This window comes from Blennius ocellaris (assembly GCF_963422515.1).
Source record: "Blennius ocellaris genome assembly, chromosome: 2".
NCBI classification, from domain to species: Eukaryota; Metazoa; Chordata; class Actinopteri; order Blenniiformes; family Blenniidae; genus Blennius; species Blennius ocellaris.
Genome location: NC_137651.1, coordinates 14,673,337 through 15,250,052, shown reverse-complemented (window position 1 = coordinate 15,250,052; position 576,716 = coordinate 14,673,337). Strand labels below are relative to the sequence as shown.

Sequence of the window (576,716 nt, the reverse complement as noted above, 5' to 3'; positions counted from 1 at the left end):
GAATGAAAAAGGCCTTTCCCATCATCAACCCATAAAAAGCTACATTCCCTGATGGGTCCTGTGGAACTGTGCAGAGCAACTAAAAGGCATGGTGACCAACATTTTCAACTTGTCTCTGAGACAGGCCCATGTACCTACCTGAGAGCTTCAAAAGTCAAACCAAAGCCTCTGTATCCAAAAAGTCTGATCGACCCTGAAAGTTTAATGTCAGTGTTGATTGTACAAGAGATTCTACCTCATGATCCTACACTTTCTTCATATTTCAAAGTTGCACACTTATCTTAAATAAAATTTGTTTGATTGTTGGCACCTAAATCAAACTAAAAAGCATGTGAGCGAAAATTACTGACTTAACTTTGTTTCCAGCAACTGTTTTTTTTTCATGTGTTGACATGACAAAAGACTATCTGAGTTCACTTAAAATAAAACTATATACTGTATATACATAATTTATAATATACTGTATGTATGTGCTGAACTAACATTACTCATTGTAGCCAAGAAAGTCTGCATCCCCCCACAGGAACTAAACCAACTTAATGATTTCTTCATCTATTTTTCAGATGAAGGAAAACTTCTGTTTTAATGAGGGGAGAAAATGCTTCACATTTATCAAGGACAAGGTTGCATTATCAGACCATCTGCTCAGCATCTTGTGCACGTGACATCACTACTTGCATCCGTTTTTGTTGGTGAGCATTTGCATCCGTACCCAAGGTGGTATTTGATCTTTGTAGATCTTGGACTCTATAAGTAGAAGGTCAATGACCATAGCCAAGTGGACCATGGATGTGCAATCATAACATAAGGGAAAAAAATGGGCCACTGAGTACCAACTTGACAAATTGGGTGCAAATTAAACCCTCTGAAATTACTCAAACATGCTGATGACAAATGTGGTGAGAGTCCATCAAGACAATTTCACATCTCCTCGATGTTAACATTGAGGACTAGCAAGTGCACGCAGACATATATGGAGAGCTCGTGTGTGTGTGTGTGTGTGTGTGTGTGTGTGTGTGTGTGTGTGTGTGTGTGTGTGTGTGTGTGTGTGTGTGTGTGTGTGTGTGTGTGTGTGTGTGTGTGTGTGTGTAGGGAGTATTAGGAGGGCTGTGGTGACGAAGTAGAGTAGGCTCACACCTCGTCATTTCTCTCTACCTGGTATAAATCATCCTCACCCAATTATGAAAAGTCCATAGCCTAGATTACGTGGTTTTACCATGAGGCAGGGAAAAAGATCATTCTTTCAGACGTCTCCTGTGGTGAATAAGAGTGAGATTTCATTTGAGCTTCAACGGGGCATGTCCTTTTAATTAATGGGCTCGATCGGCTGAGTTGAGGATGGTGCTGCTATTTAAAATGCTAAATGGTTTTTCGGATTTTCTCTTCCGTGTGCAAGTGAGACACACACACACACACACACACACACACACACACACACACACACACACACACACACACACACACACACACACACACACACACACACACACACACACACACACATTATGGCTCTCAGTGATGTCAGGCTCACTCTTGGTGGCATCTGTGATTAATTTAGCTGGTGCTGAGAGCAGGGCTTGGTGGAGTATTAAGCATATGTGTGTTGTGTTGGGAAGAGGTTCACAGCAGCAGCGGGTTGATCGATTGATATCTCACGTCGTCTGCAATATAGTAGTGATTTCTTTTTATTATTTATGTAGGAAATCCAGAGCCTTATCATTGTAATATTTTTCTGTGATTAGGGTCCAAAAAAACATAACAATTATGAACAGGCACATCTGTGTGGCATTTTATAAACTAGCAAGACATGCAACAGGTGAGCAAAGTTTGAATTTTACTAAACATAAAAGGCCATGTGGTATTTTTTCATAAATCTACCTCATATTTGAATATTTTGTTTCTCCATCAATAGTGAATTGTTGTCACAATTCGTTCAAACACACAATGAAAACATGAAAAATATAATGAAAAACACTTATGTTCTTCAATATTCATTTTGAATTCCTCAATGTTTTGAGATTTCAGCCTGTTTTTACTCTGTTTCACGTACATCACTGTATTGTGTGCCTGACTCTGAGGACTTCCAAACTGCAGACAAAGCAGTCATTTAGCGCCTGTGGAAAAGACACATGGATGGAGAACTGGCTGCTGCTGCTCTGCTAAATGTGCTACCCACATTGCAACATGACACCCAAAAACCTTGGAGACTCTCAGCAGAGTTTTTTTTTTCCTTTTTCTGAAATTGTGACAAAAGACTTTCTGTGTAATTTAGTACCTCCAGTTTCATCAACAGAGGTTTTCCACCCTGCTGGCTGCGCAAGTTGTGGATGGAACATACACCACTCTGTTAAAGTCTACACTGTTTGGATTAAGTTTAAAAATAAAAAAAAATCATGATCATATCAGTGTCAAAGACTGTTACGGATTATTGGAACTGAATTGTCAAGATAACTGTCAGTGGGTGGCATATATCAGTCAGCATGTGAACATTTTGTTCTTAAAGTTGATAGTTGAAAATGTATCATTCATATACTGTATACATATAGTCGTGTGGTGATTTTGACTCCCAGTGAGATAATCATTGGTTTGAATCCATTTCGTTTTGTTTGGGTGGAGTTTGCATGTTCTGTTTGTGCATGCATGCAGTCCTAAAACCTACGTTTGAGGGCATCGTGTGAACAGCATGTAACACAGTGTGAATATATGGTTGTCTGTCTCTGTGTTTGCCCTGTGGAGGAGGTCAGAGGACCTGTCTGGTCGGCTGAGATCGGCTGCCTCCTGAGACTGGAGGTAGATAAACAGATCAATAATTAAAGTAAATATAATAGTTGTTTTTAGATTTTTCCTTTTTGAGGTAAGTTAAATGTTGTGGAATAAACTGCAAAAACGTCCTTGGGTTAAAACTCAATTCCAAAGCATTTCCATAAGTGCTCTTTAAAGGGTTAAAATTCGGATGGTAATTGAAGAATTCAAATAAGAGTGATATAGTTCCTCATTGCATGCTGTTTTAAATGTTCAGAAATGACCAAAGTCAATTTTAAAGAAGTAACTCTCGATTATTGTAAATTTGAGTAAATTAAACCACAAACAGAACTGATTCTGTAAGACATGACAGGACAAAACATCCTGAGTAGCCCTGCACTCTCCTGGGGTCCCAGACCAGGTCCCCTTAAACAGAGAGGAGAGGGCTGTTGTAGAATTTTTTTCCACACGCGATTTCTCCCTGGTCAGATGACAGCAGTCACGTGACTTTGATCATTGCTTCTATTGGTCATTGTGCCATGAATCCGGTCAGGAGCAGTCGTGGATCGCTGCAAACACACGGGATCAATACCCTTCAGCCTGGGACCACCTCAGACAAGTCCTGAAATAATAAAAATATTTTGACATGGCAAATCTTATCCACTATCATTGCAAACAGAGCGGATCGGGACAGATTTCTTGTCCGAGGCAAAATATCTGTCCCAAAACACTTTTGTAGATTACCTAACGTGTTTAACACCAGTAATTTTGAATTATTTTAGGTTTTTGATTGATCTCATTAAAGCCTCAACATTCAATATGTTGTTTACATTCAGGAACAGGAATAAAGTGTCAACAGGTTGCCGTTGACCTTGAACAACACTTGATGCTATCAGAGTCTAACACATCTACATTGTGCTTTTCTCAGCTGAGTCTCACTGAAGGACTTCCTAAGGAGTGATTTTTGAACCAGATTTGAACATAAAGACGAGAGGTATCTTGGCCACACTGCAGATAGTTTAGCCTCACTAGCCCCTGATAACCTCCTCACCCCTCCTCCCTTCCCCCCGTCTCTCTCTCTCTCTCTTTCTCTTTGTTTTTCCAGCATGCACCGTCACCCACTCACCCATTCCCGCCACCTTCCCCCCATATCCCACTGGTCCCTAGGGCTACCATTTGTGAATTCATCTCTGCCCTCACAGCCCCGCTCAGCTGTCACATCGCATCTCGCACACACAGACAGTCAACGATAACAGTGTTAGAGCTTTTCATATTCCATACACTCAGTTTCCACCTCCGACTGTACCGACATGCAACGTTACCCAGAGTCCTTCTCCATCACAAAGTGGAAGTGCAAACTCCACAGGAGCTGTTGTTGGGTGGCAATGATTCAGTATTTACCTGCATTGGTTCTCTTTTGGTAATCCTTTGAATTACCTTTTTTTTTTTATCCTCGTGGTTCTGAGGAATGATGGCCTTAAAGTTATATTAACATCCCAAGCTACTTTTCAATAAGACTACAAGCAATGCTGCTCCCTCAAATAAATAATTTCAAGGGATATTGAATGAATCATCTTAAAATATCAAATCGGGGAGGTTTCATTCAAACTAAAGACCATAAAACATGACCACAGTGTAAGAAAAATATATTGTTAAATGTGCACACACAAACATCTCAAGGCGAGAATTGCAGTTTTACAAAACGTGTGAAAATATTATGATTGTTTTATGGTGGCTGATGCTCTCCTTTATGTGGATTTTAGAGAACAAAATGACTGATTTACAAGTTATTACTACCGGCATGGCCAATGGTCATCATTCTAAGGGTGCAATGTGTATTTGTATTTAGATTAGAGGTTTGCTGAATATTTCAAGACAGTAAAAAAAAAAAAAAATCATACAGGAAGTTCAGTGAAAGAAAACATCCACCTTTTTAAAGATTTATATACAGCTGTAAAAAATAAAAAGAAGAGTCTTGAGTCAACTCCCACACCCCATCTCCTTGCTCAAACCAAAACAAAGATGGCAGCCATAAATAATAACTATGTATTCAGCTACCACCTTTGTTCACGTTAAAGGATAAAAACAGCTTACAACTTCGACCCACTTTCAGGTGCGATGACTTCCCACTGAATGCCCAATGAGCTGCAGAAAACTGGAGGAACACATGCTGACGGGGGCTCATCACCACCCAGCTGAGAGAATCGGGCCCCACACTGGGCTCATCATTAGCACACACTGTTGATATTTTGCATTACCTTGCTGATTGCGCCATTCTGGCTAAGAGTGGTCAGCAGTATCTGTCCATTGAAAACTTTCATCTCATTTTTTAACAGTAATATCATGGAAAATAGGTATAGAATGTGCACAGAAACATTTCCCCTTCTATATACCCATCGGCTGGTCATTCATTAAACTATTATATTTTGTGTGTGTTGGAAAATATTCTATTTGACTCTCTCAGGTTCAATCTGTACCCTGTTTCACATGAATGAATAGGGAAAGTATTATTATTATTATATTTTTCTTGATTTGTGTCCCAGCTTGTCACTAAAAGTTGATGGGTTCCAGAGCCAGACCAGAAGAGCATCACTGGTCTAAACACAGACCTTAACCCTAACTTTAATCCACGTCTTATCTTAGCTATAAAAGGGGCATTGGTTCATGTAAAACCCATCTGAGGATGACCATCATGTGTACTTTGCTCTCAGTTTCAAGAGAGAATTACAGGACTCCGCACACACGCACGTGCGCAACAATATATAAGCAAGAAAACTTCAAAAACATCTAATGATGAACCTTGGGGATCTGAGCTTTAATGGAGGCAGAATTAGAGCAGAATGAGTTTAGCCGGGGGAAAGAGAACGTTTTTTGTTGTTGTTGTTGTTGTTGTTGTTGAAAGCTGGTCAGAGGCGTTGTAGAGAGTGCAGTGTAGGGACAGCAGGCCTGGTGGGATCCTCTAAAGCGGAAGGAGAGAGATAGTGATAGTTTGGCAGAAAACAGACTGAAAGAAAGAGGAAGTTCAAGCATAATGAAAATATAAACCAACCAAGGCCAGAGACAAAAAAAAATGTATTGGAAAAAATATGGTAGCCCCTGGGTCATTAAAGTTGCACACCTCTTATCTAAGCTACTGTAACTGAAGAATACATGTTTAACTCGATAAAGCTATTTTTTTGGATAAACCAACATTCATAGGCCTCGCAGTGATGATTTTTCTGTCCAAACCACTCAATCAAAATGAATGATGACAAGCCAGCTGCAGACAGGAGCCTTCCCTGCAACGTTTGTCAACTCAATAGTTGAAACCGAGCTGTCAAGTTTCTAAACTTGATGTGCACACATGCACAAACTAGTGCAGAATTGTATAGTGTTATTCGCAACTGTAAAATTGTTAGGGCAGAGGCAATGGAAAGCTGTAAGTCAGTAGTCCAAATCAATGACAATTAGTATGATTAGTGTTGGGATTTATGGTTGGTAATTAGCATAAATAATTACTGTAAGTAATGGATTACTGAAAGTAATGGATTACTAAAAGTAATTTAGGAAAAATTGGAATTACTAATGAAGTAAACGGTTAGTTACTCATCAGCAACTCCTAGAGTAATTGAGTAATTACTCAAAAGTTAATAAATTATCAAAAATAATTTATTAATAAAAATTATTAATTTGCATAAATTGGTTATTTATCAAATAATAATTAAATCGGGGCACCACCAGCTAAGCTGGAAATAGCTAATACCAAATTTCAGTCTCGTTTGTCAAAAAGGGTTATTTAAATAAAGTTAATATTTCTGTGTAAATATAACAATATTAAATAACAGGGAAGGTGTGAGATTCGAGCACAGACTGTTACAAACCAGTGAATTGTCAACAATAAATACACAATGATAACCAAGAATCGATCAATTCAGTTAAAATGCGTTTATTAACAAAAAGTATTTATTCAAAAATAATTCATAAATCATTTATTAAAACAACACAATTAAGTAATAAACAATCAAACACGAAGATCTAATCTATTAAACAGCAAACACTATGTACAAAGAAAGAGGGTGTGTGTGTGTGTGTGTGTATGTGTGTGAGAGTGTGTATGAGTGAGTGTGTGGAAGCCTGAGTGGGGTGTAATGACCACGAACGTCCACCAGGTGGCGGCAGGCGTTGGAGGGTCAGTGTGTGTGGGTGTAATGACCTCGAACGGACACTAGATGGCGGCAGGCGTCTAGTTCGAGGCAGTAACCGGAACGACCACTAGGGGCGCGGCGGCGCACGGAGGGAGAATGCAATGACTCGACTTGTCCACCGAGTGGCGGTCTTTCAAGAGATTGCAATCACCAACGCGGCCACCAGAGGCGCTTAGTGCACTCTTTCTGGATAGCGTGACGTCACTGTGCTCGTGCACGGCTCGTGAGCCTGCTCGGAGCGCGCCTGGGGGCTCGTGGATGAGAAATCCCAGGGACAGTGAACTACACACGGTCACAGAAGCGGGTGCAGCAGCGCGCGGCTGCTTTTACGCGATCGTTTATGAGGAGGAGAGGAAAACTGAAAAGGAGGGAGGGAGAAGGGCAGTGGACAGAATATGTTCAGCTCTGCACACTGTCTCTGGACTGCACAGTCATCTAGAAATGGTCTGTGCAAGTTGAGGGAGAGAGCGAGAGAGAGAGAGAGAGCGGGTTACACAGTGCGGAGGTTCGCGTGGATGTAAATCCAACGCGCAGACACAGATTGGTTGGAAACACGGGATCGGCGTCCCTGACTTCAACACAATAATAAACACACAGCAATATTACAGTCACGTTATTCTCATTGCCTGCCCAGACTCTAAGCCTTACTCAGTTTGATGAGGGTGAACGTGCTGCCGGCGGCCGGGGAAAATCCGTTGATTTCCCGGCTGCGAGTTTGTTTTCTCTGGCGTCCCAGGTAAAACAAGCTAAAACTGGTCTGTGGACAAGGAAAAAGTCCACAGGATGATCAAGCGCTTCTTTTGAGGAGGGGGGAAGAAGAAGCGGCTTCAGGTCTGCATGCGGGAGGGCGGTGCGGTGGCAGCTGCACACTCGGACTCCGGTGAAGAAGAAAAAAAAGGAAAAAGGGAAAAGTAGAAGTAGTTCCACGGTGGTTGTCGGCTCGTCCGGCCGGGTGTGGAACTCCGGCCCGGTCAGCGGGCACACGTGGCACTTCGTCTCCGTGCGAAACGGATGCGTCCGTCTTTACGCAGGTTTCAACATTGGAGAGGCAGAAATCACCCCGGCGGGGGGTGTTTTATACCTCTTGTTGTGGTTTCGTGTTACCGGTCGGCTCTGGGTCATGTGGACCAATCCTGACGGAGGGCCCGCCCTGGACCTTCCAGCTGGTGAGGGAGCTCTCGGGCTCCCCCTGCCGTTGGCCTCTAGTATTGCACCTTGGAGGGGGGGTGATCCGGGATGAATGGCGAACTTTTCCCATTCTGACCATGTGATCTCTTTGTTCTCAAAACGTGGTCTCCCCTCCCCCTTCCATGAGGTTGAATGGCCCCCAACATTAGCATCCAGTCAGAATTGTTGGCTTTTCTATGTGAATGTACCTTGAAATGACTGTGTTGCATTTGGCACTATATAAATAAAGTTGAATTGAATTGATTTGATCAAATAACTTTTTTTTTTCTTTAATCAAGGTAGAGACTCTCATATGTAAAGATGTAAAGAGATTCAACCTGCTGGATAGATAGAATACACGAAGCAGGTTTAGGGCAACGTCCCTCTTACTTAAGTAGCAATTCGCCCCCTTCTCTCCAAAACATTTAAAGCCTATCGTTAAGTATGTACCTAAGGAGGTGAATCACCAATCCATCTTCTTTGTTGCTCCAGTTTAGGGTCATGGTTGGAGAGACCGGTGCTGGACCTGATCCCAGCTGACTGTGGACAAAGGCAGGGTCGATCCTGGACAGGTCACCACTGGACAAACACAGAGATTAGTAATCTCACACACTCACCAATTTATATTTCAAGCTGAAATAAACCTGCAGCCCATGATTTTTATAATGTGGGAGGACAGAAAGTTACCCTAAAGAAAACTTTTCAAAGTTTTAACAGAGATAATGCCAAAGACAGGACTCAAACAAGTTATGTTAAAGTGAGGTAACAGTGCTAACCTGTACACTGTTGGACAGCTCAATAACAAAACACTATTATAACCATGGCTTTGTCCCAACATTTTCTGCCATCACACACTTGCCTTGGATTGAGTTGTTGGTTCAAATCTCAGCAAGAGCATTCGGTGTGAAGTTTCCATGTTGTGGTTTTTCACCAGGTGTGTGTGAGAGTGTGTTGTTGTCTTTCTGCCCTGTGGCAGACTGGTGATGTGCCCAGACTGTCTTTGCCCACAGTCAGCCGAGAACTCGGTTTAAGTGCCTCACATCACTTAACAGAATAAATCAGAATGAAAAATGTTTGGATGGTAAAATATCACATATATCTTACTTTTAACATCATGTATAATAAAATATGGGTTTTGGCCATTTTAGGACTTAAAGGTATATTCCATTGAAGAAGGGCAACCTAACACCCTATGACTAAAACTCTGTTATCATAGAGGGGAAGGGAAATCACAGTTTTCACAAGAAAACGTTGTAAATGAACAAACATACAGAATTCAGTAAGTCATAGTATCTGTGCCACAGGCTTTATGACCTTAATATACTCTATGTCAACATAGAGTTGAATTTTCAAACGGAGACTTTCCATACTATTAATGACAACCAAATTTACATGACAACCAGAATAGCTTTTTTGACACAAGCCTGAAATACATTCCTCACATCCCAGCTAGAGCGTAATGGTTGAGACGAATGCCTTTTTTTTCCTTTTGTTTTAGAGATAAAGTCACGCAGAGCAATGTTTGAAAAGTTGTCATTGTGAATAACTGCCAGAATGTGGTGAACCACTGAACCATTGCCAGCATTGTGTCCTCTGGTGCTGATATTCATTTTTGCTGACAGTCCCTTCCCAAAAACCCCTTTATCACCTATTCTCTGGGACATATTTTCACATGTCAAAAGGAAGGTTCTCTCTCCCTAAGTCACAGGGATTCAACCTTCCAGAAGCAGATGCACAAGTTTTCAGATGTCACATGAGTGCGCTTTAGTCAGCTCCCTCATTCAGAGCGACGATAAGGAAATAAAGTTCAGCACAAGAGGAAGAGAGTAACAATACTGCAACGTCACTCGTCTTGAATGAGTGACTGACTCAACTTGTTATTGAACGGCGCGCAAAGCTGACAAATAAAAAAGGGGATGAAAACACAGTATGTCAGTTCTTCAATTTCACGCAAGGCTGCCTTGCATCATTGCAGTGTATCCCTGTAATAAAGAGCCTTTGCGTTCTGAATAGTGATTACTGCTCCTCCTTCAATCTGCCATGCAGCTGCTCATCAAATTCCTCCAAGGAGTCTTTACGCAGAGCAGTACTTCTCATCTGACCTGCATGCAGTTCAGTCATGTGAGGACACCTCGGTGTAAGTTGGCCTTTGCGATTCCTCAAAATTAATTCATGTAATGAGACATTTGTTAACTATTGCTTGCGGCTCACTAAAGACAAATTACGGAAAGAGCCACAAAAGCAGGTGTCTTTTTTTTCACCTTTGTTTTTGTGCTTTCCATATCGAGTGGGACACCTGTCACATGAACAGCCCTCTGGGGTACCGCGCCATGGGCAAAGGGGTAAAAAAAAGAGGATGAGAAACAAAGAGGTGAAAGACGAATTGGCACGACAAGGACACCTGTCAAACGAGCAAGCAGGTTGCCCAACATGGTTGTGCAACTGTGAATGTGATCGATATTGGGCTGACGCTGTACACAGAAAGACACACACACACTTTCACGCACGCAAGTGCACAAACACACTCCCGCATTCCCCGAGCCACAACCATCTCTACTCCCTGATTACCCTAACTCACTTATTTACGTGTCCACTTATGCCAGCAAGAAAAATGTCTTGCATCAGCATTGTGCCGCTGGGCTGTGTTTGCCATTAAGCTTTTGATTGCATTATGGGACATAAGCATGATTGATGCAAGCGGGAAAACCGGTGATGCTGCACAGAGAGGACAGTGCACCTCCACAGATAAATCAATCTATTTGCAGACTGATCATTTTGATTAGTGAAGAAATGACTTGCTCAAGAAGGATCTGCTGCTAATTGTCAAAAAGCAAGAGGAAAATCTGCACAACGCATCAATTTCAATTACTTTAAATAATTGATTTTTGTTCTAACTTTTGACGTAGCCAACAAAGACATGAATATGTATCACCTCTTTCTGAAGATGTATTCCTACTGTGATCTTTCACTTCAACTTGATTCATGTTTTATTAAGCTGTCTATTTTTCTTTTCCAGAAAACTGTACATTTTTGCAAGTTGGATTAATGAAAGATACAAAACACGACACTTAGATAAACATGGAGGCAAAACTAGTAAAACTTTCCGACAAAGGTTATTTGTATTTCAGGCATGCATTTGTTCTATCAGATTTACATTATTCCAATACACTAGATATGGTTTGCCCAAATATTATTAGCTATAACACATGCAAAAAGGCAATAAGAACAAAATCCATAAAAAAAAGGGCCAGATTATTTCTTACTGGGTATCTTTGCAGTGGCATGAAATTATGAAGATGGATTAAAAACTTATTTTACTTGTTTCTAGAGCTCTGAGTGGTCTTGCACCTTTCCTACTTTTTGAAACTGCCTGTTGAATATGAAAAGATCAATTAATCAATGCATGGATGGATGTAAAAGGAGTGTTGCGTTTTCTTATCTGATTGGAAGTTGATTGGAAGTTGCCTTGAAGTTATCAGTCACAACAACTGCTTCATTAGCCCCCCCCCCCCCCCCCCCCCCCAGTGCAGCTGAATAACTAGATCAACAAACTGATTTATGCGTAAACAGCAGGATTGTGTCACATTTACTGCGCATGACTATTAAAATGTTCGACATAATTCCAGTGAAGATAACACATATTATGTCAGGCTATATTGAAGGTTTTTTAAGATGAAATGAAAATGAATCTAATCAGAGCAGCAATGCTGGCTGGAAATCAAAGATGACAGTTTTCAGCTACAGATGATGCAAAGGAGCCCCAGGATAGCGTTGCACTATAAAAAAAAAAAAAAAAATCCATCTTCTGATGACCCCCCTCATAAAATCATTAATTCATAGCCTAATCAACTAAGTAAGAAGTAATTTACTATTGTGACATGGCATTTGCCCTTTATATTAGAACTAAATCCTGAGTCAGAGCGTTATTCTACGCTGTTCTTGCTTGAGCTTGTACCTTTGGGCAGGGTCTATCTACCATGACACATGATGTAGTTGTGGTGTTGTTTCCATCTAGCATCTGGGTAAACTTCCATATCAGTTTTCATTAAATCAGATTTATGCCTGATCCTGCTTTGCTCCTTCTTTTTCATGATAATTCTGTCACTTCCATTCATCATTGCCATTTAACCCTCAACAGAGCAGTAGCCCCCTTGTGTTGATCGTGGTTGTGTCCTTACAGCTTCAGCTCAACATTAGGCGCATTAGTCACTGGGTTTAGAGGGATTTGGTCACATCTGCAGTCATGTTCACAGTAGCATAGTCTATTTTGCTTCCCTGCCACACATTTCCCCCTTCTCTCCCTCTCTCAACTCCTTCCCCTCTCATTTTTTTCTCTCATCCTCCAGTTGGAGAGAAATGACAAGCCGATGTTTTAGAGGCAGCCAGATACGCTCTACTGGACAGACTTCTTTGTAATGAGTGACAACCGCGTGCTAGTCGGTCCCAGTAAATCAACACTGAAAACAGAGAGTTGATCCGTGGGCCTAATGGAAACCACTGGTCCTGTAAGTGCTCGTCTAATGGGCCAAACACACAAACATGCACACACAGAGAGGTAGAGAGAGGACACAATGAGTCAAAGGGAATAAAACCCAATGATATTGTGATATGTCCATTCTTGCATAACTGCTGTTGTAAAACTGTTACTGCTGGGCAACGTGTAACTCAGAAAAAACAGACGGACCTTCAGAGAAGCGGAACAAGACCAGGCCAAGTCTCAAGAGACATACTGTGCTCATTAATAATTCATGTTAAGACAATCAGAGACAGACAGTTTGTCAGTTATCTATTCCCCCTACCACCACCCAATGGTTTGAAAATACTATATATTGTTGTTGGTGGGGAGGGCAATAGCATGTTTTGTTTTTTTTCCACTAGCATTTCTGTGCAGCTTCTATTTGTACCTGATAGACCACATCACCAGACCAATCTTTAGTTCCCTTGAGCAGAGCTGTGGCAGACAAGTGTCATTAGTAACTGTCTGGACACCCTCCCCAAACAGCATCCAGTATGGGAAAAAAACTGCCCAATAAGGGGCCACACACCTATCATATTGTATTTCATGCAAGCCGATGACGGCTGGCACCTCTGTTGACAGGTGTAGACTCTGTGTCTCCAAAGCGCCAGTCCTGACAGGATCCCGAAGACCCTGGACATCTTGTCTCCCACAGCCGCTCAGTCACTCTCAGGGATTTTGTTGCTGCAGGAAAGACAGAAAGAGGTGGGAGTCCAGTGAAAGGATGGGCTGGTAAGGTAAGGGCTCTCGGGGCACACTTGGGACTGGCAAAATTAATAACAAGGAGCTTCAAGAGATGTAGTCAGTTGGAAAAATATCAGTCAGGAAGGTCACAATACTGAGTTGAATATACTCGTATACGCAGTGGTGTGCAGTGTAAAAAAGGATTTTTCTTTGTTTTTTTTTTATAATTAAAAAGTGATTCTCAAATCTGTGTCTGGAATCAAGTAGTGACTTTAGCAACTTTATCCAGAAGATGGCTGGTTCTATTTTGTGGAGCTCAAATCTCCTATGTCCTCTAAACTTGTTGATTATAGATCATTTCATTCAGCAGTTTGATAAATTATGATGTGTAATGGTGGCATTTCACAAGTTTATTGAACCAATGACCCGTGTTGTCATGTTCCCATTTTCCCAGGTGCTAAAAGGCAAGAGTACCACTTTGACTTAAATGCACAGTGGAAATGGGCAGTACAGCGGTTGGTTTGCGTTGCCTGGCTGGCTTTACCCTGAGCTAAATTGAGACTGTAGGGGGAAACCGCTAATCTTCTGATCTTCTGCTTATCCCCACTGATGCCTCTCTCCAAATGTAAAGGGGCAGGAATCCTATCAGAGAGAAGAATGGAGCATAACAGTGTGCGAACTGAGTGCCCGCCAGCCCAACATGAATGTCCACTCCAATTATGATGTTGGCTTGAACTTGCTGACTGAGAGTGTTGCCCAGCTTGGGCTTGGGCTTGTTGGGTGCCATGAGGTAACAACGCTCAATTACAGTTCTCATTGAAAATGAAGTGTTTGGATGTAAACACAGTTGCTTAATCGGGGGAGCAATATAGAAGCACAGGAACAAGTAAATAATCCATAATTAGGGGGGAAAATGATCATGCATCAGCATTTCCTAAAATATTAAAATAAATGGCTACATATTGATTTCCCTGTGCATAAATCTGAAAAGTCTATGTACCTGGCCAGGTAGCAAAAAGCATGTCTAGCTTCTCCGGGCACTTAGCCAGCATTTACATATATTTATGCTAGAGCTAGCTCACCCAACAGTTCCTGTGAAACTCTGCCAGTATCAGCAATCTTATTGGCTGCCTCACAACGTCCACTCTCACCTTAAGCCCCCTTAGCGAGCCACAAGTTGAATTATACATGATCAGTCTGCCTTTCGCACATACACAGCTATTCTGTTGTAAGAAAAACGTCTGGTATGAGGCTGACAATAACTTTATTTACTGAGTTTTCTCGTCAACCGTTTCTCGTTTTGCAGAAAGCCTGTGAGAAAGCCACGCATTATTAGAATTGGAATGTTGAAGTTAGAACATCTAAAAACGGTGGAGAACTTGACAGGAGTCAGAAGTGCCCTCCTCTGTTGTATATTTTACCCTTTTAATAGCTTGTGGCGCTGTAAGTGACCTTAACTCTACCTGGAGATATGTTTCAACTTCACTATCATACTAGGGGTTGTGTGTATTCAATCGAATACAAAATGGATTAAAGTGCAGAGCAACCTCGGGGTGAGATTATACCTGGAATGGCTTGACCTATTTTATTAAAAGGATCCAGTTTTTCACTCAGATTCAAGTTGGGGATTGCTCGGAGATGAGGGAGAACCTACTCAGATTCACTTCTGCAAACAGAACTTGATGCAGTAATAAGTATCAATGTATCAAATTAAAAATATCAATTCTGTTCTGTGATTTGATGCTTGATTAGCGAAATAATGTTTTATGTCAAAAGGTGTACTGTACTTAGTTGTCATGTGACTGTGTTATTTTGGGCCATTTATGCAATCCAGAGTATACAGAAGAACATTGTACAATCCAGTCTGACTTCATGATAAATGCACAGCAGGAGGTATAAGATAATGTTAATGGACTTTACAGAGGAATATAGATCAGTTTAGTGTGGAGGTTATGAAGAGGAACATAAATATGCATGCGATTACAGATTATGTAATGAAAATTTAATTAGGCTTCTGATGCCATTTAATGGTGTCCATCGGATAAAAATCAAGAAAGGGTGTTAATACTTTTGTTGCGTGATGCCAACCCCCAAGAAGATAATTTTCAGTCTGCAATGGAAATATGTAAATTGACACAGCATGATAATCTGAATTATTTTCATAACAATATTTGAATAAGCATTAAAGAAATATTAGCTACTTTCTTCTTCTTAGAGTTACTAAGGCTTACATTGTATACTATTAAATGTTTTATTCATATATTATATAATAAGGTTTGTATATTCACGATATGATATGATATGATATGATATGATATGATATGATATGATATGATATGATATGATATGATATGATATGATATGATATGATATGATATGATGTGATATGATATGCTTACTACTTCCTGTGTAATTATTTCATTCTATTTTACGACTACTGTATTTGTCGTGCGACTAAAAAAGTAAAGAAACTCTTGCAACTCGCTCACTGTGGACGGGCCATGCAGTACAACACGACACACAGTGAAATCTGAGCTCAATGTTTAGACCATGTCAAACCATCCCTCCAGTGTAAACACCAGATTTCCTGCCTGCAGGTCTGGACTCCCCAGTTTAGGTTCCTGTCACATCACCTGCCATGTAAACAGAGTACAGTGTCACCATTTGTGGAAAAAGACTTGCGAAAAGCACAGATCTCTATCTCGTTTTGTCATCCTCTTCCCCTGTATAACTTATGTGCGTTTGCATATGTATGGGGGAGAAAAATGGTTTGAGGAAAAGACTAAAACAGACATGGAGTCAAGCACTTTATTTGTCTTATTTGCAATAATTAAATGGACTATAACTTAAAGAAACAGTATCATGACAGTTTTCATGCCTACAGGGTCTCCTTGTTCTCTGTAAGTGCTTTCATTGCCACTGGGCCAACCAGCTCCTGCTGTTCTGCACAGGACATCGCCCATCATCAGCATGAGGAAGGCAGTGACCAAAATAAACAGCCATGCTTTTTTCTCTGCAGGGCCACCTCTCAGGATGCCTTACCAGCAGATGTCCAGGGATTGCCCCATGTTACTGGCTTTGGTTGTATTTGAAAGTTTGTTTTACTCAATGCAAAACGACTCTGCTGAAATGCTAAATGACAGCAAGTGAAGCCTCATAACCACTAAGTGTGTGCTATAATATGCCAATATTTTGAACAGAATAGCTCTATTTACTGCTCATAAGATGGTTCATATATATATTGATTCTGTTCGACATTGCGAAGGCTCTGTAGATTCATCCAAATCACCCACCCCCCCCCCATCTCCTATACCCATACCCAGTACCTCACCCATACCGTCCATGCCCCAGTCCAGTTTTGATCTGATGATCTCTGACTGGTATATCCATGAATTCATGCTGTCTAGCTTCATCAGAGCAGGTTGTTTGCTTCATCAGAGCAGGTTGTTTTTCCAGGCTTCACCTGTTCATTTTGGAGAGTCCGTGTCCTCTCTACAATCATTCCTTTCTTGGCAGACAGGAGGAGAACCTGACGTTTCTGTCAGCTCCAAACCCTTTCAGCCATTCAACTCTGTCTTCTCTCTTCAAGAACACCTTGCAAACCTCATGAAGGAGTTTTATTTTTTTTCCCACCCTTCCTGAACTTCATAAACTGTTTCACAGACACTCAAACATTCACATCAAGCACCAACTTTCAGACCACAGTCAAATTCACCTGAGTGCACATTTCTACAAGCCCATGTTTGATGTGAACACTAATTGAAGCTCCTGACCTGCATCTGCATTTCCCCTGTACTGCACTGCTGCAACAGTATTGACTGATTAGATAACGGAAAGAATAAGCAGGTGTGCCTGGTGTTCCTAATAAAGTGCATGGTAAGCATAGTAGCTGTTTTTTAGTTTGTTTTGTTTTTGTGCAGGTCATGGTGTCTTCAATTATTCATGTAGGAGAATTGCATTGTGTGTTGCCTCTGCTGCTGCTTCTCCTGCTCTGTCTGTCTTAAAAGCCCTTCTGCCTGTCAGTTATCCTATTCCCACAATGATTCCTTGCCATCTGGCTTTCTGATGTATCGATATAGACACGCATTAAGCCTTTAAGAGAAAATTTAGTTAACCCCTTCTCACAGGAGAACCCATTTCCATCAACTTTCCTCTGCAAACTACCTATGCTCCTGGCTGCCTACACATCTATTAACCTTTTGTTTCACTCAATTTAATTTGCATATGATTCTTCCGTGTCGACAAACTGAAGAGATAAATTGTCCATTAGAGTTGTCTATCGATGGAGATGTAGCAGTTTGAATTGAGGCTTTAAGATTGCACAAGTACATGCGATAATAAATGCTGCACACATACGTATTCTCTCTCTCAGCCTCGCATAATCACTCATACTCGGAGGACTGCTGCTTCAGTAGAAAGAAAGAGGCAAGCTGGTCAGCAGAGAGGTGACAGCATCCAAGCCAAGGTGACCTTAAATCTATCAGCTGCTTGTAAGTGTGCACATGGCTGGGAAATACATTGGGCTCCAGGGACTCCAGCATTCCCAGTAAATGTGGTTTCATCCTGGTATGAAGGCATGTAAGCCCATTGCAGCACCCAACTGCATGAAACCGTGTGTGTAGAGATTAGTATGGTAAGGCAAACTGCAGTTACAATATGTTATACATATGACCATCTATCATTTCCCATTGAAGAAATGCTACTGACACCAATTCAAAAATGATATGGGAGTGGACATCTTTATTTAGAATCAAACATTTGTGTTAATAAATTGAAGTATACATAGGACAACTTCAATGTTTGAAAAACTAAACTTGTTCACAATCCTTCAGAGAGGTTGTTGAGTAAACTGATGCAATCATCATGACAATGGAAAATTCAAACTGCAACAACGGCCGGCCCATCCTGTTAAATTCAATTCAATTTATATAGCATCGTGAGAGAAGGCACTTCCAGTAGATAGAAACCAGCAAGTAATCATGCAGTGAGGGTAAAGTAGAAACTTCCAGCAGAACCAGTCTCAAAGGTGACAGTCGCCTGCTTTAACCACTTAGGTTAGAATGAGGAAGATAGAAAACGATAGGAAATAGAAGAACAAGCAACAAAGGAAAAGTCTGATGCACTCACAACTTCCAAGTTGCAATGTGCCTTTACTACTTGGTTTTATAGATTAAACTAATGGGTATTGTGTGCTGGTGAGTAAATTAGTAATTGGGGGCTATTTTAATTCTTTCGTTTCTTTTATCACACAACCAAGGTGGCCGGCGGGTGCACCCCTTCCTCCAATGGAGAGCAACATGGAGAGACACCTAGCATCATGTTTACTGTTGCCATGATGACTATATATCATGTGACAACAGCAGATGTTGCGATGTGCACAGACGTGACATCACACCCGGGTTGCAATATCAGAAATTTTGAGTAAAATACACAAGTTGCTTATTCTGTGCGAATGCACTGCAAGAAACAAAGACGTGGGAAGGTGCTTCACAAATTACCATTGGACCCGAGGCAATATTAATCCTGTGTGACTAGGGCATAAGTCATATATATAGTAAAACAACATATGAAATGTATACTGTACCTTGTCAAACGTCTAGATACCAGTACAAGTGTCCTGGGAAGCACTACCCATTGAGTAAACAAAATTCATTGAGCTTCATCTTTGAGTAGCACACCCTCACCTCTCATGGATGTTGAATTTTACACTTTCTGTTCTCAAGTAATGTCGTGATACCCCGCTGAAGTAAATCTAATACAAACAACAGGGCTAGCAAGGTATGTAAAAAGAAATCTGACATCTTTTTTGAACAGAACCAAAATGAATTTGCCCAAATCATGTGCCTCAATCTTTCTAATTGAATGCTTGAACTAAAAGTATTCAACTGTTAATGTGAATGCATACTTTCCCACCGAAGCTCCTCTTGGTGCACTCATCCTTTTCTTACCTTTCTTAGATGTGATTAAACTGCTCACCCTCTGGGACCGTAAGACAAGCCTTTTCCCACTGATATGCAGCTAATTGAGACGGCCATGTTGTACTTTAAAGGTCACAGGGTCCTCCCCCCCTCCCACTTGCTACAACAGTGCAGCCACAGCTACCAAGAATCATTCTTCAGGTATCAGTATTACTGTGTTGACAAAGGGATGAGAATACTTTCAATGAACCATAACACCTCTGGGCCAGTTTCACTGACTTTGTCGTCCTTGGGATGTTGTTCAGGGAGGACTTCTATAAATGGTGGCACTTTTTCTTTGTCCGTACTTTCTTTTTTTCTCCACACTCTTTGAGGCCAGTCCCGCTCTCTTTTCCTCTCACTCACTTCTACCCCCCACTGGTATGAGTGCTGGCTCTTTCCTTCAGTTGCTTTGAGCAAACTAATTACAATAACTACACCTGCGGGAACCATTTTTTGGTTTGACACATTGGGTAATAGAGAGCAGCGATTAACTGCTGTGATTCATCGTTCACTTCACTGCAGTCATGTGACAATATGTGATGCTTGCTTCCCCTGCCAGTAGATGGATATTGAATCACAGGGAATTTCGTTTATTCTATAAGGTTGCTTTTTTAATTAATAATAATAAAAAAAAAATTTAAAAAACTACTACACCATAACTAATTAAAACAGAGTATCATTTCTCATTCAATCCTCCATCATAGTCAGACAGGCAATATATGAGGCTCAAATGTTATATAACGTTTGTCCCTAATGACATTGGCCACTAGGCACACTAATGTGTTCAGTAATTGTATGCACTAAGTAAACAATACTCCAGCTGAGAAATTAGCCAGAGGAGTGCATGAACAAAATGTGTCCCCGAGCTTGTTAGCCCACCTCCCATGATCACCAACTAATTACAATAAAGTTTGACTTCTCAATAAACTGGTCACAGCTTTTTCTGGGAAACTCAAGAACCATAAGTCCTTGTGAGTGATACCTGCCAGCAGAAAAGAGCCTCTCACTTTATTTCCATTCTAGTAGATTGTTCAGGGCAATAAGCTCCCTTTGCTCGTCCTTTAAAATCAAGGGGGTAAAAAGAAAAATCAATTCCGCTTTATTGTGGTTCTGCATTCACACATTGGTTGGCGAGTGTCTTGTCGGAGGCGAACATCACTGGGGATAGCTGAAGGAAATCGATAAATAGCGAAGAATGACGCCAGTAACAATGTCACTAAATCTTAAAAATATATTTTTATTGCAATCACTTGTTGAAAATATGCCCTTTTGGTTTATTGATTCTTAAGGATAAAGTATGCATCTTTACATGTCAACTGCAGCTTTAGAAGAAAAATAAAAATGTTGATCCACAAAAACAAGGCACTCGAAGCACTGTTATCCTTCTTCATGTTTCATTTTACTGCTCCAGTAATAGCAGGGGGATTTGATTTGGCTGCCCTGTAGTCGCTCAGAGGTCCCATTATATCTACCATGCCAGAAGTGGAAAAACCTTTTCATATGAGGTGCAGAGAAAGGTTCCCTCTGTAGAAAATGGGGGTGATGAAGGTAAATGACCTCCTGAGTGAAGAAAGATAAGATGTGGAGAACTAAGGAGGTATGGTCTTATAGTTTAGCACACTTGACCTCATGGCCCTTTAAGATCTAGGTACCAAAGCTTATTATCAACTCTTTCGGGATCTAACCAGCCATGAAGACGGGCTCATGCAGTTCTGAGCACAAGTGTATAGAAACTAAACTGTATTCATCTGTTTTTGCTTTTTAACTGTATATACAAAACGTAAATAATAAAGGAGATGGAGAAAACATGTTGCTGCTGGTTCAGCATGGGAATTAATTAGTGATGCTGTCACTCCATGACTGACATGTATCCAGAAACGTCAATACAGTAAAACATTATCTACTACACCAAAAAAACCAAAACAAATTAAATGGCACCATACACCTTTCACCTGTTGTACTACTAAAAACACATCCAGTGCTTCTTATTCAAGTTCATTGATGAATAATTATGTTAAAATAACTTTTTGGGGTTAATTGTCAAATCCCTCCAACCCCCACATAATTGCAGTTAATTGTGTGGGAAGTCATTTTCTACACCTGGATATTTGGATACTGTTAATTCATGATGTAACAAAAACAAATTAACTCTAAACTGATTCAAGGCAGTTTTCGGGCATGCATGGCAGTGTCAGCCAGCTGGCTTAATTTTGCTTATATTTTTTTGGCGAGATGTTATAACGGCATGTGAAGCTGACCATCTGGCAATAGAAAACAGACACAAGGTAAGGCAATAGCAATTTAGTCACAATTTACAATGAAATCATTAAATTAGTCATGTATTTTGGGGAATAAAATGTTAACTTCAAAACTTTCCCAAAAAAAGGTCTCTGAGCTTTTGTCAAAATAATGAGTAGCAATGCAACAGGAGCTGAGGCATCTGCCTAAAAGACAGATTCATTTTACCTAATTTTTTTTCCTCTTTAATAAAGGGAAATGGTGGGGTCAGCGTAAGTTTTGGTCATTGGATTTACAGTTAAGAAAAGGATTTTATAAAACAAAAAATTCTATCTCTTTCCCACAGCACCGGCTCATACACACTCTTATTTTGAAAAATCATAATTTCTAGTCACATAGTATGAAGAAAGGAGCATTTTATTGTTTGTGTTCTCTGATGATTTTTTTGTTTTTGCTTTGAGAAACAGAAATTGAAAATCAACCGGTTTTCAAAGTTCTGTTTGACCATTCTCGACCCTGATAAAGAAAAATGCATTGAATTTAAATTTTCATTTTGAATTTTAAAAATGAACAACCAGCATTATGCCATAACGAAGCTATATAAATCATCTATGTTAAGGATGTTGTAATGATTTTAAGCATTTATTTTCCATTAAACAGTCTTGTATTTAAAGCAAGCACAGCAGGACTTTCAGTCAATATTTGTGAGCCGGCACCAGTGGTGTGATTTTAAACTCACCTAGCTTTGGGCAGCTACCCACTTTTTACCTAAAAGACTTGAATTCTGCAGTGCCTATGGGCATGAACTGCCCTGTTTAAAATCTCCACCTGGCCAGTCCCATCTGTGTTGAAACAAGGATTTGCTCTCTGCTGCCTCGCAGATATGCTTGTCCAGTGATCAAGGTGAGCAACCACCCGCACGTACAAGTAGCTTCTCCTGAATGAGGCAAATATTATGGACATCAGAAAAATGGAAACAATTGAAAATAACCTTGTGAAACTACCTTTACTTCATATGTTAATGCTTGGAATGATCAGTATGGAAAGTAAAGCAAACTTTTCCTGTGTCTGTCAGTAACACTCGAAAATCTAAACACCATATTAAACAAAACACACTCAACAACCTCAACGATTTGTACAGGAGGAAAATCTCAGGTTACCATCAGGTCGGTGGTTCAGTTTACCATCGTGGAGCTCCACCTGCCTTTGTTCTGTTCGATAATTGTACATGCAGCACATATGATAGTGTTTGTATTGTACAAATGCCGTTAACAAATTGTCCCTCAGGAATAATAAAATTTACCTTGACCTTTACCTTGAACTTTTTGAAATGTTTTCCTTAACAGTGCATATAATGAATACAATTATTTCCTATTGTATTCTTCCCGGATAAGATGTCACGAGGACATTGTGTGAGGGATTACTAATCCGTTCTGGGGATGCACTGAAAAGACAAAGTGCTATTGGGCTTTTTTTTCTCTAATGTCAGCAATGTGCCAGCATAAGGACGGTTCATCAAATATTCTTCCTGAAGTCATAGTTCCATTGACTAAGCATTATGACCTTTGTTTTTTTTATTTACATTTTTTTATTAATTTGACTGACTAATTCCACCACGCTACTGTATTGTTCAGCATTTCTTGAATTCAGTAGACACAACTGAAAGACAACAAGGATGTCCACAACGAAACCACTCATCTATTATTCAGCTCATCGATAGATTATGAGGAACATTTCAAATTGATCCAGCACCAGCGTTATCTTTTTTTTTTTAGTTTCAGTCTTAGCTCCCATTTAACAATCTGTGCTGTTCCATCGAACAGTAAGATCAAGTCAAACTTGTCATTTTTACGCATGTTCGATGGTGATAAGTGGGAAAGGCTTTTGAATATAAATTGAAGAGGCAGTCCATGCATCAATGCCATTTTCTAATTAGCTAATGTGCTACGGGATCAGCATACCCAAGAACGGGATGTATTTATGTCCATGCGAAATACTTTGTGAATTCCGAGCAGAAGTATCCCTGTTTGCTCTCCATTCAGTGTGGAGAGATCTCTGTGTCTTTGTAGTCAGTTCTATTCCACTCAGCACACTCTGAGCTGTAATTGTGCCTGTTAGACAGAGGAAGTCTTAAGAAGTTCAACAAAGTTGCTGTCATGGTGTAAAAATGAGTGACTCGTTTACAGTACATGTGCTGTGGATTAAACACGAGAGTGAAACATGGCCCGCAGAGTTTTAACTAGCAGCAACCGTCTCACGTATCTCATGGACTACTTTCCACGAGAGCTAACAAAGACTGTCCCTGAGGGAGACTGACTTGAAAAGTGGTATCCTAGATTTTCATATTCTTCTGAAGTATTGGTTTGATGCAAGAATAAGTGACAGTAGCCAAGGTGGCCCAAATCCTCTCTGGATCAAAGACGTTGACTTTTTCACACTTGGTTCAGAAATATCAGTAAATTAAACTTTAAGTCTCATGTTTTCCAGATTATGAGGAGTTTAAAAAAAATACATACAGTATATAAGATACATTTGTTTTTCATGCTCAGGCGTAACCGCCCCGTCGATCAGCCAGGAGGTGCTGTTCTGAAAATATATGTGGAATTGTTCCTCTGGCTCTGGCTGTCTCACTTTCGGTCCAAGATAAGACTTCTTTGTTCTTTTTCTTTATAGTAGAAGCAGTTGTCTTTGCTTTTCAGAAGTCTCTCACAAGTTTTTTCAATCCTCTGAATTTTGTCTGCAGCTCTGTTTGTACTTCCTGCTGTATATATATATATATACAGCAGGAAGTTAAAAAAAATATATTCCCTTTTTAGTTTAAATACTGCTGTGCTTGCACTTGTCACTTAAACATGAAAGCAATGGAGGGTTTTTCTGTGGTCCTGGAGCAGCATTCTCTTATCAGTGGTCTAAAAAGTAAGTACAGGTATATTTTCATGTTTTGAGTCACTTGTGTTGTATAACCAAAAGAAAATGTTTTCTAAAGGTGACTTGTAGTTCAGAAAATATGGTAATATTGATTTATAATGTCTGGTAAGTATGAATTGGAAAGATAAGATAAGATAAGATAAGATAAGATAAGTGAGATAGGAATTCAGTTCTAAGTGTCATAATGGAGCAAGTCTTTCTTTTCTCAGCGTGTTACTTGTTCAGGTGTATCCTATCTGTATAAATAGATACCAGTATGTCAGTATTAGAGATATTAATTAAAGAATGATCTGCTGGAATAGCTTTGCTAACATGTTTGTTTATTTGACTTTGCCATGGAGTAATTAAATTGAGCTTATAGCCCATATGATATCATTGGAGTAGGACCTGTTTGTTGAGGAAGTTTCCAAACAAAGAATCAGTAAATGGATTACAATTTCAAAGAAAAATGCAATATGAGAGATGATCTGTTAAAAAGTCATAGTTTGAGGTATAGTGCATCTGGAAAGTATTCACAGCACTTCACATTTTTTAATTTTTTTTAATGTTACTGCTTTATTTTTTCCCCCCTCACAATTCTACACACAATGCCCCATAACGACAATGTGAAACCTTTTTTTGTTTGCAAAAAATACATAAATAAATCTATGGAACTTATAGATGCATTGCAATAGAGATAAATATCTCAGGAGTCCACAAGCAAAAGTCATGGGAAGCCAGCTGAGGAAATGCCTCTTGCCTTAATAACAGCATCATCTCTGCAACAACTTTTCAAACACATTAAAAACAGAAGCAATCGTGAAGAGCGCAGATAGGTTAGTTAGTAAGATACAGCACATTACATTGTAATACTGTCATTTTAGAATGCGCTACAGCAGTGCTTTTCAACCACTGTGCCGCGGCACACTGGTGTTCCGCGAGATATAGTCAGGTGTGCCGTGGGAAATTATCCAATTTCACATTTTTTTCTAAAAAATATTTGCTCTCACAGCCGCTGTCAGCTGTGAGAGCAGTGTGTGCAGAGCAATCATGTATAAATACTCTTCGCCAATAGATGGCAGCACAGAACTTTGCCATTGAAATCGAAACTTAACAGACGTCAGTCTGGTTAATCACCACCACCTGCGGCTGCTCCCATCTTGTATCAAAGTACTGTGTCAGTGACAGTGATGGAGAAGTTTTTGAAAAGGGAGGATTCGAACTCCGAACTAGACATGTTCGTGTTTGTCTGTCTTCTATTCCTGCCAGGATATCAGCTCTGTGTTCATCCAAACAGGCCCAGGTTTCACACTGAGTGAGTAAAAATAAAAAAAAGAAATTGGGAAACCTTTATTAGATCTGGCCCCATTGATAAAGATCAACCAGATTTTGATTTAAAATCCTCTCATTTGTATGAGAACAGTTAATCTGTTCATTGCCTATGTGTCGCAACCACCATTATTAATGATAATAATAGCAATAATAAAATAGGACATTCAACCACCCAACTCAACGATTACCTTCAGCAAAGTTGTTCAACTTATAAGAGCAGCGTATGTGGTTCTCTGCTGCACCACTCTTGTATTACATTATTTAATAGTCGAGTGACATTGTATACATTCAGATGGCCAGGTTTCCCTGTGACTCTTCAAATTGGGAGTCAGTTTGTCAGGACGTGAACTTTTAAGCCCTGTGGAGGACCAGACTGGAGCCTCATGGCAGCTCCGCAAAAGGGAGCTTTATTTTTAGCACTCGGAACAACAGGAAGAAGAAAAGGAGGCCAATTCTACCTGGCAAGATATGTAGCAATGATGACACCAGCTCAGTGGAGTGTAAACTGAACACAGAGCGGTGGGTACAATTTGATAGGTTGAACGCTGTTGGGGGAGAGAGACAAGGTGAAAAGTGGGGTGAAGAGAGACAAAAAAAAAAAGACAGTGAAACAGGGACAGAAATCCTTTGTTATTGGTCTCAGGTCAAACATTTCCTGTGATGACCGGCCACTGGATTTACTCATAGGATTCAGAGAATCATTCAGCAGAAAGAGAGAGAAAAATAAGTTTTTAGTAAGTGCAGTTATGCATGGAGAATCTCCGCACTGACTTGAAGCCAAAGTCACATTTCAGTGAAATCATAGGCATTTTGGAAAATATGAAACATAACTCTTTCAGTAAACATTTGGTATTCATAACACAATATTTAAAACAAGATTTAGTATCAGAGCTGATGTGGACACATTACAAGTTTCCTATCATGCTTGAATTCTTGCTTTTGAAAGCACATAAATTCTTACAGAGGAAAATGGCACCTGATGAAGACCGTCTCAGGATTTTTAACATAGCAACAATGAATAATTTAAGCACTAATATGTCAAAGCGGCATGCAGACACGGAGGAGGAAATTCCTCATGAAAGCTGTCAAAATCCCCGGAATCTACTTTTTACTGTCCCTTCCTCTCAAGGTGCAGGTTTTGGCTTTGACAGTGCCTTCACCCTGCTCTTCGACCGCGGTGCTTCCAGTGGCTGTTCCATCATGCAGGATGTGGCGCCTTGGATGCTCTCGCAGCCAGTGCATGTCTAATGAATGTTCAAATGCATGCTTCACCTGACTAAACAGCTTGTGTCTTGATGTATTTTAATCACTGATGGATCCTGAAATAAACTTAAGGTCTCCTCTTGCACTGACATCAGTACTGTGTTTGTCTGTCAATTAATTGTATATTAAGTATTATTCATGCACTCCTCACTGTTTTACACTGACTGTAATATCTAAACATCGACAATGTCGTTTTCAATTCCCTGACTACACATTCAGTGAGTGAGTGAGGTCAGACAAACATTCTCCAATAATAATAAAAGCTTATATCCACATTGAGAGCAGACTATTTAAGTACTTTGAAATTAAAAGATTGTCCAAATTTGAACATAATTTTTAAGACCTTGTGATTGTACAAACAAAATTGTGTTGGTGCTCCTTGTTGACAGTTGCTTACTGTAACCTTAAACTAAACTAACTAACTAGTCACATTTTATTAATCCCCTTGGGCAAATTCATTTTCCCGCATTTACCAATCACGTTAGGGCGCTCCGGAAAGCTGAAGGGTCTTAATCAGGGAGCTACAATGGTGACATGTAGCCCTGGTTCTTGTCTGCCCAAACAAAGGCAGATAAGAAACAAATCAATTCAAAATCTAAATAGTAAAATTTTTTTATTTTTCTTCACAATATAATAGTAATTTATTTACCTTTGACCTCCCGTTCACATAAAAACATTCAAACAGACTGTGCTGACAGCTCCTGGGATCAGCACGTGACCTGTTTACAGAAATCTCTTTCTTGGCTCCCGATATGATTGGTGGTACTGCACATTGGAGATACTGCTCATCTCAGTCGCTGCTGCTTTTCAGCGATTCGTTCAGGTACCAGAATCCAGTGAATTCATCGCTTGTCTTGTGACAGGCTGCAGATACTGTGCCCGTTGGGTTTGGCGAGGCAGGTTTTTGTAGTGTGGCTTTGTTGTGAGTTTTGTTGTTGCAAGCATTGGTGTATTAGCGTGTGAAAATACCCAAACTGCCAGTCACGATGCCAACAAACTACTGCATGCAAAATATAGCGTTTACTCACAGGAAACTGTTTAGATGGCTTTTTATTTGTCATCTGAGATATTGTGACACTGCTTTTAACACAGGGAATGAATTTGATTTGTGATTTGAGTTGTTTGAGGTTTGTCAGCGTGAGAATGGCATGAAAAAAATTCAGCTTGACATTTAGAAACTCACCAATGAGTCATTTAAAACACGCACACACTATACGTGCTCTAAATTCAAAATGATCACAGGACTTGGGCATCATCTGAGTGTACATTTCAGCTCGTTGCTCTGCCTCTGCACCACCTGTATGCTGCACAAACACTGCCAGACCTACCTCAACCCACAAGCTCCTAAGAAGTCTTGCCAACACTTTAAATGCAAATAACACATGGGGCCAAACTATACAGCAGCCGATTTAGGAGGCCTTTTGTAAATAGAGATTAGGGAATAATTTAATGGCAAATCCAATCTGGAAGTCACAGAGGTGGCATGCATGTGTGTTAACTTGACTTCCAAGGCATTGCTGCAGGGAAAGGCCTGTTCTCCTCTTCTTTTCATTACAGAGGCCAGATTGGGAAATGGATCAGACTCTGCATTCATTAGTACGCACACAGTGGTCTGATTACTGCACATAGACTTCCAATGCCTCACCTGTCAGGATTTTCTCACGGGGGAAATTAATGTTCCTCCTTATAAACACCTTTGAATTTAAAGTGTCCCTGAAATAATTCTATTAAAATACACCAGTATTTAGCATTATTTTCCCCCTTTCGAATGATATATGACACACCAATGACAATCACACCACTATCTTGCTCTTGAGCGCCGAACGTCTAAATATGCCTTTAAATCTCCCGCCCTGTGAATCTGACCTAGTTTTCCCAACTTGCCGTAGTTTTGCGCTGTGACGTATGAGGGGTTATTTACTTCCGCCCACAACAGCTGATCGTAGCGTCTTGTTTACATGTGCTCTGCATTATCGCGTTATTTAGCAGTTTTTTAGAGCCATGCCTAAGCGTTGTGTTGCGGCTGGGTGTTCCCAAATGCCCAGTCCGTCTGTAAGTGTCCATAAATTCCCAAAAGATCAAACTTTGAGGAGATTATGGACAAAACAAGTGCAGCGCACTCGCTCCAACTGGACACCAACAGAGGCCTCCTATCTCTGCAGTCAACATTTCACAGATGACTGTTACGAAACAGCACCCGCAATCCGAGAGTCACTTGGTTTTGCTGTGAAGAGGAAACGTATCCTGAAACCTGGTTCTGTCCCCACCATTTTTAAACGGCTTTTTAACGGATTTTTAAACCCAACCTTCAGTAAGTCTTTTTAAAACCTGCTAAAACTTAAGACAAATAGACCAATAAACTTTGCAAAACACCCACTTTGACACAAGGGTAAATACCCGGTCACACACAATATGTGCACACGGGTAAATACCCGGTCACGCACAATATGTGCACACGGGTAAATACCCGGTCACGCACAATATGTGCACACGGGTAAATACCCGGTCACGCACAATATGTGCACACGGGTAAATACCCGGTCACGCACAATATGTGCACACGGGTAAATACCCGGTCACACACAATATGTACTCACGGCTCAAACATGTATGGTTGAACGCCTTGATTTTCTTCTAATTCTTCCTCCGATGATTCCTCTCCTTCATCTTCGTCCAAAACCAACGATACGTCACTTAAATCTTCGCTAACATCGCTCCTAGGTGCTTCTGTATCGCCAAACCCCTCCATTCTTCAATCAGCTGATGTTGTTTTGGCTGGGACATATAACCCCTCGTACGTCATATCCGGTCTAGCTCAGGCGGCTCACATTTATGGCCCGCAAATATACCGTCGTCTGCTGCATCATGTAAAGTCAATTAAAAGGGTCGGAATTCGGACTTTTATCTGGGAATGTTATATACCTTTCGAAAGCATATTTATTCTTCTTTCTAAAGATGAAATCTGAAAAACATTTCAGGGACACTTTAAGCTTTCTCCAAGTATGACAACCATTAACAGCTAAATAGAATTCAGGTGCAATTAAAACAAATGGTGGGCAGGTTATCGGTGGGTGCTCAGAGCTATTGTTTCCACTGTTGTGTCTGAAATATATATAGAAAAGAAAATGCTGGACTGGGTTCAGGCTCTAATTAAGAAGAAAATGTTCCCAGTAACTAAATATGTCACTATGTCATGGAAACAGCTTGTTGGCAAAACCTGAAGGGAGGAAAAGTTAAGCTCAAGAGCCAACAAAGTGGCCTCTATATGTTTTATACGTGATTGTAAAAGTCTTTCAAGCACACGTTTCAGCCGTCTCAATTACAATGGAAAATTATCTTTGATGGTAGTTTATTAGAATTTTTCTTTGAAAATTTCTCATCTCTTGCAAGGATCTCTTCAATACGAGGCCTTTAACACAGAACCAAATGAGTTAATTAACAAACCACTGATGATTTCCATATCTCCTCTACTAGCGTATTTTTCTTGTATCAGCCAATGAAGTCGGCAACATGTGAGAGTGTGACTGAAAGGCAAATGAGATTTGAAGTCTGATTCCCATGTTCCACTGTTGGTTTCTGGTCTTCTGGGGAGTTATTTTTGTGGCAAATTTGGGTCACGACTCACAAGGTGTTATTTTTAAACACCAGCCCCTTTAGCCAGTGTCTGAGCCACAATAAATTCAACAGAGCCTGATTTGCATTTTTAAAAGGACAGCTTGGAGAACGGAGGCAGTTTGTCTGCCTTATTCCTGTTGTTCGCCTTTGCTCCCTTCCTCAGATGCCAGTTATTTCAAGAACATTGACGAGTTGTCTGGCTTGGGTGAGATTCATTGTGATATGGAATAAGACAGAGCTTGAAGACGCTTGACACTGTAACTCTCAGCATATTGAAGCAAAAGCGGCTGACTGGGATGCTTGCTTAGCAGTGTGCGTCACACGGATAGGCTTTAATTAGTTTCTAGGATCTGTCTTACAATCCTCAGTTTCTATATTTGGACTTACTTCTTATATTTGTTCCGGAGTTTAACTTCGCCATTAGTGTTTGGCTCTGGTGACTGACCACATTTTGGCATGGGGGGTAAATTACTTCAAGGCCGCAGTGGGCGTGGGTGCCATTGATGGCTTTTCCACTTGACCCCTTTTCCATTACAGAATTTGACAGTGCTCGTATTTAATATTCTGCTACTATTCTGGGCCTTTCAAAAATCCAATTAGGCTCCTGAATTTAGTGGATTATGACACGACCATTAGGGATTTAGGAAGCCTGTGTTCATGCTTTGTGGTGGAATTATCACAGCTATTTCAGGGCAAAAAACATCCTAATTGCTCATTTTGCATGTGAAAACTTAGAGATATATATTATCAGTTTGTCTCAGCTTTGATAACTGATCAGGCAAATGGTTTTTCAACTTTTACAATGATGAATCAGCGATTGGAAACGCCTCAGTTTGCGATGAGAGCTCTTGGGGTTATGGATGAACTCAAAGTAAAAAAACTAACAAGCAAAAATAACAACTATAAGGTAATATTCTTAATAAAGAACTAGTACAAGTAGGAAAAACAGGAAAAAGTCAAAATGGGAACAAAGTACCAAAACAACCCAAGGATTAAAAAGAAAAAAGCAATAGAGTAACAGATTGGATGGCAAACAGGTTCAATGGAAGGAAACCAGATTAACTGATAAAGATACTCACTTGAGGTTGGTAGAAATTATGCTTTTTAACTAGTCACACACACAAACACATTAATCATGGCAATATATTTTGCCATGTCTTTAAAAAAAAAAAAAAGTGCCGTTACAGTGAAAACAGTTCAAATATGTGTCTGTGCGGAGTGGAGTTTGTATGTTCTGCATGTGTGGGAGTTTTCTACACGTAGTCTGGTTTCCTTCAACAGTCTCATTAATTATTCTCTAATTATTGCTTTCAGGTCTGTGTGAGTATATGGTTGTCTGCCTCTGTGTTTAACCTGTGATGGTCTAGAGACCGGTTCAGGGTGGAGATTGGATCCAGTGCTCCATGACCCTAAAATGGATAAAGCGGTAAAAAAGGACAGATGTCATGCTGCACTGCACATTGTGACTGCTACTGTGTTGTATGGCTACTTTCAACCAATAGTAATGCAGCAGAAAATGACACAATGATCAATGTGGCACATAAACTTCAAAACACCCTTCTCCCATACCGCTTTATCTGGTTCAGGGTCACAGGGTGCTGGAGCCAATCATAGATAGTATCGTTGGAAGCAGATTCCCAGTTCATCACAGGACAAGCACACAGACACACATTCACTTGTCAAAGCAAGAACATGCAAATTCCAGACAGAAAGGCCCACAAAGCAGCAACATTGCTATACCACTATACCACATGCTGCCTTTAAGTAAAATAAGAGTTTGCAAATTCACATGTTGGTGATAGAGTGAATTACTTTAAAATTCTCATATCTGCACCTGTTTTTTCTCTATACGACTGACATGAATGGCTTTGCTCTTGGTGAGCTTTATTTATTTATCTTCTGACAGCACAAGTGGTGTATGTACATGATTTACAGCAACATTGTTATTTATGCATGTTTACGTGCACCATAGTGGTTGAAACCTCAGATTCAGTGAAGCGTGATATTATACATTTGCACACTGTGAGATACTAGTTAAACAGACATTTTGTGGCCACATTAGAATCAATGTTGCTCAGAACAAGAGGCGCCAACAGGTCAACCTCCTGGGGATCACAAATCACACAACAAAGTTCTGCACCGTTTAAAGCTCAAGTTCATTCAAAAACATGCCGAAAAGAAACAATAGGAACCTGAAATTTTCATTCATCTATAAACCTACATATCAAAAGTTGGGTTGTGGTAAATTTGGGCCAGTTTATCAAAGGATTCATGAAGACACACATTATGAAGTATACTTAATCATGCAGTTTGATTTGCGGCAGCTCGTGGCAATACACACATAAATGTCATTCTGCTCCGTAAATGTACCATCTTGCCTCAAGGAAATGCCTCCAGATATTTTCATTGAGGCACTGGTGGGCTGAAGTGTGACCCATATGTTGTTTGTAACAGCGCCTCTTCCACACTCTGCATCCAATTTGCACCTTTGGATGTTTTATTTTCAAACAATATTGCTTTTATGTTGCCAAAGCAAATGGCAAATTAGGCATTGCATTGTAGAAGACGCGCTGTGTTTGTTTTCCATTGCAGTCTGAATTTCATCTGCTGTAGTTGAATGATGCCCCTCTTCAAGTGGCGGAGGAGCCCGAGCGCCTCCATATTTTATGTGCGCAGGAGGTTTCATTGCTTTATTTTTCTGCCACATTTTGAGTAATTTATTTGCTGAATCACACAAAAGCCACTCTCAGTTCAACGAGCATCCCTCAGGTTTTGGCCAGGGGGGAAAAAAAGAAAAAAGAACGCTCCTTCAAGCACAACTCTCTTGTCCATGTACTGTTCTGATATTTTCCGTGGTTTTGCGGCACGCCAGGGGAAAACACACATTGTGTATTCACCAATCACAAACAGTAAGTGACAGAAAATATTCCGCCACAGTGGCCAAATATGCAAAATCTCTGGGACTGAGACTTAGCCTACACAGAGTGATCTGCAAGTAAATTGGTTCTAGCTTGCATGGGCTTATCAAAAGCAAGCCATGTATTTAATGAATTTAAATGACCTTTTTAGTGTTACACTATTGTGGGGGGAAGCATCAGTCTTCAAGTGAACTATTCCCTCACGGCCTTGTCTATTTGACCATGTCATTGCTGCTGTAGTATTGCCTTTGAAAGAATGTAATTACAACCATTGTGTCGGATGTTCACACAGTTAAATGACCTAAGAGTGTGATGCTTACCTTCTAATGGCTGCTATGAAGCACGCTCACCAGCCTTGATATTCAATAATGCTCAAGGTGAATTTTCAGTGTCCCTGTGTTTTATGGCATGTCTGAAAATTACACTTGTTTGCTGTGGACAAGCGAGCCATCTATCACAGTGCCATCTTTGCCTTCTGATTCCTCTCCTGGTACTATATTTCTGTCTGTTTGAGCTCATTAAACAAGGCTAAGGGACTGGATGAAGTGAGCAGTATGTCCCGAGGAGGAAGCTTGTCTTCCAAAAGCATTACCGTAACCCAGCGCATCTATCCTCCGGGTTTGCTGGTCCGCCTCTCCCCACTCTGTTTGCAGTGGCCCTGAGCTATGTGTGAGTATTTGCTATTATTAGGACGAGAACTGCTGCAAGGTATAGAAAATGTCAGGGAGGGCAACTATTTATAACAGCCAGTGCTTGGCCTTGATCTCTCTTTTCGCTCGCACTTCTTGTGTTTTTTTCTTTATTCTTTATCTATTTCATCTGAGCATGCTTGGCGCTCTCTTGCACCCCTATGATTTGCACCATGTGTTGGCCGGGCATCAGTGCATCGCCCCTTCTTTCAACTCAGTGCTCAATCCACTTCAGTACCACCAAGCTGAAAAATTGTAAGGTGCCATGCTCCTTTTCTTTTTTTCCCTCCCTCATGACAACAGATTAAGGATAGAGGAAGCTGGGTACCACACAGAAAGAAATACAGCAGCAAGACGGTACAGTGAGGATATCATATGTTCCTGGAGGAGCTATTTTTAGAAAACTTATCTCACGTCTCCTGATTTGACTCAGCCAGCAGTAAATTAATAAACTGCATAGCCGGGTGCTTAAAAGGTTTCTTGCTGGAGTTCTGTAAAAAAAAAAAAAAAAGAAAGAAAGAAAAAGAGAGAGAAAAGAAAAAAGAATCAATTCATACAGTCAGTAATACACACGAGTCCTCGGTGACATTGCAGTGCTAATGCAGGGAGGAGAACTCCTCCTCTTCCTCTGTGCAAGCACCACAAGCTGAGAGCAGCAGCAGACATTCTCTCTCTCTCTCTCTCTCTCTCTCTCTCTCTCTCTCTCTCTCTCTCTCTCTCTCTCTCTCTCTCTCTCTCCAAACATTTGTCTTCTTACTTCTGTTTAACTATCATTCCTTCTTTTTCCTAGAACTATAAAACTCTCCCTTCTCAAAAGCCCCCCCCTACCCCTAACTATACTGTTCAATCCTGCCAAAAGACATGAAACAGAGTCGATGTAGGGACAGAAAAAAAATTTAAAGAATTAAAAATGATCTCCTTTGTTTCTTGTTTCAGCTGCTTGCCTCAGCACGGTGTTATCAACCACTTTAAATATCATCAGAGGAGATAATCTCTTGATTGCCTTGATCATATTGTTTCTAGGGCACTTTTGAACAGAGACAAAGACATGAGAGTGATATGACTCTCTGATTGTATCAGCCTCTAAAAATATCCATTATACGAGCCGTCACTTTAGAGCAAGAGAGGAGCGTCGTAACCATTCATCTGTGGATAAAAAAAACATAATTCAACTGTTGTGCATCCAGAGAGCTATTTCTGGTGCTGAATGTGACAGGTGTAATTACAGCAGCCATATGGTGTTTTCTTATCTGTGTTTTGATGCCATTGCAGAGGTCATTCCACCAGCATATTCAGTACCGGAGTTAAAAGTGTTGTCAAGGCTACGGCATGCAGAATGTGAGCCCACAGCACAACAAATATTTTTCTCCTTCAGCCTTTAAATCCGGGATCACAATCAGGCAACACTCATGCCCCACTGTATTATTATATCAGTTTGTCTCATTATGAACCTTAAACAAGCTCAAAAGCAGCTGTAAAAGTTTAGTAGCATCCAGATAAAAGTAGATAGAGTAAATATCACAGCCTGTTGTGGTTATAGATTGAAGGCTTGTACAGTTGAGTTCACCTATCAGGAAATCAGTGATTGTCCTTACCGACTGAGGCAGAGCAGAGGACAGGAGAGTGAAGGTTATGAAAGACTGTAGATGGAAAATGTGAGGGGAAGTGACAGACCGAGAAAACAGAGAGGCAGCACAGCTGGCATCGACCCAACAAATTCATTTTGTGGGGCCACAAATCAGTCAGTGTGATGTGAGTCAGAATCCTGAACCAGTGTTAGCAATGAAACGGCGGCTCGTGCTCGCAGTGCTGGAGCACGATCAAAGTGGATTGTAGCCCGAGTGAACACCCCCACTGAAACGGGCCTGGAAAGCAGTTTGCTTTTAATTTACTTAAGTTCCTTGTTTTAGAAGCATTAAATGCAGACCTGTTATCCACCCACAGTGCAGCAGCTGACCCTGTGTGGGATAGACCAGTTCACGCGCATAAATGGCAACTATCCCCACAGGGCATGTCGTGGACAAATAATACCTAGTTGAACCTTATCTTGGGAGTTTATATCAGTCAAACGGACTTTTACGCTTTTATAAATCAATATTAGCATTAAACTGGACACCTTGTCCAAATGATTTGTGAATATTATGCTCCCCACTCCCAAGGTAATGCTGGGTGAAAATACCAGTATGTTTCATTTGTACCTCAGTGTGTTCTTATTGGAAATACCTCTGGCATGGATTTTTATTCTTCCACGTTCAGCAGCCATGATGCTCAGTGCAGTAATGAGCAAGGTGATATTTAGTGGGTGGCCCTCCCGACTAAAGCAAAGTGACAGCTGCATGCTAGGTTGTAATTTGTTTCTTATAAAACCCCAGTTTGGTGTCCAAGCTCATTACATGTGAGAATGTGTCACAAGCTGTTTTTCACTGGTAAATAAACAGCAGTCTCAAGCAAAGACGACTTCAAAGCTCAAGAAGTGAGGCAAGAGATCATCGTCGGATCTCATCTAGACTGGAATGTGAGTACCGGTAACTTGATTTTATTTCTATGCATCTCATTCAAGACAAAAGCTTTTTTCAGTCGCTGCATTGACGCAATTTAAATCCCTGCTCCACCAGACCAGTCCACAGGAGCTTGAGCTATTTGAAAGTCAACAACTTGTAAGGTGCTTCTTTCATTAGATGTATGATCTAAAACTCAGTGAGTAAACAAAACCAAAAACTAAACTGTAACTGTTCACATCATTCACTGAGTGACTGTGGCTGGGTTTTTCTTCTTCTTTTTTTTTTTTTTTTTTGTATTTACTCTGCAAATCATATACCACTTATACACTCATATGTCACACTCTTAACCATTAATGAAAGTCTAAATAAGGCTATTGAAATGTGTTTATCATGAAAACCAGTTAGTTGTTTTTTGTTGTATTTTATTTTTAGTACTGATTTTGCAAACCCAAGTAAGATTAATATTGCTAAGGTTGGATGCTTTGAGTCACTGGTCAAACTGTAGCCATAATTAATCTGAGTGAAGTTATCCATTGATCTTCTATACCGCTTTATCCTGTGCAGGGTTTCGTGGGCTGCTTGTAGGTTGCTGGTGCTCCCAGCAAACTATGAGCAGGATACACCTTGAACAAGTCACCAGTCCATCACAGGACAAACACAGAGAAAGAACAACACACGTTTACAGTCACACCGAGGGGCAATTTAAGGTCACCAATTAACCTCACATGTATGTTTTTACTCTCTTAACTTAGTAGAGTTGTAATATTTGTCATCAAGCCATAAAGCATTCATAAACGCAAAAACTCTTTTCAATAAAAAAAAAAAAAAAATCAAACAAGCATTTGGTTTGGGAGAATTTAAGCTCAGAAATTCCTCATACCAGCTCTATTGTTCCATTTGGTATTTGTGTTTATCCGCTTTTAACATCATGTTTTCTAAACTGTATCTAATGGTCTTCCCTGAACAGCTTTGAAAAACTCATCTGGAATAATGCATCCACCTGAAACCCAAGAAGTCTGCACTAAGCATATTTATTACCATCTGCATTTGAATTAATGGAAAAGGCACACTGTCAGACTATTTTTGTAGCGAGAGGTTGAAGCAATCTCTTTCTGGAGTTAGCTGTGAGGCATCCCAGAGGGCCCTCGGACTCGAAGCTGCATTTGATTATGTTTCTTCTGTCCATGTCTCTGAAGCGTTTGCATCAACTCAGGCGTGATAGTTCCCACAGTACGTGCCACTTTACCTGATTCAAACATGATTGACATACGAGCCTGCTTGAGGCTCAATTATCATATTCATTGCCTGAGTTATTGGAAAACACACACTTGTGCTGCTGAACTTTACACCTCGTATGCACGCCGGCCTTCCCAGGAGGTAAGTGGTTACTCTTGCCTATTTTCTCCAGCTAATGTTAGTCGTACATGGGACTGCTCTCATCATGACTTGTCCTATCCACGCGTTGACAGAATGTGCATGTGGGGAACTTCCATCAGGACCAATTAGGAAAACCATGAATAAACTTGTCGGCAAGGCAAAGGGTACAGAATCAAGATGGATGCCCAACTTGCTCCTCCAAGGACTATAATTGAAGCTTTTAGATTTCACTCAAGGTGTCGGCCTGGTTTTAAGCAACTGCTGGAAGTAACAACTGTGGTTTCATCAGCGGTTAGGTATTATCTATCTCCCTATTCCTCCTTTTATCTCAACATTTACTTCTCTCCATCTCTGAATGTATCGCCTTCATCTATCTCCTTATCTATATCTCAATATCTGAGTGTATCTTCTCTTGATCAATCTATACCTATCGCTATGTTTTTCTGTAGACTATTTCTTTTCCTACATATAGCTCTACATGTATCCACCTTTGTAACTCAAGCTATCTTTATTGAGCTCTACTTCTAAGTCTATCTGTAGTACTTCTATCTTGACCCACCTCTATCAGTCTATATCTATGTCTTTCTATGTATCCTAAATGTCTGTCTATGGTTCTATATACCTCTAACAATATATTTCTTTATCTATTTCAATTACAACAATATACCTCAAACTTTATCCAGCTCTACAACCATGTCTTTCTACTGCATCTCTATCTGTATCTTTTGCTCTTCATCTCCATCTACCTCTTTCTCCATCTCTCATTTTATCTCTGTGTCAATCCAGTGTCACAGCATTCTATCTATCTATCTATCTATCTATCTATCTATCTATCTATCTATCTATCTATCTATCTATCTATCTATCTATCTATCTATCTATCTATCTATCTATCTATCTATCTATCTATCTATCTATCTATCTATCTATCTATCTATCACTAATTTTAAGGGCATCATGAGAAGAAGGATCAGCCTTTCTTTTTCTCTGTAGTGGTGATAGCTAAAAGTCAGGAAATTGGACAGAACTGAACGCAAGCTGAGACAGCTAAATAATGGACGGATCAATTGATTGATTAATGTGTAAATTCTAACCTGCAGATGGCCCTCGACCCTCAACCCCACGTCCTATGATTAGCAGCTTCATACTTTGAATGTCAAGTGAGCAGTACCACACTCATATTTACATCAGTCAATGCAAGTATCGCTGGCATGTGCTGAACTTTTCATTTCTTATATTTCTTTTTTGGGAGTGCTTGTCAAAAGAAATGATCTTGCTTCACTGGTCACTGCATCAGTCACGCCTCAGCCCATACTTGCTCTGGAAAATTGCCTGGGCTTCAGAATTGTCCTCGGCTTGGGGCACAGAATAGTCTGTGACCAATACCTTTTTTTCCACTTTAAGAAAATGATTTGTGCTTTTCCCCCACAACAATACTGGGGTTATTCCTGCAGCCCCCAAAGCACCAAAACATAATCTTACATTATTCTTTAGATCTTGTTCAAGAAAAGTAAAATCACCCAGCTGGTGGCATCCTTCAGCTGTGTTGTGTGTTCCTATTTTATTTATTTATTTATATTACAAATATGAAATGAAAGCACAAAATCAGGACTATGTATTATACAATGTAACATAAAAGCCTAGGTGCGACAATAGCTCACCAATTAGCCACCAAATAGCAACTGCAAAAAAATTAATTAGAAAAAGGAATTTTAAAATTAGATACAAGAAAATGGCCCCATAAATTCACATGTATATTTAATTAATGTAAAAATTGAAAATCAAGTTTTTGTCAGATATGTTCTAAACTTGCGAGTCATGTTTGGGCCATTAGAGGCCTGTTTTGTCATTTGGATTGTGTCTAATGTTTATGATTAAAACTTATAAATTAAAAATGTTAATTTGGAGAAATATAAAAGTGGATCTCAACATTTACAGTATTTGTCACAAAAATACCTGAGCCATTACTGCCATGTATCTTTTGCCCATGAGAACCAGTCAAACATACTGATATATACATTTTTGTATTGATCCATTCATGTAGATTAGATACTGGCTCATTCAGTTCATGGTCTGGAGGACTGGAGTTGATCACAGCTTTTGATGGGTGAAGGCAGGGTACATGCCAGTCCACCACAGGGAGAGACAGACAGTCACACATATTCACAATTATATTTAAAGGCAATTTAGAGTCACCAATTAACCTCAAACATGTATGTTCTTTGTGTGTATCTGGAAAATGCCCACACACCAGAAAAACATGCAAACTCAACAGAGAAATGCCCCCAACTGGCCTCAAACTGGGGATGTACATGATGTGAGGCAAGGGAAGTAACATCTACACCAGCTAATGTATTGAAATAGTGAAAACAGTTGATTAAACAGTGACATGATTAATTATATGAGTTGTGTGTGAATGGGTGACTAATGTGTAGGTGCTATATTTACTATATTGTCATAGCCACCAGCCACCAGCTCACCCTCTCTCCAATGATATCTCAGATGATGTTGTTTGTATGTTGTGTTTTTATTTCTTTTCTTTTTCTTTTTATATTCTTATGTCAATAGCTCAAATGAGAAACTGACTGCAATGTACAGGTGTGATGTCGGTTACACCAGGTGGATGTTTGTTTGCAGGGCCTGTCACTCCTACTTAGGACCTGCAACGCACCTCTGTCTCATTGCCTTCGTAAACTGTGTTGTTCTTTTTATTTGTAAAGCATTGGTGGGTTGCCGATTTTGTGTTTTCCATTTTCTCTTGAGGTTTGGTAAAGTTAAGAGTTGTATTCAATAGATTGGGAGAGTATTTATGTTCCTAGATTTAGGTTATGGCCTCCATTCACTGCGAAATTCCCTGTTAAAGACACATACAGATCTTTTGATATCCAAACTCTCCTAAAATTTGGCACATATAAAAACAAGAATGTATGCGATACTTCATATGCATCTGTAAAAAAAAAAGAAGAAAAACGGATCTATTAACAGGGTGGACTGATAGCTGAGTCTGACAGATGTGGAGAATAACACAGAATATTCAATGTGTGTTCAAACTATTGCAGTGAATTTATGGTTACGGTAATGCATCATATAAGATGTGATTTGCTACATCTGAAAACGTATGTGTTGTTTGTCATTGCATGTGTTAACACATTTGCAAAGGAGTTGCTAAGCTGCCTGGTATTCAGTAGATATGATGCTGTTATTGTGGAGAGAAGCATTTCCTCAGCTACACAAAAAACCCTTTTCCGAATCCTTGTGTTTACACGTGATGCTGCTCATGATATTATTGTTGATGGATCACCCACAAAACACATGCAAAGTGAATGCATAATATATTTGTTTGAACATGCAATTTAACATGCTTCACGCAACACCATAGTAAATCAGACCCTTCATGGCTCTCAGCCAAATTAAGTCCCTTTGATAATTGAGAACCTTTGGCATAAATAATTTGTTCAAAGATCCCATATCAATTGTGACCTTGCAGGTTTTGTGAGCAACAAAAACACAGGGGGATGAAGAAATGTCTTTCTGTCACTGAACAGACAAACGGAGCAGATTTGTTGGAAAGGCCTTGACATCACAGGCTTCACCTTTCATCACAAACAGAAGTGTTGCTTTGCCGGAATGCCCTTCCCCAAATTGGGGAAAAAGGTACAGTGTTTTTGTGCTTCGGTTTCAATCAAAGAAATTCGAAAATGCTTGCGGGTTTACTCAAAAAGGAGCTTATCAAACAATTGGTCATTTCCTGAAGTGATGAATGGAGGCATGTTGAAGATGGATGATCCCAACTACACGCCCCCCCTGACATACAGTATGATGCAAAGCGTCTGTTGATTTACACTGACTCTTCACTACCATATGACTGCCATCACTCACGCCCCAATGACCAAGGGCAGAGACCACTCCATCAGCAAGAGGGCAGCAGTTTGGAACTGAGCAAGACCAGGAAGAGCCACAGGAACTTCGGAATCAGGTCATTCAAACAAACGGCACTTCACCTTCTCCCCTCCCGACTTGGCTTAATCCTCAATCAGCCTAAGTTTGTTTAGTTGCTAAATGAAGATGGCCCTGTGAGTTCTCTGCCCAGCATCAATAAACCTGCAAAGGCGAGGTAATCAATGACAAAGAAGGGATTCAATTTACGAGTAAATCTGAGGGTAATCAGCTAATTTGCTCGGTTGAATGTGGCATTGAGCAGGCTCTCAGGAAAGTCTGAGGAATTAGCATGAACCCTGTTTTCTCATTTTATATTTATCACTTAATGTTAAATTATGTTCAACATCATTATTTCAGTTTCATGCTCATGATTTACAAGGGTTCTATTTCTTCAGTCATTGTTGAGAGAAAACAACACAGAAGCTGGACAGGCTCCATTAGGAAGTATTTCCACTGATCTCCTGGAATCACCACAAAACCCACAGGATTAAATACAACTCAAATAATCTTCTTTTTTCCACCCAAAGAAGAGTCCCAGGTCTACATCGTTAAAGTGAAACCTATTTAAGGGCTAACTAGTTAAGTAGAATCTCTCATGTGATAACTTCTGACCATCCATTTCCTCTCACTATCTGAGACTAACTGTGGTTTCAAATAGTTTCACAGTTTTATTGACTTCATTCAAAGAGTGGCAGTTCACATTTGATTGAAGGTAGCATTGCTAACCTGGTGAACATTGTTAATGCAAAATTAATAAAATACCCAAAATACCATCTAAACTCAAAAGTCGTTGCGTCGTGTGTTCTCAAACACCTTGATGGTTGTAGTGAGTTTTGCCTTCAGGTTCAAAAAGCTCATGCCGCCTTGCTAATTAAATATTGAGTAATTTCCTGTTTTACGGGAGTTGTTTCTTAGGACGAACGGGGTATCAGCAGTTTCCTGTATTTGCTGGTGTGGAAAATGCCAGTGTTGAGGGAAGCAAATTCTAATTCAGCATGCAATGTTGTGGAAATTATATTCAGACATGATTGATCTGTTTATGCTGGACTGGAGTGAGCAACAATTTCCTATACCTCTCCCAAAGTGAGAGTCATGCGATTTGAAATAAACAACCATCAGTCTTATGTCACTCTTCCAAATGACACCATCATGTGTGTTTAGTTTCACCAGCCACTCGCGCTAGCTTTGGCTGATGAATTCATTCATCCGCTCATTCATTCAATCATTCCCATTCAGTTCATTCATTTACTTCTCCACAGCGGACAAACAGATGTGGGGGGGGGGGGGGGGTTGCTGAATTTTTTTGATGAAATTGTGTTGCCTGCCTCGCCTTTAATTAGAGCAGGATAACGTGTTTTTTAACTCCATCCTTCACTGCTTCGTGTTGCCTCTGAAAATCTCATAAATAAATTGAGGCAGAACTTCCACTTTTGAACTCAGTGGGATTTACAGTACAAGGAGACAAGTGATGCGCTCACAAGAATGTGGAGCAGGAAATGATTGCAAGTGGTCTGAAATCAAAATGAGCTGCTTCTCCTTCATCACGGATGTGTGTTAATGACAGATACAGAATTTGATGGATTTCATTTAGATATACTCATTTGAACGCTATGCAATCACGGGCATCGAATGCATAATAATATACAGTCGTGCAGTTGTGGGTCTCAGAGCCTAATTCATCCTTTAGATCAATACACTTCCTTCATAGTCATGTGACGTATTGGGCATACATTTGAGCTCGCGCAGTATTCTCAGTAAAGTTCAACATATCTCTGACTGCATGTCAGAGATATGCCAGATGTTTATAGACAAAACTATAACAATTGACAGAAGGTATATTTATTTTAATTGGCTTTCGAAGAAGCTGACAATGTGTTCCAGTGGCAAAGCTGCATGGTACAGGAGGGAAAGCGCTTTACTGACCCATAAACAAACATCCAATTTGGATCAATAAGCCGAGTGGCCAATGCTGCCTTGAGATGTTTGCCATAAATCTCAGAGGGCCGCCCTCTCTCTCATTAAATTATAAAGGATCTGTGAGCCGTGAAACACAAGCAGCAAAGCATCACATTGGTCGCTAAAAATAGGGAGCCCTAAACAAAAGACTTTTTTTCCCCCTCCTGCTCCATATTGTTACTCAAGAATCCTTTTAACTCCCCGCTTCTTTCATTCTCTGAAGTCAGCAGAGAAATGTGGCCAAAGCCTGACATCCCGGCGCACTGGTGTGTGTTTGCAGGGTGTCGTTTCTGCATCAACAAAACACTAACACGTCTCTGTGATGTCACGATGAGGGAGATACAGCTGTTCTGGTGGACGGGAACACTCACAGGGAAGCTCTCCATCTTTGCCAGGAGGTCCGAGGTGCATCGTGTTGCTCCGATTTAAATTGCAAATTCACTTAAAGTACATAAGTCAGAAGTGCTCCCAGCTAAAATGCAAGCCGTGTTGGGTCTGGAAGATTTTTAAAAAATCATGGACCTTGCACTTAAGGGGATTACATTTTCATGCGCTAAAAAGGAAAGGAGGCGGGAGAGTCTCGACGCATAATCATCATCACCACCACCTCAAGCAGGGCCATTCCTCACAACAGGCGATACTCATCCTAAAACAATTTCATATTTTCTGCTAATGTCTCATAATGAATTTCACAAGCGCTTGTATGTTTTGGGCGCAGTGAGACATGAGTGTGAGGAGATTGTTGCGCTCTTGGTGACGTGAAACTAATCAGGGAGAAAGAGCAGTTTCCACACTAGTGACTTTTCAAGGCCCTGTGGTATAAATATCAACCATCTGTGAGGCCATCTGCATTAGGGTGCTATATCATGCACCAAGGCCAAGCCACCAAACGCAGACAGGTTGCCTGTCATGGTACTATCTGCACCGCGTGCAGGACAAGCAGTCTGTCCTACAATCACTGCTATCAACAATGGATCTGCCCTTATACCTCAGGCAGTGCCGCTTATACTTAAGTGAGGTTGTTTTTTAAAGGAGGATCCATAATAAACTCAACATATTGTATAAAGCGTTTATACTTTGCAGACTTCCTTGGATCCACATATAATTTTTCTTCAGAAAAATCTTCCTTAGGGTGACAATTGAACATATATGTATGAAATGATAAAGTTCAGCAGTCCATCACAAGGTTCACATCTGATACAGATACAGCTTTGAGTCTTCTTTCCTTTGTTCTCGACTTCACTGCCTTGTAGCTCACTTCTGAGAATGCGGACTTCTGCAGATATGAGTTGCAATGGGACCGTGACCATTCATATTCCACGGAAAACACCAAAGAAGACACGAAATCCAAACAAATACAGAAGGATCCAGTGTTGCCATAAATGAAAATCAGCCACGCAAGACCAAAGACATCACCTAAACATGTCTTATCTGTCTCTCACATCCTCGGGAATTGTGTTATTTGTTGCTTCTTCCAAATCTTATTTGCCATTTTCTGTGTACATGTGTTTCTTCATGCCAACGTTGCAAAATAGAGGAGAAAAGAGTGTGTGTGCGCGTGTGTGTGTGTGTGTGTGTATGTGTGTGTGTGTGTATGTGTGTGTGTGTATGTGTGTGTGTGTGTGTGTGTGTGTGCGTGTGTGTGTGTGCATGCGTGTGTGCGTGTGTGCTCGTGCAAGACATTGTTTCATGCTATCTAGTTATTGGGACGGAAAGGAATGGAGGGAGGCTGGTGCTGAAGAGCAGACTTCTTGAGGGGGAAAGAGACCGAGAGAGAGCACAGGGGCCACAGGCGAGTGAAAATCCTTTTGTTATTTCTGCTCATTTTTAAGACGCAGAAAAGGCGGATTAATTTGTCTCAAGGTCTGAGAGCAGCCAACAGCAGACGCACTCCTCATTTTAATGTTTTTTGTTGTAGTTGTAGTTGTTTGTTTACTGAACTTAGTCCACTGCTGATCTTGTAAAACATCTTACCCAAAGCCAGTAAAGTGAATAATGTGGCCTGACAGTTTTGAAATGACCGTGAGAGTAATTATAAGACTGCGATGCTGTTCGACCAATGAATACAATAAAAAGGTAAGGAACTGAAAAAATGCCTCCTGGTTCAAAAGAGAAATTTCAAACCATCTTTGATCATAAGCGTGTATCGTCACAGCCTGCAAAATAATACCAAAAAACCCCACAATGTTTTTAATTAAAAACATACTGTTGTGTGTGTTTTTCTCAAATTCGAATTCTGTCAGATGAACAAACCAATTGTATCACTTTGATGAATTTCACATTCTAGCCATGGTAATATCGAAAAGCCATATGGTATAACAAAGATATGAATACCAGTTTTCTATTGATTCTGTTGAGGTTTAGCAAAAGAAGGTGCCAATCACGGCCCATTGACTATTATGACATTTTTAAAACTAGCTACATTGTGCAATGTGATCCTCTGGGTTTCAAAGTATTGATGATCTCTGAATGATCAGCAGCCTTTTATTATTTTTATCTTATTTTGTTGTTGCTGTATTTTTCCTTGAAGTAGCTGCTGTCATAGAAATGCTTTTGGGAATATAAATCATTGTTCAATTTTGAAGTTGAAGAAAACTTCACCGTGCTAAACAAGCATGCTTGAAATGTCTTTTTTTTTTTTTTTAATGGAAACCATACCAGAGTGGAAAACAACTTTATGATATTTAGACCATTTTCCACTAATGTATCACAATAAAGTCTTATAATGATGTGATCATTATTACTTTCATTACACATAAGAAAGAGGTGTGTGGGTTGCAAGATGAAGTATGTGGTCTCCCTCTTTCATTATGTTTTAATTATATGCTATCAAATTGCAGACCCCTATTTATCCATTTTGTTTAACAGTCATGTTCCCTGCTAGCATAGTGCATTATTTATGCTCAGAGGTGTAAGTAATAGATTACAAATACTCACAATACAGTAATGCAATAGCAGTTTTTTTCCACACATACTCATCTTTTAATTAGGAGAGCATTGTCTTCAAGCCTTTAATTTTACTCATAGTATAATCAAATATAAACCAGGGATGTCAATCTGAGCCCCATGGTCCAAGACTGGCCAACAAGAGCCTCCAATCCGGCTTATGAACCCACCAAACAAATCGCAAAAATTGCAAAGAAAGCATTGGGTTTTTAATACAGCTTTCTTAAGAGTAATGGATACAACACAACACAGAGGCCCAAGCTAAGTTGCAAAATGCAACAATGTGTTGGTTTTTTTGGTAGACATTTCACTGTGTCTTGTATCATTAAAATTGGCTTTATGTTGAGATTGCAGTGATTTTTGGTACTAAATAACAAAACATAGACTTTTCCAGAATGTATAGTAAGTGCCACAACAACGAACAATTTGACAGTGTAAATTTAAAGGTTGTATTACAAGTATTCATCAGTAGGGCCAACTAAAGATGATATCAGGCTGTCTGTGGCCCCTGAGCAAAAATGATCAACTTAAGTTTTAAAATCATCAGCTACCACAAAATCGACCAACAATACAACAACAGCTGATTCTGTATATAGTCACATTACAATGGCACAAGAGGAAGAAGAAAAGGATATTTTACATTTTACATTCACTGAGTGAACCTTGATTGTTAATCTAAAATCTCAAACAGCCAATAGCATCTTCAACACACTAAAGCATTCCAGCAATGTTGATGTTTCTTAATTATATATCCCTTATTTGTTCATTTTACCTTCAGAGCATCCATATCAACGTTTTTAATCTGCGTGCATCGTGCAAACCGTATAGCTCTTTACTGTGCGTTGCAGGATGCTCAGGCTGTGTAAGAGAACTTCAGACTCTAGAGGTCTCCATCCTTCAGCATCCCCTCTTCATCCACCTATGCGCCCTCCTCCTCCTCCTCCTCCTCCTCCTCCTCTTCCTCCTCCAACCCCTTCCTCCTCCTCCTCTCTGGTATTTTGTGCAGCGGAGGAGGAAAGGAGGAGAGACTGCTGAGGAGGAGACAGAGGGGATCCTGAGACAACACGTCCCACGCCAGAGCCAGACAGCCAGGGAACTTTGATTTGACGCCAAGTAGCCTGCGCTGACAATGACGGCGGAGAGAGACGGCCACGTTTCTTACGTTTCCTCTCCTGCTCGCGGTCCTTCGGAGGCTTAGACATGTCGGGCGTGAGCAACATATGATGTCCTTTTGACTCTCATGCTCAATGAAGATTTATTTGTTTCCGATCTGCCTCCTCGATCCGCTGATGGTGCCGCGTCGCTGTGCGTCCTGCGCTTAGGTCAGCCGAATGAATCCGAAGGCAGCGTGAGCGCATTGTTTCCAGCTCCGTTGCATATGGGATTTCCAGCCGTGATGTCTGCAATATTTCGCTCTTTGTTTCTGGGTAAGTCACTTTGCATTTCTTTAGAAGCCAGATATTTAATTTGAGAAGCACGGGAGCCCGTTCGCAGAGGATGAGGACACTGTGCTGGTTATTGTGTGGACAGCTCGCTTTAACGTCTCCCCCCCCCCCCCCCCCCCCCCCCATTGTTTTAAGACGTCCTTAACGACACATTCAGGCAGCCTGCACTCAAAATGATGTCAGACTATATTTGATTTTATTTTCCCCTCATTGCCAATTTATGAAGCGCGAGCATGATGGATTGACGTTTATACTCACATTAAAGAAGAATTGCACGGACCTGTACTGCTTGCCACACAGATTGTTTTATTTTGGAGGTCTCAAAAAAGGGCTAATTGAAGAAGATAAAAGTTCAGCTAGCCCCTCCCTTTAAAAAATGTGCTGTCGAAATGTATGGATCCTGCACACAGTTGTTCTTCAAAAGCAGGCCCACTGCAGGTGAACTGTCTTTCTTTCGGTGTTTCTTTAATTGTATGTTTTACCATTTGTGATAAAAGGAAAAATAATTGGAAATGCAAATCCAGAAACCACTGAAACTCCCACTGGTTGTGACATTTCCAATTTTTGCTATTTTTAGCCCACTTTTATCTGTCTGGATCAGCATTATGTGAGTTTTTGTTGGAAGGCATTGTGTTGGCAGGAATGAACCTTGAAAAGCTTAATTGAAAAGGTTTGCTCTGAATTATCATTAATCACAGATGTCCCATGAGCACAAATGAGAACATCTTTTGCCTAATTACTATTATGAGCAGTAATACTGCTCTTATTCGTATTTTTTTTTTCCAAGTTACAACAGGAATGTACTGAAGTGGGCCTGAAGCCGAGCTTTCAGCTCCAGAGCTAATTTGGGAATGTTTAATTCCACGGTGACTCCACTGACTGGAAGTTACCGTAGCACTGTGAGTAAAAAAGACTTCCAGTAACAAAAGGATTTATCCTTCCCACTGCTGTCTCTTCACCTGCAGTGAAATTAAGGGGTAACGTTGGACAAAAACTGTAGTTTGAAGTTTGCCGTGTCTTTTTTATTTATAAAGGATCTGGCAAGGAAAACATTTGGAATCCCCTGTATTGTAATGAGAGAGGCCGTATGAAGAAGAAAACACACAGAACCTGGCAGCTCCTGCACTCTGGTCTGTGTCCAGAAATCGTGCTCCAGTCTTTGTGATGCATGCTGTTCAATGGTGTTGCAGTCTGGAGTGAAATCAAAAAGAGCTCAGAATTCATTTTCAACTTTTTATTCCGTTAGCTTGGAAATACAAATGATGCTTGTTTGCAGACACAAGACCTGGCTCTAATGCATGCAAACACATTCCTAAATCAAGCTTATCTTTGGCTCCTGTTCTTCAGCTGTTTGATCCCTGTGTGAACGACTGTGCCCTTTGCCCATTGCATTCTGGGGAAAAGCAATTGTTGTCCTTTGTGGGTCTCAATAAGATAGAGAGATAGAAAAAAAATCAGCAGGATAGAGATGTCATGTGGGCCTGTATACATGCTGACCTGTCAAGGGTTTACATGGCCAGGCCACTGTGTCCACAGTATGCGCTCAGTGATAGCAGTCATTGATCCTCAGTTTATCTGAAGGAGCTGAGTCGGCAGTTTGCATTGCATACCTGCACATTTCTCAGTTTAGTTTATCATCTCTGCAATGATGGAGGAGGATGTAATTGAAGCACAACACATAGATCAGCCTCTTCATTACAAGTACGGTGTTGACAACCAGTTCTGAAAAAGCAAAATAATGAAAAAAGCAATCTTTTTTTTGAATAACCATACGCCTGCATCGAAAGTCTTAATTGACTCGTTGTTGCCATGGTGAGACATTTTCCCCTTTCCCTGTCTCGTTTTTTGGCAGGAAAATGGAACTATAAAACAATTAATGCAGCTGAAAATGATGTCTTTGGACTTCGTGTCCAATACAGTTGCAACCTGGGTCAGATGTCTCTCCTGCCAGAACAAAATATCTGCCAGTCAGCCAATAGACCCTTCTCCCTGCCTGACCAAGGAGATTCATGGAGCTTTCTTAGCTAGCTTTGCTCTGCTGGGCCAGACTGAAGGACACTTTTTCCCTCCCTAAATTTACAGCCAATTTAAGATCTGTGAGTTCAACTAAAAAGAAGAAGGGGCTGTTTTATTATAAAAGAATCAATAGCCATTATTAGAGGCTCGTTTTCCCTTTATTTGGCTTTACCCTCATAAGTCCACCGACGTCTTTAAATTAATATCTGTTTGAGATGTAATATCCACTGTTCACATTACAGATAAGTAGCACAATTAATTGCCACAGAGAATTACATCGCTCCCTTCGGTAACTCTGCCGATATAAAGTGGGAATCAGGAACAAGGTCAAATGAAGTAACTCGGTACCGGCAGGGTGCAGTTGCAGATTCAGCCAGGTAAAGGAGACCAGTGATTGATTGCCCGTCTGTCCCCGTGCCAGGATTAAATGATTCTGAATGAAGGAATTTGAAAACGACTGTCCAAGAAGTAATAACACACTGTAAGTCTCTTGACAGAACTGTAATTGGAAAGTATGAGCAGCTTTTATATGAGATCCACACATCCGCACCCTCACTCGGTGGTGTCTGGTGTTTGTTTGAGCATTAATCAAGAACAGAAGTACAATGCGAGTGATCATGGCTGCTGCACAGTGGCGCTCTGGCATAAGCGAGCACACAACTGTGTACATACATGTCTGCATGCATACATGTGTTTCACAGTGACAAGATGGTGATGCTTAAACATACTTGTTAGTGTTGGATGTAGATAAAGAGAGCAGTGGCTCCAAACGGAAATTCTGTCCCCATTCTATATTTAGCATGTCTGCCGGGGTAGGCAGAGGATCTCTGAAATGTGAAGATGACAGGAGCCTCCTGAGCCAGAGGTTATGAAGTGACATCTTGATGTGTTTGTGCCTGAATCACACTCCCACACACACCCAGCCAAAGACTTGTGACATTCCTACAAAGCCAGAGACATTTTGGTATTTGACATCTAGTTACCGTACATTAAGGCTCGGTTTTGATTTGACTCATATTATTCTCTTGTGCTATCGTTTGGCATTGCATATGTATTTTTCCAACTCAGAAAATATTTGTTTTTGGGGAGGATGTGAGAAATTTGGCATCTCCTCTGCATGTAACATGAACGCGCATGTTATTCAAGGCATTTGTCAGTTAGGTACGAGCCTTGCTCAGTGAGTTAACCCACAATTCATTCTGTAAAAGCTTTAACCTGTAAATTACTTTCACTCTGGCAGCCCCATTTAGCTCTATTAATTATGTTTATGTTATGAATACACAGGCGTATCAGAATGCCTAGCACGCTTCCACTCAACAAAGAGACGGAGCAAACATCACGATACACTGAAGTATCTAAGAATATAAACCCGGTGCTTATATTCTTCAAACTGGAGGATGTACAATACAGTTCAACTGCAGTGATTGCAGGACAAAATGACTTCCAGTAAATCATTCTTCATCGTTAAAGGACTTCCCCTCCACCTCCGGTGTCCGTTAGTCCACATGCAGAACAAAATGTAAACAGACTTCCACCGAGAAAAGGATTGTATTACTCGAAGCAAAAGTGGCCGATCTGAATGGCTCAGCAAGGGCAGAGACTTTCAGGAATACAAAACCTCTGCCATGGGTGACTGAAGAGGCCTGGAGATGAGTACAGAGGTACAGAGGTCCAGCCGTCCTCAAAACAATTGACCCATATCATTAACAAAGGATGATTTGCCTTCCAAGCAGTTTCCCCCTGATGTGTGCGGCCTTTGAATGACAGTGTGCATCTGTGAATAACAAGGTGTCCTTTTTTCTTTTTGTACCTGAGGGATTCTTCATGTTTCATTGATTGTGGTGCTTTTACCCGAAAAGTCTTTCCATTCTGTCGCAGCCAGCTGAATGCCAGGCTTTGAAAGAAAGTGTTTGTATGTGAAAGTGTACCTGCTTTGTACAGCAAGTGGTTTTATTCCTACAAGAGGAGGAGAGAGGCAGGTTATATTCTTGTTGCAGTGTAACAACATTAACAGAGTCTTAGCAGAATCTTTGGTTCTTCTTCCACACTGACTCATTTTTGTGAGACAGTTTCTTCATCCCTCTCCCGGTGTGATTCTACACCACCCATGATTTTTCAAGAGAGCTCCACGTTTATTCTGTATGGGCCTTTTGTCACTGGCATCTTGTAAAATACAAGACACACGCCTTAGACAGAGCTGGGTTTGTGTAGCGATTCTGACCTATAAACCCTCCCCCTTTCATCCTTTGCTGGGGAAATCACTGCCAGATTATTTTGGAACATATGAACAGGAACTGCCTATTTCACTTTACTGCTAATCTTTGACAGATGTTCTGGAGAGGCTGGCATTCACATTAACTGGAGCCACCTGCGCACTGTACACATGGCATACATTGCACCACTGTGCCATACAGAATATAAACAAACATTGGAAAACCGTGAGACTTTAAGCAGGTTAAACAGTTTATCGCACAGTCATAGTCAGGAAGGTAAAACTTTCTAACTTTATATGGAGCTGGGCCTGTAAAGGAAAATTGCTCAAATATGCTTACGTTAGACTTAAGTCCTGTAATAGGACATTTCTATAATTGGCCAAGTCTGTTGTTTCATGCATCATGCATGCATAATTGAATTCAGTCAATCCTTTGTGATAGCCATAATTTGAATGCAAATATTACAATAATAGTAAATTTTCCAGACATATGCAGCCCTACTTCCTGGACACACTGTATTATGTGTACGTTATAAATGTATGGTGTCACCTTGCAATAGTTTTCTATGGACAGTGTAAATGTTCAAACACAATTGTTCACATATTTTGGATCAATTAGATGCAGATCATTGAGGGTGCTTTGCAAGCAAGAAATTCCATATCATATCATATCTGAATCTTAGAGACCTCCATTTTTTTTATTGCTATATTTGAGTATTTCTTTCAATTTGCCATTATATTAGAACAAAGGGAATACATAATTGATCAACTATTACTTCCCTTATAAAGGTTTAATGACTTGCATTTTTTTAACCACAATTTGCAATTCTGCTACAACATTAAGTCAAAATAACTAAAGCACGTAGAAGCTCTCTGGTGGTGATATGTTGAAGCAGCTCCTAGCTCTGGGTTAGTGAGCAGGGAAAAGCTGTGGTCTTGGTGAAATTACTTTAAAAAGTCACCAGTGACTTAAAGTATGAGATACAACTTGCTGCTGCTTAGTTTCAACCAAAACCTCAGGATTTAACCCTTTAACCCTTGAGGGTCATGCGGTGAATAAATGTAGTTCCTTTTATCCCCAAAAGTTACTTTTGTGGTGTGCAAAGCAACTGATCATTACATACACAATATCTGTTAGACATTCTTGAAAAAGGTTGTAAAAGGACATTTCTATTCTGTCCATTGTTTGGACAAAACAGGCAGGAGAAGCTTTGACCTTGTGCTTTGGCAAAGAAAATGTGGATTGATTAAACTAAAACGTAATCAATAGATCTCTCAAGAAGGAAAATAATTAGTTGTGGTGGACCTTTTATATCCATTCTGATCATTTCACTTCACAGCAGGCTAATTCTGATGGAGTGTCTTATTAGAAGGCCACAAGACAGCGATGATAGTTGCACCAATCATCTTATCCTTCACCTCATCACTTGACCCCGTCGCCTCAAGATTTCTCACCAGCTGACTTCAGCAGATCCATTAATTCTATCATTAATATGAGGATTCTTTTTTTTTTTTTTTGCAAGAATTGCAAATCTGCATAGGAAATGCTTACTTTCGGCTTTCCCTCCCATTATTATGACTTGTATTGCAACCATCAAGTGTATACTCTCAATTATATCATAAACTGATGTGGTCTGTTCCGTCAGCCACTGCTTATATAATGTGTTTCCGTCATGTTACATTGCATGGAGTAAACAATGTAATTTGGAACCTCTGTGGTTCAAACAAGTCAGAAGATTTATCACATTAGGATCAGCTACATAGGCAGCCCTTTAAAATATTAGTGCGTTGAAATATTGACACTGACATGCTGTGTAGCCCTCTAGCTCTCTGCAATCTATTAAACAGAGGCCTTTTTCTCCAAACGGAGCATTCCTGCCATATTCACAGTAGTGAGCAACTATGAAACTCAATGAACCAAGTGTAATTACAGCTTTCTGTTTTCTTGGAAAATGTGCAGAGATTTGTCTGTTTGTGAACATAAATATTTTAATCAAGATCTGTGATTGTTCTTAACGGGGAAGCATGCAGATCAAAGCGCGAACAAAACTGAGATAAATGCTGATGCTGTAGTCGAGGTGGAGTAAGGAATTGTCTTCCATTGATTCACTTCACTGAGGATCTGCCTTGATATTCATTCTTTGCAGCTATTAACATTCTTCAAAATAGGATTCAGTCCATCTGTGAAGGGGCACTCTTCAGCTGGGATTGCAAAAGGTGATCAAAATTCATGCATCGAGCAAAAAGCACCATTTAAAATTATTTGTTTATCAGGGGTGGAGGGGGGGGGATCAAGATGTTATCATCACTGATCTCCCGGCCTAGTTGTGGTGCTTTCAAGTGCTTTCTGCCTTAGTGAAAACTGGCAGTGCGGAATAACTCTGGCATGCTTGTCTTCTCTAAGCAGAACATGCTTTTGATCTATGTTCTGTCTGTGAAACCGTGTATAGCCTCTTGTTTTCTGTGCGGCTGCGCCATCCAGCTGTGCAGAAAAATAAACAATTACAAAATAAGAACCATACCGCTGAAGTGTCCCCTATAAGCGTCATGGTAAAGAAGGAACAAAAGGAACTGTGGATCAAACATTTACAACCAATCAGCTTCCAAGTGACGTTCAGTGTTTTACAGTAGATGCTGGTCTTCATTACATTTACCGAACAAAGGCCTTGATAAGAAGTTGTTTTCATCGCTGTACAAATCTTTTGCCCTGCTCACTCATTTTTGTTTTGAGTGACAGTCTGTCAAAACCCCTGCAAACCATCTGCTAATAATTGATCACTTCTTACTTGTCGCTTAGCACTTTCAATGGTTGTTGGATGCACCTGTCAGGCCACAACCAGTGTAGTGCCTCATCTCACACTGCGATTATTGATTATCGTGTCCAGATCTCACCATGGACATCCACATGGCGTCACAGTGCTGAGATGAGATCCAGTGAAAGAATACGGTCACAGCCGGACTGCACCCGCAGGGGATCTTCTCCATTAATCTACATAAAACAAAGAATTTTTCATGCAGACAGAGAAACATTATCAAATACACATTTATTTATTCCTGTACTGCACCGGTGCACAAAACATTGACTTTTTCCCCTTCCCGTGTATATGGGATTCAGCTGAAATTCAATCCCGGGAATTGACTACATATGAATGAAAGCAACTTGCAGTGCACCAAACAATGGCAGCCAAGGAAAGGTTTTTTTTTTTCTTTCTTTCTTTTTTTTCCTTCCTCTGCCGTGTTTCCAATTGGAGACTGACTGAATGAACAGGAGGAAATGTTCCACGTCGCTCTATTTAGACGCCTGCTGTTCCTTTCAATTTGAAGCAGTCTATTAGCCCGGCAAGCAGGACACTCCATTAGGTGTTTTGAACCCGCACACTCCATTGTCTCACTCCATTTCCTCTTTTGCTTGCCAGTCTTCCCTAAAGCCTTAGTGGCTTTAATCAGTCGAGACCCTCCTGCCCTTCACACATTTATCTTCAGCTGAGTTTGGTCGACACAGAGCGGCCAGGAATGACCGAAAGATGGATGGTGTTTGGAAGAAAATGGGAATTCTGTGGCCATTGATTAGAAAGGTGGAAGACAAAGCGAGTTACCTGAGCAAGACCTGAACACCATCTGGAGGCATCCTTCCACTTTCAGTGCTTGAAAGTTGAAGTCAGGACTCAGAGCCACCTGTCCGGTTAGATCTGTGCTGAGTTTTATATGGGTCAGAATTGAAGAAAGTTGTCAACGCAGTAAGTTTGAAATGGGGTCTGAACATATTTATGGACTGTAACAAAACTTCAGAAGTAACCTTTAAAGCTCTTTGAGATTCGCAATTCTGCTGATTAATTCTATATAGGGCAAAAAATCCTTCGTCATCAGAACCTTACCATGTGTAATTGCCATTCAGTAGGAACTGTAAGATGCAATAAGTTAGGGCCAGTCTTGGGTTTCCCGTCCTGTTCCCTTGCAGTAAATGTTGTGTGATGGATGGTTTAATTATCCAGCCTTAATGCCTGTCGTTCTGTCTCTGATAGCACCATGAACACATGGTAAACTAAATATTGCTGATCAATTGCTCACGCGTCCACAAATTAAGCATACGGTGTCCCTGATTGCACTACAGAGCTGTCTTCAGTACTTCACATTAAAGAGGGTTTGCATCTTTGATCAGGCCAAAAGGTCAAGAAGTGTGTTTCCACAGGAGATAAAGTCGCTTATTCAGGAGCTCAGGCTGTGGTCAGAGTACAGGAATACTGTCAGTGCTGAAAATGCTTTTTCTCCTCTTCTCCTCCCACTTCTTTTCCTATTTCCCAGCAATTTAGCTCAGAACAGATGGCACCACCACCTTTTTTCCAACTCATTAGACTTGACTTGTTGATGAAATGAAGCCTTCATGCTATGCTGCCCATGCAGATGTGTACTGTACATTGTTTCATGTATCATCTGTCATATATGGCCCTGAGGTAAAGGGATTACAATCCCTGGTCTGATGTGTCTATGATAGAAACCCAGACACGGGATGTAAAATAAAATACTGATATCCGATTCCTCTAATTTACTTTTCAGATATTATAATATATACTTGCTATATTTCAACACAGATGTTGGGGCTTTAACCTTTTGAACATTCCGAATGCATTCTCTATACAAATAAATCAGATGTTATAACATTAGAGACTTATAACAACCTAGATAAATGGGACAATGACACATTTAGTTAAATTTTTATTAGTTTAATCCATGCAGACATAAAAAGCTTCAATGATGTCATAGACTTAACTAGATATAGCACAAAAGGAAAGGAGAATTTCCTCACAGAGGAAAGGCTTCTGTTAAATGTGATATCTCTGACAGGGAGAATTGGTAGTAACATGGCTGAAAATGAGTAAGATAACACTGACAATGGAGATGATTTGAAACAGCAATGCGTGTTCCTGGTCTGATTTAAGGAAATATTTGAAGTGTTTCGTTCAATGAACAAAACGCATTTTCAGAAATGATCTGAGGGCTGTTTTCTTGTCTGTACTGGATTTCTTCACACAAGTTACAACACCTCTGCCCTGCTCACTCATCCATCTTTAAGCTTCAGTTTTATGCAACACTTTTTTGAGGTACTATTTCTCTAAACTTCTGTTGACTGGAGTAGAAACTGATTTACTTCACCTTAGAGCAACATGATGTATATATAACATACACTGTACCCACAAATATGATGTAGTGCTGAATAAATGCTGGTGATTCATCTCAGTTAAATATTTCATTAATTCAAACTAATAATATCTGGCGTAAATGCATTTGAACTCAAAACAGCAGACAGCTCAGCTAATGTGTGAGTAACACTACCATAATACAACTAAGTATGCACATGGTTGAGAGTGGTTTAACTGAGTGAGACAAAAGTAGCAGCATAATTTGTTTTTCAATCTTACTTTCAGTCATTGGTAAAATCACGACTTTATTGTACTGGTAAGACAGTACTTGCTTTGTATATACAGGAAGGGAAGGCAGAATGTGATCGCGGTGGTTACTGCTGAACAAACACCTATTACGCCTCCAGGTTCTGTAGGCTAGTGTTTAGCGGTGCTCGTGTGACTGTGCATTTACTACAGAACTGGAGTGTAGCTCAGAAGCATTCAAACTATTGCCAACAAACTTCTACTCATAACTCGCAGATCATTCGACTGAGATGGCGTTGTGTTTCTGCTATTTGTTCAAGTCCACATCTACAATTGTTTCCCATACCCTTCTTTTAGGAATTGGACACAACTCATCATGCAGTCTGTCACACACAACTTGATAAGAGACAGGCTTAGGACTACTTTCAAGATGTCCATCATGGCTTGGCATCATTGTCCAAACTGTCACATTTTGAATACAATTGTCTTATTGTGGTTTTTGGATGAAGGTGGGGATGTTCCTCAGAGCACGAAAGGCACAGTATCAAAACAAAGATGTGTTATGTTTCCAATTTGACGTCTCTGAAAATTATTAACAGAGCTTTTTTTTTTTATAGACATTACATTTTCCCACAGCGGCAGACATAATTTTTATTTTGTGTGTCTTTCTTCAAGAGGGAAATCAAGAGTGTTAGCTTTTGGCTTGATTTGCTGTCTGGGATCCAAAGACGCTGTGGAGGAGGAAATAGCAGAGTTTGCAAATTCAAGCTCTTAAAATAATTAAAGTTGGCATGATGACTTTGCTTTCTCGATGGGTCCAAGCTTAAGGAAAAAAAAGACACCTTTGAGAGTTACCACACAGCAACAGCAAGTTGTCTTGTACTCTGGTATTGGGAATAATGAAGGGTAGAAAATGCAACACTGAGATAAGATGAAATCAAATGCATCATTGTGTCAGGGTGGAGTGAAATGATGCTTTGGGCCGCTGACCCATCATAGTAGAAAACAAACATTTTTTCCATTTAGGAGAGGGAGATGCTGTTTACTCTATTAACCTTTCCTCTCGGTTGCACTCTTGACATTGAACAATGTGGAAGAGGCCAACTCCTCGCTGGCCCTTTTGCTAATGAGGCAATTAAGTCTATCCTGCCTTGCTTGAGCAAGGGGCCGAGAGAGCAAGGCAAGTCATCTGCTGTCTCAGCAAACACCAAGCATCTTAGCTGTGCTGCAGTCAGAATACATAACAAGCTCTCCTTTGTTGTCGTCGCCTCCCAGTCGTTCTGGTCCTGTCGTGTCGGTGTGACCTGTAGCAACAGCTGGAGATCACAGCCAGCGTCGGGCCATGTTCATTCCAGTGCACAGAATCACAGCAAATGAAAGCAAAAGAAAAACACTCAAATAAAATTATGTTTATGCTCTGCTCTCAAGCTGTTGAGAAACCACAGTGAGCATGCAACTGTGTTGCACAGCCGCAGCTCTTTGTAATCTATTTCAGGATAACACAAACACATGTCGTTAAGGAATTGAGTAAAGGATTATTTCAGTGATTTCTCCCATACAAAGTCCATTAAAGAATTACTGCCTGTTATTGATTTGTAATGCTTTGTAATTGACAGAACACTATTTACTTGGTTCACCAAAAAGCAAAGGAACAATGATCTTGTATTCAGAGTCATATCTGCCTCAGTGCTTATATTTCCAGCCCAGTATGATACCTGTTTCATCTCTGAGCCCCTCTGTACCCTGTTGACTTGAGTATTAACCGTGTTTCTTTTATACTATGAGTTATTCATGCAGCTAAAAGAGCTCTTGCTGTTCGACAGACCGAACGCTGGTGTCAGGAGTGGTCCGCACTCTACCTGCAGGTTTACTGTGGAGTACAGAGGAGTGGAGATCGGATGCAGTGCTGATCCATGTCCCAAAAGACCTATTATAAGCAAAAAAGGCATCTTTTTGCTCTCTCTCTCTCTCTCTCTCTCTCTCTCTCCCTCTCTCTTTTTACTTCTGTCTCGATAACAAAAAGTCCAGTTCTTATGTTTGTTTGGCATAAAGAAATATTATCCAGCACTGAGAATGCATTCATGATTGAGAGCCTGTCAATGTAGGTACTCATGCTTGATTTTATCATCACTTTTCCTCTCTGGCACATTTGACGAATGGTGTGGAATTGTCTGAAGCGATTCCTGGACAACTTTGATAATCTGCATTTGTTTTGACTCTTCCTCTTGTTTCCTATTTTGACAGGTCTGACAGAAATTAGCATTTGTTTTCCCTCTTAGCCCAGTGACTGCTATGAGCAGCTGCTGTGTCGTACAAAAAGGACCAGCATTAGGGTCAAAGTTAATGTGTTTAAGGGATGCACAATTCTAACGAGCGATAACCACAGGCTTATGGCTGCTCAGAAGGGATTAGGGCACGTAGTTGTCTGTCTTAAAGCTCAGGCTTAACCATCATACTCGTTTTTTCCCCACTTTTTCTTCCATTGCTCCTCGCTGGTAATGAATCACCAATGTTTGCTGACACAAAGCATGAAAAAGAACATCTCACTCGGTGGGGAATAAAGATGGCTGCTCATTAGCTGCGGAAAGGTGTACCAAACCAGAAAGAGGAGATGTCTGGGCAGATTTGTTTGAAATCAATGCTTGTCTTCAGAAGCCTCTTCTACAGTATGTGGCTGCCATAACTTATCAGACAAGATTCAGAAGAACCTACAAAGGCAATCAAAAGTATGCTTAAGGCACACAGATATGTGCAGCTTGTGCGGTGTTGAAGAAGAACTGATGTGAGCATGATGGCTATTCTCAGGATCGTATTTCAGCCTCCTTGTGCAGGATTCTCTGTCTACTTTAACATATGTGCCTTTGCTGTGAGAGATCGATACGGTGTGATTATCCTGCCTTGCTGTGAGTCAAAGACAGCTCTGAAGTAGTCGGACCGCAGGACGGTGGAGTCGACGGTTTTCAGTTACAGGACACAGGACAAGATGCACAGTGGCAAGGGCGTCAGGGAAAGTGCAAAGTTAGCAATGGTCTGAAGAGGCAACTGACCACATGTGTTTGCTGCTGGCTAAAATTACTGACACTGGACTCGACAGGTTATGTGCCTTTTCCGCAAAATATTTGAAACGACACAGGAAGCACTATCTCCGCTGCACATGTGGCTCCCTTTTTCTGCTCTCTTACTTCACCCTTCTCGTCACATATCCTTGTTTTCATTATGGCTTTCTACTTATCCCATATTCAACTCACGCAAGGCAGCAGCGCAAGACAGTGGAAGACTGTTTCATGCTCTTGTATTTTGCATGTGAAGCATTCTGTTGAGAGTCAATACAGTCTGTTGCTACAAGATTGGGACAGATGATATGACTAACCTTTGGCTTTATGTGTATATCTCCGCTGTCGTTTATCTGAAGCTAACAAAACTCTTTTGGAGGTAGATTGAACTAGAGGCAGCTATTTCTGAAGTGATGTCAACAGTGTTGCCACTGAGAGGTAAATCAGGGGACCATATCGTGGACATACAAGTGGATGCAAGTTCATAGTTCATCCTCTGGCAAGTCAGGACTGTCGGGGGAATTATAATGGGATAGGATTTTTTTCTTTCTTTTTTTAATGGATTGTTAGTTATTGTATTGTAGCATTGTTGAGCTCTTCTTATAATCCATTTGGGGAACTACCCACTCTGCCATATCGTTCATTTTCTCCTTTCACTCCTTAACCAGATACATGTGGTGAGGCATTTTGATGCATGATTGTAAACATAGTCTGATTGCATTGGTGTGGCCCACTGAACAGGTTTATGAAAGGTTTAATTTCTTTACATATTGATTTCCGTTTAACGTCACCTGTAACTGAGCTCAAGTTATTTTTTATTTACCACATCTGTCATGTGTCGTGCTGAATTTCTCTGGCGAGCAAAGGAACAAACGCATTGTATTGTTTGAGGACTCTGTATTGTCACTGTTTGCCTCCATGGCACTTGAACACAGTAGAGGTATGAGTAATGTTTCACTAGACTGACCCACCTGGTCATTAATCCTAATATTTAGGCTGTATTCGCAATCTACTGGCAGCCGTATCTTGACTACAAGTAATCATAGCCGCACACCTCTGAACATTGGGCTGCAGGAAAAACACTACAAGCAGAAAAGCTGAGTCCATCAATCTAAGAGGTGAGACATTTTCTTTTCCTCACACTCCACATTGGTGAAAATTTACATTGGACCCTTCCCCACCCAGAGGGAATATGTTTATTAACCCTTTTTGTTTCTGTCCTGTCTCCTCCCAATGCACATTCTTTCTTATGAGACGAGGGGTCAGACCAGAGGGAGACTGTACAGCTCTCAGCTGCAGGGTCGTGATGGATGGCCTCTCAGCTATACGTGCTTTGCTCACCAGAGAGGCCAGCCATATTTTTCCTCTGCTTCTCGTGTAGACCTGCATCTGCATGAAGAGCATCAGGGATGCTTTCTTTCCGTAAGCTCAGCAGGGCTGAGAAGGAGTATTTGATTAGATGTAATGGAATTACAGTAATCTGATTCCAAAAGATCACATCTGTAATCTGTTGCAGTTACTGTAAATATGCAGCAATCAGATCACAGATGCTTCGGAGTTATTGTACTACTCTTGATGACGGTGGCATCTAAATTATGGAATTTCTTCATGCATTGTAGAGTTGAAAATGAGCCTTGTTTAACTAAACGCTTTGATGAGCGAGTGACATAAATTAACTATTCTTGCAGCTTTCGTGGGTACAATTTTCTGCAGGTAATCAGCACTTTAAGCAATTGCCTTTAAACATTATCCTCCAGCCACTTATAACAGGGGTTGCAGTGATTTGTGAGCTGGTTGGGGTGGTGGGATAAGTGGGGAGGGGTGGTGTGGATAGTGACGTGGAATATTAGTGAGAAGATGACCCTCTGGCCTTATTGGAGGCTGCCGCTCGGTCATAGAAGGAATAACTGCTGCAGGGCATGCTGCATGGCAGTTCACTGCTGCTTTTGGGTCAGAGATATGAGGGGAGAGAGAGAGAAGAGAGGGAGTGAGAGAATCCGTCATTGATCCGGTAGCATTAGCCTGGGATGCAGTCATAATGAAGCCAGTGCTGGTGTGTGCTGTAGGTGTGAGTGTGTCTATGTTTGTGTAACTGATAACGCCTGTAAATATCTGCATCTGGAGTGGTTTTATCCCTGTGATTAATTAGAACTCACGTGGACACAAATAAATCACTCAAAGCATGTGTTGTTGCATGTGCGTATCCCCAGATGGCCTCATGTGAGCATATTTGTAGTGGTTGTGTGTATTTTGTTTGTGCAGGTGTCTGTGTGAAAGCATGTGTGTGCATCCCCTGATGCTTCCATGTGAACATATTGCAGGGTATGCATTGTCATCATTAGAGTATCAACTATCTACGTGTTTTCCTGACTTTGGATTCTGTTTGTGTTTGTGTGTGTGTGTATACAAAGTGATGTAGCAAGAGAGCCTGCTTGGCGACTCATCCATCATTTTCCCTCCTGGCCCGCGGTGCCCTCAGAGGAGCGCTGCGCTGTCACGGTGACATTGGGCTCATTTTGGAATAGAAAAATGGTGCATCCGCCTCCAGCGGTACCGCTGCACGACCGCCACCCTCCCTCCAGCCAACCAGCCAGCTTAGATGGTGCAGTAACAATCCCTCTAACAGCCTCACACTCACTCCCTTGCTCGCCATTGAGTTTTCATGCTTTATCCACAGGGACAGATTACTAATCAGCCCAAGATGGTTCCACTGGAGTCTACTGAAGGACCCTCGTAGGGTTAGTGAACTTGCTCCAGGTAGGTTGAGATGTTCTGTGGTTTTCCCTCCCAGCTTCCCCACCACAGCTCCTGCTTCCACTCTCACCTCCAACTGGATAACCTTGAAAACAGGCTGGTGGAGGGTTAGCAAACAGCTCAAAGATATGGGGAAATATGAGACCACGTTTTGAGTCCCACATTCTCTCTCTTGAGTAATGTACAGGGTGAATCAGCAGGGGTGACTGCAGCATAGTGGTCAGATCAATCTGTTTGCGCACGCCTCTGAGGAGCGAACGCTGCCGCCACACTACCAATCCACAGCTGCCCTGACCATGAGCCCTCTCTTGATTGGTTTCCGCATGCAGGATGGAATGAGAACACATGCTGAACAAACTTTCCTTCACTGCTGAGAGCGATAGATGTCATGATCAAGGTGACACCACCAGGAGGTAGTGACTGCACAATCAAGCAAAGATGACGGAATAAATTGAAGGCAAAGAAAAGTGCGTGGCAGTTAATAGGAGAACTGAATGGTGGTAAGATTTCTGTATTTCGACAAATAAAAGTGTGCCTTGCTGCAGTACAGTCAAGCATGGCGAACGCAAGACACAGCTCTATCTCATAAAATAGTTGAAAAGGAGTCCAAGGATAGGCGATATTAAAATAACCTGTGAACACAAAGCGATGAAATTCACACTCATAGTTAAGTACATAAACTTAATGTTGACAGTGATACATAAATCCATGCAGATATGTCCTAACAACCACCATCCGTTATCTAACTTCGCTCATTGTAATGTCATTCCGCCAAACAGCACCTTGTTGGAGGAGGGGGATGTGAGAGCGATACAGAGAGATAAAAGTGACAAAGACCAGAAAGTGGACCAGAGGTGAATAATAATAAGAAAACAGGAGTGGACTTGTTTACATTCCTGCCATTCCTTGGTGTCCCGCATGCGTTCACCGTCGACGGACCTTATGATGTATCAGACCAAGAGACACATTGAAACTCACACGCGGCTTTTCCTCAATAAGCCTCCTTTCATAGATAACCCCTCTCCAGCTGACAATAGCAACAGAGGCATAAATCCTGATCCCCACAACAACAACAACAACAGCGGTGGACAGTCTAGTCCTTCACTGAAGTCACATCAGCACATTTCACTCCTCGCCGTCTAAGCCCCAAACCCGTGTTTTTTTTTATTTTATTTTAAAAAAGGATCAGTTTTTAGAACTGCTCGCATCCTGGTAGAACATGCTGGGGCAGCTGGGTGATTCATCACCCCTTCCTGTCAGTGGAGATCAATTGACATCCATCCTCTTCTATTGAAGATCTTGTTTCCTGCGTTTGCCTCGTGGCGTGCCTGGCGACTTTAAATTCCTGCCTGACCCAACCTTTCCCATAAGTCAAGCCAAAGGTCAAAGCCTGTTATTAATTTGCATGACCTTGTTGACTGTAATGTCCTATTGAGGCTCTCCGCAGTGTCATGCCTGTATTGTCTTTCATACCGGCCCAAGAATAACTTCCTTCCTGTGCAGGGATCAATGATATACCATAGTCTGTAAGAAATATTATGCCATTTCGCTCACAATAATGACAGGAATCCTGGACATTTTATGTTACCCAGCAAAAGATCAATGTCCTTAATGTAAATGTAAACCTTTTTCCAATGTCTGTGTGTAAACTTCCATACATTACAATTGAGGAGGTTACAGTAAAGTAAAAAATATCACTCAGTTTTTGTTTGAATATCACAGCTCAGCTTTGTGATGCGTTACTCCACGGTTTCTTATCACAGCCTCTCACCATGAAGGAATAGCACATTTCAATCATTCTGTCATGGGAGAACTATAATCTTTTTCTTCTGCATGGCATATGTCCTTCCACTTCTAACTAATCCTTATTATGCCTCAGAAGCGAAGGTCATTGTCAAAGCCGAGGGGTGATTAAGTTAATCCACTTGTTTTCTGAATCCGATTTACCTCATTTTCCAAACTAGGGAACAATGTTCCGGCACAAAGACATCAAGATGATAGTGTGGCACGCATTAAGGAGGAGGGCCCCTACACTGGAGAGGCTTCTATTATCTGTCTACATCATCTGCATCCCATTCTGCTTCCCGGTTCTATCAGAGGATTTGTAATGACTGCATTCAAAGCTATCGCTACCATGTGGAGCGCTGGAGTGAAAGTGAGAGGACAGGATGCAAGTTTCAAGAGCCACAATCGGTCTTATTTTTGGATCAATCCATGTCACTGCAGTATAAGCCACTACCCGAGCGAGGCACATTACCCCGGTGAGCAGGAGACCCGCGCTGCGGCCGGCGAACCACAGTGAGTTACGCAGTGCAGTGGCATACAGTTGACTTCATTAGCAGGTCCCTCCCTTCAAGGGGATAGGTTATTTACTACTGCACCGTGCAGCGACAGATGCTCCATGGATATTAGACTGTAGAGATTTGTGCAGGCGCAAAGAGGAGTGAGTGAGCGAGTGAGTGAGTGAGCGAATAAGCGAATGAGCGAGCGAGCGGGCGAGCGTGCGTGCGTGCGTGCGTCTGTGTCTCAGAGGAAAAGCTTTGTTTCCCTTATAGTCAGCAAATCTGGCTATAACAATAACACATCCTGAGCTAAGTATATTTAAATTCAAAGGATGCAAATAAAGTGATTATATTGCATCCTTGTGTTGGAGAACAAACTTGTGTGTGTGTGTGTGTGTGTGTGTGTGTGTGTGTGTGTGTGTGTGTGTGTGTGTGTGTGAGTGTGTGTGTGTGTGTGTGTGTGTGTGTGTGTGTGTGTGTGTGTGTGTGTGTGTGTGTGTGTGTGTGTGTGTGTGTGTGTGTGTGTGTGTGTGTGTGTGTGTGTGTGTGTGCCAATAATCAGAGCCAGTTGGCCCATCAAGCAACATAGGCAAACGCTAAGAGTGCGGCAGCCTCCAGGGGGCACCACAAAATGGAGCAACACCTTAAATGTAATTACATTCAAACTAAATATTACTATTAACTTTTCAAATAGAAAAGCTCACGTTGTTTCAAATGTAAAGCAATGCCCAATTAATATTATTACAAAAGACTGTGCCAAATAAGTCATTTTATATAGTTTTGGTATCTAGCTATTTCATAGTTTAGATATAGCTTATGAATAAACATTGTGCACAAACTGTGTTGTTATTTAAATTGTTCAATGTTGATTGTTGTATTTGTAGTTATTATTTTGTGGTATTTATATTGTATTTGAGTTTTTTTATTTGTAATTTTTCAAGCATGTAAATTTGGTGATATGGTATTTTAGGAATTAAATACAATGGTAAAAACAAATGCTATTCTATCTAGAATCTCTTACGTGGCACCAGATTGGGTAGGGCCAACTCTGCTTCTAAGCTCACATGCTACGTGATGTCATCAAGTCACATTCGTATCTCGTGCAAGTCGACAGTTATGAATTTTTGTTTATGGATTTATTAGTGTGCATGCTTTTCCGTACATTAGCATGTCCATTAGCTTGCCCTTGTCTGATTTGATCACTCTGTATTGCCTTATCATCTCTTGGCATGAGAGTGAGATTTTTCCAGGGGGGAAAATTGTGTTTTTAAATATGGTCATGTTATCACTCATTTAGACTGAATTTGGCACTTAGACATTTTGAAAGATCTTGTATTTTCTACATTTTCTTCAACAGTGCATACAGATCCATGAGTGGCATATTTGTAAAGATTGATAGTCACAAATCCATGTATCATTCTGCAGTGTGATATGAACTACAGCCAATTGTACTAGTCTCTGAGAAATTATAAATGCATAGGAGTTTCCAGAATATCTCAAAATATTGGCAAGGCTATGCAGTTTCATTGTTGGCATCGCAGGGCCTTGCAAACATGTTTCTCTAATTTTGAACAAGTTAAATAAATGTGGAAGGTTTTGTTTTTTGGGGAATATTTTTACAATTGTTGTGGATTGAGAGATCCACAACAATTGTAAAATTAAAATTTCTCATTTAGTCTATCCAAATTAGAAAATATAGGAAACTTGTCAGCCTGGTCTTCATCCAACAGGTTCAACATCATTGATGAGCTCCATTTTAATATATACAAAAAAATCCCGTTGTGCTGTCACAAGCACCAAATATATGCTGGCCGACATGTTTGTTACCTGGAGGCAAATTCTGACCTAATTCGTGTGTTTATGCAACATTTGTTCAATAAATGCGAAGTGTCACTTCAGTGGGACTGCAAGTGAAAGTTGCTGATCAACATTGTCGAGCTTTCAATAGTCATGAGGTACTGCAGCCCAGTGAGATTAGGAAGTTAGGGGAAAGGAACGTAGGTGTAGACATAGGCGCAAACAAAAGCGATCTTTAATAAAAATGAAAATCCAAATAGAATGGGTGAAAAAAAAGCCACGGTAAAAACTAATAAAACAAATCACCAAAGAACATCAATAAACATGGAGACACACAGACAAACGAACCACTGCAAGGACAAGCTTGTACACACCTGGAAGGAGCAAAGACACAGCGAACCCACTCAGGGGCGGAGCTAATCAACATGAGGGAGGAGCAAATGACCACACATACACAAAGGGTGGACAACGAGAGACAGGTGTGATGAACAGAAGAGCATGAAACGTGACATGAACTGGAAACATGTCAAAGGCTGGAAGTAAAAATAGCCTCAGGATTTCAGGATGGCACAACATGACATAATATGAACTGAAACGTAGGCTCCGTTTACACCTATCCAGAAAAGAAAAAAAAAACCTGTCACATTTCTCCATGTTTGTGCTGCGCATTTACACATAAACATAGCAACGACTCACCACAAACTGATTCCTGGTAACTCTGGCCACAGTGGAGATTTATATAACCCCCATGTCTACAGTTGCATCTAAAGGGGAGAAGGCGGAAATATCTGTTTTTGTAAAAACGTGCGTGTAAACTATAGAGGAAACCAAGAGGGAAAGCCATTGAAAAATAAATATTTAAAAAAATAGTTAGGCCTTAAGTCTAAATGCATCAAGAAACAGAAATGAAAATGACAAAAGAGTTACGAAATCATCTCCCAAAGTGTTGCATTATGCGATGCGAGAGTACAAGAAATCATTGTGCCATAATTGTATATCAGATGATTAACCCAAACAAACTGATTAGAAATCCATTCTTCTCCTGATACTGTATATTTTTGTTTCCTTACTTCACTCAAAACTATGTGAAACACACATTATTGATCCACAAACAAATGTTAGTCATATTTCAAATGATCCAGAATTCACTCGATTAGTTCGCATGTGAAACTACTATTTTAAATTGAATTTACACATTAAAAAAGGTCAAATGGGAACCGGATGTTTTTCTTTCTATGTGATTCATATGCAAAATAACAACCAATGCATGGGAGAGATTTAGCTGCTGGATTAGTAAAAATCCTGATCAGTGAAATTAATCAAAATAGGCATTTATGACGTGACTTTCGGTGTTGATATCCAACTTGAACTGCAGTGAGCAGACATAATTGTGTCGCTTGGATTTCTGTTGGGAGAGGCATGAGAGGCATGAAACACGCAAAGAATGAGGAGAGAGAGAGAGAGAGAGAGAGAGAGAGAGAGAGAGAGAGAGGATGAAAAGCAAAACGAAGAGAGAGACTTAATGTGGGGCAAACAAATAAACAGAGTGAGTTAAAAGGAAAAAAAAGAGGCACAAGAGGGAGAAAATGCAGATGTTTTGGGGTGTTTAACAGATCCTGTTGTGAAGTTCTCTACTCAGTCATAATAAACAGGCCTAATGCACAATTAAAAACACCTGGAGCCCCTCCATCACTTATTAAGTGAAGCTTACGATCTCTACTATCGTCGTGGTGCGCACATGCGCGTACGTGTGTGTGTGTGTTGCTTTCAGTCTATCACCCCCACAGCTTCCCAAATGAAGGTGTGATGCAGCCAGAACGGGATCTCTCCACAGCCAGAGCAAACACCATAACAAGCATTTCAAACACAGACCTTATTATTTTTTTGCGTGACGAGCGTGCTGCATTTTAAATCACACTGCTCTGATTCCCTTCAGAAGCGCCCACGTTTACTCCTTCTGAAATGATTTGAATCATAACATCCTTGTCCCTTTACATGAATGTCTCACTCTGAACAACTTCGGTTATGTAAGAGGGAAAAAAAAACACTTTCTTGCTCCGAGGTGAGGAAATGAACAAGTGACATATTTGCTTGAAGAGAATTCGAAACACATAAGGGTCACCTGGGAAGAGTTGTTTTTGTAGCTTCTGAGCCTTTAACTTGAGAAAAGTGTTATAACGCAGCACTGGCATAGAGTATGATTGGTGTGCACTGTCAATATTGATAGTCTCTTTCAAAACTGTAAAACAATAAAAAATTAATCTCATCTGTGAAGAAATGAAAGTTTCAATATTATGCCTGAGTTACTTTGTGGGCTCTGGCTTCCAGACTTTAATATACTGACTTTGGTAAAACAACGAAGCAGAAAGTAGATATTGTTTCTGTCCCCATTTATTTAAATGTGTGTCTTTTGGCTTTGGACCGTGAATATTATGCAGCAGGTTGCACAAAGTGTGTTTTTCTTGGGCCTTGCAGGGAAAGGTGGAAGCTTAGTGGGAAAGCTGCAAAAGCTTTTATCTTCTCTGATGTTCTCCAGCTCGTATCCAGGACCATGTTTTTGTTCTTCGCTGGACGGTCTCTGCTCGTTAATGTACTGTAGCTGGCCTCTGGAGGTACAGCATGTAGAAAACCCACAAAAATTCTCAAGTATTCCACTTTTCTTTGTAGCTCTTTTTTCTCCTGCTCTTTGCCACCCAGGGTTTTCTGTGTCTGCTTCATTTGGCAAAGAAAGCCTTTTAAACAAACCTTTTGAACTCGAGCTGACTTAGGTTCATTTAGACAAAAAGCAGAGGGAATAATCAATCCTGGGAGTCTCACCAATCTAAATATTTTAGCACCTCTGATGCCTGAAGAGGCCTGAGTGCCGGGCAGGAAAGAGGGAGCTTTCACCGAACAGTTTCTCAACAACAACAAAAAAAAAAAAATCCCAGCTCTGCATTCACCATGATTAAGACCTAAATGAATTATTAGAGAGCATTTCATTAGAGAAAAAGAAATGTGCTCGGGGAAGCTTATTCTCAGCGCCATTTTTGTGCTTTATTGTTTTCCGCGTGACTGTCTGTGATGATGAAGCAATGTTGGTAGTGGCCAGTGTGGGAGCTGATCCCTATCACTCCGGTTCTCATCGCTCTTTCCAGATGGAGCTCCTGGTGGCAATTTCCAAGCCACAGCACAGTGAAGTAGGAAACACAGCACACTAATGACAGAGGGCCTTAATGGTTTAAAACGTTAAACCTTGTCTCCCCACACATCCTTATGGGCTATTAGAGTTTATGTTAATTAGCTTGTTTAACAGCCCGGCTGACCTCTCTTGGTCTGTCTAGTATGTGCCTCTTTGTATCCTGCTCTCTCCAAATGATCACAGGTGCTTTCATCGGGGGCGACGAGGAGCTTGGCTTTCGAAAGTGCGCCATTAGCTGATACGTCAAATTTTTATCCATTTGCTGGGGTCATGGCATATTTTATTAACCCTTTCCCTTGAAAAGAAGTTAAAGTGCATCTGCCCAAGACCATGACTATTCAGCTAAATCATTGCCTACTTTGAGACTTTAGCTGGCCCAACAAATTATCTCTTTGCCTCACCCAGGGAACTAGAGAGCAATGATCCATTCCAGTAAGAGAGACACCTCCCCCATTACTCTCAAACTGAGCTTGGCACCCATCACCCTGCCGGCCTGGTCACAGATGGAGTGGACTGGAACCCGTATGCTTGGACAAAAAGATGTTTATGTGCTTTAATCGACCCGAAATGGATGAATCTGTTGAATTGGAGCGGCTGCACCTGGGTGCCGAGTACTCCAGACACCATTTACCAAAAAAAAAAAAAAGTCCGATTTACAACAGACATTGCATCACCAGCACGCCTTAGAAAATCAGCATGGCTTAGAAGCAGACAATAACAGCAAAGCTGAATAGTCAGACACGACCGATTATAAGATGATTTATTGAATGAAAAGCGGTTTTGATTCACAGTGAGCCATTGACGACTCGCCTCAGAGGGTAGCAGAGTGTGGTTTATGCTGTTCATTGCCTGTCTTTGAGGGAAATAAAGAGACAAAGACGCCTGTACTGCCGAAGCTTGCATCCTGTTATAGGGGCAACAACACTCCGAGCACTTTCTTTTTGTCTTCTTTCCTCTGTTTGATTAATCTCTCCTCCATGCCACAAATAATCAGTTTGCGAAATGCAATTTTTTTTTTTAAACATTTACAGCAGCTACAATCAAACAATTATGAAAGTAGTGTTGCTCGGAGATATGCTGCAGCACAGACACCCACACGAAGCCCTGGAGGTGCAGCACATTAAGCTTTGCATAATTGACACAGCTAGTTTCCATTTACTTCTCTGAAAGCTACCTATTTTGACATCTCATCACCACTTCATCTACATAGCTGCTAATTTGCTAATCACAATAAAGCTGCGAACAATCCGAGAGGAAATGAGAACCGCTTGATGATGGCAAGCTTAAATACTCTGGTATGCAATCAACATGTTCCTCTTTGTTACACCCCCCCCCCCCCCCCCCCCCCACCCCCCCCACCCCCCATTTTCCCCACATCATTGTGAATCTACTGAGTTATACTCGGATCAGTTGCACCTCTTTGCATCTTTTGTCTTCTATGGAGTTGGGGTATGTCACTCAGCTGGTATGTTCACATAGAGACCTGAGGAAAAAGTGAGGCCTCATGGATCAACTGAATTTTTTGGTTTCTCTGTCACTAATGGTCTGGGATGTATTGGACCGGTTGGGTGCCAGATGTTTGTGGGCACACAAAGAAATATGGCGCAGCTGGTCCGTGCAGCACACTGCAAAATGGGAAAAGGCTTGGCACGGGCAAAGCAGCCTCCTTCTTGGCACAGTATGTTTATCTGTAACCAAACCTTAGTCCCAGCCCACTTTCCTCCCATGCTTCATGATGAGTCTCAACCAAATATCTTCAAACATTCCCATGACCTCATTATACAACTATAAAAATTTCACTCTTTCCAATTCTTGCAACTTTCAGCTAAATTGACCTATTTCAGAGCATTTTCTTTTCTCTGAAAAAGGCAAGCAAGACATACTCTATTGTATGATGGACATCCATTGGAAGAGTTGCTCCACTATGATCACATTGCTTATTATTATTATTATTATTATTATTATTTACATTTGGACAGCATACTGGAATAGTACATTGCTGACAGTTTATAACGTTTAGAAAACTGAGATTGTCAGAAAAAATGAAACAAATTTCACATGAAAAACCTGAGTCAAATATTTAGCACTGGTAGATAAGAAGAATACATTTTTCGATGTACAGACGGACGACACCGTCAATAACCCTCGGCTTTAATATGTTCGTACTTGAGATTATTTGGAGATACTGTAGTTGCACACTATTGCCACACACTTCCACCGAGTGGTTCATGACGGTATATTTTTTTATATATAGTAAGTCGCTTATGAATTAAATTTACTTGACCAGCCAAACAACTTTTAAAAAATGGGACTTGTAGACCATATAAAATAAAAAGGTTATATCGCAAACAATCTTAAAAACATACACTGCTTATCCAGAACTGACTACTCTTGAAAATTGAAGATTAAAGCAGATAGTTTCATGAAAAAGAAGTCTTATAACAGGGGTTGTCTTCAAGTTAAGCGTGTAACTTTTGGCTTACATTGAAGTTTAAGCCATTTGCAAGTCGCTTTCTACACATTCTTTTTTCCATTTTATGTCATATCATGTCTTTGTGGTTATGTAGCCCTTTCCGGGTTTGAAGGTGCCCACAACCTTTTTTTCTGAATAACTTTTATGTCAGTGACATAAATGTTCCACCTCTCATTCTTACACAAGGTTTGCATACAATCATGATGGACCTTAAATAATAAATGTATTTGTTATTTGTCTGACTATTTCTACCTCATTAATCAACAGATTGTTAATATTTCATTGTCCACATGTATAATATCAATTAGTTTTGTACACAACTGTAGATCTTTTTTTATACATGTGTTTAACATGCACGCATTGAATTGAAAAACATTTAAATTCAGGGAGCGTGAAGAGGGAAGCTAATCAAGGCAATTAGCAGTCACTATCTTGACGGCAGCGCCACTTACTTCTTGTTTAATGGGCATCCGGTAAACTTTTGCAATCATCTGAGCTGAGTTTCCTCCATAATCCTAATTGTTTCTTCTGCCTTGGTGTGTAAAATCACCTGTATCGCAGGTAGTGTGAGCTATAACCAGTAGCAATTGTCCAGTAGTGGCGATCGATTAAAGCTCAGGCCTCTTCCTGCAAACATGTCTGGCCTGGAGGTAGTCTGTCTCCTTCGCCTGTGGTTATTCCACCCTGGGTTTATGGTGAAGCATCATGCTAACTTGTCACGTCACATCCTCGGGGTCAACCACAGGGCTTGATCACTGACCTTCCAGGTCTGGTCTTCCGTGCTCTGACCACTCCGTCGGCCCCCCCGCATTGATGAAGGATTGCCTCTTAGCGTCACAGGGAGCACCCATGCGTCCCTGAGGCTGATTAAAACACAGGTTGATGGGTGTTATTTACAGCGCAGCCACCTTTCTAGTGGGATTGTGTGTGCGCACGCACGTGTGTATTATGTTTACGTGTGCATGCGTCTCAAGGACTCTGGTCCCAGCAGGCTCCTGGCCCCATAACCTCCTCCCATCCCCCAGCGAGGAAATGGATTACGTGAGGGAATGAGAAAGGGTGGAGTGCAGTTGGCTGTCATTTCTTTCTGCTGGATGTGTCACCTCTTTAGCCTTGGTGAATAGCAAGTTGAAGGTTGAAGCCTGCTGACATACACTGAGACCATGATATGCCAGAATGTGCTGTGTTGGTGTGTGTCTGGGGCCTATTAGAGACCACTGTATGTTTTTGTATGTGCATGCCTGCGTGTGTGTGCGACGCAGCACCTTTGAAGACTTTGCAGCTGATGGCTTGTCACTGATAGTGGCCCCAACGTGAAACGAAGGTCACCGTACTCTCTGGGTTTCATCTGGCCCTCTCACAGGAGTACCGCTGTAGCTGTCAGCTAATGAGACAGTGGAAGGAAGAGAGGGAAACAGGAGAGATAAAAGAGAGAGTGAGATAGTGTGTTAATAAGAGAGCAGAGGAGGTGAAAAACAGGTAAAGGAGAGGAAAGAGAAAGATAATAACTGGAGACACAGAAATATGGAGTCAGTTGGTCAAAAGAAAATGTGTGGGACATTAGAGCGAGTGCAGAAGGGAGAAAAAACAAGAAAAGCTCCAGAACAGCAGAAAAGGAGTGTCAGAGTGAGTTGGGAGATGAGCTCATAGAAAAGCAACAGACTATAGGGACAGGGAGGGACAAAAGCAATGAAAACCTTTACTTCCATTTTCAAGGAAACTGTAAAATGGAGTTTCAGAAAACAGTATGGGAGTGGCCTACTGCAGTCTGCCACATACAGTACTCCACCCTCGCAACAACAAGCACCATGCCCTCACTCATTTACATGCTCTCTGTCCTCCTATCTCAAGCTCACTGTCTTGCTTCCTTTTTGACATCCTCCTCTCTTGGTTTCTTTTCCACCCTGTCATTCCTTTAGAGAACACTCCTCGACAGTGTCTTGAGGCCACCATACTCAAGAATGATGGATTGGGTCGGGGGGGCAGTGAAGTGAAGGGGGGGGGGGGGGTCGTGGTTCACTGCAGTGTAGCATGACTGATGGGAACATGCATTATTTTCCTGGCCGGCTCGGCCAGTGTGGGGCACGATGTAGCATAGCGGCGAGGCACGCTAAAAGGGCCTGCAGAAAAAAGAACGAGACTCTCTTTTACTGGTGTTTCCGTTTCTCTGAATTATGATTCTCGATGGCTATCAGCATGTTTTTGCTAACAGCAGCAACGGAGGAAGATATTGGCGGATGTTCAGGTTGAATTATGTTTGCTCTTGATGGCTTGCTAAGCAACTCCTGTTCTCCTCCGCAGACTTCAGAGCAGTTAACTTGTCCGTAAAAGGCTGTTTGGCTGAGACGTTGCCCACTGACTCACCAACACCGCCATGGGAAGTCATCCCACAACCACTTGCCTGACAGTCATATATCTTACATATGCATAACTTTGGCCAGCGTCTACCCAGGTTTCTGCCTATTTTGTTTTTCTTTCTCCAGGGTGAGCACATGAGGAGGAATCACTTGCAAAATAGACATAAACATCCACCCAGCTGTTCCTGCAGGGCTTTTGCATTTACATCATTGTGTTTTATGGTAAAATCAATATTCCGGACTGTGAATTTCCTGTGACTTAGTAAAAAGGGGGGGGGGAAAAACTCTGTAAATGTCGCTTCCATTACACTGCGCCTGTCATGCTGTGCATATGTACTGTGGCCTGGGCCATGCTCATTCATTTATAATAAGTCGGTTATGACTCCCCTGAGTCATTCTGGAGACTTGTGTCTTATTGTTCAGTCAACCAGAACCTCCTGTTGGAGCAGGAAGGCAGTGATGTGCCACCATACAGTGTTTGAAAGGCGAGCAGAAGTGCTGCTGTGATATTAGCATCCAGTGCATAAGTGGGATAAAAAAATAGAGTTCTATTTAGCACACAGCAGTTGGTTATAATTGTGAATGTTTCATTACAGAGCAGACAAGCATAAAAGACAAAATTCCAAATGAGTCTTTTTCCAATGGGGTTTTTTAACTGAACCCTATGACAAACCATCAGATTGCTGTCATGAAGCCTGACATTGAAGGCCTGTCAAATGGTGCATACTTGTAGCTCGGTGATGCCAAACTCAGGGCACCAGAAATCACACGGGAAATTTTATGGCTTTTCTAGTTCTGTGGTTGTTAAAGCTGAAGTTGAAAGCCTTAAATAAAACCAGAATACGTTTTAGTGATCTATGAATGATGTAAAGTGCATTTTCATTTCACCAAAACCCATACTACTTACTTACTATACATAAAACAATTTGACTCACTTTCCCACAAACTGACAAATTGATTTATAATTAAACGCTTTCAACTCTCCTTTAATGCAGAGAGTTGGAACACCATTGCTTTATGCAATTGATGTAATTCTGTTGTGAATTTATGATGAACGTTAGGAATAACAGAGATCACAACCACAGCTTCCAGAGCCAATGAGCAGTGTTTCTCTACAATCACTGCGATTATTGTCTTTCTGAATCTAAGTGAAGGGTCACCAATGAAAATCATGTTTTACAAATTATATCTGCTGTCTGAATATCACCAAACAACCAACAAAGTAATGTAAATAAGCAATCAGATGTAAATATAGATATAATTGATAAAATTTTGCAAATAGTAGAAGTATGGAATATCTATAATTAGACAATTTTCTTCAGATAAGCAATTTGAGAAAATGTCTTCTTCACCAGGGTATTTCAGCCAGCAAGTCAGAAAATACTGAGCCCACCTTTATTGCGCAGGTAAGCTAAATTATTAGAGCTTCTCGTCAAAATATGCTGTTGGTCTTCTGCATGCAACCAAAACAACTCACACCCACTGAGGCATAAAGTTCACAAGGCCTCTGAAGCCTTCAGTGTCTAGCCAATCCTTTAAGTGATGTGTTGGAGTTGTCAGAGATCCAAATGGCCTCAGAGTATTCCTAGAGCATAGTCTGTCACATCTGAGATAACTGCATGTAAATGTAATACTGCACAAGTCTCACGAGTTGAAAGATCTTCCCTGGCTGTTGCTTTGGCACTTTAGCTGAGCAGTTGGGACTTTGTGGGCCATGTGATTCATTTAATTACTTTAGGTGAAATTACACCAGTTAGTTGAAGCTGAGTCTGTGGTCCAAACACATCATTTTGGTCTGTTTTAGCCATTTTTATCAATCATTATTGAAGTCTAGTAATTTCTACTCCATGTGCTCAACTATAAATTCCCGGAAAGTCATGCAAGAAATAAAAGACATAAATGGACAAATTACATGAAGGAGCAGCAGCAAAACAGCTTGAGAAACAGCAGCACTGAACTACAACAAGTAATGTGCATAAAAAAACTGTTATTACAGTAATGTGTTCTCAACTCTGCTTAAAGCTGCATGCAAGACCTTGAAATGCGCTGTTCACAATATTAACACGTTCTCTGCAAGTAGTGAGTGATAAGGTTTTGTCTCATAATATGAAAAAACAACAACAACAAAAAAAGATTAGTAGATGTACCAGGCCAAGTGGTGTTTCCGTTGTTTAAACAGTTAACATCATATCGGCAGTAGTCTTAGTGGCAAAGCTCATGTACACTCTGTTAAATACTCAGTCCTCTGCAGGGCCCACATATTAAAAATGTCAGCAGTCCTGAACTAGCAGTATCAGCCTCAACCGCACTTGAACCCAGTACCTACAAAAAAAAAGTCAATGCTTCAGTTTTACAGTTCAACAGATTTATTACATCTGCATTGGCCTCTGCATTTGCCACCCAAGTCGCTGTGCAGGATGCAGGATTTCAGTGTCTGGTGAGCTGTTGAACATGCAGTGCTTTTGTTTCTTTGCTATAGCTTCACCTACCTTTCTAGGAGACTGATGCTTCAGCTGAAATGGCCATCTGATTCACTTTTTCCATGGACAAGAAGGTCGACTGACTAATCTCATCCATTCAATCTACCTTTTTCCTTCTGTTCTTCTTGCTTTGCTTCCAGTTCCAAAATAATTTTGTTTTTGCAAAATGTTATGACTCACCCTTTACTTCTTTACCAGCCAACAGCGGCGGATCAATTATGTATCGAAATGATTCATCGTTTCGGTTAAGATTGAGTCAGTACATTGCACTACTGCATTGTTTAAGTTCCGTTTATTCTCCCCTTTGTTTTCCTTCTTCTTTTTTTTCCGTGATGCCTCAAGTTTCACAACTATTGATTCATTATTCTGCAACTAGTGATCATCATGTATATTGTCTTTTTTTTTAATAATGCAAACATGACCCATGGCAGCAATCTGTGCAAGAAGAAACAAACAATAATATAAAGAGAATGTTGACTGAACAAAAGTGACCAACATCCAATACATTATATTACGTTGATGAGCTTAATACAGCATTGTTGCACCAATGTGTCTTGTGTCCAAATGTGTGAAGTGTATTGAGAGCTGCTGTGCATGAACTATGGTACTATTGGTGAGAGGGGCTTAACTCAAAACAAGGGGTTCAGAAGACAAACATCAGAAATGTGCAGAATGAGAGGAATTACAGTTAGTGTCATTAATACACTGGTACTTTCCATTATTGAGAGAGAAAATGTTCATTACCAAAACATGCAAGCAAGAATCACCAAGAGTAAGAGCTGCCTCGGCATCCATCCATGTTTACATCTACTTTCACATGCTCCATCCAGCTTCTGTACTGCTTTATCCAACATACTTCTATTGATTCCTGGGTGCACCATGGACAGATTGCCTGCCCATCACAGGTTAAACACAGCCTATGGACAGTAACAAGCACAGCTATGAGCAATTTAGAGCCGCCAGACTCCACAAAGAAATCCCCCTATGCCTGGTGTTGGACCAACTCCTATCAATTGTAATATTGTTTTATCTATTTCATATTCAGATTTTTTTGGAATAGACAGCATTTCTTTGTCAAGGAAAATAAGTTTCCTTGCTGTGCATATGATAGTTAACACTTTGTATTAAACTTCACCTTTTTCCTTTGGCAGTTTTTGGCATTTTGCTATAGCTTGAAAGGAATTTATTAAATCTATTATGTCTTTCAACTGTACATCCTTGTGTCATAACCAACATGTGTAAGATTTAGCTTTACTACACTGTATCATACAGTGTCTTGTTCAATTAGCTGCACATGCAAAACAATTGCCTATTTTTATGACAGTGAACAGTACTTTTCTGGACACGGATGACTTGAGATTTATAATGAAGACGGGGCTTAGTGCGAATTAAGTTGAGCTGTTGAGAACCTGACGGCACATACTATTTTACACACCGCGCTGGCAGTTCCACTACTTCACCTCAACTCGGATCTAGTAGGGGTATCTCAGGTGTTTATTTATTTATTGAGTGTGGGAACAAAGACCTTTTGTGTAGTATTCTGTCGCCAAATGACTCAAACCTAAACATTGAGAGAGCACACTTCATCCCGTCTGTCGGCTGCCGTGTGTTTCCTCTATTCCCTCATCTCTCCCAGCCTCCAAGTCTCAGCTCTTTTTCTGTCACATGTCGAGTCTCACTTGTGTCGTTGTAGCTCTCCTCCAGGATGTTCCCTTGCTGTTCTCCTCCATCCGAGTTGGTTTCAGTCTACTCTGCTTTTTTATCTGCATTTATCTGCATTTCTCCTCCATTTTTATCTCCTCTCCCACCTCCCTCCTCTTCTCCTGCTGTGAACTAGTTGGGCTGCAAAGAACACAGAGCCTGAGGACAGGATGTCAGGAAGTCAGCTCCCATGAAAGGCAATGGGTCGCCACCATGCCTGTATAAGGCCAGATGACTGCCCAGTGTGTGTGTGTGTGTGTGTCTGTTTGAGTAAATTTACTTACCGCTGTGTGGTCTTGTGCACCACACATGCACAGGTTTTTATTTTTTTAATTACATTTTTTTGTTTGACCATAGCATGAGTGGCTATGCATGTAGTCACTTGAAATATGTGACATTTGTGTGTGTGTGTGTGTGTGTGTGTGTGTGTGTGTGTGTGTGTGTGTGTGTGTGTGTGTGTGTGTGTGTGTGTGTGTGTGTGTGTGTGTGTGTGTGTGTGTGTGTGTGTGTGTGTGTGTGTGTGTGTGTGTGTGTGTGTGTGTGTGTGTCCAAAGCCCAGCAGCAGGCTGACATGTGCCGTGCAGCCACAGGGAGCGGAGGATTCTGCTCCCTCTCAGCTAAACCAAACAAAGCTCAGGCTGAGCCAGAATGAGGAATGTCTGCACTGTTGGTCATAGACGCAAAGGGTTGACAAGGATGAGTGTGTGTTTGTGTACACGAGACAGAAAGAGCTGAGAGAGAATGAGAGACACAAATGGGAGGACAAAAAAACGCGAACCAGGTTTCTGTGTGTGTGTGTGTGTGTGTGTGTCTGCAGGTCAGTTCGCTCACAGTGTACTGCGGTAACTTGCAGGAGCCTCTCGCTGTGTTGGTTATTCTTATCCCCAGACTTACCTGATTGCCTTGTATAGTCAAAGAGAGATGATGAATTGACCCTTGCTTGCACTGCAATCGCACACAGACAGAAGTAAAGCATAGTGGAACAGAAACTGCACTGCAGTCACGTTATTCCTCTGGTTCTTGTTTATCCATCTTTTTCACATATTTATCTGATTTTAAGTGCTTCCTCTGAAAGACTTGGACTGCTCTTTTAGTTTCCTGAGTTTTTCATTTTATTTTTTTTCCATTGCACAAACATTTGCATAACACATTTCCATTTGGCTCTTTTTTGAGATTCCTGTTGCATTTCAAAACGGCAACCACCAACATTTGAAATGCATTCTTCTGAGAGTGACCAGTGAAATGTAGACAAGGTTTGGAAACTTGACTGGCTGCCCAAGCCGGAGGGATCATCAGAGGCTTGTCAGTGACAAGACTATAGCATGTCATGTGTTTTTCACTCTAATTGGCACCATTAGGCTGGCTTCCATTGGAAAAACAATGTACGACTTTTGTTTGGAACTCAAACACACTAGATACAAATATTGAAGTACAAATATCTCTGTTAAAATTGGTATCTTGGTTGAAGAAGTCTGGCATTTTTCTACAAAACACTGCAGGAAAATCTATCTCATGCTCATGATGTGTGAAAATCCGAGGAACTTGTTTTGCTGTGAGGTGCCTGGAGCACCATTGTGGTCAAGGGGGTAAGGCACGTGGATCCAGTCATTAAACTCACAAACTTACACATTCGTGTCACTTTGGTCAAATGGGAGAAAAGAATTAACAAAGAACAGTCGGAGATCCTGAGCCATTATGTGATACTTGGCACTCAAGGTCTTATCAAATGATTCTGTAACGTATTGTCATGTTGTCACAAGTGTGTGTGTGTGTGTGTGTGTGTGTGTGTGTGTGTGTGTGTGTGTGTGTGTGTGTGTGTGTGTGTGTGTGTGTGTCTAAGAGAGAGACAGCTACAAAGAGTGTGTATCTGATTAGTCTCTATGTGCCTCAGGAACCCGTTGGCCACGGACTTTAGAGCAGCTGTGACTGGTTTGACCTCTAACCTCTGCATATTTTACTCCCGGGATAAATCCCAGCGTACTACATGCGCTTCCCCGGACTTGTTATTTATTTTCTTGACTGTATTATCACTGAAGACCATAATATACTGTATGATCTATGTCAGTCTTTATGTAGGTAGTTGTGTTCCGAGACCAGTGCTGTAACGCCTTTGTAAAGCTGTTATAAAACTTTGCAGTGCATCAGTGGCCCTGCAAAATGTTTTTAATGTGTAGTGGTAATAATGGAAAGTGGAAAAAAAAAAATCTAAAACATTATTTGGCACTGAAAACCAAACTTTTACCTCCTCTGCACTTTCTTTTATACTCCTCATATAGAACACTTGGCAGTAGGGAAACAATGCAGCAGAGGCACAGCCCATTTACAATGAGGATCAGCCCATTTGCAGTGGCACATGTTCAGACTCTTTAAATATTTGGAACAGCCTCTGCTGCGCTATACCAACGCTTGGTCCCAAAATGGGAATTAGTAAAAGCACAATGGAAACCATCGATACATTATGTCCAAGCACAGCTCTCAGACACACATAATTGTGCCATTTCACAAGCAGGCCAATTAAAAACCGGTGACATTCAGGTGTGGGACACAAAGTGACATTAAAGCTAATTCCTGCTAAAACCCAGTGACATTACAGCAGGAACAGTCCGACAACTGGAGCAGGCATTCAGTTTTCATCTTTAATCTGCAGTATTCTTCATTGAAGAATGGGAGGAGAGATTCACCAGTGGCAACTCTCTTTGAATGAGCAGCCTTTCAAATGTCATTAGGCTTTTTTCTCTGTGCTTTAGCAACTGAGATGGCCTATGTACAGTATACTGTAAAGGCGAGCTTTGGGGACTGAAGAGGAGGGACCGATCCTCCTCTTGCTGGCCGTGATCAGAATCTAAATTACTTTTATTACTAAGGACATTAACATGTTGGATGCATTTGTGAAACATGTGTTCAAGACATTATGTATGCAGAATACAGTAACATACCCTACACAGGGGTATGTTACTGGGAGATATGTATGTGTATGAGGAACGGGAATTGCATATTGTGCAATTAGTTATTCGTAGTGCATCTATTAAGCAAGTAGAAACCCCCCAAAACACCCTCACCCCCACCCATTTTCCTATTATAGTCTCACTCTCATGCTCATGCAGATGTTATTCCCACCCTCCTCCTGTGCATTAGTGAGCAAGGCTGCAAGAAAAGGACAGCTCAGAGAGAAAGGACATTGGGGCTTGAAGGTCGAACCATGGAATCAGCAGCACATTGCTTAGGGCAGCATTACTCTCTCACTCAAGTGTGTACATGTGTTTTTATGAACTGGCAGGTATGCACAGTCCAAGAGGCAGGTGTGTGTGTGTGTGTGTGCGCGTGTGTGTGTCTGTGTGTGCGTGTGTGAGTGTGTGTGTGTGTGTGCGCGTGCGTGTGCGTGTGCGTGTGTGTGCGTGTGTGTGTGTGTGTGTGTGTGTGGGTGTGCGTGTATGTGCGTGCGGGCGGGCGGGCGGGCGTACGTGCATATGCAACATTTGTGTATGCACAGTCTTAAATGTGTAATTTGGTATGCAGTCTCCGTCTGCAGTATATAGGAAGAGAATCGGACATGTGTGTTTGCTCCTAAAGACCTCGCCCCAGGCTACAACTCTTCTGCTCATTAAATCTTACAGGAGCAGTCTTCTTTTCCATCACTCGTGCACAGTGAGCCTTAATCAGTATACAGTGCAGCACCGTGCTTGCACCAAATGAACATCTGCATTAACAAATTCAGCAAATCTCACTCAAATGTGCTTATGTGCACATACCATATGCTGATTCAGTGGGCACAGTGCAGTTGCATGTGCACACAGGCATAGACACAGTCTAGTGGTAGTGACAGATCTCAGGTGGAACAAATTCCTCGGTCTCGTAGACTGACCTCCTCCTCTATCCCCCTATTAGCCTGGCCTCTCATGCAGAGCCACAAGTGTCACATCACATCATTGCGAGGCACTACTAATAGAAATATTAATATGGGAAAGATGAGAGAGAAAAGCTTTTTCACTCCCTCTATTTCTTTTTCCCCTCAGCAAACAGATTAGTGCCTAATCCGCCGGATAAGGGGAGATAAAATGTTCCTGATTGGCTACATTGGGATAAATAAACACATGTCTGCAGCAAATGGATGCACGTTGCAGAAGGCGATTTCTATCAAGTCATTTTGTCTCATGTTTAGTCCTAAAATTGTACTTACTTCTTGATAATTGAATTCGGAGCTGTTTTCTGGGGTTTCTTCGATGCATTCTAAGATTAAAACCATAATCAGAAAGATCCATCTTAAAGCTTGAAGAGAACTTGTTTCATCAAATGAATGTATTAGATTGGTGTGCAAATTAAATTTCTCCATTCTGTGTAACACTAAAATGCCAACTGGTGTCTGTCAGGAGCTTTAAGACAGTCTTACAAACCAGTCTTGTGCTTCTTTTCTTTATGATTTTCTTTTCCTCTTGGAGGCGGACATTATTTTGCCTCCACCAATTTGGACTTCACACACAATTTGCATGCGTTGCTTTATGATTGTTTGCCAGAAGGAGATGGATTCAGGTGTCTGTTACTCAAGGTCGTAATGTGTTGAACAAGGCTGTATTAATCGTTGTCACACATGTTCTTTTATCTCTTTTGAAAGAATTAGTAGTTAGAGATGAACCGTCCGAGTGTGAGGCACGTAGGAGTAAAGCTGAGATGTCTGAATGGTTTCATCTTGTGGACTCGGGGGAGAAGGTTGTCATCGTCCTGGCACTGGTCCAGCCATGCATGGCACAGGCATTATGTACTCTCCACTGAGCAAGCACCATGCAGGGGCAAAAAAGTGTGTGTTCACGGCAATAACAGTTTGTGTGCACAAATTCTTCATGCGTCTGATGTACAGCCAGGCTGAGAGATAAGGGAGAAGTAAGATAAATGGAAACAGGGGATGGGGCAGTGGAGTCAGTAGCAGTGGTAACCTCTCTCCCTTTAGGGTGCCCGGCTCCTCCTGTTCCCATGTGAGAGCAGATACACAGGGATGGTGAATGGGTTTAGGGATGCATCACAGGAGAGGGTGGGCTATGTGACCAGTGGCACATTTCCTCTTGAGCATGAAGTCCCATACAGTGGGACAGTGTGTCTCTTTTTTAACACTCTGCCTTAAACACCACCAGGCTCGCCGCTGGGACTTGCTCTTTTCGTTTTCATTTAATCGAACATGAAGTCTCTACACTAATCTTGAACATTGTCAAATGAGATTTGATGTCCACACCTGCTGCACATTGTCAAAATGTATCTCAGGTACATCCCGCTTTAACAATCGAACAGTTCCACTTCAAAAGATAAGTTTTAGTGTGTGCTTGAAGATTCGCTGAGGAGGATTTTGTGAACTTAACCATCCGGATTATTTTCGCCCGACACAAGTTTGTGGATGCAATCCTTTCAAACACAAACATCAGTGCCTTGGCAGAAATGGAAATGCTTATAAGTCTCCTGATGCAGACCAGACACATCGAACAGACCTTAAATTATGGCTCTGTATATCACACCTTCATATAATAATACAATTCCGAAAATTGTGTGTGAGAGAGACTAAAATACAAGGTGTTATGTATTCATTTATTGTTTTATTCATTTGGTCAGTTACCTTGTGGGTTAAATGGTTTACATTAATATTTTACAGTATGCATTATTATTTATATTTCCTAAGGCACACTTGTGATATGATCATTTGGGTTTTACAGTGCTATATTGTTGCATTGTGCTATTGGAACTATAAATCATAAAGTATTCACATTGTTCATAAAGTGGAGATAGCCAGCATTCTGCTGTAGAGACCTTCTGACACAGATTCACTGCAAGTGAAAATGTTTGTATGCTGGAGACTGCAACGTGTGGACCCAAAACAATAGATTTTGCAGACTAACACAGAAGTATGAGAAGGAAAAATACAAATACAGTCAGAGAGCATTGTGGAAGTATAGCTGAGCTCTACTTTTTCTATTAAATTGTTGTGTTGGTGAGAACGGAGGACAAAGTGTGGGATGAACAAATTACTTCCCTGAGTGAGGAGGAATAGTTTCAGCGGCACGCCACATAAAGCTTTTGCTGGTCAGAGGCTCGTTTTAACCTGTGTGTGGGATTCAAAATGCCAAAAAGCCAAACGTCTTCCATTACTCTCAAGTCAAAAGCTCCTTGCATCAGCACAACCTGCAAAGTGGCAGCAAAGTGAGGATCATAGCCCAAACTTTTACAAAAAAACTAAAATAAAACAGCACCAGGCTGGGCTGCTCCCACCCCTGTTATAGCTTGATGCCGACATGGTTTTCCTCCCGCACCTTGTTCTTTTTTTAATTAGGGAGGAAATACTGCCCGAGGGCTGATGCATAAGGGACAAAGCACTTAGCATGTCTGGCCCTAACTAAGATCCTACATTCAGGTTCCTAAAATAAATCCATTTATTGCTCCCTCCTGGGTATGCTTTCTCATGCCTAAAAGGAGCATGATGTTGATTATAGCTTTAGCTGCCACACTCTGTAGACTACCCAAGCTTAAGCTGCATGGCCAAATTTAAATGAAAGGACTGAGGGACATGCATTTGCATAATACACACGGAGGAAACAAGGCGGGGAGGTGCAAGGTAGAGCCTGAGATGAAGCAACTGCAAATTCCACCAAGCAAAAAAATAAATAAATAAATTGTATTCCCCACAAAATGTCCACCTCTGCATCCAAATTCTATCATCAGTTAAATTACCCACCTCAACTCAGTGACGTATCCTCAGATACACCTCATACACATTCATTCCTGATGTTTAATTCACTTGAAAGTTGAGCACAGGGCATGTTTTCCTCTCTCTCCGTTTCCTCTTTCCCCATCTCCCTGTGGCGATGTCACAGGGGATTAAGTCACAGAGGCCAAGGGACTTGTTTATGATTCATCTGGAGGGAGGCTGGAACCGGTAGTGGTGCCCACAGGGCCGGCAGCTCGCAGGCTATTTCCCTATCTCCCTCAATTCCCTGTATGTTGGAAGGACACCGAACACTGAAAGTGTCTAGTGAGCCTCTTAGAAGTGAGGCTGAAAGAGAATTCCTGCACATTTGGAATGCACGTGTCTGGATGACGTCAATCATGATGAGAATCCTTCGTCACGGTTTGCTGTGGTATTGTGGGGTAATCCCCAAGACATTTTTTTTTTCCTTACATTAGTAAGCCTCTGTGGTATTCAAGACACTATAAAATAAATATATTATGATATAAAAATCTTTTATCATTTTATTTTTGTGTTTTCCCACTTTCATTGTTCTGCATCTCAAGGTAACAATTTAGAATTCCATTTGTCTTTCACTAAATACAAACTATAGTTGTGTATTTAAAAAACAAGGATTAAGAACTGCAGACATTTGCGTTTAGTTTTTTAGCATTTTAAACATTTCAAAATTTTCAATTTCAAAATTACAGATACATTGCTTGGAGTTTTTTTTTTTTTTAGATTAATCCTTGGCTTGCTGAGAAAGGTGCGGTGTCACTTGCAGTGAGAAGCAGTGGGTAGGTCAGGCATATTTGCGTTGACAAAAGTGTGTTGAGTGTCACATTTGTCAGATCAAACTGCAAGAAAAAACTCTCTTTGGAAGCTCGACTGAGATGCACATAAAATGTAAAAGTTGGTCAAATACATACAACTCTGACTTTCTTTGAATTTCCTTTTGTTTCTTTGTTTGTTTGTTTGCTTGTTGACAGACAGATTTGAATAAAGGACAAGTCTTAACCATACCGATGGCTGCCATTTAAATCTCCTCCAATTCAGTATCAGCTAGTTGCATGCCAGTTTTTTAACAACCTGTTGGAGTTGATTAAGATTTCTAATAGCTGTGTGTGTGTCTTTCGCTGTGGTGTGGCTTGCTTTTATTAAGCCAACTCGCAGCAGGCAAACCACAACCGGCACTGAAGGTTAGTTTGAAGCACATGTTCGACCACAACACTTCTCGAGCTAAGTTTTTCTATTGTTCTGCTATTACCGGCCTCCTTTGTTGGTAATGAAAAGTGGTTTGTTGTTTGTGACAGACTACAGTCTGAAGGTGTTATTCAATGCATTGGTGTCAGGGGAACTAACATATATTACCACTGTTCAGTGGGACTTACTGTCTTCTTTTAATTGCTCTTTTAATTAACTTGCCAAGGCTTGATCTTGTCTGAGGATGCCCGAGCATGCCATTTAGCACAAGGTAATGAGATTAACCTCTCGTTGACCAAGCAAATGTAGATTAAACATTATGACCAAATGAAATGAGCTGGACTTTATTTACTCGTGTGTACGAGCAGGCGGCAGGCAGGCGAGCCACAGCTCTCTCAGCGGTAACATAGCTAAAATGTCAGGGGGATAGAGGGGAGTGTGTTTGGCATTGAGTCGTGAGTGTGGCCTGACCAGCTGCATGGGAAACAGAGAGAACGCAGGCCAGCGCTGGAAAAAAGTACGAAACTCTCTCCCTCTCTGCCCCGCCATCTCGGGAGGGCCCACTGCAGACGGTCGATGGAAACAGGCCACTAATCAGTCAGTCGCAGTCACACATGTGTTTCATCCCCCACACGAAAATAAACACACACACACACACACACACCTACTGTGTCCACAATCCCTCTTTGTCTTGCTCTCCCACCATTAACATACATGCAGAGAATAACATGACCCCCATGAGCATGAAGGCACACCCACGCCACATCCACACGATGAAAAAAACTATCTTTTTTCTCCCCAGCCTTCTCCAAACAAATTCTGTCCACACCTCATTATGAACACGGCTCAACACGAGGCTTCAGGGCATGTAGTACACATGCCAGGCCTTTAGGGGCGCTGTGACTCACCAAACACACCAAAAACGCAGAAGAAGACAGAGCACTTAGAAATTTAGAAGTAGATTCCTACTCATAAACCTGTATATAACTCTAGTACTATCTGTCTATACGTCAGTAACGTCTGCATGTCGTCAGTGATTGTTGTGGTTATTTGATGACACTGCGGACCATGGTGGGGAGAGAGGGGAGCGATTATGTCATCTTTTTTTCCACAGATGATCGTCTTTGCCACGTTTGCCGTCCACACCCCAAGGGGTTGAACGGCACGAGCCGGGGTTTTCGAATTTCCCCACTCTGCGTCCAGTGTTCAAAAAAACACCGCTTCATGTGGATGATAGGCCAAAAACAACATGTTTCGGTTAACCGGTTTCCTGGTGTGGACGGCCCCTCAGTGGCTGAGCAAACTCAACTGGAAACAGCATGAAGACACAACATGTGCCATGTTTTTCTGCTTTTTTTCTTCTTCTTCTTTTTTTTTATAACTTCTTTCCAAGTGATTTCTTGTCCAAAGATTGCAACATTGCTCAACACTGACTGTAATGTCAGTGGACAACAACATGATCATAGTGCCTCAGAGATCTTGAAAATGCTGTCACATCTTGTCAGTATTCAGGACTTATTGTTAACATGCATTGTTCCTCCAAGGATGTGCTTGTGCCAAATCATATTTTATAGCATCCACTTAGAGAATCACAGCACGTTAAAGGCTTCCTGGCACCAAAATGCTTCTTCTTATTGTGCAAATTTAAAGATGACATATTACCCGATTGTATGTTTTTTGAATCATATCAGCAAAATGCATTGCGTCCCTGTTTGTTTTCGTTTAAGTCACATCACAATAACGTCTGTATCATGCATATAGTCCTGGTTCCACAATTCTTGCAGTTTGTCCTCATTTCTTTTTGCACATGAGTTTAACACACGCCTATGACCTACTTTAAAGACCCTCAACCACGGAACCCTTCAATAAAACACACACACACACACACACACACACACACACACACACACACACACACACACACACACACACACACACACACACACACACACACACGCAATTCCTCAATATTTTATAGAAGAACCAAATTCAGTCAACTCTTCAAGTCTCTTATTTGTGAAAATTTAGAAGCTGGCTTTGCGCTCTGAAGAAAGCCTCTGCAGGGATAATTCGAGCCAATTTCAGAGACTTTAGTTGTGACCTTCGCCCCGTTTCCTCCGAGCTCGGGGTGTCACTACAAGCAAATGTCCTTCTCCAAGCCAGAATAAGCTGCCTTGGCCCAGCTAGTGCTGCACCTCGTTTTAATCAGGCTTTGGGGAGTGAAATATGGCCGTGGTGAGCAGGCTGTACCCAAGCTTCATTCATCTGGTTTCAATCTTCTCTCCGCCCTCGGATGTGGCCGCGTGGGCATTCCTTTTCTAGACATGGGGGGTGGGAAGAAGTGTTGCTGAGCAGCACAAAGGGCAGGCTTTTCTGGTTAGAGAAGTGTGCCTGCGTGTGTGTGTGTGTGCAGGCTTTTTGGTGACTATGAACAGCCTGCTGTGTCCTGAGAATTGAACAAAGTTTGAGTACTTCAAGGACTGTTGCTTTTGTGTAGTTATGTATGATTTTAACCAGAGTCTTACGTTGTGTCAGAGTCAATATAAACACATTTTGTTCAGTGAATATTTGCTGTATGTGTATGTAGAAATACTGAATATCAGATGCATATTTATTTGTCCGCCTGTTTGTGTGTGTGTGTGTGTGTGTGTGCGTGCGTGCGTCCGTGCGTGCGTGTGTGTGTTGCAGGTGAATAAGGTTAGTCTCTTGCATCAGTGGGTTTAGCTAATCATCAGGACAGATGGTTGGTTGGTCCATTAGCTCTCCTAAATGAGCCTAAGTGAGGCCTTTCCTGGAACCCTTGCATCCCCCGCTGACCTCCCTGGCCATCACACAGCCACCACTCTGGCCCTGTCAGCCATCTCACCAGTCAACACCTCTCAGCATACAGCTGCCAAAACAGACGTGGCATCTGCTCACCTCTGGGGAAATGGCAGCCATCGACGTGTCCTTCGCAGTCAAGGGCTAGGATGGATAGGTTACCTGATTGTCCTTTGCAGCATTAGCGGCTGCAACAATATCATCCTGTCGTTTGCATTGGAGGCGTCATTTACTTCATTTTCCATATAGCCTGTCTACTGAAATGAAGTGTCAGATGCATACCATAGGAGTGGCGACAGAACTAATAAGTCAGTGACGCAACGCACGTGCGCTGAGCGGATGGTAGAGCAAGTCAACGTCCCGTCTGTTTTCAATTAGCCGTTGAAATGTACAACATGGGAGCGGCTCTGCTCTACTCAGTTGCTATCCTCTTGTGGATCCAGCAGCGTACATTAGGGTTTTTACTGAGGAAAGGCTTCGGTATCGAACCCCAGATGAACTCAGACTTTAGACAGTGACAAATAATCTCAGCGATCTAAATAATAAAAAAATTTCCTACAAACATTTTTTTTCCCTTTGTGTGCACAGAGAAGAAGAATAAGGGAAGTTCTTGAATCCCCACACACCCCAGACTATGAACGCATAAAATGTGGAGCTTGCATGTCCACAGTGGAACTATCTTGCATTGTTTGTGATGCTAAACTTTAGCGCTGTTCCAAATATAGCACTCGCTCTGGGCTTGTTTTCTTCCTCTTCTCCTTGCTCGTCACGTGCCAGCAAACTTAACCATATAGCCCGCTGTGGTTTTTATTGTCTTCCCACAAGATGTTAAATGCGTCTTTCAAACACCGCTGGGGTATTGAGCTGCATTTAATAAAAGCCAGGGGTGTAGTACTTTATAGTGCACGAGGCAGATAGTACTTGAAGTTTTCATCGGTCTCACACTACTGTGAAGCATCCATCATCGAGGTGACCACGATGCATTCCACTTCCTGTGGCCATACACCTAGTCAGCTCTATTTTCAACCTAATGGACATAAAAAATTGCAGATTGCAGCAAAATGGACTTGGCAGCACAAAAGCTTATTAAGTATTGATCCACTGAGGTCAGTGCCCATGTCCAGCCACTCCAACAATGTGAGAGGAGTTCATTCACATGCTTGCCAGCCACAAATTGAGATTAGAGTACATAAATAACTGAGGAAATTGAAGAACATTTCTCGAACAGAGGACCATGCCCACAGTTACCTGATGTGCTCACAAAAGCTGTGTGAGGAAAGTGTTGTTCATATGTATGCTGAGGGCTGTTTGGTGTTTGTATCATAGCCCATCTGTCCAAACTCCAGCAGAGCTGAGTTGATATTATAGCATACCGAGGCTCAACAGGAAATGATTTAACTTGATCAGCAGCAGGCGAACCTGTCTTCTACAGTGGTTTAATGAATACAGCTCATCTTGTTTCTCACCGCACCATCTGTCAGGCATGCAGGGTCATAAAGAGTTTGAACTCAGCAAAAAACACAACCACTGATTTGTGTATGTTGTGCTGGTCATATTGATACTGGAAATCTTTGTGAATCCCCCCCTCAAGTATTCTCAGTCTCTTTTTAAATGCAATAGCAAGTGTGTCACTCGGATCACGAAGTTAGGCTTGGACTTGGTTCAGAGAAAAACTGGGAAATAATGAAATGTTCTGTGGAGGAATCGAGAGAAAGTTTTGTTTGTGAGGAGAAACCAAATCTGATTCCTGTCAAAGCAAATATAATTTCTCTAACTGGATTTGGAACTGTTTTCTTTTGATATCTCAAAGCGCTGACTTGCTGCTTTGAAACCAAGCAATTGTTTTTGCTCCCGTCTCAGACACAAGCCAGTGAAAATCAGTTTCAGCAAAAAGTCCTTGGTCGCTGAAAAAAAAAAGCTTCATTACAGAAAGACCTTTTTTTTTTCTTTTTTTTAAAACACATTTTAATACGTAAAAGGACTCTCTCTGTGCTCCATTAAAATGTGTTTCCTCAGTGGGGGACCTCAGGTTTATTCAAGGCTACGTGCATGTGCTGCAGGGAGGATGTGCCTTTTACTTCTCTGCACGTACTTGCACACAGCTTCAGTCACCTTGGTGATAAGTTTCTGTAAGACGTTTATTCCTTCTCTTCTTTGCGTGCTATAGTCTTGGATGTGGAGGCGCTGGTGCAGAACAAAATGAATATCAACACACGCCGGTTTGTTTAGTCTTTGCCAGATGTTGGGAGAATCCGTGACTGTGTGGAGGGGTCACTGTCTAAGGCCCATTTAACTGAATCGTGTTATCTGGTGCAAAACAGACCATTTGACATTTGGACCTTGTTCAGTCAGAACACATTAAAGGGAGCAAAAATATCTTGAATGTTTGGGTTTTTTTTAGCTGACTGCAACTCTTTTAGTGGTTTACCACCATGAAAACTTATGGTTATCGTTCTTTAGATCAGGTGTAAAGTCTGTAAGATGCAATGAAATAATGAAGATTTTAGGAGGGGACCAGTCTTTTTCTGATAATGATCTTTTTTTTAAGAAATTGTTCACATATTAAAACATTGTGCTCCATTTCTTTTGTTGTTGTTTTATAAATGTATTGCTTGTTTTCATTTTGTTTTCTGTTTGCTTCCTTAAAGTCACTTATGACATTTTACAAAATGCACCCTTTCTTCTCCAGCAAAATTAAAGAGAAAGTAGAAAATCTTTGAGGAAACCAAAGAGTGGGTGTGGTGTTGGGTTTTTTTTCCAAATGTGCCATATTTTGTACAACATTATCAGAAGATGTTATCGCAAATGAAAAGAAGTTACATCTGTAATACTTTTTATGTGTAAAGTCAAATCTTTTGAGCTGAATTTAATGTGCATGTGAAATTAAAACAGATAAAAAAAGATTTGTTTCACAACCACAGCAGGTAAGACAGTGGCTGGGTTATAGATACCTATATTCCACTCAGTTGAGCATGTCACTTTGATTATATTATCATTGTTAATAACCGTTAATAACACTTTAATTGTAATATTCCACCAGTATTTCATGCCCTGCTCATCCACTGTGAACACACAGAGTAGGTGTGTAGTGTTCTTGCAGAGCCTAACCCAAAAGCATTGAAAGCATGCGAGGTAGAATAAATGTTGCACCCGGGACTTCAAACTACAGACCAAAGTGTATCCCTGGTGGAGAATCTTGTGCTTTTTGAACAGTTTGAGGCTATATCTAAAAGATTTATGGAGCAGCCATAGCATCTCGGACAGCGACACCCATGAATGTGGGTGACGCCACCAGATGCAGCGCTGATAAGATGTGTATAGCACTGTAAGCAGGTTTTACTGACTCTTGGTCCCTTGGGGAATTGTGTAATTAGCCCCCCCATCTCCTCCCTACTTTCTTATTTTGCTGAGGGAAAATGCTGAATACTTCAGGGGAATTAGAAGTGCTTGTCGCAAAACTAATTTCGGATCTATTTTGAGGATTTGTCAGCGGGATGGCGTTGCTATCGCTCGAAATGACAGAGATGATAAGGCCATGAAACGGATGCTAATGAACGCAAAAAGAGTAGCACAAGGTGAGCGTTTACCAAAGGGCCTTACATTATTCAGACCTCAGTGGTATTTCATCTCCTTTTTTCTTTTCTCATTTGCCTCCCCCCTCCAGGTTCAAGGGATTATTGTTGGAATGATTCGATTCCCTGGGCTTTAAACCCACCATTGCGTCTCCAGTCAGCTTTCTTAGAGACCTCTCATCACAGATGGGAATGATCAGTATGACCCTGACTCTTTGAAGTTTTACCTCAAGCCTCAGCTGGATCATTGATCCAGAGGCTGTTATACTGCACAGTGCTACAAATAGTGGCAATATAAATTGAGGACACCCTGATACTTATGAGTACATTACCAAGCTTCTCGCTTCCTGTGATGATAAGCAGCACGACAACTCACAGATGTACATGCCAAAACTCGTGAAGTTAAAGCAGACGCACCATAAATAAAAGCTTCACATGCAGACATGCTGTAATAAAAACACTTGAGATCCAGGCTAATGGTAGGAACCAAATAACCCACACTGAAAATAGTATTTTCTTAGTTAAAGCACAACATCAAGCACTAATAAACAAAACAGGGAAACTCGTGAATTCAGTCACAGTAATTTCGTCAAGTGTGTGTACTTTTTGTCTGCTAGAGGAGCAAATCACATGATACAAGAAGTAAGATCGTTGCTCGACTATGACGTCCCAATTAAAGTAGATCATTTAGTCTCTTAAGTAGTTATCTGGCTTGCATGTGGTCCTCCTACATCTTCTGTAACCATTTGTTTCCCAGACAGATGGACTAAAAATAATGATGGATAACATCATCTGGTTCACGCATACAGTAATAACAATTTTCATTTTATGATCAAGATAAAAAGGCAGTACTTTTACTGAAGGGATTGTCTATCATAAATGCACCCTTGTTAACAAGTGCATGTGTTAACTATGACTATTATTTCTTTGAAATATAGAGTTATTTTGATCTTGGTGTTTTGTGAGAAATCCCCGAAATGTCTGGATGTACATGACCAGGGCTTAATCACTTCACAAAGCAAATCAATTGAGAGATTGAGAGAACAGTCAGATCAACTTAACATCTGATTTATATCAAACTCTGGTTGTGAAACAATGCTTTTCTGCTTGTCAACCTAATCAAATATGGCAAATAATAGTTAACTTTCCAATCACAGAAAGTCAGTGATTTTATATCTATTATCACTCGCAGAAGAAGTCTTCAGGTTTTAAACAACAGTGAAACAAAATAATACTTATTATTTAAGCAATGATCAACAAGAAAATAGTTATTTCAATAACCGCATGTTAGCTGTTGCTAATTAGCACTTAGATCTTATTTGTTTATTTTCCACATTTCCAATTAATGACTCTCTGTGTTTATAAACTGTTAGTGACAAAAGCTCCATGTCAGCGGAAGGTGGAAGTCGGTGGCTGAGTGTGAGGCAAAAAGGATTATGGGATTTCATCCCTTCAAAGAACCAGCCTCCAGTCAGGGGAAAAAACAACCCCTTTGATTTCCACAGGAGCAATATATTCATGACTTGGACCTTGAAACTACAAGGAGACTAGTGTAGTGTGCCATATGCAAAACATGTGTTTTAATGGGGCATGATAACTCGGTACATTTAAAGAGCCTTGGCCCTTAAGAAGCTGTAATTATAAAACGAGCTGTGACTGTGTGAATAAAGGACTCTTTCTCAGAGAGCATGGTGGTTGTTTACACAGGCGCTTCGTTTGCTCAAAAAAAGTTGAGGTACCCTTTTGTCTCATGAGACAATCTTCTGAAGTTCCTCAAAACACAGATATCAAGAGAAGAGGGCAAGAAATGACCTACCTGTCAATCTCTGTCACATTGGTGGTATCCATAGGGTATGTGTTCGGCCTTTGGAGAATCATGTGGATGGTAAAAGACACAACCTTTAAAAAAAAAAATGCTGACCTGTGAATTTTTTGCTGTTGTCTCATACCCTGTGCTCCTCTCAGCATGTCCCCAAGTCAGCTAAAAAACAGTTCTATGTCAGCAGTGGGAATAGATGGATTGTAGGGTGACCTGATAGCCAGGAGGTGAGATTGCAAATTACATGCAAAAGCTGTCAACAGTGAGCGCACAGTTCAATTCTCGACAGGCTTTTCAAAAGCAACATTGGGTTATTTATGCCATATGAAAGCTTGCCTGATAGAGACTTCGAACCCTACGTGCAATTTCGGCCAAAATTGTCTTCTCACTGCGGCTTTTCTCTGTACTTCTCTCCTTGGTAAACCTGTAATTGACAGAAGACAAACAGTTTTGGCACACACTGGCAGTGCTGGGAGATTAAAGTTACTTTTCCCTGCTGCAGTGAAGCTGTAAACGTCACTCAAATGTGACTGGAGTCTGCATGTCTCACACAGCTGTATTTTAAATCACATGTTTGTGTGCTGAGGCACAGTTTTACTGTCAGCAGGAGATACTCCCTCAACCCTGTCTCTTGTAGATAGGCAGCAGTGGATGTGCCTTTGTAACCGAGCATGTGTTGCCATAAAGCATACATCAAGCACACCAGCGCTCATGCATCTACATAAAAAGTAGTTGTGCGCGCATGTGTTCTATAGTGGAAAAGCAGCATGAATGCACACAGTGGGGAATTGTCAGAAGGAGTAATACAGGCGGTACCGCAGATGTTGTTTTTCTTTTTTTTGTGTGCATCTGCAAACCTGTGACTAAAGCCACTTCTGCAATGGTGTAATCTTCCCTCCACATCAGTGACTTACCATAGGAGCTCAAAATAAGGCACTGCGCCACTCCACCACTCCCCCTTAACCCATTTTTCTCTGTCCTTTCAGTCCATTTTTTTCCCCTTCTGATCTGCGGTGTTGGAGTACCAGAGGTCATAAGCTTTGGACATGGCAAAGGCCCCGGCTAGCCTGATGTGCTGACTGAGAGGATATGGGGCTTGACTTTGGGCAGCGCAAAAGATCCAGGCCTGTCTTGTTTGTCTGTCTGTCCGTCTCACTGGCTACACTATAATGAGATTGCAGGGCTCTGTAAGGCGGATTTACTGGAGCACAACTCCCCCTAGGGCCTTTTCATAGAAATTGGTTCCTCCATATTTCACCCGAGCCTCTCACTCACTCTCTCTCTCTCTCTCTCTCTTTGTCAAACGTGTCTATAGCACACTCTCTTACTAAACCTCTGCTGTTAGTACCCAGTTTCTTTAGTTAATTATGAAGTGTTTCTTTGCAGCCCCATCTGTATGTTGAAGTTTGAACAGACTCATGAAAGCATGAAATGGAGCTCAGAAAAAGAGACACAATAGAGGAAGAAGAGGGATGGAGGATCTGGCCTGGAAATTTGCACCAGATACTAAATCGCCAGTCCGCTTTACATTTATCTCTATTGCGATATGTTTCAGCTATTTATTTTTTTTATTATGGCCTCACCCATGTCATATTAAATCTTGTGAAGGCATGAGAATGCACAAATATCTCTGTGACAAAATAATGTTATCAAGGCAAAAGCTTATAAAGTCCACAGTGTTTGTTTTTAGGTCACCTTACAGCAAACTGAAAGACAAGGTCATGAGCCCACGCTAAACCCAAACAGAGCTCTCATGGTGTGTGTGCAAAGCTGCCACATTGATGAGTCCTGTTGTGTCTCCATAGCTGATGTTGACACAAATGATGGGGTCTTGTAGTCAAACCACCCCAGCTGTGCACACGGTGAATGAGGCCAATCCGAATGCAAGCTCAAACTCACATCAAGGCAAGCTTATTTTGGGAGCACCGTGTCATCCATTCCAGAGCACAAAAGCCCCTCTGCAAGACCATAAATAAGTAGGAACATGGTGAGCAGTGGCTGTATACCAACGAAAAAAGCTTGACTTGCCTGCCTAGACTTTCTGTTGAATACAACTTATATCTTATTTTTTCATGAAACCATATTGTGGGTTTTCTCTGTGAAATACATGGATTTTATGGCCTTACAAAGCTCCGGTGATTGGGGGGAAAAAGAAGCATATTTGTGTCATGAAAAATGCAGAGATGGGGAGGTGACCCGACTACTTCTCTGAAGGTGAACTTGAAGTTGACTATTGAAGCGTCTGATATTTTGTCTGGAAAAAGATTGCAGTTCTCAGGTCACCCTGGTGCTATCTATCTTTCACGTAAACTCTTCCATTCAGCAAGCCCACAGTTAAAGCAGTTAAAGATGAGGTGGGAGGTGAAAGAAGGAGCAGCCAGCTCTTATCAGGCCGACTACACAGCGCCGGGTTCAGCCCCGGGCTGCCGATGAGTGTAGTAGAAATGATTATAGAGGTTAGCCTGAAGAGTTGAGGGGAGACAATCCCCCCATCCCCATTCCCAATACTACCATCAAGCAGAACTAGCACCATCAGGGTTCAACCAGCTGTATGTGGTATTGAACTCATGGTCTGAGCCATATTGCGCTTGAAATTTCTTTACGCTGCAAAGCTCCCTCTTGTCTGACATCCACACTGATATCGGCAGGAAGCCGACAAGATAAATGACCCTGCAAATGCTGCATTAAAAAGTCATAAATGGGGATACCTTTAGGGTGCAGGAGCTCCAATGTGTGGAGGATTGGCCCTTATTTTTCTGCTGACTCGTGATTTGAACAGAGCAGGTGGGGCAACAGATCAGACACACCTCAGCAATTTGTCCTGCTAGTCTTGGGCTACCAACGGGAAACAGAACCACTCAGCCAAGAGCAAATTCCTCTCACTTGCACTCATTCAAAACTAGTGGATGCCAATTGGAAACTTTGTATTTGATTGACAGTGAGTGGCCCAAAGTCCAACTCATAAAATAGAGAGAGAGCTTAAACAAAAGTTGAAGAAGTGCTGAAATCCACTGGCTGATGTCATTTGTATGACTGAAGCTCCTTCGGGGAAAAGTGTTCTTTTTTTTGTCAGGCTGCTCTTCGCCTCTCCATCCAGCATCAGCACTGACTCATTGGTTTCACAGCACAGAGTTGACATTTTCATTGGACCAAAGATCACTTACGGGACAGGGTGTTGGCTCCTATGAGGGTGCACCAGTGAACAAGTGGACAGGCTCCCAGCGAGTGCTCATGCATTCACATGGCCTCCTGTGCAACATTTGACAGACAGTGATTACGTCGGTGGAACAAAAAGACCCTCTTACTGACGATATCACTGGGCTGAGTCAGTCCACCGCAGACATACCACCTGTCAATACGTATAGTTTTCCTCCAGACGTGTACCCCACACTATGGTGTTTATTTATCCTGCACAAACTGGGGGGCATATTGAGTTGCTGAGCACCTATTAAGTCGCGTGATAATGAAACGGAGCAACAATATTTGTACAGCCTGTACATTTCATTTCAAATGAGCATCTGCCAGGCTGGCTAACTTTTATTTTTGGCACTCAGGCTCCCCTGAAGGGATTGGCTCATGCAACAATTAAATTAAAAGCAGGTAGTTAGGTTAAATGTTGTAGAGCCAAAAATATAACTCAGCTTTGCTCAGTAGAGTCCCGCAGCATTGTACAGTCTCTCCACCCGGTGGAGGGAGGTAAATATCTCTCTGGTGCACCACTCCCTCGCCCCACACTCACACACCCACGGCGTTCATAGTTTCAGCTTTCAGCAAGCTCCTGTGACGCCTTTGGCTAATTCCACACAAACCCACCGGGCTGTCCAGCATCCTCCAATAAATTAGCCTTGCTGCTCCCCCCACTAAGACGCAGACCCTGACAGTCTGGCTCGTGCCCAAAGTCACTCACTTGTGCACACACTCATAATTATTGCTGCTTCTTACTGCAACCCAAGCTTCTAACTGACTACCTTGTGGGAATATTTAGCATGCACATTATTCTGTGTGCATATTCCTTTGTTATGTTATGGATGTTGCAAAATGTTGTGGTTTCATGTCGGAACTCTTTTTTTTTTTTTATCACGAAGAGGAACAAGAGAAAGAATATTTTTTTTACTTTTAGTCCCACAAGCTTTGACGGAAATGTTTGTGTCAGTACTGGAACTCCTCAAAACTGCTGAAGTGAATAACAGTAGATTTGCAAACGATCATCATAATGGTTTGACTTCCAATGCCAAACTTTATTCTCTGTAAACAGAATCCCCATTCTGTCTCTCTTCAGTAAGCTGCTGTGACATATCTCAGGATCTGTCAAATAGTGATTGGGATTCTGGGTCATATCATTCTGTGAGTCTTCCGTCTCAATTTCCTCCATCGCCACGGTTTTACTTCCTATCCGCAGCATCTGTCTCTTGTCTCAAGCTTGATTCGAGCTCGTCTAGCCGTGTGACATGTCTCTACCTCTCTGCTCACCGTTTCTTCTTTTTTTTCTTCTTCTTCTTCTCTCTCTTATAGTTCTGCTCAGCCTGCTGTCAGTCCGGGCGCAGACGGAGATGAAGAAGGTTGTTGGGGACAATGCCACCTTACCATGCCACCACCAGTTCCAGTCGTCTGGCTCTCTTGACATCGAGTGGCTACTGCACAAACCTAACTCCAAACAGAAAGTGGTGAGCTTGATACTGCTTTCTGGTTGTCTTCCCATACTACGCATCATCAACATACAGAATGAAAAGTTTCTTTCACTCTGACACCATCATAAGCTCAACAGCTCAACTTGTTTTTTCACTCATAGTGAAGCTGCTCCAGAATATCGATCTACTTAGCACATATCTTTTCCTCCTCTTCATTTGCTGCTGTTCCTCTTTTTTTGGTCAGTAAGACACAGTCAATTTTCATCTGTCCTTAGCTTTCCCTCCATTTCAGCTTCACTGATTGGTTTCCAACTGGCGTCATAATAGTTGCCCATTAACTCAATGGCCAAAAGTTACTGTGGCACTTCAAATTTTAGTGCCATCCACAAAGGAAATATCCAGCAGCAGAATGTTCCTAAGCTCATTTTATATTTGTAAATTTGGACCCTTTGCCTTGGTTTTTCAAAACACACACACACACACACACACACACACACACACACACACACACACACACACACACACAAAAAGTACATGAATACTGGAACTCCTGCAAATTGACATGAAAAACAAGCCTAATTATGTTTTTATAACTTATAAACTCTGGCGTCGCTGTTAGCTTGGTAGCATAAGTATTATGTGGCCTAGTAAACTACAATTGCTCATTCAAGTTAAGGATATCTAAAGTGATACCACAGTTACTCCCTTTAGAGCAACCTCAGCAGGGAGTCCAGTTTCTTTACTACCACAAAAAAAGTAATGAGACTCACACAGTGTCTACACAGGATGTTTTCAGGGAGCAGTATGTTAGCAGATGCAGTATTAAGCTTGAGATACTTCCGAGCCCAATACACAATAGAGACCTGAAAAACATCCATGTAAACTGGAGGATCAAGAGCTGAATTTTATGGGCATGCATGACGATACATGACCATACAGAGAAATATTTATCCTGCTCAGTATGTCAGTGTGACGTATTGAAAACTATTGCTCATTCACTGAATACCCAGCCTTGTCCCGCAGACTTCCTGAAGAGTTTTCAGATCAATAACTGTTTTATTGAAGCTTGTTGCTAATTTGGTTGGTTTTATTAAATTAAGTTCAAGACTTCATAAAATATGCACAAAAAGTAAGGACTTTGTATATCTTTGTTGGAACAATGCTTTTTGGAAAGCCTGATTTTTTCACTTTAAAATGGTGCAACATTTTGGAAAGCATTTGCGGGATGAGAAGCAGAAAGTATTTGGGTTGCAACCAAAACTATTTTGTGAAATTGTCACTGCAAAACAGCATATCTTTTTTGTTGCGAGCTTCTGTGGAACGTGTGCACCTAAGACAACTTCTCAATCAGCCCAATTCACTTTTTTCATTTATTTGGTTCAGTAAAATTGTTGTTTCCTAGTTGATGATTTGGGAAACATCTTTGGCTTTGTTAGCACACGTGAAATCAAGAGATAGCAGCTAATGTTAGCGTCACTCGTAATCACACCTTCCATAACTCTGTCCTCCAGTCTTTAAATGGCTTAACTCGGCTTTATGTCTCAGCTTTCAGTATTATTCCACTGATTTTTGAATCGCTGTCTTTCTCCAACAAGAATTGAGCATAGTATCTGATAGCGGACAGTGTATAAAGTCTCACCAGCGTTTTCTTTGTGAAGAGATTTCTGTTCTCTCTGGAAGCCGTTTGCCTGTGTGCCGCTGTGCCGGTTGGCAAAGGGAAGCGTAGCACTGTGAGAAAGGAAGGAATAGTCTCGTGTAGAGGGAGAAAAGAGGGGCTAGGAATGAAAGAATGGCGAAAACGAGTATCTTGTGCTTTGATGATTCAGAGAGGGGCTGCCACATTGCGATGAATATTTAACAGGAAGATAACATTGAAGGCACCATTAATTAAAATCAAACGTCTGAAAATTTGATTAGGAAAGAGACTGTGCCTGTAGCTGAATGAATAAATCATTCTTTTGTTCTGCTGGAAGGCCATGTTCAGAAGGAAAGAGCATCTCGTCAACATTTAGCCTCTGTTAGCAAATGTACAGGATACATGTGTTAAGGACACAGAGGGGCTTCAAACAGGTCACTTATAAAAAGATCTCATGTTTTTTTATAGTGTTGCTCTTTCAACCAGTTATGTTTATTAAAATAAAATCTTGCCATTGCGACAGCCACAAACCTGAAGCCCCCTCGAAGCTAAAATTACTAAACAGATTATCATCCTTTTCTTGAAAGATTACACCAGCAGTGGTGCCACATTATTCAGATCCCACCCTGGGCTTTATCAGAGCGTGACTGCAGCCATTCCAGCAGATCATTTTGACCACAAATGCCATGCACTGATCTGATAAATAATTCATAAATGGTCCAGTGAAATGACACTGCCCGTCCTCTGTATGTCTGCGATTGCCGTATTTACTTCATCAAACATAAAACTATATATATATGCAACTGTGAAAACAAGACCTTCGTGTCTTAAGTTATTGTATACAAAATAATGATGTAATCTGGTCACAGCAATACCTCAGCAATACCACACAGACAAACAATCACACATACACAGAGTCACACATACAATTTAGAGTAAAGTCAAATATATGTCTTTGAGCTGTCGGAGATCACATGATTATTCAGAGAAAAGATATAGAACATGCAAACTTGACACAGAAAGACTCCTGACAGGACTTAAGCACCTGAGCTAACCAGGATATACCATCCAGCCAGCATTTATAATCATTTGTTTTAATAAAATCTGCAATCTGATTTTGAAAAAAACCTGCATGAATTAAAAAAAACTAATAAGATTCCCATCAGTACACAGTGCACTCAGATTTCAGATTCTGTCTTGTTTATAGTTATTTGAAAATCCAGTGAAGGCAGACCTGCTAAATGTCTCCGTATAGTGTTTTCAATTTTCACTGAATAAACAAACCACCTCATTTAAATTGCAAAATATGTTAACAGCCTTTGGTCGTTTCGCTAAATTCTCTTTAAATTTCTCTCGCTTACTGACGCTTTGGCTATCTATCAGCCTCATAAGCACGTTCCCAGAATGCACTCAGACATAACCAGGAGCCTAAACACATACACATGTGGTGTTGTCTCCCCTCACATATCTCTGAGTAATAAATGTCCAGAGTTTGTGAAATCGGTGGATGCATGCCCACAGGCAGATGTTTTAAAATATGCCCTACTTTGTGTAGGTGCCAGAACCATGTCATGTTTAGCCTGTAGCCTTGGCCCAGCAATGTATGTCTGTTTGCATTCGTGATGCTTTACGGGTTTGCTTGGAAGGAGGGCTGTGTGTGGAGGTCCGGTTATATGTGTGCGTACGTGTAAATGGCCAGTCGTCACCTGTGATCACAGCAGGTGCCCCTGTTTCTTAGGCACTGATGCACTGTGGCACCAGCATTTAGCAGTCCCCATCTGCAGGCTCTCACTTGCCCTGAGTAATAGGCCACTGTGACAGCTGGGTTTGTTTTGTCTGTGTGTGTGTGTGTGTGTGTGTGTGTGTGTGTGTGTGTGTGCGTGCGTGCGTGCGTGCGTGCGTGCGTGCGTGCGTGCGTGCGTGCGTGCGTGCGTGCGTGCATGTGTTTGTGTTTGCAGAGAGAGAGATACAAACACAATACACAAATAAGCAAATAGAAACAGGCAGAGAGGAGAAAATGAGAGCTTTTCTTGTCCAGGTAAACCGATACCACATTCCAAATGAACTAATATTTCCTTTGAAGGCCCAGTCTTTGCAAACATCAATGAACACTTCCTAAAAAAAAGACAAATAAAACAAATATCAAGAACAGCAAACTGTGATTGGCACATAATTTTCTGTTGTAGTTCTGATGATGACTTGCTTTATTTGATCATTGTTTCATGGGCTACTTAATTAATAAATTTTTTAATAGTCAGATATGATCAACACAACAATAACAATACAGTATATGAGAAAAATCATTCATAAAGATACACACTATAAAATTATTAAATGCTGTATGAAATCCATCCATCCACATACATACATACATACATACATACATACATACATACATACATACATACATACATACATACATTGAAAGACACATACATATACAGACAGAAAAACATACAATACAAGCATGCACATACACATGTGCAGACTCACAATCATTTAGCCCTCGAAACCTTAGAAATAGAAGAAATAGGAGTTTCTTTATCTGTCACAGGTACACAGTGTGGGACAAAGGGAGATTTTTTTCTGTGCTTCTCACCCATTCAAAAGGAGCACTGGGCATCCATTGTGTGCATTCACGAGGCATTTTGGGTTCTGAAGGCCTTTCTTAAGGGTTCTTGATGGTTTTGAATATAGTGGGAACAAGTGGGCATTCATAAAATATCCGCTGGAGAAAATGTCATGTTCAGCGTGTGAATATGCTGACACATTCAAGTTAACTTTTTTTTGTCAAACATGCTATGTGATATAAGTTATCATCTATAACAAGTAAGATTGGGTCTCTACTGAATTGTATTTTTTTTTTATAGTCCTACTCTGACAAACAGAATACCGTGTGGGCTTTTCTCAACATGCCCTCCTCAATAACAAAATGTAAAAAATACTTTGCTGCTCTATGTTCACTCTTCAGGTGAAGTACTTTGTACTAATTACCCCATAATGTTGTATTTATCACGACAATACTACTCTTACTGTTTCTAGGGAGGCATTAGTTGTGTTGACTGTTATTTTGTTGGGGTTTTACTTTAATCTTTTTTCTCGGTTCCAAAATAAGTTTTTATTGACATAATTGTTGCTCATTTTGACAGCTCTGCTTGTGGATGGACTATACAGAGATAACAATGCGCAAAGATGATGAGCTAAATGAACTCTGGCAGGATACTGGCATTCTCGCAAATGCATTCATTTGTGTAATAATATTTCCCATGTGTTAATTAAAAGTGATTGCTAACAACGTTACCCATGTGTGCCGGTATTCTTGCTCGAGACTGTGCATCCACTCTGGGACCTTGTGGGTATGTCTTATCTAACCATTACAGTTATGTCATTTTAAATGTTAATGGCAGTCGCACAGACACATACATCAAGGGGATTACTGTTGTGATGTACTTGTTAAGTTAACAAAATGTGCTAACAAGTCATATGAAAGTAATACTTGACAGTTTGGATACATTTATCAGATGAATGACCACGGTATCTACTGTTAAAATATAGGTTTGCGGGTCCGAGACGAATTTGAAATGGCCCATGTAGAGCTATCATCATTTGAAAGGTTTGAGTAGTTTGATGATTAAACCCTCCACACAGTGGTATAGTGGTTAGCACTCATGTCACATCAGGAAATCCCCAGTTTGAGGCCTTTTTTTGCATGGCTTTTACACATTGTCCCCGTGACTACATGGACTTTCTTAAAGTACTGCTGTTTCCTCCTACTATACCAAAACATGCATTTGATTGTCAATGGTGACTCTAGGTTGTCCAACTTGTATGATAAACCTGATCTGTGATTGCTTTCTTTCCCTCATGTAGATTATCACCTTTTTCGGGGGCCAAGTGTACACCAATGAGGCGGCCGGAAGCGATGCCAGTCGTCTGTCCTTTGCAGGGGATTACCTGAGTGGAGACGCCTCCCTGCTGATCAGTGATCTGCTGCTGACCGACTCAGGGGAATACTCCTGTAAAGTCAAGACTGGGGGAAAGTACCACTGGGGCCAGGTCAAACTCATTGTGCTGGGTAAGCACACTCAGGGTCTAGACGCACACAGGTGCACCCATTATCAAGTTATACGAAACCCATTTGTACAGATAAAAAAAACACACACACACACACACACACACACAGTCCCTCTCACAGACACACGTAGACCTAATCACCAGATCATTAGCCGGGCACATTTCCTCCGTCATGCTTACTGGACCAATAATTCAATTTGATTCAGACAGTGTGATTTGATTGTACTTGTGCTGTTTGGGTTTCATTTGGATTGGTTACCTGATGAGGTGAGACCAGAAACATGAAACTGGTTTTGGAATAACGCAGCACTGATTTATCAGTTATGGACAAAGTTACAGGGACACACATCAAGTCAAATACATTTGATTATTTTCAGTCCCATGGGCGAGCAATGGGAAAACAGAAGACAGGCCCTTTTTTTTAATTTTTATTTGCTGTATTCTGGGTAATCAAATTGAGTAGTTAAGAATGATATTGAAAATGCCAGCTGCCATCAGGCTGACAGATAAGCTACTTAGAAATATTCCAGTCAGACTTTGATCTTGCAACTGCAGTAAATCCAGTTTTGGCCTGAACAAACACTTTGTACATTTTATTCCCATCCTGTTAATTTTCTTTTGTTTGGTTCCCGCCTCATTTCCCCAATATGGAGTTGGCTATAAATGGCTCAGTTTTACAACTAGCTTAGTGGTAATACACGTCTCTGCCCGCGTATCACAAATAGCTAAACAACTCTGAAGGACGGGCAGCAAAAGGAGAGCAGCTATCCCACAAAAGCCAGCTACAAAGTCCAGCGGGAGGAGCGAGAACATTCTCAATGTCAGAAAAGCAGGCGATTTATTAAAACATCATGGGAGATTAGTTCAACCCGCGGTTATTGGTTTTCTAATGGAACAGTCTGTTAATCCTCTCGCACTCACTCTACCCCTCTCTTCCATAAAGACATTTCACTGAGTTAGTGCCTCGATTTTTACAAATTGCCCTCAGCTTTGCGGTGACACTTTCGATTTTGAGAGAGACGAACATTTGCATTTTTTTCTCTCCCTCCCCACGCTAAGATAATAGCTTGGCAGCAGAGCTGGTAGCTGGCTTGGCATGAAACCCTGTGTGAGTGTATGTATTTATGTGTGTACGCGCCAAAGTTGATGTGTGCCTCCAGTGGGTGTGCACGTTCACACATGAGCTCGCTCGTTCATCTGCGCTGGCCTTGTTTGGGAAGTTTGAGTGATTTGCATGTGCATATTTCCCCGTGCATCTTAGGTGTATGCATATGAATGGATGCAGGTGTGTTTGTTGCTCTGCTGAGGTTTTTCCAACTGCTCCTGCTGCAGTTCAGTCTAACTGACCCTGACAGAGGCGAGAGATGCACAGCCGAGGCACCGGTGCTTACCGATCAGCCCCTCTCATTAAATTCCTTACCGAGTGTGTGAGCAGAATACATTGTGGGAAGAAGGCAAACAAAGGAGGAAATGCACATCTGGCTTTATGTTCTGCCCACTAACTCACTGCACCTTTCGAGTTGTTGGTTCTGCAACTTTGCTGATGAGCAGCAAATAAACAAATGCACATAAGTCAACATTGCTTGTGCGCCAGTGTGACAAAAATAAAAAATAGATGTTTAAATTTAGCTCACCACTGATCTAAAAATAAGTCACGTGGGAGGAAGGAAAGGAGTGTGCTATTTTCCTGCTTTGGTGGTGCAGCAGTGCCTTTCAGAGTGTTTCCAGATAAACCAGTTGTGGAGGCTCAGCAGGTTTCATCTACACATCTGCCTCCAGCTACAGGACCATGAGCCAAACCTTTGACCTGTGGAGTGCATATCACCATCAGCGTTCACACCCGTTTTTGGGTCATATTGATCCAATGGTGTTTTTTTTTTTTTTTTGTTCTCTTTTTGTGTCATCAGCTCCTGAGAAATAACTGAGATAGCAAACCTGAATATTTGTAGCATGGATCTGATACAAAGAAAAAAAAGAGCAAATAAAGTTTAGAATTTATATTCAGTGTTACACCTTCATGCAACTTAACAACCATTAGATGTTATTATTACTGTCTTCCCTTTCATATCCATTTGTTTTATGTAGTGTGTTTTACTGTGAGGTGATATACAAGAGTGCTGGACTGTTTCACTGGGCTCCACTTCTATTTAACCAGAAATTCCATCATAAACTACAACAAATAATCATGGACATTTACACAGTAATGTTCCCACCAGGCTGTTCATTGAAATGAATGAAGCATTGATTTTATGAAGAGTGGAGTGTTTTTTTGCACTTTAAACTTAGCTTCTGTCTAATAACTGTTAAAATGAGGAAATTATGCTCTATGCCCCATGATCCATAGAGAGTACAGTCTCATCTCTGCAGGTTTCTCTTTTATTGTAGCTGAAAGCAGCCACAACAAACACAAATTATTTGGTTGTTGTAGATACATATTGTTTTGTCTGCCATTAAACTCTAAATCATCAACATTTCTTGCAAAACTGATGTGGATTGTCATGCTCATGAGCAAGTTTTTCTATTAGTTGACTTTAACTGTTTCTGATCCATCTTGTGTTCCCACAGTCAAGCCCTCCAAACCGAGATGCTGGATGGACGGCGAACTCCTGAAGGGCAGCGATGTCAAGCTCAGCTGTAAATCCAGCGACGGCTCAGACCCCATTAGCTACAAGTGGGAGCGAGTGCTGGACAAAGGCAAGAGCCTGGGCAAGCTGCCAAACCTGGCACTGATAGGTAAGAAAAATAATTGGCACTGCACTGACATGCTGATTCACCATTCAAGGCCCTCTGCAGAGAAATGCTATGAAGATTCATTTTCCTATTAGTGTATTTTTTTTTTTTTATGGATTGTGTGTGAATTAGTCCATTGAAGCATTTTGCTGAGCACGCCGCCTTTCCTTCACCTCCTCCCTTCTCTAAATTTGTACATCTGCAAACACCTTAAATCTGCCAAATACAATGCTGCTACAGCCTCCTGCTGCTGACCCATGAGCTACATTGCAAGAGTAATTAATGGCTTCAATTTTTTTTTTCTCAAAGGCACAAGATAGTCTCAGTCAGTTTTTTCGAGCGATACTGTTTTCTTCTCTATTGTCTTCAGCTCTACTGTAACACCTCTCTTTCAAATTTGTGTAACGCTCAAGTGCCACATAATGAAAGTTCCTGTGCTTTTTGTAGAAATCAGCTGCAGCACAGCCTTGTGATTTCCTAACATATGTATCAAGGCTCATGCCAAGATCTAATGTCTTGGATATTGAAAAATAAGTCTGGCTCAAGTAAATAGTACCTACATGCATGGAATGTTTCTTGGATTGTGTGTGAAGTGGGAAGGAAAATCAAATGCAATACACAGAGCTGGATTGGCAGCTCCGACTATATTCCCTACCCAAAAAAAACATTGGCTCTGTCGTAGCCCTCAGGCACACTTCACTCAAATGTTGTGGATTTCAGTGTTCCTCTTGGATCATAACCAGAGATATCTGCCTGTAAATATATAAGAGATAGTTTATAACTGAAAAGCTAATGGTAGGGCAATTCGTCCTGGTGTGTATTCTCTCAACCAACAGAAACACCCTCAGGGTGCCAAACTCTCTGCCTCAGCTTTCCCTTCAGTCTTCAACTGGCATCCATGGTGGCACGTGTCCAAACGAAAACCCTCAAATTAATGGCATCCACCAAACACCTGTTTGGGCTAATTGGTTTTCATTGGACAATAATGCATGGCGTCAGCATCCATTATTTATGGGCCTGGTGAAAGGTAATATCACATGGTTGTCATTGGTTTGGATGACTAAATATCCTGTGGGGCTCCATTGCTGTCAGACACACTCCTGCTACTCCCTTCAAGTGCTCCTGAGTGTGAACGAGCCCCGCTCTAAGATAAACACCCCATCAATGTCCCTCTCTTGCCCTCTCCTTCTCCCTCACTTCTTCTGTCATAGTATATGTTTCAGTTATTTCTCATGTCCTGCAGATGTAATGGACTTTTAGGACTTGTCAGGATGCATAAGCAACATACCTTGAAGAGAAGCGACAGACTCAGAATCAGTCGTCAAAAGGTTACAGTTGACAAAGTACATAGTCATAAAATACAATGGCTTTATGCGTACAGTGTTGTCATGCACATATTCGCGTTTACTGGTGTGTTTTCGGTAAAACAACAAACAAACAATACACGCATACAGTTTAGATCAAGCCTCTTGTGCATTGTGTGTGTCTCATACATTTGACTAAGCTAATTTACTGAGATTCTTTCATGAAACATGAAAATGTGAAGAATACAAAAAAAAATTGCAAAAAGGCCCTGTGTGCATTTTGCAGGGGATTTTCTAAGAATTACACCACCAGAAGCCAGCAGGAGTATAGTACTTAGTGTCGACTTAAAATTGAGTACATTTTTGCTGTGCTTCAAAAAAAACATAAAAAGTAAAGTAATTCATGATTACAATGAAAAATTATTTCTGTTACTTTTGTTTTGTTTTTCTCTTGTATTACTTTTGTTATGATTTATATGTATGTATTTCTCTTCTCTCTCTTTGGTATTACTTCTGTCATGTTTAGTTTTTAATTTAAAAAAAAAAAAATTTACATCTTGTATTACTGGGGTCCTGGCTAACTTTAAAGGATAGGCAAAAATAAGCTTTGGCTTCTGCTTATACCCATTTCAGCTACCAAATAAAAGCTAAAAAATGTGTGTGTGTGTGTGTGTGTGTGTGTGTGTGTGTGTGTGTGTGTGTGTGTGTGTGTGTGTGTGTGTGTGTGTGTGTGTGTGTGTGTGTGTGTGTGTGTGTGTGTGTGTGTGCGTGTGCGTGCGCACATGATGCAAACATAGCTTATATACTCACTTGCTTTATGGGAAACAAGTAGGCAGGATAGTTTGTTTATCTTTCATAACAAGGCTCTCTCTTTTCCCTTTTGCAACCTTCAGATCTCAAGAACCCAGAGATTGTGACGCTGAGGAATTTCACGATGGACAGCACAGGTGTCTACAGGTGCACAGCGAGCAATGACGTGGGGGAGGAAAATTGCACCATCGAGGTCACGATGCGTGAGTTTTGGGGAGGCGAGGGCAAGTCAACCTCACAGCATTCACCTCACACCAAACTTGATTGATGGTTATTGTTTCAAACTGCAGCTGGAAACATTTATTCCCCTCTCCAGCTCTCTGTCCACCTTCCTTCACTCTCCTCATTCTCCCCCAGTGCTCCAGCCTCAGACTGCACTGAACCCAAACTGGTGGCTGCTGCTCTAGCAGTCATATTTCACTGTCACACTAACACATTTCCTGAGAGGCTCTCGACCATTAAGGTCATGTGTAAAGAAAGAGACACATGGAGCAGCTCAGCAGAAATGTTTTCTTGCATTGAATTTTGGTATTGTGGTAAAAAAAAAACTAAAAAGTAGGAATGTTTCTTATTTAAATGGGAATTCAATACAAGTATTGACAAATTCAAGAGCAAATATCATGAGATTTTCCATGACTCATTCTGTCTCCATTCTTCCACCTTTCTCTTTTCCAGATGTGAGAGAAGTAGGGATGGTAGCAGGAGCAGTGGTGGGAATATCCCTCGGTGTCATCATTGTCATATTGATCATCTGGCTTGTTTTCCGGAAGAAAGAGAAGAAGAAGTATGAAGAGGAGGAGACTCCAAATGAGATCAGGTTTATTCATTGGCTTCTATTCTACCATTCTCTTTTATTTTAAATGAAAAACATGTGGATGCCTGAAAGTGACAGTCAAGATTTTGCACAACTATCTCTGTTAATTTATCTCAGAGTTAGGAAAGCTGCAGTTTATATTTCAAGACGAACTAAAAACACTTGAAACCTAGTTGTGAGTACTTAGTGTCTAAACTTTGATTGCCGTGTTTCAAGTGCTGGTCATATATTACCCTGAACCTGGGTACTGTTGCAGAAGCCACCTGTCTATGTACGTTCAACCTCATGTTTTAGCCTGCTGTTAATTCTAGGTCATTAAAAGTTTTCTTTGATCACACTTGAAACTAGCAAAGGAAATAGTTATTGAGAACTTGAATAGAAAAATAACATATACGGCATGTACACAAAATAGTGTCCCTGCGTCGGTCACTGGAATCAGATCAAAACTCAGATCAGAGATTATGGAATATGATGCAAAAAAAAAATCTGTGATGGACGGATGAAACCTAGTGTGAATATTTATTATTGTATTGTTAATTGAAGTGCTTTTTTTTAACAGCTTAACTCAAAATGCTAGAAACATGGGTCAAATATTGAATCATACTCGTGAGTGAAACGGAACTGTGTCCAATTTATTTTCATCCATTCGTACTTTCTGTTCTCACATGGATTTCGCTTGATAGATTAATTTCAGTTTTGTGTTATTTGATTGACCACTCCCTACCCTCAGAGACTTTTACACAAACACACTACAAAAACAAGGTCAGTTGTTTTTGAAGGACCTCACATCTTGTAAAACGTTGACATATAGACTAAAGACCTGTTCGTCCACAAGCAGCCAAACACCATCGACACAAGACCTGAGGTGCTATAGACTCTCTATTCTCAAATTGTCTGATGCTGTTTATTAATTTTTAAAAATATTCACGTTCATTTGCTTTATCTTATTGCTCTTTACAGCAACAACTAATTTATTCAATTTCATTCCGTTTCAAAGCAAGTAAAAATGCTCACAGACACCACAATAGTCTTTTTATTACTGATGTGCTCTGAGTTCACCTGTGGCCATATTTACACAATGTGTCCCTAGAAATAAAAAGGGCTACAAGGTCAAGTGTACATCGATTATGTTTTGTGTTTTCACACTGTACTCACTATTTCAGTGTGTATGTGTGTGGTGGCGACAGAGCTGAGAAGTAGTTTTTATTCCTCACTGTAAAACTTTCACGCTTTGGACCCTGCAGACAGCTAATGACACCTGTAAAAATAACAGCTCTGTTTATGTTTTCAGTGGAGCAGGTGCATATTTCCTAGTGTAACAATGAATAATGCAATGTGACTGAGGGACGACTTAAAGTAAATAATGTAGATGCGATGAAGTCTTTTCAGTTTTCATGTGGCGTTGAGTCTCAGCCTTCCGACTAATGCACTCTAATCAGACCATGAGCTGGTGACACACAACTCTTGAGGACAGGTTCAGAGCCAACCACCGCTCTTTAAAACTTTTATTTTTTTCTTGCAAGAGCTATGCAATCATCTGTGGTGAGCCTGCAAACAAACCATGTAGCCAGAAGTGCACAAATGAGAGGTTTTCTATTTCTGATCCACTTTAATTCAAGCAGCAATCCAAGTCATGATAAGTCTCAATTTTGATGAATAATTCTGTACTCCTTTTAAGATACTTTTGCCATTATGGTTCATAGTCCTTTGCCCCCCCCTCTGGTATTATTATATCATAGTTGAAACAGGCAAGACATGGAAATACAAAGGAAAGCTTTTTTGTGTCCTTTTTTCAAGCGAAAACATATTTCTTCTTCCACAATTGTGTCTGGGGAGCAAGTGATTTCATCAGATTTTATTATTCCATGCAAATGTGTTTTCATAAAACTCAGGGGCTGGGAGGGTTTCTCATGAATTACATGAGTCCCCCCACGTAATACTTGTCCCATGTGTCTAAGATCCAAGAATAGTGTGAGGGCATGAGGCATACTGTTTAAGCAGTACATTGTGCCTTTGCGTGCGTGTGTGCGTGCTCCTTTCTATTTCTAGAGTAGCAGATAATGTAAAATAAATTGACTTTTGTCATCGTTGTTTGTTTGTGTGTTTCTTCCTGACTGCAGGGAGGATGCGGAGGCTCCAAAAGCAAAGCTGGTGAAGCCAAACTCCCTGTCGTCGTCCCGCTCTGGCAGCTCACGCTCTGGTGCCTCCTCCACCCAGTCCATGGTGCACAACAGCGCCCAGCGTGGTCACCGCCCCCGCCCGCCGGCTGTAGCAGCCCTCAAGGAGAATGGACAACCTCCAGGCTTCCCCCAATCCCCTCCAGCCTACACTACAGTGGTGCCTCCCAAAACCCCCGGGCTTCCTGTCACTCCCAAATTCAACCCCAGGAACATGTCTGGGCCCACACCCCCGACCCTCATGGTCCCCGCCCAGACCAAGGCCTTTCAGACTGTGTAGGACTGATAGCCACGCGCTTCCTGCAGCCATGATAACACTCACGTCCCTGCCCAACCCTCTTAGCCCACCTCCCTCCCCCAAAGACTAAGACTCTTCTATAAACAAAGAAATGCAACTAGTAAAAAGGATGTAATTAAAAGAATCAATATTATAATTCAAAAAGTACTTTTAATGAATGCATACTTAAAAAGGGAAAATAAGACATGCTTGCCCCCTACTGAATTACACGAAACAACAAAAAGAGAAGAATAAGCAGAGACCCAAGATGCAAAAATTGTTTTGTGTCTTGTGGCTAAAGGCAGAACTTATTTTCTGAGCTCTTCCTACTTCTTCCTTTGGAAGAAGCAGAGAAGCACCATGTGCAGTACAGTGGAATGAAGAAGCCCCGCCCGCTCCCCGTAGTAGAGCTTTTATTTATTTATCAAATCAAAGGATTGGCATGCAGTACAGTAAAGGAGTGAGTGAAGGAAAACAGTAAAGGCCAGAATGAATCTCCACTCTGACCCAGGCAAGTACCATTGGAGCCACACTGCTCTATCAAACCAGCAGGATGGAAAAGTAGGAGGAAGAAAATACGATATTATATGACAGCAATTGATGAGTAGTTTTTTTTCTTCTCTCATTTCTCTCCATCTTGGAGGACTGGGGCATGGGAGTGATTCTGGGATTTGTGTCTCTCTGCACCTCCGTCTCGCTGCTTCCAGCACCTGCTCTAAAACCACAACTCTCCTCCTCCTCCTCCCTTTCTCTCCTCCTGTGGGCCGGGCAGACTGTGTCCATCCATGTGGACAGACACAGCGTGCGGTGTGTGCATCATCTGCCTCAGTGCTCTCGGTCTTTCCTGCTCTCACAAGGAGCCCACAAGAAACTCTACGGCGGCCCTGAGACTGACTCAGCCGGCTCGCAAACAGCTCATCTGCTTCACCAATCAGCAGGGGACACTTCAGGTACACGGATGTAGCATTGACGGCCAAGTTAAATCAATGGAGCTGTTACCTTCCTCCGCATCCTGTCTCCATCTCTGGACGTCCTTTTCTGGTACTGAATATCCTCCCTGAATAATTAACTCGTATTTATTAGGCCTATAGTTATACATTAAATATAGGGGATAAGCATCTATTAGACCAGCTGGACTTGTATTTCTTTTGCTTCCATTGTACTGCATCTCCTCTTTCTGAACAGGTTGTAAAGGGTGACAGACAGCCATGTGTCCATTCATCCATTTTGAAGTGCCACCAATCCAAGGGATGGGTTATTATTATTATTGCTTTTTTTTTTTCTTTCTGTTTACCTTCTACATTTCTGAACTGAAACCAAAATCTGTCACCATGAATGTGTGATGTACAAAGATGGTGGATCCCATTACTTTCTGACTCCTCTAAGGCACTGAATCAATACTTAAGCTAAGGCACAAAGAATTGATGCTCAATTTTTACAACTACTGTATGTCTGAATGAGGGGAGTACGGAGCGTGATTCCAGAGAGTTCAGTTGTATCGGGTGAGTATGGCATCATCATCAATATTCTCCTTGGATCCACAACAATGGCGTGGCACTCGATTGTGGTCTCACTGCCTGGTTATTGGCCGAGCTGTGTCCCCCTTTTTGTTGTATCCTCAGACGGACCCAGTGCAGTTTGATTGAAAGTAGCTGAAAAAAAAGGGCAAGTCGCCTATCTAGTGTGCCTTTGCAATCCTTTCCCCCTTTGATGGTTTCTTTCTTTGTTCTTATCTTCAGCGCACCACTTGGTTAAGTCTCTGTTCACACCCAGCTTTGAGGGTCAATAGCAGCAAATACTGAGAGGCACAATTTCACAAACTTGCCCAAGTAATACAAGACGCAGACTCGTGAGCACCAAGCAGAGTGAATTATCGGTGGTGAGAAAGCAATCCCGTGCCACAGGACAATGTACTGTACATTCTGTATTCAGTCTTGTTTTATATTGTACATACAGATAGATATATGCACATGATGTCATTCAGTTTAATAAGAGAGGGCGTGAAGGGAGATTTCCTCCTTGCAAACATTCAGCTGAGAAGGCCTGTAAGTAAGTCAAACCATGTGTTTTTCACACACTCGCTGTGTTCCAAAGTGCATACTTGTATGTGAAGTCTGATGTTTCCAATGAGATTCATGTCCAATAACGAGCATGAATACTTTTTGGGGGAAGAAAGATAAAGAATATGATCATAAGAATTGGCCACATTTCCGTAAGACGTGTGGATTCTTTTGTCTGACTTTTCCCCAAGCACCACCATTCCTTCTCATGATTGAATTTTTAATCAGTGCCAAAGTGTCCAGAAAACTAAACGCTCAGCTCGTGCGCAACATATATAAGAATCTAATGCTGTTGTTTAATGACACACAATGTTGTTGAATGACACACAAGCTCACAATGAACATTGCTCCTCTCTGTGGACCAGTGAGCAGACTACAGTGTTATTTTACTTATTAATAGTTATTTTTGTGCACAAGTGAAATCTTTCAAACAAGATGAAGTCAATTAATAACAAATGCATTGCAAACCAGCATATGTCTAAAAAGCACATGGGGTTTGTTTTCAGACATAAAACTTCACACAGGACTTAAGTGTAAAGGAAATTTAGAGGGATAAAAGCCTTTTATATTCCACTAGAGACCGTAGTTCATATTTGACCAGGGAAGCTACTGTGCGTGTGTGAGTGTATGTGTGCGTGCCTGCGTGCATGCGTGTATGTGTGGGTGTGTGCATGTAAATTCAGTATAAGCCCTCGGGCCACACCCACACATTCTCATGTTAGCCACTCACTGAATGAGAAGGATCCAGTCAGGCAAAGTAACCTCTATCCAAATTGATATGACTGCAGACGGGCAGTGTTTATTGAGCTTTTACTGGCTTGTATGCCGATTGAACTTGGTTTCACAGGCACCAGTCATGTTTTTGCTTGTGGGGGTGGCGTCTTGAGACAAAGCGTGTCCATAATTCATATGTATCATCAGCTGTGGAGGCCACTTGTATGCTCCCTCCCTTCTCTTGCTGTCTGGTACCAGAGAATGCACTTGGCCCTGAGTGTACTGATGTCCTCTCAAGGAACACACACACACACACACACACACACACACACACACACACACACACACACACACACACACACGCACACAGATAAAATTTGTATATACATGTACATTAATGTGAACAAACCACTTCAGGGTGCTGGTTTGTGTTTCATGTACATTCCCAGTTGCATATGTCCTCATGAACACACACACACACACACACACACACACACACACACACTTTGCACAAGCAAAAGTCCAAACGGCATCCTTGTTATTTCTGATTTTTCAGAATTTGATGGATCGAATGTCTCGAGATATTATGACTGACTGATGGAACCAGGATACTAGATGCACCACAGAAGGGGACACTCCACACTGCATTACCCAAGACACACACGCGTGCACACACACACACAGATTTTCAAAACCAGTTACTGTAACAGCACTCCTGCATGCAGGCACACACACTCAGAAAAGACAGACACTGCTGTGCATCTCAACAACCTGGATAGCACATGCCTACAGACTTTTCCATGGGAATCTGGAGAGTAATACTGGGAATCAGGAGAGGTCTAACAAGATTGATACTGAGCCAGGGCTGTAGGCTCCTGCCATTGAAATTCCCACCACCACAGACGAAAGTAGCAGTGGAGGTGGGGGAAGGTATGCAAGTCTTCCAGCTGTTAAATTCCCCCAAGCTTTTTGATTTGCTTTCCTGCATCTGCAACTCTCAGGTGGCAGATTCCACAGTTTATGAGCCCTCGCGTTGCATCTCTCCTCTCAAGTGTGCAGCTTTGTGGCCCGTCAAACTTGTGCTCTTTCCAACAAATTAATTTTAAGGTGCTTTTGTCAGTTCAGTAGAGTGCGGGGGAAAGTCTTTGCACATCTCAGAGTGTCAGAAGCACATCTAATACCATCCTTTAAAACAGAGTCCATCAGCTCTATATATTGTCTTATTATCAACACTCAATGGTGCAGTAAAATCATTAATGGTTATCCTTCGTTCTACAATAGGAGTAGAAATCTCATGTAGCCGCAATGTTTTATGTTCTATTAAGCAGTTTTATTTCTGATTAAAGCTGTTGAGCAGGGCAAAGTGATGCTCAGACTTTATGGTTAGGCCTTCTATGTCCGTATAAGGGAATGTGATGTATTATTACTATTAAGAGCAAAGATGAATGGGGCAAAATTGGAGCTTGAGATGGAATCTTAGATAGAGGGAAGAAAGCAAAGGTCCCTGCATGTGATAGGAGATTGAGCAGATGAACGGGAATGCTTTGCTTTGATGTAACATAACTGTAATCGGCTGAAAATTAAAAAAAGAAAAAAAATGTAAAAACACCCAAAAAAATTCAAGAAAATTTAAAACTGTAAATATATCTACAGGAAAAAAAAAATTCTGAAGCTTTATTTTTTGCCATTTGATTTTGACGTTTTCATCTATGTACTTTGCACTTTTTTGTGTGCTATATTCATCACTGGCCTGTGTGGGATCTGTGTGGTTGGCTGTTTCTCTTGACTGCATTATTTGGATGTCAGGGGGAGACATGCTCAGCACGGCGTTACTAAAGGGAAATGTAAGACACTTTAGTTTTCTTTTCTCTCATCTGTTTTTCTGACGTAGCTTCTCTTTGGTTTTGTAAAACAGTATCAATTCTTTCTTTATTTTTGATTTGTTTGATGAAAACAATCCATGTAAATATCACAAGTAAAAAAATGTATATTTTTACGACCTCTGAGTTATTACTTTCATTTGCAAATAAAATATTCAATGACAACTTACTTCACGTCGTGTCATCTTAAATGAAAGGAGGCTGTCCTAGCATGTCAAGTGTGAATGCCGTTTCATGTTCCTCGCTCAGTAGGCTCCACTGTGCTGATCTTGAGTGATGAAGTCACTGCACGAATGCTAAAGATTAACATCTGTCTGTCACTCTTTTCTGTAAGATAATGTACATACGTATTGAACTAATCAGTTATTCTATGTGAGCTTCTTGGTTTTTAAAAGCTTCAAAGCGCATTGCATTTATGACCTACTTGTCAAAATAACTAGGAGAGGAAACACTAAGCCAACATCTTATTGGATCTTATTGGTGTATTAGTGACTGTTCGAAGTCCAACACATATGAAATAGATTTTATAACATACATTACTCCATCTATGTGTTCATATTTTTAAGCATTTCCTCAACATGGTATTGCACTGGCAAGAGAGCGAAGAAGCCCCCTCTGAATCTCCAACATTGATCTTCTAACTTCTTCTGGCTACTCCCAGGCCAACCTGGAGGCATCATCTCACCAGCGTGGCCTGGGACAGCCCTGGAGCTTTAGCCATGTTCACCATTCCCCGATACATCTGTAATAAGAAGCAACCTGATCAAATGTCTGATTGAACCCAACTGGCTTTTCGCAAGTGTTACGACCCGGCTCTCGGAGAAGGATGGACGTGCAGGAAGCAACAAGCACCGGGTGAGTTTGGGTGAAGTGAGGGTTTTATTAGTAGTTCTCAGGTTTACAATATTCAGACCCAAGACACAAAAACAATACAACCAAGGGGCAAACAGGTAATCCCCAAAACCAACTGTTCAATGATTGATTTAATATAACATAAAGGCAGCTTCTCCTCTTGAGGGTCTTTAACTATAGGTTTAGACAACACAAGTGGCAAAATTGGAACAAAGAAAACCACCTAATTAAGTCAAAACAAAACAGTTGGTACCTTCACCAAACTGCTGGTTGATCGGCCCTGTTGACTAAAATTAAATTAAGATACAAATATTCAGATATCGAAGTGGAGCCGAGTTCAAAAGATCACACACAAGTCCAAACACACACACCAAGGTTCTCTTGGCAGACTGAGCAGACACTTCCTGCACCTGCCTTCATGAGGAGTCTGCTGGAGCTGTTTAAATGGCCACAGCTGGTGGGCGGAGCTGAGCCAATCAGCAGTCATCCTCCAATCAAAGTGCTCCACATCAGGACCGGAGGAGGAGGAAGTCTTGTGAGGGTACCTCCTGTCAAACACGCACACTATACACACAGAGACGAAGACGAGGCCCATACAGCCTGTGGGCTGTAACACAAGTCACGTTGAGCTTCTCCAAAGTAGCCCGACCTGTCACTCCGTCTTGTCACCAATAGCGAAATCAAATACCGCGCGATGAAATCTCTTCTAGCCTGTTTGCGTTTGTGATTGTATTCAATCTGTCATTATTCAAAGTTCAGAGTTGGTGAAGAAAGGAATGCTGCACTGTTTGGATTTCTCCACAGATGATGCAATATTACCATGTTTCACCAGATTTTGCAATAGCATTCATTGTCATTGATAGTGCATTGATTGTCACACTGACTAACTTCAACAGCAACTGTTCAGTACAATCAGTTTGGTATTTTGAGCAGGTGTTACAGATCTGAAGGATTTTTGTATGCTTTGCAAAATGTGCAGCAGAGATCTGTGCTCCTTACTTTCTAACCTTGTCGCAATAATATTTTCAGTATCTGCACCTGGAGGACGACTTGTACTGCAATGAATTCGCTAAAGAATACTATGTTCTGTTCACTAATACACCTGATGCCCGGAACTAAAATTACATTTTCATTGCTCTTTATTCAATAGCAAACTTGGATATCATACTGCAGCACTGTTGTTGTAACTTGGCAAATCCTCCCCAGACCATCTCATTAGTGGAGAAAAAGACAGACAGCTCCTTTGTAGCTCTGTTTCCTTGAGAACTGTCCATCTCAGCCTCTCAATGTGATGCTCAAGCCCCTGTCAACAAGGTCAGAGCTATCTATTGACCTGTCATTCAACTTATTGAGTGACATTCACCCCTTTCCCTTTGAAGAGTTCTGTGTATGTAGGCAATCTATTGAACAGCAAAAATGAAGCATCTGTATCAACCCTGGTTAAATAGGCTGAGTGACATTATCTCTGTTTCAAGGATAGACACAAAAGCTCTGACATGACCTCCTCCTCAAAGTGGGAATAACACCCTCTGTAAAGACACATGGGCAAGCCATGGGGCATAATACAATTACCAGCGTGTTCTCTGACATTCTCTTTGTTGAGTTGGCTGAAGATTGCTTGCTAAATTTACATCTTTTCAAAACACAGCTTCCATAATAAGCAGGATCACATTTTCAAGGCCAGATCACATTTCTCCACCCCCTGTTCCATGCCTGTGCATCCATTGTTCCACATGATTAGCCATGTGTGATGACACTGTCATAAACCCATCTCTCTGGCATGCCCACCCACACACCACATACACTCTCACAGAAGCACACGAACAAGCACAAACACTCATCATTCACTTACCGATGTACGCATTTGTCATTTTGACGCTATTTGGTTAAACATTTGTCTGTCTGGAACATTGATCTCTTTTGGCAGACTTTAGAAAAGTTGCTCACCAATACATGTGCACCTCCATTATATTCAGTCAAGCAATGCAAGGTTCATCATGGGGGCACTTTAATGGAATGAAGGCAAGGAAGTCTTTACCCAAACTGATTTTAGATGCCAATCTGATGGATGGATGGATGGATGGATGGATGGATGGATGGATGGATGGATGGATGGATGGATGATGGAACAGTGGTTGAGCAAAGTAATTACAAAGCATGTTGTGTGAAAAATGTGAAGCAGCACCGGCACTCATGGCCTAATTAGCTTAAGCAGAAAAGTGACAAAATGTGTCGCCATACAGATAAGGAATCTTCTGGCTCTGAGAAGGCTGTGTAGCCTCATTATACCCAATTCATCATTCGCTCTTGCTCTCCCTCTATAATCTGCAAAGTAAATAATAGTAGATTGCCACACACAAAGCCTTCAGATTTAAGGCACTTACATAATTGCACCCCCTGGTGTTGATTTGTGATAGCTCTGTTGTTATCTGCAACGCTGATAGGGTCTTAATTAGTTGAGTGAACTCCTCAGTCACACATGGTTCGTCATCAGATCAGAAAAGTTAATCATAAATCTCATGTGAAAGCCATTTAAACCAAAACTGCACATTGGACAGCTGCTTGATTGTGATGGTATTGAGAACTACATCAGAGTTTTTTTTATTAATGACTGTGTAGGACTGGGTGTTTTCTTCCTCCTTGGTTCCTGACCTGAGCATGAACACACATACATATGTACATGTGAACACAAATAAACACACACATGCACACAATGCTAATGTAGCATTGTAAATAGCACAGCAATCTTTAATTTTTTGTGGTAATTATGTCCATCTGTCAAATGTGTCACAAAGAAAAGAGTCTCTCCAGGTCCAGGTGTTGCACGTGTGTTTGCTTAAAGCTCCCTCTGGTGGAACTAGATCTCTGTACCAAAAGCAACAAAAAGACATTCTGCTCCCTCATAATGAATGAGAGTATAGAGAAGTGCACTCTCGTGGACTGTTCTGATGTCCCTGAATGTGCAGTGTAGCACAGCATAATAATACTAATAATAAAAACAAAAGCAGCCGCGGTTTAACTGGCATCCAAGCATCATCACAGAATTTCCTTCTGTTTCACCGACATCCAATCATATCGTCAGCTCTGAAAACATAATTCACCGATGGCAATAAACGAGCTTCACAACAGTGCTTTGTGAGTCTTTGCACTCAAAATCTCTGGGTAATGAATAAAGCACTGTGCCCCACATATAAACTATATTTCACTCTCTGACGTCCACACTAATTATAGTACTGCCATGAATTTAGATAGAGAGGTTAATAGCGTGCTATTTTTGACATTCATTCCACTTTGAAGACTTGAGTTAGCTTTGCGTGTCGATGAACTCTGGAGAAATTATTCATTTGCTTGGATTAAATTGCACACTTACTACCTGATGCTGACAGCTCAACTATAATTAATGCACATAGGACATGTACAAAACCGAGAATAATGTGCCATTGTGAGTGTGACCCTTTTAATATGAAATACTTTTACTTTTTACTAACTTTAACAGTAGGTATCTCAAGTGTATAGAGCTTTTACAAAATATGTGCAGGTTATCATTGTTTCAACCAGAATAGTAATTAAAAAAAGTTATTAGTCCATCCAATTAAAATGTAAGTAATTAATGATACTGTGTCTTTTAATGGAAAAAAAAGCCAACACAATAACTACAGACTTCCTCAGATGAGATGGTAAATGGATTTCAATATTATAATGTTTTTTTCCACCACTTGTGCAGTCCCCAAAGCGCTTTACATTGTTAATCACTTTCACCCATTCACACACCAATCGAGGCGGCTGCCATGCAAAGCACTCAATCCATCCATTGGGGGCAATTTGGGGTTCAGTGTCTTGCTCAAGGACACTTTGGCATGTGGACAGATGGAGAGATCAAACCTGCAATCTTCTGACTGAGAGACGACCAGCTGCAGATTAAACAGCTACACCCAAATATGACTCTATGAGACTCCCTGTACAATGTTCCCCTGAAAGAATGCATGTATTAATCTGCATTAAAGGTATTCAAGCCTGGGTTACACCCCGGTGGGGAGCTGTTATGTCGAAAAATGAGTTTTAAGCTCTTGTTACTCATCTGTCTTATTAATCAAATTCAGTGATCAGCTTTTAGCTGACATCTAATTTAGCATATGGCAGTTTTTTCTTTTTTTTTTCAAAGATGCGTCGACATTATTAAATATTTCAGTTTGAAGCAACGACATATTCATGATCCAAAAAGAGGACCACATCTTTGTTTACAGCATGCAGCCCTGTAAAGACTAATTTTACACATTGATTTGTATTGACAGCTAAAAGTTATAAAGTGGTATTAGTGCCACATAGGTCAGTAGTTAACAGCCCGGGGTCACAGCCCCTCAGAGGATTATCAGACACACCTGCTTTGAGCTTGCCAGAATTATTGTTTGTCATGGTTATTCTATTGCACTCATCAAGAAGGTATCATAAAAATGACACATTTTCACCTATTTCTACTTAGTTTTGGTATTTTTACCAGTGAACATATTCGAGAAAGTATTATATTTTGTATCTCATTTGTTAATGAGCCAATGAAATCCACTACAAGAAATTTGTTGATACAATGGCGATGGAATCAAAATATTATCCTCATTTTCAGAAATGACCCATTTTGCTTCATTCGCTGAATTCGGATGAAGTAGGTTTGTTCTGTTTGATGTGTTCTTTGTTTGTTTGTTTGTTTTGTTTTGTTTAAGTGGTTAAAAACAAATCCCTAACTTTGGGTTTTGACTGTCAGATATATTAGATGACACAGAGGAGAAAGAACATTTCAGATTTACCTGATTATGCTACCTGAAAACAACAAAATCAGCAATGTGAACACACACACACACACACACACACACACACACACACACACACACACACACACACACACACACACACACACACCCACACACGCTCAGTGAAGACTGAAATGCTAATTTCTCCAATATTGCTGGAGACCAACACAGAATATCAAAAAGTGTTCTTGCTGAATCTGCAGTATAAAAACTGGCTAATTACTGATTAACACATTATACAGCTGGCGGTTTGCTCACCTTCCTTGCTCAGTCTTCATAGAAAATGTTTTATTTTAGCATGAGGTTTCAAAGCACAGCTTGATATAAACCTTTAACCCTAAAACGCTTGCATGGTGTGCCAGACATCACATGATACTCTTAACTTGCTGCTCAGAGAAGAAAACCTATTAACGCACCTGGGATGCTATTATTCATCAGTTGCAAGTGTTTCTTATGAAGGTACACTTATTGACAGTTCCATCTTCCACTTGTTTCATTCTATCATAGGTTTCCATCAAAAGAGGGAAAACATTCCTCCTGGGAAAAAGGGCATCACATTTTCTTTCCCATTTTTTCATTTTCACATTAGTTTTTGGGCCATACTTTCTATAGAAAGTTCTTAAAGCTGGTCATTGTTTCACACAAATTATGCCAATTTATCAAAATTATAACTTAATCAGCTATTATAAATGTATCAGCTTCCTGAGGTCAGAACAAGAAATCATGCAAATGAAACGTCAGATTTTTTTAAGACAACTTTCTGTATGTACAGTAACAATATAAGGAATACAAATTTAAAATATATTCATCTTAATTAAGAAAAATATTATCTATTTTCCCTTGATAAATTAAGAACAGCACCTGCTAATTATATCAAGTTTCTATCATTGGAGCATTTCTGTAATTATATTTTAATAGTGCATTCAATACAACACCGAAGAAGCCTGCATGCATGACAAAAATGAAATTTGTAAAGCTCTTAACTTGAGCCGATTGTAATTGTTTTGTCTTGCAAATAGAAATTGGGGGCTTGTGTGCACAAACCGTCCACTACTGCAAATCTTTTTTAGTGACATTTTTTTTCTCAGTTTGGAATCCCAAATCTGATTCAAACCATCTTCAACTAAAAACACCCTATAGACATGTTGTGCAGTTTATTTTAAAAAGAATCAACTATTATCTGCTTCCATTTGTAACAACAGTGTGAAATTAGGATTGTTCATGTCTTGTGCAGACTGATTATCTTGATGAAGTAATTTCATATCCACGAGCTGATAAGTTTGAGGAATTCAGTGTTTTATCTGAGGTTCAATAAAGTCTTATAAGTGGTATAAGACTTTGGTGTGAACCTGCAGATCTCCCTGCCTGTTGCTACGTCAACTGGCAGGGACAATCAGTGGAGCTTTGTCTAATATGAAAACTGGCTGCTGACTGCCAATGTGGTGTGGTGATTAGACTTTCAACTCTTCCTCTGTTGAACATTTATCAGCCTCTCCAATGTCACAAATCAATCCAGGGTGGAAGTGATGCACGCCAACTGTGTCAGAGCCAGATTACACAGCTCAGTGATGGCGTTGGAGCACTGAGGGCATCTGTCTAATGATGTGGCGTCTCAAGAGAGCTTCTGGTCGGAACAAAACTTTGTCCTGCACACTGACGAGATTAAATCAAAAGTGTGAAAAATGCTGAATCTGTTATGACGTTCCCTCAGTCGGGGCTGATATCCACGGGGGAACTTTCTATCCCGAGGAGCTGCTCCAATGCTATTCTTGTTGTGTTTTTTTTCCCCAACACAGGAACCATATTACTTTGGAAATAAATATGTTTTATTGTATGTGTCTATGTGGTTTACATTGACCATTGCTGTGAGCAAATGCCACATTTGTTTTTCTTAAAAAAGCTGGTGTTAATCATCTCCTATTATTCTGTCAACTTGGCAGCATTATGGTTTACTTACAGCTGTTAATCATAGACAAACATCCAAGTATTCAATAGTGCAATGAGGCTAAACTCCTACTTTAGAGAATATATGAGTGTTCCTCTCTTACCTGTGAAATTATGAGCTGAAGGACGCCTTGAGCTTCACTGCACACTCGTCACCTGTCAGCTGCCGGAGCTTGTCTCAGGAGGCTGTAATATGAGGTTTTATATAATTGTGGTGCCGGCCCCTGTGGCTATCTCTGTGGCGGTGCACTGCGATAAAAATGTCACTGCTGTCCAGACAGTTACAGCTGCACTGCCACAGCTTCTTGCTATGAGCAACTTATAAATCTGTGACATTTATCGCAGTGTGTCATATTCTGCATTGCCTATAAATAAGTTTGCCCATCATTGAATAAATATTGAGATTCACATATCAAATAATTATGGGACAGTTCAAGTTATGTAACTTTTTGTCTGAATGCATTGTCTTCTTTTCCCTTCATAAAACCCAGCAAGGCAGCATGGCTCTTCTTATTCAGACTGTACTGGGGTGAGAAAAGCAGCGTTTTAAACTGAAATAATAGAAACGCTAATAGATGCGTTAATAGGGAAAAGCAAACCTTTGTTGAATGATACCAGTAATATTTGTCTAATATCAAACATCTTCTCACCAATTTGCACTTATTTCCTGGCACACATTTTCATGCATATTTGGCTGACATTCTGTGTATAATTACCAAAGTATATTCATGCATGATTTACAATATTGTAATTCTTATATGAAATATGAACCAAGTCTTTGTAGCCTTCAAAGCAATCCAGACCTCGAGACATTGGCGGCATAACAGCTACACACATTTGGAAACATGAAATCCTGCTGAGGCATGTATAAGATTTAAGTCAGCTCATAGTCAGCTCTAATCCTTCCTATCAGTGCAAATAACATGCGTGATGTTTGTATGGGTGTATAGGCCACCCCATGAATGGAGAAACAACCCTATGCCGATGCTGGAGACGTTCCCCTCTGACAGCATGAAGGAGAGGTAAACCCTGGACACGTCGCCAGTCCTTCACAGCAACACACTCACACATTCACATTGGCAATCTAAAGTCATCAATTTAGTTCAAACTCAACTTCGACTTTCAATTTGTCACATCTTGGCTTTTATAGAGAGGATATGCTGTAATTGCTGAGACTAAATTCATGACAAGTCCTTCAGTGGTTATGATGTTTTGGTGGGTAGATGTGCTTGCAATTTGCCGAAGGTCACCACTGAGGGTCTCTGAGTAATAGCATTTGACCCCCATCAACTCTCTGGGAGCAACCCTGCACTGCTCTTACTATGTGTGGCTGGGGTAAACTATAGATCATTGTAAAGTCAGCTCACATGCAGCTCACTGGCTGTGGCTCTAAGGTGACGTGATGCGCAGTGGGCATCAGACGAAGCCACCGCAGCCCTATGTTGGAAGCTTGTCTTGGAAAAGTGGAACAGTCTGTGGTGAAACAATAACAAATGTGAATTTGCAGGAAATTGTGGAAAAAAAGATGTGCATGCGTGTTTGTGCACGTACAGGTATTTGCATACGGGTGATATGAGGACTGGGATGTTTTAAATATTGACTTGTGTCAGTTTGAGCTCGGTGTCTGATTTCAGTACTCTTTCTTCTTCTTCATGGCTGTCTACGTGGATGCCGGTGTGCGTGTGCATGTGTGTGTAAGAGCCTAATGAGGGCTCCGTCAGAGCTATGGCTGGTAAATGAGGCAGAGCCGAGCTTTGGTCAAGGTATTGATCTTTTCTTTTATCCCTGTGAAATCTTGTGCAGCGGCTCCCTCTGATGATCCTCAAATGCAGCTGAGATCAAAGCCCCAAAATAGTACACTTTAAATCTGGGTTTAATAAACCAGGCCTCCCAATCCCTGGGTATTTTTCCAAGCAAAACCATTAAGTGGGTGATTGTTGATAAAAGAGAGAAACTTATCATTTATCCTTTAAAACAGCTTGTTTTAAATTTAACGTGATTATTTTTTTCACTATTTGTAGAAATGTGTTTGTGAGACAAGTTATGTGTTATTTCTCTTACTGCTTCTTGTTTTCATGCTACAATGGCGTAGCATGAGGCTTCATATTGCGTTTTGAAATGCCCTGTGAGGCCTGATCAAAAGAAGCCATGCCAGAAGGTTGTTTTTGTTGTTTTTGTTTTCATATAATAATATCTGTTTATATTTCATTCATCTTCAACTGAATCACCTTCTCATTTGTTTGTAAGATGAGGTAATTGGTTGGATTATTTTATTTACCCGATATTTATTACCCGACATTTCAGTATTTGCAAAGTGAGTTGATTTTCCCAGTTTGGTCTCATACTCCATCTGGCTGGTCTGACTTCTGTATGACAAAAGAACATGATTATGCTGTTACACAGAGCTATCTGATTATGCAAATGGTAATAGGTTTAGGTGTTAATGAGTCTCTGCCCTTCGGTTGGCTGATAACAGACTATGAATTATTTTTGCAGAACCATTTGGCAAACAATATATGACAATCTAAATATGTTGGTTACAATCATGTAATTAACAAGCTCATTGCAGCTAAAGCTAGAAAAGTCAGACTACATTAGCCAAGTCTGTGTAGTAAACAGGTTTCAAAAGAGCACCATCATTCCCATATATGCAGAAGCAACATTTATCAACATTATTGAATGCATAAGCACCACTTCAACGGTGGTTTTAACCTAAACATGTGACTTTTTCATCTGCATATTTTTGTGAGACTGTCTTCCTGACCGCCTCTTGGTGTCAAATCAACACTCCATCAGGGAAATGGGACATTCCTAACCAGTATTATTCCCTAGTTTCATAAACATACTATTAGAATTATCAGCACATTTCTTGTACATGCTGAAATTGATAGATATGCAGGATATCTTCTAGTCTGTATAACTGTTCAGTTTAACAGAAACAAGGGTGAATATTTATTGTGCAGCTTGAAACACGGTGCTCAAAGTTCGCGGTGTTTCCATATTCAGACTATACTTGACTGTGGCTTGACAGTTCCCCACAAACAGCTTTTTACTGTAAATTCATAGCATTGAATAGAAACTTGCCTGTGGACCTTAGTGCTTATTGTAGAAGAAGCTCATTTCCATAAAAATAATATTTTCTCAGTTGGTCTGCCTAGTCCATAAATTATCAATTTCCCCTGCATTCAGCTGCAGCAGAAACAGGCCAAAAGGCTGCGGAGTCAGTTAAGCTTCTCTGCAAGGTAATTAGATTCAGATAATCCAAACAACACAAGCTATAATCCTGCTCAAATTGATCACATTCTGTTGGTGTTGAACTGGCAGACCTGTTCACAAACTGCAGCCGGAGAAATAATAAAACTGAGCTGTTTATTGGATCACCCAGATCAAGTTTGGCCATATGCATGTTATTGCCGATGCTCTCCATCCGTTCATACATCCATTCATCCATCTGTATGTCCAAACTGATTTGGCTGTAACAGAGAGACAGTCACAGACTTTCATTCACAACTACAGTCTTTTTACAATTGTGAATTAACCTCAAATGCTTGTTGACTTTGAGAAGAAACCAGCAAAAACCCATGAACACACCAGGAGAACATGCCTACAGGGCACATAATGATCCCCAAGCCCTGACTCAAAACTGGGGAATACAATTACTCTACTGCAAATGACTGCAAGTCTCCAACCCCTGAAAAATCCTATAAACAAGCTGGGGCAGCACTGCACCCACATGAGTGTGGGATATACTGCATCCACCAAAGGTGGGAAAAAAGTGTTATTTAGTTATCTACATGCAATTGAGAAAATGTGTATGTCATTTCTATATTTTGTAGCACAGTGATTGGTCAGATATTAAGAAAGCCAAAAACAATACAACATGTGGATTACAAATATTCCAATGAGAAAGCACCTCTGATTCGAAAGAAGTCAACCCACTGGCAAAATGATCACCTATTGTACTTTACTAGTATGCTGTTGTATAAATGCAAATGTAAAATAATTATGGAAAATGGTCTTGTACTGTTAGTTCATAAATTCATTTCCGGGTGTATTCCTGGATAGATGTATTGATTAAAAGCATAAAAAGCCTTCATGGAGTTTTCCATCATATAAAGCATCATATAATGTAATCCTTTGCATCCATTTTCATTCTCCTGCCTCCTGACACATGCAAGTGACATGGCTTAGTTCCTCCAAGGGCATCACCATGGAGCCGAGCTCACCCAAGGGCTCGAACTAATGAGACAATGCAGCAAAATTGATTTAGTCTCCACCTCCTTATCTCCATCATGTGCAGGCCAAAGATAAAGGTGGGTGAGTCTCCAGGGTCGTGGTTCAGTAAAGCCCTCCAAAGTCATTTCCTTTCCTCTGACTTATAGGAGTGAGAATCATTTAAAAAAAAAATAAAAAAATTGGTGATCAGCTCTAATTAGTGAACATATCGAGGAGAGGCAACACAGCAAGTAACACGAGAGTTATAAAGATGTGTTGTAAAGATAGAGCATGCATTTTTCTTTTTCTCGGGTACCTCACTTTATATGTGACTATAAAACAATTATTTATGAAGCATTTCAGTACGCAAAGATCCTTTGCCTTAAGAAACTGTGAACATATATTGTTATATATTATTTTCAGAGAGAGAGAGAAAGAGAGAGAGCGAGAGAGAGAGGGGGGGGGGGGGTTAGCTCTTCAATACATACATAGCCAATGGAACTAATTCCAAACTGAACTTGTGAATGAACAAAATGTACAACACGTTTTAATGAAGCAGTGAGCTGTAGCACACTGTCCACAGGGTGGCACAATAGCACTACTCTAAGTTGCAAAGTCGTCCTGAGGTTGCGGGTGATGGCAAGCAACCTTAAAAAGTTAAAAATCATGACGTGAATATATAAAGTTACTACTTTATCTTTTAAATGCTTTATAGGAGGGCAAGGTTTTGAAGTGTTGAAACAGAACAGTGGCCTTCTATGTGTGGATTAGAGCATAAAAGTATTAAGAATAAAACAAACAAAAAAACCTTGAAATGTTACAGTTTTTGTATGATAATAAAATAAATAAGGAAGTGTCACTAATATAAATATAACTTTGCTGTAGCTGTACATTATTCACTGGGGGAGCAGTCTGTAGGGAGACTGTTCCCTCGTGTCTTTGGCTTATTAATGGGATTTAAACACAACTTCAGCATATTTCCAGAAGCGACACATGGAGAGAACAGCACCGAATAACCTTCACGCTTAATGAGCTCACAGTTTCAGCTAAAGTATTCAACACCATCACTCTCAGGCCGTCTCAAGTCAAGTTCCTCCTCAGCCCTCTGATACCATCACACCAAAGAAGCATGTGAGCATATTAATGGATAGACACAGTTCGTCTCACAGCTGTGTGAGTCTTACACCACTACAGTACAACACAAAATATGACTGCCGTTGCCAGCAAATCATGTGGCCCAGAAAATATTTGCACAAACAGTGTTGACACGAGAGAAGAAAATACTGCTGGTCAGTGATGTATTGAATCAAGGTCAGCCCCTGTCACAGTTGTTCGTCTGTACGTGCTGACATATTAATTGTTTGATTTTAACTTCACGAGCCACCTCTACTGCACTAAACCAGGTTCACTCCCATTGTTTGCGCTATTTGTGGTCAGCTAATCTCTTCAACTGAGCTGTACATTAAAAGCACCAATAAGGGGTATTGATCATCTCATCTAGATATATTGTAGTTCTTATCCTATGCCCACATGCCTTCCCTTGACTTAGGATATTCATACTGCATTTGTGTTATGTACATTTACCACTGAAGCCACCTACAAATTTGACATATGATAATCAGTACATTAGTGGAGCGCACAATGCATCCCTCCCTCCCACTCAAACAGCATAGAGCATCAAGCTTGTGTACTTAAGCCTGGCAATGACTCCTTAGTAATCATACACCATTCATCTCAGGAGGAGCTGTCCTGTTCTGTTACTGGTTGTCACCAAATCACGTAACTCAGTGCAGCTCCACCACACAACTGCCTCATGAAGATCCATTCGATGCTTCATCCGAGTAGCGCAGTGTGCAGTAAAACCAATTTCTATTTTTTTATTTTCCCTTATTGACAAAGAGCAAAAGGGTGTCACTGTATAACAATGTGGTCCCAAGTCCCTTGGCTTTTATCTTCCTCCACGTTCTTCTGTAAATCTGCTTTTACCATGGCTTCCCTTTTTCATTTCTTTGGATTGAGTGGAGTTATGCTGAGTGCTCTCTGCAGCACTTGACAATTTAAATTATTGTGTGCTGAATAGAGAAGATTACAAATAAAGATAGGTCACTTGGCTCCAGATCTGTGAGGATTAATACTGGAAAGCTGATAATAGGCTGTTTGATAGCAATCAACAGTAAAAAAAAACTAAAATGTTCTTAAGATTCAGTCAAAGAAAATGTACTTGCAACACGTTTTATTTTGATCTGACAATGGTATATAGAAAAGGCTGCATAGGATATGTCTTCATGCAGAAGCAGTAGGACGTCATCCCACAGGACCCACGCACTCATCAGATGTCAGCAGGCTGCCTGCTATTGTCTCTCAAAGCTGATCATCAAGTGTGACTCAGAATAAAAATGAGCTGGTTTTTGATTTATACAACCGTGCTGATTGCTATTGCGTGACTTGTATTTATAATTAAAGCCTGAATAAGAATGAGTCGGACCTTTGCACCACAGAGCCATACAGGGCAAAGCAGAACTCCTCTGCAGTGTCTTTATGATCAGAAACCAATCTATAAAGGCATTTTTGCACATGGAGATCGTCAAGTACTTTGACTTAAACAAGACAATACATTAGTCATTGTCCAACAAGGTTAGTTCCATAATACTCCACCCTGTTTGTTCAGGTTTATTAAATACATTTTTGGAAACAAAGACAAAAAGGAGAACTAACTGGAGTCTCTGAAGAATGCTTTGCAGTATTTGATACATACATCAATAGCCAAACCATAAATATGTGACATCCGCTTGTTTTATTTCAGACATTAGATAAAAAATACAGCTAATATATCACAGTGTAAAGGCAGCAATGCCGGTGCATTGTGATCTCTCGTTGTTGTAGTAGTTTCACAAGAAAAAAAAATGAAAAAAACAAAACATGGATGCCATGTGATTGCTTCATCAAGTTCCATGTTTGGAAGAGGATGTGCTGCATGAAAGTCCACTGGAGTCCAGTGATGAACACCAGCTTACTACAGTAGGTGAGTTAAACCAAAAGAGGCATAGTGGTCAAACCATGATCATTCTCCACTAAGCATTATTGGGTGTGAAGCTGGCAACGGGAAATTTAATCAATACCAATGTTACAATTACTGAAGGTACAGATTGTTCATACTCGTAACTTTTGGTCCAAAGCCCACCTCCCACAAACAATCAGATCGCCAGTTACTCACAAACTCTGTCCTGAAGTGTTAAATTGTCTGGTGCAAATGTGACCTCAGTCATGAAGGGCACTATGTTACACAAATAATAAAATGAATTGCAAAATGCAATTACTGTTTTTAGCTCATGCATACAGCATGATTATGCAGTATGGACACAAAATCACAGTATTGATCAATCGTAGCCTGTGCTGTCTGGCTCACATTAAATTTTATGTTATGCAAATAGCTTAACTCATTTGCTTCAGCGAGAGGGAAGATTTTACTTACCTATGACTGATTGCTGTTGCTTTGGCTCATAAAAATCGAAAGCTTTCAACAGATATTAAGTGAAAATGTTGGTATTGAAATTATGTAATCAGCAGCTGTTGATCATCAGGTACTTTCACACGATGCCCGCATTTCATTTGAAAGAATATACCGCCTGTGTAACAGCCGTAGAGCTGCTGGTTTTGTGTTTTTTTTGTTGTTGTCATGAGTTCATTTATACATTTGGACTGAATTGTTCCTGAAGCCAAAACAATAACCAAACAAACCATATTACATTTATCAAAATATTTGAATAGGTCCTTCAGTATTTATGGCGTGTGCATCACAGACGATTTAAGTCTGAAATTTGTTGTCAAAGAGGGTGAGAAGAAGATCTAATATGTCTTGGGGGTTAGATAAATTGTGTTCTTTCAGAGCTGGTCTGAGGTCAGAGTGACATTTCCTTCATGGTCAGACTGGCATACTTGCAGACTTTTTTTTTTTTAAACAACGTTTTACTGTTTGGCCTTTCATCACAGGAAAAAATAAATAAATGTTTAATTTATCTTAAAAATAGCTTCTAATGGTTTTCATTTGAAAAAGTTATGTATTTCTGAGGAAACATTTGGAAAATGTCTTTTTTTTCCCCCCTTGTTCCAGATGTATTTTTGAGGCATTTCATTTCTTTGGACTCTGTGTTTTGTAGCCACAGGCAGCAGAAAGGGAACTTTATTGCATTTCTTAATATTTATATTCCAAGTGAATAAAACGCATTATAAATAATTCATCGGATATTTTCTCTTTCATAGCTAACCAACACTTACATTATTACTTGTTTGGTCCTTTTCTATGTGTAATGTGAATGCTTCACTTTCTGATGATGCAACATTACTGGAACCATTTTTATTTCTATCAGTCATTATGCCTCAGGCGTAAATGTGAAGCAGCATATAATTTACACCTTAATGATATAGTTCTAAAAATACAGATATATCATTATATCATCAAGTTTGCCTCATATAGTTCTGATTAGTATTTAACAAAAGTATACAATATAGTCTAACGCACAGGTCCACAGCCTTTCCAGAATGTGGTATTGAACAGGAGGCATTGTTCCCTGACCTTCTCTCTCATTAGCTGGGGGGGGGGGGAATGTCCATCCAGCTGTTGTTAATAATGTGAACGCACGTTTTAACACCCAAAATGAGAAAAGAACACCTGTTTTTCCCTTTCCATAGCAACTAGGTTATTAATGCAACTAAGTTATTAATGGTTGCCTTGGGACATTTTTACAGTATAATTGCTGTGCAACTGGCTTGGCTTTCCAGAGTCACCACAAGACCATCAACAAGTCACTTTCTTTGGTAATCCATCAATCAATCCTCAATATTATTCATCAGATGCTAATGTTGCGATTGTCATTTATCCAAATATGATGACAGACTCTGCATGAGACTTCCAGATATGTGGATGGTTTGTAAACTTTAACTTGGTATGTTTTTGGATCCCTTGGGGAAATGTAATTATTTCTCATCGGTTAAACTTAAGTGCACATGTTAGGAGCATTGGACTGAGGATGAGGGGTTCTGCTTGGGGATTCAAACCAGTGTACCTCCAAAATCAATCTTGCTTCATGAAACTCGAGACCACGACAGCCCAAGACAAAATCAGGGTGGAAGGCAAACACCTGGGTGTACAATCTGAAAAGTCTCTCCCATGTCAGATTTGATTCTCAGTGTTGCTTGTTAGTCACTGTAACGACTTTGTTCATTCCTACACTTGGACTTTGATAGAACAAATAATTTGTTTTTATCTTTTTTCCCCACAAAGTTCTTTCATGAGAAACACAATGGAGCAGCGGTTTGCACTATTGCCTCACATAAATGTCCCTCCAGGGTTTCTCTGTGAAGTTTACATGTTCTCCCTACGTGTGGGTGGGGTTTCACCCTCACTCTAAAAACATGCATCTCATCTGAATCGACTGTCAGTGTCCCTCTGTGTTTGCCATGTGATGAACTGATTAAGTCCAGGGTTTCAGAGACCTGCCAAATGAAAAATATTTATATTTTTAGATTTATTTACATTATTCATGTGAAGATCTTGCACTTGCGCATATGTGGGCATAATGTTGAGTTGTGTCTTTGTGTGATTGTTTCAGGTTATATTTAAAGTTTGAGGACTTAAATCTGTTTACCAAGTCACATTAAATGGATGTTATTATTCACAGGTACATAAAGCAAAGACCCCATAAGATTTCTGATTTACTTTTAAGGAGCAGAGATGTTTTACAAGATTAGCAAGAGGTGTGAAGGTCATAGGAGTCACAGACATGGTTAACTCTTTAGGAAATAATGTACATGCAAGTCTATGTGATAAAGTTGTATGGGGGTTGGCGGGGAGGGGTGAGGTGGCATTGCAGTGTGTTTCTTTGTAGATTACACATGCTCTTCAAAGAGGGAACATTGCCTATTACATCCACGAAGTCCAAGAGGCGGTGAAATATTAATATATTTTCTTATCCAACAGCATGACTGCCGCAATCCACCCTTTGGTGAGAAACAACATAATTACATGTGGTGAATGTATAAAATCGAAAAGATGATTAATTTCTGTCCAGAAATATTACTTTTTTTCTAATTCAATACGTAAACATCATAACTCAGTACATGAACACTTGAACATGAGCGACACTGAAATGTTGCTTTTGGGAAGACGATCAATTGAGCTGACATGTCTTTGCTCGGCATCTCCCATCATAATTGAATATCAAGACATCAAAAAAAAGTTACAAGACAGCAATTGAAAAAGAAATACACACACAGTCCAATGTGGGTGACTGTATTACTTAGAGGACAATAACTGTCATTATATTTGACGTTTCTCCGCCGAGCTCTAACAGATCAGGTCAGCTCTATTTATATCTCCCTCAGACAACTCAGTCCTTTTTTTCCCTCACGCTGCTTTCTCCCACAAAGCTTAGAGATTTGCAGCATGAGGGGAGGAAGAGGTGGAGATGGTGGCAGTGGTAGTGTGTGAAGGAGGAGGGGACAGTTTTAGGAGAAATTCTCACTGTCCCCTTTCTTCTGTTGTGTATTACGACTCAAGCCTCAAAATAGAACATCCCTCTCTTGAGAGAGCATCCGATCACGCTTACGGTGGCTTTATGGGCGGCACACACACATGCACATGCACAGACACACGCACACATTTTTTCATGTTGTCATGGGAAAAAGGGATTTGCAAGTAAAATTGTACTGTACAGGGACACATTCTGAGAGAATCACTTCTTTAATTATTGGGGGGGTTCCCATCACAGCAGAAGCAACACTGTCCACATTTCTCAAAACACGTGCTTGTGGTTGAATGTCTGTTCTCTGTTCGTTTTGTATACCAGTTTGTGGTATTTGTTTAATTACATGTGACAGTATGTTTGAAAACATGTGGATCGCACGCTTCAAACACAGACACACGTATCATTGCATAACAGCTGGAAGTAACTGGAGGAGTAAGCTGAGAAAACTGACAGGAGTTTTGTTGCGCTTGTGTCTTACTGTGCTAATATTTGTGCGTGTGTGCGTGTGTGTGTGTGTGTGTGTGTGTGTGTGTGTGTGTGTGTGTGTGTGTGTGTGCGTGCGTGCGTGCGTGCGTGCGTGCGTGTGTGTGTGTGTGTGTGTGAGACTGAACCACAGTGGATAAGAAAGCATGCCAGAGTGAGGGAGCGAACTGTACAAGTAGAGCAGGATCAGGAAGGGGAGAGAAAGAGAGCAGGGACGGAGGCAGAAGAAGCAGAGAGAGAGAGAGAGAGAGAGAGAGAGAGAGAGAGAGAGAGAGAGAGAGAGAGAGAGAGAGCAGAGGAGTAGAGAGGATTGTGTACTAGCAGGAGCAAGCCGCTATTCCCCATGAAAAGAGAGGTGCATTCTTCCATCTTCTCATGGGGGAATTTAAGCTGCTCCACACTGCCTTCGCTCTGACAGAGGAATCCCCGGCTCATGGAACGCCGCTCTCTCCTCTGCTTGAACACAGCACTTTGTTGTGAAGCGAGAGAGGCTCACAGGAAGGAGGCAGAGGGACATTTGCTCCCACTTCCTTTCGACCCAACCTGCTTGGCAGATGGCACTGGCAGAATGATCTTTGACTCCCACCCAGGAACCGGTCCTCGCTCCACTCACTGAGGTAACGTATGTCAGCCTCTCTCCACTGCTTCGAGCAAAACTAATGACAGCGAGAGTGAGGAGAGCTGCATGGTCATGTGAGCGTTCTGCTGCACTGTTTGCTTTGAATGTGCTTGGATGATTGGACCAGATGAACATGATGTGTCAATGTGCATGCAAGAGTGTTTGAAATGTTTAGCATGCAGGCAGTATGAGGGGGAACGAGGATAAAAGTAGGTGTAGCCTCATCACCACCACATCAGCCCCAAGGCAAGGGGAAGTTATTTACTATGGATTAGTTGTACTTGTCAGTGATGCTTTGGGCTTGATTTGCTTCTTGTGAAGGTAACCCGAGACCTACGATGACTCCAGTCATGTTGGAAGGGCAGCATTGTGACGCCAGCACTTTTTTTTCTCCTGAGTGTGCAACCACCTGGATTTTTGTTTTGGTTTTTTTAAACCAGCCACCTTTCATAGATGAAACTGGCGTTGCTGTTCCCCACGCTGCCACTGTCTGTAGCACACTAACAAATCATGGTGTCAGACAGCCAGAGAGCTGCAACAGAAGCAGGTGTTTCTGCTCGGGGTGTTATTTGGAAATGGAGAATTGCTGGTTTAGCATCTGTGTTGTGACGCAAGGAGAGTGCAGCTATAATTTTTGCTTGAAAACATTTGCACTTGCACCTGACTCTTGTCTTTAGAAACACTGATACAATTCTGCAACTTCAGTATTTGTGGAACTGAAATGATGGATCCAACAGGTGTGCACACTGTAGTAATATTAATAGTCATAGCAACCATGCAAGAATAAATCCACAGATTCTTTCAGCTAATAATTGTTCAAAGTGCTGAAAAAAGACCATCTGAGTGTGTATGTGTGAACTGAGGCATTTTAATGGTATTCACATTTCTACTATTTAATTGGAACTCTACATGGCTCAGGATTAACAACATACTGACTTACATGTTGGCCATTTGCCAGCCTTTTTTTATGAAGTCAATTCTCGCAACACAATGTGCTTGCTTCTCCCGTGCAGCAGACACTCTTGGGAACGTATTGTTTAATTTCCTTAGAAAAATAGATGACAGTCTCAGCAATATCAAATGAAAATCTGACATTTTTGAATGTAGGGAAGTTTGCACCAGACACAATGGAAAACAAAAAGCCAACTTGCGCTCTGTAATATTTCATTCATGTTCACTTACAGGTAACTGCTCTGACAACACCTCTCTCTGTCTCTGTTTCTCTTTCTCACACACACACACACGCACGCGCGCGCGCAAGTTCACGCTAGTCAGTGAACAATGACTTCCATCCCACATTTTGAAATTATCAGCTTCGGCTTTCAATGAACGCACATGCTCACTGCAATTATGATAAGTCAACACACATTCCCAAAATTAAATCGCTAAATTTAGTCTATAAAGTAGTTTGTCTGGAGTGACTGGGGGCTCCGAAGTAGCTAAAGGAGAAAAAGTAGCCAAGGTGAATCATGCTGGCTCGATGCCATGTGACAGCATAATACAACCCTGGGGTGAAATGAAATTTTTTTTTTTTTTTTTTTAAACCAGCATGAAATATTGGTGCTCTTGTTCACAACAGAGAAATCTTATGTAAAGTCCTGTAGTGATGTTCATAAACATTGACCAAGACATCTGTACAAATGCTTCTCATCTTCAAACCGTATGTGTCCACTGCCGTGCACCACAGAATATTTAGCGCCACCTGAGTCATACAGCATCGTTTGACTCCCAGCATGCAAGTGTGCTGGAAATACTATACTTTCAGCTAATTAAATATTTAGCAGACATGGCAACACAGATGTCGGACCCTATTCAATCACGTCAGCAAGAAGGCTGCCATAAAATAATGTAAGAGAAAACAACGAGTTTGTATTACAGTGAGGTTTTTTTTTTGTTCTTGTTTTTTTAAGGGAGTTTGTTCATTGAACATTTAGGTAATTACAAGTCTCATTTTATTCCTATATGATGATTTTTCTGTGTATAAATCCTAAAATGGACATGGATGGATGGATGGATGGATGGATGGATGGATTTCACACAGCATTTATTAATGTGCTGCATACATGAGGAATAATTGTCATGGTCATTATCATAAGTGGTTTCCCCGTCTTGCAAATAAAGCGCTCAGTTCAGTGTGAGGCATTCTGTCACTGTCAGTTTAAGGTGTTTATTTTTAGCCTTCATTGACCCCGGTTGGGATGAAGATTGATGTTGGATTCCCTCTCACTGTATTCCCAGGGTCACTCTGCTGCTCTCTAATGCCCAAGCTGAAACTCACACCATTAGCTATAGATTACAGACATGGTGGCTTCCTGTCTCCTAGGTGTGTGTCACAAGGACAGTGAATTGTCGTCACTGCTGCACGGTTCAATAAATTGATGAATGAAAAAAACCCACAAAAAAACCAACAATAAATTGATGAATCTGGGAGAATTTGGGCTTCAACTGAGTGGAAGACACAAACCCATGCAGTCACACTTCAGAGTTGACCTTTTGCTTTGGTTTTGTGTGTGTGTGTGTGTGTGTGTGTGTGTGGGGGGGGGGGGGTTCGGTTGGTGCACATCAAACAAAATAGAAACCTCCTGCACTCATTTGCAATAAAGAATAAACCTTTATTCCCACTTAAATTTGTAATGTCAACTGTTTAAAAGGACTAAAAACCACATTAAAATGTGTGATACCTAGCTCCCATAGACAAATGACTTATTTGAATCCAGCCCACATTGTTAAATGTCAAACCCAAAGGTTATGAAATGAGTAGTGTTTGTTCGATTTGCACATATTGTACTTTTTCTGTTCGGTGGTTTACGGCTGCAACAACGACTCGATAAAATCGATTAAATTATTAGCAATGACTTTCATTCGTTCGCTCTCTCGGTAACATCAAAGTTGCGGCGCAGCACTCGAGCTGACCGGTTAGCTGCCAGAGCACGCTCAGATGTGGGGAGATAAAACAAAACAACTAGTGCAAATCGGAGGACGTAAACAACAACAGAGGATGCATAGGGTCTGCCGCCCCGGCTGAGATCACTGTTGCATTGTCACATATCTGAGGAGCTCTAAACCCCGCCTACATTTTAAACTACTTTCTGCAGAGGAAACGCACCAGATTTGGTTCCGATTACGCTTTACCTATCTGCTCTATACCGCTCAAACCGCTGTTTGATCTTGCTAAAATGTAGACAATTTCATTTCAGACACTGTGACCACAGCAAAGAAAAACTTTGAAGTGTAAATTTAAAGGTTATTATAGCAATATTTTACCAGTCTGGTCTACTCAGGATAAAACTGGACTGTATGGTGTCCCTGAAGTAAATTAAATCTTATTTAATAATTATCTTGTATACGGCTTATATACAGGTGTATATATGTAGATATATTGTATACATCTTTGCATTAGTTCAGTTATGTGCTTTTAAATAATATATTTAACATATTTGATGTTTGGTTCGTTCAATATCAACTGGTCCTGCAATTTGAAATGTTTTGTTTTTTTAATCGATTATTGAAATAATCATTAGTTGCAGTCCTACCGTGGTTATACAGCAGTGAGGTCCAAATAAGAATATGTTTTTCTTGCTATTCTGTCTGACACAAGTTATTTGATCTGAAACCAAGGTTTTCTCGTTGCTAAATTACTGTAGCCTCTCCATCAGTTTCCCCCTCCTCATGTTGCTTTCTGCAGCTGCATATCATTATCTTGATACTACGTGCCATCTGGAAAACGACTCTTTTTTGTGTCCTTTCCTGTGTAAATGTTCGAAGGAAGTGCTTCTGTGGGGTGACTCTTTGAGGTTGCGTGCTATAGGTGCTTACTTACACAGGCCGTTTCCTTCACAACAAATACCATCCTGCAAAGTTAATAAAATCCAGCATGCAAGCAGTCTTTTGTTGAAACTGTATCCGTATGTAAGCCCCCTTCTTTATTAGCATTCCCTCACTAATCACCTGCTCACTCCCTAATAAAAGACCTTCAGACAGTTAGAGGTTTAGCATAGTTGGCATGTTTTTTGGTATTAACAGGTGTCATTTTAAGCCGGATTGACTTTAGTTATTGGAAGACGTGCTGAGTTTTATATGGTCTTCTATTTAATTAGCACCAGCTCTTTCCACACAATGGATAAATATCTTGTATTAATGTTGATTTATCACACATTTAACAAGGTTTGTTTCAGAGTTAGTCATGTCTGACTCTGAGTTTATTACATTTATGGTTTTTTTTTGCAATAACATGAAGATGATTATTAACTTCACTGATGCTTTGAGGCTGCAGTTTGGGTGAAGCAGCATGTGATGGCTGCTTGGATTTGTCACAGATACACTTGGCTCTGAGTAAAAGCCTACTACTGTGTTGACATTCCACGCAGCAAAGAAAGGCTCACAGTTGTCTTTATGCCCTGATTTTAAGCTTCCGATGCTTCCTTTTCTATCTCGATTTTGCAGCATGATATTTCCTCTCAGAAGATTGAATGAGCTGAGTGGAAAGCAGTCGCAGTCTTACTGTTTGAGCTCAGTGTGAGTGTAGATAGGAGGCTCCTTCCAAAGGGAAAATTACATCTCGCACTTTAGATCAGTTTTCTAAAAACGTCAAATTAGCTTTTTGATCATGCACTTGAAAACATTCATTAAAAAGAAATCTACTCTACTAGTTTTCTGTTTCAGTATTGCTCTCTATATTTTTTTCCCATTTGGATGTCAGCCTTCCAGACACTGTAGGACACATTAGTTTAGATTTGTGGATCTGTACTCAGTGTTTATCATCTCCTATTGCAGAAATTATCACATTGAAAGATTGTTTCGCTCACACAAGAAAACCATTTACTTTGCCTCAGGGAAATGTACACAGAGTGAGCAGGAAAAACTCCATTCCAAACCATCCCACAGTCCATAATAGTATTTTGTAAGACTTTTTTTCTCCTCTTTTTTTTATATTTTTATATTATTTGATTTTTTTTTTACACTTTTTTTCCCCTGTTAAACATGTTTCCACATACAAATGGTTAAGCATCCAGTGGAGACCCCCTCTCACGGCTTTAACTACACTGTGCCCCTATACAAGAGCTTTTAAACACTGAAGTTTTATTATAGGTGTGACTTGGATTCTGACAACAAATCAACCTTCATTTGACCGTCTACTTATCTCATGACCATTTCTTCTCTAATATGCCATCATCCCTGCAACTTCATCACAACTTGTTTGTGTGTAAGCACAGAATACATCTGTTTCAAATGTAGAGGAAATCCTCCTGTAACTTCTTAATTAATCATGCTATTATATTTGGAAATTCCCTTCCATTACATTATTGAAGAAAAAAAATGTGGTTAATGTTCATGAATTATCCTGCGTCTTCACATTATACTATGATGCATTATTTAGATATATTGTTAACTACCTGTCAAAAACAAGCCTTTGATTCTCCTTCTACTCCATCACATTTCTCCATTTCTCGTTGTCTGTAGTGCAGTAATATTTAAAACCCCGCAGTAAAATGTAGAATCAGAAACTCTAATGATGTGGGTTGCTGACATTAGCTGTGATGGGTGCTGGATGTATTGTCTTTAAGTTTTAGTTCTACAGTGAGAGACCTTGACAATGGCACTCTAAAACAAGCAGAGGAAGTTTGATGATGTTTACTGAAAATGTGAATTTCTTTGTTTGGACAGGTTCCAATTTTCAGCACACAGCATTTTTCTTATCTTTTTGCCTTACTCATTGTCAATGTGGGTAAACATTAGCCAAAATGTAGTTCTCCCTGTTACTAAAAAGTATGTGATTGGCAACAGTACCACACCATTTATCTCTTTCATGACATTGTTAAGACTTTAAATAATTTCATCCTGGAGAACCATTGTGTGAGGAGAACAATCAATTAGAATAACAGAATTTAAATCTTGTTAATTTTATTTATATAACATTGATAACAACTTAGTAACATCACGGCACCTTTGCAGGCAAAAATCCAAACTATTCTACATGAACAAGCTGTCAATGCTGTTTTATGAAGTTGTACATCAAAAAGATGGTGAAGTTAAGGAGGTGTCAAATTTACAGTTGAGATAAAGAGGCTACAGATTTCTTGCCACAAACTTAGGCTCTATAGATTGTGAATCCATAGTTTGTGATTTGTGTTTGGTGGACCCTGCATTGCTTGTTTTTACACTTGCTGTATAACAGAATTTTCAAAAAGAACATGATGATTGATAACCAACCTGGTTCAATTGCTGAAAAATGCACAACATAGACAGATATACAGACTTTTAAGCTTGTAACTTTCAAGTTAAGTAGGAAAAATATTATATTCTCCTGAGAGTTTGCTGTAAACAAACTTCAATCAAGGTTGAATTATCACGTGAAGTTTCAACAGTGGATATATTAACACATCTTTCACACTTTGACACATTTGGAAACTGCTGGTGTTTACAGATCCCAGGTTTGAGAGGCTGTAGAACAAATGTATTGTCACCTGTAAAAGGTGGAATAATGAGAAAAAAATTAGAATGAGATGCAAGACATGTCAGTCCAAATCAATTCCGAGGAGAAGGTGCGGCGGGCGCTCCTTAAACCAGTCCCTAGCAATCCTGGACTGGACTTTTCAATAGTTTTTCTTATACTGATATGAGAAGGTAATAAAGTAGCTGAAGCCGGTCGTATCTTGTTGCAAATCCTAGCTCACGTGGATAACAGCAGCCTCGAGGAATTAACAGGATGCAAAAATAGAGTATGGGATGTGATAGGCTCTGTGGCCCCGGTTGACAGTAAAAGTCACGATCCAGGTGAGAAAACACTTGCGTAGGATGTTTGAAAGCAGGAAACACAATTAAGCACACTGTGCTGTATGCGGCATGCAGACAAAGTCATATGGAAAGGGGAAGAGCATCTGTAGAAAGCTTGTGAGCTCACAAGTTACCTGGAAAGAAGTCAAGACCACAGCCTGCCCTCAGACACAGATAATCAGGGTCTGGCACAAGACTGTCACACCTGTTGCAAGTGCTACCAACACCACAGGCCAGAGAGCGGCCTTATAGCTGTGTGACATGATCAAGCTTTAGGTGCAGAGAAAACTTGTGTTTTTAAAGCTCCTATATTCAGATCTCATCTTCATCGGAAGAGGAGCAAAAGCGTTGTCCCATTTTTTCCCACACATTTTTCAAAAGTAGTGCTCTTGAGTGCTCTTATCTATCTATCTCCTCATGTTACACACATTAACATGTTCTGTTTATATGCTTTATTGTTTTATTCAGTCTGTAAAGAAAACATGTATCTCTATTCAACATCTTAACCAGATTACCCAGTTTTGTGTCAACGGACATACTCTGACGATCTGTCTGAGATTTGCAGTACATCTTCTATGTTTGAGGGGTTTGATAATGTTCAAACCTGCAATAGGTGAAAGCATTTTTTTTTTCTTATTTAAATACTCTGGATGTTTACTTGTGTGTATGTTTTGTACGTGTGTTTGCATATGCACTGATCCAGATGAAGATGAAGAAATGTAACACAAAAATGCATATTCTTTCTCCTGTATGTTCTATCAATCATTTGCCCAACACTGTGTTTTAAATTTTCTTTGACTGATTGGAAACAAGCTCGCTTTTAGATTGTGGGAGTGAATCGGAGAATTTCTGCTGTGAGGGGTTGCTGCTAAACGGTGCCTCATCATGCTACCCTGTTGTTGTGTGCAATTCCAGGAAACTTGAAAAACCTGCAGGCTCTTTCTTGACCCTTTTAGCTGTGTGCCATCGTGAAATGTAACAACAACACATTGTTTAACAACAACAAAATCAGTTTCATGCATATTTCAATTTATTTATTTATTTTTGGCTGATTAATATCTGTGGGGAAGCAAAGCGATTGGAACTCTCTCAGAGTTGTGACTGCACAACTGCTCAGGGTTAAATCAGTCAGAAATCATCATATATCTCTGGCCAAATGTAATGTGCATCACATTAATTCATGTTTTTTTTAATTATCACATTTCAAAATCATATCATGTTGAGCAAATGTCTAGAAATGCTGCACCTCTTCGCACAAAAAGCAGGTGGACCTGGTGTTTACTTAAAGGCTTTAAAGAACGCTTAATGTTGGAAAGACCACAAAAAAAGCAAACATAAAAGTCTCACAAGCATCATCCATGTTTATCACTGTTATACAACCAGCAATGTGTCTTCCCTGTAACATCAATTCAAAAGAAAAATATATTTCCTGTGTAACTATAAGTACTCGCTGTAGGTTATTTTCTTTTTACTTTGAATTCTCATGCCTTCCGGACAGACTGAGATATGTTCGTATGCACAACCATGTGAGATCAAAGTAAAACATTCGCTCCAGTTTTTCTTACTTATGTTTACGGGTGAATTAAGTTCATGCAGTGGGCTGTCACCGCAAATTCTAATTCAGAGTGAAGGCTCTTGTGTGGAAGCTATCAGATTAATTGAGTTGATAGATTTCCCAATTTCATTCTCACCAGGCAGACAGGAAAATAGTTTTAGGCCTTGATTCAGTGATAGTGACCCCTCAGCATTATATGTGACAGTGATCCTCTTTAAAAGCTTTTACTGCACTATGCATCCTGTTTGTCACTGTGGCTAAAACTGAGTCATTTAGTGCTTTTATTTTCTTTCAGCATGACAGGTTAGAATTATGACATGCACACTGAAAACGGAAAATGCATTTATTTTCTAGAGAGCAGAGCATCTTTTAATGCAATACAGTATTGAGAAGAATCTTTGAATGCTCTGCCATTGTGTCATATCGGCTGATAACCTTTGCACCATTCACCATCACAAAAGTGACTATTCTACACAGGCGGCAGCTTTGACTCTCAATGATGCTGCAAACAAACATATAACAGCAAGCCATTAAATGCTGTGAAGAAAGCACGTTGTGGAATGAAAACACATTTTTGTGAGGCCTTAAAACTTCAAAAGCCCATGAAGTGGATGCAACGTATCCTATTACCTCAACAGATTGTACACTAATTTTTTTTTTCTTGCAGAGTTATTATTCCCATTCAGCTGTTAAAACCTGCTCACATTTCAATGTACAACAAAGGTACAATATGTTGACCACACATTCAAGGTGGCAGAATTATTTGGAGTGACACCATGTTTAATGGAGTTGATCCTGAAAAGAGCTGAAAAATATCTCTGTTATGTCAATTAATTTATCATCAGGATGCTGCACCGACTCCAACTCCCACTCCATCTGTCAAGCTGTCAGCGATCGTCACAGTCAAATGACTTCTCTTTTTTTAATTTACCCACAAGCAGCAGTTCTCTTCACAAACATTATCTGGATGTTTGAGCTTATAGACTGAACAAAAAATATAAATGCAAAGCATTTTGATTTTATGACTATTTTAATGAACTGAACTCAAAGATCTGACTTTTTTTTTTGTACCTGTAAGGCATATGTTTTTCAAATATTGTCCAAAAATGTGTGATTTTCACATATTTCTAAATCTGTGTTAGTTAGCACTTCTCCTTAACTGAAATAGTCTGAAATGCTTCCTTGGATTGAGACGCCTGTTGTTTTAAATTAAAATGTGTTGTCACATTGAATCCAACAGTGGTAAATCCATGCAATTACATAATGGCAAATGACAAATATTTAGTTCTTACTATGTGTTATTTTGAAATAGTTTAGATGTTCTCAATGTGCCTGCGTAGGGTTTTACATTAGTTTCCTCCCTGGATGGATGGATGGATGGATGGATGGATGTGTATTTATGTGTAAATTACAGTTTGTGAATTGTACTTGAATATGAACAATATTTATAGTCATATAAGTGGATTTCCTTGGAACACATCATGTATTTAGTGAGGGTAGTTCACAGATTATTGAATTTTTCATCTTGGAATGTATAGGTTAGTGTTATTGATGGTTTATGTCAATTGACCATCGATGAGCTGCTGCAGCTGCTGAAGTCCTCAGAGAGGCTGAAGACATTCAGTATTTTCCTCCGCAGCAGCTGGAAAGGTGCCTGATTTCTCTGTGCTAATTACCTACTTGTACCATTTTCCAGATGGCCCATACCTGAAGGCGACTGCTTAATGAGATGTCAAAGCTTTTTCTTGAAACTGAAACATCAAATTAGGTGGCACAAGCCTGCGTATTTATAAAAGGCTGTTCTTGCATTTAGCATTTTCAAGTTTGTTTCCGAAAGTGTTTTAAATGTTTTCATTTGACCACCTGAAAGCATTTTCCTATTGTTGTGAAATCTGAAGGTTTTTATTTCCTTTGTATTCTAAATATCATTTTTGTGTGTAAACAGCTCAGTGATGTTCTTCTGACTGTCATTTGAAGCCCATGACCACGACTGGATTAACCCCCAGTTCTTGTAAACATGTAATTTGCCTGGAAAGTGTACATTAGACAATAAAGATTAAACAGTAAAGGTCAGTGGTTGAAAAGGAAGGTGATATAACACACATAAGATATGGTTACATAATTCCGGAAGAGGTGCTGCTGATGACGTCACAGGGTTTCGTGTCCTCTTTAGACATTCTGTTTGATAATATTCTTGCAACCTTATCAGCTGTTATGTCAATGTAGTATATATAATCATTACCATCTTATTTATCCATAGCTGCCGGCTGAAGGAACCTCTGTATCCTGTTTTGATATTATCCTATTGCTGCAACTTTTTCATCATCTGGATAGAATTGTCTTGTTATTAATCAAAAAGTTGTTGTCACGATTAAGGCACAAACGGAGTATCATCGAGCTCACCTAGATGTGAAGAAGTACAAGAATCTACACACCCTGGAAGACAAATAAAAACACAGATAGCTATGTTTAATAATTTGGGAAAAGAAGTACACCAAAACTGTGGCACCTGAGTTTCTTGTGAAATATGAAATGTCCTTGCCACCACCAATTCCGTCCTTTTTCTTACGACAATCAATCAAACTATTTCCTTGTTTGCGTAGAGTACGTATTCTGGAAGAGTTTCAGGGCAACAGAGGACGTACATTTTTCTTTCATGGTGCACTTTGAGAATAAAATTGAAGAACAATGTTGAGAATGAAGTTGACCTCTTGAGATTACAATAGCTACAACACAGTGTAGTTATCAGAATTAGGCTTTTGGAGAGACGGTGAAGCAAGCAGCTCTCTGTCGCCCTCCTCACTGACTATTTACAGAGGAGTATCAGGGACATAAGCGCCAATCCCGGGGGTGCTCCGGTGCTTGAGCACTTATTGAAAAGGCTGAGCACCCACTCGGGAGAGCCCATCAAAAAACTAAACCGCGTCTTTAAAATTAACTAATCATAATTGGATGATTCTTTTTGAAAGATCTGTTGCACTGGCTAAGAATCGAATCCCGGACTCCTGCTTGACAAGTGAAAATTCTTCCATTGGACCACGATGAATACAAAACACTATGTGACATGGATTTTTTTTTAAGATTGTGTGACCACATAGGCTATATTAGAAAAAAACAAACAAACAAGGAAATCATTTGTCAAATCTGATTTTCAGAATCAGTGAGTCACATCAGTGAGTCAGCCAGAATCATGTAATTGTTATATGATGGTGGACTATTTGTATTATTTGGACATCCGCAGCCAAAAATAGAAATCAGCGCCTAAAATTATGGATGGACCAGAGGAGACGATTCCACTTCATTCTTGACATTGTAATTTAACTTTATTCTCAATGTTGTAATTTAACTTTTTCCCAGCTTTATATTTGGACTTTATTCTTGACATTGTAATTTGACTTTTCTCTCAATGATGAAACTAACAACCATTATGGCATGAGTGACTTCTACCATTCTAATGTATCCACCATTGGTTTAAGAAATAGTATAGTCACTGGTTTTCTAGAGAGTTTGGTTCTGACAAATTAATCAAATTCAACTTTACTATGTGTTTCTGAAGCAAAAGACCCTTTTTTTTTACTTCCACGTTTGTTCCTTTGCATTGCAAGTGGTTGTATGATGCTTCACATTACCTTTAGCTAGTCATTAGTGGTGTTCAGACTACTATTTCAAAATAATCCAGTGAGAAATTCATCACATCGTTCTGTTAAAAATTGTAAAATGTGTTCAAGTTTTGATTCATTTCACATTTGACAAAACATTTGTTGTAAGTTTGATAAATGGCATATAAACATGATGATTTCAGTCTCAACGGTGGAAAACAGTATTTAATACACTTATAAACATGTCCCTTGATCGTTTCCATCCAGTATCTCAGTGAGTAAAAGCAGAGAGACGTCTAAAACATGCCAGGCAGTGGCCTCGACAGTGTACCAGTCAATTACTCCAAATAAATATTCAGTAGCTGCTTTGGAAAGTAAGTCTATGTTTAATTGCTTCACTAAGTGCGACTTGTCTTTATAATGTGCAGAGAGCTGGATTGCTGTGACGCTGCTGTGACTCATTAAATGAGTCTGACGCTTCACTCACTTATTAGGTTCAGCTGAGGTTACCCTACTGAGTCGAAGAGTGATGCTCTATTATCTGAATGTTTGCATCAACAAAACAGCTCAGATAAACTACAAAGATGCAGACTCACAGTACCATTGACGTAAACTTATGTTCATTTGTACAGTAGATACAAACTAATGTTATTGCTTCTTAGAGTCAGGCATCTTTCATCCTGCTGTCAGGAGAACTGAGTAAGTTCAGTCTTTTGTCTCATGACATGGTCGCAGTATGAGCTCATTTAAACTTTAAGAATGGATCTAGTAATTTCGTTTATGTAAGCAAATTCACCACATGAAATTAGAGTGGAAATATGTATTATTACTTCATCATACCAGGCAAAGTGAATCATATCTGATATATGAATTTTTGAGAACTTTTTTCTTCTTCCGAAAAACCTGATGTATGCAATTATTTTCCAGCATTGGTAATCCAACAAGGATGTCAAAAATATGTCCATTCTGTGACAAATCACAACACAAGTCACAACAGTTCAGTGTTTTCAGACACAATAGAGGTTGGGGACAAGTGAAATGTTCCTTAGGTTCTGTACTTTGATAAGTTAATTTCAGGAGATGCCGACTATGTATCATTGTTGAGCAGTGTGGGGAAGATGTATCATTGTTTTTTTGGGGGGTGGGGTGGGGGGGGGGGGGGGGGGGGGGGTTGTATGTCTGACAATGGGAGAGTTCCTTGCAGTTAGTGTCAAAGTCTAAGGTCCCTCATCATTCCAGGAAGGAAAAGCTCCAGAGGCTTATATATGAATTGTCAAAACATTCAGGTTCATTATCTGTGCTGATGTAGCACCCTTGAGCGCCATACTGTACACTCTGAGTCAGTCTCAAATCCCCATCAATTAAAGATCTCTCTCTCTCTAAGTCTGATAACAGAAATAGCCCTGGCTTTTGTCTGCCAGCTGACTTTAATTAGCTGGAAACTCTTTCGTCCCCCATTTTGAACTGCCAGGTTTCTGTTCAGTCGGTGCCCATGTTTTGATCCTTTTCAAATCTTAATAGTTTAGGTTAACAGATTCCTCAGTGTGAGCGTATTCAAATCTGAAGCTATTCATATTTCATTTACTCCTTAATTGGATCAGTAGCTCAATTACCCAGGTCATGGTCACAGATACGGTTAAGTTCTAACAACAAGCAGTATCTCCCCTTAACAATGTGCTTCTGAAAACTATGATTTGTTTTAGTGTTTTTGAAGGAAATGGAAATGGACACAGCAAAAGTGGCATATGTGAGCAAGAGATTTGTTGAGGATTGTGGATATAGCAGCTCAGACACTCTTTCTACTGCCAAACGTTAAAAAAAAAGCGAAAAACTTTTTTTGTCATTGAAAAGAGCCAGAGCCTCGTTGCCAAAAGCTTTTCTGAAGAGAATGAGGAGTTGAAAACCCCAGAAAGTCAATTATTCACCAATTGTCTGTGAGCTTTGTTCAACAATAGGCAGCCACTCTCTCTGAGTTTTTTCCCTCTGTTGCTGTCACCCATCACACACATACACCCAATACATACTGTATTGTATGGATTCAAGAGCTGTGAGTGCAAACAGCTTCTCTTATCGAGACCCGTCTTTGGTTGTGGTGATGTGTTGTCAACCTTCATGTGGGAATTTGACTCAGTGTTGAATCAACACACGGGCTTTGTCACTAAAGAGGGGGAAAAAAGGAACCTAAGCAGTGTAATTTAGTCTCTCAGCCAGAGAGTCACAGCTGTTTTTTTTTATAAGTGGCCATAACATCCAAATGTTCTTTCACCACAATGTTGAGGGTTTTATGATCTGCATTGTGCTGTGTTTGGAGAGAAAAGTATGGCAACAGACGACAAGATGTTTTCCAAGCAAGGAAACTCCACAAAACGATGTGATGAATGAGACCTTGCCCATGCTTTGTTTGGATGCTCAGATGAGTTTGTTTTGGGGCCTCATTAGTGAAGTAAGTGGTTTAGTACTTGATGAATGCATTAAAAGGACAAGTGCATGATTTTATTTTCAAGTCATAAAATCAACATATGTTGTATTTATAGTTTCTGCTGACTTTTCCCCATGCTTGTTCATTCTTTAAGTTTACTTTGTGATGGGGATATTCACAGACTTTATGTGGCATTAAATCTACCACATTGATGTCTACATTGCACATTCGTTCTGAGAAGCTGTGGTTAAAAGCATTAACCTCACAGCCTTGAATTCACACAGTTGCTGCTCATTAGTTAATGGCTGCAATGTCTTATTCGTTATAATTACTTTATGGAAAAGATTATTATACGTGTGTGTGTGGGTGCACGCGTGCCTGTGTGTAGCAAACTTCATTAAGTCTCTGCCAATATACCGTATATTTAGAGAAACAAAAATTGAAAAGACAGTGGCTGGTAATGATTCATTCCTTTAAGCTCTTTTGCAAACAAACCAGTAGGTTTGTCTACTGGTAGACAAACCTTAATAATCTCAAATGAAAGTGGATAATTTTAGCTGTGAGCAATTGTCAGTTTTCCTATTGTTGCCAGGGCAACCCAGCTATGAACATTTTCTGCACCCAGCGCCTGTTTTCTAGGCTTGTATTCTTTAACCACATCTTGTAAGACGTATGTAAACAAGTCATTTTATGAATGAGTGAGCTGGCAGGAGGAGCAGTACCATATAATAGCTTTTTTGTTTTAATTCTGGAGCAGATGAAAAGGAATGTGACGTTGGCGTTTACAGCCATTTTTGCATCTGCTACTTTTTGTGTCTCTCTCGTTCTCCCTCTTCCTCTTTTTCTTTTTCTTTTTCTTCCTCTATGCTTCTACAGTCTTAAATTCATTGTGCTGCACATTGTACTGCATGGCCATGTGCTGTAGGACTTTAATATCCATGTGCTGGTGATAGCACGGTTGTTCACCACATAGACTGTGCCCTGAAGGACCGAGCAGCTCCACACTGTTTCCTGTGATGGGCCAGTAATGGGGAACATTTGACAGCACGAAAACAACCTCAGAAATTAAGTTATGAACCTGAGGCCAGTTCCATGCTTCTTCTTCTTTTTTTTTTTACATAACTTCTGCAGCACTTCCGTGCTCTCCTGTACCTCCTCAGATGGAAGCATTGACCACAGGGTCACACAATTGATTCTAGAGTTAAAAAGGCAACCTTCATGCTTTTCTGAAGAACAGATTGTATATCAAAGCGTCGTGCGTCGTACCTGCATTCACACCCCCTGATATCATGCTGACCATGGTGAGCTCTATTTTTTTTTTAACAGGATACAAGATTGAGCGGATACCGTTAATGGAAAAAAATCTGATTCACTCGTTTAAAAAAAAAAAAAAAAAGGACAATTTTCCACCTAGCCAAATGGTGACTTATTACCTGACATGTTCCAACTGATCTTGTATGTGCTCAGTAGAACATGAATAGTGATTGTGGCACAATGCTCAGGTTTCAAGATACTTTGTGATCTCGCTGTCATCTGTCCTTGAATTCCCCTCCTCAATCATTCACTCATTTCCTGTAAAGTAGACACCTAGTACTTTTACTCTGTGGGGAGAGAGTAAGTCAAGATTTCTGCCACGAAATGTGTCTAACATTTTCAGTTCCATGCAGAATTCTTACTCACTCATGGTTCATTGTAAAAACCCGCCGTGGCTGGAGAACATGACGTGTGTGATTCATCCACGCAGACCTCAGGCAGTCACAGCTAATGGCATAAATAGATGTCATTTACTTTTTTTTTTTGTCCTTTTTTCATTCATATGCATAAGAAACACAGCAGCTGCTGCGCTCATGTGGGCTAAAGGCTAACCAAGGCTGGATTTTATGTGTTTATTTGTTGTGGAGTTGGCAGGAATGCAGCGTCTTTGAATGGAAGAGCAGTCACTTAGTGTGTGCCATGAATTACTCTCGGTGGCTGCACATTACAACAACAGCACCTACAGAGATTTCCCTTTCTTCCCGAGCGGTGACTCACTGTAGCAGCGTGCTTTCACTATGTAATTGGAGTCTTATCAAACAGAAGCTATTTTAGGCCCTATCTTTTAAAAAAGGGCATGTGTACCTCGCTATCGCATAGGCACCCACTTAGACTCTTGCACCCAAATAGCGAATATGGTGTAGCGCCTTTGGGTGAAGCAGGGCTTTCTTTTTTTAATGATTGCACTGTTTTTATGAAATTTACACAAGTTTTAACTTTGAGAACAGTGTCATGAGCCGGTTTCTAATTTCTTTATTCATTAAAAGCACAATAAACATATGTATGACTATCCAAATTATAGCTAGAGTTCATTTCTATCTTCACTCCCCTACCCCTTTACAGAGCAATCAGATAGATCAGCCATGGGGGTTCAGTTAATGATCATCACACAAGTTATGATCTCATAAATATAATCATAATAATTGTGCTAAACAATAACAGGGATGTTATTTGTGCAGGATTTATTGAAATTATGAACATGTATGGTATGGTACAAAATGTATGGTATTTCAGATTTTTTTAGGGGGGGGGGTGGGGGGGGCAAAAAATACTTCATGTAGTTGTCAAAAATCTTATTTAACCTTTGATTACCTAAATCCTAAAATATTGTTTTTTAAATAGCTGAATTGGTATATATACTTCTACTAACTTTAAATGTTTGCTCATTGCACAGATATATTTTGTATAATCTGCCTTTTGCCCATTGTCTCCATTCTCCTACAATCCAAAGTCCGATAAAGAGAGTATGAAGAATAGACAAAAATAGACTATGATGGTCTGGTTAAATATCACATTTCCTTTAAAAAAAAAATGTATATAAGTTTTTAAAATGCATAAAATCTTCGAAATCAGTACATAACCCAGTTTTCTATTAGCTAAAGATTAAATTGCTAATGAGCTTGAAGTCACACATGTGATTTACTCTGCTGTAAATGTCAAATTTATACCGTCTTAATCTCATTACCCTCAGGGGTCACAGCCAACTCTTGTAAAAGCCATCATGCGAGGATGGAAATCCATTACTGGTCTACGCTTCATGCTTGTCTGACTCCAAACACTGAGCGGAGTTAACTTCATCCAAGCATGTGTTGCATATGTCACATACGAAACAGCCCGTTTGTGAATGCTAATCATGGTTTTGCTCGAGTTCACCCCAGGCGAGCAGTTTGCTGCATCTGCGTGAAAATTACAAAGATTTATGGGGAACGAATTTGAGTCATAAATCAAAAAGAATGCAGTTGACCCCATTTTGGAGTCTGAACAAAAAGACAACGAAAGCAAGTGAATTAGAAGTTGTGTTTCGATGCTATACAAGTGGTATATTATCTCATAAAGCTATCATCATATTATTCTGCAAATGATATCACAGTAGTGGACATTTAAAACCACGTGTGACCTGGTAAGTGAAGTCTCATATAAGATCTTTTCTTTTTCATGTTGCTTCTTTTATCTAACAGTGAATGGTGCGGTTTGTAATGAGACAGTGACTGTCGATCTTTCTCTTCCTCATCTGTTGGACTGTGTTTCCTTTTTTTATTTATTTTTTCTTTGCCCGTCTTTCTCTCTGCTTCTGTCCAATCAATAGAGACATTGTTTAGGCACGCCATAGAATCCAAGGGGCAAGTTGTTACTGCCAGACAACAGTCTTTTTGCATGCCGCATGCACAAGGCCCCAGAAAAAGTCACACTCAGCCAGGAATGGAAACACACAAAGACACAAACACACACTGTTAAATCACACACTGGCAGACAGTCGGCCCACATTGTTTGTCTGTAACCTTTAATCCTTTGTTCCCAAAGAGGCGGAGAAGGTCAGACCTCGTGATCTGTGACAAAACGAGCCACTCCGGACTGTAATCTTCGCTGCTCGGTCTATCTTTGAGAAGCGGTCAGTCACTGATGAAGGTTGAATGATAGCAAAAGTTCAAATGAAACTGGGATTTACTCATTGCCAAGAAAATAGGATCTTGAGATCTCAATGATAACGGAGCATGAGCTGAACGAGTAAGAGTGGACTTGTTAATGCTGCTTCTATCACAGTAGCTCACAGCATGAAATGATGGTGAAAGCCAGTGCGGTCTATATCATTAGAAACACATTGATATCATGTGGAAATAGGATCAAGTGTGGGCCCTGCTGGTGTGGTTCCTCTGGTTCTTTCTGTGCAGGAAAATAATATGAGACACCCAAACATCTGTGAGTTCAGCTCCTGTTTAGTGTCTTTTCTGCTTAACTTGTAAACAGCAAACTTCTACAAACACTGGTTGCTTGGGGGGGGGGGTAGGCCCTTGATGTTTTGATTGTTACTGTAAACTTCATTAAAAAAACAAGTGCTGCATGTTGTTGGTTTTTTTTTTTTTTTTGTTTGGACAAGGAAATGAGCTCAGACTAAACGGCTGTTTAGTTTCACAGTGAGTCTGTTGTGATTTTGCAAAGCTAGCGTCGCCCCATTCACCCCGGAGTGTTGATTATATCAAACAATTAATAGAAAGAAGCTCAGCAGAGTTTGAATGTAAAAACTACTTTGCGTATGTCTGGATGTTGGGCCCTGGAAATGTTGTCATATCTAACAAGGGGTCTCTGTGCAAAATGTTTGTGAAGTACTGGCAGCCCTAGAGGCATACAGTACTTAGGTGGTGCTTTAGCGTGTGTGCATGTGCGTGTGTGTGAGCTCATCAAAGCATACAAGAAGTTCCAGGATTATTTGGTAATTGCACCAATATTTTGTATTGATATCTGCCACCTCAGTATAAACTGTCAGCACCAGATTTTCCAGTAGAGGAACTCGAAAGACTTTCAGTTTCCACTTTGTTGCACCTACAAGCATCAACTATTCATGATATTTTGTGGACTCTAACTTTGGAATTCTTTATTATGCTCAATACAGTGATGTTTATTGATGGGAAGGATTTCGTATAAGCCTCCTTAAGCTTCTTTCCTACGCATTCAGTAGGGAAGCACTTGCAAACCTTTGAAATGAGAAATAAATGGGTGCCATTTGTGGAAAAACGAAAATGTTCTACACCCTCTTAACATATATATATATATAGATTTATTTTTTTATTTTTTTTCCTTCCTCTAAGCTGTAGAAAGAACACAGTGTCCCAAAGCCATTCTGAGATTGCTTCTGAGCTTTTTGGAAGATAATGATTTTTTTTCCAACATTTGAATTGCACAAGAAAAGAATTCATATAATTGTCTGACATTTTTGACATCCAGGTGCATCAGTGTCAAGTGTCAGGAGTCGATGCTGGGAGTGGGACTGGGGGTTTAGGCCACTAAGAGGTTAAAAGAAGGAGGTCATTGCTGCGGTGTGGACAGACACTGATAGGTCACTGCTCGGTGGTCTGCTCTCCTCCGTGAAGCAGCGGCTCTCCGCCTCCGAGACTCTCGGATTTGTGTTTGAATCAGCGTCCGGACTGACCGGAGTCCAGCGGGTTTGTTTGGAGCCGCAGTCAGCCGGCATGGACGAGGAGCTGCGGGGACCTGAGGAGGAGAAGAAGAAGTTATCCGCCGCAGTCTGTGCGCAACTCCTCTAGTCGAGTGGCAACTTTCTGCAAGTTCTCCGAGGTAAAATCAGACACTTGATGAAACGTGTCAGGCTTGTACTTTTCCTCTTTCTCTGTGGGTTTTGTTTTTTTTTCTTAAAGATTACGAGTTGTGGAACGGTTCAGCGACATTGATTTACAATCGATATGTCCACTTTGGCAGAATGATTAAAGTGAGTAAACAGTGTAGCGATTTCCTCGCAGCAATAATCGTGGCTGTAATTTCCTGCAGCGCTTTGCGCTCCTAATACACTTGCTGTTGGTTCCTGAAGCCTCTGACACATGCGTGTGCGAGAGAGATGTTTTCATTAAGTGCTAAAATAAACACCTATCTCAGTGTTCAAACATTGCCAATTCGTTCGTGTTAGTTATTTTAGTACACCAGAATTTCCAACTCGAGGCGTCTGTTTGTGTTGTCGCCCAGCTCCTCCCACTCTTTAAATCCTTTTTACTATTCTCACAAACTCTTTTTTTTTTTTTTCTTTCCATCTGTTACACCAGGGATAGTAGGGCACCCTGGTCCCCGAGAGCCGTAGCCCAGCATGTTTTCGACGTTTCCCTGCTCAAACACACCTGAGTTATACTGTGATGACGCTCTGCAGAAAGCTCGATAACGAGCCACTAATTGCCGTCAGCTATGTTGATGTGGACACGTTGAAAACGTGCTCACGCAAACTGGTAAACATGCACTATAAACATATTTGACATGCCTGTGTTATTTGATGCATTGCTCCTATTAAGGATGAGCCTGAGACTTGCTTACATCCTAAAAAAAACAAAAAAAAACGTGCAGAGCCGCTTCATCTCTCAAATACAATTGTTATGACCCTGGCTCCAGCGTGGGAAAAGGGGACACATCAAAAAACATGAGTTGGTTTGACAAAGTTATGCATTCCCCCACTGCTAAACACATGACAAAAATTGCTGCAAAACTAACCGAAGCAACTTTAGTTACTATCACAAAGTTAAGCAGCTTTAAAAAAAAAACAAAAAAAACAAATTAATGCACTAATGGGGACCTCCAAAAGGCAGAGCTGAACATTACACTAAAACCAAAGAACTAAGAAAAAAAGGGCACCAACATATAATTGATCAACAAATAAATTGGGAGCAAACAAATCAAAATAAATCAGGATGGCATCACTAAGCTCCCTACATATTATTCAGTCGACTCCAAATATCAAATGCTTCGGCTACAAACACCTTTGGAACCACCAGTCTCTTTTCCTCTCCTTCCTCCCAGAGGAGTGTGGCTTCCAACGTTTTCAAAAAGACCTTCAATCAGTGTCTGATGCTGAGCAGCTGTCACACAGGTCCGTGGCTACACCCATTGCTGTCTGGTTCTCCTGGAAGGTTTCTTCTTCAGCCAATGAGGTTTGGGTTTGCCCATGGCAACCTGTCAAATGTTTAGCACAGCTGTCAACAGTTAAACACAAGAGAGGGAAGCCTCTGAAGGCATTAAAACAAATCAGAACATTATATACTGCTGTTTATCCATCATAAAGGAAAGACTACTTAACAAATCTCACGTGTGTTTATCTATATATATATATATGTATAATTTTAACTTTAACCCTGATAATATAAGATGTTTTCAAATCATTTAATTTTTTTTATTAATATTGTTTTGGTGGCTTTTTTTTCTACTGAGCACCTGATGATGTCCCCACCTCTCGTCCCCCCCAAAAAAACTAAGTCATGTAGATCATGCAGATTTACCTTTTATAGTATGAACGTCAAATATTCTATACTTGGTTCAAGAGTTCCGAATGCAACACTTAGACAAAGAACTGATTAGCTGATCTATATGCTCATCTGGACGATAAGTAATGCTGCTATAAAAGGTACCTTATTGCTAATACAGTGCCATTAACATTTATGCCATATAACATAATTATGGGTTTATGAAATTGTCAGGCTTTGCAAACATTAACACTTCAGTCTGTGTGGTTTCTGTTTGGGAACAGAGTTGCAGATTGCTAATTCCAGATTTTGTAAAAAAAAATAAAATAATAATAATAATAAATAAATATATATAATTTAGGTTGCAAACTAAGGGTGCCGCTTGTAGGTTCTTTTGCTATTGACGTACAGTTTGGCTCATTGGAGATCAAATGGGGTCTTAAACTGAAAAGAGTTTGCACTGAATGATAATGGAAAGTCTACACTCGTAGCTAACTTTATGTAGCCAGTTGTACAATGCAGATCTTTGTTCCATGTCTTCACCTTGAGACATGCAGCAGCTACTTGGCTGAACTCTCAGCGGTCATACAAGGATATACTGTAAAACACATAAAAAAGTCACTATCTGCACCTTGTTTATTGCCACCGGTTGCTGTCGTGAAGCTTAGTTTGTCACCGTAAAATGCATTTTCTGGGAGTTGTAAACCAAAAGGAGCTGGGTCAGCAAGCAATTAAAACAGATGCTTATCTTTTCAGTTCAGTTCATTTATTTCGTTGAGCCGTGGGGCTGAATTGCAGTGGTTTGCAGTGTCACCTCACACCATGAGGGTCCAGGTTCTACTCCTGACTGGGATCTTTGTGTGCGGAGTTTTCATGTTGTGTGTGCTGGATTCTTCTGGGTAATATGGAGTTTTTCCTTCAAGACAAAGACAGGTTTGTTGAGTTAATTGATAACTAAATTCAGCATAGTCAATTTAAAATTCACATTAAAAACTATTAAATTACATCTGGAACCCATTTGTAAGACTGTCTCAGAAAGATCCTCTTCTAATTTGAGCTGGCAGCGTGTTGCGGGCTATGGGAGCACACAAACCTCAATGTGGCTTCATCAGCGTTTCATGCTGTATTTTCTTGAGGTACGAATGCGTTCAAATCGTGTGCTGCAGAAATGGCACGTTACAACACTGATCAATGCTAAGACTGTAAAGATTTTGAAGTGGTGATTTAAACAGACACTCATCCCTGGCTGGTTGTTGTGTTACTGTGGCTGTCCAGCTGCTACCGTCTGCAGCTCAGCATGTACATGCAGTCTATCCCCATGTGTCGCAGCAGGACCGTGTTCAGCTCGGTCTGTTTGTATAAGTGTACATTTTTGCAGGTGCCTGTGATGTATTACAACTTAAAGTAATGTCTTGTGTGATCTTTTATACTATAAGAAATAGGCTTGGGCTATAATAATAGGATTGCCTCTACATCCAGCTCATAGCCCGAGGTTTTCTTTATCAAAGTTTAGCACAAACATGGGAAACATGTAAGAAAGAAAATATACTTAAATAAGTTCACAGCTATGGAAACAACACTGTTGAAGATGTGTTATGTGACAGCCAGTGAAGCTGTTTCTGACAAAGCAGCTAAAATGTCCCAGAGAAGTGTTCCCTCTCTCTTAGTTCATCTTTACACATCTAAGAAACAACCCGACTCTGAATGAGCCCACTTTGAATGCAACTCGTGTGTCTTGGTTTCCGACAGCCTGTCTTTTCCCAGCTGCTTGTGGTTGTCAGGCCTGGGAAAATGCCTCTTTACCCCACAGGAAACGACGGCTGGTGAAAAGACTGCGCAGTTGCATGCTATTGTATTTACTTCAGTAGTTTTTGTTGTGTCAGAGATGTTTTTTGGGTTGCTTTTTTTTTTTCTTGCATCCTGTTAAAAGCCTCAGATATTTGAAGTATGTCCAGTCTTGGGTGAGCAATATTAAATTGACTGGCACGTGTGATAATGGTTCTGCTTCGATAAGAGGAACTCATGTGCAAGAGACATGTTGAGCTGCTCCTTTCCTGCTTGGTTTAGGTGTCTGTGGTATGAATGATGGCAAAAGACTACAAACCGTCGTATTTCATTTTGAGATGTACTAATTGATTTATGACATGTATAATAAGGGGCATTTACTTACAACCAGTGCGGTTCAGGTGACTGAATAATTTAGTCAAGGGTATGAGAAGTTTTAGTTGTTCAAATCAGCTCTGAGTGAGGATCTAAAAAGTTTTCCTTGCTCAGAAGAACCAGGATGATTATGTCTACTGGAGCTCGGAACAGGACCACCACATGCTGATTTTTCATTTGAGATGTGTAACGCCCAGTTATGGCAAGGATGTTCTAAAAACAAGGACACAGTGACTTCACAGTACTACTATAAATATAGTGTACCAGAAATAAGGTGCGCACACCCTCAATTATTTATCCAATTATGATCACTTTTGCAGCATTTGATGGTGCAGGTTCAATCTCACCACAGGAACTCGTTACTCAGGTTTGCAACACCAAATATTCATTTGCTAAAGTCTCATAAGGGCTCTCAGTTACTGCTGCACAGCTGAAAAACTGATAGATCTTGTCATTGTGTTTAAGCACAAATGTCTGTGTGTGGCCTCTAAGTGCACAACCCAGACTTCCACTCAGCTCTTTCCACCTGTAATAAGACCGATGTTAATCAGATCGCTTCCTCTCATCATAGTTTAGTACATTATGTCCCAAACTGGAGTCACCTGATGAAATGACGTTCCGATGCTGATTTGACTATTATTTTCCATCAAGCATGTTGTGATGTCCATCTTCCTGCTCAGTTTGTTTTTCTTTATCTGTGGAGACCTCCTGTGGGGGTTGAACGTCCATGTACCAGTTTACTAATTAGTGAATCGCGTGTCCTATTTGGTGAGCTGATGTATGGGAAGTGTTTCAGTAAGCCTGGGAATCCAGCATGATTAGCCAGACAAACCAAATTTGAAATCATTTGGCTACTGCATGACCTACTTCTTTTTTCTCTATCGGATCTAATCAGAGATGAATTCCCTTTTTTTCCCACTTTTTGCATCACACCTTTGGCTTACAATCAACCAGGATGTAGTCTTTACTATACTCACACATACCATACTTCACAAAAGAGCCCTGCCTTGTTTCCATAGTGTAAGAAGGCTATTTTTGGAAAGCGGAGTGTCTAAATAAGAGATGAAAGCTTTGGTTTTGATCAGTACAGCAAGTCTCACCAGAGGAGGAGGAGGCAGCCCCTTTCATGATGAGAACTCAGGGACGTGGGATTGCTTGCCAGCTGTGATTAAGAAGGATGCACTTTGGGTAGCTGGATAATAAAGTTTGTATACACATCTCAGTGGAAAGCCTCAGTATTTGCTGCCTCTGGATTGTCTTCTAATGCTGCTTAGCATTGTTGCTGTGCGTAACCTTCATGACTGCACATAATCTTCCAACTGTATTTCTAATTACAATGAAGTCATTTTTATACAAGGGGACGGCCTCTTTTGACACTTTTGTCTGTTGAGAGACACTGAAGCAGACTCGGGCTCTGTTTTGAGTGAGAGTGGCCCGATGAATGCAGTCATTTCCAGTACAATGTGTCCCTTCTTCCATCCAGTGACTCACTGTGCTCTGCAGGGATACTAGTGAGATTTACCCCCGTAGATTAGCGCATGGAAGCAAAGAGATAGGTGAGTTATGTTGCCTCAGGTCTCATCGTGCCATAACAGTGGATCAAATATTAACAACCTCCAACTCGATCCAAACTTTAAAAAAAACATTGAATTTTCCACACAAGCAAGTATCGGCTCAAAAGTTTAAATGTAATTAGAGAATTCTTCTGAGTATCGACAAGAGATAACAAAGTTTTTGTCCCATTGTAAATACTTTGTTTCTTTCAATCTTCAGTTTTTTATGTTATTCTTTGAGGTATCATGAATCTGAAAGGTGGTACATAGTAATGGGATTTAGAATGTTTATGTACAATTTTAAGTAACTGAAAATGATGACATGTACAGCACAATTATTTAAAAAAAATAAGTGATATTGTGTGTTGTAAAAAATAGATTCACAATGACACATTTTCTATCTGGTGAGTATTTAATTCTTAACAAATGAAAGTTTCCGCATTGTAATGCTGATTACAGCAGCCTCTTCTTTGTCATGTTTTTCACACAGAAGCCCCATGTCAGAGAGATTTCCCAGTCTCCTCTGAAGTATATCTCTTTACCTTTTGTCAAGAATTAATTTGCCTAATCAGTCTCCCCCTTTTTTTTGTACTTGCATTTCCACGAGTGTTTCTTAATCACCATTAGCGTGCCTCTGTAATCTACCCACAGTCTTTGACTTTGTGCTGACAGGGACATGACTGCTAAGAATAGAGATTCGGGGAACAATAGAGCTGGACTTTGATGGTCCGTAATGACGCGTGGAAGGCAAGCTATCACATGCTTTTTCTGCGCTGCGCAGTCATGGTGGCGATTGAGGACTGTGATCTCCATCTCAGCTGTAACAGCAAAGCGGCTCTGCGGTAAGTCCGTCTGTTGACTCCACTAATGTACACATAGCAGAGTGCAAAAGCCTCTGAGACACAAGATGGCTAGACCATTAGGGTCCTTCCCGCTGTGCCTCTGGGTTTTAATATTGCAGTATACAGGTGTATCAACATGCTCTCCAGCTAGGGAGCAGTGTTTCACAGTGTTTCTCCTTCTATATAATTCTGGAGAGAAAAAAAAACTAAAAACATTTATCAGACTTGATGGAACATCATGTCAGCAAGGTCAAAGACTCTCATAGGTTATCGCAGGTTGATTGTGTCACGGTGTGACCCGAAACAACTAGAACGTGTGAAACTGTAACCAGAAACGCTGTTTGGCCATGATTAATGCATGATATTTCCCCACTTCCGCACTCAGCCTGCAGGTCAGGTGTGTGGTCAGGTGTGTCTGCATGACAAACAATATAGACTGACACCTTTCTTCTCTGACAGCACTTTTCACAGTTGCGTCTGAATTTCATAACTCATTTATTTGAGAGTTTTAAGATGAACATGAAACAGAAAACATGTTCGTGATTACATAGATTGTTGAAGCGCTGCTCTAAAGATAGCCCAACAAGGCATTTTCCTCCTCGGAAAAATTTTACGAGGGCTTTGTGTCGTCATAGTGGATCTCTATAAAATTCTGGTTTATTAGTATGATACATTTTTGCTTTATTCACTCATGAGAAAGAGTTACGGACAGATAACCCTAACCCTACTTAGTTTAATGCAAATGTTGCATTTAGAGTTTCGCTTGATATACGAGTAGTGCTCTGCTTCTGACACGTTTTTAAAAGATATTTATTTAATTTGATTTTGTCTTCGGTTATTCTAACTCATGATAACTCAACATGTGTACTAAACGGTACTCTGCTATGGTGTTTGTTATAAAGGAGAAGCTAGTAGCTATACCTGCTGCCATTTATTTTTTGTTCTTAAAATATTAAAATTACGATTTATGCTTGCAGTGTTATTTAACTCAACACAAGTCTGAAAATTTCCAAGGGTAGTAAATCAAATGAGCTATGACCACCATAAAGAAAGTACTGTTTATTTAACATATTTACAACATGATTGCTGAAAGGAGACAAACTTCTCATCTCATGTCATAAATGTATATAAGGAACAGATTTGCATGTCACAGTGTTTGGTCAGGTTTTAATGGTGCTTCAAAGTTGAGGTTAAAACATAATTTAACTTTTCCTTTGTGTTTTGTTTTTTTAATGTTTTACCAGTCAGTTGCTGTCTTAACTCTTTTTTTTTTTATCCATTAAAATGGGATTGTTTTGATTGAAAGGATATTTTAGCCTGGCTTCAGGATGAAATACGTGAATGAAGTATAATGATCACTATTTTTGCCATATACTAAAATATTCACTATACACCCACTGCAAGTTGCTTGTGTGTTTTTAATTAACATGCAGATGATGATTCACCCTTATGATGATAATTCACTTTATATTCACACTCACATGAGATTTTTTTCTAAAACCTGTGAGTGTGGCTGACTGGTTATTGAAATAATAGTTTGTGACTAAGAAAGGTGATGCCCGATGGTAGTTTTTTTTTTTAAACTTATAAATACTACTATAATTGATGCATTTGAAAAGCCTCTGGTTTTCTGTAAAAAAAAAACATGGCTCAGGAGCAACACCAGCCAGAATTTGCCGCAATGAAAGAAAATCCAATTAAGAAGCAATTTCCCATTTTGTCTAAATATGAATCAGCTCAAATGATGTTATAAGTTGTATTAAAATATAATTAATAATTAATGCAATTATCATGTAATATACATTTTTTTGATTTATTGACTTGACAATTACTTTTAGGTTTGGTCAACCATTTTTTCTTTCTTTTTATCTTCATCACCAAGTAAGTTTGCACATGAATTGAATTTGATTTGAAGTCACAGTGCATGTCTGTTAAGCAAACATGCATGTGGATATATTTGCTTAGATTCACATTGTGCATGCATAACCGAGTCTACATCTGTAAGCTTTCTTTTTCAGCATCCTCCAAATCTGAGTTTATTAGATTAAAGACATTTTATTAATACATCTGAAAAAGCCTTTCACAGTAGGGTAGATTTCATGATTAATTGATAATGCATGTGAACTCATTTAATAGTTTATTGATGTTATTGAAATGTATCAATTTCTAAAAATGTATAAGACGTATACTATGACTCTGGAATTTTGCTAGCATCAACACAGAACCATGAAACAATGAAATATGTTTTTTTTTTTTTTTTTTTTTACATAGAATGAATTTATATTTTACTGAATTGACACATTTAGATATTTAATTCCAATTTTTATTAATCAACCATGCATTTAATTAGTTAATTAATTGTGCGTTTATTTCATTTTGGAACATTTATTCCTCCATAACATAAAAGGAAACTGATTATTCAGATATATAAAGTGGTATTGTATTTGTATGGATAGAGAAACATAATGGGGTGTTTCGTTGCGCCACTGATTAAATCTAGAATTTTTTTAGAAATAGGTTTAATCACACTGACAAAATGCAGATTTTGACTGATCTTTTAGCATTATAACTCAGATACTTGTGAGTGTGTCTCTGCTGACGAGATTTAAAAGTAACTTATACTGTTTGAATCCACGGTTTTATCTAAAGACGTGCCGAAAGGAGGAAACGCCTTCTAACAAAAGCTCTTTGTATTTCTCATTTTGGGTAAAAATAGAGCTTCTCTGTAAAAAGTGCAAGATTAAAAAGAAAAAAAATTAAGTAACCACCTGAGGATGAACATCCCTGCAGTCGTGCTGCAAGGATGTTCATCCTCAGTTACATTTTGTCAGCGACAAAGGATCAGTGCTTTCTGTCGGTGCTTTCTTATCTCAGATCTCTCTTTACTGGGCGCAAACGGGCTGACGCGAGAACTTGGTGTTCTATTGAGGCATACATTTTCAGAAGTAGACATTATGCTTTGACATTATTATTTCAAACTCTTATTCACACTCTGTCAAAGGGATTTACCCGTTGTCCTGCAAATGCAGTTAGAACTATATACACAGTTCAGTTCTAACTATGGGTATGAGTATTTTAATCACATAAGCTTCTTGGCCAACTCTTCAAACCCTAAACAGAAGCACTGTTTTCGCCTTACAATATAGTCTGCAGTGTCGTGACTACCGTTGTCAAATCCCACTCCCACAGAGACTCTAAGAACGTCTTCATAATTAGGCCTTTTCCCCCTGAAGAAAAGGCTTTTCATGCTCTCACTTCCTCCTCACGATTCCACTGCATGGTTGGACTTTTTTTTTTTTTTTTTTTTTTTTTTTTACAGTAACAAGGCTGAGATTTACATTTGAGAGCTCATGCATGCAGAGTAAAAATTAATCACTCTCCACATTTAAGATCCCATTCCTGCTTCCACAAAAAACGGCGTTGTATCTTTATGGGATTTTGAACTGTCTCTCAATCAAACGATTGAGAGATCTTACAAAGTGTAGGTGTTAGCTTTAATTGTACCATTTTTTCCACTTTTCTTTTGTCATTTTAGGTATAATAATACTGGTGATATTAGGTTCAATAATATTTCCTGGCAGGCACACTCTCCACTCTTTTGGAACTGGATAGTCTTCCCATGAATTTCTATCACACCTTGTACATGCCCAGCTGAGAAAGCCATATGTGCATAACAAGTATTCCAGTATTAAACATGGTGTAAGCAAAGAGAAGAATGCACATGATTCCGTTTACTATCGACTTGGCGTCGTATGTATTTCGATCCAGTTTTGCACGAACCTTTACTGCGCTGACTGCATTTGTTTAATGTAGTTTGTTTTGTTTTTGTTTGCATAATTATAGTACACTTGGCTTCACATTGCAGCTTGTAAACTGACAGGTATGGTTTTGGGACCTGCGTTCACGGAAAAAAAAACAACAACAATTAAGAGGTGGTTATCAAACAGTCAGTGACAATATTGGATCTTGAAGTCAAACTTTGACATTGGTTATAGTGGGAAGTGTTTTGAAAGTGCCTTCTTTGTTGTTGTGTGCACTTGAGTGCCCTTTAATAGACGAGGCAGATGGCTGCCACTCAAATAACTGCTTTGTGAGACGTTTAACGTTATCTCTGATGTGTTTGTGGACATTGACTGAAGGGGTAAAGGTCCTTTATGCACTTAGCATCCTGTTAGAGAACCAAGGCATCAGGGCTAGATAGGCTGGTGCATGGTGGTGAATAGGCAGTTTATATCAGGGAGCCTGTTTGGTGTGATTGGTTATCTGTGTGTGTGTGCCTGCTTATTCTGTACAACCTTATTTGACTATCTGCCTGTGCGTTTTAAGTGTGGTTGCTGAGCTTGGTCATCATCAAGATCCTCTTCATCTCCATCATCCTCATCCTTGCCTTTACCTTGCAGCCCTATCACCTCCCTCTAACAGTTAGGCAGTGACGAAGACGAGGACATTCTTGGACCTCAGCCTACAGTGCAGGAGCAACCTGGACCTGCAGCGTCTTCCTCCGCCTGGAGCGCCCGCAAATGAGCACAAAGTGACAACAAACAGCCTTCCAGCCTTATACGCAACATCAGCATCAATATTCAAGGGCTGACAGCTGGTGCCTTCACTTTTAGCATTAGCAACAGCAGCTAAGGTAACAGCCTTGGCAGCTCGGGCGGCAGCACGGCCAATGTGTAAGCGACTGTGTGTGTGTAACTTGGCCTGCCGGTCTCCGGGGAGGACCAGCAAAGGAATTGTGTTACACTCACTGACAGGCCTTATACATGTTTCATCTGCGGCTCTCAGAACAGAAGCCCCCTTTGTTATCTAATCTAGCCCTCTTCTTCCCGGCCTGAGAGACTGAGTTTACTGCCACAAGACTGCTCTTCACAGTCTGTCAACCCGCCACTGAACTGATACATATCCACCAACAAGCCGTGGAGCAGCAGAAGGACTTGGTGAGGCCAAAGTTATCTACTATCAGGACTTCTCAGCCAGACTTATGATTCACTGGCTGGCATGTGGAAGGGGTCTTGAAATAAACAGGAAGACTTGTGACTGCAATGGGAAATACACCAAAGATTGCTGAGGATTTCAATTGTGCTCCATCTGTTCAGCACTGAAAGGTTTTTTTTTTTTTTTTTTTTTTTTTTTTTTGCAGTTAATAGCCCTTCACGCTGGAGGATTGCAAAGGCAGCATTTTTTGGCACATCTAATCTCAAAAAGGAAGCGTGTTGGAAGGTTGGATTTGCACTTTTTAGGGCTATTCTGTGTCTGAGTCATGAGCGACACTCTTAGACCCCCTTCGCTTCAGGTGAGTGTGCCTCAAGATGCTCCAATGTACTCGGATGGAGGATGTAACATAGTGTCGGACGGGTGCATACGATCCAGTTCCTCGACTCCGACTCTCCGCCGCAAGCGCTTCAAAATGCGTCGGATGAGGAACGTGCCCAGTGAGAGGGATGTCGAAGCAGGGCGCCTGGCAAACAATCATCTCACGGCCAGATCCCGCTCCAGCTCCAAGGAATACCTCCAGTTGCCTTCCATCGAGATCACGCCGTCCAGCGACGAAGACGCCGCTTCCTCCTGGTCGAGTTGCTCCACGCCCAGTGCGTCTCCCCGCCGCAAGCGCTTCCTGCTGAGGAAGTGGCTGAAGGTCAGAGAGAAGAAGGAGCAAGGTACTGAAAGCAGGTTGGTATAGGCTACTCACACTTTGCCCACTCCCGTCTTCTCCCAACATCTTCCTTACCTACTGTACTACCTGCTGCTGCAAAGCTCCTGCCACCGGCACTAATGTGGTTATTAATCACTAATTTGTAGAGTCAAGATGTTGGTTATAGTATTTCAAAGACTGGCCATTAATACTTCCAAGAGACAATAGTCTTTTAATACAAACGATTTTGTGTGTTTGAGTTGTTTGCTCGGCATTGTGCTCCTGTTTGCAATATAGACAAATGTGCCACTTTTGCGTATTGATTGTTGAGAGCTTGACTTTTGTTCACACGTGGATGAAGGATTGTGTGCTTAAAAAACACAATTGTAGATTAAAGTGCACATATTGTGATTGGTAAGTAGTGAAGTATAAATATGTCAGATGTAAATCCTTCAATTTAGTATCAGACTTTTTCTTCCATCATCATGTGACGTTGCACTGTTTGGATCGGTTTCAAACTAGTTTGGTGTTCATATTAAAAAACCATCTAAAGTCATGGGTTTGAAGAATCAAGCAATTAAATATTCCCTTCAAAATCTACCTTTTACCTTAATTTGTTTGGGCATATATTTTATAGTTTACTTTGCTGAAGAAGTCAGTCTGCATCTGAAAATGTGTTTGCTTTCATATCTGACTATAGCCCGGTTTCCACTGCGCAGAATGCGCCGGTACAGTTCGGGTTTTCTAGTGTCCCCACTGCAAAAGTTGTGGATGTTACCAAAAGAACTGTACCAAAGGGTTCAGATTTTTCGACACTCCTCCCCTTGGGGTACCCAGCACTATAGAACAGGTCACATGAGAAGCGAAACGCAGTGGTCTACTGATTGGTCAGTGGTTTATGGTGCTCTCGAGACGCCCGCGATATTAAAACATGTTGCATGTCCACCTTCCTTTTAACCGTACTCTCTGTGGTGGAAATGCGCAACAGATTTGGGTTCTGGATACACTTTGCCTTACCGTACTGTTTCATCCCGTTTGGCCGCAGCACATTCTGTGCATTGGAAATGAGGCTAATGTGTTCTTATTTCCATTCCTGTAGATGTGCTTTTGAATTTGTAGCAGAGATTCATTACAGACAACTGTTAGTTGAGGAATGCAATGGTGTTTGGCTCAATTTTCAGGCATTAGATTAATTTACTGAGATTCCTGAAAGTCGTTTGAAGATGATTAAAGAATTAAATCAAGTTTGTTCTTCCATGGATGATGAGGATATAACTGGCTTCTGAGATGATTAAGTAATGATGCAATATTACGTCATCAGTCAGTAAATGGAATTTGATTTAGTTTTTTTTTTAAAGTAGGCTTTAATTTTTTTTAAAGTATTTTGATAAATAGGAAGAAATAGTGAAAGATGCCACGAGCAAAGAGTCATCACGCTACTGAGAAAAAGATGTTCAACAAATGTTCGATTTCAAATCTTAAAACTTTTACCAGCAAACTCTTAAATTTTATGATATTATTCTGACGAGATTTTAAGATAAAATATGACATTCTGCATATATTCCAGCTACTGCAATGATTAGCATTGTCTGTCAAAGAAACTATGTCAGGGCCTTGCTGTGCAAAGTTTGCATGTTTTACCTGATCCGGTGTCAGTTGTTTACTTCAACTACCTGGGGGTGTAAATGTTTGTGTCAGGAGTGATAACCACACGTCCTCAACGTCGGTTGAGTCTTTGTCTCATAATGGGAGTGCAGTTATTATTGTGCATTTTATACCAATATATTTGGGCAAAAGCTTTTTGTTTCAGGTCTTTGTCTGCTCGAGGGCTGTGACCCACGTGTTTATCTCACTACAGAGAAACTTGATATTCTCTGCTATTTGGAAGATGTCTTTAAACAAATCAATATTGACTTCTACAGTCAGCCAAAGGTGCTATAAAATGTTGATTTATAAGCTACAAAAATATCATTGGTATTCCTTCTTTGTATGTCTGTTGTGTTTTCTGAGGATGGTGATCACTGTGAAGAGACAGAAGACAGGACCAGGGTTATCTTTTGCGTTATCATTGCAAGATTTTTTTTTTGTTCAAACTGAAGAAATATTGTCTCCCAAGGGACAGTGTAAAACCATGACCGCATCCCCAAGTGTGAAATGCTTTCATTATCGAGTGGAGCTATATCTCCCCCTCAAGGTGTAATGTGCAAGTATTCCTCAATGTAATGCTGCACTGTGGAGTTAAGAGGACGGCGCTCCTCCTCAGTCTCAGTCAGATCTTGGTGTTTTATCTTTATTTGATCAAAACAAGAAAGTTGTGAAGCTGTAAAGATTTAGTGTTCTGCTGTGCGCCATCCTTGCAGATAGATTGTCTGTTTATTCAGCAGTACTGCCTTGATGGATAGTAATTTCAGATGTGTTGGATATTTCTGACAAATCTTTTTCAGGGAGGTCGTTCTCCATAAAGGCCACAGGTTCTAGTTTCTCCTCATGTTTTCATTCATTTCACATAAACTCACCGTAGTTTGTTGTTGCAGTCAAACAGAGGGCAGATTATCATATGTGAGTGTTCACGTATTCTATCGGCATGCAAAAACAATCCACACATGATGCTGGAAATATATCGCAGCCTTTGTTGTCACTATGAGCAGCAGTATTACTGTCTGTGTAAAGTATGCATGCCTTTAATGATGCAAATGAATACAGGACACTTTGCAGAATGTGTATTTCAAGAGGTTTTTTTTATTATTTTTTTTTTTTATCTCTCTCCAGACGAAAAGTGTCTTGCATTCCACGGCTGAAGTTCAAATCTTGAACGAAAATGACAACAATTACTGATAGTGGCTCTGGAGAAGGAATTGTTTGTCTGTCACTCCAACAGTCCCGGATTCTGGTAGATACTGAAGTATGACAACAGCTGTAGGATGAATTGGCACAAAATATGACTGGAGTACTTATTGTTTTACGTGGTGCTATAAATTACTTAGTCACTGTCTTACAGTATCTCATTTATTTTTTATGTCTCTGTGATGTTTGTGAAATGTCTTCAAGGCTACAAGACTTGATAGAGTGCTCTAAACAAACACGTCAAGATGAAATGTACCGCTGAAGTCGTTCATTAACTACATCTAAACAAAATCATCTGGCATGCAACTATACTTGGCATTCAGTGCTATTGGTCCATTATGAGTGTGTTGTGAGCTTTTAGCTCAAACTCCAACCGTGGCCTTTTGATTGTGGGAACTAACACATGACTTTGTACACACATGTTCACTCGTTTGAGACATACAAAGCCGTCAGTGATTATATCGTGTATCTACAAATCTTTGGTGACCGTGGTAGAGCGGTTTGTGGGTTTTCTTCTAATCCAAGGCTCAGCAATTATGATTCCCCACCTCATCCTGTCCATGTGTAGATGCCAGTTGTCACCATTGGCATGCTGTGATTGATTGTGTGGGCAAACAGATGACTGTGACGGATCACGTAAAAGCTTGTTGATTGTTGTAAAGGGGTAAAATATGCTATGTTAGTAAAGTACTCTCACAGTTTACTTTGCTGTAGAGAAGCAGAAAAAAATTAAGCTAACCAGGTCTTGAGATAATAGTGATTAATTGTCTTTTTATTTTAAGGCCACAGTGTTTATCATTATATACCCCAGGTATATATGATGATTATCACTCGTTGTGTGTAAACATTGCTTCTAGATTTTCAGATATTATAAAGGAAATGAGTACAGCTTAAGTCTATCTTCTAGAGTTTGTGTAAATTTTGTACAAAGCTGCAACAAGTAGAATTGTTTATGAAAAAGCATTTTCAATTCAATGAGGAAAGGTAGTGTGATTATATTGGATATTAGTTTCCCTGTACCTAACAGCAAGGGTGGCAAAGATCCAGTCCATGTTCCACTTTCCAACTTAATGTCAAAAATATATATTTTTTCAGTTTCATTATTCCCACACTTAAGTTTTGTTTTGAAATTTAAATGATCAAAAATAAACCTATTAAAAGAGGTGGAGAAATAAATCGGCAAGAGTTGTTTGCATTTTTGTATATTGTACAATGTTTAAAAATGTTTTTTTTTGTTTTTTTTTAAATAAAGGTCACTCAGTCTTCAGTGTTACACCATTGTGTCTCCAGAGTTCCGACAGTGTAAAACTAAATTTAGATTGAGTTTCTGCTATTTGATATCCACTTTAAAGCCCCCGGACACTCAAAAATACCTTTTTCTGTTCCACCATTGAATTTTGAGCCTCACTGTGGAGAATGATGAATTACAGCGTATAAAACTAGAATTTCGAGAGAAAAAGTTTCTGAGGGTGACATAGAATTTTTAATATTTTAGATGTAGATGATGTTGTACAATGGAATAGAATTTTTGGCTGAAAAACCGCAGAAAAAAAAAAGTTTTTGTTTCAGACCTGGCAGGGGCACGATAAACTGAACAATTATCCACCAGGAGTGACATCCATGACTGAACTGCACTTTGATCGGCTGCTAAGGCAAAACAGCTTAATTTGTATTGCACCTTTCAGCAACAATGCAATTCATAGTGCTTTACTTTAGCTGCAAAGTTGGCAAGAGCAATGAGAACGGTGTATTCAAACAAGAATAGACGTCAAAATAAAACTAAAAAGTCAGTGCAATTAATGGTTGGATGGCTCGCAACCAATATATGATCTGAGATATTTGGGGCCTAAACCATTCACAGATTTGTTAACTGGTTATATTTTGAAATGTACTCTTTTTACAGGAAGCCATTGCAAAGACCTGGAAACTGGAATGACGAGGTCCAGTTCTTTAACAATTGTTCACTTTTTCAACAATTTTATCCAGGAATGGAAGCTTTGAAATGCATCTGTAACAATAGTGCACTTGTTAATTTATACTGTTCTTTTTGAGAAGCAATTTCATAACTGAAATGTTCATTGGGAAGAGTCCTGAAACAAGAGACTGGTTAACAATCTTTAGAAGCTCTGAAACAGTTTAGAAGAAACTGTTGAGAGGGGAGGAGGAACATTTTCGATGTTGTATTGTCTCCTTCAGGGACACCTGGTTTATGCTGGTTAGGTTTGGTAGGACACAAGGGCCAAACACATCCTGTTAATGATAAGGAGTGAGACCTGATGTTTTGAATTGTCTCTGCAAAATGTGAACACTTATTTATGAGAGCAAAGTCTCTCTATAAATTCCAAACGTAGGTCTGTTTTCCGTGCCCTGCACTCTGCCAGGGCATGCCTCCATAGAGATCACTTCAGCTGTTGCACTCTTGTTGATATTGTCTGTAACGTTTGAATTTAAGGCTCATTGACAGACGTCCTGTTGAGGGCAACTGGGAGGAAAATGCTTGAATCAATTGATGCCTGGTGTGTTTATATGCTCTGGAACCAGTTTGGAAAAGTTAGTTTCTAGTGAATAGACCTAAAGACAATTACACGGGGTTCTGTCGTTTGAACCAAGCTGCAATTGCTAAGTTAATATATAAACACAGCAGGTTTTATAGTACAACGGACATGTGGGGTGTCATGGACGGGTCTGGTGCTGTTTAGGTGGCATGGTTTTCTCTCTCTTTCAACCCTGTAAGTATTCCCAGCTTTCATCAAACATAACTGATAGTTTTTTTTTTCCAGATGAGTCCACTGCAATGGCAGTGCTTTGTTGTAGAATATGCTTTGGCTGCTTTAGGAAGGATTTGAAATGACTGTTGTTTATTTTTTATTTTTTCAAATCCCTATTTGGCTTTAATGGACATAAAATTTGACCCTCTGGTTGCTTTAAATACACCAAGACTTTTGTGATCAGAGATAAACTCATACGGATCTTTCTATGCGTTTCTCGTTCTCAATAGGAAGTATTTGAAACACTTTTTTTTTTTCCATGTGCCCAACCCAGCTTATTGCTGTTCTTTGTTCGATCTTCACGTTGCCACTTTGACTTAGTCTTGTAATTCATGTCTTGGCCTACTGTACGTTGGGTTTTGCATTCAATTTGTACAGTGCGGTTGATTAAAAAGGGTGTGCAGAAGGTTGTGGGCCTGAGCACAGTGCAAGCTGGTACACACAGTTCAGTTTCCCGTTTTGCTGATAAAAGCAGGGCTATTTTGAGGAAGTGGTGTAACACTTTTCATCCGACCTCACCGCTTCCACTTTATCCCAGTGGTTTAAATATTTCAGACACAGCCTCTCACAAAGTTACAAAAAGAGACAAAAAAAAGACCTGAACCGAAAGCAATTTCCTCTGGTCTAATAATTCTTTGAATGATATTCTGCAACATAATTATAGTGATCAGGGATTTTGATGTCAACTAGCTGTTGACTAAACCTTTTAATTGGCACTAAATGATGAAAAAAAAATCATGTGGTTGCATTAGGAGTCATTTAAATGCCTTTAATCATGATTGTATTTTAAATTAACTTTGCACTGGTCAGCACTCTTTGCATCTGTCGGGGTTTGCTGGAAGCACTTGTTAAGGAGTGAGAATCAAAAAAATGTAAAAGCCCCAAATCCCCCAAAAACTCAGAAATGCTGGAGCCACAAGACAAAACACAGAATGAACCGACCACCAGAGCACACAGGAGACACCCAATATATACTGCAGCCACCAGGTGAAGACAATCTATCACTCACAGATGAAACGCATGATGGCAGGAAATGGCAATCAGACACAAGGAGGGGAAGTCGAGATGTGTCAACAAGAGAATTGTAAAATAACACGGGAAACAAAATGTGCACCATGACAGTATTGTTGTATCCAGACTCGACATGTTTCATTCACTTCTTTTGAAGCTTAAGCTTCAAATACGTTACGTGGAAGCAGACCTTGCAATATCATACTCGTGGCGAGCCACCGCCACAAGCACCACCTTCATTTTCTAGATGACATTTTTGCCAAATTGTGCTCCTTTAGCGAAACATTTCATTGTTTCCCACAGTGACGGTCACGTCGGAAAAACACTAACAAGTTAATATTTCTGGTGCTCTTTATGAGGGGACGGATGTTTGACTGCAAAGTCGACTATTTGTGCACATCTTCAACAGCAATCTTTGTTAAGTTTTCATGTCCACGTGGTTTTAAGCACGTGTAAGTGATTCAACCTTTGTTTTAGTTCTTCAATGGGTTAAACAGAGGTGGTGGTATAGTGGTTAATATGCTCGCCTTACAGTGAGATTCACAATGACAAATGTGACACAAAGATCGAAACAAACAAAATATCAGTTTGTCCACTAAACTATGAGTTATATCCTAACATGTGTCTTTACATCAAGTGTCCAATGTGAAGTTTCCAGCCACACCTCTTGGAAGGCTAATCCAGATAAATTAGTCTCAACAAAAAAAGAAAAGAAAAATTATATTCAACATGGACAGACTATTTGCTCTTCTATTTAGTGGTAATAGCCTAGCGATGCATTTGATATGTGATGAGGAATTAGCAAACGTCAAGAAAGTGATATTGAAAGTGCTTAATGGCTACCACAGATAAATGTATCAATAAAATGTTTTTAAAGCACCATTCAAACTAGATTCTCGTCAATGGAATCCCATTATACAATGTTTGAAACAGATTATAAACAAAGAGTCAAGACAAGACAAAAAGAAATAGAATATAATTCAATAAAATATATTGTAATTCAAATAAAGTACTATGTGTTTCTGCAGTAAAATTTCCATGCTTTCTGGTTAATGCAATCATTTGAAACGGAGACAAAGGTAAAACACAGTGTAAAAACTGATGAGAGAAGGATATGCAGGTGTGTTCCACAAGTGAGGAGCAAAAGAACTAAAGACGGCTTCAGGTGATTGCCCGTTATCAAGGATAGATGTGACTAAATTGCAATGGTGCACTTTTAAAACATTTCAATGTCATTCAGATTTGGAGTTCACTTCATCACAGATAAGTAGTGAGGAGTCTGTGTTTCCCTCAAGGGTGTCAAGAAATACTTTGATTTGCTTTCGTTTGACATCTTTTGCTTGACATTCTTTTAATGTGCAAGCACTGAAAACATGATATTTTGTTGCCTTTCTTTTTTGTCGTGTTCAAAGTCCATATTGCATCAAATGTGCCTGAATAAACCAAATCATATTTCCCATCTGTAAGAACAGCTGGCAGACACACTGCCGCTGCAGCTCAGGAGGCATGTGTGAGGATAAAAGCGAGAAGTGCAAGAGAGTCATGACGATACAGAAATGATCATTTCGGGTGCGAAATCTGAAAGGTCCGGTGAGAAATGAAAGATTTAAGAAACATTTACATTCAAGAAATTTTGTTTGGAGGCAATGATGTGACCTACTTTGAATCGCCCAAATAAAAGCAGAAATATTGATCCTGAGTAGCTTTTTTTATTTTTGGGGGTGATTGGCTGATTTTATAGCTGTTGGATTGTCAAATGTGTGTGCGTTTGTCCCTTTTTTTCCCCAAGATGTCTTCCTCTTTCGATCTGTCAGGTCACCGTGTCTGATTGGTCATTCTGAGAAAATTCGAGGATTGTGATAATGACTAGAAAAAGGGCGACAAAGCTCCATTATTTGTAATTTTTCAAAAAAGTAAGGATGTCAGTCCTGTCAGCAGTGACAAGATAGGAGTAAATGTTTTTTTAAGACTGTAATGAAGCCTTTGATTACTATAATTTACTGAAAAGGGTGCTGCAAAGCTGTGGTTTAAAAAAGAAAAAAAGCAATTATTGCAGCTCATTGTGATAATCTCCTCCCTAAATGTGCTTTTTTTTTCATACTTCTCAGTGTAGCGTACAGCCTGACACAGACATCAGCAGCTCATTCTGAATGAGTCAGAGCATCTTAAAAATGACAAATGTGAATTAATGACTGGATTTCCCAACAGGATTCCAAGTGTCATAGTGTGGATAGTTACAGATAAACCTTAAAATTGGACGATCACTGTGGGGGAAGAGATACTTTCTAATGTATCAACGTTGCTGTGCATTTGTTTACACATCTGCAAACCTCTTGATTAACCTTTGTCTGTATCACATAGCCCCCTCTAGTGTTCTCTTTGATTATATGCACCCACACAGTGTTACCACATTCAAAGCAGGGAACACATCTTCTGCACGTTTTGCCGCTGCCAGTGCCTTTGTGCATATCTGTTTCACCTCTCACATGCGTGTTTGAAACACAATTTTATACAGTTCAAAGGAAGCCAATTAAATGATGAAATCTTTGTAGACTATAATGTGAATCTATTGTGGTTTTTGTTATTGTTGTTTCAGTGTTTTATCAAAGAGACAAATATTTTAATTACTTGCTGCATATATTTGGAAATGTCCATGTGCAAGATGATTTTCTTTTTAAGACAAAGCGACAACAAACTTGTGCTTACTTTCTCATCACCATCTTTGTTTATCAGGAGTGTGTTATACTTAATCTGTCCTCTCTTTCCGTGCAGCAGCCAGCAAAGTAGCCAGCAAAGCAGCCAGCAGAGCAGCCATGAAGACGACAACACTCGCTTCCTGACTCCGCTGATCCGAGAGGAGGGGTGAGAAAGCTGTGTGTGTCTGTGCCTGTGCATGTGCGTGCTACAAATGCTGACATTTTGAAATAGAATTTGATGAAAGAATAAAATGCACAGCAAATTCAGAGTCGAAGCTCAGTTTTGCTTGTTTTTTTTTATCACTTTTTCATTGTGTATCCCCGGTCAAACTTGGGCAGTTTCCTTAATGTGGTTGTCTTCTCCCATGTGCAGATTTGTCAAATGAGTATAAGAAAAATGTTTTTGTTGATATCTGCTGCATGTGTGTAGCTATCATGTGTATTCACCACTAGAGGGCAGTTTGTATGTATGTAGTTTTCATTCTGGTTTTCTGTGAAAATAGCCCATACTTTCACAGAAAAATTGATTCAGGCTTTCAGCCATAATTTAGTTTTGGGACACACAGTGGATAGTGGTTTGCACTTCCACCTTCCAAAGAAAAAATCTACCTGTTTGGATCCAGTTTTTTTGGCCTTTCTGCATGAAGTTGTCATATTTTCCCTGCGTGTGCATGTTTTTTTTTTTTTCTCCTCAGGCTCTACTGGTTTCCAAAAATCAGCATTTGTGGTTAATCTCTGATCCTAAAATTGCCCATCGGTGTGAATGTGTAACTGTTGGTCTGTGTGTTTGTCCTGTGATGGGCAGGTGACCTGTCCAGGGTGCACCATGGCTTTGCCCATCGTCAGCTGGAGTTTGCTCCAGAACCCAGCGAACCTAAATAAGGGACACAGGGATGAGAAAGCAAGGGATCGACAAAGTTTGCTTTCTCTGATCTTGTTTCTGACATTAATGAGGACTGCATATGGTCTTTGAGTGCCTATTTATACACAACCAGCTGTATAAACCTGTTTTGATTAGAATAACTTGTCCTTCTTCTCTGGCATCTTCCTATTCAGTTAGTGATCTAAACATGGCCATAGGCAACAGCCCCCTCACTCACTAGTGTCGGCATCACTCCAGATCTCGGCTTGATTGAAGACACAAGCAGCATCATTAGTTCTTTATCACCTCTGGGAGACGCCACAGTTGTCACAGTCCGAGACATTAAATCATTAACTGAACCTCGTGTGTGGATGTGCTCTTACAGGACTTTGCTCGCCTGGTGGCTGAGAAGGCAAATTGTTTATGCACAAGCAGACGAAACTCAAAGACCACTAACAAATTATCAGTCAGAAATGTAAAAGTACAAACATTTCAGATTGTAGAACTGTAGAGTTTCCATGTTGTCCTTTTTTTTTTTTTTTTTTACTGTTTCTGGTTTATGTTTAAACTTCTCTTGTAACAAATTATTCTGGAAATAATCTTAAAAGTTAAGAGTTTCCTCAGAACCTTGCTGCATGTTTAGTGGATACATCTCCCATTCGTGTTTTATCTAGGATTCTAGTTTATTAACATTGCTGAATCTCTTTTACTTGATTTTTTTTTATTATTTTTTTTATGTTTTTTCTTTGTTAAATGTCTGTACTGCCGGCAGGCCAGCTCAGTATTTTTTCATTCTCTTGCTGAAAATGAACAACACCAGTTCTGGATGGGAGCATTTGTTTCCCTTAAACATCAATGTAATGTTCTTTATTGATGCTGCTGCTCCTGATCTGTAAGCTACACACACCATGGCCACTGAAGCAACTCCATACTGGATGGTTGTTCTCTTCTTTGAATCTATAGGACATAACCTCCATTTTTCCCAAAATGATTTTGACATTTTGTTGCATGCATCTCAGCAGTTTTTATATTTAACCTCAGATTATTTCATATGCGCTGTTGTCCAGACAGCACTGTGCTCATGTGTAGCATCTTCTTTGCATAATACATCTTTAACTGTTTTTTTCAGTGTTAATGAACAGTGATTTCTGCAGGTTCACCTGAACCGTGCAATGTGGTGTAGAGTCATGCTTAACGTTGTTGACCTTTGGACAGACCTTTGGACAGTGAAATCCCTCTGTTACCAAAAACGTATTGAGAAACAAAATATCCTGAAATTCATAATGTGTGTATTTAGATGAATGTGTGTTGTTTTCATTTGTGAGAGACTCTACCTCTTTGAGATGCTTTTTTTATTGATACCTTTTAGAAAGTGTTGTGTAAAAACAATGACCAAACGTTAAAGATGCTTGACTTGAGGCTTTGTGGGTCGGGGGCCACACAGTGGCGTGGTGATTAGTGCTCTTGCCTCACGGCGAGAAGCTGCAGGTTCAAATGCTGGTTGGGTCTTTCTGCGTGGAGTTTGCATGTTGTCCGTGTGTGTCCGTGGGTTTCTTTTGTGTACTTATTTTTTCTACCCACAGTCTAAAAAATGCATGTGAGTATAATAATGACCCGAAATTGCCCCTCGGTGTGATTGTGAGTGTGTGTGGTTGTCTCGTTCTGTGTGTTTGCCCTGTGATCGACTAGTGACCTGTCCAGGGTACGTCTTGCCCTTGCCCATAGCAAGCTGGGATCGGTCCCACAGGATTAAGCCATGGATGAATACATATGATTATGTTATTGCAGTAAACAATGAAAGAAAAGGCGGAAGCTTTCTGTACATAACTGGCATTTTTGCACCTGAAAACATTACTAAAGGGAGAACAAACTCGTAATTCTGTCCATCCCTGGCTACACAGTGCAAACACTGCTGCTGATTTTAATCCACCACACAAGTTAGATTTATGTGAAATGTACAAGTGAAAGCTGGAAACGCAGCACAGAGAGTGTATAGGGACCCTCTTCGTCTAGCCTTTTAATAACCACCCACTTAGCTGTCTTTGCCTGTAGCTCTGTCTGCCAGAGCTGTACACCTCCACTCCGTATCCCACTCGCCTCTCCATGCTCCTCTCTCGAGCTCGCCGTCCTGCTCGCTCGTCTCACTCAGTCCGTCCACGTATTCGAATTAGGAGCAGTACCTGTCAAACCTATGGGATTTTTCGCTGCTTTTCTCTTTGCCGTGCTGGTGATAGCTAGAGAGGGGCGTCTGCAGCAGCTGCAGGGAGAGCAGCGTTCTGTAGCCAGCTCCAGAGGGCACGGAATGTCATGTCTCCTCTGCAGGTAAAAAAACCAAAAAAAAACCAAATAAAAATACAGCTGCATCTCTGCCTCGCAAGCTGCAGTGCTGCCTTTCCGAAACCCCTCTTGCGTTGCATATCTCCATGTCTGCCACTCTTGTTTTGCTCTCTCTCTTTTTCTTTCTCGCTCCCTCGCTGTCTCTCCCTTGCTCTCTCTCTCTTTGCATCTGTCTGTTTGCGTGCTGCAGTGTGGTCTGTGCAGCTGCATTTCATGCTGAGATGACAGCTAGAAATTTGGCATTCGCTCTGTTTGAATTTCTTTTTTTCCCCCTGTTTTTTCTGGAGAGAAACTGTTGATGAATTTGCTCATTTTGTGTCCGGTTTTTGTGTGTGTCTGTGTTTGTGCTTCTTGTGCAGCTGCCGAGTTCCTCTCCTCCGCTGTAACTGCAGATAGTCTTATGTAATATCACAATGTCACTTTGCTTAGTGAGAGTAAAATGACTCATCAGTTAATATGACGCAGTACTCTATTGTCAGCTGTGAATCAAAGTAGTACACCGTGAGATGTTCCGTTAGTGGTTCGATCCACACACTATTGTATCGTTACGTAACTGCTGTGAAATTGTAGTATTTCACATGTTATCTGGTGAAGGCATGTGACATTTCCCCCCGCCCCTTCCTTTCTAACAGGTGGCATTAGCAGCTGTCATCACATTTCTCCACACTGGAATTGTATGTGTAGTTGCAATATGAAAGCACATATTCTGTTATTGGAGAGTGTGAGAGCTGGAACAGTTATCCTGATGTAGTAAATTAGTTTTAATGTGATGGTGAAGTTAAAGATTTTACCAATTTACTAGCGATCGGTGCCAGAAATGATTTCTTCAGAGTTTTATCTTATCTTGATAAAGTCAATCTTTTAAAGTGGCTACACACTGTGCGGTTTTGGTCTTGACAGATCAAAGACGGGCAATTTCGGTAATACCTTTGATCGTGGGTTGTAATCCGTAGTCTTAGTTGATATAGAGCGAGTCGTCATGAACAGCTGTCGTCACTGTCGTGAGACCACAGACACCCCGAGATAATCTCTGACCCCCGTCTTGCTCCACCGAACAGCGCGTCTCACAACCAACAGTGATACGATGATAAAAGTGGCTTCAAGGCGACTCTGAAAAAATAAAATCCTGGACATTCTTAGTCTGTTTTCATACAGAATTGCTTCCAGATCAACAGCTCCAGTTTGAGTTTGCTTGGTCTACTTAGTTCCTGGATCCACTGCTGGTGTACCGAGATAACACTGTGATTTTTGCATATTGAAGTACGGCCGTAGCAGTTGCCACTTCTGATTTAGTGGAGGGCGACATCGTGCTGTCAAACCCACCGTGTCCCACTAAAGTGAGATAACTTACACTGTGCATTAGAAAAATATCATACGTCATGAAAACGGTTTTATTGTGCATTGAGGTCTTGCACTTTTTTATATGTGATGCAGGAAGTCATTTCAATGAGACATGCTATAGCTATGGCTATAAGTGTCAACAATCTTCTCTAATCCTGCGCAGTGGACTGAAACGGCTTCACCGAAGATCGCTTGTAAAATTAAAGATCAAAATGTTCTTCATAGCAGACGAAAAATATCTCCACAAATGTTTTCCATCCGTAAAGAACGACCACAGCATGTATATGTGGTGCTCATGTTAGACGAACAAAATGTATAATGGAGTATTTTTAAGTGATTGCCGGATGAATTATCAAAAATGTTATTGTGTTTTAAGAAATAATGAATTTATTCTTGGATGCAAAGCATACAAATTCCTCACAGGAGGGCTTCAAACTTGAGACGGTCATATCCAATGCGTCTATAAATTTATTTTAGTTTAAATGCAAAAACAATCAGATACATTTCATTGATGAATGTTTCTGTTTGAGCGGAAGCTGCTACTTAAATGTCATCACTTGGTCACATGATTAAAGTGTTTGGTGCTTTCATGAAGAAATGTTTTCGGTTTTGTGCCTTGTCCCTTTCTTCACTACTCTGTAGCGTTTTCAGGTGTGCAATCCGCCGCCTTATTGTGTTTCCTGCACATACGGTTCACCTGGTCTCGGTACTATACCAGCAGTGGACGCAGAAGCCCATGAGTCAATCCTCTCTCCTCTCCTCTGTGTAGGTCTGACAGTGCAGCGGACAAAATCAGGTAAACCTGCTTTCTTTTACCCATAGAAGTGTGGCTATGCATTGTCTGCGAGTGAGCTACAGTTCAGGGTGCAGTGGACCTGGCCACTGTCACCCCATTCACCCCGGCCCACCCACGCCCTGCATGTGACACAGATTCATAGCTCTGTCCTCAGACCAAGGTGTTTGAATGCGCTTTACATTTGGAGAGGCCCCGGCGCTGAATACAGTTGCAAGCCATGGAATGCCATTGTTTGCTTTTATTTGACAAACAACATCAGACACAAACAGGGCTTTGTGTGCTGGGCAGCACTGTGGGGAGGTGGGTTTTTTAGCCGGCCAGCCCCGTGGCAGGTCGGCACACAGTGGATGCACACTGTGGTCGCAGACACTTTAATCCTCATGGTGTCAAAGCTGTGCTGTCACTCTGCCGGTCTTCAGGCGAAAAGGTTCAAGGCATAAGCTGCAAAGGTGAGTGCGAGAAGCAATGATGTCGTGAATCTCTGAGCACTGCTTTACAAATGTTGGAAGAAAGATTTGTGTTTGTCGCTGGTCATCGGGTGCATGGATTTATTACTTAGTGGTAGTATATTCTATTCACAATATGGTTTCACTTCTTGCTGAATAATCTGCATTGTAATTGCAAAATGAAAGTGCTTCCCACTTTTTGTTTATTGCTTATTTTCACCTTTGCTTCTGTGGGTGACTGATCAAATGAATTAATGGAAAAAGTTATGAGTTTTGGGGAAATGACGTCAATCGCTTTCTTTTGAGAACAGAACCAAGAAAACTCTTTACTTTTCGATTTGTGTGACTGTGTGCTTGTGTGCAGCCTGCAGCGATGGCTCCACAGAAGTCCTGTTTGTTTGGCTCATTAAATAAGCTGGATGGACTCTGTTATTGTGATGCATCAGTATGTGTATATGTGTGAGCTTTGGTATGTGTGTGTCTGTCCAGTTGGGTTTGCTCTGAGTGCTCAGTCATGCGAGCTGAGCGACTCGCCAGCCAAGCAAGCTTTAACCCACTAGGAGTCTCTGCACTCGGCTTTTTAGCCACTGCTTGTTGTTTTTAAGGGGAATCGATGCAAATTAGATTTATTTAATTTTTTTATTCAGTTGTTTCAACTTCTTATTAGATGGCACTGCAGCAGAGTGACACAAGAGGATTTACATGATGCTTTAAAAAAAAAAAAAAAAAGGTGGTCCCACTGTATGTACAGACAGATGTGCATTTTTCAAACAGTTTGGAGCAAAACACAGAATAGATCATGTTCATAGATTTTTGATGATAGTTATGTTGTTGTATTTTAAATACTTAACAATCGGATGATAAATCTGATCAATCTGATAATACAATGTTGATAAGACATGAATGTAATCACCTCTATCTTTGATATGTTGCACATCCCTAAGGACCTGGATGATGTGTATTTAAAGTATTGTGTGTGTGTGTGTGTGTGTGTGTGTGTGTGTGTGTGTGTGTGTGTGTGTGTGTGTGTGTGTGTGTGTGTGTGTGTGTGTGTGTGTGTGTGTGTGTGTGTGTGTGTGTGTGTGTGTGTGTGTGTGTGTGCGTGCATACACACACATATATTTAGATTGCATCAAGTATCAGAAATCACTATAATTTCAACATTTGTAATAGTCGGTCATGAAGGACATACCCCTTTAAATCACAAGTGTACACTACTATACAGCGGTATTTATTGGGATCACACTCAATGACCTAATAAAATCTCAAGCTCATTCCACAAACGTATTGCATCACAAATACTGTAAGTCTCATCAAAACTTAACTACATTATATCCTTTAATGTAAGGCATGGACTCCACTAATGGAACAAAAAATATATTCATACATGCACACTCTAAAGCTAAAAAGCTTTTTTTTTTAAAAGAATGACTCAGCACTTTGTTCTACTTTTCAGGCCTGCGCTGTTTTTTCTTCTCCTAACATGTCTGCATGACCAACCATTCTCAGGTGCTTCATCTGAGTTCTGTACTTCACATAAATCTGGGAAATACAATGTTAATTGTAAACCTGCAATGCTGAGAGGAGATAAAATCTGTTTGGTGAGCTGATTGACTGAGTGATCAGTTACACTGTGCTTGAATTTTATTTTATTTTTTTATTTTATTTTATTTTTTTTTAATAAGAAACTTCCCCTTTCCAAATTATTTTGGACACATTTATTGTTTCTGAGCCATTAAAATTGTTTGTCATTTAAAAAAAATCCCAGTATGTCTTTATATATTGTATTCTTTTTCAAGTTTTTGTTTCTGTTATCCCACAGCAGCTATGTTCTAAGTAGTCTTGAGCTTCACAAACTGCACCGAATCAATATGTACTTGCAAGAGCAACTGTGAATAATGCATGCAAAAAGCTTTCTGCTTGGATAAAGTGTGCATGGTGCAAAGCCGAAGAGAAAATCTGCAGGTCGCATTTAAAAAAAACAAAAAAAATAATTTTGTTGTTTGAAATGGAGAGAAAAGTGCTGATTGACTATTGGTCTGAAAAACCAGAATATCTGTGGAAGTGAAAGCTGTGACCGTAACAGATCTCGTCTATATTCTGACCTGTTTAGTGTGTTTAGTGCTGAGAGTCTCCTGAATGGTCCTGCACTGTTCCCTTTTCCTCTGTTCTAACGTCCGCACTGATCCTCTGTCGTCTCAATTGCCGGATTATCGATCATTGCCGGTGGTTTGAGACATTTGGTTCCAGTGATGGAGGTCAGCATAATGTGATCTTCTGCTTTACTTCGTGCAGCAGTTTCAGAACAGCAAGGATCCGACATGTATGTAAGCGATACTCGGAAAAACAGTCAACTTCCCGATATTATCTGGCTCTGGATGACTTTCAAATGCAGGAAGGATACGTTGGTGAGAGTCGTGTGTAATTTACCTGAGCTTAAATGAGCTTGAACTTAAATTGCAATAATCATAGACATTCTTTATTTTTTAGTAATATCAGATGGCTGATAGGCTTTTTTAATGTATCCTGTAGCAAACCATGCCATAAATAGTATTATATCAGTTCATATACATAAATGGTGATGATGAGACGGTGTCATAGGCTTTTCCAGGGTCGTTACAACCTACACGATGAAAGCATGACACAGCTGTCACCTCCTCTTCATATTTATGCGTGTATTTGTATGCACACAGCGCTCTGTGTCAGTGATGTGGCTCTTGTAAAAAAGATGCTGTGATGCGGCGGCGGCTGAGGACTGCTAGTGCACGCCCGCAGCTTGGAGAGCAGACGAGGAGGAGGAGGAGGAGGAGGAGGAGGAGGAGGAGAGACGGAAGAAAGTGAAGGGAAGCAGTGCAGGGGAGGGAGGCTCATGAAGCAGGGAGTGGAGGAAAGGAGGTGAAGGACCACCCTTGTCGAGCATAGCCGTTCCCCGGGAGCCTACCGAAGGGACCTTCCCACACACACACCATGGCCAGCCAGCCAATCAGCACGCCCGCATCCTTGACCCATCCTCCCTCGTACAACTGCTCATCCGTGGCTCGGCAAGGCAGATGTGAGGTGATACGGTTGGAAGCGAGTCTGTGAATCACTTGGACAGGAAACGTAAAGTCGCTGTATCCATTATCGACGCGCGGAGGGAGAGGCACGGCGGTCTGACAGAGGCTGCAATTGTGGCAGAGAACGAGAGCGCCGATGTAGTTTCTGCCAGGCTGGCGACACCCAGTCAGTCCGCCTGGACATCCTGCAGCTCCTGAGCAGGAATTTTTGGCTTAACAAGTGTCGTGTGTATCGCCTCCAGTTTGCGACACATTATTGCCCCTCTGACTGATGCCGGATGTGCTCTGAGAAAGGAGGACGAGCGGAGACTCTGAGGCTCAGTGACGATGACAAAGCATGCCGGACAAGTGAGAATTTGACAGCGGAAACAACAGGACGGTGATTGAGGAGAGGGCCATGAGAGCCAGGAGAGAGGCCAGGATGGTGTCTGCCTGTTCACCATGCACAAACATAAGGTCAGGTTCTAATTTTGTCTTACTTGTCTTTAGTTGCAGGATATACCTGTTCTGGAAATGAAGCACATATTAGTTACTCTGCATTTGCTATTTAGTGCATGAAACATACAGAGTGTCAATAATGTCCATTTTTGATACAAAAATAAAATGTTTCATTGGAACAATAGTAAAATCATATTTTGTTTTTTGTTTTGTTTTTCCAGATAGAGTAGATACAGACAAGACCGGTTTCAGAATTGAAAATTAAATAACTTGGCATTTGAATATTGTCACTTATTGTAACAAACTGCTTATCGCAATATTACTGAATAATCAGTATCATGGAATCCAAAACTGGTCCTGTTCCTATTTGGTAATCACCCTGAAAGTATGCCCATAATGAAATGATAATATGGTGCTTTCATGGTTTGTATTGACCATGTTACATAATGGCCCATTGTTTCCTAATGTAACCTTTATTGTTTGACCTTTCCAAGAAAATATACATACAAAAATTGCATCTTCTCCCTCTCTGTCCTCATCAGTTTTTAAAATGTATTTTCTTTTTCTTTTTTTTTTTGGTTACATGACATGGTATCGTGCCTAAAGATTCAAATAAACCCTTTCTTTGTTTTCTGGGTAATATTTAGCGTTCCATGTTCCTGTAAGGGTGAGGCTCATATTAAAAATGACACTACAAGAAGTTTTTGTTAGCTTTTGTGTTCTTTACTACTCCATTTAATTGGGAAAATGTGTCAAAAGGAGTAATAGCTGCATTCATTTTCCATAACTTGATGAAGGCCCGGGTGGGGCAAAAATAAATCACAGCTTGCCAATACAATCCAACGCTCACGCTCACGCACATACACATTTGTGCAGAGGGGATTTTGTAGTTGGCCTCTAAATCTTTGCTGTGATCTCTGCTCCCAGGGTCCATTAAAGGCAATTTGCTAAGATTTACTGTGCCTGTTGACGGGGATACACGGCGGCCCTCAGCCTGCCCGAGGTTGCCACCATATAACTATCTCTAAGAACCTGAATGAATTCTAAATTCTAGTCATTGGAGATCAATAGAATTACTAGAAGCTCAAGCACACCCTGATTTATGAAACAATGAAATTTAGTTTGTTTGATTCCTATTCCAGTAAAGTCATTTCAGGCTCAAATGTGTCAGATTTGGACTGTCGACCAGCTGTGTTAAAGGACAACTTATTCACAGAGGATTGTGTGAGGTCGATTCCCAAAATATTGATCATCAGTGTCACAATCTACTGTGCACACATAAAAGTATGGCAAGAAGAGACCTGAGTATGTAGCACCTCCAATTACTTTCAATTCTGTAGAGCACCATCTCACTCAGTTACTAGCATCTCTGTGACAGGTTGGTTATGTGGGTTTTAGATGCTGTTTAAAAAAAAAAAAAAAAAAAAAAAACCTGTTCTGTAGCCAAAAGTCATTACAGCTTGAAAAAACAAAAAAAAAGGAGAAGCAGAAATCTTACTGTTCCTTTTGCTTATCCATGTGGCACCTCAGCATATGTTTCTTTATGAGCAAACTTAAGTTGTGGACTGTTTGGCTGAAATAAATTCTAAAGTATTTTACAAAAGCTTGGTTTAGGGACAAATATGAGGTATTTTTTGACTAATCTGAGGTAGTCCTTTATATTTTGAGCCAGCTGTTGATGCTGCACTCTCAAGGTGATTCATCAAGTCATCCTGTATAGAAACAGCCGATCTGTCTCTGGCATACCCACTCACTGCTTTTGTGACGGGTTTTGTTTTCATGCTGGGCGGGAGGATATATGCCATGCACATATGCCATTTGATAGTTGAAACAAAAGCTGAATGTAGGACTGTGTCTTCAGTGATCATTTTGTAGAGACGGGTCTGCTCACAGCTGGAGCTGACAGTGATGTCCATGTGTCATTTAATCCAAGTCCCCCTAATATAAGATCCTACCGGTGGGGTTCTGGCTGAATATGAGGTGTAAATTGCTTTCATTGAATTCATTTTACATCTCAAATTTATCCATCACGACACCATAGTACACATGGGCAAGTATTGGTAGGAGCAGGTGGATCAGTCGAGAAGCAGCAATCGTCTGCATCAAGATAGAAAATGTTTCCCCCTTCGGCCGTTCCCTATATACATACATACTGCACCGTCTGTGTTTGCATACTGCAGACCTGCTTACTCACCACAGGGCCTCTGGCGACTCACAGTGTAGATCACATATGTTCATCGGCTGATCAGTCTTGCTGATCATGCTAAATATGTATATCTTTATCCCAGCAATTAATTTTATCTTTGCAAACAAGCACCCCTACTGAGAGCTGGAGCGCCATCTGTTATTGCTAAAAGGAAAAGCACAGTTGTTGCTTAACTGTACAAGTCAAATTGTCACTTTTTTAATGATGATGTTTCCCTTTTGTTCTCCATTCATCAATTATTAATTAGATTTATAAGATAGACTCATTGGTCATGATCACATTTACATGAAATTGAGAAATTTAATATAAAACCAATCTTTCACACATGAAATTGAGTCTGGCATAATGTATAAATATAACGTTAAACCAATCTTGAGATGCAAAATACATTGAAAAGCATTGCACAAAATGACTTACAAGCAAACAACACACGTGAAATGCTGTAACTGTGTTTGTGTTGTGTTTGTTTCCTCACGTCCTTATAATCAGTTCGTCTTAAACTTTTACAAAAGTGCATCGATGCGTCTGTTGGCCGTTTCCCAGGTGCAAAATTAGGACCACCTCTTAGATATTATTGAAATGATCAGTAAAATCTGTAAACCAACTCCTTTTTACAGCTTTTCTTCACATATCAGGGCCAATGAAGGCCGTTGCTCTGTTCACATGCTAAACTTAAAGACTTCAATCAAATTCAGGCATATGTGCAAGTTTTCATTTATAGGTTCTTTCCTGGAAGGCCTGTTTTCAAGGTTGCATAAATCAGGTGTCGTAATCTGGAAACCCTCTTCTCAGAATTGCCTTCCTTCATCAGAGTCAAAATTGATTTCCCCTCAAATGGATACGAACGTGGCATAGATTATTCTCACTGAGGGCCTCCACTCCAGCCCGTTCCCTGGAAAGCTCACAAAACACAAAGGGTCAACGCCACAAATCTACTTGTGAATATTGAACAATTTTGACACACTGCATTTGTTTTGGGTCAGTTAAGCACTGGCCTACAGACGGATTAGCGAACTGACCTTCAGTCTCGGAAGGTTTTACCCAAGTCATTCAATTTGTCTCGATGGGACATTGTTAAACTTGATTACTTCACCGACGGACGTCAGTTCCATCAGAAGCTGAATGGAACTTCTCAATAGCTACCGGGAAGCCTGAGTTAAGGGTTAAAGGAGTGGGAAGTAATTGCTTTGACTGGAGAAGCAAATGTATTATCAGGTTCTATGGCAAAAGAAAAATGAATTGATTGAATAGACGGAGGAGTGGCTGAGGGCCTCCGATCACAGTGATTCATGGTACATGTGGGCGCTCTGCATAGAGCTGCTGGTGACTGTGTGGTGAGATGACTGCACTTTGTAAGCTAAGTACACAAAATTGCACGTATACATGAAATTTTCTGTGGATTGCGAGCTTCCAATATTTCTTATTTTCCTTTTAAGTTCCCTCGACCTGAGGACGAGCTGTAAATGTCAGCACACATTAGCAGTCATGCTACAGTCTTGTAATCCGAATCGTACTGAGAAGGCTGAATGTGTGCTTCTTGGGCTTGTTGAAAGCAATATGCGCTTTCTTACCAGGGAAAAGGTCACCTAAACTAATGCAGAATACACAAAAGGTTGCTTGCCTTTTTTTTTTTTTTCTGAAGATGATAATCGGTTTCTGTACTCTTCATTTATATTTTGTTTGCATTTTGGTCAGGAAACGTGCAGCACACATCAGGCAACACTGTCGTCTGGACAGTCCCCTCATGGGTAATCAAAAAAAAAAAAAAAAAGCCATTCTACCAAAACGTCTCATTTACTCTTCTCTACCTTCACCGATAGGCCAAGCAAAAGAAGTGGAAGAAACTGATATGGAAACCTCAAAGGTAGGATGTGACCCGACGAGCAAACGACACTCCACACAGCGATGATGTTCTGAGGCATGTGTTTTTTGCCACTGAAGAAAAGAGGAACAATAGGCTGCAGCACATTCTACCATCCCTCATCCTCTGCATACACTCACCTATGCAGCATATTGAATTAAGGGAGGTTCTTTGTCATCACAAATCCTGCAAGTGATCCATCACCTCTGATAATGCAATACCCGGTCCCACCAAGAGGGGGGGCTAATTCTGGTTTCTGACAATGTAAATGAATCCTTCAGAAAGCTACACTGAACTCCCTTCCACGTTTACTGGTCCTCAGATTTCATTGTGAGCAAGAATCCGGAACAGATCTGCTGCAGCATCATTCCCCGAAAGCCTGTCAGCACTGTCCTTTGCCAGAGCGCCTTTGTGACGCTGATTATTTTTGCTTCAGTATGTCTTAAGATAAGAGGTCAATGTAAAAAAAGACTGATTATATGATTTTGTTTAAATTGGCTATGGACTCTAATTTTCTAAGTGAACGAACTTTGCTGTTTTGTTTTGTTTTTCGAACTGGAATGAAAGGTGTCAGTTTGCCATAAATGATATAGAATCACGCTTTTGTAGCTTTTATTGGAAACCATCTTTCATCTTGTTAGCCCTTTATGGCACTGCAGTAAAATTACTATATCTTAATCTTCTTTGTGATACTTTTGGCAGTTACTTAAGGAAAACAGCTTTGATAAGTTTTATGCACAAACCTTTGCACAAATGTTTTTATGCTAATTGTACAACACATGTATATGATATCTTCTCGTCACAAGGGTCTGCAACCCTTGTGACGAGATGAGCCATTCCTGTCACTTTCGACCAAATCAAATTTAAGTAGCGCCGCAAAACCCATTTACATGGATCCGAAAACTTTGTTTTACATTGCGGAGTAAAAGGTAATAATAATGGGTCATGGTCAGCTGCTTTTTTTTTTTTTTGCGTACTCTCCTGTGTTGGAGTTCAAAACAAGAAGTTTGGGTGAAAACTCAAATTCAAACTGAAATTTTACTTATAGACCCCTTTTCATACAGTGCTGTAGCACATAGTGATTTACATGTTACTCAATAAAAGTAAAAACCTTTAAACTTTGCAATCAACTTACAGAATGTAAAGTGTTATGACATTGATTTATTTACAATTATGTTTTGTTTTTGCTTTCAGGCAGACATTAAATGGGGAGGAATTGTTAATCTGATTATGCCTCATATCGTAGACGCATTACGTTTATTATATTGGTGACTTTTGATGGCATTTGAGGGATAGAAACATCAACTCCACTGTTTAGAAGTTAAACATAAACACGCTTCAGTTGATATAAGTGTGTTAGACATTTATCTTGACAAAGTCTATTTATTAGATGATTTGATGGCCATTACAGAAGTGTGACTCAGAAATGCACATTAACATTTCTACCAAAGGGTGTAACTTTTGAATCACAACGTATGTTTCGTAATTTTACCTATATTCTGCCAGTTGGCAAAACATCTTTATTCACACACACTTATTTAGCAGTAGTTTAGAGGGTTTTAATCGGGGAGGAATGTTTTAACAAAGACAGATAAAATACCAGGAAGTGGTGAATTTTTGACTTTTTGGTTCTGTCTGAACCATCTGAGGAGTTACTGTAGATCATTTAGTTGTATTATATTACTTTCTTTGCAGTATTTCTGTCTCTCTAAATTTTGCATTGTAGTATAATGTTCAAGAAAGGTTTGTCGAATTTGTCCAGGTTGATGTAAATTCTGACTTTAGAGCTTTAACCACAGTGGAAACAGCATTGGCTCCACAGATTTTATCAGTTCAAAGTTGGGTTGTTTGAAAGTCGGTGGCCTTGCTGGGGCTTTATCACCAAGAGTGACATGGATTATTTGTGAAGCTTAAACTAGCTCAAGTGCTACTCCTGAAGGTCTTGTGGGTGATAATGGCATAGCAACCAGTCTTAAGCTAATGCAGAGGCACTGTGTGTGTGTGTGTGTGTGTGTGTGTGTGTGTGTGTGTGTGTGTGTGTGTGTGTGTGTGTGTGTGTGTGTGTGTGTGTGTGTGTGTGTGTGTGTGTGTGTGTGTGTGTGTGTGTGTGTGTGTGTGTGTGTGTGTGTGTGTGTGTGTGTGTTTTTGTTTGGTATGCCTCTGGTAAGGTTTTCCTGCAAGGGTTCAGTTAGTATCTATTCTGTCAGACCTGACTAATTGCATGTAAAAATAGCCTTTCTCAATAGCAGCCCAAATGAAACATGCACATTTCTTGCAGTGTCATTAATGCAGCTGTTGTGTTTCGTTTGCATCCCACCAGCTCAATGAAAGGCAAAACATAGGTTTAAATTTAGCCTCCGCCGAGCACACAGATGGGGGTCACTCCCTCACTTGCCGGAAGTGTGTCTGACTGTTACTGTGAGTAGCAGCTGAACAACCCCCTCAGCGACGGCACATTTTCACCATATTGGCATCCACATCACATTACCTCATGGTGAATCCGGTGGACCTTCAGGAGAATAGTGTGTTGGATTTGTGTTCACATGGAATTAGAAACATATTGAACATGTCAACAATAAAAGGTTATATTGGCAAAGTTTTCACATGGAAATCAAACTTTTCACCTCAGTGAACAATCGCTTGTACAATCGCTGTTTCCTGCATTTACCGTCCATTATAAAATGTCCTATTCCCAAAAATGTGCATTATTAAAATGCCTCCCCTTAGAGACGGATATTTCCAGAGCTTCAGCAGTGCGGTCTAACGGTAGCAGCTAAATTGTGTTGTATACCAGCCTGGGTGTGGGACGGATCCGGAGCCATCAGCAAAACCTCATCTCTCTGTGTCGTGACATAGTTTTTCTGAGCGGGGCAGCTGTGTACTGGAAGAGCTCAGGGTCATGGATGTGATGAGTCACGGATGTGCTGCATAATAGAAACCGCTCCAGTTTGTGGCTGCAGATACACAACAATGTATTGTGCTTTTTTTTTTTATTGTTGTTGTTATTGTTAATAGGCAACAGAGTTAGTCATATTTAATTTGTTTTTTTGTATAGACTTAGTGATTACCACTGATCAATCTGAAAATATCTCCTCCAGTCCTGTTCACACTCAGACAAATCACTTCAGAATTCATCACTAATTCAGTGTAACATTTCAGACCTCTCTCATCAGATGGGTCTTTAAATGTCAATGCAAATTTACCAACAGCCGACGAAAAGTTTCCTGCTAACTTAAAACACGCATGCGCCCACGCACGCACGCACGCTTCTGAACAATTAACCTTTTGTACAGCCGCAACAACCATTAACATGCTAATAAACAAAGAACTGTTGTGTTGTGGGACGCAACTTCACCAAATATTTATTGTCATGATTCTGTTGCACAAATTGATGACTTTGAATTTAATGACATATATTATATTATATATATTATATATTATATTATATTATAGTTATTTCTTTGAAAAGAAGTTGAATTGACTGGTGGTTCCAAACAAAAAAGTAACAAATATATTAGCCGTCTTCATAATGTGCACAGAGCGTATTTATGTGCACATATTACTGTTGTGTTCTTTCAATGACACATGAGCTGAGCTGTCAGCACTGTGTGGTCCAGTCTAATGACTGATTCACCCAGTCATTTCAGCTAAAAGTAAAGGGTATTTGGAGGAAAATGGGAATCAACTTGCATATATGCAGTTTTTCAATTGCAAAGATTTATGAACTGATGATAAATTAGCTTTGAAAACAAGTGAGATAAACAAACAACGAGCAGACTCTTGTAAAGAAGGCGTATATGTATTTGTTTTAAAGATAAATTATGACAAGTATGGAAGCCACCTGTTAACTTGGTTCAGGATTAATAAGATTGCTCGAGAACTTAAAAATGTTCATGCTAAAGCTTGATGAGTGGGACAGAAAGGCAATTTTTACGATGACATTCACAATACTGTTTTTAGTGTTTCCACTTATGAGTCATTTAGAGTTGAAAATTGTCCACATTGTCTTATTAACTCTGGACTAAGAAAATTAGAAACCATAGAAATAAACAGGATTTGTCGATGGAATAGATAAAACTAACTATTGTTAAGATCGATATCTGACATTCCAGTTTCAATAAACTATTATTGAATTGCGCATGACTAACAGTTCTGAAAAAAACTATTCTCAGCTTCTTAAAGTCCGTTGACTCATCACACTGAAAGTTTTCACAGATGCACTGTTTTGTATTTGTTATCTCGTTATGTGAGAGTGTGACAAATGATCATTTAAAGGGGTAATAGAGCAGTGCATTGTTTGCACTAAGCTGATTTCCTCAATATGATTCTGGTTTTATTACAGCATGCTTCACATGAGGCATATCTACAAAAAATATAAATGGTAAACAAGAGCTTTAAGCATTTATAAGGCATCAATTAAAAAAACAAACCACTGAATGTTATTTTGTTGTTTGAGGATATTTCAATATGTAAAACACCCCCATATCTGAATGAAACCTGGTACAATATGTTGAAAATCATTTATTGTGACTATTCCAGCTTAAAGGTTTCTAAATTAAATATATTTATCGTGATATAATGTAGTATTTCAAATTAAAATCAGCCTCTATATGACTTATTATATTATTAAACGTATGTATGTGAATGTGTTTTTAATAGTTTATTATTTATAGTAGGTAAAATGCATCACTTAAATGAACTGAAAAGTAAAGGTAAATATGCAGCTGTTCCGATATCGATGTTGAAAATCAATTGTTGATATTGGCAACAATTTAATCATGTACGTATGTGATTGTTGTCACTGTGTAATCATTATGTGAATAGCAAGAAATGCAGGAGTTGCCAAATACGGTTAACGTCCCTCAAAAGTCAAAGTTATTAGGTAGTACTGGATATTTACATCTCTTAATAATCTGTAACAGAAAATCACAGATTTATTTCTTACCTTACATAATTGTATATACATGATTATATAAGGTTTCATTGTGCATATTATATCCCAATATTTAGATATATTTATATTTACTACTTTATACTGAACTAATTCAATATTTGGAGCTTTATTATCAACTTCTCAACTGGCAACACATTACCAGGTTACCTTCTGTATTATATTAACCATTGTTCATCAGTCCTGCACCTACAATATGATTTACGTTAATAAGGATAATCCCAGACTCTTCTTTCACCACCTCTCCCTGGCCACCCTCCCCCTCTCCCCCTCTCTTTCCTTTGTTTAGTAATTATGGTGTGTGTGTGTGTGTGTGTGTGTGTGTGTGTGTGTGTGTGTGTGTGTGTGTGTGTGTGTGTGTGTGTGTGTGTGTGTGTGTGTGTGTGTGTGTGTGTGTGTGTGTGTGTGTGTGTGTGTGTGTGTGTGTGTCGGAGGATTGCTCAACAAGAAGCATGGCTCTATTTCCATCCTGCTTGCTGCAGCAGAAACAGGAAGTGGAATTTTTTTTTTCCCTTTTTTTTTTTAAATGAGCGCTTTAATGTCAGCACATGCCCTACTTTGTTCTTTTATTCATGGCACACGTGACTGGCCCACAGAGAGCCATCTGTATTTCACTTCATCACTTTTTGGGTCAGCCTAATATTGAATGTGATACCCATCCCTTGGCACTGCAGCTCGATGTTTTAATTTTTTTTTCCTTCGGGTGAACATATTTCACTCAGTCTCTCACTCTCGCCCTCCTTTTGCTTTTTTTCCCCTTGCTTTTGTCAATGTTGGCTGTCTGTGTAGTGTTGTTCCTGTCCTTTTGATGCCTGCTGTTCATGCGTTTTCTGCATCATTTTAATTTACTCGGGCCTCCTACTGTGTGAGCTGATGTCTGGCGTGTGCTGTTGTCCCGCGTTTGCATCTGTTTAGCCTGCTTTTTCCTTACTGTTCACGGCTTATCTGTTGCCTCTGTTAATTATCAATGTAAGTTTGTATCACTGCACCATCTGTCTCATATTCACACCTTCTTATCGTGCAGGAAACATATGTTATTGTAGTTCTAACCAAACTGTGCCTGTGCTGTCCGGCTAGTGGTTTAACAATGGAATTGATTTACCACATCTTTTCCATTACTCCATGACTTTTCTCCTTTGTATGAAATGAATATGGCCATTCTGACTTTTTAGTAGACTTTTTCTCACGTTTTTGGATTCAATTTATTAAAGTTGATTAAAAATTAGTTTTGCTTGGTTCTTATAGATATTATTAGCTTCCTGTAGATTGGGTATATAGGTCTGGGTTGCGAGGCTCATATATGACATGCTATATCTCTGCACACATTCTGACCTTGAACACTCAGATTATCTAACATGGTCAATTCATCAATAAGCAAATTGCCAGTCGGTCACATGCCCCCTCTCCCCAATTCAGATAGTAAAGATAAATCTATAGGGTTTTATCCACGTTGAGGGAAAACGGTATGCACATAAGCCGAATTGTGCCACAAAGAGAGAAACGCCCACCAGCCAGAATTCAAGAGACCTCACCATGCCGTCCAGTCCCACAAAGCATGTGTAGAAGGATTAATGCGGATTATCTGCCAATGCTATTCTTAGAGATAAATGAAAAATCTCTGGGCCAGATTAGGATTCAAGGAGTGCTATAAAAGAAGCAGAGGGCTCACGTGACCCATTATTTTGCTGACCTACCATTTATATCAGGGTGGAACTCACCTGATGAGCCAACTATTCCTTTCTTTATTTTTCTCAGAAGAACATTGTGGAGACTCCTTCAATATATATGATTCATTTAACACAGTATGGATTCATTAAATGTAGTAAATACTGTATATGTATTGAACTTTTATTGACACTTCAGTTTGCCTGACGCCAAGAGGAAACACCCTTTTTGTTCTCATTTTACCTGAGTTGCACTGACCAAGATTTGGCCAGCAGGTGGCCTCAGTGAGAGCAAACGGCTCACTTACGTGTTGACTCCTGTGGAGGAGCTGTCCATTCAGCACCACGCCTGTCAGCTGAGAGAAATGTCAAACTAACCAAACACTCCATCATGCATGTCAATATACAGGTTTAAAGCAGAATTGTCATGTTTTTTTTAGTCCATGCTTATTACCACATCATTTTTGGTTAAGTAACATAAAAAATGTATTATGTTAAATGGAATAAAGATCAGCAAAGTTATCACAATGAAATATGTTTCACTTTTCAGTTGTTTACTTATTGTGTAAACATTGCGCAAACCAGCTCCAGCAAACCAGGTTTAGTTTGTGTGTCTACTATGGACTTCAGGTACATTAAAGTGAGTATACTGTATATACTTTAAAATGTCTCTCTTTTTAATCACTGATGTTATTTGTTTAACATTTGACATTTTAAGGTACATTTATTTTCTACTCGATAGCTGACCTTCATAAAACTTTTTAAAACATGCTTTTTAAAGAAGTAAGTGAAGGATATAAGGTTGTCAAATCACCAATGTTTTAGTGAGCAGAAGTTAGTCTTTTTTTTATATAAGTAATGGCATGTTAATATTTTCATTCATTTTAACGAGAAATTGCATAACCATATGATTTGCAGCAGTCCAGTCTATTGTAAGACATAAACCTATTATATGTCACACTGTCCCCTCCTGCCTGCACAAATATATTTTTGATGTATTTTTGACAGAGAATAAATAGGCAAGCTTCTTGATACACCTATTTAATTATATAGAGGAAGCTCGGTCAAGGTGTTCTGGATCCTAACAGTCAAGGTGTCTGCAGTCCTCTTAATGATCCAAGGACTCATTACTGTGACCGGTGCTATAAATTGAAGGTGTACTCTGATCTGCACATGTGGTGGTTAATTTTTGTCTTGCAACGTTGTTTACAAGTCACTGCTCAGTGCTTGCCACATAGACTCTATACGACTTTCAGGCTACAGCACTCCCCACTTCATGCAGGAAGGAGACTATGACACCCCCACACCTCTGCCTCTTTACCTTTTCTCCCTGCACTTCTCTCTCAACATGGTCCCATCACATCTCTAGTAGCTTTTGAGGAGAGACCATGATGACGAACAACAGAGAGACCGTGTCCTCCTGTCTGCTCTCGCCTGCCCCTTGGTGTGGAGATGAAAGATCCGTTTGTTCCTTCGAGAGTTTTTCCATGATAAAAGCAATCACAGCATGGTCTGAGGTGCTTTTAAGTGTTAGCGGCTGCCAGATATTGATTGCCACTCACAGCCTGCTTTTGCAATTCTCCCGGATACACATGTTCAAATGTGCAGAACGAAAAGTACGCCCACTGAATCACTTGCTGGATGATAGGAAGACCTTCACCAAATATAAAAGATTTCGTGAGTTCAATACAGTTTTGACTGACTGGTTAATTTGTGCAGTGGCAGCATCCAGTTTGCCCTCAGTTTTGTTTACAGCGTTGTTCATGTGCATACATTTCAAGCCAGTTTCAGTTTTTGTATCTCTTTTCCATCTTTCAGTTTTAGCACTTGCAACTTCCTCACATGTGGGAATGCAGATAGATTAAATCATGGGTGTCGAACATGCAACCCATAGACCAAAACCGGCCTACAATCTGGCTTGCAGGATGACCTTACAAAGTGTAAAACTATCAAAGGAAACGTTTATTTATTTTGTCTTTCGACAGAAGTAAGGCTGTTCAATTGGTGGTCACACTGTGTAAGACTCCACAGGGCTAAACTAGTTCATTAGAGTGCTATCATCTCTGCCACACAATCTAACGGCATCATTTCCATCTGCTTATTGTTCTTAGACAATTACAGTAAAGTTTATTAAGATTGTTTTGATTTGGGTTATATCATGACTGTTCTTTTCTCATGTTGAGAATCATTTGTTTTGTTTTTTTATCTTTTAAACTAATATCATAATATATTCTGTCTTGTGAACAGCCACACCACAGTAATCCATCAAACCAACCAGTGAGTTCACCTCTCGTCATTAATGGCTCTTAATTAAAATTTTCATGAGCCACATCTTACCTTCAACGATCCTTGTGTTGAACAACACGGTCAATATCTGCCCCAAACTGCTGTTTCTGTAACAGCTCCAGTTCTCTCAGGAGATTTGATTACTCGCCTTTTCAGACTCTCCTATGCCGCGGGTCCTCCATCAAGTAGTCCGATTTGGTATAATTGAGAAAAATTGCAGTGGGAGAGGTGTTGCAGTTCCCTCTGGCATGCTTTGGACTGTGATCAGAAGTCACAGTGAAGTTGAAGCCTGTGTACACATCACCAAGGTGAGGTGATGAACTGTTGGCTTGTCCTGAACATTGCATCATGCCTGGTGTGTGTCACAGAGTCAAACCGTGCGTCCTCCCTGACCAACTTCATCTGCATTATTAGTCATGCACTCACACTGTCTTGGCCGCATAAGCATCTGAATGAAGCTCAGTGACTCAGCAGACTAAGCAGAGTAACAATAACAGCTTCATATCAAGCTTGAATATAAGGTATGCCTATTTGCTTTTTGCTAAACACAATTAGAACTAATATTTTTAAAGGAAATATGTGGATCGTGAGTAGGTGTGTCTAGATGTGTGTGTATTTGTCTCTTTGACATTCTTGAAAACCTTGTGTCCTTTCTACCACCAGTTCGCATGTGATTTCGGATATAAAAGTGTAGTTTAGGGTGTAAATTAAGGTCAGAGTTAGGTAATTGGTTGTAAGGGTTGAATTTAGGGCATCAAGTCATGATAAGGCCCCTAAAAGATAGTGCGTGCATGTGTCAATTCCGGTAAAGAGTTTTCTTACATTGGCATTAGTCACTCCTAAAGAGGTGTAATGTGCGTGCAGTGCTTTAAGAAGATTAAAGAAGAAGAATGCACTGCACCGGGCTTGTGGTCAAGTCAGCCATTGTATTTAAATGACTGCTCCTGTTAAAGTGAGGGATCGCTCGCTATCTGACCCTCATCACTTTTGAAGTAGTTGAGGGACGAGATCTCACAACTGTCTGAGCTTCTACTGAACAGTGAGGGTTTATAAGCATTGTTCAGATTTGTTTATGTAGTGGTTGATTCATGGCCATGTTTTTCTCATAAATTGCTTACACGTCTATTATCCAGTTAAGTTCAATATTTTTGGAAATAAATCAGCTGAAAAATATTTTCAATATTCTATCTAAATGTAAAAGAGGGTAATGGAATGGCGGTTTCTCACTGTAGGCGTTGTTGTCGCTGATTGATTTGTTGACGTTCTCAGCCTGAAGACATTTTTTGTGTCGCTTTTACGTCCCTTTTAAACAAAATGGGCTTTGAGTGTTGCGACTCAGCTGAACAGACTTAAATATATGTGACTTTGCCAGTGTTGATTGTCCAGTTTTGAACAGGTCATTTATCATTTAAACATTTTCAACTTGCAATAACTGTTATTAGAGCTTAATGCACATTGTTGAAACAGTGTTATTTTTACAAATGAGGACAACTTACAGAAGGCTCCATTTAAATTTAAAATCAGGTGGTTTCTGTTATAAAACAACCATTACCCGGCTAAGCCAGCTGAGTCACTGCAGAGTCTGTCTGATTCATCTCGTATGCAGGCCACATTCACAGCACATAGCTATAAACACGGGGAGTACCCCACTGCACTCAATGCATTAAGAGATTAACAGTGTTAGCTGCTGACACTGATCAAGGCTGGAGTCCAGTACAAGAGCAAAGAATTGCACTAGGTTCCCCTTCCCCGCTTAATACCCCTCTCACACATTGCATGGGGTGGAGGTGAGGGAAAGTGGGGGGGAAGGGGCGGGGGGGGGTCATTATACACAAGATGTTATGGCCAGAGGCTACTACTCTGCCCCATTCCTCCACGGCGGGCCGACCAGGCTTATCTTGGAGAGAAATGGAGAAAGAGAGCCATCTAGGGAAAAGGACAGAGAGAACAAGAGGTAGATAGAGAGGGAGGGGGGAGGGTAGAGATCCTGCGCCTGCTCACTGTGAGCACAGCAAGTGCAGCTTTCATCTGCAGCGGAGGCTGAAGCAGAGAGAGTTTGAGCGTGCAAACGGGAGCTTGGAGGGACAGCGAGCCGAGCCTGACAGAAAGGGGGACATAGTCAGGAGAGGAGCAGCAACTGGCTTTTTTGGCGTTCATTTTCTTCCGTTGTCCCACCCCCATCTGCTGCATGCTGCAGACTGCGCCGTGAAACGTTGCAGTGCGGGTCACCTCGTTCCCTTTTGGGAAAACGGAGAAACCCCAGGGAGGCGTGAATTTCTGGCACAAGTACTCAGCACTGCGGCACCTCGATCCAAGCGGAGGGATGTAAGCAGAAACAGCGGGGCAAAGCTGCAGATCATCACTACAGACTTTGGTCCCCCCCCCCCCCCCGGTCGTCCGTCGGTGTCTGCATCCACGCCTCCCTTCTTCCCTTCGTGCATCTCTGCTGCTCTGTGTATGGGAGGTGAGGCACTGGCAGGCTGTCAGTCAGCATGCGGCGGAGTGAACGGGCAGCCCAGTGCCCAAAACATGCTACGGATGTCAGACACTCCTCACTGTACTAATGAAAGGCTTCAAGCTTGCCTGGTAAGACAAAAACTGAGTAGAAACATGCTCTTTGAATTGCTTTTGTGATCTGTTGTAACTCAAAGCGTTGAGGCTGCCATGTATGCAAAGCACACTGCAGGCAGGAGCTGGATGTCTGGGAGCATTTTTTAGTATTCTTCTGTTGCTGTGGCTGGTGCTGACATCTGTCAACTTGAGATGACTTGCTTTCCTGGCAACACTGAATGAACTGTCATGTACGAGTTATGTGTCGACAGGACAATATGTCAGTCTGTCTCGCCTCACCTGTGCATTCCCCTTTAGTCCTGTAAATTGTTTAAAACACGGCACCAGCAGGCATTGTGGGCGAGACCCGGGCCTAATAGGCGGTGACCCAACGTGTTCATGCAGTGCAGCCAGACTGGGTTCGCGTGTTTTTTCCACTGCAACTGTGGCGACCCTGTTCTGCTCCCCTCTAGCTGGCTCGGTGTGAGCAGAGCAGCTGAGGAGAAGCACTCACGTGGCTGCCTGGAAAAGAGCAGGCACATGCTTCCTCTGTCTCTGCCCGGCTGTAACTCTCACCGTCTCTCCCGCTCCCCTCCTTCATCTCACATGGATGAGCACATCAGCAAAGCAGGTGGCTAACCTCTCGCTTTCTCGCTGTACTGTAGCCTGTTTTTGCCAGGCAGCGTGCTCCTCGTCCACTTTACCATCGACCATCTTCCCTCCTTTTTACCCTCTCCTCCCCCTAGTGTTTGTTTATGCTCCTCCTCCTCTTGCTTGATATTTTTAGAGACGAATTAGAGAGCACTGCAGGAAAAAAAAAAAATAGAGAGGAAGCAGTTTCAGCAACGTGCGTCCCGCTTCTTTCTCGTCTCACTTTCATGAGGACCTCTTCTTATCCCTATAGGACCTCTTCTTTTCCCTGATGTATCTGTGTCTCTTTTAATTATCTCTATATTTGTCTTCCTCATTTCCATCATTGTGTGGCCTTTTTTTTTTCCCCCTACATTATATGTGTCACTTAGTCCTCCAGTCATTCGTTCTGGAGGCTTCAACTAATCAAAGTGAGTGCATGCATTGTGTGTGTGTTGGCGCGCTAACAGGTCTTTTTATTATTCTATAGTGGAGAGACATAGTTAAACCTGAGTCTGTCTTCACTTAATCTGTTTGCTGCACCCGGACTGACAGGTTACTTCAGACTCAACAGCCATCTGTTAGCATCCCATAGTCCTAAACATGGGAGTGAACTGATAGGCTGGCTCGCGGTTATATAACCCAAACATATACATGTTAAAAAGCACAGAATGACACAGTTTCACGGCCTCTTTTGTCATGGATTTATATATAAGAATAATTTTAATCTGGGTTTCAGTCAATGAGAAAAGACAAAAGGCAATGATAATGATCAGTGAAATGGGTTTAGCATCACTTACTGTAATTAATTTATTTAATTCTCTGTTCTGTTAGGAACAACCTGCTACATAGGCAAAACCATGTAACTTCGAGGTCATTACCATCAGTCAATATCTCAATCACTGTATTTGCCATCTTGGGTGCTCTAAACCAGTAGTTGACACTGGATTTAGCAGCTTATTTGTCTTCTCTGGATATCTGAAACAACTGGTGATACACACTGCAGGCACGTCATTAAACTGACCTGTGGTTCTTCCCACTTTCCTCCAGGACATACATTAATTTTCTTCTGATGGATTACTGCTAAATTGACACTGCAAAATATTGTTGGCTGGATTAACAGCCAAATTGTATATCAGTCTTTAATCAAAAGTGAAAAATATTATCGATTCAGATGTTTCATGAAGAAGTTTTTACATCTCTATTCATCCTGTACAATTTCCAAATTATGATGATGTCATATTGTACTTAACATACTCAGATATTGTAAGAAAGGCAGACTCCAGTTCTGTGACAAGCTAAATCAAGTAATGAGATATGAGATTATATTTTTATAATTGTTGTGTCATTATGAGCTATAGTGATGTTGCTCAAGAAGTCATTTTAACTGTATACAGAGAAGAAATTGGTGATTGTGATCCAAATAAAAAAATTTAAGAAAGCCACAGTGTTGTCAGTCATAGTTATGATGTTGCTCTGTATGTTTATGCAGAGGTGTCCAAGTGTCAGAAAGTTTGAAGAATAACCATGCAGCCCCATTGTAGTTTTGTCACAGTATATGCTGTGGTTTAGAACCAGTGTGGTGGATTTTTTTTTTTTTTTTTTTTACAGCACTTGCCTGACAGAAGACAAGAAGAAGTGACGGGGGAAGGGGATCATGTCTGTGCACATGCTTGTGTGTGTGAGAGAGAAAGAGCAACAGGGAGATTGCTCAGGATTTGGCCAGTGTCCCAGCGTATGGATGTTTGCTCTTGGTATGACATTTGGTGTGACTTAAACACACACACACACACACACACACACACACACACACACCCACACACTCAGACACAGATGTGCACACACAGCCAACAGCAGCAGCTGGAGCAAAAGCAAGGCATTGACAGCAGGCTTGAGCTGGAGCTTACTCACCACACGTGGCACCATGGACATTCTGCTTAATGCTGCAGGACAGTCGGACTGCAAGTGTAAATTTGCGTACATAAACAGCTGCGTTTATTTTCACCCTTCTTTGTCTCGCCACTTTCTCCCGCTCCTTGATCCTTCACATTATGGCTAACGAGAGCAGGTGACTGCAGTGTTCAGTCTGCTTTATGTCACGGTCAGGGAAGCACAAAGGAAAGGGGCTGGAAGTCTTTCATCCATTCCTCATGCATAGACATGCACTGTGCATACGCAACACAGTCCTGCACAGAAACAAAAACATCAAAGACGTTTGGATACTTGCAGCACGCCGCTAAATTTGCATGGTCGCCTCTGATCCTCACATGCATACATGCAAACCGTACCTTCGGGCGTGTAATATCCACTGCTGAGGCGCTAATGCCTCTTAAGGCTATTTTAGGATGACTTGAAAATTGTAGCTCCCGGGCAACAGCAGCGAGGCAATTCATTTTAATAGATGCACGGTGCTCCGCAAGGAGAAGCCAAAGATCTCAACTTTACGTGCAGCGCTGGATGGGCAGCAGTAGTTCAAGCTGTAATGTTGGAATATCCTATCATGTGAAAATGAGATGTGATGATTTCAACGACATTATGAAAAGTCTGGTGTCAGACGTTGGCATGGAGGGGGGGGGAGAGCAAGAGAGAGGAAGGGAGGGCCGCTGCACCATCCATCAATAGGCCACAGTGGACTCAAAGTTCACAGCAGGAGCCCTGCAGTCGAGACGAACTGCAGAACTGCTTCAGCTTATTAATTCTTTCTCTCGCTCTCTCTCTCTTTCTCTCTCTCTCTCTCTCGCTCTCTCTCTCAGCCCCTTTCCCTTGTTTTATTATTGCTGCATCCTTCCCACAAGCCATTTGTCATCACTGATTATACTCTGTGCTCTTCCCCAGTACACTTCCTCTATAACCTGCTTTTTTCCCAGTATCTGTGATGCGAATAGATATTATTGACCACAGGCAAAATTACGTAAATAGCATTGATTTGCAAAAGCCGATGAGAAATAGAGAGTTGCTTGCATAATCGCTCCAACTGACAAAAACAAAATACGGACCCTCAAAATGAAAAATAGAAAGTTTGACTTGCATGCAAAATTTAAAAGTTATGATTTTTTTTTGTGAGAGATATGCACTTATTACTATTATTTTGGCAACAAATGAAACTGTGCCACCTTCCATGAAGTTGTACAGTCATTTCAGATGCATTTACTTGACATGGCTCATGTTCTGTTGCAGGAGGGAGTGCCTCTGCCTCGCTGGTTCATTAATGGACTGGATCCGCATTCAGGGACAGACAGTTGTATGTTCGATGAAAAAGACTTCACATTAGTGTTCTATTCACTTGTCGCTATCCCGTAGCCTGTCCAAACATTAGGTTCATTTTTCTATTAAGCTTTCGAGAATGCACAATCACGATGGGCTCGCCATTCTGCCACCCCCCCACCTTTTCTGCTCCGATCCCGGGCGCTACTGTATACAAGCTGAAGAGCGACTTGTTTACTAAGGCCTTATGTGACCAAAAAAACCCTTTTGTGCTCTGGAGGTTTTAAAGATACCAGTGAGAGCACATCTACACGAATAGATAGATTTGTTTTTCTTGCACTGGTAAAATTATTAAGGAAAAGAAAATCGACAAAAAAGACCAGAAAAACAAGTGCTGCAGTTATTTGCATTTGATAACTCTTTTTATGGAAGATAAATATTTTATGGATCCCAGATGGAAATTGATGTCGCACACAAGAATTCTCCCAAAAAAAGAACATGGAATAAATAGCATAGACGTTAAATATATCGATTTGACAGAATAAGTAATATTCAATATAATTACATACAGAGCTAAACAGTGGTAGAAGCACAGAAGGGTGAAATTAAGAGAAATACATTAAAAAGAAATATTTTACACACAGACACAAATATATTTTATTTATTTTGTTGGATTGAGTTTAATTTGAACACTCATGACTCGTTGATCATGCAGCGTTATCAGTGAAAAGTTTCTGTGTGTTATCTGGTAGTTGTTTGTTTCTAGCTTTGTGCATTAATTTAGCTTTTTCAAATTCTACCAGATCTGGGAGTTTTAGTAGGCCGGAATTCATAAATAAGGCATTAGTGTGCTCTAGGGAGCCTTTTAAACCAGTCTGATGGCGCTTTTCTGGAGTATGCACAACGGTTAGAGAGAGGATTTGTTAGTGTTGCCCCAAACTCCCACACAGTAATTGAAATATGGCTGTATTAGTGAACAATATAGAATATGTAGTGCATTGTTAATTCAGAAGTATTTTGCTTTGCTGAGGACTGAAATACTTTAGGATATTTTGGTTCAAATGTGTTTGATGTGAAATTTCAAGCAGATCATGTGTTCAATAATCAAATTTGTTTAACTCTCCCTACCTTTACACCCTCTATCATAACTTTTAAATCACCAGGTTTCAAGTACAAATAACATCAACTTTGTTTTGTCCGAATTTGATGATAGTGTATATTAAGTAAGCAGGTCTCCAAGTGCAAGTACTATTTACAGCCATTCTGCAATTACACATTGACCCAATAAAATATAATCCAAACCAAGGGCAGCCCACCAACTGTAGACACCCTAATCCATATTTATTTAATCCATCTTCTATTACTAATTTACCAAACTTAGGGTCTGATCCCAGCTGATGATGAGCGAAAGCAGGCTTCACCCTGGACAGGTCACCAGTCCATCACAGGACAAACACCGAGACAAATCACACACACTGACATTTACACCAGTGAACACGTTGTTTTTGGACTGTGGGTCAGGCCTGGATTACTCAGCACTGCAAACAAAGCTCCCTAAAGTTTCAACATGTATTGTTGCCGCATGGAGAGGCGAGAGGATCCTCTTTCACCCTCTTTTAAGCTTTGAATGCAGGTGAAGCTACAGATGGTCAATACTCGTCAGGTCGATGTAGCCTACAGTGAGATGGTCATGTCAGCTGAATTTGTGGGGACCGTCTAAACAACCCTGTTGTGTACAGTATGTATGTCAATGGGTGTTACTGTGAACCTCAAACTTACCTTAACTGTGAACAGGTGGTTGCTTCCAGTCTCACCATGTATTTCAATCATGCACCATTATGAAATCCAATAACAAAATGAAACTCGTACATTCCTTTCAATTCTACAGTTTGGAAAAAAAAACAAAACCTCATCACTCATGTCAAAAATGCCCATTTTCCTTCCCTCCACCACTCGGCCTCGCTCTCTCTCACTCAACCATGTTATCACCCTGCCTGCCTTCTTTCTATCCCTTGCAGATGGCAGTGGCTGTGACCAGTGCCACTAGGACAGTGTGTCCCACAGGGCCTTAATCCTTTTGCCAGTTTCCTGTCCCCTCCTGCCACCCCACCCCAACCCCCCTCTAACATCTCCACCAAGTCCTTAAATTACCTCACCAAGTTGTGCTTTTGAATTTAAATTACTGCGTTTAATCGAATGTGCTTTTAAAGCTGGTTCTTGTACTCAGAGGTATGGTACGTTGCACTCCCAGTAAGAACTGTCATATTCCTGCCCCTTGTTAATTTGCCATACAGTGAGGATAATTAAGCATGTTAATTAGACCTGGGCCTAAATGTCCCTGTTATGCTCATGGGGGGGAGATTTAAACTGCTGTAGGCATTGCATCAGACGGTACTCACTGTATCTTGTGTTGTGTTTTCATTCGTTTATTTTAGTGCGTTGGCACATGGACATTTGTGGAAAAAGCATTGATTGGCCTGGTATCTTGATCAAACTGTCTTCCTGCAGGGTGTTGAATGGAGACATCAGCCCTCCGGCCCACAGAGCGCTCCTGTCACTCTGAACATGTTGACCGCAAAGAGCACTTAAAGTCCAGGCTTTTGTTGATATCTAATCATGTGTGTTCGTGCTCTCTGCTGCAACATCACCCCATTCCAAACACACAAACACACCCTCAACCAGCTCCCTCCGTCTCCCTCCAGTTGGGAACGGTTCAAGTGGCGGTGCACATGAATGGCTTGACGGGCTGCCATGGTAACTGCACGGCCGGCACAGTTGGGCTGACAGACATTTCCGACCCAGCCAGGCGTCGCCACATTGGTGTTGCCATGACGACTCTGTAAACAGCACCCCTTCCTCTCCAAAAGATGTCGAAAAAAGTCTTTGGCATCTTTAACCTCAGCTGCTCAGGTCTCCTCCTGTCAATCATAAGTGGATCAGCAGTGATGTGCTGTTCGCCGCGTCCCGCGGCTTGTGAGGCTGCGGTCACTTTGACCATCTGCGTGTCCCCTGAGTGCAACAACAATGAGAACAGTGGTCCCCTAAGTAGGTCAGTTGTTGGTGTGAGGTTGGGCGGGCTTATCTGGGCACACAGTGGTCCAGCTCAGTGGACCAGCTCCCTTTGTTCCACAGCACGGCTCCGCTGAGCGCTCCCACACAGGCAGCCAGCACCGCCGCAGCCCCGGGGTCAAGACTTTCCAGCAGCATGGCCTGGACTTCGGTTTGGTGCTTTATAGAAACACCAAGGTTTTTTTTTATGAGTGTGCTCCTCACTATTGCTGAATAGCTGTAAATGGATTATCAAAGTTTACTTTTGCCGTGGTTGCCGTGATAGCGTTGTTAAGGATTAATAAGGTGCCACCTGAAACATGCTGTGGAAACAATTACTGTACACTTGGAATAATAATGTCAAGTGTAAATGGCTTAGGAGCAGCCTCAATCAGACAAGTAATGTGATTCCAAAACATAAACAATATATTTTTACGCAGACATGTAAAAATTAGAGGAAAAAAATTAGAGGAACAGAAAACGAAATAAAAAGATTATACATATATATATATATATATATATATATATATAATTTTTTTATTTATTTATTTATTTATTTTTTAAACAATGATCACAAAAAATATGTCCCAGAGTCCATGAGTTTAATGTCCTCAGGTCATTCCACAGCTGAGGGGCATTTTATTATAAAGGCAATTTGACTTTTCTTTACTTAAAAACAACCAAATGTTTGATTTTTAATAGTTACAGCCCGAGTTCTAGAAGTTTTTGTCCCAGTTTAACAAAAACTGGGAATATACACTGTATATTTTAATAACCTGCAGTGAGAGAATTTTAGTTTTGTATAACTCAGGTGTCAAGAAATAACTTTCCACATATTAAAATGGGTTCTTGTTATAGTGTAATGTATGACAGGACGTAACACATTGAAACTGTTGTGTGTGAAGGTTCAGTCAAAGTTCAGCTACATTTAGTAGTACAAATGGCAACTGTTGCAATCGTTTTGATTTTAAACAAATATGTGTAAAGCGTAATGACCAAAGCTGATGCTGATCCTGCAGTAAAATGTCATTTGATTGCTTGCGAGTTCAGATGTCACACAGCAATGGTGCACTAAGAGCAGTAATCTGTTGAGCCGTGTTTGACAATATAAAGCACATTTGCCCCAAGGGTGAATGAGAGCACAAAATATTCACGTCAATATTTGATTTTGTGATGGCGTATTCATTGTCGTCATGGGTTGGATCCCAGCACGATGCAGCAATTTTCCAATATGTGAACGGCCTTATGCACTATTTGAATGTATTTAGAGAGAGCCCCTTGTTTCGTGTCAGCCTTTTGTCGGATTGTGAACTGCAGGTTGATTTCTAGTCCTCAAAGTGGATTTGTGTGCTTTTTTTTTTCCCTCTCCAGAATAACACCAAATGTGTTCAGCACACAGTCTGAGCTTGCTTATTATGTGATTTCGAGGGAGCTTCGGATGTAAAGTGACCTGAATGCCGGTGATGTCAGCCCCTCCATTCATGAAACACATGAATAATTGAGGAAGCAGCAGGCTCAGTGCACCAGCACCAAGTAGAGGTGGAATGCAAAGTGAAAGCCATCTCTTTCCTCATTTGCTCGCTCGCTCTCTCTCTCTCGCTCTCTTTCTCTTTCTCTCTCTCTCTCTCTCTCTCTCTCTCTCTCTCTCTCTCTCTCTCGCTCTCTCTCTCTCTCTCTCTCTCTCTTTCTCTGTGCTCTCTCTGGGCTTGCACATTCTCCCTCAATCGCTTTGCATCTATTGTCAGTCTGCAGCCGTGAAATTCTGTGAACCGGGAGCAGAAATCGCGAGAGCAAAGCACTGCGTGGATACAAAGCAGCAAGCAGGCAGATGATCCAACGGCCAGGGCAGCGGAGGAAGAAAAGGAGGGAATGGAAGAGCGCAGGTTGCTGAGAGAGAAATGGAGCTTATCAGCCGCAATTAGACAAAAGAGAAGACAGTGAATGATAGATAGAGGGAGTGTATGAATATCCAGCTTCAGAGGTTTCTCTTCATCTTCTGGGAAAATACGTTTCTTTTATCCCCCTCTGCCACGTCCGTTTCCTCCTCCTTTTCCCTCTCATCATCCTGGCATGCTCCGGAACTCTTCCACCCTCCTCCCCTCCTTTCTCCCTCGTCCCTCGCTCTCCTCTCCTCCACCCCCCCTCTCCATCTATCCACCTCCTCTCCTTCCTCCTGTGCCTCATCCAAGGCTCCCGCTGCCTGAATGAAGCCATTTGAAAGGGGCTGAACGCTGCCGAGCGGCTCTCTCCATGGCTACGAGCAGGTTAGTGCCGGGAACAAGTGCCTGCTTACCTGCCTGCTTCCAGCCACAGCGAGCAGGGAGCCGACGTAATGACTAGTTTCCCTGCTTGGCAAGATCAACATGTACCTATTTAGGAAAGTCCGAGCAAGGGGGCACCTCAGACCACCAGTGCTTCTTCTTTGGCAGGTGGTGTTAAGGGCGATGTAAGCTGGTTATTAGGAGATCAGAGCTGGCCAGGGAAGATCAGTGGCCCTAAGCCTGCTAAAGAAAATCTCCCTGCCTGCTTCCATCTTCTCTCTCCGTCTCTCCCTCTCTGTTTATCTGCCCGGCTACCTTTCTTCTTTGACACCGAGAGAGAAAAGAAAAGTGTTGTGCGCAGTCCGTGGGATGATCCGCTGGGTGAACAGCTCATTACTGGGAGCTGTCTACGAGGACATGGTGGTGTTTGAGTGTGTGACGGTGGCCAACGAGGGCTGCCGCTGCCTGGAGGGCTGCTACGGCGAGGTGTTGAGAGACTGTGTCTTTCAGGAAGGGTATGGCGGACTCCTCCATGTGTGCGTATGTGTCTGTGCCTGTGTGCATGTGCAGGGAGTGTGGATGGGTGGGGTATGACGGGTTCAGTTATGCAAGCGGTTCAAGAGTCCATTTGGATGCGGAGCTTTTTTAATTGGGGCGATAATTTGCGGATCGCGTGTGTGATGTTGCTAATTTTATCTCCTTAATGAAATAGAGCGCGCGGAAAGGTATTTCTGCAGTGTGCGGGCGTACGTGTCCCCGTGTTTACATCTGCTTATGTGCACTGTGGGTGACGTCATGCCAGTGTGCATGCGCAGTGGCTTGTCGGTGAGCGCGGAGCTCCTCATGGCCTTTTCAAAGCAAGCGGGGCTGAAGGGCCACTGCCAGATGGGTATTTTCCAGGGTCAGCAAAACTGTGAAAACAAGTGAGGCCCTTGGAAAGGCCCGGAACTCTGTTCCATTGTGAAGCGAAACCTTTGGACAGCTTGAGCCAGTTGGATTTAGAGCTTTAGAGCTTATTTAAAGAAAAGACTGCAACAAAGTGGTGCAAACAGCAGGCTTGTTTCTCTTTCATTTTTCTCTGTCACTGTGTATGTAAGAACTTGACCTACTTTGAATGGCGCTGACTTGTTGGGATCCTCTGTGATGAGCACCTTGGAGTCAGTGCTCAGTCTGTGCCGGGGACTGTAATGCAGATGAGTTCAGTATTTGTGCCTCTGGGAGCTATCACCCGTGCACAGTATGCTAATGAACATGTGCCTGCGTTGTACAAAAAGTTTAGATATGGATGCTTCATTTATAAAGCCAAGGTGTGGGTTAACCTTCCTTAAACCCTCTTAATTTGTCACAAAATTATGTTTGGTGTCTTAACCGTGAGCCAAGAACAGCACACAAGTTTTATATGACCTGAGTGGGGTGGGTGGGTGAAGGGAGGGGGGCATGAGGGGCTTTATTATTTTTGAAATGTACCATTTCATTTACATTTGTTTTGAAAAATGTCAATAAAAAGAGTTGGAATAAGAACAGCACACAACATGCTACATTAGGTTTTTTCTTTTCCCTCAATCTCAATTTTGAAAGATCTTTTTCGAAGCCTATGCAACCACATGTTTACTGCTCCTCACTCAGCTCTCTAGTACACCCATCTATTTACTTCTAAGTATGTTTACAATTAACAAGTTAATAATTCTTGCCTCATGGCGTTGACATTTCAGCTCATCATGACTCGTGCAGATGGGTCATGAAGCATCGTCTGCCACACCGGCTCCCTGCTGTATTTCCCGCTCAGATGGCATCTCTTCAGAGCTGGTCAACTATATTTAGTCACACACATTGTTCACTGTTGCCATAGCGATATTCAGTCTGCACTTAGCTTTATTTGAGTTTTACAGTCATGTGGGTGGTGCTCCCTGGGATGTGACTTTTTAATTGTTGAATTGTTTGTCTGTTCCTCTCTCTCTGCACAGAGTTTGCCTCTGTAGATAAATAGAAGTGGTTTAATAAATGGAACTGAAATGTTCCTGTGCACTGTCTGAATGCTGTGCTTGGATTGAATACATTTATTTTCAGTTTTACTTGAACTTCCGTGCTGGTGACACAATTGGTCAAAGCTTAACCTCGTTTGTGTGTGTGTCTGTTTGAATCCCGACTGCAGCAAGATAAACATCTGGTCTTAAAACTTGTAAGGTCAATGGTGCACGTTGCAAGGACGAGCTGTGACAAGCCATGTGTCATTGAACAACCGAATTGACATTTCTAACTTAAATTCATCAACCAATAGAACATAAATTGCTGATAGATTTCTTTAAATCTTATATATTGTCACATATTTTCACAATGTTAGCAGTGTTAACTTATAATTTGATAAATGTCAGACACTCAGTTCCTAGGTCAGGGCTCCCTGCAGTCATCGCGGCATTACATCTGATGGTGAGGATGACCAAAAAAAAAAATCATATTTGTGTGGGGAAACTTTTTCTCATTCCCAACGATGCTGCCATTCTGGAATATGTGGAAAGAAGAATCGGCTAACTAAAAAAAAAAAAGTAGTGTTTGAAGTTAAAATCGCTGAAAACAATCAAAAATTGTCAGTTGCCAGTCTTTCATTTTCATAAACGTACAATAGACAGCAATTGTGGTATATATTGAAACTACAGTACATATAAGCGTTAATGGGCATTAGTTTTTTCCCAAAGCTTTTTGCTTTATGGGAGGAGAATGTGGAGTAGTGGGTTACACTCTGGCTTCAGAGACGGAACATCCCCAGTTCAGGTCCGACTTGAAATTGAGAACCTTTCTCTGTGGATTTTGCATGTTTTCTATGCATGTGTGGGTTATCTCACGGTTGTCCGGCTTCCTCCATCAGCCAAAAAAATCTGAATTTGAGGTGACGAATGTTATCAGCAAATGTGTCTCACAAATAGATGGGATCAGCTCCAGAGATCCATGACATTCATTCGGATAAACCAGTGTAGAAGATTGATGGTCGAAGGGCAAAAATGTCTGTTTTTGTCAACAAAGTTGGAGGCCTCTACAACAGAGTGCTTTTTTCCTTGTTATAATTTGTCACATTAGATATTTTTGTGTATGTAAACCACGAGCATTAAAATTAACAAAATTATTTCTGATATAATATCAGCCTACTTTAAGTTCGTAAAATGAATTGTGTGTTACTTTGGTCCACAAAGTGCTCATTGACTTTAGTCATCTGTCACCTGAGAGCTAAAACAACAATGAGTAGTAATGAGATAACTTGCATAATGCTGACCATGTCACAGGTCTGCAGTAACACAGGTTTTTGTGCTGATAGCATTGTTGCGCCACTGATGTCTGAACTCCCATGTTCATCATCCAGTGGATTTCCCGAGCACCGCTGTCCAGAGATAATGGTCTGACAGGTACTTTGGTTTTGTGTCTCCCGTGTTGTGTTTCATGAAGCGGTTACTAACAAAGCACTTGTGATGGATGCTTTTGTCTGCTCGTCTTCGGGCCAGCGTCAGCTGCATGTTCACTCGCTCCACACTGAACCACGCTGGTTCAGAGAGCAAACTGCGGAGTGTGAATGACTGATGGGGTTTAGTCATTCATATGCTGATGATGGAGCCGTGTCTTCATTGTTTACTGTAGTATGTCTGGAAAGGAGAGGCGATCGGTGCGTCTCTCTTCCACACAAAAAAAAAATACAACAAGTGTGGTTCTCACACAGCCTGTCATTTCCACAGTGAGAACAAGTACATCTCATGTCCTCTCTTTGTTAGTTCCTACCTATTGTTTATAATCATGTTCTCTAGCTTTATCAAAGCCTACATTCTTTGGGTACCTGTAGTTTTCAGCTTCTTTTGTGATAAAGTGACTTGTCAGACCTCAAATATTACATAATTATGTACAAATACATTTAACTATTTGAAAATTATTAATTTAACCTATGATGTCAATAGGTTAAGTGGAGTGCCCTTGTCCCAAGTGGAGGAGTTTAAGTATCTTGGGGTCTTGTTCACGAGTGGGGGAAAGATGGAGCGTGAGATCGACAGGCGGATCGGTGCAGCGTCTGCAGTTATGCGGACGTTGTATCGGTCCGTCGTGGTGAAGAAGGAGCTGAGCCAAAAAGCGAAGCTCTCGATTTACCGGTCGATCTTCGTTCCTTCCCTCACCTATGGTCATGAACTATGGGTCATGACCGAAAGAACGAGATCTCGGATACAAGCGGCTGAAATGAGCTTCCTCCGTAGGGTGGCTGGGCGTACCCTTAGAGATAGGGTGAGGAGCTCAGTCACCAGGGAGGAGCTCGGAGTAGAGCCGCTGCTCCTCCACATCGAGAGGAGCCAGCTGAGGTGGCTCGGGCATCTATTTCGGATGCCCCCCGGACGCCTCCCGAGGGAGGTGTTTCGGGCATGTCCCTCCGGTAGGAGGCCTCGGGGCAGACCCAGGACACGCTGGAGGGACTATGTCTCGCGGCTGGCCTGGGAACGCCTTGGGGTGCCACCGGAGGAGCTGGAGGAAGTGTCTGGGGCGAGGGAAGTCTGGGCAACTCTGCTCGGACTGCTGCCTCCGCGACCCGGCCCCGGATAAAGCGGTAGCCAATGGATGGATGGATGGATGGATGATGTCAATAGTATAAATGCATTTCCATCCCAGGTGTGGTTCAGGATATTTCAAGATATTCTAGGATTCCCATGAAACATACAACTTGGACAAATGAATTAATGCGTGGCTGGATAATATACCCCAAAGTTATGACAATAAACACATCACAATAGACTTCACTATGGGATGTTGTTTCCGCACAAGTTGAAAGGGACAGAATGAAAAACATTTAATATGAAAGAAAAGTGCAGTAAATCGCAAAGCATTCTCAAAATTTCCACAATTTGCGAGAAAACTTAATATTTCAAATTTGCTGTTTGACGACAGGGCAGAAGTCAAGAAACACAAAATTCAAGGGAAAATCATCCTTCTGAAATGCAGCCGGTGGGAACTGCAGTAATGCTCAATGGAAAAGAGTCAAAAAAGGAAAACACAGCCCAGTCACAGCTACTGTAAATTATGGACAAGAGCATCATTTTTTTTTAGAAGATCACCTCTGCAAGCACATCACCGCAAATCATATCATTATCACAACACTAATCAACATTATCTTGTTTTGCACATTCAGCTAAAGGAGTGAACGCCAAAAGTTTCTCCATCCGCAGAAAGCCTCTTTTATATACAGTTCTTTATGATACCTGAGCAATTCTCTACCGTTTCAAATAATCTGTTTAGTTGTGTGTGAGGTTCAGCTTGTAGCTTCTATTTACATGAACAGTAACTCACTCTGCTCCTTCAGCCTCTTACATGTCACATTCCCGAACAGCAACTGTTCACACTTGGTCTCTGATCTTGGTCAGAATTGTGCAAAAATTGATGCAGTCACAAAGTTTCCGTCAACAAAATCTCATCGTGCATTTTGTTGGATTTGAAAGCATGTTCACTACACTGTAACTCAAACTTGCTTTGCAACTAGGCGGGAGGAAACGCCTTTTACCCAGTGAGATTCAACAATACCTAGATCAAATAGGAATGATGTACAGACTCCACTCTGCATTAATCCCCTTTTGATTTAACAGAATGATTTTAAACAAAGGGATTCTTCATACATACAGTACTTCATCCATTACACCATACAAACACTCATTGTTTCAGACTGCAATGTATTTCTGACATGGTTACAGCACATGGTTTTAAAATTAGAAATCACCAATAGGATTGGTAAATGAATTGGAAAACAAACATTTATTTCTGATGAGCACTTTAGGAAATACTATGAAAAGGCTCTCTTTTTCTTTCTTCCAAATTGTTTCAAGCATAAATTAAGGAGTTCAGCATTTATTGCTGTCACTAATAACATCCCACATTATTCTCTGAGACAAGTCCATAACACACTATAAATTGTGTTCATATCAACATATCGCAAAAGACCGTTTGAACTGTGATGAATTATGTCTCGCTGCAGTATGCATTCATGTTCCTCAAATTCAGAATTATAGCAATGTGAGAAAAGTGCGACGAACGGCTGCTAAATGTTTTCAATATTTTCAATATCCAGATTGAAATTACCCCATTCTTCGTTATTTAGTTTATAATGTGGAGAGTCACAATGAGCTTCAGGTTGTGGTCACAAAACCACAACAGACACTAAATCACCCATGTTTATGACAAATTTAAATCACCTGTCTCTGGTCTGTAGAAAATATACAGGGATGCAGGGAAATCATACAAATGTATCTATAATGCACCGAGCTTAACAGCAGATTGTTGCTCTGATGACAATGTGAGACCTGTGTGCTTGATGAAGTCGTTCTTTTTTTCTTCTGCTCGGTGTGGAGCAGGAGCCCCTCCGGCTCCTTGTGGGTTTTCGTGTCTGCCAGCAGCGCTGAACACAATGGTTGTGCTCCGTTTGGCAGTTTGGCTGTTGTGTAACATCCGTGAACAGGTGGGCGTTGGGGCTTCCCGCACTGTTCACTTTTGGCAGCCATCCCTGAAATAACACTTACAAAGAGTTTAAAGTTAATGTAACATGTGTATGACACATGAATAAATCCATTGTGGAGGTTGGTTCAGATGTTCATAAACAAGACTGGGAGATGAGATAGCACAGGACCCATGATTGATTGTCACCCTCATTTCAGTGAAACACTGGCCTGGTTCTGTCACCTTGTGTATGTCCAGCCGGTCTTCTGCTTTAAACGAACTACGTTGTACACACAATATCTACTCACTATGCTTCCTACTGTAGCAGTGGCGTTAGACCTGGGAGGAAGTAGCAGTCTGTTATTCTCACATTGTACGTGTCTCTTGTCTGATTTGTGAGTGTGCAGGTGTTTACCCTAATGATTGACAAACCCCCCCCCCCACAGATATTGAGATGGGTGGTTTGAAGAGGACGATGTGTGCCTCAAACTTTGGATGTTAAACAATGGTTGGCTTGCAAAGAGAGACCCTCCTCATATTTAATCATGTCATCAAAGACCAGTCATCATTGCAGAGTACTTAACACCAGATCGCTTTGTAATCATGTAAATTGATGTCAGCAGTACCATAACATAACAGACGTGCATTTTTCATCCAGCTGCATTAAGCAGATGTGTTGGTTTTTTTCCCCCTGAATGTCCCCTTCTTTTTATAAAACCCACCAGCGATTGGTCCAGTCGACGGTGACAGTCAGCCGGGCACCGTCAATGCTTTCCGCTTCGATCCAGGCCTCCGAGCCGAATCGGACTCCTGAGTGTAACAGTAGATCAGTAATTCATGGCTACTAATGGCGTCCATCGGCTGACAGTGACGTAATGGCTTGCATAACGCCATGTCAAGTAACCCGGGCCTGGCAGGCGCGCTGCCACACAGATCACTTACAGAGCTTTTTGTTAGCTTCTGTCAGTGCGAGGAGAAGGCATCTTGCTGAGCCAACGCTGTGTGTACGTGTGTTAAGAAACAAGTGTGTAGTTCTGGATCACCTGGTCGGAATCTACTGCGCGATGGATGGACCAACATGGCAAGTTGACAAGCAGGAGTCAGCATGTTGCACGATTTAAGATCACGGAATAAAATGACAATTATTTAATTTTATTGGCAGATTGACGATTTCCTCTTGACATTATTTTCCGGGGTGGTTTCGGTCATTTTACCAGTTGTAAAAATGGCTTTAGATTCCCAGTGGGAAAGAAATTCAGTGCATGTCCCAAATGATCAGACAATAAGCTAAAAATACACACACAGCCACTTGCCTGCCACTTTTAAAGTGCCGCATTAGGGAGAAAATCCTCAGGTCTTGTGTGTGACAGCATTTGTTTTCCTCTCTGCTGCTGTTGTTGTTGTTGTTGTTGATGTCGAGTTCCCATATTAGCTTAGCTGTCATTAGCCAGTTTAACACATGGTGCTTGCATCCTGTTAAGCCTCAAGTGATGTAAGTCCAAGGAAAGAAACGTATCGTTTGCGTCGCGCTGCCGCCCACACACATCTATATTTTAATTGCATTGTGGGAATGAATGTGAATTGATTTTTCTCATCCTTTGTTCTTTCCCTGTTCTCTTCTTCAGCACTGCCAGTAACTCAAACAAGAGCACACCTGCCTGCTCACCAGTCCTGCGTAAACGCTCGCGCTCTCCCACACCACAGAGCCAGGAGGGTGAGAACATGGTGGAGAAGGGTTCGGACCACTCTTCTGACAAGTCCCCCTCCACACCCGAGCAGGTTGTCCAGAGAACCTACTCCCTGCAGTCGGCGCGAAGTGGGGGGAAGAACTCGAAGGTGAGTGACCAGCGAGCTGTTCAACGCAGATTTGAATCCAGTGCAAGTTCAGCCAAGTTGGAGTGCTGACTCTCTGCATTATGTGCTCAAAAAAAATAACTTGAGTTTTGCCACACATATGCAACAGGGAGCTTTTTGCTTTTGGTTTCCCAAATATATAGAATATTTATAAACACTTGAAATGCAACCAAAAACAACCAGCGAAGTGATTAAGACACCAAGTCAATGATCTGTGATTTTTTTTTTTTTTTTTGTGATGCAGTGATGAGTCTACTCACATTCGCTCCCTTATGACTCGGTGCCATTCTGTCCATTTGGCAATACCACTTTTCACCACGAGATGGTTTAGCGAGTCACTGGAGCTTCCAGTTTGTCCCCTGTGCAACAAGAGAGGAAGACACTTGAGATGGAACAATTAAATCAATAATGACTGAAGCACATCGTGATTGCTAACAGCTATTCACCAAAACTGTAAGAGACACTCAAGAGGTCGAACTGGACCGCAGTGACTCCTCATCATCACTAAGACTCAAAAGTGCCATTACTTACGTTTTACATGTTGTGATTTAAAGTGTAGGTTAGCAGAATTTGCCAGCAAAGATTCAGGTTATTAAATTCTACACATTCGTGTGATGTAAGAACGTCACATTGTTCTGGACATTACCAACAAATTACAGGTGTTTTTTTAATTATACATTTTAGTGGGGGAAGGTTTTCCAGTGCAACCACACTGCACAGCGTCTTCTGTGGTCTGAACGAACTGACCGGCTCCTCAGACCAAGCTCTTCATTAGCTGAGGGTACATACAGTCACTGCGTCAGAGAAGGCCCTGCTTTATTACTTTTCCTCTCTAGAGTGTAGTGACGTGTGTTATGATTGGTTATTGACTTGGTGTGTGACTAATGAGCTGTAACTATTGCTCCCCCTCCCCTCCCCCCCCCCCCCCCCCCCTCCTCCTTTCTGGAGAGAGCACACTCTCTTCTCCATGCTAGCTTTTTTTATTTTTACATATCATTTCCTCCACAGTCTCTGAACCCACATTTGTCGCACAGCCGATTGACGGAAACTACAGGTTTTGCATCAGAGAGTCGGATCTGACTGCTGTAATAAAGACTTGCATGTTAAACATGTTTACTCAAAGTGAATTCGACTTGATTTTACTTGAAATCAGAAAACTAAAAATTGAGGTAAGATGACAGTTTCCATCGATCACCTTTACTGGCTTTGTCCAACACATGATGAGAGAGGGCTGGGCCTGATGGAGCAAAGAAAGATGGACTGGACACGAGTCCAACACATACAACCACATGCACTCGCAACCACAAGCTGATTTGGGAGTTTAACAATGTCTATGGAAAGAGAACCGTCGAAATAATTTTTCATTTTGCACGTGGGACTCAGACTAAAGTATGTTTTCTGTACTTTTATGAAAGGTATGGACTGTTTAGTCTGTTTGTGGCTCATGTAATGCCTTATGTCGTTCAAGGGCAGGTGTAATTTTATTGAGATTTGTCAAACAAGTAAGTAGAGTGTGAGCTGCAGCCATGTTTCAAATCCCAGGTAAACAAAGTAAAAAAATAATAATAATAAAAAATTGCACATTCCAAACAAAGATAATGCACATGAATATCTCCTACCTGCGTGTATTATATAAGCCATGCCCATACATATGTAGAAAAGCATTTTAACACACATTTAAGAGGTGATTGAATGCGGAATTAGCTTTCAGAAGAAAAAACTCGGCCTGGAAATGAAGAGACACAAAAGTCCGGGCTTCATTATGTCTATATCAGTTGTTTTTAAGATGTAAGGTGAACCCATCCTGCAGGTGGTGCCAGAGAGCTTTTAGGGTGGCACAGCTGCTGGAATAATTTGAGTGTCAAGATGGCTTTTTGTAGCATAATTAAAAAAAAAAAACAACTCCATATACACTATGTGTGACAGAGCTGAATGAAATACATTAAACAAGTTTTTGTGCAAATCCCTAAGTGTAACAGTTAATAACTGTATGAAGACTTGTGAATCCTTTTCATTGTATAGAAATATGACAAAATCTTTGTTTCAGACACCTTTCTATTAAGCCTCCCATTTTCTTTGGCCTTCAGGGCGGCACACGCTGGTAGACGCCAGGTTACCTTGCAGGAGAAGCATTTAAAAACATCAGAGATACCACCACACCATCACCCCCTCGTTATTTACCTCCTCATTCTGTCCTCATCTGCCTCCTCTGTTTGAAACCACTTTGTTTTTTGTTTGTGGAATCCTTTTTTTGGTTTCTCCACACCACAGCGAGCACGCCTTCTCTCTTCTGCTGCTGCTGCTGTTGCTGCTGCCGCCGCCACTGCTACATGCCATATGATAAACGTGTTGCCATCTGATAATGACTGTTCAGCTCTTCTGTTTGTACTTTCAGCTGTTTCTTCCTTGCAGTTGATTTTGTTTGTTTGTTTCTTTTACCTTTTTTTTTTTGTCGATTTGTTTTTCTATCTGATTTTTTCTTTGTTCTTCTCCTGATTGCATGCTAGTCTCACAAGCGACTTTCCAAAGTAAGCATTACTATATATTTTTTTTCTGTTCCTCCCAATATTTCTGTGCCCACCTTTTTCCCCTCTGCAACAATCTCCTGTCTTGTGAGCCGCTCTGTGGAAATGTCCCAGCCCCATTTGGAATGCTTCGACCTGCCCACCCACCCACCGACACCCTCCCAACCCCTGTGCACACTCCAACCTTTGCAAGCCCCATCAGCACAAACAATTACAGCAGGCAGACATTTGTGACAACCAACCCCACTGACCTCCTTGTCCTCCCCCTTCTGCTGCCCTTAACCTCCCTTTACCCTTCTGGTGATATGAAGCCAAGTACTGTTTCTAATATTTGTGTTATTTCTTGGTTTGTATGCTGCGTTTTAAATGTCAAAACTTGACATGTGATTATTTTTCCATCTTTAAATATTGACAAAAGCGGGCTAAAAAAAAAAAAAACACCTGTGCACACATTTCTAATGAGATTTTGAAAAAGTTCCTAATTTTCTCTCCAAAAAAAAATGGAATAAATGCAAAATCCGTAAAACAAGTCAAAAAGCAAGCTATCATCTAAACTCTCTCCCCTGTCCTCCTCTTCCTGTGCCCTGCACATACCTCTCTAACATACTAACATATCTCCTGTGATACCTTTTGTGTGTTCGCCTTAAGACTTCAATCGCTCTGCAGTGACGCTATTAAAATCTCCCACTATCAGTTCCAGGACAAGATCTTTATATGAGCAGATTCTGTTCTCACGTGATGGATTTCCACCTCTTTTTCTCCAAATCCATCGCCCCGCCTCAGAGCAAACACACTGTAGGCTGGTGTCACGTTTTAGTGCATCGCCGCTCCCATCTCTTCATCCGTCTAAGTCGCTGCTTCTCATCCCACTTTCCTTGCACAGGCTGGGCATGTAGGATCAGTATATCTTTGTTCAAAGGCTCGTTCCTGCCAGACTTGAATAGGCAGAGGAAAAGAAAAAGAAAATGGAACAGACGGTGAAATACACAGTTGGAGGATAAAACCGAATCCCAACGGTGCTGTGCAATCCGCTTTTTTTTGCACATCCACATGCAGACACTAGTTGATTACATCACCGGCTCTTTCTGTGCCATCATCCCGGCTCCTACCCTCCAACGCAATAACCTCACATGAGAGTCTGTGGTCCCCAGTGGTCACATGACCCCCCCCCAGGCAGGGCGTGAGGTTATCCCGGCAACGTGAGCTCGATCGCCCCAACCCTAATGCGATCCAGATAAAAGAGCGGATTCTGCAGAATTGGTCACACCGCGCCGCTCTGCAATGACGGGGATGATAAAGACAGTGATGTGGGAATAATCAATCGAGCTTGTGTTGCACCAGTAAGACAGAGAGGTGAATTTATTCAGATTGTAACTTTTTCAAAGTCAACCCTTCAGGCAGTTTTTCTCTCCCCTTTTGGGGTCTCGACCTTCTGCTCTCTCTCTCTCTCTCTCTCTCTCTCGCTCTCTATTTTTTCTCCATTTCTTTCTATGTTCATGTTGCCCGCTGCTTTGGTTAACATTTTGTTTTCTCTTTTAATTTTCTTTCAGTATGACAGACTTAACCTGATTAAAGTAAGCATTTCTTCTTGTTTTCATTTGACCCATCGATAATCCCCGCTGGCCCTCATTAAATCCTCCCCAACCCTCCACACCCTCTATTAGCTGTTCCACGATACGAACCCCACTGACAGGGTCACTCCCTCTTGTCCTCTGCAGTGCTTCCCATTCCCAGAATCAGAGTTCCAAGGGCAATCATTTTCTCAATTCTCTCGTTTCAAATTTCATCAGATTTACAGGCCGTAATACTTTAGCTCTTTATTTTGGTGGGATATCATATATTCGCTTAGTGTGTATTTAAGGCCAGTTTTTCAACTTAAATCCCCGTGTTTGGGTCAATTTTGAGTAAAAATATAGCAGAAATTTTTATAAAATTGGGATATTATCTACATATGCATAAAATGTAAATCCCATTTTCAATGAGTTAAACAACATTTGTCTATATAACTCTTTACAACAAACCAAAGGTGACCTGATTCAATTTTTGTATCCATGAAAGGCACTTTATCAAATTTTGTAACAAAACTAGAAATTCATCAAATTTAGACATTAAAATCTAATTTTCAAGAATGTCCAAAGAAGTGCATAGGGAGTAAATTAAATGTCAATTTTCAAGGCTTTTTTTTTTTCATCTTATGATGGATAAACTTTAATTTTGTCATTTAGTATGTTGTAATATTCTTTAAATGGTTTCATTCTTCTATTTACATTTTCCGCATTTCCTTTTGGAATTAGACTTAAAAGAAACCGTAAAGCCTCAAATCACCATAACACTCTTAAAATGTGATTTTATGTGATTAGTCTTTGTCTCTCTCTCTCTCTCTCTCTCTCTCTCTCTCTCTCTCTCTCTCTCTCTCTCTGTCACAGTCTTTTAAACGCCCCATTTCTATACAGTAATCTGTCTCTGTGTGATCAACACGGTTGTACCTCTCGCGGCTCCACCAGCACACAGCCACACCAAGTCAAACACGACAGAGGCGCACGCATGCAGGCCCACTTTTTCCAGACACTGGCCTCAAAGTAATTCCTCTCTCGTGCCTCTGTCACCTTCAAATCAGATTAGCCCACATTAGTCCAGCTATCGTCACAACCAGGCCTCGGGCCTGTCACTGCAGAACGCTCACACCAAACACGGCACAGATCCAGCAAACCTTGTCAGGCACAGACAAAACTCAGCACAACCCCGGGAGGAGAAGGAAAACAAACCAACGCTGGGTTTTTAAAGGACGTATTTATAAAAAGCAGCTACTTGTTAGTCATATTTATCCTATAAGTTATCGTGCAAAAAAAAAAGATCTTGATAGTTAAATATTCATTGCTTTAATTTTTTAATTTTTTATTTTTTATTTTTTTGCTTTAATGTGAATATTGTACTTCTGTTATGCAATGCTTTTCTTTTTTTTTTTTTTTGCTCACTTTTTTTGCCCCTTTACACCATTTCTTGAAGTCCCTCTTCCTTGTTTCACCTTTTGAATGATCACCTGCATGTTTCTCTCTCTGGGTTTGCTCTTAGACTTCCGAGTGAAATCATGCAGCATGTGACTGGAAAATGTCATAGTTGGGATTATAATATTCCTCTGCTGCCCTCTGCTGTTATTACACCAAAATAGGACTGATTGGTTGCTGACAAAAATAAAAAAAATGCCCATTATAATAAATCTGAAATCAGATGGTGTTTGAAAACACTTTCTCTAGAAAAGTAATGCAAATATAGTGCATGCAAATCAAGCCCAGTAATATACATTTCACAGCATGATTAATGTGCTGAAGCAGTAGTCGGCACGTGTGGAGTGAATTTACTTTCAGTTCCCACGATATAGCACATTCTTTTGTTTTAAACAAGCCGTTTTTCAAAATTCATCATCCTGAAGAAAAAATCTGTATCATCAAGGTAAATGACGAAGTAAACTGAAAGACAATTTCGCTCTGTTTGAAGTAATAATCCTGTAGATTTCAATGTCAAACAAGTGTACGTTATAAATGTTGAACCCTAAATGAGGTAACATAGTGGGGGTGTGGGCTACAGCCCACTGTTAAAGGCCTTGAAGTCCAAAAACACAACTGAGACTTTTATGATTCTCACAGGTATGTTTTTGGACTCCATTTCCCATAAGTGTTCAAAATGTCTGCTTCACGCACACGAGAAATGAAAATTGAGCCCGTCACATCCCCTCTCTGCTCCAGCAACCCCGGCTGAGTGGCAGGAAATGCGTCACTAACTGTGCATGGCGTGTGAATTTCACAGGAATGCCGCTCACACCCAGATCATTCATTTCCAACCGTTGCACATGTGAAAGCTTCCATCACTGAGCTACCAATATGTGTTACCTCATTCAGTGTCCAACCGATCTTTAAATAAAGAGCTTTGAGATTGTGTCTCCGGTGTGGATGACTTCCTGTAAATTCTATCAGAGAAAACGGTGTGAAGCACAGTTGGATTTTCTCTCCTGTTGTAATTCATTATGAGAGGGATGATCGGAGTTCATCTGCTCAAAAGTTATTTACATCCTGTCTCCCCCTCTCCTTTTTCTCCACAGAAGAGCCAAAGCTGGTACAATGTAAGTCAACCTTACTTTAATTTACTTTGTGTTTGTGTGTGTGCGTGCGTGCGTGTATGTGTGATGAAAGGTCACTATCCTGCCCCCCCCACCCCCCTTTACTGGGTTACTAGTCCTGGTGGGATTATCATGAGCTTATGACGGCAACAGGTGGGCTTCTCTAATGCAAAGAAGTAGGAAAGTAGAAACACGATTCCAGAAGTGTGGTGCAGACGTCATAGGTTAATTTTATATGTTTTGTGATTGTGCATCTGTTTACATGTACAATATAAACACGGTGTGTTGCAGTTTTGCTGCATGCCACAAGGGGGTGCGCTCACACTACATTTAACATTGATGTGCTTTACTCAATCTTGGTCATTTTCAGCCACAATGACGTGTTGAATCACTCCACAGGTTGGAATGGAAGAGTTGGATTTGACGCCACTCTGTGTCAAATAGTTTTGCCAGACGTGTCTTTATTGGATTTTGTCCTATTTTATGTTGTTTTATTCCCTTTTTTTTTACTCCCTGTATGTACAATGTTCCCTTCTCTCCCCAGCATGAAAGACAACACATCCTGAGAGTAAGCATGACTTGTTAACTTGTGCAACCCTGGATCTCTCTCTCGCCCTCTATCTATCTCACTTTCTCTATATCTCTGTTTTGGAGTTTTTTCAGACTTGTGGGACTTTAATATCCCACTCATCTGTTTCATCCCATTATTTTCGCTCAGTGTTGTTACCACCTCAGAGCAAGGCCACACAAACGATATTTAAAGATAGCTCATGCATTATTGCTAAATCTAGACACTCTAAAAAAAAATCTTCTCTTGTGGTTTTGATGACTTTATCCTCTGATTACTGTTAAACAAGTAATATTTTTACCTTTGGGTTCAAACAGACCTCGGTCAAATAAAAAGTAGTCAAGGCCATCCATCTTTTCATGTAAAATACAACAAAAAAAAATTTTTTTTTATCATATCAAGTTTACTTTAGTGTTAACTTGGATATTTGGTGCCTCTGGTTAAGTCTTGACCTTGAGTGTTGGAGAGTCCAGGTTTGAATCCCAGTTGCAGGCATCCATCATGATTTTTTTTTTTTTTTTTTTTTAATTGGCAAATGAAAAATGTCATTTACATTGCAAGATGCAATGACTTGCTGTTGTGCCCCTTGTTAAAAGGGACAAGCTGAATAGATACGACTATATATTTTGTGGCTACCACTTGATGATGCAATTATAAGTGCATAAAATATGCAATTTCTATTTTTTAGTTGAAAGCTTTTACATTGATTGCTGTGAGTATGAAATGTTAAATATAAATGTCAATATAAAGTGAAATATGTATCTATTTATTAATGTATTAGTCCATACTGGTATTGCAAAAACCACAGTTTGAAAGCAGTGGCGGCTGGCCAATAGGGGGCGCCAGGGCGCCGTCCTCCCTGGGATCAAGAAGGATTTTTTTTTTTTTATAAAATATATTATATACTGTAATTCTGTAGAAGTATGTTAATGCCAACAAACTAACAATGGGTCCTGAGTTGTAGTCGCTTCATTGCCTATAGCTAGATAGCAATAGATAATCTTCAATAAAAGAGAGGATTTCTCTCTCTCTCTCTCTCACTCTCTCACTCTCACTCTCTGGTAGTCTGTGGGTACGTCCGAATTCTCCCTCCTCGCTCCTTATCTATCGACTTTTCCTAAACCCCGGAAGTGTTTTGTGTAGCGGCCACGTTAAGGACTGTCCGAATTCTCAATAAGCAAAGGAAAGGAGGCTCATTGCTACTTTATAGCTTCCTTTAGCATAGGAACCACTGATGCATCCATTACCATAGGAGGAGAGCTCATGCTGACCCACAATTCCTTGCGGTAACAACATTTTTTGCAATAATCTGCATTGAGCAACATTAAATCATCTAAAACCCAAATGCGCTTTTTGTAGTCCATTTTCAGAAACTTGTAGTTCTTTCCCCGACACGGTAGACATCACCAACTTGTGCTGCTGTCACATTATTATGATGTCACTAAGTGAAAGCGCGGTCCGACTGCCACACTAACATGATGCCTTTCACCAACTACTTTAGGAAGCCTTCGAATGCCTTTCTATAGCCCCGTGACGTCATAGATAAGGAGGCAGGAGGGACTTTTCGGACGTACCCACGGTGTGTGTGACCAGCCCCGAGGAGGCGGGGTTAAGTCACGGTCTCACCAATGACTGATTAATACCAGAGTGACTGATATAAAATTAAACCGATCAGCGTTATTTGATGTCTGAGACTTGGGGCGCCATTTAAATTGCCCCTGGCTCAGTGATTGGCTTAAAGTCAGTTCTAATTTGTTCTCGTTGTTTCTATGAGCTGTGGCAATGGAGATTATTAACTCTGTTGCATCTCTTCTAATTTACTAGTTTGAAAACAGAAATTTGGCTGAAAAGCTTTTGGCCAGGTTCAATGTTCTTCTTTATAGTTATCTTTAAATGCACACAAACATAAATGTGTTGAGAATTTTGCAATTGTGTCCAGGTTTGTTAATGTCTATAAATGTTTAGATATGCGCATATTAATTAAAGACTGAAAGTCTAAAAAAGGCACAGTTTATTTCGCAATTCTTTTTTTCAGGTTTCTTTCAATGCATTCTAAAATGCTTTGGAAGATGGATTGATCTCGTTGTTTGAAAATATAGCTGATATACCTTTTGTTTTTCCTAAAGTCAGACTATCATTTCAAGTAAACCAACCCCAAAACACATTCACTTTCTAAAAGGTACAAATGAAGCATCAGCATCTACTTGTATTTGTTTACAAGTATGATAATGAAAGAGTCATCTTAGTAAGTACTCTATATTCACTAGCTGTTTAAAAGAACTATGTTTCATCACTGAGGCTTCTCTGAAATCTAAAACAGACAAGGTTGCTGTAATGTGGTTTATAAACACACTTGTATTTAAATTAAGTTAAAATAGGCTGAAATCGAAAAATATTGAACCCCACCCAAGAAATTTACCACCAGCCGCCACTGTTTAAAAGTGTTTGTGTTATGTTCAGGAGAATGTTTAGTAAAAGAAAATATTTATGATGTCCCCAAATTTGATCAGAGGGCAACAGGAGAGATCATTAAACAATGGGATTGACGTTAAGATTGTTCTCCGTTTGTACTTAACAAGCCCCTATGATGAGGCAGAAGGCTATTTGCCATTCAGGAGTCTATTTCTGGCATGCAACAGGTGGTAACAAGCACCCCGAGTGTCTCACTGTACTAAACAAATCAACACACCCATCACAAAGGCCTTGGGACAGGGCTTGAGAATGGAGCATGGTGCTTTAGGTTGTGGCATGTTTGCCTCCTTCTCTGGACACCGATACCGTCTGGCTGTCACCACAGGAACGCAGAGGCCTCTATGCATGTTTTGAAGAAAAAAAATGGAGAACTGCTGTTGTGTTCGTAACAGGCTTGGACCAAAATGTCCAGACAGCTTCTTGAATATTTCTCACGCTTTAATTAAACCTCACTCGGTTCTTCTGGTCCAAGTTAACCTCAAGCTGACGCTGCTTTACTCCACTAATCATGGCTAACTAAGTAACTCTTATATTCGCACATGATGCACGGCTGGTTAACTTTCAGCAGGGTCATCTTTATGTTTTATACCCTTGATTCCAACAGTTGAGTTTTCTTCAATTTCAAAGCTGATGACAGGTTTATTTGTTCTCAACAACTCCAAGAAAAAAAAGAACTCCTCAAAAAATGTTCTATTTTCTCAAACATTTAGTACAACTTTTTGGCAAAGACCCACTCTGTGGTTCGATAATCCACTGAAAATGTTTTAATAAGTTACAGAGGGAGAAGAATGCTGCCGGTGTAGTGAACTCGTCATCGTCATTTACTTTGAATCACCATCCTGCTTCCTGAATTACTCATAGGGGCCACACACACACACACACACACACACACACACACACACACACACACACACACACACACACACACACACACACACACACACACACACACACACACACACACACACACACACACACACACACACACACACACACACACACACGCACACACACACACAAATTGTCCTGGCAATCAATAGTGAGTGCAGTAAATGCTTTTATTGTTATATTTCAACCATATTTACTTAATAACCCTAACTAAGTCATGAGGAACAAAGTCTTATTTACCTTGGCCACCAATCAAAAAGAGAGCAGGAAAGGGTTAAAAAAAATATTAATAGCACACCAAGAACAGATTTATATGCAAGAAGAATTCTAAAATAATACTTTCAAGTTTTTAAAGTGTGTCCACTACTACAGAAGTCGTTGGTTTTTACATTGACTGTCATAAACTGGGTGTTCAATTCAGAAAATTCTATATAAACTAAAACTCATTAATGGCTGAACATTCATACCACCCTGACATACTTCTCAGTAGTTTTCACATAATCTGTTTTAAAAGTTTATGTCTAATGAGACACAAACGCTTGTCAAAACTGACATTGCCGCTTTTATTTTTCTTGGATCTGTGTTTCAGGCAGTGTGAAGGAGAGTGGATATTTTAGGGTTTTTTTGTGGGTTTTTTTAAGATGTTCATCAGCTTAGTGCTTAATGGAGATATTGCCTATATTGCGCAATATGATCTGCTCATGAGCAGGTGAACAAATTATGACCAAGCTATCACATCGATATGACAAATATGGTATGAAATGTAATGTAAAGGATTAATTGTTTTTTTTTTCTTCTAATTTTGCCATTTACCATTTTACCAATTTAACCATTAAAAGCACGTATTTGATATTTTACTTCAAAATAAACTCAATAGTACAATAATTTGGAATCATTTTAATTGATACCTGATATAAATGTGCTCAAACTAATCCCACCTTAAATATCAGGACGGAGCTGTTGATGGCCAACGAGCCACCAGCGTCTCTTGGATGTCAAAAAAAGTTGTACAGATCATTGAAATGCATATGTCTTTATGAGAGTTGTGAGTCTGAAGGACATGTTTGCGATCTCAAAAGTCCTTTTCATTCATGTATTCACTTGTTTGTCACAGCACTGCTGCGTTAATCGCACCCACAGCCCCTTTACGCTCAGCAGCCAGAGCAACAACACCGACAATCTGTGTAGCTGCGGGTGACATTTCATTTGTCTGGGTACACACAGATAAGGCGTACAAGTTTCCCTCATCTCTCTGCGTAGTTTTTGCAAATCTCACTTCATTTAGCACCTAATGGAAAACATCTGCAATAAAACAAGACGGGCTTATTGTTAATATAGGATGAACACACAGTCTTTCAGTGTGCACTAAAACCACACCCAGGTTTGCGGTGCCAGTCTCCTCCATCCCCGGCTGTTTGTCCAGCGAGTTAATGGTTAACCAAATCAATACACACCGTGTATCTGCAGTCCCGCCTCATCCTGAGTGCCACTGTCACCTGAACTCTGGACGCTGCATCTCACACAATGGACTCTTTCTTTGCTTGATGAGTGGAAAGGTGGGGGGGGGGGGGGGGGGGGGGGGATTTAAGCAGCTCTCAGTATGTATGCAACAGTACATTTTCAGCAGTGAAATCCTTCGCCCTGAACTTTCATCTCCATGTGATGCCAAACGGAGGAGAAGCGCATCTTCAAAACTGCTACAGAGTTGTTTGACAAGAATCCAGCAACTGGAGATCATTTTTCTGTTTTTCCTGCCTCAGATTGTCTTCTCTGCATTTGTTCAGACGGAGAAATAGGAGGAGTGGTGGGACTCTTGGTGGGACTCTTGGGGGAATTTTGGCACACACATGTGGGCTTCACATTCACTTCATCCGGGAGACGTCGATGAATTCAAAACGTTGCAACTCTGGCGCTTCTGATTTTAAATTTTTTTCATTGCTGCCCAATCCCACCATCTTCCTTGACTTCTGAACTATTTTGAGTTGGAGGACGTGCAGACTTATTGTTTTTTTTAACCGGCTTCTAAAATAGGAGCCCTGACCTCTGCATCTTTTCTGCCTGCAGGGAGTAACAGAGGGTGATCAAGTATCAGGAGTGCATGAATGACCTCAATACCGAAGCGAGGAGAACCTCCGGCATACCTCCAAGTGCCTTCCAATCACGTGTTCAGCATTTTAATGGCTTCTTATGTCTGAGATAAACAAGAACTATTAGCAGGGACTTGGAGAAGAAATTGACAGTTGGGTGGTCGTACGGGGGGTTTCAGGCTGCAGCTTAGCTCTGGCTTGCGACCCTGTGTAGACCCTGTCAAGATTGATGGGGTTGTTTTGCAGACGGAGGTAACTGGAGGTTATGCTCACATCTGTTCTCTGTAACTCAATCACTTGGTCAGACCGCAAAACGGACTCCACACGTGCTCCAACCACATTATTTCTTCGGTCCACTTTTCTGTCTTCTCGGCGTCTTTCTTCCCAGTTGCACCTTTGTTGTGTATTAGTCCTCCTCCCATCAAAGTAAACTTTATCCATTCTTCGCTGGTCGTAAACAGAGTGATTACAAGGCACTCAGACCTGGACAGCACCAGACACACACACACACACACACACACACACACACACACACACACACACACACACACACACACACACACACACACTCTTACTCAGAGGAGTAAGCAGAGGGAGGGGAAGCTACTGGCATGATAATAAAGGACTTGTTGGCCGGGGTTACTAGAGGGCAACGACCATAACTCCTCTCCCTGTGTGTGTGAAAGGAAGCAAGAGAGAGCCAGAGAACGACAGAGCGAGACGGGGATCATGTGGCTGGAGTGCGTTGTGTCCACTGCTCAGCACTGACAGGGAGCAGCTCCCCAAAACAGGGGGCGGACACTGCAGCTGCCAAACCACTGGACTTCTCATTCGTCTTCTTGTATTTTTCAAAACCTCACCGTGACTGACAAGTCTTCTCCGAGCACCGGAGGAGCCCTGCGGGGACACGTTTCGGGAGAAATCTGCATTTATCCAAATCTGGCGTGGTGAACATGGAGCTGGATGAAGAGCATTGCTCGATGTCGGACTGGGAGGCCGTCCTGGAGCTGGATGAGGCGCTGGCAGGGTGGCTGCTGCAGGGTCCAGCAAGAGGGGAATGGGGTTGGGAGTGGGGCTGGGCTGCCTCGGATCTCCAGGACCCCGAGTGGGACAATGAGGAGATCCCTGCTGTAAGTTGACCAGCTTGCAAACCAGAATATTCAAGTGAAGAAAGTTAGAATTTAGACTTTTCTTGTTGTTTCTTTTTTTTTTTTTAGGAGTAACACAATCCGAGAGGGGCGTCATTGTAGTGAGATGTGTCTTTGCTGTTTGCTGCTGTGAGCATAGTTGTGTGGTAATTCCCCTCACTAGATCAACTGGTTTGTTTATGAGTCATCGCTATTTCAAATCCTCCGGAGTTTACGCAGGCCCCATGTTTGGACTCATTATCAGGTTACCATGTAAGTGATTTTCACCAGCTGAGGTGTGTGTTTGTTTTGTAGATGGGGAGAAAGGAAAAAAAAAAAAGCATCATGATGTGCAGTTGATTTCGGCAGATGCTTTGAGGCCAGTTGTTTTCTTCACCACATGTTTCCCCAAGGCGAACTGAGCGAAAGAGAGAAGGGAGAAGATGGTTATCTTCCTTAACAGCCCCTTGCTATTACATTACTTGAACAAGAAAAGCACATGTGGCTCTTACCACGATGCTCTTTTAGCCACCACTGCTGCTGATCGAAAGGAGTGTTTTTACATTATTCTTCATCTCTTTTAATTTTCACATGTACTACATTGGCAGCTATTGTTTCCTGGAGCTTTCCTGTTCAGGGAAAGCATCCGGCACAGACAGTGAGAGCCCTCACTCTGGTGTACATTTGGCGATTTCATACATCACAGACTCACTCCATAAATGATTTTGTCAGCTGAAGCCAAGAGAAAGTGGATGTGTGATCACATTAAATGGGACAAACTCGGTTTGACCCTGTTCATGGAACTGTTTTGTTTACACTTTCAGTGGTTTTCCTTCCCCCTCTCGCTTAACAATAGCCTCATTGTCAAATAGTGTAGCTCTCTAGTTCAAATCTGATTATGTTATTCATGATTTACATTGTAAATTCTTGTCATGGCAGCATGTGTATTGAATGATGTGCACCGTGCTGATTTTGTAAATGACTGCGCTTTAAATTACTCCCGAGTGTTGGCCTTACCCGCAGAATAAACTCAGGCTGCATACCTCTGCTTGCCATTCACTGTAGTCTCATTTCCAGTGCCTGTCAAAATCCCCCACAGAAGGAGAGTCAGAGTGCGATTGAAGCAATCGTGATCAAACCTGTGGGTGGTTTTCACATGGTTTTCTCACATGCTCATGGAAACAAATAACATCGAGCTGCGTGGCAGCACCAACACCGGTGAGAGTGTGAAGACGCGAGAGCGAGGAGTTTTGCGGGCGAACATTTTAAGTGTGTGTGTGTTTCTGCAGGTGCTGAGCCCGACATACAAGCAGCGCAATGAGGACTTTAGGAAACTCTTCAAGCAGCTCCCTGACACAGAGAGACTCATTGTGGGTGAGTGGATGCCACAGACACACAGTGGGGCCATGTGAGGACTGGCAGGGCGCAGGCGTTATAAGGAAACGATCAAAATGAGCACAGGAAAGAGGAAATGTGTGCTGGATATGCCCTCACATGAAGATTAGACATGTCTGTCTATGTAAATGTCACCGTGAAGTGCAATGGCTCAAAATCTATATGTCAAGAAGAAAAAACGTGTTTATTTTTCTGGGGAGTTGGGGGACTTTCGCTCACGGTCTTTCGGCTGCAGGATTCAATCCATGCACCTCTGCACACAAACTTGCTTCTCTAACCTGCAAGTCATTATACAACATATAATCACACATGTAGCAAGCAAATATACTCTTAAGTCTGCAGAGAAAAAAGACACAAGAGAAAATAGTCTCAAACAAGTAAAGTCCAATTAAGTTTTGTTCAAAGATTGCCAGTTGTTTGACATAATCATGTCAAGACACTATACATTCAAATAAAATGTAACGGGGAAAATTTCAACAAACATGGTCAAGCATTAGTGACAGTGGAAAAGGAAAATACATGCATAGTCACAAGCACGTCGTGATGTGAGCACGAGGGTTGGGCAGGCAGGACATTGCACAACAAGATCATCAATATTGACAACGAGGAAAGCTGAAGATTAACAAATGAGAGTGAGCTTTGCCCTTCATAACACCTGCAATCGCAGAGGCTTTTATTTTGACACAACTAACAGGAACACCATAGCAGGATGACATGACACACAAAACCTCTTCACTCCTGGTTGCCAACTTCCAAATATTAAACTACACTAAACTAGATCAACCAACTAACGACACGAACTGAGCTCAGGTGTTGGTCTCCCATCTTTTTAAAAGCTGCTTTTTTCCTCAAAAGAAAGTTGTGAAAATGCCTTTCTTGTCTCAAGCGCTCTCATCTTGCCTGATAACCCACCAAGTAGCTAGAGAGCGTAGCAGTGCTGTATTAACTCACGGATGCATTTTGAATGCAAGTATAGCATTTAGCATAGCACGGTTACGTCCAAAGGCGATCTGCCTTTTTACATGAATGATTTTCATATTGGTGAACTGCTCAAACTGACCGGCAAAGGCAGAGCAGCAGTGTGCCTTCAGGAGAGGGTGTGGGCTTCAGGAGGGGGTGTGGCCTTCTGTAAGACAGGCAGGAGTAAGTTACTTGTGCAGCTTCTCTGCTGTACCAGGAAATAGCGGTGTTGAGTCCTCTGGGCTATGAAAAGCACAAAATGCTGACACTTTCAAACCTACAGGTACTGTAAGCTACCAGAAATTGAAAAATAAATTATAATTGTATTATAATCAAAACAAATAATCAAAATGAATGTTTCATTAATTTCAATTCAGCCTTGGGTAGGCACTGACAACCCTGACCACACGTCACTGATTGTCACCCTTGTTGAGTATGTGTCTTATTCTAAGTGCAATCTTGTTGCGCTAGGTCACTAGGAGGGCATGAAACTGATCAAAGTTGAGAATGTGAGAAAACAGGGTTCACCCTGGAAATGTCCCCGTTCCATCACAGGGACATAAACAGGCACATACACACCTACAGTTAGTTTAGAGTCACTAATTAAAATAACTAGGGAAAACCTGTACAGCAGAGCAAGAACTCTCAAGCCAAGAATCAAACTGGGGATAGGATTACAATCACAACAACACATCATCAGAACGGTTGAACTGACCTGTCCCATGGTGGTCTCAACCAGGAGCAGTAAACATGCAGCTTGTGGAGCAACATGATTTTTCAACTTAACTGGAGTTGTGATGCAAAAATGGTTGTAGCTGAGACATTAGTGATATAGCAGTGACACCTAGCTACCTTTCTGATTTAAAAATAGCATTTGCATCAACGCCCTGCCATGAGTTTGTGCAAACTGGCTGCAGAAATCCTCTGTTAAAGGAGAACACTTTTAAATTTAGTTGCATTTTTTTGCACAGAAACTAAAAGAAAACATGTATACTTGCATGGGACAAATATTGTCAAATTGGGCTGTATGTAGCCCCTAAATTAATACATTTTGATGGGAAAATAAGAGAATCATACTTTAGGAGATTTTATTTTTGTGGTGATTGTGTGTAAGAACGTACAGTCTGATAAAAGGCTTTTGTATTCCTTTATGCCATCATAAGATAATCCAATTTTTCAATTGTTTTCCATGGTCTCCAGTAAATACCACCATTGTTTGAAATGGCTTCAGTAAAATAAAACTTTATGTGTGCCCCTGACATGTGGTATGGAATTCAGTTTTTGTTCTTGTATACTGTATATGATGGTTATTTTTCTGTTGTTTTATGCACCTGTTCTGTGCGCCAGACTACTCCTGTGCTCTTCAACGGGACATCCTCCTGCAGGGACGACTCTACCTCTCTGAGAACTGGATCTGTTTCTATAGCAACATCTTCCGCTGGGAAACACTGGTATGGCTGTTCACTCCCCAGTGGGCTTTTATTGACAGTATCAGGTCATGTGTGTGTGTGTGTGTGTGTGTGTGTGTGTGTGTGTGTGTGTGTGTGTGTGTGTGTGTGTGTGTGTGTGTGTGTGTGTGTGTGTGTGTGTGTGTGTGTGTGTGTGTGTGTGTGTGTGTGTGTGTGTGTGTGTGTGTGTGTGTGTGTGTGTGTGTGCGTGCGCGCGTGCGTGTCCATGTCTGTGTATAACGGTATGCATATTTGTCTGTGTGCGTTTTACATGTAGCTGACAGTGCGACTAAAGGACATCTGCTCAATGACGAAAGAGAAGACTGCGCGCCTCATTCCCAATGCCATCCAAGTCTGCACAGACAATGAGAAGGTGAGGCAAGCCAGCTTTATTATGGGATAGTACATTTCAACAAGGTAATTTAAAATACTTTGCATCAACAACAAAAAAACATTAAATAGTAAATAAATAAAAGGAAACACAATCCAACATAAAATATTAAAAGTCAGAAGTAATAGGTCTTCAGTAAAGAAATGTGGCTTTGGCGAAGGTATGCTCTCTACCGTTCAAGTTTTTCTAGTTTTAAAAACGATCTTTGGCGCCCCCTCAGTGGAGACTCACTACACACTTCCATCCCCAATTAGGTGGTTGGAAGCCAGTATATAATCTCAGATCGGCTTTACTATTACTTTATATTAGCATGTTAGCATGAGTGTAAAGAGTCACGAGAGGTGTGAAGCCTGCCTATTACAAGAGGCGAGTCATTTAATTTCTTCCCACCAAGAGGGGGCCATGTGCCTTTCACGAAGGAGTGTCTGGAGAATGGTTAGTGTGATCTTAACACTCTCCAATCACTGCCAATATAGTTCATCATTACTTAAAGTAATCGCAGACTGGAGGGCTTTTAACTATGGTCCAGAAGGGTTTTCGAACAGTAGCACAATGACACCATCCAACTCCCTTTCGATGAGTAATGCCAGGTTATGAAAAATGGATGTTTACTTATGTAGTGCGTTGTATTGCTTGAGCAGTTTCAAAACACTTTGCATGATCTTTTTGGTTATTGGGAACAAATTGGGGCTCATTGTTTGTTTACTACAAATGTTCAACATAAGATTAAATCAGGCGACAACGGCTCAAAAAATCTGTTATAAGATGCCTCCTCTCCTGACTGTAGCTTGTTTGTCATGCCCCTAGCTCTAATTTTCCCATTACCATACTTCAATTTGACTCTTTCAGTTTGATTATAAATCAGTGTATTTTGCCCCCATCATACCTGAGGTTGTCAGTTTTTTATGTATAATTAACTTCCTGCTGCACCTCCCAGAGGAGGCACGTCTCACACTTTAAAATCAGCTGCTCTATAAAAGTGTTACCAAGACTCTTCTATGTCGCAGTGTTTTCAATCCACTAATATAGGTTTACTTTTCACTCTCTGCAGCACTTTTTCACCTCATTCGGAGCCCGAGACAGGACCTACATGATGATGTTCAGACTGTGGCAGAATGCCCTCCTCGACAAGGTAAGCGCTTCTGATCTCGGAGTGGATCTTTTGCGAGATGTTCGTCTGAATTCATGACTTTAGTCACCTTATTTAGGGAGAAACTGTGCTGTGATGTCCTCTCAACTATCCTCATCTCTCCTTTGGATCGCGTCTCTTACAGCCCCTCTGCCCCAAAGAACTGTGGCACTTTGTTCACCAGTGCTATGGCAACGAGCTCGGCCTCACCAGTGACGACGAGGACTACGTTCCCCCCGATGACGACTTCAACACCATGGGGTGAGTCTGGTGATGCTGCAGCATCTGTTACTGGGGTGTCCTCTATAAACATTTTCAGTCAAATCCCTAATTAGCCAGACTAAGAATGATTGCTGGACCCACCGCGAGCTATAATAAGTTGCACTCACATGCCCAGTACATCTGAGTATACACACTCACTCCAGAGTCTCGCAGGTAATTTATTTGGTGCCACAATTACACACTTAACATCCTTCTCTCCTCAAATGAGCACTCAGCTGAATTGCACTACAGTTTGAAGAGGGTGAGTTCAGTTTAGGGGGTTAGATAATCTCCCTCTGAGCCATCTCTTCTTCCATTTAGAGCAAGTTCTCATCTTTAGAGGATTGTTGAAGTCAATCTAGGAACTAATGAGAATAAGAAGAGCGAGTAACAAAATAGTTGAGATAGTGTCGACAGAAGCAAACCGTTGTACAAAAATTAACAAAATGACTCAGACCAAGGCTCATAATAGTTGTAATCGAGTAATTTCACAGTGCTCATCATTAACCAACGAGTTACTTTCACTTTATAACTCGGCAGTCCCGATACGTACCACAGATTAGATTCCGCTCAAGTAGATAAAAGGTCTGCAAATTGTTTTCTGGAACCTTCAGATTCAGTGAGGAAATCCCAAATGAAGAGAACGAGATCAACAATGACAACTTGTCGAAGAGCAGCGCCGAGGCCAAGCCTGAGGGGAGCCCACCTCTGCTGCACAAGAAGCTTGTCCCAAACAGCGCCATCCCCGTCCCCGGCAACCACGAGCCTCCAATCACAGTGCGTCACGGCAACGCCTCCACTCAGCACACTGATTTGAGCGTAATCGTTCGACATGAAATAACCAGGCTCCACGTTTCCCCTCAGTTTGACCTCCCGGCTGACGAATACGCAGACTGCCTGCCAGACGGTGAGCTGCTGGCTGTACCTCTGGTGGTGGAGGAGAACGAGAACAGCGGGCCCAGCGGTCCCGTTCCCTCTCCCTCATTGGACTTCAACGACAACGAAGACATCCCCACTGAGCTGAGTGACTCCTCCGAGACACATGATGAGGGTGAGGGCACTGAACTTGAAGGAGTGAGAGATAAGATATTGCATCTTTCAACTTGCCGTCTTTTTCTGCTCCTTTGACATGTAGGTGAGGTACAAGCTTTCCACGAGGACCTGAATGGCCGGCAGTATATCAACGAGGTGTACAAGTTCGGTGTGGATAAGCTGTACGACATCCTCTTCACAGAGTCTCAGTTCATGAGTGACTTCATGGATCAGAGACGCTTCTCAGGTCAGTACGACTGATGCTTCTGTGGGGAATCCAGTCAACTCCAAGTGAATAGCTCCAAGAATCATTTCTATCATATTCATCCATCTCTTTCCTCAGATGTGGTTTATCATCCATGGAAGAAAGAGGAGGCGGGTAACCAGACGAGAGAGATCCTCTACACGATCTCTTTGTCCAACCCTCTGGCGCCCAAAACAGCCACAGTCACGGAGACACAGGTGACGTCCCCACATGTTGACGGAAAACGTTTCTTCATGCCTGTGCTTCGTAAAGTAGCATTCCCCTAATGCACGTGTTGGTATTTCTTGGTCTCCCAGACTCTGTACAAAGCCAGTCAAGAGAGTGAGTGTTACATTATCGACGCTGAGGTCATCACGCATGACGTGCCCTACCACGACTACTTCTACACGCTCAACCGCTACATGCTCACCAGGGTGGCCAAGAACAAGTGTCGGTTACGGTGAGCCGAACCTCCGAAACCTGACAGATGGTGTACTTTGTCCGGTTTTTATTCATTTAGCCATTTCTAATTGTACATAATTTGATCTGTTTATTGATTGTCCGTTTCAAGACATCACACATTGGCATTATGTTTGTTATCAGTCTGTGGAAAACATGCAAGCTGTGTGCAACAGAAAAACAGCCCAACTTTGACTCGAACGAGCAACCTTATTACAATTTTTCACATGAGTCATAACAAAACATGGGATCAGGATGTTTGAGGACTCCAGAAGACTATTTAAGGCTTCTGGTACTCGGAAAGCTTTGAAGCCTTCAACATTTTATCGATTTACTCAACATTTATCACTTTTTACTCCCATCAAAAAGACTAAAACAGTCGACTGTGATGGATCCAGAGTGTGCCCTGCGTTCACTCATTGTAGGCTGGGAGCAACTCTCGCCCCCTGCAACCATAAATGGAACAAAGCTGTACAGAAGCTGGATTAATGGATTGATTTCTGTCTGTCTGTCTGTCAGGGTATCAACAGAGCTGCGCTACAGGAAACAGCCGTGGGGGTTGGTGAAAGGCTTCATAGAGAAAAACTTCTGGAGCGGACTGGAGGAGAACTTTCGCATTCTTGGTATGTTCAGTGTGATTTATCTGTTTTGATTCCACAATTTATTAAAGGGTCTATCAGGATCCAAAGGAGACCCAATGTGAGGGGGGGGTGAAAAAATAATAAGTGGTTTGATATTCTTTCTTTCTCAGAGCTGGAGTTGTCCAAGCTGGAAGAGATACTAACGGAGTCCCACCAGCTCTCTCCGAAGGCCAAGGTGGTGAAGAACTCCACGGTGAGGCGGAAGAAGAGGCCGCTCCCCCACATGCGCAGCCAGCACCTGGACGAGGCGCTCAGCCCCGTCACCACGCCCACGGACGAGGAGGTGATTCAGCGGATCAAACAAGTGGCAGGATCCACGCAGACCAGACACCAGAGTCCAGAACACCACCACCACCGTCTGCCCGGAGGCCTGGCGCTCTACAGCGTCTCCAAACTGCTGCTCATCATCAGTTTTGTGTACGTTTGCGCGTCACAACACACACAAATGTGCAACATCGCCCGTTTCGGGATGTTTGAATGTCCGTTACTTATTTCTGTCATATGTTAAAATTCCATGACTCAATGTTGCCTGATTTAATAAGTTTTTTGTCAAAGAATTATTACAGATATCTTATTGTTCTTTTGAGTATGACTCCTTTCTCTTTTCCTTTCATTGCCATCCTTAGGATCTGTCTCAGGTATATATATACCGTATATATATGTATATGTATATGTATATATGTGTGTGTGTGTGTGTGTGTGTGTGTGTGTGTGTGTGTGTGTGTGTGTGTGTGTGTGTGTGTGTGTGTGTGTGTGTGTGTGTGTGTGTGTGTGTGTGTGTGTGTGTGTGTGTGTGTGTGTGTGTGTGTGTGTGTGTGTGTGCATCTGTGCATGTGTATTTCTTAGTTTTTACGACTAGATACATCTATTACAAAATCCCCATAATCCCCATTTGCAATTTACATGTAGTTTCCCATGTACAGATGAATTATGACTTGTTTGCTGACTCTCCTTGTCTCTCGCCATCCTTCAGCTTGGTCCTGCTGGTGTTCCTCAACATGATGCTCTTCTACAAGCTGTGGATGCTGGAATACTCTGCACAGTCCTTAACAACCTGGCAGGGACTACGACTTCATGAAAGGTACACAAAGACGCATAACTGGAAGCGTTTACAACCCATATTAAATGTCTGCACAAAAACTGTGAAAATAATGTTTCCAAGAAATGCCTTCTTCTTGTATTAGTACATTAGTGGGTGCAGACAAAACATAATATTGTATTACATTATTGGCAAAATGTTCTTATGATATTGGTTTATTTATCAAGTTATCGGCTTGATTATATTTAAAATAGCTAAAATTATTAAGTTATTGGTAGCTACTATTTGCTATTGACCATTAACATTATTGGTTGCTTCACACCTTGGGAAACTCTGTTTTTTTTTTCATGTTTTATTGGGTGACCAAATGTAGATTTTCCAAAGAACAGTACAATTTACTTAATGATACCTTCAAATTTAAAGATGCCCTTTGTATGAAGGGAACATTTAGTTGTATCAAAATTACAATATCGCTACAAATTCAAAAACAAATTCAGATAGAAATTACTTAATATCAGTCTTGTCAGAGGTTACTCAGCCTCTCTTCAACAATCAATGGAACCAAAATATCTTGGCTATCTTCTGTTTAAAAAGATCAAAATATAGCATTAACACTAGAACTGTCTTTGCAAGTCTAAATAACTGAATTAATTCATCAATATCTTGCAAAAACCCACTCCGAATCCAAATGTATATCAAACTTTAAATATATGATTATAGTTCCTTTAACTCTGCTATACAATATGTTCTTTTTCACTGTACACAACCTGACCCCCCCCCCCCCCCCCCCCCCCCCAAACACACACACATACACACACAATATAAATGATTGTTATGGAGATTGGATATAGTTAATGGACCTCGGAGGATACACAGGATTGTCTCTGCTGCAATTAATTTGGCCGTTTGCACCAAATGGCGTCACGTGGCTGCAGACAGACACATGCACGCACACACACACACACATACACACACACACACTCACTGCCAGACATACGCTCTAAACTAAACTAAATCCATATGGCTCCTGACGTGTGCGACAGGAAAACTCCGAGCTTCTAAAATTACCCGAGAATAGCTCGGGGCTTACTGAAACAATTTGCCAACTGAGTCGTTGGCAGGCCTTCAGAATGGAAATCACGCTTCAGTGGCCGCAGCCTGATGTTGCCTATGTGTGTGTGCGTGTGGGTGTATGTGTGCGTTTCCCAGTAAACTGCCTCAGACGCAGATGGAGTGGGCCCAGCTCCTGGAGGCGCAGCAGCGTTTCCACGACGCCGAGCTGCAGAAGTGGAGAGAGATTATCAAGTCTTCAGTAGTGCTGCTCGACCAGGTACTCGGACACAAAGAGATTTGTGTGACCGTTTTGGGGTATTTTTGCCAAAAAGCACAATTTAGGGAACTGGACCTGCACTTTTATTTCTGTTGGACACATCTGTAGTTTGATGATAAGAGAAAGCTGGCAGGTTCAAAAGCTCCTTGGCTCAGTGATGAGATGTTCGCTGACAAACTGAAGGGACGAGCAGAATTTAATAGATCTGTTTGGGGGGGTTTTAGCATTTGAGTTGTATGAGAAAGTGCCGCTAGCCCATAAATCTGCACTCCAGCACAAAAAAGAGAAGCACTCATTGTGCAAATCTTAACTCCTCAATAGTATCATATAATAGCTCAAAGAACAAGGGTTTTGCAACCTGCTGTTTTGGAGTCTTGAGCCTCTTGTTGGACTGATTCTCTGTCGCTTTAACAAGATAACATGTATATAAACCTTTTTTTAGTATCGCACTCAATCTTTTGACGCAACTCCCATCTTGGAGTTAAGTAAGATGATTGTGACTCTTAAGTAAAATTATATTTGACCATCAATAACTCCAGCAAAAGGAGTAAGAGCGACTCTGAACAGTGTTGAATATAATGGGGACAGATTAAAAAAAGCTTTAAAAGATGTAAACACAGAGCGATAATGTTATTTCATAAATACAACAAAAACTACAGTTTCGGTATAAACAGCAAATGTACATTTAAAATATTATGTGCTCTCTTATTTTCATGTTAACTGTTTTGTACCTGCAGACTAATGTATAATTTTAGATGGCTTCTCGTTACTGAGCTAAGTTGTTGAGTATCATCAGCACAGACCATTGAACCTCGTTACAGTTATCATCACTCACGAGATGTAGTTTTCATGTCTTTGCAAAATGCTACAAAGAGGCCAACGACAAATGTCTGCCCACGTTTTCAAAGACCCAAGCTGCATGTGAGACATCTCACTCTGATGCAGCATTTATACTCAAGAATCCTGTCAGGCAAATCAAATGTGGCCCTTTTACCATGGCAGTGAGATTTTTATGACTTCCACAATCATCAGCAATTGAAATATATAAAAGCCTTTTTCTATTTAGGACCTCCGATTTATTACAACTTTTGATATAAATGCTCGGTCTCAGGGAGTCACAACATAGAACATTTTTCTTTTTTAAGTATTGTTTTGTTATTTACTTTCACTCTACATACAAACTACATACAAACTGAATGGTTTCAGTTATTCTATTTTAATAGTCATCAACAAAAATGTAAAAAAAAAAAGGCTTGAAATATTTAATTTTGTGGAAAAAATCTAGAATATGTAGAGGTTCTCTGTTGTATTTCCACTTACTAATCATGCCTGTAGTACATATTATACACATTGTAGCAGTTGATAATTTTGTTATGAATACACTCCAGCTGTCTACTAGATTATCGCCTCATCTGTTTTCTCCTCCTCCTCTTTTTTAGATGAAAGACTCTTTATTGAATCTCCAGCGGGGCATTGGTTTAAGGGAATACAGCTCTGAGAGCGAGGAGAAGAGAAGTCGCTACCACTGACACACCCCCGTAAGGCCATGAGGGCAAGCTGTGCAATATAGGACCTGTTTTGTTTGTGAACCAGTATCTGCGGGGCAGCAGCAAGACAGAGCGAGAGAGGACAGAGGGGTGGGGAGGAAGGTGGGACCAATGGGGAGCAGGTCCAAAGAGAAAAGGAAAGGCAGAGTTGTGTCCAGCTCACAGAAGTGACAACCCCCCCCCCCTTTCCACCCCACCCCACCCCCCTCCTTCCCCCGCCAGAGGAGAACATCACAGACAGAAAGTGCCCCTATCGCACACAGAGACTGAGGTATCCCCAACATCACTGAGGCATTGCAGGAAGGTGCGAGACTCACTCCGTCCCTACGGGGAGGGGGGGAAATGTTTCCTCCTTCTCTCTAAATTTTCCGATGCATCCCAATGTAAGCCATGTCAACCAGGACGAGCGACAGAGAGGCAGAGGGAAAACTACTGCATGCATTTAGACAACCTAGCTCCCCTCAGTCAGTGTTAATGTGGTCCTGTTCCAGTCTATGTGTGTCAAAAAAAGAACGGGAGGAGAGGTTCAGTCAAAGGAGAAGCAGTGGGGCGGTCCTTTGGAGTCTTAAAAGGCTTTTTACACTCTCTCGACTGTTCCAAACCAATCGTCCCCGAGAGGTCCTCGCTGCAGCGTCCCTCCAGCACACCTCCAGGTGATCCCGGGACACTTCAGCACCACCTGAAGAAAAGAGGTATTGTAGCTGGGAGACGAGCGCCACCGCTCCCACCCTGTTGTCTTGTTTGAAGTTGGCCCGTGTGGTTTCTGTCAGGGCTGGTTCCCTGTAACGCCACCGCAAGCCAAACGTTCAAAACAGACTCTGAAAAATGCATAAGACTTAAATCTTCCCGAACACCTTTCACACAATCGGAGGTCCCGGACACAGTGTTAACTACCTTATGCTGTATTCTTCCACATCCTTCTGATTAAGCCGAATGTATTAGTTTGGGATCAAAAACAAAAAGGCCAGACTTTGATCAGAACTGATAAAACTCTGAAACCGGGGACGCTGCAGCCAGACCAGCAGGGGGACTTGTATTCTTACATGTTTTATTACTAAACTGTGATTATATCTCTTTGAAAATGTTTCAAATTGGAAAGACTTCTATGAATATATTTGAAATATATAACAATATTTCATTATTTAATATATATATATTTCAAAATATATAAGCATTACCTATATTTATTGTTAATTTATGTACATACAGAAATTATCAGAGCTCTAGACCAGTTAAAGAATTTCTAACAAAAACAAAATGTTTTCTTCTAAAAATGCATGCCAGATATGTCTGTGACATGTCCAGTGTGCAAGTATGATTCTGCGTTTGCGCGATTATATTCGCGCATGTGTGCAAATGGATGCGAGTGTGAGTGTGAGTGTGTGCATGTGTGCACACGTGTGCTGGAAATTGTGACATTTTTACCATTCCACACGTGTACGTTTTCTTTGTTCTTTTCTGGCTCCAGCAGCCAGGCTGCCTTTTGTTTTTTGTTTTTGTTTTGTGTTTTTTTGTTTTTTTTTTGTAAATGCTAATGCATTTGGATGCCGCCTTGCATTAGTCCCACCAGGCTATAGTTTACAATCGAAGAGTTTTGTTCCAAAATGATGTATCCAACATCTTGAAAGTACGGCTAGTACTTCTACTTTTACACAGTGATTGACGGCACAAATTCCTGTCAATCATTGACGAGTGACATTAAAAAATGAGCTTAGGAGGAAGCCGGGCCATGGAAATATGTCGAATGCAATATTGAAGAAGGAGAATTGCAAGTGGATATGTAACATTTTGGAGAGGAACCCTTCATTTGCTCTTCTGTTCATGTCCCGTCATTAGTGGCCTGACCACTGATGCTTTAAAGAAACAGTTTGATATGTTGAGAAATGCACTCATCTCCTTTTTTGTGCTTGTCTTTTCTTTCTTTCTTTTGCTGAGATGAGAAGTCTTGATAGCACCTTGATGATTACAAAATATAAAACTGGGCAGAAAGTCACCCGAGTTCACTTACATACCTTCGATCTCCTTCAACAGTCTGTGTTTTGAGTGTGTCAGCTCTCCACACCAACACTACTTTCTTACTATTTGGATTAACGCTGAAAGTAATTACATTTGATCTATTGAACAACACACTTGATAATAAAATTTGACTTTTTTTCACTACATTGGATTTGAGGTTGAGCTGGGTTAAAAGCATCCAGTCATCACGTCCTCTCCACACTGTGAGACTTCTTTCTCTGCTCCCGTCTTATTTACTGCAAACACAAACGGGTATCGGCATGTACAACACATATTTTTGCTGCTTCTGCAAAAAGAAACATCATCTCTGGTGTCAGAAAGATATGACGGCAATGTCAATCTTCTCCTCATTTAAGTCTCAGCGAAAAAGAGAATAGGCACATTTTTCAAAATATCAATCTCTTTCCTTCAACACACCTAAATTATATGCCCCCCCCCCCTTCCTAATTCAAGTGTCTGTCTTGGATGCAATGAAAGCATGAGAAATAACTTTACGCAACTAAATTGAACCAAAAGAGCGAAGTAGAAATGTACCCTCATGAATTATCATGTTGTTTTCAATGAAGTATCCATCATATATGTCATGTATTATATATATTCTGGATTAGGTGCAGGAAAGAGCATCTCTTAAGAGTTTGTGAACAGAGACCCCACACAGCTGAGAGCTGTCAGTTATGACTACCAACACAGAAAAAAGAAAGAAACTTCCTAGTGTTTAAATGGAGAAAGTGAAGCACTTTAAGGCCTTTTCAGGTAATGAATGAAAGAAGAGAAACATGGCAGCGCTTTATAGAGGCAGCAGCGGTGCAAACGTTTCAGTGGTGCGTTTCAGCTATTTTAACGAGCACTTTGTTGATTTATGACTCCTAAACTGAGTAGAAATGGTTGGATTTGAACCGCGCTGCTGCTCGTAAACTGTGTTACATTTGCCCAAACAGAGAGGCGATTCCAGAACGCTTCCCTAAACAAAGCAGCGACGAAACCAGACTGACCGACTTTTCCTGTCCCGTTTTCAGGGCGAGGCAGGAATGGGACATTTGTATGAAGGGAATGGGGATCTTTACTGTGTGCCTGCATGGCGTGTGACTGACTGATGTGCTGGGAACAACAGAAAAGCTGCACGACTGTATCCCTGCTCTGCGTGCGTGCGTGTGCGTGTGCGTGTGTGTGTGTGCGTGCGTGCGTGCGTGTTTGAAGGCACTGAGTAACAACAACACTACAGGAACCTTAAAACCTGAATGTGGATGGATAGAAATGTTAAAGTCACTTTTCCAATCCCAATACCACTGAAAAAATGAGAGTGAAGTTGTGTTTCATGTGTACGATGGTGCAGGAATGTTCTAAACATGAATATATGTGATTGAAATGCTTTAAGAGTTTATTTTCAAATGTATTAAAAGTGTATTTCCTTTATCTTTTCTTTTCTTTTTTTTTATTTTAAATTGACAAATTCTCTGCTGTATTGAAGAACACAGGAAATGCTTGATTGAGACGGTTTGAGTGACACTGCTTTCTTTTAGGTTTTTTTTTTGTGAAATAGTTCACAACAACATGGCTTGACAGTTGAAAAATCATGCAGTTTTCCAGCTGCCTCAGAACTCTGCCTTTAAATTGATGTCGCTTCCTCTGGGGAAAAACAAAAAGTTTTAGTTTTCCGGTTGCTGTTCAGTGAACAGTATCAATGTGTCACTGAAGCTGATGATGTGCCCACTATTTCAGAGTATAAATAAAAACAGTACACCACATTTTGTTCACTATAACAGCTGAATCTGATACCCATAGGCAACACTGCAGTAGAAGTCTGTTATTACTTCTGCTCTGCAGATCTGAGGTCTGAGGCGACTGGAAAACAGTAGGAGATCAGTCTTAACATCCCATAAACTACAGAACAGGAGCTTGGAATTGAATTCCACACATTTCCACCACTTGAAGTGTGTAATTGTCACCAACATATTTGACAAACAAATCTGAGCTACAATTTTGCTCCCGAATAACACAAATGTGTTGATTTTATTTGATTTAGCATCCCTTTGTAGTGTGCACTCACACAGACAATCTGTGTCACGCGAATGATTGTATAATTGCTACAGCTGCACAGCTGTGGAACCAAGGTTACCTGAGAGTTTTTAAGATGTCACTGATGACTGACGGGTGGCGCAGTTTCTCAACCGCGCCACCCACACGCAGCACAGTATTAACGAACGGCCTTGGTTAGCGCACCATGGGAATCTCACACACATCCAACCTCCCAGAAAACGACGCCTGATCAAACTCATAGCAAATGCTCTTCTTCAAGTGTGTCTTGATAAAATATGTACTGGTGTAGTTCTGTTCTACAATTCTGCTGTATGTTTTGTTTTTTGTTCATTTGTTTGTCCATTTCTTTTTTTTTTTTTCTTTTTTTTTAGACAATGTTTTGATCTCTAGACTTTTAGTGAAATTTATACATGAGATAAATATACTGTAAGTATATGTTGTGTATATCTGCGGTGTGCACATGCATACACACTGAAACAAAAAGAATCCAGCCTGCGCTGCGCGTGGGTTTTGACTTGCCGATGACTTTGCCTCATAGAGACTGAAGATAAAAGTGGCTTTCTGGTTCATGTGAAGTAGAGATTGGGAGTATGAATAAAAAAAATAAAAAAAATACTTGACCATGTTGCTTTGCTTGGACTGGTTACTTGTACTTGTATGTTGCACACATGCACCTTGTCAACTGGTTTGATTGGTTTGCATTTGGAGATGAAATCACGAGAGAAGGAACTATGTAAATATGGTAAATATGTGTGACCTTAGGAAACTTTACAAAGTGCAGAGGAAGAATGCATGAACCATCACGATTAAATATTAATGTGTTCCTGCACTTTAAAACAAAATCTAAAGACTTAAAATATTGATGTTATGTAGTGAAAGCATTGTTATTTTGGGAGCTGTACTGACAGTACGAGCTTTATAAGAAGCTCGCGCAACCAAAGCAGTCTGTCCACACCTAGTGCATGGCCCCCTGTTGGCTCACTTTAATAACAGTGGCATAAATTACCTATTAATTACCAAGGTCTCTGCTGTATAAGCAAACTGAGTGCTCCATCTTCACTTTATGGAGTTGGCAGTGTAAATAATGACAAAGCTTACATGCCTGTGAAGTATGTGCAACAATAAAAAGGATTTTTAATCTGCATTTTGCAAACCAGCAGATGCTTTTATGAAATTTGACATGCATCAGAGTTATGCTCAACACAAGCAAAGATCAGGATAACCGGAGATAACCTCAAACAGTGATATAAAACAAACGAGTGTTAGTGCTAGTCTTAGTTTTATCCAATTTATCTTGTTAATTTCAACATGGTATGCGGGAAGGTGTTCATCTACATCCTTAAGCTGTGCAGCACAGTGTGCAGCAGGAAGATGTGGAAAAGATTCATTCTTGACTATATATTTTATATGTATGTCAATTATATATGTAAATCTCATAAAGTGACCAGAATTTGATATTCCAATTAGCATCTTAAATAAAAAATGTGAAAGTCCAATATCAGACGTTACATTATGGTTATATAGATTCCACTTTTCAGCCACCCATTTCTTAACCTGTTAATCCTGAGTTACATTCTGTTAGCTCTGCTTGTTTGGATCCCACTGCTGGCAGGCCACAACTCATTAATAAGATCCTCTATCTATATCAAATATTCATACCACATGTGGCAACCCTGAGAAAGGAGATGTCAGAAGCATACAGTAAGTTTGTTGTCATTTATTTACACCCCTCAACATCAAAATGCTGACAATTGAACACACAGTATTCTATTACTGGTGTTGGTATATGACACATAAATGTCATTTTTGAAACAATAGGAAGTATAATGAAGTCAAAGAAGAAACAAGCAGCTGCACTGCAATACACTGGTAAGGACTTTCTCCTCTCAGTCAGAATGTCTCTGGTTCAAGCACATTGGCATGTTCTCCTTCTCTGCATATCCAAAAACATGGTTAACATTAATTGGGGATTGTAAATTGTATAGTTTAAAATCTGATTGTCTTTCTGTTTACCCAGTGATTGGTGACCAGTACAGAGGGTTTTTATTACATGGATTACAAAGATAGTATACCATTAATCACAACATTTCAAAGTTGCATTCTGTGTACTATTATAATGATGACACGGTGGCTCAATATTTAAATTATGCGATTTACAGCTTTATACACTTGTATTTCTGTCTCATTGTAGTCCCATTCATCGCTCCATGGCTTTGCGGTGACATTAAATCGCTGCAGTGTAATAAAAAAAAAACCCGCTGGTTTATTGTGCTTCCAGAAATAAGCTTCTCCTGAAGTAGTCCATTAGTCTCAAGCCAAGATGGAAAGATGGGTGAGGTCGACGCGTCACAGTAATGAATCAAGGGGGATGGGACGGCTTTTACGCACGGCGCCCCACCAGCCTCTCATGTCCAATGAAGGCTGAGATGAGGTTTACAAAGGGGCGGATGACTCCCCACTTTGTGGTCGTGGCTGGTCGCAGAGGGCGGAGCTCCGTGCCTGGGTTTGACAGCTGCGAATCAGAAAATGTATAGCGCATCGACGGTCTGCGACACCATGCCGCTCCAAGGCAACCGCACTATCACAAGGAATGGGATGCAGCATGGCCCTTTATAGCCTGCCCTCGTAAATCTGAGCCAATTGGGCAAACACTAAATACAATATAGGAGGAATAATACGCTTTTATTGCACACAATCCAGGGATTTTCGGGGCGGGCATGCACCGTGCGTTCTCGTTCCCGGTGACTGCGGAGCGCAGTCGGACCAAGGAGCGCCTGGAGGCGAGTCTGGCCGGGCTGTGTGAGCTGGAGCTCCGCAGGCAGAGGCAGGAGTGCCTGGTGCTGGGAGCTCTGGTTCTGGGGGACCCTCTGGCTCAGGATGGCACCAGAGGAGCGCTGGCGTGTTTCAGCAGCTGGGGACAGGAAAACTTGACTCTGAGGCGACAGCTGGTAAGAAGTTTACGCTCTTGTGTTTGAATCCAGTTGCTGTGCTTATGTGCTCACTCACGCCTAATAATACAGGACGGCGGTGACTCTGGCCGTCTCAGGCACCTCAGTCCGACATAGTTTGGGAAAGCCTGCAGCGTCTCCTCATTGTGATCTGCTTGACCGTTGGTTGGACTCTTAGGATTGGGCTGAGCCTTTTGTGTCGACGTGACCTCCAGCTGCAAAAAAAAGTTACTCAACATGATTAATATGGTCCCTGTTTGAAAGGGTGTAATGCATTTCTTTGCTTTGGCCTGAGATTTATGCCTGTGGGGTAACGAAATCAGGGGGTGGAGCACCCGCAGTTTGTGGCACGCAGACCGAGTATTTAATGGCCCATTGTTCCCTCTTGTAGGTTTTTGGCTGCTCCTTAACAAGCTCTCATTTGTGCCCTCGACACATCTTCGAAGAGTGAATTATTCCTCCACCCTGTGTCATTGTTTCCACGGCTTAACATTTTATGTCACTATTAACACCCATGTGGAGTGATAAAACCGCTTCTTTTCTTTTTTTTTTTAAATCGTGGTGCTCAAGCAAAGTTGTGACGCAGAGATGTATGGATAAACGAGAGAATTTAAAAACAGGGTCAATGAAAGTTTAAGTAACGACACACAACAGCATCTTCTCCCACAATAACTTTTACGCACCACTGAGCAGCACCATATATGCCGTTGGATGTGATATTTTCTCTTTCCGGTGGTGCTTAAGTTGATTTTTGGGGTCGCTCGAGTTTCTGTTTGGTTGTTGCTCCTGCATTTGAAGGCTGTCTCAACATTGCCACAATAGGAAGCCATTATTAAATAGGGTGAAAGAGAAATTAAATCAACCGCCTCCTCTTCACACCTCCTTCCTCCCTCCGTCTCTCCCTCCCTCCACTCTTCTCAGTCGAGGGGTCTAACAATAGACGCTTATGGAGCAGAATACTAATGGTGGCCCCAATGAGTGGAAGAGACGCACATAGGTGGCCACAGTGTATTGTATTCCAGAGTACTGTATTTTTTTTTGTCCAGCTTTTTATTGTATTCATATTGTGAATCAGTTTGTGTGTATCTTGAGCGCAGGGCGGTCAGTTGTGTCACGCGCGTCATTCTCAAGAAACCTGACATGCGTTTCCCCGCAGGGCCGCACATTTTCCCCGTTTTCTTTTTTTTCTTTTTTCTTTTTTTTTTGCGTCAAGCGTCCATGGATCGATGTTTATTAACTGTTCTGCTTATCCAAGCGTGTGAGTAATTACACGGGAAACTCCTCGGAGGATATCTCTGCCCGACAGGACTCTAAATTGAAGTCTCAAATTGAAGCCTCGTAATATCAGGTCACCATCTGCGTCCGAACCCAAATCCCCAATCTCATCTACCATGTAGGTTAAAGTCTCTAAAATGTATAGTTCGCATGTGACATGAAAACGACTGACCCATGAGACCACCGAATGTGTCTGCGCGCTCCAGTCAACTTGCGCGCACGCTTGTGTGGAGCTGCCTTGAACATGAATGTGGCCCCAGACAGGCTCCAGAGGAGAGGAGACTTTTTTTTTTTCTTTCTCTTGGATACAGTGGGTGGCGGTGGAGGTGTTGACAGCTGTGGGACGCCGGACAGCAGCTGGGAAAGCAAGAAACTCTGACCTCCCTCTCAGCTACCCCGCTGAGCATGTTTGGAGAGGATGTATGAATTGTGTATGACTGTGTGACACACATGTACTCATCAGTGGAGGAGTGTTTATCTTAGAAAACCCACGCTCTGAGTACGTTTCATCTCATCCGGTGAAGAAAAACAGAGTTAACTACATAAATAAGGTTTGTGGGCACATGGCAAAGGTCTCTGCAGTAAAGCATGAATACATACCCTGCAAGATTTGATGCTTGTGTCTGCTGTAGCTTTTGTTTTCTGTCTTCACCCATTGCTCATCATCAATCAGCTTGAGTATCCTTGTGTTAACACAGCAGCACATCATTAGTGAGAGTATCAGCTATTAGTGTGCCAGCAGTGACTTATCATTTGCACAAATCCTCCTCTGATTTCTTTTTACACACACACCAAAAACAGAGTTTTGGTGCACTTTTGCTTTTACACTATTTATACACAGGCAAACCAGGCATATTGCATTTGCAGACATCTTTTTTGAACACACCCCGGACCGGCTGTCAGTTGCAGGGGGCACAGCCTGGTGCACGTCTCTCTTTGGGGATTCCTTTCAGTGCAACACACCCTGCTGCCAAGCTCGCAAGCCTCAGTGTACACAGGACTGAGTGTATTAACAAATGCAATTCACTGTGGTTAAGTGCATACTGTGTGTACAAGCGTCTTGCTCTCTCGAATTTATTTTGAAAAAATATCATTAAATATACATGAATCTTATTTAAATAAGACATTGAATGTCTTCATTTTTCTGGCGAAATAAGAGATCAGAAGAGTTGAGGGGGGGGAAGGGGGAAAGTGTGTGTGTGTGTGTGTGTGTGTGTGTGTGTGTGTGTGTGTGTGTGTGTGTGTGTGTGTGTGTGTGTGTGTGTGTGTGTGTGTGTGTGTGTGTGTGTGTGTGTGTGTGTTTCCGGCCTCCCACCGACCTCTCAGTTTGAATCCAGTCTCTACATTGCTTTAATTATAAAGGGTCCAGCAGTGCGGCTGCATGCCTTGTGTGCCCTGTTCCATGGATTTCCATATCCTGGCAATATTGTTCCAAACCCCGCCAGCCATTAACTGGTTTAGAGGTCTGCTCTGCAGGCCTATTTAAAACTGCCAAGATCCATACCTTGCCAAGTCCTTTCTCTCCTGCAAGAAACCTTTTGTGTGACAAAATCACAATGTGTCTTTGTATGTCGACTGCTCTATTTTGTCTCTATCCTTTAAAGCCCCCAAAAATTGTCCTATTTTTTGTAATGTACACCTAAAAATAATGCAAAAGCCACCTTTTACACAGTTATAGTATTGTTGTGGATTTACCGGGGTTCACCTGGATTCCGAACTGGTTGTCCTGATGTTTTGTACACCCGCTGTGTCACATCTTAAGTGAGTGTGGCTGCACAGTGTCCTCTGTCTCCCTCCCCTCCCCCAGCAGCCAACATGGGGCACAGGATGCAGTAAAATAGCAATGATACCGTGTGACTGTCAGGGAGTCTGTGTGACACCAGTAATAACAGAGTGCAGTCCAGACACAGCCTGCAATATGAGCCCTGCTACAGTATGAAGGCCTTTGTCCGTCCACAGAGATTTGTTGTTGGGGTTTTTTTCTGCAGGGTTATGGTTTAATGACCTGTGTCGTGACATGTGCAGTGTGTGCATATGTGTGTGAGTGTGAGTGTGTGTGTGTGCTGACAATGAGCTCTTTGTGGATGCAGTCACACAGGCAATCAATTGTGTGGAGCTCCTTCATTGATTCATTGATTTCCAATAGGTTCCCCTCCTCCCAGACATTTCGGAAACCCACTCGAGAAACTCAAACAAAGCTCGGCCTGGCTTTTCATTTCTCCCATACAGAACATATTGATGTAATGATGCTAATTCTTTGTTTACAGTAAGACAATAAGCAGCTTTGTCAAGACAAAAGAAATGAGTGTGTTTAGGGTGAAGCGGTTGTGTGAAAAGGCTTGGATCCATTGCCCCTCAGTTGTGTTTCTATTGCCACCATATGTAGCTTGCGGGACAAAGTGGTTCGAGCTCAATCACCGATTGGCGAAGGGGTCACTTTGAGCCAGAGTGAGCTTTTTTCAATAGGCATCTCTGACTGACCTGTTAAAATATATTGGAGCTTTATGCATTTTTAAATCTGTCCAAGTCATCTTTATCAAATGAATAACCCTGTTTTTAGCATTCTCATAAATTTACAGTGTGGTTGCAAACCTGCAATTTTGCACTTCAGCAGCATAATATACAATTAATCCTGCTTGACACTAGAATAGAAAGAAAGGCACAATTGATAATGGTTATTTTAATACATTCAGACACCTGTGTGTAGACTTTGTAAATATCCTATTTTCTTTGTTGATCTGTTCGTTTTTACTATGGCCAAAAAAATTCCTCTATTGGTCACATCAGTGTAATAAATATGATTATGACCTACAAATACTACCTTGCTATCATGGTATGCAGAATCCGAGTGTCGTAATCCAGACTTGTCACTTTGAATGGTTCATGTTTAGTGGTGTAGTTTTAATAGCTGCACAATCAAGGGAGATAACAGTGTTATGACCTTTGTTTGACCAGCAAACAAAACGCTGGCGAACGTTGGTGAAATGCTAATGATTTCGGGGAACATGACATGTAATGACCTATGAAATATAGAAACCTCACACTCGGGCTGGAGGCACATTCGAAAAGATCCTAAGTGTAAGTGCATAATGGTAAAAAAAGAAAAGCAGAAGAAAAAAAATCTCCCTCACTATACTGTATTTTCTGATGATTGTTCTGGATCTTTTTTTTTTTTTTGTGCCCCAGAAGCCAAGCGTACCTTCCTATAGGCAACATTTAATGTGCTCAGACCCATTAGAGTGCAAAGATGATGCTCAGGAGGTGCAGAAGCCTGCAGCAGTTCTCTGACAGGCTCTCCATCACTGCAAGGTTGTAAAGTAAAAAGTGTCACCTGGTTATGAGGGCATGCTCAATCTTCTGGTAATGAAGTCTCTTAATGAACGCGTGTGTGTGCCTGCGTGCCTGCGTGTGTGCGTGTGTGCATGTTTTAACTGATGCCGACACGGTTGCATGCAAAATGTCTGCAGATGTTAGAACATGTGTCAGATTATGTAAACTGGTGAAAATTGTCAGGTCGCCTGAGGTGGCATGTCCAATATTGCTGCACTGTCTCTGCAGTGTGTGTGTGTGTGTGTGTGTGTGTGTGTGTGTGTGTGTGTGTGTGTGTGTGTGTGTGTGTGTGTGTGTGTGTGTGTGTGTGTGTGTGTGTGTGTGTGTGTGTGTGTGTGTGTGTGTGTGTGTGTGTGTGTGTGTGTGGTTTCTTTTATTTGTTTCTGCTTTTATGTAAAAATGCAAGAGCATGCAAAATTGCCTCCATGTTGTTTATCGCATTGTCCATTGTCCTTTTGTGTGGCCTTTCTGAATTGTATGAGCAAGCAAGTGTGTGTGTGTGTGTGTGTGTGTGTGTGTGTGTGTGTGTGTGTGTGTGTGTGTGTGTGTGTGTGTGTGTGTGTGTGTGTGTGTGTGTGTGTGTGTGTGTGTGTGTGTGTGTGTGTGTGTGTGCGTGCGTGCGTGTGTGTGTGTGTGCCTTCCCACATAAGAAAACGTGTCCCTGCCCCTCACAGATGCCTGAATTATTCATGATCCAACTGACTGCATGGCCTGGAAGCTGGCTTGTGTATAGTGACAGATATAGATGGTGTACGTGGCTGCATGTGAAGGCCACACTTGTATTTTAGCTCCGAGTTAGGGCCAGCCCCCACATCTGAGCTGCAGCTTTACTCCTTTTGACAAGTTGTGTATAATCATTTGGTGTATTTTTCTATATTGTTGCGAGCTGGGAAACGCTAAACAATTTTCCATGACTGAAGCCCCCCCATGTGTTAAATCTACTGAATCATTGGTGGATTCACTTGCTCCAGTGGCAACTCTTTTGAGCTTGACCTAATGACAACTGGATATTCAGCTCATCCCCGCAGAGTACAAAATATTTGGAATTTCAGCAAGTGACTGATGAGTATCTGCGTGTGAAACACAACAAGAGGGTGTGCAGCTGGAGAAACCAGCCGTGAAGGATCGACAGCTGTGTGTCTCCAATTAGTTTTTCTTTTTTCTTTTTTCTTTTTTGCAAACCAGCAATTTTACTGCAAAGACTGTTGGAACTTTTTTGCTTTGTTGTTAAAATGGCTAATTGTTGCCTCTCACTGCCCACTCAAAAAGGATTATTTATCTACAGCACATTACGGAGCAGACCGCAGAGAAACAGTCTGTGACAGAGTGTGTTTGTTTTTCAGAGTGCTCTTCAGAGTTCCCCATGGGGTCTGATGCAGGCGCTGGAACAGCAGGTGGGAGAGCTGAGGGTCGACACCGAGGACGGCAGCTGTGATGCAGTCCAGGGCGGAGGAGGAGGAGGAGGAGGAGGAGGAGAAGGAGGAGGAGGAGGAGACACCGGTGACAGTCGGCCAAGTTCTGGTACGTCTGCAGCCCCTCGGACACCTTTTCTCCCATTGCAGCTCTGTCATGCATATAATTAGGCCTTATCTAAATGCAAATGCACTTGGTAATTTCCTGTCTTTCAGAAAATTCACTAACCTTGTTTTTTTGCATTGTATTGCTGCTCCATCCAGCAAATCCTATATTTTCTCTTTATATGTCAGAAAACAGATGTAACGACTTTGTAATTTGTTTCTGCTCTTATTGTTCACTCATGCTCCAGTTCCTAGTAATTCTGCTTTGTGGCCTATTTGGGAAATGAGTGTCTGCATATGTTTACATAGCTGGAAGGATGAGTAAGCTATGATAAACAAGACAGTAATTCCTTCTGGCTCTTCATATGTCCCAGGTTTCTATGAGTCAAGCGAGGGTCAGTCTCCGAAAGGAAAGTCTTGCTCAACAGAGCCTGCAGAGACCGTCTCCTCCTGGACCTACACCAATGACAGGCCCAAGTCTGTGGGTAAGTAAAACAGATGTGGAAATACTGAGGTGTGGTTGAATGTGATCTCTCATGGATACTATGTATTCCATCCATCATCTATACTCGCTTTATCTAAATCTGGGTCATATGAAAGAAAACTTAAAGCAATCTTGAAGTACAGAGGCATGAGGATGATAGATCTGGTTGCTTGGTACAAAACTGAGTAGCATCCCGCCAGACATCTTCTGCACAGACATTAACCAGGTTTGAGTGCATGCATAAGTTTCTGAAAGCTATCTCTGCTGACCTCAAGGTCACAGTATACCCAGGTCTTGATTTCATCACAGACAGATAACATAAACATACACATACCTGCACAAATTATTCACTTCTTATTGAGAGCACAGGATGCTATAAATGAGAATTCCTGATTGAAAGTGTGATTTATCATCTACATTGTTTGTTGAATGAATTTTGGGACTTGGTTCAGACATGTATGCTTCTCAGTGAGTTTCTGGACACATACGTAATGGTTTTTTTTCTCGGAAAGACACATTCACAAAAGTATGCAGGCAAGCACAATATATGCTATTCTCCCTGCAGCGTGCATTTCTACCTCTACAAAAACATGAAGTCATGTTTCTGTGTTCACTAAAGTCAGAGGGCGGTTCTGCTGGAATGAACATCAGGCCCCTTGTGTCCAGAGACTGGGTCTATTATCTCTGCAGCCCGTGGGTGACCATGCCAACAAAGGGTCTTGCCAGAGCGAGTGTGTCTCAATCAAAGATAGGCTGTGTCTGCGAAGCATCGGATAAACCATGACATACTTTTGCAGCTTATTTATATCTGAACTGTGGAAAGCTCCGAAGAGAGGAAATTCCTTCATACCAAGATGTCGAGTCCTGAAACTTTGCAGAGCTCCAGTCATCTTCCTTCACACCACTAACAAACTTGTAAAAATAAAACTAAAAACCTTTGCTTTGTGACCACATGGCTTCATAAATAATGATGTTTGCTGAAGTATTACCTGCATTTTTTTTAACATGTTATTAATGTATGCTCACTAAAATAGTAAACTGAAGCAATATACTAAACATTCTGTGATAATAGCATTTTTTTCACAGCTGACATTAGGAGACCAGGAGCTCCACAGACCCATAACTTTAACATGTGTTTGTTATTTACATCTACATGTTTGTGCCACTTTTAGAAATTGACCATATGGTGTTCTCTTGATTAGGAGACCCACTCATGCTGAATGGAGAATTTGATGTGCCAGTTCAACGCCCCACCCTACCTCGCTCCTTCTCGGCCCCTTACCCGCCTCTGGAGGGCATCGCTGAGGAGGGCGTGGCCATGGACTCCTGGCAGTGGGAGCCCGCTGAGAGCACCCACACCTGGCAGGAGCAACCAGCAGAGGATCAGGTCACTGAGGAGGACTACCAGCAGGCTTTCAGAGTAGAAGGTTATATCCTAAGTCTTATTCAGCGTCACACCCTCTCGCCACGGCCGAGTCAGCCCCGCACCACTCTGAACCCGGACCCCCCGTACAGCAGTGCCTCTGGACACGGCTCCCTACACAGGAGAACTCCTTCCCTGACAAGGGAGCAGCACCATCCTGACGCTCACCTTCAGCCCCATGTTGACCTTTCGGCAAACCCTCAGAGCCAGGGATGGGGTTGTGACCTGCTGGAAGGGGAGGCCTGTGGAGGAGAGGCCCCATCTTTGGAAGAGGACTGTTATTTGGCTTTGCCCTACCCCCAGTCCAGGCCACACTCACTGGCTGGGAGGTTACCATCACCTTTGCCCTCACTGGATCCTAACTGTGGTGTTGGGGCTCTTGACCTTTGTTATGAACCCACATCCCCCCAGCATTATCTACATCTACAACCCCCTATTCATCACATGCACAATTTAGTTAGTGCTCAGTATATCCCTGGACAAGCTTGCCATGCCCCAGTGCGCTCTCCCAGACACTATGTCCCAGAGCAACCAAAGCACAACCGGGTTCCCACCTCTCCTGACCACCTCAACTCCAAGTCCAAAACATCGAAGAAAAGCCACAATGAGCGACCGAGAGCCAAGAAATCTAGCAGCAAGACTGGTCGGTCCCAGTCAGAAAACAGCCTCCTGGGTCAGCGGGCACTGCCGGAAAGGAGGTACAGCACCTCCGAGAGGCACCAAGGCAGAGAGCATGCTGCTCAGAACCATAGCCAGGTCACTGGACCACAGGTCAGCAGCAACGGCCACAATGGCAACCGACGCTGGTGCTCCAACCTGGAGCTCAGCCAGGACGAGGGAGAGACCCAGAGAGGGCAGGCACATCGGCGACCCCCTCGGAAAGTTCGCCACGGTCACTCCTGCAACCACCAGCAGCAGAGCGCCCCACGGTGGCACCAAGACTTGCAAGACAGGGCACCTCTCTGCCGGGGAGAGGAGGGGTACGCTGCCGCCGCCCCCGTGGAGTCAGAGTCCAGCATGAGCGAGGTGTACTCCCCGGCCTCAAGCTCACTGTCTAGCGATTCAGACGAGAGCGGCGGGCTGGTGTGGCCTCAGCAGCTGCCCCCTCGTCTTGCCTCCACCTCCTCGTCATCCTCTCCTTCACCTCAAGCCAGTGCCAATGCCCCCTCTCAACCAAAAGCCTTCGTCAAGATCAAGGCATCGCACGCTCTCAAGAAAAAGATACTCAGATTCCGCTCAGGGTCGCTCAAAGTCATGACAACTGTGTGAGCACACAAGCAGACCTCTTTTAAGCCAACTACATCTTCTACTGTGTCCCAAAACTATTGTCAGATCAGTACTGGTGATGTTTATATTAGGAATAGAACTTTATATCAAGTTCTGCATCTTTAATATATGATAGAAATCCTAGACCCAACAATGAGTCTACCTCAAACTACAGTTTGCTCCTATTGGAAGGCATTAAGGGAAGTGATTTAAGATCTACTCAGAGATCCTTAATCTGTAGTGTCTGGTTGTATTTATCTCATAGCCGGCAGCCATCAGACAGGAGAGTAATGGCTATGATGTGGCTCTAATGGATGATAATTACTGCCAAGTCACACTGTTTTGAGATGAACCGTATTGAAGCTAAGTGACTGACCATGCTGCCTGTTTTTTTCTTTCAATTAATATGAATTGGTTTCATCTTCAATTAATGAAAGAACTATGGCTAATTATTTCTACCATCTATTTTTTTATTTTTTTATGGTAAATGGATTTCACTTATATAGCATTTTCCACCACTTTGTACAATTAACTCACATGCTCTAGGCACTTTCCACATGTTTCCACATTTTAGTTCCAAATTTAGGGATTTCTTTTTCATAAACACAGAAAACACAAGAACAATAAAAACACCCCAGAACCACTTTTATCATTTCAGTGTTTCAGGTACAAAAAAAAATTTCTTCCTGCACTCATACTGACTCAAAGTGTCTGAGCTGATTGAGAATCTTTATTTTTTATTTTTTACATTGATTCTCATAGAAGTGAGCTGTCCACTATCTCTCTTCTTCTGTTGGCTCATGTTGGGACCAATGAGCTCATATAGCCTGAAACCTGTGAGTCAGCCATAAAATTTTGATTTCATTGAGGGACCAGTGTATATTAATGCATGCCTATAACTTACAGTATGAAGAAGTGCACAATTTCACTGAAACACACAATGACACTCTGTAAATAAGTATGTTTTTTTGTATATACCATCATGTGGCCTTGTTTTGGAATGAATGTAGTTTGTAAATAAAAACACTTTTGCTTTTGAATTTGTTACTTTTACACATTTTTATTGTTTCCCTCATTCTGAATTGTCTGGCACTGGGTTTACATTTATTACAATGTTAAGAGTTCATTAATTTGTCAAACGGACAGATACATCTCTAACACTCAAGTGGTCTCATCGATGAGGGGATCCATCGTTTGAACCATCACACAACATATGAAGTGTGTCGGCCTCTTGTGGTTGAAGAGCAGAACTGCACAAGAGAGAAACTAGCCAAGTCACTACAGAGGATTATGTATTTATCAACTCTCTGTATTGTTATCAAATATTGACAGAATATTTCCGGGATTTAACTTGAAATTGAATGCATATTGCCTTTGTTTTCAGTGGCAAAAATTCCTTATGGTCAGAGAAAAGCAGAAGTGTTGAATTATGTGGCATAAAAAGTCACAGAGAGATTGAGCAAACTGAGCAGATTGAGCAACAGTTCCAGCAATCAGATAGTAATTACGCATGTGTCACTGAAAAGCATACAGGAAAGGCTGCACAAAAAAAACTTGCACCAAAATCTCCAAGACCAGAATATTAGAACATTATGATAAAGAAAGATGCGACTAACCTTCTATAACATAAATATTTTAATATTTATTGAGCGGTGCAAAGACCATAAAAAAAAAAACAACATTAAAAAAAAAACAACTTTCCAGGCTGCTGATATAAAACAGATTTTAATTGTGATGCATTAAAGCTCTGTACATTTTTGTATAAATCCTTTCAACAATGTCAAGTCACCAATAGATCAGATTTCCTTGCTGGTCAGTTCAAAACATAAATATTTTGACCATTGGTGTGCTTTAACTTGTTCTGCTCAAAGACTTGAGGCCGTAACTTTAAAAGTAGATCTCTTATTGCCACTGTAGGGACATGGTGGGTTTTAAGGACTTGGAACTGCCTGACTCTCTCTCCCTTGTGAAGCTATTCTTTTCATATTCTTTAACATTAATATGAAATATTCAAACATTTAATTCCTTTGATACAAACTTTGACTCTGGTATTGCAGGCAGCACTTCACTTGGTCATATATTTATAAACAAAGCATATATAAAGTAAAAGATGCATTACGAGAGCTCTATTTTTGGCCTTAGCTCTGACAGATTCTGTGACCATTAGTCTTGTTTTTTTGTGTCTCTGGATGTCCATCTTTCTCCCATAAAGCCTCACTCGGCCAAGCATGTGGAATGTGGTACAGACAGAAACCACCACTCTATCTTTTTATGTTCTGTTTCTTCCACCAACTTTCATATCAAGTTTCCTCAGTTTTCCACAGATAGGAAACATTTGAACAGATTTATGGCTGAAATATCATTTATAAATCACAAACTGATGAAACTGGGACTTTAGAATTGTTATTTCTACCCTGTTTCCTTCTTGGGTTGTTGTATTTTCTTAAGAAACATAAAAATACATATTTACAAATAATAAAACCAAGGATTTCGGGCAGAGAGATTAAGGGTTTGGTGCATAGCATGAGAAATATGCAAATTAGAAGGATGACATTTTGCAGGATAAAAAAAAACCTTTTCCCTTTTGATAATGAAAACAACAAGATGGACGGTCAAACTATAGATTATTTTGATTAGGAAAACGTCCAATTGTCGACTGAATGTTTTCTTTAATTAGTTTCAGACATAAAAAAAAGTGTGCTGTCACATATGCACACTGACACACATACATATCCGTATATAAACCCATTGTGGATAATCTACATAAATAATTACATTTGTATTTCATGAAAATATATGTTCACAACATAACTCATCCAGATCCAAGTATGCACACGTATACACTTATACATACATGAGTCATATGATAATATAGGTAATATAAATTCTGTCATCTTCTCGTATTATATTTTCCTCTTCATAGCAAAAAGAGCAAAACCTGAAGCTCTCCTTCGCCCTCCATTGACACTTTAGAACCACTGTTGTAATCTGAGGTCAATGCCAAAGAGGGAAGCAGAATTCAACGTTGATCTGAATGATTTCTGTTGAGGCTCAGCAGAGGTGAGACAGTTTCGTAAAAAAGTGTTCTATTTGGATCATACTTTGGTCACCTCCCTGCTGCTGCTGGTGGTCTTGGTGTCGGTGAGGGTGACGGTATGCCTCGCGCTGGGTTCCTCGCTAATGAAGTGCAGCATGTTGCGCATGGAGCGGCTCACGCTGTCCTTGAATCCGCGGCCCAGACACACGTACAGCAGCGGGTTGAGGCAACTGTTAAAGTACGCCAGGCACAGCGCCAGCACGTGCGCCAGGTACATGCGGGGCCTGCGCGGGTCGTGTCTGGGGGTGGACAGCAGGAGGAAGTCCATTATGTGCAGAGGCAGCCAGCACAGGAAGAAGCTCAGCACCACGGCCACGATGACGCGCAGTGTGCGCTTGGAGCGGGTGCGCCCGCGCGTAATCCCCCGCTCCGCCCGGCTGTAGACCACCAGGTGACAGCCCACGATGACCAGGAAGGGGATGACGAAGCCCATCAAGAAGCGTGTGACGGTGACGGGCCACACGCTGCGTATCGTGTACGCCATCACGCACTCGCGCTTGTCCTCACCGGGCGAGATCTCGCGTGCGTAAACGAACTGGGGGATGCTTCCCACCAGGGCCAGACCCCACACGGCCACGCACCCGTAAGCGGCGTACCGCGGCCGCCTGTTGTTCTGACACCAGACGGGTCTGGTGACCAGCACGAGGCGGTCCAAGCTGATCAGAACCAACTGCAGGACGCTGCAGTACATCACCAGGTAGAACGAGCCTTTGACCAGCGTGCAGGCCAGCGGGCCGAAGTGCCAGTGGTCGTCGTGCGCCAGAGGGACCATGAGCAGGGGCAGGGACAGGCAGCACAGCAGGTCGGCCAGGGCCAGGTTGAGGAACCAGATGGAGGTGACAGAGCGCTGCATGCAGAAGCCGGTCACCCATACCACTATAGCGTTTCCTGGGACCCCGAGCAGGAAAACCAGGGCGTACAAGACCAGAGATACGATCTGAATTGGCTGAATCTCAGGAATCAAAGTGTCAGGGATCTCAGGAAGTGTGAAATTATAGTCGAGAAGGCCAGTAGTGTTAAAATCGAATTCACTCAGATAGTCCATGGCTCCTCAGAGCTGAAAACATATTAAAAAAAATAGTTACGTCAGGATCAATATATAAACGTCAATATAATGTTTTAAAGATGAGCAATATCTCACACGTGTTTCATAAAGAGTGATTCATCAAATAACAAATTCCCCAAAATAGAGCAACTTAATTAAAATGAAATGTTTTATTGTATTTTAATTCAGTTGATTTCAAACTTACAGTTCAGTGGTCTGTTGAGGTTGCTCTCTCACTGCCAACAGGAACTTCTGGAGCTGCTCTGCTCACCACTGTTTTATATATCACCTCCCTTCCCCACGCACTTGCACAACACTACAGCTTCACAATGTTTGACTTCAAGTGTGAACACAAAACTGCTGATTCTGGAAACTTCCTTCCATCTTTGCTGCCAACCCACAGCTTCAAAATTTCTTAGAATTCAGTTGTGCGATTATCACCTTTAATCTTTCTATCCATTTCCTTTTCTTTCATTTTCTCCACAAATTTTTTGCATTGACTGACTTAGATATTTATAAAGGAAGTTTATCTGTCAAAATGAATTGCTGCAAAACAGCCATTTCAGATTTTGTAACCACACTGGAGATCTCAGAATTTCTTCATGTTATCTTTAAATGTGTGAATATCACCAAAAATACCAACCATGAAGATTTCAACTTTGTGTCCACTTATCTCTTACAGATATGAAGCTTGTAAACAGGATCTTTATCCGAATGGATACTGACGCCGCCCTGAGCCTCAGTCAAGGGATGCGTGATGTTGGAAGGATGCAGAATTCATAAAGTCTGATTATCAAGAGATACTTTTATCACATTTAAGGAAATGTGTCATAGACAGTATTTCACATCCTTCTGCAGATTTAAAAAATAAAATGCAAAGATATTCAAAAGTCAAAGTACAAATCTTTTTTAGACATTTTACAGTGTTTTACATTTACATACGTCTGGCCCACGGATCAAGGCGTATGTGGGCCCTAAACTAAGCTGAGTTTGCCACCCACTTTATACACAATGTTCATTAAAGTGACTGTTGGAATTTTTAAAGATCTGATATGAATCAGTGTGAAGCGAAAGTGTGACTTATGTTCTTTGAATTCAGTTTCCATGATCGCAAATGTACAGTTCCAGTCCTGATGACAGATTTGGACTTGGAGAACAGAAGTATTCATGAAAATGTCAGGTTGCAGTCAAGCAGTCAACTGGATTAAAACTTCAGCTATTAAATGTGGTCTCCAAGCTAGTAGATTACGAAACACTTGTCAGAGTAGTGATCTGTGCTGATTTCCCAAAGATTACCCTGTTTTTGTTGCTTTTCATCACCATGATAAAAAAAACAACTTTTCTTAATTTTTTTTCACATAAAGCATCTGCGTCAGTAGTAATTTCTTTTATAGTTAACTTTAAACCTAATTTCCAGTGTTTTAAAGTGAATGCTGTAAAATCACAAATTCATAAGAAATGCAAACAATTTGGATAGCCTGAACATAATTTTTTACAAAGTTTTACACAAGAGCAGTTATTATAGCTAACAGAGAAATAACGCAAAATACATCCGAATCACCAGAAAATAATTGTCTTTATTGTGAGGAAAATGTTTTATTGTCCAGTTTGAATCATACAATCATATTACAGTAAAGACTTTCTTATTATGTACAAGTTAGTCACAACGAGCCTACACACAAAATATAGGACTATGAAATGACTAGAGCTCTCAGTAGCATCTACATCTAGAGCTGCCTTCCTGTTTGGGGTTCACATTATGTGACAAAGCAACTGAGTGTCCACTCCGGTCCAAAAAAAAAGAGAAGTAGTTTTCCTCTGACCAATGACTTTTGCAACACTGTGAGAATTAAGATCGTCCCTCATCGTGTGTCATTTGTATTACGCACAGTGAGACGTCTGATATGTGACGTGGCCATCATTTAGTAAGTTACACAAGAATATACCATGACTGCATTTCTATCAGATTCCCAATAAACTTTGTGATGCTCCACAGACTCAAGCAAATAGCAGAGAACAGTCAACAAACACAGTTAAACTGTGTTGATAAATACAACCCCCCCCCCCCCCCCCCCCAAATGCAGACGTATTATCAAGTGAATGTCCGCAAAAGTCACCTGCAGGGTGAAAATGGTGATTTCTGAGGAGAACGTGTAATAAGATATGGGTTGATGTGTACAAAATGAGCAAAACATAAAGGAAAGACAAAATTGTTGCTGTGGCAGGATGTGGCCATGAGTCCACAAAGATCTTCAAATTTAGGACATAATAAAGGAAATGAAACAACAAAATCACAACGTCAGCAAAATGTTCCCTAAAATAATAATAAGAAAAAAACTACAAGATACTGAAATCAAGGTCTGCGTGTGTGTGTGTGTGTGTGTGTGTGTGTGTGTGTGTGTGTGTGTGTGTGTGTGTGTGTGTGTGTGTGTGTGTGTGTGTGTGTGTGTGTGTGTGTGTGTGTGTGTGTGTGTGTGTGTGTGTGTGTGTGTGTGTGTGTGCGTGTGTGTGTGTGCGTGCGTGCGTGTGTGTGCGTATGTGTGTGTTCCCATGGTGAGTTGTGTTTTTGTGCTTTGATATGAATGAGAAAATGTCCCAGCTGGCATGTTTGTTGTTTAATCTCTACAACATATTGTGATACTTGTTTTCTTGTTTTCTTCGTGGTCTTAGTCGGTGTGTCGGGACGTTTTCCTTACGGGCTCACACAGGTGAAGACTTCTCGGAGGTAATGTCAGTTGAAGGCCGGAGCGCTGCTTGGTGGAAGTGTAGGAGTGTCGTCTCTGAACGCATCCGACTGCAGGTCTGCAGAGAATTAAACACCCTGTGCTTATTTCGTCTGATTGTTAAACATTCAACAATGAAATTGTGGTGTTGCACAACATAGCCAACAGCTCCTATTTTCACTGTTATTTCCACTGAAGCCTGACTCAGAATTAAACTGCTGAAACATATCATCTGAAAGTTGATTCACACAATATATTCACAGTTTTATCTTTTCACTATTGTCGTATATGTAATCTAAGCTCTTAAATGGGGATAAACTGTGTTCATGTCATGTTCAGGTCATGCAGTTTCAGGCTAATTAGGTTAATCTGAACTCAGAATCGGGTTTATTCTCAAGTATCGTTTAAACAATACGAGGAATTAGCTTTTATGACATTGGTGCAACACAGGAGAACAAACTCTGCACAAGTGTAACATTATTTCTTGGAACTGAATCAGCAAAAGTGTTTTTTAATGTCTTAAAAGTAAAACTAATCAACTCTTTGAAATCACATGTTTGATGGAATCTTGTGACACTGAGGGTCATGGTGCCTGTTACAGCTTCCTCATGGTGGATCACGGAGCTCGAAACAGATTTGCACTGAAAGGTATTTGTCGGTTTATGCTGAAGTGATTTGGTGTAAAGATGTATTTCCTGCTCATATTCTTTGTTTTATATAATCAAGTCACTCAGAATCTGTCATGCAAGGAATTGTCCTTATTCTCAGGCAGCTACATTAGTGACATTAGGAATCGTAGTTAGACTACATGAATGCATGTCTTTACTCATTATCATTATTGGTGTCTGTAAATCAAAAAAAAGCTTGGGTTGTCATGGGAAACTGAAGACTGTGTTTATTTTCGTATTGATTGTCCAACTTGCCAGAGATGAAGTCATGAGTCTAAATCAGTGATACACACAGGAAAACGCACACGCACGTTCCCATCCAGGTTTAGAGAAGTGAAATCCCTGCTGATTGCATGACAGCTGCAGCTGCTTACTTCTCCACTTCAGACATATTTTTAAAATAAGGCAGAAACCCAAAATAAGAGCTGGCCACAGGGAGCAATTTGAGGTTTTCAAACTGCCAGCTGAAGAAATCAAAGCCGAGCCTTGTACGGGTAGAAAAATACCAAACCTCACCAATAAGTGTCAAGCCCGGCTGGTTCAGTATCACCGACGTCTCCTCTTCCTCCTCTTCCTCATCTTCTCCCCAGTCTGCGATGTTGGCTGGGGGGATGCACTGCTCTAAGAACAGGTCCTCCTCGTCCTCCTCCATGTCCATGTTCTCCGGGGGCCAGCGCAGCTCTCCGCTCTCCACCTCGCTGAGCTCGGTGGGCTCCACGACGATGGAGGGGAGTCGCTCCTTTTCGTGCCCGCGGTCCTGGCTGTTCAGGGACGTCTCTGCGCTCAGGACGACCTCAACGGGGTCAGGGAAGATCTGGAGAGGGATCAAGAGGTTGGAAGGTAATTTTTTACAAGATACTTCAACATCTGTTGAATTATCTGTGAATTACAGCGACCGATTCTCTTCAAATGAAACATATTGACTGTATGGTAAAACACTAAAAGTTAAAAAGTAACCTCATCACTATTTGTGCCTACTAAACCTTAAGGTACTTCAGAGAATTGATTTGGTTCAATCAACCTAAAAAGAAGACACAGGAATTCAAAACCTTTTGGTTTGAGTACAAACATTTAGGCTTGGTTGCCTCATTTGGATTATTGAGCTATTAATTGTTTCTTCCATCATCATGAGGCGAGTGTACTTCAGGTGACGACATAGACAAATACACACACAGCCAACATAGCGCTTTCATCACTTCACTCGGTTTTATATTGACTCACATTTAGTTTCTGCCGACCTTCTCACCTTGATTGTTACTGCAACTTGCCAACTGCAAACTCTTCACTCACTTTAATCTCAACCTCATCTTCACCTCAGTCCAACCAGAGAGCATGTCTTCACCTCAAACTGGAGTGATTTGTGTGTCTCACACACACACACACACACACACACACACACACACACACACACACAAATCTGAGGATGGCCACGGTATAGTTGAGCCTACCCGGAATGGCAACCTCTGCTCCTTCCTTTGCATGTCTTCGCAGTCTGGATCTTGACCACTCATCTCCTCCATTCCTCTGTCGATGAAATGAAGTCACAATGAGGCAAATGGACAAACTATAAAACTAAAAAAACATGCATTAAACATCATCGGCATGTGAACCATCTCTACGTCTCTTCAGGATTCTCTAAATGTGCAGAAACATTGTAGAAAAACAACCGAAGTTAAATTTATTTAATCTGTTAAGTCTTTTTCGGAGTGGCCTTTGGATCTGTCACTACAATCCAGTTTCCGAAAAATGAAATCTTCACAGTCATTCCAGTTTACTGGCTGATGCATGGCTGTGTTGTTTTCACTGAGACATGTGTGTCCTTCGCTGCGTACGAGCAAGAATCACAGTTCCCAGCCTTTAGTAGGACACTCAGTGACACTGAGTGAATTCACATCATCCGGTTTTCTATGAAATGTCATGATTGCCCCCTCGTACCCCAGTGTCATGGCTGAATTACAGGAGGATCACAACATCCGACAGGCTTTCCGTTGGTCAAAGATTTCCTGTCCTACATCTCACCACCCAAAGCTGGACAGCCAATGGGAAATTATGACACTGTACACACACACACACACATACACGCACACACGCACACACACACATGTCAGATTAGTGCAGAGCTCAAATAGGGTTTGATACAAAATGGATTACGTAGTTTGGCACTCATATCTATCGTTTTATTTATTTATTTTTCTGGATGGAATCCTAACTGAACAAATGCCTTGTTTTGGCTCGGTTATCTCTGCCACAGTACTTTGAGCTGTATGAGCCAAAGCAGATTGTGATCAGGGACATAAATGTCCAATTTACTTCTATTTTCATTTCCCCTCCCAAAAAAAAAAAAAAATGTAATTTTTTTTTTTGTCGTGACATTTGCCTGTTCACACTCTGAAGTGTCTATATTAGAACCCCTTGTTTTGGTGACATATACAAGTCAGCTTCAATCTGTTTACAGTCTCCTGAAAAGCCGTCGGGGAGGGATTAAGAAGGCCGGAGGATCTGTCTGAATCCGCTTTTCCTCCCTCTCTCCTGCTCTTTCTCTCTTTTTCCCGCTGTGTCTCGCTGTTCGTCCTCCCTCCATAAGTACCAATCACGCTGTGTTGGCTGGTGTAATGGCACAATCTGCTAAATCTAGCGCAATCTTTAATGAAATTTCAACTGGAAGGCAAATCTAATCCACAGACTTTCTGTTTTTAGACACTGTTTTGGGTTATTTCCTCTTCTTCTTTTTTTTTTTAATCTTTTGTAAATCACTCTTGAATTCTTTCTGGACAGGTAGTTAGTGTTAATGTTCATGTTAATATTTTATACAGTTGACCAGGAGGATGAGGAGCATGATGAATTTTTGTACCGCTCTTGGGGAACAAAACAGAGTTCGACATTGGGTTTACAATGCTGAAAGAAAAAATAAATTGTGAATGCAGCTATCCCCTAACAGCCTAAGATGGAAATTGACCTTTTGATATTGTACTTATTCATTCAGAGTTTTTTCTTTTAATACTACAAAGTTGTCTGCTCCACAGGATTAAACATGAGTTGATTTGTCCATGAGTGTGTTGACATCTACAGAGGCTGGAATCTGTTCTCAAAGGTCACTGTGGAAGCACAGACATTATATAAACACTAACAACAAGATGCACTATGATACTGTAACTCAACACAACAAAAAATTATATATTTTAATTTAATTATGTCATTTTTCTTTTATTATGCATATTATTAGGTTATCATATGTGAGATAAGACTTGAAGGTTGTTCTTCAATAAAACTGCTGTTAAATTGCACAATTTACACTTAATCACAAGTAAAAGTACTCAAACTGCTAACTACTTCCAGTATCAAACTGTATTTACAGTATTAGCTATTTCTACCTATTAGTAATTGCATTTTCAATAAGATGCATTTGTTTCAATAACAAACAGGCTATGATAATGACAATTAAACACAAAATGGTTATCAATCAGGAAGTTTCTCTATGAAAGGGTAAAAGCTGTTTGTTACAAAATTACAAATCATAAAGTTTATATATGAATTGAAATAGATATTCATGAGCAAGTAACGCTTTTAAAGGTTGTGCAGTAGATTACATGGTGTAAACTGAAGTTTGACAAAACTACTTGAAAATGCTATTAAATTACAATGATGTCCGTATTTGTGAATTCATTGCATCCTTTTAGGCACCCATAGCTTTTTGTGGGAGGCCACTCTCATTTATGCAAACATCTGCTCTGACACTTTCATAGATTTAGCTCAAGTTGAGTCTGCACCCTGATGAATGCCAGACAAACTTCAGTGTGAAGTAAAGATGTTTAAAACAGACGTGTGTCTAAAAAACAAGGTTTGTTTTGACTTGAGTGAAGTGATTTTCAGCGTCATCACTTTGATCGACATGTTCATTGTGTAATTTGACAAATGAAGAAACACTAAGCCAGTTTGCACCAGCCGTCAAAACGAGGACGCCCTGTTCTCATGCAAATAGGATCAGCTTTTGGTAGAGGCTATCATTTTTGACCCACTTGTGAATGTGCGTGGTCCCACAATTCAATTTCTGATATTGCGCTGTGGACAAGTGTGTCAGGCTAAGCTCTTTGTGTGCCACCTGGGATGGAAACTTTCAGCAGCTATTATGATGAAGAAGCTTAACCTCCATGTAATCCCTCTCATATACACTTGCTCTGACACCTGCACATTTCAACTCGGTCGGTAAACAAGTGTTTGCTTGTCCAGCACGCCACACCCTGTGGCAGAAGAGAAAAACGTCACTTTCATCGACTGATTACCAGCTGATTAGTAAAATGTACCATATTGCTGAGAACAATATTCCTTTGAAATAAGTGCAGACTGGAAGCTTTTATTTGTTTCTTATTTATGATTAAAAAAAATCTCTTTTTTTTGGAATCTTGCCACCTCAGAAAGGCTTCATGTCATTTTATATACCTCCCCACAAAAAAGTGCAACAGTCAGATAAGAAACTTTGCTTCTTTGCAACGTGCTGCGGTTGTGCAAGGGTAAAATGTTACTGAAGAAACTCTGAGGTAACACTGTTGCAGTCCTCAAAAGTTTCCTCTTTTATAAAGACCAATTAGTGCTTCGCCTGCGATGGTAGCGCTGGATCGTTGCGTGATTTTAAAGTGTTATAGGATTAAAGAAGCCTCGTAGAGGTTGTCCTGACAGAACCCATTCACAGGCCGGTTTTGCTCTTGACCTCTCAAGACGTCAGTAAATCTCTCAAAGTCTCGTAGTTTATAGTTTGTTCTGGTCTGGACCTGTTGGTTTCTCACTTCTTCCATTTCTTTACACACATATCTGGACAAATGGTCAACTACATCCTCAAACACACACGCATGCACACACATGCACACATGCACACGCGCACACACACACACACACACACACACACACACACACACACACACACACACACACACACACACACACACACACACACACACACACACACACGGTGCAAATGCAACATCCTATTGCTCTGGCATCTCAGCATGATCCTAATACTGAGTTACTATTTTCACATAATACTCAGAGACAGAAACTACTTGTGAACTAATTTCCAAACCGGATTGAGTCTTTGTAAATAGCATAATATTCCATACATGTCAGATTTAAGCCATTTATTTTATTTTCAGGTTGAGTCTTGAGTATTTCAGGTTGAGTTCTCTGACAAAGGACTCATATCATTTTGAAAGGTTTTATCGGCCGTTTCCTCATCATTGGAAATGCATAAATGACACTACGTATGTGTGATTGCAACTACTTTCGAAACAACTGTACTAGACTGAAAATGAGCATGTGAACCTCTCCAGCTGGATCACAGCCGGACTCCACCTGCTGAAAACTTTAACCGCAAACGAAATTAATCTTGCGGGATAATTATGTGATCAACGAAGCTAATACTTTTTCTTACTTTGGTTTTATCATCCGATCTCACTTGTATGTATCAGAAGGTGAGCCTTCACCAAGCATCCACAGTTTGGATCTTTTCATGAAGTGATTTCATGAACGCATTAAAAAGTCGGTGAGGAGCGCACCGATAGAAAAACTCACACTTCTTGTGGCTTCTTACCCCTCACTTGCTGTCAGGCAGAAGTCTTCTCCATCTTGGCACAGCTCCACGGTGGTGAAGCTTGGCCCCTCCACCTCCAGTACAGGTGACACGGGAGGGGGTGCAGCAGGGGGTGAGAAGCTCCTGCAGCATTCCCCCTCTGCAGAGTCCTCCGGTCGGTTTGTGGCCTCCAGGGCGAAGCCTGGAAGAGCGGTGGAATCCTAAATCCTCAGCGGCCCTGTGTTCCTGGAGTCTTCGGCTGTCTCACAGCTCGGGTCAATGCTGAGTCCCTCTTCCTTCCCAAATCCTACATGCACTTCCTTGTTTCCAGAATCCAACTTCCTCCCTCATGTCTCCCTCGGGATCTCTGCCGGTCCCACCCCACCGCCTGGCTTTGGAGAGGAGCAGGATTAGCGTCGCTTTCGATTACCAAGGCTGGACGGATGACGTGTGCGGGCTTGATGGTCTTCTCTGATGAGTTGGCACACTGGGTCATGAGTGCATCTGTGAAGAAACGTGTACTCGAGAGGACACAAGTCACATGACCCCAGTTTGTTGCTGATGCAAGTCACATCAACCAAAAGAGAAGCTCAACTGCTGCCAAGGTGGAGAGGTTTTGGGTTTTTATGATGATGTTTCTCTCCATTTTGTTAATCCGGCCTGTCTGCCCATCCCATCTCTCTCTCTCTCGTTCTCTCTTTCTCTCACTCTCTCTTTCTCTCTCTCCCTCTCTCTCACACCCCCACTGTGTGTGCCATGCTGCTCCATCAGTGGATTTAGATTTGGCCGATTCATGGAATTAGCCCTGGGATCAAGGACTGACGGGTGGGGAGGGGATATAGATTATATATATATAACAGGCAACAACTATTGCTAAACAAATGGAGCGCAGCTAACAGCAGTGTGTAATCCCCTCTGGCAGCTAAGTCAACAGTCTATATATGGAACAAGGTAGAGAAGGAGCAGGTGACGTGTGAAGGGCGTCCAGCTCCTGCAGAGCCTGAAATAATTTTCTATGAATGAAACACTGGTAATATAAGACTCACTACTGGAGGCATCGATATGCAGCCAGTCTACTCTAAATGAGCTGTCCAGGGGTATTTACTGACATTAAGGAAATCGACTTGCACTTTTAAAAGATATGTATAAGTGGCCACATGGTGGCGCAGTGGTGGGGAGGTTGCCGGTTTGGATCTGTCTGTGTGTTGTTTGCATGTTTTTCATGTATGTGTGTAGTTTTCTCTACTTAGTTAGCTTAGCTTGGTTTGGGATTCCAGCACCTTGTTAGCCTGACCTGGATAAAGCAGAATAAGTACACGTATAGCTGGTGTCTTGTGCAACAGTTAATTTAACAGAGATATCTATTGTTAAGACATTACAGTCTACTGAACACAAATACTGTTCCCATGGCTGTATATGCCCTTCATGTAGGCTAAGGAAAAGCCACCGCCAAATTGTCACCACAAGGAAGAGTGTCTCCCCAAGTGAGTGGATTCTGGAATAGAAAGTAGAAAAACTACTTCCAAATTTTAAAAAAAAATTCCTTTATTGGTTTTCTGAGCTGGACAGAAGCACACAGCAGAAGGTTCGTGTGTCATTTGATGTGTTTTGCAAGTGAGCTTGTTCACTTTAGATAACATGGGAGTTCCATAAGAGTACGAGTATTTTCAAAGGGGGGAGAGTAGGCAGTTATCCTCACTGTGTTTGTTAATTATGACGTTGTGTGCAATATCAGCTAAGATAAACAAATTGCTATGAGAAGTTGCAGACCCTGTTGTTCCTCTGTGTTAGATGTATTAATTACGGTACACAAGGTCTATAATGTCATAGACAAATAGTACTATTTAATGTAAAGCATTATTTGAGCCAGTAAAAACACACCCTGGATTGGTTTTGTGAGTTGGACAGAAGCACAAGTCTGAAGGTTTATGTCATGCGTGTTTTGTAGAATTCAAGTAAACATATAAGAAAACCAGTTGAATCAGATGGGCTAAACCTACTATTTTTATCAATTTATTTATTTTTGATTTTATATTTACTTGATATATTTTACTTCTTTCTTGGACACATGTACTGTGATGCATTGCATACAAACATTATGTTAAATTCACCTAAACACAGAAACTTGTTGTTTTTAACACCTTCAGTTTCAGCATTTCTGATGCCCCTGGACGTGGAGATAGTTCCTCTTTTCGTCTCCATCAGGTAAAAATTTTAAAAAACTGATGTTATTACAATACACCCAACTTTGGAATTTTGAAAACAAAAAATAAAAAGGTAATTCTATATGGTTGATAAATTAAACATGTTTTGATTGGAAAGGTACAGTGTTGCTGCTTTTTGTGACACAGCTCGGAATATTATCATACGGTATGATCTCCCAGGAGTTGTAGCTTTTACAGCCAAGCTGAATGTGGAGGACAGTTATCCCCGTGACACTGGAGTCCTGAAGTTTCGCATTGTACTGGTTAATGAGGGAGGAGGCTACAACCCTGACATGGGCATCTTCACCTGCCCCATGGATGGATTCTACCAATTCACCTTTTCAGTGTATGATTGACAAGAATAAAATTAAAGTGGACAAATTACTAACAGCAGGTACTTTTCATCAAATATTTCAATCTGGGATGATTTCATACCTCTGGTGGGCCGGTTCTGGCCCAGAGGCTAAGTGTTTGACACCATATATTTTGAGCTGAGTGTCCTTGTGAATGTCTTATATCATCAAATTGCATGGAAAAAGTCAATTCACTTGTTTGAACATCACGAACATTGACTTTCCAAACAGAAAGCTTATAATTATTTGAGGCATACAAGGTGTATTTTTGCTGAGCTGCCAGGAATTTAAATAATGTCGACTCATCTGTCAGTTTCAACACTGTGTCCAATGTTATTTTGTCTTGGTCTTTTTGACTGCTTACTTCCTCAATGTCAAGATGCCTGACATACCCTGTTCATGTTAAGAGGCCTCAGGAAGGAAATGAACACCTTTTCTGTGAGGTTTTCTGTAAAATTGTTTGCAGAGAACAGCATAATGCAACATATGACACTGGAGTTCACTGGGCTGAGAACATCAATATCAAATTGTTTTAAAATAAAAAAATTTTACTCAATCAGTACAACGTGATTGTTTGGCAATGTTGTCTGAATTAATACAAAGTTGATTTAAATAACTGTAATTTGGCATAATTTTCTTGGAAAATATGTCAATAAAATGAAACCACTGAATCTGGAACATTGATTCAGTGGTTAACATCTTGTGTCGTGAGATTCATTGGATTAAGTCTCCCTACTTCTATGGGTCCTGCAGCCTCCTTTAATCCAAAGGCATGCATGACATGTCAACTCTGATAGATTGGCAAACTGCCCTGGGTGAATCGTGTCTGTCAAATTGATCTGACTCCAGGTAAAAATGCGTAAGCAAGTATAGAAAAATTAATGAGAGACACAACTGTAGTTAGGTTAAAAAAATATGTGCACCTGAATGTGCTTTAATGCCTCAGAATAAACAGTTCATAGAAAAACTGCTTTAGTCAAATATTATTAAACATGATGGAGACATGTATAAAAAGACGGGATGAAATGAGATAGACACCAGCTACATTAATTTTTATAACTGACAGAAGCTATGACACAATGTCTGATTGTGTAACATTTTGTTTTAAATATTTTATTATCTGCTGCAAAAATAAAATTACAAAATGTGCCATTTTTGTATTTTTTTTTTATTTAATAATTATTTTTGTTTTATTCTATTTTATTTTAGTTTAGTTTATTTGACCTCCAAACCTTGAGGAGGCGCTCTCGTGGAAAAAAAAAAAAGGCAACGCATGCGCTCACGCTCTGTTTTCAAACGAGCTACATCCGCGGAGGAGGCAGACGTGGAGAGACGTGTGTTCAAACTTTTGCTTTAATATTCAGTAAATAGCTCAGAACATGGATTTAGACAGTGGAACCTACGAGCCCGGGTTTGTTGGGATCCGGTTTTGTCAAGAATGGTGAGTTTGCGGTCGTGGAGCGAATGGAAAGCTTGGCCGAGCACGTTAGCAGTGTGCTAGCAAGTACTTACATACGCTTAAGTCACACTGAAACAAATACTGTCACCAGAGCACAATCTCAATAAACATTTTACTTTCCCTTCCAGTAATAACATGTTATACCCGAAAGAGGACAAGGAAAACCGCATCCTGCTTTACGCGGTAAGTCTCCAGCGAGTGTGCGAGTAAATGAGATGTCTAATGTTTATAAAGATGATTATAACCTACAGAATGGGAAGGCTTTCCAACAGTAAATTGTGAAGTCGATCGTACCAGTTATTAGGAGTTTTCTAATCTATTTTGAGCCGTTCAATTAGGGACGGTTGTAGTTTGCGTCCACTGCAACTGTATTGTTCAACATCCAACAGTCCCTTTGTGTTGTTTAGTGAATGGCGGATCTTCAAGGATCAACTCGGGCTACTCAATAAAACGCAAAATTATCAACATAACACATATCAAGAGACTGTCTATTAGTTATGTGTCCATGCACTGTGCAGCCATGTTGTGCATAACGACAAAGTCCAACTGCTCGAGGTTGTGTTTACAACAGCGATTATTTCACTTAGTTTCTCCATGATTTCATTATTTACTTTTAACGGAAGTTGCTTAAAACATTGCATTGTATCCTAATATTGCGCAGCCTGAATAGACGTCACTGTTCACATACATATTCACCGTTATTTAAGCACCTTTCATAGACTACAACCTTTACATTTAGAAATCTTTACCTCTAAAGTTAAACAGTCCAGCAAACGCTTCATCTGCTTAGATCACTATGCTCTTGTGTCCATTGTCAGGTCTGTTCCATGCAAGTGTTTTATGGAATCTTGGATCTGATAAATATTTCAATATGTAGGTATGTTTAACTTTATCTCCCCCTTCCCAACAGTGCCGAAATTGTGACTACCAACAAGAAGCAGACAACAGCTGTATCTATGTCAACAAAATCACCCATGAGGTTGAGTAAGTAACTGCAGTGCCTCTTACAAGAACAAGAAATGTATTTATCCAGTTGAATGAACACATTTTTCTGCTTTATTATGTGACAGCCTGAACTGAACATTGTGTGTATTGACACATATTGTGTGGAAATCCTGTGAGGGACCTATCTATTTAATAAAAACTACTGCTGTGCCATCAACCATCTCATTCTTGCTATTTTCCAGTGAACTGACACAAATTATCGCAGACGTATCTCAGGACCCAACGCTGCCAAGAACAGAGGACCACCCCTGTCCCAAGTGAGCTTCATCACTTGACTCTGACCTCTGTATTGACAACTTGATGTTTTTTTGATTAATTTATTTGTCTTTTCAGGTGTGGACACAAGGAGGCAGTGTTCTTTCAGTCACACAGTATGAATGCTGAGGTAAGGAGGATTACTTATTATGAAATACAGCATACATGCTTTTAAAGTGTTTTAACAGTGTAACATTTCAGAACCATATTCCTATAGCAACCATCATTTTAATAAAGATTTAAATGCTTATTCAATTCAAATAAATTCAAGTAATTGATACAATGAAATAAACTAACGTGATTTAAGCATTTTTTTTTTGTTTGTTTTATTTATGTTTTTAACCTCTAAATCATGAAAATTAAAATATATGAGGATGTTACAGCATTTTATCAGATGAGTTATTGTTGGGGGTTTTTTACCCAGAGGTTATGATAAACCATGAAGATTTGTAATATGCTAATTTAAAAGATTTCTTTTGGATTGTACAAAATTGCTATATTGACTGTTCCTGTAATATTATAAACCAGTGTAACTTGTAGCTCTTATGTTTTGATTGTAGAATAAGATGGAATTAGCCTTGTTTTTGTCTATGTTTTCTCAAATGCTCTGTTCTGTCCCTCGCAGGATGCTATGCGACTCTACTATGTGTGTACGGCCCCTCATTGTGGACACCGGTGGACAGAATAAAGCCAGACAGTCATGGAGATATCAAGGATTTCCAATTGTAGAGTGTGTATTCCCAGGAAATGCAGAACTCAAGTTGAGGAAGTTTTATTCCTTCCATGCCAGACAAATACCAGCACGAACTCATAATAGGGAGTGGTGTGACTCATAAGAATACATCAGGTTTGTGACAGAGCAGCACATCTGGCTTCTTCAGTTATGTTTTCCTGATTTTACATGATAACTGTAGTAGTTTTGGGGTTTTTTTTTATAGCAATTGTCAGTTTCAATTGTGTTGTATTAAAAACATTGCCTTTTTCCTAACGTTTCCTCTGTTTTGTCACCTCGACGAAAGAGGTGTTTTGGATGCCATTTGTTTCCGTGTGACTTCAAAGGTGGAGGAAAACCATCCAAACATTTCATAATGAACCTGGTGAAGTGTGGGGCAATCTGGGGTGAATTTATTTCAGTGATCAAACGATAACCGTAACATTCATCCAGAACAAACAAACTATTATCATATACAGGTACAGCTTGCATAATTAAAAAAACTATTTAAAATTTAGACTTGTATGGAAAAACACAAACTGCAATAAATACATATATTCTTAAAATGTGATCGTGTTATTCGTGTTTTTTTCTTTTTTTGAACTGGATTTCATTATGTACAATTTTCAAAAATGCTTGAAATCCATTCATTTACATGTTCTGAGTTTTGAGGTGATATAGCTGTGTCCTCCACGTTCTGCTGGTTCCTCCTCTGGGTGGAATCTGTGGTGTTCTCTGCCATGTGGGGATGTGAGGTTTTGGGGGGGGAACTACATTACCCTCTAATTGTTTTATTAGATTAAGCAATTATTCAGTAATAAACACATCAAACAGAAATCTCGTTTTTTTTTTTAACAAGAACAAGTCAATGGCTTCACTGTCCTGATCTGGACATACAGCCAAAAGAATTTAAGTCAATTATTGAGCGGCCAGCTGGTGTTTACCTGACAGAAATACATTAAACCGGTATGTTTCTGGGTCTATTATGGTAACAAGTGAATGCAGCTCTTATAAAATCTTACTGGAGAAAAATCACAGACTGGTAAAGAAGAATTCACTTTGCATTGGGATTGTTCTTTTCAGAAACTTAATAATGTATAAATGTTAGACAAAATCAGACCACAGCCTCTGATGTATATAAACACATGCATTCTCTTTAACCTCTGATTTCCAGTTCAAGGTACCCAACTGGGAACTATTCCTACCACCCACAGTATAATATCAGCGTCTTCATTTTGTCTGCTCACTCACATAAACATGAACATCAGGAGTATGCACCTGAATCGCAATCTGTGATCTGGTTGCCTCTTACTGTTTTTTCTTCTACAGTCAAAAGAGAAACTCATGTCCTTCTGTTGAACTCAGGTGGTGTTTCAACTCAACACAGACAGGAAGTATTTAGCTTCCCCTGCATGAGTGACACTGCACCCTGCATGCTGCCGTGTGAGAAGTGATATCTTTTCGTGTACTTTTGGTTTGGATGCACTTTTGTGTGTGTGTGTGTGGGGGGGTACGTTTTGTACACATGCATATCGCTTTGGATGAAAACGTCCATTTTGCGAAATTATAGAGCAAATTTGTCAAAATGGTGCCAATTCATTCAAAACTATCAAAAAATGTATTCATAAGATAATAAGACAAGTATTTACCGATGTATGAATGTAGAGATAGATGTTTGAACTTGTGTTAAAATTTGTTAATTGCCTGAGCCTCTTCCCAAACAGTGTAGTTATTGTCATTATACGTTAATAATGCAGTGATTAATTTTCAGGAAGTTTTGCGAAGAGCAGAAGTGCACATCACTCAGTACTCTTAGGGTATTCTTGAGTGTCTGAAACGTTGGTGACAACTGTTATGAAGTCTTGTTGGGATAGAGCCCTTAATGAATCTGCTACATGAGTCACAACCCGACAAAATCCTTTAAATGGCCTCTTAAGAATACTTCAAATGAGTAAATCAGGTTTTTAGCAATATAAATGAGTCACTTCAGTTGTCATCACAGTAATCCATATGCAGCTCATGCCACTCCTTAACTAATTTCCCAATTTTGGGTAAGCCAAACATGGCAACCGAAGTTGCAGAACAGGTAACACTGACGTCTTTCTCAAATTTTCCCACGACCTGAATTTGAAGCACCATGTTGACTCAGTGAAAACAAAGCGTGACAAAACCTCACATTCCCACTTTGTGGTCCAATTCAAGAGGGTTAGTCCCAAATGCATGTTTCTGGACTGTGAGAAGGAACCCTGAAAGAAAGTTTCCAAAATCCTCACAGAAGGGGCCAGGACAATCTACATCCTTTTTTTGTTTGTTTGTTTGTTTGTTTTTGCAGTGTCAAGAAAAGTAATTCCACCAATATTTTTGGGAAGTAATTAATAATTGAATGCCTGTCTCATGTACAACAAATTCCATGCTTGGTGCATGTGGAATAAACCTCTACTTTTTAAAAATTATTATTCTGTGAATGTGCACAATGTTTAGTCACTGTACTTTTACACACTTCCTCCTTTTTTTCAGACTTGTATCTTCCACATGATTCTCTATATGCGTGTTGGGTAACTGTGGAACTGTCACATTTCATGTCAGTCAACCAGTTGGAAAAAACATCAGGGTTGATCAAATAAAGACTTTAACGTGTGACAGCAGAGAACAAGGAAGGTGTACTTCCCAAGGCACGCCCTCTCTAAAGCAGACATTGATAAGGGAGCAGCACACTCCATTGACACTCAGAAGTTCAACAATGACTGCTGCTCTATCAGGTATGAATACACACAACTCCAGAATGACATTTTCAGGTATGACACAGGTCAACTTGTAACACTGAATGTACTTTTTAATTCTCTTTTCAGTGAGTATCGTTTCAAGGGCGGACTGGGGTGCAGCTAAGCCGGTAAAAAGGACAACTTTAAAAGGTCCTGCTCAGATGGTTATTATACATCACACTGCTGTGGCCAAATGCCAGAGCCTGCAAGAGTGCAAGGACCAACTTGTCAGCATTCAGTCATATCATATGAAAAGCAGATCCTTTGACGATATTGGATACAAGTGAGTACCCGTCTGACTCGTTCAAAATGTTACAAGAAATTGTTGCTTGAAACAAGAAAAATGGCATATTCCCTGTGTTTTTACTTGAGCAAAGTGGACATATTCAGCCCCTCCAAAAAAAAAAAAAAAAAAAGTATTCCTTCTCTTCTCTTTTAATGTGATGTTATTGAAATTAATTTTCTGTTTTGGTCAGCTTTCTGGTCGGAGGTGATGGCACTCTGTTTGAGGGTCGCGGCTGGGGTGTTGTCGGGGCACATGCAAGAGGCCACAATGAAAATTCACTTGGGATTGCTTTCATGGGGAATTATAACGGTAAGCACTCCTCTATGTGTCTTTACAACACTCCGAGGATGTCAAGTCTAAGTATCAGCTCTCGGGAGGTGAAAAGCCTCCACACACAGTATCTATTTATTTTTTTTGTGGGGTTATGTTTATTTATTTTATGAATTTTAAACATGTATATTTGACATGTCGTGATGATTCTGTTTGATTGGTTTCCAGATGATGAACTCAGCCCAGAGGCAATAAGCTCAGTGAAAAAACTGCTTCAGTTTGGAGTGAGCAAGAACTTTCTGGAGGAAAAGTATGTCCTGAAAGGACATAAAGATCTTGGACAGACAGAGTGTCCAGGGAACAACCTTTACGCTGCACTACCACAGCTGAGGAACACGTGTTAACGCCTGCAGCAGGTCAACAGAGGAAAACTTTAAACATATAGCTGATTCAGCGTTTGTCCTAATTTTGCATGTTGATTAAACAACTAGTAATTTAGGTATGTGTCCAAAATCTAATCTAAATGTTTTGTAATAGTCACTCTAGAGGTTAAACACTAATTCACCCGTTGCTTTTGTATTTCCATAAACTGAGTAGAGATGGCATGTTATTTGGGGTAATGTCACAGATCTGTCAGGGTACACTAACTCCTCCAGCAGAGGGAGCCATCATATGGGGGTAGGATCAGACCAATGGCCACATCCGTCCCCCAGTTGAACAACTAAACCGTTAAAGACCAATGAAAATGCGTTTACATTTCGATTTGAATGCATTGTTTTATCATTTGTATTCATTTTTGGTGCCATATAAGTGCAATATTACTCAGGTGTGTAATTCACCCATGTACACGTTTTAGTTATTCGTTGTGCAAAGAAAGATTGCAATTGGTGTAATCTTTTCAATCTTTTATCATCACATCAATATCGTCTGAAATAAAAAAAAAAAAAATGAAATCCCAGAAATGTTGTGACTGTTTCATTTGGCTGTTGTTCATCCCAGTACTGGTTTGGGCTCAATGCTGTACCCTTATAATCGTAAACTGTTCGTGAAAGAGTGGTGTCCTTAAGGGTGTCATTAAATAAACAGTCTACAACACAAGACATGCCAGCAAGAAGAAAATTCCAAGGAGGTGATATTGAGACAACAATGCACAAAAAGTTTCCAACAAGTGTTCTCTTGTGCAGCTCAGGGATCAAATTTAGAAAAGGTGTGGAGATGTAACAGACTATTCTAGTTGTCTTGTCTGACAGTCGATCTCTAAGCCGTGGTTTCACAGTGCCAAATAACAGTAACAGGAGTTCACAAAACATGGCTTAGAAGTTAACTAGAACCGTGCAAACTTGGACTACATCGTTCCCCCACCTAACGACGAATAACTTTGTTGAATGCCACTTTTCAAAAGAGTTTTTATTTTTGTTATTATTTTTGACTTATTATTGATAGCTGTACTATTTTGGTCCTGTTTTGATAACTCTACTGCATAGTTCCCCTCCATTTGTTGGATTTTATTATCTTCCCAAAGAGTAAAAGGCAAAATAAATCTCTCTTTAAAAAGCACTGCTTTGAAAAAACTTAAAAAAAACAAACAAACAAACTGTGAAGCATTATCAATGATAATACTGTCTATTCGGTTATGTATTACCTATTGACAGTATTATTCTTGGAATTGTCAAAAATCCTCGTAAAATTAGAAGTACTTCAGACGTTTTTGTTTATCAACTGTCTATTTTGTTATCAGACTTTAAAAGAAACTGCAACATGTCTTCAGAAAAATCCGCTGCTTCAAGCCTCTAGGTAACTAACAAAGGAGGTAAAAACCGATAAGATTCTTGTATCATTTGAAATAATGCTGAATAAAGGTTCGTAGTGGCCCTTTTAAAAAGTGTTGCCCCACATGGCACTTTTCACAATGTGGAAAACCAAGAGTACAGTAACATTCAACAACACCATGTGGATGTGGGTTTGCTATTAAGTGAACCATGAATGAAAACAGCAAAAAAAAGTGTAATTTTGTGACAGCAAATCCAAATCATGGTAGGGTTATATTTGTAGAATTGATTTTATTTATGCATATATTGTTTTTAAATATGGATTCAGTTGCTCGTTTACAGTGTTTGAAGATTGTAGTCAGACTGAGAGCACACAAAGTTACACAGTATTATTTATTTTCTTTTTTTTTTTCCTGAACTGTAAGTATTTCTGTACATATAAATGGTATCAGATTGCTGCAAAGGAGCATTGGGCCTGCAGGCTTCATGGCCTTTTCCTTCCTCTGTGTGGTGATACTGGGTCAAGGCCTGTCTTCTTGTCTGGTCAGCAAAGCATCTAATCATATAAATATGCCACTGAAGCTTTTTGAAATTGCAGGCGTTCACCTGGGATCCCCTTACCCTCAGTAGTTTAGGAATCATTTTGGCCCTGGTTCAATCTGGTCTAATTAGAATGTCGATTAAATTTACACAGACAGAGAGAAAAAAAGTAATTAAGGGATTATGGTGGCCCCGGAGGAACCGCCTGTGTAGGAGGATTGAGTTTCATGAGTCACGGAAGTGTCATAATTACACCTGAAAGTTCACAGATCAGTCACACAGATTGACAGCGCATTCATTCCATACTGTGTTTAGACGTCTCGTGACACGGCAGCACGTACGTGTAGCCTAAAGAACTAAATGTTGGTTTCTTATTGCGTTTTGCTTCAACGAATCACTGTAATAGAAGGGCTAAAAAAAAGTTTTTCAATATGTAAAATGCTCTTTTAATAACATTTTTGGCTTTGTTGAAAATAATTTAGGTTGCGTTTTTATAGAAGAAGACCAAAATCAGTGGAACGTGCGCAATTTACGCACGGTATGGTTCACTTGCAAGTTGAATGACAAAGCGACGCACAGCGCGTTACTGGCAAATGGACCTGTGCCGCCATGATCATGCGCATTTGTTGTCACTGTGTCTAGTCAGAGGTCTTTGGCTCCACACCACTTTCATTGAGCACGTCATTGCTCGGTGGGTGCAGTGACACGCTCCCTCGCCATCTCCGGACAGCACGCAGGAGTCGCAGGAGTGACTTTCACCTTCCAGGCGGAGATGGAGGACTTGAAAACTTCGAACCGACTGTTTCACAAGTCTTCGTTCAGCATCAGCAGCCTGTTGTGGAGGAGAGAGGGGGCGGTGGGAGATCAGGAGGCTCCTTCTCATTCACAGAAAACGCGCCCGGCGCACACTGGGAGAAACAGTGCAGAAGAAAACTTTGTCAGTGAGAAGAACTGTGAAAACTCCAAACAGTGCACTAAAATGGACTGCAAATTGGCTGAGAGACGAGATGGAAACAAGGAAGACGAAACGAAAAGTGGAAAGATTGAAGAAAGTGTTAAACCCGAGAAACCGCCGTTCAGCTACAACGCGCTCATCATGATGGCCATCCGCCAAAGCCCGGAGCGACGGCTCACACTCAACGGCATCTATGAGTTTATCATGGGAAACTTTCCGTACTACCGACAGAACAGACAGGGTTGGCAAAATTCAATCAGGCACAATCTCAGTCTGAACAAGTGCTTTGTGAAAGTCCCGCGCCACTATGATGACCCTGGCAAAGGCAATTACTGGATGTTGGACCCGTGCAGTGAGGACGTCTTCATAGGTGGGACATCGGGGAAACTCAGGCGCAGAGCTGCACCAGGCTCCAGAACCAAGCTGGGTCTGAAAAGGGGAGGAGGTCATTTGATGTCCCCTGGCGCTGCAGCAAGTGTTACTTTGGCCGCAGCAAGTTCGTTTTACTGGCCGGTGCCGCCGTTTCTACCTCTCCAGACGCCAGGACGCACACACCTGAACGCAGGGACCTATCTGAGCGCTCACCCCCGCATCTCCAACCACGCCACTTCGGTGGTTTCACAGCGGGCACGGCTCAGTGCAAGCGCAGCGGACACAGAGCGGTTCGTGCAGACGCACCAGGAGATGTCTTACATCGGACTCAGCTGCGCGCAGTCGCGCGTCCATCAGATTGGCACGGCCTGCACCGCCTTCTCCACGTCCATCCCCGCCTGCACGCTGCCTCTGTCGGATCCTTGCTCTTTTAACGTGATGTCGGGGCAAGCCAGCTACTTTTATTCCCATCAAATACCGTGCGCCGCTGCGTTCAGTCCGTGCCAAGAGGATTGCTCCGTCTCCAAAACGTCTCCGGGACAGTTTTTATCCAAGAGCGCTCACTCGGACCTGGGAGTGTGCTGTAGTGACATTCCAAATTACTACCCTCAAATCTGTTCAAGCCCCCCGTCCTCTTGGAATATAGAGAAATGAATCAGCACACTCACCGCGCATTGCTGAGTTAATCACATCACCAAGGAAAACTATTAAAGCGTCTTCCTTCTACAAATTCAAAGTTGTGGCTGATGAAAAACGCAGAGCGATAGTTGTCGGTGATTTACTTGTATGATAAAGAAGTGTGTCTACAGCGAAATCGGATAATATACTTCAGCGAATCTTATCACATTTGTGCGGGGGAAAAATGTACAGCATATGCGCATGAATAGTGCGCGAAACCACTTACTGGGTCAAATGTCAAAAATGTAATTAACTATGTCTGTTTTAGCTGAAATTATATTCACCTTTTCAATACAACGTTGATATGCTACAATTTCTCATGAATTATTTTCCACTTATACACTCATAGCTGCTGTACTGAAACGTCATAATTACGCACTTGTCGTTATTTGCGGCCGAAAGGAGTATTCTGAAATTTACCTGCCAAAAAGACTATTGCATTTTTTTTATATATCTTTTTTAATAATTAGATAGACACAACTTTGTTGCACGGGATTAATTGAAGTCATGTTAACGTTTAAAAACTTAACATTGTTTGGGAGCAAAGTGTTATTGAAGTTGTGCATATGAGACAAAGTCTCCAAAATCAAAGAAAGTAATTCAGATAAAAGTTCATAGTATGTAGCTCCCCTTGAAATTTAGGTTTGCAGTGTAACTAAAATACTTTACTGCATGTGTTGTCTTCAATTTCGATAATGTTGCACCTAAAATATTACACTCCTATTGTAATCACCTTACATGTAATTAAACAATAAATAATGCATTTTTAATTGTGGTTTATTTTCAACTCATTAAAACCTGCTGTTGTTGATTGCGTTTATTTGGCCGTGTTATTAAATGTTTGGAGGTTTGAGCCCGCACAGCGAGGACTGAGCAGTACGCAGATCGTGACGTGTATAACCTCAGCAGGGAGACAGGACGTTTCCAGCCCCCCTGATCATATTGATCTGTCTTATGTTTCACCCTACGCTGACATCACTGCCTGTTCAACTTTCCCTCACCTCTGCACGTCGCAGAATTAATAGAAAATATATATATATGTATATATATATATATCTATGGGGCTACAGATTAGGGCAGCTTTCTGGATTACTGTCTCCTTTGAACAAAAGCCTCTTTATATCAAATGAGTCCAGCCAGTCACATCTCCCAGCTCAGTGTAAGTCACAGTCGGCTGCGGTTGAAGCAGACAGGTCCGGATCAGGTAACATCACTGTTGGCAAACTGACTGTCTAAGACAGATAGGAAGATGATAATATTTTCACTTGCTGCCAAGAGTAAAAGAGGCAGCACAGAGACCAGAAGGATAAGAGCTGTGAAGCAACAGGTTCATGGTGTGAGTTTTATTCCCTGGGGCAGGTGAAACGAGATACTATTGGCTGTTAAATATCCACATTTTTGACAGCTCTGCTCACAGGGCTATAAATCAGACTGATAACACGTGGCTCCACTGTGGTGCTGAGTTTTGATGATGTTCATCTGCTGGAAAGTTACAAGATGGACACGCTGACATGCTGAGGTATTAAAGACTGGTTTCATTGATTAACCCCTTTTGTGTGTGTGTGTGTGTGGGGGGGGCACCCTTGAAATATTTAGAAATAGATATTGTCTCCTCTTAAATAATATTTAAAGTTTATTTATAAGTGTGAAAAAAAATTGACCAAAATGATTCTGTATTTCAAGAATTACTGGATTTTTCTCCCTTCTCTCTTCGCTTCATATACAATGCTCATAGTGAAATAAACACAACAATGAATTGTTGTTTCTCAAAGCTTTCTCAAAGTTGTTTCTCAAATAGATACTAGTCAGGAGTCATTACTTACCTGATTATTCGACCTTTAATCGTAGAGATGGCAGTGGATTCAATCGTGCATGCAGGTAATATCTGGTTCCCACTTGATTTGGATTTCTGCATCTACTTAAATGGAGCATGCACAATGAACAAAAATACATGAGCTGTGATATTGAAATGTTTCTTCCTCATTAGATCAGCAGCACTTGATTAAGTCAGTCTGAATTCAGTTGTGGTCATGTAGAATTCATTAGAATGGACATTTTAATGAGAAACTCAGTATGTTTATAATACATTTTCTAATATTCAAATTTAAACAACTGCCTTAGTTGTTTTTTATTTAGTGCAGTGCTATTAAAAAAAATAGCTTTTGTGTCAGAGAACATCCCAGCAAAATTCAATGTGTTGAATTTCACCTGTAATTATATATAAATGTATCATTGTATAGTGAAAATATTTTTCATTTCAGTTGTAAAAAGCATGTTGAAGAAAATAATATTCAAGATTTGCATTAAACCGTGTAATTGCTTTAAGGTTATACACCAAAATCTTTTGCAGTGTTTTGACTCAGTGTCTGTTGATTTAATCTATACTCCTTAAATTGGGCAGTTGTAGAGTGTTTTCAGAAAACTGCTGCCCCCCCCCCCCCCCCCCACCTGAGATCAATTTACTCTGCAGTTTAAAAGGTGAGTCTTTCTGGCCGGGGTAGGTGCGCCTTGTGAAGACCCAGTGTGGATCTGGAAATCTATCCCACAATCTCACCTCACTCAGCAGCACACAGGCTGCCTTTATCTGCAGCAAGGGGTTTCTACAGGTGGTTGCGCCACCCTTTGAAATAAGGTGAGTGGGTTGTACACCCAAAGGCGTCTGGCTGTCTCTTGTCAGAAAGCCAATCCCTAAGCTTCTTGACGCTGTAGACAGTGTAGTATAACACACACATAAACACACACTCTATCTGACATGTAAATCCTTTCTCTTGTTTCTTGTTGTGTTAAAAAGTTAAAACAAAGACTTAACTGGGCTGCAACACGATTCCATGACCCCTTTTGACAGGTCATTGTAACTTTGAAAGAAATCACCGGATGATAATAATGGGCACTGACCAACTGCTCACCAAATAATGTACCCTAACACAGGCATTAATAACAAGAAATCGTATGATTTCTGTCATTAATTTCGGCCCTAGTGCCTGATTATAGTATCATTCTTTGTATTTTATCTCTTAATCTGCTTTAATTTTACTGAAATATGTGACTATTCATTTTTTTTTTAAATCTTGGAAACACAAACAGTATGTGTTTTTTATATATATATATATGAAAAACTCAAAAAGTGTCACTAAACAATATGAGACAGTTATTAGTGGGACACACACACGCACACACACATCCACACACACACACACACACACACACGATTTACTGATAAAAAAATAACTTTAACTTGACATAAACGTGTCTTTGCTTTCCACAGCCTGCGGTAACCCGGTAGTCATAGTAACAGGCGCGAGTACGTTGACCCGGAAGTGAATCGATTCACGCTTCCAGGATCGTTGCGGATACGAAGGCGCCGGTGGAGAGCAGAGAAACGTGATCTGAAGAAACCGCTTTCAAAAATCAAAAGAACATGTAAGAATCCGTAAGGATCGACCAAAGTTGAGAAAGAAGGCAGCATTCATTCTTGGAGTCGGAACTGCGAACCTCCGCGGCTCATAGTTCCAATGCTAACGTGGTTAGCCTCAGTTAGCTTCCGTTGATCAGTCTTTTGTACCTCGCTGCGTTATGTGTTTTTGCCGGTGTATTACTCAACTACTTCATTGTTACGGATGCTAACTGCGTGTCGTTTTATGCATTCGGTGGTGTAAACGTAAGGTATTTTGAGCCTTAATCCTAAGGTGTTCAACTCGCTTAATTGCTAGTTTTCTTAAGGCTAAAATGGGCATGTTAGCGTGTTTTCTTGGCCTGTAGGAGTTTGTTTCTACCGATCTGGCTCAAACCACCTTGTTTTACCAGCTGCATTATAATCATCGTTTCTTATACTGATTCATTTAATACTGTATGCGATGTTTTAAGGATTAAGACACATCGCAGCCCATTGATGAAATTATTTTCTTGCCACTAATAAGCGATACACCAAGTAGCAGCGATGTTTATTGAAACAACAGTAGTAAGACAAAAAAAATCATGTCATATTTTGCAGATGCGTATTATCATAAGGACTTAAAATAAATTGATTGTCTTAGACTTTAAGCACAAAGAACTAGTATTCTAAGCACTTTTTGTGATCAAAAGGTTAAAACATGGTGGATAAAGCCACGTATTCCATGTAATGTTAATGTTGTTATTAACAATGTTTAAATTAGATTAGTAGTTGGTTATGCAGTATGAAGCAAATACAAGATGGAAGGCCTCTGGTAATACTTCTACAGATCATGACAGCCCATAACTGCAGGGGATATTGTCGTTTTTTTCGATCAACATTAAAAGACTGTATTGTCCTAATGGCATCACACCACCAGTCTCTACTTTTGAAGTTTGATTGCTATTTTTGTTTCATCATCAGGAGTTTGTTAACGAAGCCAAAGTCGGAGATGACTCCCGAAGAGCTGCAGAAACGAGAGGAGGAGGAGTTCAACACCGGCCCTCTGTCAGTGCTGACCCAGTCAGTGAAGAACAACACTCAGGTCCTCATAAACTGTCGCAACAATAAGAAGCTGCTGGGAAGAGTCAAGGCTTTTGACAGGTACAAACACTGCTTCACTGCTGATTAGATTTTAGTTCATGCTGTTTAATGCCACTTGATCTCAAAATGTCTCGATTTATTTATATACATTGTGTTTGTATGGTTTTTTGGGGGGGTCTTTTTTCACTTTATTGCTAATGAGTTTAGTATCTTCTATCATTTGAATGCTGTTTGAATTGATTTAATTTCATCTGAGTTCTATTCAGCATTTATCCTGAATTGCTAGTTGATATTAATCTCTAATAGAAATTGCTGCTAGATTTTTCTGTCATTTTAATATTCTGTAATTAATTGAAATTGAAATTTAACCTCATACAATTTAGGCATTATATTATTTCCTTCAATAATTAATTATATAACCTGTAAAATTATTCGACTTTTTTTTTTGGTTTGATTTTTTCTTCTTTTTCAATGTTGTCTCATCCGATTTCATGACCATCTTTTCAGGCACTGCAACATGGTTTTGGAGAACGTGAAGGAGATGTGGACAGAAGTTCCTAAGAGCGGGAAAGGAAAGAAAAAGTCCAAGCCCGTGAACAAGGATCGCTACATTTCCAAAATGTTCCTCAGGGGAGACTCGGTCATCGTCGTGTTGAGAAATCCTCTGATTACAGGAAAATGAACTCTGGAAGTGGCTTACTGAACCACTCAGTCTTTTTTGTTTTGTTTTTAAAGACTTGACGTATAGTCTATAATTGTTCATTTTCTTTTGGTGTATTTTTTTTTTGTGCATTCACAGTTGACAGGTGTCGTCAGCACATGTTTGTACTCTTTTGACAGTCAGTTTGGCACAAACAGTGCCGGGTTCTGCTTTGTCTACACAAGTCTTGTCTTTTTTTTCATTTTAATAATAAAAATAATGAACAGACTTAAGTGTTTGGACATTTTTTTTTTTTTTTTATTTCCCTCTTTGATAACGACTGAACAGTGTAGTATATATACTGTGTTGCAGAGTTTACTTGTGGTTTCATTTTGACTGACGGAGGTGAAATGAACGAACTGCCCTCTGTCATTAAAATGATCGACGGCATCAGAATTTGTTATCGTTACACGAATTTAGTCAATGACAGAAAATATTATTCTGCGTTGAATTTGTCACTCTTGTGTGGCTCGTTCACTCCATAGCAGATGAGTTTTTCTCGAGTTATCTCGTCTTCCTCTTCCTCCTCCTGTCACTCTCCCCTGATGGCGTCTTAGGTGTCGGGCTTGATTTCAGTCAGCAGCGCTCAATAAGCGACAAACTGCCGTTTAAAGGCGCGCTACATTATTGATGAGACCAGATGTGCTGACTGTCACTTCACACCCTCGTCTCTCTCCATTTCAGGCTGTTCCTCTCTGCCGCTCAGCCCCTCCTGACCACTTTGTTAATTGTCCTAATAGCTCGACAGCTCGTGTCGCCTTACTTCTCTCCAGCAGTTGGCATCTAACTTCGGCTCTGTAGTGCTCTTGCATTTAGTGGTCAAATGTGAGAAGATAAAATACTTGTCACTGTGTTTTATAGTTTTGTTTTGGGTTGTTTTTTTAAAAAAAATTGAATGCCATTGATTCCTCTATCAGTGTTTCCATTCAGATATATTTTATATGAGAACTTAAATGAACAATTTGTTTTTGCCCTTACTGCTTCACTATAAATTAGTCGAGATGACTATAGACTACTACTGTATGAACAAACCTATTTAATAGTGAACTGAGGTGATTTAATCAGATTCCATAACATAGGTGTATAACCTAAAGCACCTGCCAAGACAATGTTGTACTCCCAACTTAGAGACATGTTGTGTAGAAAATTGACGGTCCCAAACTAATCAAGCACATTTAGGATGAGCTGAAGTGAACATTCAGTGCAAGGACGAATCATCCAAAACCAGTACCTAACATTAGAAATGCTCTATAGGATGAATGAGCCTAAAATGCCACACTCTCGAAAATCTGGTGGAAATCTTTCCAAGAAGCTGCTATTGATGCAAATCAGGGGTCCTGTCATTATATTAAAAAAATTTATATATATATATATATAAGTAAAAGAAGTAAAAAAAAAAAAAAATCTGAAAATCACATTCTGTGAGTTTTAAATAAGTTATTTGTATTTTCTTGCAGCACTTAAGTATTTGAACACCTGCCAATCAGCAAGAATTCTGGCTCTCTAAGACCTGTTACTCTGCCTTTAAAAAGTCCACCTCTACTCTTATTAATCTAAATTAGTAGCACCTGTTTGAACTCATTAAAGGCACCTGTCCACCCCACAGTCAGTCAGACTTCAACTACTACCGTGGGCAAGACCGAAGAGCTGTCAAAAAGCGCCGGAGACTAAATTGTTGACCTCCATAAGGCTGGAAAGGGCTTCGGGGCAATTGCCAAGCAGCTTGGTGAAAATAGATCAGCTGTTGGAGCAATTATTAGAAAATGGAAGAGGCTAAAGATGACTGTCAGTCTCCCTCGGACTAGGGCTCCATGCAAGATCTCACCTCGTGGGGTATCACATGATAAGAAAGGTGAGTTAAAAAAGGTGAATCAGCCCAGAACTACGTGAGAAGAGCTGGTCAATGATCTGAAGAGAGCTAGAATCACAGTTTCAAAGGTTACTGTTGGTAGAACACTGCGGTGGTTTAAACATCATGCTTTGGGGTTGCTTTTCTGCAAAGTGGACAGTGCTGTATTAAGGAGAGGAGGAATGGAGTCATGTATTGGGAGATTTGGAGCAACAACCTTCTTCCCTCAGTCAGAACATTGAAGATGAGTCGTTGGCTGGTTCTTCCAAAAGGACAATGACCCGAAGCGCACAGTCAGGAGAACCAAGGAGTGACTCCATAAGAAGTCTGTCAAGCTTCTGGAGTGGCCTCGCCAGTCTCCACACCTAAATCCAATAGAAAATCTTTGGATGGCGCTGAAATGCCGTGTTGCTCAGCGACAGCCCCAATACCTGACGGATCTAGAGAAGCTGTGTGTGGAGGAGTGAGCCAAACTCAAGTTTGCAGTGTGTGCAACCCTGGTCAAGAACTACAGGAAACATTTGACCCCTGTAATTGCAAACAAAGGCCTGTGTACTAAATATTAACACCGATTTTCCTCAGGCGTTCAAATATTTATGTGCAGCAATAAAATACAAATTATTTAAAAATGATGCATTCTGAATTAATGTTTTGTTTTTTACTTGTCTCGCAGTTGAAATGCACCTACGATGTAGATTTCAGACCCCACTATAATTTATAAGTGGGAGTGCTTGCAAAATTGCAGGGTGTTCAAATACTTGTATTCCTCACTGTGTATATATAATAAACAGAGCTCATACTTTTGTCTTTATTCTGTATGTTCTTCTAACATCTTGACATCTGTTGTTTTAGTCTACACAACACACTTAACACCGCCATGCCCATGAGGCTATCACCTGCGTAGTGTATGTGTGTGGGCAGCTGGTCGTCCCTGATTTACAGCTCTCAGGTGAAGCCTGTTGGGTTCAGCAGGCGAATGGAGCCACCGGGATAGAGGTCTGAACGTTGGATTCAAAATGTCAGCATTTATGACCTCCCTGACTAATACCTATTGCTCGGCTTGAGGCTAATCTCAAGTTTCAGGAACAGTTTGAGGAGATCGTATCACTACGGGCTGGGAAACAAGACAAGCCGTTGCATTGGCAGCCCAGGGATATCCTGCAGCTGCATTGGGTCACCAGGAGGTCCCATGACGAATCATGTGTTCACTCTTTCTGCGGTTCAATAAAAGTAACATACTGGATATGCTTTTACAAAATGAAAACTAAATTATAAAATCTCTTCCACCCATCCTCATCTGTAAGTTAAAGCTGATCACATGATCATGTTGCTTTTCTTCCCTGGTCTGTGGATCACAACAGACAGGATATTGTCACTTGGGCTGTGTTGGGCTGGAATTTCCCAGGCCAGAAGTTTTTCCACATAGCCTAACTTATAAACACTAGTGTTGCTCTTAACCTACAGACGGTACCATCCACTGTATGCAGGCCTGGTCATTTTATTCGGCTTTATTCGACTGAATATATCAAATGACAGAAGTGACCCACCATCGTGGCTTTGTGTTTCACATTATTTTTGGCTGTGATCTTTTTTTTTCTCTTTTGACTGTATTCTTAAATGAGCTCTAAGCCTTTGGATATTATTTTGATATATCATATTGTTTTGAACTTTCATCATTTAATTTGCCAAGACTTATTGTACAGGAATGCATTGTATGGCAAAATGCATTTAACATTGAGCCTGCTGAGGAGCCTATAATCTGTGGGGTTTTTATTGAAGACTGTTGTCTTTAACTTGGGCATAATGCAACAATAGTTGTCATTGAGTGCAAATTTCCAGAACTTTTCTCATCTGTGTCCGAGTTCTTCTGCATCAGGTAACTTCGTCTCCCAACAGTGAAAGTCAGATGCAGCATCCCGGGACCAGAGCCTGTCACGGAGCTGGTGGCTCTATTTGGAGATGCCTGAGATAAAAACAACTTTAGGGACCTCATTTGTTGGGTATCACCGGACACTTTTCTCATGTTACTCACTCATCCCAAAGACACTTCAAGAAGCCTCTTTCCCTCCAGATTTTGTGGAGGAGGGCCGGGTGAGCGATCCACGGGCAGGAAGGCAGATGTTTTATTCAGTAGGTAAGCGATAAGAGGGGGGAAGTGTGATTATGATAGCGATCGGCCTTGCATCGATACTCAAGCCTGCGTGCAACGCGACACCCTGCAGCGCATCGACTGGGCTCTGGGAACCGCAGGGCGGCGGTGCTGGTGTCAGTGCCGCCGGGCCAGGTGTGGAGGAGAGGTGGAGTGGGGGGATGATGATGATGATGATGGAGGAGCTCTCCGCTCAGTAAACACAAACACTGCCTTCACTCAGCGCCCTTTAAGTGACAGTGGCAGGACACATGGAGCAGCCAAAACAACAGGATCAGGTGTATCTGCCATGTACACTTCACCTGTTGACAAACAAGCTGCATGAGGAAACACTGCACAAAAACAACTACATAAGACATTACTATATATATATATATATATATATATATATATTTATGGCAAGGCAAATTGCTTTACAAAGAAATTAAGGAAATAAAGAAAAGCTTTACAGAGACATAATGAAAAAAATACATGAACGTTTTAAAAACAGCATTAAAAAGTAGAATAAATAAGGTAAGAGATTTATTAAGATACATTGAATAAAGTAAGTAAAGTCTATTGTTTATTCAAAAGCCTGTGCAAATATGAATGTAATAGGCTTGCAGGGATGTGGCAAAACTCTTATTATTATTGCGGTTGTCATTATCTAGTCCCTCACTTGAGGGATATTTATAAAGTGAGTGGATTAGTGTTTCCAAAGTGTGCGTGCGTGCGTGCGTGCGTGGGTGGGTGCGTGCGTGCGTGTGACAAGCCAACTCTTTCATTAATGTTTTATGTAACGTAAACCTTCCGTTCTTATAGTTACTGCATTATACTTTCAATCTGACACGACAGTTGAGATAATTCTGTAACAGCATCATGCCTTTAACATGTTTTCAGGTAATGCGGGTCTCAGTCTCAGCCCTGAGAATGTGAATTAAAATCACTTTTGAAACAAAGACAACAAACCAACAGTAACAAGCAAGCTATGTTTATGGTGGTTAGATAGTGGTGCCAATGAACAGAAGTGACATGCATGAGGTCGTCAAGGAACTGAAACACACCATGCATGCTGTGTGCTGTGATTTTCAGAATGTTATGTCCTGTCTTTCATAGTTTTACAGGACTTCTTTGCTCCCTGTGTTGCCACCACAATACCATGTACACAGTAAAGGAGATTGATGTGTAGATGGATTGAAACAGCATCAAGGCCTATAATATCAACTGATACTTTATTATCAGGGAACTGGTTGTCAGCTGAATCTGCGACCAGCACAGATTGGAAAGCTTTTTGTTGTTATCTATAACTGTGGTGAATTGCTCTTATGAGATGACATTGTTTTATCGGCAAAAATAGGTGACCTCAGGCCCTACTTTGAATATTGACATTAGAATGGAATTATATTTCTTTAAAACAGGTCTACTCCATAGCATATGCTGTGATATTTACATAATTATTTTATTCACATTTATTTATTATTTACAATGGACTATTGGTCTATTGAATTTCTTTTACAAAAAAAAGCAACAACACATTTGTTTCTTAAAGCGAGGTCACTGACTACCAGCAGAAGTATTTATTGCAGTATTTTACAATTATGAATTTTTTTCACAAATTAAACCTGAATTATCATTCGGTTTACATATATTAGTAGAAATAGTTTGCAACAAAATGGTATCTGAATTAGTTCATTTATAAAAACATATCTATGTGATTTGGTTTTGATTAAGTTAGTTGTGAACATCTGACTAAATCTATTTAAATAGAGGAGTAAGCAACTGTAGAAGTATAGTCTTGCTTGAACATCTGCACCCCAGCTTTTCTATGCATAGTAAGTGATAAGAGTAATAATTCTATATTACGACCAAATTTTTATCTTCCACTAAGTGGATTTTAAACCGGCTGTAAAACATCAGAAAATAAAGCTCTCGACAGTACAACAGTGTGGCCTTACAAGAGGTTTTTTGAAGATTTATATATATATATATATTTTTTTTTTTTAAATATTAATATATAACTGGTCAACTGTTTCTATCACGTTGAGGCTGTGTCACCATCTTGTGGATTACAGAAGTAATGCACAGAGATTTTCAGCAGACCTGATGTTTTGAACAATTATTTCAGGTCGCAAAACGTGCGGCGTTTGCATGTTCTCTGCATATTAATTTTCTCTCGGTACTCTTCCTTACCCTCACAGTTCAAAAACATATATCCGATGTTAATTGGTGGCCCTGAAATTGCTGGTAGGTGAATGTGAGTCTGTGTTTCCCTTGTGAAACACTGGTGACTGGTTTTGAGTGTTCAAGCTTCCTTCAAAAACCATGAGCTTGTATCAGCTCCACTCCTCTTGGACAACAGTCCACTTGGCTTCTTTTTTGTGTATGGAGGTCCAAATCCCAATAGATGCCTGCAGCCAATCAATTTCCACATGAGGACTAATACAGAGGAGATTCGGATTTTAGGGACATTAATTTCTTTCTATTTATTCACTTGAGAAGTGTCATCAACTGTCACTACATACTAACCCCAGCTTGTCTTGCTTTGAGTTCAGGGCCTGCATTTCAGGTCATGTCATTTGGACTCTCTAAAATCCATCTGCTGCCGTTTGCTTAGCTGGCCTGCAGCCCAGACCTCTTAATGAACAGTTGCGTCTTGGTCCCATTGACTGATCTCCGCCTCCTCCAGTCACATTCCTTCCCTGATGGAAAGTAGAGGGAGGGGGTTTAAAATGCTTGAACAAACCGTTTTAATGACTGCAGTGTTTTCTTAAAGATGCTACCGAACACTGTCATCGACGAGGGTTTCTTCATACTGTTACACTCACTCCCTGACTCAGGCCAACATCAGTATGCAGACAGGCATTTGTTTCCTTAGCTGAAGATCAGTTGAGTAATTCCCTTTTATTTGTCCGCTGTTCAACCAAGAGTGGACTCACAGGCTTTCAGACGCTGCCTGAGGACTTGATGCTTTAACAGGCCCTGAACTCTCTGATGTAAGATGGAACAGAAGTGCAGTCTGTTTATATAATAGTCTCTTAGAGCCAGAGAGATTTGTATTAGTGGAGTACAGTTAAACTACTTGGTTAAAACCTCACATCCCAGTATCTCATCAGCATCTTATCTCCTTCTTACATGTCCTGAAGATTCCCAACTCCCAGCAGCGCCCACTGTAACTCTGCTTCAAGTTTCAAGGAGACCTCTTTGCCGTCGTCCAGCAGGTCTTCTGTCAGCCGTGGACACTGTCGGCCAACTGACAAGCTCTGGAAATAAAGCTGTGGTAAATGGGAGGAGCACAGAAGAAACCTAAAATTACTGTGCGATGACTGTTTCTTATTCTTTACAGACTACTTTCTGGGAACATCACCAATGTTTGGAGCATGAGACGCCACAGACATGTTGTGGTAAAAACTCACAAGGGAGCTGATGTTAATATTTTCAAAAGCCTACAAGAAAATGGGTTGAACTCAACAGTTAGAACTTTAACAGACAGCAGCAGGGTTAAAAGGGGTAGACGTGGCTAAAAAAAACAAAAAACACTGGACCAGCAGTTGCTCAGAGCACTCAGATAGTATGTCTTGGGGCAGTGAGACTACAGACACATTAGGTGCGTACACATGACGTGCAGATGGTTTCCCTTCACATCCTCCAGTCGACTTCTGTCCTTGTCAGGAAGAAGGGGGGCTCTCTCTGTGTCTCCATGCTGAAAACTCGGCCATGTGAGGCCTCACACCATCTTTTTCCATTCATTGTTGGGTATTACTTTTTCACCTAATATAACCCTCGCAAAAACATTCCGTGGAGTCTATCTTTTAAATCAAAGCAGTTAGCCCCCCTCTCCCCCTTCATACCACAAACCTTTTTTTTATTTTTTATTATGAAGCACAAATAGTCTATCTATGGAATAACTATAAAAGACACATTTGTCAGCAGTAACCTAAAGTTACCCAGCCAGCAGGGAAACGTGGAAGGATTGGCTGAGCCCCTGAGTTGGATAAAATGCTGCGTTCAAATGTTGTCGGAAATACAACCACCAAATATCATTAACCTGTTACGCTCCATACCGAAACATTCTGCTTTTCAAACTATTTCGAAATAGGTTTTTAAAACAATGTGCGGGGAAAAATGAAATAGCAGTGGAATCATTTAAGTGTAAATTATTTTTCCTGATGAAATTGTATTTGTTTTATGTCACTTTATGATCACCTTTGTGTTGTTTTTTTTGTTCATATTTTCTTGTTGTGCGCGTTTAATGTGTCCTCGTAACCATTTCACGTTACGATAGTTTCTTGTTTTGTATCTAGTTTTGGTCATTGATAGTCACTTTACTCTATGGTGGTCCACACTCCTATTCTCCTATTCTCTCAAAAAGTCTAGTTTGCACTCACCACAACCTTTGATACACTTCATTAGAATTTCGGTTCAGAACTGGCTTCATCCAAAGAGATGCAGGAAACATTACCCAGAGATTAAACTCAGTATTACCAAGATTACATCACACAGTTCAGCTCGTCAACTGTTCATATATGATCCCAATCTCCATTTCCTCCACACCCGAAAGGTGTTTAATCACATTGAAGATTGGTTACTTGAGATCATCGGGTTGGGTGAAGTCAATGTCATGAGCACACCGTTTTTAACGATTGGAGTTTTTCATGATCGTGACATGGAGCAATGTAAACATTGGAAGATAGGCTCATTGTGGTCATAAATGGCTCGCTATGTTTAGGCACAAATTTCAAGGGGGCTGGTTTTAGCTGGTTTTAATCATAAATCAGTGAGGTGATCCACAGCAGTTCTTCAGAGCAAATAGTAGCAAAAAAAATAGTTGTTCTCTGTAATTCCAAATGTAAGTGTATTGTTCTTTCTTATTTCTATATGTTAAATGTATTCTCTTCTATTCGTCACTTTTATTAAGGCAACAAACCACAACATGTGCATCAAAACCCTGTGTTGTCAAACAGTTTTTGGAGTAATGAGGGAAAATAAAGTCTCCTCACAAACAATAGGGCAAGGTTTGGTAACCCCTAGCTGTGAAGCCATATTTTTTATTTATTTATTTAGTTTACTCTTCAGGGACCATGTACAAAAACATTAATCTTGAAAAAAAAGATTCTTCATACCAGATGTTAGCCGTAGCTAACATCCATCTGCAGTTTTCGCCCCACGGTTCTTTTTTTTTAACCTTATTTTTATTTTATTTGCAGACAACACTTTTGTTATAGGACTCCTTGAGTATTGTCTTAAAAAAATGTAAAACGGCTAAAAAGATATTAAAACTGGCACTGGCTAAAACATTAAAACATCTGGAATGGTTAAAATGACAAATAGAAACTGTGAAAAGTCACAAAATGTAAGTAAAAAGGTTGAAATAACTGAAATTGTGAAAATAGATAATAGAGCTATAAAACAAAGAAACAAGAACAATTCCTAAAATAGCCGATGAGAACTTTAAGAAGGCAAAAAGAAGGTTCAAATAGCTTGAACTATTGGGGCAAATGGGTAAAACAAGCAAAAGTAAGCAACATTTTCAAGAAGTGATTAGAAACCGAATGGCTGAAGTGGCTAAAAAAAAAAGAAAAGCTAAAAGTCCTTAAAAGCGTGTCTATTATAATTCAAGACACCGCATTTGTGTTGATGTCAAAATAATAAATAGAACTTCATGAGCTGTATTTTGCTGTGGCTTTGAGGTTCGAATCACAGGATCCAAATGTCCGAGCTGCTCCTGAACGCAGCACGGGATTGTAGCCTCCTTTGAAGCCGGCGGGTTGGGCCACACTCCGGTGAATTCACACCGTCCTACCGAGCGGCCGAGGGAGCGACAAATAGCCCGGAGACACTCTCGGGGTCTCCACAAACCACAGCGGAACACCGGCCGGAAAGTCCGACGGGAGAAGTTCTGCTCTCGGTAGTCGCGCTTCTTCTTCTTCTCCTCCTCTTTTTTTCCCCCGGGTTCAGCGCCTCAGCCGGGATAGTGATTGGAGTTGACAAGCTCGCTACACTACTGTATCTACCCCCTTCCTCCTTCTCCTCCTCTTCCTCCTCCTCCTCCTCCTCCTGCTCTCCTCCCGCTTCACACAACCAGGAAATCGTCGAGGTGTGCTTCTTTATCCCGCTTGTGGCTACCCCGTCTGCGGGTGTAGATGCACCTTTTCCCGTTGTGATTCTTTTTTTCTTTCTTTCTTTTTTTTTTTTTTTCTAAAATTCCACTTGTGACTTGTGAAGCCGGGCTTCCCCCCCCCCCCCCTGAAGTCAGCCGAAGTTGCCTGCGAGCAGAGGAGAGGAGCTGCACTCTGGCCGAACAATGAGGTGGGTAAAAGCGACTCAAATCCCTTCATCTTCATTGTGTTTCGGGTTTCGGCTGCGAGTTTCCACAAAGGAGTCCGTGAACGCCTCTCCGTTCAAAGCGGATCTTTCGGTTCCGATCGAGCCTCTCATTCATAAATAACTACAACTTGTTTAATGTTTCTGTTGTTTGGCCCAGTTTTGTGTTTCAGGGAGCGTGCAGACTTTTTTTTTTTTTTTTTTAACCAGTTCTGGTATGTTCCTCTTTTAGAAATATCCACGAGTTGAGGTGGCTGAACAGGTCAGATGACAACAACATGGTTGTTGACGGGTTAATTTACTTCTTCTACACGAGGTCACTATCATTTTGTGTGTGGTTCTAAATTTAAGCAATGAGAAACAATGCTACCCAAAACAAAACAAAAACCTCATACCGGAACAACAGCGTATTCATAACTAAGGTCAAGGGGGCAGGTTGATTTATGGAGCATGAAAAAGGATTCAGTTTGTTGCTCAAAGGCACTCCAGCACGGTGGATTCGGGGCTTTTCAATGGGGCTCCTTCAGCTGCACAATGCTCCAGTTGCATGTGTAGTTTATATCATGACACACAAACCACAAATGCACAGTAATCATGCTCTTCTTGTACAACTCTGCTCCCTCTGGGGGTGCAGTGGTTTGTACCAGCAGCAAAATTGCTTATGTGGAAAGAAGCTTGTGTGCATGAATTCCTGGTCTTGTTTCAGCCTGTGCAAGCTGGCAATTACACACTCATCATGCTGGGACCTTTTCAAGCCAACTTTTAACCTACTTCTCTTTAATATTTAAACCCAATTCGGCATTGATATCAGTCAGCAGGTGTGTGTTTGTGTGTGTGAGATCTTTGACTGTGAGGCGTAGACAGGGGCGATAACCTGAGCGACTTGTTCTTTATCTCAAATCTATTGCTCTGCCCTTTCTCCAACAATATACCTCGGCTCAGGCACATGGGTTTGTCCGGCGCTTGTATTTGTTTTTGCGCATATTTTCTGCCTGGTAACTTTTGATTACAGCAGGAACAGGAGGTGCTTGAGCTGCTTCAAATCCTGCCACAGTAATGCATTAGCCCACCCCCACCCCCCACTGCTACCACCACCACCACCACCACCACCAATGAGGCCATTAATTAAGTTAATGCAATAATCGCCAAAGATTACCGTCGTAGCATACTTCACATATGAAGCAGTGGAAACTATAGAATTAGCAGACGAGGTGGCATCTGTTTTTTCTCCCAGATAAGCCCGTAAACTCTGTGTGGACAAACAGACATGCATCGCCATGACGACACACTGTCCTGCCACGATGGCACATCATAAAATTGTTTCCCCAAGATAAGCAAACTGCTTAGTTATTGAATTACATAACGGCACTTGAAATGGTTCTCCAGCCAGAGACCACAACAGCAGCTCGACCAGAGCTGACAGGAACCTTCTCGCACGGCGAATTCTGGGTGGAAACGAAATCTTCACGCTTCCCTTTTCAAACAAGTGGTTTTGCTTTGAGAGTTGCGTCTTGTTGAGAGATTGTAGTCCTTACTCTGAATGCGTATTGCTCCGACTGTCCCTCCATTGTGGCCCACACAGTTCATGTCACCTTGTATAATAGGTAATGGCTGGTATGCAGCTCCACTCATGTTCATTGTCATTTGTCCCTGTGGAATGTAAATGTTGACACAGAAGTGCAGTCAGTTGGTCAAGAGTTCACCAACTGACCCAGATGAAATGGAGGGGGGGGGTTTTCAGTAAGACGTCCTAACTTGAAGATGCCTTTTTAACTTTTGCACTCCATACAAACATCTCACTTTTCCGCTCAAGCAGCATTACTTGAACTTGCCGCCTTCTCAGACACAGGTAATGGAAGTAAAGCAGTTTTACCCTTTGAGCAAATCAAGGCTTTGGTTAAGATTTTAGAAAAGTTTGTACAAATGAGATGATATTCACACCTTTACTGCAAGCATTATGGAAATGTTTCCAACAACTGAAAAACTTTATAGTTTTCAAATGCTTGCATTTCGGATTTTCTTGTTCTGAAGTCAATGTTCCCTGGTCTTAGTTTTTATTCAATAGTTGAAATGACGTTTTATGTTTCAGCAGCTTTTAACACATTAAGCAGAAAAACAATGTGCCAATGAAGCCATGTGTTGTTTACACGTGGAGCTCAGAGGCTGCCTGTGAGTTTTGCACCAACTTGTCCACCTGTACAGCTCAATCACGCTCACACTTCAACTATTTGAAAGGCTTTCACCCTATTCTTCATATCTTACTCGTATTTTAGAGGGAGCATTTCAGTCTGTGGCTGCAGCGTGTTGTTTTAGTTTGCATTGTAGCCTACAGTTGCACAACTGTTCCGGGTTCGAGGAAGTACTGGATGGGTTTGCTTGCAAACTTTGCATGTGTGGTTTTCGGGCTCGGTGGTTTTCTCACAGTGCAAAGCCTCCTCTGTGTGTCTGGTTGCTTGTACTTGTGCGTTTCCCTTTTTGGCCTGTTTAGGCTGGGGGGGGGGGGCAGCTATGCTCCATGTGCCACAGTATTTTGATAACACTCTGGACTCCCAAGTTGAGCAGCTTGCATGACTGTTACTGTTGGTAGATGTATGAACGGGTGAAAGTGATGGAATTTGTGAAAGGGCTGCAGAAGCGGGAAAATGTGCTTTATCAGTGAGGTTCATTGACCTGTAGTCGGCTGCGATTTGTTCCAACGTCCCGTGATCCTGAGTTGAACAAACTACTCATAGAACACAGATGTATGGAACTTCAGTCCACCTAAATAAAAGTAGAAGTTTACACTCTCTAACACTCTACAACATACAAACTACGCACACAAAGGCCTGGCACCTACTGGACCCACAATGGCGAAAGTGATCACACCACTGTGGAATGGTTAGCGTTGAACAAAACTTGGGCATCAAGGTCTTGTATTTCAAAGAAAAAAAGTTAATACTGGCAACAATTCAAGGAGCAGTGGGAAACCGTTTCTCCGTGGACGTCAAGATGAGCTGATAAAAATGCGTCGCCTCCAGTATTTCTGAGTGATCTCAGAATGAAGAAGGCTCGTTTCAATCGCGTCGTCGTTTCAGGTCGTCTCATCGCAGGTTGCGTCAGCACAGGAAGTGCCTCCGCCTGCATCGTGATTCACTTTATTGTCAGCGGGTCGAGTCCCGTCTGTCATTGTGATTCACCGGCTGGGTAGGAGAGTCCTGTCCCATCTCACACCCGCAACCTGGCTGCCTCAGTTTCAAGAATTAACACGCGTGGTGTGACCCTGCGCACGGACAGGTGCAATGCAAATGCTTCAACACACAGTTTGCTTACTAACAAGTGGCCCCGAGTGCAGTTTGCATGAGCAGATGCAGTGATGCCGACCTGGGCTCCACCTTTTCTTTTCTTTTTTTTTAAATTTTGACTCCTGCACAAGCTTGTTATTGATTGGTTTTAAAAGCAGGAAAACAACCCCCCCCCCCCCCCCCCCCCCAAGTCTCCTTCATGTCTCAACTGCAGCTTTTACTGACTCCAGTCAGGAATGCGTGTCCAACACTGAACTTTAAGGTTTTGCTACCATATCATCTTCCTCTATTAAAATGATCGGCTTCATGACCCGCCTTGTCTCAGCAAGCTGGAGGTGGTTATTTAAAGTCTGTTGCAATGCTCTCTTACATGTGTCCTTCGGAGGTTGACGTTATGTTGGGGTTTTCAGTTTTCGTGTCGCGACTCGCCCTCCTAATTCCCATACACCGTCAGGTTTTTCTCCTGGCTGAAGATGTGAAACCTCTGCGGTAAACAAAAACACATTGGATTGAAACCGTTTTATCTTTATCAAGCATTTATTTTTGGCATATCCATCCTGTGATCATAAACGGCCTTTTAAAATATATGTATTTTCTTTATACCCAACACTTTCTAATGTCCTCGCTCACCCCCTCAGTAGTAACAATTTGAGGTAATTGAGGTGGGCTTGTGGGATTCCTTATCTGCAACGGATTAAGAATAACGGTTTTTATTTCACGCTTCATGAAGGGGCTGCATGTTGATGCGATCTTCAAAAGGCCCCTCGGTGCGTCGCTGCGCGGTCATCGTGACGGTGTGTCGAAATGATCACAAAGCCTCGTGCGTTTCATCAGTTTCTCTCTCCGCGTTTATGAAAAGTGGCCCTACTTTTTCCTGGCCTGGTCTCACACGACACCCAATCACTGCTGCCCCCTCCCCTGGAGCAATTTGCCCCTCTTGGTCCTCCCACTTCTCCCACTCATAAATAGGCCATTATGCCGGCCTGCCTCTCGGATTAGACGCTTTGCTACAAGAGTTGCTCAACATACAAAATCCTCTATTGTCTACTGGGGTGACAAATCCTCGGTGGTGGCTCATATTTTTCGTCTTTAATTGTGCCCGCAGGCTCCTGCGTTCTGTGTATCGTGCTTTTTGTCTTGTGTGCTTCCTGGTTATAAACGTAACCTTTACCCTAACTAGTTTGTTGGCCATGTTTCACGCATATTAATGAGTTACTCCGTGAGGTCCCTGTTTTGAAAACAAGAGCTGTGGGGGGAGACGAGTTTAGGCTTCCTGCATCGACTCTTTCTACTCAAGTCCTACAGAATTTAAGAAGCGATCAAGATGTGAGATTTTTTGTTGTTGTTGTTGCTTTTGAGAAAATAATAAGTAAAAGTTAGGGTGACCTGACACTTGAGGAGTTACCTTTTGTTTGGCCATTTTCACACTGAAACTGACCCCTTTCTTCAATCTAAAAAAAGGAAAAAAGGGTCAGAGTAATTTTTTTTCACACTTGACGGATGACCTGGGTTCAAATCACAAGTGACCCGTCCCTTTCCTTATAATTTGCAGATAAATCTCCCCGGCAGAAGCTCGCCGGTTCGTTGCCAGTTCAGCACCATTCTTTGCTGACTGTTCAACACATTGGGCTACTTGGGAGTAGCTGTGTTTCTAGACGGGCCATCAGTGCACTAAAGTGATGTTTTTTTTTTTTACATCTGTTAACATTCCCTGCATCCGCTGTTAACACAGCTGCTGATCGATGTCTGAATCTCTACCAACCCTGAAATATAAGCGGGGTTGGCTGACGCTGCTAACCCATGCTGATTTAACATGTTCACAATCACCCCGTATCCACCTTAAGACCAGCCTCAGGAAACTCGGGAGGGGGGGGGGGGGGTTGTTAAGGTTGAAACTTCAAAATTTTAATCCTCACCTCAGGACCCTCTGATCCTCAGGACAGAGTCTCCTGAAAGTCCCAAAGACTCGCTTTACAACCCGGGGGGGACCGGTCCTCTCAGGCTGTCGCCCCCCCAGACTGTGGAATGACTTGCCTCTGTCCCTCCGCACACTTGATTCCACAAACTCTTTTCGAAAGCAGTTAAACATTTTTATTTAAGAAAGCTTTTAGCAAAATATCTCCCTCACTTTTACTGTATTTTATGTAATTGTGTAATTTTGGTTCCTTCCATTTTATTGCACCCATTTCTTGTCCAGCACTTTGTGATTTTTATCTGTGAAAAGCGCTTTATGACTAAACTTTACTTACTTACACCACGGTAGGTTAAGGTTAGTTGGTTTCCAGGCCATGGTGAAAACAGTTTTGGAGGATTTTGGTGGATTCCATTTTCTTTCCTTGTCCGGTGATGCATCACTCATTATGTTTAAAGAGTGGCGATCAGAGGATTCAGCTTCTTTTGGAATAAAAACAAAAACTTTTGTTACTTGGATAGTCTTCCTTATAGTTTCTCTTTTGAGTTTCATTTAACATTTTATTGATGTCGAGCAATGCCAATTCCAGGATTTAAAAAAAATTCTAATCATCTGCTCGTGGTCAGAGTAGTTCTTGCAGTCTGGCTATTAAAACGTGTGAAATGGTTGGATACAAATGGCATTTGATTCGTCATTCTTTTGTTTGGAGTCCACTTAGATTTAGGCAACGATTGGCCTTAATAGCTGCCAGTTTGTTGCGTTTCTTTCCAAACATGAATTCACCTCGGTCAACAAATCAAACAAATCCCTGTTGTGCTCCTTTCATTGCTGCCAGCTCCTCCGTAATCCGTAAATATTTGTCAGAGGCAGAGATCAGTCACTGGGCCGTGTCACAGACATCAGCGAACAATGAAATGTCTAAATTGTGCATTTGAAGGTTCGAATTTCTTCCACTGTTCTCAATCATTCTGGCTAACAGTTGCTGGAAAAGGGTGTCTTTCTCTAAAACCTTGTTCCTAAACCGCCTGTTGGAGAACGGCTTACTGTTTTCAGTTATTTCGTGCGATATCACAAAGCTGCTTCATCCCAAGGGCTCCAGAGGCTTTTGTTTCCTCCCTTGTCCTGTTAGGCAGCGAAGGCATCATGCGATTGAGAGCCGTTTGAGAACCGTTTTTGCTTGCAAGAGGAAGAGACTACAACTTAAGAGGGCTGTGTATATTTGAAAAAAGGTGGTGTGAGAACCAACGTTAAATACAGATGTGTTTCTTTTCTGTGAGTAGGTTTATGAAATGGTCTCAGTGACAACTTAAAGCTGTGCAAATCACTGTTCTGCTTCAAAAAAACAGTAAAAAGAAAAATAATTAATGGTTACAATGAACAATAATTTCTGTTTTGTTTGGTTGGGTTTTTCTCATTTATTACTTCTGTTATGTTCCATATTCATTTTTTCTCCCGTATTACGACTGCTATGTTTATTATTATTATTATTTTTTTTTTTTTCTTCTCCAGTTGCTTTTTAAAATTTGAATATATTTTTTGTATCACTGGTGTCTGGGGTAACCGCACAGGTTTTTAAGGGATAGGCTAAAATAAGCTTTGGCTTCAGCCTATACCCATTTCGGTTGCAAGTATATTGTGGTGCACTTATACTGAAACTAACCGAAATAAACCATTCATTCATTCATTCATTCAGATTGGGATTCTCCTGTTGCTGGGAAAGGGATAGAAAGTAAGAGGTGGGGGGGAGACAGACAATAACCTTGTTGCTGACGACTCATCGGATTCCAAAGGCTTTACTTTCAGCTTCAGTAAATAAATACTTCAAAGACCATGTTTCATTAAAAACTCCATTCTATATCAGTCTGTATTTTTTTTGATGGAGTGGGCTGACATTTATGAGGGCAAACCTCATCCAAGTGAGTGATTTTATCAGTTCATACTGCTGTTGAGGCTGGCGAGTCTTCAGATGCGTCCCACCTGCACAAATGAGAATATGCATTGAGACAATTCCCCAGTATTTTGGTATTGGCACTGAAATAACGTGTTGTGTTGATGCCCTCACTTGAATCTCGATGATGGCAACTGCATTGATATGGATTTAGTGGGGGTTTTTTTAATTTATGGATTTGATATCAAACTTGTGAGATACATTCTTGTATCAGTACTATCGGAAGGTTACAGCACATTTCAACAGTATTACGACTGCTGTAATTGGATACATTTGTTTTTAAGTTGTGTTTTTGAGCTGTTTATGGAGATAAAAAAGAACAAATCGATATTTTATTGCGCCCTCCCCCCTGTAAAGTCGGGCAGAAGAAACTGGCTGTAGTTTCTAAATTAAGCTAAATACACATGTGAACCCTGTGGTCTTCTTTGCAGGAGCTGATGGAGAATCTGGATGTATCGTAGTCCTGTAGTGAAACCAAAGCTTGCGGTGGGCAGAAATGTAGTGATAGACTGTTTGGTCAGCACTGCTAATGGGCCTAGAAGACATTCATCTGGGGTCCGCTGCTTAATGGAGCATAATGGACACCAGTTAGAATAAAGACAGCTTCATGCTGTCAGCCATTTTAAATGTTTCTATCTTTCAAGTCAAGGAAAATGATAGTGATGTTTTTTTAATAGATAAGGTTGTTTCACATAGAATAGCTTGTCCAACCCCAGAGCCTGCTTTTGTCATCTGGCAAACAACGTCTTTTTTGGTTTTCATCATGCTGTTGAATACGAAGCAGGGATCGCATTGCCTTAAATGGAATTGGGTTAAAAAACAATAACAAAACCAAAAAAAAACCCCAGAAGTTCATTTCATCTGTGTACTTCTGTTGAGGACTGAAGTGTATGAACAGAGATGCAAATAATGTTGTCTTTTGTTGTGTAGCTGAATGGTACGCAAGGCCCTGTTGGCCGATCCAGATGTAGAGAGAGTACTGTTACATTAGAATAAAGTGAGCAGCACTCTTTGCTATTGTTGAAGATCTACTCACACATTTACAGAGGAAGTGTTTGCTACGATCCTAGCGGGCATGTGCAGTACTGTGCCGTTTAGAAAAGTGCTGTTTTTGCTTTCTTCTCAGAGGCCGGCAGCGCTGTTGTCATATAAACAATCAAAACGCAATGAAGGTTCCCCATTTTCACGTGGAAATATTGAGTAAACAGGACCCTGGCCTCAGAATATGTCCCATCTGTGCCTCTGAGAGGCAAACCATTGCATTTGAATGGCGAAAGCCACATTTTAGAACTGGATTTGGAGGTCAGGCGAGTTGTGTAAAAAGATTACACTTTTGTCAAAGAGTCATCTGTTTAAAAAACGTTAATGCCAAGTGTTCGGTCATGTGTGAATATTGACCCGAATGTTACTTGTACTGCTTTGTGTGCACATAGATTCAGTCTGTAACAGGCTGATCATCGCTGTGTGGTGAAGTCAGGTTTTGTGGCGGCATTGCCGACGACACAAGGACAAGGAGACGGGCCTTCTTATCTGATCACCGTCTTTTTCACAATGTGTCATTTAAATGGTGGATAAGGTGGAAGAATGTGAGCAACTTGGTGATTTCAGTTTAAATCTTGCAATTTTGTGGTATTTCGTGTCATTATTGTCACGTTAGTGTATTATTGTAGTGATACTTAGAATAATAATAATAATGCGGTGCATACCGGAGTTGTGGTGTAATGGGTATTTTCAGTCGAGGAGATAAAACAGGGACGTTACAGATTTGATAAAGTATGAACTAAAAGTTCCCATTAGCCAAACTTTGGACTATATGACACATTACAATAGTGTAAAGATAATCATCTGAATCACCGAATAGATGCCATTGAGGAACTTTAATAAAGTTCCTGAATCGTTTTTGTTTTGTTTGTTTTTTTAATAAAGGTTGGTCATGTCTTTATTTCCTGATGACCTCAACAAGCATTGATAAGATGTTTCTTTCAACTCGCATCATCCATTGTTCCTTGTCCTTGGAAAACAGAAGCTGTTAAAAAAAAAAAAAAAGCTTTTCTGCTTGAATTCAGCATTTCACACTTTGAGGACGAGCAGGATGACTCGGCTTAGAAGTTAGTTGCAGTTGGTACGCTATACAAATTTGGGCTTTTATAGCTCTTGGGCGTTTATGATCCGCTCAATGACTTGAACATACCGTACTATGCTTGTGCTGGTTGCAGGATTAATTGAATTGAGGAAGGTCTTTTTTTTTTTTTTTCTCCTCCCCACCTTGGTGATGGTACCAGGTCGACCTGGTTCGAGCACTTCCTCTCTGTTGGTATCAACAGAAATGTGAGGTAGCATCTCCTCTCTTTTATCACTGCAATTTGACTGAAAGTATGTAGCTAATCCCTAATTTACAACAGGAACGGCCCCACCGTTATTCTGGCCTTTCTCGACGATGCTTCTTTATATACCAGATATACCACAGCATGTTTGGGAATAGAAGCGCCGCTGCATGCCACAAAATGTTTTTTTCTACAAACAATATTATATTAATGTTGCCATTTTATTGAAAACAACACAAACATGACAAGTCCTCAGAATGAAATTAGGTAATGGAAGGAAATAATTGATGTCAGAATATGGGTGTTGCATGACAAAATGTATTGTTGAGGCAGGGAAGGGCACCTTCTAGAACATACAGAGTTGCAGGGATGCCACTTCATCAAATTGTCAATGAAGTTTGTTGGGTTGCTCTCTGTTAAAAGCAACTGAAAATGTTGTATATGATGCTCTATAAATAACGTTGAATTTAATCAAAGCACCCTTTGCGTGCCAGGTCTGAGATGATTTAGGGGTGGCGCCCATAACCTATCATAACAGCTTCTCCTTTTTTTTTGTTGTTTTGACCTGAAATGCTCCATTGGCAGCACCTTTAACATCTATTTTACATTATTAAGGGAACATGCCTTGACAAGAACAAACATGAGGAAGACGAGAGCTCAGCCAAATGCTCATGCATCTGACATGGTGTTGCCTTTGAACATAAAGTTACAATGTTCTTCTGAATCCAATACAAGTAAAATCTTTCTGTTTAGTCTCAGACAGAACTCTTAAGGAGGAATCCAGATAGTTTTTTCAGAGGAAAGTGATCTCCTTTAAAGTGATGACATTTGATTTATGAGTTTTGAGACGTTATACCATATATAGCCCTAGAACATTCACGCACCAACCAGCCTGTTTAAAAAAAAAAAAAAAAAAAAGTATACACTCTTGTCTATTTGAAGGAATGGGATTTCCAAAAAACTCCTAATAAATTCATTAAATATTTCTGATATCTGTGGCCCAAAGTTTGTCAGGGTTGAAGTGGACGGTTATCTGGACGGCCTCTTGTCTGTAAGGTGCAAAGTAACAGTGAGACGCAGGAAGTGTGATTAAGGTGTTGCCTCATTCCTCTTATCAGCTTGGAGCTCAGAGTTGATGAAATGATCCAACTTTTCTTCTGAGGAAAAGGGGCGTGCATGTCGGGACAGCTGTGGGAAGCCCTGCCTCCTTCTTGGCCCGAGTCGGGGAGGATGTGCTCCAACCTGTAAAAGGAATTGAGCTCGGAGAGGAGGACAGAGGTGAGACGGTTCCAAATATGGGCATAGAGTGTGCCACTCATGTAGACACACACACACACACACACTCGCAGGAAGGAATTAATCTCCGGCATTGAGACAATACAGTGAAACTGTCTATTTTTCCACGTTGCTCTAAAGACCGTGCCGGGCAATGGATGAGCCAGCGACTGACGGGGTTTTTCTTAGTGCAGCAGCTTCAGCTGGAAATGTCTGACTCCTTTCTGCTGAATGCATAAAGAGCTTAAGAATAGTTGAGATATGGCCTGGGTGACTCCCCCCCCCCCCCCCCCCCCCCCATGGGGCTGAATCATGGAGGCAGACACCAGTCGCCTGCAGCCAGCGTGTGTGCATATAGCAGCATGTTGCAACCTGTGTGAGAAGAAACAGGAAAACAGAGAAGGCAGAGTTAATTTAAAAGAATTAAGACACATAAGGCTGGCAGAGATGTACGTATTTCGTTCTGCTTTTAGCGCAACCACTATCCTCCGTTGAGAAATGTCCTAATGCAACACTGAAATATATTGAGTTGAATTCCGCTTTAGTTTTTGTTGCTCCTTACCCTAATTATGGCCTGGTTCTCGTTTCAAAACACTTAAAAGTCCCACAAAAATCCCCCTTTATTGTGAAACCGAAGCATGATCTTCCAGAATACTTTGAGTATCCACATCTACTCGCAGAGTTAAAAATAAAGAAGCACAGAACCTGGATAGGAAGTTTGCTCAGACTGAACGTTGGGCTTACATATTAACATTTATGAGGCAGCTGCAGTTCTGAACATGAACTGTCCTTTGCTGTTTGAAGCGTTCTCACTGCAGGCGGGCCGTACGGTTTTACCAGTCATGTGTATCCGACTGATCGTCACTGTTGGCCTCATACTGCCTGGGGGTGACATGAGGACGGCATACAGTCAGATGACCCCCCCCCCCCCCCCCCCCCCCCAACGTCAACAGGCTTTTGTGTGGACTCCCCGTGTTCGAGTCAGCATCACAGGTCAAGTACTTTCCCACCAACGTGACCTCAGATCAGTGTGTGTATCACTGACTCTGTATCTAATGGGCTTCCTTTCGTTAAAATGAAATCTTTCGACCGGTTGAAGCTGAATTTTCTTGTGCGGCTTAACGGCACGGCACACAGAGAAGCATTCTCATACAAGCAGCTTCCGAATTTTCCTAAATTGCCCCTACGGTTCTCACTTCCTCTTCTCACTTCTGTCTACAGTGTTTGTCTGTCTGGAACGTGGCTTTTCTCGTCCTTCTTCGGTGGGAAACGCGTACCCAAAAAAGAGAAAGTTTCGCTGCACTCATGAATGAATTCTTACCGTGTGCTGCGTTTAGAAAACCTCCACCTGACTTAATCCAAATCTCATAATCTCTTGGTTTCATTTTCTCAAAGCCCCAAGGATATAAAAACTCATTCTCAGTTGACCATGGTATTAAGAAAGACGAAATAGGCCAGTGGCCAATAATGAAACGACATATCTGAAACAATGCTTTTCTCTAGTGAAACGTGGCCTCTATTTTCCTGAGGCGACGAAGGGGTTGGGATTATTTACACTCAGACATTAAGCGACTTATTGTCATTCTCTGTCTGGGTTCGGTGTGGTGTTTAATAACAGGCACAGAGGAAGATGAGTAATGACTCACTGACTCACTCTGAGGTGCAGTGCAGCCACCTGACGCTTGTTTATTTGAATGGGACACCTGTTTCTCATCTTGTTCCGCATTTGCTGCGAGTTTCGTAGGGCTCACGCAAAGAAGTGCAAAGTGGTTTTAAAAGACACAAAAGTGAATGAGCCCCATTGTCAGTTGGCCATGAGGGACGGTTTTCAGTTATTTTTACTTGTGACTGCACAGAGACTTTTATTTGTCCGGGCAAAAATAAATCGCAACACCCTGAAGGTTTTCATATAGGGGCTTTTATGAACAATTGAAATAAAATAGACCGTTCTCATTGATGCAGACAGAAATGTTGATTCCCGGGCCTCAAGTTGACCTGATGATTGTGCGTTGTCGCATGAGCCATCGCGGTAATGTAAAATGTTAAATATCTTTGTGCCCAGTTCCACCGATAAGTCAGATTTACTCATGCCCTCGCCACATCACTGCGTTATGTAAGCTCCATTTCTGTGGGGACGCAGGAGAGGAGAGAAACGGCTCCGTGCAGATTTCGTACTCGCTCAAGTCGTGTGATTTAGCGGGCGAGAAGAGGATGAGAGAGTAGCGTGGTGGGAGGGTCAGGTAGGAGGAGGGGGAGGGAAGACACGGAGCCACAGGGCCTGAGCGGACTTGCCAGCACATTTGGAGAAAAGCTTTGAGAGCACGGCCATATACAGACATTTCCAAAAGAGCATGTGCCCCAGCCGTGCAATACGATTTCCTGTTAACCCCTCGCTCACCATGAGCAACAAACTTCCTCATCTGTGGAGAGATGAGGAACTTGGCTGTACTAACTATAAGTGAATACATACAGATGATTTTTTTTTTGTTTTTTGTTTTTTGTGGTGCAATACGTTACACATCAGTGTGTCTTTTTTTTTAATTTATTTTTTTTATTTAGTGCCTCATGTGCTTTGGGAAGCACCAGCCACTGACTCATCTGTGATTGTAGAGAAAACCTCTTCACTCAGCTGATCACTTGGTCAGCTCGTCCACACGGACGGCTTCGATGGCTAATAACCTGGTGGTCTTTTGTGCAAGGAGTGACGGGAATAGATTGTTTATGACCGTGCCTGTCGGTTTATTCCAGCACTTGGAACACAACCCAGATAAGCCTCAGTCTCGATCCTTCTCCTGTGCAGCCTGTTATACCCGGTGGGCCAGGTCAACACGGCCGCTCGTGTTGGCAGGTTGACAGGTGGGGGGTTGTGGGGTTGCGGGGTTGCGAGCAAGCCCACGTCTGTATGTGCGTGTGCCGGACACGCTTTTAGAGTCTCTGTGTCCGACGTTCTATCAATAATGCAGCTGCTCACTCTCAGTCGCACTCCTGAGCCTTTGCTTTCTCTGCCATTAAATATGCATCCGTTTCCCAGTCCCGGGACTCTGTCCCCTCCCAGTTCCCATAAGCCGCCTCTGCCCCATACATCAGCATCACACTTGATGTAGATGAGATCGGGGAACAGGCAACCCTCGGCGCTTTTAACCTCCTTCAGGCCAAGATAAAAGCTTGGACGACAATACGTTTCCCACTCTTCATTTATATGCTCAGGTTTGAATTGTTCAACTGTAAAAATACTGGATTTAAGTTTAAATACTCTACACTCTTCATGTTTCTGCATTGCAATCTGAAGGGATGAGTCGGTCTTGTATAAATGTCACATTACCCATGAAGTGTGTTTTGGATTTGATCTGAGCGTTGGGTTTTGAATATAAATAAGAGTTGCTAACCTTTAACAATATATTACTAATTAAATATCAGATCCAAAATGTTTTTTTTTTTGTCAAGCACTTTGAATACCTCCACCATCTTTGAGAACAATGCAAAGTCAAATATTAAAAAGACTTGCAATTGGGGAAAACATCATTTTCTTATTTCTTGATTATTTTTGTAGTTCTAAAGAGAATATTTAATATTTGGCTTTAGTCGTAGGAAAGAAAGGTAAAACCCCCCCCTTTTTTTTTTTCTTTTTTTCTTTTGTCCTCGCCAAATTATTGCAAAAAACTAAGTGCCGGATATCCATCAAAGGCTGCCAAAAATTACAAATATGAAAAGGCCATTTGAGCAAGGTTTACTGTGTGTCCAGATTACAAGATGTGTTCCAGATAGCACAATCACAGGAAGGTGTTTGAAACTTTATACAAAACACATCTCCATGATTGACTTCCATGTTAGCAACTATTTGCTGTGATGTACAAACGTAAACCTGTCATACCTGACCCATCAATGTTCCCGTTTCTGGCAGACATATTTCTTGTCTTCAGGCTATTTGTTCACCCAAATATTTGACGTGAACCCGCAGTCCCAAAGTGTCCGCTCATGTCTTTACTTTCAGCCTCTCTCTGAGCAAGCCAGGTTTTATTCACCAGGTTGAAGCACATTCTTTTCAAAGAAAGTTGGATTGGTTGTTTGTGTGTGTTTGTGTGTCATCGATTGTTGAGGCTGCAGCAGGCCTTATTAGGCCGTGCTGGTAGCAGGAAGTGGGCTGTGGCTTTCAGTGGCGTGTCGCAGGAAACGGCAGATTGTATCACGGGTGGGACAGATGGAAAGAGAGGTGGAAGAAATGGATTAGGGCACCACAGGGAGTACATAAGGGGGGCAATTAAATACAGAAAGGGGTTAAAAACGGTTTCCTCCTGCACTGAATATTAACTATTATTGGGCACCAGTTTGAAATGCTTGTTGGCACATCTTACCGTGTACTCCTATTTGAAAACGTGTGTAAAATTAACTGATGCAATCAGCATTCTATCCTTTATCCATGGTCTAATTTTATGAGCCGTTTTATTATTACACTGAGGCATTTTGTGGTTCAAGTATGTTTGTATGTACACAGGCATTGGAAATACAAAAACGGGTCGGTGCAGTCTGCAGCCTCATTGGTGGGAATTACCTGAATGTTGAGCCTGAGCAGATCTATAAATTCATTCTTTGTATCTGAGGCGTCGGAGCGCATATGACTGATGTCGTACAAAGTGTGCGGAGATGGAGGCTGACTCATAGGCACCGATTCCAGCGGTCCTCCGGTGCTCGAGCGCCCACGGAAAAGGTTGACCACCCACTGGGGGATAGCTGATTGAAATAAAGAATGTGTTTTTAAAATGAACTAAACATTGTTTTGTCGTGAATCACCCAGGCCTCCCATATGGCTATATATAAGGGATGCTTGGGAAAAAAGAAATCCTTTGTCAAATCAGATGTTCAGAAGCAGTAAACAACCTTGTACACTGAAAATTATGTGATATTGTTTGTTAATTAGTTTTTTAATAGCCCACCATATTTTTAAATATGGTGGGCTATTAAAAATTTAAATTGGCACCTTTTGAGCTGACGTTGAGCAGGTGGAGGAATCCTGCGCCTGATCTGTTTGGCACAGCTCAACTTGACTTCCTGTGTTTGTCAGCCGTCATTGTTGTTTCACCTCTCATCTTGTTTGGGATCAAACTAGCCTCTGTTTCTCTGAGCACAAATCAACACCTCTGCAAAAAACACTGCACTTAATGCTTGTGTTTTTCAAATGGACTCCCAGCTTTTTGTCGTCTTGGCACAGATGATGGTGGTTTCAAGTTGCATGCTCATTGACTTGCCTGGAGAAGACTTCAATCCATAAAGTCAAGTGTACTTTTGATGACATTTCCGAACAAATTCTCTCAAAAAAATGCTATATTATGATTGTGGCGCTAAATACGATCGTGTATGTTTGAGTCCTGGCATCCATTGAAAACATGGGGTTGTTTGAGGATAGATGGACATGCCTGGACTGACCAGCTTTTCCTCTCTTAAATGGCTTTGTAATGGAGTGCTTCGTTCATTTGTCCATCCGGTGTCTCCAGTTCCAGCCGCGCCTCCCCTTCCCTTTTGTTTACTTCCTTCATTCCAGCTGCAGCCCCCCTTTCATGCACCGCAGAAACAAATCCAAACAGGTTTATTATCATTACACGTAATTAGTCTGCAGCCTGACTTAGATACTTGGTGTATGAATTACATGAAACTACTACTTCAGGCTTTAGGCTGTACAGACGGTTTTAAATATTGATGGCCCATGCAGCATTAAAGGCCTTGTACCTAATCCGTCACCACGGACGTCTTGTCAGTTCACACGATATTTGACAGACACTTATATTTAAGTGCCACATTTCAATGTCTGCAGCATTTGTGGCATCCTGTGGTTATTTGGTACCACACGAAAGCAGAAGTCTTCTATAGTGAGGGTGGTATCTGAGAACGTGTGTAACGTGTACTGAAATGACAAAAACATATTGATTTGCATTGTGGATTAGCTGCTAATAATGCATTGATTCACTTGGCATACCTGTACAGGGCATTGGAGATGTATGTTTCCCCACATAATGTCTATTGACAACTGTAATACAGATTTTCTCCGTTGCTAAAACACTAAACTCCATTAGCTAAACCAAATGCTCAGTGGTCTTGGCACTAATGAAGCAGTACTTGGATTGAGTTTGCATGAACTCATTTGCTCTTTTTTGTTAAATCTTTAAACACATTGTCAGTATTTAAAGTCATTTTGCATCGTCATAAACTGTGTTGTATAATTGTAAGCACCAGCAGCTGTATTTGAACACAACTTGCTGCACAGATGTCATATTTCATACACAACTCAAATGAACAAACACACGTTTGTGTGGATGGGCCACATGGAAAAGTGGTGAGAGCATTCCCACCAGAGCAAGGATATTCCTGTTTTTGTGCAGTTGGGGGCTTGTCTGTGTGGAGTTTGTGTGTTCTTCTCATTTGTGCCTTGAGATTAATTTGTGACTCTATATTGTCTTTAGAAGTGAGGGTGTTTGTTTGTGTATTCTTTTGTGTTTGCCCTGTTCATGATGCACTCTAATATAATATAGAGACAAGTTTCACTGTTGGACTAGCTGGGCATGGTAAAAGTCTAACCAGCATACGATACATGATGATCTTGCCGAGTATTTTAATAAAAAAAACAGTATTTACAATAATACAAGAACGTTAATGAACAATGCTTATGTCTTTGTACTTTGAAATGAGTTTTTCCAATGGTGTTCTCTTGCCCCTAATTTACACAACCATTAGTTGCACTTTTTTTTTTTAAGTTAATCGCAATAAAGTGCATTTTTCATATTTAAAATTGTCATTTTTGATTTGTAATAATTTATATTGGTGCAGTTGTTTTGCAATACCACATATATAATAAACATTTCTCTTCACTACGTTCCTGTTCACTAGACTATTATTTTGTCTAACAGATGCTCGGTGGTGGACATATGGTGACATCCTCTTTTTGTACAAACTTGGCTTTCAACTGATTTTGAAGTCTGAAATTTTGTCAATGTAATTTCATGTTTAAGTTGGAATAAAGCGCTGGTCATAAGACGTTACATTCACAAGCCCACAATGTTGTGATTTTACAGTTGTTTTTCTGCAGTACCCCCTCCTTTACTGAACGTTGTTCCTTGTCTTCAAGGTCACTCGTGGGCGATGTGTTCCTTGTGCAGGAATGGCAGAGCTCATAAAAACTAAGCGACACACACTGATCCCATGTTTTGCTTTGTCTTGCAGTGAGTCGAGTATTTGCCAGGCTCGGGCCACTGTGATGATCTATGACGATGGCAACAAGAAGTGGCTTCCGGCAGGCACTGGACCGCAGACCTTCAGCAGAGTCCAGATCTACCACAACCCCACCACCAATGCCTTCAGGATAGTGGGTCGCAAGATGCAGACAGACCAGCAGGTACGTCTGCTCGCTTTGGGCACGCGAGGCTTCTGACGGACTCCACACGTTGGCCGAGAGCGTGCGAGCGCGCGACTTTGCCTCTGGAAGTGTGAGCTGTGCGTAGAGCCGGGTCCGTGTGCGTCATGTGGCCTGTGGGCGTCGGTGGAGCCTACGGGTGTCTGAGTAAGCGAGCGTGAGGCAGCCTGTCTTACCAAGTGAACCTTCATTCGCATCGGTGCCGTCAGTTTGATACCACACACACACACACACACACACACACACACACACAAACACAAGATTGTAATTATGTGGATAGCTTACTGTAAGTACCGTCAGTTTTTATCAGAGATACTGTCAACTACCTTGTGGATTTCAATTATCTTCATCGAAGCTAATGCGCACGTGATCGTGCACGACACACTGTCTTACAATAGAAATAAATTGAGCTATTTTGGCTGAGGCAGAAGCATACAGTCCGCTGTGATATATTTTAGAGGTGAAGTGGTTAGAACTCTCTCTGAACAGCAGGAATACCCCCCTCCAATTTCCTCCTACACTTCGAAAACACTAGTTTACTTGGTGACTCTGAAATTGTCCTTAGGTGTGAATGTGAGTGTGTGTGACTGTGACTGTCCCTGTGACTCTGTTGGGATCAGCCGCAGCACTCTGCCACTCCATGTCAGATAAAGCGTCATAAGAGATGGATAGTTTGTCACTTTAATCACGAATCCTCATCCAGAAAATCAGGGACTATTTTTTTTTTTCCTTTACTTGAATGATTGCACCCCTGTTTGATCTGCTATGTGCTCATATTACTGTGTTTTGAATCAAATCTTGTTTTGAAGCCTGTGCGAGTTTCATTGGTTTGCAGTGAGCTTTAAAATAGTCGTCATCTGAGTACGATTCTGTGCCACAGTTTTTTTTTTTTTTGCCACAGGCTTTGCAATACAGTTTAACTGTGTATGACAAGCCGCTTTAATTGGCTTTTCACCATAAGCTTTTAAAACAAAGGAGACTTGTTCTTCAACACAGAGAAGCTGTGTGAATCGGGGAGATTTTCTTGTCATCACGTTTTCACTGATAAAAGTGGGCAGATTCTCAGTCAAAAGCAGTAAACTAATGTCGGGCGCTTCTATTCTTGACTTGCGAACTGTTCTGCTCCCCGCTGCCTTGGTGTCTCTGTCCTTCTTTAAACATTCAGCACTCTAAAGTGTTCCCCACAGACGGGACTTAAAGTGGGAGACGTTTCCTGTGAGATACTTGGCCTGTTCAACCATTTCCTGTGACAATTTGGGAAGAAGCGTGTGATACCCAATAAGGACTTTCTATTTGCGCCTGATGGAGACGCGCTTGTTTTAGGCTGGTGGTGGATGATAGCTGCAGCGTGAGATGGCAGTGGGGGGTGCATTTAGTCTCTCTCTTTTTTTTTTTTTTTTAATCCCTCTTTATTTTGATTAGAAGTACCCTCTTGTTGTTGTTGCACTTGTGTTTCCAATTAGTTTCCTTCCTCTTGGTGTAATTGGATGATTTAGTCAGCACTTAAACACCAAAACAATGGTTTTAGGGTCTTCCTGTAGGCATTTAAGCTTTTTAAACATGCTGCTTTTTATCACTCTGTTCTTACTGTGTGTGTTTCTGGTCACACTTTTATTGTTTGTCAAGAATAGGAAGAGTCTGAGAAAATACCATAGTCTGCAGTAGCAAGTTTCTTTTCTTTTTTTTTCTCCCCCCCCCCCCCCCCCCCCCCCCCCAGAGCTTATTGCCCCCCTGTAATAGTCGCCCTGACAGGGTCTCCTCTCCTCTCCTCCCTCTGCTTTGTGGAATTTGGAGGCTGTTAAACAAATAGCCAAATGGCGTGTCAGCACATTCAAGCAGCAGCACTCAAACCCAGAGCGATTTTTTTTCTCTCTCTCTCTTGGTCCACGGGCTTCACGCCCCCTGCTGGGTGGAACATAAACCAGGATAATCCAACAAAAATAAATCAGACTCCATCGTTTGTGCATCAGCAGGGATGTGGGTTTGTGGGCTTTGCTAATGGTTTTTCCAGTCTCCCAGTGAGGGATCCAGACTCCCCAAGCTACTGTTCAGGTTTATGACCTGTTTTGGTTATTTATGGCTTGGTCTTACAGTTTGATGTGTACAAATGTCAGCAGCTTGGTCACAGTCGAGAGCTTTTCATATTATTTCATATCGATGGCACAGTTGCATGACTCCTGTTGTGACTATTTAGGTTATGAATTATTCTGAATCTTAAGATTGAAGCAGAGTGTAATACGGTCGCACTGTTTGACAACATCAACGCCTGAATTGAAAGGTATTACAAAAGTATCCCAACACAACTTCCATTGTGGTTGTTCTCCTGACACGTAAAAAATGTTTGCTATTTAGAGTTTACAACACAAAATGGGTGAAATAAACCAAAAGCACATTTATTTTTAGAAACTTTATTTTCCCCATTTTACAAGCATCCAGTCAATCCTGTGTTCCAATCTCTTTAAGTACCAGCAGCATTCATTGCTCCAGGTAAACCTACTGCTCCTGATCAGTGTCATTCAAACATGTTCAATTGATAAATTGTGAAAAGACCAACAAAGGTTTCTCTTAAATTTTGAAAATGACTACTCTAAGAATCGCACTTAAACAATGCTTATTGTTTTACAGAGAAAACCATTTTGCTAACAAATTGTTCTATGTTGGCCTCCCTAGTGATTTAACGTTTTCTGACTAGTATTAAGATTAACTGTACAATATGGCACCCCCATCGGTAATAATGATTGAAATTTGATCTTCTAGCCCTGTCCAAGTTATCAATGTCAATTATCCATTTTCCTCTTTCCTCAGGTGGTGATCAACTGCCCGATCGTAAGAGGTCTCAAGTATAACCAGGCCACACCCAACTTTCACCAGTGGAGAGACGCCCGGCAGGTGTGGGGACTCAACTTTGGCAGCAAGGAGGACGCTGCTTTATTCGCCAATGGCATGAATCATGCTTTAGATGTCCTCACCTCCATGGCAGATGCAGGTAAATGAGTTCTCACCAGGTTTGAGTTCATAGCAGCATCTCGTGGGCCTCCAGAAAGATGAAATTGATAGATTATGTTGGGTGGGGTCATATTACTGAGATTACTACATTGAGGCTGTCTTGATAGGAGCGTAACGTGTATCTATGTGCACCGCTGCCACGGGAGTAGCTTGGCCAGTGTGAGTGCGCTGCGATTCTGGTTATTAAGAGCTGTAGACGCATTCTGATCTCTGCTGGTAGTTTTCTTCCACGGGATTAGGAAAGGCTGATGTAATTTAGCACCAATTTCCTGGAAAGTGCATCTAATTCCAGAGCAAACGTGATTCACCACCTCCTTGGCACTTCAAAAACTAATTAGTGGTCAGAGAAAATAAAGCATGATGCATGGGGAAGGCTCTTCCTGTTGTGTCTTTGGAAAACATATGCTTTGTTTTATGTTGTGCGCTCGGCCTGAAATGACTCTGGCTATGGTTGCGCAAGGTGGGAAGCGTCATCAATACCCTTTACTAGTAAAAGCTATTTTGGAAAGTGCTTCCCCTTTCTCTCTTCCCTACAAAAAACAAACCCTATCACCTGTGTATTATAACAATAATCTGTCAATTCTTTTGAACTCTTTGTCCTTCAGAATTGATATTCTTTTCTTTGTCATCAGAATGAGACCCATTGATTTGATGCTTGTTGCCTTTTATTCATGCAATGTCTTCATTTAGAATAAAGTCTGGTCTGTTGCATTTGATGCGCTGCAGGGCCGTGAAGAAGTAAATATTTAGATGTTTGCACTTGGGCAGTAGGATACAAGTCCAGAGGAACTCTTCATCCTCTGATTGTCGTACATGAGCAACAGCATGTGAACTCGTTTTGTTTCTGTCTTAGATTGACATTGTGTGTGTTTCCTGTCCTGTGTTTTGGCAGGTTATGCGACTCTCCCTCGTCCAGTGTCAAATGGACCTTCTCCAGAAGAGCTTGAACAGCAGAGGAGGTACTTCCACTTCCTCTTAGTACAACCCACTTATATTTCACTTTGATAGTGGCAGTATACCATTGGATGCATTGTATTGCTGTTTTATGGCCTCTGGGCTGACTCGGCATAAACTATAATGCGTTTTGTTGATAACGTGGATTACGCTGCCACCTTTTCGGTTTTGCAGGCTCAACTTGTCAAGAGATTCCACCAAATTGTAAATTTTTTGTCATTTGACGACTTTAGGGGGGGGGTAAGCTACACTGTGGAGCCATCTGAAGTTTTTTTTTGTGCCCAACAGAAGCAAAAGTATCCCCTGGGTTTAGTTGCATAACAATCAATAGCAAGTCGAGCTGTCTGGGCTTTGCAGTCCTCCACTTGGCAGAGTTTTGCACACACGCATGTGTAGAGGATTTGATGGTATTAGCCTGACACTGCTAAACCCAGAGTCAGCCCTGTAGGTTAAAGGTCAGGATGACAACAAGGTGGAGCCCTCTCAGGTCAACCCCACCTTCTTTTCTGCCATCGAACCTGTTCTTTCAGCGAGACCTGCCGCTGTGACTCCATGCAAGTCTGCATACACCAGGCATTAACCTTTTAATCTCATTTGGACTAAGAGGTGACATGCTGCAGTCGGGGAGGCTTTGTGGTTGGCTGTTGGGATTGTCTGTCAAATAATTTGCAGTTCTTATTCGCTGTCTGCGTCTCGTACCTTTCAGAGCTTTGAAAGCCTTTTAAATCCAACATTAATGCAGTTGTTTGTGTATGTTATGTGGATTGATGCTCTGATAGCATTACTTTGAGATGGTTGTTTAAAAAAACAATCCAATGAAGGAACAGTGCGTACAATCTCAAATGCCATCATCCTCACATTTAAGATTTAAATCGCAGCAGCTCTGGGTGTATATCTAAGTATAAGGGCGTATGTGAGCGTTTGTGGTATGATGTTTAATTTGTGTACAGCTGTGGTGGGGGGCAGATGTGATGAGGCAGAGGGGAGTGAGCAATAGCAAACTGAGCTAGAATTAGGCCGCCTCATCCAGATGTGGACTTCTCAGTCAGTAAGCTAATCAAAAGCGATTTATTCCTGTCCTTTTATTGAGGGGGAAAAAACAATATTGAATACGCATGATTAAAGCTCTCCATTCAAATGTCATTACTATAATAGATTGTTGTGACACTGCTTAAATAATCTAGTAATCAACAAAACGGTTGCATAAAATCCGTAGGTGGTATGAATGATGTCAGCATCCACTGATGGTCCATTTGCGGTTACTCTCATGCTACAAATTTGAAATGGGGTGATTTATGTTGGGTGTGTTTAAACGTCACTGTAACAGATGCGTTTTGTCCGCAGGTTGGAGCAGCAGAGGCTGGAACAACAGGAGCGGGAACGACAGGAGAGGGAGAGACAGGAGAGGGAAAGACAAGCGGCTGCAGGTCAGGAAAAACCTGGGATCACCGACGTTGGGCTGCAATCCGCTGCAGCGCAGCTTTACCGCTTCTCTCAGAGTTGGGGTTTTCTTTGCAGCAACTGACGCCCCAATTTAACTTAAAAGTTGGAAATTTCCTGACATTCGCAACGGTCTCATTAAAACTTTGATGATCCTCATTTTATCTTCATTAAATGCGTTAATATCGAACATTGTTTCAGTACATCTTTTCTTTTTGCTTCTTCAAGTAAGATAATGAACCCCCGATATAGCTTTAACGCTTTTATATATATTCTAAACTCACAATGATGGATTGAAGGAAACACTAGAATATACAATAGTTGTACTACTTGTTGTGATTATGATTGAGGCTAGAGTTTTCCAGTATTCTTACAAAAAATAAACCTATTTATTTCTTGAAGGCATTGGTGGAATATGTAGATGACGGTCAGGATAATGCTCTTCATATGTACTGAAGCACATGATTTTCGTCAACTCTATTTCAGTGGAGAGTAGCGTTGTGCATTTAAACTTGCAGTGAAAATCCTTTCATGTGTTCATCTTTCCCTCCAAAGATATATCTATCCAGTCCAGGGTTGTGGGGTGCTGGAGCCGATCCCAGCTATTTAAGGCTGAAGGCAGGGTACACCCTGTAATCTAAGTCTCAGTGTTGCAACTAATAAACGTGTAAAACTGCTAAAATTTCATCTGGAGGAGTCTGTAGGGTTAAGTTCCAATGTTGTAAATCCTGTGCAAGGAAAATGCCTTCCCTTGATAATTCACCCTGACAATCCAAACACACACTTTTCCACTGTCTCCATGTTAATGTGATACACCAAACTCTAAAAAAAAAAAACTTTTTAAGTGAAAGAGGTCTGCATTTTAAAAAGCACATGGAAAAGAAAAAGCTGGAAAACTAGACCAGCTTGTGGTTTTGAAGGTTGATTCAAGCATTTGAGGGTCTAGACATATTCTCCCTCTTAAAAACTCTCCAAGCTCTTCAGTCCTGTCCATTTTGAAAGCGTTCAATAGCCGACATCACAGCTGACAGAAACGCTCAATTCTGGGAGCAGATTGACCAAACGCTGCATTTTCTTGACAAGTGTTGTGGAGAGGTTCACCCCCCATCCTCCCCCACCTTCTCACCACAAGGAAGTTATCGCTTTGCCAGCACTTCTCTGCTCCGGAAAACAAAACAAAACACTGTGGACTTGAGCCCTTGAATGGTTTTTGAATAGTTACTGATGCTCCTTTTCTTTTTTCTTTCAGCCCATATTCCTCCAGCACCACCAATGAGTGCTGGGGGCTCTGCCCCACCACCAGCCCCTCCTCCACCCCCTGGCCCTCCTCCAGCTGCCAGCATCCCTCCGCCCCCGGGACCACCTCCCTGCGGCCCTCCGCCAGCCCCGCCTCTGCCCTCGGGAGGAGGAGATGGCATCTGTGGCGGAGGAGGCGGCGGGGGCGGCGGCCTGGCAGCTGCCCTCGCAGGAGCCAAACTCCGCAAAGTATCCAAGGTGAGTGTGCAGCACATTTTGAAGTCTGCGCTTTTTGTCAGCACTGTAGCTGCTTTCGAAGGCCAGATTAACATAACAAACGGCCGGCGAATAAATTACGCGCAAACATGCAGATGGTACTCTGCTGCTGTGTTCATCCAGCGTGAATGACTAACAGTCATCCACGTGTTTATTTGCTGCCCCCAGCAGGAGGAATCGGGCCCTACAAATTCAATAGCTCGAGCCGACTCCAGCCGAGGCAGCACCTCCTCACTTGGAGGAGGAGGAGGAGGAGGAGGAGGGGGAGGAGGAGGGGGGGGGAGGGGGCGGGGGTTTGATGGGGGAGATGAGTGCCATCTTGGCCCGGAGGTGGGTAACATCATGTTTACTATCATATGAAAAGTATCCAACTTTGTCAATTTGCACCGCTACTTTTGCTTCGCAATTATATTTGCTATATGCTGAATATTTGATTCCACTTCGCCATTCATGACATAACATTGTAACATCAAGTCTTTTTTTTTTTTTTTCACATCAGGAGAAAAGCAGCCGACACTGGAGAGAAGCCACCAATGAAGACCCAGGACAATGTAAGGGTCTATTGAAATGTGGGCAGGCATGTCCAAATATGAACAAAGTTTAGTTTTTTTTAACCGGATGTCAGTATAAGTTGCCGCAATACTTGGTTTATTTCAAGGTACAAATATAATAGTATTGTGTGCAAGTTTATTAAAAGTAGATCTCTAATTGATCAGTTTCATGAACATTCTAAGATCCAAGATGCCATTAATCCTTGTTGCAAATGTGCTCGGTCTCAATTTAACAGTTGTCGCTGCAAAAAACGTCATCCTCACCACCAAAGTCCCCCCGTTCCTGGTTCATTGTTTAACAACCACTCAAACAAATGGTTTCTACATGAGACTGAATGCTTGATCCAAGAAACATAGATAGTGTGAGGATGACTCACTCTTAACAGAAGTCCTTGTTCTTTTCTCTACAGGATGATTCAGAGCCTCAAGGTCAAAGTGGTGAGAACTAGAATCTTTATTTTCTTCCATGAGTCGCATGCTGCCTACTTGGTTGCATTACTTTTTTTTTTTTAATATGAAAGATAACTCGTGTTTTCATTCGTCCTCCCTCTCAGACACCTTGAGAAGGCCCTGGGAGAAAGCGTCCAGGTAATCTCGGGTTCAGTCGTCTCCCTGTTGCCTCATGTTTGAACTCACCCTTCACCCCTCAGCCTCTGCACACACTTTTGCACACCATGTTTCCATCTGCTTTCACCCATGGACAAGTGTGTTTCATTTAGTTTTTAGTGTGTGACTGTCATCCATTTTCATTCTAAGACGCGAGTGTGTGTGTCTCACTAACAGGAATAACTCCATCGTAAAGAGCATGGATTCCACTCCCTCACTGTCCCAAGCTTCCAGGTATACCTGCTGTCCCATTCACCCATGACCTCCACGCTTCCCACCGCCTCACATTGTGTGTTTGTCACAGGCCAACACCAGAAATGCGCCGGGGGGTATTTTACTGATGATAGCACCCTCTGTTGGCTCAGAGATTGGTGTACATATGACCAACTGTGTGATGCGGTAGATACTTTACATTTAGAACATATCAACTGAAATATTAATTGTATTTGTCTTATTCTTTAACTTGAGGTCATCGCTCATAAGAATTAAAAATACGCTCTCTCAGAACTTTCCACGATTTTTTTCTTCAAAGATCCCATATTTTTCCGATCTTTTTCCCCCCAGAGGCCACAATTGTCAAAGTCATGATGTTAAAGTATTCAAAATATATGATTAGATGTGTAGAAACAACTGTTGACTTGAAATCCTTCATGATAGTAAACACATCTGTCAGATTTACAGATTTTAACAAATGAAGTAGTTAAAAAAAAAAAAAAAAAGACAATCTTGAACTCGAAGCACCTTTAGTGTGTAAGGATGCAAATGTTCTAAACTTGAGATTGATTCTTATCAGCTTATTTAATGAAAAAAAGTGTCATTTTGGTATGGTGGTGGCTCAGAAAGTATTAATCCTTGCGCTTACCTTTTTTTTTTTTTTTTTTTTTTAATCGGCTCCGACTTCTTCCCTGTTGTACGATGACTGATTGTGGCCTTGTTATTGCAGCAGACATTAACAAATGTAAGCGTTTGCTCTTTTTGTTTTTTCTTCTTAGGCCAAAACCTGTTTCCAACAACAACAACAATGATGCCAGTGGAATAGACGACTCCGAATTAGAGAAAATGAAACAGGTGATGTTTTTTTTTTTCTCCATCAGTTGTTTATCTTAAGAGCTAAACTTACTGGAGTGTGATTACTGTAAACTTTGTCCAACATTTAAGCCTTAATATGCCCCATGTTAATGAAACACCTGCAGGTCAGAATTAAAGTTTATAACTGTCATCTCGTCGCTGTTTTCTCGAACACCTTGTAATGTGCAACGATCCTTGTATTTACATAAGTTCTGTAGTCATCTGCCCGATTGCATTTTTGTCACATCACTTGGAGATTTAAAGCTGTTGATGTGACAGAAGATGATACAGATGGGGCATCCCTGGAAATCTGTTGAACAGAGAAGACATTAATGGGGCTGGGTTTTTTTTTTTTTTAAACGTTTTTATATTTAGGGACAAATGGATGTCGAGTCTCTTTTAGAAGAACTGTTTGTGAGTGAAAGTGGTTGTCGCTGGCATGTAAATTGGGGCAGTTGGTGTCACATACATAGGAACTCAGAAAAGAAATTGATAGGCTTTTCTTATTTTCTCCACTTCAATAGTGTCAAAGTGCTTAACACGATGAGAGACCCATTCATACACACCCGCATACCATGTAGGGGCAAGAAGAAGCTTCGAACCAACAACCGAAGGCATCTTTCCTTTTTGGATGGGTACATATTACTCAGTCTGTAATTCAATTCAAAAGCATCAGTCGGGTTCTGAAATAATGTTTATCCTTGGAGAGAAACCTTGTGAGCAACATGCTGCTGCTCTCGAGAGACTTATAAACACTTTCTCTGATTAACTACATTAACTGGATTCTCTGTCGCACTGCTGCCCTGACAATTTTCTTCATTTCCTTTTCCAGGACATTTTGGAGGAAGTGCGGAAAGAACTACAAAAAGTCAAAGAAGAAATTATCGGAGGTACCGTGATTTTGTTTTCTTCAAAATGAGCTGTTTTGTTTGTTTTTTTAATTATTATTATTAATGATGCATTTCACATGGGTAATGCTCGTCTCTCCTCTTCTCCTTTCACAGCCTTTATCCAGGAGCTTCAGAAGAGAAGCACATAGTTCTGCTGAGTGTCAGGTGTAACGGAGGGATGCGAGGACCTCTCCTCCACTGTGCCCTCTCATGTAGCCCAGGGATTTCTCTTCCTCTCCTACACAATTTCTCTTCCCTCTCTCTCTGTCTCTCTCTCTCTCTCCCTCTCTCCTACACGAACGCATGTGAGCATTCTTGCATATTCACTTCATGTAAATGATAACCCAGGGAATCTCCTCAACGTCACCATCCGGCACTTTTCGACCATCACCCACTGGTGTGAAGCGGTGGTCCCCATCTCCCGCCCCCTCTGATTCAGCCATCCCGTCCCCTTTGTGTCCTCCATGTGCTCTGTTCATCTGAACCTTCTCGGAGCACACAGCTACTGCCAGACTTGCTCTTCCAATTTGGCATTATATCCCTCTCTGCTGCAGAAATCCTGCTCCTTGTGTCCTCTTCCTTCAGTTATCGGACACATCATCTTCTGATAGAGCAGTATTCAGGGACAGTGTATTAGTCACATTTTTACTGTAATAGCAAAATGCTGGCATGCTGGGATCCTTATTTTCTCTCATTCTCAGTCAGCAAAGATATTGTTGGGACATTTGCTGGTAGGCAATTTGTAACTAATAGTAGTCTGAGGTGGCCAACCAATAAACGTCTCGACTGCAGTGCATCTCCATCAAGTGGACTTAAAGCTCCCAGCAACGGCTGAGGAGTGAAACGGCACGACACAAGCCTTCGGTGCTGCACGGTGGAGATGTCGGGAGGAAGAGGAGACGAGCAAAGGGAACCTGATGGACAACCTGAGTGCTGTGAAAGAGGAGTGTGTTGTAGTTTTGACGTGTGAGAAATGTATTCTCTTTGCATTGCACTTGTTCCAAAGGAAGTGTGTCTGTGTGCCACACTGCCTTGATAGACTATTCCCTCTCACTCAAAATGAGATATTATTTGTTGGCCAGTGCAGTGGATCTTCTGTACACTGTGCTTCCCGAGTTGTTTTTCTTCCATTCTAGATATTGTTTTCTAATTTTGAAACATGAAAAATGGCCATGATGAGGTCAAATAATTTGGCCATGACCAACTGCCTTGAGAATAAATATATAAATATCTATCTATCTATATTATATATATATATAAGGAAAATATATATATTTGTTTTGAGGGAAAATGTTAGCAAAAATGAAATGGTGTTTCTATTTTAATTGAAATGATTGGTGAATGGGGATTTCATTTCTTTTTTCTTTTCTTTTTTTTCAATGATTGTTTTCTCATGAAATGTTTTTTTGGGGTTTACTGTTTCTTTTTTTCTAATAGAATTTAGGCTTTTTACACTGAAATATAAAGAAAACAGCTTAGAGACACTGGATTAGAAATGCCTTTATAGTCGAATACAGCTGCTTCTTGAAATGCACTGCTTTGTCTCGAGTCATCTTTTACATTCTCGTGTAAGACTCTTCACATCTGGATTCAGAGCCGGAACATTATGAACTGCATACGCCAAGGCTGTTTCAGCGGTGTTAAAACATTTTAAAGTCCGAAGTCGGAATGTTATGGAACAACACTGTTTGAACGCCCCTGGTTTGAGCCTTCTGTGTGGAGTTTCCTAGTTTGGAGAGGAGATCCTGACAAGTCTGTAGTATGGCTATGCAGTTGAGACCTATAGGTTTTGTTCAAAATGCTTTTGCATGGTTTTGGTTCTATTGTACCCTGTATTTGGAAAGGTTATCTCTCTGCATCACTACCTTGATTTCTGTCGGGGAAATTGACTTTAGATAACTCTTTGAAAGCCAGGTGAACATTCAGTAACAGTGAGTATGGAAATACGGTAACTATGATTTGTGATGAATGAAAAGCCCTTGAGTGGATTATGTTAATGTGTTCTCCACCAAAATAAGAGTGCTCTTTCTCTTGCGCCAAATTTTAATACTGTTTGGTCATTTCTATTATTTTTGTTCTGCTGTGTTTCCTTCAGGTATAAAAAAAAACAAAAAAAACTAGGGATGTCAATATCTTAAGATGCTGTGACTGGTTAATGATAGATTTTTGATTCATTTTTCTTTTAATAATTGCTGCTACTTTAATCTGTAAAACTGTCACTTTGATCATGCAGAGCATGGATGTGTGGAAACGATCCTATCTCAGTTTAGTCTTGATATTGATTTATAAATCTAAATCAATTTAAATGTAATTTTCCCCCCATTTATTTCTAAGTAACACTTCAGACGGTTTTGGTGTGTGTATTTTTTTTTTCTCAATTAAATTGTTACGGAACTGATGCGCCTGATTGAATAATTAGTAGTTTAATCCAGATTAGAGATTAATATATAGGCGGTGAAATTGAAGAAAGAGACGGGGTTAAAGGATGAATAAATAAGTGAGGGGCAGCGCGGTGTCCTTCCTCCGCTCCCTGATGCTTCCGGATGGAGAAGAAGGCTGAGCGCCGTTTCCGCCGCCATTGCGGATTTTGGACAGAAGCTCAGCCGTAGCCACTGCTATCCATCGATGCAGTGCTGAAACCGGACGCAGAAGGCGGCACTCAAACCTGCGTTTCCATTGACGCCGGACTACGTAAATACGACTGCGGTGCAGCATTTCGTATTTTCACCCCCCCCCCCGACATTACTGTGCGGTTTTGTTTTTTTATTTATTTATTTTTTCTCCACTGACTGGCTCCGACCTACACACACCGTGAGGAGGTCGTAGCTAGCGCGGTGCTACTGCCGAGCCAGCCTACTAGCTGTACGGAGAAGCTCAACTAAACCACCATGGCTCAAATCCTCCCTATTCGGTTCCAGGAGCACCTGCAGGTACGTGCGGTGGTAGTCGTTGGGTTACATTTAAAAAAAAAAAAAATGTGCGAGTGCCTGCAACCCTGTTTATGTGAGGATTTGGTTTGACAGCTTGCTAAGCTACAAGCTAGCGATAAACGTCAATACCCGCAGCAGATGAATGACCTCCCCTCCCCCGTTTAGCTTCTACGGCTAGCGCCGCTTTTTATCATCGCACGGATGCTGCCGCCCGGTACTCCGGGTGTAAGCTACCGCTGGCGGTCAGGAGGAAGAGATAAACAATTCCAGTCGTTGCTGACCTTCAGCAACAGTCTCTCTCTCCCCCCCCCTCCTTCTCCGTTATACCATGAAGGCGTAAGCGCCGCTACACGGAGCTAGCTGAGCCGGGGCATTAGCTGGTTAACGGTTCTGTGTCGTGAGTGATGCTGCTCCAGTCACGTCATGTAATTGTGAAGACCTATGAGTCGCTGACCTGGATACCATCACGGCCGACATAAACCATCACAGCCAGCACACATCGCCTCTGTTTTAAGGAAGAAGAAGAAGAAATAATTTAAAAAAAAAAGTAGCCGCGATGTTTTTGTTATAAGCGGAGCCTCGGCCGGTTGTTCGGGGGGCCGGTCAGTCCGCGGTCAGCTGCAGTCGGAGGATCCTGTAATGTTTCACGGCCATACTCAAAGGTTATGTCACAACAAGGCGTTTTAAACGCCGAGGCTATTCTCTAGATTCCTCCCACTAAAATCAAGCATCTTTCTTTCGTTCACGCATCTCCGATAGAGCTTTACTGTCTTTCGCAAATATTTATTGGCCATTCACCCAAGGGATTGAGATTAACTATATCTCAATGTCACATGGAGGCAGCAATGAAGGCCATGGCTAAGCACACTGACATATCTGACATATATTGTAGGCAATTTGCAGGTTGATCACATGAAACGTGTTCTATGAGGTACCTTCAACGTTTTTTGTTCATTTGCAGTACTTTTGCTGTGTTTTGAGTTTACATCACTTTGGCCTTCGATTGCAGAGGTGTAAAATCCTGCTACCCCTCCTCAATGTGTCTCACACCATTAGAACTGAGCAGATGATGATGATGAAAATACACGACCTTGCTCCTGGATGATCAGTGGAGTACCCACTGGGAGGGACTAAAGGAGGTTTTGTTTCATTATGTGAAAAAACAAAAACAAAGCTGTGGTTTGGTTATATTGAGAAGTGTAAAGATACTTTGGTAATGGGTAATTTAGGACAAAATGATTTGTGATCATGACCACTGTGCAATACACATTTTGCTTGTGACCACACAGGAAATGGTTTAATAATCCTCAAAGAATATTTAATTATTTGACCTTAAGAAGGCCACCAAGGCAACACAATGAGTGATAATGCCAGTACTTGTCTTGACATCTATTTTCATCTATCTAATTCGAGACAGCAAAAAGGCTCTCCTGTTATGGAAATCCCTGTTAACCTTTCACTCATCATGATGCCTCACGGACTTGTCCAGATACAAGATCGTTTATGAACGTTTCCACGTGTTTCTGTCATGTGCTGATGATCTTTAAGGTCCCATATTATGTAAAATTCACTGTATAATTTTCTAACAGTAATGTCTGTGTATGAGGCCCCAGAAGTGGAGAAAGTCTGTCATCTCCCTCACCTGCTTGCTCCACTTTTTGGTGAATGTGTTCTCATACAGGGGATTTAGAAATGTTCCCTTCTTGACATCATGCAGGGAAATTATAACTCCCTCTGGTCATGTATACTCGCGTAGACCCTCTCACGGATGCATACAAACTTACAAAGATTAATACTGCATCTATTTACTGTGGCATCCCTGTCATTCTCTGTAGTCAACACTTCAAGCTGCCACTAAAGGTTTTACTCTCATATCACAGCTCCAGAACCTGGGAATCAACCCAGCCAACATCGGATTCAGCACTCTGACCATGGAGTCCGACAAGTTCATCTGCATCAGGGAGAAAGTGGGCGAGCAGGCCCAGGTTGTCATCATTGACATGGCCGATCCCAACAATCCGATCCGCCGCCCCATCTCCGCCGACAGCGCCATCATGAACCCCGCCAGCAAAGTTATTGCCCTCAAAGGTAAGCCCCGGCTATAATGCAAGCGTGCTCATTGTAACGAGGCACATGGACAGAGAAAGTAAAAGAGTTAAAAGTTTTGATTGGCCTTAAATCTTGCTATTTTGATTTTCTAACTCACTGGGTCTTTTGTGTAAAGTTTGTGTTGTCAGTCAGTTATGTAGCTGTCACAGTCTGCTTTTTTTTTCTTTCTTTTTTTCATTTTGATGTTCATATGTAGATCACCCCATTTGTGTTTGTCAAAAAATGAGTAACTAAATGAGATGAATCCAGTTTCAATGTGCAGCACTTTAATACTCTCCTTAATAAATGGTAGCAGTTGCAGTGTTAGTGAAATGTCATGCTGTCATGAATATTTTGTCTATTTTTGCTTGTTTTTGCTCTTTTTTCATTTCTTACTGCTTTCTTATGTTTGCAGACGGTGAGTTGAATTTTACATATCATGAGTTGTTAAAGTGATCCTGTATGCACTGTCTTGAAATGTGTGCACACTTCTGATCGCAAGTTTAATGAATGCCTGACTTTACGCCGCTAACAAAAGCAGAACACGGCAAAACTAAGTTTCTTATACAAGTGTACTTTTGTGTTTGTGTGTTTGTCCTGTTTGCTACTCTGCACATGTATTTTCATTATATTCACTATGCTTCACATGGACTTAAATGTCCCAACATTAGCCACATTACAAAAACCACAAGGCCCACGTTGAATATTAATGTGCTAATCACTGACTTCAAGTCTGTTAGTCGTCTAGTTGAATAAATGTCACAAAATAAAGTTTGAGATTAAGTAAAGTAAATATACAAAGTTGATATGAGCCTTGTAAAATCAAAAGTCGTTAAAGATGGAGGGAAATTGCAGTATTCTTCAGTTCAGCCTTGAATAAATATATTGATCTAATTATAATACAGTTGTTTTTTTTAATAGGTCTGAACATTTGCTGTCATCGTATATGTCTAATATTCAGTTCCTGATGTTATGTTTGGTGCAGGATGTTTCGTTAACAATCTGTTGAAGGCTGGAAAATGCTGCATCTTAAGTGCTTTGAATGGCAGTGAATATGTTTTGAGGAGTCGTGGAACCGGAGCATCGGAGAGACAAAAGTTGGAGTGAAACTTATAAATGGATTCTCAGAGTGGAGGTGATGTCTGCTGGAGACCTTATGTACCCAGGAAACATCTCAGAAGTTTGACTGTTTAGCCCAAATCTATGCCCCACTGCCAGTATTCAAAATTAAATGGATTTGGCCTCATCACTTTTGTTTTATACTCAGACCAATACGACAGCATGCTCTTTAAGTATTGACTGTCTTAATGAGCATTTCCCTGTCATGTAGGCCGTACTTTCATTATAGTTGTTTGCTACTGGCTTGCAACATTTAATGTAACCATAATAAACAAGCAGCTGTTAAACGTTGTACAATTGACAGCAGGCTCATCGACCCGATAAATGTGTCCCTGTTTTGATTGGCCCACAGCAGAGCACAATGAGAATAAATAGAAATGTTGGCAACATTCCATTCTCCAGTTTTGTCTTCCAGGTGTACATTTTTAAATCAGTCAAAAAAGAAATTCCTGTATGTTTTCAAAAAATTCACAAATGATTACTCCTCAGCACGATATCTTATGAATATATCTCTTCATCAATTATATTTCATCAGAGCTCGTTTTAGTTTAAATAAAAATGCTAACCTTAATCGAAGGCCAAAACGTGATATTCTCAGTTCGTCTCACTATATTTCCAGCTGGAAAAGTTCCCTATTTTAACTTAGCTGGCTCTTTTTGGATTACTTGTATGTTGTGCCTTTTCTTGCTTAACTTTACACGCACATCTGTTGCTGTACTTTAATTCATTTGCTGAATTAACTCGTACTTGTCTGATTTTGTTTGAATGAGCCTTGCTTTGGTCGGATTAAATCCAAAATGTTTTATCTTAATCTCAGGACGTTAGAATAAGTGTGAGTGCATCTGTCCAGCATCCTTCTCATCATTACATCTGTTTATGTGCTTTGTAGTCTTCTTTTGCTAATCTGCATTCAGACCCAACCCAAATTCCCACATCCCTCATTTTTAGGATTAAATTCCGTTGTGACTCCACTCAGAGCGGTGGCTGGAGTTTCATTTCTGTACTCGGCGGCGAGCCCACTCAGCTCACAAAATCCTTATTTGAACTTGCACAGAGCGGCCTTGTAATGTTTTTCTGCAAACGTCAGCTACTAAATGATCTGGTTGCAGTTGAAAAAGGACAGTGGGGAAAATAAGATGTGTAAATACATTGTAGTTAATCGCCATGGAAATTTAGATCGAGCTACGAAGCGTCGACGGCACAGTCGTCATAGCAATATTGCCCAAGACTGCATACATGCAACCCCTTTTTTTTGCACGTACTGCTGTATGAGCGCAGGTACTGAAATAGAACCCACAAAGGAAAATCTGACAAAAACCATAAAGGAAAAGCATAAACAAAACCGGCCCCGCAAAATCATCACTGCAAGACTGAAATAATCACAATGACAATCATTCCAGTTTCCTCTGCAATGATTGCAATGTCTGCAGTAGCAATTTTTAAAATCTGAGCTGGCATCATTGGAAGATGGTTGCCATTTCCATGAGCAGCTTCTTGCATCAGATCTACCTGAATGCAGATCCACCATTTAAGTGGTTTCCCCCTTTGTTGGTCTTGCACTTTGTTTTGAAAATGGTACTGGCTTTTTGTAAACCCCGACTGCCAGTATTCCTCAAGTAACCTGGAGTAAGTTTTCCCAAGTAACGTGTCTCTTCCCCAAGTCTGCTGTGTGTCGTAGCTTTAGTCACTGGACTGGTTTTGTTGAAGTCAAGAGGTCTGTGAAAGGGGAGGGGGTGTTGTGGGTCACATCTTTCTCCTGTGTCACCGTGTGTAAACTTGCCTCTCGGATGTTTTCAGCGGCAAAAACCCTGCAGATCTTTAACATTGAGATGAAGAGCAAGATGAAGGCTCACACGATGACCGATGATGTGACCTTCTGGAAGTGGATCTCCCTCAACACTGTTGCCCTAGTCACAGACAACGCGGTCTACCATTGGAGCATGGAGGGTGACTCCCAGCCAATCAAGGTCTTTGACCGTCACTCCAGCCTGGCAGGATGCCAGATCATTAATTACCGTACAGACGCCAAACAGAAGTGGTTGCTCCTTATTGGCATTTCAGCGCAGGTAATTCACCCCTTTGTTTGGTTTGCTTCTGGGTTAATATTGATCTTTGAAACGAAATAGGACTTGTAGTTTTATCACAAACAAGTCAACAGTAAAAAACAAAAAACAAATAAAAAATCACCAGTTTTTGTGCTTGCATTTATCTTTAAATCTCTGCCAAATATTTATCAAAACCAAAATTATGTGTGTATTATAACATCAAATAGTTTCTTTTTCCTTTGTTATTAAAGCGTTTGAATGTGTGATGACTCACCCTGCACCCTTGAGGGCGCTCCCTAATCCTGCATCTAGTAGAAATGTGTACTTTACATGTCATCTTGGCACCAATATTGAAAATGTCAATCATGATCCTGAGATATTTTGACAATAACGTGAATATATATGAGGATAAAAAACCTTTTGCTTTATTGTTTCACAAGGTTATTTCCTCAATTTGTGAATTGATCTCTCTTAAAGATTCAAAATGTAACATATTATTAGATTAGCTGGTTTCACTCTTAAAATACGACACATAATAATGAAGCGTGTGGCATAAAGTTCTATTTCACTGAAATATTTGATCAAACTTACACATCATGAATCTCAATGGTCCTGATGGGGCTGAGGTGTTGAAGAATTAGTCCCAAGTAAACAAAACCTTATAATGCGCGGACACTGTTGACCTTTGACCCCATTTGTTTTCTCCCATCGTCAGCAAAATCGTGTTGTGGGAGCCATGCAGTTGTACTCGGTGGATCGTAAGGTGTCTCAGCCTATTGAAGGTCACGCCGCCGGGTTCGCACAGTTCAAGATGGAGGGCAACACGGAAGAGTCCACTCTGTTCTGCTTTGCTGTGCGAGGACAGGCAGGAGGAAAAGTAAGCATTAGTTGTGCTGCAAAAGACAAAAAAAAAAAAAAACATTTTAAAGTGCTGTCCATCTCAATTAACTACATTTTAAAACATTCCAGAGGCTCTTTTAAGGCTAATTTGGTCTCCTTTTGTCTTAATGTCGTGCTTCACCTAGCTTCACATCATTGAAGTGGGAACTCCACCAACTGGGAACCAGCCGTTTCCAAAGAAAGCCGTAGATGTTTTCTTTCCTCCAGAAGCCCAGAATGATTTCCCCGTTGCCATGCAGGTAAAGAACCTCCTTATGAGGAGACATTTCGAGCATATTTATGATCATCTGATGTGGCACAAAGACTTGCACTGCTTATGTCACCGCTGCTATTGTTTCCTCCAACTGCAAACTGCACAGAATTTGGGAAGATTTCACTAAGCAGTCTCTCTCTTTGTCTTCATTTAGATCAGCTCCAAGCAAGATGTGGTGTTCCTCATCACCAAATATGGCTATATCCACCTGTACGACTTGGAGACTGGAACTTGTATCTACATGAACAGGATCAGCGGGGAAACCATTTTTGTCACAGCTCCCCATGAACCTACAGCTGGTATCATTGGAGTCAACAGGAAAGGACAGGTACGGAACTCAGATGTAGACCCTTCGACTCATTTTGGGTTGACATTTGACACGCGAACCTTTATGAGCAAAGAGCTCATAGCTTATATTAAATGATCAGTTTCTGTATTTTCTTTTGTATTTATCAGTTCTCTAGTTTTGTTGGTTTATGAGAACTGTGTGTCAGATGTTGATCTTTCGAAGTGGGAAATTACCACTTCTTGAAATAGTTAAAAAACAACTCCACTGTGGTGTATCACTTGTCTTGAGTGGAGTACAGATGTTTATAGTCTGTGGAGTGTTGAGTCAGAATTCCATTGTTCACCAATAGTACACCATGTCATCTGTTAAATTGTTACTGTTAGCAAGACGAAGGTGTTCGGTCCTCTTCATTTTTTAAATTTGACATATCGAACATTACACCATCATATGAAGATAAAGCCGAGCAGCTCGTTGAAAGATTTTATGTTTAAATCGTGGGGGGAGATATATACGTAAATGAACCCCTCAAAGTTTTCATCAAATCAAAGGGTAGCCTCAAACAAATACAAATAAACCTAGTATTAGATACACACTGAAAAGATTTGCTGATGACTCAGCTCCAGTTAGGAATTTGTGGGAGCTTGTATCTTGTTTGGCTTTTTGGAGATTGTCTTTACCTGTGCTGTAACGGCTCACTATTTTCCCAGCGTGGGTCCTTGTGTTCGACCTTGACTGAGGAAATCTCTGAAAATATCAGGCTGAAGCAGCATCTTTAGTGTCAGGCAGCATGTGACTTGTCACAGCAGGAGCGTTAAGCTTGTCCAGGCAGGCGACACATGCAATCTAATCCTGTTATTGCTTTTGGCCCTCACCTGCAGCTGCCAACATAGAGTTTAATGCTTTGCACGCTTACACATGAAATGTAACACGATGAACAAAAAGCTTGAGGTTAATTCTATTGAACCTATGTTAGTTTGAATAGATCTCGTTTTTGGTTTCAGACAACTTAACCAATATTATGCTGTTAATTGCAGATTTTCTTTCAAGCTTCTTTTGGGATATCTGTATTGCGTTTTTCTGTGGCCACTGTCATTTTTAGATTCTATTGGTTGGAAGCTGTTGTTTGCATTCTGAAGATTTAAAGGGACTCTTTAGACACAGGAGGCTCAAACTGGCCCACAGCATTAAAACTCAGAAGCATATTTTTTGTAATCCGGAATGAATAAATGGCATCTCAGCAAGAACTACAAACAATTTGGTGGAACATTTTCTGAATCTTTTATGTGTTTTAGGTGTTGTCAGTGTGTGTTGAGGAGGAGAACATCATCCCCTACATCACAAACGTGCTCCAGAACCCAGACCTGGCTCTCCGGATGGCCGTACGCAACAACCTTGCCGGTGCCGAGGAGCTGTTTGCCCGCAAGTTCAACACTTTGTTTGCAGCCGGGAATTACTCCGAAGCTGCCAAGGTGGCAGCCAACGCACCCAAGGTACTTTTAGTATGCCTCAGCACACCCAAATTGGCATCAACCAACACAACACATGAGTTCAGGCCGTTTTAGCCTCAGCTAATTTCTGTTTCTTAATATGACAAACATTTCAGTGTGTGTGGAAAACATGTTTGGAGTTACCCACTGCTATAGTTTAGATCATGTTAGTTTTACAGAACCCACTATGTTTATTTTGTTTCAAATCTGTAACAAACTAACAGGTCCCTTGACTATACTTAACCTCTCGCCTATCTTCTGTAGGGAATTTTGCGAACTCCGGACACCATTCGTAGGTTCCAAAGTGTTCCAGCCCAGCCGGGCCAGACATCCCCTCTGCTCCAGTACTTTGGCATCCTGCTGGACCAGGGCCAGCTTAATAAGTTTGAGTCTCTGGAGCTTTGCAGGCCTGTCCTCCAGCAGGGCCGTAAGCAGTTACTAGAGAAATGGCTAAAAGAGGACAAGGTATGTGTGCAGTTATGGCTTTTATTACACCATTTTCCTCTGACATAGCACACACACAATGCTCTTCTAAAAAAGTCTCGTCTGTCTTAATTTTGAGTTTTCAATTCGAAATGACGAGATTAAGAAACTATTTAAACTTTGTTGTGTTAAATTGAAGGTATTTCTGCCATTTCCACAAATAGAAACCGCACAGCTGGTTGGTGTTTCAGATCATAACCTGATGATGGAATCACTGACTGGTTTATTGACACAATGTTTCATAACTTGTCCTAACCTCACATATTTTTGACTCGCTCCCTTTGTCTTACAGCTGGAATGTTCTGAAGAGCTGGGAGACTTGGTGAAGTCTGTAGATCCAACTCTCGCTCTCAGCGTCTACCTCAGAGCCAACGTCCCCAATAAGGTCATCCAATGCTTTGCAGAGACTGGACAGTTCCAGAAGATTGTCCTCTATGCCAAGAAGGTCTGTGACTTTATTTCTGCTGATCTGCTCTTTTGTCAACAGCTACTTGTATATTATATGGTCCCGTCATTACATAAACACGGATGTTTTCCTGAAAGATCTATCTGTGCTTCAGGTGGGCTATACTCCAGATTGGATCTTTCTGCTGAGGAACGTAATGCGCATCAGTCCAGAACAGGGTCTTCAATTCTCCCAAATGCTGGTTCAAGACGAAGAGCCACTTGCTGACATAACACAGGTAAACATAATTGTGTGGTTCTTCCACGTGCCGACTGGAAAGAGAAGGCCGGAGTCCTGTTACTACTACCAGAGATTGACAACACAACTGAAGACACATTTTGTTTGTGACATTTTGGGCCGTGTGTTTGATTTGTGCCCCCAGATTGTGGATGTGTTCATGGAGTACAACCTGATCCAGCAGTGCACATCTTTCCTGTTAGACGCCCTGAAGAACAACAGACCAATGGAAGGGCCGCTACAGACACGCCTGCTGGAAATGAATTTGGTCCACGCACCACAGGTACTCAAACACCAATAAATCAGAGCCAGCTATGGCTCCTTATCTCATTTGAACCAAAGCCTGAGTGACACAGCTATTTGTTTTATTCACTGCAAAAAAAAAGTGGAAAACCAAATAAATTGTTATTTGACAATGATCTCTGTATTCATTTAGATTTTAACTATTTAGCAGTTTTTATCGCATTTTGACAACCTTGTATGCTATTTTTTTCCCTCTGAAATGTGTTCAGTCTTGTCTTCTTCACCTAAACATTTTCATTGCTTCTCCTGTTGCATAATGTCGTGTCAACAAAGGTACGAATATCATTGAAATGCTTATTTTTGTAGGTTGCAGATGCCATTCTGGGAAATCAAATGTTCACCCACTATGATCGAGCCCACGTGGCACAGCTGTGTGAGAAAGCCGGTCTCCTGCAGAGGGCGCTAGAGCATTACACCGACTTGTATGACATAAAGCGAGCTGTGGTGCACACACATCTTCTCAACCCAGAGGTACAACTCAGACGAATTGAATATACAAACAAAGAGAAATGACTGAAATATAGCTGTATGAATAGATGGTCACACATTTCTGTGTTTTGTCCTCTTATTAACATGTTTGTTACCCTGGCCCTTGATGTTTTTGCAGTGGCTGGTGAATTTCTTTGGCTCCCTCTCTGTGGAGGACTCTCTGGAGTGTCTGAGGGCCATGTTGTCTGCCAACATTCGCCAGAACCTGCAGATCTGCGTTCAGGTCGCCTCCAAGTACCACGAACAGCTGACAACTCAGTCCCTCACTGAGCTCTTTGAGTCTTTCAAGAGCTTTGAGGGTAATTCATAAACGTCCAAGCCATCTTTAGATTGATGTTCATGAGAGAGAAGCTATTAACACTTAGTTTTTCTTCTTATAGGTTTGTTTTACTTCTTGGGTTCAATCGTCAACTTCAGCCAGGATCCAGAGGTTCACTTCAAATACATTCAGGCTGCCTGCAAAACGGGACAAATCAAAGAGGTGGAGAGAATCTGCAGGGAAAGTAATTGCTACGATCCTGAACGTGTGAAGAATTTCCTTAAGGTCAGGATTAATATTTCTCTGTCAACTCTTTTACATCTATACTTCTTGGAATAATTCCGGAATGTTAAGTCAAAACATGTTTTTTCTTTTTTTTCCCTCTACAACAGGAAGCAAAGCTCACTGACCAGCTGCCTTTAATCATTGTGTGCGATCGCTTTGACTTCGTTCATGATCTGGTCCTCTACCTGTACCGCAACAGTCTGCAGAAGTACATTGAAATTTACGTCCAAAAGGTGCGTTGCCAAATATGAGACTAGATAGAAACTAGTCAAACTGAGTCAAACACGTGTCTTAACCTGAACCAGAAATACGCGTTAATGTCTTGATCTTGTGTTCCAGGTGAACCCGAGCCGTCTGCCAGTGGTCATTGGAGGCTTGTTGGATGTTGACTGTGCTGAGGATGTGATTAAGAATCTGATTATGGTCGTGAGAGGACAGTTCTCTACAGACGAACTCGTCGCTGAGGTGGAGAAAAGAAATCGGTAAGGGCGAAACTAATTTTTAGCCCAGACTCACTCTGTTACACTTTAAATGGAACCCCAGCTCGATAGGATTTTAATGTCTGCCGTCTCCTAATGAAATATGGGGATGGTAATTAAACAAAACAGGCAACTTTATAAAGTGATGACAGACTTTGTTAAGATGAGAGTTGTAAGAAAAAGTCTCCTGTTAGAATGTCTGAACATTTCTGCGTACATGAGAGAGGAAGTGGCTGTACAAGTATTCAGAATAGAATGGCTGTAAATGTGCCGAGCAAAATAGCATCGAGAGTTGCGAAAAGATAAATACTTCAGGTTCTCCAGCTCAGCATCACATCTAACTTCTTCCACCCTTGCGGCAGTGGAAAGCAATCACCACACCCAGAAGATATGTGTATCCAACTTGAAGAATAAAATAGAGAGTCTAAATAGCCGAGGTTCCATTTTAAAAGAACAGTTCTTGTCCTTGGATGTCCTGACTATGTCTCCCTCTGCAGACTGAAGCTGTTGCTGCCCTGGTTGGAGGCTCGTATTCACGAGGGTTGTGAAGAGCCTGCAACTCACAACGCTTTGGCCAAGATCTACATTGACAGCAACAACAACCCTGAGCGCTTCTTGAGGGAGAATCCTTACTACGACAGCCGTGTGGTGGGCAAGTACTGCGAGAAGAGAGACCCCCACTTGGCATGTGTGGCTTATGAAAGAGGACAGTGTGACCAGGAACTCATCCATGTGAGTTTGAAGTGAAATCCTTTTCAGTAAAGTGTCAGGGACTTTTAAGTTTTAGGTGTTCAAATGAGCATTGGTTCTATTGTATATATGAACTGCTGTTGTTTGTATGGTGCGTTTTGTTTTTTTTAGGTGTGCAACGAGAACTCACTGTTTAAGAGTCTGTCCCGCTACCTTGTTCGTCGTAAGAACCCTGAGCTCTGGGCAAGTGTGTTATTAGAGACCAACAACTACAGAAGACCACTCATTGATCAGGTAAGCTCCTCATACAGCTATCAGCGTTACAGACTTGGCTTTTTATAGAAATCCTGTTACACAGCGCGTATTCTCTTTCTCTTAAATATAAGTATCAGCCATAGGGCCTCACATGTGTTGTTCCCACCTGGTGTAGGTTGTCCAGACAGCTTTGTCGGAAACTCAAGATCCAGAAGAGGTGTCTGTCACAGTCAAGGCCTTCATGACAGCTGACCTTCCCAATGAGCTCATCGAGCTTCTGGAAAAGATTGTTCTGGATAATTCCGTCTTCAGTGAGCACAGGTGAGAGTCTATTTCTTCCCTAACATCATCTTATAAAAGCACAAGACCTCTTTCAGTCTATTTTTGTTTTGTTAAACTGCTTTTCTTTAAATGGTTAACTTTAAATAGTGACGCCCGTGTTTATTGTTCTAATTTCACATAGTATTCATACGAGGAACATTATTGCAGGCAGTGCAACAGTAACAGTCATTTATGTCACAATAAGCTGTGTTGTGTATTTATATTGAATGGTGTTGTGTTTGTCCTCCAGTGGAACAGATTTAACATTTCCCTTCTTGTGTGTTTCAGAAACCTCCAGAATCTGCTCATTTTGACAGCCATTAAAGCTGATCGAACACGAGTTATGGAGTACATAAACCGCCTCGACAACTACGATGCCCCAGACATTGCAAACATTGCCATCAGCAACGAGCTCTTCGAGGAGGCCTTTGCTATTTTCAGAAAATTTGATGTCAACACTTCTGCAGTGCAGGTGAGTTTGCTCTGCCTTGACTCTGTTTTTCAAATCATTCACGGAAATACATGTTTAAATTTATGTTGCACTGGGCTGAATTTTAGCCAGATTATAATGTCAGAATTGTTATCAGTCTTGAGATTGATCGATCTGAATGTTTTCTTGTGTTCAGGTTCTGATTGAGCACATTGGTAATCTGGACAGAGCTTATGAGTTTGCAGAGCGCTGCAATGAGCCTCCAGTTTGGAGTCAGCTGGCAAAGGCCCAGCTGCAGAAGGGCCTGGTGAAAGAGGCTATCGACTCTTACATCAAGGCGGACGACCCCTCTGCCTACATGGAGGTGGGACAAGCTGCAGCCCAAAGTGGTGAGATGACTTATCATATTTAGCTCTTGGTTCAGTGTAACTTGTAGCTTTGGCATTTATACTGTCTATTACAATCAGAGCAGTTTAGTACATATATTGTGGCTACAGTGCTGATGTGAGCCATTTACTGTCTGCAGGTAACTGGGAAGACCTGGTGAAGTTCCTGCAGATGGCCCGCAAAAAAGCCCGCGAGTCATACGTCGAAACAGAGCTGATCTTTGCCCTGGCCAAGACCAACCGCCTGGCCGAGCTGGAAGAGTTCATCAATGGGCCCAATAATGCTCACATTCAGCAAGTAGGTCCACTAATGTTTAGAACCCTGACACCACAATGTCCTCTGCATGCAGTTGTGACTTTGACTCACCTTGACCTTTGCTTCCGTTGACCTTCTTCAGGTGGGTGATCGTTGCTATGATGACAAGATGTATGAAGCAGCCAAGCTGCTTTATAACAACGTGTCTAACTTTGGCCGTCTGGCTTCCACTCTGGTGCACCTGGGAGAATATCAAGCCGCTGTCGATGGAGCTCGCAAGGCCAACAGCACTCGCACCTGGAAGGAGGTGAGGAATGTTGGAACTCTGACACGGTGTCTTCACACCTATGATGTTTGATCCCATTAAGACGTTTCCTTATGCTGAAATGCTTCTGTTGCCGTCCAAACCCTGGGGCACATCTCATTAACGGACTAAGACCGCAAGCAGGTTTTAATCCACTTTTGAACATACTGGCGGATTTCATTTCACGTTTAATGGAGGTGTGAATGCAACTTAAACCAACAGTGTTGAGTCTCGAGCTACTTGCTGAGCGTTCTGCCAGTAAATATATCCCATGTGTGTTAGCGGAGCTTTGAGCAAGTTTTGAACGTCACGAAGTAGGTTGTACCTACATCATGACAGCCTTCCAGCATACATTTTGCCTTTTACTCAAGATTATAAAAACCAAACACGCAAAATACAAGCTTCACTTTTACTGTTTGAATTACATCGGGGAGCACTACACAAGTGTTTCATTAAGAGAAAAAAAGGTATTTTTAAAGTGTAAAGTGAGAGTGAGGGAGTATTTGCTTTAATCAAGTGATTTTCCTCTGCCAGGTGTGTTTCGCTTGTGTCGATGGTAAAGAGTTCCGTCTTGCACAAATGTGCGGCCTGCACATTGTCGTCCACGCTGATGAACTGGAAGAGCTAATCAACTACTACCAGGTACGTAACCGACGAGTGTATATGTAAGAAACTCAGAATAGTCTATGATCACATTCTCTTTAGTGCCGCTGCCAACAAGAACAGAAATCCCCCAGTTTGAATTTTAGTTGATGCTGGATTTGAACTTATAGTTCAAGATCAGTGTAAATACAATAGTTTTTACAGTGAAATGATCAGCTTTAGTGTGCCCTGCATTTGTGTACCTAAATACTCTTACTTGAAATTACATTTGGTCATGTTTTAATTCTTGAAGTGTTTTGTTAGTCCCAGCAGGGCTGAGCAATTACATGTATTTAAAGTTAAACTGTTGTGGGATGTTGAAATTTTAAAAACACAGATAAGAGCTGGACTGTATTTGGAGGGGGCTTAATGTGTGAGACCTGTTTAACCAATGCAGTGTTTCTGTGTTGCTAACCAATGGCAAAAATGTCAATTAAATTTTTCGCACGAATATTTGCACTGAATTTTGCTTGTTTATTACAAGTCACCCTTATGCATCATGACATATCATGTAAGAGTTAATGGAAGTGGATCTTATCAGCAAGAAACTCAAAGTTTACTGGGAAAAGGCATGCTGCAATGTATTTCAATTCTTCATGTGAACTTATTAATCATTTTATTTTATTTTTTAAAGTTGTGAGTCAGACAGCAATATCTATCAGAAAAATCTAAATGTTTTTCCCAAATGGCCAAACTCAAGTAATCCCCATATCTAGTGGATGTATTGCTCCCATTTGAAATGAGATGCGTAAAAAAATATATTTCTGAACAGTTGTGGTATAAGTTGCTAAGTCAGTCTGCATCCTCCAGGACCGCGCCTACTTTGAGGAGCTTATTACCATGCTGGAGGCGGCTCTGGGGCTAGAGCGTGCTCACATGGGCATGTTTACTGAGCTGGCCATCCTCTACTCCAAATTCAAACCCCAGAAGATGAGGGAACACCTGGAGCTCTTCTGGTCCCGTGTCAACATTCCAAAGGTAAGCATGTGGGGTCAGAATGTCTGGTGTATTCTATGGCCCAGTCTGGATAAATAAAAGCATCACCTGAGTTCATGATCTCATCTGCGTGCGCTTATTTATTTGTAAGGTTCTCAGGGCAGCCGAGCAGGCCCACTTGTGGGCAGAGCTGGTGTTCCTCTACGACAAGTATGAGGAATACGACAACGCCATCATCACCATGATGAATCACCCGTCTGATGCCTGGAAAGAGGGCCAGTTCAAAGACATTGTGACGAAGGTGCAAAGCAAAGTTTTTTTAGTTGTAACGAGTCCAGCAAAGCACTAAACTCTTGTGTCAATTATATGGAAACTGTAGCTCTTCGGTTAAGTGCCTGTGTCATACTGCAGGTGGCCAATGTGGAGCTCTACTACAAAGCCGTCCATTTTTATCTGGAGTTCAAACCCTTGTTACTGAACGACCTGCTCATTGTCCTCTCGCCCCGACTGGACCACACACGCGCTGTCAACTTCTTCAGCAAGGTAAAGATCCTCTTCCTGCTTTTTGAGAACAGATCCGATTCACAATATGTGTCGACTGCTTGTGACGATTTGCCTTTTACCCTGATTTCTTTTATATTCAGGTGAAACAGCTTCCTCTGGTTAAGCCTTACCTACGGTCAGTCCAGAATCACAACAACAAGTCAGTGAATGAAGCACTCAACAACCTCTTCATCATTGAGGAAGACTATGCGGTATGATGGGATTATGTTTTATTTCATTCTTGTTCAATCCATTATTACAGACTTCACCCATAGATAATGTGGTACTTCCATGTCAGTCTTATCTTCCTCCTCTCTGTTTTGCAGGCACTGCGTACGTCCATCGACGCTTATGACAATTTTGACAACATCTCCCTGGCCCAGGGCCTGGAAAAGCACGAGCTGATTGAATTCAGGAGGATCGCAGCCTACCTTTTCAAGGGCAACAACCGCTGGAAACAGAGTGTGGAGCTCTGCAAGAAAGACAAGCTCTACAAGGTACAAGGCGTTTACAGTTCACAGTAACTGAGAAAGTGTCTGAGATTAATGGTTCGGGTTAAGTGATACTGTACTTGCACTCTCCTCACTGCAGGATGCCATGCAGTACGCATCGGAGTCGAAAGACATCGAGCTGGCAGAGGAGCTCCTTGCTTGGTTCCTGCAGGAAGACAAGAAGGAGTGCTTTGCTGCCTGCCTATTCACCTGCTACGACCTGCTGCGGCCTGACGTGGTTCTGGAGACCGCCTGGCGACACAATATCATGGACTTCTCCATGCCATACTTTATCCAGGTCATGAGGGAGTATCTCTCTAAGGTGGGTTTCCTTGAGTTACCCAGAGGTAGATGTCCTTGTGAGAACGGATGATTAGGTAAATATGATTAGCATGTAGGGAATGATACACAACATATCGATTTATTGTCAGGACTTGAATAGTATTTGCACACCTATACTGTCCACCCTCCAGATAAAGGTGCCTGACGTTCCTTGTCTGCACATTTATGACTTGTGTACCACAAAACTGAAAGAGACTATTGTGTTGTGTCTAAACGTGAGTTTTATATCGGTGAACAAGATTTCCACCCATCAAAAGAATCAGTTGCAGGTTCTGAGTTGCGTTTGCAAATATTGTTTTGACTTAGATGTTTTCCCCGACATGGTGTTGAAGAAGAAAAATCCCGATTCCCAAAATACTGCCAGTTCTTTCCTCTATCCCTATTCATGTTCCTCTGCCTCTGTCAGTCATCCTGTGTCACAGCTGTGTTTTCCTTTCGTTTGGGTTTCCATCCCTCAAAGCTGCTTTTCCATACAAATGTGTTACAGAGAAGATTCACAGGAGCCGTGTTGCCTATCATTTATCGCTGTTACAAACCCAAAACATAACCCACCTGCAGCTCTCATGACGGAAAGCAGACCTGAGGGAAGCTTGTCATAGAAGCTGTTACACAGAGATTAGTAGCAGGTTCAAACAGGGATTACATTGATTGAATTATTACCTATTGACAGTATATGGCTACATTGTTTGGTAAATGTTTTATCTTTCTGTATAGCCTATTTCCCTCTGTAAATTTACTTTAGCTGACAATTGAGAGTATTGATTAATCTCAAGTTTGCATTTGTATCAAAAGTGGCATTAATGACCCTCATCACTCTTAGGATTTTTTGTGTTTCTTCTTTGAGTGACGAGTCCCGTTTGCTCTTTTTCTCTCTGTCGGTTTCTATTTTGGGAGATTCCCGTTTGTTTTTTTTTTCCTCCTTAAGTTGCCTCTCTGAATTTCCTTTCCAGGTTGATGCGATAAAGGAAAAGGTGAAAGTCGAATCCATTTTCTAATCATTCTTTTTGACCCCTGCCCCCCCCCCCCCCCCCCCCCCCCCCGTCCCGTAGCCTGTAGTTTGAAGGAGTAAACTTAGCACAAACTGCATGACCCCTCTCTCCCTGCCCTCCCCCCCTCCTCCACCCCATGTCACTCTGCTGCTTCTGACTGTGAAACTCCACATCTTCACTAGAACCTCCTACCAACCCACCAAACTCCAGAGGGAGGCTCTTCACACCCGTCCCATGACAACCTGCTCGGTTTGCTGGCCTCAGCCACGACTGGGATGTCAATGGCTTCTCCAATTAGTCACACGCCTCATAACAAGGAGGAAAACGTGTAAAATTGTCGTGGCAATGTATATTTTTTTTTTTATTTATGACGGCAGCTGTAGGGTTGACACTATCAGAAGTACTGGACGCTTCAGCCATCTGCTGTAGCCAGCAAGCCTGTCAGCTGTCCTGGTCTGTGGGTGAAGAGTGCCTCTCTGGTCAGGTCCTTTTCTCACTGAGCAGTAGGTGAATCTGAATGTTTAAACTGTCTTGTAACACCACTCAGCTGCAGTCTGCTGCGACCCATAATCCTGACCTCATCGTTTCAGGAAGGTAAAGACAATGTGGGTCTTTTTAAATCATGCAACATGAATCAAGTCTCTCTCATAAAAATAACATATATATTAATCCTGTGATGGCAATAATTAACTAGAGTGTAATTCTGCTGTTTCTTCAGGGAGTGAACCCTATTTTTTTTTTTTTTTGTACAAATCGAGATATTTTTATCCATTTTATTCCAGCAAATCAGAGGCCGTTGTGCATTAGATGTTGGGTTTTTTTTTGCAGTTGCATTTAAATGTGGAAAATATGGTCAAACTTGTGGAACATTGCAACAACTGCAATACATTGATGGAAGATGGACTCACAATGTGACACTAATCCATCATCGTCCGGTGGTTTGAGTCCCACTGCCGACGAGTCGCCGCCGTCAACCAGTAACTCCTCATGTCCAGTCATAAACGACGTCCCGCGTAAAACTTGTGCCAAATCCAACATGCGGCTTGCAGGATCATATTTTTCTTCTTTCTTTATTCAGCAAAAATAACGTAGCCACACATCCACAGTTGTTGATGGCAATAGCAAGTGTTGGTGAGATCCTGGAGGGACTGTATAATCCTATTTATATATAATGAAGCTGTCGTGGTCCGGGGGCCTATGTGCACCTCATTATGGACAATGGTAGGGTAGCGTTGATTGCGGGCTCGTGTAGGACCTGGCTACAGTGATAGAGACGCTACTGACACGTTACTTAAATGTCGTGGTTTTATGTGGTTTCCTTAACGTCCATCCCACTGCAATTTATCCAAATACTCATAAAAACCCAGACGGGGTGACAAAGAGTATAAACACAAGCAACATGTATTTTGAGAACGGTTCGCTGTGATCCAGTGCGTCTCTACTATTCCTTTCCACGCCGACACACGGTCTCTTTAAATGATCCGAGTGTCTGAGGAGAACTGTTGAGTTGTTTGTTCAGAAAGACGAGATCCTCACACGGAGAATGACGGGCATGCACCCCCCCCCACCCCCCCACCCCTTCCCTCAGTAGTATCAGCAGTCCCCTGGCCAGGCTAGGCGACATCTTATGTTGGCTGTGCCTGCTTCTGGAAACCTTGAACTGGCTGTACAAAAGCATCCCCTCCACCCTCGCTCTCACTTCCCTCCACTACGGCTCTCTCTGCTGCTCTTGTCTTTTCTTTCTCGTGCACTCTTCAAGAAGGCATAAACCTAACTGCAGCTTCAGCATGCCTCTTAACTCTCTCTCTCTCTCTCTCTCTCTTCTCAAACGAAACCTTTCTTGAACGGCCTGCCTAACTAGACTTGACTGTAGTCGTAAAGCGCGCAGTATGTAGAGAACTGAACCCAAAGCCATCACAAGGAGAAAAAGTCACTCCTTTTCTCTTCGGTGAGAGTAAAAAGCTTTCTGCTGTCTGCTTTATTCTTTGACTTATTCAGTTCTGTCTGCTGTCCTCTTGATGTCGCTGTCTGCCGCTGAGCTGCTTAGCAACTACTAAAATCAGACGGCTTCAGCAAGTTTGTTCTCAGGGCTTCTTACATGCTTCAGAGCTGTGTGCACTTTGGGCCCTGTGAAAGGGTTCGACTCACTAAACCCTGTAAACACAAACCATTCCGATTCCATCAGACGGGACAATACAAAACGAAATATTTCTGAAGAGAAAACCTTAGTATCACGTCTTGTTGGAGCCACGTAATAAAGAGGAAGTTATTTAGCTTCACTCTGGAAGATGATCAACGGCACACTCTTTCAATAGGAAATCATCCTCTGTGACGTCTTAAGAGGTTGAACTGTCCAAAGCCAATCTTTAGAAATACATGCATGCTAGTCCGTCTTTTTCCTGGTGAGGGGTTGGTTCTCTACATACTCTACATTTTGCACTTGTTAGTTGGGTGGCTGGAAGGTGGGACCATTATTGTAGCTGTAGCTGTTTGTCTTTTCCTCCCCTCCTTATTCCTTAACTCTCCACAAATAAGTGGATGTTTTAGCCGATCAGCTGCTGTAGCAGAGCTCGGTGGAGTAGCCAGTACAGCTCTAGTCGTAGTTACTCCTCTCACCTCGTAGACAGTCTCCCACTCGGTTAGCAAAAGGCCTGCGTCCCGCAGCCTGTTTTCATTTAAAATCTGGACTGTATTCGTCTTCGCCTGTCAGGAATGGTCCCATCCGTCAGCCAGTGAAATAACCCAGAGGTCAGTTTTTTTTTTTTTTTACAAGCCCGACGTCTTAGCCTTTTACCCTTCAAGAGCCCTCTTGAGGAACCGTCCAAGCACAGTCTGACACAGACCCTCTTGTTGTGTTTTCCCACAGGTGGACAAACTCGAAGCAGCTGAGTCTCTGAGGAAACAGGAGGAGCAGGCGACCGAGTCTCAACCCATTGTTTACGGTAAAAAAAAAAAAAATTGAAATAAAAAAAGACTTTCAGTATTGACCAGTGTGACCAAAGCGATCCCGTTTGAACTCATTGAGACGTCTCTGCTGCAGGCACACCCCAGCTCATGCTCACGGCGGGGCCCAACGTGGCCGTGCCTCCTCAGCAGGCGTACGGCTACGGCTACACGGGAGCACCGGGCTACGGCCAGGCGCCGCAGCCCAACTTCGGCTACGGCATGTGATCATCCAGCGACCCAAACCACCTCCCGACCCACCATCTTCCTCCCATCTGCCCCCCTCCCCCCTCTCTCTTTGTGTTCCTCACCAGCTTCCCATGGTCTTCTACTCACAACAGGGGCCACAAGCAAGCAAACAGCCCACTCTGGTTTCGAGTACTATTTTTTTATTATGTTGGCCTGTTATATAAGTACACATTTAAATGCGTTGAAGGACTTTTATTTGTATTGGTTGAAAGAAATTGGACCACATGTTTGTTTGTTTTTCACATTCCATATTTATGACTACTTATTTAGATTTTTACGTGTCTTTCAGTTACAGTCATGTTGTTGTTGTTTTTTATTGGGTTGTGCAGAAGTGGGCTTGCTGAAAGCTCAGCGATGAACCTTTGAAGTAGGTGGAGGAGCATTGGATTTTGCACTCATGAAGAATTTAATGTAGAGAAGCTCTTACTTTGAACGTACTGAACCATGTGAACAGCTTACATTGTCTGGTTTGTCTGTATAATGCATTTCGTCATTGTATATTCTGAGGAGAAAAAAATAAGGTTACATATAATATTGAACATATATTGCCATTTCAATGGCTATAGCTAGCAACACTAAGTAATGATAGTATATTCTGCACAGGCGTGTAGCTTTATGGAGTTTTAAATGCATACTGATGTATGTCACTGTGTGACTGAGGGTGTGTTTGTGTGTATGTGGGTGTGTGTTGCCGAGTGTGACCAGAAGGTCGACATAAGAAATTGAAGCCCCTCTCCCATCAGCCTGTCCGAGGCTACCTGATCCACCCAAGTAGATATTAGCTCTCTTTCATCAGCTCCATGTATTTAGGTGACCTCTTGTGCCGTGTACAGTGCTTGTGTGAGACTGTATCTGTGTATGTGCAAGGACGGGACACACAGCTCCCACCCTACGGGGCCCTGAACCCTACCCTGTGTGTGTGTGTGTGTGTGTGTGTGTGTGTGTGTGTGTGTGTGTGTGTGTGTGTGTGTGTGTGTGTGTGTGTGTGTGTGTGTGTGTGTGTGTGTGTGTGTGTGTGTGTGTGTGTGTGTGTGTGTGTGTGTGTGTGTGTGTGTGTGTGTGTGTGTGTGTACTTACTCTGAACCCTCCCCCTACTGAGGTCCATGTATGCCAGGTGTTGTGGTGTTTCCCTCAGTCACCATTACTTTTCCTTTTTTTGTTTGTTTTTTTTTGTTTTCCTTTCTCTTGCGTGTACAGATGTGAACATGACGAATTGAAAACCTTTAGATGGAGAACCACCCCACACACTTATCTGTCCTCCATCCCCACTCTACCTGTCCTGTTTCCTCCTACTTTGATGCTGAAATGGCGAGAAGGAGCAAACGGAGGCCCAAGAACACAGGCTGGTGGAACCTTTGGTGTTCTAATAACGGCTCGATTAGATCCATAAACACTCCTGTAGGTTGTGTGTTTAGACAATAATGATGAAGACATTTAGGTCTCCTCCATCCTGTTCTTTGTCAAGAATGGTATGAAATAAGAGCTTGTTATTTACCTTGATGTAATTAACTTCCTTACATGCTTTAAGCTGTGTGTGTGTGTGTGTGTGTATGTGTGTGTGTGTGTGTGTGTAAAGTGTCATCCTAACCCGAACATAAGTTGAATTCCTTTCCGTTGTCATGCATATTGATAATAAAGGGGATCTGTCATTGATAAGTGGAAGAATATGACTTACCTGAAAGGGAAATAGCCTAAATAAAAAAACTAAAAATTGTACCCATCCTGTGTGAAGTCAGTTTTTTTGTTTTGGAGTGGTGTTGTATTTTAGTTCACAGATGTAAAAATAAAAAAAGCCTTCAAGACAATCAAACTTTATTTATATAGCACTTTTGTATAATAGAATTCAGCACAAAGAAAATGTACATAAAGCATGAGACACCACTGAACTAACTTTAGCATGCAAAGATGGAGGAGAGAGGAGTGAAGTGTTCAGCAGTGGGAACCTGACTCCATCTTTGATGATGCAAGTTGCAGGAAAATGTGTACCAGAGAGAGAGAGAGAGAGAGTTAAAGGAGCTGATGACGCCACCTGAATAAGGAGCAATATGTCCTCCAAGACATATGACCAAGTCCAGTTGACCTGATTCGGTTGCTTTGAGGTGTGAAGTGAAGGACAGACGCTCATCCCATAGAGGCCAGATATAGGTTTCAGCAAGCTGTCTTGCAGGGTGCAGTGATGTCCTGAGCGTCTTTACATATGAATACACAGTCAGTTCATTATGGGCACAGGGGAAGTGGTGGTTGGTGGGTGTAGCAGGTTGACTCCTGGACCAAGAATTTCCTTTTGGTGTTTGGCATTCATTTCCATACAGTTTTCAAACTAAGACACTCCTGGCACTCCTCATCCAGTGTCTTCTCTGTAATATGAAGAACAAATGTAGAAAAGAAAAAAAAACACAGACTATACATTGTGGTTTATTGAGCATACAATTAATTAGCCTAAAATATGTATAAAGTTATTTGTCAGTACAGTGTTTTGATACCGATTTATTTTCAGTAGTAGTCAGACTTTTAGTTTGATGATCAATATTTGTAGAACTGGTTCGTTAAAACAAACATAACTTTGATAGTACTTATGAGTGACTAAATGTTTCTGCATGCCAACAGTTGCCAAATATTTCATTTGGTTTAACGTTGACTTTCAGTTATTGTTATTATCGCAATAACAAAAATTAAAAAAGACAACGCGTGTCCTGCGTATTGCAGGGTCACTTCCGCAGTGTATCCATCAGAGGGCGCTGCTCATCAAAATATATGCTGCGTTGCAAATACCGTCTTGACTCGACACTGCCTCCAGCGGCTTCTGTTGGTACTGCAGAACATGTCTCTGAAGTCGAATTTAAATGTGTTTTAGAAAACATATTAATCACCGCCGTTTTTTCCCCTCATATTACACGAATATTAACTAGAAGCTGGCATTTCAGTGAAATCCCAATCTGAAACGGAGCATTCATGAATGTTTTGGATCACAAGCCCACATTATCTAAAAACCAGTCCAAATCTATTTTTAAAATTGCAACGCGTGTTTATGGACTATATACATGAACCTATTTCCCCAAATGCGAAATATATTATTTTTGCGAGTTTAAACTGAATATCTGTCTTGTGATTTGTGCTGAAAAGCAACTCTTTGGTGAATTTAAATCTAAGGAACTCTTTTTAGTTTTCATTGTATATTTTCACATTTTCTGGCAAGATGTTTATCAATCGGAGAATTCTCTCACAGGAATTATAATTTTTTTTTTTTTTTTTTACAAATATCGATGCAAAGCAATGAAATAACGTAATGTACATGACAACACTCGTGTTTTGAATTTTATAATCTTCTTTTGCTATGCGATGCTATTTTGCCCTCAGAGCTCATGTCTTCTTGTGGAAGTTGTCTCCCTCCTGCTGCACAGTTTGTTACAGCAGCTTCATAATGGGCGGTGCCACTCCACCCACAGGATCAGTCTCGACTCGAAGTTGCATTGATATTTTCCAAACGACAAGAGGAGCTGGACAGTTTGCAACTTTGGACGTCTGAAAACGTAAGTTGTCATCTTTAGCTGAAGTTAAAATGACACATTTGAATCTGAAACTTTTTTTTTTTGTCAGTTTCACTCGCTCCTTTGCAGAGATCTGCTGTGTTTGTGCCTCTCGGTGTGTTCCTGATGTGGGTCACGGCTGCTGTCCCACCACGTCTCTCCCACGTCAGCCTCCTCCTTCCCTCCTCCCCTCCAGTGGTTCACTCACTGCAACTGTTGGACTCCCCAGTAAATGATTAAACTCACCTCTGTGACGTCTCCCTCCACCATGTCCTCGCATGCTGCAAAGGAAACATGCAACAAGGTCATTTATTAAAGTAAAAGCATTGCCCGATGGGTGTAACCATCCTCTTTCACTTTTGAAGTCACAAGAGTGGCCGATTTCCATTCCTGCAATGTCTCTGCACGCAGTGTCTGCCTGGATTCACTGGACCTCAGAGTGGAGGAGTTGACCATTAACCTCCCCGTGCTGATTGCAAACACATCTTCACTTGTGAGCAGCTGCTTCTGTTCAGTGACTCCTGAAGCAAAGTTCACTGTCACAGGCAGACGACAGGAGTTCGCGCCCTTCTCCGGACCTTCTTCGTTTCTGTGGAGCTGAATCTGCAAAAACAAACAAACAAAAAAAACCCAAAAAAAACAATGGCTACAGCCAGTTATGGATACTACAGAGGCACAATATTTCTGGCCATGTTTGTGGGCTACACGCTGTACTACTTTAACAGAAAGACCTTCTCCTTTGTCATGCCTTCGGTCATGCAAGAAATCAAGCTTGATAAAGATGACCTGGGTATGTGACGCTTGTGTTCGACTCTTTGATTGTTGTTGTTGTTGTTATTGTGTTTATACTGTGGCAAAAGTGACAGGAGTATTGCTAGACTTTGTACGACACAACATTTGAAGTTAAACATGCATCGACGTAGTCCCACGTTCCACTTTATAAACGTGTGTCTCGGGTTTGATAATGTGCAGCCTCACAAAGAACTGTGTGTCCTCTAACTACGATTTACGTCCTTTATGCCTCAGGCATGATCACCAGCAGTCAGTCTTTGGCCTACGCTATCAGTAAGTTCATCAGCGGCGTGCTCTCGGACCAGATCAGCGCCCGCTGGCTCTTCTCCATTGGCCTGTTGGTGGTGGGAGGCATCAACGTGGTCTTCTCCTGGTCCTCCACCGTGGCCGTTTTCTCTGCCCTGTGGTTTCTAAACGGTATGGGCCAGGGCCTGGGCTGGCCGCCCTGCGCCAGGATCCTGCGCAAGGTACAACCAAGCACATAATGGAAGCTTTCACATCCCAGTACACTGCTCAAGGTCCTTATTTTGTCTTTTTCTCACGAGAGATAATCGATGCTTCTTGTTATGTGGAAATAGAATATAAACAAGGTGTAATTTAAATGTAGAAAAACAGCAAAGATTTATATTAACAGTTATTAAATATGTTTCACTCATTTATGGAAATGAATGAGGAAAAACTTTTTGTCTTTTTATAAATTCAAATATTTTTAACAATAGTAGTTTAAAAAATAAAATACATGTTGACAACACAGGAGTGGCTTTTAGTAAGAATGTACCTGGTTCTATGTGTCATTTGCATGTTCTACATGCACAGGTAGAACATGTACTTCCCTCTCAAAAACATGCATTTCAGGTTAATTGGTGACCCTCAAATATGATATGGTACTTGGAGAAGATAAATATAGGCATAAAAAAAGCCTTTTTCTGTAAAACCTTACATCATATATAAAAGTTTCAGCTGTGCTTTTATTTATTGCTTGGTTTCGTACGCTTTAATTGTGCAGTTTATAGCTTGAAATTATTGTTGTGGACATTTCGTCCACATTGTGTTTTGCCTATATATGTTGCTACCATGTTGGGATCGCAAAGATAATCAATTTGAGGTCGAGAAAACTTTACAAATTAACAAAAGTGGGATCAATACTTGACAATTAAATGTTAATTATTACTTCGATCGTCCACCCGTCTTCTGAACTTGTGGGGCGGTTTCGCTGATCCCAGCTGACTCCGTGTGAAGGAAGAAAAGCTGGACGGACGACAGGAAGAACATGAAAGTTCCACATTAAAAAGACACATGATCAGACTTGAAGCAGATATAATCTGGCTGTGAGGCGAGAAGGCTAACCACAATTCACCATTGTAGCTTACTTATATTGATTTTGTGATATTGTTGTTACTTATTAAAAAAAAAATCTACCTCGCTGCTTCTGATATGAGTCACAACCAATTTTGGATTTTGACTTTCATTTGTAATGACGGTAACTTTAATTCGGTTTTCTTGCTGTCTTTCCTCTCTTTTCCTGCCATCAGTGGTTCGAGCCGTCTAACTTCGGGACGTGGTGGGCCATCCTCTCCTGCAGCATGAACCTGGCGGGCAGTTTAGGTCCCATAGTCGCCACCGTGCTGTCCCAGAGCTACAGCTGGAGGACCATACTCTCCACCTCCGGGCTCCTCTGCCTGGTCGTCTCTTTCCTGTGCTTGCTGGTGATCAAGAACGAGCCCAAAGACGTGGGGCTGCCCAACATCGAGGCAGCAGCCAAGAAGAACAAAGGAGGCCAGTTGATGAGCAGAAATATGTTGTTTTCCTTTTCCTTTTTTCGACTGGATTGAGACGCAGATAAACACAAAGCTGTGCATTTCCTGGGTGACTAAAGGTCAAAGAGTCGGTGGACTCTGCTCTCAGTGTGTCCCTCACATGTTTTTGATGTGGTTGTTGTGTTTCGCGCGGAGCCAGCTCACAGCCAGGATGTTTCAGACACATTAACAGGCAGTGATTGCTTGTTTGTTTTTTCCCCGTTAGGGTCCTCCAGCGACGAAAGCACCCTGTCAGAGTTCCTGCTGTCGCCCTACCTGTGGCTATTCTCTCTCTCCTACCTCGTTGTGTTCGGGGTGAAGACGGCCTGCACAGACTGGGGTCAGCTGTTCCTCATTCAGGACAAGGGCCAGTCCACGCTCATGGGTATGGATGAGGGCGACGGCAGACCGCGCCGTAGTCTGCAGAGACGTCTGCCCAGAGCTCAGAAATACCACTTCCTGTCAGTGACTGTATTCCTGTCCGTAGGTAGCTCATACATGAGCGCGCTGGAGGTGGGAGGCTTGCTGGGCAGTCTGGCTGCAGGGTATTTCTCTGACAAGTCTGTGGCCAGGGTGAGTTTGCTTTTTCTTTGTTCTCGAGTTTGCAGATACGTCTTCACGATCAGCTCGATGCGTCACGTCTCCGTGTGATTTTGTTCGTGAAACGATTCCCCCCTCACCTCCGCGTGTTTTTACAGCAAGGACTGGGAGTCTATGGAAATCCTCGCCATTTCATCCTGATCTGCATGATGGCGGGCATGTTTGTGTCCATGTTCCTCTTCAGAGTCACAGTCGCTCCCGACAGCCCCAAGGTGAAGCAGAAATATTTCAGTGTGCGGATTCTTAAAAGCAGGTCAGACTTGGGCCTTCCTTCTGATTTCATCTCTCACTTTTAGGTTTGGATTCTCAGCCTGGGTGCCGTTTTTGGCTTCTGTTCTTATGGGCCGATAGCACTGTTTGGAGTTATAGCCAATGAGAGCGCCCCGTCCAACTACTGTGGGACGTCGCACGCCATCGCTGGACTTATGGCCAACGGTATGTCATCCCGTCTCTTTACCAATTTGACATTTTTCAAATACTGATCTGTGCTTCCTTTGCGATACATTTATTCACACTCAGTTGTGTTTTGCTCTTAGTTGGCGGCTTCCTTTCTGGACTGCCCTTCAGCACCGTCGCCAAACACCACGGCTGGGAAGCGGCCTTCTGGGTGGCGGAGGTCGTCTGCCTCGCCACCACAGTCGGGTTCTTCCTGCTGCGCAACATCCGGACCAAGACGGGACGCGTGCACAAGAAGGCAGACTAACTGCACCTCCGGCCTCAGTGCATCGGAGATAAATACTGTGAGCCTTCGTGCTATTTTTACATTGTTTCTTACTTTTTAAAAAATATATGTATGTATACACCGCAGTATTACAAGACATGAAACTCAATGTCTTAGGTTTGAAAAAACCCTAATGTACAAGGTGTGTCTTTGAGTCACTGCCTCAACATGTGAATTCAAATAACTGAGTATCTTGTATAATGAACTGTGGCTCATCTCTAAGGTGCATTATACTTGACTGACAAAAGCACTAAACTGCTTTGAAGTCCTGTCATATCTGTAAAAAGAACCAATCAATTCAAGAGATGCAGTATTGTTGAAGTGAGCGCAAAAGTCTGAAATAAACGAACCTTTGTAATGTTTTGCAGTCACTTTCGCAGTTTGTTTCCTCGGAGCTGAACAGACGCAGCTTCACATGGTGTGGAGGATATTCTGTCAATTTATTTACAGTGTATTCACAATATGATCGGTAAGTGGGATAAAGATACAAAACAAAAAAAAACACACGTTTCCTTCAAAGGCTTTGCACATTCATGAACAATCGTTCTCCTGTGGTTTACGACCCAACTCCGAAGTTTCCGGCTTTTTCCGCAACCTCCAGCGCACTCTTGAGATTCTGATCGAACAGCTCACACCTGACAGACAAAAAGAAATCCAAAACTTAAACGTGTTGAACCAGCAGATATTCTGAAGTCCGTATGACATGATCAGGATCTTCTTCCTTTACCTGATGGGCATTTCTAGAGAATAGAACGGATTCTTCAGGGCAAAATCTGAGTAGATCTCATAAATCTTCCTCAACAGAGCATCAATACCAGACTGTCGAGGGTCCGCCATCACAATAAATTTTATCCCTGAGAGAAACAAAGAACGGCAATGAGTTCCAAGCTGAAGTCAAAGGGATGTATAGGATAGGTGGAGTCTTATCGGTTAATTTCATTTAATCACAGCTTAAATGTCATTCTTCATTCAAATGTTCGAGTCACATACTGCATGCAGCTAAACATGTATTATACATTAATCTGGGAAGGAAAGTTATAGCTGGCCATTTGATGAAATGGATGATTCAGCGTCTCCATTCATAAAAACATTTACAAGAATCACTTTCACCACAATACGTTTTGAGTGAAACACTGGAAACTGGATTTAAAGAAATCATCGCAAGTTGATCCACTGCAGCTGCTCCACAGCCAGACTAAATGTTTTTACCAACAGAAAAGTGTAGGTTTCTTATGTGACTGGATTCAATCACTACAGAGGGAAACTGAATGATTCAGAGTTGCAGTGAAAGGATCTGAGCAGTCGACTGCAAGTTATTCAAAATAATCATGTTTTATTTTTACATATATATATATGTACATATGTCAAATGTCTAACCATTAATGTAACCTTAATATATATATTTTTTATTTAACTACATTTTAATTCCTGGCGTGAGACACTGACCTGTGAGAGTCTGGAAGCAGTGCAGTTTGAAGACATCCGTTTCAAGCATCTCGATACCCGAGCTTCCGACTTCGGGCGACAGCTGGGAACCAATCGCAAACAAGCTGAGGAAACAAATCAGTAGGGTTTGGGTTTTTTTTTAAACAATTTTAAGTCGTCCTTAAACACCTCAGTGTTTTGTGGTTTATTTCAAATTCCAGACATGTACAAGATTCATCTGCCAAAATACTTGTGCAGGTATTAAGTTTATAGTCTGTGATAAAATGTGTAATCTTTACTTTACAAAGTTTCTCCAAACTTTATTTATACTTGATATTAAGTGAAAAACTACACCTTTTTACATTTATTTATTAGGACAAAGGTTCCTCCCATTTCTTTCAAACAAAAGTGGATGGAAACCTCTGCTTATGATGCAACACAAGTAGAATCAGGCACTTCCTCCAAGAAGTGCCAGAAAATGGTCTTATTGGAATGTTCAAATTAAATAAAATGTAACACACTTCAGTTATTATCTGATTTATTTACTGTGTTACTAAATATGTATTTAAAATAAAGCAATTTCCCGAAAAAACGAACTACATAATTTTTGAGCAAACTGACCGTGGCCTTTGTTTCCGTTTCATTCACAGAATCTCGTAGGAGCTGATGAAAACCTAAAGTTTAACACCAACTGTATTTTCTTATTGTTATTTAATAATTTCAGAGGGTGGTAAGCAGTTTTCCTGTACAAAACCTTTAATACGACCAGATTTTATTCGGCTCAAGGTTGAATTATGTCTCTATGTGTGGATGAGACTGGAGTACGACTCACGAGTGGAACATGGAGGCCAGCATCAGCTTCTCGTTGGAGCTGAGCCGGGCCCGACCGAAGCGGATAGACACCGGATAGTTAGTGGAGTCTTTCAGGTATTCGAGGATGTCCTTCCCATCTGCCGTGCTCTTTCCAATCACATCCACTCCATTAATGGACAACACCGCGTGGCCCACTGAGAAAGAAAGCCAGGTCAGACTCTGTCATTGTGTGCAAGGTTGCAAACCCTTTATTGTAATATATAATGGAGAAATTAAAATAAATCATGAAAATTATTTAAACAGGAAGTGTAAAGCCAGAGTTCACTTTGAAGGTATTTTCTTATGTTTTTCTTTCTTATTTTGCACCAATTTAACTGCTTAGGTGTAGAAAAATAAGTGACATGCAACAGGTAACCAGTTTTATTTGGAAAATATTCTATTTCTGCATTAAGATTTCAAAAGGCAATAGGTTGAAAGTGTTTTGACATAAAGACATACTGTAAATGAGAAAAATGTTCAATATGACCTAAACGTTGTGATTAAAGTAAATCTGTTTTTCCTATTTGCTTACAATGATGTCACAACACCAGATTGGGTAAACACATTTCATAGAAAATTCAACTTGGAACATAAAAAATAACTTTTAACATACATGTTGCGCTTTAAACGTATAGAGTTTGAACATATTTTTGTCTCCGAACTAGTAAGCAAAAATCTGCTTCATTTACTATTTGACGACATCATGAAAACAATAAGAAAATCAGTGGGCTTAGCACTTTTTTGTGATTTTTTTCTCTCCCCATTATAGTGAACAGGCTCACAGAATCTGATCCATTTGTGATACACAACCTAAAACTCTCCAGACATCTTAAACACACAGGGTTATTTAGATTATACAATGTTGGAGCTCGTAGCACGATGCTAATGGGGCTAGCTAACTATTTACCTTTGATTCCGTCCCTCTGTCCGAACGACACGACCACCTTTTCATCGTGGTGCTTCAGCACCAAGTCCAAAGGATAGCTGAACGTCTTCTCCGCCTCTGCTCTCGGTACATAGTTGTCATATTGGTAAATTAAACCTCCGGCTTTATTCACCACGTACACACTGAAGATCACCATGTTTGCGGCGTCCTGCCCAGCTGACAGCGTGAGGTCACGTGACCGAGCCGTCACATATTTATCAACGCAATAAAATAACACATCGAAGGTGTTACTGTTGTTGTAGATGTAATAATAATAGAAATGCATGGTGGCGTAATAGATTATGGTGTACATGTTCTATTTTTTTCTAGCATTTAGGTGTCAGAACTACAAAGCAATGAAAAACTCCAGTTCCCATACGCCCCCTGACTTCCGCATGTACGGGTTGTCTAAGGGGCTTCTGCACGGGCCAACTTCCTTTCGCTCCGACATCTTGACGAGGAAACATGGTGAGTGGAGCTACTGCACGTTTAATTCAACAAAACCTAACATTTCCGCCGTAGTTTCAACCTGACCGGCACCGTAGAAAGTTGGAATATGTCGCGCTAAGGTTGTGTTTCCCGACGCTGTGGAAGTGACCTGCGATTAAGGCACAAAATGGGGAATTTCAGTCCGTTAGCCGAGTTGCTAATCCCCCACCACGCTTTCGGCTTTCACCGAGTTCACCGTTCATGCCCTGAGTACGGTTAATAAGCAAGACGCCAAGAACGCTAATATATTAGCAAACATGTAATCGATCATGATTCCCAACTGAGCAACCCCCCTTGATTTTATATGGATCCGTGTTTATTCGGTTGTGTGACGTTCTGGTTGGACAAGGCCCATTTATGTCGGGCTCACGAGCTCCTCTCAACCTGCCGGATGTTCTTCAGCTACACGTTTTCAACCCGACTGTACTGCAAACAAGCATCTTTGTCTCAGACTAATATTTCCTCTACGATCAGGTTGTGACGCTTGAACTTGACCCCTGCAAATTTTAAACGCCCTCCCTTCTGTTTTCAGCCTCCCAAACCAGACAAGAAGAAGGACGCTGGAAAGTCCAAAAAGGACAAAGATCCAGTCAACAAGTCTGGAGGCAAAGCCAAGAAGAAGGTATACACTGCATGGTTGATAAACTTGCCAATAGCATCGTGGCAATTGCATGGAACTTAAAAGAACCAGTGGGTTTCTCTGACCATGATTGTGTGATTCTGAGCAGAAGTGGTCCAAGGGGAAAGTGAGGGACAAGCTCAACAACCTGGTCCTCTTCGACAAGGCTACCTACGAAAAGCTGTACAAAGAGGTTCCCAACTACAAGCTCATCACACCCGCTGTCGTGTCTGAGAGGCTGAAGATCCGCGGCTCCCTGGCCAGGAACGCTCTCCAGGAACTGCTCGCCAAAGGTGATCATCAGCATTTCAGCCACAGTGTGCTTTTGTGGTGTGTTCATGAAAGGGAGGGCTACATATCTGCTTCAACATGGGTCTCATGGACAGACTGGTAAAGGGCTTGGATATTGAACAGAGGTTTGGTTTATCTGGATGAAGAGTTGGTTTTCTGAGCAGGAAAATTTCATTCACACTTGAATGTAAATGGGTTGTCATGGCATTGACTGCAACTCAAAGTGCTATACAAAAGAGAAAAATTGAAATGTCTACAGTCATTTTTAAAAGATGTACATGCTCAGATTTAAATCATAGTGTCGAATAAAAGGTTAGATTTAACTGTTAAGACACATGTATTCTAATAGAGGTCATAAAACGTTTTGTGCTACTTAAAACTGACCAGGGCTCGCCGTCTACTACTAATGTGTTCAAACTTACGCCAGCTGTGGATTTTAGATTGGCTGACTAACATTTCTAAAAAAAAAAAAAAAAAAAAAAAAAGATTAAATATGGTTTGATCATGAAACATGTTCTTGACCAACAACTTCTCAACAACAACAAAAAACGTAATTGCTGAAAACAAAATGGCAAATGAGTGCGGAAAAATACTGTAATTTTGGCCTCGATTCTGCGGGCCTCCCTTTGGATATCGTTCTGTATGTGACCCTGCAAATCCTCTGTAACTGAAGGTACCTTCGCATCCATTTCCTCAAATAAGCCAAACTACTGACTGGAGGTCAGTTACTCTGTGAATGAGGTCTTGGAAAAATGTTTCTATCAACTCCTGGAAGGCTCAACTCGCTACATTTCTTTTGGATGGAGCCTATTGAAGCATTTATAACAATGTGACTTGTCAACTAAAAGAATAAAGTACAACATTAAGCTCATTCAATAAGCATTTTCCCCGAGTCATCAGCAGACTGGCTGTGTGATGTTTATAGGCTCTCGCTGTGAATGCATCCAGGCTGCAGTCGCTCATCTGTTCATTTGTTTTCACGGTGACACTGATGTTCAGGGTTGTTAGGCAGCAAGTCAGCTTGTCATTTTCAATGAGATCATTTGGCCTCGTAAAAGCAAAGACTTCACTACAGTAGTGGCTGTTTGTCAATATCCAACTGTCACATGTCAGAGTTCAGTGTGTTTGATATCTGCAGCGCTGCCTTATTATCTTGAGTTAAAGATTTAATTTAATCTTTTACGAAAACATGAGCATCTCAGATTTATATTTTTAAATGTTTGATCGTCGTCTGAGGAACTAAATTACAGCAGGACTTGGTTCTCACTGGGCTGTGCGGTTCTAAAACTATTTTGTTTAAATTAATTTCTTGATGTTTTGGTCTCTTATTACTGTATCAACTGAAGTTTTAAGTATTGACCTGGAGGTAGTGCTTGACATGATGTGGCTGCATCTTGTTTTTCAGGCATGATCAAACTGGTGTCCAAACACAGAGCTCAGCTCATCTACACACGTAACACCAAGGGTGGAGACGAGGAGGCTGCGGCAGAGAAAGCATAATCAGGTGGTTCAAAAGGAAGAAACAGCCTCTCGGTTCATTGTACTTTTTTTTTTTTTTCCTAAGCTGCAGCCATTAACATTTACTCTTCTTTTTTTTTCTTCTTCTTCTTCTTCTCACAGGTTCTTCAATTCGTGTCCTGTGATGAGCTGTTTGTAATGAAAGGTGAATAAAAAAGTAAAAAAAAAACACAATTTCATCTTTTTGTCTTTACTCTTTATGTATCGAACTTGTTAAACATGGAAGTGTAAAATTTCCGGGGTGGTGTAATGTGGAGCTGCTTATCCATCATGTTATACAAGTTGGGCAATTATTTCAAATGTATTCGACAGCAGGGGGAAACGGCCTGGAACATCCAGCTTTTAGTGACAACGGTTTGGCAGGATCATCTGAATTGAAATTAATGTACATTAATTCCTGTCATAATACATCTGTTTATAGCTCAAGGAACAGAATATTGTTTCAGCTTCCAGAGCTGCTCCTGGTCTGTTGGTGATTCACTGATACTTTAATTCTAAATATACATTAGTGTTTGTAATATTCTCCAAACTGACAAGAATCAAAGACAAGCCACACTGAGAAAGTTGGGATGTTAAAGCTGTGGTAACAAATCAAGACCTCCCAGTGTACGTCGATATTAATGAAAAGGCAGAGATTACTGCTTCAATAAAGACCAGAAGTTTAAAGGTGGCCGTTAATGTGGCTGCATGAGTCACGCTGATCCAGATTCATCTCGGTAATAAACCTTTTAACAGCTTCTGCTTAATCTACCTGGTGTGATGGTGTGAAAAGGAAGTCTTAACTCATTCAGCAGATACTCTTCCTTTAAGTGTGCCATACAAGGGAACATGAATATTGTACCAGTATAAAAGCAGGATACGTGCACAGTTCCATGTCGTGTGACACCCTCACTTACTGTCAGTAATAGAAACCTTCACATGCACAGTGTTGTTCAATGTTGTCATCCAGTAAATTTAATGGGACTCTTGACTCCACTGTTCCAGTTTCTGGTATAAGATTTCCGACTGGGTTTGGAGAGATTCATCGTTTCTGCTTTCCGTTTGTCTGCCGAAAGCCGCGGGCATCCAAAGGTTATGAGATATTGATAAGAATGCTACTAAATGAAGGAGCTATCTTTGCTGCCAAATGTACGCTCGGGGCAGGAAGATGCGCGGCGGCGGCGTGATGGATGCTGTCAGGCCGTCGCTTTGTCACAGCGCAGCAGCACCTCGAGGAGCTCCAGCGAAACAAACTGCAGGTTTCACACCAGCGACAAACCATCCATCAGCCCGGGAGAAACACAGTCCTAACTTAGACTTCTCATTGTAGTGGCTGTTTAGTATAAAACTGTAACTCGTAGGAGCATCAGGTGCAGATTTGCTCTTTACACAGTTCTTTGTGTGTCTATTTTCCTCTGCCTGAAATCTGATCTATTTGAAACATAACTGTCTGATCAGGCAAGTTATTTTTAAAGATACGACAAGTGTTCTTTTTGTGTTGCACTCATTTAGTTGCTAAAAAAAATTGTAACTCAGTCCAACTGAAATCAACCCTTTATGGGACACTTTTTCAAAAATAGGTTTAATTGAAGAATAATTCGTTTTTGATTGACCTCAGTAACTTTTCTTAAATGTGAGTTTCAAAATAGACCTAAATGGCACTTTTGTCAAAACGTATTGCCATATGTGTTTCAAGAAAGATTTGTGAGTGCTAAATTTAAACAACTTAAAAGTGCTATTAGCCAAGAAAGACATAAATCACTCAATGATGACTTATTAACATATCACATTGGGGGTGATCAGACATTATGCAATATTATTTAATATATTCCACATTTTAGTGAAAGTGTAGAGTCACCTCAGTTGATGCAAATGGGAGAGGAAAAAAATGTGATTTCCTATTTTAGTCCCTTGTATTATGGGCACACAATAGTCGAGCAGGAAACCTAAGTATTGGTATCTGGCGCTAGACTGGCGAAGCACCTGATATAAACACCTGTGATCTGCTTCACTGATGTCTCTCCATCATTGTTACCTGCCATCAAAACATTAAATCAATTCACCACCAACATCGGTGGTTAATTTTTGGTTTATTCTTTAAGTGTTGCACTGAAAATGTCACACTGAAATAGCCTCAAGAAATATTTCAATTTTTTATTTTTTTTTTAAATCGTGTCTATTTTAAACGAGTCATTCAACAACATAGACCTCCTCTAATTCAGAAGCAGTTTGTTCCAGCTGTATGTGTTGGAAATAACAGGTCAAACTAGCAGGCGTGTTCTACGTCAGGACCAAACGTAGAAAGAACCTCCTGAAGATTGTCGAATTTTGCTGTAAATATGCGTACATATGGAAACCAACAAGCATTAATTAATTCACATTTGCTAATGCCACTCTGTGGTGGAGGAAGCAGAGGGAAATGACTGACTTGGTGTCTTCTCTTACTTTAACTTGTGGTGACAGTTTGTTATTCCTCAGAGCTTCAACCATGAATTAGTTTAAATGTCAGGCTGATTTAATGTATGAGTTAATAAATATGAGACATTTCAAATGGAATTGTGGCGGAAAATTACACATGACGTGCAGCACACACGGATTTCCCTTTGAGCTGATGTGAATATTTACCTTACTTATGTATGTAGAGAATTGTGATCAGTGTGTGAGATGGTAAATGAATTGGGAATTCAAGCTTTTGTCAACTACAGCTCCATTTTTGCTTCTTTTCTTGACTTATTGAGGGGCTCGCGACACTGTCTTCCGGTATAATTTTAAATTACGAGGCTGGATGTGCGACTTTCAAAACTTGAGAAAATCCCTCTGCAACAAGAGTCGTTTTAGCGGCTGTTTAGACTTTGATGTGCCCCACTTAGAGGCAGATTGATTTGTTTCATCTCCGTTGTGGCTCTGTGCCAATTTCAGAGGTACCAACACAGGTGAGAAGGCAGGAGCACAGACACACAGTAATGAGGTACATGTTGCATATAACACAAAGCTGCTGGCTCATAAAAAAATAATTAAAAATAAATTGCACATCACGTGGTCTTAGTGGGTTAATGTGTTAATCCCTGAGTGGAGGGGTGTGAAAGGGATTGTAGGTGATAATGGCGTGTATTTCTCACATCTGTTTCTTTTCATTATATTAGGTTTTGAGTGCCTTGAATGAAAAACATATTACATACTGTCCTTGTGAGACACTTTCTTTGAAACAGGAATGATAATAATAATATTTTTTTTTTAAATCCCACTTCATCTCCTCAGGACTCCCTTCAAAGCAACAAAACACAAAAGTACAGTGAGAGCCGAGTCCACAGGAGTGACCGGACGGTGCATCACTGTCATGTTAACACACGAGGAACAAGCCAAGCAAACAAACCACGTTTTCACTGCTTTAACAGAAATCCAGCAAATGCAATAAACAGGATGTGATTTTTAAAGAGAACAAGGGAGAAGAATGCTTCTTTTCTACGAATCTTTTACAAAAACAAAACAAAAACAATCACGATTAAAGGAAGCAAGTGATTAAAAATGTAATATTTAGTTTTTAAATCCAACACTTTAAAATGTGTGAATGAAATGAGGACAATTCAAATGGACTGAATATCCCCAGCCCTCAACCGACAGCCACTCTACCAACTGAGGCACCGCCGCCTCTTTATCTCAATGTCGTCTGTGTGACAAAGCATTACAAGTGTAAATGTGCTTCTCTTAAATGTGACGCCGTCTCTAAAGAATCCGACTCTGTATTCATCCAGTGTGCAGAGGTCTATGTGAAAGTGGAGATTTTAATGTTGCTCTCTGTGTTTGTTCTGGCATTAGCAGAAGCTCATCTTCATTCAAAGCACGCGCAGGCTGGTGAGTACACATGCTTCCCTTTGGATTCCATACAAATATTTTAGATAACAATATCACTACTATGGTTGTAGTTTCATGATTGAATTGAAATACTATTTGATTTTCCAAATATTGTAAAACAATTATGATGTTCTTGAAGATGTTAAGCTGCAGTTTACAGGCTTGAATCCCTGCACAGGTTGCATTAGGAAGGGCACCAATGTGAAACTTGTTCCAAATGAAACATGAGGATCACATGATCTGTTTATTATGGAGATCAGCCGAAATACATTCAGTTCAATTAAGCTACTTACTTTAAAAGTGTACTTGCCAGGGAAAGTGGTTAGAGGCTCTTGAATGCATTACCAACTTTTAACTTTGAATATGATGATCAGGTCACCTTGAAAATACTGCACACTAATACAATTTACATTGTAATTCTCCTACTTTGACAGATACATGACAACTACACATGATTTAGAGGTATATTCATGTGTCATTGATGCATAATCACTCAGTGTCATTGTATATAAAGTTAAAGAAAAACGTGATTCATATTCAAAGGCCATAAAACTATTTCCATTTCACTGACCAAAGCATTGCTGCGTTCGCCGAACGTCACCTCCTCTGACTTACAGCCCACCCTCCTCAAGGTCCACCCGGAGATAACTGAAACCCCGCTCTAACTTCACGCCGAGCCCCGGCTGAAGTCTGAAATTAGAGCCGGGCTGAGCTGTGAAAGTGACCCAGTGAGTCGCATGACAAACAACTGCCTCCGTTCATCCTGGGTGGATCTGAGGGTGTGTCACAGATATTAAACCTCTCTGCTAATGAGAAACTGTCCCCCTCTGTCTGGGTGTTCCTCTCTCTCTCTCTCTCTCCCCCCCTCTCTCTCTCCCCCCCTCTCTCACACACTCTGATGATGATGACATTTAAGTGTCAGTGGGATGGCTGAAAAGGCAGAGCGAGGGACAGAGTCGCTGGGTATGCAGGGGAGTGGGAGCGCCGTCTCGTGGAGATTAGTCTGCGCTCCTCCAGAGCTGGATTTATGGCACGCAGCTGTTGAGTGGCTGACAGACGTGTGAGCTGCTCAGGCACTGCTGCCTCTCAAGCTGCTCCTACCAGCTCCAGCTCTGCTTACTGGTGCGTACGAAGGAGGACTGCTGTGCCTCAACACACAACGGTGAGTACTATTCTTCCCCGTCTTCCACAAAATGCCCATTTGTGCCTTTTGTAACTCCTTTTAAGAAGAAGTCGAAGTGCTTTATAAGGGTAACCTTTCACCTACTCTACATGCTTTCTGCTTTTATCCCGCTCTAGGTCTTATTTTGTGTTCTGATCACTTTCCCGTTCCACGCGCGTGGAGTTTGGACCAGTAGGAAAATGTGTTTTTAGTCAGCCTCTCAGTCAGGCAGCTGTCGGGTGTTTTACCTTACATGGCCAACAATATTGAAATACAAAAATAACTTGGGGAAAGTGCTACTCATTAATGTTGGATGTGTGTCATGAGTGAGACTTCAGGGTGTTGGCAGAGTGTTTCAGTTAAATCAAGGTAGAGTTATGTCTCTCCGAGTGTTTCCTCTGCTGCTCTTTTAAATTTAGTTCACAGTGTTGTGTCCTATTTTTAGAAGTTCAGGCATCACAGCAGAGGGTAGACTTGATGCCGGCCAGTTGGTACAGACAGACATACAGACGGACAGACGGATAGGCAGACGGACAGACAGACGGACAGAAACTTCAGCAGTGTACTCAGTTTTCCATCACCTACGACTTTCTCTGTCCACTCCTCTGCGTACATCGTCCGCTTTAACAATTTCTGAGCCTTCCCCGAAACCCTTGGTGTCCATTCAGGTCAAGCCTCCTCTCAAAGGGAAGCCTGGACTCTCAATTACAGCCGGACCCTGTGGATTGTTAGGCTGTCCGTTGCAGATTTCACTACCGTTCAGAGGTCAGAGGAAGAAGAGACAGGGCTTCACGGCGAGCTTTGCTTGTTTGGGGTTAGTTAAGAGGAAGCTCCAGGATCAAAAGCTTTGCTTACAGTGACGAACCGTCTTCATCTCAGACCGCAGAGGATTCATAGTTCTCTGTTTTTGTGCTGCAGGATTTGCACAGAAGCTTGAAAAATAAAGGCATGAAACTATTTTCTGCGTGAATCAGATTGTATTTTTTGATCACCACATCCCATAATTGAGCATTCCTGGCGCTTGAGCGGCAGCCCCGTTCGGGGAGTGTTTATTTGGGTTGCTATGGAAGGATCTGCCTGCGGCTGAGCGGGCCGCTGGTAAAAACTGAAACCAGAGCTGGAGGACGCCTTTAAAGATCAAACCTCAAATCTTTGCCTGCTTCCTCCTACTGTCACTGAACTATGGAGGCTTCTTAATGATTTTACTTGAAAGCCTTACAATGGGTTGGATGAAATGTATTAACGTTATAAGGAACAAATATGGAAATATGCTCTTTCGTCACATCACATTCCCCACAAACGATCTGTCCTCTGTAGTAGATTGTAGGGTCATTTTGTTGAAATCAATCAATTTATTACACTTTAGCTGGCTTTATTGAACTCTATAAGAGAAAAGACAGAAGAGGCCAAACTCTCAGACGACGTTGGAACCCCCCATAAAGATCTCTGTTGCAGAGTAGCTTAATCAATCATAATGACAACTTTTTAAGAATATGATTAATAGCTACAAATAAAATGAGGCAGAAGAAGCAGTGTGCCGTACATTCTTCTTTAGCAAGGATCTTCTCCACTGTAGAAATATCAGTCATTATTTGCAGCTTTCTACCTGCAACATTAATTTGTTTGCTTGTGCAATAAGAGCCATTCATAACGAAGAAGGAGACAGGTGCTGTGGAGAAGTAGATTCGGTCATAGAAATCCTCTCCATTTTTTATACCACTACTCCTTTCCACACATATTTTTTTTTTTTTTTTTTTTTGGTTTTTGCAAAGAGCGAGAAATGACCCTTGCGGCTTCATTATAGTTTCCTCTGAAACGTCTTCTGTGAGACCTTGGCACAGCTCGGATCCGAGCAGCGAGATGTGTTTGCGTTTATTCGACGCCCCTCGGTGTGAGGCTGGAGATATGTTTACCTTCATTATTTACAGAAACGCAAAGTATTTGTGTTGTTACATACGGTCTGGCACCGTCTGTCAGCTCTCCTAGCCGGCTCCTGTCATTGCGCGCCCATGGGAGTTGCGGTGGGACGATGTGCTTGGCTGAACATCTGTTTATGTGGAGGAAGAATGGCTTTTTGCTTGGTAAAGTGCCTCCTTTATCATGATGGATAACGCCTTTACTGTGACAGTAAGGAGCAACATCTGTCCTGTATGGCTACGGGAGTCTGGGCCTTGTCAAGTTCAGAAACCGCCAATGAGACTGTCGACAGACATCTTCGTTCGGATTACTTGATTCAGCTCAAGAGAATTGATAAAGACTTTGAGAAGTTTGTTGCTTCCAGAAATCTGCACTTTGCTGTTGGATTTCTGCTTGTTTTGCTTATTTGTGGACCCACAATAATCTACATCTGACAGTGTTTTTTTTTTTTTTAATTTTCAGGCTTTGTTCTTCTCTGCGTGTTCACTGCTCTCCGCAGCCTCGTCCAGGTTATTAATGAAGGTCAATCAATAGAAAGTGACACCTCTCCTCCCTCTGTGAGGCTGAGGGGGCCTTGGCTCCACTGTACTTGAACACACATTGTTACTGTGAAATTTGTCCCTGCAGGTTCCCTTCAGATTGTCAAAATGTGCTGACTGGGGGGGGGTGGACTTACTGCAGTCCTTGTTTGGAGCTTGGACTACCCTCATGTGAACTGAATACAGAAAATGACTGTTGTGTCATAACTTACAGTGCACAGCGGTTTGAAATGTGCTGACGTTCATTGACATTTTTTTTTTTTTTTTGGTCACTGATAGCCCTCTGCTGTGTGGCCAAGCAGCACACCCTCTGCTCTGTAATAAGTGGCATTTTCCTTTGGCCTTTCTTGCAGAATGGCTGGAAATGCAGTCAGTTTTTCCACTGGCACAGTGAGCCAGATATCCACTGGGTTTGAGCAAGAGCTGTGGGCTCATGACTTCCATCCAACAGTGTGTGCAAACAAGACATTTTACAGATATGTAGCTACTGGAGTTATACATATAAACGTAAGCTGAAAGACGAGGAAACTATCTGGCGAAAACATAAAACGTAGATAGGGCAGGATCTGTAAAATGCAGTTTGCCAGCAATAGAAACCCACCCAATGACTCAATTCACGGGGCAGAAAGACAAACCACACCCACATAAAACATCCACTGGTTGCCATCTTTTTACATGAAAACATCACGAATCAAGGATATTAACCAGGAGGGAAAAAAATACATGTATTTTGAAATGTATATGAAGAATGTAGTCAAAACTGTTGGATGCCGTCGTGGAGCAAGTGGAGACTAAAAAAAAAAAACCCACAACAATTAAAACAGAACAGGCCAGCTTGAACACCCCTGTGTTTGCCTTCTGGGGTGTTTAACACTCTTTAAGGCAGCGGTTCTCAGAATGTGGGAGGCCGAGCCCCCTCAGAGTTTAAACAAACCACAACTCTCACACAGCACATTTTGTCGAGTAGTCTTTTCTGGTGGAATGCCAAACATCCTAATGCTTTTCACATTATGAGAGTCAATTGTTAATAACTGTCTCATAGATTCATATGCAATAAAAAGGCATATTCAACATCTTCCTTTTTCAAAATCTGGTATGTATGGTTTCACACAAAGGTTATTTTTAAATTGTAATTATTCCTCATTATACTTATAAAAAAGTTAGTTTTACCCAAGAGTTACTTTTTTTTTTTTTTTATCAGGATTTCATCTGAAAAATTATAACAAAAGAATTATGCAGGGAAAAGGCATTCATTCCCAATTAAATTGCAAGTTGTGGGCCTTATCAGCTCAGTAGAAGAAAAGCTGTAGCCTCCACGCTGTAGCCTCAAAGCTTGTGAAGACAGGATCTTGTTTGCATCCACTGGGTGTGTGAGTTAGTTTACATTCAGCACACTCAAATGCACACAAATACTTACAAATAAAAGGGCTGTGAGAGGCTGCGGCAGCCAGGTGTGTTCCAGAAAGACTGACGGAGGCTCGATAAAAGCAGTTATTTTTTTCTTTTTCTTTTAATGGATAAGCTGATAAAGTCACAAGATTCTCAGAGTGCAACCACTTGGTTTATCTGTTTTTTTTCTCTCCATCCACATGTTTATCAGGGACTAAAAGGACTTCTTTGTGAATACTGTTAAAAGACACTGCTTTCATCAATATTTCAGGAATAAAAGAGTTGGAAAGAGAGAATCATCTCAGTGCATCTTTGTGGTTTCTCCCCGATGTACGAAGCTGCGGCTCCATTCTCACCTTTATAGAGGTTTTGTTTCACAAAGGTTTTATCAGAAAGAAACTTCTGATGACTCACATGGCATGACATACCCAGGAAACAACACCAAGCTATAGCTGAAAAACACAGTGGATTATCAAGTATCTAACAATATTCTGTATTCATTCTGGGGAAGCTGGGGAAGAACTAAAATGGATCTGAAATGGTAGTAAATTATATAAATGTTGTTTTAAATTTGCTAAACATGTGAACAACAGGCTGAATTGATGCATTTCTCAATTGTGGCTATATTGACTTATTGTTGCTCTATTGGTACATAAATCCAATCGCATGTTCAGTTTAGACTAATCATCACTGCCTGACATCAGAAAAATCCTAAAAGATAGAATTCTTTTTCATTTTCTTTCTTGTTTCCTCAATTTACAACTCAACGCCTGTTTGAATTTCCCCTGTACATGTTCTGCCCAGCCAACAGATGGTGCGGGAGCAGTATGTCACCACCACCCAGGGCAGCAGCTCGCCCAGATCGGTGCCCGACAGCATCTACAAGATCGGCATCTATGGCTGGAGGAAGCGCTGCCTCTACCTGTTTGTGCTGCTGCTCATCGTCATCCTCGTGGTGAACTTTGCCCTCACCATCTGGATCCTCAGGCTGATGTGGTTCAACACGGTACGCATGAGGCGCATCCATAAATACTATCACCTGCTCTTCATGCACCTCTGGGGTTTCCTTTGAGAGAACTCTATCAGCTAAAGATACCACACACCAGATAAATGAGAGATTATTGGTGTTATTTTAAGGAGCTGTGGTTGGTCAACTGGACAAGAATACTGCATGGGCTTTTGCCAGCTTTCTCTCTTAAATGCAGAGGGTAAATCTTCATGCAGTTACACAAAAAGAGATGGAACAACCATAGAAACACTTCACCCGTGTGTTATATTTCCATGTCGTTTGGGGACTTTGCATTGACTTTAAACCAGGAATACACACACACACACACACACACACACACACACACACACACACACACACACACACACACACACACACACACACACACACACACACACACCTGGAAACACAGACTGTTGTGAAGTGTCCGCATTAGCGCCTGAAGCAACTGTTCTATTATGCAACGTCCAAAGTGAAATATCAAGCCTTCCCACATTTGTTTCAAACCTGGAAGACTGAAATTCCTCAACCCCTAACTTAAACATATTGATGTTTCCTGACTCGCAGCTGTTGGAGCTGTTTACAGTGATGATTTACTGCCACATCATCTTTTTGTGTTAAATCTTGCATTTTTGGCATTCCAGGAGGGGATGGGGTACCTAGAAGTACACTCAGATGGGGTCAAGCTGGAGGACGGCGAGTCTGAGTTTCTAATGCCCGTCTACGCTCAGGAGATCCACTCCAGAGAGGTAAGATAATGAGGAACAAACATTTTCCCTCAATCCCCTTCTTCTGTGATCCACCTTTTAGTTCCCCTCTCCTGTCCGTTTTCCTTCCTATCGCCTCTCCCAGCTGATTTCAGGCCGTTCAGACGAGTCGCCAGACAGCCTGGCCGTTATTGCTTCTCTCTGCTTACCAAATCGAAACTTGAGTGCGAGTGAGCAGACTGTTACCATCTAAATGTAATCCCACTTAGACAATCGCACATTTTTTATGCAGCTGCAGCGACTGAGCTGCATATTTCTGACCGTAATGTTTTTTGTGGGAGAAGTGTCAGAACAAACTGGATCTGGCAGTCCCACACGGTGCACGTGGTGGCGCACTGAGCTTACCATTAACCTCCGGGATATTTGTGGTGGAAAGTAGTTTATGGCCTGCCTGCGAGCAGCAGATGGGAACACTTTGCTGCAGTTGTTTACATGTTATGGCTTTTCTTGCTCATGGCAGCAATATTTAAGCATTTTTCCTTACTTCACGGGTCCCATTAAAAAGACAATGTATTCCTCATTCACGGACCCACATATTCTGCAATGTGGTCGATGGGATTCTAATGAGATTTGGAGTTTAGCGAGTCACCCCGTCGCCTTCGAAATGAAAAGTTAGGCTCTTAGATCATTTTTATAAACATGTCTTCCTCGCAGCTGCGAGGGAACCGAAGTGATTTACAGCTCGGTTGCCTCATTAAAACATTTTATGAAACTACGATTTCTGAGTGCTTTTGTGATGTCTGCGGTTACAAACCCTGCTGTCACATATTGTGCAAATATTATTGTAGAAAAAGAATATAGTAGCAGTTTTTGATGAAGTGCATTTCTTCAGAATTTACAGGCAGCAGCATCAGCTGCTTGATTCAGCAATGTTTTCATAGAGTTGGTGTTTGTCTTACTTTGTCACGCTGCGAAACAAAACTCACTGCACAAGGGTGATAAATAAACATTTACAAAGTCAGAAACAATTTATGCACGTATATGCTGATTTCTTAGTACATTAAAAAGAAGCAGAGAGGATGTTTCTCAAGAAACTAAAACACAAAGTTTATTAAGTGCAATGTACAAAAATCTCAAACAACTCATCAAGCTATGGAGACAATATGAAGTGAAAGAGCACTGCATAGGAAAAGAAGTGGCTGTCATTCTCGCTTCACAGCAAAAAACATGCATGCATGTTCTGCACTCCACACTCTGCTGTATGAATCGTGAAGGAATGAAACAGACTGTTGACGGAAGCTCAAGTTACAGAAAGATTTGGGATTACTTGTTTCACAGCTTAACTTCTGTAACTTGGGCAGTGAGTTTCCTGTGACCTTCTCTGTGAAAGCAGTTTGTCCGACTGTCAGGGCCTCAGTAAGCTTTTTATGTTATACACTGATTCATTCAACTCAGTGTTGTGGGGCATTGGAGGTGATTTCAGCTGACTTTCCCAGTCATGGTACACGAGGCCATCACAAGGCAAACCCAGAGAGACCGTCATTCACACACACGCACACTTACATTTATATCTATAGCTAATTTAGAAACACCAATTTAGGAAACCGGGGACCTTCTCGTAATGTTATAGTGCTGACCGCAAAGAAAATTGGAAAAGAGGGACACATTGATGCTTTCATTCTGACATTTGTATGACATCAATGCAGCTGATGAGCATGCCAACCAGATAGTGACTTTACAAGAGATAGATTTAAATCATGAAGGTCAATCGAGGTTATCTTCTGGCAATCGTGATTCTCGTCACAATCTATTCAGTCGTTTAGATATTTCCGTTTGGATATGCAGCCAGCATGGCTGAGACACTCAAAGAAGCATCTTTGTTCAAGAATAACAATATATGTGCGTGTCTGTGTGTGTGTGTTTTGTCATGAATACATTTGTACAACATGGTAATTTGCCGAACTTCCTTTTCCCCCTCTTCTTTTTTCCCCTCAGGACTCTTCACTTCTCGCACACTCATCAGAAAATGTTTCCCTTAATGCCCGCAATGAAAATGGGGATGTTACTGGAAGGATATCTGTGGGTAAGAGGTCACATGTGCGCACATCCAGCACTCACACATCACATCCCACTGATGCATGAGGGCTATAGTAAAGACATTCATGAACTTGTCCTGCAGGGATCTCTCATCCAACATTAACAAGAGCCCATCTTTCAATTCATAATCTCTGAGATTTCCATTTGAAATCCATTAAATGTAACATTCCTTTCTCGACCATTCTGTCTGGACCATTCTGTATTACACAGAGGGCCCGGGGGCCTGCGCAGGATCATATTTTTGCATCTTTTACGGCTCACCAATGGCCAAGTTGAGGTATTTTGTCATAATTAAAAGGCCAGCAAATGACCCAGCTAATTGTTGTGTTCCACACTGCAGTTATGTGTCCTTGATCATTAAGCCGTAAAAACCATAGCCTGCTTGCTCACGGCCCTCTGCGCATAAAACTGTAATGCTTGTTAGGGAAGGCTTCATGTCGGCTCACAGTTGTAGGTGCTGAGGTGGCAGATCGCTCCTGGAGCGGTCTGCCTGCTGCAGATTTGCCTCTTGCAGAGCTTTGAAAGCTGAAGGTCAAAGTGAAATAACCTCAGATTTGTTCCCTGTCAGTTTGAGCAGTAATAGCCAACCTGTAACGTCCCCACAATTGCTTCACCTTTTTTTATCCACTCATATCAGCAGGTGACTATTTGCTTCCTATTCCAGATCACCTCAAAGCTTGGATGTTTCTTCTATTTTCTAAGCTGCGCAAAGCATCACATGAAGAGAAAACATTATGGATTTGGATGATTATATTTGTTCCAAGTATTATTGCCAAATACCCTTCATGGTTGTGTGTTGTTATTGTTGTTGCAGGTCCAAAAGAGGCTCAGGGGCACACTCAAAATCTGCTTATTAACTCCCACAACGGCAACATGCTATTCACTGCAGATGGCGACCAGGCAGTGATAGGACCAGACAAACTGCGAGTCACAGGTACGCCAGCCGCCGCTATGAGCTCCTTTCCTTGGACTCACCTGTTTGGCCAACACACATTTTGGAAAAGGATAAAATGAGCAACAGATGTGAAATCAACAGGAGCTGTTTGGTCCAATGGCAAATAACTGGACAACAATCCAGCAACCAAGGACAAAGGCTTCTTCATTTCTGTTCGCAGTAATTCATGTCAAGTGCAACTCTCATTCTCATAGAAATGCAGATTTTTAATGTTATTTTTGATGCAAAACAATCAAATGTCTCTCAATGCTGCACAGTTAGTCGCATTACAAAGAGCCAAAGGATGAAGTATTTACATCTTCCAGTGTGCGCACTGACGGGCGGTGTTTGTTCCCGATCACACACTGTGATGACTGATTATTGTTGAGCCAAGCGTCAGCTGATAGCTTCATATTGCCTGGGGTCAGTTTTTTCCACAGAGAGCCGCAGCAGCAGAGGCGTTTTCATCAAATTCTGAAAATGAAACCTCTGCTCCCACTGTGTTTGATGAGGGTTTCTCTTTATCACCAGTTGAAAGTGACATTGAGAGTTCATTCTGTTTGGCTGTTTGGCTGTTTGGCTGTTTGGCATTGGGTGCTTTAGATATTGTATTGAAGTATTTATTCTTTCATGTATATAATTTTCCACATACATTAACAGTGGCTTTTTCATCACCACCAATTACTCCTGATAGTCTGATTATCTTTTGATTATTTTTGAATCCATTAGATTTATTGTTTTATATTATATATTAAAATTGATTTTATTTACAAAATGAACTGCTTGAATACAGATTGTAAGCAGGTGCATTGGACTGAATGTTGTTGATGAAACAATTCAAGGCATATGACAAAGTAACACAGTAGATTTCTTAATAGTTTTTAAGAAAAGTGGTTGGCTGATTTACTTAATAGGAACAATTGATGACAATTCAAGGTTTTTGTATAGTGTCCTCTAAATTGCAAAAGTGAAGGAGAGCCGAACACCAGCCTCCTCCTCCTCCTCCTCTTCACACTGAAGCCGGGCACCGCTAACAAAGGTTTACAGTTGCATTAGTGGCTTTGTGAGGCTGCGCTGACAGGCTCCACGGTGCCTTGATAGAAGTCTGACAGCTAAAAGACATGTTGTCAGTGTGACAGAAGCTTTCACAATGGAGGTGGGATCGCATGGAGGATCACCTCGGAGCCCCTCTCTTGTTTGCAGTGGTGACGGGAAGACTGACAGATGAAGTCGAGGTACAGGAGTCTCCGTACGCTGTTATGTCTGCAGATGATTTCGTGATCTTTGGTGAGAGCGGTGAGCAAGTTGAGGAAAACCTGGAGAAGTAGAGGAATGCATCAGAGATTAGAGAGAATGGTGAGGAGGAGAAGGAGTAAAGCATATAATAAATAAAGATGTTGACACAGTGAGGATGCAGGTAACAGGCGTAACCAAGACATGCAAGTTAAAATACTTGGGATGAACATTCCAAAGCAGCAATTCATTTCAAGTTCATTTATAAAGCGCCAAATACAACAGAGTTTCAACAACATTTCATGGCAATAATTCCACATGAGCAATAATAAGCGACGGTTGAAAGGAAAATCTTTTTTCTTTTCAGGAAGAAATCTGCAGAATCAGACTCAGAGGTGGCAGATTTGTCGTTCATGTTTGTGTGAAGGGATAGAGGGAGAGAAAAACATAAGACAGACAGATAGCAACAGGCAAAAAAGACTTCAAGTCCAGTTCCACTGTCAGGAGTCCAGTGGGAAGGTAGAGAGAGAGAGGAGCGAGCGAGAAAGAGAGAGCACCGACTACAGGAGAGAGACAAATGTTAGTGACATGTAAAAGTGAGACATGGTGAGTGAGAGAGGAAAGAGTGCAGTTCCAACCAGCTGTTCTCACCTGTATCAGCTTCACTAGAAAATGGGTGAGAGCAGCTACGTTGTGTAGTTTCGAGGTGGTGGCGATGGTGAATAGAGAGAGAAGGCTGAGGGTGCAGCTTCACTGCAAGTGAGCAGAATTGGACAGGATTATCAACAAGGACATTAGAGGTGAAACTCATGTTGGACAGTGTGATGGGAAAAGTTGGGGGTGGTTTGGTCACGGAGCAGACACACTTTATCTGCAGGGAAAAGGCAGGAGGTGTAAGGAAAGACATGGTTTGAGAAGAAAGTCTTCCAATGTGGAAACACCTAATAGGAAGGAAGATGTACACTGTAGTTCAATCCTGATGTCCGTGTGTGTGTGTGTGTGTGTGTGTGTGTGTGTGTGTGTGTGTGTGTGTGTGTGTGTGTGTGTGTGTGTGTGTGTGTGTGTGTGTGTGTGTGTGTGTGTGTGTGTGTGTGTGTGTGTGCATGTGTGCGTGTGCGTGCCCTGTCTTCCTCCAGGTCCTGAGGGTGCCCTCTTCCAGCATTCAGTGGAGGTGCCACAGCTGAGGTCTGAACTTCTCAAGGACCTGAGGTGAATATAACGGTGGATAACAACGGTCTCCTGTTGTTAAAAAAAAAAAAAAGACAATAACACCTTGCCACTAACAAGCACCAAATCTAAACTCTTTGTCAACCATTTACTGTGGAACACATTTACACATTTGAAAATATTTGAAATTAGCATTGAGAGGTCGCGTTGATCTGTTTATGTGGATTCTGTGTCCTTATAGGCTGGAGTCCCCGACTCGCTCTCTCAGTATGGACGCACCAAAAGGCGTTCATATCAAAGCTTTGGCAGGAAACATTGAAGCTGCTTCCAACATGGATGTCATTCTGCAGTCGAGTGTAGGACTGGTAAGGAAAACCCAAATATAAAGTGCATGCTCTTTATAAAGCAGGATGTCATTCACAATTTAAACATCTCCCAACAGTTGTATATGGGAGCTCAAGATTGTCTTATGATAATAAAGAATCATTAGATGTGATAACGATTTGATAGAAAACAAATGACATAATGCTATACAATAGCATACAAGAATCAGAACAAAAGGAAAATATGACATGATACAATGGGATGTAATGCAATTGAATTTGCAAAATGAAACTGAGCGATTTCAAACAATATAATGTGAGATGATATAATCAGGATGCAATTTGCCAAAGGTGAAAGATACACCCACAATCCGCCTTCTGATGAATAATTTTTATTGCTGTGTGGGAGGACATTATTCTTCCTCGCAGGGATCAAAGCTATGCCACCAGCAGACCCGACAAAACACATCAAATAAATATAATTTAAGTAAAACGGAGCTCTCTTGGGCACCATGAGCGAAACGCACACAATTAAATCTAGACTCATGCCGCACACTCACGACAAAAAGTATATTTTGATTAGAGTTCATCTATTTTCACAGATTCTCATAGTCAACAACTGGTCACCTGGCAATATTGACTGGTACGCGAAAGGTTTTATTTATTTATTACAAACAAAAATGAGATAGGACATGATACAAATGACATAAGATCATTTGAAATTGTGTAATACAATACTGTACTTAAGTGTATATTTTGATTTTCAGGGGGATATTTTAGTTTTTATGGTCTTGGGGTTTCCACAGAAGAGATTAAAAGAGCAGTAAGATACTCATCGATGAGCTTGAAAGGCATTTATTGCCTTTTGAACTTGTGTGTCGCTCCATTGCTGTGCAGTCATTTGTCGTCTCCGAGTCAGTTTTGAGTGACTTTAAGAATTGATTCTGGCTGAATCGGGTCTCTGTAAATGCTGTGGTGCAGCTGAGTGCCTGAAATACATAAATAATTTGCATCACAGGCACTTTTCTGACCTTTGTGAATTAATTCCAAGTCGAGCAGCACACATATGACAACATAGCTTCGGGGTGAAATTCACCCTTGTCTTGCTGTTATTGCTCAGAAAACTAAATATTAATCTGCACTGCACGATACGCTTTTTTTCATCATGTCCAGAACAAAATGTGTCTGACACTTCACACATGCAGGTTTTCTTTCACTGAGTGTCACAATACACTCAGCCTGTGTGAGTACAATTGGACTGACATTCTTTTTTTTTTTCTTTCTTGCTGATTCAATGAAATGTTCTCCTTTCTCCGTCCTTGCTCTGCACGCTGCCTGCCTTGCAGCTGGTGCTGGATGCTGAGACTGTGCGCATGCCGAGGCTTCCCACGAGCGAGGAGGGGGTGTCTGGAAACGCTCAGGGTCTCTACGAGGTATGCGTCTGCCCCAGCGGGAAGCTCTTCCTGTCCAGGGCTGGAAGGACGTCCACTTGCAGCGATAATCAGGAGTGCTAAGAAGACTCTGACGAGGTCATCGACTTTCCATCTCTCAGATGATGCACCCTCGGGGAGGCAACGAGCACAACCGTTTGTATGCATCGAGTTTTTACTTTTCAATTTCAATTTTACCGCGGATCTATTGCTGATCCCGCGGGCACATGGAGGCCTGCGAGCATACATGATAGATGATGTCATAAGATGCATCCTTTTAGCTGCATTTCTGGACTTCTTAGTATTCAACTGAATAATTGGCTCTCGGTATTCGGAATCATCTGCATCAGAGTTTGGTGGAGAATCATTACAACACACACACACACACACACACACACACACACACACACACACACACACACACACACACACACACACACACACACACAATTGTGGCTGGGCAATGAGGAGCTGGTAACAGCTTACATCCTATGCAATATTACCTTTGGGTGCAATAAATGAAATGGACACATATCAAGGGTTTGGAAAATTGAAAAATAAATCCCTCAAACAGCAACAAACATTTTGTGGAAATATTTATTTTCGGTTTATGCAAGTCAGACTCCAAGCCCTTGGTATGCTGCGTTTGTGTTTTGGTGTTGAACATGTCTTTATTTAAATGTGAGAAAAACAGTGGGATGTTCATGTATTTTGTCAGCGTCATCGTTCAGAGATTAATTCCTATGTTTTGACTCAAGTACAGAAAGTAGCACCAGACTTAGTTCTGCTGCTTTACAGGATTGAAATGTTATATACCAAGCCGTTGCGGCACTACAAAGTGTGACGAGTGTCAAATATGTATATGAGTGTGCTCTTTCCAGATTTTAAGTCCATGTATGGGTGAAATCAGTTATTTTGTTTTGATGCAACAAGCATGTAATTCCTCTGATGCAGTAAAGATAGTTTTTTTTTTTTAATTGAAGCCAGACATTCTGTTTGTACAATAGCTTCATTGGAGAACTGATAACACTTTCTCTTCAAGCACAGTGACAATAAAGCAGATAGAGATTAAAGAAGACTGCTCTGTGCAGAAATGTTGCCTTGACTTCAATTTCAATACAATACGCATGAAAGGCACTTGGCAGCTTTCCGTTATAGCTGAAAAAATATGCTCCCAGGTTACCACATTCAGAAATGATTGCTCCATCTCTTTTCCCTGACACAATCGTTTGCAGCATAACAGACAGTACTTTGGTTTGTAGTTCTCATCTCAATTTTGGCTAATTTTGATAGAGTGAAATGTGTATTTATTCATTTTGTATGTTGAATAAACTTTGTGCTATTCTTCTACGTTTGTCTGAAACCTTTAATTCTTTTTGACATAACCATGTTTTCCTAATTCTATTTTTCATTGATCATATATTTAGGCTCCTGTTTCTTGTTTTGTCCTGGGGGTTGAGTTTGGGATTGAAGTGGTGCAGTTTGAGAGTCCCAGTTCGACTCTCTTACACCATCTCGTGGAAATTTTGAGAAGTACCACTCACAACCAGCAGTGACTAACATGAAAGCATCTTTTGTGTGGATTTATCAAGATGTATTTTATGTGGCTTTGCAAAGACGTAATCCATCTACAGGTGCAAAATCATTCTAATAATGATAATATAATAGTCATTTTTTCAATAGGTTTGGAAGGACAAATGGACACACTTCATCTGAGAGGAATTTATTTGGCCTGCTATGGCACAGTGTACATCAACATGTATGTTATAATCATTTTCAAGGTTTGTTGGAGACGCCCTCGACCGAGTCACCTCAAGCTTGAGGTGTAATAGGACCACAGATACTAAGAAAAACAATTGAAATTATGCTCCAATGTGAGTTTTACAACATCTGGTAATTTGTTATACATGACTTCAATTCAAGGGATGAAATAAAGCTGTAAAAAAATCATCAGCGTCAGATGATTTATTCAATCCAAAAGTTTGAATCACTCAAAACATGTATGAACATGATGCTATGCTAACGGGAATTAACATGTAATCTTTGTCTCTGATTACGGCATAGTTATGGCTCTTTACTTCACCACAATGTCTAACTCTCTTTGGTAAAACAAAACCTTCAAGATGACTTAAGCGACAGTAGCGACTACCCTTGGCATCTCTCCAGTGATAACAGCAATCCTGCTCTCCAGCTGTGAGAACATGTGGTTCACATAAACACATGATGTACGATGCAAAGAAACCCCCGAGTACCAAACAAACATGTTGACCAAAAAAAAAAAAATTTAAAGTAAGAAAAATGTTTCTTCTTCAGAATTGAGATTCCCAAGCTGCTGAGGAGACGGAAACACTATAAAAATGCCAGTATATAGAGTTTTTAAAAAGTGCTTTGTCCATAAACAATTGACTGGCTTCATATGACAGAGATGTTCGGCATTTACAGAAATCATATGAAAAGAGCCATAACCATACAAAAAAAATTGTACAAACATGATTGTATCTTCTCTGCTGAGCAAACAGGAAATATTGCATGATAGGAACAGCAATATTTGACAGAACTAATCTATTATACTACAAGCTCATCCTTCATGTACACTCAACAGGTTTTCATTAGCAAGAAAATATAGTTAGTATTTGTTTTTTTTTCTATAAAAGATAAAGTAAAAAAAATCAGCATCTTTTTCTAACTCAAATACTGTCAATGTGGGGACTTCAGTAAACAAAACATTGCTGAAGCATCAGTATGTACAGCATATGTGTTTTCACATCTTACAGTTAACGTATAGGAGAGCCTAATAGGTTATGAGAGCCGTACTTGTATTTACCATACTTGCATAGGCCACAGTCACGGCATCAATGTAGAAACTGCATATGTACTTTAAGCTGCCAGCTCGACATTTCAGTTTTTTTCAAAGTGGTACATATGATCCGTATTGCACACAGCCAGGGAGGTGCTCAACTTCACAGAGGCTCTATGCATACTCATGGAACAGAATCAGATTTTTTGCTGCACAAAGGTTTCAAGCTTTATGATAATCCGTGCGGTACACTCCATCACCCGCATCGCCACCTCGGATGTGAACCTGTCATTGGGGATCTGTGGAAATGGCAGCAGGTCTGGGTAGCGGGTCCTCAAACTGTCCACTCCATATCCCTCCAGGATCTGAACGTCATTGGAAAGGCCGGTCAGCTGAGGGTTGTACTCCTCCACTTTTTGAGCAAGGGCAGTTGGTTTTACATCTTTGTCCGACTTTCCTCTCACTGCATAGTCAGCAGCTATCAGTGCAAGCTTTGTGGCCAGGTAGCATTTGAAGCAGACCCACTCGTTGGCATTTTTATGCAGATCATTGCGAGCAGCAGAATAGTTTGCTCGGGCTTGTCTCAACCACCTGCGGGCTTCCACAGGGTTTCCAACAGTCTTGAAGGTTGGGGGCACAAAGAAACGATGGGAGTGTGATGAACCTGCATAGCTTGTATGTTCCCTGAAATGTTGCCTTTCCGATTTGTGACTTGTTGCTTCTTGGTTCCATGACGAATAAAACCTTTGATATGAGAACTTCTCTGACTGGAAGCGGCTTGACGATGTGGAGTAAGGTCTCCTGGAAGCTCTGTCTGTGTTCAGCTGATCAGCCAGAGACTGCTTCTCCATCCTGTTGATCTCGTTCTGTAAATGCTTGAAGACTTCTGTTGCGATGTCAAGATTTTCTGCATTTTTGTCTGGATGCCACTTAAGATACAATCGGCGGATTATCTTTTTCCTCTCCATCTCTGACAGCTTCCAAGCTTGCTCAATGACTAAGGTCACTTCTTTCAGAATCTCAGGCAAAGCATTAAGCTTGATTTTCTTGGGAGACTGTTTTTGGGGTGGAGGTCTGAGGTTTTCTTTGCCAGCAAAAACAGGAGGAGTCATTCGTAGACCAGTGGTACGACAGTCTGGGCTTGTGGGGGTGGACGGGGCACTCGTGTCCCGCACATGGGTGCTTTCATCCTGTCTTGAGAATTTGTACAAATCAAGGGAGCTGACTATCTTGTACTCACTGTAACCAATGTCAATCTGGAAGCATTTTCCAAGGAAGCTCGTGTTTTCCTCTTCTCTTTCCACTTCCTGAACAATGATGGCATAGGTGTAGGTGGGCTGATAGGATCCATATATATCTCCTCCCTCAGAGTCAACGAGATAACCTACATATTCCCCTGGATAGAACACGTTCAGTGGGTCCATTAGGAGTGTGTGGTGTATTTCAGCTGGTATTGGGGTTCCTGGCAGGGGAAGCTCAAGTTGTGAAGGCTCCGTTGAGTCATACTTGACACCAAGGTTGTCCAGCTTCTCTGTGATTCTGTAGATGTCATTGCAGCCCAACATGGCAATCAGATAAGATGTGTCAGAAATCAAGTTGTCTGTGGCTGACTTCAATGTCATAGCAAGTGCCAAAAGAAAGTTAATGTCTTTGCTGTCTGAATGCTGGATGTAGAGGTGGATCACAGATGTCCCATACCGCTTGAGGAAGGCCAGCGTTTCGCTGCGACTGTGTGGGATCGGACTACATCCTTTCACTCTTAAAGTTGTCTGAAGTTTTTCAAAACAGGAAACTTTTAGTCCTTCGCAAAGTGCTTTGCACAGACGTATGGCTTTTTCTTCATTCACAAGGTACGCGTTGTCGTTTTCATGCTTCATTATTCTGATTAACCCTGTGATGAACTGCTCTGATGACAGCAACAGCTGAAGGCGGCCCTGAAGTGAACAAAGACCTCCAAACTGACACATCTTTGGGGAATCTTCATCAAGCTGCTCTTCAAGAATGCTACTCAGCAGTCTCGGCCTCAGTTTTTGAGGAAGTAGCATGATAAGCTTTGTGTGGAAAGAGTGATCTTTGCCTAGGTAACACTGACTCATGTCCACAAGCATTTGAACCCCAACATTACCCTGAATCCTGCTCTTGTAATGTGGTGCGTCATCAAACACTAAAGTACTAGATTTTGCTAATCTGCCATCATGGCTTGGCAGATAAAATATCAAATCTCTGAGACTCTCAAGGTCTTTGCGGATTTCGACAGGATCATTGTGAAGAGATTTGAACAAGCCTGAAACAACCCTTTTCACAGTTCTCATTTCATTTGGGTCAAGCTGCTTACCCTCTGAACTTCTGTAAATTCGCCAAAGCACCTCAACATACTGTTTGGTTGACACAACGTCTTCCGTGCCCAAAAGCTTGAAAAGTTGATGAAAGGTCCCAAGTTCTAGAGGTAATTTGTACAAGTAGGGTTTGAAGTCAGATTCATTGTCCAAATTAATAACCACTTCTTCAGGTTTTAGCAATTTCCAGCCATCTTCAACCATGACAAAAGCGACTCCACGAAGCTGATGACAGAAATCTCTCTTATCAGCATTGAGGAACTCGTACGTCGATCTTAAAACTTTGTTTCTGGTTTTCACCATTTCACCATCTGGACCAGATATGTTGCAGATGTTTTTGCAGTTGCTTATGACTTTATCTAGTGGCGGGTCCAAGTTAACACCCAACATGCTTAGCACTTGGTCCAGTTGTTCCTGCCCAGTAAGGGTGTTCTCCTCCTGGTCCTTAATACTTGATGGTGTGGCTTTCTCAGGCAGAATTGGACAAGACGTCCAAAGCAAGTGAATAATATCGGTTTGCTTGAATTTGGGATTCACTTGAGACCCACTGAAACGTATCAAAGGTAGTGTGCCACTCATCTCTTGGTACTGAGAGTGAAGCTTGACCAGTTCTTTGGGGGCTCTCTCTGGACACAGGAAAGGTATCATTGAGAGTTCTTTGAGAAATGTCCCCTGGAACAAATCTGTCCTCTCTTTGAAAATGTGGTTCAGAAGAACATCAACCGTGGTTTGCACTTTTTCTTTGGTCCAGCTCTCGGTTTGAGCTTTGATGCTGACCTCTTTAGCAAACTGAAGAATTTGCTGCTGTGACACTTCATGCTTGAGACCAATATTTCTGAGGAAGGATATCCATGATGACAACGATAGTGTCCCATTCTTGGGTTTTGACACTTGCTCTACTTTCTTAAAAAAGTCATTTGGTATGAATGACTTTGCAGGCAGCATAACTTCAAACACCTTCACTGTTTCATCATAGAAAAACTTGGTTGGCCTGAGTCTGCTTGAATAGTCATATATGAATGACAAGCCTTCCAATTTCTCATAGAGCTGATCCTTCTTTTTAGATGATTCTTCCATTGACAAAAGAATTTCCTTCAAATTGACAATGTGTTCCACCTTGGCATCATGGGAAAGACTGTCAAACTTCGGCAGCAGATGCTGAAGGTAAATTTCCAAGTCGTCAATTGGCACACAGCCAAGAAATGTGTACAGCTCCTTCAACTGTGGGTTATCGGCCAGAAAGGCAAAGGAGGTTGTGTGAGCCCATTTTTCTATGTCTGCAGTTGGAACATTTTTAGCAAGAACATAGTTTGTCGCATAGTTAGCAATGCTGACGTACCTCCCACTAACTGATCTGAAGCATGGGAGAAGTTTCAGGCTCTGTGCATCTTGTTGTGTGAGGTTTGGGAGGTTGCAGCTGAAATACAAGAGGAGAGCCTCAATGTCCTTCTCTGTCAAGTTTGCAGATTTGAATGCCGACGTCTGTATCATGTACTCTACAGCTTTCAGAACACTTGATGGATTTTCAATATTTGCTGTGTGTTGTCTGAGAAAAAGCATGACTGGATTCTCTTTGACACAGATTTTGTTTACAGCAAGCTGAATACACCCTGCTTTCATCAGTGTATGAAAGACTTTGTCATTTTGTCCTTGCGGAAATATGGCAATGTTCATCAAACTCAAAGGTAAAAGCACATCGTGCTCAGGTAGAACTAGTCTTTCTCTTGCCAAAAATTTTGTGCCAGGTAATAAAGCCCAGTCTTTGAGAATGTCGATCACTGTGTCAAAGCTGGGTTTATTGTCTCCCTGGTCCTCTTTAACAGCAATATTCTCACTGATAAAGGTCCAGACATTTTTCAACCACGAGTCACTTGCAAAGGTGTCCCTCCATTTCACAGGTGCCTTCGTTCGATACTCTCTTGGAAGAGCGGAGCCTAGTAACTCTCCAAAGCTGCTGATGTCGAACATTTTTGCAGTTCCTGCATTCAACAGAAAGGTGCTGTACCTGTTGTATAGTGTATTCATAAACATCTCTTTTCTTGATGATATCAGTTCATGATGTGTTGTCAGGAACTTTGGTCTTTTGGAATCAAAAACCTGAAGCATGTTGTCCATCGTTATCAACAGAGGCAAACCTTCAATGTGGATTTCATCCATGTCAATATCTTTGAAACAGTAGTCAACAAGAAGCTTTACATTATGAACAAGCTTATAGTTTGACTGTTGGAGACGGCAGGGAAGTTTTCCAACATGGCAAGTTGTGTCTGGTGATGAAAACGTAAGGAGAAAGTTACGGACATCACTTGGTGTGACATAACTGACGGGAATACCTGCATCTTCCAAGCACAAGTAGAGACTTGATGTTTCATCACAGCTGTGAATGAGGTTGAAACCAATATCAAGAAGCAGGGTTTTTAACCGATAAATATTTTCAGCCACAGACTTCCTTGAGGTCATGTTGTACTCGGTGTTTTTCAAATGTTGAAGCTCATCTTGTAGCAAATTATCAAAAAAAGCTCTGCCCTTGTTTGTAGTGGATGTATTGACCCATGAAATGTAAATAACAGAATGCACATCAGTGTTGTCAACTTGTGCTGCTCTGACAACTGGAAGCAGACGCTTCTGTTCTGTATGGATACTGATGTATATGGCCTTGACCAAGCAGTACCAATCAGGTTGTATGTCAAGTCTGTTGAATGGGAAAAAAAACAGGTACTTCTTCAATGTATCCTTCACGGCATGAAGTGGTGTTCCTTGTAGCACAGTCAACGTTGGATCCGGACCTGGGAAGTATCGACGTTTAAGCTGAATTAGCAGTTCCACGCAGGCAGGGCTTATAAGCGATGTCATCAAGTTATTATTCCAGTCACTCCTCACACCCACACCATTGTCATCTCTCCACAAGTTTCTCCTTGCAGAGTCCAGGGCAAAATGCCCATTGACATGAAAAGGTAAGCCAGTTTCCAGTGAAAGGGGCAAAAAACAGAAGGCTCTGTGGGGTTTTTTGTAGTTGTGGCTTACACATGCAGCTACCCCTCCACGTGGAAATAGAGTTATGTCCTCATTTTTATGAGCTGAGATCACACTTTTGGAGACATTCTCAATGTTTGGAAAGCCAGATCTGTTGCAGATCATCCATGTAGTTAAATTTCCATCTGTGTCCTCAATGTCCAATGTGTAGGTTATCTGTTGGACAGGGATAGCAGGGAGCGGTTTCTTTTTGGTGACGCTATCAATGACAGAGGCATGAAACTGTTTCCGTTTTAGTCGATCACCATCTGTTATTTTTGCTGTCACAGAATACAACACTTTTAGTTCCCCAGATGCATGATCAATCTCACAAATTGATATTTTCTCCATGTGGTTAAGAAACATCAGAAGCTCTGCTCCATCAGTTTTCAACTTATCCAGAAGATTTTGCACCATTCTGTCAGACGCAGAGACGGAACTGATTTCTGATGTCCTCGCCATCCCTGTTGAGCGGATCGGGAATCTGAACATTGTACTGCGTTCCAACTTGAAATGAGTTCCAAGGTAAAGATTTAGAACATCTGAAAACTGAGATCTAAAGTCAGAGTCCAAGTCTCGAAACATCCTTCCAGGACTAACAGATGTCGCCCCAGGAGCATACTGTGCGTGCGGATCAAAGATACACAGAATGTCATTGTTTGAGATGAAGGATGGGCAGTCGGTTATGTGATAGACTGAGTTGAATCCTATGCCATACTGGCCAGTTTTGCCTGGATTTGCCTCTTTTGTTCCTCTTCCGAGATTCTGTATGCCTCGAATATCATCTTCTGTGAAAGGTTGATTGTTGTAAACACAGAGGGCGGGGCCTTGCATTGGAATCCATTTGTCATCAAATATTCTGTCAGTGGGATGAGTCCTTGAATCAAAAACAAAATAAATTTCTGTTGCTTTGGCATCATCTGCATTTTGAAGCAACTCTTTGAGCATCTCTTTTTCTGATGGATAGGCATTGAGAATGCTTTTGATTCGGCTGGTCAATTTTTCTTTCTGACCAAACTCACTGCCAAGTGGCGTAAAGCATACATTTGAGGCATATCTCTCCAGTGCTTTGTGACGTTTTGGAACAGCCCCCAGTTTCACAGCTACCTCTCTTGGAATATCCCCATGACAGTATTTTACAGTTGAATCTCTGACTTTGATCCAGGGGCAGTCATTATAGCACAGTGATTTTGATGGCTTCAGTGTTAGATTGGAGTCAGGTAACAATATCCCACCATAGTTTGCTTGACAATATTCTTGATTCTTGTCACGTATCAAGCTCCATATTCCTTCACTGATAATTCTGCGACACAACTGGAAGTTTTCCTCAGTAAGGCCTTTTCGCCCACACTCCTCTTTCACAGTTTCCAGAACTGCTGAAAAATCGTCGACTGTGAAACTGGATTGTACCCCAACATTTTCAAAGAGCTCCCGGCAGCTGTTTCTGTATTTATTTGGAAGTTGATAAAGATGTGGAGCTGCATCAAAATTCAGATAGAATCCAACTTTGGAAGGACTGACATATGTGTTTTCCACCAGGATAGAGTTGAAAGATTTCAGCTCCTCAGCAATTTCCTCTTTTGCATTTTCATCCTGTAGCATTTCCTCATGAAGATACTTGTAACATGCATTTGTAATGTTTTCCTGATAGAGAGTGACTCCATCAAATGACTCGGACAGCTTTTTAAGCTGACTGATGACTAGCCCAACTGAGGGCTTCCGTATCAGACCAAGACAGTCTTTCACAGCCAGTGATATTGCACCACAACCTTTGAATGATGGGGAATTCTCATTAAGGATTGGCTTCATGAGACACACCGTGTCCTGGTGCTCAGTTGTGAAGAGTTCTCTAGCAGAGAACAATGTGGTTGGGGAAAAGTTGTTCCCATGCCATGGTAGAGAGAAACCTGCAGGCCTGGTCAGGAATGGAAGGAACTTGATGTGCTGAAGTTTTTCCAAATGCTCAGTTGTGCCGGAGTCTCTCATTTTTAGTTTCTCATCAATGAGACTGAGTAACAAACTGCTTCGAAAGCAGGCAGCTGTATGGTCATTCTCATTGAGGTCAATCACAGAATGTGCACGCTCAATCAGGTCCTCCCATGAGAGATCGTCTTTGACCATACCTAACTGCACTAGTTTCACTAAACACACTGGGTTTAGATAGTCTTTAGAAGTCCCTTCTGGAAATCTTCCATCATCACATTGGTACAGTTTGGCAACTCTTCCTTCTGGGTGAATGAGTTTTGAAGGCAACACAAGTTCCTTTTTGGGACCAGAGCATGGAATACATGGAGTAGCCATGAGGATTGATGCAAAATCTTCCAGTTTCTCGTTCAAAACATAATGCATCAGTGGATCTCTAAGCTCTTTGTCAATTTCCTGGATGTGAGGGAAAAAAACATCTGAAAAGAACTGCTTCTCGGTCAGAGTGTTTTCCATCAACTTCCCTTTGCAGCCTGCATCATCAAAACCCTCCTTCACCCAGTCAGGCAGTTCAACGGCACAGAGGTTTTGCGAGCCACTCCTCTTGAGGTACTTCAAGAATATCTTGAAAGCAGCCGGGCCAATGTCTGGCCTGCAGAGCAATGCATCGTCAAGGAATCTGACATATTTGATCGACACCCAGGTTTTTCCATCTGAAAAAACCTTTGCATGCTCGCCATCACCTCCTTTGGCTATTTCTTGGTAGACACCCTGACTGATCAGGGTGAAGTCGTCATGTACCTGACTTGGATCTGGCCATGCTGCGTAGTAGTTGTATTCAAGCAGTTCTCCACTTTCAGTCAATGACCGTAGCATTGTGAGTGCTGCTAAATACGCCTGAACAATGACATGCCTCATGAACACAGAGTTCCACTGTCCTTTGGTGTCAGTCTTCCAAATTTCCTTTCGGTTGGAAGTCACTGCAAAGCAGCCATTGATATGGACAGGCAGGCCTGTTTTGATTCTCAGAGGTAAATAGCAAAAAACCTCTCCAATCGGTGTAGCATTTGTCTTCACTGTCCATTTCCGGTTCTCTTCTTCTGAGAGATGAACAGCTACTCCTCCACAAGGCACTAATCCAAGTCTTTTTCCACTGTCACTGAGGGAAAACTTTAGTGCCTCGGTTGCATCCATGCACGAACAGATGAGCCAGTTGGTGACCTCAACTGCTTTCTGGGGCATCTCATCAGTTAGTCTTCTCGTAGGACCACCTTTCGCAGCCATCTCAAAATACTGGTTAGGATCTTCTTCTGAACCCCGAAACAGTGGGGAATGAAGATCAACAATGCGTTTGAACACGTTATGAAACTCCTCCACCACAACACGTATGATGCAGCCAGACTTGGGAACATCGGCAGGTACCTTATTGGTGCTGCCTACTTTCTTCATAACCTTTGCTGCAGACTTGAGGATACTGAGTGGTCCATATGATGCTTTGGATGACCACACGCTTTTGCTGATCACAACAACATCTTGTGCTCCTGCTGGATTTGGTTCCTCATACTTGAGGTATTTTAAGACCATCGTTCCAACATGCTGTGTGAAGAGAATGAACCGATGGCCACATATGCTGAACTCATCAACAAGAGAATAGATATCTGTTGTGTTGTAGTAAAGACTACTGATTTCACTGACTGATGCCTCCTGCTCTGTTCTGAATGGGAGTCTGAACAGGGTACCACTGTATTTGTAAGGGGAGTCCTGAGCCAACGGAAGCTGGCAGTTGAAGACATTGATGAATGGTTTGAACTGATTGGGAAATTTCCTCAACCTCTTCTGTTGTTTGCTCCAGTTGATTTTGATCCCTGGATTAGATTTGTCTCGGATGTGCTTGCTGATGTGATTGATGTTTGGATCAAACATGATCATGAACTCTCTGCTCATTATGATGGGAATATCAGTAATGTGATAAACAGAGTTGAAACCCAAGCCAAACTTTCCAACTTTGTCTGCTTCGCATCTCTTCACTGATCCACCCAACCGTGTAATGTTCAGAAAGTCTGTGTCTGAGAATACAGCATTGTTGAAAGACCACAAGGAGGGTCCATGGCAAGCAATCATGCCAGGATCAAGGAGATTCTCCCGAATGTCGGTATTTTTTCTCAAGTCAATGAGAAAACTGCACTCTGTTGCACTTGCATCATCAGCATTTTGGAGGAGCTCTTTAAAAATGTCTGCTACAGATGGATATTCCTCCAAGATATTCTTGATTCTCACTGTTAGAGGCTCTTGTTGGCCTGACTGTTCAAAACCAAGATTTTCAGGGTTTATCAACCTTGTGCTCAAACATGGTACCTTCAGCCACTCTGCAGTTTTCATTGGGATGTCATCATGAACCAAGATGATTGGCTCAGAAGCGTCTTCAAGCAAGTCATTCAAATCATCAACCTTTATGTCACAGTAGGTGCATTCGTGAATCGGCTTCATTGCTAATTTGTTTTGGTCCTTATAACAAAAGATGGGCACGTGCATGTTTGTCTCTATTTGTATCTGATTATTGTACAGCCATCTCAAGATATTGATCAAAAGCAGAATATCTCTTTTGCTTTCCTCCTTGGTCATTTCTCCTACACATCTTTGCTGGATGGTGGAAATGACATGAAATACATGACTTGAGACAACCTCTTCAACTGAACCACAAAACTTGAAGAGCTTGTGAAACTTTCTGATGGTCTTTGGCAGTGAGTAAAGGTAAGGCTGCAAGTCCAGATCAATTAGGGGTTTCAGCACTGTCTGGCCTGGGGACGAGAATGTCTTTCCAGTCCACACCCAATCAAAAGGCAGCGATTTCATTGCTTCTCTTGCATCCTCAAGGTGAGCCTGCATGAAACCATAAATCTCAAACAAAATCTGCTGGAAATGATACCAATCTTCTGTGGTGAAAGCTTGAGATTTATGCCAGTCATTCACTGCTTTTAAATGCTGTAAAACTTGATCTACCTGTGGCTCGATAGTGAGTTTCAGTGCTTTCTTCATACCTGCAGAGGTGTGTTCAACCACTGCAACTGAAGATCCGACAAGCACTGCATGGGACATTTCACACATCTCTGACAAGGAGCAGATATTGAGAATATCTCCAACCCAAGCGAGGGACTTGGGGTAAGTCGGGGGTCTTTCTTTACAGACAGGCACCCATTTCAGTTTCAGCAACAATGTCTGAGCTTCAGCTGATTTTACCAGCTTAGTTTGTTTGTTTAGGATTTGCAGGAGTGTTTTTGCTTTTTTGATAATGAGTTCCCAGTCAGGTTCCTCGTGGCTTTGTAACTCCTGTATTTTCTTTGCAACTTGAAGTACATCTTTTTCAGTTAGCTGTACCTCATTTCTTAGTCCCAGCTGTCTGAGGGAATGGAGAATGTCTGGAGATGATGTGAAAGTACCTGTGGGAAACCTGACTTTCTCTTCCATGTAGAACAGATGTTGTAAAATCTCAAGGTCTGGATCAAAAACCTCTGAGGCTTTGACTAACTTCCCACAAGGCAGTTGAATGAATTTAAGAGCAGAAAGCCATCCAATCACTGTTGAGTTTTCATTCTTTAGAAAGGCCAGATGTTTAAGTGCCCAAAGCACAATTTGAGTCATCTCATCCTTTGTGTAGAAACCATTCTCAATATCCTGAACAATCATCCTCAAACATTGTGTAGTTTTTATTTGTTCAACTTTTAGCATCTTGAAGAGACGAATCGATTCCTCATCAGAGCATGCAGCAAGATTTTCAGATAATTTGACTTCTGGTGGGTACTTGGCCCTGTGATGTAAAGCTCTGGCTCCTCTCAGTGACGTAAATGCTGCTTTACCATCAGAGCACGTTCCCACTTTCTCAAAAATAGAAAGTTCAAGTAGGATGTGTTTTTCTCTCTCTGTAATATCTGACAGTCCTGCAAGAAAGTTTCTGAGTGCAATCTTCTCTTTGAATGAGAAAGAAGCAACTTGGCTCGACAATCGCTGTGTTGACAATCTATCCATAATCTGCAGAAGAATACCTGGCGAGGATGGGTGAATGTAATTCTTAAGCAGAGGGTGCTGCAAACATGAATCCAACTTTTTTATCACCACCCCTCCGAGCTTTTCCGTGATGTCAAAGACTTTCTCAGAAAGTGGTGCTTCTTTTTCATCCACAAAAATGATGGGGGATGGAGTTCGGAGACGCAGAAGTTGAACTACATCCACATTTTCTTCAAGTGGCACAAGTGGGATCAAAGGCATGTCTTCAAATGTATTCAAATCATCAGCGAAATGTATGTAGAGATGCTTCCAAACCATCTTTAGCCAGGAAACAGTAGGATGCTTCAGCTCTTGGTTGCCAGGTTCCCACTGGACACTAAAATCTCTGGCAGGCCAGGCTGTTGAGAGGATCTCCTTGATGAGTCGCGCTGACCGTTCAGAGTTCATTACTTGTAGCTGAGTACAGGGTCTTCCTGTCATGAGAGAAGGGCATTTCAATTAGCCATGGTTATTTTTTACACACGAGGAAATATTTCAAATCAGGCTGACAATAGGTGGGTTAGGTTACTGCGTAATATAGGAAAAAGAATTCAATAATAACTTGATCCTTTAAATGTAATGTATGCATGTTTTGTTGTTGTTGTTGTTTTATATATATATCTGAAAGGTAGTTTTCGTAGCTTCTGACCAAATATATATTTAGTATAACACACTTTCTTGGGACAGATGTCAGGTAATTTGTCAAATTTCTTTCTGCCCAATATCAAACACAAGGCAATACAGGAGTTATTTTGCAGAAGTATACCATGCAAACATCTTGCCATACATGCACACAACATTTGCAAGACTATAGTGAAGCACTGCACAGATAAGCAACAAAATGTTTGATGAAAAACCAATGGTGTCCTGTGAAAATAACTGTGAATGGTGTCAATTCATGTCTGCCTTGATCTACAAGTATGATTTGCTTGTTATTGCCTCTCATACCAGTGAGAATTCTTTGTAAAGAGTTACCAGGGTGAGTATTCAGAGACACACATTAGTTGGGGTTAATAATAATAACAATGATAAGTCTGTTTAAATTGTGCCACACACTGTAGTACCTACCTGAGCACCCCCAAAGAAATTGTTGCACTGTAATTAAAAGTGCAGATTTAAGAAATGTAAGATTAAGTTTACTGCTTTCTTTTGTGCTTTAGATCAAATACATTTATAAATTTGAGCTCCTATGTACATAAACAGAGGAAGTTACAGAGGAAGTTCTGACATTATGGCCATTAAAATAAAATCATCACTGACACCTTTCAGCATAAATGAGAAGCCTGATGAGAGTCAATGATGATGTTGACAATTCCTGTTGCAGAAAAAGAGGGAGTGAAACACGTGTAGAGGGGGAAGCCAGGCCATGTTGTGGGACCTGAGTAGGAATCTTAAATCCTCAGCACAGGTGGGCTCTTCAAATGTGGGATTGGCAATGAATTAGAATTTACCCTCTGTCTTCCCCTTTTCTGTCACTCACTCCTGAACCATCTCTCAGTACCGTACCACGCTGAATGTCTTGTGCTGGACTACTTAAGATTAGCACGACCACGTGCTTCAACAGCATGCCTAAAGTCAGATAACCTACAAAGCAGTGACGTGCGGTGAGGTTCATGGCTGGTGAGGCACTGACTCCTCTGGAGTTCAATTTACAATCGTAAGAACTGAAAAGACCATCTTATTTCACTATTCATCCAACAACATGCAATTGGCAATGCGTCATATCCCATCAGCATTCCTCTTTCAATTACACCAACACAAACAAACACAGGAACATATTTGTCGTACAAAGAAAGTGTCTTTTATAGAGATGGATAGAGGAACCTTCCTGTGTCCAAGCACTGCCTCACCTGCCTCACCTGCCTCCCCTGACCGCACGCCACTGCGACATAATCATCATAGCACAGATCTGCAGTCGTGGACTTTTAGAGTCTTCCAGTGTCGTCACATTTGAGTCACACAAATGGGTCATTATAGGGATCTGCATAGTTCAACAGCAAGACCTTTTTGTCGTTCTTGTCTTTTTGTTTGTTTTTTTCTCTGTCTGCTTATTCAATATGCGTTCAGTCTCACATGACAACAATCTCGAAACAAATGCAACAATGGCACTCATTGTGACTAATCCCAACCTGACAAGTCTGAAAACGAAGATTCACATTGTGTTAAGATTACAATAGTTTTTTTTTATATGAAAGATTCACGCTCACCGTTGGAAAGAAAATTATGAATGCACATAATTTGGATGTTAAAATGACAGTTACCTCGGCTTTTGGCAGCTTTCTTCAAACTGCCCAATACTGCTGGCTTCATACTATCGAGAATGAAACGATGTTCCAGTCCTGGGTAGAGAGATCTGAGGATAAAACCAAATTCAATATTACATATATGTGTGTAGCTTTTAACTTCCAGAGACATCACTAGAACTGCTTTTATAAAGTCTATACCTTGGAGCTATGAATATTACTATTATTCTTTTGTAAAAAAAAGGGAAACATTGTGGTTTATATTAGAGCTATTTTGATTGGCGTTTATTTGATATATATTTACTGTGAATCACAAAGATTGTGTTACAGGGATGGGGGCAGTGTTGCTTTAAGATTAATCTAATCACCGTGCATTTATTGATCTCGAAGTAACTTTAAAAAGTACATTTAAAAAGGGGGAATGGATAGGATGGCATATTTTTTTATTCTTGATTAGATATATATATAACGTATATGTGTGTAGCTTTTAACTTCCTTTTAACTTACGAGTATATATACATGAGGATTTAAGATTCCTACTCAGGTCCCACAACATTACGTATATATACGTATATATATATATATACACACACACACATATGCATTGATTATGATAGCCGGTTTAAAATCACTGTTCTTCTGTATGTGAATACTGCAACAAGCTGTTTATGTTTCCTGAATATAACTTCTGACACTTATTTTTGTCTCTGCAAATAATTTTGTTTCAACATGGCAGACAACCGCAGCCTTTCTTCCTATGGTTTTGCTGGTTGGCACATGACACAATGAATTCAGAAAAGTTAAAATGCATGTATATTCAGTAGGTGTGCCAAATCTGAATCCACCCACTGAGCAAAAAGTTGTCTCAATCACGTCTTTAGGATGTCATTTCCTTGCCTCCAAAAGACGTCTTCAGGGAAGCCATAATGAAAGTTTTTTGTATATCTTCCCTGGACAAAGCATGGATGTCCTGCCTGGACATCATGTGAACATCCAAACAAAACCTTTGGATGATGTGATGCAATGAAAAAAAAAATAAATAGGAATTGTGACCACACTCAAACCTCTTACATGACAGGCAAGACGCCTATCTGCTGGACCAACAGCACACTCTAGAGTATATTGATTCCTACAATAATTTTGAAAGCATGTCACTTATATATGACAAGATTAGAAAAGCATTTTATTAATCAATGTTATCTAGGGCACAGTGTTGGTTTAATCAAAAACTTTGAAAGCTTGTTATATATAAGTGACATGCTTACAAAATTATTGTAGGAATCAACATGCTCTAGAGTGTGCTGTTGGTCCAGTGGATAGTAGTCTTGCCTGAGATGAAAAAGGTTTGGGTTTGATTCCAGATATGGCCATATTGATATGTTATCTTTTTCATTGCGTCCTGTCCTATTTGGACGTTCATATGACGTCCAAACGAAACGTCCATGCAATGTTCAGGAAAGACGTACAAAGAAAACCTTGTGGCTTCTCTGAAGACGTCTTCTGGAGGTATGGAAATGATGTCTTAAAGACGTGATTTGGACCACTGTTGCTCAGTGGGCATCAAAATCACAGCCCATCATGCGACCACTCAGAACTTTTTAACAAATTTGCATTTCTTTTTTTTTCTTTTTTTACACATACTGCTGCTTAGATTAATACATTGAAATCTGTTCCACAAAAATGTGTCATAAAATGTACCATGATCACACTAATTCAGTGTACGACTGGTAAAGCCTTTCATAATCTTTACCTGGGATACTCTTCAGAGGCAATGTAAATGGCATCCTTCTCACTGACAGAGGATGAAAATGTTGTGAAGGTCTCATCCTGCAGTGGCAGGAGCTCAAGTCCTATGAGGTCACTGTAGTTGGTGTCACTGAGCACAAACTCCAAAAGCAGCAGCTTCTCCTGCGAGGGACCTTTGTGTTTGCACTTCCTCATCACCTGCCGCAGCAGAGAAGGAGTCACCTTCTTCACTTCCTTCGACTCTGTCAGGTAGGCAGACAGGACAGAATCCACTGCGGCGGGCACCTTCGCCACTTGTGTTCCTGAGCTTTGGAGGTAGTTGATCACAGTCTCTGAAATACCCTTGTCCGTGTCCAGCTCCGAGAACACAGCCTGGTCCACCTTGATCCAGCTCTCACTGAGGGAATAGATGATTTCCTGTTGCAGCAGGTCTTGAAACAACGGCTGGAGAATGGGTTTCCAGCGAGATTTGACCTGCTGGGGGTCTGGCCAGGCCCTGTACGTCCCTGCCGGAGACAATGGAAAATCTTGGTCCTTTTTTGTCTGTAACCTTTTTATGGCCTCAATTACAAGAGTAAAGTAAGCCCTCGGGATGACAGTGACTATAAGCAGCTCGTTCCACAAGGCAGCTGGATCCCTCCACTGGTCCACTTCTCTCCACTTGATACTCCGGCGGTTGTCCGTGAGGCCGAAGAAGCCACTGACATGAACTGGAAGCCCAGTCTCACTCTCCTCCCCAGGAGGAAGAGGGAGGAAACAAAACGCTCGTCCTGAGAAACCACATGTGGCGCCTTTGTCCTCTTGGTTGAGCCGAGTAAGAGGCAGTGCAATGCCAATGGTAGGCATGAATTTCAAATCGTCTGCCAGAGAGTCCAGTTCAGGGCACAAACCTCTCCCTCCAACTCCATTACATACCAGCCAAGTCATCCTTTGACTTTCTTTCGCTGTTTCGTCCTGAGTCTCTATGTTGACCTGGTAAGTGACACATGTGATGGAGGAGCTGGGGACGCCGTTGCTGTAGCCATCTATAGCCTGACCCAGAGTCTTCAGTGCATTTGGTCTCTCTAGCTTATCGTCGGTATTCTCTGTTGCTGTAACCTGAAACAACATGCGCTCTGTCCCGTCGGACTCACGCACATGCAAGGAGATCTTCTGAACACTTTTGAGGAAGAGGAGCACTGTGTCTGCGTCCGCCTTGAAAGACTCAAAGAGCTCCAGCACTTTCTCTTTGTTGTAAATGTTGCTGCTGAGCTGGGATGGCTTCATGCGCAGAGGGAAGCGGAACAGAGTTCCAGGAAAGCTGCCGTCCTTGATGGTTTTCTCAGAGCTGCCAAAGATCCCAAAGTAGGGAGCAAACTGGTCAGCCAGTTCTGTGATCTCCTTACTGTCCGTCTTTAGGTTCCAGCATTGCCCAGACTCATTCACGCCATACAGCGTCTGATGAGGGTCCAGCATGGCAATCTGATCTCCACTAAATATGCTGGGAACATCTGAAAGGAAAAATTATACTGATTAGAACACAAATAAAAAAGGTTCACACATACCCCTAATGCTAATTGCTATTTGGTGAATCAACAAATGCACACAAATGTCATTATTATCCAGCCTTTTCATAATTTAGATCTCTGGATTCAACCAACCAACACTCAATGAGTGTGCAATGATCCCCCGTAGGCTGAAACTAAACTAAATTACTGTCGGACACAAAATACAAAAAAACAACATTCCCAACTTCTGGAGTTTTTGTTGACTCAAAAAGGCCACATTCAAATATATTTGAAATATATTTCCCCTCTATTCACAACAACAGTTTATAAAGTAAACTATCCAATATTAAAGCACTACTTACTTGTTACTCATGTAAAATTACAGATTTTACTGCCACGAAAAGAAAATATCTCAAATTCTTTTCACTTGACTTTTTTTAATGGTACTGTAACATTATTGTCAAACACACAATAATTAGCTTTATTTGAACACATATGCCTCAAAGTGACCATGACTTAACGACAGGCACTTGAACAACTGAGCAATTCCACTTTGACTAACATCAACTTGCAAAGTTGAACGTCTCCGGCAGTTCCACAGAATAAAGAACGCCGAGATTCAAATATTGATTATTACTCGTGCAAAAAACCATACAAATGCTGTTTGCACAATTCTAACAATTCTCACCTGTGATGTGATACACAGAATTGAAGCCGATACCAAATCGTCCAACTTTCAGGGGGTCATCTCTCTTCCTGCTTCTTGCAATCTCTTGAATCCCATTCCAGTCTTCCGCAGTGAACACGGCATCGTTGTAGACGTACAAAGCTGTTCCTGTGAGTAGTAAAAAAAAACTGTCAAAGAAAGTCACAGATGTACAATTAATCATGTAATAATTTGTATTCTTCCTGTAAATAACAGCCTTTCGCTGCAATCAAGAGAGACAGAGCAGAGGATCAGCCACAGATCAGCTGCCAGACAAAACCCAAGCAGGGCGGATTCTTGCCAACACGAGAGCTTGAACTCGTGGCCTCTGATTAAAGAGCAGCGTCAACTATCAATCTCGTTGTGGTTAACTCTAACCACTAACCTTGATGCTGAGCCATATCAGGCGACCACAAGGACTCCACGCCGTACTCCGTCTCATCATACATAAACTTGACTTCTGTGGCTCCAGCATCCTCTGCATTTTGGATCAGCTCCTTCAAAATAAAGAGGTAGAGGAATGGGATTAATCTATAGGAGACGGGATCTTGCGAGTGGAGTGCATGGTGACATCAGCCGATCCGGTGGATGCTTTTATCCAAAAAAAACCCTTGCACGGAAATGGGGGCATAATTGGACTATATGGACCCATTAGGGATTCAACCATTTAGTCTGCAGAGAGTGCAGCGTCATGGTAATACAGCTGACGGCAGCAAGTTGAAGCCAAAACACAAGTCTGCCCTCTGTTTTTGTGCAGACTTTACAGATTTGCTCTGTCCAAATCTCACAGTACTTTGTCTGTATCGTCTGCACAAAGGCTTCTCTGGAAATATCTCTACCGAGGGTTTCTTATACGTGTGTTCGTACAATATCACCACAGTAAATAACAAATGTACTATGTGTTAAAACAACGTCTATATTTCTCTGTGTTCCACAAAACGGTATCAACAGACAGATAGACCTGCTGAGCTTTTAAATACAAGCAGTGGCATTGTTTGGCTGTATTGAATAAATGAGTGAGCACATGACCACAGGAAAGTACCCGTTAAAAACAAGAGCTTTTTTTTTTTGTATTTTCGGTTCACTGAAACACAGAAGTAAAAATGTAGCACAGTGCTTACTTTCAGAATTTGTCCTCCTTCAGGGTACCTCCTCAGAATATCCTTCAAAAATTCGACTAACGGAGGTGTCGTCTGTCCGAACCTCCCTGTTAAGGACATAAAATAGGGTAAGCTTCACCGTTATATAAACAGGTTTAAATGCAGACATTGTGCGGGCGTGTGTAATCTCACCTCCTCCCTTTAGGCCTCTTCCCTCCAGAGTGACAGACACTTCTGGGCTTCCTGCAGGCACCAGGGTGCCAATCTGCACCCTGTCATCCAGCTGTTGAGGATTGACGCAAATACGAGAGTACATAGTAGCACACAGCCAGGAGGCATTGCATCGACAACAGTCACCAGCGTGTGGTGGATATTACACAAAGAGAACAGCATGTGGAGACGTGCAAAGATCACATAAATCCTAAATCCTTAAAACTTCCAAAATTACTGAAAGAATGCTTCGGCAGACAATGATGCCCTATGAGTCCATAAACATTGAGATATATTTAGACAACTTCTTCTATAGACAGTTTTATGACTCATTACACTCATGAACACTGTATGTCTCACAAGCCAACCAGAAGTCTAGTTTTTATGAGAACCGTTTACTGACTCGTCTTCACATCTCTCACTGCTGCTGCCACGCGTCAGTCAACAGTCTTCATCCCGGTGAATGTTTCAGGATCAGTGCAGCTCGGAGCCTCCCTGTGCTGCTGCCCGGGGCCGTTCAAGGTGACCCTGCAGCCCACTGCGCTCAGCACTTGTGCACATGAACATGCTGGCTGGCAAACTGAGCTTGTGGACAAGAACCCCCCTCCCCCTCCCCCACCCGTCATCACCTTCACTGCGATCGCTGCGATGATCACCGGATGAGTCTGTGACAGCATCAATATTTAATGTGCGTGCAACATACAGTGCTCACGCCTGCTGTATTGTACTCTTTCAAGCTTTCAACACTGTGAGGCATTGAAATAAAAATAGAATATGTTGTAATTAAATCACATATGGAAAATGTATTTATATTAGTCTCTTCAAAATCTTCCTATTATAAATGCTTAAAATAACACTGAATAAGTGGAAAATGTTGATAAAACGATTATCAACTGACCATTCAAATGCAAAACTGGCCAGAATTGATCCCGACATCTGTCCTAAATGCCCAAGATGCAGCCGTGATCCAGCGACATGGGGCCATGTGTTTTGGTCATGCAAGTCTGTGAGCAGTTTTTGGACACATATTTTCCAGGCCATATCTTACATACGTGTCGTCACAAGACATCCTGATCAGGTAATTGGCGTTTGTTTTTTTTTCTTTGGAACAACACCGAGGAGGTGCTTTCTACGATCGCACTGGAGAAGCTAAGATATAACCATAACAAAACACAGATTCATTCAAACCTGGACTCAATATAGAATTTATTTACAACCTATCTCTTACCTGACAATAACACAATAACCTCTGGATTAGGCTGAATAATGGGGTTATGCCTTCCAGGCTGTAATAAACCATTTGTTTTCTTTACTCTGTGTAAAATGATTTAAAACGATTGTAAACTGTAATTGGAATATTTAGCTAAGAATACAAACTATTTATTTATATTTTAGCCATCTGTATCCTATCTAAGTCTACATGTGGTAACGTTGATATACAGTTTATTCGTTTTTTTAGTACTTGGCCACTGGACTGAAAGCTTCTGACTGAAAGTGGCCGCTGATTTACTAGGAAGAAGGTTTTAATAACTGACAGTGAGCAGGGCGAGCTCACCTCTCAGTTTCTCCTAAAAAAGCACAGCACTCCTGCTTGAAGCACTGCCGCACATCTTTATTTATTCTAAACTTTAAATAAACAGAATTGCTTCCACGGGGCACAAGAGGTACCTATTTTTCCGAGGACGCATTTCCTGAGACTGAACTCGTGGGCAGATGTAAATTCAGAACTATGACTTTGAGTTCAGGCTGACCTTGTACCGCAGCTTTGTAGGTGTGGCTTACAGCTAATTCCTGTGAATGAGATTGTGGGGGCTGCAGCGCACTGACCACCAGCTGGTGCTTTCCATCATCTGAGCCCCGACACACAGGGTCAACTGCAGTCATGTTAGGCCAGTGAACTGTCACAAACTACCACTCCACTTATGACTGTAAATAATTGATGAAATGAACAATGCCAATATGACTGTTTCTTTTGAAATATATACATTTTTGAAAAGACAAACATGATTAATTAAATCAGACCGTATGAAAATATATGGATACCAAAGTCAATCATGTGATTTAGCTTTTCTTTTTTTTTTTAACATGATTACACACAGATGCTTTTCCTACAACCGACTTTGTTTTAAAGCACAATGATAGAATGATCATGTTGCCCATGCAGAGCATGAGTCAGATCACTGGACGGCAGCCATCCCAGCTTAAGCTCGATTACACTGCATTACCCAGAGAAACAACGCATCACAGGCTGAATAATACAGCAGCTGACAGACGACCAACTGCAGCAGCAGATGGACGTCATCTTGCCAAGATCAAGCACAAGATCAGAAACGGAAGTCGAAAAAAAATCGAGCTATACCGCAAAGAAAGTCCACAGCATTTCTAACGGTGAAGGCATTGTGAAGAGTTCACTGTGACAGAATCTGTCCTGCAGCAACAATAAGGAGTCATTAAAGCAGCCCGTTCTCTTCTGCTCACAATTAATGTAATGCGGAGTACCTGGCTAAACTAAAGAAAGCTCATCTTACTGTAGGAAAAGAATAAATAATCCCACAATAGCTTGACAAAACAAAAGTAAAGGGATGCACATAACATAAACAACTATAAGCCAATGTATTTGTTTTTGCTTTGTTGTGATAAAGATATGATGTAACAAGAAGTTGATCACATTTATTCGTCATTTACAAACAAAGACTGACTCACCGTTCTGCCATTGTGAGTCAGTCGTTGCTCTTTGACTGGGAGGTTCGTCTCCTCAAAGAGCAACTGTTTGACCTCTTGGACCGACGTGAGGGGAGAGACCTGGTAGGACCTCAGGCCGATGCACTCATGACGAACTGTCACCCGTGGCAACCTATTAGATAACAAAGCATATTGTGTTTTATCAGATGTGCGACTTTCACAATGTAAATTCGTCTGCGAACAAGGCAGCACCTGACATGAACTCAGAAGATCAGCCGTGGAGAAAACGAGGTGTCAGATTGAATCTCAACGGTCGTGGACACGAGGTTAGCTTTCGCTATTGATCAAGGTTCAGGTTTGTAAGAAACATGAGAGCGGACGCCTCGCTATGTCCATCTGTTAATGGTCCATTAGTGTCATTTTGAGTCTGCATAGAGCAATACCTTTTGATCTCCAGTACATTGACCTGAACATTTTGATGTGCTGTGAGTTCAGCGGGGTGACGCGCCACTCATTTTCAAACTGATGTGAGATCAGCTACAAAGAGGATCGACGGTCCCTCTTGAACCATCAAGAGGGGGGAGGGGGGCCCACAGACACAATGATTTTTTTCGAGATCAGTTTCCTAGAGGGGGACACCAAAGACGGTGCTACACCATGCCCTGACAATAAACGAATATAGAGTAACTATATTTCTACTATATAGTAATAGTTTACGACAAGTGTTCCTGCACAGTAGTCCTAAATTGTTGGTGAATTGAACACTAGATCTGTGCTATAGTCAAATGTTTAATACAGTTACATCAATATTGACAATACAAGAATTGCTAATTACATTATATGTGTGGTTGTTTTCTTTGATTATCTCGATTTAATGTTTTGTATTTCTACATTCTATTGACCTATTTTTGTGTATTTACCAGTCACCATCTAATCATGCACAAAGGCTTGAATGTCTGTCATTGCATCAAAACAAGAACAATTAGCTTAGACCAGGGCTGTCGAACATGGCAATGACCTTTAAAGTTGTTCTTTGTTGTGGCACAGACTATCCATGATGAAAACGTTTTCTATTTTCACAAAATCAAACAATTACTATAGAAAATGACTGCACTCTCAAAGCCAATTTGAATGAAACCTTCTCGTGCAAAATACAGTGAAATGTCCATAAAACTTCTCATATAGCTGTTGCATTATGCAGCTTTTTACAAATTCACCCTAATGGGTTAGGGTCATGTGGTCACATGATTTTGGGAGTGATGCATTCATAGCAGCATCACTGATCTCTCAGCCTTGGTCTCAGTGCTGTGTTGTGTCTGCTGCGCTGAAGGAACATGCTTAAAAATCAGTGCTTTCTTTGAAATGTTTATCATTTGCTTGGTGGCTCAGATTGGAGCCTCTTGCAGACTGGTTTTGGCCGACGGGACAGAGTCTTATATTTGAACCCCCCTGGCATAAATCTTCTGTCCTAAATGCCTCTAGTGGATTCAGTTGTGATAATATAAGATAATGAATTGAAGCCTGGTTCCAATTGTACATGTTTTGTTTCCTGTTACTATCACGCAAGAGGTTAACAAAAATGTCATTGACTATTATAGCCTTTAAATTACATTATTAATCTGATTGTAACCAATACTTTAAATGTAGAAAATCATACCCTTAAAACGAACAGAATTGAGGCGACAATATTCAAATTAGTGGCGACTCTCACTTTCCCCGGGTGATTCCTGCTTCTATGCATGAGCATCGCACCAGGCAGCTCCCTCTAGAAGTGTGTGGCTACGTAGGGGGACAACATAGATTTTCACTTATGCAAGGCAAACCCGTAAATTAACCTGTCAACGCGTTAGCAGTCATAAAACAAACTATTCCTGCTTGTTCAGCATCAGGAGCCCTGGACTCAGCAGCAGAGGCCAAACTGGTGCATTGACTGACTGGAGCTGGGTGGGTGTGGCAGTCAGCTCCAGCAGAGGATGGACTGGGAGGATCCTCTATAACAATAATTTCATCTGGATCAAAGAAATCCTAATGTTTACAGTACAAATAAGTGAGATGCAATGGGATATTTCTATTAGTGGTGTGCAGTCTGAATAGCTGAGGTGTCAGAGGGGGTTCATCAGCTGTGTTATATGTGTTATACGCAGGCAAGCTTTCCCAGCACTTAGAATAAACTCACCACGGGTCTGGACAGTGTGCCATGTCGCTGCTGTGTTGTGTCCCAGCTCAGAGACGCTCATTGGACTATCTTGTCCTCTCAGCGCAGGGATACTCCGCCTGGGAATCTGCTGCAACAAGGCGAGAAAACGGAGTGAAACACCTGCTCCCTGACACTTAACGGCGTTAGACACTCATACAAAATTAATTCTAGGCCGACAGAGCCCGATGGGGTGGATGAGGCTCAGTCGGCAGGACCGTGCGGCTCACGGTGAGCCGTACATCCGCCCCGAGCGGAGCCGGTGTTTGGGTTTTAGCCGCTTTGGGTGCTCACTCACTGGTATCTGTCCGCCGCGCTGCTTTCACGGTCCTCCCAGAAAGATCACACATTTCACCACAGCCGCTGTTCCTGGAAGAAACGACAACAACAGCGAGTGACATGGCCGATTTCCCTGCAACAACACAACGACTCCTTCAAAGGCGATGTTCTAATAATAATGAATTACACAGCGGGACGGGAGGAGAGAGGGAGAGGAGCGGAGACGAAAGAGGAGCGAGAGGATTCCCTCCTCCTGACAGCCGCGTCGTCTTAAATCCTCTCAGCGAGAAAAAAACAAAACAAAACGAAACAGCCCCGACTGATATGTCTCGTTTCACAAAGAGTCAAGAAACATGTCCAAATGTAAAATCTGATTTCTTTCTTTCTTTCTTTTTTTTTAATCTTCAATCTCCAGGTAGTATTTAATGACTCAGCAGCTCCCGGGGTCGTGATAGAGTTTATCATTCGCGCATGCGCAGTACATTGTTATGATCAATCTTGACAAGATTCGTTTAGTTTTATTCCTTTAACTAGTTACTAACTATATTATGATTCTGAAAATACTGCATAACGTAGCCCATGCATACAGACATTTAACGTTCATTTGGCTAAATCCTATACACTTGAAGGTGTGGGATCCAAAACAAGAATCATTTTCTTTTTTTCTTTATTACTGAGGTTTTCATGTAATAATCACATCGTCAATACATATTATCCATATATCCATGCACTTGTTGTCCGGTATTGGTTTCCTCTTGTGCCCCATAATCAGGTCAGTCAGGTTTCCCATTTCTTTCCACTAAAGTGTGCTTCTTGCAATCTCAGTCTGTGAGTTTCTCCATTACAAATATTTCACTTCACTGCTCAACAGACGGCGGTTCGACTTTGTACCGTAATCTCATATTTGCATTTTACTAGCTGTTAGTAACATTTTGAGGCAGTGTTTGGGATATTTCTGAATTATGTCTTTTGTAAAGGTATATTAAATTCTTTACACTTTTTGTCTAAAACATGTTAAGGTTTCATGAGTAGCACCTTTACACCATGATTGACGTTGACTGCCACCACTGCCTTTTTTTTTTAAGTTTAATTGTTTGTTTTTTTTATCAATTCACAAATGCTATTTGCACCATTAGCATTTTCAACCCCACAGACCAGAAAGATAATATATCTGTATGTCATTGCCTTTACCAACAATCTACTGGAGACCCAAATGCAGAAAGCCTGTACACACGAGAATCAGCACAAGACACACACTGCCCGCCCCTGCATATGAAGGTATCCTTCATAAGCAGATACATGTGATGGGACTACACTATAAAAGTGAAGTCATGCCATGCTGTACTGCCGCCAGAAGTGTGACGGGTTACTTCTGGTGAATTGTGGGAGCTGTAGTCTGTATGCAGAGAGCTCGAAGGCCAGCACACTGCAGTCACAGATGCGCACATTAACTTTGTAGACCAGGGCCTCTGTATACCATATATAAAACCCGACTTCACGTCGTTAAACATCATATCAAAATACTCTGTGCATGCGTTTCTCTTTGTGGTTGATTTAGATTCTGATTTACTTTCATAATGTCATTTATAGTCTGCAACATCACTGCAATGTTTAAAAAAACATTTTTTTTATTAAAAAAAAAAGAAGGACCACGCGGCTTGGAAGTCAAGGACTCCCAGCACCTTTAAAATAAAACCTTAGTTTTTGTGGCTCCATATTGACTTTCCAATGCATGCAAACCCAACTTAAGGGAAACTGATTATGATTGCACTGAACTGATTTGCACCAAAGGAGAAGGGGGGGGGGGGGGGGGGGGGGGCGCATTAAAGACATATAAAATAATATATATGTATGTATAATAACCCCAAACGTGACAGGCCTGTCTGAAAACAGCCGACGTCAGACTTACCAGAACACGAGGATTTCGTAGCCCAGGGCTGTAACACAGATCCCTCCCTTCCTCGTAGTCTTACACAGTACAATCATTGCATTTAGTCATATTTGCAAAACCTCTAAACATCCTTGGAGTTGAGGTGAATTTCCAGTGTCCTTTCGCCCCAGAAGAGCGCGTCTTTGTGCCGCAGTAGAGAGAGGGAGATACTTACACCAGGAAGGCAGCAGCAGCAGCACCAGCGCAGCATCCTGCAGCTCTGCGAGGGAGGAGGAGGAGGAGGAGGAGGAGGAGGAGGAAGAGGACAGAGCTGACTGCCCCCTCTGATGGCAGCTAAAAGTGAATCAGCCTTATGATGCAGTTTATAACTGTCGTGAACACCCCTGGACAGTTTCACACTGCAGGTTTCGTAAAGGCACAAGTCTCTTAAAGGGACAGAAGCTCCACAGCTACTGGTTGTGGGATGGGTGAGGAGAAAGAAAAGAAAGTCACCAGCATGGTAAAGTGATCCAGACTGGAATACAGAGGAGTGCAGTCAATCCAATCCCTGTACCTCACAATGTCACTCAGAAACATGTCAGGGCCTACTTCTTTGACAAGCCCCAATAGGCTGTGATGAGTGTGTCTCCTGTTAATTCAAATAGAAATGTGAAGATAATGTGTTCAAAAACCAGTTACATAATTAGTAGGTAATGAAAAAAAACAACCTGTTCCTAAAACAATATTATGACAAGTCCAAATATGAGCTATGTCCTAATACAGGGTCTGCAACCCTGGTCCTGGAGGGCCCCTGTCGTGCATGTTTTAGTTCTCTCCCTGCTTCAGCATACCTGGATCTAATGATGATGTCATCACCAAGGTTGTGAAAAAGTCCAATAATGAGCCCTTCGTTGCAATCAGGTGTGTTGCAACTGGGAGAGGAACTAAAACATGCAGGACAGGGGCCTTCGAGGACCAGGGTTGGAGACCTCTGTCCTAATCCATCCATCCATCCATCCATTGGCTACCGCTTTATCCGGGGCCGGGTCACGGAGGCAGCAGTCTGAGCAGAGTTGCCCTGACTTCCCTCGCCCCAGACACTTCCTCCAGCTCCTCCGGTGGCACCCCAAGGCGTTCCCAGGCCAGCCGAGAGACATAGTCCCTCCAGCGTGTCCTGGGTCTGCCCCGAGGCCTCCTACCGGAGGGACATGCCCGGAACACCTCCCTGGGGAGGCGTCCGGGGGGCATCCGAAATAGATGCCCGAGCCACCTCAGCTGGCTCCTCTCGATGTGGAGGAGCAGCGGCTCTACTCCGAGCTCCTCCCTGGTGACTGAGCTCCTCACCCTATCTCTAAGGGTACGCCCAGCCACCCTACGGAGGAAGCTCATTTCAGCCGCTTGTATCCGGGATGTCGTTCTTTCGGTCATGACCCATAGTTCATGACCATAGGTGAGGGTAGGAACGAAGATCGACCGGTAAATCGAGAGCTTCGTTTTTTGGCTCAGCTCCTTCTTCACCACGACGGACCGATACAACGTCCGCATAACTGCAGACGCTGCACCGATCCGCCTGTCGATCTCACGCTCCATCTTTCCCCCACTCGTGAACAAGACCCCAAGATACTTAAACTCCTCCACTTGGGACAAGGGCACTCCACCGACCTGGAGGGGGCAAGCCACCTTTTTCCGGTCGAGAACCATGGCCTCGGATTTAGAGGTGCTGATCTTCATCCCAGCTGCTTCACACTTGGCTGCGAACCGTGTCAGTGCACGCTGGAGATCCAGGCTTGATGGGGCCAACAGAACCACATCATCCGCAAATAGCAGAGATGAGATTCTGTGGTCCCCAAACCGGACCCCCTCCGGCCCCCGGCTGTGCCTAGAAATTCTGTCCATATATATGATGAACAGAACCGGTGATAAAGGACACCCCTGCCGGAGGCCAACGTGCACAGGGAACAGGTCCGACTTACTGCCGGCAATGCGAACCAGACTCCTGCTCCGGGAATACAAGGACCGAACAGCCCTCAACAAGGGACCCCGGACTCCGTACTCCCGGAGCACCCCCCACAGGACATCTCGGGGGACGCGGTCGAACGCCTTCTCCAGATCCACAAAACACATGTGGACTGGTTGGGCGAACTCCCACGAACCCTCAAGCACCTGGTGGAGGGTATAGAGCTGGTCCAGTGTTCCACGACCAGGACGAAAACCGCATTGTTCCTCTTGGATCCGAGGTTCGACTAACGGCTCTGTCCTAATATAACTTAAAATCAATTTCAATTGTAAATGCTGTTTAAAAATGTCTATATATGCTGACAATCTCAAGCACTATTAAACTTATGTTGTCATTGTATTTGATTACAACTGAAATACTAAGTAAAAGCAAATAGTTCATCTATCTATTTTGTATACTTTTACTTGTTCAGGGTGACATGGTGCAGTCGGTCATCCCAGCTGACAAGGACCCCCTGGTGAAGTCCCCCATCTATCACAGTACATAGTATTTGTTACTACTTAATTACATTACATAGCATTGTCAACAGGAATTTGTTAAACCAACAAGGAAGTATAAAAATTACAACATGGCTATTTAGTTAAGGTTAGTGAAGAGTCTATATAATATTGTGCATAATTATTTATTTATTTATTTTTTAGGCTTATCCTATTTTATTTATTCTTTATTCTTTGCTCTCTGTGTGCTGTTCCTGTCCTGTTAAAGCTGCTGGAACTTGAATTTCCCTGAGGGAGTCATCCCAAGGGATTAATAAAGTCATTCTGAATCTGAATCTGAATCTGAATCTGAATTTGTTTTGTAAGCAAATCTAAATTCAAATCAGGAATTTTTTGTAAAAATAATAAACTGTTACAAAAGTGAAGGAATGCAAAAAAAAAACATCAATTCTAATCATCAAGAGTACAAACGTATTGAAAATGTACTCATAAATGTGCAAGTGATCAAAAATGCTGTTTAAGTCATGGGAGTCTTTATAATTGATAAGATATATCATAAATTATAAAGACTGTTCACATTCTGCAGTACAGGTAATACGTTCGCCCCTGAAACCGTGACATGATTGAAATGGTATCAGAGACAAACGGATGTCAAATATAACATATATTTCTTTCCAGTTCCAATTTTATTTCCCTTGTTACAACTTTTTTGCAAAATGTGTTGCTTCAACACCAAATAGGCTGATATTAGATATGAAATGAAAAAATGTCTTCCACTCAAAATTGCGTATATTGTCTTTAATGGGGAAAATTCTAGATTCATGACATTTGTACATTATTACAGCCACATTACATCTATTTGCATAAACTATTATTGAAGGTGATTGTGAAGGTGTGTGTGGGTTCGGGTGGCATAATATGCTGATGATATGCAGAGTTTTTAAAACCTTCATTTTCCATATTTACTAATTTTTGGACAACGTTATGTTTATTCTCAAACAACCAATGATAATTTAAAGAAAATATTATCATATAGGAAACATATTTTGGCTAATTGTTGAGATGGGTTAATTTGCAGTTTTTACTTATAACAGCATAAAGACCATTGTGTTTTGTGCAAAGCATGTCGCAATCCCATTAAGGCATTGTACTTTGATCCACTTTTCACCACTTTTCACAGTACTTTATTGTATGATTGGCATATAATGGTGTACTGAAGTCAATCTGAGAGTCTTGTAAAGGGTTAACTGTTGGTACAAAAGAAGACACAATGATAAAAACAGATTTGAGTCCAACCTGAAAGCCACATCTGCTTTGAGCACATCGGGCTTGTCTGATCTCCTCTGGAAAATCATTTCTCACTGATTGGACTCTGGCAGTGGTTTGATCTCCCACTGGTACCACACACACACACACACACACACACACACACACACACACACACACACACACACACACACACACACACACACACACACACACACACACACACACACACACATTGCAGAGTCAGCTATAACCCTCTCCACCACTAGATGGCGACAACCGCAAAGCTTGGAAATCTTGCAGTCTCACGCCTCATTCTCGATCTCACAGCTGGACTGAAGTCAGTCACATGCAGGTCTAGTTCACCCTTGTTAGTTCGTAGACTTGACTCGAATAAATGATACCTGATAGACACCAATAAGACAAATTAAATTATAACTCCTCTGCCAAATTTGGCTGACTCAAAAATGACTCAGACTGGTGAAGACAGACATACAGGCCGACCCCAAACAAAGTAATGAGGGAATAAGATTTGTTCGATGCTGTGATAAATGCATGTAAAGAAACAGGAATTAATAATAAATGGCAGGCCAAAGAACAGATAATTACACTGTGAGCCACTCACTGATTTCCTGGAATTGATACAGAACAAGTCCAGACTTGTACAGTAATTGGCCACTTTTACTGCAGTGCTGAAACTTTTGTCCTCTGTGTCTTTTGCCTCTGTTCAGACTCACAGTCGAGCTCATGGAGCTCAGATCCTCACAAGGTACATAAAAACAGGTACATTTTGTGTCAATATTTGTGTCAATACAAGCTTTTGTCAGGTGTCACTCTTGTTGTGACAATCAGACGTTACATCACATCAGCAAATCTTTAGTTATAAAATTGAGCAGTTTAAGAGATTTAGTTCATCAACATTCTAAAAAGGTCCCCACAAAATCGTTACTGCAACAATGTACATTTAGATGTCTTCTTTACTGAATATCCAAGTGCAACAGCTCCATGTGTGTATTGACTGATACAGATGTATTGAGTGGTGGTCTCCTCTTCATTAATCTGCCTCTTACAGTATCTGTACGTTAATGGAATGAGTATAGCATGTAGTCAACCTTAAACTGTATTTATTACCTTTGTATAATGAGCCTAATGTCGCGGGTGTAATTCATTACAAGCATTTTTAGGCATTTGAATGGAAATTAAGCAACATTTTGTGAAAAACTTATATAAACATGTGGCATTGTGAGCTACATTCCCTTTAAATTGACTAATGGTGATCCACATGAACCACCATCATCTGTTGAGCTGAAACCTGAGGATTCTACCAAAAGATAACCAACAGATCAACCTGTTCAGCTTCTACTTTGAGTTTTATTCAATGTTAAAGGTACACCGTAAGCACCACTTCAACCTAGATAAACAGGATTGGAAGATGATGTACGGAAACAAAGAATTGTTTCAAACAAGTGTTCACTCCTCTGAAACCAAAGTCAATCACTTGGATGTGAACGTTTTGTTTCTTCTATGGGTCAAAAGTTCAGCCAATTCAGAAACCTCAGGCAGATTTTAATGATGGCAGCTTAAGTAATTTAATGTTGTCTTGCTACAAATTGAAAAGTCACAAACTGCAGCTAAGGCAGCTTTTCTTGTTGGGATAATTTTCAATGGTTATGAAAAATGAAATAAAACGTGTCAGACGGGATTGTTAATGGGACATTGCGTGAGGACTGTGGGGGTCAGTGGACAATGTTTGTGACAGACATGGTTCTTAAATAGCAGAGGCAAACACGCGCATGATCCTGATGCAAGTCCTCTCAATTTCCAATTGATGAATGAATAACCCCATTATTCATCATTATTTGTGTGAGCGTGTGTGTCAGAGAGAGAGGGAGAGAGAGAGAGAGAGAGAGAGCGCGAGAGAGAGAGAGAGAGAGAGAGAGAGAGAGCGAGCTTTGATGCCGATACACCCGCCTCAGATCCATAAAGCCAGCCCCTCTCTCCGCCTTTGATCTCGACGCTGACTCTGAGCCCGAGCCTGCGCGCGCGGCTCTCACTCCGGAGTCGAGCTGTGCCGTGCGGGTCTGTGCGGGTCTGTGCGGGACTTTGCAGGCTGGAGCTGCAGCGCTGACATGGTGAGCGGAGCGGTGCGGGGAAACGCCACCACCGTGAGGATCCCACACTTCGACCAACAGGCTCCAGATCAGCAGGTAAGAGGAGGGTTGACTTTCTTTTCTCTGTGCAGAGCTCGAGACACAATAACACACCTCTCGTCTGGAAAGGGATATTGTTCTCATGATGCGATGCTACTGTATCGATCCCTTCAGATATACCCGAGGCTTTAAGCTCACCAATAACCTGGAATAATAGTCAGTTTTCCAGGAGAGGCAGATACATTGTGGTACTATTAAAAGGTTTGTTTATTGTTTGTGTAGCAACTTCAAAGCAAATCCGGAAAGTTTTCCCTCTTCTACTGAGCTGTTTTTGCAAATATTTTGTTCTTTTTAAAATTTTATTAACCTCAACTTTCAGGTATAAATTGCAACTTCACATCTATAGTTGAATCCAATTTCGCATTTTAATTCCTTTATAAACTTTGCAAAAGTTGTGCAAATGTTGCATTTACAGTAATAATCTGACCACATATTAAATGAAAAGATAAAGTGGACTACATGCAGCATATGATTTCATTTAAATACGTACCAACATAAGACACATGACCTTAATACAATAAATGTGATGTTTTTACCATAGTTGTTATAGCCACATGCTCTGGATTACTCAGACTCCCTGTTACAGTAATTACTTGAAGTCACGATGTATTCGATGTGCTTGACTTTTTATGTTAAACAATTACATTTTTTGCATTCTTCTTTGTGACTTTGTCAGATATCTCTTTAAACATGTTGATTGCACAGCATTGGCAGAACCCACCAGGAAATCAGTTTTGTTTATGTAGTGAAACTCTCCTGAATCTGCTTTTTATTACGCAAACTATCAAAGAATTCTGACCTGATCCTCAAATATACTCCTGTTCCCGATAAGACGCTTAACACAGAGAATAAAGATTTTAATGACACACTTAGAATACACTCTTAAGTCTTTAATTGTTCTCTCCTTTCAGCTGCAAACAAGCAAGTGACTTTTTAAAATGGTCTGGACGCTTCAACACACCTTGTCACTGGTGCTAACTCTGCACATCATGTATTCCACTTGGGTGAGTGTCTTCTATTCAATGTGCTGTTGTTGGGGGGTTTTTTTGTTTTTGTTTTTTTTAATTTGCTCTCAGCCACAGTTATCGCCTGCGCATCTTGTCTTGTAAACATTTGCAGTAAACTCTGTAGGAGAAGATTTGCTGAACACACATTGAATACTTGCTGCTTGCGTGAGTTGCGAAACATATACACATGTAGGATTGCTATAATCTTTGAGTGTTTGTTTAACATAAATGCAGTCATCTCAACTATGGTTCACACAGCTGTGAAATTCTTCCCGGGGACACTCTTTCAGTGCCGGGTATCATTTTACCTTCATCCACTGCGGTGTCCTGATCGTGTTTGCTATTCTGCGCTCCTGTCCCAGGTTTGAGGCAATGTCTGTATTGTTCTCTCTGCTGCAGGGTTACAGTTCCCCCACAGGGCCCATTAAAGCCTGATCTTATCTATTCCCAACAGTATGAGACTTATTTCCGAGAAGTGTCCTCGGGGGGTATACCCCTGTCTCTCCCACCCCATCTCCTCTGTCCTACAATATGAGGAGACTCTCCGATGTGCAGCTCTGTAATGAGTCTGCTGCTGGGGACGAAAGTGATGACGGAATGCAGGAATCTGTAACTTTCACTAATCGTCTCTCTTTCTCTCTTTCTCTCTCTCTCCCGGTCAGATTCACGTACGAGCTGAGGAGGAGACCCGAGAATGCAGAGAGCTGGAGTACAAGGACCGGTTTGGGAACTGTAAGCCCTGCAAACAGTGTGATGCAGGACAGGAGCTTTCAAAGGTTTGAGCTAAACCTTTTCTTCGTTATTTATTTATTCTTCTTCTTCTTCTGCATTTTAATATCTCACCTGTATAGAGTGAGGCTCCAAGTTAAAAGGTTTTGTGTCCACCTGAAAAGGACAAAAGTTCAGTCACTGTTCATTTAGGATCCTTTGTGTTCCAACAGAAGGGATCCAAAACAGCTGAAAAAACCTGGTCAGAGGGAAAAACTGGCGAGCTTATGAAAAGAATGGACATCAGTGTTTAGTAAAGTGTATCTGATCCAGGCAACACACATTATTTATTGCTTCCTGTCTTTCATGCAGGGAAGCGCCAGGCTGTTATTAGCTTTTGTAGAACACCGACCCTTCTTTAATCAGTCACACCCATACTTTTGACCTTATGCAGCTGAATGGCTCCCATTGTTTTTCGCTCTCTGCAACCCGTCCAACTTATTGTCTTGCTGTTTGAACCGAGCCATGCCTAAGCTTGCCGCTCTCTCGGCTGGCAGTGCAGTTTCTCCTGCACCTTGGCTGCAGGTTTCTGTGTGCTTTGTACCAACAGGCCTCTGTAGTGTTGGTTAATGTTGGTAAGTAAAGGCTTTCCTCTCTGGCAGCAGCACCGCAGCCTACCTACTTTTGCAAGTATAGGCAGAGATGTAAAGGTGAAAAAAAAAACAGTGTGTGATCAAACAAGTATATGGAACTATTTGACTTCCGTTAAAAAAAATGTTTTTTTTTAAAACAGCAATCATTTCCTGCCATATGCATTTTGGGGTTGTTGCCACAGTTTAGTAAGACTATTGGGATAAAACTGCTCGTTTTGATCCACAGCCCAGATTGACTCCTGAGTAGAAACCAAAACAATTAAATGGTTTAATGATTATGAGACATGCATTATTACTATTTTACTGTTAATAAAAGGAAGACAATTGTGTTTTCCATTTATACATAACACTGTTATTTTCAATGCAGATTATTTAGCAAGCTGTTTACATGTAAAACTACTTAACAAACAAGCTCATTGGAGCCAAAATCATCATTTCAATGCAACTGCAATGTCCTCTTGAAGTAACAACAGTATTCTTTTACACTGGGTTTATATCATAATGATGTCACAACTTAGTTAGTGGTACCATTCTCATAAAGATCTATGAACACGCTGTTACTGAAAGAAGTTTGAGAACTCCTGGAGTATCAGAAACTCCTCCTCGCAGCCTCACATATGACCAAGTTTGAAGGAAAATATTTGCTACTTCATCTAAACAAGCCGCGAGCATTACAGCCTCTATGAATAGCTGAAAAGCACAAACTCAAAAGATTCAAAAGATTAAACATTAAGGGAATATGTTTGCGACATCAAAAAAAGCCGTGGCAAAAGAATATTTTGCCAATAAAACGGCTGCTAACTGCACTGCTGGTGACTTTACACTGCACTACATCTTTGAGGGCTGATGGAAAAAAATCTGTATAACCCCTTGACATCTGTTGCACACATGCATTTAAGCCCAGTTGCCTTTAATCTCAGTGCACACAGACATGCACTCTGTGGTTGGTAATACGCTTCACTAGTCCTCGTGTTGCTCAGCCAGCTCAACAGGCATGAATGCTGCAAGCCACCCCGGGGTCCTGGTTAATAATTGGCTGCCTCATTCTTTCTCTGAAGGTAGCGGGATGCTGGCTCAAAGTGGAGACCTGAGCCTGGAGGCCGAGAGAGTTTCCCATAGAAACAACTTGTGATCTGAGTTCAGGGGAACCGAGACAATCTGTTCATATTCTGAAAAGGCAGGAGTGACCGTTTGGGAGGGAATCAAACTTTTGGAGTCCCTCTGTGCAGCTGCCATAGAGATCCCGGAGGAATGTGGCCCAGTTTGCTCTGGAACTTTGCCTCTGGAAGACACTCTGAGGCGGGCTGACAAACATCAATTAGCCCCTCTACACTAACTGTTGGGAAAAAACCCCCACCAAAAAGCACACATAGAGAACGTCCATTAAAAGTACTTCTTTTTTTTTCTCCTTGATATATTTCATCCTTTGTTTCATTCAGAGGGAAGTTACTTAGTCTGTTTTCACGTCAAGCACGGAGGAGAAAGGAGGACTTGCTTTCCAGTGAAGTCTGGAAGACGTCCAGGAAAGAGAGAAAAAGGCAGGAACACAACTTTGATGTGTCAACATTGTGTAGTATTGTATGTAGCGAGAGTGTTGCATTTCCTGCAGCCCCTCTCGCAGCACAAAGAACCTCTGGGTGGCACTGGCCAGGAGTGGAGCAGCAAACCAGATTCAGATATTTGCTGCATAAGTCCCCTGGTGAATCAAGCCAGGTAGCAGTGAGAGTTTGAACAAGCAAAATAAGAGAAGGAAAGTTTGCTTTGTTCTCAGCTCAAATCAGCTCACTCGCTTTCCAAGTTGATTTACCAAGCGATTGTCACGATTGCCTGTTTAATCTCAGAAATGTCTGTGTGTGTCGTCCCCCCCACCCCCACTCTATAATCTCTGTCAAACTAGATCAGGAGATAGGACTGGGGATTGTTCCTCTATTTGATGGTTTGAGGGTGAAATCAAGTCGCACCATGTTAAACCTGAAGGACCACCTCACTTGGATGTTTACTTTGCTGACACGATCCCAACCACAATGTTTTCTCCTCTATCAGATTATGTCTGCGCTCATAGACTTCTCCTCAAACACTTTTGAAATACTACAAATATTACAACTAAAATCTGTTTGTTTAGATGTAGATATTCTGTTCACAGTGTAAAAACACATTTCGGAGCGGTTTTGCAGATGCAGAACTTAACAAACTCACCGATTGAGAGAAAATGTAATGTTTAACATGCCAAAAATATCCAGATAATTTCTCAGATTTGAAAAAAAACCTCTTCACCGGGGATTGGACCTGCATGTCTATGAACAATGGAAAGTGTTGTAACTCTCTTCCTCTTGTGTTTTAGAGGATGAGTGATGTTTTGTGAACCGTTACAGAAAGTGAAACAATGTTTAATAAAAACCAACACAATACAGCTAAATCTAGCAGAGGTGGCAAAATAATGCAACAAAACATCTATGAATTGGATTTGTTGCAATTATCAGTTGGTGTTACATTTTCCGGAGTTGATGTTTATCTGTGTGAGAACCATGAAACACACACGTGTGACTTGGTGAGTCGTGAGAGAGGCTATTGTGGACATGCTATCCAAAAGGCAAGCTCACCCTGACCTTGGATACTGTTTCAAACTTCATACAGCAATGAAAGGGCTTGTGGCAGCTCACTATACTGCTGATATGTATTTAATAATATGTAATGGTGTTAATGTGCCACTCAAGTTTTTTTTACATTGTACGTGTCTCTTTTCATAAGAATAATAGCTTCCCACAGTGTATTGTATTCCAGCTAGCTGCCAAACCAGCTCCAGTTCAGGGTGGCTCTGTTGGTCTTTGTTTGCGGAGTTAATAGAAGAAAGCGATCACTCCTTGATGATCTGAGCTGGCTGGACCGGAGGGGCAGGAGTTGGTTCCATTTCCTCTTGTTTTAGTGCTCTGACCTGCTTGTGTCTGCATCGAATCTGCCCATCCTGCCATGTGGTGCCCCACGGACAGAGCTTGTGCCAGTACTGGGTTGAGAGGGGATGAATCATCCCAGGGCCCCTTTCCTTCATGTGGAAGTGGGTCACAGAACCAAGTGTGTGGTACCCCCACTGTGATTGGGCCTTTGGTGTGTTCAGAGTGACGTGTTTCAGCGTGGCAGCAGTCATTCTGCCTGGGCCTGAACTGTCTCTCTATCTCTCTCTGTCTCTGTCTTGAGAAAGGAAAGATCCTGGCATGCAACTGTGGGCAGCCAAGTCTTCTTTATCCCCCCTTTCCCCTCTTTATCACTCATCAGTCACCCCCATCCACTCCCTCTCTGTGTCCCACAGCTCTGCCCCATTGGAGGGTAAGGCCTTATATGGAGAGTTAACAGCAACAGCTGCAGGAGCGGAGGCTTCGCCGGTCCACGTCGGGCCAGGCCCGGCCCAGGGGTTCAGTGTCGGCCTCACAAGTGTTTGGCTCGAAGCACTGAATTCCTCATCTTCTGTCTCGACTCGGTGGTGCCATCACAAGATCACATCTTTGCCTCCAACCTCCATTTCTATGTCTTGCCAGCTTGCTTCCCCAAACGAAGCCCCCCCCCACCCCGCCGCCTATCAGAAGCTTCTGCCCACATTCCTGCAGGACTGCATGCCCAGGCAGTGAAACGGGACACGGGCGAGGAGAGAAGAGAAGAGAGAAGGCCTGTTTGAAGCTGACCTTCACTTTAATGATATATGAGCACCCCTACTCCTCTCGCTGCCCGTTTATCGCAGTGGATTTGGATAGCAGTGTGGCAACACTGGATAACGGGAGGGCAGCTGCTATGGAGCTGATAATGAATGATCAATGCATGATGTCATCCTCGCGGGGTGTTTTCACGCTTGTGGCGCACAGAAATAACAGCTGTCATGTAAATGTCAGTTTGTCATTGAGGTCATCCGTCTTCCAGGTTAGGTTTTGATGATATAACTGGGAGCCAAACAGGTAAATCACAAAAATGTGAGGAGAGGAACATTAAAAGCGAGAGAGAGATGAAAAACTTCATAAACATTACTGTGAAAAAGAGAATAACGGAGGTAAATCTTTAAAGGGAGTGGTTGTAAAATATACATTAATCAACCATGCAAACAGATCCAGATCTGAGTTTAAAGAAGAAATTAAGTAGGTTTTTTCATGAGAAAAAAAACAGCTTTCCTCATTTAGATCTTGCCTGGCTCAGGTGGACAAATTCAAAAGGTGGTTTAGCATTAGATCATTCACACAGTTGTAGGAAGCTGTGCTTTTAAAGTGCATTTTCAATTGTTGCACAAAAAGAGTATTCATCGTGTTTTCTCCATATATCACTCCGTAATCCTTGCCCCCTTCCTGAAGCGTTTCCTTTGCTTGCTGGCCTCTCAATCAACGAGGACACTCACTGAGTCTGCTTGGAGAGGCAGTCGCACAAAAACGCAGCAATAAACCTGCAATAATACAACAGTGGGTGTCCCCCAGAGCCTTTATTATTCAAATGCATGGCCTTTCTGGGTCTTGCAGCGGAAGGCCACTCATTCATGCTGAGAGAGTCAGGGAGATTATTGCCAGTGTAAGATGGACTCTCAAAAGAGGCACATCATTGTTCTCTTCTGATCCCGTGAGCCAAGATCATTCTTTAATTCCAGACCCCCGGTAGCCCACATTCAAGCCCGCTTTTCACCAGCTGCACATCGCCCCTCCCTCCTCAGAACTCTCCAACCCCACCTCTTACCCGGTGTTTCTCCCATTAATCCCTCCAGGAATGTGGCTTTGGTTATGGAGAGGATGCCCGGTGCGTGCCCTGTCGGAGCAGTCGCTTCAAAGAAGACCGGAGCCAGCAGAAGTGCAAGCCCTGCCTGGACTGTGGCCTCATCAACCGCTTCCAGAAGGGCAACTGCTCCACCACCAGTAACGCCGTGTGTGGTGACTGTTTGCCAGGGTGAGAGGACAGACACACCTCCTCCTAACTACTCAGAATACCGATGAAGAACATTTTGTCCTGAATGTAGATGCTTTAAGAAAAAAGTACAAATCTGTTGCAAGCAATGAGTTACGAAACCAATGATTGATGAATCAAATCATTACCTGCATTTTTGGGGGGAGATTTAATTACTCATGCACGTATAACATAGATATGGAAAAAAAACAACCTAACAATTATTCCAATAAGGTTTCTAGCTGCTGAAAACAATCTATAACATGAGTGAAGAGTTCCTAAGTTTATCTTCTTAACAATTCAAAAGTAGTGGCTTCTGCAGATTGATCTGTTTGGGGAGTTAATCATTAGCAGAATAGGACTTTATTATAAAGTCTTCAAACATCAGAAATGAAGTGAAGAGCAAGTTTTGGCATAATCACTTATAATTGGCCAACCTATGTATTAAAGGAAACATTTACTAAAAGGCTATATAAGAATTACAGGTAGTAATTACATGTGAATGTGAGTGTGTGTGACTGTCCTTGTCTCTGTGATACACTGGTGACCTGCCCAGGGTGTGCTGTCACTCATATTCAGCTTGAATCACCACTAATGCCTCGGATATTAATTTGGAAAAAGTGGTTTGAAATGTGGATTGATGGAAGTTTAAAAGGATTGACCATGCTAACTTTTCAAGAACAGCATGTTACAGGTAAACGTATTCAACCATCCTCTCGTGGCTAACACACATGTCGTCTCATGTCTTCAACAGATTTTACAGGAAGACAAAATTAAGTGGCTTCCAGGATATGGAGTGTATACCATGTGGGGATCCTCCACCTCCGTATGAGCCCAACTGTAAGCATCTTTTCTTTTTTCTTAATTCATCTGAACAGATGTTTAGTTAAATGTTCTCTCATGAATACCGGCCATTCATCTCCAATTTGCAATAGATGGTGTTTTGACATGAAACAACAGGGATACAATAGTAGAAGAGCAAACATCACCGTCAACGACGCACCATTGAACTCCTCGCCAAATGCTACTCGCACCAAGATCCAGGCTGGAACACCACAACAAAGCCTGCACACATACGCACACAAACACACTCTGGTGTGACATGCCAGCACAGGGTCCTTTTGGAGTAACCAGAACTATAGCCTTGTTCAAAGGTGGTGCGAGCCATATTTCATTCACTAAGTCCCAAGTGGAGCCAGCCAGCGACGCTATACGTGCAAATAAATGCTCGGATTTATAAGGCGAGCAGTTGAAAAGCTGAAATGGATACCGCTAACATAATAGTGGATTTGCCAACGCTGGATTATATTAGCTCAGAGCATGTCACTCATTTTCAGCACTCAGTTTGGATTAAATGAACAAACTTCCTTGAACAAGACCTCCATTGATAATTTGAGACAAAACATCTCTAAAGTATTTGTTAAGGGGGGAAAAAAAAAGAGAAAATACCTTGCATGTGCTGTACCAATGTAAACACATATGAGGGAGTGTGCAGGTTCTCGCGGCGTAATTTATTGCTATTATGCAAAGAGGAAGAAAGCGGCAGTGTTGCAATGTGCTCACATTCCAGCACACTGCAGATCCAATTAAATCCTCTCTCCGGGCCTTTACGAGTGTCACCCCACGATTTTTAAGTGTCCGCATAAAACCAACATGTGAGGGAGCTTATACCTTTGGTGATTGAGTGTGACTTCCTGGTGGCAGCGGATGCCACAGTTGTTTCTGAGGAGGCTTTAGTCGGCGTGAGCGTCAGGAGCCGTCCCAGCCAGAGGTCTCACCCCGGTGTTAAATAAACGGAGACGAGGATATCAGACAGCCTGTGTGCTCTCGGCGCACCGGCCCAACATGTCAAGATCGGTGGCTCCATCGACTGCTGGATTTCCCTTCTGCATGAACATATAAATAATGGGTATTTGGGTATTGCTTTGAGCCTGTGTAGTGATGGCTGGTCTCGAGACAGACCCCCCTCCCCCGGGCACTCATTTGTCCATCTGTGTGGCTTCCCGTTTCGATACTGGAAACAAAATGGTCATTGTGGCTGGGAACATAGCTGGTAGTTAGCTTCTACCAGGATTCTCACTGGAGCATTTCCAACTGTTTGAACCCCCCCCCCCCACTTCTCTCTCTCTCTCTCTCTCTCTCTCTCTCTCTCTCTCTCTCTCTCTCTCTCTCTCTCTCTCTCTCCCCTCCTGTGTTATCTTGAGGAGGGTGGTGAAAACTTAAGGGGCAGATCATTCTAATAGGCCACACCGGCCCGGGGGCAATGGTGCAGCTGTGCAGGGGAGGCAGTCGCAGTCTGGGTGGACTGTAAATCTTTACCCCCCCCCTTCTCCTCCTACTTTTCGTCTCCTCCCTTTTCCCCCAGTGGCTTTTTTTTTTTGGAGCTGAGTAAAATGAGGTTGTGTTTTATGGATTCCTTCAGCCTCTTTAATGTGATTCATCTGCTGGAGTTTTTCAGTGTCATGGCAGAGCGCAGAGAGCATGAAAACACACACACACACACACACACAACACACACACACACACACACACACACACACACACACACACACACACACACACACACACACACACACACACACACACACAGCAATGCTACCTACACTCTACCTGCAATAAAAACAATGTCATCAGATGCTTTTACTTTTTAGCTCCTGCGGCCGCTTCCCATTTTTGCACGCCGTTGTTGCGTTTTTTAGACCCAGCGCACGATAGAGACGGGCCAACGGAAACATGATCCAGCAAACCTCCTTCTCTCTGATAACCTCACTGTTTCATCTTGGAACATAAAGAAAATCCCAATGTAATCGTGCTGCTGTTGCTGCTGCTGCGAGCCAAACTGATTTCAATATCAACTTCTCATCACAAGCTGCACAAAACACAACCAGAGATACAGGGAAACATTCCTGCCTGCCTGCAAGACAAAGCCCAAAAGTATTAAAACTGACCAAGTAACAGATGTCAGCACTGATCTCTGAATTGTCTCCCTGCTACCACAAGGTTTATATGCTGTTATCAAGCCATAATTAGAATAATATCTAAAGCAAGTCGTGCCAGTAGAAGTATTACCATTTTTAAAGACGATGAAATGAGTAATTTATTGTGTTGCCTGTTTAACATGCACTCTCTGCACTGCACTTTGATGAAGGCACTTAAAGTTTGAAAAGTGTCTGAAGGAAACTAAATTAACAGATATTATACTGTGTGAGTTCACATGCAAGTTACGGAAGATTAGTTCTAAATAGGGGTTAATAATACAGTTAAAAAGTAATTGAGTTTTCCTTACAAGCTGCTGAGATAATAGCTTGCTAGTTATTTGTAAAAGCAACTTGTACATTAGTTTTTATTGCCTCAATCAATTTGCAGATAGCAGAAGTTGAAAGTTACATGGTGGTCCACTTTCCGGCTGAACTGATTGATGAACAGATGACAACAGAAAGCTCTTATAGTGGTCTCCAAGTTAAATTCACATCTTTGGTAGCCAATCATGCTATGTACTGAGCTCCATCAGATATCCCACTGGGGTTTTACATTATTTTGTATAATAATACAAAACAATAAACCTTTTTCAACAGTTAACGTAATGAAGAGCTCAAGAGATAAACCAACAATTCGCTCATAGACACAAGATTTAAAAAAAAAAAAAAAAAAACACATTATCTATTTCATGTGGTCTTCAGTCATGTGGATTAACTTCAGTCACAGTATGTTAACGGTGTTGTCTGTTTTTGTGAATCAGTCGGTTCACCTAAAGAGCCTCTGAAAGACTTCCTACACACAAAAGTCAGAGATCCCTCGGAGGTGTAAAGAGGTGCTTCTTTTATTTGGACTCTGTGGCGTTCCATAAAGTCAACAGGCGGGGAGTCTGTGAAAGGCTGCGGTTTATTGCTCTGGTTTGTGTGCAGATAAAATCAGCAGGTGAGGTCCCTTCAATGGGCCGTGGTTTATCTGCGCTTGCTGCAGCTGCCGGCTCTCCTATAACAGACTGCCTTTGTGCCGTCAGGCACGATGCTCACCTCGGATGAGCCGGGTGTGACCTTGACAGTGCAGGCTGTGTTTGAACACAGTGGTCAGATGAGTCTCAGACCAGACAAATGCCTCTGTTGCTGGGATTAAATTAACTTTGTTAAAAGTCAGTCAATAGTTCAAGTTTTTAAACTGTTGATACTGATGTGTCGTCTTTGTCCCTCAAAATCAAACCAATGCTCAATACTCGAACTGACTGTTTTGATTTTTGCTTCCTCTTGCCCGGAAGGAATTTTAAAATACCCTTATCCCCTATCAGTCTGCATAAAAACCAGAGGCTGAAACACTGTTTACATTGCATAACAAAGAGCTCTTGGACATGAAAAGGTTGAAGCCGTTTGCCTTTATGATTAATAAACTGAAAAACAAACATCAAACTGAAATAGAGTCCCTCAAACAAAAAGTCATTCATGATATTCTTGTTGGTAACTGGTCGATCTGCTCCACAGAAACACGGGCTCTCGTTCACTGTTTGCTCCGCATTAACCCACGCCTTCACCTTCACGCTCCCATTCATTTCAGAAATTACCGAGGTGTTTACACGAGACAGTTTTAGGGAAGTTTCACTCGCTGGAGAGGCCGCCGTGGGACGTGCAGCTCAGCGATTCCTCAGATATCACACAGGATGTCTGCAAAACATTACACACTCCTTTCTCTTTGTTTCTGTCCGGTATAATTACCATCTGCAGAGGACGCGTAGCATGCAGCTGCTGGATCGGGATTTCACAGTCCCTTCATCTATGTGGATCTTGAAAGTTTGTGCGTACGGTTCAATCTGCAGGCCGCAGACACAAAAACATTGATTACTGCTGAAGTCAGACTGGATGATGATGATATTTGAAATTATATGTTTGCCGGCAAGATTTTCCTCTAATGCCCAAGGTGTTTCAACTGGTGGCACACTGTGTTAAATCATTACTTTGAGTGTGGGGGTTCAAATCCCTGCTGCGGCAGGAAGAGCATCCCTATTGGTCATGTTGCAATGAATTGCTGAGACAACCCCTGTCAAAACAAATTCTAGAATAATGATCATCTCTCTTTTTAAATTATGTACTTCAAACAGTTCATGGAGTGTTTGTACTAAAATATTAACTGAACTCATATATAACCAGTATTGTGTTTATGTAAAATTAACATATTTGTTTATACCATTTTTAACATCAAGGTTTAAAATGTCTGTCTTGTGCTTGAAACTGCTGTAAAGAGCCTTGTCTTTCTTTAATAAACACACCAATTTATGTGCATATTGGTAATAATGATAATAATTAGTTATTCCAGAAGTTATAAGTGAGTGCAGCTTATGAGAAACGACTAATATTAAGAAGTAATAATTTGCACAAATCCCATGTTGATTGATGTGGTATTAGCGTATCATAGTTTTCTGGAATTTCGAAGTTTGACAGCAATCAGAAATATTCTCCCGCTTGGAATTTGGTACTTTCCCACATCCGAGTTACTCAAGAAAAGACTCCTTTAAAGTTTCAGTACAACTGGGGGATATGGAGAGATTCCCTCGACAGGCAGGGACTTAAATATAATGGAGGATTAGTTTTGATACGACTCGACAAACATCAAATGTTAAAATCAGTCAATTAGCATCAGGCTGGTGAACTTAGCAGCACAGTGAAAAGCCAAAAATTACAATTTAGAGATGATTTTTTGAGATGAAAACACAAAATGATGCTCATGTTTGACATGCTAAATTCTAAATTAAGCAGCTGTCTTTAAACCTTTACACAATCACGTAATGCATTCAGTAATTTTCTGCTCAGTTCAAATTTGACCGATTTGTAGTGTCACATATTTTGGAAAGGTAGAAAAAGACATTTCTTCAGAAAGAAGCATGTTTTCTTCTTCTTTCATGTTATTCTTTTTTTTTTTAATTATTATCAGAATGTTTGGCTGCTTTAAACTCTTGACATGCTGTATTGGTGAGAACTTGTAAACTGAGCTACATTCTTGGGACCGGCAGTCGTTACCTGTGTTAAGGGTGACAGAGCCAGGGGTAAACACTCGTCCCATCAGGCATATCAGCGAAATCGTATTGGCAGCTTCCTCATTAAGTCTGCGGACAATGACACGTTCGAGTGTAGAAACAGACTCTGTGTCAGTCTCGGTTTTCTCCCTCCGTCCCGTCAGCGCTCATGGCTGAGTCACTGGAGGAGCCTGATGAGTGTGTCTGCCACTGGAGTCAGCATGTGAAGGAGCCCGGGGGGGGGGGGGGGGGGGGGGGGGGGGGGGGGGGGACGTCTGTAAATCATCTTGTTCAGAAAGTGAGACAGTGGGAGGATGAAGAGAGGGAATCCACCACCGGCGTTTTCTCTTTGAACTACTTGGGTTATTTCATTAGACCTTGAGCAAGGAGATGACTGACCCGAGGCAAAGACGAATAAATTGGTCTTGTGTGAAGACTGAGATGAGCTGAAGAGCGCTGGATTACAGCGTGTGAGCAAGCCTTTGAAGGTCTCCGATGCGTTTGCGCACTTTCGTAGCAATGCGCACTCCTCAATGACTTATCACGCACTGTGAATTCAAAATATCGAAACATTTAACTCCCAAAAAAGCTGAAGATGAGCAACTAAAACTAAAGAACAGTTTAAAAGTCAAAACTTCATCCATTCTTTTTCATTCCATATCTTCGCCTGACATTTTACCATCTGTCGACACCCTCTCTCTCCTCCGACACAGCAATCCTCCTGTACATCCTCACTCCCTCCTCCTTCTGCCTGACCCCTCCACCGCCTTCACTACAAAACTCCACTTTAATAGTTTGTCTAACAAATCGGAATTGAAAATCAGGGATGCAGGGATACACAGAATGTTTGATTTCTTGCTGGTGTCCCACAGATCAATGTTTTCCGATCCTTGTGAAGGGATGCTGATATCTCCACATATAGAAAATCCAGTCTTTCCTGTCAAGTCATTCCACATGTATTATGGCACACCCTTATTGTAACAGCTGACGAGCAGACCGAAAAACCAAAATTCACTGTCTTTCTATCGAACCTTTTATGTCCCATACTCTCAGTAAAACAGTATGAGCTCCGGTGAATAGACCAGAAGATGTCATAAGTCGACATGTTAAATCTCACCTTCCCCCTCCTCTGATGTGGTTATCAGGCAGCGGGCGTGTGAACCTGGTGCCGCTGCCCTCGGTGGTGACGAGTCCGCGGGACATGGCGCTGGCCGCGGTCATCTGCAGCGCGCTGGCCACGGTGCTGCTGGCCCTGCTCGTCCTGTGTGTCATCTACTGCAAGAGGCAGCTGCTGGAGAAGAAGCCCAGTGGTCAGTACACGTGTTTCACTTTTTGGCTTAGATTTTTTTTTAATCACTTCAAGATGTGTGTTGAGGTTTGACATCTTGGCAGACGGGTTTTCACATTGATCCTTCTCATATAAAAGGAGTGATATATATGTGGTGATAGCCAAATAAATGTAATCGCTAGTAAAGGGGTTGCTCAAATGTGTTTTTTTTTTCAAATAAATACAGGCAAATGTGGACAATTCCCATTTTGAGTGTAGACTTGCTGTTCCTTTAAATCTATCTTTTTGATGCTATCATTTGCATGATCAACCCAAATGCTTTGTTTATAATATTGAAAGAAATTGTAATATTTATGCCGTTGGCGGCCCTCGTTTGTCACTATTTTTCTCATGAAGCTGCTGAAAAACTGCATTATTTGCTGTACAAACGGGACGCCTACAGGGCTGGGAATGTATTCATCCCCAATGTTGTGCATTTGTGGGAACTTGTATAATAATGAGTTGCGTTCTTGTGGCCAAAAGTGCTTGAGTATGTGAACCATCCCGGGGCAAAGTCTTAATGACATCATGTTTGCCCAGTAAGCACACCTGAAACAAAGACGGCGGTAGTCATGAAGGCGTGACCAGCTGACTGTTAATGTTCGCTGCGTCTTTTCATAATGAAATACTCCTGGAAGTCATTCTGTTACTAGTTTCTCTTCAAGAGTCAAAACACCCTGCCCACTCAAAGAAAAGCCACAAAACATTCAGTCGATTTCCAGAGGCATGCAGCTCATGCAATTTTAATTGGCCTCACAGACCCGAGGGGTTGTGAGACATTTCCACACACACACACACACACACACACACACACACACACACACACACACACACACACACACACACACACACACACACACACACACACACACACACACACACAGTCATAGAAACATCAAGCAATAACATGAACAATCAGTCCACACTGTGGTCTATAATTATGCTCTAAAGTGTGAAGAATCACATCTGCATCTGTAATAACAAGTATCACCTTTATTTGAGGCAGGATGAATAAAACAAGGCTTGTTTTCCTCATGTGAAGCAGAGAATGGTGCCTTTTACATTTTGGCCTGTGGGTTGACGATAGAGAAGCTGTGGGTCTTGAACTCATCGCTGGACTTTATTCAAACTGGTTGGCTCTACGTGTTCGCTGTCTGATTCACCGATAGATGTGTATCTAACTCGACCCATTGATTTAGTTAAAGTTGGTAATATTTTGAGTATTTTTAAAAGTTTTTTTTTTTTTCAAAGTCCTTCACATTTATCTTCTTATTTGGGACCGGAAACAAGGACATTGCAATCGCAGATCCTAAAATGATTTGAATAAATGCATCTGTCACACCACAGAAACTGTGTGTCAAACATCAAGGGTGCAACAGCTCAAATGGCAACAACAATGAATTGAAAAGAAAAAAAATAATTATTGGCAAAGTGATTCAGCAATTATAACTATAACATTAGCACACAGTAACTCAGTAATTAGTTGGCTCATAGCTGAAGCAACGGCGCCAAATTATTTTACACCATTGAAGTGTGAAGGGAGGCTTGGCCACACCAACCCGTCGTCACCTGTGGTTGATTGTTCACAAATGATCACGTTGATGGCCACGTTTTCACATCATCCAAAGAATATTGAGCCCGTCTTCAGCCGCTGGTACCAGTGGATTATCGGAGATTATTTATCATCTGTGACGTGTCTCCTCAGCAGCTTCTCTGAGGTCTCAGGACTGCCCCTACACCGGGGCAGAGCTCTCCTGCCTGGACGCTCGCTGGCTCCACGATTACCCACCAAGGCCCTGCTGCCAGTGTCACCTCGGCCCCGGACACGCCTGTGGTAGGTCATCACCAAGTGGTGTCCCGTTGTTGGCTGAAGTGACAATTGTGCATTTGCAAAGACATTGGGATTAAAGTTAATCTAAACTGCAATGATGTTGAGTAAAGTCACCACCAGAGGTCCAATCGGACCAGTGGCATGAAAGAGTACAAAGGAAACTTACCATTAAGCCTTTAAAATGTCATCCAGTCTCGCCATCTACGGAGTTGGAGACACCGTATTCTCATTAAGAATGACATTATGTTGAAATTTTACTTGTTTTTCTTCGTATGGTTCAACTTTGTATGACTTTGTTTTCATATATTCAGACATTTTTTTTTACACAAAAAACAAATGGAAAATATTCCAAATTGAATATGCGTGTGTTGCTCAGGTCCAGTCCACCTGATCCCGTCTCTGTGCTGTGATGAGAGCTGCAGTTTTGGCCACAGCCAGGACAACAGTGCTTTCCAGTCTCAGACGAGTCTCAGTGGCAGGTGAGGAAGTCATGACAAGTTGTAATCATTTGAAATCATAACATGCCTCCAACAGACATTGCCAGTAGTCATTTCAAACAAAAAGAATAATTACTCACGGAAGGCTGCTGTTAATAAACCCCATATTAAATGGTCTCAGCGCAACAATACCACTAAAACCTTTTGTGATTGCGAACATTTTTTCAACCCAGAGGCAAGTGACTATAAAGACCTGCAGTTTGCATGGTGGATAAACTCAACGCCGAGCTTCCAACAAACTCCATGAAGCTACACCGACAGACATTTCAAGTGAGAATAGGCTTGGTACTTCCTGTTGTGGTCCAACTTTAAATACTGGAGGTGAAGATTGTGCTCAGACACTTGCAGAAACAGGGAGTGATTCACCATCAGCCTGCTTGAGCTGAGACTTTAAGCAACTCTAAGGAACAGCAGCAGGGTAAACCCCGCCTTGGGTGCAGCACTTTAATTTCTAGTGTCTCATCAAGGAGCTGCACAGATAATTTAAGGTGGTAATTCTTTCCTTTGAAGTGCTGACAACAAATAGAGTTAGCAGGGTGTGGCTGCCAACACAGATTCCTGCAGATAATAACCACAGGTTGTTTTTTTTTTTCTCAAATGATGTTTCCCTAGGAACACCAACCTGAATGAGGACGGCGCCCCGATGTGGCCGGAAGGACGTCCAGAGTCCACCTGCTACGGAGGCAACGAGCCCCCTGCAGGGGAGAGATGGGAGGCGGAGGGAGGAGAGGAAGAGGAGGAAGAGGAGGAAGAGGAAGAGATGAGGGAGAATTCACCTGAAAGGAGTGAAGCTGTGACAGACGCACTTCTTCCAAAACACAACGCTCTGACTCAGGAAGGTGAGCCGACATTTTAACGAGAGTCACACAAAGGACAATTTGTTAAAAAAAACTTTCACCAGGCGCCAAGGGAACAGAATTCTCTTATGTTGGTGACAACCTGCTAGTAGTTGATGCAAAAGGTTGTGGGTTCTATTCTCCTGCTTTTAACCTATCTGGATGATGTTCCTCATGGATTAAATGTCCCATATTAATACAGTCTTTCAACAATTTCACAAGGTGTCAGAGGTCCAACACCTTTTTATCCAAATTGTATTACCCCAAACCCAGCCTTGGTCCTGAATTCCAGCCAGCCTAAAATTCCCTCTACTCTTTAAATGTTAATGAGCCGTGTCTGTCCTCGCCATGTCTGTTTTCCGGTAGTGTTTGCATGGAGAACAAAATGGCGCCTACTTGTAATTTTAGGGCGCAGAGCTCATCTACCTGTGGGAGGGCCAAAGGGATTATCCACTCCCTGAGGGAGTGGTTAGAACATCTCTGATGAGCTCTTTGGAGCACACACACAAAAGTAGAGCAGGCAAGTGAGGGATGTGACAGACTTTCTTAATTTCTGGGACCTCATAGACAGACTATGGGGACACGTACTACTGCTAGAAAAACCATTAGAAAGTGAATTCTGCATAATATGGGACCTTTAATATTAAGAAACTCCAGAAACTACAAATATTTAACTAACCCTAACCTTGATTGTGTAGAAATCACAGTACAAAACACAAGAGGAGCACTGAAACCAATACTGTGATCCTGCTCTTGAACTCCAGGGATGCCTTTTTATAGCATGTGACGCTGCTCTGTGTGTGTCTGCAGAGAGCAGCTGCTAAAAGAAACAAGAGACAAGCAACAAGCTCCTTTGATGTAGACAAGACCATCCTGTTTTAAGTCGGGGCCCTGGCCGGCTCCGAGTGGAAGATACGTTACTAATCACTGCGCGTCTCCGCTCCTCTTCCTGCTCTGCTCTCTTCCCAGGATGACATGGATTTCTTTGGCTTGCGTTCCACCCTTGAACCACCCTGGACCCAACAACAGCCACGGACAAGATCCCGTCTCAGATTACTTACTTGCCCCCCCCCCCCAACACACACACACAAACTCACAGCAGCCACTCATGAGCAGGGCGTTTGAAATGCCTGCAGCTGACCTCGGGAGACTGTTGTCGGACGGTCCAAACCGAATATCTTACATGGGGGGGGGGTAGAAAAAAAAACAAAAAACAATGTGAACTTATTGGCCCAGAAGGTTATAAATCACATGAAGTTCAAACGTCAGAGGAGAGCTGACTTGTTACGGCGGAGCGGAGTGAAAGTACGTTCCGCCTGGAGAATGTCTCGGACCTTCACATGTAGGAGAACAGGAACTGTCCCACTCAGCTAGCAGCTGGTGTTATGAAGCTTTTGTGTGTAAAGATTGTAAAGTTTAAAGTGTGAAGAAGAGAAACTGTCTCAAGAGACGACGTTGCACATCGAAGACAATCTTGACGAAACGGAGCGAGTTCAGACGAGGAATGTCCAAGTGATAAATGTGTTGTAGATACTGTAAAATAGATAGGTTGATATTTTTGTAACATAGACAAGACTGATTGCTTCCTCCTTTATGGTTCTCGTGTTGACGGCAGTGAATCGTCACTTCCACGCATCGTTGTTGTAAATAAAGTACACAAACCAGTTTCCACTCAGTTCTTTAATTTATGATGCCGAGTGTCACAGTGAAATGACTTGCAGGACAAAGTGGATAAAAAAAACAATCTCTTTGATCTTTCGCTTCCCACAAACACTAGATGATAAATCAACTGTGGATGATGAAGAAAAAGTAAAAAAAAAATCACTGCGAAAACTCTACTTTTCACATGCAAAAAAACCAAACAATTGATAATTCTCTTGAAAACAATCATGGTGTCTTGATTGTGGACCTGTTCATTATCCTGATATAGCTCACAGATTGTAATTATCTTACCTTGTCTTTTTTTTGTTTATTCTTCCGACAGAGGAAATTCCAGCTTTAAATTTACTCATCGTGTCAGTTGTGCAAGTTTTATCGTTTATCAGAGAAATGTGATTTGCTCATAGATTTTCAAAACAGGTGTACAAAATTGATTCCCTGCTATAAAAAGTAACTGATACTTTGCGTAGTCTCTACTTCTGCACAGGTATCATTAATAGTACTTTTCTGAAGATTCAGTACAATTTAAACTATAGTCATAATACAAATTTTAAATGCTTTTCCCTACAAAATCACACCAAATGAACTGCTTTCACGAGCTGTGCTGAGCTGACGGTAACGTGTAAAAATACAATAGAAATTACTAACTTTTAGTTCAGGGCTTCATTTGAATTTGGAGTCTCTGCAGATAGTTTCCCTTTGCTTTAGCAGGCACTAAATCACAGAAGATTTAAAGAGTAAAGTCATGTTGGAGGATCAGCCAACTGACTGCTGCAACAGGTCACGCTGTGTTTAGAACTGAGCTCAACTTTGGACTGTGCAGTGAAAAAAACTAAAGAAAAGAAAAAGAATTAACGGCGAGCTGTGGATTTCGCTCTCGGACCTCCCGGCTCCCCCCTGAAACTCCCGACAGTCAAAACAGATGGAGCAGCATTAATTTAAAGCCTAAACAATGAGCACATGACAGGAAGGACAGATTAAGTATTCTTCCTCGTGCTGATTTAATCGGGGGGAAAACAATGTGGTGCAGTTATGTGAGCAGAGGTTGGATGTTTAATGAGGGGATATTAGCAATGCAACAGCTCAATGAAGTGACGAGGACTGAAAAGAAACTGAAAGGCAACATTTGTAAGTCAGACGTTTCAAGCATCGGGGCATAAGGGAGGGGAAAGTGAATGTACGGCCGTGGAAAGTCAAACAACAGGAGCACATTAGGAAAGCATTAAAAGAAGGGCCTGGACATCGGAGATCACACCATCTGGAGTTTATTACAATATTTCAAGGTTGATAGAAAGACTTTCATTCTTAACTTCATTCACTTTCATTGACAGGATGGGATACAAATATATATTAAATTAATGTGGATTTAAAAGAAAAGAGACTGTCGGTATAAAAAGTTGATCATTCGCTTACAGACGGGAGTGAAGTTGCCAGGTAGGAGAGGAGGCTCTCGCGTGTCACCTCAGCATTTAGTTCTGCCTCCTCCCTCGTGTCCTTGCAAAGTCCGTAATTTCATGCTGCCGACTTTCAGCTTTCGGAGTCCATGAGGAAGGTCTCAAAGTTGGGGTTGAGCTCAGACACCAGGGCATCCACAAAGTCCTCGATAGAGGGTCGCCTCTGTAGCATGCCTGTCACAAAAAAAGAAGAACAAACACCCACACCGGGCAGCTGGTGTTAACAGACTTTGCAGACTGAAGGAGGAAGAATAAAAAAGGAGAGATTCTGGGATGAACTGGTTTTCTATTTTCCACTGTTCCCACTCATGTCAGCCTGACAGGAAAAGCTTGGTTTCACTGGTGATTAAATATTTTCAGCGTGAGCTCAAGTCTGCACTCTGGGGCAAAATCTGTTTAAATCAGGACTTTTATCTTCAAAATTCTTCTTTTAAATGACCTCTCACACGACTCTTGATCCGGTGTTCCACAACGCAACGTCACAAAACACAAAAATGGAATATTAAATATACAATATTGGCAGCTGCTGCTTCCTTTTAGTCTCAAGCTATTTCTCCTCACCAGGAGGTATTTCGCTCGTTTAAGTGTTCTGACATTTAAAAAAGCGAAGAAAAAAAAAAAACCATTTATATATTAATTCATTCTATATACTTTTCTATTTAATCGGGCTGGAGCTCATATAAGCCGAGTGTGGCTGAAGGACAAGGGCACACCAGCAGTCCTTCAGTGTTTTAAACCAGTTTTTAATCACAAATATAGTTTGAGATTAATACTTTCAACTGTTTTAGGAAACAAAATTTTTTTTTATTACGGGCATCACATCATTTCTGTTAACTCAGAGCACCTTTTTCAGAGGAAAGTGGTTGTTTGTTGGCAAGAATATTCACTCCAAACTAAACTACCACTGGCCTTCAGTCGTGATCCTACAAGTAGTTGAGCCATAAACGCCTTAAAAACTACAAAAATTGAAGAAAGGTTGTGGTACTCTCATCTTTCTCTAAACAACCTTATCATAAAAAAGGTAGTTTAGCAGGTGAGCAGTGCGACATTTGGGTTGAGGGTTAAAATCCTGCTGTGGTCAAAAGATTGACGTGATCCTTCACGTTCATCCACTTATTCCCACACTCGTATGATATTTTAACAAAATGGGACTTTCTGGTAAAATATAGGTCAGAATAAGAAAAAAACAACATTATTTTGGGTGGATAAACAAAATCCTGTCTGAAATTTATGCACTTTTAAATTCCTAATAATGAAAGAATATGGGACATTTTGGAGTTGATTTTAGTCATACCACATTACTATTTAGAGTTCTGAAGTCATTTGTGAGTAAACAATGTGATGAGTACCGAAAACATGTCCAAGTTACAGATAAAGTGACAGATATGATTTATACTGAACAATTAAAACTTGTTTTCTTGGCATCAATAGCCAATGCTTTACAGTCCGACAAAGATGTGAGACAGTCCACGTCACACGTTCCTACATCAAACAGGAATAAATGTAGTGTACATTTCAGCGGGTTTCATGGAGGTGAAACGGAACTCGCTCACACACACATACACAAAGACTCTCATTACACTCGAATGGGGCTAGTGTTGTGGAGCAAATATGACCGAGCGAGGCCTGGGAATGTCTGTGTGTTTTGAGAGCCTGTCTGCCAGCTCATGCGTGGAGGACTCCCTCGCTCGCTTTACAGTTCAGCTGCACGCCCGCTTTGAAGTCAGTTCATTTCCCCTTGTGTAACTGCCAATGTAAATAGGCGCTCGCTCCCTCCCCCTCTTTCCTGCATGGGTCACCTCCAGTGAGCATGTGTGCGCGCGCGTCTGCACAGGCATGGAGAGGAGAGTTTCACACAGCATGCATGAAAATACAAACACACATACATCAAGTTGTGGACAGTTGCACACACACAGACACAGACACACACACAGGTGAAGCTGCGGCGCTGCTGCCGCCCGGTTAGCATCTCAGCAGGTAGAGGCTTACCGCAGGTTTTGGCTCAGCCTTGCATGAGAGCGCCGGAGAGGGGATTATCCTCTCCATTTACCCACCGGGAGCACCTCGCCCCACGGCTACAAGATGATACCAACACACAAGGGTCTTCTGACATGCTGCAACCACAAGGCTGCAGGATCCCTGGGAACGGGGACGCCACATGAAAGCCATGTATTCCAGCCATGACTGATGGCCCTAAATTAAAGAGCCTGCGATTCTCTTTTCTGCTGCAGCCACTGCTGACGTCCATGTCGTCTGATGGCCTCTTTAAAGTACAGAACAAATTGCAGTGATGGACGGTAACATTAGACGTCCATACAGGTGTTATTAGAGCCCATTTATCAGATTACAGTTCATGTTGGATTAGCAATAGCAACATGCATGATTCTTGTCATCAAGATCTAGATGTCATTCCTTTGAACATAGTGCTATGTGAGGTGAACGATGCGCCACTCAGTCCAAATATTCATGCATGTGCAAGTCTAATGAGCCCCGAAATGACTCAGAGGCGGCGCTGCGAACACCAAAATGTCCTGCCAAGTCTACTTCACATTGAGTGTAAAATAATATTTTGAAAACAATCCCCTATAGTAAGGTTATTTAAGGGGATTTCGGGACTTGTTTTTTTTTTTTTTTCACTTGCAGACAGCTCTTATGAAGGTAAGCCAATAATCAAATTGAACAGCGTCATTCGGGAGCAGGACAGAGTGAGACAGCTCTGTTGTCATTTGTTTTAATCCATGAACAAAAAGTACCGACCGAAAGCTTCTGTAATTGTATTTGCGGTAATACTTTAAAAGCAGTAATCACTTATTAGCAGGTATAAAAAAAAAAAAAAAAGAAAGAAAAGAAAAGGCAGCCAAGTTTATGGTGCAAAAATGATTTGTGTAGATCCCCAGGAGCACATTAAAACCAAAAGCATTGGAGTTGTGGTAATGTGTTACTTTAAAAGAGCCATTTCCAACATCAGCGCTGATGTGACACTTGTTGATTTGGGCCGTGCGTGTTTGAACATTGCTGTGGGCTGCTGGTGTAACACAGTCTGAGGAATCGTCAACACCACTTTCACTAACAGATGTAATTTCCTGATTGTGTATTCAATGGGGGAAGCCGAGGTAGGCCACATGCTGGTGTGGCGATAAACGAGCAGAGTCAACATGACAAGAGCGATGAGAGACTGCAAGAAGAAGAGGAGGAGGAGGAGGAGGAGGGGGAGGGGGAGGGGGAGGGAGAGACAGAGAATAAGTTGACAAAAAAAGGAGACATGCTCATGAAAGATCAGGTAAACAATGGCCCCCTTCCCAGCTTCTCACCACCAGCAGGCTACGGTGTCAGCACTTGCTGCTCACACAGTGTTTACCACAGATGACAAGACTCGGAACAATAAGCAGCGAGGAGTGAGCCTTTTCTCAGCCCCGGATCCCTGGGAGAGTTTGAGAGGAATGCACAGATAACCTCAGAGTCATAACAACACTGCGGAGGAGGATCTGATCTCTGAAGCTGCTTTTATAGATGCGCACAAAGAGGAGGGGCTGGAGTAGAAAACTAAAAGGCCAACCGGGTGAAATCAGCACACTGTGTAGGGGCAAAATGCTAAATCTGACAACCCTGAGGAAGAAAAAGTGCGTCGATTCAGAATTAACTGCAAAACACAGACAAGAAGGCTATAGATCATGAGATATCAAGTAGGAATCCAATAACTGCAATATTTTGTGATTCTCAAACACATTTTCTCTTTCGATATTTGCAGTGAGAATCCAATTGATGCAAGTTCAAGAGAAAGTATCCACTGGTGACACGTTAAAGCAGTTCATGGCAGAGCATTTAGGTAAAAGTCAGAATCACTACCTTGGGCCCAGAGAAGTCGCATGTTGAAAACCTGCAGGATTCACAAACGTCTCTGGGCCCAGTTGTTAAACAACACCACTTCAACACACTTTTCCCAAGTAAAACAGAGTGAAGTTGCTTGTTTGAGTAGTAGTTCATGCAATAACCAGACTTATTCTGAACTTTACGGCCAGAAACCAAATGAGTCTGGGAATTAGGAGCAACACACTCCCAAAGTACATGCTACTCAGCCGCTCCACACACACTTTTAATATTTGTAAAAAAACATGTGCAAAAATATTTTGAATGTGTGCAGCAAAAAAAAAAGAAAAAGAGTCTGATTTCACCCTGGGAAAAACTGAATGTATGGGAGAGTAGCCAGTAAATATAAACCATCATATTGTATTAAGAAGAACTTTTCATTCTGGCATTTCTAGTAATTCTCAAGTGAAAGCTTTCAATAGCACAACATTATTAGTTGATTATTTCAGGTCTCATCAGCCAAATCTGTGGTTTACTTTAATATACAAATTCAAAACAAAACAGGACACATCAAATTTTGCACTACAAAGTCTGTACGGTTTTCACTTTACTTGTTTTTGGCAATAAATGTGCCAGAATCCAATTTAAAGGAACTAAAGTCAGAGAATTTCTTTCACATCAGTTTTATATCTCAACAAATCAAGACATTATTTCAGCTTAAATGAACAGAGGAGTTTCACTGTACATTGGCACAGCCAGGCCAGATGACATTTACTCTGCAGATTCACACAGGTTGCCCCTTCACCTGCGGTTTGCAACAGAAGCCCTTGGGCGGTGCGGATAGTGAACGATGCGCCCTACATGCTCCATAGCATTACAGCAGACAGGACTGTATACGCTCCCTCCTGGCTGAACGCTGAGGATAAACCAGAGCCAAACTAAACATAGGCTGTGCTTTGTGTCCATTGTTGGGACGGCCTAAGGACAGGGGCTTTGCCGTGTGAGTCATCTCGTATTTAAGAGTTTCCATTTCCATTCATAATGGCACTGACACAGCCACTGAGGCGCAGGCCTTCTACCCATGACAGTCGTTCTGCGCCGCTTTGCCAACTTGGCTAACAGAGTTTTGGGTGAAAACAGCAGGTGTTAACAGACACAGGACAAACTGGAGAAACTCGCACAGTGGAGGGGTTTGCTCAAGGGTACTTCAGGATTACTTGCAGAGGAAAGGAAGTGCACCTCTCGCGCAACGTCCCGGACAAATTAGTCTAAGCTGGTGTGGGAACGTTCCGACGATGAAGGCTTGTCTTTAGTGTAACTTTCACAGCCTCTCACGCTCTTATTGTTTGTAACACTTAAAGTCTCTAAACAGAGCCGAGTGGTTCTTACTGAGGAACAGAAACTCAATTTAAATGGAAAATCACTTACCATGAAAATCAGAACCCTTTTCTTCACTAATTGGGTTGTTAAACAGGGTTTAACACTTTCAGTTCAATCTACATTTTTATTCCAATTAAACTTGGATTCAATCTTATTTTAACTTTAACATAACAACCCCCCCCCCCCCCCCCTAGATATAAATGCACAAAACAGTCCTATCATAATCATACACTTAAATATTTAATTCTGTTTCGTAGCAGTTTGTTTTGTATTGCAGGCTACAAAGCAGTGTCTCATTGTTTGTCTAAAGCAATGACAACTAATTCTCTTTGCTTCCATCACAACCCAGAGAGCCTGCAGAGAAGGAACTTGTTTATTTACAATAAGGGTGGTGGGTTGATGGGTATCAGTGAAATGAAGACCTCTGTGGCTGCCAAACGGCTCCGAGACTCGGTAATGACCGCTCTGGGGACAAGAATTAAACATTATGGAGGAGGGAGTACAGCTGCCACCGGCGGAATTTTTTATTATCGTTACGTTTTCAGCATTGAAACGCTATTCAACATTGTTATACGCGTTTCTGTCCAATCAACTCAAGCTGGTCGCTTTATATCATCCAGTGATCCTGGTTCTGTGCGCTTGGCTCTGCTCTGTTCCCCCACCATTTAATTAGTTGCTTTTTCAGACCAATTACAGCAACCTCCAACTTGGAAGGGGCAGCAATGCAACACATTTGTTCCATTTAAAATGTGACCAAACTGCAGCGCGCAGTAACTTGAGCCCTGGCTGTGTATACCATGATGACACAACATTTGCATAAGTTACTTACGTTAGAGGGGAGTACACACATGCACGTTTTGAGTGCACATTTCTGGCTGCTTCAGTAGCTGCGCCTCTTAAGTATGCGAAACATGTCCGAGTGTGAAAAGCAGTTACTTCTGTCAGACCCGGAGGCAAAGCAGGGGCTCAGTGCCTCTGTAATTATGCCTTTGAAGTTCAGGAAGCTTTTTCTATAAACCTCACTTAAGACAGGCCCAGAAAGCAAGAAGTACAAGGGCGATGACAAACACTGCACTGCAAAACTCTTTGTTCAGTAAGCACCGTCACAAAAGAAAAGAAAGAGGCTAACCTGCAGTGCTTTTGATGGTAAACTCTTCACAACCCAGGGAAGCAGCATTTTTTTTAAATAAGTAAAATCTACATAGATGTGATTCTTTCAATTTGAAGTTTATGCACACAATAAAATTGGAATTTAGAAGTTGTTGGGTTTTTTTTTTAATATAAAGAGTAAGACAGGAAACTGATGGTTTTTACATTCTACTCTTCCACCCTTAGGAAACCATTGGCCATTAAGTCAAATATACATCTGACTGCAATTATTATCCATTTTTTACTAATGTCGCACATTTCTATCAGTTTTTGCAGTACAAAGCAACCTACTGGACATGATCAGTCACGTTCACACACCTGTACATTCGTACAATGACAGCTGCCATGCCAAGTGCCCGCTTACCATTGGAAGCAACTCAGAGGTTTGCCGACTTGCTCAAGGACACTTTGGCACATGGACAATGCAACATGCAGGACTTAACCCACTTTAGATTCACTTAATATGTCTTGATTCTATGGCTGTAGAATTTTGAAAAATGTGCAGCGAGTGTTTGGGTTTTTTTCCCCCCCAATATCTGGCAGTCCTTCAATATTAGCGCATGTTTTTGAAAATAGTGAGAAGCTCATGTTACAAATGTGTCTGCTTAATCTGGTCTGTGATTGGAGGGTCAAAGTGAGAAAGTCCTCCGGGCCAACACAATGACTGGTGTACAGACATGACGCCCTCGTTCTCTGCTCAGTTATGACTGAAAGGCGCACGTATGCCAAATCTTATCAGTGATGAAATGGTTTGGAGTAAAAGGGTTCAAGTGCCGCTGGATGACCATTAAATTAGGATATTCACAAATACATCTATTTTTTCTTCAACTTATGAAACCAAAAAAATCTCTAGGCCAGACTTGTTGATTTTTGATGACATTTAAATCACGTCTTATAACAAGTACCTGGAGAGGTTTTTTTTTTCTTCAGTTTATGATTCAAGGGTCGAAGTTTTCATTTATGTCGTCTCAATATCTGATGGACAGGTAGTTTTACGATCATTTATTAATTATTTGACTGGACTAGATCACAATTTATGTACCCTTCCGAATATATGCCGTCACCTTTTGATAAACCTTAAGAGCACTAGGAGTCAAGCAGCAACGCACATCTGTATTGAACTTGGCTGTAAATAGCATTTTTCAGCTTCATACATTGTGAAGTGTATCAAAGCATCTCCGAGAGTCCACTGGGAACGACACATATCCCAATGTGCGGCAGAATTGTAGCGAGAACTGTGCTGGTTTCTCGTGACGGTGCATGCGGGCCAAGCGGGGTCCTGGGACTGAGCCACTGAGCTCAGGTAGATCCATTTTCTGTGCTGCGCGGCTGCAGCTATGGGAACAGTCTGAGCCATGAAAGCCCTCTCTGTGGCGGGACATGAGGTTCAGTTCAGTCGGTCGATCGCCTTTCACCTTCTCCTTTCCTCTTTCTTTTGACTCACTGGCTCCGTCCCGATGCTGCTGCGCTGGATTTCATGCCTGGGTTTACATTTCAACACCGTGTTTTCCTGGGAAACATCCAGCAGTGGGCAGGGGGGGGGGGGCACGCAGATAAAGACCAGCCGACGACGGGCTTGGCCAGGGCTGCTCCGGTTCCCCGTGTGCCCCCGTGCCCCTGCTACTACCGTCGCTACGAGCATGGCAGGGAATTGTTGCACACCTCCATTCACTGGAGTCTTTGTTTGAAAGCATTATGTATGATGGCTCGGGTCTGGATTCCGTCTATCCTCTCGTCTTCTCTAAATACTGCTCTGAATATAAATGGGCCATTCTTAGTCACTTCAAATCCTTTCCCAGTCCCCAGCAGGAATTCAGGTGGTTGCTTTGAAATTCTCCACCCCTCAGTGAAGAACACCAAGGAGCTAAATGCTTCAGCACATGCGCCGTTTTATGTCTCCGACTCCAGCTCTCATGATGCGAGTTGAGAATATGAAGATATACAGTGTGTGGCCGGCCTGGAGAGGTGGCTGAATGGGCCTTCGATACAAATGTGAAGAGTTTAAGCATTTCTCCATTCGTGGAATAAAGTTTATTACGATTACTCAAAATGGAACTGGACACAAATAGAAATGTGCAACTAGAGCTCCCATACTAACAACTTTATTTGATCTCCGTTTTGATTTTTTTTGTTAAAAAAAAAAAAAAGAAAGAAAACTAAATGTTTTTGGCTGAGCATAATTACCAGCATGGATAATTTATAGCTCGACTCCAACAATGACTTATGGCAGGAAATGACAGCCGGAGGGATCAATGTGACCGACGCAACAGTTCTGGCTCTGGCCTATAATTAGAGGAGCACTTGCTTCAAAAAGAACCATAAAAGCAAATACTGTCAGTTCAACAACAGTTAATTGGACAGTAGATCTTATAAGGAGGATCTTATCTGTGGCTGGTTGTAATTTCAGAGGGTGGGTGCAGCCCTGCTCGGAGCTGTCAGAGGGACAATCCAGTGGAGGAAGGAGGGGGCGACCCTGAGGGAGAGATTTAAAGAACACTCCCAAATGTCATATGATATTACCACCCAGTGTGCGTGTGTGCGTGTGCGTGTGTGTGTGTCTTCGCCCGCTCCTCTATTGTTGTGTCCAGACGGGCCACACTGACTGCTCAGAAAGGAGGAACAAATAATGAGGGAGTGAAAGGATCAATTTCATATAAACTGTAGCTTAAGCCAACATTGAATTACCTGATTAATTTCCGTTGGACAAAAGTTAAAAATAAAAAAATAAATAAAAATCCCCAAACAGCCAAACCAGCAAGTTCAACTGAAAAAAAGCTATGAGATTTAACAGATTCACAAATGAAGTTGCCATTCTGACCAAACAAAACAAAGCTTTTTGTCAACGATGCACATTTTTGCACATATTGCAAAAGCTGCAGCGTGACAAGCACATACACAAATGGCTCACAATATGAATATACAGCTCGTTTCGCAGTTTACCGACTGCAAGGTCCGGGTTGAGTCGTGTTTGACTAGATTTTATTTTAAACGTCAGTAAAGGTTTACAATATTATTAAAACCATAAATACCTGTAAATATTATTACCGAAACTTACTGAATACATTTTGAGACCTGGTCATGCCAGCAAAATATAAGGTTGTAAATCACAGGGCAATGTAGCTGTTAGGCCCTGCCCACTGTCTTGAAGGCAGTCTCAGTCGACCTGAGAGATCAGCCGAGGGTCAAATAAATTACTTGAGATTGTCTTATTTGGTAAAAGTTTCAAAATATAATAAAAAAAAAAGTCTTGCTTGGTCGTTGGACACCTGATTTAACATCATAAACCAATGACAGGACTGACATTGTCGAAGGATTGACAAAGCTCTTGTTTTCAAAGATAATAAACCTCTGGGAGGGTGTTAAACTGGTAAATATGTGCCTTTGTGGACGAGAGGACCAAACCATAACAGAGGCAGCTGTGAACACCTGAGAAAACCATGGCTGAACTGGCTACTTCCATCGATGGATGCATTTCTGCCTCATATAAGAGGAGACGAAACAACCCAGGAGCAGTTGACCCTGTGGGTTGTTTAACACAACACATCCAGTGGCTCTCCGTCGCATTAACTAGACACACCCTGTTTTACTCAGGATCATGAAAACTGTGACTTCTAATCATGAAGACGCAAGAAGAACTGACAAACTCTGGTGAGGCAGAAAGACTGTTTGTTTGGCGGCTGCCGTGTAAAGTCGTTGTAGAAGGGAGATCGAAGGGTCCAAGTGAAGGTGCTTGACAAACTTTTTTTGAATGAACAGGAAACTATTCTTTGGAAATGTGTGCCAAGTTGTTGGACTCACCCTCCACCATCAGCATGGGCTCCTTTGCTCCGCCATGAGCCAGCATTTCCCGACGGTAACGCTCACCCATATTCCTTCATCAAAGAAAAGATGGACACAGAAGAGAGAGAGAGAGAGAGAGAGAGAGAGAGACAGAGATAAGGTTTCAGACACCTGTATTCTCACACACTGCCAAACCCTCCACCACCGCCACGGCCACTAGCCGCAGCCCAGGGCCAAGACTTATAATCTGTTGACAACAGACAGGTGACAGAAGGCAGACATCTGACGACTGCAGGTGGAACTGAAACGGAGGGAAAGGGGGGAGGCGGAAAGCAGAGGAGAAGAAAAGCACAGAAATGAGAAGCAGAGCGGCGCCGCTGCAGGGCTCCGCGGACAGAAGTTTCTCTTTCTAAACAAAGCCTTGTAATAAGAAAGGCTCTGCTTAATGTGGATGTGTGTGTGTGTGTGTGAGTGTGAATCACAGAAGACACCTGCTGAGGTGAGGAGTTTCACACGAATGTCACACGAACGTGAGGAGGAACTTGAACAGTGTGCAGGGAAGACGACGTGCTGAGAAGCGTCCCGTCTCTGTACAGTGCACATAAATCCTCTTTATGCTACGCCAGTGTGTAAGACTGAGCTAACGCTTAAATTTTTTTTTTTTAAAGTAAGAGACTCCTGCCTGCATAGCAGATGGTGAACTCAACAAACAGCACAAAATGATGGAGGATCATTTAAATATATGATGTTCCACATCAAATTAAACAACCTCAGTTAAAAGAATACATGAGCCATTTTTTTCCCAAGCCCCAAAAAACGAAAAAAGCATCTAAATCAAACGCTATATGCCCCCAAAAATACACACAGGTTAATTTTGTTAACCCATCTGACATATTTCAGAAGCAAGTGCCACAACTGTACAAATGTCATTTGAGAGGGGAAGACAAAAAAAAAAGAAAAATGCTTTGTTTATAACAGTTGGATTAAAGAAATCACTGTTGTTGAGTTTTAACCCCTCAGCTTTGTTCTCACCTGTTCAGTGGATCCTGAACGAAGCACTGCTTCCACACCATGGAGGCCACGGCCCGAGACATCAGGTAGGAGTAGTACTTGGCTCCGTAGCCAATCAGATGGCTGAATCTTAGCTGCCAAGCCTAAAGAGGATATAAAAACACATTGAAACACTTTTAAATGAGTGAGATACCAGGAAGCTTAACCTAAACATTGACATAAACTCTGTGTGAAAGAATAGCAGCATGACTCTCTTAACCAAATAGAAAATAATAAATAAGAGAATAACTTTGAATTTCTTGTGTGAAAAATGCAATATAATGACTTTGTGGAGTGTGAGTCACATCGCAGCCTTTGAAGTCTTAAACGATTTTGCTCGTAAAACATGTTGAGAGAAGCCAAGTCATGACCGCAGCTAAATTCTCCATGCACAGTGGCGCTTAATCTGCTGTTTATTTGCAATGAGGCACAGCAGTATCTAAGCAAACTGAAAACTGAATAAAAAGAGAATGAATATTTTTATTCTTTACAAAGCAGCACAGAGGGTGGATATTATATGATAAAAAAAATAAAGGTGGCTGCTTAACATACCAAATGCTCTTTGAAGACAAAAAGCTGTCTTTCCCGTCTCCTTTGAAATAAGTAAATAAATACAGCTTCCCTCTAACAACCCTTGATAACAAAACTTCAAATTACTACCTGCCAGGTCATTCTATAAAAGGACAAAACATGGAATTTCCTAAACAGTTAAAAGCCCCATTCGCCTCTGTTCTCCATTGCCGATGCCTGAGGGCCCCCCCCCCCCCCCCCATATCTATAAAGAAGAGCTCTTTTATGATTCCTGTGATTGGGACCGTGGGGAATTCAGCTGGCAAAGACTCAAACATTTAACCTGTCAGAAGAATCTGCCGCTGCCGTGTTTAAGAAACCATAACAGAGTGAAGACGCATCCAAATATTTAGGAAAATGCTCACGTAAAATCCATCGATGATTTACTCCACTACATATTGATCTTCTCAAGTGAAGGATGTGCACAACACATGCGGCTCAGCAGGATTTTTCATGAAGCCAGAAAGAGTTTGTCAATCTAAAGTTTATTTTTTCATGATGTAAGTGAAGTCAATCAAAGCAGTGCAATAAGGCAATGTGTTGTGTGAACTGCAATATTTACCAAGACAATTCTATTGAGCAGAGGAATAATAAAGGTTTTTTTTTTTTTTTTAAACCATCTGTGGGTTTAAATTGGGGGCTGCCCATGTTTACTGAGGTCAACGAGAGCTCTGCAGCTCAGTGTGGCTCAATGTAAAATGTATAAATTGAAAAGTCTCTGTTGGGTCTTTTGAGACTTTAATAAAGGCAAACGGTCGTCCTGAGATCCATTGTGGCTCACAAAACTATGTGCACGAGTTTGTTTTTCCAGCGGTAATTCAGCAATTCAGTTCAAGCAGATTTGTGTCCGTGTTTAACCCTCACAGTCCTACAAAGTTGTTGCTGCTGACCGGATTTAACATTCATACCTGTTAAAACCGTAACTCATAAACACTTTTATGCCAACAAGCCAGACTTGGTTATTAGGACTTCCACATGTCTACCTTTGTAACATACACAGTAAAATTAACAGGGATCCTAATAATAGCCAAGATATTACAACTTGTCATAAGATATCTCAATAAATGCAATTACGTATGCAGAAAAAAACTGATGTATTAGAATTACAAAAAAGGTGCTTTGGTTGGTTTTAATCTTTTGTTTACGCTTTTTAATTTGAGAGCTTTGTGCTTTTACTGTATTTCTTGTGTGGTTTTATGATATTTTGGAAACAAATCTGCAGTTATTGAAGAATTCTTTGGTTTTATGCGTCAGTCTTTGATTAAATGCTTTAAATGCTAATCACAAGGTGCCATGAAAATTTTAATAACTTCCAAGCTGCTCTTTGTTTTCAATTCTTTCACTTCACATCAAATGATTAATGTCAACCGCCCTAACAGAGTGCAAGTGTGTCGAGTGTGACATTTCCTTTTGATTCCCAAATACAAAGGATACAAAGTAACTCTGCTGTCCTTGTCGGGGAGATAAATGCTTCTTTGTTCTTTGTGAAATTAAGTGATACCTACATTTTGGACAGGACTTGGTGGAGGTATTGTGCACACGCACATTTTAAAGAAAGGGCCATAAAGACACAAACAAGAGAGCCAAGACAAGCTGACTGGAGAAATGTCAACACAGCAAGCAGAGCATTTTCTTTCTGCCATTTATTTCCAAATATTATCTTCAGCTCAAGGGTGAGCATGTGGTCTGTGTTATCCACAGCTGATCCACTAACTGTACACAGCAGGAACCGATAGCTCCATTCTATAAACTATATACATGTCAGCATCACCCTAATGTTTATAATCTGTGACTCTCCCTGACCTATTAACCACTCAAGTGCCCTTTTTTTGCTGTGGAAACTTTTCCTGAGCTGTGTATCCGTGAGGCCGTTCAGAGGGAGACAGAAACAGAGGGCTAATTCAAAAAAAAATAAAAAATAAAAAAAATAAGAGAGAGAGAAAATGAGTTTGAGCCTGTCACTGAAGTATCTAAACAAATCTGTTTTCACTTGCTCTAATCCAAAGATGAGCCAAAGCTCCACGCTCGAGTGCCGCAATCATCTTCAGTTCAAATGAGGAAAGCATCTCGCTGCGGTTGTTCCGTGCGCGCAAAGTGTCTCCGGGAGCTTTCAGTGTGGTTTGAAGAGCAGAGCAAAAACGGCGGTGGGAAACTCTATAACATAAACCACAGCCTCATGAGGAGAAACTACAAAGCGGGGTGCAAGCGGGAAGAGTGGGAGGACTCCTGTGAGGAGAAACGTTTGGGAGAATATGCAGCGGTTCTGTAATCGCTATTCCTGATGGCACCCTGCATAATTATAGCTCTGAGTATGCTGTATGAAGGCCATTTCTGGTTAAATTATGACTCTGTTTTTGAATCTCTTCTGCCTCCTGGCCTCATCCCCTCAGCCACAGCTGCAAAAGTGGGAAAAACCAAGTGCTTTTTTCATTAAAGGACTGAGAGGAAGAGTTTCAAATATTTCCCCGTGGGATAGCCCATTTAAACTATCCCTCTGCTTTGTTATTTTAACAAGGCTTCAAAAAGAGGCTTTAATCCCTCAGATACTGCAGTGCCTGCCTAAAATATATACAACCCAAAACAAAAAGACTTGAAAGAAAACAAAAGGAGAAAGAAAGAAGGTAAGCTGAACTTGTGCTAGTACTGTGCTGTGATCAACAAGGCAGACGGAGGAGAGTCTGCAGGGAGTCACACAAATTATCGACTTCGAAGGATGTAATTCATCTGACGATAGAAGTATGGAGGATAAAAGCTGCTGAAAACAATATTTTACTGACATTGTGAGAAAGAAAGAGCGAGTCGTACCGTATTGGGCGTATAAGGCAAACCGTAGAACTTCTGCTGCATGTTCTTCAGGGTTTCTGTGGTGGAGCAGTTCTGAGGTTTACCGTGGTAGATCTGGTCCAAGACTGCGTAGAAAATCTAGACAGCAAGAACAAAAAGTCCCCACAAATTCAAACATGTATGCAACATGTGAATGCCGGTCACTACTGATATAGATGGCAAGCACTGTAAATGTTGCTGTTTATGATACTCTATGAGCCTAAATAGCAGAAGAGTTGCACGGATAGCCTAGCGAACGTTCAGTGCAACAGGCACCCATTACAAACCCTGTTCCAAAAAATTCCTAAAGATTGATTAGCCAATGTTTAAAGAAAAGTGCAGTACCTCAAGACCTAATAAATTTTTTTACTATGGAGATCAAAGATGTCTGGGTCATTTTACTCACTGTATTTTTTTATGCAAGTTTTAAATACACAACTAGCGTTGATCAAATGTAATAGCAACCAATGATCCCCACTTATTCCCACCACTGCGTAACCTTGAAACCTCGAACGCTCCTTTGGGATGAGTTAAATACAGGACAAATCTCCCTCTGTTACAGTGCAAATGTGATGAATTGGGTTTGTTTTTTTTCTCTTTCTCTACAAGCATGTTAAACTTGCTGACTGCAGTTTGAGGAATCTTGAGCAGCTGTGTACACTTTGAAAAGTGATGAATGCATTGCAAATGTACCCGTAAGTCATTTTACCTGCAGCTGGGTGTCTGCAGCTCCGCACACCTTTTTCGACTCGCACAGGCGAGCCACCATGGTCTCAGGGAGAGGCTGAAGACAGAATGAACAGCCACAAACCTCTCTGCTTAGAAACGATGTCTCTACTCAAGTATAGCGTGTAACATCACAACTAACATAAAACATGTTAGGAGTACCTGTCCCGTTTGGTAATGGCGCGCAAACTGACTGATGACTCGATAGTCAGTGGCAAAGTACTCCATCAGGATGGATGGTACTTCTGCGAAATCAGTTGCACATCTGGTTCCTAAAGGAGACAACAAATTACATTAGGGGGGGGGGGGGGGGTAAATGAAAAACTACAGACAAAACCATCACTGCACAATAACTATCATCAGTCCATTTACAAGGGACAAAAAGTTTCCCACAAACATGCTAAAGGTAGAATTAAATTGTTCACTGGAGTGATTAAGTACAAACAGCTTTAATACTAAAATCCAAGTAAGATTTAAAAGAGTTGCAAACACAGTGCACCTTAATAAAAAGCCAATGGTGGATACTGTTATTTGGCAAGAATAAATACTTCTGGGTTTTGAATTACATGTAAAATGTATCCATCAGCTTTAGTCCAACGATGTTATATGACACCTCTGGAAGTCAAGTATCATTCAAACCTGTCCTTAGGGCTTATATTTAACACCATTTAACCTTTATTTTCGTTCAACCCCATAATTCCAACGTGTACCATTTGGAGCTGCATACTTTTTGAGATTACGCCCATAAAATGTCAAACACAAATCTCCTCCTACATCTGTGGACTGCTATTACTTTGTGAAATCCTCTGTGAACTAAACCCCGATCTCGGGCGCTGTCCTACTTTTCTAAAGCAGATCTCGTTTCAGTAGTTCACGCTGAACGGTGCACATGATTCGGGTGTGTTCACTCAGGTGTGATCTCGTGGTCACACCTGTGACGTGCTGGTAGCGAGTGCGTCCCAGCATGGAGTGCATGGCGTGTCCCATCTCATGGAAGAGGTTCTCCATCATGCCGGGGGTGAGCAGCGTCGGCGCGCTCTTGGTGGGGTGAGGAAGGCTCAGCATCAACACCACCACCGGCAGCTGGTACTGACCCGACTCCTGGCACCGGCGGCCACCGCGGATGGTGAAGTGACAGTCCTGTCAGTAGGAGGAGAGACCAGAATAGTGACGAGTAAAAACCGTTCATGAAACAGCATAGACACACATAATTGGCCGTTTATTTTTACGCTGCATTACTCTGCTTTCAGGCAAAGTACGTGAGGCAATACAAATCTTGCGAGCACAATAGACTCAGGTAACACCGATGTACAGTGCATGCAAAAAATGGAATATGAGCTGTGTGTGTGTGTTCATACCTGATGAGGTTTGTCAGGACGGTGGAAAAAGTCACAGTAGATGTAGCCAAGTAAGCCCTCCGTCTCATGCACCACAGTCTGAAGTGATCACATATAAAACACAGTACTTGAATAGTCCACAAAGGCAACAGACTAAAGCAATGAGGCCTCTTTGGCACTAATAAATAACCCCCCCCCCACACTCTGGATGTTGAATTACCAGTTTGCGGACATCCTCGTTCCACACCTCTCCTGCGCTGGGATGTTCAGACATGAGGGAGACGCCGTAGAGTTGAGAGAAGAGGTTGTTCAAACCCTCCATGCAGGCACCGAGAGACAAGTACGGGCTGTACAGGCTGGGCTCTATGTTGAACCTGCCACCACAAACCAGGATGCCGAGATCACAAAGTGAACCATTTCATCTGCTGCATCTCATAGAACATGCCCAAAACGTGAAAATGGACATCAGATCACAGTGAATTCGACCAACATTGAACACTCAGACAGATTCAGCATAATCTTTAAACTGAAATATCAGAACTAAATATTTTCTCTGCATCGACTGTTGCGACAACATATAGCAGATGAGATATGCATACATTTTTGGAAAATGTGCTCATAAAAATGGCTGTTGAAACTCAGTAATGTTAAACAGCATATTTTTCAATACCATTTCAGTAAGATTATGCACATAAAGCTCAAACATAATACACATTGAAATACACGGAGAACACAAGCGAAGAAAAAAAACATACTTCCTCTGTGGTATTGTAGTAATCAAATAACACACATTAACTTATAATAATAAGCAATTTAATGACCTAAACAATAAATACTGTACTTCAATGTTGCCATTTCTCTCCATTGCATATTTATTGGCTATAAATTGGGATATTGTGCTGATATCTTTCATATCCACAGATAATATTGCTTAGCAGTAAGGGACAAAGTCCATTTTAAAAACCAGGTAAAGAAAAGAGGCTGTTTAACGTTTTTTGTTGTTGTTTTTTTTTCCCCTTCCATCACTTGAGGGGATTAAATTGTCAGATTGTTCGGGCTTGGCGGGCTCGTTTCTTCCCTCAGGCCACTCGTGCCTCAAAGAGATCCATTCATGCTGCTGAGGCATTTGAGATAAAGGCCACCAAGCGAAAACGCCCATTTACCTCAAACAACACATCTGTGTACTCTCAATGAAGAATAACAGTTTACTGCTCAACACAGCTACCGGCTCTCAGTTTATTCTGTCTACCACACACAGCCACAAATGTTGGGTTTGAACACTTTCAAGCAATTACTTTTTCCACATTGTCCCAACCTTTTTGGAGATCTGCTCCATTAAGATAAATGATGTCGAAACGGGGTGATGCAGCTGTTATTGGCAATATGTCACTGCTATTCAAACTTTTCAAATCAAAACTCAAAGGACACACAATTTTAATGCAATTGTCCGATTTGTTTAACTCGCCGAGTCCAAACCACGAACACAAGAAAAGAGGTTTTGAGTGGGAGTCAACTTGAGTTATGAAGATCACAATCAGATATTTTCGATACAATCGGAAAACTTTGACCAGCTCGTACTGAACGTGCAAACTTACACACACACAATCTGGTGGTCACATATTGGTCATATTAAATACTGTGTTTTATTCCTGAGATTGAAGTCTTTCCATGTGGCGTTGGCATGTCCTCCATGTGCGCTGGGTTTTGTCTGGTGACTTTGATTTCAAGTCCAAAAACTGGTGACTCCAAATTGCTCGTGGGTGTGACTATGAGTTAGTGTGGTTACCTGTCTCTCTGTGTTTGCCCTGTGACAGACTGATGTACCCTGCCTTGACCAGAGCCAGCTGGCATCAACTCCTTCACCCTGCGATGCCAAGTTCGATTCGTCAGTATAGAAGATGGATGGATACTTTTCTCCAACTTGTTCCATTTATGGTGTAAATATGTAGCTATTTTGTAACATTAACAAAAACTTTTTTAATAAAGTATGAACCATTATGGAAACAATATTTAAATCACACTTTCAAATAAAATTTTTTTGGACAATATTCAATTCAGACCTGCATTTTGTCTTTCTCATGCCAACAGGAAAGACAAAAAATGTCGAGTCTGAGACAAAAACTCCCATTTCAAACTTGCAGATAAGTTTATTAGTGACAAAAAAATCATGCATTGTTATATTGATTCAGTTTGACTCTTTTTTAATTTTTTTTAGTTAAAGTGATGCTTTAATGTCATTCTGGTTTTAATTCGAATGCATTATGATGTTGAGGAGCCTGTTGAGGTCCTGCTCGTCACTCTGATGGTGGAAAACCACAATGGTCAAATGTGATGAAAACCACTATTGATGAAAGTTTTTGTGAACCAAAAAATTTGTTTGAAATTATTAATATTATAAATAATATTAAAAAGCTTATGCTACTTTCTTAATAATATTGTGGGAAAACCTAAGTTTTAACATTTAATATTTGTTGTGCAAAAATATCAGTGATGGATTCCAAGAATGAAATACATCATGTGACATTTTAAGATGAAATACAACGACTCAGTGACTGCAATACAATTCGGTGTGTGTTTGTCTTAATGCAGCCAAAAATGTTACAAATGTTTGACACGCCAATGAGTGAAGCAGGGAGTAATAATGATATCTAAATAGGTACAAAGCTCTATTTCGCTGCTTTCTGGGAGTTTTTGAACTGTCTCCATATCATAAATAGTCCAGGAGTTATGTTCATGACAAGGTTAGGAAGTATTACACACTCTACAAATACTCTAAGTTTGGCAAAGAATTTTCAAACGTCTTTGATAACAGTCATGTGAGGAGATTCAAATACTTCAAAAGAAACCACAAACCCATGATAGACTCTGATTTAAGTACACCACATTGTCTTGATTCGGTATTGTGATTGGGGGGGGGGGGGATCATCCCGGAAAGTCCCATGCTTCTCCCTTAACATTTTTTGTAAGAGATGAAACCTGAGAAAGAGCTGAGATGCAATAAAAACCTGCATTATCTTTCACCACCACAAAGAAACAAATCAGTGTGACTTTATCAAATGACACCGGACAGATTAGTATATATTCTGAGAGTCACATGCTCACCTTTCGGCACGCAAAACACCACTGAGGAAAGGATGATCCCACGGCATCAGCTCCTGTATGGAGGCAGAGAGCGTTCGTGGGCGATAATAGCACACTGAATTAAATGAATATTATTTACATTATGCTGTAAATGTAAACCAAAAACAGTAATTACACAATGATGGAGATAAAAGTGAAATACTAAAGTGTGTCTTGATGTATGTGTGTGTGTGTGTGTGTGGGGGGGGGGGGGGGGGGGCCTCACTCACTGAATTACGAGGGTTGAGTTTCTTCTTCATGTCCTTCATCATCTTAAAGTCTTTTGCTGTTCTGAAGAGAAAAAAAAAAAAATGAAGAACAAAACAAGTCTGGTTGACTGGAGGCACCAACTCAGGGTCAACAGGGGCCAGAGCCTATCCCAGCATGCATTTGGCTGAAGGCAGTGAAGCACCCTGGACATGCTACCATTTGTACAGTTTCTTGGTCCTGACCAGCATGTTTTTGAGGGTTTACATATTTCCACACATGGAATACATTTCCATTAGAAAAAGCACCGTATAGGCATTTGGAACTTGTGTGAATAATAACTAAGTGGCTATAAAAAAAAGTCAAAAAGAAAGTCACAAACGTTCTCTCATATTAAATGTCTGAGCAAGTCACAGAAACCTTCATTTAGTAGAGGCTTTTTCACTAAAGTCACTCAATATAGCCTTTACATGAAGAAAATACCTGTGTGACAGCTTGTCTGTTAACAGCTGAAGAAAACTCATCACGGTTTCTGCAAAAAGGCGAGAAGAAGAGGGAAGCAATACATAATTAAAGAAGAACAGAATATAATTAATTAATATCACTGATTCACAACCAATGAGTGAGATCTTTTAGCTGGAAGAGTAAATTAATAACAAAAACAACATGACTTATTACTATAAATCAGATTCAAAGGAAAGGAGGGATACTGAACAACTACTCAGTGATGATCAGCAATGATGAAAAAAATATGCCAGTCTAAAAAAACAAAACAAAAAGTGTAAACCTGGTGTTTTGGCCATGGTTCCCTTCAGGGCTCGGTGTCCGAAGGACTCGTAGCCCACCAGTTTGGCCAGCTTGTATCTGCACGTCAGCAGCTCTTCGAGACAGTTCATGAGCTCTGCGTTTGGATAGAGGTAAATCCTGTAGGCGATCTCTCGCACCTGCAAGTGGAAGAGAAGACTCAGTACATACATGAGTTCACATTTTACAATCAGCTTATGAGCAAAAGATGTAAAAGAAGCTGACCAAAAAAGGCTTTGAAAATAAAATGGATTGAGATTGTTTTAATTTCAAAATGTGTACAAACCATTATGACATAATGACATGAATGTTAACTGCATTTATAAATATGATATTTTCAATAGTCCAACACAGATGAGTCACACTCTATAATGATGATTATGGGTTTTATTTCTATTTATTTAAAGCATTTTCAACATCTTGGAGAAAAAACCAAAACGCTTTAAATAGGACAAAACCAATAACTAATAACTATAACTAACCAACCAGACCTTGTATACTCGGTTATTAAATGTAACAAAGGCGCCACCTGCTGGGCATTACTGGTACCTTTTGTAAATCCAGACTCAATAGTGTACATACCAAGTCATCAGGGGAATCTGCATGAAAGCCTCCGACTTGAACGAAGCTCCCTTCCTTTAAAAAGTGCAGGTGGAGATGCTCAGGAATTGCAGACTTTGCGATTCTGTTCGGCACATGAGAGCCGACCACAAACTCGTTGTTCAGATCCAAAAGTTTCACGTGGAGGCTGACGGCCTCTTTCCTCTGCAAGGCAAAAAGAAACAAGGGCAGTGCGTTGCACCGAACAGGAAGAGTTCATCATAAACATTGTGCTCATGTGCCGTCTATATAGGATTGCATTTTAAAGCTGTTCAGACGTTATAGTGATCAACTCACCAGTTTGTCATCCAGATGAATTCCACTGATTTCAAAGTCAAACATGAACAATTCTGCCACCCGCCTGCAAAGTCACACATTTTGTAAATTAACCACTACTGAACAGGCTTCCTCATAAATATAGATACCATATATAGCATATATACACTATATTGCCAAAAAGATTTGCTCACCTCCCTTACAGGCATATGAACTTTGGCGACATCGCATTTTAAAACCAGAGCATTTAATAGAATGTCGGTCTAATCCCACCTTCACCTTTCTGGAGTCCAGTGGCAGTGAACTTTACACCACAAATGCTTTCCACTGCACTTGGTAACGCGAAGCTTGGATGCAGCTGCTCGGCCACAGAAAACCTCCTTGAAGCTCACTACTCCCTGTTCTTGAGCTAATCTGAAGATCACATGAAGTTTGGAGGTCTGAAACTATCGACTCTATAAAAAAAGTGGGTGACCTCCGTGCCTCAGCATCCGTTCACCCTGCTCTGTGATTTTTCGTGGCCGAGTTGCTTTTGTTCCCAATCGCTTCCACTTTGTGATAGTTCTACTAACAGTTGATTGTGGAATATTTAGTAGTGAGGACATAGACACAAAACAGTATTACAGTGGTTACCTTGTATCTGGGTCGAGCTGAGCTACGATGTCTGGGTCGTCCAGCAAATTCTTCAGACTCTTACACAACTCGACATTAGTGTTTAGCCTGAAATGTACAGATGAAATAAGCACTCATCAAGGGCATCATGCATTCAATGACAACACAGTTCCGAACTGAGATTTCTTGCTGTGTTGCACCTGTGGAAGTCGTCTATAAAAGGTGAGACTAAAGTACGAGGTTTCTTACTTTTCCACAACTGTACCAATTTCCAGACAGGTTTTCTCTGCAGCTTCACGGAACGCAGGATCAGGATGAGCTACTTTCACGAAGTCTGCCTGCGTATAACAAGTAAACATCAAATTAATAATGATGAGGAAAATATCTTGCATACAAAATCAGACCAAAGTCGTTTTACTGCTACAGCCTAATTAGCCAAGAACAATCTGTTCTGGATAAAAAGCCAAATAAACAATATTTTGGTCTTGTTCAGCTGACGCAGAATACTTTTGTTTGTGGCATCAGCTGCGTCTTTTGTTTCCTCCATCATAAGCACATTGCCATCTCCTTAACCTGGAGGTTTGTTTAAATATATTTTTAAATGCGAGTTCATACGACTCCTCGAATAATTTTTGTTTCCATTTGGGAAGGACAAGGTTTATCTTCTATCCACATTACCTACATACTTAAACATCAGCATAACTGACACAGTCCATGCTCCTGCAGCAATCACACAATCTTTGATGTGTTTTGGCTTATTAGATATTTAATGGCTAATTGGCAATCAAAACGGGAAGGTGAAAGTGATTGAAATCATAGTCTTTTTAAGCAACGTTGGAGTGTTGAACTCACCAGATCAGCCACCTTACATAAGCCATCTGAGAGCTGGTCAAAAGTCTCCACTGTCTCAGGTCCTGGAGGACAGGAACAAGCTCTCTGCAGCAGCTTCTCGGTGTTGTTCAGAACTGCCTTTGTGGCGAGCTGGAAGCCTGCAGGACAGGTCAGCTCTGGCACCCCAAACAAGCCCTACAAGCAAAAGGTCACACACAAACCAAGCAATAACAATGAGGAATTCACAGAGAATACAAGCAGCAGCTATGAGACTGAACAGAAAGAATAGAGACACAAACCACGTTTTTCTCCAGCAGATCCAGGTTCCTGTGAGGTTTAGCATTGAAAGCCGCTCCAACCGGTGACCATGTGGTGACATTTCTCCGGACGTGTATCCACAGGCTCCGGTGTTTCACAAGGTAAAGTAGTCTCTTACAAGCAGACATTGTGTTCCCCTCCTGCTCCTACCTCTGTCCTGTTTACTGATGTCCACTGAGGCTAATTCAGCTGACAGGAGCTGGTAGAGGACATGCTAACATTTAGCTTTAAATACACTCTGCTGGCCACAAAACGGAAATGTAAATCCGTTAAGCCGCTATAAAAGCGTCCCTATAATAAATACCTTTCTCGTCGGAGAAGTTGAGCCACAACATCAGCTTTTGGTGTTCATAAAGCGTACTGTTTAATGAATAAACAAACTCCTCACATGGACACTATCTATCTGGCTGTCTATCGAAGTAAATCTAATGAGCGTCGCAGTTGGTATATTCGTTAACATATATAGAACTATATAACTTATCTTTCCCGGCAGAAAAAATCCTGAATAAATCGAGTGGTTATAACAGTTGTGGTCCACTTGTTTTTTTAAGTATCGTTAAAAGGCTGTGATAGGAAAAACAAATACGAATTGAATCTGTCGAAAGTGCGAGAAGCAGGTCAAGGGTGGTGTGATGACGTCACACGCGACTGACATGTTTTGGCTTAAAACAGGATTTATAACAATTATAAGTTTTAATCATTCATTCCCTGTAAATCTAAGTCTCGTAAATGATCGCTGGTGAAATATGTTAATCGTCGTCATAAAAACTAATTTGGCTTAAATGTCACATATTTATTTCTGTATTCAGCCTTAACTAAGTTTTTTGTAAATAACAATTACAAATAATTCGAGTCTTACGTAATGTAAATGAAAAAACTCCTTATCTATTTTCTAGGAAAGATATGTCTCAAACTCGACCAGAAGTATAATCTGTTCCAGATAAATGGCATTCACTTTGATTTGATCAGAAAGAACAATGAGTGCATGGACTATGCAAGTGCTATGATAATATTCTGAGGGTCATATTAGGTATTTATGGCTGTGTTTCATGTGTTTGAAACATTACACCAACACAAAGAGGGAGCACATTGGATTGGAGCACATTACACCCGTGTTCTTAGAGTCAGAAACAAGCAGGATGGAGCAGCCTTTCGTTCCTACCTCCTCACCTGTGGGATCAACTTCCTAATCCGTTGGGGTTTTCTCTTTTCTCTGTTAAAAGCACCATGAGATGACCATTTTGTATTTGGTGCGATATAAATAAAGTTGAATTGAATTGAACACCTGACGACTGCTGAGACACACTTCTTTTAATTCAGGACTTAAAACATTATTTGCAGAGGCTTTCAAATAAACAATAGATTGTACTTTATGAAATCTATCTGAATAAATCTCTCACCTTATTTATTCTACTTTTTATGCTGTACTTAAATCCCCTGAATTGACCATTACTACTGACTACAGCGAGTGTATTAGCGGTCCCAAAGTGGGCCATATGGTCAGTGGCTGTGGAAAACAAAGATCTGGAGACTTACTTTTGGGACAATTCATTATTTATTTGAATGCATTTCTTTTATTCATGTCTTTGTAAAGCATTTCTGTATTTCTCTAATTTTGTAAAGCGCTGTGAATTGCCCAGTATTTGGCTCTATAAATGAATTTGCCTCACCTTTACTAGTTTCAAACAGTAGTTACCCAATTTATGCCAATCAATAAATGCTTTGACAGTTAGCCTGGAGTTGTTAGTGATGCTGGATAAGATGAAACCCCACACAGAACACACCTTGAAAAGATGCCTTTATTAATAGGAAGAATAACTCAATCATTGCACTCCACGACCACATTGCGTTCAGAATTTTCCTGTGAAATCTGTTTTATTAAAAGGTGTAGTACGAAAAACAGTTAAGCAAAAATGTCATAAAGCGACTGGTGTTTTAGAAACTTCCCCACAAACAAAACAAAACCATATGACTGGCAAAAACGTTTTCGGTCAACTCTGAAAAAGAATTTAATACTGAAACTCGGTAACACAGAATAAAAGGTCTTCCCAATATGAGAAATCACAGCATTTTGCATCAAGTATTTGTGTTTACTTGTATTCTGCAAAAATGTACCAATTTGTGACATATGGCAAGACAATACAATTTAATGTAAAAGGAAAATAAAAATGTAAAATAAAAAAAAAAAAAGTTCAAATTTAAATAAACACTTTGCTACCGACTGACAGCAATGCCGTTCAGACAATTTTGTTTTCAATCACATATTTACACCTATTCACGAAAGTACAACACAAATCTAACGAAAACAAACTGAAATGTATTGGGGTGGGAAATAATCATCCTTTATTTGGCTCATATCAACTCACAATACAGTCAAGCATTAAGTGTTTGGATGTACAAAGGAGTGCTGTAGTCATATTCTGAACATGGATTTGTTTTGTCCCAGTGAATGTGCTTGACATCTGCCAACCTGGAATCGTTTTGTCTTCTTCTTTTTTTTTTTTTTTGTTTGTTTTTACTTTAGCTCAAAAACAACTGCATGTCTGAGACTACAGTAAACTTATTGACCCCTGAGTTTCTAATGCAAAACTAGTGTATGAAATACCTCATTACAGTGTATCTTAGTGCAAGCCAGCAATATGCTTGGTTAAACAGAGGTATATTAGATAGCACCCAAGCTGACAAGAGTCTCCAGAATGGTTTTCTTTGTTGGCCAAACCACAACAAGCAAGTATGGAGGGTGGCGTTCTGCTCCTGTATCCTTGCGACAACCAGCAGTTCAAATGCTTGAATTTGTATTACATCTATAAACATGTTTTTCATAGAAAATATAAATATCCCTGAATGAAACAGATTCACAGCATTTTCTCTCGAGGACTCCAGTGCTACTACCATAAACCAGGCCATCAAGTGTCTTTTTTTTTTTTTTTTTTATGTCTCCAGTTAACGCTCCTCTTCACTCGCTGTCCTGGTAATTTACTGTCCGTTTCCCTCGGTTGCGGGTGTTCACGCGCGTCTTTCGCAGCGGTTTACTGTACGATCCGTCGGTGTCCACCTCGTCTGAGGCCGCGCGTTGGCGGCGCTGCCTCAGCTGGCGGCAGGCGGTCCTCTCACTGGTCCTGGACCGCGCGTGACTTCTCCTCTTTGGACTGCTGTGGGACCCTGAGCTGGCAAATGAGTTTTCCGAGGCTGAAGACGACTGCGCGCTTTCCGAGTCCGAGTTGTGTCTGCTGCTGCTGTAGCTTTCCTTCCGCTTCTTTTTTGGCTGCCTCTCAGTTTTCTTGCCCCCCTGTGAACGGCCAGCAATCTTTTCCCTCTCTTCACTGTGGTCAGAACGGGAAGAATTGTCCTTGTCATTGCTGTCAGCATCCTCTTGTTTGGATTCCCTTTTGGAGTGCTTCGAAGAGCCGGATCTGCTGTTGTCGTCATCGTTTTTGAGCGCTGCTTCGCCCTTCCGATCCTCCTCTGAGTCCTCGGAGTCGGACGTGTAGATACGTTTTCTTTTGGAAGACGGCGGATTCCTGGTTGTGTTGGGAGAATTTCTGAGAGACACCTTTATGTTACACTTGTCGCTCTGAGACTCTGCAGCCTCTTTGTTTACATTCTTCGGTCGGCCCCGATTGGCAGAGGCGGACTCCTCCTCGGAGCCGGAGTTGTCGCTGATGTACTTCTTTTTCGGGAGGGCTCGCAGGTTCAGCCGCCTGTTCGATACCTGATCAGAAGACTCTTCGTCTGACGAGCCAGTGGAGCGTTTCCTCCTCAACCTCTTATTGGGTTTGTACTCTGGCTCAGAATTGTGAAGCCGTTTACCTTTACTCTTGTTCTTAGTTGGCTTCTTTGTTTCAACCTCAGATTCCTCGGTGGAGTGATTGCTTTCCATTCCCCTTTTATCCACTTTTTTCAGCCTCTTCTTGCGTGGACTGTGTCTCTTTGGAGAATCGCCAACTTCATCTGATCCGGCACCATCCAGTTTATCAGCTGAGGCAGATTTTTGTTTGACTTGGCTTTTTACATGTGAAACTTTGCTTTTTTTCTTCGAGTCCCCGCAGAGTTCCTCAGTCATGTCTCTTCCATTTTGATGGGGACGTTTCTGGAAACTGCCATCTTTCTCTTCTTCGTCTGAGCTCGTGGGAGGCTGCAGTCGTGTGGGCCGGCGTTCAGCTTCATCTTCCTCATCACTTAAAATCTTCCTTTTCCTGGCTGTGCTTCTGGATAGTTTCTGAGACGCCCATCCCTCCTCCTCCTCCTCCTCCTCAGCAGTTTGCTCTTGCTCAGAGTTGCTTTCAGACTCGTGATGTTTCGAACTGTGTCCGTTCACATGGGACATCAAAGCTGTACAAGAAAAAAATAATAATCTGCTATTAGGACAAATTTTAGACCGCACGGGATCACAATACTTTGCTTGCATTGACATTTTTGAATAAATAACTCCATACTAAGAAACAAGTTCAAGATTCATGTTTATCCTTCGGAAATTCAGAGTTTTCGGTTTTTAAGTGGAATTAAACTCGTAATGTGCGAAGGAAAAATTAAAGATAGTGATGAGAGTCAAAAACCCTCATTGGGAACAGGCTTAATGCAAATGTACCAACAACAGTGACTGGTTAATTTCTCCATCAAATAAATCCCTTGTGCAGCTTCTAACCCTACAATTCTACAAGAGAACACATTCTATAAAAAGATTTATATAGTGGGACATCTATATGGCAACAAGTGGCACCAGTTAGACGGCACACAAAAAATACCTGTAACGCTGTTAAGAGTTTCAAGACAACCATCTGTTTAAGTGATTTTTGTCTTTTCATTATTCTGTTCATGCTGTTTTGTTTGTTAAGAAAATTAATAAATAAATAAAAAGTTTTTACTTTAGTCTTGGATGGAAGCATCACAGATAGTCTTAGTTGCACTTTGTCACAGAGATGCTGGTATACGCAAAAAAACAAACAAACAAAAAACTAATTTCTCACCATTTTTCTTAGTTTTGGCAGCTTCTCTTGATGTTCGTTGTTTGGTGGACTTTGTGTGTCCATTCTGCTTATTGCGGGACGAGGAAGATGAACTTTCACTGTCATTGCCATCACGCTCCTCTTCCTCCTCTCTGGATTTGCCAACAGAGTCTTTTGTTTTCTGAGATACTAGAATATCAACAGAAAGAGCAGAGGTCAGTAAAAGACTAGAAAGGAAGGTGATAATCCCCGTCTTTCGCTCACCTCTTGCCGACGACTCGCCATCTGAATCTGAGCTGCTATGGATTACTGCCGTGCGTTTGCTGGTCCGGGTTGTGTGGCGAAGGCGGCTGCTGCTCCTTGTTGGCTTGTCCTCCTCCTCCTCCTCGTCTTCATCGGACACTTCCAGCAGTTTGATCTTATTCACGGCGGCTCTCGCAGTCTTCCTCTTGAATGACCTGCGAACCGTGACCTCGTCCTCGCCGTCGGAGCCCGGAGACACGCCTCTGTCAGAGTCCAGGTGGCGCCGCCTCTCGCTACGAGAGGACCTGCTGCTGTGGCCGTTCATCTCGGCTCTGCCCTCTGAAAACAAGCCGTTCGTATCTGTGATCAAACAAACTGACAGTATCTGGGGTGTTTTTTTTTTTTTTTAAGGTCTCGCGTCTGAAGACGGCAAGTGGCGTTTACCTGTGCGCTTCCTGTCTTCAGCAGCAGAGTTTCTGGTCAGTCGCCTGCTCCTGCTGCTTTTACCTCTGCTGGGATAGCGACGACGTGGAGAGTGTGAGGAGGCCTCGCCATCCTCTCCCTCTTCAGCTTCACTGTCAAACTCCTCTTCCTCCTCCTCATCTTCACTTTCACTATCAGCAACTGGTAAAAAGAGAAATAATGTCCAAAGATATTTAACAAACTGCGTTAAGACGACACTGTGGCCTGTATCCTTTCGCATTTTGAAAAACTTCATGTCTGACCTTTTTTTCTGTGCTTGGCACGGTGGCTTCTTGTAACTCGAGCTTTGTGTTTGTGTTTGTGGCGCCTCGAGGAGCCAGAATGTTTCTCTTCTTCCGACACACTGACGTCACTCTCACTGTCAGACTCTGGAATAAAAAGCCAAATATTTACATGGATTGCAACTGCTCTCTCATCCCACTGATGGTTGCATAAAAAATATTGCACAACATTTGCCAACGGCGAGACCGTCCGAGCAGAAAAAGACCCGGGATGTGACAAATATGCTGGTACGTGGAATTCAACCTCCAATCAGACTCTGCTGTGTTCTCTTACATGGGGACTTTATTTCACAAAGTCGTCTTACAACTAAATGGTACATTTGCAAGTTGTTGGCACTTTCATTATACAGTTTCATGTCAACACGAGCAACCCAGTGGTGAAGTTAAAAACAGAGCAGGAGACCTGCATCTATCTTTAACAGACGGAACGTGACTGTATCTGTGATAAGCACATGTCCCACCATCCATCCATCTATATTGGACAATATGTGTTTATTCTACCAGAAATATTAAGGAAGACTGGAATGTGCTGAGGTACAGCTGAGTTTGCAGCTTTCTGCTGACATCTAGACCCAGTTTCCCCCCAAGCTCCTCATCACAAAACACAGCAGACTGGTATATGCATGAAAATGAATTCAGCTGACCGTGATTTGATTTCCACTGACAATTAAGACTGTTTTACTCTCATATTTAGAAATTCCCATGTGTGGAAAACAATGTGATGTACTATAAAAGTGGCAAAATATTTTTAAATATTTAAAGGCTTTAGCTGGAAGTGCAAAGTTAAATACTTGATTGAGCTCCAAGGTGATTACAAGACTACAGCTGTGCCATCTTTCACCATGAATGTGAAAAATAACTGTTGCCAGCAAAGCCTTGATACAACTTGTGTTCAAGAGCCTACGGGGAGACAACGCGTCTTTTGTACCTGGTGTGGATGAAGCACCTTTGGAGGCGGATTCGTCCTCTGAGGACCTGCGTCCGCGACTCCTCCGGGCTCGCTCAGGAACAGACACTTTGGCTGAGGTAGATTTGGTCACTGATGCTGACTCCACTTTTTCCTGAGTTTTGACTGCTGCTCGCCTGTGACTGCGGTAAAAAGAAGGGGGGGGGGGGGGGAAACAACAATGTCCAACTTTGTTTATCAGCCAAGTTACAAGCGAGTTTGAAATAAAAGCCAACTTCTTACAAAGATTTAGACCGTCAGTTGAACAACTGAGAAACAAACAAGCTGCAACATGAAAGCACTTGAACCACATTCTTAATGTGCTGTGTTTGTACAGTATTGCCGGAACCAGACCTTGTGGTGGCAGACGGCTGATCCTGCTGCTGCATTTTCTTGCGAAACCTCTGGCTGCGGCGGAGCCTGTCGCTGCTCTTCACAGCCGTTTTGTACTCGGATATGATTGTTCTGATTTGCTCCTCGAAGAAGGCCGAGAGCCGCAAGGTCATGCTGTAAATCTACGAAATGAAAGAAGTAAACAAGATGAAATACATGGTGATAATACAAAATCTGTAAATAGCTGGGTACACAGATTGGCAACGTTGAACCCACAGGCGATTTTAATAGATTAACATTCCTCAGCAGACATCAATTATCCCTCACCTTGGAGCGTTTGTTGGGTGTGTAAGCTTTCGCATTGGCAAATATAAGTCGGGTGTCTTTGCACAGCTCGACAGGATTTTCATAGTGGTCTTCTTCCAGGGTCCTTTTAACTGAGCTGAAGTCCATTGGTGTATCAATGATATCGTGGTAGTCCTGCAGATATTGACCAAATACGAGTTAGACTTTTCCCCACTCACAGCTTAACGTTGGGGTCCTGTGTGAACTTACTGGATAGTTCTCAGGATCCACGGGCTGCCTGAACGGCTCAGAGTCCTCACACTCAAATATGTAGTTGAGCAGAGACTTGCACTGTTCCTTCCAGGCATCTCGGTCTGGAACCACCTCAACAGAGCGCTGCGGACATCAAAGAGGGATGAGAGGTTACCACTGGCAAACGGTGCATGCAAGCAAACGCTGACTTCTCAGATTAAAGGTACCAGTGACCCATTTTCAAAAAGGTACCTTACTTGGCTTTTCTATTATTGCGTGTGTCGTCTTGTTTTGGTGCACTGTTAATGTTCTTTGTACTCATGTCATCTGTCATGTTTCTACTTACCTGACGCAGTCTGTGTTCAGAGGAAGTTCCCGGGGCTTCGGTATCTTCTTCCTGTGGACATAAAATCACATCTGTCTTACTTAAATGTGATTAATAATTTAAGGATAATTACATAGTTTAATGATGTGATCTCCTCTAAAATAAGGAAACAACCACCCGGCAGTCTTTTACGACTGTCCACAGGTCAGCCAGGTTCACTTCACTGCACATCAACTTTAATGTCTTAACAGTGATCCATCCATTGTTGTCCTATATAGTAATTGGGCAAAAGGCTGAGACATGTTACATGGTTGATTTCTATTTGTGACAAAATGTCATAAGGGACACATGGACATTAGTGTTTTGGTTACTATCCCTGATATCTGCTATGGTGCTTTTACTTCAACTTTCTGCGTTTAAAAAAAAGTTTGATTACACCAAATATTGATTTCATCAAGTTTTGCAAATTTGTATTTAAATGTCTCCTTTATGATCACATTTACAAAGTACTGTTGTTTTGGCAGCCAATGTGCAGCGCTCCGACAACATTCTTTACAAACCCACCTCATCGTCGTCATCCATTTCCTCCACAGTGTGGTAAATCTCCATGATATCTGTGCAGTTTGGATCACTAAGGAAATTGTAAATTGTGTCAGCTCATATACCAGTTATGTCATCAATTACATGTTTGGAAAACAAATAGACACGTACTTCACAAATTTCTGGAGGACATTCGTGATGATTTTTGCGGAGTGGGCAATTTTACTCCTTGACTCGTTGAAAGTGCGGGCGTTATGTGCAATGTACCGAGCATCCCAGATTAATGCTGAAAGGCGTCTGTGGACCAGCAGAGGATTAGTTACTTCAGTTATCTGAATTTAAACCGTTGATATTATCCCAACAATAGATAGGTTAAACGCTGGAGGACCCGACCTGTAAAATCTGTTCATGAGTCGCAGCTTGATGGTGCCCAGATCCGTGGGATAGGCGATCACGGTACAGTAGGTGGGATACTGGATCAGGTCCACAGGGCCAGAGAACGGAGCTGTGATCTCTGTAGCAAATGTACGTGAGGGTGAGTTGTTGTTCTCGGCTGACGGTACCCATCAGACAAACATGATGCAAGCTCACGCCAGGAATTCAAACAAGGAAGGGAGCGTTTTTACACACCAACAGTGATGAGCTGGTTGATCCCAGCAATGATGCGTTCACACTCCTCGTCTCTGCACCGCTCACCCCACTCCCCCACAACAGGCTTGTACATCAGCTCCTTCATCTCGTCGGGAGTCACCGGGATCCCACCTCCTTCAGTCTCGGGCTCCGGATCTGCTCGGCAGAGATCAGTAAATCTTTATCTGGACAGCAACTTCAGGAAATTTCATTGCAACTCAAAGTGCTTCCCAAGCGACTGACAAGACCTATAAAAGGGAAACTAATTGCAAACATACACATGCATGCATATCTGTAGGAAGGCACTGCAAATGCATTCATGCAAAATTGACATCTTCATATTGCTATACTGCCCATTAAGTGCATTCTAACATTGTGCCTACGTGGCATTAAAAGGAACATGAGAAATCTCCATTACCATCATCTTGAATAGGCTCCACATCCCATGGACTGAGTTTCTCAGTTTCACCATTGTCCCACCTGATAAAACAAACCCATCAAAATGGACAGTCAACTTTCACACAACTTCAAAACTGCTACCTTCCTGTCATTATTCAACTATTTACACTAGCTGGATTTGTAAATTAGGCAAAATAAATGTCACAGCAAAACAACGGTCTTCAAAAGACATGTGACAATGAACAATATATTCCATGGGGTGAGTGACCCTTTCTCACATTCACGTGCGAACAGCCTCGGATATTGTAAAGCTATTGTAGCAGATTAGACAGTCTATGTCTTGACCACCAGGGGGCAGAGATGCATGGGCTGATTTGACGAGCTGATTATGTTTTATGTTGTAGGAATACTATACACAGGTTATAAAACTTCACAATAATTTCAAACAATGGTGCGTGCGTGTTTTGGAGCATGGAATTGTATACATTACTGCAATTTCTATTATCCAAATACTTTATATCAGAATAAAATGGACACACAATGTACAAGCTTCAATTTACAAACTGAATAGAACTAAAACACAACAGACAAGACAGACAAGATACTCCTTCCATCATCGCTGCATGACAGGTCTGACGTCTGTAACAACCTTTCTCTCACCTGACTTTAAAGCATTGGAAGAGGCTGTCTGGGTATTCGGGCTGGTAAGGCTCCTGACAGACGATGGTCCCAAACCACCAGGCGTCATCTATCACTGAGCGAAACCTGTCATCTGTGACAAAGAAAGTTAAGAATGGTATGTCTCAAATGCCTGGCATGCATTTGCTTAAAGTTAATGCAGTGATCACTGAAACAAAATCTATGTGGACAATCAAAATCTTTATCAGCACCAAAATAGAACCATCAATGAAGGCCTAAAGTATACACTCAAACCAGATTGCATCTTTTCTCAGGTTAGAAAAATCTGATTTCTCCTTTTGAGAACGATTATACGGAGGCAAAAACAGTAGTTTCAACTTGAGCTGCCGGGTTCACGTACTTGGTTGCCAGTTTCTACGGAGTGCCTCATCATAACTTTGCCTCAAAACCAGAAAATCGATCACATCCGGCATGTCATGATACCTGGAGGGGGGAAAAAAACCAGGGTCATTTTAAAATTTCAAAAACATCAAACATTTAAGACTTTCAAAATGCATAACAGAGTAAAAGAAAACATGATAAATCATCAAAAGCCCAATCAGCTTAATCCCTTTTAAATTTTTGTAACCACTTGTTGGGACTCATAAAAAGGTGCTCAGATACCCAAAAGAAGAACACAACCTTAATAAATCACTTGATCATTCGATTAAGTGAAAATGTTTAATGCCTTCCTCAGCAGAATCATCTGAGGTGAACAAAGTGCTTACTTGACAGAAAAAGACTTGTCTGAGATTTTGCCTGTGGCGTGGTCGATGAGAGTCAGCTTCAGACAGCAGAGAGTGGGAGGGCACACTTCATATTTTATTCCAGTGATCTTCACAAACTCTTGGTCCTGGGAAACAAAGAACAATGCTCCCATTTAATGTGTTAAAGGGGTGGAAAAGCTTTAAAAAGCTTTGTGAATGTAATCTACTGAGCATATTTCTCCATCTTCTTATCTGTCCTTTGCCTTACCCGCAGGTCCATTTTCTTCCAGGGTTGTTTTTCTGAGTTCATGGGGTATAGTTCACTCCGGGTCACTGCCTCAACATAAGCCTCGTGTCCTTGCCGGAAGTAAATCACCTGAGAGACACAGAAGAGTGAAAGCTTTGATAAAGTACCTTTGTATACATGATTTGCTTTTACTCCTGGGACATCAATCATACAAGATCAAGGAATCTGCTGTTTATGCGATTGCCATACAAGAGCCAAATCAGACCGAATTGAATTTCATGCAGTTTTTCCGTGCTTAATATCTGCAAATCACAAATTGTGGGACACCATATATTTTTGAAGGTACAAAAAAAACAAAAAACAAAACTCACCTCAAAATAATATAACTATGTTCAGTAGTAGTTTAGGGTAATTTTGCAATATCACATACCTCGTCACCCATCTGGGGAACAAATGGAGACTTCCTGGGAATGACATCAGTGATCCACGGAGACGGTCTGAACTCAATGGACACTTCCCTGTTAATGGATGATCTGGGCTTTGGACGCTGTATGGATCGGCACAGGAGGAAAAAAGTCCATTAAGCAAGTAAATCTTAATTATTTTTTCGTAAAAAAACATCCACTACTGACTTTATATTCTGATTCTTTGAGGATCTTAACAACATGCCAAGATTCAGTGTTTACCTGGACAAGTGAACTCACCCTGGGTGACTTGTTCTTTGCTTTCTTGGTCTTCTCTTTGCTTTTCTTCACAGGCCTCTCCTCCTCATCACTCTGCTGCTTTTCCTCCTTCTCCTCCTCCTCCTCCTCTTCCTCATTCTCCTCCTCCTCTTCCTCCGAGCTGCTGAGTCTGCGCCTGAACCCTTTCCATGATGACAGGGGGGTGGAGGGCTGGAGGTTTATCCCAGCGTCCGCGGTCCAGTCGGAGTACTCACTGGAAGTATGGCTGTACAGTTTAATTAAACAGTTTCAATTGCATAGTAACCTGCATGGACGTCATCTGCTATGCGTATACATTTTAACACAATGTACTCGTCCCATGCACTATGACCCTTTGTGAAAGTGACTGCCCATGATGCAGCACATACCTTGGACTGTCACTATTCCACTCGTCCTCATTATTGGAGGAATCCAGTTCATTGTCCTGCAAAGATTTGATATTAAACCACATGAAACCATCTCAAAAGCTTTCAGGTGACTGCAAATTGCAAATCTCTACAGGAGAGAGGAGCACACAGTATACTTTAGCATATAGTGGAATTTGTACCTCCGAGGTCGCAGTCTCCTCTCCCTCTTCACATGACAGGTCGAGGAGCTCCAGCGAGTCACTGCGGCCACGTGTCCGCTTCGCAGCCGGCGGCTCCTCGTCCGAGTCATCCTGTGGAGGACAAATGGGACTGACTCAACACACGTGCAAACAAATGCACTGAAAACATTTAGTTTGATTTCAGAATACTGACAGAGTAAGGCATGTACCGAAAAATGTTTTTTTGTAGATTATTTAATACCAACAACATTGTTCACAATGACACCATGAGAAGACTAGTTCAGGTATTGCTCATACTTTGTACATTCCAGTGGGACCCATAATTAAATGAAGACGTCTTTAACATGTTGAAGACCAAGACACTTACCCGGCAGCTGCTGTAAATGACACGCCTTCTCTTTGTGCTGTACAGAACCACCTCATCATCTCCTCTGGCTACACGAATGCCCTCCTGGTCCCTACATAAAAAAATCAGAGTGTTTCCAAACATTGAAACTTGTGTGTTGAACATCAGACAACGTTGACATTATTTAGAACCCTTACATATCTTGAATGAAAAAGGTTTTGATATAATACAATATAAAGCATGCTTTCCCACTACATACTTAAAAAAAACAAAGAATAAAAAACATTGTAGGAGTCCTTTGTCAACCAGATTGATTGTATGTTGACAACCAGAAAAGCCTGAGGACTATAACTACAGCCAAAATAGCTTTGAAACACTCAGAAATTGGGGCCTATAAGACCTCTGAAGGTTCCCTGTGGAAAAAACACATTACCACTAAGTTGTGAACTTAAGTTACTATGACATAGATTTTATTTGTAAACCAACACCCAACCTCAGTTTGTGAACTCCTCGGATTCAGATGAGAATTATACAAATACGTCTCCTTCTGTAACCTTCTGATAAAGTATTTGCACCGTTATACTGTCCAGTCCTCAAACAATGAAGACATTGACTACAAAAACTGACCAATCCATAGATGTCATTCCTATTCAGTGTTAATCTGTTTGCAATATCTGGATATTACTCTAAACAACAAGAAATCAATCTGCGCATATTTAGACTGCAAGTCATCCTCACAAAGCTGGCACAGATGATACTCTACCTATAGCTGCTGGGTGGCAGTTCAGGGACCACCACCCTGCGTCTCCAGGCCTGCAGGTCTCTCTCAGTGGCCATCTGGCTCCGAGGGGCGTTCTGGTGCATCTGTCGAACGCCCTCCACTTGTCCGCTACGCCGCAGGCCCACGTTAGGAGGCGACTGCACATCTGCTCGCTCGTTCACAGACACTGTATAGAAACATTCTCTGTAAATGCTCTCGAGGGGTTACCAGCACTAAATAACGAGCAAAAAAAATTATTCAGTACTGGTACCTCTGCGTGGCGTGCTCATAGCCGGTGCCAACACCGGGCCGTTTGCCTCAGCTCGGCCTTCTGCTCCTGCACCAGAATCCGGCACCACGTCTGAGCCGGGCTGGTTCCGTCGATCGTACTGCTGCTGGAGCTGTCTGATGACCTCGTCCAGGAGGCTGCCGCGTCTGATGGCGACCTCCTCGTGTTCTGCAGTCTGCTGGCTGATCACCTGCTCCACCACCTCCCCATCACCTGAAGGGGAGACAGAGTGGATGGGAAAGGTTGTTAAACAGTTTTGCAAAAACAGATTTTCTTCAACACTTGGATAAATTATTGTTTCGATTTGTTGACATACTGGTGGCGACATATCCCAGCTGAGGAACCAGATGCTCTGAAGCAATATTCTCCCGCTCTGGCACAAGACGCTGGTATCTATAAACACAACACAAACTTCAGGAAACACGGCAACCAAGTCGTTTCTTGTTTTCAGTTACAAACCCACAAATAAAGACATTTCTAAAATGCATACATGCGTAAGACAATATATAACCACTATAAATTAAAAAAACTAAACTAAAGGAAAATAATTGCAGAAGACTTGATTTTCAGGCTGGCTTATTGAGCGATCTGAACCTACAGTTCAAGACTCAATACTGCTCTGGGGATGGACAACTGAACCGATGTGAAGCTGACCTTGGAGGATGGGGGTTCCCATCCACATCCACCAAGAACGGTGGGGGCATGAGATGCGGTGCCTGCTGTGTCTGTTCATCCAGGACAAAGCCGTTGCTATCCCGGATCAGCGGCCTGTAGTCTGTATGGAAGAACACCTGGTCTGGAAGCTGTGAGGTGAGATGAGGAGAGGAGTTCTTTTAGATGGCACATCAATACAATGTCGGGGGACGTTTTCAGAAATGTACAACCTTTTTTTTTTTTAAAGAGGAAAATGCCGATATTATTCTTGCCTTTTCGTAAGGTTTGGAACTGCCAAAGCCAAAGATGAGCAGATGGCCATGGGAGTCTGTGCAGGCAAAACGCTGCCCATCAGGAGTGAATTTGCAGTCGAAAACGGCTCCATGACCCTGTCCTTCGATCTGGATGAAAGCCAATAAATCACTTAAGGTAAATCGGCTCACTAAAGAAGCGAGACATTCAGCACAAAAGCAGAATTTTAACAATAGAATCGATGTTTTTAGGAGATCAAAATGTGTTCTTGCTTTCAAATTAGGCTGGTCATCAACGTGGATGCTTGACATAAAAAGACTTGTCTTCTCTTTACACTCTACTTGGTTACTCTCCACTGATTAACAAAAATAAAAAAGCAAGTGAAAATCCAACTGTCGGGAATTTGAGAGAAATTCACCACATGACATACAGGCAAACTGTATTGAGAAGAAAGAAAATGGCTTAACATTTAAATAAAAAAAAAAGGTGTAGAGAAGTGGCAAAGATTTGTTTTAGATTTTCTTGAACATTTTATATTATTTGTTTTTGTTTGTTTTGTTTTTTTACATTTGCAAATGCCTCTGTGGGCTGGCTGTCACCAGGCTCTAACACATCCTGACATTCATAATGCAGAACTATTGTGTGCTACTTTTTACAAGCACACGGTTGTGGGGATGCGCACCATGTTGAAATAATGCTGCGTTTTCGTCCCTCGCTGCAGATCCCAGATGAAGACGTTCCCGTCGTGGCCGGCAGACAGGATGATCCTGGGGTCAAACGGGTGCGGCTCAAGGACAAACACTTCAGCTCCGTGGCCCTGAAAACAACACGGAAGTTTGTCTCTCATTAAAGAACATGGGGACTGGATTTCCCCCAGCTTCATCCTTTTAGTTTGTTTCATTGCTAGACCAATTAAACACGACCGTTGTGCTGAGTTACTTTGAGGATATGGAGCAGCTGTCCCGTGGAGGAGTTCCACACTTTGAGGAGATGGTTGTTAACAGCCGTGATGACTGTAATGTCATGGCGATCCCACGCTACCATGGTGACTTTCGGTTTGAAGTAGCTCTCTTCTTCGCTCACTGGTTCAGCACTAAAAAAAACAACAAACAATTAATCTAAATTGGGAATACAAAAATAAGTCACTCTCCTCAAACAGACCGGAACATGTTTGCTCGACTACTCGACACAAATAGCATAAAATACACACCACTGGGTAAAATACCTCTTGAAATTTTGAGGGACATTTTACTGATGCTGTATTGCCAATCCACTTCTGGACCAAAAATGATATCGAGTTGAAACATCTTTGGCTGCCTTACAGCTTAATAGCATGATTTAATATAAGAAAATATTCTAAAAATGTTGCGATAACACACTTGTGTATGTTGAGTTTCATTTTAGATTACAACCTCTGGCAGAGGAATCTTTTTTTAGAGACCGAAAGAGAAGCTATGCGATTGTTCTTCCCAAAGTGGAGTGTTTGGAAGCATGCCTGGTTTGACAGTGAACAAATGATCCAGAAAAATGATCATAAATTTGTACAAGAATACCAAGACAAGCAGAATATTACAGAAACATTCAGAATTTTTTTTACTGTTTTAGTTCTCTCTTGGAACAAATAACAGGCATTTTTTTGTGTGTTTTAGCTTTTTAAAAAACTCAATATCACCTCAAATGAACAGAATGCAGCAAAACAGTCATACATGTTAAATAGTGTTGTAAGACAGGTTTTTACCACAAGATGGTGTATTGACTCACTCAAAGAAGCAGAAAGAGGATCGGTTCACACAACATTCCAGCACTCTACACAATATGCAGTTTTAAATGGTCTAACCAATGGAGTCAATGTATCTACCAACCAAAGATGAGAAGCAAAAACTTTGAAATCCAGGTGAAGAACTGACTATTGTACCTGACGTGGCAGAATTGAGTCACTTTAGCATTAGACATGTGATTGACGGGGCTTTCTCAGTGAACTTTTGGTCCAAGTGCAATCCAGCTGTGAAATTGTTCAAATAAAACTAAGGTCTGCACTTAAGTAGGAAACTCCGAAAGTAGCGTGAAGAGAGCATCTCTCAGTGGCTGCGTGTGAAAAGTCTATCGCCACGGGACCGTGACACTCACCATGTCATCATATCCAATAGTCACAGAAATTTACAATTCACAAATGCGCATGAGCTAAACCCAAATTTCAACCGTAGTGCACTGAATCCCTGAGCCACTCGGCAATATTGTAAACTACCACACAAGGCAGAACGAGGGACTCGTGAATCAAATTGTAAAAACATCAAGTCACAGTCCTGGGCCATTTGTGACACTAACCTTTTCACAAAGTAGAAGTGTGTGTGTGTGCTTCGCAAGGCAATGAGAACCAACAGTTCTACAATCTGACAACTGAGCAAGTTAATACATTTCGGAAAACTGTATCTTCAGCCAACATAGGCATCTGGTTAACTTTGACAGACTCAAACAGCTCTGAGGCAGCTAAGCCAGCAAACAGTTGCTCTTTATTCAGTAGATCTGATGCAGTCTCGTTACTGCACATCCTGCACCTTTTTCCTGAGTGGACCTTTTCATCCCACAATACAACCAAAGAGGACAAATCAGAAGGCCTCTGGTACAGGACAAGGCCATTTTCATTCGCATCGATGTACAGAACAAAGTGGGTGTTTACCCTGGAAGAGTGGCCGACATGTTGAGCAGGATGCACCGCCACTGCTGCCGCTGGTGGAGCTTCCAGATCCGAGCAGTTCCATCTCTGCTTCCACTCACAAACCTGAGACGGCAACAAACAACGTCCACCATTACTGCATGTTAGAGTTTTCCTTTCAGCGAGTGTTATGATACATGCATGGTGCCATATTCATTTTGTTGTTCAAATAATACCTTTCCCCTGAGTGGCAAAATTGGATGCTGTCAACTTTGTCCTGGAAAGAAAGCATAAATAGTTTAATCATATTATATGCATAATGTTTTGGGGTGAAATCTACGTATGGAGCTCAAGTTCAACTCAGGACTCTTACTGTATGCTCGTGCAGCTCTGATATCTTTTCTGGACTTCCGCCTCCCAAATAGTATATCCTGATGACATCATCTGTACTTCCTGTTGCCAAGAACATCCCACCTGGAACAAAGAGGTTTTCAAAAGAAGTACGCTTGAAAAAAAATTCATCTCCAATGTTAGTGGTACAAAAGTTTTAGGCAAGAGTGACGACATGTTGCAAAGAAAGAAGAAGTGGTGTACAATGCATTTTCTCTCTCTCTTGACACAATGCCAAGTGAAAGCATAGAAATCAAGCACAGATCTGCCAATATTGGGCGTCTCTTCGCGGATTCTCAAACAGACTCCATGATGTTGACATGGCGGTCTTATAGGACTCAGTGAGATTTATTTTTCAAGATAATTTATTTGACCTTGAATACATAAATGGGATGATTGTACTCTGCTGCAAAGTAAATCTGGAACCAATACAAAGCTTTCTTGTCCACAGCCCGAAATAGAATAGCTGCAGTTTTTTCGGAAACTTTTGCAGAGCATCTTATTTCAAAAGCTATACAACTTAAAGTCATGAAGCAGCTCAACATTAGCAGCAACCTATGCAACAGCATACGTAGAATAAGTTATTACCTGGACTAAAAGAGGAGCACACCGTCTGAACTCCCGGCCTCGGCCGCTCTGTAAACTTGTGCGGCCGATCGCTGGAAGAAAAACACAGAAAAGGTTAGAAGACTTCATGATAGAAGAAAAAAACCCAACAACAACTAAATATCGAACAGGAGCACATGACTGAAATATCTTCCATGACAAATTCACTTAACACACCTCATACAACCACATCTGCCCTCACAGATCAAACAAGCAGTTGTGACACCAGTTCTAACATTTAAATATTGGGGTTTGCTAGTTGGGCAGCTGTCAGGTAACATCAACAAACCGGCATTTCAACATGAACAGGATAGATATGGAGCGATGGTTCTTACGAGTACATTTTTTAAAAAAGCATTACGACAACCTTGGTAGACGCATCGGCCTTTCACCCAGGGTGTTTTCACTGCTGAAACTCAATTTGAATGTGGGTCTCTTGAGGTCAAGACTTCACTCGATGCAACACTGAAGACATCTTTTAAGCACCTTAAGTTTGCATGTGTGCATTGGTGAGAGCACCCGGGAGGGGCAAAAATAATTTGTACCCAACTTTTGTTATTAAAAAAAAAAAAAAAAAAAATAGCACATTAAGGAATAGTTTTTTTTGTCAGTGTCGAGTGTGTTCAGGAAGTTATAAATAGGAATGCCTGCAGGACGAGTTCCTGTCATGTTTAATCTGTAAATAATCAGTAAATTCGAAGCTGAAAGAAATATTGCAGTTTTGTGGCATTTTGACCAATTATTGTGATCACAAGATGGTGGTTATCTGGAGGAAGTGCCCAATAATGGTTAGTCTGTACTTTCTCCTGAAGCATTCCTGTACATCAGTTTCAGCCTGGTGTAACCAAAGCCCGCACATTTCTCTTCTTACACCTATGCAAATAGCGCAGAGCGATTACAGCAAATAGTCAGCCCAGTTCTGCTAGTTTTCCACTGAATGCCTCAGGATAGCACCTTATTTAAATCACAAGTCAAATAAAACATATTTACATTGCACCCTACAGTTGACCACAGCGCAACTGTCACACAAACAAAAGAAATTGTTTTGTTCAGATGATCTATTTTGGGAGTTTTTCCTTCGAGTCTTCACCATAGCACAAAAGAACTAAATCAGAGCACTCCGTGTTCCAAGAACAGTTGAAGGGCATTTCATAAGATAGATTGTTTCTTGTGTTGTTTTTTCTTTCACTGATCGGTCTCAAAGGTTTTTTCTGCAGGTCAAAATCCCTAACCACCTTTACATTTTTAAACTGGCTCATTCATCCAATCATTTTTAAGTGGGTCCAAGTCTGTGCAACATCAGTTTTTTCATAAGCCACCAACGAGGCGTTCAAAATACAAGTCTCTGGCAAAACACAGTCTACCTTCATTGTGGCCTTGCTTCTACCAAAATGACATTTGGAGCAGGGATTAAGCCAGATCAACAGCATCTGCTGTTCATATAACTGCTGATTAGTTTAACCCAATACCAAGCCGGGAAGGTAGACAGGTGGACCGACACAGCTCCCCATGCTGGGGAGACGCTGTGAGGCATAGTGCTCAATACCAGGCCAGGTCCAGAGTGAGAACAGGAGCTCACCTAAAGTTGATGTTGTTGACATCCCACTGCCAGAAACAGACAGTAGCGTCAGTTCCAGTGGACAGCATGTAACGCTTGGAGCCCTTGGCGTACGGTGAGAACTGAAAGTTAGAAGGCATTCGCAGGTCAGACAGGTCAAACATTCACCACACACCATCAAGGAAGCAGCTTTCTACTGAAGTCACTTCAATGACAAACTGGCTTAATGACATTGGTTCACCATGTCAATGTGAATGTAACCATTTACCAAATGTACCTATGTTACAGATGATCTTAACTATGCAGCCTTGCTGGGCATAAATTCAATTTGCATAGCGCTCGCTGAGACACTGACTTGTGTTAACACATGCCTTTGTTTTTTTTCCTTGCACCTTATATGTTGCAATGCAAATAGTGAGTAATTGTGGGCATTAAAAAGAACACTGCATTAGAGAGTGAGGTGCTGCTTGAATGTCGGGGTTCTGCCAACTTTATTTACAAGTTTACATTCAAGAGGAGATTATACTTAAAAGGTTAAAGCACTCAAAAGTATGAAAACTACATTAATAGCACTATTGTTGGCAATTCTACATCTCGGGGAAACTTCTAAGAATATCACATCAGATAAGATCATTATTTTCTATTCACCTCCATTCACTATAAAAGCCAGCCATACATATTCCCATATTAAACAGCTGAATCACTTGCTGCCTTCTCACAATTTCTGTCAACCCTCGGGACAAAGCTGATCTGCAACAAATGGTGCACTCTCAACAGGTTTCAGGTGAGTCTTGCACATACAGCTTCATGGAGGTGGGAATGTAGACAAAAATAAGACTTTTCTGGCAGGAACTGAGCATGCAACACCAAAATGTCTAAACCAAAAAGCGCTGGACCGCCACTGTGCCAGCAGAAAGACAAGAGCGTTCATCTCACCCATGAAATTAACCAAGTCTAGATTCTACAAAGGGACCCTGCTAATTAAAAGTTACAAAAACAGTAGAATCAGAATTTACCTGAAGGGAGGTAATGGATCCACTGTGCCCCTGCAGCACTGCCATGGGAGCACAGGTACGAAGGCACCACACACGGATGCTTTTGTCACAGCTTCCTGCAGCTATCAGCGTGTTTTCGTAGTTGACTGCTAAGTCTGTGATCTCTGCAGAGTGTCCTCGCAACGTTGAATGAAGCCTTCCATCAAATGAAGACCAAATCTTCACCAAACAGTCATCTGAGCCCTGACGAAGAGAAAATGCACACTTTTGCTGACTCTATACCGGCACACAAATGTGGGGCACAACTTAGGGGAAACAATCATAACAGACTGCACAATAATATAAATTCAATGCTGTTAAAAAAAGCAAAAACAAATTAAAAGTAGATTTTATTTAAAAAATGTTTTCAGATATTTTTGATCTTACTGTGAAGATCCTGAGACCGGTGCGATCAAATGCTATACAGTACACCGCAGACAGATGGCCCAGGATCCTCCGATGCAGACGCATGTGCTCATAGTTGCTGACAGGACTGATGGAGCTGAACCGCTGCACTCCTGTCAGCTCTCTTGCTCGAAGCACCTTCACTGTGGAGAAAAACATGAAAATCATCAGAAAAGACTTGGAAAAATGACCGGGAAGAAAATCGATTGGGTGGGCGTGAGATATATTTACTCTGATGTGGGCAGGAGTGGAAGGATATCAGAATAAGAGGAGGATCAGAGTAGATTTTTTTTTTTTTTTAATGTACAGAAAAATATTCTGTGTTTACAAAAGGAAAAGAAAAATTTTATTTCTTTGCTAAATTAAGGAAGTGAGTCTACGCTGCACCAGGAGCCAGCATTTGATGCAATTGCTTCATTTCTCATGCCACCACATAACCAGTTTGGACACATTTCAGATGCATCACATTAGCTCAACGGAGCAGGCTGCACTGGTTCATCTGACTCTGGAGAAGCACAATATCCAGCAGATCATGTGGATTTTAGCCCAGAATAACTCTGTGGTGCCCACGTGGACTCGTCCCTAAGATTACTTAACACAAGTTAATGTCATTCTGTTTAACCTAAGCTAAATAAAATTGGAGAAAATACAGCAGATGCTGCGTGCGTTTCCTTAAAGATAGAAGTAATCACAAGCAGGAGTAGAGCCTTCCTCTGGTCTTTACGAATCCATTGATCATTCAGAAAAACTAGACATCTTACATTTGTCGAGTGTAAATGCACCACAACTATCCAATTCCTAAAAAGGTTTTAAACATCCAATTGTGGCACCAAACACAAGCCGCACTCCCAATTTAACACATTTAATCAAAACAGAGTGAAAAACAAATGTTTCCATATTAAAATCTGACATGTGAATAATGCTATTATCACAGCCCCTTGAATATCCGCAGCATCTGGTTTGTATTTGTTGCCATGAGAAATGAAAAAATATCACAGAAACATGGCCACCGTCCAAGGTGGTCTCGGTTTTAGCTTCTCACCGTCTCAAGCTGGAAGTATTGTCATTTAATTTAATGAGGCAGGTTTTTAATCGGTGCTTTGTTGGAAATGCGCTCAACGTTAAAGGGATTTTAGATTACAAAAATATCCAAATGGCCAACATGTGTATATTTTTCTGTATCTTAACAGAAAACTCTGTTGTGAGGAGGCACTATAAGAATCACTAAGGGACACTAAAGGAGAAAGATGCTTAACTTCAAGACCAAATGGGAATGACCAGAAGGCAACCAGATTAAAAGAAATAAGGCATTCCATACAGACCTCTGAAGTCAAAGTAAGAACAGTGTAGGTAATGTTTTAATATTTAGAACAATGTCGCTGGCTGATGCAAGTCAGAGTGTTTCACACTAAAACCTTCTCAACCACACACAATTATCCGATGACTTCTCAGCACGCGGCGAAAGAATTATTAGTGAAAACGAGGCCACATCACAACAAGTACATGCAACACTGCCAATGATTCCTTTTTGCACTCAATGACTCTTCACATAAAACAGAAGTCAGTGGAGCGAGGCCAGACTTACCAAGGTGTAAAGGCTTCTTGCAGTTCAAAGGCCTCTCTGGTGGTCGGCCCCGATGAAGGGCTGCATATGATGATGCTTTCGTCCGCACGCCGTCGCCATCTGAAAATCAGCAACGGAAAGCTCAGAGAAGGGCTCTGAAGGAAAAGTTCAGGCTGATCACCAGCTGTGTGATGCAAACCACATCACTACTCCTTCAATATAGCATAGAAAATGTGAATGTGTAGAGAGGGTGGCTATTTTGTCAGTGGGAAGCAGGTCAGAATTTGCTCTTTAAAACATCTGCGCATATTGAAAGGCATTGTGTATGTTATGCCTGCATGTGTCTAGACATGGTTATATATAAAATACCGGAGAAACTTTGTCAATTCAATTAGTTAAATACAAATCCATGCAAAAAATAACAATTGAACTGTGAAAGTATGTGCAAAAAACAAGAGTATGCTCTTTAACAGTAAATACGTTTGCAGCCAACATAAAACACTTCAAGTTCACAGCAACAAATAAAAATCATAACTTCTCAAGAGGCAACTACATGCGTTATATTACATGTGAAATATTATCAATTGTAATGTGTAAATATATGTGACTATGTATAAGTAGAAGTATCTTTATCTCTTCTTATTTTTATAGAAACCTGCCCAAAACAAATCCTTTGCATGTTGAACATATCTGGGAATAAAAATATTCCATGATTGGCTGAAAACAATTTGTGCATTGGTGTTGAAAGTTGCACCTTTTGCAGTCCGAAGCATTGACTGCTTGCCGGATCCCAGAAGAGAGTGAACCCCCGGGACACATGATGGCACCTCTCTGTCAAGAAGTGGTCCGATCTGCTTGCATATCTGTAGCAAATGGTCTGGCGCAATATGTCTGTTGGCTGCCACCTGTCAAAGTAAACACAGTTATAGGCACAGAATCCAGACCACAACTGAATTACCTGGGCTTCTAGTTGACATTCAGTGAACCAAAACAACATCCGCAGTCTTTTCAAGTGAAAGATTTTATTGGGGTGGGTGTCCTTCAAATATGTCGGCAAAAAAAAACCAAGAAAGCATGAGTCCTCCTTCAAACGGTCTATTTTTGCTTGAAACAGTTATAAAACATTATATAAATCTATGTTAAGTATAAACAAAGAGTCTGGGCTTAAAATAGGAGTATACAAACTACTTTAACTTCATCATGGCGGTCATTAAACATTAACAGTTCCCGCTGAGACACGCGAGCGAATCCTGGATATATTTACTGGTCAAAGAATTCTTCACCAGCTTCAACCAAGCCATTCTAGTAGCTGCTCATCAAGACCTGTGCAACATTCAGGAGGGATTTAGGACGATTCCCTGGATGCCTGCGCTCATTCCACAGTATCTCAATTTGTCTGTACTCTGACCCATCACTCCAAAAGATGGAATGTATTTTATTCTGGAGTCATTTTGCAGTAGATTTACTTCCACATTGAGGCTCTTTGTTCTGCTGTGTCACCCAACCACTACTCAGTTGAAAAATATGCCATCGTGACATTGTGATAAGCTCGGAGGTTTTATTAATGCTCTCTCCATCACGGCAGGCAGAGCCTCGAAGCGGAAAAGCAGAGTTTTCACCCATCCACATGTCTTCTCTCACACAGAGAAATAAACCCATCACACAATGGCAATCACACCAAGGCCCAATTTAGAGTCAGTTATCCTAACAAGTCACTGGATTGTGAGACGAAGTAAAGAAAAAAGAAAACTCTTAAGAACTGGGTTGATGTGCAAACTCTGCGTGAAACATTCACAAACACAAACAGGAAAGACAGTTTTACAGTCCTTTCAGCCTTATCCAAATCACACAATTCACAATCAAAGGTTTCAAGAGATCTCTTGGCTCATGTCAGCAGATGCATCTTATGATGAGCATAGTTAAAAAAAAGAATAAGCAAAAAAGTGATTTATTAGAGTAATTATCTACTTGGCTCAAATCTTATATATTGACTGAACGCGCCCAACTCTAAAATGTATTCTGGGTAATTAAATCAAATGTCCACTTTTTTTTTCCTTCAAGCATCCAAATGATGAATGGTTATTTTTGTTTGTATTCACTAAAGATGTGTATAGTAATTTGAAGAATTTTGCCCGATGACATTATAGGACCAATTCATACACAAATCAAACGAGGTCACAGACTTCGTGTCATTGTGAACCAACAATCAGATAGACAGATGCTGCAGTTCTGGTAACAATAAATGTCTGACAGTGGACTCTTTTCATGTGCTCCTCGATTCTTATTCTAAGGGGCGGGGCTTATCATGCAGAGTGCTCTTTCCACGGACCAATCACAGCGCAGCTCTCATGGAGGCTAAAGGCGGAGACGGTGCATCTCGGCCTCTGATTGGCCAGACGAGCCGTCTCCACACTGCCACAAGCCGATCGACCCACCCTATCTGCGGTACAGTCGGGAGCAAATATTATTAAACTGCCCGTAAAATACCGTCTATTTCAGCACCTTACAACGGCTCTCTCCCAACATCGGAGCCATGGCCAACGAGTTATGACTCCGTCGATCACCCCGAGTGACGGTTTCCCAACAGTAATGCAGAAAAATAAAGAACAAAGACCGTAAACAAGCACGTAGCGTGGACACGGTCTCTCCCCCCCGTCACAAGACAATAACAGCCGCCGACAATCGACTTAAAACAGACGTCAAATTAAATCTCACCACATCTTCATATGTTCTCGGGTGCTCGTTCCCCAGCCAGTCCAATCTTCTCGGTAAGAGCTATGTTGGAGTGAAAAAAAAGAGTTTAATCAAACTGGATGCCAGTGAAAAACAACAGCAGGTACACGTTGAGCTAGTAAAATAAAAAAATAAAAAATAAATTAAAAAAACACCGGGTGATGTCAGGCGAGTGGGACTTGCGGGTGTATTAAAAGTGTGAAACAAGTTTCATGCCCCGACTCAGTCAACAGCGACCGATAGCTGCTAGTTAGCAGTTGACAAAACAAGCGGAGAACGGAGAGAAATACACACCTGATGTTGCTCTAGTTCAGCCGCCAGGACCTGCGGAGGGTAGAAAAGGGGGATTCGAGTTACAAGGGGTCCATTTACTCCGTTAATCAACCGGCTGCTCAACTATTTTGGAAATACAAGCCACTGTGTCCGTCAAAGCACGCCAGCTCACCTCAGCCGCTCTCCGACACGGACCCGTTGTCAGAAAACGAGAAATCAAGTAGTAGAGCTCTGAAATGGAACAGTGAGTACATTAAGCGTCAGCAGAGGGCTAAAACCAGCCCGGTTATCAATTAGCACGAAGCGCTACCGCTGTAAATTGAGCTATCAATTCGGGGTTTTACTTCTGCGGCTTACCCGACTCAAGGAGCGAAAGATTCCGATTTTTGGCCATTGAATCGGCCGTGACTTTGGAGAGGTGGTTACAAATATAAGCTTAACTTTGTGGCTACGGAAAATAGGATATATTTATTTAATTTCAGTTGCACAGCTCTGACCCCCTCCACGGTTGAGCCCGCTTTCTATTCAGCCTCTATGCAGTCGCCATTGGAAGGATGAGGCCTCAGCGATACGGCTTACTTCCGCCACAGCGGAGCAGCACAGGAACAAGGGGGTGGGGAGGAGCGCCTTCTCAACAAAAGACAGGCCGCCGACGGCTCGTGGCGACGGCAACGTCTGCGATAGTTCACGACAACGTGGCGCTTCGCACGCGTTTCGACTCACGTTTTCACCAAAAAACTAAACGAAAGATTTCGAAAAAGGGAAAAAAAAAAAAAAAAGTCAAACGCCCGTAGTGATATTAAAACGTCAGCCCACCCCCTACTTTATGACTAGGGTCGTGTGTCCTGAACATGACGTCATGGATAATGATGGCCAGTTTGTTTGTTTTATATGCTCAAATGAAATGCATTCACAGGTCAGTGATCCAAATCTTTATGTGAATCAAAGCAAATCATTTGATCTCCTTTGTTCTATATGGACACGGATTGCATTTTCTTCGTTTTGGGAAATGCATAAAAAGATAAAATCTTTTAAAATGTTTGCTTCAATAAAAAAAAAAAAAAAGTTTATGTTATAAAGTTGTATTTGTTTTCTTATTTGATTGCAATAAATGAATCTATTCAGAGTATTATTTATACACTGAAATATATCTATATCTATATATTCAAAGATCAAGTAGCCTATTAAAATCTTTGGCATTTTTGGACTGATCTCACAAGAAACTGAAAGACATCATCAGACTCATCGATCAGTGTGGAAGGAACATCCACTTGTTTCTTCTCATCATGAATTCTTCTTGAAAACTGAGAGGCAAAAAATGATGTTGGCAAAATTCACCTGACTCCCACATTTTTCCCGCTGCTGCACCTGCTAAGGATGCTCTTCCCTGCACTTTGAAAAATAAGCTAGCCATATTTTTTATCAAAATCTTCATGTAACTGAACATTCACTACATATTCTCCCTGAAAAAAAAAAAAACTGTAACAATTTTCCAAACAATCATGGTAGCAGGGAAACCAAATCTGTTTTGCAACTCAGGTTCAAACAGTGGCAAATATATATTTTTATTTCTGCCAATACCAAATTACTTCTATATTTGAGTCAAGTCTGAGTTGCAGTGGACTGGAGCAGATTCCAGCTAACTACACCCTAGAATGTGGAGCACAACAATACATCTTAATAAAAGAAATTAGTTATTATAACTTGAATTCTTTAAAAGGTTGAGGACACTCATTCACATGAATGTACTTTAACACAAAAAGTATGTTTGTTATGGTAACTAAGCTGAACTATATAGACATAAATCTGTGGTTCATCTCAAGGTTTGCCATTGGGATTTTAGTGAATTTCATCAATCATTCTTAATGCCCTGTGACAGTTCAGGCCACCAGTTCGTGGAGCAAATGCAGAGAGACAGTCATAATCACAATTGCGCATCTCCGGGTCAATTTAGATTGCCTTAATACATTTAAAACAATGTTTTAATGCTCAGCAAGAAACTGTCATCAATACATTCAGCGAAACCTTGCAAATCAAAAAGAAGAATATGCAGCGCCATACAGAAAGGCCCCCAAACCCAGACTAGAATCATGTATGTTCCTTCTTTGGGGCTAAATTGCTCACCACGACACCACCCTGTGGCCTCATGCAATATTAACAACGTTAGATATTGTCAGGCCATAGACTTAAACTTTGTACTTTATGTCTATTAATGCTCCTGCTTTGTTTTATTTATTCAATAATACACTTCAACATTAAGACAAATTTCAAACAGTGATACATTGTAGATTGAACCATTCCTGGTCTTCAAACATTTGCAGTCAATTCACCTGAATTGGCCCAGATAAGAAATCTTAATTATTAAACCAACAACTGATGTGATTGGTTTGTAAATGGTAAATGCCTTTGATTGTCACTCTGACTGGAATCCCTCACCCAACTCGAAAAAAAGTCCTTATGCTTGTTTAAACACTAGGTCATTTCATTCTTTCCAAATGTATTTATAATAGGAGTCGAAAAATGACACTTGAGCACTCTTTGAAAGCCTTGGTAGCAAAAACGCTACAATAGATAGCTCATGACTTCAAGCTTTGTGATATTTATGTGTAATTTAGTGATCAAATTAACTATTTATGTTATCCTCTAAATCTGAACAGTTACTGTAAAAGGCTCCATCACTGATTATTTGATTGTTTAGTATGCATATTTACTCATGTATTCTATAATCAGTCGTTAAAATCATTCATTGGGAAGAAATACATAAAGTACTGTCATATGTCAATGAACTTGGTATTTAATAAGATTGTATAAATCCTGAGTTTTTCTGTATGAGATTTTGGAGAAAGTTTTTTATACATATGGACTTTCTTCAAAAATAGCAATTTGATTTACCGTTGACTTTATTCAAAGTGCTTATCTGCACGTTGCATTGTTAATTAAAAAAATAAAATAAAACATAGGACCTGCTTGGACTAAGCCTTGAATTCTACTGTACTTAGCTCAAGATGAATATATCCCATTAAAAAGCAGTGTTTCATAGATAAAACTACAGTTTCTGGTCTGCCGTGGCTTTTATTGAACAATCTTAGTTTAATGAAATTGTGTTCTTTACAAACCCTGTGTAGATGGGTTAGTTTCAGAAAATGCATTCACATTAGGAAATGCAAAGCCATCGTCTTCAGGAAAAATATTACATCAATATTGAGCCAGTCAAAAATGGCTAAATGTCCAAATATGATCAAAATGTACTTGTTGAGCTTCAAAGACGATGATCTGCTTATGCCAAGAAAAAATAAACCTGAAATTAAATATTTCACACAAATGCAGAGCAGTACAATGAAAACACTTGAGAAATTCCCATTTTAATTGGCATTTCATACCATTTATAACTGTTTATTTTTTTCATTAAAAAAAAGAGGAAACTGTACATTGGTCAACAAATCCCAAAACCATACAGATATCCATAGAAATAAACCATGATGACGATGACGAGCTTTGCATTTTTTTTAGCATAGCTGATAACATGGATCATCTTTACAGTCATCAAGTGTACCTTAAAATAAAAAAATCTGAGATGATGAAAGGGACAGTTGTAAGAAAGCTTGACTTAGCACCATCAACTTTAATATCGTCCAATCATCTATCAAACACAGTATTGATGATGTCTTTTCCATAAACAGTACAAGTTTCAAAACCCCTCACAATACCTCGGGAATGCTTCTAGTTAAACTCTCCCGCTCATGAGGCACAGTTGCATGTCATGCAGAAAAAACAAAACAAAAACTACAACCTGAAGATAAAAAGATTACAAGAACACAATGACAGAATTTTTCCCTTCACAGAAGCCACAAAAGTTGATGGAATTTGTATTATTAAAAAAAAAAAAATGCGATCACATCCCTAAAAACATCGTTGTCTTAAGAAAATAGTAGATAAAAATATTCTCTGCATTTTACAACAAAAGAGGTACGGGGAGCACTGGTGGGCGAGTCTAGTGGTGGTCGTTACTACTCTGTGCCTTTTGCCGCCTCTTCCTCCTTGTCGTCGGTTCCGTCCTTCGCCTCATCTACTGTGGTGTCCTGGAGGAAAAACACTCCATTACTTTATTGTTATGAGCATACTAAACATTAATACAGAGCGAGCTGATCACCAACCCCCTCCGGTTTCGCGTCTCCATTCTCAGCTGCTGCATCCGCGGTGTCTTTCTCAGGTTCTTCCTTCTTCTCCTCCGTCTTGGCCTTTTCTGTGGCTTTGGCTTTCTTTTTAGGAGGTGCCTGTCATGGCAACAAATCAACGAACAATTAAATACACTTCAGCATGTGTAATAAAAAGGTTTCACGTGGCAGCATCTATTCTATTTTTTACCTTCATCTTCTCCGGCTGGATTGGTTTTGTCTCTTTCTGCAACACACAGGAAATACAATCAAGGCCTTTATCACAAATCCATAGAAATAGATGACAGTTGCACAATACACACAGATCATAAACTTACGTTTGAAAACCTTGGAGACCGTCTCGCTTGCATAGGAACCTGGGGAAAAAAAAAAGAATTAAATAAATTACATCAGCTAAATCTAGTCCTCATTAATACAGGACTGCCAAAATCACAAATATTCAGCCAACAAAATGCTCCCCATAAACCTTTATGATGGGGTTATCTTCTAAAGGAGCAATTCTGTGTTGCTCATCTTGCGTTTCCGTACAAGACATCGATGCGTCACAAAAACAACACCGTACCCTGTAAAAAAACATCCCCATCCAATAGTGTGATTTATTTTACCCATAAACGGTCAAAAACTAAACACGTCTCACAAAAACTTTGAACCCCACCCCAAGCCAGTTATTTTCAAACTCGCTCAGTATAACTAACACTGAAACCTTACACTTCTTTGACAAACTCTTCACTCTGCAGCGAAGTGCAGGAAAAGCTTATGGGGCACAATTGGACATAACACGTGCCTTTATACTGGCCACTTGGGGGCAAAGAGGAAACACTGCCCCCCCCCCCCCCTTTTTTAAGTGGTCATGCTATAGGGCCCACCTTTGTTTTTGTAATGCAACATGTTTGTGGACATCACACACGGAGGAATTTTACTCTAGTCTTTGGGTATATCAATAAAAAAAAATTACATGTACCAACCAGTAGAGTAATTGAAGTTGTTTTGTAAGCTGCGCCCCCTAGAGGCTCTGCGCCTACATCGACTCCAAAGAATGATTAATTACCTGCACATTAAAACCAAATGATTGACAAGATCCGCTTTAAAGCTTCCTTTCCTCAAATTCGAGATTAAAACCGGATGTAACCAGCCTATTGTGTAAGAAGGCACTCTGCACGTGTGACGGGCTTCTCTGGGCCGTTACAGAAAGTAGAACAAAATGTTCACTTGGGTGCTGGATGGTTCGTCGGTGCAGGTTTGGGCCAGTTTCAGGGTCAAGTTTCGAATACCAACCTCTGATTCTCCATCTGCATTGGTGTCAGCCTGTTGAGGACACAAAAAGAAAGAGAAGGATAATTCATAAAGGCACGAACAGCAACCATTCATGGGCGAGCCAAAGTGGGTGTGTGAGGCGAAAGGGGGGATGGGCACATCTTCCTTCCCTCAAGTCACAAAGACATTATGCAATAGGTATACGGGAAGGGGGTCACTGTGTTTCGAAAGTGATTGAAAAGAGTTTTGGTTTTTTGGGGCTTTTTTTTTTTTTTTTGCTCAATTTCCACACGGCGCCATTGTGCACACTCCATTGCTCAAACGTGTTTAAAGTAAGCGTGCTAGCTGCCCGAGGGAACGTGGCGTCGCTCCACCTCCACACGCGCTCCGGTGAATCTGTTTACCTTCCCCATGTCTGATCTCCCGTCTTATATAAAAAAAAAAAAAAAAAAAAAAACCTGTCCGCCATTGTTAGGACGAGTTTACCGAGAGCGAGAGCAGCGGAGCGAAGCCACCGTGCGTGTCGCTGTCTTTTCCCAAAGCTGCCACGATGGCCGAGCAGTGCGAAACACCTCCGCGACACTCGGCTAAGGGCGCTCCGGTGCGCACAGTCAAGAGGTCAAAATGTGAGCAGTGGGGACCGCAAACAAACAAGGGCAAGAGGGGGAAAAAAAAAGGAAAAAAAAAAGCTGCATTTAATCACACGCAGTCGAGCTCAGATCGAGAGAAATGCACTTCCTCGAAATGGCAACCTGCACAATGACCGTGGTTACACCCCTTTGTTTGATCTGCGCGGACAGTAAGGAGAAATGATCGCGAAACAAAAGCCACGATTGCGTGTTGGCAATGCACACTGCCGTATGATCGTGTCGCATCGGGGCCATGTTGTTCGCAGCGAGGCTCGACGTGAAAGCGTGTCGCCCCTGTGCTAAGTAAAAAGGCGCCACTTTCCTGTATCAACAGGACAAGAGCAGACAGACCTGCGCACACCAAAGGTGGGCTCCGTGCCTGCACATTCACACACCGAGCCACTGCGAAACGGGACATTAACAGCACGTACACGCCGAAAACAATCGCTATAAGGCCATAAAGACACTTTTTGTCAATTTCCGTCGAACCGATCCCGAAAATGTTAAATATACAGTAACGCGTCACAATTTGCATGAATATACACGACTTACTTTCTTCTTTCCCATTGTTGCTTGAGTTGGAGTACAGAGACGCACACGCAAAAAAAAGGCGAAGCAGCACAAGCTTTGCACAGTCTTGGAAAGTGGCGGTAACGTGTGTGGAGCCCGTGCACCTTCAGCCTTTACACCTCCGGAGCAGAATGTAACCCAACATAAATGCCCTACCAGTACCAGAACTAGCTCAATCCGGATTGGATCCCTCTCTTGGTATATTTTATCCCTCATCCTACCAAACCCAACAGGAGGCGTAAACCCCCGCCCCTTGCTTCCAGTGATTGGCTTCGAGGCCGAGGCAGCACATTTTTGAACCATAACATCTTACCTGTGTGGGCAGGACAGTATGCCAATCAGTGGGCCTCAGCCAACTTTCACTTTTTAATCACAGGGTGTGGGCAAAATGTGGAGAATGTATAACAGCAGACTGTGGCGAGTTTGGCTGTTTGCAATAAGCAGTGACCAACAACCACAGCATTTTCCCTTTTGAATGTATTACTGACACCTTATCACCGAATGTGTTATAAATCAGATTCATGGGAGTGATTGAGAAGATCGTCGTTGGAAGGCAACGTTTCTTTAGTGTGGCGATCACAAATTTAACCGGTTTTAATAGATTGATTGAAAGAGTGAGCGCAATGCAGCGGCTCCGCACAGCTGCAGCACATTCTAAAAAAAAAAAAAAAAATCCCTAAAGAAACATGGCGTCTGGCTATGCGTGGCTTCTGGTGCTCTGCTCGGTTTTCCTCTGTAATCTCATGAAAACCCTCCTGCCAAGCATTTCTTCTTTTGTAAGTAGGGTCGCACTGCTGTTTTGACATGCAGATTTGAGCTTTGTGGACGTAGATGGTTTCAGCTCCGTACAAACATCGCCTCCTCCTACAAGTCGCTGTTAGCCTGTTAGCTTTAGCCTCCTGTGCGTCATGTTAGCAGGCAGGCTACAACCACAAAAAAAAAAAAAGAAAAAACACACAACTGGAGGGTGGGGTTTCCCAAGAACCCGGGCTCGTAAACCACAAGAGTGGGAAACATTTTGTCCTGAAAGTGTGGGACTCCTCTGTGTCTTGTTGAGCTGGTTTGTGGTTATAGCTTAACATACCTGCTAACGATGGGCTAACCCGATGTCGCTCTCTAAAACTGCACCATCAGCGTTTAATGTCTATTTAACCATTTAACACAACCGTGGGATACACTGTGGACTACCTTACACACTTCATTTAAAACAAGCTCTTTTATCGGCCGATCTCTATTTTACCAAATGACACACCTATTATTATGCAACCCTTGTGTTTTAAAATGTACATCATCACCCACTGAAACTAACTTATATAAAGAAGAGAATAAAGAAAACAAAAAGAATTACATGTACATGATCTGAGACATGTAAGTGGTGTTATACTTGAAGAATAAAACACATTTAGGGAATAAAACAACAATGTTATCAGTTCAATTGAAGATGTTGGTTGTCTTTAAAAAAAACAAAGCACTAGAGATGGACAGCATAATCAACAATGTATATAATTTTGGTAAAAACTTGACATTGGCCTTTAGTTTGGGAAGGTTTGACCTGTAAACACAGAATGCAGAGGCTCATAAAGGGTTCATCTGCCATTGCAACTTTATTTAGGAACATATTAAAGCAAATATATTGTAGGTTATCACCCAAAGTGTCCCTGAGACAAAGTTCAATACAGTTACCATTAGTTCTTTTTACATTTTGCTTCCAAGACTTGACAGGTGAAATAAATCCATCCAGGTCTGTGAATGTACAAATATGCTGACTGTCCTCCATCAGCCCAAAAGTTCTCAAAGCCATATGGGGGGGAGATGGAGGTGATTCCTATCTGGTATCTTCTTCCTGGTGGCCTTCCCCACTTCCTGTCTAAAGTAACCTGTTGTCTTGATTTTGTGACATTTATCCCAAAACTCAATGACAATAAGAAAGTCCCCAAAGATTGCTGCCTCGCTGTCTCTGTAGCTCACTTTGTTCAAGCCTGAAACTGTGTGCCTCAATAGATGTTGTCATAATCCGATATGTTTGCCATACCTATTAAACCGCCCCTCTGTTTTCTAGCTTACAAAGATGGTGCAGAAAGATGCCGAGCAGGAGAGTGAGATGAGGGCTGAAATCCAGGAGATGAAGAAGGAGCAGTCCTCCATAAGCATGATGGATGAGTTTGCCCGATATGCCAGACTTGAGCGCAAAATCAACAAGACCACAGACAAGCTGAAAACACATGGTAAGAAACTTACCGTGTGATTACCGTCACACAGAGGACACGAGTCATAGATCAGACAGTCATTGAGAGGCTTAAAACAATGTATTGTTAGTTTAGTCCTGAGTGTTCTGCAGAAGTGCAGAACAGAACTGGAGCTATTTTCGAAAAATAAACGCGTTCACTGGGAAATATAATAGTATTTATTTTAAAGTAATAAAGTTTACTATTAGTTATGTCAGGTCGTCCACATATCAAAATTAAACAAGTACCCCATTAATGTCATTTCCCAAAAAATAACTAATGTAAAACCTTCTTATGTTGCTGCTAGTTATTATTCGCCAGTGATTTGTACCATGCTCCCTCCTAATGTGTTGTTACAGATCGTTGTGCTTTCTGAAGATGTTTTGTTTAATGTGTAACATAAAAACAACTTGAGAAAAACGAAAACTTCACATTTTTGCTATTTTAGTTTTAAATAGATCAGTCATTCTGCTAACTTATTTTTCGTATTCTTAAAATTGTAGAACATAGGGCTACAATGCAGACACTATTACTTACTTATAAGTAAAGAGAGACCTGAGCCAAGGCACATGAGATTGTCTGACATTTTTCTGTTAAGGAACCAGATCTATACATTCCATCATGTGATGAATTCATGAGGGGGTAGTAAGTCTTTTTTTTTTTTCTCTTCCAGTTTGCTACCTAGATTTAGAGGATGGTTCATATTTCCTATCTACTTGAGTTACCTTATTGAATCTGTCGGCAGTATGACCGACTCTTGGTGCTCAACACTCCGCAAAAGTCTCACTAGAATGCGAGATGGAGTACGCTGATTTAATCACAGCAATGTTGGACTGATCTCTCCGCTGACTCCTCAAAGGCTGAACATTCACAGCTTTTTTTCTTGACGGTGTCGATACGCTGCGACATTGGTTGTGCACATGTTGTGCCCTCCACACTTGTGCATGTCCACAACAACAGATTCACACATTCAAACCACCAACCGCAGAAAGTGGCGGGACAGTTTGAGTGCTTTATGAGCGTTTGTTAGGAACAGCTGCTGTCTGTCGCTGTCCTTCACCCACAGTGTTCAGATTCGTCTGATTAACCAACTGACAAACCATAAATCAATATAAAACCAAGCGCTGTATGATCAGCAGGAGGCAAGTGAAGGCTACAGTGATTTTGGTGACACTGCAGATATTTTTTGTAGTGTCTTTGCTGTGACTTATTTATGAATTTTTGTTTAATTTGCAGAGGGTTCCGGCACACTGGTCGCTCATCCTGCTGCAAACAGAGACCCATTTTACTTCTGCTCCCCAAAAGAAAGATACTTAAGATAAAAAATGAGCTTGTAGCATCTAGTCGACCTCACCCTGATGGGAAAGAGGCATTGTTTGTGTGTCGAGTCGATGTTTCGTTAAAAGTTATTGATGCCGGAACTTTACTGATTTCGCTCTGAGCATATGTGTATCTCAAGTGTCCATGTACTTGAGCCATTAGCTTACTTGCTATTGTACGCTCTAACCAGCATGGCCCCGCATGTGGCTCGCGATGCATTCTCATTGTGTCACAGACAATAAGATGTTATCGGCTCTAGTTGGTAAAGCAAAAATGAATACAAACAAGTCTGCTTGGTGGTAGAAGTTGTTTTTAAATGTGATTAAAGCCAAAAAACACTGATGAGTTGCTCTGTCAACACAAAACTCCACACGATCAAGTTTGACGGTTGTTTTCTCTCTCTTACAGTGAAATCAAGAACGGCCCAACAAGCCAAAATGAAATGGGTGGTGAACATTGTGTTTTACATATTACAGGTAGGTGGTGACTCTTCTGTAGACACTGTTACATGGAAGTACATAAGTAATCTGAGTAAAAGCCACACTGATTAAAATTGGATCTGTATTATATTAGATTGGCTTCTGATTCGATGAAAGGGGGTGTTATATTCCTGTTTTTGGTCTGATCAGAGTCCATGTAAACAGGACATCAGACTGTCGCCTTGCATGTCTGTCTTGTAACGTCACCTCATGATGTTTCACACAATGCTTCCAGAGGAACAGAGGTGTCACAGTACAACTCTCGCTGGTCTTAAACATTAGTTTTCAGTATTTCAGAAAAAAAACACAACAAACTAGCTAACAGATATATATAGTCAAGGTCAATAAGGCACTTGTAATCTAATGATGGCAGCGTAGACAGAAATGTATCATTTTTGCTGTTTAACCTGTATGTAAAAGGAAAACTGAATAGTACACACTCCTCTGATCATCTACAAGTGATTTCAGCCAAAGCAACTAAAAGCAGAACTTTGCATTTTACTTCTCTTAAACAATAAACCTTTTAATGTAGAAGTAGTTTACCAAAATGTTTGGATGAATTAAATCACAATTCTTTGTGAAAAGCTTTTCATTGACAAAACCCAGTTTCACCTCGGTCTACTCTGGTCTGGTACAGCTGTGTTGAAACTGGTCCTCAATGTAACCTTTAAATGTATATGACTGTGGTTTTGATGATGAGTTAGTAAAACTATGCAAACGTTTCACCTCCATATTTGTTTGTGTTGTGCCAGGCTGCTCTCATGATCTCTTTGATATGGAAGTATTACGCCGATCCAGTGACCGTGGTTCCCAGCAGGTGGATCGCCCCAGTCGAGCGCCTTGTGGCCTTTCCAACAGGAGTCGCTGGTAATAAACCTTATTTATAAATGTCACAAGCTGTAAACAATAATCTTGAATATATATATATATATATATATATTGTTTATACTGAAACATCGGTATACTGGTATAATTCTTCATGTTCTTTCATTTCAGGCGGAGTGGGAATCACTTGCTGGCTGGTGGTTTGCAACAAAGTAGTGACACTGGGTCTTAATGCCTGCAGCTAGTTTACAGGTTGAATCATTGAGTCTCTTGAACTTAAGATCTACAGATTTGTCCCGTTGTTTTCTGTCATCTGTTCACATGTAGCCTTGTGTGAAATTGTGCATTTTGTTCTGGCAATAATTTATTTTACGTTTCTCATGAACTGTGTTGAACTTGTTAAGAGGATTTTGTTGTTAGAATGTAAAAAAAAAAAAAAAGTATATAATTTGAAAACGTGATGCTTGGAATTATTGATGTCTCTTAATAAAATATCCATGAAGACATTTTTTTTATTATATATTTACAAAGTGAAAATAATTCATCCATCAATCTTCTACCCTGGGGGCTGGAGGTGATCCTCATTGACTCCGGCTGAAGACAGTTTAAACACCACAGTTCAAACAGATCATATTGAATACACACCCACAAGCAATATAGAGAAACCAGTTAAACGTTGAAATCATGTTTATCTAGTTGTGGAGGAAATTGAAATAGCCAGAAAAAAAACACCCAAACAAAGACACGTAAGGAGGCCCTGAACTGGACTCAAACCAGGGAGTGCTAACCATCTCACCTTGAACTTTAGAATTATAATAACACAAGTGCCTCAAAGCAGGGGGCTTTGATGAGCTATCTTTTTAAAACAAAGGGCATGCAATAATAATAATGCCTGAGAAAACCTCATCTACTTTCATCCGTTACTTCAGTCAGATTTTCTGTCGGGCAGGTCAGAGGTGTACTTGTTTTACTGAGCTGACTCATGAGCCTGTACGTCTGGCTTGCTGGGTGACACTTGAAGCTCCTGAAGGTCTCCACTGTCATGCTTCTCCTGGTACTTCCACACGGGTTCAAGTCGGTGCTGCTGCAGACCGCAATTCCATTGTGTAAGTTCTCAACAGATTGTTGGAAGACGTAGTTGTGTGTCACTTTGGGAGAGCTTACAGTTGGGTTGGGTCTGGAGACTTTCCCAGCACGTCGGCCCGCTCTCCTATGTTTTCACCGTCTTCCTCATCTCCTGAAAGCTCTTGGTCCTCTAACTGCTCATTGGGTTGGTCACAGACACTGTCACTTTGATTTTCTGAGCCCTCTTCTGAAAAGCTCCCCTCTCTGGTGTCTGAAAAGGGGAAAAAAAAAAGAAAGCAAGACTGGATGAATAAATGTTCAGCGATGTCGCTGCTCTTATTTTCATGTCCCGCAGCGACTGGGGTGTGTTAACATAACTGCTACAGTTTACCAGCTGTGAAATAATTTATTAATGAGCAGTGTTGGTTTGCTATATAATGTTGTACTTGGACAAAGTATAATCTCACCATTATAAGTTTCTGTACTCTCCTCTTGTGAAGACATTTTTGGAGCATCACTCTGATGTTGCAGAATATTTCCAGAAACATTTTCCTGTTGGTTTTAAATAACCACAGACTGGATTAGCACAGGATTGTAACAACACTGATATAATACAGATTTATTTTAAAGTTATAAATATTTTAATCATCAATTCAAACAAAGATGACCAAAGTAATTAAAAAAAATCTTAATATCTTCAAAACGATCCAATTTAATGTATTTCTTACACCACACTAGTTACAGTAAGCCTATCATGCACTAAAAATATATATAGTATATGTATAATGTATAGTATATGCATATAATATATGCATACATTTTTTGTTATGTTCTATGTTATTTTAACTTGTGGTATGAAAATCAATTATAGCCTACAAACAACAATAAAAATAGAAAGAAAGGAAAGAAACTAAATGGACGTGACTTCAATTCAACGTTTTGAAGTAGTTTCCAATAAACCTTTTTTGCTGAATGCTTCAGGGAATCTTTGAGAATAAATGTTAAATTTGTCCAGGTCCTTCTCTATAGCCTGTATGACAAAAAGAAGGTGCATTCGCCATTGATTTGGAAACACATTAAGAACACATGGATACATAATAAACTTTATGGTGATAGTTTTCTTGAACAAACATGACAGCGAGTTCCACTTCTATGCCATCCTGTCAGACTTCAGTTACTATATCACCAATATTCAATTGAAACTGCTTTTAATTGAGACCAACCTCCTCCTTACCTGAATTTTCTTGGTGAGTTGATAATTGTCATCTTGCAGATAATGAGCCATCCTTCTTGCCTTCATAGATTTGTTTTGTTCAAAGAGGATTTGCTGGTTGAATGAATCTTGGCACAACTCAAGATTCTTCTTCATGTCCTGCAGTTCATTAAAGGAACAACAGCAAACAAAGCAATTAAATGCTGTGAATGAATTCTTCTCATTTCATAAATTTCCTTTCTTACAGCTATTGTCTTGTCCTTCGCCTCCAGCTCAGCAGTGGCCTTTGCCAGCCTCCGGGTGAGATCCTCCCTCCCTAGCAGGTTGTATTCTTCGTTGAGCAGCTGCAGGTGCTGCAGGTTGGACTGAGTGCTCAGGAGCTTTTTCTCTGCAGTCTGGAGCTGCCTTGCCAGGCTGTCACAGCAGGCCCGGGCGTCACGGAGCAGCTTTTTAAGGGCTCGGATCTCATTGTTGTGGTTTATTTTAATCTGACAACAGATTAGAAATCCATATAATGTGTGAGTTAATTGGAAAGATTTGGTATTGGTGCTGGGGGAGTTTCAAGACTTTAGTTGAGAAATGGAGTAAAGAGAGAAAGTACTTGAAAATGGCTCATTAATTGCAGCATATTCTGTGGAGTAAAGTAGAGTTTTTGTTTTTTCCAACGTGTGAGCAGGCTTCACAAGCTGTTGTTAGTAATTATGCTCTGGAGAAGAAACTGCCCTGATTATGGGCCCTGAACAAAAACAAATGTGGCCCCCTCTTGCCCTACCGAAAAGATCTGTAACAAGAAGCTCTTCTGTCGTGGTTCCCTGAAGCTTTCCCATAACTATATGTTAAGAAACTGCTAAATATAGCAAAACAACACTTAAATTGGTCAAAACCATTCTAATTGCTTAAATGGCTAAAAATAGCACAACGAGCTAAATGCCATGACAACCCAAGCTCTTTGGATCATAAACCCTTCTTTCTGCCATTGTTAAAATGATACGAGGCCAGAAAAGTGGACAAACAGTGAAGATGGTTTAAGCAGCCAAACATGTGAGACACTGCCCTCTGACTCTTGGCAGCGCTGCAGCGTCACCGTGTGGCGGTTCAGTAGCCTCTGCATGTTTTTCTTCTCGGTGATGGCCTCCTTCAGCTGCTGCTGCAGGTCAGGCACCCGATTTTTCAGCTCCAGCTCTCTGAAGGACAGGGCCGGCTGGACCTTTGGTTTTACGGCCTTCGGGGCCTTGATCGGGGGCCACGTTAGGATTTGGGGTTTTGCTTTGTTTCTTGTCTTTTGCTTGTTAGAGTCTGTAACTGGGCTACCTAGAGATAATGAGGGTGAATTCCATCTGAAGTTTACATTAAGAAAAAGCACACAACTGCTGTTCATTGGATGATGAAATACCTTTTGATCTTTCAGGCTTTTCTAATCCTTGACCCTGAATGTCAGGAAGTAATTCAACAGGCTCCTCATGATGAGGCTGAGGACATTTAGGCCTGTGGTGCGGGCTGGAAGCGGAGGTGTCGATGCTGCAGCTCACAGTATCACCATCATCACCTGCCTCCTCCTTCTCATCAGAAAACTGCTTCCCCACGCACTCCATGACTTCTTTATCCATGCTGACCAAAAGTCAACAAAACAAACTCTGCTTAAGGCAAATAAACTTGATTGTTTCCCAAAACGTACAGCAGTTTCAGTTAGTAACTATTGAAAGTTACAGTTTATAACAGTTAATGAAAGACTCAGCAGTGAAAATTACCAAATGTGAATATTCAAAGATGTCAGATTATATCAATTATATAATAATGTATCATGTTACCTTACTTACCTGAAAAATACAACTACTAAACAAACTCCAATTGATATTTGAGTCCCACTAAAACAATAACTAATAAGACAAGAAGGGGAAAGCCAGCAGCCTTCTGGCCTGCACTCAGCTCTCACATATGGCAATTTGTTGTTGGAGGGATTTCAAGGTAATTAGGATGTATCCAGAGTGCTTGACATCAGACACTCAGGTCCTTAACATTGAAAACACACATGGCCACTAACATGACAGTGGAAAGGAAAGGAGAATGGATGCAATGTAATGATGACTTCTCAATATGATGGCCTAATCAAGTGTTGTCTGTGTCAGCTTTACTTGGTTCAATGTTAATCCACAGGCTGCTTACTATAAAGTTGACAGGTTTCATAAACTCAGTAAAATACTATTAATAACAAGTTGTGTTGACATGCAAGTTATTGACAGTTGGACTCAACTATCTTGTGCCGGCCTGTCCCCTCATTTTTTTACCGCTGTTTTCTCTCAGATTGAAACTCACCAGTAAATAAGATTCGTTCCTCTCCCGTTGTCAGGGTTTGAAGATAGCTTCAGATAAAATCCTCGCAATATCTGAACCCCGCTGAGACGATAACTTGTGCATGACTTGTCCAGGTGGAAACGGCTCAGACAATTGCCAATTGATGGAGAGGCCGCAATGCTTTGTGGGAAATGTTGTCATATTTTAAAATCTTCTCTTCGTTCGCTTCATCTCACCCATGAGGTCCCTCTCCCATCCGCCCTGTATGGGAAATGTTTCGCAGTTTTTTGCGTTCATTTCAAAAACTGCTCGCCGAATCATTAACAATGATTTTCCGCACATTTTGTTGTGCTTTTTGTGTGCATGTTCCCGGGTGGGACTAGCTATGTGCCAAGTACCAAACATATCAGTTAAAGTGCCAGTAATGGTCAAAAAGTATCAACAACGTATCAATAAAAGGGAAAATGTATCAATTAATAACCAGTAATGGTGAAAAAGTGTAAGTAAAATACCAATAAAAGCAAAGTAAATTGAAATTCTAAAGACACGAACCTAAATTATTCAACAAGCGGATAAATAAATATCTACTCCTTATTTATCCACAGTGGTGATTGATGTGAGGTGTGGGGGCACAAAACAAGACTGAACAGCAGATGGCAGCAATGTCCATAGTAATACAGACGTAAAACAGTTTATCGATAGAAATAGTTCATTAGCATAAGAGACATGTTCGTGACAACATGCATATTGCAGGAATTGTGCCAACAAGGAAGTGGCTTTGTCTTTCGACACTGTGGTAGTAAAACAAGGCCCACCATGTATTTACAGGGTCTTAAACAAAAACTATGGAAATCATTTTAAAATGTGATTATTTTTCAGTTATTGTATCATCTTTATGATGCTTAAGCCCATTTAAGACCATCTGGACTGCATGTGACCCCCAAAACTAAAATGAGCCACTTCTGATTTTAGGACTGATGCTTGGTGCTTCAATGCATCAGAAAATGTAAAACTGTACAATAAAGATATAATATACAAAGTTTAATTTATATGCAAGGCTAACTTTATCGTTGTCTGCAGGCTAAGTTGTGATTCTATAGTCATTAGAGATAATTGTCATTGAAAATAATCTGGGTTTGAATCTAGGCCAGTTTTTCCGGTGTGGAGATTGCACGTTATCCCTATGCATGAGCAGGATTCTACCGGGTAACTTGGTTCCTCCCACAGACCAAAAATATGCCCCATTGACCGTAAATGACGTTTTGGTGCCTCTTTGTCTGAAGCGTTGCACATACAGAACATGTATTTTATATATATAAAAAAAAAAAAAAGAGAAAACTTTAGGATTATGATATATTTGTATACTTAGGCAGAAACTGAAATTCTTATAGAGCACAACAGAGAATTCATGACCTTGTCCAGCATAAGACACTCATATGATGTTGGTACCAGTTTTTGAGAGACTGAAGCAGTAAACAAAGATGACTGAACCTGCTCAACATAGGACCGCTTAAAACCCTCACAGACCTGCAGCCTACAGTGCTGGTCAGTGCTATTTCTGTCCATATATGCACTCAGTGAGGGTTTGGTATCTTAACTTCACTGCGTCCTGAACCAACAGACAGCTGAAGTTGCCAATCAGTGTGTGTGGCGCTGCGCCCCTCGGGGCAAAGCCCACCAATCCCTCCCTGATGGAGCCTGGAGACAGAAATAACCCCCCGTGTGTGTGTGTGTGTGTGTGTGTGTGTGTGTGTGTGTGTGTGTGTGTGTGTGTGTGTGTGTGTGTGTGTGTGTGTGTGTGTGTGTGTGATCTCAGCGCTATGTCTCCGTCCCGGGTGCGCGCTAATAATAGAGGAGGCTGCCTGCTCCTTTAAGAGCCTACTTGTTGCAAACTCTTCAGAATACATTGTAACAAAATGGTTATCAAAGTATTCCTCGCCACCTCGTCGGGATCCACAGCGGTAAGCTTCCATTCACGACCGACTGATTTCTCTTTAGGGTGAGCTTTCCCCGTGTCGTGCGCCTGGAACCGATCGAGATTGTGACCCGCACTGACTCCAGAAACGATAAAACTTCGAAATGAGCGTCGCCTGCCTGCGATTTCTCGCATACGATTCCTAAGGTGCAAGTGTTTGGATTGATTTGTGTTCGTATATATGCTTGAGAAGTGCTCCAGCTCTATGTTTAGCTATCGATGTGATTTACACAGAGCTTTCGAGAACCCAACGTCACAGATTACTTTATATTGAGACCACACAGCATGGAGTTAGTAGAGAAGTTGCCCTGGAATAAAAGGCTGTTTGTGATGAGATTTACCTCCAAGTGACTGTATTAACTAAGTGGGGTGATGACTGCAGAGGGGAGGGTAAATTCATCCCCTTGGATCTACTTTTGGCAAAGCTAAAAAGCAGTTTGAACCAGTGCACTGAGCAGTATGTGCATGGAGGCCCACCTAACAGCCCCCCCCCCCACATCATAAAGACCACAGATTGATCCTGTGAGAAACTGTTTGAACGTTGCCTCTCCGAAATGTGTTATCTACCCAAATTAACTGATCATCTTTCATGACTGACTGCCTTAAATCCTTAACATGCGTTCAACCATTTGGCCGAGCATATTTTGGATTGCACCATTTGAGCAATGAACATAAGCATCTGGGTTAAGTTGTAAAAATCCATGTTTGTGTGAGTTATTAAGTTCTGATGTAGTTGAAAGACCCCACTTTAAGTACAAAGAGTAAAAAAAGTTAAAAGATCCAGGTGGGATTTGATGAATCAAAGAGCTTCACAGAGTCCTAAGTCTAGTTTCAAGAGCCTTGTTTGATGGAACTATGTTTTTTTTTTCCAAGGAAAAAAAATCCAGATCAGGTCTGAAGAATCCACGTAGTCTCCTTTTCCAGTACCTATTTGTTCTTTGAATTTTTCAGAAACAACCAGGATTAAATAGAAGTGTGGGATAATTTGTATTCATTATTTCATCGAGCACTCATTTTTAGAACTGGAGGTGCAAAGGTACGGAGCCCCTCTGGTGACATTGGCGAAAAAAATATTATTGACAATGGTGATGAGTTAAAGGTCACGTCTTATATATCTCACGCCTTAATAACGCGTGGCCACGACTTATTTATCTCGTTCCCACGCCTTAATAACGCGTGGCCACGATTTGGGGCGCAGCCTCCTCACGTGACCAATGTCACCAGAGGGGCTCCGTACCAAAGGCATACCTGTTGCAGATTCAAAAATTTAACCCATATTATAAATTAAGATAATCTAACTAGCACAGAAATAGTTAAGAGTTGATGCTTTTCAATCATAAATACCTCTTAACAATAATGGTATTTTTTTTTTAACGTGTATTGAATTAAAAATTGCACCTTGGTTCAAAATGGTGTGAAAAACCTTGATTTATGCTTTAATTTTTATCTTCATTGGGTTTGACAGGAGATTCAAGAGGGAACAGAAAGATGCACCCTGAAACAGATTTGAGCCCTTATCGTTTTTAATAAGAGACAATAGCATTTTGTAACTTCTCTGGTTGAATAATACATCCGATTTCCCATGCATTGTGCAATCAGTGATGCTATCACACTTGACAGAATAGAATATGCATAGAAAATTACCGCTGGCTTTCTTAAAATGTGTGCTTTTTATTTTTGGGATCTGAAGATCAAGAAGAAGCAACAGGATGTGGTTGGCTTCTTGGAGGCTCTTAAGGTGGACTATGCTCCGCTGGACATTGCCTGCAATGAGGACAACCGCATGTGGATGAGGCAGAATGTCCCTGAGGAGAAGAAGCCCGCCAATGGCATCCCCCTCCCACCCCAGATTTTTAATGAAGACAGCTACTGTGGGGTGTGTATGCATGCATTCACAATGAGATCTCAATATGTATGCTCTGGCATTTTTTTTTTTTGGACCTGTTGTGTGCTCCTGAATGGGGGAGAAAAACATGGAGACACACACACACACACACACACACATCCACACACACACACACACACACACCCACACACACACACACACACACACCCACACACACACACACACACACACACACACACACACACACACACACACACACACACACACACACACACACACACACACACACACTGTAAGCGGTTGGGAACATTTGATTAGTCACAAGAAAATGTTCCTTGTTTTTGAAATTTCTTTAGTTCTCAGTTCTATTGTCTAACAGATAATACTTTGTTTCTTCATGCAGGACTACGAGACATTCTTCGATGCTAAAGAGGACAACTCAGTGTATACCTTCCTGGGGCTGCCCCCTCCTCCGGGCTCAAAGGTTTGGACTTTGTTCTGGTTTTCACTGTAACAGAATCAATTCTTCATTTGGCATCCAAAGTCCGCTATCTTATATATTAATCCCACTCACACATCCAGTATGTTGTCCTGTTTGGATAACTGAACTCAACTGAACAGGTCCTATCTGTGGTTGTCTTGAATACGGCGTGACATGATGATGTAGTTATTGGAAATGGTCCGATCAAGGATACATTTGAGGATTTTAGGTGATAGAACATTAGAACAAATGCAGGACCAGCTTGATTCACTAAAATCTCCACTGAGTAATCAAATATTGTGTAATCAGATAACATGGAATTTGGGTTTAAATGGGTGAAAATCACTCTACAGAGTGAGGGACTGTACGGTACATATAATCTGATAACTACATTCATCAGACTCAGAAGTACTATTTCATCTCTGGGGGAAATTCTTTAAATTAAATGAAATATTCTTCATGTATTTTGCAAACATGCTTTATAACAGAAGATCCTAACCTGGGCTTGTCTTGCTCTGACATTATCTATAGATTGTGAAGCTTTTTATTGTATATTAAGTTTAAATAATTCACCCAAGAAAGTTGCTGTGAATGTATTATTGATTTGTCAAACTCTAAAATAGATATTAGACACCCGAGCGTCAAATGAAATTGGAATTCAATTGCACTTCAAGTGAGAATACAATTCTTGGATATGAAGAAAATTGTTTGTGTGGCTGCATGGCATATGTAGAAGATGTATAAGGTGACGATTTACATCAAGTGTTTGAAATCAAGTTTGTTACATGGGCTCATTCCCTCGACACAGGAAGCAGGGCAGGCCGAGAAGGCTCTCATTGTGGAAAACGGGACCCACGCTGAGGAAAACCCCGATGACTCAATAGTAATGCCGTCGTTACTTTCACTCCGTGTTCTCCCATGCTTTGTTTCATCTTACTGTGTCTCACCTTTTTCCTCCCATCCAGTCCATCCTTACCAACCTCCCTTCTGTCCATAACTGGTGACTTGAACAGATGTTAATGTCCACACGGCTGCTGTGTCCCACTCATCACATCCACTAATCTTTGTGTTGCATGAGAGCGTTCCGTTCAAGACGGCATAAAAACTGTGAGATCATGTAAGTCGAATCCGTTCTGCAATGAGTTCACCACAAAGTGTGACGTATGTTCTGTTTGAGTTGTGAAAATCAATCTTCTGTGCACATTTATAGTTTTGTTCAGAGCATAATTATAAAAACGTTCTAATATTTCATACCTCTTGACCACCTGTAACATTTTTTTTCCCTCCCCAAAGAAAATTCCTGCTGGTTCTTCGGTTTTTGACAGAGCATGCTCATGTATTCACTTTTTGACACTTGTCTTGACAATGATATTTGTAAGAGCTGCGAAATTAAGTCAGGGTTGAGACCTGCCTAAAAATCCAGACGATATGATGGTTCTTAAACTCTTTCCTTTCATCACTGCTAGTTTATACATGGACTATTTCTCATACCTGCTCCTGATTTCACTTGATGCACTTGCCTGGAAGTCATTCTGCAAATGTTGCATCAATCACTGGTTGCTAATATCAGCTGAACAGATAGGATTACCCGTCAGCTGTCAAATCAGTTTCTCAGGCTCATTTGGTAGGAACTGACACGCAGATAAATGTTTTTTTTAATTGAATATGTATCTTTATTTTCAAATAGTGCAATTTACCAGTTTAACGGGACCTTGTATTGCAACTATATTAAATATCTAAACAATGTTTTTTTTCTGACAGGCACAAAAAGGAACAATTCAGAATTTCATGAAGAAATACATTTAAAATATACTGTGACAAATAATGCCACAAAATAAGACAATTAGTCTGTCTTTGTAATTTCTATCCTTTGTACTAATTCAATGTGATGAGCTGTCAGCTTGAAGTCTTTTTCACATTCTCATTTTGTTATTTGCATTCATTATGTTTGATTTAAATTTTGAGTGCTGAAATGATCCCTTTTAACCTCTCCTCCCCTTCATTCACTTTTTGTGAAACTAACATTGACATTTTAATTTTCTAAGCCTCCCCGACTGCTGACCCGAACACCCTGCTGTATGCGAAGCAGTGCCCGAGACGCCATTTGTTTTCTTTGATCACACATTTTTATTTCCACCTCCCAATAAGGAGGTTCCAGTGGAGGAGCGTAATGGGGATGCACACGGGGAGGAAGAGGACGATGCACCGGAGGAAGGTGGGGGTGATGAGGCGGAGGGAGACGAGAACGAAGAGGCTGCAGACGATGACGCCGCTGAGGGAGAAACTGCAGGAGACGAGGCCCCTGCGGAGGAGGAGGTGGAGGAGGTGGAGGAGGAGGGGGAGGCAGTGGAAGAATCAGACGAAGTCGCAGGAGACACAGTAATTGCCACTTAATTAGAATTCGACCTCCTGTCGTTTTGCTCCTTCCTCCATCCCTTGAATGTTCAGAGTCTTTTTCCCTCCTACACCTTCCCATCACTCCTGGAATGCTCTGTTTCTCCTCCACACAGCACCTTACTTCCCTGTTAACATGCTCTTTCTTTCCTATTTAAGGTTTGCCTCCTTTACAAGTTTCCTGTCATCCTTGTACTGCATCTCCCACTCAAGTCTCTCTCTGGACTCAGTCATTGACTAACACATCGTGTTGCAACTCTCTTGTTCACCGTTTTCATGTGTTGCATCACAAATACTGTGGCGGCTGCAGTTCTGATACCCTCTATGAGTTTTCTGTACTTGTTCTTTGTGGTTTATGATGTTGTTACCACTTGCCCTGCTGATGCAACCCTTTTTGCCCTGCATATCTATTCCTCAGTAATCGTCCCGGTCACGTTGTGTCAGTACGGTCCTGCAAACTCTGTTTGATTCAGTGAGCCTGATCTGTGGATGATGCTGTGTCTCAGTATTGATGCACATCTTGTACAGTGTAGAGGACTGTAATCTGAGACGTCTCTAATACTACCTTATTGCTTCTATCATTCTATCAGCAGGCCCAAGTAGAAGAGGAAGAAGAACAGGTGAGTCTCATTTATTTAATTTTTTTTTGTCATACTAAATTAAAGTCAGCACTGACAGAAACTGCTCTATATAATGTAAAGGTATAATTCACAGCAACAGTTTTCAGTAGTGTACCACACCGTCATTGCCTGATTACTCTGTTTGTACTCATGTCTGCAGTGAATTGAGAAATTGTGTGTTTCATCTTCACTATTTCCAGCTAACACAGAAACCATTGTTCATCACGTGTAATGACATTCAAAGTGGATGTTCATTAACTTTTTTCCTTTCTTAGAACCTTTTGCTGGTTTAGAATCTGACCCAGTTCTCCCCACTGACTGTCCCTCGATGCACCGGCCTGAAAGTCCTTCTGGAAATGTTGCATAACTCATTGGTTGCTAATCTGAGCCCATCATATAGGATTACCGATGTCTCTTAAAGCAGTGCTGCTTACATTGGAGTGAGGCTCACTGTGCCCCATGGTATACTGACGAATCTGCCTCACACTTGTGTTTCTACCTACAGTTTCATCTGATCTCATATTTGCTTTATTTTACAGAAGAAAGCATTGCATGTACTGATAGTTTGAATCAGGGGCATACATTTAGTTGATTTAATTAAACAAGCAAGCATAATTCTCATAACTACTACTTGTTAATCAGAGGTCCCCAAAGTGTGGGAAGATAAGCACCCCTTGTTTGTCATTGGTAAGAAGTAGTATACTATAAAGGTATGAATAATAATGTTTTTCCTTTCTACGGAATCATGAATTCCTAATACCAAGGATTATTAATAAAAACACATGAGTAGGCTATTGCATGAGCATCTCTCCATGTTGTGCGCGTGCTAAGAGCTTTATGAGAAATCAGGCATATAGAGTGCTATTGGTTCAATGACCATGAATAACACTATGAAACAACAGTGATATTGTACGCATTGATTTTGTTAACGGCACTAATAACACCCAGGAGTTCATTTGTTTTTAGATTTTAAGTTATGCCAGTTTGAATGATAGTGAAAGTTTTTATTTTAGATTCATGTTTTCTGGTGTCTGGTTCTTGGGTGTGCACAAGTATTTGCTGACACACCAACACCTGCCCCACACGCTTTTTTTTTTTCCTGTGCATCGCTCATGTGAATATCAAACATGTGATTCATGCTTCCAGTTAATGACTAAGTGTGACAGACCATCCAAGCACACCAGGGTTAAGGACTGATTTGGGTGGGGAAAATGATGGATGGTGTCACATTTAGACTTTCTCTGCAGTGAAATCAAATTAATACTATTAGAATTAATGATGAAATAAGTATCAGCAAAAGTTGTCAGATGTGACAGAAGGTTAAAGCAATCATTACCAAGTACACTATCGCCTGTTTTAAAGTGCTTGAATGTAAGCACTTGTAGTATCTGGTAGTATCTTCAGGTCAACTCATTTGGCAAATTGTTGCCACCCTCCCTCTCCAGCTTGGCTTGCTCTTTCAGCACACCCAGTCTTCTTCCAGGCCAGCCAGCTCTCCTGCCTTGTGCTCGGCTGCTGTGTGTTTCCATCCATGCAGCTTGTTCCCCTTTATGTGGAGGAGGTAACCAGCCTCCCATGAGGGTTGGAGATCGAGAGCCAGGGCACCTTCGGGGCCCGGGCACAGGGGCGAGAGGTGGTAATTGGCTCCCGATGAGCCTCAGGTGGCTGCAGTTACTCTCCTCCCACAAACACCCACCTATGTTTATGATGCACGCTGAAATGGTTTTTCAATAGTTTTGCAACATTTCAGTCCTGCGGACTGCTGACTTTCACTCTTTACAGTCATTTACTAACACGCTACATAAACTAACATTGTTTCATCTGATGTTCCTGAGCCCATGTTCCAATCCATCCATCACCTGTGTGGTTACACACACACACACACACACACACACACACACACACACACACACACACACACACACACACACACACACACACACACACACACACACACACACACACACACACACACAAAATGCCTTCTTTGCCCGTTTGTCCATCTCCTCTTGGTTTGCTCCCTCCAGGAGGAAGAGGATTTGCAGTCTGAGGTAACCCTGCTTCAGTGACCGTCTCCCTCTGTGATTCCTCTCTATAATGGATCGTAGGGTTTGATGGCGCAGAAACCAGGGAGGGCTGTAGTGTCTGGTTGGGGCGTGCGAGGGCGTCTGATCTGTGCACTCTTTAATTTTCTCTCTGTCCAGAGTTCGTCTTTCTCCTCCTCTGTCTGTTGGGTCTTCATCACTTCTCACACCTCTTGTTCTTCATTTCCTCCCAGTTCTGTTGCTGCCACCTGACAACCTCAACTCTTCCTGTAGTTTCCAGAATAAATCAGGAGTTGTTTTAATAGCCTGTGGTGCTCTTTTGCTCCCCACGCTGACCTGCTGACCTGCTATCTGTCATTTCTTTTAGGAGGAAGAAGAGCTACGACAGCTTGAGGTAGATTCTCATGATATTTGAAAGGCTCTCGCCTTCCCGAATTCATTCTGTTTTTTTCTTTTCCCCATCACCTCTCTCTTGTAGTCAATTTGTCTTTGCTTTCTTTGCTACCTCACAGTTTATCCAGTGTTTCTGTCGCGTTCTTTCAACTTCTGGTCAGAATATCTAGTCTTAGACTGAGAGGGTTGTATTTGCAGTTTAACAAGATGCCAGATCCAAAGGAACCAGACTTGTTGCTAAAGTTGTAGCTTTAGATTTTTAAAAAGGAATAACAGAAAGGCTCTTCATACAACTACAGCATTACCTTTGACTATAACAAGCGGTTGATGCCCACATATGATGCAAATGCAGCCTCTGTGTGATTGTCAGAGAAAAAAATTCATACCTTAAGGATTATTGTAAATAAATAATTTTCTCGATCAGGCATCCCTGTATCAGCATTTGCTTTTTAGATATAATTCATGAATGTTGCAGTTAGTCTTTATGATCCTAATTACATCCTTATTGACAATAATGGAGACAAAAATTAAGCTTTTGAAGCTTTTGTAGAAGCAAACCAAGCTTTGTGGGTTCCTTCGGTCCCAGATATTTCCAGTCAGGATACATACATGGAGACCTCCTTCCTTGTTGTCCACCTTTCTTTTTCTTCGACACTCATTATCCCTGAAGCCGGGGTGGCAAGTTTTAATGAGACCATTATCACTTTGGCCACTTTTCACACCGCACTATTGAACAGGGTTAATATAAGTTCAGAATTGACCAAATTCCAGACTAAAATTGTCTTTAACACCTTTAAGTTTTAATTTGTTTTTGGCTAAAGGAAAAACTCCATGCGGTTTAAGTGCTGTGTGTAAAGGACTCTGCCAAGTGTCTGTTACTTATGCTTCTCTGCTTTGCTTCGCCTGCTTTTCTGTCTCTTTGTCTCCATGTACTTGTCTTACCTTCCTATCAGGAGCAAGATGGACCAGACTGTGAGGTAGTTTCCTGTTGTGATGTCTATCCACTTCCACCTATCTTCCTTTCTCTCTTTCTCCCTCCGTGTGCTGCATGGACTTTAAGATCCTTTTCCACGAAGATGCCTGATAGTGTGCAGCATGACAGACATGACAATATTATATCTGAAGGTGGAGTTGGTGTGGTAACAGAAATACCAGTCATATGTGGACCATTGTGTTGGCTTCATTCCTCCTTGTTAATATTCACAAATTCAACACCCCCTGATTTACTTTCCTTAGGATGAAGAAGAGACAGAAGTACAAGAGGTATATTTAGATCATGTGGTCTTCGTCCATGTGTCTCGCATGGTGTGAATCATACTGAAACTCGGGTTTGAGCATGATCTGATCACAAACAAAGGCTGCATGTACTGTTGGCTTTCTTTTTGGTTTCTTTCTTGGAGGCAGCGGTATACCATTCAGTTCATTGCACAACTGTGGTACAGCTCACATATTTATTCATGAGTTTTACCTCTGAGATAAGACGACACAGTATTTGTCCGGTGTTTAGAAAACACCGGACAAAGTTCTTCTTAAAGTGTTTTAGAAAAAACTTTAGAAAATATTCACAGAGGCACTTTCTCCCAACTTGCTGACATTTTGACTGCTTTTCTTTTGTTTTGATGTTGAAAGAACAGGTGGAAAGATTTGTTGTGTACTTCAGCTCTACCTGTGTACATCCCTCGGACATGTTTTCAATTTGGTTATGTTGCACGGAGAAGATTGGGGGCGTACCGACTTGACAGGGTGACATTTTCTTTCCTTTTGTTCTGACTTTTGTTCCTTTTTGCCAAGAGCACTGTGAACCGAGTGGATGTGAAGAGGATGTGACAAGTTTCAAAGTGTAGATGGAGAAAATAGAGCACTTTTTTTGTGTCACCGTACGAAGGAGAGAAGAAAAAAGAGCAATACATTTTCTGTTGGACTGGGCCCACCCTGATTTGCTGCGTCGTAATGCTTGGGGATACATGGGGTGTAGTGGTTAGCACTAGTAGTGGCCAGTGTTTGAGACATCTCCATTTGGAGTTTGCAAGTGCTCTCTGTGTTTAACTCTGGTTTCCTCCTACATTCCAAAACATGAGTCTCAGATTAATATAAATTGCCCAAAGGTGTGAATTTGGTGTTGGCTTGTCTGTCTCTCCATGTTACCCCAGTGTGGACTGGTGAGGAAGTGCCCTGTTTTTCTTTCTCGAATATGGTTTTGACGTCTTTCAACCAACTGACTGTGGTATCTAATCATATATCATGACATTGACTCCATTGTTATTTAGAGAAGATGTCAATGTCCAGAAGGCAATCATCAAACTGCTAAATGCCAACACCTTTCCAATCACTGCAGCTCCAGTGTTGATAAAACCATACATGACAGCAGTCTGCTATTAAAACATTTTGAATTTTAAAATATGACACGGTGCACCGTCTGTAGCCCCTTCTCTTGTAATACTGAGGCTACCTCAGTATACACATATAACTGTTAGCCATGATTTTCATCGGTTTGTCTTGACGATGTTTTAATTACCTGCCACTCTTCTTTTTGATTACTTTCTCTCCATTATTAACCCACCCTCCACAAAATACTAATATGAAGTCCTCTCACTTCCCTGTCCTTAGGACAATAACTTTAAAAAAAATCCTCCCTTATTTCTTTCTCTCTTTTTAAATGTGCCAAAGGAAGAAGAAGAGGAAGGAGTGGAAGAAACACAGGTAGTATTGCTGTTTATTTTCCAGTCCTGTGATCGACGTGCCTGCAGAAAGTCCTGTTATTTAAATATTGCAAATAGGGCAGATCTGCGTGGGACACAAACACAAATCAGCATGAAATCTTAATCAGGATGACTGGAGAGAATTAAGTCATTGGTCTGAGTGGATAGATCGAAGAAAAAAAGACTAACTTTTCTGGAAAGTGATACAGGCTGTTGTGGGAGGTATTGAAATTAGTGCAACAAACTGAGGAGATCAAACTGATCTTTTCCTTTGAATCTTTTCCTCCTCGGTTCCACACAAAGTTTGTCTGACAGAGACTGGAGTATGCTGTGACAGTGTAACAAAGTCAACAATCACTTTAAACACATTGAGATTTGAACACATATGTGTTGACCTTCTAACTTCGCTGCTGGTCACTGCTCTCTGTGTTGGTTATCGGCTCATGATTGTTTGTCTCGACAGGAGGAGGAGGCTGAGTAGGTGAAGCCAGACGATCTCCCTGAGGTCGACTTTACTATTGTTCAGGTAAAAACTCTTCTTCCACCTGCCACTTTGTTTGAGTACCTTTGCCTCACCACTGGAGGGCAGTACAACATTATGTGGACTGATGCAATAAATAACACTCAACGCGTGTTGCTTTTATATTTGGATTTTATATAACCAGATAAATTATAAAGATAATCCTTTCTTTTGAACAGTGTTTTTCCCTTTCTGTGTTCATTTGACCCCTACCATCAAGCCAAAGACACATGAAAAATACTGTAATTACTCATCCTGGCAGCTTTAGCTTCATTGTACTGTAATATGAGTGATCGATTCACTACCTTCAACATCATCTTGCCTTGTTACCTAAAATGCTTGGATCTCATATTCTCACACGGAGACCTTTCTGTTTTCACCTTGGGGTTAGAATGGAGTTTGTTCTCCATTCACTTAAACTGTACAAACTGTTCAAACAGAAAGAAAAAATAAAGCAGCAGCCTATTTACGAAGGAAAGCCACAACTGGCTTCATCTGCAAACAGCTTCAGTGAGAGCACACACACACACACACACACACACACACACACACACACACACACACACACACACACACACACACACACACACACACACACACACACACACACACACACACACACACACACACACACACACACACACACACACACACACACACACACACACAGAATGCCCGGGGATCATCTGGAGCCTCAACAGAAATCTTTCGCAACCCTCTCCCTTTTTTTTAATCCTCTGAGGCAGTGGCACTGATGATGATGATGATGGTTGTGATGATAATATTCGTAATCTTCAAAGTCCGTCTTTTAGTTTTCCTGTGCATGTCAGACATGTAGGACCCACTGCAGGAAGAGCAACAGAGCAGACTCTGAAGGAATGGCTCCCTCCTACTTTCGCTGTCTCCCAAACCCTGCGAGCCCCTGTCATGCCTTGTTAGATGAAGCTGCTAAGTGAGCTTCAGATCTGCCTCCGGAGGAGCTTGCACACTGGGTGGTACAGGCATAGTGGCAGTGGTGGCACAGACAGCAAGGAAATGTGCGACCTCATTTTTTAATTTTAATTTTTATCGTGCCTGTCTTGTGTTCCAGCCCGCAAGTGTCCCCTTGTTCTGCCTCTCCCCCGACCCAAAGCTGCACTGGACCCTGCTGGAAACCATGTGCTCGAAGGCGCCATCCAAGCTGAAAAGTCCCACTACCCACATATGCCCCACCACTCCTTTCCCCTTTTTGACTGCAATGTTGACTTAATTTTTATATTTTGAGTGTCGAGACGTACCGTAATGAAACAGCTCAGAGCAGTTAAGTGGTGTTTGTTTGGTTGTAATGAGTAGCTTTTGTAAAATGTTCTGTTTTGTTAAGTGCCAACATACTGTATTCCTCATGTTCTTGGAAATTTAATTTTTCTAACACAGAGGCAGGGAACTTGGTAACTTTGGCGTACTTTTAGCTTTTGGCTCCTTGCTTGATATCAGATTCAACAGATCATAACACACTGTCTCCAAACTGTCCTTTTATTCCAATATTGTGCCTTCTTCTATCAGCTGAATGTATTAGAGCAAAGTGAGACTTCTTACGACCACATGAGAAAGGAAATATGCACATACTGCAAGAGTGCAAACAACTCCACCACCACTACAACTACTTGTGCCAATACTGCTGTCTAATCAATGCACTTTGTTGAACGAAGCTTGAAACATATGGCTAAGACTTGGATCCATTGGGAAATGGAATAAAGTAGACTTTTAAAAAACACACACATTCTTACTGGTTGTGTTTTGTTTATTTTCAATTCTTTTGTTGGCATGTTTATATAGGTCAATAGACCATTGTGCATGAGCAGGAAAGCAAATGCTTCATCCCAAGGGTTTCTAAGCAGAGATGGATGAGAGCATACACTATTAATAGAAAATATGGAAAACAAAATAAGACTAGGAATAGTTCAAAAGTGTTGCAGTGGTAGAACTATTCAGATTATTTATGTAAAAATTAGAACACACCGAGTTTTTGGGAATGACGTACTATAAATTGTTAATCTGATATTTTAAAATGCATCATATTTTACAACTTGCATCTATATATCTCTTAGCGTTAAACTGTTTGATCTGTATTGCTTTAAAATGAAGATAGTGAGTGAAAAGTTTTGCTGTGCTCATAGTTGGTATATATTGGTTTATTCAGTAGTGCGAAAAAAGGAAGCGCTCAGATATAGTACAGGTACATTTTCCGCAGACAATATTGTCAACCAGATACATTTGCAAAGCGTGCATTTTGCAAAGCACGTGTACATGGCAGGAAATCTGCTGTGGTAAGGCAATAAGCAGTTATCAGAAGTGTTTCCACATTGGTATTTGATTGTAATCTTTTTTTCCAAAAGTTATTCATATTTGCATACATCAGGCAATTTCCATACTTATGATACATCATCCATTGTGTCCACATCCATTCATCTGTTGAGGGAGTCGACCTAATCAGCCCCCCTCATGGGACCCAGAGCCTTAGAAGAGCCATTGTTTGCAGTCTGAGTCAGATTGTGTATTTATATATCTGTGTTTAACATGGGGCAAAGTTCCCACAGAGTTTGGTAATATTTAACGGGGCAGTTTTGGGTGATACGCTGAGCAGCAGGCATGCGGAAGAGACTGTTTTGCTGAATCCAGTGTATTTGGAACACTTGGCTGAGGTGAGTCTGACTAATGCAATACATATGAGTCAAACTTGTACATTCAACTATGGGGTCTAATTTTGAAGAAGTAAGACAGAAGTTTGCAACATGTATTACTTGATACCCAAGATAACTTTTTGTTCCTGAAACATGGTGTGTTTTCAACGTTTGCGCCAGTTGCACTTTCGTCATTTCTGGACGCACTTAAAATCCACATAAAGAAACAAGAATGATGCTCATGTTGCTCGTAAAGGTCACTTTAGATGCCTTTATGTGTTCTGTAATTTGTTGAGATTCTTAAGATTGAATAGAGTTATTTCGCATTGATATGTTTAAACTCAGGCTTCTGTTGTTTGAAGACACAACAGCATTAGGATGGATCGAAATCTGAATGAATAAAATAAGTACAGCAAAAGATAATTAGCATTTCACTTTCATACATATCTTGGAAAATCCCTGGATCGGTTGTGAGCTAAATTGAGAGGATGGAATGGTCCTCTGACTTTTGTAAGCAACAACACCAAGCTACAAAATACATTATAATAATCTTTTAGAGAAAATTGTTATTATGCCAAGTAGTGATGCAAAGTTCAAGTTGAAATCACCATGAAAACAGATGAAAAGTCTTTTTCTTTCTCATAGTCATTATTGTAAGTAAGCATACTAATATTTATTCAGTGGTATTGAAATCACAAAGAATGAATCCCATAGAAAACCTATGGCATCAGCTGAGCCGCCATGTTGAGGCTTGTAACTCTGTACCCTAGAGAGGAATGGGATGCCATGATGCCCCAGCAGACAGTTGGTCCATTTATGAACAGCAGGAGACGATGTTGTCATTCGCTAATTGATGCTCGAGGGCTCATGGCAAGTTATTGAGATATTGACTGTTTTTGTTGTGGCGTACTCTCCACTGATGTTGGCTTTGTTTTAATAAATTGTTTGAAATGCGGAAATCCCCATTGCATACCTTGACTTAAATCCTCTTCTTTCTTGATATAACATTAATGTAGCATGAGCTTTTTATGTTTTACATGAATTTCACCTGAAAGTCAAAAATCCCTAACTTTTTGTGAATAGTATAAATATATTCTTCAACATGATTAATACCCTATGTAAGGGCAATATATTTCCTGATTGGATCATTAAAAACTAGCACCAGTATGAAGGACCAGGTCATATATTCTACTCTATTCTGCTTGACGCAAATCTGTTCTTTATTAAAAAGCATTATGTTACAAGGTTTCTTTCAGCTACTATTTTTGCTCTGCATCAGTCTAGTTATTGTACTTATTGGCATGTTTTATCCTACAAGCCATAGATAATCTAAACCTGTAAAAAACAGATTATCTCTAAATAAAGTATTAAGTGTTCTGTTAAAGTCGGCTGTAGTCTGGATTACCGGATTTACTGGTTGGGATTTTTGATACTGAGACAATTAACATGTTTTAACAAGGGGCGCTTCCTCGTATCTCAAGGTCAGTGGCGTGAGCCCTAATAACACCCTGTCTATGTGCCGAGGTGTCCTTGGGCAAGGCAAGTTGTTCCCAATGGTGTGCTAGTATCTTGCATGGCAACTATCCCCTGCTTTAAAATGCAATATAAAAGTCTGTTTATTGTTCTTGTTGCAGGACCTCCAAATGATGGACTGATCGAGTGACTGAACGAGCATGGACATCCCTCTCCTGTTAGTGATTCTCCTTTCATGCCAGTTCACAGGTGAGCGTTCAGCTGAACACAAACATGGGAGCTTCTTTGACCAGGGATGCAGCACGGAGACTTCAACAGTGAGAGGACTCAATGATCTATATTCATTTCATAATTCATTTCCTGAACCGTGGCTGCCTATGTGCTTAACAGTTAGATGTATACAGTGGTCGGGGAACTTCCGAGTCACTTCTTCATGGTCCTGATAGGAGAAAGGACAAATTGTGTTCATTAGTTTGTAGTTCTCTGATAGCAATGTGACGAAATTGCTGTATATGGTGGCCTAGATATTCCTCAGACCTAATTTCCTGAACGGATCCATAATTTACGACTGTGTTCGCTGACTGTAGAAGGTAATGCAGTTAGCTCACCACAAACAAGTTATACATCACCTCCAATATTGTGCCATAGACCAGCTATTTCACATCTCAGAGTTTTCCATTAATATTAATCTCTCTTCTCTCTCCTACATTTGTCAGCCGCACTAAAGCCATAAAGACACACTTGGATTCAGCAGAGAATCTGCGCATGTGTGTCTGCCTGATGTTTGTGGAGTAACCGAAAAAATTGCCACAACATTGAGAGTCAAGTTGGTTATATATTTAGTCTTTAGTCTATTCATCTCACTATAATATGTTTCTGGTGTTTATCACACAAAAAAGTGATTTGTAGAGACCAAAGGGTCCAATTCAGTTTTTTTATGTCACATGGTCATCAGAATGACATTAGTTTAACTGCAAGGCAAGGCAAGGCAAGGCAAGGCAAGGCAAGGCAAGGCAAGGCAAGGCAAGGCATATTGCGTTTGTCAGGACTCGAGTAGCAGCGTTTTGATTTATTAGAAATTGCAAATGCAAGTCACTCAAATCCCACTCTGAAAGGCTCATCAAAGGATCCATCCATTCCTCTCCTAGGCCTCCTCCATCAAACTTAAGTTCAGGTGATTGTGAATGTTACAAAGCCTGAAAACACCTTAATAGTAAGCGTAATGGAGGCAAATTTTTAAAACACACATGGACTCAAAACCAAAGTGTAAATGTTTCCTCCCAATATGATCCTGATCGCTATCCACAATGATATTTTATGAGAAACATTCTGAAGCCCTGTGTTACATAAAAATCCATACTAGGACAAAGTGTGCAGCTGGAGAGTTAAAGAGGCTGAGTGAGCACAAAGGGTTCCAGCTCTATAAGGAGAAGCTCATTCTTCCACAATTTGGAAGCCCCTGCTTTCAGATATTGTTTGAAAGGATTTCTTATCCTGCTGAATTCCAATATCAATGGAAGCCCCTCAAGGTAACTCCAGCCTTTGGCGTGAAATGAAACTGTAGTTAATGGTTTTGTTTCAAAGTTCCGGGGAGTTTGTGCAGCACTGTGTGCTTACATGTTGTATTGCCAACTTCTTAATGAGGTCTTTTTAAGGAATGATTTGACATTTGGGGAAATGTGGAGCCGCTGCTGGTTGCCTAGCAACCAGGCGGGTATGATATTACAATAGTCCGGCAAATATCCCCTCATACAACCACGGACTGCTATTTTTATCTCTCAAGTTTGCTTACAATTTCACAAGCAAAATGTATCGCAGCGTGTGCTGGAAAGTGAAGTTAGATACTACAGGATGGAGCCGAGCCAGCTGTTCACCCACCGTGTTTCTATTTTTGGACTGAAACAAGCTACGTAGTAATGATTTGCAAAATTAAAATTTTATTTCTAAAACAGGGACAGTGGACCTTTCTGTTTGAAGTTTGCATGTTGTGTCTGTGTGTGCATGTGTTTTATCTCGGTTAGAATGAACCATTTAGAATGTTTTTGTGTGAGTATAATGTGATAATATATTAGATAATATGATTTAAAACTGCACTACATTTTAATTCAATATGTATGAAAAGATTAAAATGTGTAACTGTTACTCTGATGGGGTTTCCATCTCCCAACAATTGGCGTTTCACTGGTTGATGTCTTTAGCAGTCGGGGCTCAGTTGACACTCTTCCCTGCGACCCTGAGGGTGCTACGAGGGGATGAAGCCCGTTTCACCTGCAGTGCCACCAACTCTCGGTGGACTGTGATGGTGTGGCTGCTGAACAGCAGAGCCGAACTCACCATTTCCAGGGAAAATGGAGCCCTCCCCTCCATCAACCCAAACGTGACAGCTGAAAAAAGCCCTGCATCACAAGGAGACAGCTGGATGCTGGTCCTCAAGAGCGCAGAGAGGCACAACCAGGGAGAAGTGACCTGTGACCTCCAGGGCATCGCTACAAAATCAGCAAGCCTGTTTGTGCAAGGTCTGTATGTGAGTAATCATCTGTTGTGACAGTCAGTGAACTCACTCTACACATGGATGTGTATAACCTTAATTCACTGCAGAAAGTAATAAAGAGCTGTTTATTTCTGCTGAGGAGAATTTAAAAGGTTTTTTATGTAGAAAACTTCTCTCAAGGATACTCGGGTTCCTGCAAATTTGAATCTGTGCACACAAACACACACACAGGTTACACACACACACACAAACCAGGCAAAGAAACCAAGCAGATGGCAAGTCTCTTTAAAACCCTCGCTGTGTGGAAAAGTGTGGAATTGCATTGACCTTGACAAAGCAAAAAGCAGCACCCAAAAGAGAGGTAAAATATAACGACTAGGCAAAAGTTGTGTAGGTGCTTTGATTAAGTCCGCCAACTCACTGCTTTCTCTACTCAATACAACACCAAAGCTGTTGTATGTTGCCCCAACACTCAGAGCACACATCTTAATTAAATTCCCTTGTTTTAATTTGCTCCAAAGTGGGAAACTGAACAATGAAACTTTTCAGTTTTCTGCAAAAGCAGCTGAACTTGCACCCGAGCTATCAATCATTGTGTATGCTGAGGGTGGGAAATCATTAGGGCCTGTGTTGTCCAGGCATGTTTGATGGTCTTTGTGACAGTGTTAATGACAGTGTGGGTGGTGTCTGGGATGGGAATTGATTGGCCCCCAGATATAAATACAAGTTGGAAACAGCTAGACTCAATGGCAGTCAGAAGCAGCAGGATTTACAGGCTTGTAGCTGCAGCCAGTGTACTCTCTTCCCCTCGCCTCATTTCGTGTGCATTATAAAGTTGCAGTCCCAGGAGGGCTGTGCTGTCTGTGGACCGGGCAGCACATTTGCAGAGAACTTAAGATTCAGGACTTGATAAGGATCAGTAAGTCTCTGCAGTTCTGATGGAGATTGTATCATGTGGCGTAATGTGCTGCAGTGTGAATTGGAATCGTGAAATCCCTTATAGCATTTACAAGGGGGGGGAAGGGAAAGAGGACGCAAGCTAATGGAATTTCTGTTCTTAAAATGACTTTGAGTTTTTTTTCATATTGTAAAAATAGTTTCAGAAGCTATTTTGAATGGACAAATAAATGAGACAGTTCTCCATCTTCTATGCAGGCAGTTTTATGCTATGCAAAATTCAGATTTTATCTTTACCCTGAAAAAAGAAAATTTTAACCTTGCTATTGCAATTTTTTTCTTTTTGCAAAATCAACAAATCTGCAATACTTGGGAAGTACCATTTTCAAGAAACATTACCACAGTGTATCATTTGCACTAGACAAGTGTCACAAACAATTCTATACTGGTTTTACATAATTGTTCAACTGTAAAGCACCAGACTTTTCTTTCTATTTTGGTCTCACTCTGATCATTGAATCTATATTGAGTTACATTTCCAGTTTTTTGCAGTCACATGAATTGAAACGGCATTGCATTGAAAATATTATAATCACTGAGGTTATTTTGAACATTATTGGAGAAAACAGCATTGAGAAACACAGAGAAGCAGATTTGGGTGCTATTGTTACCCTATTTATTTTGGCAGTAACACACACTTATTGCTGATTGCTATAATGAAATAAATAATGTAGCTAAAATCAATGAAGCGGCTGTTGGCTTGTTTCTATATTCATCAATGGAAACACTCTGACCTGCTGTATGTGTTTAGAGGTGGATGAGTTTTCCTTGATCTGAAAAAACAAATGTTTTCAATATGTCAATTTCAGAAGAGTGGTTTGCTGCTTCAGCACGTTGGTAGTTTATTTCAACAATGTTTTTGCAGCTTTTTCTCCTCATGTATTTATTATTCATCTGTTTTTACTTTCTGGATGCTTCTGAAATTTGCTTTCCCTTTGCAAAGATCATGAAATGGAGTCCGTTCATTTGAAAATTCTGTACCTTACAAATGTCTATTTTACTCAAGCATACAGTGCCGACAGCTCTGCTTATGTGCCACAGAAATAGTCTATGTGCACAGTATGAAGACATCTTAAGTAAGAGAGAAATAAAACGAAGGTGAAAGTTACTTTTCCTAACAACTAGTCCTTTTTTTGATACAGTAACATGCAAAGTAACTATATTCAAGCACTTGTGGTGTTTCCATTGCTACAGAGGATACAACTTGTCATTAATGATACAGTGGGCTTTTAGAGAAAAGAATGTCATTTAATGCAAATACCATTTAACAGTTTGAGTTTAAAAAAAATGGTTTTGCTGGGTTATTATGTTAACTTGGGAAACTATAGAAATAGCTCATGCCCCTTGTTATGTATACATGAAAGTGGGGGTTGTAAAACTTTGCTCTACATTGCCGATAAAGCGGTTATCACTCACTTGGAAGCAACATAAATAAATCGAAATGACAACTCAATAAATTCTATAGGATTTGCTTGGATATGTGTTTTTCTTGACCTTATTGTTCATTTGCATTTACAGTTTATATACTGGAGTTGAGTGCTCAGCTAAAAAAAGAATTGGAAAAAAAAATCCGCATGGAAACATCTCCTCGGCTCAAAGCGACAGGATACAAAACCAATGACCCATTGCCTCCAGTATATTATGGCAAGAGCTCCCCGTTGCTGCCAGTGCCACAAATCCCCACTGACATATGCAGCCATTAACAGTAGTGTATGTTGAATCAGGCACTACAGACTAGATGCTGAGGATCACTGTGGCCTGACATAGCCTTTGAATTAATTGTGCATCCTGGCACGCCCAGTTAACAGTCAGCAACTCTGCCTGTGATTTGTGTACTGCGGCTTCAAATATACTGCTGGACCAGAGCCACAGATTTACTGTGCGAGTGGTTGACCGCATCTGCTATAATTTACACCCCATGCTGTAATTGTCTTATATGAAGACGATCACATGCTCTCAATGCTTCTTCTCTGCAGATTTCTTCTCCTCACATCCTTACAAATGCAGTGTGTCTCCAAAATCATTTCATGGAATTATGGTTCATATGCTGTTGGCTAGAAAAGGGAGTAAAGGCAAGGGAAGTTATTCCACAGTTAATCTGAATCACAGATGGAACATGGTTGTTGCAGTTAGCCTGTAGAGAAATACACACATACAGTACCATGCATAGACTAACTGCACGCATGCAGAAATTTATTCTACATGTATACATTCCCAATTTAAAAAAAAAAAAAAAAAAAGCAAAACCTCGAAGCGAAGATTAAGTCTCTGAGGCTCCCTGCTGAAAAATCACAAGAATTAGATTTAGCTCAGGGCTGCCTGCTTCCCACAACCAACTGCCAGTTTCCCAATAGTGATTAGCAAACCATATGAAAACTTATTTCAGGGATCACTGAGGCTTGAGCTCCGTGAAGGAGTGCTGATGTCATTCTTTTTTCTTTCTGAATGTATCAATCAGCCGTGATTGCCTACAGCTCCTCATCAGTCAGCGTAAATGAGGCTGCTGGTCCCCGGCCAACCCATATTCACTGGCGTTGAGACTAAGAAAAGCCGAAGACCACCGTAGTTATATGAATAGGATGACTAGGTGTTTATGACACCAAATCGGGCATCCAATAAAAGCTCCTTTAGAAAAGGGACAGCCAATAATGCACAGAAAACATCAGAGGATTTGAACCTAAATCAACACAGGCACGTCATTCTCTAAGACAAAGCAGCAAAGCTCCTGCAATTATCTTTCTGTCTATGGTAATCATCTGTTGCATGCACCGTCTTTCATTCAGATAGACAATCGACTTCACATATGAGATACTGTATCTCCCTGGGCCTTAAGTGGCTTATCTGGCTGGTAGAGAAGGAGATGAAGGAGAAAGGAGGAGAAGCATTCACCGGGCAATTGAGACTTGGAGACATGTGATCAATCATCCGGGACGAATGAAATCCATCTTTTGTTGGTGATCAGGGTGAGAGGGCGTGATGCACATCTATCGGTGAAGATACATGCAACCCCCCCCCCCCCCCCATTTCAAACACTTGATGAAACTCATAGAGTCTTGCCCAGCTTTATCAAACCTCAAACTGAACTCACACCCAGACATATAGAGTGCATAAATCTGATTAACTTGCGTGAGCCTTTCTTTGTTTAATTGCAGAAAAGGGCAGCGTGAAAATCTTCGGGGACGATAAGTTGGCCTTTAAGGGACAGTCAGTCCTATTTGAATGTGCAGCAGCTGGATGGTTCCCTCGGCCGAAACTGCAGTGGCAAGTGAATGGCAAAAAGGTAAATATATAACACTCTCCAGAAATGTTGATCACTGTAATCCACCTCAGACATAATAGAAAGCCACAGTAATAGGTCTTGGATGAATGTAAAGAAATGTTCTTTTTTTTGTATTATATATCTACACACAGTTAAGTGAATGAAAAGATGGAGGTGGATGCACTCGCGATCCAATTGCACTGATTTGTTTCTTTCAGTTCTGTTGTCTGTTTCAGTCATTATTTATATGGCACTCTGCTTGTACCAGATGACATCAAACTACCTCCATTATTTCTTTGTCAATCAATGACAAATCTGCAGTGTTGGTCATCCATCCATCTGTCCATCCACATGATAATAGCAGTATGGAAAAAAAAAACCTCGTCCTCTGCAACTTCCTATAGCTCTCCTGGGGAGACCCCAAGCTGGTCCCAGACTGAATGAGAGACAATGAATTGAGCAGACCCTCGTGCCTCTTAAACTTGTGTACAATCTTAATTGTCTTCTGCCCATGTGGAGGAGGAGCAGCTTGACTCTGAGACTCTCCTCACTCCATCATGGACAGTGAGGCCCACCACACTGCAGAGCAAGTTTCATCTGCATGCCCGCAGTCTCATTCTTTTGGTCATGACCCAAAGTTCATGACCAAAGGTAAGGGTGGGACATGTTGACTGAAAGGCCTCTTTTGTCAGCTTGACGGCAGTCTGAACTTCTGGTGGCCACCAGCATGTCCTTGGGTTGTCATTGTGTCCTCCACAATGGAGGCTTTGAACAAGCTCCACTCAGACTCCATGTCCCCACTGTCTTTTGGTAGATGGGTTGAAATCCTCAAGTAGGTGGAAATTAAAATACTTCCCGGTATGACTACAGAGTCACTTGGCAGGGTCTTTTATGGGACCTCGCTCACTTGCACCAAGAAGCCTGAATAGTCTGAGCTGATGTTCAGAGCAAAAGGTCAGTGAACAGTTAGAGGTTTCCTCCTCATGACTTCAAACTGCAAAAGAAGCAACTCTCTCCTCTGCTGGGACAAATTCTAACTGCGTGTAAAAAAGGCTGTGTTCATAAACATACAAAACTGATGTGTCGGATAAACTAATAATAACCAAAACTCTCTCTTTGTTGTGGAGACGAGCGAGGGCGAATACAACATCAGCAGTGAAGGGTCGGAGAAAAGTCTCTACACTGTGACCAGTAATCTCACTGTGACTGCAGTGGTGAGCTCTCGTGTCGATTGTCTGGCCTCCGTGTCTGCTCTCCCCGTGCCGCTGAAGAGCAGCACCCAGCTGACCGTGGGTGAGGAAGCACAAGAATCACATTTTGCATCCAGTGACACTTGCTGACGTGCAAACAAATGAACATTGAGAGTGTGTCTGTCTTTGTTTGGGGAAACTTTCATTCAATTCACTCAGTGGTCATTATTCTGTAGAAAAGTGAGGCGAAGTCAACACTGCATGAATCAGAGTGGAGCTGAGGTTGCAGATCTCTCTGGAACGCAAAGCTTCAAAACACAAATGCTGCATTGCCATCTCAGTAATGTTCAATTTGCATCAGAGTGGCCTCCCTCAGCAGACACACTCCTGTGACACCACCCTTGAATTAAAACAGGAAATCAAACACAGCCCTCACGGCACTAAGTCTGCAAATCTGTAATTGAATTGCAGAGAAACAGCAGTGCTTCAATATTTCTCCACTAAAACAAAGACGTGACCTTCTCTCCTCAGTTGCAGAGGTGGTGCAGGAAGGAGACGACTGCACCGTCCCTCTGGCGGTAACCGCCTCCCTCTCTGCTCTGCTGCTGCTCGTCCTGCTCTGCATCTGCACTGTCCTCTGCTACAGACAAAGGAGAGAATCAAGTAGGCACCCACATCCCCCTCCTCTGCCGTAATGCTGTAGGTGAACAAACGTCACCTCGCCCTGTGCTTTTCCAGCATAGAAACTGTGATTAAAGAATAATGAAGAAGATGGGTGGTTATGTGCTGTGACTCGGCGCTGCCCCGTGGTGGCCTCATCAAGGGCACACGGTATTTCTTCTGGCAATGGCAGAACATTTGTCAGCGCAAACTTTTACTTCTCAGAAAAAGGCAAGTGAAAAAGGTTAGAAAAGTGTGTGTATGGCTGCAGGGTTGGTGGCCTGAAATGATGATGAAAATTCAAGATGAAAATGAAAAAGATATGTAATTTTCATGTTTTTTTTTTTTTTTCCCTGTAAGGAAAGAGTTTGTCACTGTCATTCATGGCTTTCTTCGATCATAATGTCAGGGGACATCACTCCTGCTGTCAGTGTTTTTAGGTGAATTTGTTTGACTTTAAATCATTTCACAATAAAAGCCAATAGCATTTAAATTTCTTGTCAGTTTGACACATCACTGTAGTGTTGCATGATATATTGCAAATGAAATCATGATGCTCCTGCATTGTTACAATGATCCAGTGGCCAGAAATAGTCATCAAACAGGCCAGGGAGGTCTGGCATTGTGTAGTTCCTGTGCCAACTCCTCTTTTTGATTTCTTTAAATGGGATTGACATTAATGCTGGTTTAGCATGTTGATCAATGTTTAGTAGGTGTGAAAGTTTTCCACTTTAAGGATGATTGCGTCCTCCTCCTCCATTAATTCCATCAGACTTCTCAAACCAGAATCTCAAGGCAATCTATGGTGGTCATGATAGATTCTAAGTTATGGGCGGTGATAAATACATGATTTAATACAATCAAAGTGTATGTAGATGCATTTTAGGCTAAAATACAAAAAAAAATGTTTTATGGCTTTATTATGGTCCGTATTACATTCATCACAATGTTTTTATTTAAACATCAAGATTGTATCCATAACATTTTTAACCAAATACATTTTACATAAATATAAAGTGTAAAATAAGTTTTACACTGTGCTGGTAAATAAAACCATAAGTAATCACATGTTGAGTGTATCTCATTCTTACATCTTATACAGTGTAATTTGTATTCAGTTTTCCTTTTGTATAACTGAAGTGTCAAATATACCGTTGTTCACACTAATCCAGATGGCATGTACAGACGTGTTTATTTTAATGTCATTATAAAGTAATGATTCTAAAGCTCTTGCCCATCTGCTTTGTGCACCGATTAGACAGGGATGCAATTTATTGAAGGTGTGTGTGCTGCAAAAAAATAGGTCTCAATTTTTTTTTTGTGGACACACCTTGAAAATGAAAGTGAGCATGATATGATGTTGACCTTATAGCTACAGCCGTGTCAAACTGTGGGGGAGTCTGATAAAGCCCACTGATTGAGATGTGCAGGAGAGCCGGCGGTGGCTTGGTGGGAATGTGACGACCTTGGACAGGCTATCAACCTGTTTGCCAGGAGGATTACAGCTGTTGGTGCATCAGCAGAGAGCGGTACCTTTGGGACCACGAGGTCTCGACGCACAAATGGTTCCTGCCAGCTGAGTCCTTATGTCTGAGTTAAAAATGCCCCTCTTGAGCACATGGCTACCCAGATTGGATACGGTTTGTCCCTGCAAATTTAGAGGTATTGCTATAGTTCAGAAAAACTGTGACTAAGTAAGAAAGTAGTTGTCTCATATTCACATGTCCATAAACATGTATATGTTCAAAATATAAGGCCAATAAAGAATTACTTGATTAAATACAGATAGTACATTTATTATTATGTCTATTGACAGGCCTCATACATATTTTAAATGGTCTAAACTCAATTATTTTCCTATTAGTTATTATTTGAGAATGAACAGCTTGATCACCATATTATTCATAATGTCTTAGATTCTTAAGTTTTAGTGTGATTACAGAAATCCTTTTGTGTTGTGTCAATTACAATTCACAACCATCAAATGAAGCATTGCCGTACTCCTGTTCTCGGTCTTTCTGCTTGGACTGACTGCTGTCAGTGTCTTTATAATGTACATATACAAAAGTGGCATCAATTCAATCTTCTAACTTTTGAACAGATAAATCTTGCTGAGTGTAATTAAAGTCGAAAGGTGACAAAGGCCTGCCCCTGAAGGGATCCTTGGCCGAGGAGGCGGCGGAGGCCTGTTTGTGTGTGATAACAAAAAGTAGCCCTGAGTCACACATTTTAAGTCAGTGTAATCCCCGTGACTGATTCTGGACCATTGCAAATCATCGCTGTGGTTTAGAGCGGAGGGATTACCATAAAGCAGGTGTGACCTTTCTCCTCCGGTAGCTGATTCTCTACCTGAAATGCCTGATACCTCCTTCGCCATTGTCCTTGCTCCAGTCTGGCAGCACTAATGCAACATCCCTGAGCAAGTTAAGTGAACTTTGTGCGAGATGCTTCACATGTTTGAGGTTGTGGCATGCCTCCAAGTCATGACGCTCTTGGAGTAATCCACCTCAATGGGGAGTAATGTATGCTTTGTAATTATTGGAAAAATAGAAGGGAATCTAATACAGTCGCCCTCAAAGACTTTGGCCGGTACGACAGCAGGGATTTAAAATATAATGACAAAGACTATTTTCTCTCCCTGTAAAAGAAAGTGTTTATATCTCCCTTGAGGCATGTGCCATCTGCACCATTGTTCATTTGTTGTGTTTTTGCCGTGGCCAGGAAGACCCTTGGCTAAGGCAACCATGCAGCCATGTAAGAGAACTCATTAACGCTCAGCTCCAGCTTTCGGAGTGGAATTGCAAAGTGACTGCAGGCTACAATATTAGTGCAGAACCCAAAACTAATAAACAGCAGGACATTTACAGCTTTCATATTGCTGTGGATGCAGTGAGTTAGTACAACAGTCCTGTGGTCAATGGGGTGAGAATAATAAAGTTAGCAGCTGATGGCTCATTATGGTTTCTGCAAACTTCATGCCTCTTTTTTTCTTCTTTTCTTTACCTTTCAGAAGCCAGCCCACAGGAGGCAATAAGGTAAGATTTAAAAGTCCCTTTTCTGGGCTCTGTGCACTTTTTCTTGTTTTATGCAACTATTTTTACCCGGTGAAAACCATGGATTCTTTCCACTTTTCAAACTAACTAAAGAAACTTTAAGAGCTACTCTTGATGTGTTAAGATGAAGTGACTCTTTTCTCGGCCATCCTGGCCATGTTTTAGCTTCTTTCATACTTTACAGAAATTAATATGAAGAGTCAGCATGAATCTTTGCTAATTTTTACAACTTATTCCTCAGAATAAATTAGCTTTATTGATCCTCATTATAAAAGAAAATTGAAGACATGAATTTGAAATAAGAGACATTAAATTGCAGCAATGTTTTATAGCAATTTAAACAAGATTCTCATTTGTTAAGCACATATTTTACAGTTTAATTTCAGAGCCAGAGTTAAACACAGTAGCTGGGGCTTAAATCAAATAGTGCAAAATCGTGATGTTCATTCTTATTTATCTGGCAATGGAGAGGGGAAATTACCTATGATCCTTTGACAATATGACTCAACTAAGGTTATCTTTTCCACTGGGCTGCTCATTCGGGCATTTGCAGGTTCGACCCATCAGTGTTTGGAATGAGCTCAGGAGCGCAGGTGGCAGGAGGGATGGTCAACCTGGGATACTCTAATGAGAGCACAACAGGTGAGAGAATCACACACCCTATGACTGCAAGTCAACAACAGCAACTACAAGTTATAAATAATCAAACAGCAGAAAGATAGTAGAGAGATCGGAGATAGTGATTTTAGAATAACAGGACAAATTCTACAGGGGCCGTACAAAAATATGGATTAAATTAACATATCCCTTGTTTTATTGTCTTGATAGACTCATCAATAAGTGATTATGATAATAATTATGGAATTCAAGTTGGATTTTTATGAATAATCAGTAGATAAACATATCCTTGATATGTTGTTCATGTTTTTTGATAATCAACTCAGTTTAACACACTTAATTTTTTAAAAGTGTCTCTTTCTACTACATCCTTGTTTAAACTCCTAACCAGAGTACAAACGTTGCAATTTTCAAAGTTCATGAATTTCTGTGTATTTCTAGTTGTAATTTGTAGTTATGCTTGAATCTTTACATTCAGAAGGAATTCTAAATATTAAATTATATCTACCCTTAATAAAGATGTGATCAGATGTGACTAAAAAGTAAATTATATTTAGTATGACAAGCAATGTAATAGTGCTCTTTGAATCTCTTGGATATCAAATAAAGAAAAAATACAATTATTAACAAATAGATGACAGCATAATTTTATTAATAGTTTTTTGTTGTGACCACTCAATATTATTTGGATCCTTTTTTTGGATCACATCATGACACCAATATTGTTCCTGTTCTGGACACAAACAGAAGTGGGCTTTACACTCAGGATGCTGTGTGTACTTGGCTCATATTTTAGACCTCTGATCCTCTAAATCTTCCAAAATCCCACCATTTCTCATCGGCGGGCCAAAGCTGGTGGGTAAAGCCTTCAGGTTAGATCAAGCTAAAAAGCTGTTTTTCACCCTGCAGATGCTGCTTACAAAGAAATAAACTTGGAAACTCATAGCCAGATGGACTTTGTCAGCTTTCACAAGGTAAGATAGAGAAGGAGAAACTACAAAGCTAGCTTTAGGTGTGGTAATCAGATTACATTATCAAGGGGTCCTCAATCTGGAAGACAGTCTTGTTTTCCAGTTGTTTTCATAACCATCAAGACTCATTGTGCATTGGACTTTATATGAGATGGGACTCTCACTATTATTTGCCAGTTCCTGTTGCTATTCACTCTGCTGAAGAAATATTTTCTTTTGTTTAGTCATTAGTGATGATTTTCATCTGTGGCCTGCAGGTTCCTGACGTGGTGTCGTCCAGTAGCCTGTCTCTACACAACGAGGCCCAAATCCAGCTGTGTCTCACAGAAGAAAGCTCCAAGCCTGTCCGGAGGATTACCACAGTCTAAATATAAGTCATGTATATTGTTTGCATTCTTTTTGGTACACCGTTTCTAAAGGCTTAAAACTCTGGGCAAATGATCTTGAACTTGGTGTGTCTAACTCAGTTATTTACCAGGGAAAATATTTGGTGTTATATTATAGCATAACATATGAAAATTATCTTTAAAAAATGTTTTTTTTTACTAATTGTTTTGCATTTTTGTTTATAGTAAAATATAACTATTTCACAGCACTTGTTTTTTTTTTTTTTTTTACATAAATGTGAGCAATTTAAAACTGTTCCAACATGTTTTGCAATATTCACAGGGGTTTCAGAAATTATTTCCATTGTGGACTGGAATGGAAACAAAACAAAACAACCAACCAACTCACCAACCAAACAAACAAATCAATAAACAACAAACATAAACAAACAGAAAGCACACAAACAAAAACAAACAAACAACAACAACAAACAAAACCAAAACACAGATGGGCACACTGTAATGAGGAAATCAGCAGAATACATGGGATGTATTGTACTTGAGTCTAAATAGAAATACCACCAGCAAATATCTAAATATTGCTACAATAGTAATGTGAATATTTGTAATCCTTTAGTTTGTCATCTGCTTATGATTGACTCAAACATATAAATGCAAAAGTTGTACTTGATCAGATTCCTTCAACACGAGCTGTAATCATTTGTGAATTGTTGGCTTTTTTAATCTTTTAACCTTTACACAACTCCAGTAAATACCTGGAGAACACCGTCCATTAAAAGTGCTGCATGTGTATTTGGTACCCAGATTGTTACCTCGTGCTACTGACTGGGAGAATTGCTTGATTAAAAATTGTTTACCTCTTCATGTATTCATGTATTGCAGAGACGCCCCGAGCGACCGTTTTACTTCTAATCTTGGGATCTAATCCAGGGATGGCATAATCCAGTTTCTTCATCTTTCTTGTGTGGTTGCATCCTAATTTCACTGTCATGGAAAAGAAATTGTTGTAAAACACAGTTTCAGTGGTGATGGCTGGAGTGTGAATTAGCATTGTGAGTGGTGGCACAGAGAGACTGATGCAGCAGCGAGGCACTGGCTGGTACGCACTGAACAACAGATTTATCTCTGTGTGGAGTGGGTGACATAACATTTGCATTTCATAATAGTAAAGCAGGGAGGCGAGTGGAGTGGTAGAGATGGAGGTCTATGAATCTGCCAGAGACTTTACAGTTTCACAATACAGTGTTTGGCAGTTTAATTAGTCTATTGCTACGCATGCACTGTTTTTCACAAGTCAAGACTTGGAAGGTGTGACAATGAATAAAATTGGTTTAAAGATCAGTAAATGTTTCACTTCACGAGCTTATCATGATTTTTTAATAATGTTATGATGTAAAACCTCCATCCCAGTGGGAAAAGCAGACTTTCACCACATCATCCGGGGACTATTTTAAAATATGTAGGCATTATTTGTTCCCTTTTGCAACAGCAAAGGCCTTGAAAGAAAGGAGGAAGCATGCAATCAGAAGCTTATATTTTCTTCATTGTGAAATACTTTCTCATTTGGCTGAAGGCTGGTGTGCATTGTGACGAGCATTCTAAAGCATTCAGCTTTAGATTTGATTTATCTCTGCTGGCAACCTTGATTAGCTCAATGTGAATGGAAGCACATGAGAGAATAGAATGCAGACCAAATCTCTGCAAATGAAAATGCCACTGAAAACAAATAGAGTCATTTTCAGGGAACATGAATGATTTCCTACATGATAAATAGTATATAATAATATGAAGGGGATATGATTCAAGAGGTGAGACCCAACCACAGCAAGCCTCAGACTGCAAAAAACGTTGCGTCTTCCATTTTTAGTAGTTTTCGCCGATTAAAATGCAGAGCTTTATGCTGCAGAGAATAAAATGATTTTTAATTATGAATACACAGAAGTGAGTTTGAATGATTTGCAATGTTAAAGACCAATCTTATAGAGCAGAAAATGAGGACAGTATCTGTGGGTAAATGTAACATAAGTATTGCAATTAATTGTCAGTATGATCTGATTGACATTACAAATGGATCAGAGGTTTATATGTTTATGTTTGTTATGCAATGCTACAAGTTCCTATGGCAAGAATGTGGTGGGTTCAAATCTGAGCCCTTCCTGTGTGGAGTTTGCATGTTCTCACTGTGTGTAGGTGGGTTTTCTCTGGCAACTCTTGTTTTGCACCCAACAGACAAATGTGTGTGTCTGTGTATGTACAAGCACACATGTGTGGATGGAGATGAAGATGGATGGATGTTATGTCATTTCATCATAAAGCACAACCAGTGAATGCAGGAGAAAAGGCTACTCCTAAACTCTAAAGATATTCAAATAGCTTAGGGGCTTAACAAATGTAAAGTTTTCAAAACTGATTTGTTTATCCAAGTCAATTCGATGCAAAGAGTCATGTTCTAACAATCCGTCTTGCTGTCGGGCTCGCTGGCGAAGCTGGTTGTGGGATCATGTCACAAACGGCCAAAATATTATTGGATTGATCAACTATTCTTAGTTCATACAAAACCACCGTTTTAATGTAAACCGGGCAATTAAATGTCTTAGTCTGAAAGGATTAAAACAAATTTGAAGGCAGGCAGTGATTCTTCCTTTTCGGGCATTTTCCTGCAAAAGATGCATATTCACAGTATTCTGCAGGAATTAAATGAAGTGAATACAAAGACACAAACATTTCCGTGAAATCTCTCCGTGAACTGAGAATTATGTGGCGACAGCATGCACGCTTGCATTATTGAAAGTAGCACGCTGACATAGTTCCCTGCTATTCTCTATCACCAGATGGCTGACACAGATCCTCACTTTGGAAATCACTTCTCGGCAGTGAGTGTGAAGAAAGTGTTTGTCCTCTCCCGCTCTCTCCCGCTACGCTTTCATCGCTGCTGCCTTCTGTTTTCTCGCACCAAACGCTTGGCGTTGAGGCGACGGGCTATTAAATAAATTAGGTTTCCTCTGGTGGGCCTGACAAAGACAGCCACAAAATGAGAGGCCTATTACATGACCTGCTTTGGTGTTTTGTTTTCCAGCTTAACCTTACCCTTCCCTGGGGCTCACAGCTCCATGGGTGTCAGTTACGCTCTACAAAATGGAGGCATATCGTCTGGAGGCATTTTGAGGCTCATAGAGACGGCCAGCACCCGCCTTTCACACTGTGAACCTGTGACTCTTTTCTCCTCTCAAATCTGTAGCTCTGTTCAGAAGTGCAATGTCACTTTATTCAACATCTGTCACGCTCCTGTCTGTCACAATCTCATCTCCTCCGAGGATCCTTGCTGGCACTACAGTTACGTCGGACATGTTCATCCTCTAATGCAACCAGACTCTTGCGTCAATGTGCTGACTTCAGTCTGCATCAGGTAACTCCGGCACGCATCGCAGGAAATTACCAAGTGGAACAGAACCATCGGGGACGCCCAGAGAGGAAGCTGCTGCGAGGGTGCAGCTCCCCAGTTACCTCAACAGTTTTTTTTTTTTGTTGGCAATTAGCAAGCAGGCACTGCACTATTTTTCAGTGTACAGATAAATAAATGGAAACTTTGCTTAATGGCTCTCTGGAGTGCAGCGAGATGTCTCCAGTGGCTTGTTAAATTCTACTTTCCACTTCCTGTTCGTCAGGGTCCATTAGCAGTCCAGTCACTGAGCTGCTGCTTGAAGAGAACGCACTGAGCTGAGCACGTTAAAAGCCCACATTCAGAGGCGTATGTCCCACAATGAGAAGATAAGGTGGAAACAGGCTTCATCTTCATTTTTGCTTTAAGCAAAGGCAAGTTTGCCTTTTTTTTGTTTTTATTTAATTAAAAAAGAAACAGCTTTTCTTACAATTCCATGATGGTGTTATGTTCAAAATAAAGTAAAATATAACCAAATACCTTTAAAACTGAGTGACACATTTTCCCCACCTGAATAACAAATGGACAACTTGAAAGCTAAAGCGAGCACTATGAACCGCTATCCAAATCACCAGTATTTACATGTTCAAATGCACAAAACAACATGAGTGTACACTTAAACATCCTTGTTGCACAGTATAAAGTTTTCCTCTGATATTTTGGTTCACATTGATGAAGGGGCTTGTTGTTATTGATGCAATATTGAGAGCAACTCAAATCAATTCCAACTCCATCATTATGCAAATTTGCAGTTCCACTTTGAACAGAAAGAAGTCTGGTTTGAATCGGGTGCATTGGTGTTCTCCATTTGCTTTGCACAGTCCAAAAATATTCCTTTAAGGTTAGACAGTGACTCAAATACGCCCGTAGTTGTGAATGTGAATGCATGCGACTTTTTGCATCTCTGTATTTTGCCCTATGATGGGCTGGTGCCCTGCCAGGAGTGTACCAGAGCCCTGTGATCCAAGGAGAAAAAAAAAGCAAAGGAAATGCCACTCACGTCCTTTGCAGCACTCCACAGTACCACTAGGTGTGATAGTGCTTCCATTTAAGAACCATGAATTTTGAAACTTTGGGTTGAGTTTCAGGAGGTCCTTTCATGATACCTTAATGTTTCAGTCCTGTTTTGCTGGTGACTGGAAAACATATTTTCAGCTGTGGTGAGTATTTGTGCTCAAACGAGCTTGTCTGCTTGTTGATGTTTATGTAAACCCTTGTTTACAAGTTCTCTGTGTACATGGGTTGACATCCCAGTGTCCAACAATTTGCATATTAGGTGAATCGGTGTCTTTAATTGACTGCATCAGTGAATGTTTATGTTGTGGAGTTATATTTCTCTGGAGTTTGACTGTGATGGACTTGCAGTGCAGCCTGCTTTTTGCTCCCACTTTATTGGAAAAAGTAGAACGTTGATAAGAATTGCCCTAAAATAAGCTGCCAGGCTGATCATTAAAAAAAAAAAGAACTTAGTATTCCATATTTGTGGCTCCCTGCTGTGTTTAGATTTGCAAGATCAACAAAACTACACCGCTGAATAAGATTCTGGCTGTTTGACCATCATCTGTTTTGGGAATTAACTGTATGTGTTTTGATTGTTCTGAATGTTTGATGAGAATAAACGTCATGCAGAATGACTGACTGCCAAAACTGAACTCAAACTCAAAGTTGGATGCACAAGGCCACAAAGACTCCATTATTCCTCCACTATCATGAATATGATAATGAAATGATAGCCCTGAGAGCACTTCATCATTAGCTTCATAAATATTTATTCATGCAGACCACAGTGACACGTAAAAGCTCTGCCTCCTCAAAATGCCACTGTGTTGATTGACTTGAATTAAATGGTCGCTGCTGGCACTGGTCAGGACAAATTAAGTGGTCGATGCTTTGTTTGGGCTCTCAGGGGCCAGCGCTGGTGGAGCGCCACTGATGAATAACTTAACACGTCCACTCATTATTGAAATGCAATGCTTTAAGAGCACCATGGCATGGGGCTCCTATTAAATTAAAGGCCTTCAAAAGTTACTCAGCGCAGCTATATTATGTGTCCAGAGCCATTAACAGCAATCGAAGCTAAAATCCTTGGCATGAACTCGTTAACATAGGGTGCTCTTTATTGGCTGTTCAATGCCACTCAGCAAGTGATTTTCGTGATTAATCATCCTGGTGAAGAGCAGTTCAATGGTCAGTATTTATTAAAAGAAAAATGACATAATAACAAAGTGATCGGTCTCTGTGGTGATGATGAGATGATGTGCAGTCAGTGTCAGCAGAGGGAGGCCTGGCTTAGGAGACCCGACTTTCAGGGAGCAATACAGACCTACCAAAACGCCTGCGTCAGCAATGTGGGTACAATTTACAGTGTCATGTCAAATTACAGCTGACAGATTTTTTCAAAGAGTTTCAAATATTAAATAAACTACCAAAAAAAAGTCCCATAATGTCTTACTTTTTATTTGTGCATACAATCGGGAAGATGTTATTTATTAATGGAGTTTAGAATTTCTTAGAAGCACAAAATTGTCAATATTTGAATATGTGATCAAACAAACAGAGTGTATACCGAGCAGTCACTGAATAAATAAAGAGATGATCCACCATGAAGTGTTAAGATGTTCCCCTCAAGTCTCCTCAGGTGTCTCACAATTGAACAGATTAGCATCGACCCCCATTTTCAAGTACAGCCTCTATTAAATTACAAAGAACCTTGTTAATGTTGATTTTCAGTAATTCGGTAACATTTGGTGATTATGTGATATGTACGCTAACAATTATTTCTTTGTTTGTGCTGTAAACGTACTTTTCTCATCAAGTGATGAGTTTTCTTTTGCAAATAAGAGTCCATTACTTTGAATGGACACTTCTCCTCTTTTTAAAACTTACATTTCTACTCTTGCCATAGACAGCCAGTAATACAATTTTAAGTGGTGAACTTGGTGAAGACTGCATCTTTTCCTTTCCAGGCTGTAAATCAGGAGCTTGGTGATAGAGTTGCTGAGTTGGTCGTTGCCCCTCGGGTCACAAGTTCAGTCAAAATACTTGGATTTTGGATTGGTTGATCACGGAGCCTTATTTATCAATAATAAATAAATGACCTGCCCACAGAGCAGTCAACATTCAAGGACAATCATGATAGGATTAAAAATGACTTAATACTATGATGTTTGTGATGACCTGACTGAGTTGATAAAAGTTGGTTCATCAGTGTCTCATGGACTGAACCTTAATAGCCATGTTTTATCACGCCATCACTTTTCTTATTTCATCTTTCTCAATAGGTGTTATAGTTTAGCTACTATGAGAGGCAGGACTGGACTAAAGTTGTTTAAATATTCCCTCTTGGGTCAGCAGTGAGTCACTTTCTCCAGTCCAGGATTTCATCTCGGTGACCTTTCAGTCACAAGCTTCATTCACTCACCATTACTAATTTGTATGCCAACGATTGAATACTTGAACATCTATTTTTTTTTTCTGTTCTGTTGTTTTAGGATAAATTTAGTTGCTTAAAATGGATGTCATCATCGCACAATAAAACTATTTAAGTCACACTCAGTGGGGTAAATGAAATCAAACCAATCAGCATCATTTGATGTCTGAGATTTTGGGCGACTTTTAAATTGCCAATGGCCAGACTTGCTTAGTGATTGGCTTAAAGTCAGTTCATGTTTCTTCTGGCGTGTTTCTACTAGATGTTGAGATGTGGAGCTGGAGATCATGAGTCCTTGATTATTAACTCAGTAACAACTCTTCTAATTTACTGTTTGAAAGACGAAATGTGGCTGAAAAGATACAAGTCAGGTTCAACTTTTTCCATAATAGGTTTTTTTAGATGCACACAAACATAGATGTGTTTAGTATTTTGCAAATGTGTATTTGTTTAGTGATGGTTATAAATGTTTAGATATGCTCATATTTATTAATGATGGAAAAGCTAAGTTTAAAAAAAGCACAGTTTATTTTGCAAGACTTTTTGAGGCACAATACTAAAAATACTTTGAAAGATGGCTTGATGTGTTAGTGAAAATCTATCTGAGGATGACTTTAGTTTTCACTAAACTCAGAATTTGTCAACAATTGTGTTAATAAAAGACTCCTCTTAATGCTGTGTTCTCTATTCACTGTCTGTTTAAAAGTACTATATTTGTCATCTCTGGGGACTGCTCTCAATCTAAATGAGGCAAGATTGTTGTAATGTGCTTTATAAACACACTGTATTTAAATGAAGTTAACACTGGCTGAAATTTAATAATAATGAAGTGCCCCACCATACGTAAGTGACTTGAACCTGGGCTGGATGCTCTGCTATGTCATAGCACAGATGTCCTCTGACAGCCAGAATAAGTTGACAAACGTGTTCTGCCAAGCCACCATCTGGATGTCCGTTGACAAACGACCCCAACAAAAGATGTTTGGGTCAGTCATGACCAGCCAGAGTTATTTCAGCAAAGACATTTTGGTGGACCATCCTCTGGAATTTGATTTAGTTACAGAAGAGGTGGAGAAAGGTGTTCAGCTGAGCCATATGTCAAGTAGAGGACTTCTTGCTGACGAATTGCTTTAAAAGTGTTGCTCCATTTTTTCAAGGGTTGTTAGTTGAGAGGACTGGAGCAACATTAAACTCAATTTAATGCAGATGTTGTTTTATAGTCTCACGTTACTATGAGCAATGTTTTTGGACAATGATTGACCATTTGTAATTACTTGAAAGCAACTATTTCTGATCCAGCTTTATATGAACCCGAACAGATATCACTGCAGATGAGTCTTTAATTGCTTTTTGATATATGGTTCTTATGTATCTCTCAAAATAAAAAGGCAGAGATTGCTGAAACTCTGCACAAACTCTTGGGTCATTTCTTCATGTGTCCAGTCCTGCCCATCTATCATGGCCGGACTCAGGTGGCAGCAGCATTGGCAGCGATGGTGTAGCAATTCGGCACGTCAGCGCTTTTGCAGACCACCTTCACTGATACTGCTGCCCTGATAAATGATATCCAGCTGTCACCAAGTGAGCACCCAGAAAGACGGACGCACCAAGCCTCTTGTAATAGAAAGCACTCGTCGTAAAATTCAGCGGCGACTCGTTGCTCAGTCTGACAGCCTGTACAGCAGCAAATTAAAGTAATTCCCACTAAAACTCCAAGGACTCTTTTCTGCTCTGTACCAAGCATCACTGGTGCATTAAAAGTAAATCAGAGTTTAATAGGAGAAAATAAGACTTAATCTGAGGCAAAGAGATGAGAAAGGAAGTTTTGTTTACTCAGCCATGAGGGCAGATTAAGACAAGTGGGTAAGGCACTGCGCAGCGCAGTCCACTCCTCCGACAATGTGTCGTTCAGGTTAACGGTGAATAAGATGGATCAAATGTATTGAAGAGGGATCAATAAAGTTTTTAAAAAAAACACTATAATTATACCATTAATTTACTTTGAGGATACTCCTTAATGTTTTTCACAGTAAAAAAAAAAAACCATGAATAGATATTACTGTGGGTGCTAAAACAGTACTGCTCTTGTTTTGTACAACGTTGAAGCTGTTTAAGATTTTGTTCACAAAATATGCAAGAAAGGAAATTTGTTGTACCTGCACTGGTGACCTGCATATTGAAGCCAACAATGTATGTAAGAAGACACCTAGTATAAATGTTGACAGTGACACAGAAAGAGGTCAAATGTATCCTCTTCAAAAAAGAGAACTTACTTTAGCCAACAGAGTCATAATGAAGAAAGGACTGAACTTCCAAGTTTAACAAGAACCATTGGAAATAGCCTTCATTACTATCACTTTCAGATGGACCTCCGTTTAACTTTTGGTGTACCCAACTTTAATGTTGCTGATGGTTGAAGTTGATTCCATCTGACTGAAGCAAACAGAGAGAGAGAGAGAGAGAAACAAAACAGTTACACGGTTACATTTCCACCTACGAGGACGTTTAAGTAATCAATTAACATCAAATGCATGTTTTTGGACTTGAAGAAAAACCAAAAGTACCTGGGGAAAACCTGCACACAAACAGGCAGAATATGCAAACTCAACACATAGAATTCAAGCCGAGATTAAAACCACGTATATTCTCACTGTGAGGCATGAGCACTATTACCTCTCGTGGAGATCAGGGATTCATTGTGACAACACTAAACACAAGTGTAATTTCATTCCTGATGTGCACACAACAGTAACAATGAGTTTTGTCTAGACAACACCACCTGCAGACTTTGTTAAATGAAAACTAAATGAAACCGAGAAATTGAGAGAAAAAAAAAACATGCAAGCGAAAGTTTAAGACCGCCTTTATCTGTAAACTTTCCCATTACAATTTTCTCCTGCCTAGATGACAGATGGTGTTTGGGCTGTGAGAACACGTCAAATAAAAGCACTTGTCAGCATTCATTCCCACATGTTCCCACACTTTTTAGTTGATAAAGGTTTCCCTTGTTCATGAGCAGGATAAAGTAATTGGATCTCAGGCTGGACCATGAGTACATATACATTAGTGGTTTTGAACTGTTTACATAATCTGTGAAGATAATGCAGCGGGAGCATTGACAAATGTCATCATAAAATATTGGACATTTATTACAGCTTGGCTCCTTGCTGCTTTTGCCATAAAGAATTGCAGTATGTACCAGTAGTTTAAGAGATGCTGTGAGGTTTCCATTGAAGCACTTGTTTTCAAATATAAGAAACGATTTGGTACAAAACAAGTAGTTCAGTGTGAGAGAGTGAAAGCATCTAACTTGCACACAAAAGTAATGCTGTTCATTTCATGTGGATCCCAACAGCAAGTAAAATGTATAAAAGAATTATGAAATCTGGCATTCCATCAAAACTACAACTCTGATTGAGACAACCCTGGGTTTGAGTCCAGGCTTTTGTGTATGTATTTTGTCTGGGACACATGTAGTCCAAAAACATGCATTTGAGGCTAATTGGGGGACTCAAAATCTCCTGTCAGAGTGAATGTGAGTGTGTGTTTGTAATGTGATGGACAGGCTACCTGCCATCACTCTTTGTTAGCTGAGATCAGCTCCACCACCTTCTGACTCTGAATAGGATAAATCTATATAGAAGATGGATGGATGAGACGATGCATGTTTGCCATGAGAGTTGGGGGACCAACCCCCAATCCCCCCCCCCCCCCAAAAAAAAAAACCAACAACAAAAAAACCCAAACATTTTTCTTTTAACTTATTAGTAAATGCAGGAGTTGGAAAGCTAAATCTTTAAAAGGTTAATTTGAACTTGTTTTTCAAATAAGTGCAGGATGTTTTTCAAAAGCAGTTAGAGTGAAAAATGAGCTGAGTTTGATGAATAAGGTTGCTGCAGCTGCCGTTATGTTGTCAATGCATTTATCATACTGCTGCCATTGATTTGTGTGTTTTCATTTAAATCGGTGGAATTGCCTCGATGCCCTCCGAAAGGCCCAAAGGACACGGAAGTCGGTGCAGGCTATGATTTCATCATTTAAGAGACTTTCCCAAAAAACTGCTAATGTCCTGGAAAGCACAAAAACAATTGGAATGAAAATCATTGATTTATATGCAAGATTATGAAGTAATTTCTTTTAAAGTTCGGCTGCCATAGAATATCAATTTTGAATGTATTTATTATTATTATTTTTTTTTAAAAGGCTCCAAGTATTTTGAAATTTAGAAATCATCTATCACATGACCTTAATATAAAAAGAAGAACTGGAATAATCTGACCTCAGGAACTATTGCTGAAAATTATGAAGCATTTACTAATGGTCATTACAAATACATCGCAATTCTAGTGTGTTCTTAATTAATAATGTCAATCTGTAGTTCTTACACAGAAAAGAAAAAAAGGCATCAAGTGCTGGAAGTATGATTTCTTCTAATTTTTTTGGCAAAAGAAAATTTAAGGATATGTTGTCCAGGCACAGGGCATATAAGTGGATCATCCAAAAGTGACAGCTGTGCCATTTGATAATATGCTGCAGAGGGCTAAGCTGTACAACATGTCGGGATGAAGTGAAAGCCTCTTACAGGAGCAACCACATTCTCTGCTTCCACTTTCTTTTTTACCTGACACAGCAGTTCAGGAGCCAAACATGCAACAGTTTTGTACGACAAACACCAACTTCATCCTGCTGTTAAAGTAAATCTCAATCTGAGTTTCTCAAAATGGAGCGGCGGGATTTTGTGACACTTCTGCGGAAAGGTTACACACAGTGGATTGGAGTCAAGGCCATCAGTGTGGCACAGCCATCGATTCTAAAATAAAGTGTCACATGCACGCATGCGCATACAAACACACACACCTCCTTCGTTCTCGCGAGTATATTCTATTTGAATGTATCACCAGTCCTGAATGATTACAGACTTAACGTCCTTTGTTCACCTCATGCATTTCTTCCATGCAAGCATCCTCATCCTATTCCTCCAGTGTGTGAAGCTCAACATTGATTTCTTTCCCATCCACTATTTTGAGGTGTTAGGTAGGGGTGGTGTGGGTGGCTCTACTCTCAGCTTGAACTCTCATGTAAAGAGTAATACAATGCGCTCAATCTCCCCCCACCCTCCCTGTGATCTTATCCAGTCACCATGAACGTATAAATAAAATGAGGGATGAGTAAAAAGGAGACGAGGGTGAGATGCAGTTAAATGCCTTCATACCAGAGAGAAGACTTAGCCGATGGCTCTCTGCAAGAAGCTTTGCATATTTAAGAAGTTCTTCAATGCGATCTGAAAACAACTGGATAAGATGTGTTTCAGGCAAAAAGCTGTGAAGAACTTGGTCCAAAAATATGTTTTTGTTTTTTTTTTATATAGAAAAGCGCTATACTCAAAGAAGACACTTTCAGAATGGCTTGTATGGTTTTACGGAATCCATCAGTCGTATAATAGATACTGTTTATTACCTGAGTGGAAATATAATATGTTGATTAAATGTACAAACTCTTTACAGATCTCTGGGGGGGCAGAATCACGAGATTTCCATTTCCCTTTTCATTGAATTTTGAGAATAAATGAAAAAAACTATAGAGCACAAAACTATTATTCATTTTATTGAAACACATTAATTGAATTGAAGTCATTGAAAATGATACTGACACCAATTAAAATGTGAAATAAGCTTTAGTGAAAAACTAGAAGTGTAACTAGAAGAATATATACAATTAGAAGTAGAGAAATGTAATTTTTTTCATTGCTTATGGATCCAAACAGCTGTTGTGATTTGAAAAACATTAGACAGTCCAGCATTCAACCAATAATTATGATCCATCCAGCCATCTATGGAAACACCCTGGACAAGTCACCAGTCCATCACAGAGAGTCTAACATTCACACACACTTACAGCTGTTCTGGCAATTTCTGGTCATGATCAAGCTCACTTGAAGGAGGAAATGGGAGTATCGGGAGGAAACCCACGCACACACAGAGAAAACAAGCAGAAAGGCCCTGGCCAGTATTTGGAACATGGACCTTCTCACTGTGAAGAGAAAGCGCTAACAACTGCACCACTGTGTGGCCCCAAAAATAACTAATTGGTGTGAAAGAGTAGGTGCAATGTTGTTGAAACTCTTTGAGGGAGTCTGACACTTTGAAAACCCCTGGTGTGGAGGAACAATGGAAAAACGTATCACAATACAATCTCTAATAATGAGAAAAGAAAACAAAAAAGTCCAAATCGAGAGATGGCTTGAGCTTTATTCACACCTTGTAAAAAAACTGAGCTGCAAATCAGACCGAGGTCCTGTCCACACAACAAGGTTGTGTCATGTAACTGCATCGTTTTTGGTTTCGTTTGATGAGCCTGAAAACAGGTTTTTAGAATTGTATTTTTTTCAAAACATTGCCTCAGCTTTTGACGTGTGGATGGGCTGAAAACAATGATGTCATTGCCCCACCTCTTAATCCCGTAACCAAGCGACCCTCTCCGTGGCGTCACTTAACAACAAGAATAACAACAGTGGTGAACGATACGCTCCAGATCGAGCTGCAGAAACTATTGGTGCCGTTTGGTTTAATATGGTGAGATGATGGATATCGCGAATACGAGAATTTTTGCACACTCTGCGCCTTCTCCGTTTTTGGTGTATTTCTGTGGCACAGTTACAGTGCCTCCTATAGACCTGGCGCATGTACTACATCGTTTTGAGTAATTTTTATGTTGCCATGTGGACTTGAAAGAAAATAGAAGGATGGGAAGTAAAAAAGATTGTTTTGGAGTATACAGGGAGGGCAAGGGATTGATAATCAAGCAAGCAAAGAAAGAGTGTTGGAGTGAATACACAACGTCAGTCTGACTCTTGCTGGTATTGGATGGGAGAGTTACAGAAATGTGATTAAAAGAGGTGAGAGAGGCAGGAACCACAGTATGGTGAGAAATAAAGGTTGTTGGGAATGAGCAGTTCAGAACCGAAGAGGAGAGTAAGAAAAAAAATCAGACAGAAAATCCATCTATCATTTATACGCACCTGATCCAGACCAGGGGGCTGAGCATAATCCAACCCACACATCCTGAACACCAGCACTCCATCAAAAACACAATGTTAACTGTTCTCTCATGAGTTTTAATAAAAAGACCAACCCCCCCCCCCCCCCCCCCCCCCCCCCCCCAAATGAACAAGAGACACATGTGAACTTGCAAGGACACAAATAGAGCATAAGATGTATGCACGGAGGCAGGAAAGATTAAAGAAGACAAAGTTAACATATTCAGGGTTCGGACTAATCAACATGAAGGAAGAGCACATACATGAAGACATGGGGGAAGGAGAGACGTATGAAAAAAAGAACAGAGACAAGATCAAGATAAGATCACATCACAAATTAAACCAGGAAATGTAAAAGCTGACATAAGGTGTGAACTTGATGACATAATATCAATTAGTCTGGAAATGCAGGAGGAAAAATGGGGAAAAACAAATCATGAATGCAAAATATAAACAAACAATATGAGAGGGTCACAACGTGGCAGAGTAGTAACTGATTTGAATTATGTATGCTAATAAGATGTCCTAATTGAAGGGTTTTGTTTTCTCTTTCACCCCTCCCTCCTTTTTCTTTAAAACTTCTTATTTAAATTTGATCATATTTTCTTATTTTTTTTCCTTTTGTGGGTGATGGTGGTGGAAATGTGGGAATTATAATAAAACTGAGCCCTGTACACTTGTCAAGGATGTATATAAATCTGAATTGCTCAATAAAAAATATCTGAACTAATAAGATATGTTAATCTATATGAAAGCCAGTTAAGTGTTAATTGGGATTTCATGTGACATATACATTTATTTAAAGGCTATTTAGGTGACTGACAGTAGAGACTGCCATTAATGACTCTGGCGAGTGTATGAGTGACTTATTAATTGACCTAATATAACAGGCAGGAACATTTCCCTGGGGTTTCCACAACATGGGACAGCATAGATTAAATTGTAAACACAGGAGGTTATTGCTTTAATGGAATAAAATGATCTCTGCCAGTTTCTACCAATATTATTAGTAAATGTATCAAAAAGTAGAATCTGAATAAAGGTGTAGTGAAGGCCTTTTGAAACATCACTGTCCACGTCTGGATTCATTTCAATGATCCTTGTCGGCAAATTTACGTCTCCTCGTGCAACACTTCTTGTTAAAGTGCTTTAAATCACTTGTAAAGACATCAAACAATAACTACTTTCACTTTCACGAAACAGTGTTGAGTTATTCAGCATGCGTATGGGTACCAGTTTAGGAGATACATTTCTAAAATGTAGTAGATAATTACAGTTGATAGTTAATTCTTTCAAAAACTGTGGATTTTTGAAAATATTGCTTAATAGTATTGAGTTATTTCAAAAGGCAACAGCTTATACAGATAAGAACAGTGAATTGAACCAGTGTGAAAACATTGCTGTGCAGATTATTATCTGTGCCCAGCGGGGCTACAGTCAGTGATGCCTTTGGGATCTGCTTTGTAGCTGCTCTTATTCTCCTATCTGTTGGTTTATTTATGTGTTTGGTTTAGTCATAGAGGGACAAACAGATGTTTGTTTTCAACAATAGCTAATTGGGGAAGGACTCATTAGGCCAGACACCGCCATTTAAATTCCAGGAGTTTGCTTTATTAGAAGCACTGGGGCAAGGGGAGGTGCAGCAAGCAGCTGACAAAGCCTCGAGCACAAGGAACATGGAAGTTGTTGGAACACAACCAAATCTGACAGGCAGTTGGACCAGCAACCACGGACACACAAGAAATGCCCAATATAAACCAAAGCCACCAGGTGAAGGCAATCGTACACAGGTGAAAGACGTCAAGGCAGGAAGGAGCGATCAGACAAGAGGAGGAGAGGAAAGACAGAATTAGAATCTGAAAATAACACGAACAACACTAAACATGAATCATGACAGTTTGAAGTGTAGTTGTGTTCATACAGAAGCACCTTATATCTTCTTCCTGAGTCTATTCTTCACTACTCAGAGGAGTTTGATTGATAGACTTCTGTGAGATTATGTTCTGCTTTGCACTCTTGATCCGCCATCACTGAGGGATTATGTTCTTTGAGCAGAATTATTTAAATAAGATTTCTTTGTTTTTAGGTTTAGGAATTCTGATTTAGCCATAATTTAATACTTGTAAACTTTACCACCTGTGGGTTACGCATGTCTCTGCCTTCTTCTTCTGTCTTCTTTGCTGAAGACGAGTTGGGTGAAATATCGAATACTCCGAGAAGCCCTTTATGCACCTGTTCGAGAGGCTTTTTAGTTTGTTCAGAAGTTTAATGTCTCATAATATACATATTCCAACTGATATCCAGAACCTGTTTCCGATAACGCCACTGGAAACCTTGAGTTGAATCCAGGTTTTCTCCTTTATCTTCATCAAGCTGAGATCCTCTTGTTCGATGCTGGGTTTGATCTTTCTGAATCCCAATCTGCTCATTGGCTCGAATGCATTGTTATTGTGTTGATGGCAGAATATACAGCTTCATTCAGTCAAGGACTCTGTGAAACAATATAATTGACGTCTCTTTGTGCGCAAGCGTCTTTGTGCATAGTTTTGAACGTCTTGATCTCACATCTTTTTCTTTGAGAAAGTGAAAGTCAACTGATAATCAAGAAGCCAACCAAGTTCCTGTTTTTCTGTGTGTCCTCCAACAAGAGAAACGCTGCACAAAAACAAACATTGTTTGTTTAAATCCGAGTGCGAGTGTCTGATGTGTCACTGCAGTGTCTAATTCTACCTGACATTTCCAGACTCACAGCTTTGACGAGTGTTGTTATGTAACTATTGTAGTCTGAAGATTGCCTGCTCTCTGTTGTTTCAATCTCTGCTATCTCTTTTTGGGTTATAAGCACCATCAGGTACTAAAACACTTTTGCATAATGGAACAGCTGCTTTTAACAGCTCCATAAATGTGTTCTTGGTAATGCAAAAGCTGTTTAAACATTTTGGACATTTTATATTTTGTGGAAACTGACACAGTGATGGCTCTCTTTCGTTTAAAACAAACAATTCTTGAATATTTTCCACATAATTCCTACACAAAATTATCATAAAAATACAACAATAAACCCTCATCTTTCACCTTCTGTAACCATCTTCTTACATTTTCCAAACATAAAGTCCACTGAGCCCTAACAATTCACATCACCTACTGGTAGATTACCAAAGACATGTTGAATATTTTTTTAAGGCCATTTTATGCTTCAGATTTAGCTAAAAACAGGTGGTTTTCTGGTTGAAACAGATGGTAAAGGGTTAGCCAGAAATGGCTGACCACACCATTATTGAGATGAACATTTTTTAGGGTAAAGTGAAATAAAAATAGGTGGATAACTGAAGAAGACGATTTTGTATTTCCAATAACACTTGAATGCAGCAAACGTTTTAACACAGTGGGCTTTGTCTTTGATTTAAGACATTTATTTTTTTTATGTACGGTTTTGTGATTGTGGCTCAGCAATACAATTATTACTGCTCTTACATGACTGTTTTAAAAAGTAATAAGCCAGAGGCAAGAGTTGTGTTGAATCAGGTGCTATCTGAGATATGTAGAATGGCACTGGCATTACAGGTAACATATTTAGTTAACAGTGCTTACAGAGCTGAGTTTTCACATTGGTTTAAGCTTTATTCTTGCCTATTTATTCACTTTCATAAATCCCCAAATCCCCCTTCCTTTATCTTCTCTTCATATGTTGTCATGAGTCACAAAACTTCCATTTATCCTCAAGTCAACTTTCCAATCAAATGACAATAGAATTATCTTTAATTTACCATTGATATACGATACATAATAGGAATGATTGGTTATGGATGCAGTTATTACCTGTGTACTTCTTCTCAATATGAATAAACAGCGGTGTTGCCAATATTCCCACACCACTCCATCTGTGCAGGTGCTGACTGGACACATTGGCCTGGCAATGCTCCACTTGTAATATAATTGGTATTGATCAGCAGCACAGACAAGCAAAAAACCCAAACAAAACAGGCCTCAGCAGGAGGCAAAGGGCGTGCAGGACATCAAGTCGGTGGGTTCCACTTAATTCTGCTCCGTCCGTCTCTCTTTGTCAGGTAGGCATTCATTCCCGACGTGTCGACAGCCTATCATAACTTTCCTTTGACTGGCAACATTCCCAGTAATTAGACACTAATAACTGTAGTGTGCACAGCTTAGACATGAAGTGAACTGCTTGAACTCTGCAGGAGATCCCCACTGGGCATGATCGCTGGAGAGGTGAAAAATTGCTTGTGTGGAGGAGGTGAATAAGGCAACTGGGTGGATGTGAGCCGGGGCGAAACAGAGGAGACAGCGAGTGTGAGGGGGTCTTCTTTTACTGCCTGCTCGTATCGATCATTTAACATGTAAACTTTTAAGGCAAACTAGTAGTTCAACATATTGATTAACATTGAAATAAATTGCAATTTTGTGAAGCACAACTTTTAGAAATTCTTGAGAGTTGAAAGCCACTTTCACTGCAGCCAATTACGTTGGCACACCGACACATTTCTTTAAAGGTCTGCACATCACTGTTGCATGTTGCTGAAAACCAGATACTCTCAACCATCAGAGGGAGATTAAATCCTGATAACATGCAAGACGGGAGTCAAGGAAAAAGTCATGTCACATGGTATCAAATATATATATATATTTAAATAGTTTATTTTGGACATATGGATACATAACAAAACAAAGATAAACTAACATAAACAAAAAACACATATAACAGATCAAAGCAACCAAGACAAAAAAAAAAAAGTAACAGATAGCTAATAAATAATATCCCAACATATCCAAAAAGGAGTCGGAAGAACAAGAGCTTATTTACTCCTACCTCTTATTCACATCAACCGACAGTCATTTGTACTCTTGTATTTTATAAACTGACAATGGTACTGGCACAGAATTATGGTGAGTTATACAGTAAGTTTAACAGTACTGAGTTGATCAGTGCAGGGACGTCACACACAGAGTGGGACCAACAATTGTGGTGCATCTTTGACTGGGAGTGATATACTGTACCTGCAACGTTTAGTCAAAGTGTCCCCTCTTCTTTTAAATCATTTTTAGTACAGGGGCCTCAAAATTAAGTACCTGTCATCATGATTCAAGCTACTCTACTGGCAAAGCTGACAATAAATGCAAAATAAATGTCACGGCTGCCAACTCCAACTCATTGATAAGGAAACTCACCATGTTTACTCTAAACTCATATGCATTGAGAATTTGGACTTGTGAAAGGCCCCACTTCCCTTCCTGAGAGCTCCATCTGAACATAGTCAAACTGCGAAAATGACACGTTTCAGAGCTCCTGACGTCACTAAACTTGGCAAAAGTTGTGGTAAGAGTCAAATGTTCTCACTCTCTGCACAATTATTTTAAGACATTTCTGCTTTGCTGTTATTCATGACCATTAACGACTGTCTGACAAGGTCAGTGAACCACATTTGCCATTTGAAATTATAAAGCGACATAGCAGCAGTCATAATAATTCATAGATATTTTGAAAGCAGGAAACAAGGCAACAGCAGATGTACATAAATGCATTGCGAAAATAAATAGTACCTCCTGAGCTTCAATAAATCTTCCTCTTGAATAATACAACAACACCTCATCTGTAGGGTCAAACTAACCTGTCTCACGACGGACTAGTCCCAGCTCACGTCCCCTATTAGTGGGTGACGACAAAAGAGTTGTTTGTCTCTTTTCTGGACTCTGATATCATGAAGTGGCACTGCTGGTTGATTGTGGGTGAATGGACATTCCCGACTTGTAACTATCTTAGTTCTCAGCTGCAAGAGGGCAGCATATGGACTAATTGGATACAATAGCAGAACGTCCTTCAGTTAGTGGTGCACTTGCATTGTGGGTGATCTAAGTACTGAGGGGGGACAGATGTATGCAATAAAAATGACTTGACCCAAGAGACTGCAGCATAGGAGCGTCAGTGTTCCAGATTATTACTAAACAAGTATTATAGCCAAACAATGTTGTGATTTGCTTTATGTTAAGACATGCTTTGCTCTCTGCCTGAAGCTAGCGAGCGTAACTTGTTTTTTTCCTTCTCCTCCCTCACAAACACATCACACATCTCATTAGCTGCATCCTACTGTCTTCAGCAAGCTGTGCGCTGATAAAAGCTGATTGGCTCTGTGGCTCTCAGTGCCAAGCAGCTAACACTTGTTATAAAAATGGCTGCGCACACTCGATCGAGGATCCAGGTTTCACCACTCGGGGACCCAGTTGCAGCAGACAGCAGTCACCTTGATGCAAGGCATCACAAGAACGGACAAGGACGGCGAGGATGACAGCAAAAGGAGGGGATTCTAAAGGAACGACGTGAAGAAGGGGACAATAGGAAAAAGTGCATCAGGAAAAGGGGACAATAGCTGTAGATGATGAAGAAGAGGATCCCAGGCAGGCGGAGCTGTCATCCTGTCCCTGTATGATATTTCATTATGCAGCTGTCTCGAGTAGCCGTGGCCGCTGTGCTCGCAGGATTAGATTAAGTTGCCAACCACTGTCATAAAAAAAACAAGTAGAAAGCCTTTCAGCTCCTTTGACACAGTGTTTGTTTAGGAGGTGCGCTCACACTTTCACAAATTGCAGAGGGTGGGAAACATATAGAAGCAGCACAGTGAAACCTTGCTTAAATGTGCAGAGGATGGCGTGATAGTGACAGGGCTGAAGGTTAACTTTGCTTTACATTGGTTTCATCATTAGGAAATACCAGCATCCATCACAGAATTGCACTGCAATGTAGAGCAGTGGCTCCTTTTCTCAATTACTGTAAAATTTTTCACATTTGGCCAGAAGAAATGCAATTGTTGCCTACAGTTGATTACTTTTATTTGTCTCCTTTTTGAATTTAAAGAGCATAGCCAAGGAGTGACTAGCAAGTTCCATTAATGATAGAAATGACAAACAAACCTTGTCTGCTGCAGTGTAGTTTAAGTAAGTTTCAAACTGTGTGTGTTTCTTCAATGTTATGCTAAAATTGTGCTTTTCTGCTGAAACAGCATTGCAGCAATGTAGTCAAATGTGTTCATTGCATTTGCACACTTGCAAACACATTCACATACACACACATGCACGCTCACACAAAACATACTTGACCAGAAGTATAAGAGCCAGATGTGTAATATGGTCAGCATTCTGGTTGTAGTTTAATCAAATATGTCAAGGAGTGACATATATTATGGAAACAATAGCCTGAGGTTAACACTGAGAAATACCTTATAAAAAATAAATAAATAAATAAAATCACACCTTTTTAACAACTTCTCTCCAAAGGGGAATTGGCTCTTTCGGGAACTAGCGCACAAAACTAGAGTTGCAATACTTCAGCCCAAAATTCACCTTATTTGAATTTTCAAGCTAACGATGTGAGCTGACAGTTTTTCATATATAATTGGGAAGGAAATTTAGCTTATTATTTTACACTGCTATTAAACTAAAAGGTAAAATCGAGGTTATCGCCTGTTTCTCAGATTGCTCAACAATGTCAAATGCTTTTTATTGCTTGACAGTGATAAAAATGCGATCTTTGAGCTTCTGTTTTGTATCGACTAACAATATTACTACCACTGAGCAACCAAAAGTTTTCCTCTGCACTGTTGAGAACCCAATAAAAATAACTTTTATTTTTCTGCTAATTAAATATTTTTCTAATAATTTAATTTTGCCTCTATTTTCCCCCTCAAGAATGCTTTCCAAATAACATTAAACAATGCATCCCAATTTCATTAATGTTTTGTAACGTCATAAAAGAGAGGCAAACTAATGTTGTGTATACTTCAGGTCTTCTACTACAAGAGACGCATCATTCGAGTGTTCAGTCAGTTTAAAGGCGCAGTGCAGATATTAGAGGCCAAATTAATCAGACTACAGTTATCTGAAAAAATTGCACACCTAAACATTTTTATGAACATTAATATTCTGTTTTGTTGAACAACACAAACATCAGTTTCAACCATAAACTCATATTACTCGCTTTATAGAAAATATCATAAATGGTATCTACTAAATATTGTTTTTGGGAAAAGAATGATAATCACCTGTTAATACACCATCATAGGTTTCACTTGTTTAAATATTTGACATTTATTTACATGCAACAAGAAGAAAAACCTCCATGTCATTAGCGTCATGATAGTGAGTCAGAGTGAGTTATTATTGATGTCTTTACAGAGGTGTACTGATACATACAGTACAAGTCCCTCAGTGCTGTTATGTGATAATCAACACTGATTGGATGGCTCTTATCCAATCAAATTATTTTGTGAGGGTTTACAATAACCTCAACAATCAGTATCAATATCTGCTATTTCTGAAGAGCATTTCCTGAAAGTGTATCCACACATGGCAGGTTTAATTTAAATGAAACAAACTCGAGCATGACAGTAAAGTCAGATTGAACAAAGGCAAGGTAGAAACCTCTGGGGTTGTTCAGTTAATGTCCTTGTAAGCTCAGAGACATCTAAATGTGCCTCAGGTTAGGGCTCACCTTTCAGTGCATCTCTATCAGTGTGCGTAATGTGGTGATGCCTGCTGCTGCTCTCATCTGATAAATAAACACAAATGAGGTCACAAGTACATTTGGCATAGCAGATAATTCATATCATAAAACCTGTCTAGTTGTATACTTTCTAGAGGGATCTTTTTAAAATAAAAACAACAGCAACAACAAAAAGAAATAAAAAAAATCACAACAATGTTTTGTGGTTTCTATAAAAATGTAATTTATTTCAAATCTGTGAAAGAAAGAACAATCCAATCTTCCTCCTGACCAGCACACTATAACTGGCGATGATGAACGGCGGCTTGTTAAAAACCAAGAATTGAGATGCTTGTGTTTTTGTATGGATGAGTTACAAGGTGAGGCAGCACGTTTGAGTGTTTTCTGAGATCAGGGGATTCATTTCTTCCATTGAAAGCATTTTTTCTATCTTCCTCTGCAAGCTATATCATCTGCTGTCTTCATCACTTCTAATGCCCCCTCCTCCTCCTCCTCCTCCTCCTCCTACTCTTCAAGTGATTCTCAGTCAGCTCATTTGTGAAGCTCCTTTCCAGAGTATTACATATATCTTCCCACTCTTTCTCGGCCTAAATCAGCACAGATGTAATTCTCAGGTTAAAGAGGGACTCCTAATATAGATCTCGTTCAAGGTATCCATGTTGTTGGACCACTGGTTTTTTTTTTTTTTTTTTTAAACCACAAGCTAGTTTCTCATCTTCACTTGATTCCATCTCATTTCATTGTTTCACTCCTTATTTCCTTATTAATCCCCTTATTTTTCTTTTCAATCTCTCGCCAAAAAAAGCAGCTTTGATTTTTCCGCTGTACTCGATCTAAGAAGCCCTGATCATTTTGTTCACCTCATTCTAAGCTAAGACCCTATCCTGCGCATGAATCAAACCTCAGGAGGGCTCATTTAAATTTTAAGGGATTAAACTGACAGTCAGTTGTTCCTGAATTTAATTTAAACTTTTATGAATTTTACGTGTGTATTATTAAGAAGCTCTGCAAACCAAATGTCTGCTACAAAAGGGTGAAAGCGAACTAATGTCTCACCTTTGGAGATGTAATGTTGTCTTCCAGTAGCCTCAGAAACTCACTAATGTAAAATGACATTTAAAAACAAAAAAAAGTAAGTGCAGTTCATCACAAGTCAGAAAAAATGGATGCATCCAGTGAAGCTTTTCTTGTGCTATCTCTTTCTTGGTATAGATTAAAACATCATGCAGCATTTATTATTACACGTCACATTAAACACTACAACAGAGCAGAAGTTATGGATCATTGAAATTTGGAAAAAGGTCCCACAACAATAAAACACAATTTATGTCAGTTGTTCTTTTGCAAGTGTGGGGGGGGCAACAGAAGAAAACTGTTTTAGTTTAAAAGGGATGATAAATAGAAATGAGGTCTGAGTAAAACTATACATCAAATTTATTTTATAAAACAAGCTGTAGTGCATATATACACAACAGAGGAGTTGCCGTCTGTATATAATGATCTACCAGATTTCTAGTTGACATTCTGTCACTATCACAAGAATGCTTCTTTTTCCCCTATAGCTCTTAACAGCTGTTTACCATCATGTCTTATAATGTGCGAAACAATCAGGAAATCCAACACTCAACCATGAACGACTACTCGCCAATGACAAGAAGCTCAGAATGACAATAAAAAATGGACAAATAAGAGATTTGAATGTTATGAAAGTTTAAACTGCATCTATTGAGAAGACGATGCTATGAACATAATATATATTATGATTATGATAATCACGAGGCAGCTTCAGATAATATATTCATGACATCTGGAGTGTGGCAAAGCGGTTAAAGAAGCCCTTGTTTATGTTTCACTGCACACAGCCGTAATTGCAAACTAAACTCGAGGTTCTCCAAGCTGCACCAAGTTTACCCTTGGGATCCCGACCCAGAGGAGGCGGGTCTTCCACTGCTTAGCAACACCAACGACTGCTCTGGATCCGGAAATCTGTGACAACCAGAAGAGAGGAAATCCCACCAGCACCACAGAACAACATTGGAACAAGAATATGTGCTGAGGCAAACATCTGGAATGATGAGTTGGCCACATATTAAGCTAATTTGCAAGCAAATGATTTTACTAATTTAAAGTCACAGATAGCTCCCTTGATTTTGTCAGTAAAACTTGTCAGAGGTTAACTGCAGGCAATGGGAGATGAACTTCATACTGCTTTCTGAGCAGTATGAAATAACATCAAGATGAATCTCTTTCCTCTGCAAGATACACTGGTTTTGTGCATGCAAACACACGGCGCTGTGTAGTGCTGCAGGGTGTCTGTTTGTGAGGGCTATGGTTTGTATGGTGTACTCAGCTGTGTATCATATATCTGGCTGCGTCCCCTGCAGTGCAAGAGTGACTGTGAGTCTTACTTTACACCTACTGCATGTTGTTCATACTAAGTGTAGCGTGACACTCTGTGAGCTGTCACTGAGTCGGCATCAGTGTCTCCAAGACAAATGTGTGTGCTTCTTTTCTACCCTATATTTCACAGCACAGTAAATCCTGCTGTATGTGAATAACATGCAGAAAGGTTCTCAGTAGTTTTCAAATCCACATCCCAAACCGACTTTGCGTCTGGTTCTCCAGGGTGTATTACTCAACTAAAAATATTCATGTTTTCTCTGATAAGTTGTGGTGCACCTTCCTTACTCAGCGTTCCTCATATTTTTTTCACCTTATTTGACTGAGCTTCAAACTGCGGATGACCTGAGGGACTGAATCCCTGAGGTGGATTGCTGTGCAGCGGTGATGTTGCACCAAAAAAAAACATCCTCTAGTGCCAAAGCAAAGCTCTGCACAATTTCTACACAGTTGAGACCAAAAGTACTTGATAAAGTAATTTAAAGTATGAATTTGTCCTTGTTAGATAACTATCTCTTTGAGACTATTGAGACTATGTTTCTTTTATTAGTTTTACTAGTCAGCAGATATGGTTTAAAGACCTGGAGCAATGATGCGTTTGAGAGTTTTGGGCTGACTGTTACACACAGGTAAAAAGAAAATGGAGACAGAATGAGTAGGCAGCAAAATAGGTAATGGATATAGTTGCTATTTAAGCAGTTTGGGGTTTAATATACCCAGATCAATATCCCTTAATGTGTTTTTGAGGAAATGTCTAAAATAAGGTTGGTGGTTACAGTAATCTCAGCAGACTCTCTTCTGCGATATAAACCAGAGGTTTGAGAGCTGCACTGCCCAATGTTTTTTTTTTCTGATTATAAGATTAAAGACTGTTGGGATCCACAGGCAATATACTGGCTAGACGCTTCTAAACTGAAATATCTTGTTAGTATGTTTTTGCAGTTTCAGTTCAAAAATGTGTTTCAATGAAACAATTAATCATTGATCATCAGTTCCTTTCAGAAATCCATGAGGAATAGAAATCCTCTCGTCTAGTCTACAGGAGCTGTTGGGGATCATGGGCAAATTCTTTTTTACTGCCTCTAAACTGTTATTCAGACATTTGAATTTAATAGAAATTTTAGTTTGTGGTATTCTTAAGGTCATGCAAAGACAAAAAAAACCCTCTGGTAAATGCACTGATTCCCCCCCAAAAAAGATCTTTGTACTGGGGGAGCCTGAGTTATGCAGTGCAGTAACCCTGCAGAATGATATAGTTTTATTATTTACTCCTGCACACTTTCTTGCTAACAAACTTCATAAAAATTTCCCTTCATTAATTTAGGTAGATCCTTTGCTCAAATATGTTATATTTATGATATGTCTCAGAGTATTTACATCAGGGTGTGATCTGATTATAATAAGCATTGTTGCCCAACATGGTACTGAAAATACTGAATATAATATCCACATCTATGATTCTTCTAGACAGGTTTATCAGACGTAGGGCTGTGTGGCGACGGTAGGGGGGGGGGCCTCAATGGATCCCTGCTGAATCCGGACATTGACATCTACAGGTACATTAGCATCACCGGTTCAACAACCCAGAGAAGACCGATACACAACTAGTGTGAACATGCAAACTCCACAAAGCATGGCTCCCGAGCCTCCAACTCCTACCATGAGAACGCTCAACACTGCACCACAGTGTGGCCCTTCAAAGTCATTACAAACTATACAATCATGGTGCTGATGACAGTAATATGACAGAGCTTCAGGTGGGCCTGTGAAAGTGTTTATTTTTGTCTGCAGCATCCCCCTGCAGCAAGAAGGGGAGCGAGGTCACTCTCTTTGTTCCTGTGAAGCAGCCTGCTGAGCTGAAACTGCCTTCTTCAGACACACACGGGTAAAAGGGAATAGAAGCTGTGTGTGGTTGAAATGTTTCTCCTCTAATAAAGATGACATTTGATTGATTCTGTGTGTGAATGAAATCCAGTGCATGCTTAAATGGAAACATGGTCGAACACAAATGTATGGTGTTAATGGTGTGGTGTTTGGCATAGAACTGAACCATTTCCACTCCAAAGTGAAAAAACAGAAACAGAAAAGCAAGCAGAGAAGACTTTGCTTTTGTTAACATGTATACATTTAAATGTTAATCTTTTTTCTGCATGAAATCCTGGACAGCGTGTTTTTAAAACGAAATAGTACACGAAATAAGAAACAACAGAGAAGCTTTTTGGTCTATGAGCCAAACCACAGACGGCACAACCTCGTCCTGTCTTCAGACTATCCAGACAAAACAGCTAAAGAATTTCAATCTTGAATAAATCTATGTGATCGTCTATAAAAGGTCTTTTTAACATACATTTGCATATGTGCGCAGTGTGTCTTCCACACGCGCAGCGTTTCAGTATAAAAATAGGTTCTGTGCAACTATCCAAGGGAGGAGCATCTCCTACCAAACAAGGCACAATAGAAGAAATCCATCAGAATAATTTATCAGTCATAACACTGATGGAAATGCAACAAAACAGCAGGAGCGCTGTATAATACTGAAGAACAACAGCACAGTATCTTCTGAAGATACGACAGTACAGTTTGGTTGTCTTTTATTTGACGTCCATTGTCCTGCAAGTTAACCCTTTATAAGGCATCCAATCACAACACACACTGCAAACTGTTATCATGGATAACTCAACAATTTAAAACCCCAATGTGCAGATATTGACCATTTCAAATTCAAAAACTCTCTTTCTTGGATACATTTTCTCATTGGATTTCTGTAAAAGATAGGCTCCTTTCTATTGAGCACAGCTGCCCTAGTGTTGGTATATTATTTGGAAGACAAATAACTAAATAGATAGATAGATAGATAGATAGATAGATAGATAGATAGATAGATAGATAGATAGATAAATACATACATACATAAATACATAAATAAGTAATTTCAATCAACATTACACACTTAATACATCAGGCTTTTGATTTTTTTTCCAATCAGACTCGTTACGAACCCAGAAGCAGACTCATAGACAGAGGTAGAAGTTCAAAGAGTTTATTATGGAGTTCAAACCAGGCAAAAGTATCTAGAGGAAGACAAAAGAGTGTTGTCCAAAAACACAGACAAGAGTCTCAACATGAAACAATCCTGAACACGAAACAATAAGGAACACGAGGAAAGACACAGGGCGTCAAGTGTCCAGCTTCTACAAATAAAGAAGGCAAATGATCAGAGAGCTGAGATAGTGAAGATGATGGGGAAAAAGAAGAAGACAAGTGATTTTGTCCACAGGGAAGACAGCAGTGAAACATTTATAAGATGGGACATATTGTCAGTCAGCTAGTGGCAAAGAGACATCAGATGAACATTTCGGGAAACAGCTGGCTGTCCCACAGGAGAGATTCAACATCGCCCTGAAGGAGAGGAACAGAGTTTAAGTCAGAGGAATAAAGGACTGCATAATATGTGCAATGAGCACCTAAAAGCAAAATCTGTAGAGACTATGCACGCACGCCTGTGCGTGCATGCACGCGCATGCATTCTGTAAAACACAACTTGTAGTGTAAATCAGCATTGCTCAGCTTCACCGACTGGTCACGGGTGCTGAGGTAGCATGTGAGTTCAGCTCTTCAGTCAGTGGAAAAAAGAGAAAATGTTCGTGAAAATTAAATAAAAAATTGACAGTGATCTTTTAGTATGTGAGGAATCAGCTTTTTATGATGTATTTTTATTAGTGAAGCACCAACACACGTTGTGTGAGCGACAAACATAATGCTCATCCTGCAGATGCTTCTACCTTATTTACTTAAAAGGGAAAAAAGAATCAGGCTTACCAATGAAAAGCCTTATTAGCCTACTAATGTGATTCACCCGTGTGTTCCCCTCCATAGTGTTTATTAGCCCTCTTCCCTCAACGAGGGAAATTCAAGTTTTACACTAGGAATGCGCCAATTAAGCTTAAATCGTCAGGTTGTATGATGATTTTCACAGTTTCACACATCCTGAACAGAAATTATTAGAACAATAGAGGTTACATTATGCATAGATGATATGAAGGTCGTGCCAATTCTTATGGATCTGAGGAAGAAGTACCTTAATAATCAAATCCAACTGACTGCAAGAGAAAATATTTCTAAGAATTTTTAACATTGATCTGCATGGACATTTACATTAACTTAGCTTCATAAGCTAAACTGCTGCTGCTGTCTCCATGTTGATAATGTATCTCAGCTGTTTTGTTTCTGGCTCCAGGCAATTAAGTACGTGGATAACTATGGATTATTAAGACTCAGACATCGCCTAATTTGCACATATCACAATGCATACAGAAAACAGATATGGCTGGAAAGATAGTTGGTGACATTGACTCTCTGCTACTGCAAAACAAATCAAATGTCTTGTTTGTCTATATGCAACAAAGACAAATTAAGTCATTACCTCATGAGTTCCAGCTTTCCTTCCTGTGCAGTGAGTGAAGTGTGTAAGTGAGTGTGTATCCTGTGCACTGTGAAGGACAACATTGGCTCAGCTGTAATGCTACACTTCACAGATTGCGCTGTGGCTGTCTAACTTCATAAGCTCCCACAAAAAAAAAAAAAACCCAACAAAAAAAAACAAACTCAATACCATCTGCTGCACTTGGCAAAGCAAGACCACATCTTCCCCTCCAACTATCTTAAAAAGAAGAACGTGAAGACTGTTTCAAAACAAAGACCCCAAAGCCATTTTCAGAACAAACCCATTCTAGCTTGTCAGGCGCATTGACAGGCGCCCAGAGACAAAAGGGTCAGGTCAGAGCTGCAGAGATGTTAGGCTTCATTTGTAATCGCTTTCCTCTTTCTCCATCCGTCTGAACTCCAGGGGGACTTCATGGCGCTGAAGTGATGGTCCAGCAGAAAGTGGAACAGCCTTCAAATTGTATCCACATTGGAAATACTAGCTTGCCATTGTCCTGAATTAGTATTATCTCAGAGATGCGGGAACCTGTAAACTGGGATAACTGACCTTTTCTGAAATGCTGAGTAAATCACATGCAAGCTGTGGTTGTGGTAAACAGTTGTGCGCCTGTGCAAATAGATGGAAAAAAACAATGAAGGAATCCCTTCTTCAATAAAGTGTACATTTAATACACCATCATATGATTCATATGATGATACACATTTTTTTTCTATACACCATATAATGAATGGACCAAGGCAACAGCTTATAAGTTTAATTTGAATGTTTATGTCATTGTGTTCTTGCATGCAGGAGTGGATGTACATTAAAAGCACAGAGCCCACGAGAGCGAAAGCTGCTGTGGAATCAAGAAACTTTTCTGAAAATGGAGATGCAAAATTGAAGTACATTGATGAAGATTGTTGGGATCCATATGGGCAAGTAAAATCATTAAGAGAACAACTTTTAGAGCAAATTCAGTAATGGGTAATATATACTTCAATCAGACAATTAGGTGTTATTTCTTGATTTCTTTCAAAGTCATGCCAGGAAAATGCGCACCACAGACAGCTTCCTGTAGCTTTACGAAGCCACACTTTAAGAAGTAAATCAAAAAGTCAACTCGTCAATGCTTGCTTGCCGTGTTACTATGTCTGCTCGTCTTATCAAAACACTACAATTTACACTCCTCAAATAATAAAAGCAATTCCATTTGTTTAATGTTTTCAGTTGAGGTTTCCTTTTTTTTAATAAACAAGGAATGTCATAACATGGGCTGGAATTGGTCCTGAAGTGGACCACTTTTGGCCTTTAAAGGGTCAAAGGCAGATGTTTCATAACCCTATTGTGGAGTCTGGACTCAACAACAACAGTTATTGAAAAGCCTATTTACAGAAACATATCCCTTAACAGGTTTTTCAAATGGATGTATGGATTGAGGACAAACGATATATTGCTACCACTAATTGAAATTGACAATGAAGTGGATGAAAGGAGGGAGATGGATTAGACTTCCTGCGGTTCGATTGAAGCTAAGAATTACTCAAGCCCGCCAGAAATACAGAAATAGGCAGCATTTCCACAAACACTTTCACTTTCATCTAAATTGGACACACACACACACACACACACACACACACACACACACACACACACACACACACACACACACACACACACACACACACACACACACACACACACACACACACACACACACACACACACACACACACACACACACACACCTCAGTCTCCCTGATCCCATAAATTCAACATGCTGTTGTCTTGGACTGCAACACAGAAAATCCAATTAGCTTATTATGCCACAGTAAACCTTTACTAGACATAATTAATCCTGCAATAAACATGTGCAAAATGCCACAAAACATTACAGCTAAACTTTATTATTAAACCAAAAGTAAAACTGAAAACACGACAAAATGTAATGTGAGGACATTGTGTTATCCTGCAGCTGCTCCACCATGTATCACAAAGTTAATAAAATACAACATTTTAAGTGTTTTCAAATGGAAAATAGAAAAGAAACTTGGCAATTTTCAATTAGAGGTGTTGTTCCAAAGCTCACACCCACGCACAAGTGCACACTAAGAAAGACAACGGAATAACAGTTCCTATTCATGACATGATAATACGTGCATGAAATGTTTCCCGAAGCTCACATTTTGAGAGTGGCTGTTCATCAACAGGAGGGAGCCACTGCGTTTGACTGATGATGGTGAAAAGGGGCTTACACAGCGTATGACTCCTGGAAGAAGTTGGGTGGTGACTTGGGAGATACATTTGCCCACGGCGCTCCTATTGGTTTATTAGTGACGTGATGACACGGAGGAGCTGGGCTTAACACTTTATAAAGCTTCTCCGTCCGCGGCGAGCCACTCATATAAAGACCACTGTGGCTGAAACTTGCTGCTCTGCAACTCATCTCCTGGAAGCATCGACATCACTGTCCATCATGAGCGAGGTAGGATTTATTTATGCTTTTAACCAAAGATGCGCCGGAATGATCCAAATTACGCACGGTGCCAAGGAGAGCGCGCGGACTGGTACATCGTTTATTTTGCGATTTCGCAGGCAGGCGAGCCGCTGTTGTCAACGGATTTGTGTTCCACGGTGAGATTTCTTCACATGTACCGTTTCAGCGCGGATATGATCCATGACTCGGTGTCAGATGTTGCACAGCTGCGCTCCCAAAGAGCGCCGAGCTGCAGCGGCGGAGGGAGCGTCAGGGCGCATCAGTTTGCTGTGAGCTACTTTCTCTGAAGTCACTGGAGAATTACGATATATAATGGTATTTTTCATTACAGCGGTTCATAACTTTAAACCATGCTCTGTGAGACTATTGCGAGAAGCACAATGTTGTGCAAAAATGAATAACCGGGTCTAGAACAGCTTTACTTTTTTTTTTTTTTTTTTATCCAGAAAGAAGGGAAAACACTCCCAAGTCTCTTCTGTTTGTTGGGGCGGATTGAGCGTGCAGAAACACTATTACAACATGATTTAGTTTATCGCTTGTGCTTGGATAGCGATGCAAGTGTACCTGACTAGGTTTACTGTAACCAACTAAAGGCTTGCCTTGCCTCTAAGTAATGAACACCACAAAGAAAGAGCTCAGGCATCACAGGGGGTTCAGCTTGCACTGGAAAACTACTGTTATGTTTCCCCTAAGCGCACAACGTCAGTTATAACAAAGTCACAAATGTCTCAGCTCCATGTATTTCAAAGTGGAAGTTGGAGTATAAATAGCTTTTTCAAAGGTGAATTTTATATTCTGTACATTGGCATTTCACGTTTGAACTTGGTGTTGTAGTATATCTACGGAGGCACTTTGACAGGTTAGTCATTTGCCTGTGACTCATATAATTTTGCTGTCAGCAAAAAATGATTTTGAAGAGCTTTTCTCAGAAGATGTGTAGCGGAAGAATTAATCACACAGTTTGTTACATTACAAACCAGTGGACAGAGTGTCCACTTTTATTTTAAACGGTGCTTTAAATAAAACCTGACTGCACAACCAAAGTTTAGCAGCCTAATTCAAAGCCTCTGTTAAGGGTTTTATTATATAACTACACATGCAACACTTCATTCTCGCTTCATGTTTCCATAACTGAAAGATTTGGCTTCCTAAAATTAATGTCAGTGTTGCACTCAACTCGAGCTCCAGCATCACAGAGGGCTCAGCTTGCAAAGGGAAGCTGCTGTTAGATTTTCCACACAGCACACAACCCCAGAGATACTGATGTTTCAGCACATTTCGCGTTTCCAATTGGAAGGCGAAAGATAAAAATAAATGTTTTATACTAGCTTTTATATTTTAACGTTTAGTATTTTGTGTGTTAAATACTGAATATATGTCTCACAAAGGGCAAAGTTGTCATGGAAGGCATATTTAGAAAGTGGTGGATGTCCTACAAAAGATAATGCTTCTCAGACCAATTCTTTATTTCATAATTAGGTGGGTTTTGCTGTAATTCAAGCAACATTTCAAGTTCCTGTCACTTTTTTAAATGTCCTCAGTAGCAGTGGAGCATCAAATTATTTCAGGCGCTCTTCTCTGCAGCACTGGCATCAACAGCTCACGTTCAGTCACTCTAAATGAGATGTGCAGTTATACAAAGAAAAGAAAATATTTAGGAAAAGAGTATTTCACTTCCAAAGAACAATTCAATTTACTCACTGGTGTGATATTTGTAGTATAATTATCTGAACATATTCTTGTTTTGCAGATTTATATTAGACCCCCCAAAAAAACATGTTCTAAAAGGCATATAATTAGTTTGAGAATGCATCGGTAAAAATAGTTGGCCATGAAATATGCATTAATTTTACAAGAAAACATGGCTGCCTTATCTGAATACAGCAGGTTAAATGAAGTCCAAACCTACCAAGAGGAGTCTTATGGTAGAAGAAGCTTAATCCTGCATTCCAATAGGTTTGAATATTCTCAATCCTTCCCCATTCCTCTTCTTCAAGCTGTTTGTAAGATATTCCCAGACTTCCCAGATGCAGGACAGATTCAGGCTGCACGCACAATGCTAGCGAGATCAGCTTCTGAATTATTTAATCCCACACACCAGGAGCAAAATCACCTTTTGTTTGTTAATATGAAAAGGTTAGACTTCCCACCTTGAGAATGTTTAAGGACAATAGTTTCAGTTCCAGTGTGAGGATGAGGAGGAAAAGGGGGATGAAGAGCCAGTGACAGCAAAGTGAAATGATTTCTTGTGCTTGGTTTATACGTGTTGTCAAACCCTGAGCTGGGGGAGGCTATTTTCAATCAAAGTTATGAATGTATTTGCTGTATGAAGTTGACTTGAAGCCAGAAACTGAAGCACAGCAGCTCAGCATGTTCTGGATGGATGAGTCTGGCAGTGGTCAGCACTGCAGTGGTCCCTCCCTCATCTCCACCGGCCTCTCTTCCCTTGTTCATTCCCCCCTCAACGCCCCTGCTCAGAATCACCACTCAACCCTTTTTTTCCCCCCTTTGCACCTTTTACATCTTTGATTTCTACCTTTGTTGAGCGTTTGTCTATTGGTAAATGAACAAAATCAAAAATGTGAAAAATAAAAATCTTTAAAAATCCAGTGAGACAAGCTGCCACAAGTCCCCAACGCATCTCTCTGCCGTCAATGTGTTCACACCAAAGAGCAAAGAAGAAACTGACAAGAGAGACTGAAAGCTGTCAGGTGCTCCACATGGTGGAAAATGGCTGACTCAGACACTTCATGACTTCACAGTGAGCCACATGGAAGAATTTAAGCTCCTGACACATCTACCAACCATCACGACAGTTTGTTTGTCACTTTCTGAGACCTGGACTTGCAGTTTTTTTTTTTTTTTTTTTTCATTTTCCAGAGTGACACTATTTTTCAGTCATCAGAACTATGTGATATGTGGAGACAGTGCTGAGAAATTGTCTGGTTTCAACGGCAGTCGCTCAGGATGTTTTAGGTTTTCACTGGGCGTGACCACAGTGGACAGGATGAAGAATGAGTACATCATAGAAACAGCTCACGTTGGACAGTTTGGCAATTAAATGAGATTGAGATGTTTATGTCAGAATTATAGGAGGACCGTAATGAAAGATGTTTTACCTCGTTGACATGTTTCCACTGGGTCTGCAGTCGTCCTCAGCGCGTCACCTGAGGTTTGATGACTTGTCGGTCTTCATCAGGTGATGCAAACATGTCAGCAAGGTAAAACATCTTTCATTACTAATTTGTCAGTTAAAAAGAAACAACATCATGAACTTAAAAATGACAAATTGGACATAATTCAACTGTGGGAGCAATGATTGATCTGTAGAGAAAATTAAGCTGAGGAAGAAGCTGCCAAACAGGAGAAGAGGAAGACCAGTGAGGAGGTTCATAGATGCAGCCTGGGAGGATGATACATGAGACCGATGTGGGATTGGAAGAAGATTAACCTCCCTGATGCCACCTGGGGAAATACCAGAAGAAGAATATTACCAAGAGACTGAATCTTGTGCTTTTCTTCTCAAAATTGAAAAGTCACAGTAATAAAGGATCAATACAGTTTTTTAACCAACCCCAATGTTGACCTGAAGTTGTCACCACTGACCTATGCCTCATAACACAAGTGGTTTTACATTTTATCTATCTAGTTTTGAATTAGCTGAACATGCTCATCCCTTCTGGCCAGTTAAGGTAATTACAAAAAGGATTTTTGACACATTTACATCACAAATGTCACAAACTTCCAAGTCTCACAAAGATAAATTGTCTTCATCAACAGCGTCACTCATATCAGGTGTCTGAACTTAAACTGCAGTTCCACCATGTTACCCAC

At 41.2% G+C, this 576,716-nt stretch overlaps 22 protein-coding genes across 33 annotated transcripts; 16 read left to right on the top strand and 6 right to left on the bottom strand.

The window, feature by feature from the left end:
- The first annotated feature begins 47,960 nt into the window (after positions 1-47,960).
- On the top strand, positions 47,961-119,456 carry clmpb (CXADR like membrane protein b). The gene is made up of 7 exons (XM_080507625.1): positions 47,961-48,361; positions 100,696-100,847; positions 106,318-106,522; positions 109,087-109,254; positions 111,449-111,568; positions 112,041-112,182; positions 114,300-119,456. The coding sequence occupies exons 1-7, from the start codon at positions 48,175-48,177 to the stop codon at positions 114,634-114,636; spliced, it is 1,311 nt and encodes a 436-aa protein (XP_080363751.1). The 5' UTR covers positions 47,961-48,174; the 3' UTR covers positions 114,637-119,456.
- A 50,697-nt stretch (positions 119,457-170,153) lies between these two features.
- Positions 170,154-248,872, top strand: gramd1bb (GRAM domain containing 1Bb; the record flags this gene model as incomplete). Its single annotated transcript, XM_080508579.1, has 23 exons — positions 170,154-170,563; positions 179,921-180,010; positions 185,154-185,180; positions 221,851-222,061; positions 224,587-224,607; positions 226,155-226,178; positions 228,701-228,721; positions 229,263-229,286; positions 237,150-237,234; positions 239,563-239,666; positions 239,941-240,036; positions 241,106-241,186; positions 241,329-241,444; positions 242,059-242,221; positions 242,309-242,495; positions 242,580-242,723; positions 242,820-242,938; positions 243,038-243,180; positions 243,699-243,802; positions 243,931-244,237; positions 244,794-244,901; positions 246,069-246,189; positions 247,629-248,872. 23 exons carry the CDS (start codon positions 170,154-170,156, stop codon positions 247,716-247,718), a joined length of 2,796 nt encoding a protein of 931 aa, XP_080364705.1. The 3' UTR covers positions 247,719-248,872.
- A 5,591-nt stretch (positions 248,873-254,463) lies between these two features.
- LOC308139105 (dapper homolog 3-like) lies at positions 254,464-264,929 on the top strand. The gene is made up of 4 exons (XM_080508449.1): positions 254,464-254,737; positions 260,686-260,863; positions 261,234-261,344; positions 262,546-264,929. The coding sequence occupies exons 1-4, from the start codon at positions 254,507-254,509 to the stop codon at positions 264,033-264,035; spliced, it is 2,010 nt and encodes a 669-aa protein (XP_080364575.1). The 5' UTR covers positions 254,464-254,506; the 3' UTR covers positions 264,036-264,929.
- A 180-nt stretch (positions 264,930-265,109) lies between these two features.
- c5ar1 (complement C5a receptor 1) lies at positions 265,110-268,413 on the bottom strand. The gene is made up of 2 exons (XM_080504262.1): positions 268,380-268,413; positions 265,110-268,186 (listed from the first exon to the last, which is right to left on the bottom strand). The coding sequence occupies exon 2, from the start codon at positions 268,172-268,174 to the stop codon at positions 267,128-267,130; it is 1,047 nt and encodes a 348-aa protein (XP_080360388.1). The 5' UTR covers positions 268,175-268,186; positions 268,380-268,413; the 3' UTR covers positions 265,110-267,127.
- Positions 268,414-280,982: 12,569 nt separating this feature from the next.
- Positions 280,983-283,383, top strand: polr2i (RNA polymerase II subunit I). The gene is made up of 6 exons (XM_080502943.1): positions 280,983-281,123; positions 281,270-281,324; positions 282,052-282,125; positions 282,329-282,403; positions 282,480-282,531; positions 283,027-283,383. Exons 1-6 carry the CDS (start codon positions 281,062-281,064, stop codon positions 283,087-283,089), a joined length of 381 nt encoding a protein of 126 aa, XP_080359069.1. The 5' UTR covers positions 280,983-281,061; the 3' UTR covers positions 283,090-283,383.
- A 2,439-nt stretch (positions 283,384-285,822) lies between these two features.
- pglyrp5 (peptidoglycan recognition protein 5) lies at positions 285,823-287,021 on the top strand. The gene is made up of 4 exons (XM_080513289.1): positions 285,823-285,872; positions 285,963-286,158; positions 286,352-286,470; positions 286,660-287,021. Exons 1-4 carry the CDS (start codon positions 285,854-285,856, stop codon positions 286,833-286,835), a joined length of 510 nt encoding a protein of 169 aa, XP_080369415.1. The 5' UTR covers positions 285,823-285,853; the 3' UTR covers positions 286,836-287,021.
- Positions 287,022-289,512: 2,491 nt separating this feature from the next.
- foxg1c (forkhead box G1c) lies at positions 289,513-290,721 on the top strand (the record flags this gene model as incomplete). The annotated part of the gene is made up of 1 exon (XM_080503008.1): positions 289,513-290,721. The coding sequence occupies one exon, from the start codon at positions 289,513-289,515 to the stop codon at positions 290,719-290,721; it is 1,209 nt and encodes a 402-aa protein (XP_080359134.1).
- Positions 290,722-294,065: 3,344 nt separating this feature from the next.
- Positions 294,066-296,147, top strand: snrpd2 (small nuclear ribonucleoprotein D2 polypeptide). Its single transcript, XM_080511837.1, has 3 exons — positions 294,066-294,165; positions 295,100-295,279; positions 295,727-296,147. Coding segments are annotated over exons 1-3 (357 nt in total). The 5' UTR covers positions 294,066-294,163; the 3' UTR covers positions 295,902-296,147.
- A 9,540-nt stretch (positions 296,148-305,687) lies between these two features.
- On the top strand, positions 305,688-335,917 carry vaspb (vasodilator stimulated phosphoprotein b). Its single transcript, XM_080505055.1, is given in 15 exon segments — positions 305,688-306,202; positions 324,167-324,338; positions 327,162-327,342; positions 328,255-328,321; positions 329,661-329,743; positions 331,006-331,250; positions 331,437-331,502; positions 331,504-331,598; positions 331,768-331,819; positions 332,230-332,257; positions 332,374-332,407; positions 332,603-332,659; positions 333,418-333,493; positions 334,326-334,383; positions 334,498-335,917. Coding segments are annotated over 15 exon segments (1,254 nt in total). The 5' UTR covers positions 305,688-306,197; the 3' UTR covers positions 334,533-335,917.
- Positions 335,918-337,125: 1,208 nt separating this feature from the next.
- On the top strand, positions 337,126-359,909 carry LOC308137713 (clathrin heavy chain 1-like). Its single transcript, XM_080506506.1, has 32 exons — positions 337,126-337,313; positions 339,194-339,401; positions 342,318-342,586; positions 343,281-343,442; positions 343,591-343,704; positions 343,873-344,046; positions 345,300-345,497; positions 345,759-345,959; positions 346,270-346,422; positions 346,538-346,660; positions 346,805-346,942; positions 347,269-347,433; positions 347,570-347,750; positions 347,832-347,995; positions 348,103-348,228; positions 348,335-348,477; positions 348,972-349,206; positions 349,336-349,458; positions 349,595-349,740; positions 350,029-350,212; positions 350,367-350,559; positions 350,697-350,854; positions 350,955-351,119; positions 351,651-351,758; positions 352,569-352,736; positions 352,846-352,995; positions 353,106-353,237; positions 353,339-353,449; positions 353,564-353,734; positions 353,829-354,050; positions 357,926-358,001; positions 358,100-359,909. Exons 1-32 carry the CDS (start codon positions 337,272-337,274, stop codon positions 358,228-358,230), a joined length of 5,034 nt encoding a protein of 1,677 aa, XP_080362632.1. The 5' UTR covers positions 337,126-337,271; the 3' UTR covers positions 358,231-359,909.
- Positions 359,910-361,729: 1,820 nt separating this feature from the next.
- Positions 361,730-366,027, top strand: slc37a4a (solute carrier family 37 member 4a). Its single transcript, XM_080510253.1, has 9 exons — positions 361,730-361,781; positions 361,849-362,568; positions 362,805-363,037; positions 364,103-364,346; positions 364,593-364,751; positions 364,854-364,939; positions 365,065-365,178; positions 365,263-365,401; positions 365,503-366,027. Exons 2-9 carry the CDS (start codon positions 362,421-362,423, stop codon positions 365,667-365,669), a joined length of 1,290 nt encoding a protein of 429 aa, XP_080366379.1. The 5' UTR covers positions 361,730-361,781; positions 361,849-362,420; the 3' UTR covers positions 365,670-366,027.
- Positions 366,028-366,106: 79 nt separating this feature from the next.
- On the bottom strand, positions 366,107-369,062 carry trappc4 (trafficking protein particle complex subunit 4). Its single transcript, XM_080502867.1, has 5 exons — positions 368,872-369,062; positions 367,945-368,119; positions 367,134-367,237; positions 366,415-366,541; positions 366,107-366,322 (listed from the first exon to the last, which is right to left on the bottom strand). The coding sequence occupies exons 1-5, from the start codon at positions 369,044-369,046 to the stop codon at positions 366,244-366,246; spliced, it is 660 nt and encodes a 219-aa protein (XP_080358993.1). The 5' UTR covers positions 369,047-369,062; the 3' UTR covers positions 366,107-366,243.
- A 235-nt stretch (positions 369,063-369,297) lies between these two features.
- On the top strand, positions 369,298-371,980 carry rps25 (ribosomal protein S25). The gene is made up of 5 exons (XM_080504748.1): positions 369,298-369,357; positions 369,911-370,000; positions 370,107-370,290; positions 371,694-371,792; positions 371,909-371,980. Exons 1-4 carry the CDS (start codon positions 369,355-369,357, stop codon positions 371,786-371,788), a joined length of 372 nt encoding a protein of 123 aa, XP_080360874.1. The 5' UTR covers positions 369,298-369,354; the 3' UTR covers positions 371,789-371,792; positions 371,909-371,980.
- A 4,611-nt stretch (positions 371,981-376,591) lies between these two features.
- Positions 376,592-390,894, top strand: sgcg (sarcoglycan, gamma). The gene is made up of 8 exons (XM_080507658.1): positions 376,592-376,799; positions 381,449-381,650; positions 382,298-382,402; positions 384,356-384,443; positions 385,272-385,391; positions 387,761-387,833; positions 388,033-388,156; positions 389,461-390,894. The coding sequence occupies exons 2-8, from the start codon at positions 381,456-381,458 to the stop codon at positions 389,626-389,628; spliced, it is 873 nt and encodes a 290-aa protein (XP_080363784.1). The 5' UTR covers positions 376,592-376,799; positions 381,449-381,455; the 3' UTR covers positions 389,629-390,894.
- A 126-nt stretch (positions 390,895-391,020) lies between these two features.
- Positions 391,021-416,420, bottom strand: sacs (sacsin molecular chaperone). Of its 2 annotated transcripts, none has more exons than XM_080507638.1 (11): positions 416,317-416,420; positions 416,001-416,106; positions 413,846-413,996; positions 411,125-411,215; positions 410,954-411,039; positions 410,218-410,329; positions 409,815-409,961; positions 407,644-409,129; positions 405,912-406,003; positions 404,719-404,745; positions 391,021-404,084 (listed from the first exon to the last, which is right to left on the bottom strand). In XM_080507638.1, the coding sequence occupies exons 2-11, from the start codon at positions 416,021-416,023 to the stop codon at positions 392,539-392,541; spliced, it is 13,761 nt and encodes a 4,586-aa protein (XP_080363764.1). In that variant the 5' UTR covers positions 416,024-416,106; positions 416,317-416,420; the 3' UTR covers positions 391,021-392,538. The 2 variants fall into 2 exon arrangements, with proteins under 2 accessions (XP_080363764.1, XP_080363763.1); XM_080507637.1 differs by having other exon boundaries at positions 416,001-416,109; positions 416,317-416,418.
- Positions 416,421-423,908: 7,488 nt separating this feature from the next.
- Positions 423,909-443,549, top strand: tnfrsf19 (tumor necrosis factor receptor superfamily, member 19). Of its 3 annotated transcripts, none has more exons than XM_080508528.1 (10): positions 423,909-424,094; positions 425,009-425,101; positions 425,767-425,880; positions 431,195-431,373; positions 432,125-432,210; positions 438,517-438,681; positions 440,407-440,532; positions 440,906-441,008; positions 441,639-441,865; positions 442,673-443,549. In XM_080508528.1, exons 2-10 carry the CDS (start codon positions 425,036-425,038, stop codon positions 442,684-442,686), a joined length of 1,080 nt encoding a protein of 359 aa, XP_080364654.1. In that variant the 5' UTR covers positions 423,909-424,094; positions 425,009-425,035; the 3' UTR covers positions 442,687-443,549. The 3 variants fall into 3 exon arrangements, with proteins under 3 accessions (XP_080364654.1, XP_080364653.1, XP_080364655.1); XM_080508527.1 differs by having other exon boundaries at positions 440,404-440,532; XM_080508529.1 differs by having other exon boundaries at positions 440,404-440,532; positions 442,832-443,548.
- A 1,220-nt stretch (positions 443,550-444,769) lies between these two features.
- On the bottom strand, positions 444,770-468,766 carry LOC308142919 (mitochondrial intermediate peptidase-like). Its single transcript, XM_080513534.1, has 19 exons — positions 468,347-468,766; positions 468,069-468,242; positions 467,466-467,554; positions 467,238-467,324; positions 466,626-466,689; positions 466,311-466,493; positions 465,712-465,868; positions 465,408-465,456; positions 464,948-465,008; positions 464,700-464,752; positions 461,818-461,971; positions 461,619-461,696; positions 461,193-461,400; positions 460,423-460,532; positions 460,244-460,318; positions 459,517-459,633; positions 456,124-456,245; positions 455,110-455,183; positions 444,770-445,149 (listed from the first exon to the last, which is right to left on the bottom strand). Exons 1-19 carry the CDS (start codon positions 468,491-468,493, stop codon positions 445,049-445,051), a joined length of 2,103 nt encoding a protein of 700 aa, XP_080369660.1. The 5' UTR covers positions 468,494-468,766; the 3' UTR covers positions 444,770-445,048.
- Positions 468,767-470,256: 1,490 nt separating this feature from the next.
- On the bottom strand, positions 470,257-494,997 carry brwd1 (bromodomain and WD repeat domain containing 1). Its single transcript, XM_080506611.1, has 44 exons — positions 494,804-494,997; positions 494,619-494,677; positions 494,468-494,497; positions 494,156-494,215; positions 492,195-492,345; positions 491,462-491,560; positions 489,859-490,019; positions 489,454-489,675; positions 488,459-488,559; positions 486,862-486,932; positions 486,257-486,357; positions 486,120-486,160; positions 485,908-486,009; positions 484,170-484,323; positions 483,913-484,047; positions 483,251-483,379; positions 482,979-483,127; positions 482,641-482,717; positions 482,307-482,537; positions 482,039-482,222; positions 481,297-481,387; positions 480,930-481,040; positions 480,751-480,806; positions 480,365-480,608; positions 480,091-480,207; positions 479,682-479,789; positions 479,435-479,559; positions 479,068-479,150; positions 478,689-478,800; positions 478,048-478,109; positions 477,630-477,785; positions 477,393-477,513; positions 477,171-477,296; positions 477,024-477,090; positions 476,481-476,531; positions 476,153-476,278; positions 475,925-476,077; positions 475,619-475,779; positions 475,247-475,407; positions 474,280-474,405; positions 473,999-474,178; positions 473,576-473,893; positions 473,333-473,500; positions 470,257-472,697 (listed from the first exon to the last, which is right to left on the bottom strand). Exons 1-44 carry the CDS (start codon positions 494,838-494,840, stop codon positions 471,322-471,324), a joined length of 6,693 nt encoding a protein of 2,230 aa, XP_080362737.1. The 5' UTR covers positions 494,841-494,997; the 3' UTR covers positions 470,257-471,321.
- On the top strand, positions 494,631-506,425 carry get1 (guided entry of tail-anchored proteins factor 1). 2 transcript variants are annotated; one of them, XM_080506592.1, is made up of 5 exons: positions 494,631-494,690; positions 503,134-503,299; positions 505,028-505,095; positions 505,851-505,965; positions 506,095-506,425. In XM_080506592.1, exons 2-5 carry the CDS (start codon positions 503,143-503,145, stop codon positions 506,166-506,168), a joined length of 414 nt encoding a protein of 137 aa, XP_080362718.1. In that variant the 5' UTR covers positions 494,631-494,690; positions 503,134-503,142; the 3' UTR covers positions 506,169-506,425. The 2 variants fall into 2 exon arrangements, with proteins under 2 accessions (XP_080362718.1, XP_080362717.1); XM_080506591.1 differs by lacking the exon at positions 494,631-494,690 and adding an exon at positions 501,737-501,850.
- hmgn1a (high mobility group nucleosome binding domain 1a) lies at positions 497,801-501,192 on the bottom strand. Its single transcript, XM_080503961.1, has 6 exons — positions 501,057-501,192; positions 499,897-499,926; positions 498,939-498,977; positions 498,812-498,847; positions 498,601-498,720; positions 497,801-498,525 (listed from the first exon to the last, which is right to left on the bottom strand). Exons 1-6 carry the CDS (start codon positions 501,069-501,071, stop codon positions 498,454-498,456), a joined length of 312 nt encoding a protein of 103 aa, XP_080360087.1. The 5' UTR covers positions 501,072-501,192; the 3' UTR covers positions 497,801-498,453.
- A 5,880-nt stretch (positions 506,426-512,305) lies between the features above and the next one.
- Positions 512,306-525,225, top strand: sh3bgr (SH3 domain binding glutamate-rich protein). 8 transcript variants are annotated; one of them, XM_080506518.1, is made up of 10 exons: positions 512,306-512,454; positions 514,159-514,344; positions 514,718-514,798; positions 515,604-515,678; positions 516,944-517,174; positions 517,780-517,809; positions 521,484-521,510; positions 522,915-522,947; positions 523,410-523,472; positions 524,557-525,225. In XM_080506518.1, the coding sequence occupies exons 1-9, from the start codon at positions 512,410-512,412 to the stop codon at positions 523,425-523,427; spliced, it is 726 nt and encodes a 241-aa protein (XP_080362644.1). In that variant the 5' UTR covers positions 512,306-512,409; the 3' UTR covers positions 523,428-523,472; positions 524,557-525,225. The 8 variants fall into 8 exon arrangements, with proteins under 8 accessions (XP_080362644.1, XP_080362647.1, XP_080362646.1 ...); XM_080506521.1 differs by lacking the exon at positions 516,944-517,174 and having other exon boundaries at positions 517,783-517,809; XM_080506520.1 differs by lacking the exon at positions 516,944-517,174.
- A 4,562-nt stretch (positions 525,226-529,787) lies between these two features.
- igsf5b (immunoglobulin superfamily, member 5b) lies at positions 529,788-541,166 on the top strand (the record flags this gene model as incomplete). The annotated part of the gene is made up of 8 exons (XM_080510279.1): positions 529,788-530,115; positions 534,200-534,327; positions 535,434-535,599; positions 536,028-536,159; positions 539,167-539,191; positions 539,763-539,851; positions 540,737-540,801; positions 541,056-541,166. 8 exons carry the CDS (start codon positions 529,788-529,790, stop codon positions 541,164-541,166), a joined length of 1,044 nt encoding a protein of 347 aa, XP_080366405.1.
- Between the last annotated feature and the right edge of the window lie 35,550 nt (positions 541,167-576,716).

Bases quoted from the DNA above. Each gene is read 5' to 3' on its own strand.
- clmpb (XM_080507625.1), top strand. From the start codon at position 48,175: ATGCTCAATGAAGATTTATTTGTTTCCGATCTGCCTCCTCGATCCGCT. The intron at 100,848-106,317 runs GTGAGCTTGATA...TCCCTCATGTAG, and splicing joins CTAACTCCAAACAGAAAGTG to ATTATCACCTTTTTCGGGGG. The intron at 111,569-112,040 runs GTGAGTTTTGGG...TCTCTTTTCCAG, and splicing joins CACCATCGAGGTCACGATGC to ATGTGAGAGAAGTAGGGATG.
- LOC308139105 (XM_080508449.1), top strand. From the start codon at position 254,507: ATGCACCGTGCGTTCTCGTTCCCGGTGACTGCGGAGCGCAGTCGGACC. The intron at 254,738-260,685 runs GTAAGAAGTTTA...TTTGTTTTTCAG, and splicing joins TGACTCTGAGGCGACAGCTG to AGTGCTCTTCAGAGTTCCCC. The intron at 260,864-261,233 runs GTACGTCTGCAG...CATATGTCCCAG, and splicing joins TGACAGTCGGCCAAGTTCTG to GTTTCTATGAGTCAAGCGAG.
- c5ar1 (XM_080504262.1), bottom strand. From the start codon at position 268,174: ATGGACTATCTGAGTGAATTCGATTTTAACACTACTGGCCTTCTCGAC.
- polr2i (XM_080502943.1), top strand. From the start codon at position 281,062: ATGGATTTAGACAGTGGAACCTACGAGCCCGGGTTTGTTGGGATCCGG. The intron at 282,126-282,328 runs GTAAGTAACTGC...GCTATTTTCCAG, and splicing joins AAAATCACCCATGAGGTTGA to TGAACTGACACAAATTATCG. The intron at 282,404-282,479 runs GTGAGCTTCATC...TTGTCTTTTCAG, and splicing joins GAGGACCACCCCTGTCCCAA to GTGTGGACACAAGGAGGCAG.
- pglyrp5 (XM_080513289.1), top strand. The intron at 286,159-286,351 runs GTGAGTACCCGT...TGTTTTGGTCAG, and splicing joins TTTGACGATATTGGATACAA to CTTTCTGGTCGGAGGTGATG. The intron at 286,471-286,659 runs GTAAGCACTCCT...ATTGGTTTCCAG, and splicing joins TTTCATGGGGAATTATAACG to ATGATGAACTCAGCCCAGAG.
- snrpd2 (XM_080511837.1), top strand. The intron at 295,280-295,726 runs GTACAAACACTG...CCATCTTTTCAG, and splicing joins AGAGTCAAGGCTTTTGACAG to GCACTGCAACATGGTTTTGG.
- LOC308137713 (XM_080506506.1), top strand. From the start codon at position 337,272: ATGGCTCAAATCCTCCCTATTCGGTTCCAGGAGCACCTGCAG. The intron at 344,047-345,299 runs GTACGGAACTCA...TATGTGTTTTAG, and splicing joins GAGTCAACAGGAAAGGACAG to GTGTTGTCAGTGTGTGTTGA. The intron at 349,459-349,594 runs GTAAGCTCCTCA...CACCTGGTGTAG, and splicing joins GAAGACCACTCATTGATCAG to GTTGTCCAGACAGCTTTGTC.
- slc37a4a (XM_080510253.1), top strand. From the start codon at position 362,421: ATGGCTACAGCCAGTTATGGATACTACAGAGGCACAATATTTCTGGCC. The intron at 364,347-364,592 runs GCCAGTTGATGA...TTTCCCCGTTAG, and splicing joins AGCCAAGAAGAACAAAGGAG to GGTCCTCCAGCGACGAAAGC. The intron at 365,179-365,262 runs GTGAAGCAGAAA...TCTCACTTTTAG, and splicing joins TCGCTCCCGACAGCCCCAAG to GTTTGGATTCTCAGCCTGGG.
- trappc4 (XM_080502867.1), bottom strand. From the start codon at position 369,046: ATGGTGATCTTCAGTGTGTACGTGGTGAATAAAGCCGGAGGTTTAATT. The intron at 367,238-367,944 runs GTGAGTCGTACT...TTGTTTCCTCAG, and splicing joins CTGGCCTCCATGTTCCACTC to CTTGTTTGCGATTGGTTCCC. The intron at 366,323-366,414 runs GTAAAGGAAGAA...TTTGTCTGTCAG, and splicing joins TCTCTAGAAATGCCCATCAG to GTGTGAGCTGTTCGATCAGA.
- rps25 (XM_080504748.1), top strand. The intron at 370,001-370,106 runs GTATACACTGCA...GATTCTGAGCAG, and splicing joins GAGGCAAAGCCAAGAAGAAG to AAGTGGTCCAAGGGGAAAGT. The intron at 370,291-371,693 runs GTGATCATCAGC...CTTGTTTTTCAG, and splicing joins CCAGGAACTGCTCGCCAAAG to GCATGATCAAACTGGTGTCC.
- sgcg (XM_080507658.1), top strand. From the start codon at position 381,456: ATGGTGCGGGAGCAGTATGTCACCACCACCCAGGGCAGCAGCTCGCCC. The intron at 382,403-384,355 runs GTAAGATAATGA...TTTTCCCCTCAG, and splicing joins AGGAGATCCACTCCAGAGAG to GACTCTTCACTTCTCGCACA. The intron at 384,444-385,271 runs GTAAGAGGTCAC...TTGTTGTTGCAG, and splicing joins TACTGGAAGGATATCTGTGG to GTCCAAAAGAGGCTCAGGGG.
- sacs (XM_080507638.1), bottom strand. From the start codon at position 416,023: ATGGCACACTGTCCAGACCCGTG. The intron at 413,997-416,000 runs GTGAGTTTATTC...GTTATCTAATAG, and splicing joins GCACACTGTCCAGACCCGTG to GTTGCCACGGGTGACAGTTC. The intron at 411,216-413,845 runs GTGAGTCAGTCT...AATCCTCAACAG, and splicing joins TGACTCACAATGGCAGAACG to CTGGATGACAGGGTGCAGAT.
- tnfrsf19 (XM_080508527.1), top strand. From the start codon at position 425,036: ATGGTCTGGACGCTTCAACACACCTTGTCACTGGTGCTAACTCTGCAC. The intron at 425,881-431,194 runs GTTTGAGCTAAA...TAATCCCTCCAG, and splicing joins CAGGACAGGAGCTTTCAAAG to GAATGTGGCTTTGGTTATGG. The intron at 438,682-440,403 runs GTCAGTACACGT...GTGTCTCCTCAG, and splicing joins GCTGGAGAAGAAGCCCAGTG to CAGCTTCTCTGAGGTCTCAG.
- LOC308142919 (XM_080513534.1), bottom strand. From the start codon at position 468,493: ATGTCTGCTTGTAAGAGACTACTTTACCTTGTGAAACACCGGAGCCTG. The intron at 465,869-466,310 runs GTATGTACACTA...TTCCACTTGCAG, and splicing joins CAGATTCCCCTGATGACTTG to GTGCGAGAGATCGCCTACAG. The intron at 465,457-465,711 runs GTTTACACTTTT...GCCTTTTTGCAG, and splicing joins AACCATGGCCAAAACACCAG to AAACCGTGATGAGTTTTCTT.
- brwd1 (XM_080506611.1), bottom strand. From the start codon at position 494,840: ATGGCCAAAAATCGGAATCTTTCGCTCCTTGAGTCGG. The intron at 486,161-486,256 runs GTAAGAGTCCTG...CTTTCTTTCCAG, and splicing joins CAGAGCTGCACGAGCATACA to GACAAAGTTGACAGCATCCA. The intron at 479,790-480,090 runs GTATGTGATATT...TGTGTCTCTCAG, and splicing joins TTCCCCAGATGGGTGACGAG to GTGATTTACTTCCGGCAAGG.
- hmgn1a (XM_080503961.1), bottom strand. The intron at 498,848-498,938 runs GTAAGTTTATGA...TGTGTGTTGCAG, and splicing joins GGTCTCCAAGGTTTTCAAAC to AAAGAGACAAAACCAATCCA. The intron at 498,721-498,811 runs GTAAAAAATAGA...TTGCCATGACAG, and splicing joins TCCAGCCGGAGAAGATGAAG to GCACCTCCTAAAAAGAAAGC.
- get1 (XM_080506591.1), top strand. From the start codon at position 501,761: ATGGCGTCTGGCTATGCGTGGCTTCTGGTGCTCTGCTCGGTTTTCCTC. The intron at 505,096-505,850 runs GTAGGTGGTGAC...GTGTTGTGCCAG, and splicing joins TTGTGTTTTACATATTACAG to GCTGCTCTCATGATCTCTTT. The intron at 505,966-506,094 runs GTAATAAACCTT...CTTTCATTTCAG, and splicing joins CTTTCCAACAGGAGTCGCTG to GCGGAGTGGGAATCACTTGC.
- sh3bgr (XM_080506518.1), top strand. From the start codon at position 512,410: ATGGTTATCAAAGTATTCCTCGCCACCTCGTCGGGATCCACAGCG. The intron at 514,799-515,603 runs GTTTGGACTTTG...CCCTCGACACAG, and splicing joins CCCCTCCTCCGGGCTCAAAG to GAAGCAGGGCAGGCCGAGAA. The intron at 515,679-516,943 runs GTAATGCCGTCG...CCTCCCAATAAG, and splicing joins AAAACCCCGATGACTCAATA to GAGGTTCCAGTGGAGGAGCG.